The sequence below is a fragment of the Anas platyrhynchos genome, chromosome 2, assembly GCF_047663525.1.
Source record: "Anas platyrhynchos isolate ZD024472 breed Pekin duck chromosome 2, IASCAAS_PekinDuck_T2T, whole genome shotgun sequence".
Taxonomy (NCBI): domain Eukaryota; kingdom Metazoa; phylum Chordata; class Aves; order Anseriformes; family Anatidae; genus Anas; species Anas platyrhynchos.
In genome coordinates, this window is record NC_092588.1 from 122,575,440 (window position 1) to 123,121,423 (window position 545,984).

Sequence of the window (545,984 nt, forward strand, 5' to 3'; positions counted from 1 at the left end):
CATGCACTCAAATAAAATATTAGGGTAGAGTAGGCCTGTAAAAACTCACTCTTGTTTTGTCAAGTGATAGAAACTTTCTGAGTAGCCTGAGCGTTCAGCCCTGGCTACTGATGGAGAAGTTTTAATCACTGTTATGACAACCCACTGATGTGTACCATGAACAATGTGTATTGGTTTTGCCTATAATTCCTCCAGAACAATAAATCTGTGAGTTGTTCCCGTCTTGCAGAGAAAGTTCATTCTAGTTCAAAGTAGAGCAGAGATAAATTAGATTTGTTATGATTATTAGTCTGTTTTGCTGTCAAGATGCCATGTAATTTCTGTTGAACAAGACAGACTAAACAAGTAGATTTATATTATTCTTCTGAAACTGCAGCAAATATATATGTGATTTCTTCAACTACTTCCATAGTAGAGAACAGTACTTCTGAGTATTCAGAGTATTCAGTGGAAATAAAGATGAGAAAAACAAGCAGCCAAGCATCCCATTTTCATGTCCTGATTTGTTTTCTATGTCACATATAAAAGCATAATGTTACTTCGCACGTCTTTGAGTCTTTTCATTGTTAACTGTACAAGAATTGACAAAGGAAAATGATCCTTATGAAGCTGAATTTATGGCCAAAAGACAAAGGTGTCCCTTTTCCTACTACTCCTATGTAAGCCAGTGTTTCTTTTTCAAGCATGGAATACTTTTTCCTCAGCTTTTGCAATTGTTCTTCAAGAGCCCATAATGGTCTTCTCAGGGTTGACTTAATTTATTTGGTAAATGTGGCTACAAGACCCCACCTGAGGTGTTTCTACCTCATTCACTAATAATAAAGTAGCACAACAGTGTAAACTATAGTTTCTCCTAACTATGGCTTTCACCAATTCAGAATGAAAATGTGCAACATTTGTTCAGGACACACTTTAGATTTCATACTTTAAACAATTCTACAGCTGAAACACATTTTGGAATGAGGTTTTTATACTGTAACGTAAGAATTAAGAAAGATTAAAGTACTTGAAATGGTCTTAGTGGTGGGTCAGGCACAATTAGAGCAGCTTATTCTGCACCTGGTTCAGTTCCAATGGAGAGAAAGTATGTTCTGTTTATCCAAAGTGGCATTTGAAAAAAAGTTAAATTTCAGTCCTGCTAAACTGTTGTATTGTACTATGTCCTGTAAATGTTCTTCTCCTTGTTTCATGACTCATCAGCTAACACTGGATTCCAGGCTGCTTACTGAAAACACCAATCATTTGCTCCTTTAAAAGCATTAGATTCAGTTTTAAACATATGGCTTATGTTTTAAACACAAAAACTATCTGATGAGGATCATGTGAGGGCTCTGTTAATTTGCAAAACACAGACTGTAAATTGAGATTTCAAAAAATCTTTGCACCCTGCATACTTGCACTAATTCTGGGTGTAGATGTGGTTGGCTAGCAATCATTGCAGCTTTATTTCTCTTCCCTCGATCTACCCAAAGACAATATTTTCTTTCTTCCTTGTCAAAAATGGTGGAAATGCCCACTCAGGAGATATGATTTATTTGATAGAAACGTTATGAAGCAGATCTTTAAGCTCTGGTGATGCCTCATTTCTGCTGAAATTGACAGCCAGCTCCGATTTTATTGCCTGGTTATCACACTAGGTCAAATTCTAACTCTGAATAAAACGTTTTGCACGGCTATAACTACTCTCTGAACCACCTCGTGTAATTGATCAAACCTGAATCAATGTTGTGGGAGTGTTTTACAATGTGGAAGCATTTCTGCTTGTTCAGTGCAGCCAATACAAATTTACCCACTGTAGGAGTATAAATGTCAGGGAATCCAGCGGTATGTGCCAAAAATCACATTTGCATGCAGGCAACCACTCACAGAGCTTGTTTCCTCAGGTGGTTTATGAGATACAACCTTGACTGAGGAAGTGACAACCTTCTGAAGCATCGATTTAAACAACATGGAAATTTGGGGGCGAGCATCCAGCACTAAATCTATATGCTCGCAGCCACCTTCTGAGTATAACAGAAATATAAACCACAAATCTCGCTCCCAACACACTGTAGATGGGATCTCCATCTACACCAAGGTGATGGTCTGGGGAAGAGCAACTTCACAGGCCTGTGGCCGGCAGGGAGGCCTGAGGGAGGCCCGGGGCAGCCATTTACCGACCTGCCCCAGCAGCCAGTGCCAGGGGGGCCTGCCCGGGCCCCCCACCTCCTTTCAAGGGGGAATATCTTCTTTCTACCTGGGCTTTGCCGACCTCTGGCTGCTCTCCGTGTCCATAGCCGACAGCTTTCCCCTCCTACTCTACGCAGGGCCCCCTCTTCTGTCCTCAGCCCGAATTGCATCGCCCCACTCGTTTTCTTGCTGCTGAAATTAATATTGCATGCTCCTGTTTTGCTTTGAGGTTAACAATGCCGTGATCCATCCCACTCTGAGGTGGATATGTGTTAGTGAAGGCAACGGGTGTAAAAGAAAAATTAAAATATTACATAGAAAAAGCAGGACAATTTATGGTGGGTAAGAGTATGGTAGAAGAGAACATTTTTCCAGTGAAAACACAGGCAGCTGAGTTATTAGGCCTATGATGAGTGTTATTCACTGGGTCAGACTCTGAAGAGCTGTCCTTGCTGAGGAAACGCAAGGGGGTTGCCCTTTTCTCTGGGTGGGCTGTCAGGGCTCTCATTAGAGCAGCCCAGGCCCCCGAACTGCTGCCACCTGTCCCAGGAGGAGGTTGTTTTGCTCGGTTTTGTCAGCCACAGAAAGCTTCAGGTGTCCCAGTTCACATCTATCCCCACCTACATATATATTTATTTAGCTGAAACAAACAAGCAAAAACTTTATTAAGAATTAAACTACTTTATTTTCAGGTGATTTCTAAGCGGATATCCTAAGGGAACGAGGCTTCTGCAGCTACCCTGTGTCTCAGCTGACCCCTTACAATGATAGAAACCCATTTCAGACAAATCTGGCAGATGGACAGAGCTCTCAAACATAGTAAACTAATAGAAATTTTCTAATAACTGGCAGCTGGATATAAGAGCCTAATAGAAGGGGCACCTTAATTAGTGTCCCCATAGTCCATTTTTTGTTTAGGTTGCCACTAGCCACACCACAAACCCCCCCATGTCCTGCAGCGAGGGAATGGAGGGGCAAGGGGGAGCAGAGGAGATATGGAGGAGGAGGAAGCTGAAGGACCACGAGGACGTTCAAATCACCAGGAAAAGAAGTTTCACTGGGACAACTAACAGCTCAACTTATTTCATCCTTCCCTTGTAGCTCCTAGTGCTTTAGAGCCATGTTATTTGGATTGACTTTGGCAGCAGGTAACTAGATCGAAATGCTGTCTACCCATCTGTTGTGTCGATTACTATAATTTCTTTCCCTATGTGTTGTTTATATCATGTTTGGATGTTATTCTGAGATTTATTTTTTTTTTGTCAATAAACATGACAATAACTACCAGAGCATACAGATCTTTCCCCCTGTGAAGAGGGAAAATAAAGCTAAAATGATATGCTTGATAATGTTTATTGAATTAAGAGATGGTTCTTTTAAATTTAGGTATTCTATTGTTTGCTTGAGTGCTGTATAACAGCTGGTTGGAGCATGCATGTCTGGTCAATGGTTTATAACCTTAGCATTTTTCAACTTTTAGAACAGAAATAATTTAGAGAACATTAGTTAAATATTTTTATTTTTCAGGTCATGTCAGGTTCCCGTGATTATTTTTCACTGAAAGCTGGAGTTGACTTTCACCTTCCTGTCACATAAAATGCACCAAAAAGGCCATGCAAAGTCTTTTTACAGGCTTTGTAAATTTATGATTTCATAATGGATCTGTAGGTAATAAAAGATTCTTAAGGGCACTGACATACAAATGGCTAATCCAAATGCTCATGTAATTTCTACCATGCTTCGCATCTATATCCCATGTAGTTTCAGACCAGCGGAGAATTTACTTGGATGAAGTATATAAAACCATGTATATTGCTTTTGATCCTGCAATTTTACTTTCTGTTACAGCCACCTAATTATGCAATTAGAGTCAGATTTCTCAGGAGGATAAAGAAAAGGTCCCAGTGTTTTCCACAGTTATACAAATGAAAAAAAAAAAAATCCATTAAATAAATGCTTAATCCATCTTCAAAGTTAAAAAAATGAATATTTAAAAATGAAACTGGAATTGTAATTCTACCTTTATGCTTATAAAAGAAACTTTTAAGATGTGAAAATGTCAATTTTAAATACCGTAGTTGGGAATTCATAAGAATCGTATACTGTATTTAAAGAACTACCAAAGAAGTGTCCTTGCTGTTAGAGCTTTGGCACCCCAGCCTCCCCTGCTAGCACTGGTAAATAAAATCGAGGAGCCAGAATGAACTCATGATGCTGCATGTGAGTACATGCACGAGTGACATCTGTTGGATGCTGGGGGAGCTGGAGCAGGAGATGGATGTTCCTGCCCTCATGAATTTGCTCCTGCATTCATGGGGGACTGAACGAATATCTATGTGCACAGATCTCAAGTGTACATATACAAAGAGGTAGAGAAACCGCCACACTACTAAAATTAAATAACCCGATGGGACTTCTATGGATCCTCAGGCTGATGGAACTCAGCCTGAAGCCTTCTGCAGAGCATTGCTAGCAGTAGTGGGAGGAGAAAATTCATAGCAATGACCAGCCTTTATCTACACATTTTAATTAGAGCTCATCTTGGATAAACATGGAAAGTAATTTCAGTAAGACCTTCTGAAGGAGTTTTTTGTTCTGCCCTGATTGGAAAAAAAAAAAAAAAAAAAAAAAAAAAAAAAAAAAAAAACAGGTTCAAACCGTTTTTTTGTTTTTTTTTTTTTTTTGGTTGGTTGGTTGGTTGGTTGGTTGGTTCAGATCCATGGTTCTAGTTCTACTTTCTTGCAGTAACAGCATTTTCTGGTCATCAAACCAGAGAATGAGTAGGTTCTAGGAAAATGTGGATGTCCTTAACAAATTGATTAATAACATGGAATTAAATGTGGCAGTGTGAATGCTATGTAATGCTGCTGAAGAGTAACAAGAAGAAGCTTCATGGTAAGCTGAGAGCTGGAAATATCACAAGAAAAGAAGCACTTAAGACAGCCACAGAAAACTGTCAGAAAATTGTCAGCCACTGAAACTACGGCAAAATGTGTGTAGCTGTGGAAAAGGCAAGTATCATGTAAGAATGTAAGGAGAAGGTATTTCCAGCAAAGATACCTGAGTACTGCTGTTTTTAAAAATGCTGAATTTTCATCTCAAATACTGTATGTGCAGTGTGTACTATTCAGGAAAGATTAATTCAAATGGAAACATGGCTACTCGGATGATAAAGAGAGCACACAGCCTGTCTTTGACGTGTGACTGAAAGAGTTCAGTGTATTTAGTCTACGAAAATGAAAGTTGCTAGAGAAAATGACCACACAAAAATCAGGTGGTAAATGATGTTTTGGAGAAAAAGATACAACCTAAAAGACATATTTTTTAGTAAGAATTGCAAAATGATATAAATGGATTGCAAATACATTTAGCTTAAGAACTAGGAAAATATTTTTAACCCTCAGAGTGTTTTGAGGCTGCTGAAGAACTTTTCAATTGAAGTAATGGTAACAAAACAAAACAAACCCCAAACCAAACCAAACAAACCATCTAAATCATTTCAAGATGAAAATTAATAAAATTCTAAATGAAAGGATAGTATGTGTGGCTACCCACATTAGGAAAAGAGTAGCAAAATTATCTCAAGAAGTCCTTGACAAACCTGCATTCATATCAGCAGCCTCAGAAAAACAGCTCTGACTGCTACATTTCTGCTATAAAAAGTTCTGAAACATAACTTTGGAAGCCCAGACACTGTCATTATTAATTACTTTACTGATGCTAATTTTAGGGGAAATCTCTTTGATGTCAGGTTTATGTCACAGTGCTATATTTTCTTCTAAACTGGAAGATTGAGTTGTCTCTGAACCATCAAAATTTCTGTTTTCTTAACATTTCTCTTGCTTTGCATTTTTTATTTTCATTTACTTTTTTCTTTTTTTTTTTTTTCTGGACACGCCACCTTCAGTTGAAAGTTTACCAGTTAATGGGCACAATTCTCTAATGTCTTATTTTCTCTTTGTAATTTTTCTGACTTCAAAAATGTTCAGATAAATTGTTTGTGCCTTTTCAGATTTATCCCTGTCAGTGTGGCTTAGTGGAACCATATATTCTCTTCTACATTAAACTATAGACTGTAACTAGATTCATGAAGAATTTTAAAGCAAAGATTCAAAGCCATTGTCTTTACCAGCACTGCTCTAACTCCTCCAAGAATAACTTTATAATAACTGCAGTCCCTGTAGGCATAAGCAGAGAAAGGAAAGCCACAGCAGCTTTGTTTTTCAAAACCTGTCATGTACTCTAAGCAGTGATGAATCCAGATACAGAATATCAAAAGACACACACAGTGTTCCCCTTCATTAAACAAGCATTTGATTTTAAAACACGTTTACCCTACGTATTGGCTGCCAACTACAAATACACTGTTTTCTAGATCAAAGCATCTCGCTGAGGTACAAAATCACTGGCGCTAGTTGTCATCGCAGCATTGGATGTGCCTGTCTTTCAGGATACTTTGAACAGGTGCAGCCAAGGATATAACCAGGCAGCAGGAGCAGGCCAGCTTGTAAAAGGAGAATTCTTGGCAAGAAAAATTAACCTATCTGAGCTCCTGCTGCTGCCACCAAGATACTTGCAGTACCTGTGCGTACACCCGTAGAAGTAGGTGATTTATGCATACGCTGCACTGCGGTGTGCAGCATAAATCTATCTGCAGATTTGGAAGGAGCAAAGGGAGTAGATGGCGATGCTGAAGATGACTCACTGGATTTCAGACGAGCAGCTGGGATGCTGAGTATGCACAACAGTCGAAGAAGAGAAGAGAAATGCACCCCCTCGCAGGAGCACAGGCAGTGAGGACGGAGGCTGGGGAAGGCAGTTTAAGTCGGAAAATCAGCAGGATTAACTGCTAAGGTCTCACTGTTACTCAGCTGTTATCAATTGTCTTTGAAGCACGGATAGAAATGGCCCATGTAAAGGATGACAACCGCTCTGCTGATATGAGCTGGCTTGTCAGCCCGAGTTGGCAGCAGTTTCTGCAGTTAACATAGCACTTACTGCTTTGCTGATGACCTCTGTCGACATCTGTGATGCCATTTCTTTTTATCCAACATGCACTGATAAAACCACAGCCAATCACACAAAACAAACAAACAAGTAAGATGCTTTTAATACCAAAAAATGAAGCATTTTTTTCAAGTTTTGAAACGCCAGGACAAAGACTGCCTGTGCTGCTTTAAGTTCCACTTGTGCGTATTTATACAGCCGCAGTCTCTAACCAAACGATGATATAGCCCACACAATGCTTAGTGCACAGGATGAGTGTGGCAATTGAGCCTGTTCTCTTCAGAGTCTTTGCTCACTTCCTGCACAGACAGAAAGCTGCGCCGGAGCTGTCTGAAGGTCTACAAGAAGAGAAAGGAGTCTCGTGACTTAAAACTGCATACTGCTGCCCCGATGAGAGCTGCTTCAAAAGCTGTCCCCAGTTGCCTTTTCACTGTTAATCTGTGTCAGTCACCATCGCGCCATCTACCCTGCACGTGGCTGGGAGCCCTGGCTCATTTAGGAATATTGGTTGTTCTCTGACACCTGGCATCTGGAAGGGTTCGAGTTGCAAACATGGGGTAGCAGAGCTTAGGTTTTTGGAAGGTGAGAGATGTACCCATAATTAGGTAATCAACTCAAAAGCAGGCTAACAGGCTGATGTACACTCAGCAATAACCTAGAGGGCCATATCTCAAACCCTTAGGAGGAAATGAAATACCAAACATTTTCTCACAGAAAAGCACCACCCACATTTCTCCTGACAACAGCATGACTCCTGTGAAGAAATGCCATTGCTGTGCAGTTAAAGATTGTATCGTAATGCCCCCACATAGAATGGCTAAAGGAGATTGCTCTCTTATAATGTGAGCAATATGTTGTGTAGTTTTTTATGCTTAACTTTGCAATGTTTGTAATATTCCTCAAACAGCACTGGCAAGTATGCTTAATAAGCATATCAAAAGTACTAAGGAATTACAAAATGATGTTATAATATTACGCTGAAGGATAGATTAACAAAACTGAATTTGTTTAATTCAGGACGTATCTATCCGGATCAGAAACCAATGACAAAGTTTAGGGTTATCTGGTTATACCAAGAATATACAAGTCACATTTCCTTGAACAAAGCAGAGATCAGTCTTTTGACTGCCAGAGCAGAAGACAGCATCAGTTAGTTGGAATGAGGTGAATGGCTGGCTGTTCATGCTATGACTAACCTTAGCCGTCTCCAAGACTTTCTATAGGAGATTAACAAGTATTTACATTTTCAGATGTGCTGTGGTTTGGTTATATTCCCTGGCATTATTGTATACGTTCAGCCAACAGCCTACAGATTTATTCTATTTTACTAGAGGAATGCTTGGATGTCATTCAAACAGACTGTTGACATTTGCCAGGAAGCATCCTACTAAATATAGCTATGCAAAAGGTAGATGTTTTCACCAGAAGTGCTCGTTGACATGGTGGTGATGAAACTGGAGTCATGCTTGTCTTAAGAGGTTATTGAACTTGTATTTTGTGAGGTATTCATCAGTAGTGCAGATGGAACTTCTAATCTGGTATTTTAAAATTTATATACTTTGTCAGCCGTATCTAGAACTAGGAACCGATGCCTACAATTCCATCATTTTTTGGAAAGGACCATACTTCTGCTATGTATTTGTACCATAAAACACTGCTACTTGCCGAATATTCTAAAAATACAAGTAAGCTAACAGATACCACCAGAAATACAGTAAATCACTTTCACACTAAATCACTTCCTAAAGCTTAAAAAACTAATATCAGGGGAATTTTCCAAGGACTGCAGAAGTATTTTTTCAAGGAAATTAAGAGAAATTGACAAATATTGAGACCAATCATTTTCGGTGGAATTATGTTTATATAAATTAGGTTGTAATCAGGCCAATGGATAAAAACTCATCCTTGTTTTACTAACATTAGTTCTTATAGTATTACACATGTAAATGATACCCACATTTTACAAGTGGAGGAAGAAGCAGCAAGCAAATTGCCCTGGCAATTGAACAAATGCTACAATCATGAAGTACAGAAGCTCAGCTGCTGCAAATAATATGCAAAATATAAACATGAATATATATATGAACATTCTGCTGCTCTATTTAGGAGCATATTATCTATATTCACTCAGAACATCATAAGCATTTTGAATCTCGAGTTTTTTAGTAAATCATTACTGTAATAAGAATTAAATTTCCATTTTAATGTATGTCAGCTCAATTGCTCGAGACAGGCTTCATCCCTACGGATTGAATAACATTGCATTAATAATAGTTCAGGTGGTAATTATACATTCATTATGCTTAAACTTTGTTTTGTTAATTCTCTTTTGTTTTGCCTTGGAACCAATTTTTTTAAGCACACCATATGTGAGTTGGTGCCAACAGACAAGGGAAGCAGTTTGTTTTAGAACATGTGAGCCGATGAAGAAATGTGTAGCATTCTTACAAATCAAGTGAGTTGCTAACACCCACAAATTTAGGGGAGGCAAAACACCAGTGTCAATAATAAATAGGCAGAAAAGGCACTGAAAGGCCAACAGAACCAAGGAGCATGAGCAAATTAGCATAGACATCGAAACAGATAAGAGCTGAGTGGATCAAAACTAAAGAAGCAAAACTGGGAATCAAGTGATATTTGATTAAGTCATTTGAGTCATTTGCCATTTAGGGAAATATGGAATCGCAGAGGGAAAGACTCATAGGAGTCTTTTAAATATTCATGAGTGATTAAACCAAAAAAAAACACCACCACTACCACCAACGAACAACAACAACAAAAAGCAAACAAACAAAAATAAGAAAAATTATCGAATTAAAATCTGTGTTTTCTTATCTACTTTCTAGCTGTGCCCAGAAGGCAAAAAATAATCTCATGTTCAGATAAAACATATTTTGAATTTAGCAAATTGTCAACATGATTCATGAGAAGAAACACCAGATACTAAGGGTGAATAAATAGTAAAGCAAGGTCTTACAGCATTGGAGGCAGAAAGGGAAGTGGGGAGTTTCACGAGATAATATCATGGTGATGGATGAATGTAGATACTTACCATTTTATTTAAGTATGCATTCAAATCTGTGATAAATATGAGTTTCAAAATGCAGCAAATTGCATACATAAAGGATAAGCAAAGAAACATTGCGGTAAGAAGGTTTTACACTTATCTGAAGAAGTGAAGTGCAAATTCAACATTAAAATTCTGTTTATTTCACTACTATATCTCCATCAGCTATGGAAAAAGCAACATTTATCATGTTAGATATTAAAACACATACTTTAATGTTCTTCTTACATCACATACAAACCAGCTTCACTCCAGTGCTTTCTCACTTTATGACACCCCAGTTAGCAGACAAATCCTTCAGCTCACGGACCTGCCTCGTTGTAGGTAGTTGCTCCGTAAATGACACACTAACAAATAGATTCATATGTAAAATATTTAAACATTAAAAACCCCTCTTTGTTTCTAGATTGAAAGATTTTATTTATAGTGCAGTTAACTAAATAGGCACAAGAGATAGGTCTGCACAGCAGCCAAGCATTGCCATGCTTACGGGTAATTTAAAGCGTTGAAAACCAAGAGCAGAGAGGTTGCAGCAGCAAAGATCTCACCCTCACAGAGCAGAGCTGAGGACATTTACTCAGGCCACTTGTCACACTGCCCACCTGCATTGCAATGGGTAACTCATCTGAGCTAGGGATGCTGCCATCTGCTGCAATCACATGTTTCTACAGTGTTTGGATGTGTCTAAAAAAACAAAGGTTCTCTGAGGAAGGTATCTGAGTGGACTGAGAAGGACTTTTGAGTGACATTAGCAAGAATGATAAAAGGCTAATTTTAGTTCTTGTTCCGAATTCTCCACTCCTTCCAGCTTCTTAAGGTATTCAGCAGACTGAACAGAATTTTTACATTTAACAGTTTGGTTTTCAGGTGTGTGAAATCCATTTGGAACAAAGTTTATAACATTGAAGCTTTACTAAATATCCTTTAAGGATACCTTTGAATAGAAACATGTGCAAGAAATGCTGAAGAAAGCAGAATTGGAGGCATTTTTGTCTGATCTAAATATATATAATGTGTAGCCTGGTGTACAATGGTAACTTCAGGTGGGGGAAGAGGGGAAATTAAAGCCTCAGTGGCAAATATAGTTATGGATTGGGACTTCTATTCAGAATAAAACATAAGGTAAAACAGTTTTGAACCCTGAAGAATTGTCTGTCTTTGAATTTCTACATAGGAAACCTTAGAAGGGTATAGAAAAGTCTCCTCCGGCCTGCTGGCAATGCTTTGTGTAATGCAGCCCAGGGTATCACTAGTTTTCTTTGTGGCTAGGGCACGCTGCTGGCTCGTGCTCAGTGTGGTGGCCACCAGGACACCCGGGTCCTTTTCTGCCAAGCTGCTCTCCAGCCAGACAGCCCCCTGCACCTCCTGGGGCCTGGGGCTGTTCCTCCCCAGGTGCAGGACTTTGCAGTTCCCCTTGTTAAACTTCAAGAGGCTCCTGTCAGCCCACTCCTGCAGCCATTTAAATCCCCAAAGGATAATTCCTGGAACTGCAATGGTTGTAACCTACCAAGTGCTGCTGAACAGCTGATTGCACACAAGACCTTAATGAGTTTACTTCACCTTCTAATAGGAACAAATGGGTTTGAAAGAATAAAGAAAGGTTATAGAAAAGGTAAAAAATGTAACAAACAAACATACAAAAAGGTAACAAACTGTAGAAAAATGCTTTAACATATTTCTTATTCAAATCCATTCAAACAAAAATTAATCCTCAAAAAATACCCATGAATCATTGTTTCATGGGAGGTGAAACCCAGAGCACAGAGGCTTGGCCAGGGCAAAAAGGCAACCATCCAGAGAGTCAAACATAGAATCTGCTAAATTCCAGCCCTACATCAATTCATCTACCCCCAAATATTCCTTCATGCTGATAAAGTCAATTACTTTTACACACAACTAACATTTAATGTAAACTTCTGTTAAAAAAAAAAAAAAAGTATAAAACAAAACTGAGAAATGAATGTTGCATTTTGATAAATATTTCAAGCCAAATCCACATCTCAGTGAAGTCAGTATTAAAACACAGACTTCAGCTAAATCAGGAGTTCATGTTTCAAATGTTTCAATGGACAAACTGGCTCTGACAATCAAGTAATCTTGGGGAAAACAAGGAAGTTACGGAAACACAATATGCAAAGAACATTTCGCATAGAGCAGATAATGGCTTCAAAGATTATTTCATAGAAATGTAGGGCTACATGAAGCCTTGGGAAATCCTGCAGATTGAACCTCTCATTTCTGTTCATTTCCTCCGTACCATTTCTAGTCTGTCTACATCTTTGTAGAGTGTGGTGCAAAAACCACAAAGAGCAGTGGTGCACAAACCACACACAGTAATACAGCTGGGGACTCGAGTACACCAGAATAATTAGCTTTTCTGTCTCAGTCATGACCTTTCTGCAAATATCTCCCCAAAACACATTATTTCATAGTGTCTTTTGTGACACTATTGTATTATTGGTTTATATTTATCTTGCTATCCAGGAAAACTCTGGATTCCTTCTGCTGTGTAGCTGGCTGATGGTCATTCCTTATTTTGTTTTTGTGTGTCTCATTCCTGCTTCATAAGCGTTGGTTCTCCAGCTCTATTAAACTGAATTTATCTTGCTGATTGTCGACCATGATTCCAATTTGTTCCGATAGTTCTGCCCTTCACAGTACTTGCCCTCTCTTCCAGCGTGTTCTTACTCATAAATTTTGTAAGCACATTCTCCTTTCTGCTATCCAAGTGCTTAATTATAATATTGAATGGAAATGACCTCAGGACAGACTCTGCTGGAACCTAACTTAGAATTCCTCTCAGTTTGAAGCAGAACATTGGTAACTCATCTATGGGAGTCATTTTTCACTTTGCCTCTAGACTCTATTCTATTGTTTGCTTGCAATATGGAACAATGTCAAATCCATTTCTAACAGCAAGATATATCTTATCTCCTACAACCCCTCTGGTCATGAAGCCAATTACTTCCTCAGAGTGTAGCTGTTGATGCCTCTTTTATTCTCATCTCTTAATAAGTGAGCATTCTCTAGGTTCACAGGATAAGAACAGGAAGGCAGTGCTGCCTCTGACTCCTCTTCACCCATCATTAAAGCCCTCAGCACTACTTTTCTCCTGTGGATGGTAATAAAGCATGCCCAGTGAGCAACGATGCGAAACCTGACATATAGCCCATACCAAACCTGATATAGCCTGTACACAACTTCTGCCTCTCCCTCATTCCACCTGGCCCAGACCTGCAGCAGTTGTGTTTAGAAGAGAGAAGGTGTTGCAGATGCAGAAAGTAGAATAGGGTAAGTTGCAAAGACTGCCTATAAAGGTTGGGAACTGTTGGTCTGAGGTAAATCTCATCATACGCTCTCAGTTTGGACATCTCCGCCACTCCAAATATTCTTTAACGTGCTCTGCCTCCATTCAGGCTAACTTTAGAAAAGTATGGGGATAAAAGCAGCTAGATCAGTTTTTAATATTTGTTTGAGAAAATCCTAAAGTTCCTATGAAATTTAATAATTTAGTCCCAACAATGAAATATCAAATATGTTTACAAATAAATAATTCATCTCAGGGAGATGTAAGTAGTTTACTATTAATCTCAATAACAAGAGAAAAATAAAACATCATCTATTTTTCTCCCTTTTGAATAAAAACAAAGAAAAGAACAAGTAGCAGAGACAAGGAAAAGCAATAACATATAGTATCAAGATTTGAATAAATCACTCGTTTTTCAAGATATTAGAAATCCTGTTTTAACTCTCCTTCTTTCCTCTTTGCTGCTAAATTACATGGTTGATTTTGAGCATATACAAAAGTTAGCTATTTAAAAGCATTCCAGAAAAAAAAAAAAAAAAAAAAAAAAAAAAAAAAAAAAAAGCTTTATTTTTCCAAGACTGGAGAAGGTAAGAAGCTGTGGTTTGTGATAAACTGGTGGAGCTGAAAGGTATAGATCTGCATAATAACTGCTCATATCGATGCTGAGATCAGCTAGTGCTCTCAGCTTTCTAAGGGTGAAAAATACTTTGGGCCCATTAATGCGAACAATCCCCTTTAAACAAAGGTTCTGAAGTCTGAATCGCTATGCTGAAGGCGACATGCAAACAACACAATAGTAGAATTTCCAAAAAAAAAAATCAAACCTCACACTGCAGAACCATAAAATACATCTTTTAGGTAAATGGAATGTCTACTTTTAATACCATCTTTACCACATAAAAATAATAATAATAATAATAATTAAAAAAAGAACACAGAGAAGTCTATAGTCTTTTCCTTCAGGAATTTCTTACACATTCTTTTACTCGGGGTCAGAGGAAAAGCATTCTGCATACTGCTACCTCCTACAAAATAAAGTGTTTTGCACAATTTGTAGGGTCCCAAGAATTTCTCAGAGATACAAGACAATGAAGATGAATCTCACCCATATATTCCTTCTGTGCACCTTCAAATGTTCAAATCACTGAAATCCACTAATGCTGTTCTGTGTGTTGTTATGAGCATGTTATATGGGTTAAAATACCTTGCAAATTCAATCAAGTGAATGAGATGAAGTTTACCTTACGTGCATGGACACATACAGTGTGAGCTTATGATAAATTTTCTTTTTTAAAATACACATTTAAACATAACAAATATTCAATTTGTTTGCCTTTACAGTGCTGTCTGGATAAAAGCACTTAAGTTGTTCCAGTATAAGGTCATATTTTCTTTCTTTTTGGCAGCCATCAGATCATTTAACTTTGTTCAAACTCAAATGAGCTGTGCTATAGTAGATGCGAAGGTACAATATTTAGTGCCTAGTTTAAAAAATAGGGTAGGACCTATCTAGCTTTGATAAGCATAGATAAGAGGTCTGCACATATTCATAAACCTCTACAGTTTCAGTCAGATCTGACCACGTAAGTCCAAATTTGATGGACTGGCTACTGACTTTGAAATTTCCATTTCTAGGTGCTTTTTTTTTAGTAAACGAACCTCTTTGAACGATCTTTCAAAACAGACATTCTATCAACTCTTAACAGAGACAAAGAGAAGATCTCTTTCCTGATTGCTCCATTGCTTTACATTACTTTTTGCTTTCTGGTAACATGTCCTTTTTCTGCGGCCTTTTCTGCTGAAGACACTTGGACACATTAACTACTGTAACTCCATTTAAATTCTCTAATTTGAAAGTAGCAGTTCCAGATGTGGCCCGGTGCTTACCTCCTCAGCAGTCTCTTGGTATCCATTACCTTGGTAGGCATCCTGTCATTTTTCACAGCTTGATCTTTTTTATTCTTCACTAACGCATTGCTCTTTTTTCTTCTCTCAGCAGCATGAATATATGATACGTGTGTGGATGTAACATTTATGAAGTTGGCTTGCTGTTAAGACCTACGACTAGAGATATGCAGTCACTTACTGTAAATGCTGTATGATTTTGAAGATATGGTATTTCCAGGGTAGGGCCTTTCTTTAAAACCCATGTATTAATATGTCCTTTATACGTGAAAAGCAAGACAAAACAAAACATAAAAACCACTAGGAATAAATTTAAAGATTCTTCCTCTACATATCATTTTCTGTGTCATGTTGTTTCTCTTTATGCCCTGCTACTAAGATGTGCGTATACCTAGTCTTTAAGCAAACTTGAAAATTTCAAGAATGGTTACAGTTCAAGACACAATTATGAAATAAAAAGATGCCATTTATATCTTTATTACATTTTTGGATACTTCTCTTGTATTCTTGATGGCTGTACAGTTGCATTCACTATCTCATGGACAACCTCTCAGTCCCACAGTAAATCTGAATTATAGAGTAGACTTTGAAATATCTTCTTTACTTATTTTTCATCCCACTATCATAACATAATCAGAAATTATTTGCTACCTCAGGCACAATCATCCAAATAGACTGCCAGTTTTCATTCACGTGACTCCGGATTTGCTAAAGATTGTATTTTTTAGAACATTTGCTGCCAGCAATTAAACCATAGGACTGCTCAGAAACATTCTGTGTCAGTGTAGTTTGAGTGGGTGGACTGCCTTCAAGTACTTTGTTATGGGCAAACAACACTAAATTTTGGCATTAGTTGCTGTGACATCATCGGCACAGTCACAGAGATAAGAAATTAATTGTTCACTTTCTGCAAGATCTTTCAGCAATCGAAACAGATGGATGGCTTCTTATATTGATTTCTGTACCTGTTGCTTGCTCCATTTCTTCAATACTTGTCTAACTCTGGAAGCCCACAAGTAGTTTAGTCATTATGATTTGTAAACTACTGTGCAGCATGGTAAAAAAATGTTTGTCAGAGCTGAAATTACTTCTTCAGAGATAAAAGGGACAACTGTAATTGCATTTTTGCAAGAGGTCTTGCAACAAGATGATTACAGAGCTTTTAAGCCATGAAGTCATTAATTTGGAGGATAGTAGTAGCATTTGCAAATACACGTATACTTTTTTTTACACTGGAAAATGTGATGCTGATCCACGTGAATGAAAATTGAGAAGGTTCTTCTTTTAAGATGACTGAGAGAAGTCCAGGAAAATATGCTTTGATGTTGCCTACTTGATACTCTAAGTGACTGAAAATGTCATAGCTACTTCTACTGAATATAAATTATAAGGCAGCTCTGACTTGGATTATTAAAACAGTCTGAGAGATGCTTTAACGAATTTGTGCACATAATGTTACATTTTAATCTCCTGGAAAGGTGAGGGGAAGTGAAATACAGTAAAATAAAATGAAATCTTAGAATAATTTTTCATTGTGTTTAGGATTACAAATTTATGTCTATCCATTTTCACAGGCCTCACATTTGCAAAGCAGCCACTGCCTTAAATTTTGTAGTATTGAAAACATGGTATTTCAAAGTTGGAAAGTTTCTAAAGGTACTGCATTTGATTCACGTTTTAATATTTTCCGTGATACTACTTTGATATCTACTAAACATACTAGTTAGCCCTTGATTTGCAAGGCATTTTGTAGGTATTATTCTGTGGTGACTTTTTAAAATAAGGTATGCCAAATGTTACACTGAGGAAACAGGAAAAGGAACCAGACTGATTGTTACAAGGGTTGGGTTTAGTCAGGTGAACTATGAAAATTCTTCCTATCGTGAGTTTTCAACTGGGCCCCTAACAGTTCCTATTTTTACCATGCAGGAATCACACTCAGAAAGATTATTGATTCAGATTTACTTAACATAACTGTGTGGAGTTGCACCTCATGAAGGTAACCCACCTATATCCGTAAGCATGGAAAGTGATGAATTGTAATTTAAACAAATGCAATTCAAAAATGAATACTTACCAATTGTGGTATCTTCTGCAAGGTTTATAGGTGGAGCATTTGCAGTACTAGGAAGTCAACAAAAAATAAGATTGTAAGGTTAAGTACTGAAATCCATGATTTAATAATACTTTGGCATTTTAATAGTATTGTGTTTTGTTGCTGCTATTGGTTTGTTTTTCCTAAGAAAAGCTCTACGCTTTTAACAATCTTTCACAATGAAAGCCTTACTGGTTTTCAAGTCATGGGGTAACAGAAGTCATGGCTTATGACAAAGCTGTGGACAGTTCTTCAATAAGCAAAGAATCGTGATTAGATTCTACTTTTTCTTTTCAAAGAATTTCATACACTTTCCTTTGACCTGTCATGAGGTCTTGGCTAAGACCACTGCATATTATTCAGAACTCCCTTGATGATCTCTAGCAAAAACCTGAAAATACTCTCATTGAAATATTTAAACAACTGAACTTTCTGAATCTTTTCATAAATTTTGAGGGAATGAGGTCATTCCAATGTAAAGCCATTTATATCAATATGAATCAAACTTTTCCTGTGTAGGCAGGCTCCCATAAAAAACTATCCAGAGACTTCTAGTCACTTGAATTTTATGAGACAAAACAAGAAAGATAATTTAGCTAAAGCACAACATGGTTCCAAATGAAAACACACTGTATCAGTTGAAAGAAAAATCTAGAAAGTGGTACAACAGATTAAAAGTCTTCATCTCTCCTGCGAGGTATACCTATGAGCTAGGAAACTGCATATCAATGCAAATGCTTCAAAGATTGTACTTCTCTTCCCACTCTTTCATGTTTACATAGTATGTTAAAGAACTGAAGGAACACAAAATTGTGGATTTTTGATTCAATGTTCTATTGTTTTGATTGTTGTAGTACAAATAGAAGAAAGCATGCAGATACCAATGCTTTTCTCAGCTGAATTAGTACTTGGCCAATGTAATACACTTTTTTTTTGAGCAATCTATTCTGTAAATTAATTTATCTGTACAGAGTTGTTCATAATTTCACTTACTCTAATTTGTGTTCTTTGTAGACACTACATAATAAGTGAGGAAGTCCTAAGTCTTCAATATGCAAAATGGAGCTACCTTAAAATTACTTTGACCAACAATTTTCTTCTTCTTGAATGGCTTCAGAAAATATGATTCTTTGCCTCCCAATTTAAGTGACTCATTTGTCACTGATTTGATTTACAGAAGAGTTTATTCCACATAGTTATGAAAGTAGCTTATACACAGAGTTATAGCATTGAAAGGATTAAGTCAGATGGAAATTTGTGGAAAGACAGTTACAATAGTTTTGGAAAAACTAATAAAAATTACTATTGAATAAATAAGCCACATCTGAAAGCATTAAGATAAAACCACTGTCACTTAATATTTTTTTTCCTCCTTAACTATGGATGATAAAAACCAGTCATGATATCTGTACAACTGAGGATTGTCACAGACAGACTCAGATTCTGTATGTGGTGTTCCAGTACCAGAAAACCCACCAGGGAAAATACCTGGCAAAGCTGAATATACAACTGAGGCAAAAATCTATTTTCTGTTATTTGAATCAGGATGTTAGTATTCAATAACCACAACACCAGGACCAGAACTATTAGTATTGTACATAGATTTTTACCATGGCTCAATTCAAAGTAAAAAACATAAATGCTAAAGTCAGAATTAGATTTTGTAATTAGCACATTTTTTCTGTTTTAATAGCTGGTGATTTAGATAAACCATTTTTGTTGCTGATTTGAATTCACAGAATCACAGCATGGCTGAGGTTGGAAGACTCCTCTGGAGGGATGCAGGTAGGAGGTATTCTTGATGTTAAGGACTGAGGTAAAGAAGGCGTTCAGTACCTCAGCTTTTCACTGTGGTGTATAAGCAGGCCTCCAATTTCATTCATCAGTTGCCCTCTGTATTCCTCCCAGGTTACCCTGTATTGCTTCTACCCTCTGCATGCTTCTTTTTTGTGCTTGCATTTGACCAGGAGCACCTTGTTGATCCACACAGGCCCCTGGCATTTTTGCCTTATTTCCTATTCATTATGATGGACTGCTTTTGAGCTTGGAGGAGGTGATCCTTGAATTCTAAAACCAGCCTTCTTGGGCCCTTCTTTCCTCCAGGGCCTTATCTCACAGGACTCTTCCAAGCAGACCGTTGTAGAGGTCAGAGCCTGCTCTCCCAAAGTTCAGTGTTGTGAGCTTGCTTTTTGCCCTCCTCACCCTCAGGATTCTGAATTCCACCACCTCATGGTCACCGCAGCCGAGTCTGCCTTTGACCTTCACATTTTCAACTTGCTGATGAGCATGAGGTCCAGCAGGGCATCTTTGCTCGTCACCTCCTCTGTCACTCAGAGGGGGAAGTTATCATCAGAGCACTCTAGGCACCTCCAGGAGTGCTCACGTGTTGCTGTGTTGTCCCTTCAACAGAAACCAATGTGGCTGAAGTCCCCCAAGTAGTTCAGGGCCTGCAAACGTGAGGCTGCGCTGATCTGTCTGCAGAGGGCCTCATCCCCTTATTCTTCCCGCTCTGATGGCCTATAGCAGACACCCACTATAAAGTCACCTTTACCTGTCCTCCCTTTAATCCTAACTCTCAAACTTTCAGCTGGCTCCTCAGCAATTCCCAGGCATTCTGGCTGCTTTCTCATGTAAAGGGGCAACTCCCTCCTTCATCTTCCCAGCCCATCCTTCCTAAAGAGCCTGCATCCCTTCATGGCAGCACTGCAGTCCTGGGCCCCATCCCACTTTATCTCTGTGGCCCCCATAAAATCACAGCCCTGCAGCTGCACACAGATAACTAAAATGTTTAATGGCCATACTGTTCGTTAGTGTTACTAGTAAAGGCCAGGCATTTAAGGTAGGCACCCCAACATGTTGAGTTCCTACTAAGGATTTGGATGATTTCTCCACCATGGTGCCTTACACTCAAGTGCTGGATCTGGCCCTGTTTTGGGTCCATTTTATTGATTTTGTGATCCCTTCCTGTCACATCACCCTACACCTTTTTTCTCACTGACTCTGCGTATCACTCCCTCACAGGTTTGTCGGTCACTCTCCCTCCCCCATCACTCTTAGATTAAAGCCCTGCTTATAAGGTCAGCCACCCTGCTGGCGAAAATAGCTTTGCCCTGCTTAGTGAGGTGGATCCCATCTCTCCTAAGCAGACAATGATCCGTAAACAGGGTCCCATGATCACAGAACAGAAAACCCAGTTGCCAACACCCAAAACTATTTCATATTGTTTCAATAAACTAGAAAAATGTGGATTTAGCTGCAACTGGAAGGCTCACACAGCATATGTCTTCTCCTCACATTCTTAAATTCATGTAGCTAAGAGCTAGCCTGTGACGAACCTCCACTGCCACACCAAGTTGGTATAGCAGCACTCGTTGTGACAATGCACATCACTTCTTTCTGGACACAGACAGATCACTCCCATATACAACACTGACAAACTAACAGTGCTAGGTTTTTTGTTGGCATAACTGTATAGTGAGGGGTTGCCAAAACATCATGCCAGTAACTCTTAGCACTACAGAGCTCACAATGAAGATGAGTTCAAGTTCTAAGGAAGACACAAAATTCACTTTTCTTGCATGAACCAGTAAAGAAGAGACTGAACTCCCCAAAAGTGTTCAACCTGGTAGCCACATAGACCAGAGTTCTGAAAAATAATTCTTCCTCTAGTCAGATCATGCAGATTAAAAACATGCTTTTAATTTAATGAAGATGAACAAATTTACTCGGTTGTTTAGGGTTTAAATATGAGCTATTCTAGACATAAAACTAATTCAAGGCTGAATAACTAATCTTCCTACAGTCCATCAGTATTAGAGCATCAGTTTGTACCAGTAAAACTACCATTCCTGAAATTAATGTAATAATAAAACCACAACTTTGTCTCAATGAGATGCTATAACACAGAAGTTATAACTGAAACCTAGAGAGTAGATGCCTCTTATAAAAATAAGCTGCTTCATTTTCATTGTTTCAAAGTAAGTTTTAAAACATTAGCAAAATACATCTCATTGTTTAAAGTCAGTTCAATATGTCTACATTATCATAAGTGGGAATAAAAAATCATTCTGTTTCTTAAGTGGCAAATAGTGAGAAGTCCCCGACTACCTTAAGTGAAATTCTGGTAGTTCTGCTTTCACTGAGGCTGAAGAAAACTCAGTATTTCATTGAAATCTTTTCTTGCTTGGCATTTCAAGGTAGGTCTTCTTGTTTTAAGATAATTTTCTAGTACATACTAACATTCCACGACTTTCTTCACACTTAATTTTTCCATGGGCTACTTAATATGGGTTATAAACACACACTCCATAGTGGGTATAAATACTTGTAATTTATGAAACAATGTATTATTAGCATGACAGTCCTGATACTAACACAGATCATTTGCTAATTTCTTACAAGATACAAGTGTTTTTAGAAACCAACTTTAAAAAATAAAAATTTAAAAATTAAGCACCTATTTGAACTACTGAACTCACAGGTCACTTATGGATGAGATATGGATGAAATTAAAATTAAGGAAGACAAACATAGCAGATCTCTAGTTCTCTAAACAGCCAAATTCAGTAACACAGTTAAAATGTTTTCCTGTGTCTTTTGTTCATCTTTTGCAGATATATTCCAGGACTTGTACAGAATATGCACTGCAATATTTATTGTAGAGAGAAATGATTAACTTTGCTTAACTGCTCTGGAGGGATTAAGTCTCATTAACTCAGAATGTTTTTGCTATGTCAGAGTCTCCAATATTATTTTCACTTTATTGTTCAATCCAACAGTGTATGGGTTGCCTTTCAATCAAACATTGGCCTCCATCCAGTTTTGAACTCAAACCCATACCTTTGCCACCCAAATCAAAGTGACTATTGTGCAATATGTCATTAAAAACAGGCAAATCAATGCTCCCTACACACGCTTTCCAATTGCTGCATGCCTTATAGCTACTTTTTAATATGACAGCGATTGAGGCTAAATATGTAAGTTTCAATGCTTTTTTCATGCCTTCAAATAATTTCATAGAATCATAGAGCAGCCCAGAGTGGAAGTAACCTTGAAAGATCATTATGTCAAACCTTTTGTGGGAAAAGGGAGTGTAGATGAGATTGCCTAGCACCCTGTCCAAAAGCATTTTGAAAACCTGCAGTGGCAGGGATTCTGCCACATCCCTGGGAATGTTGTTCCAGTGACTGATTGCTCTCAGTGTAAAAAACTTCTTAGAGCAAAACAAAACCTATCCTGCTGCAACTTGTACCCATAGCCCTCTGTCTTCTGCAAGTGGCTCCTTGGCAGTGATAGACTCTGTGCTCTTTGTAGCCATCCTAGCAACTCAACTAACAGTGTCTAATGTCATGGGAGACAGGATATTTTTTGTGAAGTGGCCCAAGTTATCAGCAGCAACATTTTAAATCAGATATTCATTAAAGCCCAGCCTTCGATTAGGTATGTGATTAAGTCTGGGTTTTCAAGAGGACTGTCATAAAAAATGCCCAGTACAGAACTGTGCCTTTTTCAATAATCTTGTTGTTAATATTACAGAGTTCTAATTCAAGAAAATACTTTTTGTCTTCAGTTGAAAACTGGTCCACAGTTTATAGGGAGTTATGTTTCTAGGTATAGTCTACATAAAGAGAATTTCTAAAAAATAGTCATTGCCAAAAGAAAATAAATAAATAAATTTTACTGTAAATATTGGCACTAAAAGGGCTTTAGCAGCTTCATTATGGGCATGTGAAGAATTTTAAGTAGAACCAGAAAGTCAGAGCAACCAAAATTAAAGTATATAACAGTATCTTATTTACCAATTAAAATACTGATTAGAATACCGATTTGCTATCCAAAAATTGCATCAATTCACTTTGAATTAACAGTTCACTCCAACACTTATTTGCTTTCCTATTTTCTTGCATTTTTTTTCCAGTTTTCCCCTCTTCAAAACTGATGCAGAACATTTTTTCTTATTTACCCTTTGAATGAATTTTTAAACAATCTCCACAGCTGCTGAAGGCAATGTTGTTCAAATCCTTCGTAATATCAGTATAAAAAGATAAAATCATATTGACCACTATCATGATATTTCAGCCTTTTAGTAAGGGCTAGATATAAGGGTCTCTTTCTCTCTCTCATTGCTTCCTCAACAGTGTGATCTTGTCAGGAGTCAGAACACGCTTTGGGAAGATACCATCCTATGATAAAGATCGCTGTGCACTAGCGTTAGAATCCCACCTATCCCTTCCTTGGCACATAAGATCTTTTTCAAAATCACCTCTCCATTTACCTACTTTCCTACTGGGACCACAGTTATCCCAAATTCTTACATCTTACAGAGATGTTCCATCTACTGTACAAAAGGAAAGCCCTATCAGTTGAGAAGAGAGGGATAGTATAGCCTAACGTATGTCTCACTTTGCAGAGCAAAATCTCCAGCAGCTACCTGTCCTCATCTTTAGCAGACAGACTTGTGAGAAAGATAGCAAAACTGAGCCACAACTGGCTAAGCAGGCTGCGCAGATAAGGGCAACCCTTTATTATCAGTGTCATGTCATAAAACTACCACAGTACCAACAGTTTAATCATTGCTGTGTTATCATACAGCTGACCTACACATTACTTCCCATCTATGGCTATATAAATGAAATAAGACTGAGATACTGTCAGAGATTTCCACTTCAAGCTTCTTCAGACAAATGCATATTACTTCCTTTTTTTTTTTTCTTTTTTTTAATTGTTGTAAAGAATACATGAGGTAACACGCTAACTTTATTGCTTGCTTAAGAACTTGCTTAAGGGCTCCCCAGTTCTACAACAACAGGTGCAAATGTCTTCTACAATGTGCAAACAGACCTGTGCTACCTAAGAACTCACAACTTCAGATACCAAGAGCACTGCAAGAGAACATACTTCAAAGTGTGTCATGTAAGGCCACTGGGGACTCTAGTTACAAAACTGGAAGGGCCAAAGCCCAACTTGAGTTCAATCTGGCTATTGCTGTTACAGACAATAAAAACACATAAACAAGAAAAGGAGGGCTAAGGAAAACCCCCATCCTTTATTGGATGTGGGGGGAAACATAGTGAAACACAGAGGTACCTAATGCCTTTGCCTCAGCCTTCACCAGCAAGACTTGCCAGTCCAGCATTTAAAGTTGGACTAGATGATCTTAGAGGTCTTTTCCAACCTGAATGATCCTATGCTTCTGTGATGCTTGAGCCACCATACAATACCTTCAGCAAAATTCATGTTTACTTGAATATCCACTTTGAACTACAGAGATTTGGCAAGAGGCCTGGAAGAGTTCAGACAACTGAGTCTCGAAGTTCAATTTGCCCAACAGCCACACAATTCCATTTGTACTTCCAATCTTACCCCCCCCCCCCAAAAAAAAAAAAAAAAGATTGATGAAAATATTTTCATAAAAACATATTTTGAAGACACATGAAGTTCTGTTTTTGTAGAGGCACCTCAATCTCGTCAATGCTAGGCATGTGGACTGAAGGCCCACTGGGATCCACAGCTAAGCACTCCCATGTAAATTGTGGAATTTTTAAAATTAAGAAAATACATGCTCATAAGAAATGGGAAATGCAGAACAATAGCCATATTAACTGAACCACAAGAGTAATTATTTTTTTAGGCGAAAGTTCATAAGTAATTGGCTGACTAGCATCACTTTCATAAGTGTTATTTCAACATTAAAGTCAAGAAGCTCGGTTCATTTTAATGCTTGGATTGCATGCGTGGCAAGCTATCTAAGGTCACAGTCTAATGAAATTACTATGGAAATGTTAGCTCTCTCAGTGAACAGCTCGTATAAACTTAAGGCTGAAAATACTCAAGACGGGCTGTTTTTGAAATCATGTCCCAAGACTTTTATTATACAATTCTTTAGATATTTTTTGCTTTTCTCTTTCCTTTCTTCAACTAAAAGCACCCTGACCTAGTAAGTCGTTTCTATCTCTGACTTACATAATTAGCTGTTCAGCTGAAAGAGCTACCTTTCCAATGCTTTTCTGGAAACTACACGAGGTCAAAATAAAATGTCACCTAGGTCAAGAACATGTAGTACTGACCATCTACTAACTAACTGTTCGCTTTCTGGACATGAACATTAAATTCAAATGTTATCTGTTTACATCTTTATTTCTGGCACCTCTAGAACATTGATCATCATAGTAAAAATAACTAGATGTAGATCCTACTTTCTGTAACACGAGTTGCATTTTAATTATATATATAGGACAATATTCAGTTTGCAAACTTTACTTTTATTTTCTGAACCTAATTGATTTAACCTCACTTGGGTTTAACATGGGCTTGTTCAGATCCCCTTGTTCTACTGCAAACCATGGATGAGACAGGTATTAAGTAGAGGCATCAAGATAATGCATAAATAAAGTAACAGATGTAATTTTTATCATAACTGGTAACAACCCTATCAGAATCCCTATCAGAAGAATGTGAAAATGAAATTTCTCAAAAAATACAACTTTCCAGCCTGATTATCAGGCATGTAGGCCCCCAGAACATAAAGGACATGCGCAGCAAAAGCTTGAAAGTCACCCAGAAATCCAGAAATCTATGCCAACATATTTTTATAAAATGCCATAGTTCTACAATTATTTTTGGAGGCCTAATATATTATTTTGAACATGTGGTTTTGGCAGAAAACTTTTCCAATTTTTGGTTGTTAAGAAGATGTTTGAAAATACAAAATCCAAAACACTGTAAGACAAGAAAGCAGACAAAAAGAAACAAGGCTTCTTTCTCAAGTTTCTAATTTTTAAGCTCTACAATGTTTACTTTTGACCTAAACTATGATTTCTGATGATTTAGGTGTTGGTATTATAGAAAATGAGACAGGATCACTAGTAAGTTTTCTATGTTTGTTTCCAAGGCCCGGTCACACGCACGGATCAGAGTGACAGAACATGCAGCAAGAAGTCAGTATCCAGCACTTGTTACTCTTGGCAGAACTTGCCTAGGAGTCAGAACAGCTGCAAACCTTGTATGGTCCCCTCTCCACGGACACAATCCATGTCATTCTAAAATGTTTCACACAAGTTATCAAATTAAAGTGCTTGCACAGAACAGTTATTGTTAAAATAGTCTACCCCCTAACAGTGATGAACACTGGTTGCGGTTCTGTAATTAATATAAGCAGCTATGTCCAGAGCTTGTAGGTAATCAGTAAAGAGATTCAAGGGTATCTGGATGAAAATAAACAAGTAAACAAACAAAGCAAACAAGATATTATATCATTTGAACCAATGTTTGTCAGTTTTCTGGGGTAAACTTGACAAAACTGTTGAGTGTTACATCTTGTACTGGTCTTCTCATCCAACTATGCTGTTATCTATCTCAGGTGGTATTACCAATACTGTTCAAGATTTGTCCTTCCATACCTAGATCTATTATAAACAGAAACAAATCTGACAATTCAGAAGAACCCAAAGTGGGTCCTAGCAGTTGGACACCTCCAGGGATGGGGCGTCCACAGCTTCTCTGGGCAACCCGTTCCAGTGCCTCACTACTCTCCTAGTGAAGAATTCCTTCCAAATATCTAGATCTAAATTTCCCCTCTTTATCCCAACTCTGTGTTGGGATCCACATTTAATACCAATGTACTCAGAGCATCATTGCTAAACATGTGTATGACCCAAAATACTATGCCTTAGCTCAAGGACCTTGCATGCTTGTTCTGAAATAAGTATCAACTCTGTATTTCTGACTAGGAAGCACATGAAAAATCTTCTTTTTTATTTTTATATTTATGCATAGATATAATAAATATATATCAGTAGCTTCATTTCAACTCTGTACCTACCTAGTCAGTGAATACATCTGTGAACACACAGCAGACAAGTCCACCTGTATCCAGTTCTTTAGATTCCTTCCACCTTTAAAAAAAGAAAAAAAAGTCATGGCCAAGTTTTAACATATAATATTTTCTTGAAGAAATCATTGCTCATAAAAGTTTCTAAGACATCTCAGGCCTACATGATCTTTCGTAGATAGCTCTGAGTAAAATTCCAGCATTCCTACTTGATATAATGTAAAATCCCTTAAGAGGTGGCTTTCCAACAACTTCTGGGCTGGAATGCAAGTTATTCTCACAGCCCTGGACAGAGTTTCCAATGCTCCATCTTTAGTCTATGTGCAGCTCTGATGCTACAAGAAACTATTTACAAAAAGGTCTCAGTATACAGTAGGTATTGATGCTGAAAGATGCTTAATAATGCTGAATGACTCATGCAAGGCGTAAACATTTGAGTTAGCTTAGCCTGGTACCACCATTACAGTACTCACGACCAGTTTCTAATGCCCTGTTATTTCTGAGCTCAGCCCTTTCTGGCTATTGTCACCTCCAATTATTTTGTTCCTTGTGATTCATTTTCAGTCTGCTGTGGCAACTGTGCAGCTATCTATGTTTTGGAAAACTGCTAGCACAACAGTTATGAACACTCAGATTTTCAGAGAAAGTTTCTCACTTCAAGCAGATACCTCACATAGCTCTGATCAACAAGCCTGTGGAATGAAGGACATGAAAGAGGCTGTGTAAACATTCATCCAGCCAACTGAGTTAACCAAGGATTTTCTGAGCAAGCAAATGACGTTTCCACTAAGTAAACAAAGATGAAGGCCAAATTTTAGAAAGGTTCGATTTATTAAATGATATTACAGCTTTGTTAATCAACATGAATTAGTTAGTGGCTGATCTTTTTGTATTGCTAGATTAAAAGCCGATAAACTAAGCTGAACACGCAAAGTTTAAGATAACAAGACCTTGAAGCCCTCACAGTCTCAAAGACTGTGTGACATCCTTCCTGCCCACCACCCCAGGCACACATCCCATCTTCCTTGGGACTCCAGTATTGGTCATACAGTTGTGCAATGAGTTTGATAAGCCTGCTTGTCCTACTGAAAATTAATCTTTCCCTTACTGACAACAAAGGGTAAGTTTTCAGCAAGCTGGTCCTGCAAGTGTATAATCACAAGTGCAAGAACACATAGTTAAGAGGTGAAAGGGAGATGGGAATTGCCCTTTTTGGCAGCAGCATTGTGCTAGATCAGCTTAAATTGATCATGAAGCAGCACCCAGAGTACTGGAGCAAAACAGCTGCAATCTTTTTTTTTTTTTTTTAGTTTGTTTGCTTATTGTTGTTTTTCTTCTGTTTTTGTTTTCAAACTTAACAAAAGGCATTGCTTAACTTTTCTTAAGTCAACTGCCACACCAACAGGGGACACCACTCACTTGGCTTGACACAAATATCCCTTCTCTTCACTAAAGGAAGTATTTCAGGATCAGAAAATAAAAATGGAGGCTTTTTTTTTTTTTTTTTAAGATATATAACTTGTGAAATTGTGGACACATTTTGTATATGACAGTCAGAAGTGTAAGCAATCTGCTTTAGTCTCCAACACTCCATCCCCTCTTACTTAGTCTTAGACATCCCTCCTTAATCTATAAGTGAAATAATTTCACAGGTTGAAATAATGATCATAGATACAACAGATACAATGTGGTTTACTATACCATTAATTCAAAATGTATGGACCATACTGTATTGCAGACTGAAGAAACTTTAATTACTAGTATAAACCAAACCAAACCAAAAATGTTTGATGACGCTATCTTTTTGTCCTAACTCAAACAGAACAGGAAAGATGCCAGTCTAAAAATTCACCTCAACAAAGAAATTACTGATCATTCTGGCAATGAAAGATGACAGTGTGAAAGTTTCCTCCAGTACATTCAATATTACTTAATTTCCATAATTAAAGCAGATAAATTATGCTATTTATTTTTTGATTAAAATCAAAAAATTAAACTTGAGAAAGTGCCACTAATGTAACACAGAAATAGATGGCACAACATAATGACTAAAAACTGGAAAAGATTCTTGATCTGGTTTTGTTTTCCCACCAATATATAATAAGATTTTTGAAAGGAAAAAAAAAAATCATTGAGTTCTGGCAAAAACTCTAAAACAAAGATTTACTACCCAATTTGCAAGTAGTTTAATATCCTAATTTATATATTTAGATCCAAATATACATTCCAGAAAAGATACTGCAAATGAAACCCATTCAAAAGTTAATTAAGGCTTCTCTACACATGGAACTGTTCCTGATTAATTCCATATGGGGCCATTCTGATTACAGAAGTGCCTCATGCCATTTTAGTTAAAAACGAGCTGGTTTGTTCTGGAATGAGGGTGCCCATACATGGAATTAATCAGAATCATTTGTAGACTATTTAATTACTTGTGACCAAACAAGAATAAAAAAAAAAAACAGAGTGCATTTGTATAATGCAGACTTTAATTCACGTGAAGTTTTGTGCTGGCCTAATGGTTATCTGGAAGGATCAATTTGTAAGAGTGCTATCTTAAATAAAGTACCTGATCAAAAAATATTCATTAGTAGTGAGTGACTGAAATGTCAAATACCTTTTTCAAAAGGTATAGTTCAAAATACACGTATCAAAGGAAATACACCATAGAGAAAAGCCACGTGTTTGTGCAGAGGGCTTCTAAGTGTCAGGGGCTGTGATGTGAGAGCACAGAGACACCTACACACCATCTGGTCTTATTTCAGGGTCAGGACTGCTTCATAGTCCAGGCTAACTGCATGATAAAAACTCCATGGCACGCAGGACTGGAGCCTCTCTGTTTTCCCCTGTCTTGGACAACAGAGGAGCTTGTATACCTGTCAGAGCAGAGCTCCTGCCCCAGCAGTTGTCATCATGCCTATCATCTTGGCTTTGTCCTCGCACAAAGGGTGGAGTGAGACGCCTCAGCATGTTGGTGTTGAAATGGAAGGGAACAACAACAAGGAAAATGCTCATACAGAAGCTTTCCAGGAAGGGTCTCAGAACAATTAGGCCACAAGACCAGCATTGCCAGTAACAGGACAATACCACCACCTAATATTTTTGTCATAACGTACGTCTAGACTGACAATACTTTTCTAAGACTGGTATATAGCCCGTTATCAGTACTTGCCATTTCTGTTCTTTGTTTTCGTTGACTCGAACATTTCTGAATAGTTGAAAAGTAACAATTTTGGCTGTCTGTTCAGATGACTTGTCAGCAATGGTACTGCGATACTGTGGAGGAAAAAAAGGAATTTTAAGTACACTTTGATTCTTATAGCCCTATCCACATCACCTCTGTAAGAGATACACCGCAATGATAATCTCTTTTGTAGTCAATATTTTATATACATGTATTTCTTATTCATGATTTAAATTTATGATGTTCACCTACTAAATATTAAAAAAAAAAAAAAAAAAAAAAAAAAAAAAAAGTGAAGGATTTGAAATATTGTCTCTCTAAAATCAAATTCTGAGTGGGGAAGTACATTTTTCAGGCAGTTAATAACAGACAAAATGTAGAATAACCTTTTTGTATTTATAAAAGTGACCTAACCAGAACAATCTGAACATATTTGCTGGCTTCCTTGGGCACGACTATGTTTAAGAAGCTATTGTCTCTCCAAATTCTAGCTGCTTTAGAAAACAAGCTTAGTTATTAAGTTTGCAAAATATTTTGTAGGCTTTACTTACACAACACACATTTTTGGTACAGATATACTTGCTCTGCAGACTGAATGCAACTCTTTCTGGGCAGCATATGCATTGCAGCTGCAACTTCACGTGCAAATGCAGTTATAAGAAACAAGTTTCTTCGTTAGCACACCTTGTTTCTCCTCCAGTGGAACACTGCTTATTTAGGCAAAGAGCTCTTTCAACCCTTTTGTCATGTAGACAGCAGTTGTGTCTGCAGCACAAGGGTGGCTTTACCAGCAAGCCTTTCAAATTGTAGACACTCATATGCAAATAATCCCCAACTATTCAGCACAGCTCTGTAAAAAGTCTGTAGTTATGGGTTTCAAAGCTGTAAAAGAGCTCTCTGGATGTGCTACTAACTCTGAAATAACCAATGAGACTTCTAATATCCTGCAGTTAACTGTTTGATCCTTTGTGTAAGAAAGGCGAACACAAACCAGAAATGCTGTGTTTACTGTAAATATGTCATTCTGCCACTGAGCTCAGTAGGTGCTAAATATCATTTATTGTCCTCTTCTTTCTCGTTTCAGTCAGGAATAAGTGAACCTAATAGCATCGACAAATGCATTCATGCGGCCCCATACCACACCAAAAGCTGCTCTTTTGTGACAAGGGAAAGGTTTTGGGTGACTCAGAACATGTGTGACATCTTCCTAAGTGCGACAGAAGCTTTCATCCCTGCTCCAGCAGGCAGGAAGAGTCCTGCAGCGAGCTGATGGGGCAGCAGCAAACGTTCAAATTTGTGTTGGGAGCTCTTTTACTCTATGTATGAATACGCTCTTTTGCTTCCAGAAACAGAATGTGGGTTCTTACCTGCTATCTGCAAATAGGGCTGTCAGCACTGATGTAAGGAAATCAGGGCCAAGTATTTATATCAATAAGCAGCTTCCCTTCTAGGAGCAAAAGTGGCAAAGATCCACCCCGGTTCTTCCAATTTCTTCTTCGCAGTGTCTTAAAAACTTTGGGGGAAGGTATACAATTAATCTAAGTTTGCAGGAATATACGAGAATACAAGACCCAGCAGGCAGGGTTCAGTGCAGTCTCATAACCTTCATCTATAAATCAGGATCTGAGAGACCAAATGATATAGAAGCCTGTGGATTTTAAGTCATAGCTGAAAACAGCCTAAAATCAGAAAGATTTCTCCAAGCTTCCAAAGATGAGTGGTCCTGAAGATTGTATGTACAAAGTTATCTTTTTAGGGTTTCCCAACTCTATACCCCAGATATGCATATAAGATTGCAGCCCACTATTTCAGTCATGTCACCTACCTATGTGATTTTTCATTTATGGTAAGAAATAATCTAAGAAGTGCAGAGCATCTACAACACATACTATAAATAACACTTTGAATTAAAATTTCATATGAGAGGTTTAAAAGTACCACTACCTCTCTCTCGGTTCTGTCCTTTTCAGCAGATAATGAATGCTTGTAACAATGAAAAATGATTAACACCATACTGTGAGTTTTATTTCATCAAATATAAATTGCTAAGTCTGAGGAATTCCTTGCTTTGCTGAGGTCTTGGTTGCAATTTAAGCAACAAAGAGTCATAAGCAAAATGGTATCTTTGGACTGAGAGGCATTAAGAGAAGAAATATCCTAGTCCTCAATATTACTGCTCTGTGGGGGTATTTTTAGTGTTTCTCCAAAAAGAACCATCAACAGTATGTAGTGTATGACGTGAGCACCCACTAGGCTTAGAAGCCGACTGAAATCTTTAAGGAGCCAACAGCTGGGCAAAAGATGTGTTAAATCAGGGCCAAGGCAGACGGCTGAGGCAGTCTCTCAGCCCTGGGTGTGTTTCCATCAAGGCTGGCCCCCCACTTCAGAATATTTAGAAAACCACTAAAGGATGCTGCTTTACCTCCCTCTTTCTTCTATAGCAGATGGAAAGGTGACGCTCTGCAAGGAAGTGCCAAGATGACATCAGTAATGCCATCAGACTTGGTGAAACCTTTGTGTGTTGAACATTACTTATTTCCCTGTTTTAGCTTCTACATCCTGCTCTTTTGACACAAGAGGCACCATCTAAGGTGAAAAACCCTGAAGAAAGGGTCACGGTAACCACTTCAGTCACTTCAACAAGCTCAGGGAAGAGAAGTTTTTAGAGTTTGCAGGGTTACACAAGAGGCAGAAGAGCCTGCAGCACACCTAAGAAACTAATGAGAAAATATGACAGAGACTCAGACTCCTCTTGCAAAAAAAAAGAAAAAAAAAAAAAGTCTTCCTAAAAAACAGGGGAAATGCATACAATTTGTTACAATTCAGGGCAGCCCTTGTCTGTCTGTTCAGCTCCACTCTGTTCAGGGGCTTCTCAGGTCTAAAAGCTGATGGAGCAAGGAACCAAGGACTTGGACAGGCGAGATTGCTTAAATATATATATATATATGTATATATATGTATATTCTGTCTTATTTAGTCTTTTTTTTTTTTTTCTTTCATTCTTTAATAAAAATAAAATCCTTTGTCCTGTTTGATTACCACTTCAAATAAAGGCAGTCTTTTGGGCTTCAAGACCTTTTTAACCCTTGGGGAACTCATTTGAAGGAAGAGACCTGCATGTGCCTACTTCTCCGTGGTCTTGCCACACTTAGGCAATTCCCGATTTCTGTTTTGGAGTGCAGCACGAACCCTTGGGCCTGAAATGGCTGTGCAGCTCGGTGCTGCTGGCTGCATGCTGCAGCTGAGGCCTTGCAAAAGCACGTGAGCTGGCACACAGGGAGGCCGAGCAGTTCACACAGAAGTAGGAGCCGCTGCCCTGAGAGAGGCTGGGCAAGCCAAGGGCTGGCTGCTGACGCCTGCCCCGAAATGCTGCTGGCCTGAGGACAGTGAGGACACGACAATCTGGGAGCCAGACAACTGGAGGTAGCTATGACAAAGGTCTATAAGGCCACGAGTGGCAGCAGAAAGGTGAAAAGAAGGCAAACGTAGGCTTTTAAGTCACAAAAGAGATGGAACTAATTAAATTATTGGAAAAAAAAAAGCTTAAACAAACAGTACTTTTCTCCAACCAACGCCTGTTTACCTAGGGGAACTCAGTGCCAAAGTACTGTGCAGGCCTACGCCTAAGCCGGGTTCAAAAAGCAGCCAGAGAAATTTACAGGAAAAATCATCAAGTATTATCAAATACAATAATGAAGGGGCTTCAAGAAATGGTTTTGCGGTGGCCAAACACGAGGAGAAAGCACAAGCAAGAAGAACCACTCTGTGCTGGCCCTGTCTTCACATCCTCCCCCTAAGCACTCCTGTGGGCTCTTAGGCACAGAGACACTTCCTTGCAGGGACATCTGATCCGACCACACGGAGCCATTTTTACATGTTCCCCTGTACTTGTACAGTTCATTCTCAAAAAATGTTTGGATGAAGAACACTACGTGCCTGCACAACACATCAATTTTTGTCACCGTCATGCTACATGCCACAGTACAAACTGAAGCATGTATCAGTGTGCTTTCCTTCAGCAGCAAATTTATTCAGGTTAAAATTTCATTGAATAGTCAGAAGTTCAATGCCTGAAAGCTAACCACAATGAATTGTTAGCCTTAAATATAACCTCAGCTACAGAACAGACTCATACTATGATTTCAGCATTGCCCCAGCTGAGATTATTGGTATCTCAAGTATGCAAGGGTTAGATGCTAGCCCTTTATTGGGTTAGAGGCTAACCCCTGCATTATTGTGTGCCTATTGTATTGAGTTAAATTCATTATCAGGCTAATTAAAGTCTTCTAAAATAATGCAGTTTCAAGGAAAACAACCCCCAAAGGAATTCCCCTACCAAGTCAATGAATTAATGTTCAAAATAATATTGTCATTTTCATCCAAGTCAAGGAGAAAAGGTAATTTTACAGGGATTTTATACATGCAGACATGTACTGCATCTTTTAAAAAATCTGTATTTGTGTTCCATTGCTTCCTGCAGAGTTAGAAAAAAAAAAAAAAAACTCTCAGCCAATGATCCACTACATTTCAAAGGATTTTACTATGCTGGTAAAAACACAGATTCCCACCGAAGTCAGTGGAAATTCTACTAATGATTCCATTGTGAATTAAAACAGCATGCCTTTTTTTTTTTTTTCCACCTAATATTCATGTTCATAAAACAACATTACTGTATATCCCTTTACATAGCTACTGGGATGCAAATGGCAGTGAAGGAACTACATACAGCAGCTCCTTTAAAGCTGACTGTGTAATGCATGGGACATTTTCTCTTTGGTGTAAAATCAGAAACTCAATGAACACACATTCGAAACCTATTTGGTAAAATCAGCACCATTTTCTCAAGCCAGCTTCACTAGCTGTTTAAAAGTCGGAAACCCCCTCTACTGTTCTTATACCAGTAGCTTGCATATCTCTTATGTCCTTGTTTTTATGTTCATGTTTTAATTTCCTAAAGCAGTTGGATATTTTAGGTTTGACCAAATGAAACTGGGAGGAGTGGCAGATAGACCAGAGGGTCATGCTGCCATCCAGAGGGAACATCCAGAGGGAAGATCCAGAGGGAACAGGATGAAGGGCTCTGAAAGGAACCTTAAAAAGTACAAAAAGAAGTGAAAAGGTGTGAAAAACTGCACCTGGGGAGGAACAATGCCAGGCACCAGGACGTGCTGGTGTACACCTGGCTGGAAAGCAGCTTTGTAGGAAAGGTCTCTGGGGTCCTGGTGGACAGCAAATTGAACTTAAGTCAGCAATAAGTCAGCAATATGCCCTTGCCACAAAGACAATTTAACGGCATCCTGGACTGCATTTGGCAAAGCATCACCAGCAGGTCGAGGGAGGTGATCCTTCTCTGCTCACCACTGGCTAAGTCACACCTGGAGAGCTGGCTCCAGTTCTGGGCACACAGAAGAGATGTGGACACGATGGAGAGAGCCTGATGCAGGGCCACCAAGATGATGAAGGGACTGGGGCATCCCTCCTTTGAAGAAAGGCAGACAGACCTGGGACTATTTTAGCTTAAAAAGAAAGCTCAGGGTGATCTTATAAATGGCTGTAAATACAGGGAGGGTACCAAAACAGGCTCTTCCCAGTGGTGCCCAGTAACAGAACAAGGGGCAGTGAGCACAAAGTGGAACATGGGAGGCAGTTATCTGAAAATCAGGGAACACTTTTTCACTGTGCAGGCGACCAAGTGCTGGCACAGGTTGCCCAAAGAGGTTGTGGAGCCTCCCTCCTTGAGATATTCAAAAGCCACCTGGACATGGTCCAGGGCAACCTGCTCTGGGCATCCTGGCGTAAACAGGGGGGGTTGGATCTGAGCACCCCGAGGTCCCTTCCCATCTCAACCATTCTGTGCTTCTGTTTACAAAAACACTCAAGAAAGCTCTCAATTCTCAATAAGAGGTCTTAAAACTATCTTGCTGTCTAAAAGGTAAAGGATTTTTTTTTTTAAATAGTATTTGTAGCACCATTTCCAGAACAGTGATCTTCCACTTAACAGCAAACAGGAGGTAATTGCTCCTTCAGAATGCTTCTAGTTAGGGCCATAAAAGACGTGTAAAGAAGGTAGCTGCTTCCCTCCCCCCCGCTGAAAAAGAAACAAAACCCAAGAAACAACCTGGTTTCTGCTCTATTTTGAAGTATTCAGATTAGTTTTACTTTCAGGAGTTATTAAAAACAGAATTACCCTTTTTGTGCTTAAGAAATTGCGTACTAAACCTGTTGCCCCTCTTGAGATCAGATATGAATCTGTGAGTTATATAATATTTTCCCCTCGCTGTTGTACTTCTTCAAGGCTTTCAGCCACTTCAAGCAAAAATGGAAAAGATCTGATACAGTACTGTAGAGCATACTGTATTGTTGAGCGCCTCTTTTTTTCCACAGTGAGGTTGGTGAGAGACTGGAACACGTTGCCCAGAGAAGCTGTAGGTACCCCATCACTGGAAGTTTGTGATTACTGTCAGGCTGGACAGGGCTTTGAGCTGTAGTGAAATTGTCCCTGCCCAAGGCAGGGTGCTTGGACTAGGTGATGTGTAAGGGTCCCTTCTAACCCAGACTATTCTGAGATTCTACACTTAAGTAAGGGGACATTAGTTGTATGAAAGCTTATGTAATGTGTTTACCTTCAGTAACCCCACTAGCTTTATCAAAATCCCTGATACAATGAACATAAATACTTTTATATATATATATATATATATATATATATATATATATATGGGCTTTATTATTGCTATTACCTAAACCAACTCTGGGTCCAGGCCTATCTAGTGCAGCAGTCTACTTTTGATCATCAGTAGCAGCATCTGAAAAAGGTGCACATTTGGCACATTTTAAAAAATGATATGGGTTATTGGAACAAATAAGGTCATGTGAAAACATGGCCTGCTTGTTACGTGCACTCCAGTTGATCAGTTTAGCTTTGGATTTTTTCCTCCTTATTCATTGAAGCGTCATGTCTTGACACTTGGAAAGAGTTAGTAGGCTAGGATAGTCAAGAGTTTATTTTGTCACGAAATCCTGATTCTGTTGCTGAAACTTCCCAAAATCTAGATCTCAACAGAAGGAAGGAATGGTAGGTATAAACGAACACTTAAAACCGACTTTTGAAGCCAGTTATTGCCACAGAAACAGGCGATCTTCCAGAGGGGTTTCCTTCTAGAGGCCCTAAGCGACTAATGAAAAGAGAACGGGCTGGCTTTCAGTACACGCACTGGGGTGTAATGGCAACACCTTGGAGCATCCAGACAACATCGGCTGGTGAAAACGTGGCTAAAACTCCTCAGCTTTCCCTCACCACCCCCATCCCCACCCGGGCCCGGGCGCTGCCCTCACACCGCCAGCGCGGCGGCCCCACGAACCCCGCGCCGCTGCGGGCTGGGGGCGGCCCCTCCCCGCCCCTTCCCCCCGGGGGTATTTAAGGGGAAGAGCGGGGCGCTGAGGGAGTTGCGCCTTTCTCCCCCCTGTTAAAAAGAAAAAAAGGAAAAAAAAAAAAAAGAAAAAAAAAGGGTTGATCCAATCTTTGCGTTCTCAGGAGTTGGTGTTATTATTTTTGTTCTGTTATAGGCCTCGGCCTCGTTGGTGTTTCTTCTATTCATTTTTTATTTTTTAAGTGTGTGGGCGCTGCCTCGGCTCCGGTGCACGATGGTGAGTGGCGGGGGGCGGCCGGGACGGGACCGCGGCCGGGGAGGAGCGGGGGGCTGCGGTCGTTGTCGGGGTGCGGGAGCCGCGAGTTGCGGGGCATGGCGGCGGCGGTGGAGCGCCCGGTCCTGTCCCTGCTGGGCCGAGCCGCGGGGATGCCCTCAGCCGCGGTAGCGCAGCCCCAGGGGGTGGCTGGCATTTTTCATAGCCTCAAGGTTCTCAAGCCTGAGGAAGCGGGGGGTTAATTCTAGAAGGAAGAAGCGAGATGGGGTTGTGCTGGGGAGCGAGGGCAGCGTCCTCCATCAGGCGAGGGCTCGGCGGGGGGCCACCATTTTGTGGCGGCCGTCGAGCCGGGCAGCCTCGTCCCGTCCCGCCGCTAGGGCTCGGCTTGACGCCCCGGGCTGGGGACCGGCTCCTTTCCTGCCGGGTTACTGCCTGCCCTCGCGTCTTCGAGAAACTTCTGGGCGACCCAGCCCGCGGTGTGGGAGGAGGAGGCGGTGAAGGTGGTGGAGCCACACGGTGAAGGGGGAGCTGCTGACGGGCTGCCCGCAGCGGAGCCCCGGGGTGGCCGAGGGGCAGCGAGTGCTGCGGCTGGGAGCTGAGAACCCTGCCCTGAGTGAATGGTTCTGAGTGGCCTCCATGGGGGTATGTTAATGAAGAATTCAATTAGCACTGCTGGAAGACGCGAGGGGCGGGCGGCTGAAACCCTCAGCTGGTACTTCCCAAGCGATTTTTTTTTGTCCTTTTTTTCGGGCTTTTACCCGAAGAACGGCGCTCGCTCCTGTAACCCAGGCGCTTCGACGACACCCTAAAAGCGCGACTTGGCGCCTCTCGAGGCTCGTTTTTCTTTTTCTTTTTTTTTTTTTTTTTTGTCTCCGCTCGCAGTGCTTGACCGAGGGCTCCCCCTGCTGCCCGCCGGCCCCGCCGCCATGTCGTGCCCGGCGCTGCCATGGCAACTGGCGGCCCCGCTGCGCTCCGATCGGGGTGGCTGAGGGCAGGGAGCTGCGCTGCTGTGCCCGAAAGGGAAAGGTTTTCCCTCCCCTAAACGGGGGAGTGATGCTCGTTGCCCACCTCAGCTGTTACCTGTTAGCACAGGGTGGAGGGTAAATCTGTTAACCTCACCTTGGCGTGAGGGAAAGGGGGAAAAAGTTAATTCCAATAGGCTGAAAACTGCATTAGCTGAGTCTCTCCACATGTAGAAATTAGCTTTCCAAGGTACCTCATGAAAGAGGTAGATCACACCCACTTGAGGTGTTTTTGAGCGGTTGGGTCACTTCAGCTAATGCTGTAACTTCAGGGTGCCTAACTCAATTTCAGCCTTCTTCCAACCTTCTCCCAGTTCTGAGAATTGGAAGTGGGTTCGTCTTTGAACACTGATTCAGCAGCAGCATTCATTGCCTATAGTATGTGTAAAAGTACAATTGTGTACATAAGATAGTAGAACAATGATGTGCTTCCATGTCAGCCCAGGCAGTCTCTTCACTGCCTATCAGTAGTACCTGAATGCTGACCCCATGCTCCTGTGGTGATCCCAGCTCTCCTGGGTGCCTGTGAGCTGTTCCCTGTTTGAGATTGCTAGAGAATTTACACAGTAAAGTGAATACTTCGTTTTGGCCCTGGTCGCTGAAACAGATCCAGGAAGAAAGAACAGTAGAAGCCAACGGTTAGGTCAGCTTAAGGTTGCTGTGGAGTTGTGGTCTCAAGACTTCAGTTCAAATGCTCTATAGCTGCAGGCATAGTCAAGGAAGTGGTCTGCTGCTATCCTCTTGCTTTGTTCTTGTCCATGTGCTGCTTTCATGCCAGAACAAGAGTTTTCATAACTACAGAACTAGCATGGATCAGAAGTGGATGTGTCTGAAAACTGGTTTTTCTCCTGTGAAATGTCAGATCCAGTTCCTTGGGTGATGGTAGAAAGAGCTGTCCTGGTACAGAAGACAGGAAGGGGGAGAGCTGCCCTTTTCCTGTTAACAGTAGAAATAATCTTACACAACCTGTGCTGCTGTGTAACAATGGAAGATGTGGTCTCCAAATTTGCTGGAGGGTAGACAGAGGTCTTGGAAGACAGAACTCTTGAGAATTCAGCAGTATAAAGCATAGTCATGTAGGAGTATAATGAGGACAGTATCTTGGGTGTGATAGAACTCGGTGCTCTCTAAGGTCTAGCTTTGAGATGGTATTGAACTGAATTAATGGCTTTTAGCTTCTCACAAGAGGCTGGGTCTCTTCCATTTCAATTTCTGCGTCCACTGGTTCTGAGGTGGGTTTGGTGCTTGCCTGATAGCACAGGAGGCTGATTTGGTTGTCTAAAATAGCCGAACGCTAATATGGTCAAAAAGTGTTCACTTAATGTTAATCTTCTTGCAAAATTGAGTTATGCCAGCTTAATTTGAACTGGGAACTGTTGAACTCGTGCTATGGAGGAGTGAGAAGGGATAGTTTGATTCACCTCTGTCTTCAGGGATAGCGTGGTGCTAATTTGGTTCAGTCACTGAAATCATACTTCTGAAGGGCCAAATTCTGGTTTTGGCTTTGCTTAATTGCTGGTTGAATCATGTGCAACATGGTTTGGTTCTTGTAGTTTTCTCATTCCCTTACTGGGTGTCCAATTAAAGTGTATACGGATCATTCGCAGCTGCAGTTTAAACAATTCCATTGAACATGTAAATTGTTCCATTGAAAAATCGGGTGCTAGCTATTGCAAGTCATTAGGCTTCAAAGCATCAATAACTATGGCTACATAATCAACAAATCTGAATATCTGTAATGGCAATAATGCCACACCAGTGGAGTTGATAGGAAAGGCTTAAAGTTTTAAAATGGATTAATATACAGGGATGAGTAACACTGAGGTGGTCAGAGTAGTTTGTTCTAGTAGCTAGGGAGAGCATGGCTAGAACCATTCATTCAGGAGAGAAGATGAGGGGCTGAAGTTTCAGGTGCCCATGTTGTATTTCAGTCCTTGTAAATACTTCTGTGAAATGCACTTCAAACCTTAGGCAAACGCTGGAAAACATCTTGGTAGCATCATTACAAGAAAAGGAATTAATTGCTTGTCTGTCTGAACAAACGGTTCCTTCAATAAACAGTAATTCAGTACATTCTTTCCTCTGCAGTGAATGAATCCTTAACTTTAAGGCTGTGACAACCTTTTCAGGCCGAAAGGGTACATGAAAAGTCTGGGTATGCCAAGCACATCATAACTGTAGTTAAACAGTCTTTACATTCTTTGTGGTTCTTTCCTATGTGTAATGCATGCTTAGCATCCTGCTCTTGTGTAGAGTGCTTGGTAACAAGTCTATAGTTGTTCATGTTCCTCTTTAGTCAAATTCACCACATCTTTTTCATGAGATCTGTGAATATTCCATTAGATCTGGTTACATTCCTCATGACAAATTGTGTTAAACCCTGTGTCTGTGCTCCAAGGCTGCTTGTAAGTTCGTAAGCTTGAGCATTTTAAACCTGTGACCAGGAATATAATAGACTTTACTGTGAATTAACTATGCAACAGAACAGATTGTCTTTAAAGAATTTAACATTTTTTCCTTTACTTCTGAAAGTATTTTTATGAGTTCTGGAACAAATGATTTTAGAGTTTTCACTCTATGTATCTGGTAGTGGTAACACTGATCATGAAGCTTCTAGTTGGGCAAGACTAAATGTAGCCTGGTTTGGGTCTACAGTTGAGGTTTAAAACTTTGGAGATGCTTCGAACTTTTGTCAAGATGAATATTCTATTTGCAGTAGATACAACTCTGGTTCATTGAAGTAATTGGAAAGGTGCTATTCATATTTGTGATCTCAAACTGTATCTATAGGAAGTGGCAGCCCTATCTAGAAGTGTACTATAACCTGACTGAAATATTTGTTTAATTTTTTTTTCAGTCTGCAAATGCAGAAGCGCAGTGTGCAAGTGTCTCAGAGGACAATACCAATTTGTCAACAACCTGTCAAGGATATGTTTTACCAGAAGGAAAAATCATGCCAAATACAGTCTTTGTTGGTGGAATCGATATAAGGGTATTTATATACTTTTAATTTTGTAACATGTTTATAATGCACTTTAGTGGGAATGAAATAGGAATTTAACTCTTGGAGTAGAACTAAAGATTTTTTTATGCATGTCTTCTAATAATCTTAAAGAAGTCCAGTATCATAATTTTGAAACAGGCAAATAAGCTTATTTTTTGAGAACAGTTAGAGATGGATTTTAAAAATGGTACTTCCTGTTTTAAACAATTGAATATGTCTGTAGGAGTTCAAGACTTTGTTTCTTTTAGATGAATGAAGCAGAAATTCGGAGTTACTTTGAACGATACGGTACTGTGAAAGAGGTGAAAATAATCACTGACAGGACTGGTGTTTCTAAAGGGTGAGTAGAATGTGGATAGTTGCTGCATATGTGGGTGTAATTCTAACAGATAATGTGAGCAGATACTTAGCAACACACTTGAAATGCTTAAGGCTTTTTAACACTAGCTATAGTTTTCTGTTGCAGTGAATTATAAAGCAGTAAAATGTAAATCTAGATTGACCCTAAATCTGTATCGTCTTATACTTAAGGATAGTCAGATTTGTCTCCAGCTTATCTGTACAGGGAAAATAATCTTACTGTCATTTAACAAATGGAAGGAAATCATGAAGCTCACAGAATGCTTGTGCAGGCTGTTCTTTCACAGGATGAAGTTCTGCCTCGTCTGACTGTAGTAGTTAAACAACAATCTGGAGAGAGTTGGCTGTGGTGATGCTGCACTGACTGAGAGAAGGGGTAGACTTCTGGGCAATCTTGCTGCACTCTTTGGGTGCTCAGGCATAAGTTAGAGAACCAAACTCCTTCAGGTGAAATGAAGATATGGTAGAAGCTTAGAGCAAGGGGAATTCTGACGAGATGTATGGAAAAACTTAGTGGTCTGTCTTAAATAACTTTTAAGTGAGGATGCTTAGGACCCTACCCGGTTGAATTCTTGGGAAGCTCTCACAGCTTTGAAGTTACTCCTGCTTTGAGAGGGAAACTTCTTCTGGAGGGTCCTTACCACTCAATTATCTTCTGATTCTATGAGCAGATTCCAAAAAGTCGCCTGTCTTCCTACTACATATTATATATAGTATATATACTACTACATATATGTAGTAATGAATGAGCTGAAAGTACTGTTGTCAATGACAATTAGCAAGGGACTTCGAGTATTCCAAAGTGTAGTTAGCGCAGTTATGTCCGGATTATTGATAATGAATTGGCATATTCCGTTGACTGACACTACTCTTCCTATAATTCTCTGAAACTGAGTATTTCCATATTACAGGCTTGATATAAACTAGGGAGGAATCATGTCCCCCACTGGTGTCACTGTCCCTGTAGTGCCTCCTTTCATTCAAACCTCTGCACTAAATACAAAATTTGATACATCAATAATTAAAGGAGCTTTTGACTTGCTGGTGTTAGCAGAAAGTTAACAGTTGTTGTTGTCAACAACAGCATTCGAGTAACTAAAATGGGAGAATAACCTTTAAATTGACTTCATAGCGTTACAGAAACTATCACTTAATTCCTTTCACTTGGCCCAATAGTGTATGCTGTTAGTCAGCAGTAAATGCACTTTTCATGTTGAGTTATTGAACATTAATGTCCTACCTGATATTTTGGAAGATACTTAATGCATCTGGCATATAGTTAATGCTTTTAACTGATTTTGTTCAAGTAAGTTAGACTCAGATATGTTTTAGCTGCTGGGTATTGAATTACCTGTTTTTGCTTTCAGGTATGGATTCGTATCATTCCTGGACAATGTGGATGTTCAGAAAATAGTAGAAGTAAGCTCCTTATATCTAAATTCTATGAAGAAGTTCCTGTATGAAGGGGAAATGGTCATCTACCTCATAGAGTAAATTAGGGCAAGGAAAGATTAGAGCTGCCCCAAAACTAAACTTGTTAAAACATCTGTTGCTGATGTGGTATGGTCTTAAACATTTAAGTCAGAAAGAAAATGAATGTAGTTCTAGCCTTGGTGTGATTTGAAGTCTCATATCATTTTCTTCCTAGGCATTCTTACTTCCTTATATGCGTTGAAAGCCTCATGTTTTTCAGCTGCTTGCTTTCTTTATTGGATGATTATCATAAAACTCTACTTATGACAAACACACAGATCTGTGAGCTTCATTGGGAATAACAGTAATACAGGAAACACAGCATTAGTTTCTTATTGCAGTCTCAGCAGTTGAAGTATGAGTTTCTTTTACAGTATTCATGCATTTGGGCTTTACCTGGTGTGCAAATATTTTCTAAGCCTGCTAGGCTACAAGATTCAACTGCTAAAACATCATGGCTTCCCTGTAGTTTGTGCAGGAGATAAAGGGATGGAACTGTTACAGCCCTTCTGTGCTTAGATCTTAGTATTGGAGAAATATTTAAAAGCTTACAATAGTTAAGCTAGTCAGCACTTCTAAGGTAAAACTTTAATGTGGTTCTGGTAGATTTTAGTAGGTCCTAAACAACTGGCAAAGCTTTGTTCCCATCTCCCTTTCCAACCTGAGTGCAATAACTGAAAATAACATTTCAGTGTTTTGTTTCGCTGGGATTTTTACTTCAGAAAATTCCCTTGTCCATGAAGGCTGAGCAACTTCTTGTTTGTTTCTAAAGCATCAGACAGGGAAGTGGATCATCGGGACAACCCCTGATAAGTAATGCCAGGCACAGATGGAGTTTTCAGTGACAAGTTCAGCAGTGTTTGCTGGCTATACAGCTCCTCAGGGTGAAGAGAGAACACCTTTGTCCAAAGGGAAAGTCAGTGAAACTCCAACAGGGCATTCTTAATTCTCACTAACAGACTTCTGAAGCTTACTGTTCTTTAACTTCTGTGGTGTGATGGCAAAAATACTGCTGTATCAAACCACCTGACTTTCTGAGAATACTCTCTAGCTTTTAACATGGGTTACATTTATTTTAGATTGGTGTAGAATGCTTGCTCTTGAGGCAGCAACTTCTGCGGAGGCCTCTTGAATAGTACTATCATCTGAGCCATTTATGTTGCTGACGTTCTGTGTGCACTTCACTAAGTCTCAAAAGCCTTCAGTGCAACTCTATTCACAGTACTCACTGATGAGACTTTATAACCAAGGTCTAAGAAAACCCAGAGGCTGGTGGTTTTATTTGGTGCAAATTCCAGGTGTACAAGCTGTACAAATACCTGTTACTGCCCCGTCACTAGGAAGCATGTACAGATAGCAATTTAGAGATGCTGACTCCTGAAGTGAATGATGAAAGGGGAGGAGTGAACACTTTAGGAGCTTGAAGGCATGTGCAGAGATCACCTTGATAAACCTTTGTGGGCCTTATCTGTACAGACTGCTCTCCTTGCTTTATGTGAATGAACATAGCAGAGCTTCCATGTGATTAGAAATGCTCTGGATACCTGTATTTATGCCCTGCTCACTACTTTTGTGTGACCTGGCAGTATCTGAACTGTTCTGATTCAGAGCCAATTCCATCTATAACTGCTGTGGTCCATGGTGAACCTGTACCCGTGTGCAGTGTGGAATCTCCTGCTTTGAGGGGGAGATCTGTGTTCCAAGAGCTTCCTTAGCTTAGGTTGAAAGGGGTTGCAGGGTTCTAAGCACAACAGGACTAGGACTGCAGGAGTTTAAAAACAAACAAAACAAAAAAAACGGAAACAAGTTTGGTAACACTACTGATTCAGAACATTTCCCCTCTTTTTTCCTACCAATGACTTGTGTTATTCTAGATCTCATTATGAGATGATCAGATAGGCAGAATAAGTGAGATAGAAAGAGTCCTGTTTTGGTTATTCTTACAATCAAAAATGAAATAAAGACAGAAATTGGAAAAAAAAGATCAGTGTGGTGTTAGGTAAATTACAAACTTTTCCTCTGAAGCAGGCAAATCCTTAGTATTGTGTGAGATGGTTTGTCTAAATTCTCTGTATCTGCACCTAATATTGACTTTGGTGTTTGGTAATTAGACTGTTAATTGGAGGCAAACAATTCTTTCATTACTGACAAAGCATTTAATTATACTATGTCAGAGCAGCCTCTGAACTATAACTGAGTTCCTATTTTAAGTAGCGTGTGCTGCTCACACCTTCATAGGTAAATGCTGCTTGTCACTGTTTTGGCAAAGAAGATAAAGGAGAACCACCTGAGGTGGGTTCTCCTTTGAAAGTACTATGTAAAGAAGTTCATGAGTGCTTGAATAAACAATCTTCATAAAGCCATGGACTAAAGCAGCTTTCTGTATGCCAGACTCAAACCATAAACCACAATCTCATGGAGGGGGTGAAATTGTACAGGTCCTCTTCCACAGTCAGTCCAAATAGACTTCAAAGTGTAGGGATGGTGTAAGGCCATTTCAGTCTGCACCCACCATGTTTGGCTTCAAGCCAAGTAGTTTCATTGAAGAATACAGACTTCTGTGGGAAGGGAAGCTGCCTGCAACTGTCATTGTAATCCAAGATGATGTGCTGGCAAAACAGTACTAATCATTGAATGTCTGAAATCCTGCCTTCAGTGTGAACTAGCATTTGGACAGAACCTGCAGAATGAGAAGTTGCATGTCTCCAAGTGTTAGCTGACTATTGAGGAGTGCTTCCAGCTATGTTTTCTAAAAGCCTTTCAAAAGCTGGTATTTCTGGGCTCAGGTACTTGAGGAACATGTAAACCATACTTCATTTCCACTAGTGATTAGTCTGTGTGCTGCATAGACGCTCTTGGCAAAATAGTCTTGAAGCAGTATGTTTGAAGGATGTTCTGCAGGAACATGTGAAAGCTTCCTATGGTCAAGTGCAGGTAAACAGCAGTGCTTAGCCTATTTCCTTTAACATTAGGAGAACAGCTCTTAATGTGGAAGTGAAGCCTTTTAGAAGGTTTGTGGGAAGGAAGGTAAGTGGCCATGTAAATAGGCTTCCAGAGAGCCTAGGCTCTGTTTTATTTTGCCTCAGTGTACTTACTGTGTGTAAAACCAAATGAAGGCTGGAATTTACTAATGCGTATCTTCAAAGTAGTAGGTAGCAGAATAGTGGGCTTGGGAAGTCCGTGAGTAGACATATGGGTGTGGTGAGAGGACTGCAGGGAATTAAAGGTAAAAGGTGTAAGCTGTTGAAGGGGAAGAGGAGAATGGAGGCTTTTTGAGCCTGTGTGTCAATTGCTGATACTGTGGTGTAGAAATAGAGTACAGTCCTTAAAATCCAGCCAACCACCTCACTGATTCCCCAGCTTATGGAATAACTTATTTTTCAGTCACAAATCAACTTCCATGGCAAAAAGCTGAAACTGGGACCAGCAATTAGAAAACAACAAAATTTGTGTAAGTATATATGAAGTTAGATTACAAGTTTAGGTTTTCTTAATTATATAATCAATAAAAAATTAATTCTTGCAAATCCTTTATCTGATGCAATGTATATCTTACAATTAAAATTCAGTTCTGAATTTTATGGCATCACTGTTTATGTACAATTTATATGATAAGAATGAACTCAGGTTGACAGCACAATCTGTAATGTTATCTGAAGTTGCAATACAATTAATAGAGGTGAATCTGAGTCAAAATGGTTAAACTTGAATTCAAATTAAGCAATGAAACACTCAATAAGATGTCTTAATGCTTTGTTTTTCTTTGCCTTAAAACAAGGTTCTTATGTGCAACCGAGACCATTAGTTTTCAATCCTCCTGCACCACAGTTCCATAGTGTATGGGGTAACCAAAGTACAGAGACCTACGTGCAGCCTCCAGCTGTGGTGAGTCCCCTAACTCAGTATGTACAGGTAAGACTCTTTGTGCCACAGATCTGGAATTGTGTTTAAGTGTTTTTGAAAACGTAAACACATTGGCATCTCAATACATACTCCAGAAGTAAATCTTCTCCTACCTGCTCATTTTTGTATTGCCTTTCCTCGTGAAGAAGTTCTATCTTAAGAGAATGCAAACTGCCCTGAAAATAACTTACTCAGTGAAGCAATCTCTTCATGAAACAAAATGTAGGGATATAACACACTTCATTTTGAAAATAACTGTTGAAGGTACAGGAGTGAGTTAAGTTCTTCAGTAGTCTTGTAACTTGTCACGGATCAACTTCACAAACCAAATGCTTCCAGATATTTACTGTATTGCTTCCTTCCTTCAAAATAAACATTTAAAATGCCTTTTTAAAATACATTTTTTTCACTTATGGAACCAGAAAATGGCTGTAGTAATCTTCCTCCTTGACAAATTCTTGTTTTAGAACTGCTGTCTTTGTTAGGGACGCTTGCACTGATCACAGCAGATACCATAACACAATGTCTACAGGACATCACTTCATTGGCCCTTTGGTATAAGGGATTAGCATTCCTACTGAGGTATAGGTGGACTAATGAGTCCTGTACTGAAAATATAAGTAGGAGGCATTCCAGGTTATGGTCTCATCACTTATTAACCCTGTATTGTGTGGCAATGTAATGGGGCAATAGTAATTACAAGCTGATGGATTCTGTTCTGTATATTTTCTGTGAAGCGATTAAGAATGCACAAGCTGTAATGACTTGCAAATACACTTCAAGTCAGAGCTTGATATTAGCACTTCGGCCTATTCTCTAGGCTTGGTGAAGTGAAACAGCGTAGGAGGAATTAATTCTCTTAAGTGCTGGAATGTACCTCTAACTATTCCCTGAAGAAGCTGATAAGGTTCCAGGTTAACATTTTGTCAAAATATTTGCAGCAAAGAAGTGCTGGGAAGTTGTCTAAATTCTAATACTTGCCTTTGGCTCTAAGAAACTGATCTTTAGGATGTAGTTCAACTACCATGAAATAATGGTCTGTTTCAGGTCTGCTTTAGAAAATTTATGGGAATAGTTATATTTCTCAAGTGACTTAAGATCAGATACACACAGATGTAGGAGTTTTAGCTATGTAATACACTTCAGAGTCTGACTCGTATAGGATTCTTTTAATGCATGGAGTGCATTAAAAAAGAACCTAATCTGAAACAGGAATTTAAGTAAGTGAATACACATCTTTTCACCAGTTTCATAAACATGTTTATAAATATCCCACTTTTATCTTGCTTCAAATTTGTTTTTTTGAAAAAAAATCTGTTTGCAGACATATCCATACAATTCCCCAGCTTTATTGATACAGCAGCAAGTTCCTGTAGGATATCAGCCAGCTTACAACTATCAGGTATGTGATTCTTAAAGTTGGAGTAGAAGGATTGTTGGGAGTCTTAAGTGCTATAGATGATTTGAAAAAAAAAAAAACTTTTACAGGAATTAAGCAAATCTTTTTCATGTCATTAAATGAGTGCTGATAGTATTGAACAGTGGCAAGATTCAGTTCTAAAGAATGATTAATTTAGATGGTAAGACTTCAATCTTAATGCCAAATACACTAACAGCAGAGAGCTATTGTCCAGGAATGGGCATTTACCCTGTACTCAATATACAGGTGCCATGTGTATTACCTGATTTTTTTTACTATCCATGATCTGTTGTTGAAGCACATTGTGGTTAGTGGTTCTTTCCATGGTTGTGCCAAAGTCTGCAGTGGCAATAAGTTTATGAAAGAATGTTCATATTCTTGATGCCTTACAGACTGTTAGTTAACATTGGATTAAAAATCAAGATGTGAAATGTGTGTGTATATGCTGTTATTGAGCAGTTACTCTACCTGTGTAGGAAACTAAAAGGTAAAAGTTGACTGTTTCTTAATTCTTGTTTAAGGTTCAACCACAATGGGTTCCTGGGGAGCAAAGAAATTATATTATGCCTCCGGTAAGTCTACAATTAACACAGTATTTTGCCAGCTTCATACTTAAAATGTCATGCTGTTTTCCAGACTTTCGTGGAATCTGATCTCTGCAGATCTGTAGTGGCTGACATTAGATAGTTGTTCAGAACCTTCTGCTGACACAGTATCTGCTTAGGAGATGTATGGCAGAACAGAACTACTGGTTTTATGGTTTACTACATACTTTCTGGTCACAGAAACCTGGAATTTTAGTATGGGATGTAATTTTTCCTTTGTGGAAAAAAAAAAAGAAAAAACAAGAAGAAATAACACTGATATACAATCTGTATTTTTAAGATCTATAAAATATTGCTGCTTATTCTGAATTTTTTGAAAATTTGTAAGACTTAAAAATATTCATGTTCACAATATTGTTTTTTGGCTCAAGAGCTTCCAAACTGTTGGCCAGGATGCTACAGGCTGTAGATTGTGCAGATGGCTTCTAAGGAAATTATTTGTTTTTTGTGACTTCAAGTAAGTAGCATTTAGGAGAGGAAAATTACGCAGTATTTCTTTAACAGGATTGTCATTGGAACTTAAGCCTTTATGTATTATTGTGTTCCTCAGGTATAATACTGTATTTTATTTTTAGTACTGTTTTATTAAGAGCTAGTAACTTTCAAGGTAATTCCCAGTAGATCTGTATAGACTGTGTATACAAGGTAAAGGGGGGGGGTGGGGAGCAATGTAGAAAATGGAACTTTGTACAGATACTGCTGCCTGCGCTTACTAGACAAGTGTCTCTTAGATTTTATTCCTGCCCACTTCAAATCATGCATACTAAGCTTTGTTTTCAGCTTCTCAGCAGCGAAGCAGCCTTTTTTTTTTTGTGGGAAGTCCATATTCCTATTAGTGAGGGTGTATCTTTGCTTTAATGGGGTCAGAAACAGACTAGAAAGAATTTAGAAGTAGATAAAATACTAGTTTTACCCTGTTGGTCTGAAATAATGTTTGTTGAATCTGAGGAATATGAAACATCTGTGCTGCAGAATCACAGAATATCCCAAGTTGGAAGGGGCAAGAGTCTTTGAGTCCAATTCCTGGCTCTACACAGGACTACCCCAAACCCAAGAGTTAACAATTAATATGATAGCAATCCAAAGAGTTTTTATAGCAGGTGTGCATAATCATTTCCTGTGGACTTAACCGCTTATGTGAGTGAACAGCTAGTCTAGAATTTGGTTAAGCACCTGTAAATATTTTTACAGACTCAAAAGAGAACACCCACATGAGATGGTAGGAAACTTCAGCCTTCAGTCCAATGGTTACACCTATCTGTTTGGTGGATAATCACAATTTCCAATCATATGTGGAATGCAGTAGTTGTGGTGAGGTCAGATAGATGCTCATTTTCGTGGTTAGGGATGTTGCTCAGAAGTAGTCTGCTACTGATACAGGCTTCCTTATATCATGGTATCAGCTTGAAATTACAATTAAGTGTTGAATGAATCTGGGGAGTGTCAACTAGTATGCCTTGTGGTGCCTCCTGAGTATAATTACAAATACTATCCTTAAGAATGATGCTGCAAGAAACTGAAAACAATTGCCAAGGCTGGGTAAATCTATCTTCCAGGGAAGGAGTCCCTAAAAAGTAAGAATGGTTAACCCTATTGCTGTTAAGTGCCTGTTAAAAAATAGCTTTAAAAGCTACTTAGTCTTTCTGGAAGGATGATTCCATGAATGGTAACTGCTTCGCCATTCTCTTGGCTCTTGCAGTAAGACTATACTAGGTTGCTGCTCGCAACATCACATTGCAAACAGTGGGAAGAGGGGAGAGTTTTAAAGAAGTTGTGAAAATGCTTGTGGGTTGCTAGACTTCTTTATGTGTTGACAAAAAATTAAGCTTTGTATTAGTAAAAGGAACCTCCGTACAAGCAAGGAGCTGAGTTAAAGTATAAAGAAAAACAGCTTATTGGAAGGGCAATGGGTAGTAGATATTTTCCTTCTCTTTCTTCCCTTTACTTTTCTGTTTGATACTTGATTACTGATGAATCTCTTAAAGTTACCTGCTGGTTTCCTTGAATTTTTAGTAATGCCTTCATTGCTCAATATGTTTGACAACAAAAACCCATACATGGAAGAAGCAGCTTGGGAAGCAACTCTCAAGTGATTACAGTGGGGAGGAAAGACATTTATTAGAATAGACGTTTTTTGGAAAGAGATTAGAAATGTCTTCATAAAACAAGTCATCATATACTACTTCCCCTCACTTATAAAGTATCAAAAGGGTAAAGTTGACATAGCTTGTGGATAGGTGAGGACCAACAACATGGCTATGCAAGTTCTCCCAGTGTTGCTGAAATACTGCCTTACTTTAAAAATATGCAGGTTTATACTTCAGTCAACTATCACTACAGTGAGGATCCAGAATTTGTACAGACAGAATGTGTTGTTCCAGAGCCCACACAGTCGTCTAGTAACAGTCCACAAAAGGTAAGTTCTTTACGTTCTTAGAACTTGTTGACGTAAGTCATGTTCCCAGGTATTTGCAGGTAAGGGGTTACATGGCTTGGTGCAGAGGTCCTCTGGAGCATTTCTTAGAAATGAAGGTTATAGTCACCACTCCAACCTGTTCAATCTACTGATTCCTGCATACAACTTTAGAAGCCTCTCCTGCTTTACTGAAACTATTCATACTAGTCTGTAGAATTAGAGGGATGTATAGAATACATCATTGTGACCAGGTTTGACTTAATCTGCTGGGAATTACGGGAAAATTGCAGGTACCTAAGGAGGAGTGTTGGGTGCAGTTCTTCCTTTCTTATGCAGATTTGAGTCTCAGTATTTGAATAGGTGAAGTCTTTTACTCCCATCTCTGCTTTCTTGTGCAGAAAGCTACCTCTGTTAGGCCAACAGTGGCTCTGAATTCCATTTTCTGAAGGAGACTTCATTTTTCTGGTGTGTCAGCCTCTTCCACAACAACTGGCATGCCACTGTTAAAAACTTCCATTATGAATAACCCAGGGCAATAATACTAGTTAACAGCATTCAAAGGAAGAGCTCAGGAAAAGAGAACTGAGGGGAATCCTGAATGCAGAATAAACCTTGTGAGATCTGCACAAGTGGGCAACTGATAAAATCAGTGTTGTAGATGCATCTATAACTGTATTTCAGAAGTCTGTGGACAGGAGCATACAGACAGTAGTATCCTGTCTGTTTAATCCTGAGAATCGTCTGAGGAACACCTTTGTATCACAAGAAGACTACTTTAAGGTATGTGGTGAAAGCTAACTTACCCCTAAAACCAGCTTAAAATTTTCAACATACAGGGTACAATAAAGGCCAAGGGATATATTTCCGTACTTCCATTTGATTTTTTTGTGCATGCTCAGATGTTTTTGAATAGTTGGCTCTCAATTGGTTAATACTAGAAATAAGTGCTGAGATGGGATTCAGTGGATTTAAGTGAATTGATACAAGACTGCATTAAATCTGCCCAACAGTGAACTCTTACATGTTCAGAGCTTAAGACTGGCAAATAATTCCTCAAAACAAACTGCTGAAAGGAGAGCAAGTTATACTCCCTTGTTTAGAGGATATTGAGTTCAAATGTTGGTTATCTTCCACCAGTTCAATACCCACTGTGGATGGTTTTTTATACTTCATGTGAATTGTCTACATTCTACATTTTAGCCAACAAGTTGTAGTCCAGGACATTACCTGGTCATCATGTATGAGTGAAACTTTGCTACATATATTCAGTCTTGGTAGAATTTCTGATTATATTCAGTGGTCTTCAACTTATGTATTAGGGTTTTAATGTTTCAAGATCTTGCTGCTTCTTTCTTTTAAAAGGACTGACATGTGAACTAGGCACCCGTACTCTGAAGGAGAAATACAGAAGCTGTATTGGACAGTTTCAGAGGGCAGTAAATAGTGTACAGAATGTCTTGAGATACTTGTGAAACTTGAATTGCTTCATTTTAACTGTTATCTAGAAACATGTTTTTTTTCTCACTTCCATTCCAGGAGAGACGGGCACATCACTTCAGAAAAGGAAGAGCAGTACTCAAAAGTGTTTGATCAACAAAGACTTTGAAGAGCTTAAACTTGTTACCTTGATGTTCCTACAGTTCAGTTTAGTAAGATGTTCAGTAAAGTAGTGTAACCTCTTACAGAAAGTTGCTTCAAGTTGATGTTTGTGTTCCTATTTTACCTGTTCCAATAGTTAGTTTTGCTTGAAGTTTGGAGTTCAAAGTTGTAAGAGTTGAAACACTTCCAGGTTTTATTACTAGTTTGCATGCTTCCCCTGCTAACTAACTGGAATGCTAATTTAAAAGAGTTTATATGGCAAAAATACTCCTGATTTGTTTGGTACATGTGGATTTTCTTCTGAGCTTTAAGGTACAGTTTGTTGCATGTTAGACTTAGTTTTTCTTAAACCACAATTTAAGTTACTAACATCGACCAGTTACCTCTTATTTTAAAAGTTGAAGCGGTTCCTTGTCCAAGAGGTAGTATTTTAAAACTGAGCTCTTAATCAATGGAACAGAAGACATCAAGATGTAACTCAAATGAAGCCCTTTAAGTCCTGGTTCTCTTCAGACTACCTAATCAATGTCGTTATGTTCACTAATGACAGTTTATGTACCTTCAGTCTTGAAGCATCACTATTAGTTTTGGGAAAGTAATTAAGAGAATCCTAAAATTCCTGTGTGTAACTTAAGAAGCAAAAATGTAGTTAGCTATATTGGCTGCTCAGAGGAGTATGCTTTTTTTACTGGAAAAATTTTAGCAATGCCTGTATCTTAAAATTGTGAGGAAATACTGCATTTAAAATATGCCTAACTTTGTGATGCAAACTGTTAATCAAAGAATACTTGTAAGCATATTTTAATAATAATTATGTAGATTTTAGTCATGTATTTTGAAACAATTAAATAAATTTTTTATTCTGATTTTGCTTCCCAAAGTAATTTTAAGTTGCTTTGAGAAAGACATACAGCGTAGTATTTATTGAAAGTATTGAAGATTCATTATCCTATATAAGAATACAAGCTACTACAAGTCTGTAGTAGCAAACTTTCATTTTCGGTAATAGTTCCTAACTGTGATTTTGAAAGGGTAGAACTGGGAGCTGTTTTTAGACTGGGAGCTGTATTTAGTCTTGTATGTTGGGTCCCAGTCTGCTTTTCTACTATCCTAACACTTCCATCTCTCAAAACAAAAAGGAAATTATGCCTCTTCAGTGGGCAGTGTGTGTAAGAGCCTGAACAGAATGGCATGTCCTGTTTCACATTTTCGGAAGGTTTAGAAAGACACATGCACATTTCACTCACCTTACTTTTCCTGCAATGATGAGAGGACTGAGTTGCTACAGATCTGGATGCTTAAGGGAATAAGGCTATAAAATGCAGTGTAAAAACGTCCAGAGAACAGCTCTTCAGGAGTGTTCAGGATGGAGTCTTACTAACAAAGAAAATGTGTGGTGGGCTTGGGGAATAGAAGTAATTGCAGGTTTTGGAGCAACTTTATGCAGAATTGTACCAATGTTCTGATAGCATAAATTGACTTAGGAAAAAAAAAATACAAAGCTGTTAACCTTTTTCCCTACTCAGTCTTCTGTCTTACTAAAGATGTTTCCTTAAGTGTTTCCATACCATCCATTCACCATGTTTTTTTCTCAAACTACTGTTTTAATGGCATTGTTAGTTTGATATAATTATCTTCTGTGTAAGTGGTTTTTAATCGTACAGAGTTGAACTCTGTATACAGGAAGCTAGAGTTCTTTCGAAGTATCAGGACCCTCTCCTTTGCAACCTGAAGTACCTAAGCAGCCTACTCAGGCTCTTACAGCTTGTCAGTTTATTGATAAAGGTAATTGTTTCTTTGCAAGTGTAGATTTCATTTTGGCTTAATGTTCTAGTTGGCTTGATTGCCCTGGGATGTATTTGCGGCTTTATGCTGTAGCTATAAGAGAAACTGAAGTGCCTATGTGTAGCTCTCATTGAAGAGTCTCAACACCAATAGAAGAGATAAAAACAGAAGATATCTATGTAGAGTGCATATTTTATGTTTATTTGACCAAGTGTTACCAATAAGACCATCTGGTGAGCGAGCTGATTGTTTGGTACGTTTGAAATGGTGGTGCTAGATATGAATTGTTCTTACCAGCATGCTGAGAAGGCTTATCATAGTGAAATGCATAGCCCAGGCCTTACGAGCACCATTTATTTTCTCTTCCATTAGATCATGTTGAGCTGTTTGTGTTAGCAATTTCTCACCCGTAGGAAACTCTTTAATTTTTTATCCCCATCTGGGAATTGTACATTTTGTGGCATATGCCAGTAAAAGTAACAAGTTATAACTAAGAACATGCATCTTTAATGTTCTTTTGAAGTACCCTATAAGCATAACACAAAAAGGGTAGGTAAATCTCTTGCATTGCATCCAGGAAGTCAAAACATCTGTTTAATATGGCTGTAGCTAAAGGCATTTCTAAAATAGGTGCACAACTTGAGCTTCTTGCAGATTTGTACTGTGTATATTAGTGAATTGAGTGGACTGTGTTAATTGGTAACTAGTAGGTAGTGAGTTCTTACAGATCTGCCTTTTTTCCTTGTGTGGATTTTTTTTTTTTGCTTGCACTAACTTTTTCCTGATTTCTTGTCTTTTAACCTGGCAGACAGCTAAGCATCACACAGCTGTTTAACCCCCCCCCTTAGTGGGATGGGGGTAGGGTGAGGATACTTACAGGTTGAGATGAGGACAGTTGAAAAGGGAAGAAATTGTAAGAAACAAATACACAGAACAAGTGATGTGCAAGGCAGTTGCTCACCACCAGCTGACCACTGTGTCCATCCAGGCTCTGAGCAACAGCAGCTCCCTGCCAAATCTCTCTAGTTCTGCTGTTCAGCAAGCTGTCGCAGGGAATGCAATATCCCTGTGTTTAGCTGGGGTCAGCTCTCCTGGCTGTGTCCCCTCCCTGCTTCCTGTGCACCCCCAGGTGCAGGGCAAGATCAAAAGCTGAAAGGTCTGTAGCTTTTGACATTATTTTCATTTGAAATCCAGAGCATGGCACAATATCAGCTGCAGTTTAGCTTCATAAGATCACTTTTGAAGATAATTTCCAGCTGAAACCAGGTTACTTCCCACAATGAGCTGTGTTCTCAGTATATGTTCTGAGTCTCCAGTAAAATTCTTTAGATGAGATGATAGAACAATGATTACTTTTACTTGGTATTATATAATTAAGATGCATTTATTTTTATGGTTCTACAAGTGAAGCATCCCAGTGAGTTGTTTGGTACTGTAGCCTTCTCATACTTCTTTTCACAAGCATTGCCACCTGACAGAATTATTCTTGGAATGAGCCAGCCAGCCAGATGGCACCCTTGGATCTCCATTAGAATGATAGTCTGTCTGGCACAGACATGAATTTCCTGTCAAAATGGAAATATTATTTTTCCTTCTAGGTATTTGTGAGCTAAACAAAGATGCTAAATTCTGCCTTACATGAGAACGATCTGATACTTGAAAGGTATGAAGAAACAAAGCTTTTCCCTTAATTCTGTTCTATTTTTTTGTGTGTGTGCTGTAATGAAACAGTTTTTTTCCCTGAAGTCCACTCACCAACAGGTATGCAGTCTGTAGTTCTTTGCAGGGAGGTCCTGGTGGACCAGTATTTCAGGATAGGTATAGTATACATGTAATCTAAAGCTTTAATGTCTGCCACTTTAGATCTAGCTGAAAAAGTAACAAATTAAGAGGATCTAGACTAAAAGAAGTAAGTATCAGGGCCTTCATATGAAGCACGCATCACAACCAGAAAAAGTTAAATAGCTGTACAACATAGATAAATTCTTATTTCCTATTTATTTCACATGTTATTTCATTCCTACACTCAAGTTTAGGGTGAACTTTAAAGTTCATAAAAAGGGAGGGTGGGGAGAACATGACTAAATAGTTTCACTGGCAATGTTTTAAGAAGGCACCAGTTGAATTACCGCAGGTGTCTGTATTAACCCTAACGCAGTGACTAGCTTTACTGTGCATAAATTTAGAGGTTTTTCTTGTAGTGTGAATGTTTCTGTACTTGGTACTCAAAACATTGCTTAAGACAAAGCTGATGGGAAAGGATTATTGTTCTAGCTTAGGGTAGGGGGGCTGTGGTAAGTGTAGTAATTAGGAAGACAGATTTTTTTTACACTTTAAAAATACCTTACTGTAAAATGTCAGAGCTAAAAATGAGGAAATATCTATCCATATAGGTAACAGTTCTAGAATTAGCAACATAAAGTGACAAATGTGCTCAGAACCTCCAACTACATGGTACAGTAAGGGTGCATACTGCAGCAGGTTGTGGCTTTTGTCCGCACAGGAGTTGAGCATAGCATCTTGTCCTGCTTCACTTGGGTTATAGTCCATATCAGCACATAGCTGTGGTGTTCCTGAGAGTTACCATCTGTCTCAAACTACCCCACATCAGGTAGTAAGTAGCAATGAAACGTGGATTTCTGATAGATTTCTGATACAGTGAAGTGTTAGCTAGAGATTTAAAAAAAAAAAAAATACAGACCAGACAGTACTTTCCCTATGGGTCTGCAACAGTGCTGTACTCCTCATGCTTTGTAAGCTTTTAGCTTTACCTGTTGGTACTTCTGTAAGTCAGTTGTTCAAATATAAAAATGTTTGATCTATCAAGGAGGTTGCTTTCTTCTCCCTGCTCAAGACACCCAAGTCTAGCTTTCTAACTGATATGCTGTCTGTATTAAATTTAGAGGAATAATACTTAGTGATGCCTGTTTTTGGCTAGGAGCAACTTAAGGATGAACCTAAGCAAATGTTCCTTTTCCCCTTTACTCTGTGTTGGTACCCTTGGCACACTAGGAATGTATTTATGGAACTCTTAAACCTCATGCAAAGCCTTCCTAGAATGACACAAGACTAGAGGTTGACACATTAAGAGGTTGTTCACTTGTTTCCCTAGGAAAAACATTGGAGCTTGGAAATATGAATTGTTTTGGCCTGTAGCAGTTAATAGGACCGTACATAGCTGGGCAGTGCTGCCATCCAGTTCTTGCCTTCAGATACATTTAAATGGAACACACAAAGCAGTTAAAATGGTATTAATGAGTTGTGTGTAGGAACAGGTAAGAAATGATTCTATAATAATGGGATCCTACATGTGCATGCTAGAGCAATCTCTTGGGAACATGTTCCCAGCTGAGTGGGATGGGCACATGCTTCCACCTGTGGCTTTCAGGAGGATATTAAGACAGGTAATAGGATATGCCACAGAGCTTTAGTGTAGGGCCTCTGAGTAATTCATTTGACTATACAAGTATCTTTCTTTCTTTTGCACACATGCTGACCTGGGGATCTCTGCTGTAGTATCTGTGATTACCGGGGGAATGTCCTCTTCAGACCTGTTAGGATTTGTGGATGCACAACACTCCATGAAACTGCAGCTGTACTGTGGCTTAGGTAGGTCTCAAGTCTGCCTCAGGTGATATTTTCAGCATAGCCATTAGAGGGCTCACGTTTTATACTACCAAAAAAAAAGTTTTTTAGGTAAGATGTCAGATGTCAGTTCAGCTGCAAATATTTTTTTTAGATGAGATAGATTTTGTGTAAATGCTGTATATACACACATGACAATAGGATCTTACTCTCCCTGTTGTTGACTTAAGTCTGTTTGTCTTTATGTTAAGCAAACATACAAAATTTGCTTACAACAGCAGAGTAAAAATCTTTTAAAACAAAAGGTCTTTTCCTTGTTGGTAAATATCTGCATGTTAACTTGATGAACAAAATAAATAAATGTACTAATAGAGCAGTAAATCCTACCAATGTTAACAGGGTGCTAGGTTAGTGTTGCTGATTTCTCTTTCACTAGAGTAGAGATCTTTGTGTACAAAGTTAAGCAACTTACTTAATCTTTTCTAAAGAAAAACATTTCAACAATGGATGTCTCTGGAAGACTCTCTCCAGAAGGAAACAGGAGACCTGGTCACCTGGGATATGGAGAACGCTGAGGTACTCAAGGTTTTTTTTTCCTCAGTCTTCACTGAGGTCTAGCCACATAGCCCAGCTCCCAGAAAGCAAAGTCAGGAGCTGGGTGAATAATGAACTGCTCACTGTAGGAGAAGATCAGGTTTGAGATCAGCTAAGGAACCTAAAGGTGCATATGGGACCTGATGAGATGCATCCCTGGGTCCTGAGGGAGTTGGCAGATGTAGTTGCAAAGCCATCATCCAACATATTGGAGAAGCTGTGGCAGCCAGAAGTTTCCACTGATTGTAAGAGGGGAAACATAATCCCCATCTTTACAAGGGAGGAAAAAAGGAACTGGCAAGATTGTGGAGCAGATCCTGCTGGAAGCTATGCTAAGGCACATGGACAACTTCTTACAAGAAGTTTTTAAGATTTCTTTTTTGAAATAAGTTAAAGAGCTTCAATAGTGCTGGAGGTTCAGAAATACTTTATTAGTGTTCCTTGCTAGTAGGTTGTGAATTCTGGGCTGATGAGCTTTGTGTGCATTTGGGGGACTTGGTAAGGTACAGAATGCTCAGGAACTTGAGGCTGCTAGAAGATGGAGATACTGTTCTGCTCAACAGCACATATCCAAGGCATGCCTTCTAATGCTGAGAATAGTACCAGACACTTCTACCATGGTAACAGAAGCCTGAATGTGAATATTTGTATCTTGCTATGCATAACTGGATCGTATTGGTTCAGCTTTTATCTCATGTTAGGCAGTTAGCTCCATTCAGGAACCTCTGCAAGAAGTTCTGGCTTAAGATGGGAAGTCAGTGAATTAATAATCCAAGCTTTAAAACTGTTCTCTTGAACAGCTTTCTCAAAATTAACAGCTTTCTCAAAATTAATAAGGGCTGAAATATTTCTACGTGTCAAAATTTGACTTTTTCTTTTCCTGGAGACTGCTTTTGAGAAACTGTTTATGTGAGTACTGCAGAGCCTGGGATGATTGAGCTGGGTGCAGCTGGAAGTGAACCAATTCCTATAAAGATGCTCAGGGAGTTCACTGCCTCTGAAGTATTTCTTGCTCACATTGTCCTCTGTAATACTTGGAATAGAGACTGAACTTCAGACTGTTGGATAACCATCTAGGTTTTATTGCTGTACGTTTTAATCTTTGTGCTCCTGGAGCCAGCTGTGCAGTCCATCTTCTGCCGAAATGGTGCTCAAGTTGCCATGACAGCAGATGCCTACCTACTGGAGCCAATAATGGGCACATCGCTTGATTAATGTCACCGTGTAATTTAGTCGTCAGCCAGCAGGTGGGGCATTAAGCTAACAAAACCCTACCAAATGCTGTAATTTCGAAAATGTTTCTGGTGGAACACTAAAGCCAGCCCTTTTATTATAAAAGCTGTCCACTTTTATTTTTTTTTTGTCCACAAGAAAGGAGCAGCTCTTGCTGGAGGTGAATTGATTTTTACATTTAAAAATAGAGCTGTGAGAAATGCACTCAGAACACTTGGTCGAATTACAACATGGTACATTTGCTGGCAAGGCTGGATTTAACAGATTTGACGCTGGTTCTGTGAGTGTGTTGTCAGGCCAGGGCTGGCCTTCTGTGGGGAAGCAGGACAGGGAAGCTTAAACCACTGATGTATGCTACAGCTGGAAAATTCCTATCTGTTCACTTGCAACTCTTCTCAATTCTTCTGTAAAATTCACCCAAATCAGTCCTCAATCCTTAAGTGAGTTCACCAGTATTTTAAAGGGTTAGAAGAAAAGATTTCAGTTTTCCCTTCTGTTTTCAGGTACATCTAGCTTTTTTTCTACAGTATACAACATGAGGTGATCCTCCCCCTCTGCTCAGCCCTGGTGAGGCCACACCTGGAGCATTGTGTCCAGTGCTGGGCTCCCCAGTACAAGAGGGACATGGAGCTACTGGAATGAGTCTGGAGGAGGGCGATGAAGATGTCCAGAGGACTTGAGCAGCTGTTGGATGAGGACAGGCTGAGAGAGCTGGGCCTGTTTAGCCTGGACAAGAGAAGACTGAGGGGAGACATTATCAATGTCTGTAGATATCTGAAGGGAGGGTGTCAAAAGGATGGAGCTGGTCTCTTTTCAGTTGTGCCTAGCAACAGGATGAGAGGTAATGGGCACAAACTGAAGTCCAGGAGGTTCCAGCTGAATATGAGAGGGCATTTCTGTACTGTGAGGTGACGGAGCACTGGCACGGGTTGCACAGAGAGGCTGTGGAGTCTCCTTCTCCAGAGATACTCAAAATGTGCCTGGATGCCATCCTGTATAATGTGCTCTAGGTGATCTTGCTCGGCAGGGGGGTTGGACTGGGTGATCTTCCGAGGTCCCTGCCAACCTTGGCCATTCTGTGAAACAAATTGTTTTCAAAGAAAAAAACAAACTGTAGTGAAACTTGACAAATCTTCCTATAATCTGAGCATTCTCATCAGAGTTTGTTCCCTTTTACTTTCAGGCAGGATTGAAATGAATAAGAACATGGCACGCTTCAAACTTGAGGCTTACTTTGGATCTCATTTCATTCATAAATGGAAGCTGGTAATTAGCAGTGGATGAGAATTTGGCTGTGTAGTTCACCTTTGTTACCAGTGCTTGGTGTTCGCTGCTATTTTCAGTGTTTCCTAGGGCCGGATCCCTCTAGGTTGGTAAGAGGGGAAGAGGAGGGAGGGGACACATAGCAGAAATTCTGGATTACTTCACTTTCAGTTGCAGTGTCTGCTTTCCCTAGGGAACTGAGCTCTCATGAAATGTTTGCTTTCTTGGGTGACATTTTCCAATATAAATTCCACATTGACATATTGTGAAGCTAACGGTTTACAGACTCTAAAAGAACTAGGATTCACTTGCATGTTTTCTTACTTTTCTATTATAAAAGCACCACTGAAGAAGCAAAAAATCAAGTATTTTCCTGACTTTCTATGCTGCATAAACACTGCCCAGTCTTCGTTAAGAACCATCAGACTTGGCCCGATCAATGCTCATTTAGTTCAGTTTTGTGGGCCATTAACGCAATCCTATCTGTAAATAGAAAAGTGAAAGAAAAGGCAAGAGAAAGTATTCCCAAAAGCATACTCAGTTTCTAGCAGCTTGTAGCTCGGGATTTCAGAGATAGAGAGGTTGTCCTTTAGCCATCCTTTTGGTATGTACTGAATGAATTGGTAAGGCAGCTATACTAGAGGACTCTACCACAACATCAGAGAGGGCAGGAATAAATAAATAATAAAATTTAAAAAAAAAAAAAAAGGAATTCTATTTGCCATATGAGTTCAGTATGTTTTCATCCTTTCCTCTACAGACACGGTAATGTTTTAACTTAAATGACAATCCATTAACTTGCAACAACGATGTTACAAAACCAAACCATGAAGCAATAGGATTCTTTAACAGATTCCTGCCATACTCAGTATTCTGGAAATAAATTAAAATCTGTATTTTAAAAAACAAGCAAACAAAAATGAAACACCCCTGTGGTAAAAACACCTTAAAGAAGCCAGTAGTAGATGATATGTATTTATGCCTGTAACTTTCCAGAAGTACTCCATATTTGTTGTGTGCATGGTAGGGTAGCTTTCAAGTGTTGTATACATGCTAAGTATCCTAAAATCCCCTGTATACAGAATTGGAAGCTGCTTCTGAGGTCACTAAGTGTCCAGATAAGGAAAATGATGTATGTGATCAAGTATTGTATGAGTAAGATTCATGTAACAAATGTACAGGACACATGCAGCTAAAAGTGACCATCGCTGTGTTTGAGTTCTTGCAGCAGATCTCGTGGCACTAGAGTGGTCTCAACCCAAGTGGCAGGGGTCTGTGTTTTGGCAGCGTATGATGTATTATGTTATCTCAAGCCAGCCTGTTTGGCTTCTAGCATTCAGCTTCAGAAACTATAAAATTCACGTTTGTCTGTTCGTTCACATATGTACGAGCTAAGGATGGAACTGAATTGTGTTATTGTACTGTTAATTGTTTTGGAAAGAATGCCTTCCAACTTGGAAAGCAGAAATCTCAAATCTAATTGAAGACAGGACTCTGTTGGGGCTTTAAGCATTTGAGCTGTTAAGAGGATGTTTGGCTCAGATGTCCCCTTCAGGTGCCCCCTTGTGAGGGTGCAGGGCTGGAGTGGGAAATGAACATGATCGTTGTCCTGCCTTAGTCAGGAGCAAAGCTGCTGCTGCTTTCATCTGAATTAAATCACATGGAGAGTTAAACGTGAGATTCTTGACAGGTCAGGGACTGAAGTTTGCAAGTTTGATTTCTGTGATGCTCAGTTTTACGAATCTTAGGCTCCACTCTTTCATCTGGTGTGCTGCCCTTCCTACCTGGTGATAGAGAAGGTGAAGCTCAGCTGGGAAAATACAGCTGCTGTGACTAGCCACAAATGGCACCACTACTGTTTTCCTACTGCTCTTGTTAACTATGACAACATGGATACACTTCAAATACACTTAGCTGTAAGGTCAAGGATGAAACAATTTTTTCTTCAGAGAGCAAATACAGTTCCCTGGGTGCATCGCATAGCTCAGTAAGATTTCTAGAGATTTGTGGCAGGTTTCATACCTTTTTTTCATCTTAGAAAGCTAAAGTAGGGTGTAGAAAAGAGCAAGTTTTGCCTTTACAATAACAATTAATGAAAGTTTTCATTTACTGATGTAAGATACAGACATAACATCAGACAAGCTCATGTTTTATTGTGCCTATATGGAAATGCTGATGAAGGTAGAGTCCACATGCATCCTGTTCTAATGCTAGTCACTTGCTTTGCTAGTTTGTCCTGTGTTCAGGCAGTTTCTTGTTAATGCTGTTTGCTTTCTGTGTCTAGTGTCACAGATAATAGTTTAAAGCTGTTCAATACAAAATCAAGTTACTTTCATAATAGAACTGCTTGGATCAGTGTAGTTTTAGTTCTCAAAATCTGAAACAGTGAACCCACTTGTGCTTTTCTCCTCGTAGCTAAGCAATCTCTGGAAGGCCAGTCCTGTCCTGAACTCTTGCTTCTAATTAGATCTGGCATAGAAAGTGCTTTTTGATCCTTGTCATTTCACTGCTTCCTAGGAGTCTGGGGCAGGTCCTGTACAGGTATGCTCAGTCATCAGTAGTCCTGTTATCTCTTGCCAACTTTCTATCTATACCCGATACAGTGATGCAACAAAGGTACCTGAAAAGTGTCTTGCATGCTTTACTGTGGTGGGTAAAGCAGTGTTTCCAGACTTCTAGGTCTGGATAGTTAAAAGAAAACTCAAGAGGAAGGTAACTCAGGCCAAGATGATAATTCTGGTGTGTAGAACCTCTTAATGTACTCAGAGTACACACTCCATATGCAGCTTGTGTGAGATCTTAAGTTTTGGGGGGGAAGAGTTAATCCGTAGAACTTGCTCATTCAATAACCATTGTGTCACTCAAACGTTTTTTTTAGCCAGACCAGCTTGGAGATGGACCGACTGTGTATGTATCAGGTTAGCTTACCATACTCAGCAAGTATTTCCTTAGGTGCCATACAGGTAACTTCCTATTCACATGCAAATCAGGGACCTGTACATATTTCTTTCTGCTGAGTATGTGAATTTGTGATGATTGGGGGTTTGGCTGTGCATTTTTAACAGTCTTACAGCACATACAAAATTTTTCCTCATACTTACTGATTAAGGTCTTGACTTTAAAAGAGAATTTTGGTTTCTGGACTTCTCTTTAGACTTCCTCTGCCACTAACGACAAGTAGTTGCTTGAGACTTCTCAGCAGGTATCTCCAAGTGTGCTGAAGTATTAGGATGTATTTACAGGCCACTTAGATCCAAGTTAAGTTGTCTGTACCAGTTACTGTCATTTAGTGCTTTGTTACATACCTTGCACTGAATGTATGGGTGTTTGTGCAACTCTACAGCCTCTTTCCTCTGTTTAAGACTTCATCAAAGCTTGCTCAAGTGTATCAACAATACTGCGTTTGAGATACTAATCCTAGTGTAAAGCAGACTGTTTAGAGTGACATGTTTTGTGGCTTGTTGTTTTTCATTCTCTACTAATACTTTATCCTGTTAACTAAGGTTGGCTCCTGGTCCAGCGCATCCACTGAACTGCTGCAGATCCAATCTGTTTTCAGAAGCCTTAAGTGTCTCTTAAATTCCAGAAAAGTCATATATGCTTTTCACTTTCAAGTTTTTGAAGCACATCATAAATCAGTTTGTCTATCTATTTTTTCCTACTTTTGAGAACAGAAATGCAAGAGAAATGGCTTGCACAATCCTTCTGACAGGGAGAATTTGACCCCTGCTTTGACCACCTAGAGCAAGAGCTTCCTTAGTGCCAACTTGTTGCAGCAATGAGTCTTGGACTCTGTTCCTTAGACAACACTAATTTATATGCAACCACTTCGGGTCATGGCATTTCTTCTGTTTCTGAAGGTTTGGCTTTTCTAATAGTTCTATTAATAGAAACCTCAGTAGATGCTAAATACATTCTTGTGGAGTGGTAGATAAACAACAAAACAGAAAAGTTGTCTGAAGACTTGCTCTCAAGTTCTGATTGACTTAATATAAGTTATGCTGAATCTTGTTCAACATGAAGTTGCAGGTAAGCATTGCTTTTTGACATAGAAATATGTTCTAAATTAGATACAAACATTTCATACTAGGATGTGAAAACTAGGAAAATGGGATGGGATTAACTTGAGTGCTGGAGTTCGAATTGGTACTGAAAATATGGGTAACTGGCATCATATTGAGTTTCATAATAAAAATGAATTTCTTATGTGGCTCTTGCCAAGCAATGGTTTAAGTAAGGCTTGGAATAACCAATCAAGAGGTTATCTGAGGGCACAACTGAAAACATGTTACATGAGAAACTGCATATGATTTCTTGCTACTTTTCACAATGTGTAATCATCTCTGCCAGTGCCAAAATAAGTACAGATATTTGGCAGAGCTTCACTTGCCCTAGCAATAGCAATTTACACCTAATTTGAACTTGCTTTACCCAGCTGCACCCAGCACTACAAAGTGCAAATGGAAAATGTGAACTCTCCTGCTTGATACAAGAGGTTGTAGTGCTCTGCACTTCTAAGTGTGTATTTACAGGAGAGATTACACTGGATAGAAACAGAAATAAGATGCATCAAAGCACTTCTTAACTCACTCTAAGGTAAAACTAATATTTCCTAATAGTAGAGTGTCTAGGAGCAACATCTTAGCGTTGATCAAAGCAATGGGGTCCTTCAGTTGTTTATGGTTAGGTGGCTGTTGGAGCAGTATTTCACTATTTAATTACCAAATCATCTTGTGTCTAGCAGTAGCTTATTGTTCTGAAGTGTGTGTATACATGCATTACAAAAAAACACACACTTTTGAATGTCTGAGATGCTCGGAGTCTTCAAGTTAATCGGATTTCTCTTGGAGAGTGTTGCCTCTTGGACTATAAGAAGTATTACGTGTGGTGCTCTGAATAAATTTTAGATCTTCTCATGTCATATCAAACCTATTCTAAAAGGGCTCTGAAAGAGGCAAGTAATCCCCAAATATGGGAGCAGCGCCATGTATTTAATACATGAACAACAGAATTCTGGAGTTTCTCACAGTGATAGTCTAGAAGCTGTAGCTTAGATGTGTGCCATCAGATCAGATTGGATGCTAAGCTCCCATTTATGTGCCTTGATATCAAGCACTTGGATTATTTTCCTGTCAGTGTAGACACACTTAAGTAGGTGACTAGTTACATACTCTTCTGCTAACTAATCTGCTGGCTTTATGATTTTTGTAGTCACAAAATACGTGTTCACATTAAATTTCCAGTGAAATAATTTTAATTGGAATTGGCCCCATTCAAAAGGTATAGAAGTGTCTTAATGGTTTGTGTGTTTAGCCCCGTGGTGGAGGAATTCCAGTCTGAAAGCTGTCAAAATACCTTGTATCTAGTAGCTCTGCATTTGCAGACACCTTTAATAGTCTGGGAAGTGGGTAGCAGAAAGACAGCCTATAGTGCCTGGGTCTGCACACCGTGACCCACTGCAAACATTAATTTGAAATATTTTTCATCCGTGCAGGGCTGCTACTTCACAGCAGTCTATGGTCATCCAGCGATGTTGTTAGTTCTGATGGCCCTTTCTGTATCTGAAAGACTTTGCACCAGCAGAAGTCTCTAATGTTGTCAGACATCCATTCAATTCAACCCCCGAGGTGTTGATCTGAAAATCCTATGGTGTCGGCAAGGTCTGGTGCTCAGGATGCTCGTTCTGGAGCCATCCGTGACCTGATGTGCTTACAATGCAGGGAAAGCTGCTCTTTCGCTTCTTCCCCACACACTTGGTAATCCTTCCCCCATATGCTTTAACAGTAGTATCAGAAAAACAGCTCAATTACACGGCACCCCGATGTGAATGCATGCTGCTTTCTCACACAGTTGGAAACCCAGAGAAACTAATGAGTGGAGGAAAAATGATGAGGGACAAGGGAAGAGGAAAAACTGTGCAAATAATTAAAAGGAATTGGGGGGTGAGGGAGGAACACACAAAAGGAAATAGAAAAAGGAGGTAGGTGAAGTTAACACACACACAATGCATTATTGGTGTTTGCTTTATAGTTCTGTGCTGGTAAAGAAGTCACTTCAAAACAGCAGAGGTGGGAAAATGATGTTATGCTTTCGGCTGCTGGTTTGTTTAGCCAGCGCTGGTAGTTGTGTGTTAGGAGAACATGAATGTGGACAAAGGCCACGCTGGGCAATTCTCATGTTCCCCCATAGCAGCTGAGGAAAAAATGAAGAGAATACTTTCAAACATACTTCATCCATCACAATAGCAGCCTTAAATACAGAAATAGTCTGCAGTTGAGGTGCTAATGTACTGTTTGTCTATTTATTTTTACATACTGATTGGATTTGTTTTACACACCTACACAGCAGGGAGAGTCATAAGTGGATGAAGTACAGCAGATGCATTTTGTTTTGTCTGCAGGGTAGAAAGGCTTCAAGCAGTATCAGAGTTAATGAAGGGCGTCTCAGGAGTCACTGGACAGGTTTCAGGCCTCATAGGGGGAAGTATGATCAAGGTGGCAAGCAAAGTTCCAGACTTGGCCCACAAGGATGACATTTGGGATGGATACAAGTTTTTCTGGAAGGGCAAGGAAGATGAAGGCAGATATTTTTCCTCTCTGGTACGGCGCTCTTAGATGGATGGCAGGCTGGGTGAGAGTGGGAAGGATCAAAGGACAGGCCACTGGGGGTGACATGTCAGTGGGATTACAACCCAGCCGGTTATGAGGAAGGTCAGTTAAATTATTAGCAAGCATATGGGTCACAGATCCCTTATTTATGCAGAGGATTTAATCTCCTTAATAGCTGGAAGGGTAACACGGTGAGATGCAAACAATCCAGCAAATTTCTAGAAGCTGTCTTGAAAGAGATACTGAATGGGTAATGTACAACTGCATCTCCAGTAACAAGGGAGAAGCGTTTAAGAATGTGGTAATGGCAACTCTGGCTGTAGTCATGGTCATCTAGTGAAGCTCAGGATCCTGAAGGGAGAAGGACAAGCAAGTCCCTGGACTTTGGAGAGCAATCTTTGGGTTATTTGTGGAACTGGTGGAGCTGCCTCACATGGCATCCTGAAAGGTGAAGGAGCATTGGAAAGCTGGCGGATTTTTAAGAGAACCTTTTCCATATGCAAGCATGGCACATCCACGTTGTCAGGAAAACAAGGAGCTGAACTGGAAGACGAGCTTGGCTGAACCAGCTTTATGTGACTGGCCTTCATTACAAAAACTATCACGGTAGAAATAAGAACAGGCTACAAAGAAGGATTATTTGAAATGGTGCCATGGGATATAGGAATAGTGTTGACACACAAGGGCTTATGGCATCTCCTGTTGCTCTCAACAGCTGTTAGCTGTAAAAGGCTGTACATACAGACCTGTTGCAGGATGTGAGCACAAGTAAGGCTGATGAGCTTGAAGCTGCCTTTGCCTCAGCTTTGCTGGCCTGTGTGCTTAGAGGTGAGTTTCAAGGAAGAGAACTACCCTTGCTGGATGGAGGTCAAGCCAGATTTCAGCAGAGCCTTTGACCTATACAGCCTTGAGACCAGCTGGGCAGTGTCTGAGTGTGCTGGGAAGATCAGGCTGATGGCTGAGAGCAGCTGCTCTCTTTTCTTCTGAAGAGGATCTGCAAAACACACATTTCCAACAAAGAGGCAAGAAAGACAATTTGGGGAACCAGGAAGACCTTCAATCCCTGGAAAAATCAAGTCTATTGGAACAACCTTTGCTTCCATGTGTCTGGAAGCATCTTACAGCGTGCCAACTGTGTGCTTTCTGTCATAGAGGGGCTGGATTGCAGACCAGGGCCAGGGTGGTGGGTGCCATGGCAGTTTTGGGAAGGTGACAGTACTGCTTAGGTGGCTGTAGTTTGGGTGGGTGGACACCCAGATGTGTAAAAAGCTGGTGGCAGTTGCCATGTGGCATGAGGACCTGGAGGAGGCGACGAGATGTGCCGCTACTCCCTGAGGAGCGGGCAGCAGCTGGCAAGCCTTAGGGCTGGGCTGCTGCCCTGTGGCGCCTGGCCGGGCTCGGGGACCAGGAACGTGTTGAAACGGGACAGACAGACGGACAGACAGCGCCACAGCGGGGAAGGGAGGGCCTGGGGGGGGTGTGTGAAGGGGGAGCTCTGCCTCAGGCGGGCGCTGCCTCAGGCGGGCGCTGCCTCATGCCCGCAGCCCCGGCCGCACGGCGGAGCCCCGCCACCGCCGGGCCGGGCCGGGAGGCGCCGCTGCCCCTGCCCCGGCCCCGGCGGGGCTCGGAGGAAGAGGAAGTGGCCGCGGCCCCGGGCCGGACCCCGGTTTTGGGAGCGGGACGGAGCGGGACGGAGCCGCGTGCCCGGGCCGGGCAAACTTGGCGGCCGGCAGCGGGGCCGGCGGGCGGAGCGGCGCTGCCCCGGCACCTCCCTGTGGCGGCGCCGAGGGGGGAGCGGCCCCGGAGCAGGGCGGGCGGGCACGGGCAGGAGGAGGAGGAGGAGGAGGAGGAGGAAGCGCTGTCAGCGGGGCCGGCCGTCCCCGCCCGCCGGGCATCCTTCAGCACCGCCGGGCTGCTCCTCGCCCGCCGCCCGTCCCAGGTACCGGGGAGCGCAGGGGAAGGGGAAACTTGGCCGGGGGGGGGGGGGGGGGACGGTCCCTGCCCGCCGCCTCAGCGCCCCGGGGGGGTCGGGCTCGGCCGTGTGCTGCCCCAAAGCAGGGTTAGGGGCGGCTTGTGGGGGCTGTGGGGCTGCCCCGGAGGGGTGTGGGGGCAGGTGGGGGGTGCCTGCTGCCCGCCCGGGGCTGGGCTCACCTGGCCGGGCTGTGAGGGAGCGAGTTGTGCTCCCGGAGTTAGCGGCACAGGGCGCTGCCGGGACGCGACCCGTCCCCAAATCCACGGGAAACCTTTTTGTCCCTGTGCTTTTAGGGTTTATTTTTAAGGAACCCATTCCTTTCAGCTTCTGGTGTGGAAGGGAAAAGTTACTGGCAGCGCTGCTCCTTTTCGCAATAGCAGCGGTCACATTTGTGTGTTTAATTTCTGTGTGTTTTTTTTTTTTTTTTTCCCTAAGGAAAGAAAGATAGTCGCGGGTTGAACGCTTCTTTTAGGAATTTAACTTAACCTCAAGCCAGTTACACGAGGCAAGGGGCTTTCCACCACTCCAGCGCTGGCATTCCCCCAGCCTGCGAGCGGCCGGGGTTAAATCCCCGCGGGCACCGCGTCGCTGCCAGGTCGTGGTGGCCGAGTGACCGCGGGTGGAAAAGCCCCAAAGCAGGAGCCACGGCCTGCTGGAGCGTAAAAACCAAAATTGGTGACGTATGTATTTAAAATATATATATATATGTAAAAAGAAATCATACTTCCCTTATTTCTTCCCCCAGCTTCATCAGGGATCCCACAACTTCCCAGCTGGCTCCACACTCCGCTTTGCCTTTACCCCAAATCAGTTTGCTGGGGTCATACTCTGTGGCAAACTAGCCCGAGGCAGTAAGCGTGGGACTGTCAGGTCTGTGTCTTGCCATGATTTTACTCGCTGTCCTTGAAGCTGCTGTGCAGGACGCATCTGTTTTAACTGCCTGATTTCCATGGGTTCAGGGTGTTGTGGGATTCGCTTCAAAGGAGGGTTGGATTCGTACCTAACATTCCTGTGCGTGCTCCTGTCAGGCCCATTCAGTCTTTAATTTTCTAGGCAATAGATGTTAGCTGCTTCGGTTTCCTCGTAAGTTTTCCAGAGTAGTTTCCTAGTCCTTCTTAGCATCCCAGCAGCCTTCCGTCTTCACCTGAAGGCAGCTCGAAAGTTTGCAGCCGCGGCATTGCAGAAGAAACGTTCCCAGTGCTTCGTCCAGTGATGTTAACGCTTCTTTATCTTTACCAGAAACACCCCACCTACAAGTATTTTGTAGAAGTGAGAGGAACCATCTGAATCTTTTGCTGTACTGAAAGAAAGCATCGCGATATCACTGCGTCGTGATACGACCGAATATTAAATCTTTTGGGTAACGTCATCAGGTGGTGTGGGTAGGGTTAGGAGCAAGGTTCTCCCACGAACCCACCGTTCTCGGATTGCTCTCCGAGGCCAGCACAGCACTTGTCTTACACCTCTGCCAGTTACCTCTTTGCTCTTCTCCCTCCCACGTACAGAGCAGCGTTGATTCTCGAGACAGAGCTGGCGGCAGTGGGCAGGGAGCCTGCGGAGGTGGCCCAGGTACCTGCAGGCCCAGGGGAAGTGAGAAGAAGGAAAGTGGTGGGCGTTCTTCGGGGCAGCAGAGTTGTACCCGCGGTCAGCCTTGTGAACACCATGGAAAAACCAATAGTGCCTCATAATATTTTGTTAAAGTCCCATTACCACTGTGGCATATTATTTGACATGCCACGCACTGGGACTGTGCTTTCTTCCTTACTTGAGAATGACACTTACCAGTTCTAGCTTTGTTGAACCCATATGGTACTTACCCATAGATCATTTTGTTTCCTTCTTAAAGTTTCCCAAAGCATAGCAAGCTCCTGAGGCTAGACTAGCAACGGGCCAAAGTGACCAAATGATGTTTTCCTTCTGCTTTCATGCAGGCACTACATTCTCTCGTCTCTGGGGGAGATGGTACCATAGCTGGTGCAATTGTTTGTTTTTAATTCTAGCAATTGAATCTGCGTTTCATTACGACAGTTCTTTCAGAGCTCTTGGTTTGAGACAAATTACTCCTCCTGATTTGAGTTCTGCTTCTGTTTAGTTGCGGTATCTTTAGCCTGTCTAACTGAGCTTGACTTCTGGCACATTTCACTTTATGCTGGTGTTTCTTGATCTGAGACTGTAGTTTCCTCTGCTGAGCTTTTTTTCCCGTCCCTTGAAAGCCTTTTGCTTATTCTACCTTTCCTTCTTTATTAGGTAATTCATCTCACTAGGTCTGGAAACCTTCTTAGGAATTCTCTTGTCACTTCCTTGGGTTACAAATTCAGCAGATATTCATATTGTAGTTTAAACATGTTCCAGACCTCCCCTGTGTTCAAGTCCTCCAACTTTTCAGTCCTGTTCATCTCACTAATGAGTTCCCTCAGTTTTTGAGATTTGCCTTTTGAAATTGAAAACCTTAATTGCAGCTTTACTTGGGTTGCTCTGCCATTTCATTTAAATGAAATGAATCATAAAGAATAACTCTGGGATTATGCTTTCACCAACCTTTCTATAAGAGGAGATTTACTTATCAACTGCACGTGTAAAATCCTGATATCACCAGTCAAATCGGTAACTATATGGTGAAAAGATCGCTCAGCTCTGACATCCAGAAATAGGTAGGTCTGCTTTATGGTACTGGTTCCTTGTATTTTCAAAATAAGTACAGGTTCTTTTTCAAATTACTTTGTAAATGTTAGCTACTTAAACAGCTTTTCCTGCCCCACAAATAAAAATTATTGTGGTATGTATTGAATATATGCTTGCTACGTTGCCTGAATGATAATACTGTGGAAAAAGGACCAGTGAGGTCCTTGGTAAGGAATTTCCCCCTTGGTGAGGTAACACACAAAGCTAAACCAGAGAGGGGAAAACACAGGAGCGGGGCTTTATCCTGGGAACCTCTCAAGGGCCATCTTAGCGTACCGTGCTCCTTCCTTTGTTTATCTGCACAGCCTGTTTGTCAGGTCTGGTGTTCCCAATCCTCTGCTTCATTTATGCTTCTCTGCCTGATTATTGTTGCCCTCTTATTCATCTTCTGCTTCGTTGCTTTAGCTATGCTAGAAAAGGTACTCAGCCATCATTTGCAAGCTCTCTCAGGGTTTGTTTGGGGCTGTAGGGGGGACGAAACACTCCAGTGTTTTGCAGACTGCGGAGGATGCAAGAATTAAGTGACCACATGCCAGCAAGTGAACTGAGCTGAGCATGAAGTGCTTATTATTTTGAAAATGGAAAGGTCAGGCTTGCAGGAGCGAGGATTTAAGGAAATCAGTGTGTCTCATTACCGCACAACAAATGTGAAGTCCTGTAATTATTTGTAAAAGCCTTCTAGCATCCCTGCGAGGTAGCTAAGTATTACCCATGGAAGGGGGAATCAGGATGAAAGGGCTTGACCAAAATCAGGAGAGAAAGCCTATTAATACATGGCAGTTATCTGTTTTCCCAGCTGCTAAACTCGCCACAAGAACACCGTGTTGCGTAGTTTGTGGAAGGAACTTCAGCAGTGACTTAGGATCTGCATTTAAAAAATCATCATTTATGGTGAAGCTTACAAAATGAGGTCGCTAGCTCTGGACGATAAACATTTAAAATGTGTTAATGCAAGCAAGCCTCTTCTCACTAATTGTGGTTACAAGCAAGCTGTCAGGAACGTCATCTGCCTGCACAGCGTGTCTCCTATGGATGCCATTGGAGTGTAAATATTAAACTCACCTTGTTTAAATTTCAGGTATTTGTGCTTCTCTTTCTGTTGGGCAATATTTGCCTACACACTCATGCAACATGCTAAGCAGCTGAATCCCTTCCTAAATGTCTTTAAAAGAAGAGTTTAGGAAGCCTTTGCAAATCATCCCTGTAAGTAGTCATTCCGTAATGTTGATAGAGCTGGAATAAACTGTTTGGCCAATATATACTTAGCTGATAAGCATCCCTTAAATTGGTCTGGTAATCTAGTCAAGCTTCCATTAGCCATGTGGCTCTGTTACGTTTCAGCGTAATTTTCGTTATTATTCCGTGGAGATAAATTGTTAGGAGTTGCATGGAAGGAGGGGACGATACATCATGCAAGAAAATGAGCTCTGTTCGTGTCACCCCCCCAGATCAGACAGAAGTTAAGGTGTTTTTTTCTTCCCTTCTTTGCCCTTTTTCTCCTGAAGAGGCATCCCGAGCCATTATTAACAAGAAAATAAATGGTTAGCCACATGGTGTTCTCCTGCGCTTGTTGTTGCTCTCTGGTGGTTCTGAACTTGCTGTATTTCATCTATTTTGAACACAAGCTAGGGAAGTGAGAAAGCAAACCCAAGCTGCTGAAAGTATTTTAACAAAGCTTAGGTTCAGAGATGATGAGTTGAAAACTTGGCAGGTCTCTAGAAGAGCTATAAAAATTTCGATGTTTTATTCAAAACACACTCATTTTCATGGATCACGGAGGTGCTTAAAAATGGAAATACTGTTTTTTTTTCTTCTGCTGACTACAAATTGTTGTAATTTTTTTGATGACTGCTTCTCACGGCAGGAGGTGGTGCCGATTTCAGTAAAAAGCTTGGATGGGGAAGCAGCACTCAGGGGTCGGTCATGTGCCATGGGAGTGGGGCTCTTCGCTGCTCAGTGGTGGAGAGGAGGATGTGGCAGCAAGAGGCTTATCCTGTGCCTCCCAAGGTGGGAATTCACTTGGGATGTACAAAACACGGGTAATATTTTGGCCTCAGTTTGCAGGAGCAAGCTGTTCTTTCCCTATCGCCAGTGGGGCCTTTGTTGTCCTCCAGAAGACAAACCTGGGAATTAGTTGACCATAGTCTTTGCTGCTGTTCTGCGACTCATCGCTGCTTCCCTTTTTGATGCTTTGCAAAATGAAAATGAGATACAGATTAAAAAATCTGTTGTTCGATCGGGGTTTCAGTTCTAGTTTTACCATGTGCCTGAACTCAAGAATAGTTTTAGAAATCGTAAAGATAATTGCGTACACGTAAGGTTAATTCGCAATAAAAAGTGAGTCTGCAGATGGGATAAGTTTTTCCAGCACGTGTAGCTGCAAGAGCCTGTACCTAAATCTTCATTTCAGTGGTTAATATTCTTCACTAGGTGCTGCTTTTTCTATCGCTCAAGGTATTTGGTTTAAGTATGGAACTAGTGGATTGATAAATTAATTTTTAAATTGACGAAAATGAGAAAATTTGTCTTAGAACCTAGTGAAGAACCAAAATATTCATCAGCTTTGTGACGGTTTCGAAGATTTTCTAATTATTTTACTGAAAAGTGAATGTTATTCAGTGATCATATTTTGCTTTAATACTGAATAAAAGCTGTAGAACCACAGCAGCTATAGAAAGCCAGGATAAATACAGGTAGTACAGTAGCTTTAAACATCTGTGATAGCAAAACAATGCAGCTGCTGAAAAAGGGGACTAAAGTGGGTGGAGATTTGCTGTGAAAGCATCAATGATGAAACGTTTCTCACAGCACTCTTCAATACCTTGAATGCAGAAAATTAAGGAAGGTGAATTGTGTCCTGTTGACAACCTGATTTCTCTGACTAAAAAGCAAAGAGATGTTTTCAGGCTTGAGGGTGGAAGGACTCTGAACGGGAGTGACTTTGCTGCAAAGGAACGGGAGGAGAATAACTACTGGTTAAAGATTTTGAGAGGTGATAAAACAAAGTGTCCCAGTAGGAAGTTTGTGGGGACAGCACTGAGCAGAATGTGGCGATTCAGTACTTATCTGTCACACATCCTTTAGAAATCCTTTAGAAATCACACGTCTTTTAGAAATCCTGAAGTATTCATATATCCCTGGATTTTTTAATTGACTCCTTTATCAAAGGCTGAACTTTATTTCAAAAGATTTATTTCTTAGTGCTGAAGCACTTGAATCGTAATTACTGTGGAAAAGATAGTGGCGTTGTGAAACTCACTTTTTCTACTGAAATTCTACTTTCCTTCAAGTCTTTTTGACTTGAAAGAAAACGTCCTTTCCCTCACACTGTGTGACTGAGTAACATAAATACGATGGTCTATACGTAAAGAATGATGGCAAGTATTTGTCCTCAAGGATATTATCTGAAGTTTTAGCCAGGCAGTGGGAAGGTGAAAATCATTTCTTGTAGTAAGCATTCTCCCTGTGAATTAGTAGGAAAAAACCGTGCTTTTGGTCCAGTCCCAGGGGAGGAGGCACGGTATCTCCATAGGGGATGGCTTGTGTGTTGGCTTGCAGATCACCACTGGGATGTGCCGGGAGGGCAGGCCACGTTTCTCAGCCAGGTTTGACGGAGGAGCGAGGGAGAGCACCCACAGCTAGCACTGGAAAAGCAGCCTCTGATGTGCCAGCACTCTAACCCCAATTTAGGGAAGGATGCAGAACTCCCTGAGATGCGAAACGCCGAGTCCCCAGGGTCCCCTCCCGCGGCCCCCGCTGCCGTCCGAGGAAACGCCGTCCCAGGCGCTCAGCGTGTGAGTTACAGGGCATCACTGGCACCTGCAGGAGTTCGATGCAGCTGTTAGCACTGCTACCTCAGTCCCCGAGTCTACAACATACTCATTTTTTATTTATTTATACTCATCTCGTGCTTTATCTCTTATAACTTTTATCCTTCCCTCATATTTCCGTGTAAAGTCCTATTTGTGAAGCATTGCATAGACGTGGCCCGTGACAGCCTCTGAAGATCCTCGTAGTATCTCGTTAGGTACGTTAATGTACAGCGTACATCTATCCATGAAAATAATGGCTTAGACTTGTGCTAGTCACATTACACGGGCAAGAGGAAGAAGCTGCTAAATATATGAAAAATAATTATTTTTAACACAGTATAGTAGTTGTTGGTACAAAAAAAGAAATCATAGCATTCAAAAATACTAGCAGAAAGTATGGATGGAGGAACAGAAGCGGATCCTGAGCTTTTTTAGCCTTAAATTTACAGAATCAAAAAACTCCCCAGACCTTGCTTTCCAACAGAGAAGTGTTTAAAACAGCGTAGTTCTTGCTTTCCTGCTTAAACAACCAGGTGAAGCTGTTTGCTGTTGGATGAATCCCCAAACGCTCGAAGTTCAGGCACACAAGCAGCGTGCCTGATTTTCTTGCTGCTGCAGGCTGTTTTAGCAAATGTTCTTCCTGCTTCCACTTTCTACTGGAGGTTTTTTTTGAGGTGTGATGTGTTGGTCAGTCCCATTTCAATATATTTGCTCGTGGCTTTGTATTAAGGGGTGTGTAAGGGCTGGGAATGTAAAGCAATAGAGCAAAGTTAAAGAGATCTCTGCTGCAGATAGGGCACTCTGCAATTAGCCATGCTGGGTACAAATGAGGATAAATGGGCTCTCTGGCTAATAGGAAGATGACAGTAAACGGTGCGTGCGGCTCGGCTGTGAAAAATGCTGCCCCAATTTATTTGCAGGAGGGATGGGGAAGTGTTACCGTGCTTTTGGTAGGCACTGGTAGGGTCTCTCTCTGAGCACACGGTCACCTGGGCGCAAATGGAGAAATGAAAACAGGAGCAGTGCAAACGAGGGCTGGTGGGGGGGTGAAGGGAACAGAGAGCTGCTGTCTCAGGAGTGGCAGAAAAGGCTCGAGCACGTTTCTTCTAGCAAGACGGGAAGCAATATGGTATTTCTTCTTGAAAATGGCTTTACAGGGAAATAATGATGGAGGGACCAAACCCATTAAACTGCAATACGAGCGTAAGTAAGTATGCAGGTAGATTCCGGATATGTTTGTGCTGGAAATTTGCTGACGGTTTCAAAGCTTTGGAGAACAAAGCTGTGGAAGCACACCACAGGAGACACAGGAAACCCGAGTTACTTTTTCATTCTCCACTTCAGGCCCGTGTCTTGTGTGTCAAGGAAAAGGCAGTGGTAGTTCGTGACAGAAGCTGCTGAGGTGATGGCTGTTCCCTTCCCAGAAGTGTTGGTTCTTCTTTGTAGGCAGAGACAGGATGTTCAGTGGGTTGTAATGAAAACCTCAGGTGCCTGGCTGGTACGTCTTCATCTTCTCATCGTGACTGCTGCCTGAAACAATTTGCCTCAGCCACACCAGCAGAGGAATGAGAGGACTTGCCTTCTCCTTGCAGCACGGGTATTTTCACTGAGTTCTGCCATACTCAGATGAGCCACAACGTGCAGGATATCCAGAAACCTTTAACGTGTAGCTGAAATGAGTGTCAGGAGTAATCCTTTAAAATGCTGGGGACGGGCAGCTTATTAAAGCAGCCAGACTGATCTAGTCCAGTTCTGGGGTCGTGCACCTCTTCTGTTTTGACGAAGTCTTCTACAACGTGCCATTATTTCTGGTGGCTAGCCCGAAAAAATAAGGTGGAAGGAAATGAGTTGGTTTCCTAGATGCTGGTAGTTCTCTGCAAACCTGCTTTGTCTATTGAATTATAAATCTTGTTAATTTGAATGTTACCAAGGTCTGTTTAAAAGACAATACTATGTGCTTGCATAGTAACTGCTCATATAAAAATTGTTATTAAGTTGTCAGCCCATATATTAGCAAGTTATTTTGCCTTTTCAGCCACTTTCTATAATGCACTATGTGTCTCCCAGAGTATATTATTGCATACATTTGAAAGATGCAGAATACATGCATTAAACTGTCAGTTTTCCAATAAAATAAAAGCGTGCCCGGGGCTTGATATGAATGGTATATACTTCATTTACTATCTGAGCGTTTATTCAATTACACTATTTCATATAGTTTGTAGGTAGTTTGCATTTTTAAAACTAAAAATCTTCATTATGTTATACTGTGGTGAATGAAACTTGAAGGAAAAAAAAAAACAAAACACGTTTATTCATTTTCCTTTTTTCCTTTCCTTGTCTGTTTGCATCAGGAGCTGCTGAAATGGGTTGTGGGTTGAACAAACTAGAGAAGCATGATGAAAAACGACCTGGTAACATCTATTCAACGTTGAAGAGGCCCCAGGTAGAAACCAAGATAGATGTCAGCTATGAATATCGATTCTTGGACTTCACAACACTAAACGATGGTAAGTACACAGTTTTACTTCAGATTTTCTTCTGCACAAATTGGCAAGTTAATTGCTCTATAATGGTTTTAGAATAGTGTGTGTAATAGTTTTTAAAATGTCTTTTAGTTTAAGTAAATGCTTTCTCTTCATTCATAGTGTTTACATGCAGAGATCTTAGTGAGAATTTTCTGTGAATTTTTAACCATAAGTATTTGTAGATTCTCAGGTTTTCGATTCTGTTTACCCACATTTTTTTTGTCACTCTAAGGCTGTAAGTTCATTTCCTTAATTTGCATTTTGTCCAGGTTTCATATGGTAAAGTGATTCAAGTCTGGCAGGTTATATACTTTACTACTCATTTTTTCTTCCTCCTCCTCTGCGCTCTGTGCTCCCTCAGGAGTAATTTGAGAGGTTAAAGTTGGTGTTCTCAGCTTTGCAATCTTACCTTAAATAACTCTTACATGGTTACAAATACCAATAGGTGTACTCCTGGGTGGAAACAGAGCAATGGGAGACCCTGAAGATCTAAAACATCAAAGAAGTGAGGGTCCAGCCTCATGTGATTTTTACCTTTTTTTGATATCTGAAGTAGTCTGCTTTAATTCTCATGACGATCCGTAGCTATTCCATTTTTTCTCTTGCTGATTGACATTGAGCATCTCTGCCAGTATTGCTCACACCATCGCCTGTGCCCTCATTCACTTCAAAATTAGCCTGTTCTACAAGCAATTACTCCTCACACCATTTGGAAATCCGAAGCTCGAGCAGAAGGCTGGGACCTGCTTCTTGCTATATATAAAACAACACAGCACCAAAATGTGTTACAGCTAGCTGGCTGGGTGCCAGCTAGAGCCTCTCTGCTGTTGCCCTGCAGTGTGCTGCTACTTCGTGTTTTGCAAGTCAGGTCAAAGGAAAAGCCAAAGCGGTAGGTCTCTCTCTGTGCGAGACAAAGAGTTGCTAGCACATTGTTTTACGTGACATCTCTCTCGGTGCAGTTCAGTGTGTTCAACCCCAGGTTAACGTGAATTTGTTGTTTTCTACAACTTGTTGCAAGCGAGCTTGTATTTTGAAAAAAGTGGAGGTTTGGAGTAGGTGGTTGGACAGGAGTGTGATTTTGTAGGCAGTGCAGGAGCTGAGAAATTTGTCTGTGCAGACTTTGTGTCTCTCATACTCTTCCATTTGCTTTTACACTAATTGGGATGCACTGCAGTGACCGAGAGCACCAAACAAATTGGAGAGAAATTGTTTTTCCATGTTTATGTATTATAGCTGCTTCCACGTTTATTTATTTTTATTTCAGAGTGAACAGTCTGAGTCTCTATTGCTTGACAGTTTGACAGCTTTCAGAGAGATGGAATTAGTGGCAATGAATTAGTATTGAGGGCTCACTTGTATGGGCTCCTCTGTGACGCTCGTTGCTGCCCTGGCTGAATGCCTCACAAGGTTTCATGTGTGTGTTCTCCTGATCCCTCATGAAGGATGTATCTCTGTCACCGTGTGGGTGAAACCAGTACACCCGACAGCCATGTGACTTGCCTGAGGCACAGAGGATGTCTGGCACAGAGCAAAAAATTAAACCCAGACTTTGTAAGTCCAGTTAAGTGGGTAGGTTTGCTGTAAAGCATATTTTGTGCGCTTTCCTCACTCGCCCTTGATTGTTTTATTAGGATTTTAGGACACGTGGTTTTAAAGAGACTGGGAATAGAAGTACTTTTATCAAATTCTTTGGTCTTCCAGTGAGTATAAGCTGTTCAGCTCCAACTGAGTTCTGATTTGGCATGTTGTATCCCCATCACTCTGATCTCTGAAGCTACCAGCAGGTGGGCAGGTGAGGAGGGCAGGAAGCTGTGGTTCTTGCTTTTTTTCCTAACTATCACCCATGACTGTGAGCTCCTGGGGTTCTGCAGCTCCCCCCTGTTCATGTCACCAGCTGTATGAAGGCTCCTGGCCTCCTACATAGTGTTAGGATGTTCCAGGTTTTTCTCAATAGCAAGAGAGTCGCTGGTTCCTTTCTATTTTTTGCTCAGAAATAACCTCTGCAGATAATCAGAGTTAATGATGAGTGCTTCACCTATGCCTGCATGGATTCAGATGTTTCTAAAAATGAATTGCTCACAGCTGTGTAAAAAGAACATTTGGAGTGTGAAGTCTGTTTTCTGTGAATCTACTTTAGCCCTTTAAGTGCGTATATATCCTGACATCATCTTTTCCACAGGTTTTCTGCTTCGTATGCTTTTTAGAATAAGCCATGCTAAATTACGAGTGGCTGCTTGGTGTTTTACTGTATCTTTACTTTAGGCCTTATTTAGAACATCAGTGGATCTGGCTCTGAAGATGGTTATTCATTTTTCTCTGAGGCTTCTCTGTAATATTTACTGCTCTGCCACCTGTATCTCTTGCAAGCCTTTAATCTTAATGGTGAGAGGGATATGATTAGCTCCACTTTCAAATGGAAGCTAATACACAGCCAGAAGTTTTCCAAGTCTTCAGTGTTTTTTCATGTGTTCCTAAAGCAGCTTTCATGGACTTATAGTCATCAGTGTGGATGCTGATCACATTTGCAGTTTGGAACCGCATTTATTCTCAAATCTAAAATCCTGAAAACCAGACAGCGCTTTCCAGAACGCCGTCTATGTTTTAGTTGCAGTTTCATAGGCAGCTAAGAGGACCTAAGTTTTCTGTGCCTGTAAGTGGAGAGATAGTGCTCTGTTTCACCTGTGTCATCTCTGTGAACTCATGTAACTTGTCAGCCTGGCAGAAGGCTTTGCAGTGGTCAGTGTCTTGTGGAGGGTCAGAAAATGCTGGTGTAGGTGTAAGTGGTGAGAGCATGCAGCCAGGAAGATACAGGACACTGACATAGTTGGAAGTGGGAATAAAATGCTATCCTGCTGGTCATTTGCTGTATTAGCCACAAACTTAGTTTTTCTTGCTGTCTTTGGTTAGTTTACCTTCTGACATACACAGCTGAAGGAAGGTAAAGCAATATGCTCCTTTATTATATATTTTTATTCACTTCCAAACTCAAGCCATGCTGTACACCAAGACAGATGTCCAATGGCAAATCGTGTTAGACGGCTTATTTAAGTACTGCATAAATAACGTATGCATGCAAAAGACTGAATTAAGGTTGCAAGTGTAACCTTCATTCTGACATTCCCGGTGTTAAGGGATTGACACACTAGAAAGTAAAGTGTCTAGAGAAAGACTGCCACACTTTTAAGAACAGCAGAGTATGAAGAACCCATCAGTTCCCATTATGTGCCACAACACTGACAATCTTCATGGTTCTTCAGAATTAAAACCCTTAGATTTGCCAGACTGAGCAAGTGTGATAACAGATAGCAATGTGGGGTTTTCATCGAAAGCAGGTTAGCACTTGAGGAACAAGGAGCACTTTGCACATTTCAGAACCTTGAGGGAAGCCCCCTCAAGGGGTTTTCTCTTGTTGTTTGCTGGGTTTTTATCTTCTTGGCTGTACAGTGTCTGCTCACGAGCCTTCCCTTTCCATTAAGGTTGCCTCTTGCAAGAAGTCTCAGTCCATCTTCAGCATTGTCCTTTGACAATATCATCCTGTGTGCTACCCTGCAGTTGTCTGTACTGCCCAAAGCTTACATGGGCTGCTGCTCTCCCTCTGGTGAGATCACAGCAGATTTCACCAGAGTTAAATCGGTAAAATCAGCACAGATTTTGTTAAAGAAGCTATTAACAGATTTCTAACTTGGATGGCTCGTTGCTGGGTAGCAACATGCCATAGGAGGTGCAGAGGAAGAGTGGGGCCTTCTCCCTGGTGGCAGTGGTGAGTTGTGAGGCGGTCCCAGCTGCAATGTGGAGCTTCTTCCAGCTCCCGAAATGAACCCACCTCACCATCCTCTTACAAAGTTCATCCCATTACTGAGTCAGTCTTGCTTGTCACTGTGCCCTGTGCCAGGTCTCTCTCCAGCTTTCTTCTGACAGGTTTCACCTGCAGTCATTTTTCTGCCTGCTTTCCTGCCATGCCCCTGGGCCACACCGTGTGGGAGACCTGCCCCTCCTGGTGGGGACATGCCATGGTGGCATGGAGGGCACTCACTTCTTCCAAAACCTGCTCTCAGTAGCATTATCTGCAGGCCCAGTCTTCTTCCAGCTCTCTGCTGGCTTGTCCTTGCTTCAGAATAACGAGGCCTTATTCAGCAAGAAGCCTTGCGGCTCATCTGGACGCCCTGACGTTGAGGGGAGACAAATGCTAAGTGACAATAATTGGATTTCCTAACAAGAAAGAATTTGAGGAAAGTAAAAGGCAGTTGCATCAGATTCGTGTTGCAGTAAATCCTTTTGCTGTAAAGCCAGGAGAGACGAGTTAGTGTCTGTGTGTGTATACTTCACTGGAAAGAAAAAAAAAAAAAGATAAAAAGATTGTATGACCCTCATAAGTTAAAAAAAAAAAAAAAAGTTTATTTTGCATCCATCTCGGTATAATAAAAGGAAGTGAATATTGATCATCTTGTACCTCTTATCTCCAAGGTGCCATGTATTTCTGTTTCACTGGAAATAGGAGGTAAATGTCATGTGTACCTGAGGAGGGCCTACGCTCACAAACGGAAGAGCCTTAATATAAAGCACACACGTTTTCAACAGTGACTCTGTGGGGCAAGCTGGTTTGTTTGGTTTGTTATTTGATTTGAAAGAGAAATATTTAAACAATCTGTGTTCTTGCCCTGTTAGGATCTAGTCTACTTATTTTGGAAAACTTCACTCAGAATGACAGATTGTACAGAAACTGAACTCTGCCTCTTCTTCATCCTTTATTTCCTTTCTTCTGCCTCTTCAATTCTGATGACCCTCTGAGAGAGCAAGGGTTCAGGGCTTCTCCTCAGATTAGGGTAGAGTTTGAGTTTTTTGGTTTGGTTTTACTGACTTGATTGGATCTCTTTTTGCTTTGCTTTAGATTCCTGTAGTAATGCTTTGGCCTGATGAGTTATGACAGGTTTTGGCCTTGAATAAAGTTGGCATGAAACATATGCTAGCCATGTGATGAGAATGAAATGGGGATATAAATTTTTTTAAATGGGGAAAGGCTATAGTCTGAACAAGCCGTTTGTGCTATAAACCCACTAAAATCCAGATGTTTTGACTGATGGAATGAAAAACAACAACATTTCACATGTCCCAGAGAAGTTCTGAAGTCATAATGTGAACACAAGGGCATATGGTTTTTATCCTTATTGTCAATAATTCTTCTCTTTAGTGAAAAAAAAAAAGAAAATTATTTTAAAAGTAAGGTTATTAGTTATATTTCAACAATTCCACCCTACTTTGTTTTGCTGAAGTGTTTTAACTGTTGTTGCCTAAGGACTGTATTACCAGGCCAATACTCATTGAATAACAAACTTACTACACGCTTACTAAGCTTTCTGATTTGAGGCATTTTTATATGTATGCATATATACGTATGTACGTATAAAACAATATAAATTGGTAAGTGGATCCGTCTTTCAAGTTCTGGCAAGCTTCTGGCTACTATACACTGATGCTTTGGGCCAGTTTTGCTGCTCAAAAAAAAAAAAGGTAGTTGCAGCTTTATTACAATTGATATGGCTGGGCTTTTATTGCTTTTTTTCTAATAAAGGCACATATGGGTTAATGAACCTTTATAAAACATATAATTATATTAGAATCAAAATTTAAAAAAGCATTTCAATATGGACATATTCTTAATATAGGATTAAATTTCAGTTGTGTGTAGTCTATGTAGTTAATTTAATTGAAAAAACCTCAGTTATTCCCTCAGAGAGGGGAAAGAATAATCTGATTGGAACTTGGAAGTGTCACACAGTGGGAAGTGTGCAAGCTGGGGATAGAGAAGGTATTTTCTCCACAGAATTTATATGCATTTTTATCAGGAAATTGTTTGCTACAAAATGTAATATGCATTGTCGACTTCAGTGCTTACCATCTCTTCCTATCAGTAATTTTTATATTACGTTAAGTAGTTATTTGTGCCTCGTTTCTGCTTTCTGTTTCTCTTCACCATTCATTTGAGAGAGGGAAAAAAAGCAGAACAACAACAACAAAAACCTCTGAGCAAGTGGCTGTATATCTGAAAAAAGACCCTGCATTTGCAGGTGTTCTTATTTGATTTAAGACTAGTAAAAGCAATTGTTTCTCCATTGGTGAAGTTATTTAATTTCCTGTTTTCATTTTTGTAAGCAAAGGAACATAGATGAAATTAGCATTCCAGTTTTGTATTTCCAGTTGCCTGGGTTAGTTACCATCATTTTGTCCTCAGGAGTGATGAAATAAAATTAGCAAGGCAAAATATTGTTAGGTTATTAATGGGATGTGATAGCTTGAACCAGACTGTATATCGATCATGTACGACAGACTAAAACATTGCTTGAGAGGATATTAATATATAACATATTAAGAGCAGTAAGACGATGAGTGGAAGAGGCCAATGGGTTATTTCTGCGTATCTCAGATTCTGTTAACGATTCCCCTTGATTTCAGCTTTGTCCATATGCAGATCCCATTCAACTTAGATTTTTTACACATGAAAATATGCACATGATAAAAAGAATCAGCATAAGGGCTTTTCTGGGTCTGGGCTTCAGTCCTTTCCATTAATGCAAATGTAAAGAAGTGATTTTTTTTGGCTTCTCTAAAGCATGCAGGTATTTTGTTTCAAGTGAATTGCAGTCTAGTAATGTGTAACCCTTCAGGGCTTGCCACTGTAAGTCACAGCAAAATGAAATGTTTGTGCTGTAGCAGTTTATAAAACTTACTTGCGTGTCTTGGGAAACTTGCAATTTGACATAAAAGGAACATTCCATATGTTAGTAGTTTAATAAATGTAATAAATTACATCATAAATGTATTTGCTTTATGGAATTGTTAGAAATAACTTGAACTTCTTTACTGTTGTTGGCTTTTAACTAAGGATCCATAACTTGAGTACAATCTGTAAGAGATATTCTAGTTTCTAAATACGGGCTTTGCTTTCCATAATTATCTTATATAGGTTTTTGTTATGGGAGACCATACGCACATGTTATTGATGTACAGATCTAGATATGCTTATACATACAGAAGAGAGAATGTGTGTGTAATAGTTGTGCTCATGTATGTATTGTATGACATTTATATTATTGAGATGGGTAATACATAAGGACATGAACATTCAGCCTGTCAGGTTTTGCTTTATGGCTGCACTTAATTGTGCCACAGCAGCAGGGATGAAGAGCTTTATCTAAAGTCAGACGATGGCTGCGACAGAACTGGGAGTAGATCCTGTTCAATTCAGTGCTTTAGCTGGTAAATCGTGGCCTTAAAAACACCCTTCTCACAGAAACTAAAGCAAGAAGTTGGTCAATATTATTAATTAAGTTTCCAAGCTCATATCTTAATAGTTACATAGCCTTTACGTGTACCTTTCAAATTTCAAATAGAAAAAAGTTGCAGGTATTGCCTGTCTCCTGAAGACCCAGCCGAACTGTGGCACTGCTATTTTGTGTTAAAATAGGCTAGATGGAAGCCTAGATACAATATGGTAAGTGTATTAGAAGTATCAAATATGTCAAAGAATGTGCATATGATGTGTTTTGGACTGGTGTTTTCAGCTTGTGATTGGAAAAAAAAAAAAAAAGATTTCTTTTAGATACTGTGGTGGAATCTCACCCCAAATACATCGAGCAGTGTAACAGCCACTTTTTCTACGGGGATTCTGCCTCTGTGGTTCGGCAGCGGGTGCGTGCAAATGCAAAATGGACAAGGGAGGAAAGGAACATCTGCAAGATGTTTTCTATTCACGGATTCCACTCTGGAAAAAATATGGGTGCTGCAATAGTCATGTTTGTGTTAACTTTCCTAGTCTGTATCCATTCTTAGACTGAAGAATGGGTAGCTACAATACTCCATTCTTACCATGTAGTTGTCGATTGTATCTACTCCGTTAGCTGAAGCTTCTTCTTAATGCAATTACTGAATTCTTACAATAGATACATACCATACGTCATACATAAATGAATGCTAATTGTAATTAACTCAAATCGTGGAAAAATACTTACAGATCTGTCTAAAAAGAGCTCTGAACATCCAAGAAACTTTTCCATCCTATCAGTAACTAAGGCATTGCACATGATCTTTCTGAGTGGCCTTGTCTTTTCTTTTGCCTCTGGCTTTGCACATTTTTCCAATCTTCATGTGGTTTTCATCTCCTGATGCTGTTCAAGAGCCAAGGAACCAGATTTGGCAGTCTATGTGGCTGGTAGACAGGCGTTTCTGGTGGAATGATGAGATTCTTCAAGCCAGAGGAGCCTAATCCTGTTTTCTAATAAACAAAACTTCCCTTGTGTTTAACTGGGACACACAGTGGCTTGTAACTTTAAATAATAATTGTCTTAGGGCTTTATTATGGGACAGAAGTGATGAGGCATGATCTCTGCAGTAACTTGTTTAGTCTTTGTATGACTTGTTACTACAAATTTCTTGACACCAGCAAGATAAAAGATGATACACAAAATCTGTGCAATCTTTTAATTTCAATGCAGTTCACAGTCATTGATTTTGGAAATAACCGTTGCTATTTGGCTAAAAGCTCATGCGAATTATAAGTTTGGAATTGGTTTATTGTGAGTGGAGGACACCTTGTTTGAGAGAAAAGAGGAATTGTTGCTGTCAGCTGTTCTTTACTGTGAGAAGTCACTTTTCTTCAGTTGTACTGAAAAGAAAATGCTGAGTAGATACACCTTGATTGTGTGGGATTTTCTTGTTTACTCTCATTTTTGTGATATTCCCATAGGAAGGATGAAGAATCTCTATTGTCATGGGAACTGTGGACCTTCAGCTATTTCATAGAACCTGTAGCAGTTTCTTGGTGGGTCAGACCCCAGGGTCCGTAGCTCAGCACTGGCCAGTGTCAGACTATGCATGTCCCAAGCAAGCAGTGTGGTGCAGGAGGAGGTCACTGTGGCAGGTGCTTCTGAGGAGTTTAGGCCTCATTAGTTGCATTGTGAGGGTTTTACTTTGGACAGGAGGTGGTGTGCTCTCCTGTCAGCGGGACATCCCGCTACATATGCCTCAAAGCCATCTGAAGGAAAGGTATCTTGTTACAAATGTCTGCTTTTTGGCTCTCAAGCCCGTCTTCTGGGGGCCAGTCTAGAAGGTGCCATTTTGTCCCTGTGTCCATTTTGTGTAGTTAGCGGTAGCTTGTCATTGTCTCAGCCAGTGATGCTTGTTCTTTAATTTTTCACGTGCAGAAAGCAGTCTAATTTCTGTTCTTACTTCTGTTCCTGGTTTGTTTCTGTTCCTACTTTTTCACACATGCTATGTGACTTTTTTTTCCCCGCTGGCCAATGATGGAGTTGAGGCCACAAAATGGCTTCCTTCTGCAGCTGTGGCAGCTCCTATGTGAGCACACACCAGACGAGCTGACTTTCTTCAGTCCGAGGAGGAAGACATGGACCGTGTGTTACTTTCTTGAGTTTTCCCTGTTGTCTGTGTGCTTTGCCCATGTTCCACTGAAGGGTGTGGGACACAAGATTGGACTGGTAAGGTTGATGGTTGGTTCTCTGCACTGAGGTTGGTTTGGTGGGTCACAACTTGCAGTTGTTCCAAGCTATGCCATGTGTCCTGGTTTCAGTTAGCACAGAATTAATTTTCTTCCTAGTAGCTGGTGGAATGCTGTGTTTTGGCTTAGGATGAGAAGAGTGCTGATAACACCCCGATGCTTTAATTGTTGCAGAGCAGTGCTTATACTAAGCCAAGGACATCTCAGCCTTTTGCTCTGTCCTGCCAACGGGCAGGCTGGGGGTGCAGTAAGAGCTGGGAGGGGACAGACCCAGGACAGGTGACCCAAACCAGCCAAAGGGGTATTCCATACCATCTGACGTCATGCTAAACAATATATAGGGGTGGCTAGCTGGGGGGAGGTGGCCGGACTGCTCGGGGTTAGGCTGGGCATCGGTCAGCGGGTGGTGAGCAATTGCATTGTGCATCACTTGTTTGTACATACTATTACTTTCGTATTATCACCATTGTATCATTATTATTATTATTGTTATTATTATTTTGTTATTATTATTTTCCTGTCTTATTAAACTGTCTTTATCTCAACTCACGGGCTTCACTCTCCATTTCTCTCCCCCGTCCCAGAGAGGGAGGGGGGAGGGTGAGCGAACGGCTGCGTGGTGTTTAGCTGCCGGCCGGGTTAAACCACGACACCATGACTGGATGAATTTTGAGAGTCTAAACCTGCTCTTGAAGATATTGTTATCGTCCTGTGGAGTCTCATGATCGCAGTACCTATTGGTCTGTGGCTAACCAGTTTGGGGAGGGAGGGTACATCTATAGTGGGTTAAGTCAGGACCAAGGTCTCCAGTGCCATCCTCCAAATCCTTCCTTCTCATAGATGCGCAGTAGAGCTGAGTGTCTAAAAATTAGATTCACTCCTTTCCTACTGCCATTTGACCACTTATTTCTTCTAGATAGGCATAGTCACTGTGTCTCTTTTCTCTCAATGCCCTTTTTGACCTTTTCTTCCTCTTCACAGATGGCTTTGGCAGCTGTCTCAATGACCCTGAGGAAACCTCACGGACTGGGGATTGGGATTGAGTTAGGGAAAAGCGTAGTCAAAAACTACCAGCAGTGCACCACGCAGGATAATGACGGGGAAAGGGTGAATTTGCTCCTACCCTGCTTTTCTGAGAAACGACAAAGGAGGGAGAACTGACAAAGGGAAGAGTGGTAAAGTCAGTCCTGCTTCCATGTCTCGGAGAGGAGACAGTTTTAAGGGTGAGGAAGGCAATACAGGCTGATTTAAGTCCTGCAGTATGGAGAGTAAATCTTCCTTATTCTTAGCAAAGTAGCATTCATCTCTTCCTTGACAAGCATCTGTCCCTTCTCTGCTGTCCTTTGCAGAGGCAGTGGACTGCCACTTCTGTTCCTAGGCTTCTGGCTGTACCTGCCTCAGAGGGTCTTCATGATGAGAATCCCTCAATCCTAAAAAGTGCCTCCAGACTCTTCCACACAGGAATGCAGCAGCCAAGACCTGTGTTGGCCCTATTGTGAGCCATAATATCCCTAGTCCATTCTCTCTGCCATAGCTTTCTTGCTGCTGCACCCTGAAAACAGAGGAGGTTGGGAGGTCTGTGTTCAGAGAGCTGGAACCACCCCGGCCTGGACGCATGCTGTTGTAGGTCATGGGCCAGGAGACCCCAAACACTGCGTGTGGAGCCAGTGGTGTGATGTCGGCCAGTAGTTCCCCTGAGTTTGGGCAGGGAAGGGGCCTTGCAGCTGATGGCCACAAGAAATGTCTTGTAAAATAGTTTTTGTGGTGAGACTGATGGTATGCATTGCTTTTCTGCAAACCTGAGGCCTGTGATCCACCGTGAATGTTATTCTTCCCCTCCATCTTAACACAATATTTAGAGAAGCCGTTCTCCAGGTTGGAGTCATGGGCTGTGGCAAAGCGAGCTGATGCTGGCCATGGCATGGAGCTGGCACAAGATGGTTCCCAATGTGTCCTTGTGGATCTCACCTGCAGGCTCACAGAAGTGGTGCCTGAGGCTTCAGCCTCCCCTGGCTCTCCCAAATGAGGAAGCTGGGTTTCAGAGGATGAAGGTCCAACTAGGCAGCAGATTTGGTGAAGTGCTTTCACCTGAAGATCTGTTCTGTAACAGAAGCTGGGCCACCTGTCCACACGTGGTTGTTGCCTTTTGGTTACAAGGAAACTGCTTTAATCATCTTAAGCTTTACATGACTGCTGGTTCTCTTGCACCCAAAGGCAGTCATCATATTGGCAACTCCAGATAATGTCACTGAGTTATCTTGTGCCTGAGAAAATTTGATTTTTCCCTTGGTAGAGGCTGACAGGCAATGTTGTTTCCTTAAGGCCCTGGGTGGCACCATGCTGGATCTTCAGAGTGGCAGATGTCACCGTGGGGAAAGGACAGCAGGAGGAAAGAAAGTGCCATAAAATAGAAGGGGGTGAAAGAGGAGACAAGGTCTTCAGAAAGGAGGGATCATATAGAGGAAGCAGAGCAGTTAAAATAGGGAAAGAATATAAAGAGACAGGCAAAGCTGAACACACGAACTGCAAACCCTCCAGGGTGATGGGTGACAGTAAACACGGAGGGACAGATATCATTTGACTCGCTAAGTGACAGGAGACGACACGGCATTGCATGGGTTTTCAGTGTTTTGAGACTTTTGTTGCCGGAGGTATGCCTTCATGTTGGGTTAACAAAAGTGACACCCGGCGAGGGGCTGCGGCTGGCATCCCGACAAGGCTTGTTATCAAGCTCTGCCTGAACAAGACCCATAGCATTGTGTGCAGGCAGGCACGTGGTTTTGGACTGAAGAAGACAACCTATATTTCTGGGTTCAGATCCCTTTAGGATCTTTCATGATACCTTGTTGTGTTTTGTTTTGTTTTTAATTCACAAAGTGGCATGAAAAGCAGCCCCTGAGTGTGCTAGACTTGTTTTATTACTGAACAATGAAAGGTTACTTTAAACCTTAAAATGCTATCATTTCTAGCGCAGTTCAGCATTCAATTTCAATTTTGTGTGTAGAATAACGTGAAAACATTCACATAGTTGGAATCTATCGCATCTATTGTGCACGGAAACTGCAGAATTTGCATTTCCATTGCCCGGTTCTGTAAATAGGTAGAACTGTTGCTTTAGCAACAAGCATAATTGTGACTACAATTTAAATTAAGGTTATGAATATTGTACTCAGCAAAATAATGCAGCTTGCAAACTTTAATCATTGTGTTTCAAGTGTTAATTGTATTTGAGGTTAGTCTCGTACGGCATCTGCGTGGGTTTTGTGTGCGAACGCCTGACCTGTGCTTTCTTTACCTTGACTTCTTGTAGAGACAATGTCTGTGGTAGGTATTGTCTACACAATACTATTGTTTCTGGTTTGCTTTTCAAAGCCTGTGTGTGTGCATTAGGAAGTTTAATACGTATTCTGTCTGTAAAATGTATAAGGATGCTGCCAAGTAAACATCTCATATTGGACCTGGTGTGATGTGCCTTTCTCCATTAGGCTTCAGCTTAACGTTGAGGGAGTTCCAGGTACATCTGACACCTGCCTACCAGTCATGGCCAGTCTGCAGCAACTTCAGAAGTCTGCAATGTAATTTCTCGGTGAAATCCTGTTTAAAAAATTACTCTTACACCTGTGACATGTTACAAAGCTGATAAACATTGATGCAGGCCTCCAGATTGCCTCATCACGTAAGGAGAGGAACACAATTTGGAAGAATTGTGTGGAGGACAAGAACTTCCTAGCATTTGCTCAGCACTGTGCTAGTCTTGCTTCCAGTTTCCAACAAGCTTCTTTGCCACTAGTTCAGGTGTCCTGGCAAAACCCTGGAGTGTGTTGCATGTTTATGTTCTGTAGCTTAAACACAAGTCTCAGGGGCTGGGTTTTGTCTTTCTGCAGCCAAACAAATTTGGGATATACTGGACTTGGGAGGAGTCCAGGTGACATACTTACTGATGAAATTGCGGCTTGCTTCCTATGATAAAGCTTGCACACCCAGCAAACTCCTGGTTTGTGTGCAGTCATGCTTTTGCAAGTGACTTTATACTTGTCACACACTGTACTATGTGATAAATTTAAGATTAGCAGCAGTGTGATGGGGTTTCCCAAATGCAAGGTGACACACAAGAGTTCTCATCTGAGTCCAATGCTTACTCAGCCACTGTAGGTAGCTGCTGTGGCTCTTACTGGTAAATATTAACCCTGGCATTGTGGTAAGGTCTTGTACAGGACCTGCAAGTTTAAGGCTTTCCAGCCATTTATTATTATTTTTTTTTCCCCAAAGCCTGCTTATTCATATAAATGGAGCTCTGTTTAGTTAAAATTGTAAGGACCTCTCAGCTTCCTTCCTTTCCTTCTCCCCCCCTCCCCAAATAATCATCCTCTCAACTTGAGACTTGCACTGATTAGCTACTTTTCTGAAAGAAACAGTCCTTTTCAAGGAGAGGAGAATCTCATTAAGCCTTTGGTGTGAGCTGCAGCTCTTGATCAGCGCACTAAAGACAAGCTTGACAGTCGGCAGATGAGTTAAGAACTGCAAAAATATTACCTGTCTCAGTTAAACAGTCATCAGTTGAAAGAGTTCATCTCATTCTGAGAATACAGAGGCTTCCGCATACTACGTGGCACATAAAAAATTCAAGACATCAAGGATGTGAGAAGTCCTAAAGGTGCCGTATGTTTCCGAGTGATTTGATAAAAGGCCTTAAATCTGAAAGAGAATGAGGTATGAGGTTTACGAGTAAATAGATGGGATTTTGAGAAAGTTAGAGATGAGCCAAGATATAGTTACTGGTGAAATGTAAATAAATACCAGTCTACTGCTGTAGTTCCTCAGTTGCTAAGCCCTTTATTGGTGTTCTTTTATTTGAACAATTGTTTCCTGAATTTCTTAATAACAACCGATACAAGAATTGACAAATAGTGCTAAATTGCATGGGTTAATTCACTAGCAATTATTGCACAGATTATTAGTAAGCAAAAAAAATTAGCATCTACTTTTATCTCAAATCACAAAACAAAAGAACAAAAAGAGTGACAGAAAAAATGGTCTTTTGTTAAGTTATTGTCTTGTAAAGTTTGGAACCGTGTCAGAATCGCTTTTTTGTTTTGGTTTGGTTTTGTTGTTTGTTTACTTGGGGATGCTCAGCTCAGATGCAGCATCTGTCTTTCTCTGCAGTCCATCTTCCACCCGATTTTTCCAGCTGGGTTGAATGCCTTGATGAAGCCTTTCAAATGATCAAATAGATAAAATTGTACATATTCTGGGGGATTATTTCCATTGTTCTTCACCACATGCTCACTGAATAAAATACTTTATAATTCTAAGACTTTGTTGTCAAGCTGCATTCTTGCACTACTTGTCCGCTTTGTTGTTTGTTTTTTCAGTTATAGTAAATCTGGGGAAAGATTGGGCTGCTCATCAACAGATACTTCCAGGGAACCCTTCCAGAACTAGTGATGGAAACTCAGTCTGTCTCTTTGCCTTTTTTTAAATCACTCTTAAGTCATTATTTAAAGGTCCTAACCATATAGGAAGACTATTTTATCAGTAACATTTTGTTATTAGAGAGTAACAGGTCTGGCTCTCCTTGACCTAGAAGGTCTTAGAAATGATTCTTTGTTTTGCAGAATACATTTAGGAACGGAGAGAAGCAAAAGCATCCTGAATGTGGGCTGTCACAGGATTAGGAGTTAGAGCCCCTTGAGGCCGCCTGTGACTTCTCCTTGGGTTGCATTGGTAAGGACAGGGGGCAGACAGCGTTGGCCGAGGCACAGAGGCACAGTGCTGTGCTCACTGTCACAGGTTTGGTCCCGAGGCACTGTCCATGCCAGCAGTGGCTGATGAGAACAATAGCAGACTGTGCTGTTGTTGCATGCTGGCTCTGGATGTGCATTTTCATACACTACTGAACCACCTTTGAAGTACATTTTATACACTTTTTAAAGGGAACTGAGGGTTTGACCTGTTTATTTGCTTGTGTATTTATTATTTTATCAGCAGGAATGTGCATTTATGAAACTAGTTATTTTGCTGTGGCTGACCTCCCCGAAGGGATCCTATCCAGGGGGTAAGGAGAGGTTTAGATCTTAAGACTGCCTGCATAATGCTTCATAATTACCACCTTCATACCATCAAAGAATCCTGTCCCTGTTGGACAGGACATCTGTTACAGCCTTATTGCATGCACTTTCTACTATGGGATTAGATTGTAATAACTTGGTTAACTCATTCTTGGGCAGCCGTGAAGGCGAGGTGTCTGTGCCTTGCCTTTTCATTTCTAGTGAATGTGCTTTTCCTGACAATTACACCGACTCTCTGACACAGAAATAAAGTTATAATGATGCCTTCTACCAAGCATTTGGGGGAAATACTCGGCTAGTCTTCCAGAAACTTGCAACAACAACCATTTTATTGCAAAATAAAAAATAATTCTAATTCTGCGTTGGTTGTTCCATCGCAGCGACAGGCGAGTTTGTGGCCTGTTTCCCATGACCCCCATTAGACAATAGATTTGCGTGCTATCAGTATCGCTGTGTGGGAATTCTTCACTTAAAACCAGCAACTGGCCGCATTTTTCTGAAACGAGGGAGTAGGAGTTCAGATTCTGGAGAGTGACAGGAAAATTTGCTCTAAGCAAAAAAAGCAGGGCTTTTTGGCCAAGAAAAACTCTTTTTTTTCTGTAGTAAATCCATCACCCATGCTCTAGCAGACTTGCTTAAAAAAACAAAACAGTACTTTTGGGAAGTGCTTTGTTAACTTTTAACAGCCTTTTCCACTACTCTTTGGCTTTCTCTCAAGCCTTCTTGCCAAGTCGAAGTGATGTGGTGTGTTTGGCAGTGACATACTTCTTCTAGGTGCCAGTGGTGAGCTATTGCTTGCTAGTCGTTTTCAGTGCTCTGTGAAAGCCTTATCACTGCTAAATCCGCCGTGAAAGGAGCTAGAGGAGGCCGTATCCCCTAGTGCTTTTTGCAGAGTTTTGCTTTCAGGTCCTTATTTTTAAAGGTGTGGGTTGTTTTTTTTTTTTTTTTCCAGAGGGTTTGGAGGTGGTAGTGCGATGGGTTTTTCTGCTTTGTTTCACTGGTTTCCTAGGGAAACGAGAGTTTAAAAAAAAGGCTCCCAGTCTCTCTGTCTCATTCCCCCAAATAATTAATACTGGTCAATTTTAAACCAATTTTGCTAGAAATTTTAAATTGCTCCTAACTCTGCGAAAGCTGCCAGCTGGGTCGAGGACAGAGACCTGCGTTAACCAGGGGAAGGTAAGGAGCCACCTACGTTCTCCTCGGTGGCACCTCGCTGGCCGGGGAGCGAGTGCTTCGCTGCAGCATAGCCACCCAATTGCTGTTTCTCATCAGTTTGAAGAATCCATGAGGTGGGAGAGAAGAAAAGAAAGGGAAATTTGAGGCTGTGGCAGTAAGAGGCTGGAGAACAAAAGACTCATCAGCGGGAATCACTCGTCATTAGCTGTGCCGCTCGTGGAAAATAGCTTGAGTAGGAATTCGTATCGTAGCATTGTGTGAGCAGTGATACAGGTAGCAAAACCATATTTCAGCAAAAAGTATTGTTTTTTTTTTTCTAGTAGTGATTTTCATCAGCTCTTTAACCAGCTGTGTGTCCTGGTAGAAATGGTAAATCCCATTATGTATGGACTGTAAAGCAGGCTGCCCTTGGTGTAGATGTAACTCTCCCTTACCTCACTTCTAAAGGGCGTGATTGCCGAATTCATTGCAAAATAAGCCATCCGTTTGTTCCTCCTAGCTTCCCATCTTCTGGAAGTAATTTTAGTTTATGTGGTCATTCGAAGAACCATAAATGGGGTAACACATGCCTCTTCCACATGCCAACTTAACCAGGAGCTGGTGGGGAAATTGCTTCGCAGGGATTGCTGCCATCCCCTGTTGCCGTGCATTCCCACCCAGAGCTTCGCACGTGAGGCACGCCGTAGCAGGGAGCGTTTCCTGTGACATCTGCAAAGAGTGAGCTTTCGGATCATGGGATCTTCCTCTCGAGGCCCGTTTTCCAGCGAGAAGCAGAACAGCTCGGGATCGCTCCCACTGGCACTGCTGGGTGGCCGAGGTCTTGGGACAGTCTTCCAAGATCTACTGCCACAGGAAAATTTAAATCTTGCTCATCTATGGATGCCGACCTAATGTGAAATTTGCATTTTGTCCCTAAGAGAGGTATTAAAACTTGCGGTGATGAGAGTATGTTCCCATAAGCAACACAGCTGAACAAAAGCATAGAAGCGTTGGGACGGAGAGCTGGGGAAATGGTAAATATTTTCTGGAGGATGTTTTGTGTTTGGATTTTCACTGCAGTTCCCAGGCATGCTTAATAATTGGAAAGGAAGACAGACTTAATTTACTTTTTATTCCTTTTTAAAATCAAGGGGGCGTTTCCTGGAGAATTTTGTAGGGTTAGATGGGTCAATTTTATTTCTGAGTATAGACTAACACCTGTTGTGGGTAGAGATGCCCATGGAAGTGTTTGTCTCACCGTCATTACAGGATAATGTGTTTAAAGAAAATCCAAACACATTATACCTCCCTTTTCTCCGAATTTAATTTATCTTCCGCAAATATCTCCAGTTTATATTGGATTTCATCATGTCGTGTTCTTTTACCCAGCTTTCCTTTTGAAACATAACCAGACCCAGGGCCAAAATCAAACAGAGAATATACCTTCAAGTAACATTGCTTTCTTAGTTATACAGCACACATTGCAAGTTTTGGCTGCTCTAACATTTGTTTAGTTTTGCCAGGAAAGCTGAAAACAATTTGACAGACTTCTATGAAAAATCACAGGATTTCCCAAATAAAGGAATGTGATTTAAGGGAGCACCCAAGGAACACTGAAAAGTTGCACTTTATGTTCTCTTCCAAATGAAAAGCATGCATAAATTGGAAATGTCATCTCTTTATCTAAAAAACCAAAATACTTCAAGCCAAGAAAAAGATAAAAAGATGAAAGTCACTTCTAAACTTTATGTATTCCAATTTCAAGTATTAAATGCCTAGTATGTACTGCTGCTTTTGAAGAAAAGGAATGTTATTAGTCAAAGCAGGCAAGAAATGAGAGCATCTGAAATAGGGTAATATATGGACTTTAGTCACAGGATTGGAAAAAATCCATTTCAGGCTTTTAAAAAAATCAAACAAACTTGGCACACGGTATCATCCTAAATAAGATTTTACAGGAAAGACTGAAAACAGCTATTACAACAGAAGGGGAAAATGCGTGTGAAACACTGGAGATTTAATGTGAAAAGAAGCAGAAACCAGCAGGTAACATTTGAATAAAGCCTTCAAGCATTTATAAAGCTATCTGTCCTTTTCCCATATATATACAGCAAAGTGCTGTGTCTAAAATATATACAGGCATGACCTGCCAAGAGGATTTTGGTTTCCCTGGAGACTATCAGCTCTCTGTTGCACAGGTTGGCTTGGTGAGTTAGAGCTATCTTGATGAATCCAAACCATCCTCCCCGGGGTTACTGGATATGTCAGTGAATTTAGATCTTTGTGTTAAAGGTCGAATTTTTAAAATCTAGACTTCTAAATGTCCTCTCTAATGTCCAGTTATTTCACCTGGTGTGTGCTTAGAACATGCAGTAATTATCTTGTGAAGTGGGGAAAGACCTCCTTTATTGTAGTACTTCGATAGCATTTTTATCATCTGTGTTGCGCCAAATCTTTGATTTTCATCACAATTTTCAGTGTGTCACGAAAAACATACGTCAAATGATAGTGCTTGTATTCAATGACAGTTACTGCCCTTGACTTCTTTCTCCCCCCTTTTCCCTAAATGTTTTGAAATCCTCTTGTCATTTTTCAGTTTGGGAACTAGACTTCAATCAGATTTATATTTACTAATTATCTCGTGAATATGGAAAAAATTCCTAATTTAATGCATGCAGCCTACTTTGTTCATCTGTGCTTGATTAAGAAAAACCCCAATAATTTCAAGACTGCTCTCAGTTGGTTTGGATGGAAATATGTAGATTGATGAACTTCTCTGCTTTTTAACTCCTTGAAGAGTCAGCACATACAGGGTATTATCGTCAGCAGGATACAGCAAATTGGAAAGTTTAGAAATGCTACAAACTTCATTCAGAGATTTTTTTCATCTACGAGAATATACCATAAAATGCACAAATTGTGCATAATTTGGAAGTTCCTGAAATGTGCCTTTTTTATACGCCTCTGAGGGTATTACTCGTGCTCTTTTGCTGCAGTCCAGGTTTGCTTACTGTAAAGTTTGTAAGAGTTCAGCGTTGCTTACTTGCTATATTCTGCATGATCGAAAATCCCAAATGAAAATTTGCCAGAAATATGGAAAGAACATCGAAGTGAAGCGTAAAACAGAGGAGAGGAAAAGGAAAAAGAGGGGGTTATGCCAGGAAAAAAGATATATTGAGAAGTATGGGAAGGAGAACACTGGAAGATTCTGGAGGTTAGCTGTAAATCTCCCTGTTGTTAACTGCTGTTGCTGCTGAGGAAAATAGTAAATGTATATAGCTAGAGAGGGACCAAAATAAAAGAAAGAAGATGCATCAGCCCTCAAATCGTATGATGCCACTGGCTGCTAGATGTCAGAAGATCTCTTCAGTAAGTTCTGGCTTCTTCTGTGTTGTTGGGTGGCTGCTCCTTCCCTGCCTTTTGAAGTGTTTGATGCTTGGCTACGTGCTGTGAGAGCATGGAACTTGCTGCACTGCCGTGTGAGTGGTGGGAAGTCCTAGTTCACATCTTCTGAAGCTGTTAAAATGAACGGCATTCAGTGTTTGACTTGGGCATCTAAAGCATTACTATCTGTAGATTAACTTGGTGTCGGAAGGCTTTAGCACAGGGAAGCAGTCCTTTTTGGGGAGTGGAAATAGAGATGTGAATTAATGTTCTAGCGCGTCCCGTCGTTCAGAATTATCCGTCTGTATTTCAGTGTAATATTTGCCTTTGGAAGCTTACACAGATAACAAGTCTGTATGAATAAAATATTACAACTTTGAACGCTTCCTCCATTTGGTAAGACGTAACTGGAGTTTTCTTGGATTTGTGAAATGTAAATTACCTCCCTTTGTTGTCTCTGTGTTTGGTCTGCATCAGTTTAGGAAGCAGAACCAATTCCTCTCCTTTTGCAGAGCAGGAAGGAGGGACAAACAAAATACCATGTCAAAGAGCTGTTCAAATACAGAAGGGATGGGATTTGGTTCTTTTTTTTTTTTTTTCTGTGCACAGTCTAAATGAGAAGTCCTGCCCCTTTTTCATCTTCTTTCATCTGGTATTTTGCACGATTGTTACCCTTGCACCTAGCCAAGTGGTCTTCCTTTTGCTGTTTTGCATAATTCTGCCCACAAGCATGTATGTGAGCGCTGAGTCATTTAAGAAGTGCCTGTTGATTTATTTAGGTAAGTAGAGTCTGTTTCATGGCTGGTTTTTCACTCTGGTGGATGTGATAGCCTGGGTATGCATTTTTTTTTTTCTGAAACACCAAGAGTAAAACTATTCCATGCATAAACCCACCATATAGCAGGGAATGTACCCAGAACTTAAGATACTTACCTTATGCTTGCAAGATACCACATGAAGCCTTGATTGGACAAAGAACGTAACTCAAAGATGCTGTGAGATTAGACAACAGAATTGGTGGGAGGAAGTTGTCTCATCTCATTGCATCTTTGAGCTAGTTTAGTACTTTCTTGATATGACTAGTGCACATACCTTCCATTTCCTAAAGGAAAGAAGAGGATGGCTGTGTGTCTGTGTGTGTACTTACACATGTACTCACATACATATGTATGCACACATATATTTACAGATCTGCGTAGAGATGTCTATATACATGCTTTCAAAGGGCACCTATCCAATTTCAGCCTTTCTGCTCTCACCTCCTTTCTTGAGACACAGTGCTTGTGGTTGTGAATACTTCACAGTTCCATTATTACCCTCACTAAAAGTAAACACCAGGAGCTTACTGAACAGCCACCTTTCATTTCAATTCCCGATTTCTCTCGCGTATTCATTGTTGCTTTCTTTGATGGTGACATTTATTGTATTTGCCTTGAAAATGGAAAGAAAGTCATTTAGCATAACCAAAAAAGCAATGTGAATTATTAACAACCGGTGTCTTGCCTCTGATGACAGCCGGAGCGATAATGCGCTGAGGCTGTCTCCAGCTTCTTCAAAGTTTAGGAACCTCTGTATGCCTCGTGGGAGCTCTATTAGAAAGGAAAAAAGACGATAGTGCCGCTTGTACTGATTTCACTCCAAAAGGTGGAGCTTTTAACTCATTGTATTCTAGCGTTAGTGCGTTTCAGCTAATTAAAACTCTGTGACATTGTCAGAAACATCTTACATTCCCTTCTATATTAGTCATACTGCGTGAGCATTTGAGTCTGCTAAGTGTGAGTTCAGAAATAAAGATTTGGATCTCCTTGGGAAATTCACCAGAAATCTGTTTACCTCTCTGTCTTTTCTAAGTTATATTACAGGTGCTTTTGCCTTTATTTTCACTGGGGGTACTCTGATTCTTCAATACATTTTTGTTGTTGTTGACGACAAGAAACTACTGGTGGATTCCATGGGGAAAGAATGGTTAAACGAGAGCAACATGACTGCATTGCTTTGCCATGCAAACAATTTGTGCAGTGTCAAAACAAGCTCTTTAGTGCTTGTAACAAGGAATGAAAACTTGCAGTTAGATGCCTCTGTAACTTTTTGTTTGAGGTTGACTCTGGATGGAAATAGACGTGTTCTCCCAGAATCAGGCACTAAGTGTTTTGATAATATTCAATTAATGGTTCACTTTCTGCTCTCCAGAGTAATATATTGGCCTTACCAAGACTTAATAGTTGGAAAGGATGATGGTTTGGATTCCTTCAGCTGTTCCAAACCAACTGCTAAATGTCAGTGAAAAGGACCTTGAAATTTTTCTTATTTATAGAACAGAAAGGATCTTTACAAGTCTGTGCTTCGGTGTTAGACAAAAGCCAGCACTCCCCAATGGATTTTACTGTGCACCCTCCTCGAGGTGAATTCGGACATTTGCCCACCTCTCCCTATAGAGCTTGTGCCATTCAGCCCTCAGGGCCTGTACTGATAAATGTGATGAGTTTGGCAAACCAAAGAGACACCTTGTGGGATGGTCCTTCACTTAGCAATCACTGTTCAGCTTGCAAAAATTATTTATGGTCAGAGGGCTATCCAGCAAACTGGAGCTGCCAGGCAGCAGTGTGGGAGCAATGAGCTGGGTTTCCTTTTCTGACAGAGCCAAATGAGCAGCTCTGTGCCCAGCAGCTGCTGTTGCATTTGACATCTTCCTATGAAATGTTTTAAGGTAGGTGAAACCGCATCTTCTAGCAAGTGAACTTGCAAGTTCAATTTCTGACCAGCTCTAATGCAAAGGCGGTGTTTTGTTCCGCTAGACCTTGGTCTGCTGTAGGTTTGATCTCTTTAAATTAAATTAAACTTGTTGGAAAGGAATTAATATTAAATTTTAAAAAGGGAATCCTCATACTGAGTAAAGGAAGTGTGCTTACATTGTTATTCTACGAAATGATCAAGGTTGTTACAAACAACCATAAACGTGCTAGGAATTGCTCTGTGTGAAAATGTAGGAAATGGTGTGGACTTGGGCCAGATTTATGCGTTTGCTCATACACATGGTCAGTGATACGCTCTGTTCCTGTATTATTGTCTCCATTCGTTGTTGCTATTTAGTTTCCTGCCAGCAGACAAGCAATTACAGCCAGCTTGGTGGGATTCATGAGGCACAGCAGAGCAAGCTAATGCCATTTTCTATGCGGCGGTCACTAAAGGCAGAAGGTAAATAGTCAAATCTATTATAAAACCCTGCAGGAAATCCGTGGATGTTGTTGGGTAATGACTGTATTACCATATGAGCGCAATTTCGCTTGTAGCTTCTTTCCATCTTATGTGCTCATTGCTGGATCTGCTCAGGACCAGAGATGCTGGTGCCTGGCCCCTAGCTGGGTTCTTTGTGGTGGTCTCCTGTGTGCTTTGCAGCGTGCAGGAGAGAGGTTTGGGTGCTTTAGAGGGGCAGCAGAAAATAAATCACGCTGGTAGGAGAGCTCCACAAGCCCCAGGGTGTCCTGAAGAGGTGAGCAGACACCGTGTGTCCTGTGAGGCTCCCAGAAGCAGCTGGAGCTCTGCAGGAGGGGCGGCAAGGCTGGAGGGCCTGCAAGGCCGGAGGGGTCGGGGTGCTGGGAGGAGGAGGTGGGAGAAGGAGCCCGAGCACGTAGCTCCAGGAGGAGCTCCTGGTGCTTGGGAGCTGCCTCATCCTACGTTTTGGGAAAGAAAAGTGAGGACAGGATTTCTTGTAGGGGATGAGCCTGCTGAGGTGTTCGAGGCCTGATCAAATAGGGGCGTTGTGCTCATGGCTACTGGGGCTGCATCGCTTCATTACCTGGTCCAGTGTGTTGGTTTGTCTTCCTTTTCTGCTTCGGACCACCGTTCTGGGCATGCTCTGGGGCAAGGTGATGTCTTGTATAACCCACACATGCAGAGTGCCTGCAGCTGATGTTTGGTCGCTTTAATGGCAAGGGAAAAGATTGCTTAATGGTTTCATCTGCAAATGCAAATGAACGGGAAAACTTGAACGAGAAATAGAAACTACATATAAAAGGAGTCCAAAAATGTTTGTGGGACTTTTTCATCTGTAATGTGAACTGTCTTTATGGGCTACATCAGTCTTTAACAGCTGTAGCTGGAATGAGAGCATAAAAGCCTAATTGGGAAAACATGTTAAAAAATGAAGACCAGAAAAGTCTGACATTTGTTTTGTTGGAGTAAACAAGCCAAGTAAGCACCTAACACAGGGTAAGAGAAGTTAGAGTAGAACTGAATGTTTGTCCTTTTAAATAAAGTATTAAGGATAAGTACTGAGAAACTCAGACCGGAATTTGACCTTTTCAGCAAAGCGAAATTAAATAAATGCAGTTTTGGCATTTAACATTTTACTTTTCCTGGATCGTAGCATTGATTCAATTATTTGCTGAGCAAGTATAAAGAAATTAAAACAAACCAAAACAGTAAAGGTTGTCTTAGCTTTGTCATAAAGGTATGTAGCAGGGAGGGAAAATTGCTGATTATCAAGTACAACAGAATTTAAAATACCTGATTCTATAGCTGATGATTGTCTTTATTAAGCATAAGCTAATAGATGAAACCATGCTGTATTTTATCTGTTTATATATATATATATATATACATACATATTTCTTATTTGAAAATGTTGGTTTATAGCATCTCAACTTTCTGTAAAGTGAGACATTACAACCTCCAGAATAGCCTGTGGTAACATCCAGAGATAGCAAACACAAAAGAACACGAGTCTGCCATTATAATACCATAAGATGGGCGTGAGCATATATCAAGACAAGACAGCTGAGGAACTGTGGGGCATCATCTGACTGTGAAGGCCTCTTTGGCTGCAGGGTTCATTGGACATTGGTGTAGGAGGCTGTTTGATCTCTTTGGCAGCAGCCCTTGATGGTTCATGGAGGCTCTTCTTGGAGGTGATGCTGATGCTTCCTGCTGCTCACCCAGTCCTGGGAGAATCTCTCATGACGGCCACAGTAATGCAGCTCAAGAAGACCTGCAGGGAAAGAGGAGCACATTAAAACAAGAAGGAGGAACCAGTTCTCCTACATATGTCTCCCCAACCATATTTCTCAGCCTACTCTCATCCCTTAGTATCCCTGTGGCAGACTGCACCATCTTCCTCTGTTTCCCAGAAATCACGTTCTGGAGCTGCAGAAACAACTGTCTATAAATGTACATGGTTCAATCTGTAGATTTTTATCTTAACTCTGCCTTTTTATTTATTTATTTATTTATTTTCTGTGGGAAGATGGGGTCAGTGGGTGTTTGGGCAGGTTTTCCCTATTAGCAGCAAGGAATGCACAAGTCAATAGACCCAGGAAAGTCATTTGGACCTTCAAAATAGCAGTTGTGTAGCACAAACTTTTTTTTTTTTTTTCTTTTTGGCTTTTCTCTTAGCTGTAGTCTTGTGTATGTGTCCAGGCATTGCTGGAAGTATTTTCAGCTTCAGTTACCAGTCGGGCAACAAATTACTCTGCTTGATAATCAGTTCCAAAAGCAACCAGCACTTCTGTTTCCACTTTTAGCTTTAACAAAATAATAAAAAAAACACACCACAGCATCTGTCATTTACAAGTTTCTTATGCACTCTTTTAGATGCAGACAGAATAAACAAAAGAGACTTTGAGGTCAGGTTGTGAAGTGCAACAATAAATAAGGAAACATGGAGCAGAATGTAAAACTTAGACCTGACTTCATTTCAAGACCTACAGGGATGCTGCTAAAAGAATTGAGCTTTAGCTTTTGGTGAAGCAGAGGCTTATCACAACTATAATAACTACTGGAGTCATTAAAGGTTTTAATTAGTCATTTATTTGCTCTGTTACCTTACTCAATTCCCTGTTCTACATAACGTTGTTTTTCCTTTTTCTTTTGAAAGAAAGACATGATTAGGATTCTCTTTAACAACTGAAACAAAGGTTTGACAGATTTTATTTGAAGTTGTATAAGGCTTTATGAAAATATTAGTATTCTTCGATATTTAAACTAACATAAGGAAAGACTGGATCAATGACTGCTTTCATGAATCAGGTGTTTGCAAGTAGGTTGAACCTACATGTAGACACCTTAGAAGAATTAGCATAAGAAATCAAGGAAATCTTTCCATTCCAGTTTGAAGATGGTTGGAGGATGAATGTGACTCTCCAGGAAGGTCTGAAGTCCTTTTTCAACCAAGTTTGAGATAGAACTTTATGATTCTTAACCTAACTTAATTCCCAGAAAGATACTGGAACACATTTTTATACTCTGGAGGATGATGGGTAGCAAGGATTCTCCAAAGGAATCCACATCACATGGCAGCATAGCAAGAATGCACAGGGCTGTTGGCCCAGGAAACCCATTTTGACCTTGGGTATATCAGTTGTGTAACAGGGACTTTCTTTTTCTTTTTGGAGAATCTCTGGTCAAAGGAGAAAATAGCAGTAGTTCACCATCAAAGCAAAAAGATGTATTGACTGCAAGACTTCAAATATTTCTGTCCATAGTCTATTAATTTTCACTGTTTTCATTAACATTTTTAGCAGTAGGCTACTACTGGGTGTATTTATTGAAGTTTGCTATTCTGAGATGTGCAGTAAGTCCTGTGGAGGTAACAATGGAGAATGGCTGTTGAGAACTGAAAGAAGAAGAATATGAAATTCATTGAGGACATTTGGCCGCTGTTAGTTGAGGAGAAAACTAAAACTGCTCTTGCCTCTAGGTAATAATTACGATGGACTAGGTGGATGATCCGTTCCAGCTCTGTTTTCTATTACCTTTCTTTTTCAATCCTCAGGTGTGTATCCCAAGGCTCCAATTGCATGCATTTTCATCCTTTCCCCTCATGTTTAGCTTTTAGGGGTAAGCAATCACACTCCAATGGTAATGACTGGTCTTTCTATGAGTTTTACGAAGGCATACTCAGGAGAATCCAGAGACAAGGTTCATAATGCAAGACAAGCATGAGTTTTCATAGACAATTGGTAAAAATTGGAGCACCATCACCAGCAGTAACTTTGTTGATTTAGTCATTTAATTGTATCCGAGTAAAACCCACATTTAGAAGACTATACCAGCTTTCATGTTCTTTTAATTAATTAAATTATTTGAAGCATATTTGGAGGTCGTTGGAATCTCTGTGTCACAAGAGGAAAAAGGTGTTTCTAACATCTGGGTTTCTCTCCCTATGTCGATCCCCAGTAGGGTCCAGTAAGTAAGTCAGCTGTGTTACTTATTATACATTATTCATTGGGGTATCCCTTTTTATGACTCTTGTGTGATTTGTAAGCTGTTACAGAAGGTAGAGACCTATTGTCAACATATGCATGGCTTGGATTTCTCATTTTATTTGCAAAAATAACAACACTGCATCCTCCAGTCCTTGGTCAAAAAGTTCCATTACCCTCTTCTGGAGTATGGGCTTATATGAAGAAAAAGCATACCAAGCACAGCTAATCTATTATTATTTAAATTATTCCATGTATTATTAGTTTTGAATATTTATTAGTTTTTGATAACCTCTTTCATTATTCATAAAGGGTAGCCACATAATTTGATGAAAAAAGCAGTACAATGAAACCTTATTTTGCATAGCTGGTGTCTTTCACACAAACTGTTCTCCGGTGCTTTTTTTTTTTAAGGAAGGGCCCATGCTTGCAAGGTGCTGGGAACCTCTGCTGTGTTTCCTGCAACATCCCCTCCCTCCTGGTTTCAGGAGGGGAAGCTATCCAGCACCTCTCCGTACAATGTGCTCTGGCATAGTTGGGGATGAAATAATAAATAGCTCCCAACAGAGAGAGAAACGAGGAGGCAAAGGCAGGGAAAGAAGCTCTCTTTTCAGAGAAGATGTGAAAAACATATGAAGAAATACTGATGTAGAGAGGCAGAGTAGAAGGTTGTGTTAGGGGATTTATGGGATTTTCTTTCGAAGCCCACAAGATGCCAAGAAGATGCAGGGAGTTGCATATACTGGCTGTTTATATGTTGAGGGTCTGACAGTAGTCAGCAGATTCAGATGCTTCATAGGGAGGCCTAACACCCCACAGAAAGCAGATTGGATGTGGATTATTTTCATGGGTTCAGTGTCTGTTCTGAAGAGTTTGTCATCAGTACAGGTATTCATTGCTCTTAGTATTGTTACCACCATACACTTTAGACATATTGGTAGGTATTTGGTCTCAACAGCACGTTGCCAGTGATCTCCAAGTCTAATAGTGCAGATGTCTACTTCTGTTCATTACATTTGAATTTGACATGTTCTCCCTTCACTGACTATCCCCTTTCCCTCCTAGATTAAGTAGGGATTTTTTTTTTTTTAATGTCTGATTTCTTGTTTAATCGCACCAGTCTCTTACATGATAGAAGCCCTTCACCAAGATGACCTGCTTACAATCTGACATTCAAATGGGCCTTAGGAACGGTCAATTTCTGTGTTAATATTGTAGACCAGTGTGAAGCTTGTTTAACACTAAAGAGCCTGGAAATTTTTTTTTAAAAAAACAACTTGATAGTCCAGTGTAAGATTATTGACCAATTACCTTTTGTTTCCAGCTGAGCTACCAGGATCATCTGCAATCAAGCTCTCCTCCTTGTGTGATCTTCCAGCTCAGCTGCAAGAATTGTACCAGCAGGGCTTCGTCTTGGCTGCTGTCCACCCCTTCGTGCAGCCAACTGATGAAAAAGAGAAAACTCCCCAGGAACAAATCTTCAGGGCTGTGCTTATCAAGAAAACAGAAAGGTAAAGCACTTCCAGTGAACTGGGATAAAAATAGACAATGTGATTTCCTGCTGAGTTTTGACCTACATCAGGAAATTATAGCAGAGTTTACTGTGCAAGACTTGATTTTTTTAATTTTTTTTTTTGTGGGCTTGAATAGGCTTAACATGTTCTTCGTGTTTACAATTCATCCGCAGTTTGGCAGACGACTCAGAGAATAACAAGTTGAAATATGCTCTATATTTTGGGATATGTTGTCATGAAAGGCAAACAAACAAACCGTATGCCTGACAGTTTGTGAGGATGGTCTAGGATTGGTACCCTTTAATAATTTATTAGATTTAATTAAGGCAGAAGAACTATTTGCTTAGTAAAGACATATTTTGTGTTTAGCGGGTTACAGTTAATGCAATTAATTTGAGAACCACAGCGTTAATGCATGCTTTTATCTGTAGACTTTAGGTTCCTCTTTCCTCTAAACAATACAAGCTCTCTTAATTTTTGATTCAGCACAAGCTCCTTAAATTAAAAGATGACTTTCTTGCTTTGTTCAGAGTCTTAAAATGTATTAAGAATATTTTACATAATCAAAGTCTGAAGATGAATAAACAAACAGGAATACTGTTCTTTTATGTTTTAATCTGATTTTAATAACATCAATAGAATGCACTGTTAACTAGTTAAAAGCAAATTAAAATGTGAATATTTTAAACATAGATTTAGGATTTTTACTTAACTATTTCAAATACAATTTAATGTTATTTGAATGCTCCCAACTCTGCAGCTCCCCATGTTGTTGCAGCCATGTTGTGCAATTTTCCCACATAAATTGCCTTTCTCACTCTGTCCCTTTTTAGAGTGACCTTTACGGAAAGCTGGGGGATAACTCAGCCTCCTGTTTGCTGATTCCAGTCTTTCTGCTGATGCTTGAACGAAAAGCTGGAATTGTTTTAAACACCTCTTTAAAACTGAAAACCACCATTCAATTTGCTACAGCCTGGTGGTCAACTGGGAGCAAGTATGGACAGAGTCAGACTTCAGTCTGTGACCTAAGGGAGGTTTTCTGTTTTCTTACCAACTGTATGTAGGCATTAGGTATCACAGCCAACACTAGCTTCTAAAATAACTCTCAATTTACCTTGACTTGCTTTTAGTCTTATTAATGAAAAACATCATGCTGGCATCCTGATGTTGTTGGTTAAAGGCTTTCCAGTTTTAAGGTCGAAGTGTTTGGCTGCAGAGTGGACTTGTGGAGTAGTACTGTGATGGGCTTGCCTATTTGTTAGGCCTTGTGTTCCCTGCCTACAGAGTGCTCCGCTGCAGATAATGAAAGCATTTGCATGCCTGAGTTTGCAGTGGGGTCAGAGGGCTCAGTGTCTTTCAGGACCAAGCTGTAAAGACGCGTCAGGGGAAAGCATCCTCCTCCTTGGCAGTAAAAATGTAAGGGACATCATTGTCAAGCCAGAAAGCTCAGTCACTGCTGTCTTGTGCCATATCCAGTAGTTTACATCTGTGCAGAATGAATGTGAAAGAGTACAAAATCCTAATTGCCTACTCACTCGCTTGGGTGCCAGTGTTTCACACGCTTCAGACAGCTGTAAATGACTGTGCAAAATTAAAGACAGGAGAGAGTCTTGAACCAATTAGATCTCCTTTTGCATTCACACTCCATTTCTTTGCCTGCTCTTATCTGTCATTTCTGGTGCTTGGGGAGGTGGAAGAGAGCTGGTGCAGTGGGAAAAAAAAAACAAACAACAAAACAAAACAGAGAAGTATCAGGAGGGGAAATTACATCACTTTGGTGTTTGTTGTAGTGTAGATATTTTTTAGTTTGGCCAAGAGTGTGGAAGAAACTGCTTTCGCAGCGTGTGAATGCAGTGGCTCTCTGAATCATCCAGCACAAGGGGAGAGAGATGGACATTGCATGGATTTCACACGACCATGGCTTGTAGAGAGGCCTGTTGTACTGGAACCATGAGTTTATCCTATTCAAGTCAGAACTATGGGGGAAAAATCTATGATCAGAATTAACCTTTCTCATTATGCTGCTGATACAGGACAAATGACACCTTTGTCACTGAAGACTGTCAGGTCTCAGGCATCGGTAGACTGTGTCTGTATAAAACAGCTAAACTCTTGGGGTCTGCTGAGGATATTTGTTGATGAGATCAATCTTTATTTCTGTTGTAAGATTTTCAAGTGTAAGTAGCCCAGCTACAGTTGTAGGTTCACTGCTAACATTGTTCATACTGCGAAGTAAGACGTGGTCTCCTGCTGTCCGCGCTGATGGTGGTGCCAGGCGTCACGGGGAGCCAAGGAGTCATAAAAAGCTCTCTACTGTGGTGTGGGGCAACCCTCAGGATTCCCCAGCCATCTCTGCAGAACCCTTGGGGCTGTAGCTCCTCTTTTACTGCAGGTGTTTCGCCACAGATGGCTCCAGCACCACATGCGTAACTTGTCAGTTGTCCAGCAGATACCAGGTGCGGTGTGTTCACCGTGCTGGTTTTGTTGCGCGAATGGAACAGAAACTGAGTTGTTGTGTGAGTGCCTTTTGGTGCAGTAATAGCAATTCTGTGTATAAAGCTGCCTCACATTTTGAGTTCTTTGAGGTAGCATTGCCTCTCCAAAGGTAGAAAGAGGCAGTGCTAGCTGCAACAGACGATGTGCATCGGGATCTGCAAGCTGCTGCTACCTGTAAAATTTGTGGTGCCTTTAGTTTGTTCAAGAATAAAATGGAGAGAGGAGTGCTTAGACATGTCAGACATTAAAGCTCTTGGAAAAAGTACCTAATAGTGTTGGTCCTCCTGTTTTGCCAGTGTTCTTGAGTTTTAAAACACTCTGTGTGAATATGCAATGTCATTGTAACTTTGCTTCTTTCTTTGAAAGTCACTAGATAGTTCTGTTTTTAATCTGTGCTGCTTTCTTTGTGACTACGTTGTTCTAGCTGTATGTTCAGTAATGGTAAATCAGGAAGTAAGACTCGTTCCTGCTCTAGGACATTTAAGGAAACACATTCCTAATGTATATGGAAGCCATAAATGTTGAAAAGCAAGGTTTGTTGCTTGGAAATGTTAAGAAAAATTTAAAAGTAAAGGGCACGTATATATATATATATGCATATATATAAATCAACAATAAAATTATCTACGCTGCAAAGTGTCATGTTTAATTAAAGGAAATGCAATAAATGTAGAAGCATTTAATTCTTTAGAGGTACTGGGCATAGTCTACCAAGTAGATGAATGACTCTGCCATAGCTCTTGATAAATCTAATATACTAGATTTGACTGTATTTATTTATGTAGCACCTAATTGCATTATGCGCAGTGACCAATTGATTGGAAGTGGTTTGGAAGTTGAATAGAATAGAATAATGGAATAATAATTCTAATGTTTCTGTGATTACTTTTTCCCTTTCTCCCTCTCTCTCAGTTTCAATGGACTTTTAAAATAAAAAGTAATTGACTTTTACTGACTGTGCTAACGTTTGAGACACTTTTCTCAGAGAAGTTGTTTCATTAAAACGTATGCAAAGAAGAATCTTTGAGCCCAGGTTCTTACAGCTTTTTTTTTTTTTGGGGGGGGGGGGGCAGGGGGGCGAGATTCAGGGAAGGCTCTAGGTGTGAAGAATAGCCCATGGCCTGCTGGTTCACATTGATTCACACTTGAGAAAAGTTGATTCACACTGATTTACACTTGAAGAGAATCATCTCAGGAAAAAGGATGGATGGTAGTATCCTGGAAAGTGAGAATTTGTGGTAGTGTATTGCTCCTGGCAAAGGGAATGGGGAAGGTCAGCTCATTTGTAAGGCCCTGGCTAACAAAAGTAAGGAGAATAGCATGCATGTCATTTATGTTCCCCTGAGGAATGGAAAGGTCATTAGTTCTTCGCGTGTCTCTTTTTTCCATTTTCTTTCCATATGTTCCAATTTTGAATATCGGCATCTGTGTTTAGGTGTCTTGTGCAAAGCACTAGCACTGACAGCCTATGCCTGTTCCCTGCAAAGAAATCCCAAAGTCTGCTTCTGAACAAAATTGTAACAATACCATAAGGCAAAGCTGCTTTAATTTATCCCCAGCTCCCTGTAGTGTGACACCCCTGACTGATGTCTTGAAGTTAAATTCAATGTTAATTAAAATGTTTGCATTTCTCTTTTTAAATACTTCGTGCTACGTTTTTTTCTACTAAGAAATATATATGGTCCAGACTCACCAACTGTCTACTTAGAATAATTCTTACATGTTTGCAGATGGTTTATTTTATAACAGTTGAATGAAACAAGGGAAATAATCTAAAGTCCAGATAGGTTTTTCTCTCTTTGGTTCATGTGTCTCTTAACATATACTCTTCTACAGGTTTTCCCTCCAATCAGTAAAGGAGTCAACAAGGCAATATGGCCATACAGAATTAGACTAAATAATATAATTTAAGAATTTTTTTAGAATAGACTTCTATGTTTACCTCAAGCAACTTTGCAGCTGTTCTTCCTTACTGTAAAATAATGAGGTGTCAGGTGCTCCACTAATACACTTGATGAGATGATTCTGTTTCTATTTTTACAATTTTCCCATTTCCATTAATCCTGATGAAATGCAAACTTTCATCACTTAGCCAAAAATAATTTTATTTATCTGCAAAGAAGTTTGACAGACTTGAGTTCAAAAGTTTAATCGTAAAATGGGATTTTTACATTTTATTTTTAATGTGATTTTAATTCCAAATTATTTCTGTTAGTGACGTCTGAGAAATAGCTAATTTTTTGTCTCCTCTGCATCACTTAAAATCTGGATTCTACAACAGACTAGAAAAATCAAGGTAGTATTATTTAAGTGTAAATGCAAAATACTGAAATGACTTAAACATGCAAATGAATGAAACAGCTTCTCTTTCCATGAAAGGGGGGAAAACTGTTATTCTGAAGAACTGATGAAGTATGAAAAAACAATTACATTAGGAAGGAGTAGCAGCCTCTTGAAGCGTGGTGCTTTATGAAGTCTTGGGTTGGTCCTCTAGCATTTGGGTTTGCACATTTGCCTTCTAGAGAAAATGAAAATGTTTCTGAAGACATCCAGAGACTCAGAGACTCCTCAGAGACTCTTTCTAGCCTCAAAATGCTTTTTTATTCAAGATTTTTTGATAGTTAATTGAAACAGGGAGTTCTTGCTCTGACTTTATATCGAATTTAGTTGATTGAGCCTTGAGCCATGACTAACACCTCTTCTTGGAAAGCCCATGTTTGATTTCCTTGAGTATTTCCTCATTTTCCATGTGGAAAATTTTCATGTCGTGTTTGGTCTTTAGTCTGAGGGTGGTTAGGCACTGGCACAGGTTGCCCAGAGAGGTAGTAGATGCCCCGTCCCTGGAGGTATTCAAGGCCAGGCTGAATGGGGCTTTGGGCAACCTGATCTGGTGGGAGGTGTCCCTGCCCATGGCAAGGGGTTGGAACTGGATGATCTTTAAGGTTCCTTCTAGCTCAAACTATTCCATGAGTGGATGAATATCGTGGGAGCCAGTGTCAAATCTCTTGCTTAAATTGCCATAAATGACCAGTCATTTTATTGTCATAGGCAGTCAGGTTGGTCAAATATGATTTACCCTTGCTAAATCCATGCTGAGTGTTTCCAGCTTCTCCTTCATGGGCCCTGAGATGTTCTACAAAAGGTCTCTGCAGACATACAGAATCTCCAGTCTGTGTTCTGAAATAATACAGTTTGATGAAAAATATCAGTGATCTTCTCCAGGGCCCCGTGCTTGCTGGAGTTGCCAAAAATACATACTTTGCACTGGCACAATATATTCTTAATTTAAATGTAAATGTGTGTGTATGTATGTGTATTTATTTGATTTTCATGTAGGATTTAGGCCTGAAGACAGCAAATTTCTGACCCTGCCTTCATGAGAGTTAGGATCAAACACATTTTGTGTGTAAATGCAGCAAGTGTTGTTGCTCTCAGCAGGCTGATTTCAGCTTGCTGAAAGAATAATATTTATTCCATGCCCAAGAGTCAACAGATATCTTCCTTTAGCTCAAAAGACAATGCCTAGGGTTTTTAAAGCTTTTTTATTTAAGTTCAAAGAAATACATATTTCCTAACAACAACTTCCAACGTTGACCCAAAATAAATGTTCTTTCATCAATGTTCTCAACGTTATAAACACTGCACGTAAAAGAAGCCTATGTGTCCATACGTGCCTGACCTTCTCTCAAGAAACTCTATATGCTGCTATTTAAAAAGTATTTATCTATACGTACTATCAAATGGTACATATTCCAGTGATAAGGTTTGCTATTTAAGAAAATTCCTAGTAAAGAAAATACCTAGATAATAAAGTTAAAACAGTGCATCGCGTGTCAGAGTTGAGCTGGATATGATACAATATACCAGCTTTACCAGCTTTTATTTTATTTTTTTTTTAAATGTATTTTTTTTTTTAGGTGGGCGTCGTAAAACCTGTGAATCTTTAAGTGCTGAGTTCTTGGATTTCAGATAATTGAATTTTGGCAGGTTTTTAACCTGGAACTAATACCGGTATCAACCATGAATGTTAATCCTCTTAATGTGTTTCTAGTTTTTCATAATGAAGATCAATTTGTTACAAATATGCAGATATATTTGGAAACATAAGCTGTTCTGCTATGGAATTATTTCTGTGCAGTGGAAAATCTCAAGACTGCACATACCTTCCTCGCATCATGTTAAATAAACAATAATTTCGGAGTATCTCTGCAGCTTACAAGCGTGCTTTCAAGGTTTCAAATTCATGGGTATGGAGAAATTTAGGACGATTAGGACCAAGTATTGGCTCCCTTATTTTCTTCTTACGTCTGAAAAGGATTGGAAATCCAGTTTGTACCAGACACTGATGTGTCAGCTTTAATAGTTAATGTGTAAGTTACTGGTACTCTGCAGCTGGTAGTGGTTTATCTGCCATGAAATGGTGCCTAACTGCAAACAGCTGTACAGGAAATGACAGCCTACTGAAACAACCATCATAAAATATTTTTGGCCAGTGAGCTTCCAACTGTAAGTGGAAATCTTATTTATTTTATGTATTTTCCTCTTCTTTAGTGGCGCTAGAGGACCAGTTTAGGATTCAAGACCCCACTCTTTCAGATCTGTGGTCCTCAGCCTGCTCCTTATCAGTGACACTTAAGGGTGCCCCTCTACCCCCAGCTCCGATGTGCCTGCAAACTCCGTCCCTCTGAACAGTGCCAGGTAGACTCAGATTCCCTCCAAGCTGTTTGCCACCCTCTGGTTAAGGTTTTTGGTAGTCACTGAGGATGCCCACAGTTGATAGAAAATCGATGAAGACAAACCGTGAGATACATAACAAAGGAAGAAAAACAAGAAAAAGCCTAGAGTGTATAAGGTACAGTCTGACAGGAAAATTCCTGTCAGTCTCTATGATTAACCTGTGCTTGCTTACTCTCTCCTGGTGTCACGGACAGGAGAGTTCCCTTCCCCGCTACGTACAAAGGGACCGCATACTTTGCACTGTCACTTCTCTTCCCTCGCAGGCATCATTACATACGTTTCAACGAGTACGAGCCTTGGTCATGGTGTACCAGCTTCTCCTGTTAGTCATAGCTTCCAGGAAAGGTACAACGTGACTGTATCCCAGTGTACCTCTTTCAGGGCTAAGACACTTTTAATTGGCCCAAGGTATTTTTTTTTTTTTTTTAATTAAAGGAGCACAGGTAATAAAAAAAACAGCCTTGACTGTCCAAAGACAGTGAAGGGAGGAAGATTCAGTTTTTCATCCAACGAGGTGGAAGAAATTGCTAAGTATACATCAAGAAGAAAAAGGAGATCTTTCAAATTGTTGGAGCTTATACATTTTATTTAAAGATGAACTGATCTCAGCATTTCTCGTTAGCTTTCTGTTGAGAAATGTTTTATGATGGGAAGGTGGAAATAAAACTTTACATAAAACCATTGCTTTAATTAAAAAAAAAAAGTTTTATGTTGGCTTTCTAGTAACTTCTTGTGTTGTAAAATTGGCAACAGACTCCAGGGTACGAATTATTGGTTTATTTCTCAAATGACTGACATCAGCCCTCCTTCAGAAGAAAAGGGGATATGAGTTCAGGGATGAGACTGAAGTCAGGAGATTTGGACCTCTGTGGTCTTCATAACATCATAGAATGGCTCGAGTTGGAAGAGACCTTAAAGATCATCCAGTTCCAACCCCCTGCCATAGACATCCACTAGATCATGTTGCCCAGGGCCTCATCTAACCTGGTCTTGAACACCGCCAGGGATGGGGCATCTAAAACCTCTCTGGGCAACCTGTTCCAGTGCCTCACCACCATCTGAGAGAAGAATTTCCTCCTGATCTCTAATCTAGAACTCCCTTCTTTTAGTTTAAAGCCATTCCCCCATGTCCTGTCATTGTCTGATTGAGCAAGGATCTTGATTATGTTCCTATTTTGGGAATTTTTATTTCTATTTTGGGCATCTACTTCATAGTCCCTAATTGAATTGGTCCTAAAAGTAGTCCTCTTAAATTAATAAAATGGAAAATATAATTATTTCTGCTCTGTATAGAATTTACTTATACCTGTATTTAGCTACTTCTGTTTGGCTATACTAATTATATTCAAATAGTGTAATGAGAGACTTTTATGATGTTGATGAATTACTTTGTGATTCATATATGAAATGTGCTGTTTATTGTATAGAGAGGGGAAATAATTTCTTGTCCACCTGGGTTTGCTCAGAAAATTATTTTTGCAGTCTGTGGAATCCAGTGCCATTTATTATCTTTACAGGAAAAGCTATAGCTTTTGTTTTCTTAGTTTGTTTTTGACAGAATAAAAGACTTGAATTTTTCCTAAAAAGGTAAAAGTTACCAGTATAGACAAAGACCTGCCTTTAACATATATGGACATATTTTACTTGAAAGCATGGAAAAATAGTTTTTGGTAATATATGGTGTGTCTATTTGAGGCTAAGTAGAGATTTTACGGCCTTTAACAGGATCTGTTACGTGTATTCTGTAAAATTATGTTCCTAGCAGACTGGTATTTGATGCAATTATTTTTGTGAACTCTAGGGCAGAGGTAGCCCTCAGATTCTTCAGAAGAGGAATTCATTACCTTGTGTTCTCCTAAATATTTACCAGCAGCAAGTGTGTTTCGGAGTAAGTGCTTGTTAAAGGGGGAATAAACAAACAGGTCATTTTAAACAGTTACGGTAAGAATTGCCGTGCTTTTATGGATATCATCTGTATCTCAAGTAACACTTACTCCTTGTAAATGGGTTGCAAGTACGTCCTCCGAAAACTACACAAACTCAGAGGCCAGGAAGCTGCTGAGGTGCAGGAGAGGAATTAGGACAGAGTGGTTCAAGGGCCAACTTCCCCCTCCTTATACGTGTGTACAAACCTCAGCATTATAGGTTGAAAAGGGTTTATTTTTACCAAGAGCCAGTGAGTTTAAACATGAAAGTACAGTGTTTCTGGTACTTTTAGGCTAGTGAGTTGTTGTTTGTCACGAGTATTTGTAGCACCACTGAGAGCTGACGGCCGTGTGAAGAAGACTTTAGCAAAGAGCGGGCACAGGAGGGACTGGGCCTCTGGGTCTGTTCTGTCCCTGGGCCTCACTTTAAATAAGCATGGATAGTGTGGCACATACTTGATTTTCGGGGTTTGCTATGTTAGCTTTGAACTTGAGCTGTATTATTTCAAGGTCTCCGAGGTAGGAGTATCACTTCCTCAGGCAGGCTGGAGCGGGGCTTTGGTGGGTGAGGTGGGCTTCCCCCGCGAGGGAGCCGCCTGACACATTTCATCCTCACGAAGGCAAAGGTCTCATGGTGCCTCAAAACAAAAGGATTGGTGTGTAAAAAAGGCTTGGTGCCTTGCTCCCTGCTCCTAGTAACCGCTTGTGGTTTGGAATAATACGTGACTGAAGCGCTGGAGAATTGTGTTTGCGCCATTTGATGTGGCGTGGACTTTGCATTGCGTTATCAAGTGGCAGTTTTGATGATTTATTGATTGCTAGGGTATTAGAGAGCCTTAGCTCATACATATTTTTATCTGGAAACATGATTTCTATCTGGAAATGATGATTAGATAACATCAGGGCTACATTTCCAGTTAGTCATATAGAGATTTTAGAAAAAAACTCTAAGTGTACCACTATGTACGGTAGCAGGGAGACTTTCTTAAATGTATTTTTATGTTACTGAAAAGCCGTTAATCTGCCATGGAAAATCTGCACAGACTAGATTATTTTATCTAGGACATTATCTAGAAGATTAAACATGGTTGTCTGTAGTTCATGTGTTGTCCCTCAAAAAAATGACTTTTTTTTGTAACAAATTGTTCTTTGCTGCTTAAATGAATTTCTGTATGCCTGTTACAGACGGGTAGTAGTGGGACCCTTTAGTTCCCCAATAATGATTTCTGTAAATCCTATAAAGGTGTTTGGAGAGTTTCCATGGATAGCAATTTTTATCCAGAGTCAAGAAAAGAGCAGGACCACGAGTTATGAGGAGAACCTAGAAAGCAGAAGAAAAACAAGTAGAGAAAGGGCTTCAGTGTTCCCAAATAACTCATGATCTGTGAAACAACACTGTGTGGCTCATGTGTAGGTGAGATAAGAGAAATGAAGCAAGTGTATATGGCCAAAGATGGGAGGAACAAGTACAAAATATAACGTCACGTGATGCTTCAGAAACTTTCTGCAGTATTGCCTAGGAAACACGCACTTCCAGTTTGCAGTCAGCAGCCCACGCATCTCATGGCTCTGAGTAACTGCGAGCATCTCGGGAAAGCCCCTGGGACCATCTGTAGCTGGTGTGTGTGCTTTACGTGTCACATAGCCTCAGTCCTCAGAACAGAGCTCTAACACAGAAATGCTTTCACAAGCACGGCAAGCCTGCAAAGCCCTTCTTTGGGTGTTTTGCTGCTTCCTCAGCAGTCCTGGTTCAAACTTCTTCACCTTTCTTTCTGTCCTGTCTGTACCTGCTCCATCAAGCAGCCGCTGCCCAGAATTACTTCTGTACTTCAAACTGGATCTTTTGATGCTCTGTGTGAGATGTTAAGATAACTGCTTTGTTAGTAATCCCAAGAATTACAGGCTGGCTTTTATTTTTGTACATTCCTCTATGTGTTTTCCTAAAGAGCTGATACAACAACTGATTCTCTACGTTTCCTGTATTGATCAAGCATATCAGTTTCCTTCCACGGCAGTCCAGAGATGAAAACTGCCTTCGGTGGCACTGCTTTGCTGTGCAGGCCTGTGGGCTGTTTCTCAAGGTCATTCAGGCAAACTTCCAAACTTTCCCATTGGGTATTTTGACCAATATCATGTTTCCACATTTTTCAGCAATATATGTGGCAAATGTCACATGGTTTGAATTATTTTAGGAGTTAGTATCTTCTGAAAGAGAAGAAACATAATTGCATTTCTCAGCAACAAAGCGTGAGGTAAGACTTGAAGGGTAGACTACTTTGATTACTTCTAGTTTTTAAATACTGACTTAGCATAATGGTAGGTAAGAGTGGGTATTCCTTTGATTACCAGCTATAAAACATGTTCTACACCTGTTTGATTTCTTTGCCATTTTTCTCACTTAAGGTAGAATAGGAGACTCACTTTCCATACAAGCAACATTGATCTTTTAGGCTGCCCAAATGGGCCCAGTGCCACTGTCAGTCTGTGCTGTTGGAGCTGGCTTTCTGCATGTCCTGAGAGTTGCACTGCCTGTGAATCCCCTTGGTGTTGGCCTTAGATGCCAGACTGATAAAACTGTTTCTTGGACAGATTAAGAAATCTGGAAGTCCCTGAGGCATTCCCCAATCACTGCCGTGATTTTCTTCCCTAGCAAGTAGTGATGTGCTGTAGCTGCAGGCTGTCAAAACTGTGTTGAACTCAGTGGACAAAATGTGTTGGAACTGAAGTTTTGTCTGAATGTTATCTCTCGTTGAGAAATACTTACAGTGGGGATTCCTGGGTTTGCATTGGTAACAACAGAAAATAATTCTGTTTTTCTGCTGTCTCTTCAGGTCTCCAAAAGGTGACATCCACAGTGAAGGATATATCTTGGAAGTAGAGTGCTGCTCCTATTTAAACCAACCTTCAGACAAAAAGGAGATACCTGATTTTGTTAAGAGAGTGAGTAAAAAATCAAATTAAGAAAAAAAAACAACACAGCATGCTCTTATCTGCGCCATTAGTTGCTGCTACTGGTTCTGTCAGTCTGACAATAGGAATATGCATGAATGTTGTGTAGTTGAAGCACTTCACTAGAATTTGGTGGTATTTTGTAATTTTAAATACCTGAAGGGCAATGATACTTAAAAGAGAAACAAATTATTAATCATATTATTATGAGAAAATGACTTGTAGTATCACAGAAGAGTGATCTGTCACAGATGATACCAACTAAGTTACCAAGGTAGAAGACAGTCCTGTAGTGGTGTAAATATTTTAAATTGAAACAATATCGTTTTCATTTTAGTGTGCAAATATACTGTTGTATAGTACAACAGATAAAAGGCCTATTAACTCCTGGAATTCCCCAGATTCCCTAAAGTTTTGTTCTGTATGATGATGTTAGCAGCTAGAGACTGTACTCATAAACTAAAGCGCTTTGCCATCCAGAATAGTGTTGCTTTCAATTAACTTTTCTATATATTGGTGAAATTGAAAATAACCTTGCAATTCCTCATTTGTTGCCTTCTTCTTTAAACTATTTGTGGTGATGTAATATTTTGCTAGACTGAAATTTAGCAGGTTATGTCCATTTTGATGGAGACAGATTTGCTGTGCATGCTTCAGATTTTGCAGCATCTGTTGTGTCCCATCGCATGTTATAAAAACTAGCAATAAATACTATGTTGACATAGCCACCTGGTGTAATAATAGTGTGGGTAGGCGGACTCCCCTAGCTTTAATCCATCTTGCAGTGATGGTCGTGGAGACAATTTTGCAGAATAGACTTCAGCACAGGCTGCATGAGCCTGATAGGGACTCAGCTCGACAGACTACACTCATGTTCAATCTTTGCTTTTTGCTATGAATAGTAAAAACTGGTTTAAAAATAATGCAGATCTGATCATCCTCATACTTAACAGATAAACAGATTTTGATAACAAGCTGAAGTTTTCTGAACAAGTACTACTTTTCAGAAGTTTGAATCCGAGTCTAATTTTTTTCAGGGTTTATTGTGTTATTACACTATTTATTGTGTTATTGCACTATTTGGGATTATTTCAGCATATTCACACTTAGGTAAAAGTGGTGTAATTCTTGTCTATTAGTTTCAATATGTTTGATTTTGCTCTTCAGTTCTTTAAATCAGAGTAGAAATATGTCACAACTGGCAGCAAAATTTTGCATCATTCCAATGGAAAATGTATTTGCAGTTGAATCTTCAGAAAGAGCATGGCTGACATGAAAACAAAATGACAACCCAGGAGTCATCTTATTACCATAAATATTCATTTCTGAGAGTCTTCAAAATGCTTTTCTAGACTTGGAAATGTTTCTGTTGGTAGAAGTCATTTGACTATGGGGTTATGAAGATGCCTTTTTGAAATATAATCATTTAAATTTTAATAGCTGAAATCTATATTTACAGTTTCTCTGTTGGCTGAGTATGTCGCTCATCCTCAGATGTTATTTGATGTGGAGGAATTTGAAGTTCTTTGAAGTTGTTGCTGTCAGGTGTGTGCTGTGTCCCTGTCTGTATCTGATTAAACACATAATGAAAGTCTCAACGCTTTTTTGTAAATATAATTCAGGAAACAGAACTTGTTTGGGACTAGGAATTAATTGTCACATTAACTAATTTGTCTGAGCAACAAAAACGTCCATTGCTTTTAAGGGCAAATAAAACAGATGTTTATAAACAAAATAAATGAAAAATAAAGGAAGTTCTTCAGAGAAATTGGAACAAAAAGCTGTTAGGGAGGGCAATTGCTTGCTTTCAAAAAAGAACAGCCCTGTAATTCTCAAACTGTGGAATCCAATCCAAGTTAATAGTGTGTTGTAATTGAGTAGTCAATCCTTGATCACAGAGCTTTTTGTAAGAAAGCCTTTTAGCACAGGTTTACCATCTTATTGCATTGCAAATTACTATATATTTTTAAAAGATACCAAATAGAATACCCATATTTTCAAAATAAAGTAACAAGTCAATTTTTTCTCCAACTGGGAATTTGCTAGGAAAAATTACCCTGGGAAAACTAATTTTATTGATTTTATTATGCACTGCTGAGCAAGTATTATTTACATGGAGTTTGGACAAGGGTGCGATTTTAATAGCTTCTTTTCTCAGCTGACCTTTTGTTGCACTGAAAATGCTGTATGTCGTATTGACTAGTAACCGCTTGCTCCTGGCAAACACAAAACACATTCTGCAATGGAATACAGCATAGGTAATAACTTTTTTCTTTTTCTGTAATGCCATATAAATGTATAAGAGGAATGAAGTAGAAACAGAGAAGTTCTTTCACCTGGAGAATGCTTCTAGCTCCTTGAAACATAGTGCCTGGGTACTGGGCTGATCCTAAAACATTGCAGAAATGCCAGAGAACTCTCCAGTCAAATCTGTGTGTCAGTATTTTTTTCTATACGTTTTTGCCAGCCCTGTGGTTTCTGACCATGGCAAGAGCCTTGGAAGACAGGAGGCTCTTAGGTAGTGGGGACATAAAGCTGCGTGGGATACACTGTTCCTGTGTCTTAAAAACAGGCTTCCAACACCGTGTTCTGTTTGTTCCTTCCTATCCATGTGGATCTAGTTTAGGAAATGACATGTAGCTTGATATGTCCTGAAGAGCTCAAACAGTCCCATGGTGTATTGGTCATGTAATTCCCGGGCAATGGAAGAAGCACCTGAACTGCTGTATAAGTACATTACTGCTGCACTGCTATCAGCGCTCCTGTCTTTTGCTCTTGGGAAAAAGAGAGATTAAAGATTTGTTCATCTGCTCTTTAATGAGCAGAGCTAAACTTCAGATCTCTGTGGCTCAGATCATTCTGAAGTTGTTACAAGTCAGAAATGCTACTGCTAAGTTCCCCTATTTTGTAATACTTTGGCTTCTGTCTCATGTAAGATAGGGTGGCCTTTAATTACTTCCTTAGTTGCTCTTTAGTTCTGTGTATTCTGTTACCATATTTTTCATCTGAGGATGTTCTCCTGAGTCTGCTGCAGCAAGGAGAGAAGCTGGGCTGACATCCCAAGCAAAGAATTATTTTAGATACACAGTCATATATGAATGCCAAGTATGTTTCTCATGACCTTTGCTTTTCACATCAATCCGAGTTAAATTCTCTAGAAGAACTGTAGCAGACAGAAGGCTTTTACTTCTATGTTCACATCTTTGTGGTGTTGGTGAAAGGTTAGGAAATGGAGAAGTTTCTGTACCACTTCTACCCAGTTCTGACATTTTAAAATTTAGGAAGCACATCTTTATATTTTTGGCTGCCTGGTTAACAGTGTTCCGTCAGAAGGAAATTTTTATTTGTTATTTTTTTTTCCCAATTTGATCTCATTAATCAAATTGATTGTCCCTGTGGACCCATTGCACTTCCCTATGGAAGTACAATAAGCGTGGAGAAGCATCTTTTAAAAATGCTGTATCTCAACTGAAATCCAAATGCAGGCACCTTCCTTTTGTGTTTTTGCCTAGAGAAAGACCTTTTCCTGCTGGCCTGTCCTTACCTGACACAATTCAGAATTGAAGCCAGCTTCTTCCGACAAAGCCAGGGCTGTACAGATGATTAATAGGTTTTATGCTTTTAGAAGTAGACCAATCTAGCATGGGATATGATTGCCATGTTGGAGCATGTAATCTTCTGACTAAATCTGTTGTATGAGACAACGTTTGTCAAATCTGCTCATTGCTGTTCCCTGTGTTCACAGTCTCAGTGAACTTTGGTGACATAGTTCAGAGTACCCTAGAAATATTTGTGAATCCTGCAGGTGTAGTGACTTTGTCTATAAGTTTGTTGACATTTGTTTTCTAGTAATAGGGCTGCTGGGCCAAGGAAGTGATGGTGCCTCTCAGACTTAACTGAGAAGGACTCCAGGAAGGAATATGCCACCAAAACACACTGCAAGGATGCTGTCACCCGTTTACTTCTTTTAGGAGATGGCATCTGATACAGTAATCACCAGTCCTCCTGGTACAAAAGCAAGTTGCCTTTAATTAAGGGGTGAGTAGGAAGTTGGACTACTTTGCAAAGCCAACTTTTAAGGAGTCTCCTGCACTGCTGTGGTAGAGGTTTACCCTGTTTTAGAACTAGATTTACGTGTTTCTAATCATTGGGCTTCTTCCAGACTGCTTAACCAACCTGGAGTGCTGTGCAGAGTGTCTTCAGCATGCTAATGCCGGTAGGAAGAACTCACATCCTACATTGCTGAAGGGATCTCCTGTATGTGAGTCCTGCCGGCAGTTGTATGGAATATAGCATCAATGAGTATTTACTAGAACTTCTATAAATGTCTTAAAAAAAAAAAAAGCTTTGTCAGGAATAGAATTGGCATGAAGAATTGATACATTTCGAGTGTTAGTTCATGCACTGTAAATTAATGTACTTTATTACTAACAAGTTTAAACTGTAGTTGAATTCGGTCAGTGTATTCTTTGAAGGTGAGATGTTTCTCCAGAAAGTTGAACATTTACCAGAGGTCAGTCTCACTGCAGGTCTGATGCTTTTATCAAACTACCAACACACTACTTTTCCTGCTCTCTTTTTTTGTATCTGTTATGGTGTTATCAAGATGACTGCTATCTTAGTTCATGTGCATCATTTTCTGGAGAGTCATCTGTGTTGTGGTTCTGATGGGCGAAGGATTTTTGTGTTGCTGCTCAAAGAGAGGTTAGTTCTCCAGCTTCTTTTAGTTGCTAGGTGGAAGCACGGTTGGGGTATTTAGAAGGACTTCTCCCATAAAATAAAACCCTAATGTCAATATGAATTATCTTTTAAAATCTTTTCCATAGATATTCTCAATCAAGGCAGTGATTCAGCCCGGATACGGCTCTCTGCTTATTTCCTGTGTGTTTACTCACATCAGAATGCGTAATCATCACATATGGATCAAACAGGGCACTTTCACATGTCCATGTAGAGTGTGCGAGGATAGTAAATGATTTTGACCTCTCAACTTCTAAGTTTTAAAACTCTCGTCAGCATCTTAACTAGATGAAGGCATGGAAAATGAGAAGTGTCCCGGAACAAATTTGTCCATAATGGCATATATTTATATTGTATTTATGTATTATTTATATAGAGAAAAGTATTTTTGTGTTTGTAATAACGTGATAAGCAAATGAGAAGACAAAAGTCTGCAATTTCCTATGAAAATTTAATGTAAATATTACTAATCTTTCAATTTTTTGGACTTACAATCACAAAGGAAAAATACTGATTTCAGTATTTCTCACGTTCTTGTCTCTTTCTCATTTCTGATGCTTCTCGTTTTTGCATTGTGATAGGAGCAAAGCTTTTATGTTTGGAAGAGCTCTAGGCTGCTGGTGGATTTCTTGAATGTGTTGCTGCAGTCTTACAAGGATCTCTTCTGTGAAGTCTCCAATTGCTCTGTTAATTCCAGGGCTTGTTACCATGGATATTGTAATCCTGAACATTTTTCTTTACTTTAAATATGTTTTAGCTGACCTGTTCAGAAATTTCTTGCAGGAGACATGGTCAGAGCAGGTGGTAGTAGAAGATAGAGAGGGGGGGTGGAAAAATCTTTAATACTGCTCACAGGATAGTTCTTCAAATGACTGAGCAGTTCCAGTTTACTTCTGTGTCTAGACAATTACCCTTCTGCAGTACTGTTTATTACCTAGGATTAAGTATCTAGATGTGATCTCAACCTCTTCTAAAATCATTTCCATCCTTCAAACAAACAGAAAAAATCCTACTCTGAAACCTTCACTCTCCAGAGTACTTGCAAAAGAACAATTCACCCGTTAATTCTTTAGCACTTTGTAATGAAAACCATCTCCGAGCACTTAGCCGACTGCTTTGTTTTCTGCATTTTTTTCAGAGCAATCAGAGCCCCTATTTTGTTTTTGAGTATTTGGATCTTAGCAATGGATATGGTCATGAAGCAGAAGTTAAAACTCAACATCAGTGGTTCAGCTGTTTGTGATCCGCTGTGATAATATTTATTAAAGTGCATTTTGTTAACATTTTATAAGTGTATATATAACAAGAAATGGTAAAAAATAGCATATACTGTATTTTAAACAGCCTGGTGTGAAGGGAAACATCTGTTCCTGGTTAAGCTTCTTTCAACTTGTGTTCTTTTGACTAAGCCATGTAAGAGTGGTGTTGATATATATCTCCCATGAACATTGCACAACTATTTTCAGGACTCTCCCAGGAGCCTGGTTGTGCTTTTATAATCCCTTGCCCCCAGCAGCTTTTAGAGTCATCCTCTTGACCAAGATAAAAATAGATGTTGTAAAGTATGTAGCTGATGTTTTTAATGATCCCGCTTCTGTCTGGTGGGAAAAAAAAATACTTTTTTTTAAATAATAAACACGATAATATTTTATTCTGTGCTAAAATAAAATATGGTCAAATTGTTGAAACTGTAATTTTGGCTGCAAGTAACAGATGGTTTGATGTAACAATGCGGTTATACAGAAACACTCTTTGGTTTACATAGAGATAAAAGAAAGCATTCCCTGCAAATTAAATGTCAAGTCCATAAGTTTGAGACCGAATTCTTCATATTTAAAGCTATCACGAACCCTTTTTTATTGCTTAGGAAAGGGATGCACTAAACCAGCATATCTGTTTTGAATAGCATGGCTTCAAATTGATTACAATTAAATGAATATGTTTGCTCATGTTCTACAAACACTGAACTGTGTTTGTCCAGCTAAAATGATTGATAGATACAAAGCTCAACCAACCGTCTCTATAAATCTTTATTTTCCCCTTGCTTTGTTCACCCATTAGGTTATGAGTGTCTCTCAAAAGTTTCAGATGTAAGGCATGGCCGGCACTTTGAAACTGCATTTGAAAAATGTTGGTTCTCTGGATCAAGCTTTTGAGACATACTTTGTACAGACTTTTTTTGGTAGTGTTATCAGGTATTTGGGTGGAATAAGCATAGATGGCTGCTCTGTATTAGTTTATCCCAGGCCTAAAGCAGTTTTAAGGGAATATATCTTAAATGCTGTGGATAAATCCATGATTTCTTCTCAGAGCTTAGGGCAAAGCTGGAAGGACTCGGGTATGTTACAACAGCTTTTGGGCAGGTACTCCAGTCTCTGAACCTTTGTAGTCTGTGTCCAATGATGTTCTTCCTTTGCCAGCTTTCTGGAAGGAACAGATTCTGAAATAAGACAACAATTTGAGAAGAATCACTGCACACAACACTACAGAGAATGAGGTAGTGTGGTTTCAGGAGTTGCCATCTACTGAGATGGGATACACACTGAAAGGAACACGTCTGCTTGCACTGCCCTGCACTGTACATAGCCCAGCTGAGTTGTTCTCGAGAAGGAATACATCGCTGACAGAAGCTGAAGGGGAATTTTGACTTGTTACCCTAGACCCTTTCTTGGCTGTGGAAGCATGAGACATAGCTTGCTGTAACTTAATCTGTCTTGGCAGTGCTGTCTAAAGAGCATATCTTCTGTTTTATTCAACAGAACAGTAGGTTGCAGTAAATTCTTGCATAATTATGTTTTTCCCTGTTCTGTTTGTAGCTTTCAGTTCCAATCTGCAGAGTCTACTACCAATGAGCATGTTGCAAAACTGCGAAGCTTGCTTTCTTTTCCCTGTTTGCTGCCTTATTTTGCTCTGCCACAAATGCAGTGAGAGCTCAAAGTGTCCCATCGATGGCTCTGTTGAAGGAGCTGTGTACTGCGAAGATGGTTTTTGTCTTTGCGTTTTGTTTTTGGACTCTGTCTTCTCTTGTATCTATGAACTTACTTGCAACAGTCTTATCTAAAGTTCCTAAGTAGTAAAATTATGGTCAAGGTTTTAATTGCAAGCATCAATATAAACATTGCCAGCAATGCTGTTTGTTGGAAGACCCAGTGGTCTGGGATTACAGGTATTCTTTTAAAGGCATCCCTCCAGTGTTTTATCCACGATGACCAATTATAATGTAATTGGCATTGAAAATGATTGGTAATTGGAAAGTCTGACTACAGACAGGGATTTGACTTTCTGTAAGCTACATTTATATTTACTGCTATTTATGAGAGCACAAACTGTCTATATCAAATTCATAATTGAATAGCTGAACGTGAACTGGAAAAGGATAGAAATGTGTGGGAAAGAGATGTTTCAGTGGCAGTGTATCCCATCAGAAGGGTTGCATGGTTTGGAAGCCTTCAAGTACTGAAACAGAGTTTGAGAGTAAGAGGACAGAGAAATGATTAGCAGTTGCTGCTTTGCTATTTGATTAGTAGAATTATCCCTATTTGTAAGCTTAACGATGCAAAGTGCCAGAGTCATGGAAGTTTTGAGTTGTTTAGAAATAACTAAACCCTCCTTCAGAACATTAGCTAAGCTTAGTTGGTTTTAAAATAAGCAGTAAACTCTTGGTGAGTGTTGCTGCCTTCTCAGGAAGGAGCAAGCAAGATCTATAGTAAATGTCAGAGGCAAACTAAAAGCCTGCCTTAATTTTAAACATCTGCTTCCAGAAATGAACAAGCTAGGAGGGGGACGTTCGGTATTTGTGATGAAGCTTACTGCTAAATGTTAATGAAGGAGGACGCAGTTGGAGAACCGTAGTCTTGAACATCCTTTTCCAATTCCAGCTCCTGGCACGCAGTACGTAGTACCCTCCTCAAACCACAAGATTATGTTCTTTGCCCGAAGATCCCTGGTGCTATCTCTGTTGGCAAAGGAGGTTTGTCTGAATCCTAAAATGAGGTGGAAGAATACAGCGACCTTATTTCTGGTGTGCATTAGGAGATCTGATGCCTCGAACATTATTCTTTTAAAAACAACAAGCAAACAGACAGATGAGCATTTCTTTTATTAGCTAAGACAGCTTATGTTTGGTTTAAAAAAATGTAGATAGCTCTGAGCAAAATTGTTTCAAAGTTACTGTTTCAAAGGCCATATGTTTTCCCATCAGCAGGACTAAGTGGCTGTCTTCCTCTTCGTTCACTGCAGAGCTAACTGCATGCATCTGGCTGTTGGGAAATCAGTCTGTTGCCACTGGAGAATGTTGTCCATTCTCCAAGTGTGCTTTTGCTATGCATGCTCTTTGTAGGTTTTTTCTCTTGTTTGTTTTTGTATTAGCAGCAGTCCCCTTTAACCTGGCATTTTACCTTGTTATATCCTGAAACGTACAGCAAACCTGTTCATGAAATGTTCAGTCCAAGTGAGTCCAAGTTTAGAAGATTGCTTTCATCCAGATCGTCAGGAAGTGTAAGTCTTGAGCCCATTTGGGACTGTTACCAATTGGAGTGTCCTGATGACAGTAATAAAACTACTTTTGCTCTGCATGCATGCTGAGAGCTTCCAGCTTCTGGCATACAAGAGCTAGGAGAAATCCCTAACACTTGTCTTATTAAGTCTACCGTTTGGAAATCCTTATCCAAGAGAGAGATTCTCATTATTAAGTGGCTTGGTGTTACTTCCCGTGCTTATTGATGCAGGTGGGATACTGCCCTGAGCTTGCTGGCAGTGTCTGGTTTGTTGTGTGCCATCCCGTGGGACAGGCATGCAGAATCTCACTGTGAGCAATTACAGAAGCTGACGAATCACGGTTCTCTTCAGCAGGGGAACGGTATCCTTGAGCTCCTGTATTTATACGTAATACCATCTTGCTCTCCATGAACAGGAGATTATTTTGGAGCTGATAATGCAACAAGAAACACAGACACACAGGCAATATGTGAAATGTGCAATGAATTTCAAGGTGTCTATTCTGAACATATGAAAAAGAAAACCTGTACGTAACCGTTCAAAATGGGCTTTCAGCCTGGAGTCTGTGGGTTTCCTTCATGGTCGTGATGCCTATAGTTTAAAAATAAGTAGCTTTCAGAAAAGAGGATTTCATCTTTCATTTATACCATCACAAGGCGTGTTGTTACAGACCTTTACATTTGACCACCAGCAATTTTCTAACTAGGTAGGAAGCCTTTAAGAGGATCAGAAGGTGGGACATAAATTTGTTACATCAACATAACGTTCAGTGCCACTGCTCTGTGCTACTGATGGTGCCTTTTTTCCAAAGGCAGTATTCAAACAGTGGTCAGGCAGTCACAAAATGATCAATAATGCTTTCCAAATGTTAAGCAGTGTTAACACAAGTGCCCCAGCAGAAATTCGGTTAAGGTAGTGACGTTGGGGTTTGACACAGTGCTTGTCCCTGTCCCTGCTGCAGTCAGTGGGAGATTTGATATTTATTTCACAGATAGCAAAGGCTAAATGGTCCTTTGCTCCTTTTTTCCCCTCTAGGGAAAATGCCAGGTTTCTAATCAAGCAAATTATAGGGTTGGCATTAAACTCTTTAATGGCATTAGCCCTCTGTACACATGAAATTTCACCCCTTCTTTAAACAGGTCCTGTTTTTAAACTGGCATGTCTCCAGATTAATACAAACCAGTTATAAACTGATTTAGATGGACCCACTTGTTGTTGTTTTCTTTTACCCAAATTCAAATAAATGAGTTAAGTTCTGCTTCTGTTGTTAAACAGCATCTTTTGTGATGGAGACCTGTGTTTGAATTTGTGGTTAATATCATCCAAGCTGCAATTTGAGGCACTAAAAATGTTTCTGTTCCTATCTGGGGAAAGAACCAAAGAATTGTGGTTTTATATTTATATATATATAAATTTTTTTTTCTTTGTCGGAGTTTCCCTTTCAAAAATTTCCCAATGTGTAAAGAGCAACTATGTGGCATGTTTAAAATATAAAAAAGGTCAGTGAAATCACTGAAATTACTGTGGATCAACTTGTGTAAGCACTTCTATTGTCTTTTTTTTTTTGATGTGGCACACGGTAGAGATGCATTTCCTCTGCTTTTTCCTCTTATTGTAGCATGGCACGGGCTTTTCCCCATTTGTTCTCTAGGCTGGCACATAAAATCAATGAATTGTAGCATTTATCTGATCTGGGCTATGCTGTGGGTGAGCCTGACAAAGCAGCAGCGTGTTCTTTCCATTCAGTTCACCTCTACCCCTGCTTTCTCCTGCACGTTGCCCTGTTACTGATTGTCAGGGTACCGAGGTTTGGTTTCTTGTCTGAGCCCGGGTTTGTGTTTTTTGGAATTTGAGCATTTCAAATACAGGAAACAAGAACTAGAGATGGATACCGGATGGCATAATTCATTCTGGCTGTAAAGGCAACTATAATTCTGCACTACTTAGACTCTAAATAGGGTGCCAAAAAATCAAATTATTTTTGTTTGTTGTTTGAAATCAAATTACTTTCGTTCATAGGTCAAAAATGCTAGGGCTTCATACTTTATTTATGACGTGAGCTAGCTTCCTCGTCGTTTTGTGGGAAGTTGGAAAGAGCCTGTTTGCATCTGCTGATGCATCACTTTGCTTTTCTGCAGCTTCCATTGCCCAGTCAATGTAACGTTTCCTGTTACATTGGCTTTATTGAAAATAACGAGATGCTTGGTTCTCCCTTATGCAAGTGGGAAAATTGGAAATGTAGGTTTAAATAAAATGTTGTATTCTATATACTGCTGATTAGCTTATTTGGAAAGTGCAGACGTGTTCTCTTTTTGTAATATTTGTGCTAAACCATTAGGCTAATAGAGCTTAGAGTATCATCCCATCCTTATTTCCTCCTCTTGCTCTTCTGAGAACAAGAGCCTCAGAAGGAAAACATCAGGTTCAGGTATTCCTTAGAATGAACATATTTTCTTTGAGTGTGCCAAGACTGTAAAACATTGCTACAATAGCTGTGAAAGCTGTTCTCATCCAAATCACAGTGTGGGAGAGCCTGCTATGGGCTGACAAGCAGGCTTCCAGGACCAGTAACAAAACTACATATGTACTATCCTCACACCCTTAGGAGTTGCATACAAGTTAAATTTCTATAATTAGCTGCCCTGCAACCTGCTAAACAAATGTGGTGATGTGTGTATAGATTAGTGATAACAGATGAGCTGAATTTGTAATTCTTTCGATGACTTCTTAAAAATGTATTTGTAAAATTGCAACAGGGATTCAGGAACTTTAAGTGTGTTATGAGTGCAACATCAACCTTTCTGAGCAAACCAGTGGCGTGCTGATGGTCCTTGCAGACACACATCCATTTGATCAAGATACTGCAGGTAGTATTTTTATCTGGAGGTTATCCTCCCCATTTAGCAGTGAGCTTTAGTTAAGTCAGCATCTCACGTTCATCAGGCTAAACCCCTGTAAAAACTGTTGTGTTTGTTTCCTGGAGAGCTCTGTTTAAGTTCCTGCCATCACAGCATTAAGGGTTAATTTAACAGGAAAAATAAAGCGGTGGTTTGAAAGAGGAAGTTCTTGTAGATCAGGTATCATCTGTAGGTTTGTATGTTCAGAACAGGACCACGTTAGCAGGAAGTAGATGATTCATTTAGAAAAAAAATAATTCTGGGTAGGGAAAATGCAGAAACGAGCTTCCTCTTAAAATATGTGGGTATATATTTAAATATACATCTATACAAAATTCTTCCCTATTCTGTTCCATCCCTTGTGGTTTCACAACACAAAGATTCATGTAAAATACTGTATTTCACTTGCTCCTGAAAAGAAGCCTGAACTGTTTCACACAAGTTCATACAAAATTGAACCTCAGAGAATAATTAAGACACTTCAGCTCTCCAGAATTGCATGGTACGCACAGAAAGTGAAACTGTTTCTCCGTTCTTAAGCCATTTCTTTCTGAAATATTTATGCGTGTTTAGACTGTATGTTATACAAAGTGTGTGTGTTACATGGAAAGCTTTCCTTTTCTGTTGGTGATTTTGATAAATGAACTCAGGCCTTTTCACAAGAGTCTGGCTCGCTGGATTTCAGGAGTGTGAGGCTGAGATCTCTCTTGGATGGTGTGTCCGTAGTGCTGAGTCTCTGCAATAGATTTCTCTTTCTGCTACATCTCAAACCTTCCTTGGCTAATTCCTGCTTTATCTGATTGTCACTACTAGCCCAGTGCTCTTTTCTTAGGACCTTTTGATTTTGATTCCTTCATGTTCTTTCTTTACCTAAAATGTAAAGGATTAGTAATACAGCCCCTTAGTTTTCATTCTTCTTCTTCACTCATCTCCCAGCTATTCCGTGGAGTTCTCTGTCTTCCCAAACGTGATGTACTAAAATAACTTTGCTTTTATGTACTCATTATGTGAAAGTTTGCCATTTGTGTCTGAATCCAAAATAGGAAAAACAACAACTGTTGTTCTGCTGGTGCATGTAACAGAGAGAATTAATAACCTTTTTCTTGTGTGAAAGTCACAGTCACGTGCCTAATACAGCAGAAGGTGTAACAGTCAGCCTGTGACTTCATAAGGTTAATGCTGAAACTTCGTGTGAGTAATGCAGCCTCTGGTAATTCAGAGTAAACTTTTCGAAGAATCCTTTATGCTTTGTGAAGAAGTATTTAGGCATTTGCTTCCCTTTGTGTGTGTGCATGCATGTGTGCACTTCTCTATTATTGCAGTTTAGGCAGTGTAGGGAATTTCTCATCCTACTTCTGTGGAATTTAACTTTTTATGGAAATGTAACGACAATTTCCTGTGGTAGTGGACAAATGTAGCAAAATGACACGCTAGCTGCCTTGAAAGGTGTTATTTTCTGTATTTCTATTTAGCTAAGACAGCTTGACAGTTAAAATCTAATCTTCTTTGACTTGTAGATTCAAGATGCAGCAAGTCAAGGCTTGAAATTTGTTGGAATTATACCTCAGTACCGTTCCCAAAAGAACTGTCTTGTCAGCTCCTCTCTGACACCCGCCAGTAACAACTCTGTGCAATCAAGAGATAATAAAAATGTTTCAAATTGCCCTGAGGATCAGGCTTCGCTGGATGGCGAGAAAATAGACGGCATTAATGGATGCAATACTCAAGCGCCAAGTGAGGAGAGTGCTGACCAATGTGCCACATCCAGGGAAGGCTGGAGGGGTGAAGGACAGGCTACTGAGGAGCCCAATTTCAAGTCTGTGAAGGGCAACGAAGAACAACCTGAGAGCCCGAGCATCAGAGAAGCAACAGACACGCAGAATGGAGTTGCAGAGAACGAAGTGCCAGCACGAGGCTCAAAACCACTTACTGGCAGTAAGTATGGCAGTGACCTCTAATACTTAAAAGCCAAGTTTAAAATTGCCTCAATTATGTTCCCAGCTCCTTCGGGGCTGGGAACTGAGTGCTGTAAAAGCCAAGAATGGGTGCACCAACTGAACCACTTAACCCCATTTCAGCATTGTTACGTGGTTCGCAATCACTGAGGGTAAGTCGGATGGCAAATGAAGAGCTGATACAGCCAGGTGCAACTGTGTTATGTCCTGTTCCTGTGCCTCAGTGGAAAGATTTATTTTAGTCCGCTGTTCAGCTGAACTGGTTGATTTCTGGATTTGTTGTGATAATCTGAGAACTCTGGTTATTTGGTATCTGGAAATCAGCAGTTATTTCTGTTAATGGTTCATGTTCGCTAATTCATAATAATGGTCCTTGTGGAAATGGTGTTCCTAATAATTTACCTTATGATTTTCATATTTTTGAAGGTTATTTTTCACAGACCACTTTTCTTTTTTCACTTCTTTTTTCTTTTCTTTTTTATTCTTTCTTTTTCAATTTTTCTTTTCTCTTTTTTCTTTTCTTTATTCTCATCTCGTCCCATCCCTTTCTCTTCTCTCTCTTTCCCCCTTTCTCTCTCCCTTTCTCCTGTTCTTTCTCTGCTCTGCTTTGATTTATATCTCTTCTGATATGCTTTCCAATCTTAGATGTCATTTTATATCATCTAAAAAAAAATAATCTCAGCTGAGGACTCAAAGTTCCCTCCTTAAGGTGTTTGTTTTTCAGAGGTTAATTCAGTAGCAGAAGTTGTAGTTTAAAATAGGATGTAAACCAGAGTAATTTATAAAATCAAAAATCATCAGAAAAAGATTCTTGTCCCCTTTTCACTTTAAATCTCTCTTTCCTATATTTGTCTACATCCTAGAAGAGATTGTGTGCACTTATTTCTATTACTTCTTTACTTACTTTCCTTACGAGTTATAAATCTACATAAGGAAATTCCATCTACATTCCTTTGAGCTGGTACTGTCCTTGACTTCAATTTATCGCTGTTCTTCATGTTTTACATAGATTCAGTCAAACAATCCTGGCCCTTTGGGGATTTTATAATGTAGGACTGAGAATGAATATGCATTCTTGGACTATTAGGACTTGGACTATTGTCTTGGTTTCCGTTGCATTGTCATGTAATTAGGTTTTTGTCACCAGATTTGGATCATTCTTCAGTAACCTCTCGCTATACGATCCTCAAATTTTGGGGGCAAGGCAGCAGCCAGGTTTGGTCAAAGCACTGCTATTATTTGAATAATTTCTGCTGTTTTATGCTAGAAACTTACTCATTATAGAACCCCTTTGAGTTCTGTAGTTCTTCTTTCTCTTTTTATATATCCTGTCCTTGAGAGAGTTAACCTAGCAATTATCTTTTTGATGCTACTCTCTGCACTGAACTGTGGAAATTGTTTGCTGCAAGCAACCATGTTCTTAATATTTCTGCATAGTGGGAAGCTGACCACCTCAAATCTTCCCAACCTTCTGTCTGAGACACCCTAGCTGAGTTTATTACAGCTTCTGATTTGCCAGATAAGAGGTTTTATTTAAAAAGATGTAGTTAGTTTCCTTATTTATCTTTCTTTCTCTGAGTGCTCTTTGGCCTTATTTATTTTTCATGTATTTTTACTGGTGAGTTATGCAAATACTTTCCAAGAGTAAAAGTCTGAGAAGGCACTTTTATATGACAGAAAATGAAATAGCTCCCCTCCAGTAGGATTTTCCCAAATCTATTGCCTATACAACATTGCTGACTTCTTTATTACTCTGGTATGGCTTTTTGTTATTACAGCACTCCCTCTTCCTCCCATGGAAAATGTATTTCAGTCTTTGGCACCAGTTCTTCATCCTTCCTTGGGAACATGAAGGTAGAAAGTACCAGGTGTTTTTTTTCCCGGTTACCCTACTTATTCCATAGGAAGTGATCACTCTTGAACTCCTTCTTCCCTACATTAAACTTTGTGGGGGGGAGTGATATTTACAATTTGTGGGATCTTAATTTTGTCCTTTCATTTAGGTTTTGTACTCTTTAAGAGTTATTTTTATGCTGCTTCATATTTTTTTTCTGAATATTTTGTAATGCTGATTTAATTGCCTTTTGCTTAAAGGGCTCTGAAAACACCACTGATAATTATTTTTGAACAAGGCACAAATATTCCAATGCTGTGTCCCAAAGTGCCGTGTTATTTACAACCAAACTGGAGGTGTATTTGTCCATGCTTGAGCAGTCAGGCTGCCTGGGGGAAACTTTTGTCAGTAGTGACCGGAACAGTGGGAAGGACTGGTGTAGCAATGGTTGCAAAACCAAGTCAACCACTGAAAGACTCCCACACGTTTTAAACGCGTGTTGTCAACAGCCCAGTGTCAAATCCAAATTATCATCTCCCTATGGGTTTCCAGTTCCATGATTTACTGTTGTTAGTAAAGTGTCTTCGTATACACCAAAAGATCTCAATTTCCAACATGAGTTTGTTTTAGGGGTCAGAATCCAACTGATTGCAGAACTTCTATATGTATGCTCTTTTGAGGTAGGATTTCCATCGTTTTGTTCTTTCTAAGCAGTTGGCAAACATCAAGAGGAGCCATGTTAATTATTCCTTTTAATTCTATTTTAATCACGGTTCATGTCTGAGATCTTTAGGTCTCCTTCTCATGTTTGGTTATATAGTGAGCTTCCTGCTTCCAAGTGCTGCCAGCATCTCCTTTCTGATATTATTTTCATTTACACACTTCATGCTCAGAGACGTTTCTGTTAGAGAGCAATCTTAGCATATATCTTGACATTTCTTTCTTTATTTTAATATTTGAGATTAGAATATAATAACTTGGAAAAAAAAGAGGAGCTTGTTGAATGAATGGATTTCACTTGATGTTTTTGCCCTTTTTATTTATTTAGAGGGATTTTTTTGGCTCTTGCAAGTCAATAGTCAATCTGCACTTAAATTTACTTCCAACCTCAGAGCTGTGAAAGCTCAACTTTGCTGTCAACGGTGACTTTTTTTCAGTTGTAAGAGGAGATATGGAACAGAGTCTAGAAAATGTTCTCATTTTTGAGCCCGTTCACAATTCTACTTTCAAGATTCATTTGCTGTTGTGTCAATGTCTCGCCTTGGCTCAGACCCAGAGTAAATCAACTAACCAGCTAGCATTGTCTCTCTATTTATGATTCATTGTGTTTTCTTTAGATGAGCCTACTGCTTGCTGGTTCTGTGCCATAGCATTATCAAAAACAAGTTATTTAATGCTTCATTTTAATGGCCATGATCTGTGTAATGCAGTTGCTCCTAAATCTGCAAGATTTCATGTTTGAACCAACCTCTTTTAAGAGTGCATTCAGTAGGCAAAAAGAAGACAAAAAATGTGCCTTAAGTTTTAGTGATATTGTGACTTGTATGGTACTTAATGCAGTTTGTGGAGCTTCTTAGGGTTTGTATCTTTGTTTATCCTGGTAACCGTAGTGGGGGGACTGTCCATTAGTACACAAGTATGGTTACCTGAAAATGTTTTATTATCAACAGTGAATCCATTGTTAGTAACAAATATTGTAAGAATAATCAAAGTACTGTGTTGGATTTGGGGTTCCTTCTGTGCTGGACACTGCAGAAATGTAATAAGGAGAAAAACATGTCCCAAAGTATTTGCAGTTGCACCTTATAGTCAGACGAGGCCAAACAGTGGGTTCTGCATTGTTTTAGCTGACATACCATAGTGTGGCTGTTGTCTTACTCCCATTTTTACTTTCTGTTAGAGACAGAGATCTTCGCGCTCTTCAACAAGCCTAAAACCCCCCAGAAATGCAGCCAGTATTACACGGTGACCATCCCTATGAGGATCTCCAGGAACGGGCAGACTGTCAACAGCTTAGAAGCAAATTGGCTGGAGCACATGACAGATCACTTCAGGAAAGGAGGCTCCTTGGTAAACGCCATCTTCAGCCTGGGAATGGTAAATGGTATGGAAATTACAGAAAGCATTATGTTGTGATTGTTTTCCTTTCCCCTCTAATAGAGGTCATTATCTTTGAAGAGAAGACATTTGGGAGGTGCTTTTAATATAGGCTTGGGGCATATTTGTTTTAAATCATCCTATTTCAGTGAAGTGGAATGAAAGCACAGGAAATATTTTGGCATCTGAATAAGGAAAGCTGAGATCATGTATTTTATAAACATAATAGAGATTCTGTAACTGCAGAAATACACAGACTTAATCAACAGTACCAAGTAAAATGAATTAAATTACTAAGATTGTAAAGCAGATGACATAAATGGAAGAGTGTCTTTCCTCTTAGCTCTCTGGCCACACGCTGTGCCTGGGTCTGATGCTAGGGCGGTATAAGGACCCTCTAGTCTTATCTGGCCAGTATCTGGCCTTTTACTCCCAGTTCTTGCAGAGGATATTTTCATATTTATGGAACAATATTTTTATAAAAAATGTCTGTGCTTCTTGTTTCATCCTAGTGATACGAGTTTCATGTGTGTGATGAGTCAATGATGGTATTATTAAGATGAAAAGACTAAAAACCGTATTTTTGCATGCTGTGAAAATGTAGCAGTGAATTCAACTTCATACTGTATGCAGCCAATCTGTACTACATTCCTGGCCACCGGGGTATCCCTGCAGACAAGCCTGTTGCACAAAGAAAGGTTTTGGTGCATAATAGGGATCTTGGAGACATGACCATGGGGACAAATCAAGGGAAGTACTTGAACATCGAAATGTTGAACTTGCAGCCAAATTAGTTTTACTGGAAAATTATGTGACTAGTATACTGCCCAGTTAAAATGCTTATGGCTGAATGCTGTGAATGCTATGAACCTTTCACCTAATTTTGGTTTGTTTTGCATTCTTCAAAAGGGATGTGGTAACCCATAGATTGGGCCCTGCTACTAAGTTCCATGGGTTTGTGCCACAAAATTATAGGAGAACTGCTTCGAGAGCATCTTCTTCCCATTTTGCTGCCAGTCAGAATTCCAGGACCTGTGATAAAACACACTGATATTAGTTGGTTCTGGTAAAAGTCAATTGGGAAATTAATAAGCAATCCTATTTTTTTGTTTTGTTTTGTTTTGTGGCAAGTAGCAAAAAAAAAAAAAAAAGAAGGGCTAAAGTTCAGTCGATGGAATGCTTTCGTACAGCTTCCTGGAAAGCCTAATTGTTAGTTAACTTATTTAAAGCCATGGTCATTTATTTTATGTGTATAAATTGCAACTCATCAAGGCAAAACTAATTGGCTGTATCAGGCTCAGTGTTTTCTTTAATAAAATCTGCTTATCAATGTACTCTAAAATGCTTTAAACACAGCATTTTTCTGTTATTTAAACTTCTAAAGTTCATTTATATAACAGCTCTGAGAGAAGTTCATGTACTTGGACACCCCAGTGAGGAGTGCTGGATAACTGCCTACAGACATAGATAAAGTAAGCTTGAAGATGACATGAAAGTTTCTATGCAAACAGGACAATGAATTATATGAAAGTGGACAGATTCATGCTTAATTTAGATTAGAGACTGAAGATGAGCAATTAATAAACATTTTTTCCTTTAGCGTCTTCCAGTTTCAGGAAGAACAGTTTTAGTAGCCAGGAAGCTCAGAGTTAAGGCTTTTAAAAGGGTATCAGTTAAAACTCTTGCATTAACACGCTGTGACTATGCCCGTGCTATTAGAAGGATATTTGCTAGGAACATCTGTAAGTCACTCTCAGTTGCAGTTAAGTGTTTGTGATTTAAATCCTAACATTTTCCTATGCTGCAGAGCAGTGGAACAGATTTTTCAGTCTTACACCAACCAGGGTAGGAAGGCAGAAGAAAGAGGAGGCTGAGGGCTTCTTGTCTTTTTTCTAGTCTTTTAAGGCAGCCTATCCATCTCCTCACAGTTGATCTCTGTATTCACTGATTAATCCCTTTGCAAATCAAGGTAATATTAGCATACTTTATCTAATTGCTTATATACATTTCTTTGTTCTGGGAACTGGTTTTCTCTTTGCCTTAAAGTACGAATTCATTATTTTGCTTATTAGACTTAAAAGCAGAGTTATTATCTTCTTCCCCCTTGTCCCTGGAATGCCCACTGAAGTAAAGATTTGCAGATTATCAGCAGACATAATTTGTTTCTTCCTTCTGCCAACAGTTTAATAATTTGTATTTAAAAGAATTTTAAAGTTCACTGATAGCAACTGTTTATTTTTGCTTATCATGCCATATAATAATAAACAGAGATACAACACACTTGCAAATTACAAAATGTAAACCATGGAGTGTTACACCATACATTCAATGTTTTCAGACTTTGCTAGTAAGTTAGAAACAGCAGCATAAATTATTTAAATTTGGAGTTGTTACTACTTGCTGTTAACTTCATCCAACTCATGTCATTGCTAATGCTGCCTGTAATCCCAGGTGTAACTGATGCTGGCAAATGTGAAGTGATCTGAAGTGATCTGAAGTGATCGTAGGACTTCACCCATTCCCTGTTCTAGTGAGAAGTAAAGACCATAGCAGCCAGGTACAAATGAATACCACTGAAAATGGAAAAGAGGTAACAGGAAGGATCTGTTTCTTTCCTTTAACAGTAAGTTTTCAGTCAGCAGTGTAAGAGTAGGTGAGGATGAGAAGAGAGGAAGAATCAAAGCTATGTTTTCATGCATTAACAGAGTAATTACTAGCTTTATCATTTTTAATTGTTTTGAACTACAGTTCTTTAAATACTGGGCATTCTTGTATTTGTTTTACCGTTGTCTGTAAATTTCCTGGCTTTCAAGCTTAGAAAAAGCCAGCCAACCAGCCATAAAACATTGACAGGGCTTAAACAAAATATGAGTCCGTTGGAGGAGGAAAGTAGTCAGGTTTTTAGGGGAGCAAGTTGATTGTCTCTGTTATATTTGCACTGCTGCTGACAGAGATGAACCAGTGATGCATTTGGCCAATTATTTTCACCTTATCCACTGAAGTGGCTGGAATTTTTATCATCCATATGGAATTATTTTTTCTGCTCATAGTGAAGGTGAAAAGGTTCAAGGGAGGGGAGGAATATAAATTTGAAGCAAAGGCCAACATTCAGATCACATTGCACATAGAAGCATAGAACCAGATAGCTGGTTTTCATCTCTGAGAGCACCAGCAGCCTAAAGGTTAGTTTCCTAGATGAGGGAGATTTGTAGTTCAAAGACAACACAGTGAAAATTGTTGCATGCTAGAAAAGCTGTCATAGCAAAGAAAGATTTTTTTTTACCATATACCTCTTGTAAATCAGAAGCCAGAACATCAAAATAGCTTTTTGTCAACAGAGCTACATCAAATATTTATACAACCAGTGAAAATAGCTTTTTGTGCACAGTGGGATACCTTAATGAAAATGCAGTGGCAATAGAACATTTTCAGAGGAGGGACAATGATTGTAACCTCTGTGTTCTGAGCCTTTTCTTTAAGGAAGTGTGAAGTTATGTCGGTTCAAGAGTAGAGACTGGGAAATAATGGCATAAACAGCAATGTCAGTAGCTTGTTTTATTGGCATTACTTATTGCCCTATTGCAAGTGAATTAATATTTGGTATCATTAAAGACCTTTTTAATGTAGGCTAAGTTCCAGGAAATAATATTGTTAAGCAAGGCTTTACCAAAAGAGTATACAACCACACCAGAATCAATGAATACTTATTTGTGAGAAACAGTGGAAACTGGAAAGACCGACTCACCATCTAAAGCTTCGGATGGCTGATCTTTGTAGGCTGGTTAGGTAAGATTCAGCCAAATAAATGTTGGAATGTGCCATGCAGGTGTCTGCATGAGTTATCACCCAAAATTGTCACTCTAATTGGTGTAAAATAGGCCTAGGCCAAGACAGTCTGTGTTGTGATTCACCTTGTCCCACATCAGACATAGAAGAGATGGGTGGGTACTCTGAGGTGCATGATGTAATGACAGAAGACCTAGGAAAGGCTGAGATACCTAGCGCCTCCTTTGCTAGGTCTCAGAGCTTAGGGGCAGGGTTCAGGGAGGTGCAGGACTAGCAGCAGTGGATGAAGATCGAGACAGGGGTTGCTTGAATTCTGAGACCAGATGGTCTGCATCCAAGGTGCTGGGAGAGCTGATGGTGTTTTGAGGTCACTCTTATTCATCTCTGAAAGGTCCTGCAGATCAGGGTAGGTCCCCAACACCTGGGAAAAGCAGAGGTTGCACCCGTCTTCAAAAAAAGACCAAAAAGACAATCCAGCCTCACTTCTTTTCACTGGAAAAATCGCTGAGTTGCCTTGAAACACATTTCTGGAGACATGAAGGAGAGGAAAGTCATTGTGAATAGTCAGCAGGGATTTAGCAGCAGCCTGTATGGGAAGCCAACTGGACAGTTACAAACAGCAGGTTGCACAGCGGGGCTCTGAGGGTAATGATTACAGGTCGTGCTTTGAGTACCACAGAGATCTGTCCCGGGATCTGCTGTGTCCAACAGCGCTAGCAGAGCTGCAGAGGAGGCGAGGGTGGGTGCTTCTGCCAGGTTTGCAGACGATCCCGTGCTCAGGGTGCGGTTGATGTGCATCAGGGTTGGGCTGCTCTTCAGAGGGACCTGGGCAGGCTGGAAGAACAGCCCAGCAGGAGCTGCTGGAAATTCAATGAGGACAAATCTCCTGCCTCTGGGCAGGGAGAGCTCCTTGCACACACGCAGGCTGGAGACTGCCTGGCGAGGCAGCAGCTCTGGTGCAAGGGCCCTGGGCGGTGTTAGTAGGTGGCAAGCTGAGCATGAGTGGCTGGAGCACGTGTCCTGTGAGGGAAGACTGAAGGAGATGGCTTTGTTCAGTCTGGAAAAGGGTCAAATTTGGGGGTTCTAACAGTGCCTGCTAGTGCATGAGGAGAATATTAAGAAGACAGATATCCCAAATAGATGCACCCTTGGCTGAGGTGCATGGTTGGAGGATGAGAAAGAATGTGTGTAAATTGAAACAAGCCACATCCTAGCTGGATGTAAGGAAAAACTTTTTCATCATAAGAACAGTCAGACTTTGGAAGAGGCTGCCTGGGAAGTTATATGGTCTCCATCCTTGAAGGTTTTCAAGATACAACTGGGTAAAGCCCTGAGCAACTGGGTTTGCTCCTGCTTTGAACAGGAGATTGAACTGGAGACATCCTGAGGTCCCCATCCAGCTCAGTTACTCTGTGAACCTATGAAGCTGGGTACTGAATGAAGTAATGCTTATTTCTCTGCATCAGTTGTAAAAGAGAGACTTGGGTGGCTAATTCAACTGTAGACATCCATGCCATAAATATGTAATGCCAAGTGATGCAAATCTCACCTATAGAACATAGTTTGTAGCCTAAGTTGCTGCAGACTTTGTAGGATCTGTGGGATAAAGGTATTGCAGGGAGACTCAGTGCCTCTCTTTGCAGATCAATGGATTTTAGGATGGACAGGGTGTAGCCTGTGACCATAATCCCTGTACACCCAACAAGGAAGTGCAGTCAACTTTGTCTGCTCCCTGTAGGGTCTCACGAGCTCGGCTGTTAGTTTCTAAAGCGTTGCCTATGTGCCGTAACGCTCACGTGTGTGGGAGCTGCGAGCTGTGCAAGTGGGACGCGCAGCGGAGCGGAGCACGGCGGATGATTTATGAGAGCGTAAACACACGCATGCTGATTGTGTTGTGATCGCTTACTAATTGGCTAAGCAAATGTGTGGGCAGAGCTCAGGCTGCAGTTGTGCCAACAGTGTGACATTGAATTTCATGAACAGGACTCGCTGTGGAGAGGCGAGAGCACTGCTAGCGTACCAAGCTTCCCTTACAAGACTCCGATGTCTGTGTGTAGTGGATTCATGGGATTCTGCTTCTAGCCCTGGGTGCTGTCCTGCGAACCCCATTTTAGCAAAGCAAAGGGTTATTTGTATGCTGTGCATCCTAAAATAGATCTGGGTGTGGGCTGGGGTGTTGGGATGCGATGTATGGCACAGAAGTTGGGTTGGTTCCCACTTTGAAATGTAGGACCTAACAAAATGCCATTTCTGTATAAAATATGGTAATCGAGGCTTGTGCCTGTTTGGATGTGACAAGCTTGTTCTCCCCATGTTTTCCAACCTGTAACCCAGCTATTTTAGAGATCTTACCTGCTATTTCACAGCAAAAATGAATGTTCACCTCACTGAGATGAGAAATCTACCTAATCCACATAGTCCCAAAGAGAGTGGGAATTATTAAATGGTTTACAACTTTCCTCCTCCTCAACAGAAATAAATGATTAATCTGGTTTTGTGTTAGCTATGAGTATTTGCATCTGCTCATTTGTAACTGAATGACTGGATTGAAACTTCAGCAAAAAAAAGAGCAGTGGACCATGCACATCGAAGCAAGGGGCTGTGCAGATGCTTTACACCTGCAACAACAGTCTTGCCACATATATTTCTAGACAGGAGCCTTCAAGCACAGGAGTTTTTCATGGGCTTTGCATTTCTGAATAATAAACTGAGTATAGGTTATATGAAGTGTTGGCTAGGAGTCGTGTTGACAAGGGTAAGAAGCCTTTTAATACTCTTCACTCTTCCTTTGTGAAAACTGATAGTGAGTTTGATACGTGTTGTCTTACCTACAAGTCAGTTTGAGGGTCTATCAGTTTGGCATGTGTGCTGCAAGGAACACTGTTTTCCTAAAAATGCAAAGAAACTATTGTGTAAAATACAACACTCAGGCCGGGGATGAGCAAGGTCTTTATAATCAGTTGTACAGGGTAAATGTGTTATTTAAACCAGGAAGGCAGGCTGAGGAACATGCTTGTGACAATGTGACAGGAGTTCTCTCTGTTGATAAAGAGCACAATACTGTTTATGTACTGTTTGTTAGAAAAGGCTATTATTTCATCATTTATCTTACTTTAGCAAGGAAAGGTAAGCCAGTTTTTCCAATTAGTTGGAGTCTATTGTGTCACGAAGCTGATAAAAAATGAGGGCTTGCCTATGGGAGTGGCTGCTGATAATCAAGTATACAGCTAGGTTCAAGGAGAAAGCAGTGCTGAAGTAACTTGGATAGTATGTGGAGTCTGAAAAAGGGCTGAACATGCTGGGAATACAAATGAGAGTAGAGAGCCACTAAGCCAGATGGTCCAAATGCCTTTACAAATTGATGAAATAGTTATGAATGTATCTTTTCTTTCACAGCATTCAGATATGCCAGATCATCCTTTGTCCGTGTAGATCATGGTAACTGCGGTGCCTGATCCATGGATAGGGTTTGGACTTGGGAGGTTGCATGCATGATGTTAATATTATCAGAGTACCTACAAAAGCCTTTGAGAAGTTGATGCAACATAATGCATGGTCTTCAGCCTGCAGATGTGTGTGTAACTTCATTTAGGTACTGCAGAACTGAGGGCTGAACTCATTGTGCCTGCTCAGAATGCAAGAGCTGTGTCTTTTGATGACAGACTCTGGAGTAACAGAGTGGACGGTGGTGGCTGCTCTTAAAAACTGCTAGAGATCTCCGTTTCATTCATTTAATATAGCTGGGCTTTCAGATGAAGGTCTACGCACTTCTCTTATTAACATGCCTGGAGCAACATGCTGTTAATGAATTCAAATGCCTCATTACACGTGGGTTGTCTTCCGTAGAGCTTACTCGTAACCCTGCGTTTTCACAGATTCCTTTCATGGAACAACGGATGGAGTGTTTCTCTTTGAAGATGTTGCTGTGGAAGACGGTAAAACCATGCAGGGCTATGATGCTATTGTTGTAGAACAGTGGACTGTGCTGAAGGTACGTGTGCAGTTTTTCTTTGATTTTCTTTTTTTTTTTTTTGTAAATCAAATCACTGGGTGGAGGCGGACTTGCATATTTACCTGTCCTTCAGCAGTAGCATACAGGTGACTGAGGTACTGGGATCAGCATTAATAATGTCAGCTAACCACACCCTGGTTTGGAACAGTGCTCTTCTGATTTTCATAGAATCATTACGGTTGGAAAAGCCCTCCAAGATCACCTAATCCAACCATCCCTCTACCACCACTGTCATCCACTGAGCCATGTCCCTACCACCACATCCAGCCTCTCCTTGAACACCCCCAGGGACGGTGACTCCACCACTCCCTGGTCAACCCGTCCCAGTGCCTGACTGCTCTTTCTGAGCAGAAATGTCTCCTCATTTCCAACCTAAACCTCCCCTGGCACAACTTAAGGCCATTCCCTCTTGTCCTAAATTTTTTTGACATTTGATGCTATTTTGATCCTTTCCATACTTTATTGGGTGAGTGGGAAGAGGGGGCAACGTGTGTGGTGGTGTGCAATGAAACTCAGGGCTGTCTGTCCCAAAAATACAGGTGTTTGTTAGATGAATTGTAGAGTATCTCCATTGGTTGCGAGGGCAATATGACCATGAGGGTCAGTGTAGTATTGCAGTTAAAAAGGCTGTGGCCCTTTACATGCAGTAGGAGTGCAGAAATTATCACATTTACTTCTGTCTGACCTCCTTTATATGCTGAAAAAAATGTATGTTCTGGGTAGATCCCTGAAAACAAACTGTGCATATCATAGGTTGACTATTTATTGATCTAAATGCACACTCAGATCAGTAAAACCACCGTTCAGATCAGTCAATACAGATCTTCCACAGCAAGTTTGGTACGCAGGTAGGTATTTAAAAAACTGGGCTTAAAATACTTCACAAAAAGAAGCAAAAAGATCACAGGGGTAAAGAAGAAATTGTTGGCTAGCTTTCAGATTTTTTTTTTGATTTATTGTTAAATTACTCTGGTCTGCCAGAAATATATTTTAGGTATCTATAAAGGCGATGCTTGATCTTCCAGCTTAGAATATATCCTAAATGGTGTGAAATCCTAAGAGAGACTTAAGCAAGGCAAATACATGCCAAAAGTATGGATTACTAAAAGTAACGAAAATTGGGACAGATGCTAGACGAAATGTGTGAAATTCCAAGAGGCTAGGGTTAAGAGTTTGGTTATTAGACGATGACTTTGTAGTGTAGCAAGGAATGGCTGTATAATAATGGCTAGAAACTTTTTGAAGAACAGTGTAATGTGTTAACAGCAGTTTTTCTTGTGCTAATGTGTATCTAAAAAATTGAGAGCCCTCATATGGAACTAGTGAAGGGCCAGGTGAAAACAAGCAAAAATAAACTAATTTAGGTCATTCTTTATGCAGCAGAAGGTAGATCTGTAGATCCCATTTCTGGAGAATGCTGTGCCTTCAAAAATTTAGATGGGTTTGGATAGAGAAAGTCATCTCTTCCACAGTTTCTGTCTTCTCTATCGCTATCTATGCATCTGTACAAGCATTTTAGTTCAGATCAGGTGTGCGTTTTGGAAGGGAACCCCCCCCAGGTCCTCTCCACTTACTGTGCCTCACCTCACCAACTGGTTTCAGTAGAAACTAAACCATGTGCTGTGCTGAGGGAATATGTTAAATATTTGGGGCAGGTATCCTACATGCTTGTCCTGATATTACTCTCCCGTAGGTGTCCTGTAGAGCCACATTGGAGGCAGCTTTCGGAGTTAAATGGGTTCTTGGTCTGAATCAGTTTGGCTTTTCTCAGACAACCACCGAGAGGCTCAGAAGGATATTGCAATGGAGTTGCACATGATGCTCCCTACACACCTCGTAGTTTGCTCTTGGTGAACATAAGAAAGTTTGCCTCATGCTACGTGACAAGGACAGCATCTGATAAAGGGAACCTTGTGATGACAGGGACTGAAACTAGGGTACGGTTGAGGAGTATCTTCTGGCAGGGCCCCTTGAAGTGTTAGAGCCCTGGAAGATAGAGCATCATTTGCCCTAATCGTAGCAGCAGTGTGTTTCTCCTGGTTAGCTGTCCCGGGCTGGAGGCACAGCTGGTCAACAGATTAAGGAACCAGCCAACGAAACCCATCTGGTGTGTCCAGAGATGCTGTAGTGCTGCATACCGTGTCTGTGGGAGGGCTGATGTGGAGGATCTCGTGTTCCAGACGCAACATTTGGGAGGTCTGTGTGCAGTTTCAGAAGCTGGCTGGCAGCATGTGCACAACTTGCTGGTGTGATCAGATCGTTCTCTGCTGTAATTTGAAATCTGGATGCTGGCAGTTTCCTGGCAATTCTGCTCTTCTGAGATACGGTGCCCCTCTTTTGGGGACATCATGGGTGCATTACACGCCGATCTGAAAGTGGAGGGAAAAAAGCCTGCTGAAGGAGGCTGAGGTGTGGAGGAACTCTTGGAAAGGTTCTCCCCAGACAGAGACAGAGCAGAGCTGACCACCTCTGTTTTCTTCCCCTGAGATTTAAGTAATTTCCTGGGTATTTCATGTTACGTGCTTTCTGAGATAGCAGACACAGATAAGTAAAGTTACCAAATGCGTGAAAGAAGTACTGGAAGCCAGAAGAATCTGTAGGCACTTGCCCAGTGTCCTGACCAGAAGACCCAGCTGCCTCTCTGTTAAATCCTGTTGGAATTCACCCTTATTTGCTGTAAGCATGGACTAATGAAGGGGCAGAGGGAGGGACTGTAACATGGGAGGAAGGAGACAGAGTTTGGTAGCCAGTAAATGCTTTATTTCTATTATGGGTGGTTCAAAATATTATCAGAGAGAGTACTGGAGCAGTGGAATGCCTCATTATTGTGGAATTTCTTATTTTTTGATATAAGTTTAGCTGTGATTTAGATTAACCTTTCCGTTTGTTATTTTTGTATATACCAAGGCAGCAGCAGAGGCAGTGATGGACAGCATGACATGAATGTGTGTAATGGATCCTAGTTTTAAATTTGCATCAGATATGATTGTCTGGATGAGCTGTGAACTTGTTCAGATGTGGTCTGAACTGTGCGAATTCATCGTGCTGTAGCCCAATTAAGAAGAAACAAATGAATAGAATCCCAGCCACAACAAAAGAAAGCTGTTTAAGACAGGAAGACATACAGCAAGCACGATGCCCTCAGTAATAATATATATATATATATCTGGAGAGAACCTTTCTCACTGAAAAGGTAAAGTTTTGCTGTTTAATCATAAAGGCAAAAGAGAGGGGCTGGCACACCTCTTAGCAGGGAAAGTGCTGCCTTTTTAATTGCTAAGGCTAATAGAAAAAACAAGCTGAACAGTGTGATGCACTGGGTCTGTGTGTAAAATGTCAGTTTGCAGAGGATGTAAAGCTTGCAGCTGTCACAGTATGTGGTCCCGCCAAGCAGCAGACAGGATGTAATAGCTCTGAGTAATTTAACTCTTTCTTCTCAAGCTAAGTAGAGCTGTGACATCCTCTGTGACTGACCAGAGGACTTCTAATGACAAAATGCTGCTCGCATCCCTGTCATTTTAACTGTAGAAATGTCAGGGCATGTTATTTCCACTGCAGTCTCTGAGATCTAGCCCTAAAACTTGCATGATGGTTTTAATTCTGCTTGTGTGGGCAAATGTGTGGAGACAGCTCTGATTAATCAAAGCCTGCATGATTTCCCTCTCCCCAACTCTAATCTGTCACCTTCTCTCCCCCATTAGCCATGACAAAATAGCTAGTACTGTCTTTAAAGTTGTGCTATAATATTTATTTTTGATTTCTTCGTTGTTCTTCTTCTGAAGGCCTGTTCATTCTGAAAATACTCTCCTTAATTTACAGATATTTTCTCACTGAAAATCTTCAGCTTGCGATTCATCACTTTTTTATTTTCTGCTGTACCATATCTCTGGTACACCAGCATGAATACAATCTCAAATATATCACGGTGTTGCCACTTCCCTTTCAAAACTGATTGGGGTCAGTGCCTTCTGTAGACATGGTAAATCTTTTACTGTGTGACATATCAGAAGATTTAAGACTGATCTCTGCTGAGCCTAGGTTGCAAGTTGCCTTAATGTAAGCCTTTAGAAAAATTCTCTGGAAATGAAGATTTGATTTGACTGCAGATTTGATTTAGGTCATACGTCAATTAAGGCAGTTCTGTTTTAGCCATAGACGAGGGCAGCAAAGGAGCTGATGGCGATGGGCATGAAATGCAGTTTTGTGAGTGACCCTTTTTGCCATCCAAAGGGAGTCTGTGTTGTCTGGGCATAGTATTTCAGAATTTTGTCCCTTGCTGTTGTTTAAGTAAAGCTGAACAAAACCTTCAGGAGCCTGTTATCTTTAACAGGTTTTTATAATGGTTTCTTTCTTTTAGGTAAGATCCAAAAGCAGCATAAATGTCTACATATTTGCTTACTGGACTCAGTAGACATATGCTCTATGTAGGATTAAAATGTACAGGTAAATCTTTCATTGTTTTTTTTTTTGATAAATTTAGCGACATAAATTTGGAACTTTTCAATACTTCCTTGTGGTGCTCGAGGTACTGGAATCTGACAACGCGAACACTTCTTCCACCTGAGTAACAGGGACTTGAGATAAATGGGCAGAAAAGCACAGGATTTAAAACAGTCTGTATATAAAAATCACTTCTATTTGTAACGTTTTGCCTAGGTTTGCGACACGATCGCAGGTAAGCGTTAGTTCCCACTCAGCCATAAATCTTTCAGGAAAAAGCGAGCATACCAGATCTGATCCTTCCACTTAAGAAAGGAGCTGTAAAGAAGCATTTCAGACCTCGAATTTTATTCTTTATAAAGTCTCACAAAAGGCACAAGTCTTTTCCTTTTTCACAGCAGGTCATCTTCACCCAGGCAGTAGGGCATTGGCTCATGCACCTCCTTGACCCCGTGCTGCTGCTGGGCAGGTAGAAGATGGGCCTCGGCATTTTGAGGAGCTCAGGAAGCAGCCGCTGGGATGCACACAACCCTGCAAGTTCGAAAAGGGCATTTTTCAAGGTCTCCTCCCCCGTTGACTGGACCTGGGGCTGTGGAGAGTTTGTTCTTTGGCTGAGTTTCTTGCTTGGAAACAGATTATTAGTTTTATAAGGGTGAAGTGGTGCACGAGGCCTTTTTGCAGAAGCCAAAGTCTGTCTGAGAATAAGGTATAACCGAGGGAAATTACACCGGGGAAGCTGTGTGGAGGAGATTAAGCTCGGTGTGGTAAGGCAAGCTGGGTTACACAGGTTCTCTGATAGTTTTCTTTTTTTTTTTTTTTTTTCTTATTTTTGTTTGTTTTTTAATCCAAAGCCAGTTGAAGGATAAATGGAAAACCTAGCACTCATGTAAAGACATAGCACACAAATGTTGCAGGAATTGGGAAACTAGATAAACCAGAGCTATTTAAGAAAACGTATTAATGGACTGCTAGGTCATGTTTATTTCTTGTGCTCCGTGGCCAATTATGTGGAATTGTCCTGTCATGTGGATGCTCCTGTGCGATATTAAGTTTAACACATTTCATAAGATGTTTCCACACTTCCTTTGAGGAGAGCACACTGTGTTCAGCTCGAGGAGCTTTTGCTACCTGTCCTCTGCTTTGATAAATGCAAAGCAGTGCTGCTACACAGACGTGCTTCTGCGTTACAGGTGCAGGCAACACCAGGAGTACTCAAACATTTATTCTTACTGGTTTATACATGTGCTAGAAAGTAGGGTGTGCCTCCAGAGAAGTCACTGAGAGACATGGACTTTGCTGGCAGAGGAGGTTTTTTATTTTATTTCATTTATTCTTATTTTACTCTAGACATGGAGACAGATGTAAATGCTGCTCAGCAGTGCATGTGTGTGCTCAGATTGGGATTGGGCACATTTGAATCTCAGAAAAGCTGTCTCAACAGGATGCTGCCCAGTGCAGTGTTGAAGCCTCATCATACTCTCAAAAATAATTCACTGTGCATGAATTCACATATAACAAGTAATCATTAGTAAGAAGCCTAAACTACATATACCCAGGATAATGAGCAAAAGGCTGCCCGTAGATTTATTCACTCCTGGTTTTTGTTTTGTTTGGTTTGTTGTTGTGGTTTTTCATTGTGTCTTTGGTTTATTTTGGCTTGGTCTTGGGGTGGGGGCGTTGTTTTCCTACAGCACTGCAGGTCTGCTAACAAGGTTCTGTGATACATTATACGCTGTAATTTAGGAGGAGCACAATATTAGAAGAGCGTAGTCCAACTTTTATTGCTGAAACACTTGTGAAACTTTTCATTTGTTTGCAATAAATGGTTTTAATGGATCAGTAGTGTTGCATTATTAAGAGAAGTTCTTTTATGGAACAAGTTTGAAAGAGGAATGGAGAAATCATTTGCCAATTTGGAGCTTGGACTTGGTCTGCTTGTCCCCTTCCTTACCTTCACCAATTCTTCATCCTTCCTACAGTGAAATAGCAAAAGGCCCAGCTCTGGAGCCTTGCAGCCCAGCGGCCAGGTGCACACACTGCCCCCTCAGCGGGATCTCTGTTGTGTGTTGTAAGGAGCTGGGATGGCACACACTGTGTTTGCCCCCACAAAGAGTGGGTTGTGCTCTCAAAGCAGCCATGTTTCTCACTTCCCATCCTCTTTGCCATCTGTCCATAGACCTTAGCGTGCAGTCTGTCGGGATTTGCTCATAAAGGTTTTTATTAGGATTTACTTAATGGGATTTTCAATCTTCCACTCTTTAATCCACGTTGGCAAAAAATATTAAATAGTGACAATCCATAGCTGCCTGGTAACTAAATCACATTCACTTAGCCCAGAAAAGAATGGTTTCTAATGAACTTTTTTCAGTCTCAGAAGAGCTTAGTAGTTGTTGTGTTTATTATCTTGCTGTGGTTAAAATTGCCGCAGTAGGGGGGAGAAAAGAAAAGAAAAATGGTTAATGCCGTTGTTTGTGTGGCTTGCCCTAGATATTATCTTTATCATTTTTTAATCATATTTTTTATTCTTTTCTAATGAGCAAAAGCTTCTGTGAAAGGAAAAAAAAACAATCCTGCAAACAAACAATACAACTATAAATAAAATGAATTCTTTTCATGTGATGGAAGTCAAGGGAAAAGCCGAGCTCAATATGCTCTGGCTTCTTGACACTCAAGGTGTGATCAGAGATTACTTCTCATCTACAGGAGAGTGGGAAGCAAGTTAATTAAAATTTTCCACCCTCTCACTGAATGAAACGTCTCCCGGTTTGAGGCACATTATTTGAACACTTCTTTTTCAGCAGAGAGAGCTCTGGCACCTACTTTCTGCTCCTGGTGGTTTTCTAACCCGAATCTGTTAGGCAGAAAGAGCACGGAAATTTCCTCTGATGAAACCCGGTGCTTGAAATTAAATTTCCTCCATCTGAAGTAATAGTAGATAAAACAATTTTAATACTGTATTGCTCTGTCTAGCTGTCCGGAGGTGTGTGTAACCGTGACTCCTGCTGGTAGGCGAATTCTGGCTGTGGGATGGGGTCACAGCTGCTGATTCAGGAGGGGGCCGGGGAATTCATTTCTTGTGGCTTTCAGGCTGCAATTACCTGCATTGGCAAGGAAGGAGCTAGGAGCCTGCATGAATTACACCTGTTTATTCAGGAGAGACTCCTCCTCTCGTCTGTCACCTTCAAACGAAGGCAATTATTAGGAGGAGTTCGTTCCCCCGGGGACCTGGGAAGAGCTGCAGGGCCGGAGTCCTCCAAAGCAGAGTGGGTGCGGGCTTGGTAAAGGGCCTGTGGAGCTGGGAGGCGGTGTGTGCCTCTGCATAATGGATACACGTCCTTCCTCCCAACAGTCCATGTGCACATCGTGCTGTCAGCCAGCAGCCCGTGCACAAAGCAATACGCCACCTTCTTGTGCCAGTCGCACGGCACTCTTTCAACAGATTTTTTCCCTTTTCCGTATTTTCTTTGTATTTCCTTTTAGCTCAATCGACTTAATTTCCACTAACTTCGCACTTCGGCATGTGATTTACCTTCTCCTTTCCCTTCTGCAGCACTGGGGCTGTGCAGTGCAACCCCATCAGCTGCTTAATCAGGTGCCTAATCCCGGCAGGTCAGACAGGTCCCCGCACAGACAGGTCCCTGTTTCGGAGCCCGCAGGGGCCGCGGGCTGTGGCAGGAGCGGCAGCACATCCCCGAGACAAGCTGGCTTCTGCAGCAGCCCAACGAGCTCTGCGTGGTGCCCGCGTCCTCCCTCGTTGCCGTAATCCTTGTCTGGTTTTTGACATGTTTGTTGGGCATCCTGATGGAAGGAGAAGGGTCTCCTTGGTAAGCACCAACCTGAGGCAACGAAATCAAAATACGAGTCCTCTTTGCATCACAGGAACTTGCTCGGGGCACAAGCGAGGTCTGCCCTGCCAGTCTTTCCTGACCTGCTGTTCTTGCACACCCTAAATGAGTGAGCTCCTGCTGGTTTTTCATTTACAAACACTGTTTGACAGGACTAGGTCAGATCCTATTACGTGGCCTTCCAGGTGCCTCGTGGGGGGCTGGTGGTGGTGGGTGCTCTGACCTTGTTCTTAATGCTCCCGTTTTCATCTGCGTTTCTGGAAGGCGTTGTTGACCAACCTGATAAATCTCAGAGTGTGATTAATCTGTTTGCGAGTCGTTAGCTAATTAAAGGCATCCAGATATGTCATCATTTTTTGCACTACCCTTGAAATCTCAATATTTAAAACCAGTTGTGAAGAGAGGGAGAGCAAGGAGGAGAATGGAAGTCTGGGCAGGCTCTGGACCCACCACAGTCACAGCTGTGTGATCCGTCCTGATCACTGCAGAGGGAAGGAGCCAGAGGCCACGTGGTATTGCTCCCTTTCTCAGGACATCTCTCTCCTCACCTGGAGTTAGCAGTGCTGGTCTGTACCTGCTGATGTAGTAAAGTACCTGTAAAAGTCCCTGAAAGCCTCTGCACAGAAATCAGAGGTGACGTTAGTTGAGCACGCTCTCCTTTTTAAGCAGGAGTGGTAGAGCTTCTTCAGCTATTTGCAATCAAGATCAGGTTTTGAATAGGCATAGTCAGGCAGTTCCTCGGTTATGAAGACATCAAGTGACCTGTAGGGCATGCATTAGAAAAAAGGAATAGCTGAGGTTGGAAATCACCTGAATATTTTGAAATCCCACAGCAGGATTTGGATTAATTCTGATCAAATGACTGTTTCTGCAGAATAAATGGATTTTTTGGAAGAGCTCTGATTAACACTGAGGACATTGTGCTTTGCCCAGTGTTGAGAATTGGCAATTAAAACTCCTTGCGTGCACATGAAACCAGTGCAAGGGCTTGAGCTTTCTGGCAAATCCAATTGTCATCCTGACGGAATACAGCTGGATTTGCAGAGGCCAGTGGTAGCCACTTCTCTGCTTTGCGTTTATTAAAACCTAGTAAATGTGCTGCAGCATCTATTCGCTGAATTAGTGGACGTCATGGCAATTAGACACCTCGCTGGAGCAATCTTTGTTGAAATCACCAGTGTTCTCCATGTGTGAATTGCAGGCTTTGCCGTTTGTTAGGAGGAGCATTAGCAAGGCTCTGTGGTGTGGCTCTGTGACTAAAGCCAGACTTCCACACAGAAAGGCAGTGTTTTGGGTCTCGCCCACGGATTTCCTGATTGGAAATAACAAGGAGGCAATGCGTGCTCCTGGGTGATAAAAGGAATAGACCTGCACTTAGGTTTTGTTTCTGTTGTTGTTGTTGGCCATTCTGGCCGTGCTCTTGGTGCACCATTACGGCGTCACCTAATAGATCCCAGGACAGATCTGCAGGATTTTCTTTAGCCTAGACAAGCACAGAATCTGGGCAAAGCGGTATTGTCTTTATCTTCTTGAATATCTTTTTGCCTGGGAGGAGATAATTGATAAAATACAACGAGGTTGTCTTGTTCAGATCCGGAAACACAGAAAGCTTTATGGATGATTTAGGCGCTATTAAAAAATAAATAAATTCACAGATGTTTACCGTTTTAAGGAAATCCATTTAACACTTAGGATGACCTGGTGGTTGGTCCCGAGTCTCACGTTTTCCTTCCTGCGTAGCTGAACATACAGAATGATTCACTTCAACACAAAAACCCTCTGCCCCTCCCAGAAAACCTATGTGCATTTTTTAAATTATTATTATTATTGTTTTTGCCACAGTGACTGTCACACTCCTAGCCATGATGTTAACTGTTGATTTTTCTCTCCTAGGGAGCCGAGGTGCAGACAGACTACGTTCCGCTGCTGAATTCCCTTGCCATGTACGGCTGGCAGCTGACGTGTGTGCTTCCTACCCCAATTGTGAAGACAAACAGGTAGGGAGGGGGCGAGCGCTGCTTTCTGGCCGTGAAGGCACTGTCTGTGCACCACAAGCAGTTCTCTCTGCAGAGATTTCCTTGCCTGCACACAATAGCTACCCTCGCAAACCCTCCTGCAGCTGCTGGCTGGGTTTCCTGAGCATCACAAGCCACAGAGGGCAGGAAGCACATGTCTGGTGGGCAAAATAATGCAGCATGGCCCTGTGGTTTCTGCATTTATTTTCTGTTTATTGGTTTTGCTTCTGTGTAAAAAGAAAAAATATCCCTTCACTGGATCTCCTAAAAGCCCCACTTAGAGCAAAACCAAAACCTGGGGTTCGGTTTGTAGTGAGATGTTGCCAATTTGGAGGAAATTTATTTTATTCTTAACCAGTGTCTGTCTAATGCTGCTGGTGTACACAGTCTAGCTGAGCAGAACCATGTGAGATGAGCACATCATTACTCTAGGAGCTTTGTTTGCATATATAATCACTGTGGGGGTCTACTTTGCTGTTACTAATATTTGGAGCTTTCAGACGTAAATGCAAGTCACTTAAGCATACTCTTCATAATGGTGGTGAAAAACAGTCATCCTGCTTGTTAATCACAAAGATGAAACATTCTGGATCTAAACTACTCAGGAATATATTTATATATAAACCAATACGATCGCTCATTATTTTTTATCTTAAAAAATTAAAAATACGCCCTGTTCTTTATGAGATATAGATGAAGACTGCTTCAACACATAAAAGCCTAAAAAGTAGAGGCCATCTGTGCTGGTGGAAAAATAGGATTTAAGTCTTTCATGTGTGTTTAAATATAGGAATGAATGAAAAATCATAATTACGATTTTTAAGCCTTCCTTAAAGGCATATATATATATATATATATGTATATAAAAATATATGTATTTTTTTCTTCTTGCTTTCTGTGTCCCATTTATAACTTGAGTAACACAGGTCAGGTCGACAGCTCAGGAGGCACCAAAATCCAGCTGCAGGTGGCATTTGCTTGTGCTTCCTGCCTTGCTGCACACCTGTAGGGGGTGCAAAGCCCCATCCAGGATGTGTGCCCCACCAGGGAGGGAGCCCTCCCTAGTCACTGAGACTCTGCTAAGCACATGTACCTTGGCACTCAGGTTTCTTGCTTTTTCTTCACAACAATTTATTCTGGTTACACTCTAATGCTAAAACATTCAGCAAAGTTATGTCACAGACTATCTGGCTAACCAGTCGATCTTTTTTCCCCCAAAATACCAGGCTGCTCAAAGACACTGGGGACAGGTGATGTTTAGGTCATCCTTCATTTTGTTCTTCTTTGACCTGCAGAAATAAATGACTGAGATGGATTTTCACTTTGAACGGTGCTGCATGTGGATTTAATTCATTCTCAGGAGTGTGCATTTGTTTCTTTTCAGGGAAGGGAATTTATCTACAAAGCAAATTGTATTTCTTCAGAGACCTTCTTTGCCCCAGAAAGCAAAGAAGAAAGAATCTAAGGTAAATAACCTTATGTTCCTGGTTTCTTTGTGTTTTGTTGGCAGAATTTTAATATTGTAATTGATTTCCCATAGAAGTAAAAATGGCCTATTCAACATTTCTGTGATAAAGAGGCCTGGTAAACAGTAGCAACACACTAGGACTTGAACTGTTCAAATGAAAGAAGATGCTCAGATGATGTGAAAGCTCTTGTATTTCATTCTCTGTTGAACTCACAGCAGCAGAAGAGACGTAGATTTCTCTTTACAGCTCTGTCATAAACCTGCATACGTGACTTAACAATTCTCTGCCCATATTCACTGTCTTGCAAGGTGGAACTGGTACAACTGTCTCTCCCCCATTGCCTGGCTTTTCTATTTAACTTGTTCTCTTTCTTGCTACACCTTTTGATAGAGCCTAGCACAGTGCAGGCCTGATCATGGCTCATGTTTCTACCTCGTGCTAGCAGGTAGAAAAACAAACCAGAAGGTTGACAAATTCTGCTAGAATGTAAGCAAAAAAAGTCCCCCGAATCCACCTACATGATCAGAGAAGGCAGCTGACAGCTAACAATGCACATATGTGGATACACATACGTATTCACGTTTCCCTTTTTGGAAGCTAAGCAGAGCTGAGCACTGAGAGCATTTTACCCAATGGTTTAGGTAACTCCAGATAGTTTTCATCTATAAAGCCATGAATTGGAGCCTGGTTCTGTGAAAGTCACCTTTTAGATACAGTAGAGAATAGGAAACTATTTGAACTGACCGAAGTAGGAGGGAACTGCTGGGAGTGTGGCTGTGATTTAGGATTTACCCTCTCTTGTTAGTGAAGCTGGAGCCAAATAACACTGTGAACTTGCTACGAAGCCCATCTTTCTTGTTTCTTCTCTTCGTTTTCAAGTGATTAAAGGGGTGTTGGGACAAGGGTTGGGGTGCCCATACTCGGTCATACTTTTATTACCACTTTGTGTGGTTTGAATTGAAGGGGCGGGAAGCTGTAATCAATTGTAAGCCTTCAAACAGAGAAAACAGTATGATACGACTTTCTTGTATTGTACTAACAAACGCATACCATCCAGATGACTCAATAATTTGCTTACATTTTTTCATTCGGGGATATAAAAACTTATTGAACAATGTTTGGTTGACAAAACAAAGGATTCGCTTGTTGGCAGTATTAAATATACAGACATACTTGAGGGCAAAAATTGCTAGCATGCGTTTTCAGCCTAAAGGTCAAGGAAAATAGGGCACGTTGGTTATAATTACATAGATATTTCTGAGACTTGGCCAACGTCTGTAAATGGCTGTTATGAGTCACTTCAAAGACACCAAGCTTAGCATTTGATTAAGTTGCTGAATATTCTGCACATGTAACATCACAAGCTCTCAGGGTTTTTTTCAGCTTAGGTAGGGCATGTCTAAAATGTCTGTAGATAACCACTTCGTGGAGGGAAATGCACTGATAAGATTAAAAGGATGTTGCAGTGTTGGAAACAGATCCATCCTATCTGTGCTTACCAACCCGCTGCTGTTCAGTTTAGCCACGTGAACAGAAAAGAAAATGTCCAAGGATTGGTAGAACTTCTTTTTCTCTCTGGTAAGACCCAAGTACTCTTCCTAGTGCAATATTCAACCAATGATGAGGTAATCATGTTCATTTACTTAATTAAAAAGTGGTACTCATTTCAGCAGAAACAAGCTGTACACATTTTTTTTTTTTGGTGAAATACAGTGTATATACCTGAATAACTACACATACATATGCAGAATCTCCTACAGTTTGATCTTTATCATGTTCAGGGCTCTGATCTTGTCTTCTGTCAGAGAAAGCTTTGAGTTACAAAGGAGCTGTGGGTGTCCAGCACTTCTGCAAATCAAAGAGGAAAACACTCAGGTGTCTGTGAATTTTAAACAATTGAGCTCCAGAACTAAGAAGTTATCTTTCACTTAAATACTATTACAATTTATAGAAAAAGGAAAGAAAGCTTCCTCTAAGTTAAACCAAGAATCTTGTGAAAGCCAGTTTCTTTCCTTTTCTTATTATTTTGTTTAATACTACCTTCTGACAAGCAGCAGGAAGGAGCGCTGCTCCATCTTTGCAATCTAATAAACTTAATGGGCTTTGAATTGCTTTGTGCTTAAGGAATAAATAGCTGAATCAAACATTTATGAATGTAAATTGTTCTCTTGACCAACTTTGACACAGCCACGGTCGCAGGGGAAAAATGGCTTTTTTATTTGTGACGGGCGGAAAGTACTGAGCACCTCATCCTAACCCATCCCTGAATCTGCTTCAGCATGGACACCCCTGGTGAAATGGCAGTGTGTGCTCACATGGGCTTGGCGTGCTGTAGGATGGCTCAGCTGTGGCTTGGAACCTGGTCTGCCTTTCCTTGAGAAGTCTTTTTTATTTTTTGATGAATGAAGCATATATATTAATGACATATTTGTCAGACTCTGCGTATGTTAGGCCAGTCGAGTCAGTATTTCGAGGTTTCATGGTACTGCTGTTCTGTTTGCTTTCAACGTTAGTTAAAACAGTTCTGAAATGGCAGCTGTGACAAGTCTTGTGGCAAATGCTGCAAGACCCAGTATTGTATTGTCTCTCCAAAAAGCAGAGTATTTTACTGCTTGGGTATAGTTTTGGGTACAGTACTAGTTCCCCTGTTAGCCTGGTGGAAAAAGATGGAATAACACCACACAATTGCTTCCTCTGTCAGCACTGGTGCAGCTTTCCAGTCCTGCTTTCCACACAGTGCACACTGCCAGGATGCCCTGGGCCCCAGTGATGAAATATCTTTTAGAAAGGAACCTACTGGGTACGTAAAACAGCAGAAGCAGAACGCGGAACAGTCTCTTCTCTGCGCAATAGATGCATACATATAGGCACAAATGATCTTAAGGCCGTCTGGTTTAGTCACACAATTTTTTCATCTTAGGTCTTCTTAGGCAGAGTAACTTCGAATTAAAACTAAATAACAAAAACATTTCTACTCAGGAAAGCAAATGACAGCTTGAGATTGTTTCAAGTGGCCCTTAACATTTGCACCTCTTACTTGTAGTTTCACTGGAGGTTCTCCAAAGAGGACATGCACAACAAACAAACGAAGAAATCCGTGAAGGCCAAGCTGAGCAGCGGGGAGAAGCAGATGTCGGAGAAGCAGGAATTTGAAGTCACGGAGAACACAAGAAACTTGGAAGCACAAATCTCAGCAGCAGCAAGGCCTGACCCAGAGCAGCAGCTGTGTGATGTGATAGACTTGGGGGATGAGGTAGGTGGCAGCAACGACAGAGGTACCCATCACGATGGGGCATCGTCGGAGGAAACGTGTCCTGCCGGCTGCGACACCCATGAAAACAGCGCTGGGGTCTGCGAGGGGCTGGGAGTGTCAGGGCAGGACTGCGCTCCCGGGAGTGAGGGGGCAGGACTGGATGCGGACTGTTGCTGTGAGTAAAAGACTGACTTTTTAGGAACCCTGTGAGTTGCTGATACTTTGCCAAGGCAAAAGAACAGATTTCGCTAATCGCCATCACTAACTCCATTGCTCAATTCAGCATTTCTTTGGCATTGTACTTATTTTTGCTCCTTAGCATACTGCTATCTTAATGTTTTAACTACAGGAGGCTTTTTAACCCACAGAAATTAATGCCAAAATTCCATCCGCATTACGGAGTGGGAAAGGCCCTACTCCATCTTCTGAAGGTACACTTGAAATTGAAAAGTAGGGACAGAAACATACTCGGGTTTTTCTGTGACTGACTGTAGCAAAATAGGTTTGTATCTAGTGCAAAGCGAACGTCCCACTTGCTCAGATTTTACTCTGTAATATTTTCTTGTCCACGTATCTTTGCTGGAGAAGTTACTGTGCCATATGTTATTTTGTCATTAAGCTTGTAGTGTCATGAAAACGGAATTTGGGCTTAAACAGGCTGAAATCAGAAGGCTTAGATACGAAGGCCATATCTGTATTTATCTCAAACAGCATATTTACGATGATACTCTCTTCTGAATTTTATTAACTCTTGCAGATCTTCAAGCAATAAGCAAATCATACACCTATTTTAGGCACACTGGGTAAACAAGCCTCACGATACACTTGTGTGAGGCAGATGACTCCAGTATAAAATGACATTTCGCATTCCTGTTGCTTACGTTCTCTTTGCCAATCAAGTTCAGCAATAGTTGTGGGGGTTTTGGAAGACAGAAAAGCAGATGAAATGGCAAAGCTGGTTAAGAGCACTTGCAGTGGCTCTCCGCTAAAATAGGAATTAGATGTCACCATCTGCCCCTTCCATGTGATTTTCCCCAACTTCCTCATTGCTATGAAATATGTTGTGGGAAAGAACCAAAATGACACACAAATAGCAGGGGTCAGTGGCCTACACGTGCCACCAAATGACCTTTCAGAATACAAAAACCTTAATAGAGCTTTGTTTTGTTTTGTTTTAATACAAGTAACCAAATTTCGGGACCTAACAGAATTCTGTAACATTACCAACATTTTTATGTTTGGAGCTATGTTAAAATATTTGCAAGTGAATGTACATGTGTAACATAATTTCTGTACCAATATTCTCCAAGCACTTCAGCGTTCTTAAAAATGTAGAAAATAGTTGTTTCTCTCTTCTTTACCACCTTGATCCCTATTTAGAAGTGGTCACACGATCTGCTAAAAAAGGTGAGAAATATATTCTGAATTTTCCTGTTCATATTTTTTTTTGAACCAAAAGCTTTGGAAGTGATTTGTTGCTTTTTCCCTTGACTGATTTCTGCCTGATAGTTTTCCTTACTCTTCTAACCAAAATGCTGTACAACAGAAGAACCGTGTTCTGCATCAAATGCACACCTAGCGTGATTCAAAAGCCTCTTCCATGCCTTAAAATTGCAGAGTTGGCAGAACACTGCAGAGAAGGGAAAAATCATGCCATTTGAATATTCATTAAATTTGGAAGGTTGGCACTCAAGTTGAAGCCATTCCATTTCATACCTACAAAGTACTGTAATATTTTTTTTCATCGATTGACTGAAGAGTATTTATTTTGAATTCTGTGGCTGAACCACAGGACCGTAAGTAAATTCAGTTTCTGGCGATATTTTTCAATTATTTCATTCCGTTTCTTGATATTAGGCTGAAGTTCCAGTAACGTCAAAACTTTGTTATTTCAGTTGTTCCCATTAAAGCCAAGGTCTCTGCTCTGGACAGTTTAAAGTAGCTGTCTGCAAATTTTACTATCATAGGATACTTTCCTGACGGTTTCTGTTTTAAGGACTAGCTTTATATTATTAACCTTGTTTAAAAAATCCTGTATTTAATGAATATTTTACTCGTAAAAAGTGTTGCTACAGAATGAACTTTGCAAATACTTCTGAATAGCGAAAGCATTTATTGGATTGCAATTCGAGCCTTTTTGGATCCCAACTGCTTACAAAACTAAAGAGAAATAAAGTTCATGAGGAGGTTTTCTATTTGTGGTAATTGCTCAACTGCCAGTTGTTTGTCCCCAGAAGGAGGAACTCGGGGTCTTGGCGTGGTGGTGAAGTTCCTAACTTCTGGGTTAGCTGTAGTCACCCAGTGTTACGACTTCTTGCTTTCTTGCTTGTCTGCCTCCGGCCTGACAGGGCACGTAGGCGCTGTGGGGAGGTTTCCTTGGCTGACACCAAACCCTGATCCTGTACCTGACATAGTGGGTTAGGGTTGGGCAGGTTTGACAAGAAAATTGCTGGTTTTCAGTTAAAAAAACTTGTGACTCTGAAGGAGTCTGAGGTAGCTTGGCCGTCTGGAGCTGTGTGTGCGCCTTCACCTTGCCCCGTCTCAAGTAGACGTGGGAGCTTGGCTCACCGTGTGGCCACGACACTGACGTGAGGAGAGCTGCAGAGGCGGCCTGGGGTAGAGCAGTGATCTGTTAACCCGTGTTGTGTATCTCGGCGTTCTTTGCCACTTCAGGCTTGAAGAAGCAAGACCACCACAGGGGCCAAGGAAATGAAAGCAAGCAGTCGGCACCTTATTTAAGGCCTGAACAGAGAAGGGAAATGGCCAGGCCAGAGCTTAACTCCCCTACCTGCAAACCTGGCCAGCGGTGGAGGGGCTGACAGGGAAGTTCGGCTGTGGGGCCACCACCTCGATCTCAAGCTGGCAGGGAAGGGGCAGGACTTGTACCAACCTCTCCCAGCGAAGCCCCAGCTCCTCCGAGCTCCCAGCCGTGTGGGCTGGTGAGTGACCGTGAGGCGCTGCAGCACAGGCAGGTGGCCCTCTGATGTTTTAACACGGGTTTTAATGCTTCCTTGAGTCCACAGAACCCACAGGTGCGGAGCAGTCGCAGGAGCTGCCTCTCCAAGGAGGATTACGCTGCCAGGAGGAGCTGTGCGGGCTGGTGGTGCTCAGAGCGAGACAAGTGGCAGAGAGGGTGAGTTCAAAGGGAACAGACAACTAAGGAAATGTAAAAGCTGAATGAAGATAGAACAGGGGATTGGCGAAATTCAACGATGGATGGAAAAGGGATTGCTGAAACTATCCCTTGATTTTGAAATCATGGATATTGAAATTGATACAGTTGGATATTGAAAGCAGCACCAGAGGGGTTGAAGGTGGGCTGAAAGTCCAAAATGTTCAGGCGTCAAAATAGTTTTAGGTGAAGTTTAAGAGAGGCCAACTGCACAGAAGTTGTATCTGGCGCCTCATCTTGAGTAATTGCTTCAATTGGTCTGTGTACGTGCAAACAATTTCATTGAAATAATAGCACACAGTTGCTTTCACATACACATGGAAAATGCTAGAAATGAAGCAGAAAACAATACACAATGTACATTGTTGGTTTTATTTTTTTCTTAATTTGCCTCCTAGATCACCCTCAGTTTCTGAGGTGAGCATTTGGATGCCCTGCTTTTTCACTGTAATTTCTGTGACTCGGTGCGTTTGCCTCAGGGAGCCAATTATAGGGCAGAACTAAAGCCCTTCCCGATTTTCATGCAGGATTTTCATCATCCTGTAACTGAAAAGCGTAAGAAGAGCAGATACTAATTTCTTGCCAATAAACGCTTCTCAAAGGCATGAAGAGTGCTGGCTAACAATGCCAAAGCACCTATGAATTAAGAGTTGTATCCAAGGCTGTCAGTGGAAACGTGCTTCAGGATTTAAAAGGCTATCCTCGCAAAAGCCTTCATCAGCAGAAAGGTGCCTGTGGTGCTCAATGTGGCAGCTGACTCTAATCAGTACCTTACCTATACACTGAAGGGCTGAAAGAAAAGGCTTTCAATGTAAGTGCTTTCTTTTATTCCCTCTAAAAGCACCCTACTAACTAAAATGATGTAATAACTGAATAGTCACTATTTTCCAGTTAATTAATGCAAATCCAATCAGAATGCTTCATATTCGTTGTAGCAGACAAGCACACAGCACACTGCTAAAGTAAATGTCACAGGAGGACGAAAACGATTCAGCCCAATAAAGCTGTAACACCAGGTAACTCACAAACCAGCTCACGAAGTTTAAATCTAAGTGTGGAGATGAACACGTAGCTCATTCTACCACTTTTTCTCAGGAAAGAAGTAATCATTAGTCTACTTTTTCTCCTAAGAAGTCTTTCCTTAGCTGATAGCACAAATACGAGCAGAATAAACATTTTCTCAAATGATATATTGCGATTTGACAGTGTGAAGAGAATGTTTCTCCAACTCAGTAGCTGCGGAACAGCAGGGGTTGCTTTCTGTTTCCTTCAGCCTAGAGTAGCATCACATTTATTTAATTATTTGTACAGCGTACGTTTATATAGGTTAATTAATTTCCCTTTTTTTTTTTCTTCCTGCATCAATTACGATGGAGTAGGATCCAATAAATGGCTATTAAGGTGAAACTGATGTTTCACTACAAGACCATTAAAGAAGAGACTTCCAAAATATTCTTGTGTGTCAACAGGAAAGATGTATGGAGGCAGGGGATGCTGGCGTTTATTAACGATGTATGCATTATGGAGTTAAGATGTTCAGGGCCTTTTGGCAGGATAACTTCAAGGTAAGAAAAGGACTTCTTGTTCACAGTAACGGAGGTGACTGGTACAGTGGGGTGTTTGTGTGTCACCTTTTGCTGTAGAGGGGCGCGTGGGTGAGTTTTTAATACCCCTGCACAAGCGTACAATTAGAGAGCCGTATCTTTGCCCCACAGCTCTCCATCTGAGTGTAACAGGGGATGACAGAAAGAGGTTAGAGGGAATGAGGATGATTACAGCAGCAAAGGGTTTTGAAATGCCTTTTGTAAAGTGGCCATTTTGGTGCGAGTGAGGAGTGGTTTATGAGAGATGTCATTTGGGCTGAAGAAAGCATGTGCATTAAGGGAAATAAGGGGTACAGCAGTTTATAATACACTCAATAACTTCAAAGTCATAAGGAAAATGACATTTAAAGGTTTCTCAGAGTCTCTTTATCATTACACTGGTAAAACACAGAGGAACCTCGTCAGGTTTTTATTTTAGGGCACCGCACTTCCCAAGAGCCCCGTTTATTGCACTTTTCTAGGGAAAAACCCTGCTTCCTTCAAGCATCAAGCTCTGACCTGTCAGTTGTGATCTTCATGAACACAAAACCCCTTGGTTTTATTCTTCGTGACAAGCACACTGTCCTATTTACATTCGGGAGTGACTGAACAGGGAACTGTTCCTTGAAATAGGGCTACTCGGGAAGAATCCTTCCCCTCATTTCAGCAGGAGGGAATCTGGTGAGACATTCCCCCTGGGCTGCAGGGACTGCTGAGGGGAGAAGCAACTGCAGCAAGGGCTAGGAGGTTCCTTGTTCAGCTGTCTATTTGTTGAAGATGAGATGAATGCAGATGAGGCAGGAGGCATCCTACAACCTGTAAAATATGTCTGAGACTGATGGAAGAGGTTAACGGTGCCAAGATTCATCTGAAACAATTTTTTGGGAGGAAAACTACAGCTGGGCTGGTGACAGGCCTTTTTACCAAAGCACTGGGAAGGGATCCTTGAAAAGTTGTTTGACAGCAACAGTGCTGTGACAGGCTGAAAAGCAGGTGATGGGATCAGCATATTTGCAAGCTCCCTTTAAGGCAAAGTACAGGGCTGTTGATGGCAGGAAACTTGCTGCGTTATCTATTGACCACTGCCTGAAACATTCAGCGCAAGGAAAAGAACCACTAACAAAGAGGAGGCCTCATCTGTTTCAGATTTTAAAATAATCCAATATTACTTAGTATTTGTAGTAATTTATATGTTCCATTTTGAGGTCTTCAGGTATAGACTGGGAATCTACCACTTAAGGACCTGAACTGTCTATACAGATAATTAATTCTCTCTCATTATAGCTTTTTAAATGATTATTTTCCACATTTTTATGATAAGATTTTCTACAAGCTGGGGGAGGGGGGAACTTTGTTCAAGAAGGGCATAGCTCTCAGCACACAGGGGCACAGAAGAGCAAGGTTTCTAGAGACTTTTTTTCACCCAACCAAAATGGGAATGTCCTGGAACCTTCTAAAACTCTACACTGAAGCAGGATTAAGGAGATTTCCTGCCTCAGCTGTTGCTGATCTTTGCTGCTTTTGAGGACACGGCGCTTGCAAGCACCAGCTGGGTGGCCTCAGCACCAGCAAAGGGATGCAGGTTCACAGGAAGAGCTCTGTGCAGCTCTGTCGGGGCTCACAGATTTTTCACCCACCAGTATTTTTAATGCAGGTCTGAATACAATTATGAAGAAAATGTCTCCTACTGTCAACACAGTTGACAGTGACCTAAGTAAACCACATGAAAGGGTTTGTTTATTTTTAAACAAGAATGGCCAGGTGTAGGAAGTCACAGTGCAGTACCTCTGCTTCTATAAAGCCATTACTTTAATATCTAGAACTGTGGAAGGGAGTGTGTTCACTGAGCAGCACAACAGTTCAGCAGTGCTTCAGAAGTCATGGCCTAAATTATTATTTATTATAAACTGATTGGGCACTGCTGCACAATCAGTTCTCTACAATTACGGAATTGGACACTGAGAGTCTTTTAAAATGTCACTAGTAAAACAAGTGCATAGAGTCAGAATTTGCTGCTACCATAAGAAATAAACAAATCATCCACAAACCAGAACAGTTAATGTCTTTAATATAAAATCACTTTTTTTTTCTCCCCAAAAGCAGCAGCACTGTATTACAGTGGTATTTTTGTTAAATTAAAAGAACACCATCATGATTGAAGACAGCTTCATTTATGAAGTAAAATCTCCCAAGTAATTCAAAGTCCGTTTTCTGTACATTTTACTACATCAAAAAACACTGAAAACAAATTATTTTCTGTTCACTACCACCATTTCTCAAAGAAAACACAGTTTGTAGGAACACCAATGTTGGACAGTAGTTTGGATATAGATTCTATCATTGGAGGCGGACCACAGATGTACCATAAAGTATCCTTAGATACATGTTTTTCTAGATCCTTTTCAGATATTCTTCCCTCTGATGAAAAAAAAAAAAGTAGGAAATGAGAACAGAGATATTTACTTATGTAGTAATATCAAAAAGAATGATGGTTAGGGGCATTTTAACCGCTCATTTCTTAAAAATGTCAGGCCCAGTTAAGGGTAATAGGTATCAAGTTTTGAGGCCTCCAAACCCATTTGTGCTTCTGGGAATCTAGATCAGTACTTCCAGCTTGGAATGCATGGGATATTAGTCACTGAACAGAAACATGGCTTACATGCAACTAAAAATCCCATATTAAGATGAAAAAAAAAACAGATAAGTATCTCTAAGACAAATACAACAGAAATGGAAACATGATGAAGTACCTCTTGCAAACAGTCATCTTATCCTTCATCAGTCCTGCCTTAAGCAAAGTAAATACTAGTTTCTGGAATAAATTTTCAGTGGGAAATACCAGTATGAAGTTTAGATTCAACAGAGGTGGTTCAGTAGAAAAGCAAACAAATACTGCAAAAGTATAATTTTTCTCCGAAGCATAATATGTACACTGAAATTACTTGGGTTTAACTCGCATCTCATTTTAAATCTTTAACTTTAAAAATACTAAATTATGTATGTAAACATACGCTGCTACTAGTTATGTTAAACTTCATCTCCAAGGAGGCAATCAGACTTGGGCGCGGAGGAAGGGGTGCTGTGCGGTGCCACGGTGCTTACCTGTGACGTGTGGCTGAAGCTCTTCGCAGATCTGTGAGCTCTGCTGGGTAACGTGGAAACGACACATGATCTTTCCAGGAAATGCATTCATCAAACCAAGAATATTTTTCTGTAATGTTAAACACACTTGCTTATACCACAGGCCATTAAATCAAAGCAGATGTATGCATACCGTCCCAGTGATTATTAGCCAGGACCAGGACTCTTGCTTTTCAGCACTGAGGACTCAGTGGGCTCCACTTCAAAGGACTGATCTGCACACGTACACAGAGTTTCTGAACATGGAATCTGGATATACTACCAGCTATGTTATTAGAGCTTTTCTCCTTTTTTACAACAGGTTGTAATTTCTAAGATTTGAATCTAACAACCAGGTATGTGCTTTCCAGGTTTCCTACACTTCCCATGTGGGTTTTCCATTTAAAACAAACAAAAGAAAACCACCATACAGCAAGTGTTTATCATCCCTTAGAATTTTTTTTAAGTCTCAGCTGCTTTATCTGGTAAAATTACTAGGTTCTTTACTATTTCTTCTTCCCCAAGTAAAACCAACTACAGTGTAATGCTAACACTATTTTTACCAGAGTAGAATCTCTGATTTTGAGTTCAGTAATTCACAGCTGTGGTAGTTAGCACCACAAATCTAGTGGCTTTGGTTCAATAACCAAACCAAACCAACAGAAACGTACAAACAAAAAACCCCTGTCAGTCAGATGCTATACTTAGTTCTGAAACTAAGACTAGTTTACTGTCTAGATTCTATACCAACTGGGATTTTCATTGCTGGAATTGACAGTGGAAATAGTTTATTTTCTGTGAATAGGTAAGTTAGCTCATTTTGCTATGTGTTTCCTTACTAAGAACAGACTGCCATGGACTGCTTAGCAAAAAAAAAAAAAAAAAAAAAGGCAGACATTTTTTAATTCCCCAGCAAACCTGTTTCTGATTCCCTATAAAGACATGGAATACAGAGCAGCACGTAAGGCAGTGCTGTACACTGCTGCACAAGTACCTCTAATACTGGCCTGCCTGCACTGTTCTGAGTCCAACTCTAAACTTCTGTCCCCTTCATATGGAACCATGCACAATTTGATAGCACTTCTGGAACAAATCCTGTCCTGGGGAGTCGGAGTCCTGAGACCTAGCCAGACGGCATGCCAAACCCATTTTAAGGCAGGACTTAACCTGCTGAAATAATCCTGCAGTCATTCACAGCACCTACTTGTAAATCTACTACTCCGTAAATTCAGGTAGTGGCAGGTATCACACACGTGTGGCATAAAACACCAAAATACTTTCCTGTGCTATCCTGAGGCAAGGGACAGGCTCGCTTTAACAGAGTGAAGGAGAATTTGAACAGCTCAGCAGGATCTTTGCAGCCTGGTAAGCCAGTGAAGCAGACAGCTGAGCCATACAGACCTAAGGGAAAACACCTATCCCAGCGTCCCAGCCACAATAAAGAAATAAGGATCACATTCAGCCCTAATGAAATGAAGAAACCCCAGCTGAACGGCATCCTGAAGTAGCAAAGTTAATATGCTGTCCTTCGCAGTTCTATTCTAAGATTGACTGCTTCCACCATTTTAAAGAATGAGATTTTCAAAAGCAGCGCATATAGCTGTGAAACCAAAGCACATCCCAAACCAGTACTAACCAGTATAAACCAGTCACACTAGGCTGAAGGACCACACAGAATGTACACTGCTACAGGAAACAGATCCTCCAAAGCACCAGCAAAACCCTAGGAATTCCTTGTGGCAATTTATATAGATGTATCTCACAACAACATAAAGACTCTAGTGATCCTATTCCCTCTGCACAGATATAAAGAATTTTCTTATAAGTGCTCTGGAGGGACATGAAAAATGAAGGGAAAGATCTATTTTAAGCATTGCAACATATCATTGTGTTCTCTTCTGTTCCAGAAGCTCTAATACAGCTCTGCTGTCATAACACTACTGAACCGGAACCCAAGAAATGCTGGCTCCTGCGCTGAAAAATAGCGGGCAGGCTCAGAACAGGATGGGAGATTAGAAGGGCCAGATGGAAGAATAGATAGGTTCCAGTTTGTTATGCTGCTTCTAACAACAAACAAATGCCTCTTCAAGAAAGCAAACATCTTCGGGTCTCAAAATAAGGTAGGAGTACAGAGGAAAAACTCATGATGAATCCTATATACAATTTCAGGAGTCATCATAAATTTTCACCTTGATCTTGCAATCAAAAGCTTTCAATTCTTCAAAGAAACCTAAATCATTAGGGATGCTTCATTACAGAAGCTGTGCTGACATGACCATAAAACATTGTCAGTAACCCTTAATGGCCAAGTGCGTGATAACTGATCTTAAACTGCTAAGGAAATGCTGATGAAGTACTGCTAGAAGCAGTTTTATGAGACCTGCTTATAAAATCCTTCATTCATACACCCAGTAACTACTAATGTCATATCAACAAAGGTTCCCTATGAGTTTGGAAAGTGTTTCCTTTTGATATAATTGCTCTTTCTAGTCTTTACATTCAATACAATCTGTTCTGCAATTACGTGGTTGTGCTATCACGATATATAGCAGTATGCATACTATTAGTGTGTCTATTCACAGATATGTTACCGTACGTGGAATCTCTGGTATGCTGTGATGCTCTTACAAGATTACAGCACACCGTACACATGCAGGGCTAATCGATTGATCAGGGAAGTCGATGAAAGCAGGTATATGTTACAGCATCCAAAATTTGTACACCGGTGTAAGTAATTAAAACGCACATGGGATTTGAGGCAGGAAGTGATTTGGCCTCTGCTTGTATGGTATCCTGCACAGAGGAGTTCTCTGTAATTTGGCAACGGAATGATACACACACTAATAGCTGAATAGCTGAGTTCTATTTTTTTTAGTTGTTATTTACCTTAAATAAGAGTTCCTTTGTATTTTTTGCACTGTAGTACAGCTTCACCGTTCCCATTTTGTATTCGTTTCCTTTACCCTCTTGGTATCCATGAAGATCTGCTACATGCAGCAGTATAGAAAACAATGGGTTAATTCCAACACCCCCTGCTATCAGCACTAGTTTTACAGGGGAGTCACCAGGCTGAGGATCAAAGAAGAAATCACCTCCCACTCGCAGAGCCACTTCTGAGTCAACAGTACACTAGGATGGAAAAGAAGATATTTAATTTCAAAACCAAAAGCAAAAGCTGAAATTATTCTTCTTGTACCTCACCATCACAAGACTTGCTGAACTTCGGCTTTTTATTCTTAATGACCAGTGAGGGAAAACTAACATATTTTAAAATAAATGCAGTTTCCAGTTAGCTGAAGTCATCTGTTACACAGTGTCTCTAGGGATCAAGTTCTACTTTCAGAAGTTTCAGTCTTCTGCTGAGGCAGGATGGTGACTCCCCCTTCCCACCCACGTAAGAGGAATGATTCACCTGACGGTTTTTCAACAGCAGTATTTGGCTGTGAAAACCCAAGGTTAACATGCAAGGATCACAATTATATGCAATCCCAGTCTCATGTCAAAAAAGGCCTTGCTGTGAGGCCGCATAGCAAGTCAGAATGAGCTGCACAGACTCAAGGTTTTTCTATCCCATCCCAAGAAACAACCCAGAAGTGATGTCAGTAGCTACACCATCTCCTGCAGAACCACTTCTGCATTTGCAGCTTCAGTGTTGCAGAAGAAAAGGGGGGAAAATCTCTGTACAGAAAAAAATAATTTCTTACAGAAATTTGCCAAACATAGAAAACTAAAGTACAATAAATAAAACGTGGGTAAGCATCTTCGTGGTAAACTGGTACTGCTTCTCTATATGAAGAGTGAGAATGCAGCACAGAGGAGCCAGGTGAGTTCTCCCACATCTCCCTGTAAGTTAACAGAACCAACAGCAGCAGAAAACAGCACTCGTTTCAGACAATATACAGGGTTTTAAAAATGAAAAGGAGAGGTAAACAGAATGAGGCAGGAAAAAAGAGACAAAGAAATGTTGAAACATTAGAAGTGAATCATTTACAGAAAGAAGCACTTCCTCCCAAGAAATTGGGTATGATATTCTTTGTGGAAACAAGCATTTTTAGAGTGCAACAATCTCATTCCTGTCTGATCTAAACTGCCTTAGAGAAGCAAAGCAATGCATTACACACGCATTGTTCTAAAATAAAAGGCTATATTTTCCAAAAGCTATAAGGTACACTGTACTGAAATTATTGATTTTATATTCAGAAATATTAAAAATTAAATGCCTCTGAACCCGTACTGGTCCCATGACATCTTTTACCCTGAGATATTAACTTCCTTTATAAGTAACTTTTACACAATTAAGTACCAGATTTTTTTCCCCCGATATACAACCTTTTTGAACTCTAGGTTGATTTTTTATTTTTCTTTCTTAAGGAAAAAGCATGCACTTTTGTTTAGGTAGAAGAGTCAATACACACCCTGCAGGTTTTTCTTCAGCATCATGGGTGAACTAGCTTACCTTTTCACTAAAGCTTTTCCTATAAATTCAACCAGAACATTCATCAGCAGCAAACTGAATTACGACATCAAAAATCCTAAAAGACAGTCTTCAGAGACTGGATATTGTGAACTTAGGCTCTCGTGCTCTCTAAAGAGCATTACCAAAACAACAGGCAATTCTCTTTTAAGAACTACGTGGTCTTGCTGGTATGCCCACTACACTTTCGACAGAACACCTCAAAAAGGTTATTTTGGGTAAGATCTGGTGGAGATGAGTTGATACAGCACCAGCTGAAATATTGTGGATGGCCTAGTACTGGATTAAGTACTAGGTGAGCATCACTTTGGATGTTTTCAATTCTAGTGAAGTTGCATTAATCTTTACTGTATCTGTTGTACGAGAAACACTGCTGCGGTATTTGTAAACCTGAAAGAATCTGTCAATTTAAATCCTGCGGCCGCATTTAAGCAATTTAAATACCAGACAGGAAACAGCAAATAGGACAGAGCACTGAAAAGCACAGAAGTTGCTAAGACGGATCATCAATGAAACAAGATCAGCAGCAGCGATAGTACACTTCTTACTCAGCAGGGTAAACAGATGGACAAAACATTGCAGGAGGCCAGTGTCAGACCTCATGTTTAATATAGGAAACAAATCAAGTTTTAGATTATGTCAATACTACAAAAATACTGCATATTTAAAAGAATGCTATAGAAATGCTGGATCTCAGTGCATAAATTACAAAGGAGCAAGAACCCTGAGATGAAGATTGCAGTATCAGTAAGCCCACCAAGCACAAGTTGACTAAAATGATCACAATAACTAAATTACCGTATCAGTATCCTATCTCAGTTTCTCACCGAATAAAGGTTTTAACATTTATATTGTATTAAAAATGCTCAAACAAGTCAACAGGAGTTTTGTAGTAAATACAAAAATTAGTATAACACCCCCACCCTCTCCAACTGAGAAAAAGAAAATGAAAAACTAATGCTAAATGTCACAATCAACAGCTAATCTTGTTTACCTCAGTGTGAATCCAGTGAGCAGGAGGATGAGCAGTGTACTTAACTGCCAGCTCTAATATTCCTTCTCGTTCCAACAGACCAGGGCTTGAACACATTGAGAATCCCCCAACTACAGATACTCCAGGAATAAAGAAATCAACCCTAAAAAGTGATGAGAACCAAAAATTAAAACAAGCAAAGAAACAAACAAAACCAAACATGGAAAACGGTAGGCAAAACAGAATTGCTGGCTTTATTTCTATTACCCAACCTTTACAAAGACATCTTCACTTCCACAACATAACTTTTCCAATAAGTAGACCTAATCTTGAGTAACACCATTTTCTTAGATTTATTGTCATCTGGAAACACGTCATCATCATTATTATACCAGCAGGTCTTTAACTGTTCTGCCTTGAGTGTTAGATGCAATGTCTTACAACAGACTAGAATTATAACTGTTTAAATAAATTAATTGCATATTAAAACAAAGCCAAAACACAATATGGCCTGACAGAGTAGCTTGAATCCCACTCTTTTCAGTGCCTTTGTTGCTCTCTTCGATTTTGAAACAAAGGAAGGGTGGGAAACTCGTTTGGGAGAAATTTGAGGGTTTTGAATAAACACTTTTCTTTTCTTTGGAAGATGAAATATTTGAATTAAAAAAAAAAAAACTAAAAAATCTTTATGTACACAGTCAGTTACTAGAACAAGCAGCTTTGCTTTACCTATTGAGCTGCAGTGCCCTCTGGTGGCAGATAATTTTTCTGGTTGGTAGAAATTAGGACTGAAATAAGTAAGAATTTCTTTCAAGCAAAAGTAAACCATGCATCACTTGTTTCTACACACGAGCAGGTAACATATGGCCAACCGTTTGCAACACCAGCAATTAGAGAATATGGAAGGCAAGTCATTAAGCTGTAATTCATTTTCATAAACGTAAGGCTTCCATGCTCAAATAGCATCTGAAAAAGTTTTACGTCAGTGTGTGAACTAACATTTAAACTCCTCCGGGTTGCCAAATCTTTAAATCCTTCAATTTTCTACAGCACATAACAATATCCTTGTATTTCAAAATAAAACTAATGTTCAAAGCCAATTGTGCTGCTCCGCTTAGGGAACAGCCACAGTGGTAAGCAGTGCCAAGTACTTCATCGTGATTACGCAATTCAAGCCTCAATTGAGCTGGCTCAGTATTAGTGAAGTGGGAATGCAACATGAAATGTAGACCAGTTTCCACTGCATGTTGTCTTTAAACAGAAAGGCTGTATTCATGGAGACTTCAGAATCTTGAGGGGGGAGAGAAGCACTCTGAATGGTTTATTACTGAATAGAAAATCTTGCCTGGTTGCTCCCTACAAAGCTTCAGCCTTCAAAGAAAAATACTCTTTTTCTCCTGCAGTATGCACAAAGTGCACAGTGCACAATAATACAGTGAAACAATTTCCTACTTTATGCTAATAAACTTGTTGACTTACAGAAGTATCTGACTGCACATGAAAGGCAAACAAACAACAAAACTTGAGAACGCTGGCTGATCTGCAAAATCAGTCACTTCACTAATTTCGCTGTCCTCAGCTTCTGCAGGCCCACCGACTGGGGCTCAGCATCCCTGGCAGTAAGGATCTAGAGACAAGGAAGGACTATTCTTGTGTTGCAGCGCGTATCATATCAAAGAACACCTCAATAAGCTACTAAAGCTCTTTACCACCCTCTGGTGGAAAATAATCTCACTATTTAGATTAATGAGATGAATAAGAAATGACATTTATGCTGTAAAGTAACAATTTACATTCAAGTTATAATGTTTTCCTTGACCTACAAAGGGAGAAATTCGTCATGCCTAGTGGAGAAACTTAGATACAAAACCAAACATTGCTGTAAAGCCTAAACTGAAGGTAGTTCTTCCCTTCTATAGTACTAATGCAGGTGTGCTTTTCCTTCTATGTATTTCTTTCCCAATTACATCATGATGAAAGATTTCAGCGCTTAGGATACTATAATTTCTGGACTAGCTTTATTTCTGATGACACATCTCAGCTGTGCGTAGGGAGTGTAAGAGGACAGAAGAAATACTGTCTGTGACAGCTTCGGTGAAAGGAACTGTAGAGAAAAAAACCACAGCATTAGAGCCTCACAAAAAGGAGAGGCTCAAAAAGATGCAACTCAGAGAAGACCTTAGGGCTGTTTTTCATTTCCTTCATTTTACAGGCTACCTAAGCCAAACGTTTAAGAAAAGAACAACCAATAGCAGTCGCTAATGGTTGCTGGAGATTAGAAACAAAACCATAAAGCTACTTCTTGTAGGTTATTTATAACACGCACATACCTCAACGCGTGTTTTAGGAAATCAAAACAGATAACAACAAGTCTTTTCGTTATTACTTGACGTCAGATGGAGACCAACATCTACCAGCATGCTTGAAAACCAAATTAAGCTTTGCTTCTGAAAAACTGGGTGATTAAAACACTTTCAAAAATACCTATATTTTTTAGTGATAATCGTTGTCTGTAACATCTATAGCGAATTCTAACAAGTTAGCCTTTTCTACTCAGGAAATTGTGGTCTGGTATTTTGTATGGCTCATCAAAAAATGTTACCACGGTTTATAGCTACAAGTATAGAAAACTTGTTGTATCCCTTACAATAGCATTAGAACACTTTAAAGGAAGAAGAAAATGAAAAAGAGTAATTATAATTAAAGCTTTCAGTTTTCAGCAGGATAATTGCTACAGCATTTTTGGAGGGTAAATGCACTTTCTGAGTACTGGCAAGCAAGAATTTAATATGAGTCACTGCACATGTGCAAAAACTGCAGCAAATTACTCCACAAATACAAATTATTGCAATCAACATCTTGTGTTCTGGTTCTAAATTTAAAAGCCAGCATATTAACACTACAAGAGTAACATATGCTGTTAATACCCTCACAGCTATACTTTGATTCCAGCAAAACCACTTTCAGATGGCCTAAGCCAATAAAAAGTTTAAGAACCATTTAAATGACCGGTGCCAAAAGCAACTACTCATAGTTTTAAATTAAGAGAGAAAAACATTGATGGAGCGAAAGCATTTTTAATAAGAAAGGAAGACAAACATGAAAATCCAGTGTGTTCTGTGTGTGTGTGTGTGTGTGTGTGTGTGTGTGTGTGGAGAACAACAAAAGCACTGCAAAGTTGCTTAAGCAGGCAGCTAATTTTAAAGACTTAATAATTCCACATTATTTTCAAGTTTGCGGATATGTAGTTCTGTATGAAACTGACTTAACAGGCTCTTCCTTTCAAAGAGGAAGCTTTGGGGGGAGGGAGAATAAAAGATACCAGGCAATTCTGATTTAATTATACAGTTAAAAACAAAAAATAAGTAACTTGCAAAGCAGCAGCAGTCCCTGCTCCACTGTAAGAACGACTAGTAAATAAAAGCTGTAAAGACAACTTGCAGAATAAAGTGCAGGGTACTTCAAAGGCAGTTGGAATCAAAGATCTTTGCAAGTCCATTCCAACTAAACAATTTGATTCTAAAGTTCTCTTGAAGAAATCTTGTAGCACATATAAACCAGAGACAAAAAATGAAACAATCAGAACTAACATTTAAAATTAATATTAACATATTTAATAATGGCTTTTTAAAAAATACCAGCACTTTCTCAGCCCTGAATAATAAAACATCCTCTTATATGAACTACTACATTTTTCCAAGGCACAATTATCAGAGGCCATTTACTGAGGCCATATAACATTTACCATATATCAGAGGCCATATAACATTTACCATGTTATAGTGGGCTTCTGTGAGTAATTTCCCCCTTAAATATTGGAAAATCTTACCACTGTCCTGCTTTGAATGTAAAATCTTTATTTGCAATAGCCAAACGGAGTCTTTTGACTGTCTCCGATTCATTGGTGATTCCACACACTTTGGCTTGTGAAATTACCTACCAAAAGGAAGATAAGTCACTGTAAATAAGTTATGTCAACAGTATCTGCAGGGAAAGTAGTTCAGGATCTGTATAGGAGATATCTATCACTTCCCATTACCTGCAATAGTTAATTACCTAAAGCACCAACATTTTTGCACTGTGATAGAGAAACAAGAAGCCATCGGCCTACAGAGTGAACAGAGAAATGATTTTCTACTTATACACCACCACGTCTGTCAGTTTTGTCAGGGTTCATCTAAGATTGTGTATCAGCTTGTTTTACTTCAGCTACAGAGAAGCAGCTGCCAACTACCACTTTTCAGATTCTCTTGACACCCGCACAAAGCAAACACTCCTGTATCTTCCCAGCAATGAAATAAAAGATCTCTGATGTGAAGACTGACAAAGGAAACTTGCAAAATATCAGCTGCTATTGAAGTCACTGTCAGATTTTGGGAGCTGAATCTAGTTTTACTGAAGTAATTGAATGCCTTGCATTACTGCATTTACACACATACCCATTTGACCATGTGTGTCACCTGCGAACACAGGGAAACTGAGACACATGCGTTCATTACTGGCTAATGTAAGAGTTTTTATTTTGCAACCAGATGGAAGGGGATGCACAAGTCATAGTTGTTTATCTGATACCACTTCTAAAGAGTTAAAAACCAAACAACCAAAAGCAACAACAAAAGACCAAATACAAATAATGAAAAATAGTGCATTTCTGAATGAAAAGCAGATCTAGTGACAGAATCACTTGGGAAGGACTGCACCACATAACTTTAAACTCTTTGATGCCTGTAAGTACAACATAGATTTTCATCCCCTCCCTGCCCTTCTTCTTTGGGTATTTCTGACTTATAATTATCAATTTTTTACCTCTACAACAGAAGTAGTACCCCACATATTGTCCAAACAGGCCAATACCATAACCCTATTAGAAAAAGCTAATGACAAATAAAATAATAAGTAAATACCAGTAATGCCACCACAACTTTATCATTTCTTATTTGTGTAAGACTAAATAGCAGAGGAAAGGGAAAAGGAGGAAAGAGAAAAGGAGGAAAAGAAACTGTGTTAATTTGAAACACACGGCAGGAAATTAATTTCTTCATAAAGCAACATCTGAACACATCCGCTGTCCCACAAAACAGCAGGACATTTGCCAATTTAAAATAAAGTAGCATACGTTTCCTTTCCATGTTAACAGATAGCATTAAATGGGAAAAGTGATCATTCTACATTAACAAGACAAAATGTCAAATACATGACTTAAATGGCTGTTTTAACAGAGAAACTCTAAGTGCAGGAAATGGACTTTAAGTTTGGATCTTCTTTCTTCCCTTTACTCTTCTGTATACTCCCTAATTTGTTCTTTGGTCAATGCATCTGACAGGGCACTGGAAACATAACTCATAATCAGGATAAAGTTATTACAAAGATGAAATTTGCCAGGGTGACCAAGGATGTACAGCCAGTATTTCGGACCATCACAAGTGTATCCGATCAGCCCTGAGCAAGGCAGCAGCAAGAGAGGAAGCCCCTAGACTTTGCCACTGTATTTCAAGAAAGTGTCAGGCACTTTTTCTTGCCCTTGCCCTTCACATTACCACACTTTGGCAGGTGACACAGTGTGCCATGTACGTTAATACAACACAGACCTATAATTCTTTAATCTTTCTAAAGGAAAGCTGGCCAAATAAGGCAATACAGGCTGAGAGCAGCAAACTGCTGATTACACGGAATTTCAAACCAAGTGAAGGATTTAAAATAAACTGATTTTAAAGTGGTCAGAAGAAAAGTAACAAAATATAAATCAAGCATTTTTTAAAAAAGAAACAACATAATCCTCTAACATGCTGAGAATGTGTTAGCAGAACTGAGCTCTGCTCTTCCACCTAAGCCATACAGCTTCCTTCTTGCCCTCAGACCTTACACAGTTCTCTGCACCACCTCAGAGCTCCCAACTCCTAAGTATCCACTTATTCCACTTATTTTCCAGTTACCCAGTTTCTGTTTTCAGCAGAAAAAGCAAGGCAAGCAATCAGAAACATACAAGATGAAAACATGGTTGTAAAACTGCAATCCTTCTTGCCATGTCTGAAGTAAACAAGAACATGCATCCATCTGCACCTGTCTCTATGCAGTCACTCCATCCGTGTGCTGAATTAATTCAGCGTAAATCGGACGCACTTGAGAAGCTGTACGTCCACAAGCGATGCTAACCTGTACCCTAGGAAGTGCTTACATCATGGTGGACATGGGTGTGCTTTCATTACCTATCATAGTCCGTATTTGATTAGAATTAAATTAAATTTCTTGTCTAACATGAAGTGAACAATTATGCATAAATGAGGGGAAAAAAGTGAAATATACTCTAGTAGAAGAGAAAGGGAATCCTAAGAATCAAAACCAATTATCCAATTTATTCACTCGAGACAAAAAAAGTTTCTAACACCCCAAAGAACAGAACACTAACCTCCTGGCGAAAATTGCTTGCTGTTCTCTCTAGATGATCCATTTTTCTTTTTGATTTTAGTGTGCTGCAACACAAAGCAAACAAATTGTCATTTTGACAACTGCTACTGTCCCTCACTGACAGGAATTTCTGTTAACACGATGATTTGCCTGTGTAATCCAGCCTACGTTTCAGAAGACATAAGTCTAAGCAGGAATTAAATAGAAAAATATAATCAGGAGCTAGCTAAGTATTTACAGGTCTGTAACAACTTGTCAGCTTCATTTTGAAGTGTTATTGTGACGTTCTCCTTAAAAAAAAAAAAAAAAAAAGCATTTGTAGATGGATAACCTACCCATTCGCTGTGCAGTAACAGAAAGCAGAGTGCCTCAACACCGTCAGTGTGGAATGCGCAGGACAAATTCTGCTGGCACCTCTCAGGAGCTGAGGAATAGTCACACCCATGTGAATAGTGGCATGAGCCATGATGGCCGAGCTGTCTTCAGAATCTCCAGCTCCTGAAAAATCCATGTAAATATTTGTTAAGTGAAATACCCACTGTTTGACACTGCTTGCCCTCACCCTTTACTTCCAGGAAATCAGGAAGGCCAAAACTCAGCTGGAGCTAAAATTAGCAACAGATGCACAAGGCAGCAAGAAAGAATTTTAGAAATACAAAAGTATAATAAAGAAGTGAAACTGCATCTGTGAATAGAACAGGAAGGCAACCTAGTCACAAATGATGCATAAAACGATGAAGTCCCCCCTGTTTTCACCTCTGTCCTCACAAGCAGAGCCTGCCGCCAGACCTCTGCTTGTACCAGGAGTGTTTGGGACAGAGGGCAGGTAAGAGTGAGGCAGCAACAGTTTTAGGGACTGCTTAGGGGAGCTGGATGTATCCAAATGCACAAAGCCCAGCAGGATATAGTCAAGGGCACCATGAGACACAGAAGACATGCTTGTGAGACCCCGCCTGTCATCTGTGAAAGGCCACAGCTAACAGGGAAAGTCCTCACCTGACTAGGACAGGTGCATGGCCATCTTTAAGAGGCAAGCAGCAGCGTCCGTGTCCAGACAGTACCGCCCGTGTCACCAGAAAACTGCTCAGAGCTCGCCCTTTGGGAACCTGTGTGAAAGCCGGGGAAGCAATCAGGGCAATTGAACAGGGATGTACCAAGGGCAAATCCAGTTTGACAAAGCAGGCCGTCTCCTTGTGATGACGTGTGCTCGGGCAGCCAGGGGATGGCAGTGGACGCAACGTGCTTCAACTTCCCTGGGGTTTCTGACACCACCTCCCACACCACAGCCGTTAGGAACCTGAGGCTCGGTGGCCACTTGATGTTCTTACCTACATCAAGAGCTTGGCTGATGGTGACAGAACGGACCACCAGCAAGCCTGGGGGCGATAACAAGTTACAGGGACACTGAGAAGCTGCAGGACTGGGCGACAGAAACCTCCTGAATTGAAGCGTGAAGGTCTGCACCTGGGGCTGGCCTAATCCCGCGCTGGCACCCGTCCTGCTCCCAGCAGGACTTTGACCAGGTGACACCCAGCAGTCCCCCCGGCCAGCGTGTCTGTCACTCTAAGTGCTCACACAGTATTTGTGTTTGAAAAAAAAAGATTGGACAAACACTGGAAACGTATTACCTTTTCCTAGCCAGAATTTATTTTCTAACAGACATTTATAAACATTAAATAAAACCACTTATGGGTTAAAACCACATACATGCCTGCTATTTCCTGGTTAAGGGGCTGATGTAGAAATACATGTCAATGCAGCAAATCATACACCCTACAAAATACTTACACCTCTAAACAGTTAAGCGGCTCGAGGAGACTTAGCGCGCACTCCTGTGGAGACACAGCGTGCATTTCAGAGCTGCGTACCAAAACGGAGCGTTGACAGAGAAATATGAGCTGACATACAATTTCCAAAACAAGTCGGAAATATCCTTCACTCATCAAGTGTAGGAAAAGGTTCACACCGAGCCCAAAGACATTTCCCATTGCTTGTAAATCTGCCCTCGTTTTTCCTAAAACGGATTAGCATAATTCTCCATCGTGTTACCCTCACCTAGCAAGTTATCATACTGGCTCTATGAAGCTGTCCCTTGTTTCTTTAAAACATTCTTGATCCGTTACTTCCATTTAAATCCCCTTTTCCTGCATTCTTTTAAAGCATGTAATTTATTTTCAAACTGTTTGTTTCTCCTTTTGAATCCCTTTAAATGGCAATGATCCAGCTTGTTTAACTAATCAGGCCTATATGCCAGGCTTTCACAGGCAGCTGCATGGCTGGTCACTGGGCAATTTGTCCTGTTTGTAATCTCGTACAAATGGGAGGCAGAGCTTTGGTAAATGAGGCTGCTCAGAAACGGAATACATTTACTGTAACTGCTTAAAATGCCCACTTCAAGCGTAAGAAATACTTCCTGTCCGTAATTCGTAATAGCTTCTTAGCATTTAATTACACAGCAGCTTGCGACTTTTCAAAGTGGAATTATTAAAAACTCTTCCACCACCAGCAGGCCAAACTGCTGGAAAAAGTTTTTGCCGCAGCACATACTGAGTACTTTGTTGAACAAAGTATTTCCGTAGCATCTTCGTGCAAATGTAGAGAAGGTATTGGTAACGTGTATTACCGTTCTTTAAGTAGTCTATTGGGACAAAGTACACATCCCATGAAGAAATCACATCCCTCATGTTCATGTTCAGCATGTTCAGTTTGTAAACCCTGCTCAGAAAGCACTGAGTTACCCAAATCCATGAGATCAGCTTATGACCTAGAGTTGTTTAGGTACTGCAGCTTGCTTACATTCATCTGTAGCCTTTTTCAGGCTTCCACGTGCTTTCTGATTGCTTTTTTCGAGCTTTTCACTCTATCACACTAATTAAAAGTGAAGTTTGAAAGAGGACATTTTTATGTAAGCAGTTTATTCCAGTAGTTGGGACTTTAAATAAATCATCACAGCAAAAAGTCTAATGTTTTGCTTTGGAGGCCCAGAACCGAGAATGAAGATTAAATCATTTTTTTTTCTTTTGTAACGCATCTCTCACCCTTCAAAACCTCTTCTGGGATTCACTGCTGCCAACCACGGCGACACCTGCTGGTCCAACACGCGGCCTGCCTTTAAAATCCAACAGGAAGATTCTCAGCTGCTTGATTTACACCCTTGGTTTGACTTAATCATTGTGCTGCTAGGGTTGGCAGCCCATTACAGCTAGCCCTGTTTTGACAGCTGTTCATTTAGGATATAAACATGTGTACTTCTACGCGTTAAAAATATATATATTAAGAAATAAGTTAAAAAAACAAGAGTGGGAGTGCCCTAAACCCTTGACTGTTGAGCATCAGCTTTCCCTCAGATCTGGCTGATCCCACCGCCGACCCCTTCCCAGCCCTACAGACCCCACTCAACCCTTTTGCGGCTGTCACCCCGCGGCTGACAAGCCCCGGAACCCCTCACAACGAGCCCGGGCCGTGCCCTCACGGACCGGGTCCCGCGGCTGTGACCCCCGCGGTGCCCGGCGAGCAGCCTGAGGGCGAGCCCGCAGCCCCGCGGAGAGCCTCCCCTCAGCCCCCTTAACGACCGTTACCGGCCCAACGGCCGCCCGCCGCGCGCGCCCCCCCCCCCCAACGGCCGCCCCGCCGTGCCCTACCCGGCGCCGCGTCACGTGACGGGAGGGGCGGGAAGGAGAGGGGCGCAGGCGGGCTCTGCGCATGCGCCGCCTCTCCCTTTCCGCCCCGTCCCGTCCCTGCCCGCCCGTTCCGGCCGGGCGCCGTGATGGCGGTGTTCCACGACGAGGTGGAGATCGAGGACTTCGAGTACGACGCCGAGAGCGGCACCTACAGCTACCCCTGCCCCTGCGGGGACCGCTTCCTCATCACGCGGGTAACGGCCGGGGGGCTGGGGACGGGCACTTGAGGTTGGGGGGGGGCCCCCGTGAGGTGATTGGGGGGGGCGGTGAGGTGAGGTGAGGTGAGGTGAGGTGAGGGGGGGGAGGGAAGGGTCCCTGGGTGAGGGGTGGCCGCTGTCTGAGCGTTTCCTGCCCCTGTTCCAGGAGGACCTGGAGAACGGCGAGGAGGTGGCCACCTGCCCCAGCTGCTCGCTCATCCTGCGCGTCATCTACGACCAGGTGGGTGCGGGAGGGCGGGCTGCGCCTCCTCTCTTCGTGCTGCCTCAGTTAAGGGCGGGTTGGGGTTTGTTGTGGATTTTTTAAAGGCCTTGGGAAGCCTGGGGTGAGGCTGGCAGGGAGCTGGCTGAACGTCCTTCCCATTATGACTCCCTCTCCTGCCTCGTTTTCTTTCCTGGTGCTTGCCTGCTGCTGTGTCTGAGCTTTATGTCATGCCTGTGCTGGGTGAGCATAGGGTGAAATGTGGGCAAAACAGCCTCAGAGATGTTAAGATGTCTGTGACTCCAGCAGCACAGTCATCTAATCTAATTTTCATAAGTAGTAGGCATGCTACAGCTCTCATCTTCTGGGAGACAATTTGATGTCGTTTACATCCAGACCAGAAAGCAAAATGGTGATCTGATGTCTTCTGAGGGAGAGGAGATGCAAAAATAACGAAATCCAACTAAAACTCTGCTTGCTGTCTCTAGGAACAGTTCATGCGTGATGAAGTCATTGCAGAACCTGTGGCAAACAAGGAACTGGTTAAGTGCTGACGAACGCGTCATGAACTGTTGCTGCTTTAGGATGAGAAATTGTGGGAATGCCAACTTCGGGAAGAGACGTGGTGCTCCGCCTGGAAGTTCTTGCTGCTGTGAGAAATGAGTGCAATAAGTGGCTGTCATAATGACATGAATAAGAATTTTCTTGGACATGAACGTGGACGGGTTTTGTTCTAAAATGTTGCACATTTTAAGAAAATAATAGCTGGGTTACATATTCTGGAAGACTTGGAATATGATCCGGATTGACTTCAAATCAGTATTCAGAAGCGTGCAGAGTGACATTACAGTTGGATATGGTAGAGAGCAGTGAGCATATATGAGCGCAAAATGGCACAGAGAGATGAAATTTTGGGAGACGAAACGTAAAGGCCTGTGGGGCGTGATGCCATACAGAATTGCTGTGTTGGTGCAGCTCGGTGTCACCTAGGAAGTGGACTCTCATGCTTCCAGCCTGTGCTGAGTTTAGGAAGAACGGGAGGCCCAGAACCACTGCTGCTGGTAAATTGTTTTCACTACTGCAAGCGCAAAGAAGGCGCAGCACGTGGATTGGAGCAGATGTGTTTGATAAATTGCAGTTGCTTAGAAACAGCTTGGGTAGCTGTATTAAATGGATATCGGAAATAATGATATACTTTCGTTGTGTGAAATGAAACAAAAGGAGTCCAACTCTTCTACCCTTCAAAGCTAGTAATGTGCAAATGGACCTGAACTCAAAAGTGGATTTTAATATGCCCATATTTTCTCAGTGATTTGACTGTTACAGCAAATACAAAGCAGGCTGCAGTTCTCTGTCCCATTTATAGCAGTGCACTTCCTGAATTTTTCGGTCTCGCTTTGTTCTGTCACTTACCAGAGAAGAGATGCCCACAGTTCGCTTGATTTATGAATAAAAAAGAATTTTAAGATAGAGTTGGAAGAATATACTCTGAAAGTACCTTGATTCCAAGACTACTTCATGTATGACAGGCCACTGCATATAAGTATTTATTGAAAAGAATGATCATTCATATGTTTTGTAGGATTTGACATCTGTGAAGGTAAATTTGGGGGGAAATATTTGTGCAGCATTTATATAATTACTTCAATCCAGGCACTAGAGATAAACAAGTCTTACTGATATCCTTCTTTTAATTATTTTTGTTCTTACAACGTTCTGTGAATGTTGGAAAGGAACATTCGAGTTATTTAGAAACAAACAAACCCTACACCCTCTAGCTAGAAGTTTTGAAGGCACCGTGCACAACCCGAAGTGTTTTCATGCCGAAACCAGCAGGTGGCACTCGTGTCACTTAAATACCTGTGCTTCAGAAGATGCTGTGGTAACTGGTTAGCTATTTTCTTAGCAAATATTTATTTCGACTGTTTATTTAAATAAAGATTCTTGAAATTGCACCAGTGGTTATAATGAGCTGTTGCTTATTCTGTTATTCTGTTTGTGCACCGGCCAGAATAGTTTCTGAAGGTGTTGAGTTGCTGCTGCAGTGCTTGTGGTACTGAAATCTCTTCAGGTTAGCTAAAAAAAAGTGGTTAGGTTGTCAGTCCAGCAGTAGGTGCTACAAAGGAAATTTACAGGAACCCCATTTAAGCTCATGTTCAGACTGCATAAATATCAGTTGTTTGTTTTTTTCCCCGCCCAAGTCTTATAAATAAAACCATGTGTTTTATTTCACCCAAAGTGATTCATGTAGGATATCTGAACGTGCATGCATTTTACAGAATTAATTTGGCCAGATTTCAAGGGGAGTTGTTATTTTTTTTAATGAAGGTAAGGCATTGCCATGAAGATACGTTTTTTGAAACTTAAGTAGAGAATTATTTATATTCCCTGTGGTCGAATTCCAACAAGATTGTAAGGAAGTGTTTATCAGCTGCATCTTATGTGGATTGCATTTATTTAATAATGCCACTTATGTATGTGCTATGGTTATGTTAGGTAGTACATATCAATGCTTCAGTCAACTATTTTGTCTCCCTTTTTCCTTTTCCGGAGCTTTTTCGTAGGATAACAACAGCACAATGTCATGTCTGACTTTGTTAGAACAGGATGTGTCCACATTTGCCTGCAGAAATTGCTTTCAACTTGGTTTCATTGCAGTGTCTTAGAGATCTTGAGAGAACGGTTGCTGTCCTAGGTGGAGGAGGGAGGAGACAGACAAAGCAAAGAGGATGGATGATCTCTCTCCCCCTTCTGTTGCCTTTTGGGAGTCTGAGAAAGATATTTAGAAAGTGTTGAGCCGTTTCATTGCTTTCCCTTCTGCTCTGCAGAGGGGGGTGGAGTTCTGTAGCAACGGAGTGGAGCCTTAATAAAAGCTCAGTGATGGTGACATGGTGCCCATTTTTTTTTTTTTTAAATTCTTCTGTGCTGTGTAATTCCAAAACTGCAGGCAGGGCAATCTGAGTAACCCATCAGCAATGTTCCTGTCTTGGAATTCAGTCACAAGATTTCCTCATACCACCGTGGGCTCCTGCCCAGTGTGTAGGCCTCTTATCCATCCCTTGTGTGCTGCGTGCTCTTGGAAACCAATGGCTCACTTGTCTGCTGCAAAGAGCTATGTGGGGCACAAAGAAGGCTTTGGCTGCTTGCTTGTCTCCGACAAGGAGATGGGTTATGTAATTGATTAGGTCCTTGACTGCACAGAGGGGTCTGATGTATTTGATAAAGAACAGCATTGTGCGGACGTTAATGCAGACGCCGCTGGAGTAAGTCATGCTCACTGGGGGTTACAGAGGGTGGAAAAACTTGTGATCAGTTTCAGACAGCCAAGCTCTGAAATTGCTAATGCCATCAGCACTGTTACACACCGCTAGGCTCGCATATCGTATTGAAAACAAGCAATACCCTGTTGCCACAATGTTAAAGGAAGAAATGGGAAATAATTTGCTCTTTGTTAAGCTGAAGAGGCTCTGCTCCTCCAACAGTCAGGTTCTTGTTTGCATTTCAAAGAAACGAGCTGAGAAGGTCATGTACTGCTAACTCATTGTGCCTGTGTACCAGGCAGACGTGATTAGTTCTGAATAGCTGCTCCGGCAGTCTGGGACAAAGACCCTGGACCTCTCAGAGCTGAGGTCTGTGGGTCACCAATTACAGCTCTTGCACTCGCTCCCTGTGCCTGTGTGGCAGGGAAGTCGTGGTGACCTGAAGGGCTGTCAGGCAAATACCTTGTCATTCCTTCCTGCCATCATCATTTTTAATTTCGATTCTCAGCACTGCCAAAAAACCTCATCTCCTTTGCAGAGCATCATGTGAGTGAATAAAGGTGATTGTGTGGACCAGCTGGTCTGTCCACCAAGAAGCAGATTCTGGTTAGTTTCAAATAAACCTTCAAGGTGTAAATTAAAGTGAGCTGACAGCTGTGCGTTGTCACTAGGAAAAGTAGTTTCCCCATATCCCATTTCCATCCCTCCTGCATTTCGGTTTAACATTCAGATCTACGTTGACTGCAGGGACAGGTATTTGTTACGCTGAAAGCTTAGTGGAGTGTTTTTATCAGAATACTTGAAGTAGTAACAAATGTTGGCCATGAGTTTCTCGTGGATTCCTTTCTCTTTACAGTTAGCTAGGATGTAGCTTTGATTCTGCTTCATGGTAATTTAAAACGCTCATTTCTTCATGTCTCTCTGTGGTAGCCATGGCATAGAGGAGATGGAGGATCCAGAGGATCCTCTGTAACCCTGAGGATGCTGGAACTGGTCAAACCTTTTGAGTGACGGTGGCAGCAGCTGAAAGAAGCTGTGCCAAGCTGGGAAGCAGCTTTTGGTGTCACATGCTGTCAGGGAGGAAATGGGGCAAAAGGGACTAGGGAAGAGGGTAAATGCTAACCAGGAGGGTGAATGCTTAAGACCTGTCATCACTCCTTCCTGCCCCTTTACAGCCCCATTTCAATCTGTTTGCATCTCAGGTCAACTCTGCACAAATCCTGGCAGCTCACCCGCCTGGTGCAGGCTTCTCACTGTGTCATGGAAAATCATTGCTCTGCCACGAACCCTGCCACCAATCAGTCACAGAAGAGAGTGAATGGCTCTGGAGGCATGAGGCCAGCTGCCCCATCCACCGGTGCCTTTATGCAGCCGGCAGGCAGTGACCATAGCTCTGGGAAAAACCCTAAATACAAAGAAAAACCCTGAACAGCAAAGTGGTGTCATCTGCTTGAGGTTATGTGCCGTGCCATGCAAATCTAGTTCTTAACAGCAGGTAAAGCAGAAAGTGGAGTTCTTTTGAGCTATACCTGTGGGCTTTTTCCTGAGCTACAAGCTCGATTGTGCTGTCCACCAGCACACCGAGGGAGGCCCAGCCTCCTGAACACTCCTTGTTTCTTGTTTTCCACCCTCATTCTTGGCTTTCTTTTCCTTCCCTTGCTATAGAGAGGGAAGAAGCTCTGCTAGCGTAATGTGATATGAGGGAACGATTCAAAATGTACGTGATAGTGGTGTCGGCAGCTGTGCGATTGAGAAGGAAAATTTTGGGACCCTCAAAGTCTCATAAAGACTTGTCAGGGGTCACTTTTGTGAAACATGTCTGAACGACAGCTAGACTGATTTCTGAGTGTGATAACCTTCTGTCTGCTTTCTTCCTTCTAGTGGAAAAGTAATCTAAGGTGGATTCACAGAGCACTAATTTATTCATGAGTATTTGCCCTATATACGTTGTTAACTAAGCATCATTTCTTTTTGCTCTTCTCTGTGTTTGCAGTTGTGCTTGCAGTTAGGTCATTGACATTGCTGAAACCAAGCTTTTGAAATCTGTGACTTAGGCCCCTGTAAATTCTAAGTTAGGCTTAAAATCATAGTTTTAAAAATGTATTTTAAACTAATTCTCAACTATTGAAACTTTCAGGGGTCGTGTTTTCATTTTGCTACCATGATTTCCTCTTTTTGTTGTTGTTGTGTGGTGATGATTTTTTAATTTGAGGTCAAAGTTCAGGTTCTTGCCCTGCTGTTTGAGTGCAGCAGCTGTTCCTTTGGGGAAGGCTCCAGCTATTTCAAGTCTCAGGGTAAAATCAACGGGAGCTGTCCTCTAAGTCATTCCAGTGGTGCCCTCTTCAGGCTCTTTCTGTTCCTTTGGCAAATGATTTTGCTTTGGCCTCACAAATGCTGGACAGGTTAGTAACCACCTATTGACATGTTCCTTGTTTCAAGTAAAAGTTACTCCAGCCCAGTAGCTGTCTAAATAGCTGCAGCGTTTCGGAGCTTGATGCAGTCCTACGGTGTTTAGTCCTACGTTTGTAGGACTTGTGTGTAGTCTTAACAGTATTTACACACAAGTTTGCTGATATAATCTTAGAAATAACTATTTCATGCTCTCTAGGAAAATAAAATACATTTATCAGGGAGGATTTTTGTTAAGTACATTGACATAGTTACTGCCTAACTGTTCTCATTTCTGCAGATCTCTGACCCATAGCTGGGTCTGTCTGGGGAAATTCTGCACCCGTGCAAAGCCAATGCAATCATCTTATGGCATTTATTGTATCTCTCAGATAGTGCTGTACAGATCTCCGTACGCTGCGGCAAAAAAATTATCATTTTGTGTCACTCCATACAGATTAGAACTGATACTGTGGCTTGTGGCAGATGTTAAGATTAAAGTTTGATTTAATTATATATAGTGGAGAAAAAAAGTAGATAAAATACGAACCCTATGTTATCCTTTTTGTTCCCTCTCATAATGATGGAATACCCCTGGCTTTGCTTTTTTATCATGCAGAGGCTTCTGTAACCCCCAGTGCATTGCACTGGCGTTAACACACTGGTGGATTCTGGTGTACATCCCGGAGCCTGGTAAAGAGGATCAGACTTTGAATTTAAATGCAAAATCAGGCTGGAGGCAGAGATAAACCACCCATCGGAGTGCTGTTTCAGAGCCAGTGATGAAAACTTCTGTTCCAGGGGGTGAGATGACGTGTGGTGCCAGCAGCAGTGGCTGTCCCAGATCAGAGCATGGTGCTGCCTGGCCTGCTGTCCAGCCGCAGCACTGCCCTCAGCTAAGGAGGAGTGTAATAAGGAGCAGGGCCAGCATTTGGGGTGCTTCCCCACAACACTACCACACAGTTGGTAAGTTACAGGCTTCTTGAGCCTGATGCACTAGTGGCACGGTCTCAGAAATAAATACATCTTTCTGTAAGCTTAGCTAATCACTTGTTGAAGTTGTGTGACAAATTATAATCCTCTGCATCCCGTGTAAAGGAGTTACACGGTGTCAGTACGCTCTGTTAGGAGAGCTGTCTCGTTCTGTTTGTGGTGAACCCCACAAATGAACCTTGCTGGTTCCATCAGCTCAGGTGGCCTTCCTACTCCAGCTGGGGTGTCTTTTTCTGCTGCAGTCTCCTCGCAGCAGCTGATGAAGGGGTGGAAGCTCCACGCGTTCTGGTGGGATTGTTTCTGGCTGGTTAATGCTCCTCTCCTCTCAGCATTTAGCTGACTTCGTTTAATTTTGTAATTTGTTTACTTCCTTTCCATGTGCTTTTTAATTAGCCATATTGCCTTTCTTACATGGCTTCTTTCTTTCTTCAAAGCCACATCTGTGTGCCTCTTGCATTTCCCAGTCTTTGCTGCAGTGACTTCCCTGATGGGTATCTGAACTTTCCAGGCAATAAAGCCCTTGACTGGAGTGATGGCGTGTTTTAGGGTGAGATATCTTTTAAAGTTGAATACACTGCATTTACTTTAATCAAAGGAATGTGGATGCTGCCCAAGATGCACATTTAAAGTAGTGTCCTTTTTGAAAGGGTGAATAATTTTTCCATTCAAAGGCACTCTGACCTCATGACTTTATTTTTTAATGCTGGCCTAGAAAAAGAAATATCTTACCATGAATAAATAACAAACGACGGATGCCATGGAGTGAATAATTCTTGCTCTTCCTTTTGAAGAAGGGGTTAATTGTAACTCAGCCTGTCTGCTCTGGCAGAACTACTCAAGATAAAGCTCTTTCTTGGAAGAATACCCTTAGGAAGTTGGTGACCTAGAATGAGCTTGGCACAGGATTGCCTTTTAGCCTGAACTGTGATACTGGCTGCTACAATCTCTGTACACAGATAGTTTTTGACAGGCTGTGCAAACAGCCTGGGGTCAGAGCCTGCAGGCTGTCCTTGGGCGAGCAACAGCTGTGGAAGGGGGAGCTCAGTCCCTGTGCTGTTGAGACAGCCAGCAAAATTCCCAAACCCTGGTATATAGGGCACAGGGGGGCACTTAGAGGCAAACACAGGTCCTCCTTATGGGGCGGTGAAAAGGGCACGGGAAGCAGCGGAGCAACAAACGGGATGGTGTATGGAAGATGTGCAGTGGGAGAATTTTTAATCTAATCCCTATAGAACAGTCTGATCCTTGCAAATTTTTCCCCTCCTTATAGTTTTTTATGAGTCTAGGATTTTCCTAACTGAAGGAGAGTTCAGATAAATCAGCAACCGGAGAGGATGTCAACTTCCACGGTGTTTCAGACTGACAGACCCCTTCTCGAGATACTACACGTCGCAGGATTTGATTGTGCTTTCTCGGCCAGAGAATTTCTGTCAGTACCTCTGCCAAGTGACGGATCTGGGAGGGTTTGCTGGCGTTCCAGGCCCAGCCGGCCTCTCCATTCAGAGGCAGCGGCCGCCGGTCCCACACAGGCTGCAGCGAGGCCACCCAAACGTCGAGTTTCCACTGAGGAAGGCCAAGTTCCCCGTACTCTTCTTATTTTTGCAACTCTAGCAGGGGCCGTGTCCTTGGTTTCTTTCCGTGCCAAATAAAGCGTCTGCACATTTTGTCTAGTTCGCTTTTGTGCAGCTGAGGCGTTTGTCCCAGGAACACCTGCAAAAATAGAGTTCTGAAGGCACGGATCCCTCTCTGACAGGTTAATCAACCCCGAGGAGTAAGAAATTATCCTGCTAGATCTGTGAACGCAGTCACAGGTTGCCTTGCAAGGGCAGCTTGTGGAGATGAAAGCGGCTGGGGAGAGCGTGAACTGTAAGCATGCAGACAGCTCATATAAAATGCTTTCTGAAGGATGCTCTGGGGCAGATCCTGCCCCTCAGCACAGCGGTGTAAAGCTGGAGTAACCCAGGCTGCTTTGGTGAGGTTACCCCAGCTCTGTTCCACTCTACAGCAGAGCAGAATTCGAATGAATTACCCCTGAATGGAGAATAAAGGGCATGTACGGTAAATAATAAATTTCTGGGTTTTCTGCCCTCCACGGCTGCCTTTCATAAATATTTCAGGCTGCAGCTGATTTCTGCTTCGCTGGGTCAGCCAAGAGCTCAGGCTGGGCAAGTGCATTTCAGCGTCACTTGTGTTTGAGGGCTTGGGGGGAGGCAGAAGCACAGCAAACTGATTTCTAAGAGAGGGAGACTCTGTCCTGCCCAGGGCACTGTTTGAAGTACCCCAGGGCACTTTCTGAGGCTGTGCGTGACCAGACGTGGCGTCTGTTTTATTTATCTCTTGCTGAATTGAGAAATAGGGAAGAGAGAGGGGAAGGAGCATTACAGTCATAAAAATTAGGCTGATGCAAAAGCGTCAGCTGAGATATTTCAGCATTTCAGAAGCGAATAATTTGATTCTGAAGAAGTCAATTTAAAATATTCCAGTAGCTCTCACCCCATGCGGTCCCGCCCTGCAGACTGGCACTTGACAGCAATCTGTGAGGAGTTTGGGTTGTTTGGATTCCTCCAAAGCTTCATTTTTTTGGGGAACTTTGGTCAATGAGTGATGAGGCTGACTTTTTTTTTTTTTTTGTACATCACTGCCGAACTCTGCGCTACTCTGTGTCATTCAGCAGCTATTGCAGTCCTGTCAGGACATCAGATACCTGTCTTCACCACGCAGACTCTTTCTGGTGTTTTCCCCCAGGTGCAGCACGTTGTAATTCGCTGCCTGTGACTGCCAAGAGATGACAATGCCAGGAGTGTCCGTAGTTCACAGTTACCTTGCTGGTGGAAATTCCTCCACTTTTTCTTTGTAGAGAGTTCAGCAGAAAGCAACCAGAGAGCTGAGAGGGACGAGCCTCTCCCGTAGGGCCGGGAGGAAACCTCGATTGTGGATTTCTGCATATTTCCGAAACGTCCAGTCAGGCATTTCCTGGGGCACAGACAGCTCGTGGTCTCGGTGGAACAAACGGCCGCCTGCACATTGTCACAGCATCAGCAATAACCTCCTCCCTCCTGCCACTTCTGCTGTAGATTCCTCCCCTGTGCTCTCCATTAGGTTTGTATCTCTGCTGCCAAAAAAAAAAGAAGGATGTGGCTCTCCTGGGTTCCTGCTGGAGGTAGACTTTGTCCTCGTCTAGGGTTTGATTCCTTTCACTGTTTATTTTTCAGGTGTGTTTAAAACATTTTTAATAACATAATTGCACTGATGAGACCTAGTACAGGAGCAGGTGTGAATAGCTCTTTCCCCTTGTGCAGCTTGATATTTTCTTGGGTTCAGAGGGGGAAATCGGTGGCCTGGCAGAAGTGGAGGGATCAGATGAGACACTTTGTGCTGTCACGGGTCAAAATGAGGGTTACCTGGAGGGAAAGGATTTCATTGTCTGCACTATATTTTCAGTGTTAACCATGCCAAGAGTGTTCCTGCTGAGAAACAGAAAATTTAAAGCTGTCATCCACAGACTCACCTTGAAAACCCATATTGAAATATCAATAATTGAGGATAGCTGTTCACTAAAAAGGGTACTGACAGGCAGTACTGATCACTGGTAGCTGTAAGTGCATTTTATGCCTGCAGTATTTTCCTGGCAGACTTTATTCTTTTGCAGCATCCTGTATGAGAAAGGAGAAGATAAAATAACTTTTCCTGGAGAAGACCCAGAGTGTTAATTAAGGAAATGGCATTTGGACATCCATTCCTGACTGGCTGGAGCTCGTAAGTATTTGGTGTCTCGTCCGCTGGTGAAGAGCTTTCCAAGATGATTTTCTCTACAAACACTTTTATATATATATTTTTTTCTGCCACTAGAGGTCCTAAAACCAATAAGGAGTGGAGGCACAACCTGCGTGCAGGTGGCACTGGAGCATTCTCACAAGGTGGACCTGAGAGCTGGGTTTGTGAGACCCCTCGTGGGTCTGTGCCCACGTTGGCTGCTGGCATGGGCGAGTGCTGCAGGCAGGCTGGAAGAGCTGTGGGCATCTGACCGTGGGGTGGAGAAATGAGCTCAGCCTGCAGCCCAGAGCGATTTTGTGGTTCCTGCCACATCCTGGAGGAGCGGGAGGCAGGCTCTTCCTACGCTGCAGCCATGCTCTGCCAATTTGTCACGCCACCCATGTGCGTCCCGTGGCGCCGTGTGCGTGACGGCAGCAGGGAGGGCTGAGCTGCGGAGGCAGGCCCCGAGGCTGCTCAAATTGAGCTGCTAAGGGGAATGGTAGGGAAACGCAGCAGGGAATCCACTGCCAAGGTGTTAAACAGCTGGGCAGCTGCCACCAGCTGAAACAGCTTCGAGGATTTGTTTCTAGGTCCTTAATCCTCAGCCTCCCAGTTTGTCCTCTCCCCTCCAGAGCTTGCTTTTGCAACCAGAGAGACAAAAATCACTCCAGGTGCCAGGGAGAGCAACAGAGAGAGCAAATGGCCCGAACACATGAAAACGTAGAGAAAAGCTTTTCCCTGCCAGGCGTTGCAGTAGGGGCCAGGATTTGCAACATAAACCCTGGGCTGCTGCTGTTGTCGTGGCCGTGCTGGATTGCTCTGCCGCACCGCGGTGCTGTAAAAAGAAATGGATGGAGGTACTTGGAAACTGGAATTGAATGCAGCTTTTCTCATTTTCAACTTCTCTCTCTTCTTTCTCCCTCCTAAGAAATGAATATTGATTTTCCTCATTCTGCTGAGTCTGCAGTCCTTGCTAGCATTTGGTTGCTGTAAACACTCTCAGTAGAGCTGTCTATGAAAGCGCCAGCAAACCAATCTTTATCGGAATTTGCCAGCTTGTTGAAAGCAAGACATCTCGGAGGCTGATGCTCTTTCTTGTGCCGGGACGACAAGGAGGCAGAGCCTGGCCCCTTGCCATGGGCAGCCCAGCCCTGCCACCTCTCTCACCGTGCCTCTGGGGAGAGCCCCAGCTCTCGTTCAGAGTAAAGGGAGCATCGCTTCTTGTTCCACACTGAGACCAAGCTGAACCCAGGAACCTTGGAAGTTCTGCAGAGAGGAATTCCCGTCCTCCGCCAAGCCTCCGCATCATGTTACGACTTCTAATGCTGAATGCAAACGTACAGAACACTGTATTTTTCAGAAAGGGCTGTAATTTTCTAGTAATTGGCAAGTTATGGTCTCCTTGTACTTGTTTTGCTTATCAAGTTATTTTTCAGTGTCGAGGCCTATTTTGTTTCAGCCTCCCCTCTCACCGCCAATTTAAGAGTTGTTCCTGGCACCAGGGCCGCACGCGTGAGGCTGTTCCGACAGTGGGAACTGGAGCCGAAACAGCTCGCTGTTTGCCTGGAACTAAAAGTTATTTCCTTAGCATCAGCACCGCTCTCAGTTCTTGAGGTTGTGTGCGTGCCTGTCTACAGGGACACCACGGGCTGGCCGTGGCTTGCTCCTCTAGGAAAGTAACGTTTCCTTTGTTTCTGCAGGGAAAGGAATCAAGGCACGGGCATCAAGGCATGGCCTGTGGGCTTGCTGTGGCAGTGTGGGATTGACTGACCTGCAGGGGCTCCATCAGTGTCGCTGCCGCAGTCGGATAAGCAGTCAGCAGGATTTGTTGACTTATCTGTAAGTTAAAACATCTCCTGGCACCGCCGATGACAAGTTTTCCATGGGTGTGACGTGTATGCAGATTAGGTAAGGAGACAAAAAGCCCGTGTTTCAGCTAGACAGCTTGGCCAGTGAAAATTTCTATGTGAGGCTTGTTTTTAATTGACTTGATGAGTTTTATGCATCTGCCCACTCGAAATATTCTGGTTATGAAACCGTCTCTTTGTTCGCTGCTTGGCTTTTGGTTTCGAAGCAGGCAAAGCAAGCAGCGTGTGCTAATGAAAAGGACACAGAAAGAGAGATGTTAATGCAACGTACTGCATTAAACATTTCGGTTTGCCTACGGCTTTTTGACCACTTTTGGTTTGTTTAGTAATCCCAAACCATATGTATATAGAGTGATTGACAAGATCCATTGTGTTTGAAGCGGCTTCCCAATGGATTGAACGCAGATATAAATATCTGATGCTCAGAATCTTTAGAGATGAGCTCCTGATACATCAAAATAGCATTTGATTTTCTTTCATATCTGCTCTGAAATTTTTCATGCAAATGTCAAATTAAAATGATGAAAAAGAGACTCTAAAAAAACCCCAATGGTTTTAACTTCATAGGATACTAACTTAAGAAGTTAAGAAAAAATACTACGAAAAACATAAAACCATAGAATCGTAGAAAAACCAAAGGATGTAATCCTTTGAAAATCATTTGTGCATATAACAACATAAAGGACATTATTAGATCAATTCTTATCTGTCTATAAAACTGAGAGAGTATGAATAAATGGCAAAGAATGGAGATTTGTTAGCAATCTTCTGAATAATTATACAAAGTAGGCTACAGTGTTTATATCTAATGCATATTTTAAAAAATGGATGGTTTTCATCATCTTCCGAATTTGTAACGCAAACTACCTTCAATTCAATGTAAATAAACGTGATGGTATTATCAAAGGTCATGGACTTTACTGAAGGTCATAGTGCAGCTGTGTAGAAACCAAATGATGTGTTCAGCCTTTAGGTTGGTCTCTGCATAAATTGGGGTCAAGCTGAAAAAGAGAACCTTGCTAACGATCCGCACGCCTGTATCTGTTCTCTGTCATCAAAATTCTGTTGTGTCTGATGCACAATAACCCCAGCTGGGCAGCTGTTTTACAAAATCCACCATTTGCAGCTAGAAAGACAGCAAAAATGCTGTGCCTGCTATCCAAAGCGGTGGAGCCAGATTGCTTTTGCGGTGCATCCTTCCAAGCCACCTGGTGGAGAAATGGCCATGGGCTGGAGGCATTAGCCAATATCGTAGCATAGTAAAGAATAAAACCACAACATTTCACTGTGCACTGCTATACTTTATTGAGGGCTAAAATGGTGCAGGTTGCATAGCTTAAAAACGTGAGCCAAGAAGTTACCGATATTTGCAAAACGCTCTTTTTTGACTCTCTTGTGTAAGACTCTCCAATATGTTTAGAACCTGAATCAAACTGCTGGAGATAAAATGAGATATGAGGTGCAAAGGCAGAGACTGAAAGCTTTCACTCACGTGTCACCATCCAGATGTCATGAGAAGGAATCTAGGCTGCTGCTGTTGCCTTGGTTGCCTCAGCATAGCCCCATTCCATTTTAGTAAGCAGACAGTGTGACAGCTCAGCCAGGGTCTCTAAGGGAGGACCTGCAGGCACTTGCACATGGACTGGGAGATGCCCTGGACATTTCTGTACTGCAGGATTTAGCTTAAACCTTGCTCTAACCATCCCCGAAGTTCAAACTTTGGGTTAATGCACAGATTAAATGCTTTCATTCTCTTTCTCTGTCTCAGTGATGATGTCCTTACCCAACAGGATGAGCCCCAGACTGTTGCCAATACCGAATACATCATTGGGCCTCGGTTTACAAGTAAGTTGAGTAATACTTGAGGCCTTCATGTTCTTCCATTTCCAGTTAGCTGGAGGAGGAATAGACCAGGCTCTTTAGGAAGCACTGTTAACCGCGAGGTGACCTGGTCTTTACTCTGACCTTTTAACTCATCTTCATGGGTGGGTTTGGCTCCAAGCCTACGTTATGCCTGGGTTGCCAAATTCAAAGAAACAGGTGGAGTTGGAATAGAAGGTGTTTATTCGTGTTATGCTGGAATTCCTTTGCTTTTGCCTGAGGCTCTACTAGAGAGGTCTTCAGAGTTAACAAGGCTATTCCATTCTTGCCTGAAACATTTTGTTCTTACATTTCTCTCCTGTCAATTGGAATTAGAGGAACCAGAAATGTTGTGCCTGTCTAAATACAGAGCTAAAAGTAATTCCATGTTCTGTGATGCTTGAAGCATTTCTTTCTGCTTGTATTGTGTGAAAGATATGCAAGAGTGTAGAAAAAAAGCAAACTAGCACCCTTAGTAGAGACCCTTTATTGAGCTTTCTGTGAAACCTACACGAGAAAAAGGCTCTCGTTCATAGATGTGACAACAAGGGCAAAGTGTGCATCACCTCCGTGGGAAAGCAATCAACCAAATACAGGGCATGCAGGAAGGAAACTAGGAAAAACAGGAGATAGGTGTTTTACTTTAGCATGTGTGCACCACAACAGGTTATGTTTATATCAGAGGGAAGGGCTCTGCACAGTATGGCCCACAGTCCTTGTCCCCTTGCTATCCCCATGTGGAGCCCCCTGGACCATGCTGTAGCTCCTTTCTGTCCTATGCTCTGGAGTTTAGTTCCCTTGGAAACCAAACACACATTTACACAGTTACTAAATGCAACAAGTATAATAACAATTATTCTTTAAATTGTACTGAGCTGTATATTTTCATTTTATTGTTGGAAAAGGTATTGTGTAACATATTATTCTATTGTACATATATCTACAGCAGCCCTTATCTTCTAGGCTTTTATCATTACACTGAAAAGCAGTATAAGATGAGGATGTCCACATCTCTGAAGTTTTATTCCAAACTCTCCCTCTCTAAACAAAAATATTTTCATTCTCGGTGATAAATCCCACTTGTGATCAGTTCTAGTATTTGTATAAACATTTTTAAACATGAAGCTAAATGCTGAAGGAATGATATTCCCAGTGCAGAGTCCAAAATAGAATAAATAATACATAATTTAAAAATCTGGCATACTTATAATTTAAAAAATAAAAAGGAATCACATTTCGTTAAAACATTTCAATCGCAGCTTTTCTGCAATTTTAGAAATTTTCTTTTCTCACCCTAGACTTGGGCAATGATCAGTGATCACTGTTGTTCTGGAAGAAGTTGTTCCCATCCTTGCAGCTGAAAATTGAAGCATTTTCAAGAACGTCACAGGAAAATTTGAATGGCACAGCAGCAAATGGTGTTAAGTTGTGATGCTATCAAAGGAGTGAGTGGTGACTAGGGTGATTGGAGTGATGCCCGAACATGGCATGGAAACTGCAGCACTCAAACCAAACAGGGACCCAACCGAGGAATTTTTTGGACAACATAACACGGAATGCTGTTCATGTCTTCTATGATAACTAATTCTATATGCTTGAAACAAATTTATTATGATTTACTAAGAGCCGGTGACTGGAATACTCCGGGCAGAGTATTCTGATATTCTTTCCGTTGTCTGAAGCACACACGTTATGCTGTACATTGTCCAAAAAAAGCTATTTTCCGTCTTGAAAGAAATATCAATAGCTAATTAGGTTTCATTAATGATACCCTCCCCCTTTAATAAATATTTGTGTTTGTGATTGGTTTATATTATAAATCAGGTGTGGAGCTGACCTGGGAAAACTCCCAGATCTTTGTTCTTCTGTCTTACAAGGCTCTTGTAAAGTGTCCTCATTGTTTAACTCCCAAATTAAAAGTGCCCGAACAAAATACTGATAGAAGTTTGCTCTGCTAGTGCACACTGAGGCCATTCTCATTACCTAACACAAGCTCCTGTTGACTTCTGTGAAAGAGAGGAGGTCAGAGGGGATGCAGGCTCTACAGCAGCTTGTTTAGAAGATTATGAGTGTTCCTGTCTTCTGAGGATGGGCATGGAGACCCATGACAGCAAGAGTCTACAAATCTTGTTGGCTAAAACTGACAGTGTAAAAGACTTACTCAGTGTAGTAGGCAGCAAGCAAGTGGAAGCAGACACCAGTATTTTCTTCCTATGTAGCCGTTGTTGAAACCTGTTGTTTCCCTCCGTTTGCTCTTCCCAGCCACGTTTTTGTCACTGGAATAATGATGAGCTCATCCCATGGCTTTTCAAAAGCAAACGGATGCCACCAATTCTTTCAATTTCCAAATAAGCAGGGGAGCTGTTACTTTTCTCTCACATCTAATTCAGTCTTCTTCCATATTCCATGAAAGGTTCCTGAAGAGTTGTTCTTACTTTGCATGAACACTAAAAAAAAATGTTGTTAATAATTCAGTCTCCTTCTCCCATCCAAATTAGACTCTGGACGAAGGACGTAAGGAAGGGTGTGCCAAATGCTGAAGACTGTTGGTATTCCAAATCAGTGAGAGCGGTTCGTGCCTAATTAAGTGCTAATTTATGCCCTGTGCTATCTCATGGAGGGTAGAAATTTGGCTCAGGATGGAAAATTCGTTTTTTAGCTACTACATATTAAAACATCTACTACTTTTATGCATACAAAACCTACTTTGTTTTATATGGATTGAGTGCACTGTACAATACAGTTAAATTCTCATCCTGATTTGGCTGATTTCCTCTTAGAGTTTGAAAAGTTTCACAAACATTCATTTTCCTGTATCCTCAGAAGTCACAGAGTGTGCTAAAGACAAGTTCTCTGGCAGCCAATATTCCACATTTCCTTCAAAGGGCAAACTCGACTGTCTTCTGCAATAGCAGAGTTGAGAATCCATTGATGCTCACAGTATCTTTATTCCTTGCTTCACAGAATAAATGGAAATTTTAGCTCAAGCTGAATAAACCAGGAGCTGGTGGCAACTAGTTGAGCCAGGCTTTGAAGGAGAGACCTTCCTAACTTCCCTGTATGCTACAGCAAACACAAACATCTTTCTTTTCTGTGTCGGAAATGTATCTTGAATCCCAAAAAGAAGTAATGCTAAATGTTGGTGACTTGATTTCCCCACAGACCTGTCAGTCATCTCTGACGTAGCCCATGGGAATGTTCAAATTGCCACAGCTGGTTTGCATTCTTGTTACATACGCACAAAAACAAGTCCTCTTCGTCTTCACTCTTCACTGCCTCTATGCATTTGCCAGAAAGGACATGGACGATCAATCCATTCTACAAGATGAGAGAAGGGGAAGAAAGAACGAATAAAAAAATAAGGTGAAAACTAGGCCATGTTTCTGAAACTTTTAATGTACAATAGGTCATCAATAATGACTTGTTGTTCAAAAAGGTATTGAACGTGATGACTAAGTTTAGCTCTGAGCCCAGGACATTGCGAGAACACAATTCCTGTGGAAGCTGACAGGCTGCACAAGTGCAGAGCTCACTCTCTCTCTTTTCCAACGCTATTTGTTTCCTGTAGGTAACTGCTGTCATCAGCACCAACTGCAGTATTGGAGGGCACCAAATTTCAAAAGGACCAGTGCTTCCCTTAGGAATCAAAGCGTATTGCAGTAGGCACTGTAGCCGAGGATTGCAGCCTGCCTACGACTACTGTAACTGCTATTTTCCCAGGCTGTCCAAGAGCATGACATTTTTCAGTCTTGCAGAGGAGTTCTGACTCTGTTGGGTGAAATCCACTAAATAATAATGAACTCTTCTAACAAGAGGTTTGTCCTTCAGCAATACAGGAAGAATTTTAAAGATTCCTCTGCTCCCAAAGAGCTCTTATTTGGGAGAATTCAGATTCACAGTGCCTTCCCCTATCCAAAAGATGTGGGCAAGGATTTGTCCTGCTCTTCCTTACACGACCTCTTACAATTCTGATTCTATTCTGATAAGGCCACTAAATTAAACAGATAAAATGAAGGCATGTGAATTTAGGTAGGATTTCAGTACTTTGTATTTTTTAAAAAAATTTGTTTTGCACAGGCAGTGTAAACGTGTAAACAGCATCCTAAATTTCCTGGGTGAAAATGGTCCAGAAATGAAAGTTGCCCTTCAAATATGTCACCCCTTCCCTGCACATGCATGCTGTCAGGCACCCAGTGATGGCAGAGGTGCCCTCAGGAGCCCTCCCCTCACGGCAGTGTCGGTACGGACCTCCTGGACATCCCAGTGCTGCTGGCTGTTGTTTGTCTCCTTCGTACAGTTGTGAGGGACAACCTTGCCGTGGCTGACATCAAAGCAAAGCAGCGGAGCAGACCCAAGCTGGATTTCCTTCATGCTGTTATATTCAAAGTGCTGGAAGAAAGAAGGTTTGTTTGAACAACAACAGAAGGGCATCCCGATGCATTTTTAAACATTCATTCCAAAATTTCCCACTCGTGTTTTCTTAATATGCAACCCAAATATGAGTGAAGGAGAACCAACAGGCCTGATCCTGCAAGGCAATCCCCCCAGCTAGTTTTGGCATAGCTACATACCTGAGACTATTTTTTTGAGGAAGGGCTTTGCGGGCTGTAATTATGCATAAAGTAAACCCATCCTACAAGAAAATGTCCTAGTTTAATAAATATTTGAACAGAAGGGAGTTTCTGAAATTGTCTGTACAGATTGCAGTTAAAAATGTGCCTGCAGCTACCCTGAGCCCAGTGTAAGCAGTGGAACTTGCTTGGGACTTAGAGTAAATATCTGCAGTCAGTCTGTACTGGCTTGACTTCTCTCAGTGCAAGCACTTGCTAGTCTAATGCCAGCTTGGGTACCTACATGAATTTTCTTCCTGTATTTGACTGCAGTTTAGACACTAGAACACAGGAGAAACCACCCCTGTTATTGTAGAATTGATACATATTTTTTACGCCTAGTCTTTCTGTTCTCCAGGCACTACCAAATATACTAACAAATAACCACTTAACGATGTCTGCTGGAGCAAAGTGCGGGGACCAGGCCTCAGTGAAACGTGGAACATTGCCAATTTGCAAATGATAATCATCTATACAAAGACAGGCAATGTTGCCTTAGCACACATACGTTATGTCAATATTTCCCCTAATGCCAACCCACCCATTTACACGTTGGAATCACTATTTTCTTAGTAGTTCCTTAAATCCTGTGCAGTACCCATATACTTGAGGTGTACGGTACCTGGCTGGGGCTGTCACTGCAAGGAGAGAGTTCGATGGAGCCGTCTGCAGTGGCCCTTCCAGGTCTGTAATCTGCACAGAAGCCAACACCAGTATTGTAAAGCTGTAAATAAATGTTTATACTGAAATAAAGCACAGTCAGATACAAAGAAAATATTCAGCTAACTTTTTTTTTTTTGTGTGTGTGTGATTACATCCCCTTACAATAGGAGTTTTTGCTTGCAGTTCAAACAATGGATTTTTTTTCTTTCAGACTAGATCTTGCATTTTGATCTTGCAAAGTGATCTGATAAACAAGGGAGAGTCTCACCAAAGGTCAGTGACACCCAATGAGTTTTGTTTAAGTTAGAGTTACCCACTTCTGGTTTTAACTACTACAATGGTTAAAAGAAATCAGCCAAAGCTACTTTTATGATAATGGCAAGTTGCACTTCATCATGACATTGTACATGTAATGAGAAAAAAATTGAGTTGTTCCAGAGGGAAAAAACATTTCCTTTGATCCATAATCAGTTATTATGCTCTTCTCAAGCAAACTTTGGTAATAGGAACAGACAAAATAGTAAAAGGACACAGTAAAATCTGGCTACAGATACCAGGATGTGACTTAATTGGTAGACCTTGTTTCCTGGTTGGGGGAAATCCCTTCCAGTAAGGCTGCCTGGAATGAATTCATATTTTAATTGATGATAATTATCCGCTTACATGGTTTTAAAAATCGTTGAGAATGTCACCTCCTGTACACAGTCTGCCAAGTAAGTGCTATTTCTACCACCTCTGCCCTTGGGGAAAGTGCAGGACTGGAGAAATGCTGCTTTATCTCCTTGCACATGGATCATCGTAGAGATATCTCACCTGCTGTTGCAGTTGCCATCCGTGTGAGGCAACACAGTTCTTTTTCTTTGCTAATAGCACCTAAAGAATCTAAGGTTAGGATCCTCTGATCAATGACACCAAACTGAGACAGAAAATCTGGGTTCATCTCCTGACTGGAGTTCAAGGCTCATGTGAGAATTTGGACCAGCTGTTTGTCTCCTCAGTCCTTTTGCTTCTTGTTCCATTCTTGTTGTGTAGCCTGTTTGTATAATAAGCTTTTCAAAGTGGTAACAGCCACTTACCGTACACTCATTGAGTACCTAGGACATGGAAGCAATACAGGGATCTTTGATCAATACAAAAATAATAATCCTTTTTTTTTTTAGTGTATTTTCTCTTACTTTTCCAGAGAATCTTGGCGTGTCTTCAGTCTGGGAGAGTTCAGGATACACATTTGACAGAAACCACTGGAAATTTTTACAGCCCAATCTCTTCTGTAGCTGAAGACGCTCACTGCAGTCTGGCTTCTCTGCCTTCGTGGAGAAAGCAAAGGGGAAACAAGGTTAAGAGTGTATTTGTGTTAGAAATGCTAGAAATGAAAATTACTGCACAGGAATTATTTCCACTGCCTCTCCTATCCTGCTTGTTATAGATACTGATACATATCTCTCAAGATCAAGCCCAGGAGGAGGACCAGCTGTACCCTTTCTCCAAATGTGTTAAAACAGCATTTACTCTGGTGTTGTGACAGAAGGTAATGTTTCAGAAATAGCACACACTGTGAAAATTAGTATTTCCTTTAAAATTATTATTATCCTGCAAGATAAGTCAGATCTTTTTAATTAAAAAAAGTCTGGGTCAAGTTTGATACTTGTTGTACTGAAATCAGTGGGACTGTATCAGATTGTCATTAAGTATAGAGCTTACACCCCTCCCCCCCCCCCCCAAAAAAAAAAAAAAAGATTAAAATTTGATTTCCTGAACTTTAAGAGTCCAAATTACCCAGTCATTGTCAGTCTTCCCTGATGAGAAAATGTAAATGAAAGGAGAATTTGGCCTAACATTAAGCCTATCGAATCATTACCTGGCAGTTGCTAAATGTAGTGGGTGAATGTGTTTTGTGGCTATAAAGGCATAGAAAACTTTCCTTTGATTTATGTCTTTTCTTAAGTTATATACACATGATTGTAACTCTTCACCCTCCTTGGTACCAACTCTTGTTCTGAAAAAAGACAGGTACCTTCAAACCTTGTTGCAGCTATGGGCATCATCACTGCAAAGGCCTGAGGGTCTCAGTATGTGAGGTATTTAGCACCTGAAGATGGCCAACAGGATTCTGAAAACCTCCTAAGCAGGTAAGTGCCTAATCCTTTGGTTTCAAAACCATGCAAAGCACTTTTCTAAATCTCTGATTGCTCAAATACTAAAACAATACAAAACAAAACAACAACAAAAAAAACACACCACCTTTAAGAGTCTTCTCTTTCTTGCCAGCAATAGATTTCCCCCTTCACATTTCTACATTTGAAAAAATGCAGTTTTAGATTCCAGGACAGTGGTGTGGATTCCTCTGTCAGAGATTAAAATTGGTAGCATAAGCAAAGAATTGCCTGTAAGTAATTTTGCTCAGCTCAGTCATTTCTCAGCATCCATAAGAAAGAAAAAAAAGCCATTGCCACATGGCTGAAAATCACTGACAAATAAAGAGCCTTGGAGATGAAGGGAGAGGTATTAGTTTCTAAAGATAGGTATCAATCATGCCAGGCCCTGTAAGCTTCACAGGCAAACATCAACAGTTGCAGTATGTTAAAGAGAACCTTATAGTCTAATATCAGTCCTAGATTCAATAAGAGAAACAATGAACTTCGGCAATTCAGCACCACACAAGCCTGGCCCCGAGAGATTTCCTTGGAACAGGAAAACAGAGGAGTAAAATGCTTCCCCTAAAAAGAGGTGTTCCTCGAGAGGCTCTGCTTTGGCTGAAGAAGGCAATGGTGTTAAATCTCATGTTGTCATACTAGTTTCAGCGTGCATTTGATGCTGAATAAACAATGTAAATATTGTAAAGAAAGTCATTATCCCTGTAAACCAAGCTGAAAGGAAACTGTGCTTGTAGGTTAAATAAACAAACCACACACAGACAAAAAAAAAAAAGGAGAAAAAGAGGTGGTGGCTGAAATTGTGGAGACCGGCAAAGAACCTTATTCATCTATATTAATGCTCACGCCACAGGCATCGTGTGCAGGATGTAATTTCGACCGTAAAAGGGGAAGACTTATAAAGCAATCTAAACGGGGGTCATTTTTTATTTTCAGTAGTAGGCTCGCAGAGATTTTTGTAGTGGCCAATAGGTGGCTCCGCTCGCCCTTGCAGTGCAATAAATCCCCGCTGGGCTGATCTGCAGCTGTGGCAGCTGAGCGGCAATAATGTCATTGCTTGCTCGTGTCTTTTGAATAACATCCCACTGCACTGACATACTGAAAATATTGGCTGTGAAAGAAAGGAACGGAGAAAAGGGCCTTTTATGTTATGGTGTGTTGAACAGAGAGATTGTAAAATAGGTCACTTGAAGGAGCATCATACTTAGGAGTACTAAAAGTACCCTGGCTTGAACAAACTCTCAGGCAAAAGGTCATCGTACTTATAGCTGGTAAACTGAATCATTGATGGCTGTAGTTTTTAGTTCAGAAAATTGCTTCTGAGTTGAAAAGAAAGGCCTTCAGGAAATAATTAAATGATTTGAGGAACTAACTGCCCATCTGAAAAGACCTGGCCTAGCATTCATTCTCCTGTTCCATTGCTGTAAGCCTTGTGAGTCAACTGATGAAATCCTGGCCAGTGGAGTTAAAATATACTCCACAGACAAGAACGGAGAAGCTTTTTAAAAAAGAATAATGAAAGAGAATGTGTCTCAGGCTCTAGGATGAGCATAGCAGGCTGACCGGAGAGGCAGATCTGATGGAGCCTAAGGAGGTCAGACTAGGTGACAGGAGAAAAGGCACGCTGACACACAGCCCTTTTTGTCTCCCCACGGTAATGCAGCTCCTGCTGGATCTCCTTTCTTAGATGGTGCCCAGAGCTGCAATGACTGAGGCACGCAGGACTGAAATGCAGGAGCAAAACTGAATGGGAAACTGCACACCCCCTACACATGCCATGCCTAGCTGTTTTCAGGGAATCTTTTCTTCTGAAAAGCATGGAGTTGGTCAATGAATAAGAAGGTGAATGACAATTTTTCATTCAAAACTCCTCACAAGTTTTTTCCATTTCTTCGTAGAAGAGGATATTTTTACAAGGAAAGGTATGGGAGCTGAAGAATTCTGGAGAACTGCAGCAAATTAACAACTTTTCTGCCAAAGCTTTTAATACAGCACCCAGCAGTTTGTAACACATGGGATAGACAGTCCCTTGACTGACCCTGAATTACAGTGGATTACACAGTGGCATAAAAACAGGTATGGCTGTTCTGCAGAAGTTGGGCGGTGTGTAGCCTGCCCAAGTGTGGCTGTATGCCAGGGCTGTGTCACACACCTGGCTGCAAGCCTGTCTCCGTGAGCAGGCTGCTGGCAATCCAGATCTCTGGAGGTTGGATTGCTGTCTTTGTGGCCTTTCTAATGAAAAAGTAACTTGTAAACAGTAGCTACGGTGAGAACCAAATTCCTCAGTTACAGATGGTTACTTCTGTCAATTTAGGAAGAAATTGCCTTTTCTGATGTTCCCGCAGTAGGAGAGACAACACAGCTTGCCACGTGCCAGTGAATGTTATTTGAATCACATGAGGAAGACTGTCAGCCATGAAGAATGAATCCTCTGGAAGGCCCCTTCAAGCACACAGTGCAACTGGGTTCCATTTCAGATGATTCCCCTGTACTATCAGTGGTGGAAAAGCAAACCACTACTTGTTGGGCAATCTAAAGAAGGAGTCATTTGGAGAAGGAGTCATAGTCTATGAGATTTGACAGCTTCAGCAAAAACAGGTTTGTCTCTTTCTTTCCTGATTTAAGAGCTCTTGTACTTGACAGGTTTTACAAAAAGAAAAACTATCCCTGGCACCTTGCCCATTGAATGTTTGACTGCACAGAGACACCCACGCTGCCATCCCACCCCTTTCACCTACCTCAACACACACTCCTACCCCCGTAAACAGACCGCTGCTGATGTCTTTACCTTGCTGATTAGGAAAGCCACTGTGTCGTGCTTGTAGAAGTTCTCTTTGAAAGAGCCCAGCCAGGTCTCTGCTATTCGGATTTTGTTCCTCACAATGGCCTCGTCATAGGAGAAAGCCCGGGGGACGTGATTTCGATAGACATGCCCAACGCGGGAGCATGGAATGATTTCTACAGAGCCACCGCAGAGCCAGGTCTGAAACACCGGTGAAGGAGCAAAAAGAGATCATCTTTTACTATCTTCTACATAGCTGGTAAAGCACAACTAGCAGCATTGAGTAATAGACCAGCAATTTTAAGAATGCAAAGCAAAATGAAAGTCACTCATTGAGTTAAATCCTGCTCTGGGCAGTGGCTGAATGTTAATTATCAGTTCAAAAGCAACTAAAAAGGGGAAGCTCCTTTACTACAGACTCCAGGAAATTCTAATCTGCGCATTGCTGGAAACAGATAGAGCATCATTATGTGCTTCTTCATACACTGTTCCCCACAGACACTGAGACACACAGATACTGGGCAAGATAGACCTTGGAGTAGAACCATTTATATGCTTTTATGTTCTCCTGTGCACAAACAGTGCAGTAAAGTGAAGAGACCTGGGGGCACACCTTCTTTTGCCTTGGACATAAAAGACTCTGTACCCTTTGTGTCTGCAATTTCCATTGCTTGTTTAACATCAGTTACTCTTTGTATTGAGCAAAAACTAATGCACACAAATTAATATAAATGATTTAATATTTAAAGTACATATTGGCAAAGACATGAAAGCTACTCTTCCTTTGGTGCATGTTACATGTCAGAATAGAAGAGGTGGATTTCAGAAGGCGCCCAAACCAGAGACTTTGTCCTCGGGCAGATACTCATCGTAGCATCATAGGATTGTAGTACAGCTTGGGTTGGAAGGGACCTTGGAGTCTAGTAATAGTGAAACTTCTTGTCTTGCCATAATGCTCCTAACCCACAGCAGCTGCATATTCCTGTATGACAGATCATGGAGCATGGGGTAGAACTCTGCAAGTGAATTCTCCATACTTCAAGAAGTTCTGCACTTAATTGCTTTTATAAATCACTTCTTGCCTTTTCATTTAAGTCCCTTTCAAAACCCATTAGCTACCAGTCCTTGGTGTTTCAATTAAGGTTCTTACCCTTATAGATAGTTCTAGATTTTCTGCTCCCCACATGGTCATGTCAGAATCATAAGCTCCAGTGTTTTGGAAGTGATGTCGATCCATGGCAACTACTGCACCAGCTACCACAGGGCTCCTGGATAGAAAATAGTTTGGAAGTGAACAACTGTTTTGGGTAGATAATATGAAGGATGAAAACCCCATCATTTCTGTGATGGAGATAACACTGAAAAATGATTGAATGCCACCCCTTGTAATCTCAAGTTAAGTGTTTAACCAACCAAAATTAAGAACAACTGGAACTGAATTCTAGGATTTGCCTGGGGAAGAGGGCCAAGCACTTAGGTATTGAATAAGGCTCAGACCAGTGAGAAATGTAAACCATCCATGTACACCCAAAACAACAGACAAACATAACGATTAAGACGTCTCTTTTAACTCTGTATGATCCATCTTCTGCTTTCCCTACAAATTTCAATATCTTGTCTGGTCAGGTTGTATACTAGTTGCTTCCAGTTGCATAGAAAACATTTGTCATGTTGGCAGTATGACTGCAGCCTACTTAGAATGAATGCTAAAGGCCAGATAAACTCAATGTAAACCAAAAACCTGTCCCTTCAAAAAACATTAACCAAGCAAATGCAAATAACCGTGTCTCACTTTCATTATCTGGAAGCTTTCCCAAATTGTACAGTTTTGCTGTTGAGCTGAGTGGAGGCATATTGGCTAATGAACTGTTACCTGATAGGGCTGATGGGAGACTGTCGTACCTTCTCTTCATGCTCTGGCACTGGTTCCCAGTGAAAATCTAGTTTCCAATCAAAAACACCTCGATGCAGGCCCACAGAGTGATAGTACTGAAAGGTCTTCCAGTCTATGACATCTATGACAGGGGAGACGACACTGTTTCTGCAAAAGACCATATAATTTCTTTTCAAAGCCAAAGCATAAATTCAGTACTGTGTTAGTGAACAGTGATTCTCCTTTTGATATTGTCAAACACAAACACTCATTTAGATGTTGAGTGCCCTCGTTTTCCCTCCTGACAGAGCTCAGATGCTCAGGGCACGGGAATGCTGAGCCTGCAGTAACGATTCTAAAGATTAATAATTTATTGATAACCTATACATTATATTGCCATTTTAAAGCTATTCAGGATTTTATTCTGAATTTACCATCAAAATTCTTCTGAAGTTCTTTCACACAGAGGCCTCAACCTCTGAGGTTATAGGATCTGTATGGATGTGAAGTTTACACTGAAAGATGATTCTGGGCTCACACACTTTATTGTCCTTTGATTTTCCTCTAGATGTTCCACACTTCATGAGTTTGTCACTTCAGGACAATGAAGCATGCACTTATCCTTCGTTTGTTCTGCTGGTAGCTTTGCAAAAACATTTATCACTGCATTTGGAAAACAGTTTCTGTTTGTATTGCCTTCTACCACACTGTAACGTGTTCTTGCAAGTGCACTGAAGAAAAATAAGAAGCATTCACTAGGAATTAAAGTACACTGAAAAAAATACTTTTATTCTTGAGTATCTATATAGGAAGTTATTCCAGAGTAGCTCTTTCCTTAGAAAATAGCTTCCTGTTGAAACAGAGAGAAATTAAATGGTCAGTTTTGGGGCGAAAAGTAAAAGGTTTTATCTCCCCCGTTTAAAGATATTCATGTTGGTCAGAGATTACTCTTGAGAGAAATATGTTTGAAACATACTCTAGCTGATGGAGGTAGGTCATCTCAGAATGCTGTAATGCAGTGGGCCATAGGTTCTCTTCCATGGCAGAGACCAGAACCAAATGAGGAAGCTGGCAGCCCTCGGTGATGTTCATGTAATCCTGTCATATCTTCTCTGCCTTTACAGTATCCTTAGTCTTTTTTTTTTTTTTTCCAGTAACAGGGTGAGGGGAGCTCAACATTTTGTTTTATCGTAGTTGCTCTTTCCCATAGAGAATTTTCAAACCCCATGGAGAAAAAGAGATTACTGATCTTCAGTGAATTGTATGAAAATGAACTGTGCAGAGGACAGCATTAAAATGATTCAGTTACTCCTTTGTCTCCTAATGTGAGCAGACTGCCCTGTGATGAGTTAAAGGCAGAAAGATTTAAAATAGAGAAGTGATTATATTTCTCCATTCAGGTATAAAACCAGCCCTTGCAATATGTTATTATAAGTGCTCTTAGAAACAAGCATTGAGTTTATAAATAGATAGTACAATTTTATGGTCACCTGCAACATCTGTAGGTTTATACATCAAGGCAGTGATTTGCTGTCATTCTTCTGCAGGACTCAAGCAGAAATGCAAAGAAATGATCTTAAAAATAATAAAGCTGATGTCCTTCCCTGATTCTCTTGATGAAAACCCGGTGATACAGTTTTGTATCTAGGACAGGAACAACCTGAAATCTCAAGCCAACAGGAGTCTTTCTAGTGAAAGCTGTATTTAACCTTTACTCACTAACAGCATGAAAAGGAATCTAACTGCTTCTAAAAGTTACTAAAAGGTAGTGCTCTGTTGGACTCACACAAGCAGGTGGTTTTTTCTTTGTCATGCTGAGAAAAATAGTGCTAACAATTTAAATGGATTTTCTAAGACTAAACTTCAAAAAATGAAAAATCACTATAATTTCTACAGCCTGCTGCATTCTCCAGTGCAGACATCACTGACAACTGTCTGGGTAGGAGTGTACTTGGAGCTGGATATTTCCCACCTCACTTTATTGCTCCTTGCTGAAATGCATATTATTGCTGCTTGTCTGTCCATTCCCGTCCAGACAGGACTGGGGAACTAATGACTCCAGGGTAGTTTATTTTACAGTTTCAGAGTCAAGTGGGAAAGATCAGGAGGGCATGCTTGAGTGGAAGCCAGAGCAGGCAATGTAGACTAAACCATTCAAAACCCTTGGCCATGAAGACTGGGCCACATGTGTGTAGCCACTATAGCTCAGGGAGAGACAATACAGATACTTGGAGTTACACTCAGATATATACTGGATCAGATATTCCAGGCATTTCAGATGATCTCACATTTTCATATCCAGCCATTTCAAACCCATCCTTCTTTTTGTATCCACCTTAAATTAGTTGCCACTTGAAAACTCCAAACCCCAATGATGCTTCTAGCATCCGTGCCATCGCTCACAAGTCAGCACCACAGTAACAGTTCCAGCTGAAAGAACACCTGCTTTTTAATGCATGCTTTTATTTTGGTTGTTTTGGGGCATGGTTATTCAATGTAATTCAAGAAGAATATCTGCATTGATGTCAGGGATTCTGATGGTTAGGAGACCAAGCAATTAGCCAAAATGTCTACAAATTATGGCATGGAAAATACAGTACTGGATAGGTCATATTCTAACCTGGGTGGATAAACTGGGTGGTCTTTAAGGTGCCTTCCAACCCAAGCCATTCTAAGATTTTATAATATCATTTGGTATTAAGGCTTTTTAATAAAAGATCTACTTTCTGCACATTCAGTGATGGTTCCGTGTTTCTGTGGCTCTAAATGCAAATTTGCAGCAGAAGGTAATTGAAATTTGGAAGATGTTCTTAGCTATTCTTTTTTGTTTTTAACTGAGTAACTGGCAGACAGTCAGCAGCTTCTCGGCACTTTGAAATGAAACACACTGGCAAACTACTGCTAATTTCACTCTGTGGAATCCAAGGAAAAGAAAAAAACAGGAAACTCAAATACAACTGGCAGCGAGGCTTTGAACTGTTTGACTGTGGTGATACTAATTTGTGAATATTTCAAATGCTTGGAACACATAGGATCTACAAAAGGTCACAATTCCATGAAAAAGAGCAACCCAAACAAGAACAATTTCCTAGTTTGGGATTTCTCAACCAAATACAACTTAAATGAAATGCCTTCTCATGACCCTTTGCAGTCGCCATGGACATTATGTTCTTTTCTGTTTTTAGAATAAGTAACATGAGAAGAAGAGTTAATTAACACATCTGTTTTGAAGTCTTAGATATGATATTTTGAAAGTGTTTTTTATCGATTTATCTTTTTCTTTTTCTGGGAAGGGAACAGATTTTAATCTGTTTAAATCCTCCTTTAAATAAGGGGGATCAACAAAAGCAAACATGAAAATGCTGTGTTTTCCTCAACCAGTTTCAGAGTGGATCATTCCCTGCAAAAATAAGATAGCTCAGAAATCCAGGCAGCCTGAACTGTCTGGCTCTGCACATAGTCAAAGCTTCAGCAAGTAATTGAGAACACAAGCTTGTTCCACGGCACACTTCATTTTCCCTGAAATCACATTGCTTGCTGAAGTCTTCAGGGAAAAAAAGTAATTCTAAACACTTGAAATTTAGTGGGATTAATAAAAAGAGAAAATGTAGTGATCAGGAATGGTAAAGCTGTGGGATCCAGGATTGCTTACATATTGCCTCGCAGACCAACTACTGGCTGACCGAAAGCATAAGGACAATAATATCCTTGAACTGATGTACTACCTACATGCTAAGCACTAAGCATGTAATTCAAATCTCGTCTAGGCAGAGTCCTAAGAGAATGCTTTATAAAAAATATATATATATATATTTAAACCTGCTTTTTATCTTAAAATATTCAAATCTGTATGTGGGGTTCTGAAATCTGTAGGAGCTGCCAGTACCTTTTTACACCGGGCAGTCTGGGCACCGTGCCGCAAATCACGCCTAAACCTTTAAATCTTCATTGCTCCTACTTTTGCCAATAATGATTGCTTTTGGCTTTAGATTCTCTTCAAGTTTCTTTACCTCATCTTCTTTAAAATAGGTCACCTGCTGATACTGATCAACTGTGAAAGATTGTCAACAGATAACATATCTTCAGATAACATACCATGTAAGTGCAGAACTTTATCTTACTGAATTTGAAATTAGTGTTATCGACAAATGGATCAGGCTATAAAAAGATCAGGCAAAAAGAGAGGTCCCAGGAAGCAGGCTGCTGCATGTGAAGTATATGGAAGGTTTTCAAAACAAGGAAAGTAGCATGGAAATGCATGCTCAGATGCGTGACGGGGTTGCTTGTCCTCTGGATGGAGAACATAATGCTTCCCTAAGCCTGTAAGAAGGCAGAAACCAGATGGTTTATGGATGTGATAGCTTGAAAAGCTGGGGTGTGGGCCACAGAGAAGTGGAGAGTTGGGCAAAAAAAGATGATGGAAGTGTTCAGTGCAAAATATTTCCCTTCTCCCTTGTGCAGTGCCATAAAACCAGCACCACTCAAATGTTTTGAACAGAACTCTGTATCTATTCCTGTATCTGCAGAGGCTCTGCTCGCCTCCTGAGCTGATGAGATAGCTTTACATTGCTGTGCTCATTTCTTATTCTGTTTAACAGCATCTAGTGACCTAAAATCATGGAGCTAAGCAGAGGCACTTTGAATTTTAGAAACCAAAGAGGCTTCTTTTAATAATGTTAAAGGCTCCAGTTTGCTAACGTAATCTTTGAGCTGTGGTATAGGGAGTGCACCAGAGGGAAGTAGCCTTGGTGATGAGGAGCAGGGGGAAGGTCCTGAAGGCAAGCTACCCCTTTGCAAGCCATCTCTCTCGGCACTGTTACGGTGCCCATGCTTCTTTTAGAGCTGGAATTCCTTTCCAAGAATATAATCAAGCCATTGATTCCATGCACTATTCTCAGGAACCACAATTTGAACCTTTTTTATTTATTTAAATCACCCTGCTGCAAGAAAGGAACCATACACTTCAGCATGATGGTCACTATGTTTACGTTAAAGCAACAACCTGTTCAGGGCTTCAGGCAGAGGTCACTGAATGCTCCCCCTGCCTTTCACTGCCCCTGGACTGAATAGCAGTTGTCTCCTGCAGTCTCCTGGAAGAGGCAAAAGCCTCAAAAGACGATTGTAATAATTGCACAGCTGCATTCCTACACACCATGCTGCTCACCTGGAATTAGGCTGGAACATTAACAGTTGTCAAATGAAATGATCTGTGGGGCGTCTCATCTAGTTTTCTAATGTCGCCCAGGTGACTGTGGTATTCATCCTTGGATAATCAAAATGTCAGGGGATGCTTAACAAACCGCTGAACCATTCTCAGGTGATACACTAAGCTGATGCACAGCATCCCAGTCAATTTGTTAGGCTTGGTTCAAAGAACGGGTCCCAGACAACGTGTCCATAAATGCACATGTAATGATTTTAGAAAGACTTAATACTTCTTGGGAAAACAATTTTGATTTGGTTAATGAATAAACCCTTGTGGAGGGAGATGAAATGCAGTCACCCAGAGCAGTCAAATGTCTGACAGATATATCTGTACCTGTAAAATTGGGATAATATTTCTCACGTTTCTCATGTCTGTTACTACTACAGGCTGCTCAAAACTGATGATATCTCCCTTTTGGTGAGTATGTTCAACCCGCAGCGGGGTCTCAGTTTGCCCAAGGATCTCTGTGCATCACTAAGATCATACTAATAGTGGTAGACCTGCTAAGGCATCTCAAAATCGGGCTTGTTCACAGCTTTCAAAGCTAAAATCTCTCTCCCGGCTCCCTTAAACTCTGGCAAAGGACTGAGATTTGGAAAGGCTGCATTTTTCCTTGCCAGCTAACAATTCACTCGCTCTACATGATTAAGTGTTTTCCCATCCTGTCCCTGCAGCACAAGAGCGCAGGTAGCAGCTTGATTGGTACGTTAAGAAGAGGAATGGGGGTATTTCACTTCTCACTATAAGCTTTTTTTCACTGTGCTTTCCTCATTTGGGCAGTCTTAGGGAGTGGACATGATTCAATTTAACAGCTCCTCAACTGCTAAATGAAGCCAAGTTGCCTATGCTAGTGCTTTACATCTCCGTAGTGATCTGATCTCCATGCAAGCATTGCAAGCAGTTTAGGAAAAATAATGAGTTAACTTCCTTATCAAGTCAGTGTTACTATCACCATTTTTCAGTTAGAGAAGCAGGGACAATGAGGGAAACTGACTGCCAGATGCTTTTGAGCATTCCTCTTTGTGCACTGGAGAATGGGACAGGTTCCCCGCACTAGGGTGGCAGAACTTCCAGCAGCAGACACAGTGCCTGGTACAGCAAGCAGGAAGGGATGATTTAGCCCATACTATTATCCAAATGCCCTTCCACCTTTTCTCCATTAGTCCAATTAGCCATTAGCTAATTCAGTGTTAAATTCTATCCTCATAGAAGGATGAATGAACGTATGGGCCTTGCAGGGAAAAAGAATCCTTCTTCCTCATCCCCTGGTGAAGGTGTTACAGAGATCTCAGAGCTCTGGTAGGCTCGGTGGTTTGGCATCCCCTTGGCAGGGAGAATTTTTGACAGTGAATCCCTACACTTGGAGACCTCTGGGTCCCAACTGCTCTCACGCCATTGCAATTCTCCTGAAGTAATAATTTATAGTTCTCCTTTAAGGCTTTTTGCATCTCTTTTTGATTTCAGCAGCAGAACCTAAAGGACTGACTGACTGATACAACAGGAGTTTTGCACAAACATCAACAGTTGGCTAGAGCTCAAGGCAGAAGAATCTGCATATTTTTAATAAGCCATCCGCAGACAAAAAAGAATCTGCTTTTCCAATGAGAATCTTTTAGAAGAGAAGAGTCATGACATCCTAGGGCTGCATTCCACTAGCTTGTAGTATTTTTCATGTTTTCATATGAATGACGTAATCGTTTCTAAAAGCTCAAATTAATTCTCTTATGGGCAAACATAATCAGCCATAAAAGCAGTTTGTTCCAGTGCCTGGGAACAGCCTTTGAAGGTCTTTATTACTACTATTTAGTGGTCTGGTAAGACTTTTAAAGATGTATTTTTCTTTTACCCCCTCAAGCAATTATTCATTTTTTCTCAAGTGGCTTATGGGTAATGATAGACAAGTTAATGTACAAACGTTTCTTTCAGAAAAGTCCCTTTAATAAAGGATTTACTTCCATGTAATTCTAGAACCATTTTCAGTGATTTAATCTCTTTGATGGACTTGGGTACTACACAGATGAGCTCAGCTGTACATTAGAGAGGAGGCCCAAGTACCTACCTAAACCTGAAACACTCAGAAAATACGAATCTGTACCTTTTCCTGTGAGTTTGGTGTCTGAAAATATATGAGATCAGCTAGAGCTGTCTAGGCTGCCCTTAAAGTCCTGTTTTTCTGTGGAACAGAGATGGTGCAGGTGACATTGGTATGTAACCAAGCAGGCTCAGGAGGACAGAGTATTTTAAGGAAACTGTCCCATTTTATCCTTGGCTTCATGACTGAGACAACTGAAAAGCAAAGATAATAATGGAGTGCTGCAGTAGTTTCTCTGGTGGACATTTCTCAATTTGCAAACGTCTTGAGACTGCAGCCCTTTTAATTCAGACCACCAGGAAGCCTTCTCATAGCTCTAACAATGGCTAGATGCAAACTCTGACAGTTTAGTGACTCTGGGTGTAAAATGAGGGTCATAGCTGCGTTGCCTCTCCTGCTTCCCACATATCACGGTGACGTACGTGGTGTGAAAGTAGAAAATAAAAGCAATGTGACCCGCAGGAAGAAGGTAACCAAGCAAGGACGGAAAAAAAATCTAAGTGTTTCCAAGTACATCTCTTTCAGCAGAAATTAGAAAATGCAGAGAGCTGAGAAGTCACGAGGACAATGGTGTTGGACAAGACAATGTGTAAGGGTCCCCTCCAACCCGGACCATTCCGTGCTCCTACGGATCCCGAGGTTCTGTATTTACCGGTTGCTGGACAGCCGGGCCAGTAGGGGCTCCAGCCAGCCCTTCTGACACTCGCAGTGTGAATCCATGAAGACGAGCACGTCCCCAGTTGCCCGGGCAGCTCCCAGCATCCGACCTCGGATGACTCCAAGCCTCTTGTTGCTCCGGATCAGTTTCACACCGTCCAGCTTTGAGATGTATTCACTCAGAGCTGACTTCAGGGGCCCTGTCATAAACAGAAAGGTCATTTTAGCTTTGATTCAAGCTCTTACAGGCAAACAACAGATAGTAGGAGATGTCAAATGTTTGCTGGTAAAATGTTTTGGGGGCATTTTTTTTATATATGGCCAAGCAGGCCGTGTTCCAAATACTCTCACAGCAGCGTAATGTCAAAGAGAAGTAAAGACTAATGGAAATTGAGATTCACTAGGTGTGAAGCTATTCCTCTGGGAAACTTAATATCCTCCTCTCCTGTTTTCACCAAAAGGTGGATACTCTCATCATCTCATAAAAGGCACAGATCAGAGTGAGATACTACAGGTGTTTGGCTTCCCAAAGCACTTGGGATTACTTCAGCAATGTGGAGTTTTCCACTCCATGCTTCAGCCAAAGTCCACGTCTGGAAATTATTACGGCAGATCTGGTCCAGTGGGAAGATTTGCATACTGTGAACTTATTTTAAAGTAAGAAAGCTGAGAGTGATTGGAAGTGATAGGGAAAAAAAAAAAAAAAAAGGAAAAAAAAAAACCAAACTATTTCAAAGTTGAAAGGCTAAGCTGGATTCAGGGCATGGAAGAGCAAAACCTGGCAGTCAGCTCATGGCTACACTTAGCTCTCTTGCGGATCTCATTTGCCTTCTCCTCTCTTCATGCAGTTCTCGGAGGAGGACAGTTTCCTCCCTGCAGCTTTGGAAAGCAGAGCTCTCGTGCAGAGAAGTGTGGGCTACCTTGCTGGCTCAGGTCGTCTACTAGGATGATATCCTTGAGGGAGGCCTTGGGGGCTGTGTCCATAATGCTGTGCACCGTTCTCAGCAAGGTCGACCAGGCTTCGTCATGGAAACAGATGATGACACTAGCAGTAGGCAGGCTGGAGTCATATTCTTGCTGCAGGCACCTGCATGGGATCACATGAGGGAGACACTAGAAACACTGGTACACCTGGCTGCTTCTTCCTCAGACCAGTTACAAGCTATACCTTGGACTTCGGGGATGGAAAGAAATTGAAGGTCTCAGCTCAGGAAGAAAAGGAAATACTAAAGTGTTCCAAGACTGGACCACAAGATAAAAATACGAGAATGACATTATAATAATTGAAATACAAATATAGGAATGTTTTGCTGTATTCTGGGGTTCTTCTGTTCTGGCTGAGGCAAGGAAAGAGAAACTGAAGACAACTAAAGCAAAGCAGAGAGGGGGATAAAGCAGATCAGTCAGCCTCCCCCTACACCCCTTCCATATTTCTCCTATAACAGAGAAAAGAGCAAGTTGAAATTCAGTACCTTGGAGGCTAACAAGTAAAACAGCTCATCTGCACAACGGATAAGTGTCTGTGTGGCCTGCCTGACCAGGAGCATAGCGAATGAAGCCAGCATCTCATCCCGGTACACAAAAGAAGTGTACCCTTACGTAGGTAATGGAAACAAATACAGATACACTTCAGAAAGTAAATCCTATATGCAGACTATAGAGCCTGTGCGCCTTGCTCTTTCTGACCAAAATGGGTCGCTGGTGAAAGAGGCTCCCAGGTGGGTGGATTATCCCTATGCCTTTTTCTGCTCTTTCCTTTACAAGCCAGGTACTGCTACAGTCTACAGCAAGAAACCTGGCCGCAAGGGGCTCTGTGTGGCATTGCTGGAGAGGCTGCAGAGCCCCAGCAGGGGCCCACGGCTCCCCAGCCTCCCCTGCTGCCAGGATTGCACCCATCACATCAAAACAACAAACACCAACGTGACACAGAGTGAACGAGCTGGTGGTATGTGATTTTGGCTGATCCAGTTTTGTCCTGGGTGTCAGTTCATGAAAACCCATCACACGAATCTGGCCCGTTGTTGTTTCAGCGTTCTTGTATCACCAAGCAAATCATCATCTAGATTTACAGTGCTCATTAAACAATTAGCTGCTCAGCTAGCTCAGCTGCAGCGGAAGCTCATGTAAGGGATATCATGTTAATAATCGCTGTGTTTATTGCCATTTTACTTAGTGCTTTAGTTCAGGGACTGAGGCCCTGTCATGGTAGACACCACCCAGGCACAAAGCTGCTTATCATTTAATAGCATCCACGGGCTGAATGATTTAATAACAAATACAAATAAATGAATACTACAGATACACTTCTGGGCATATCAATTTTAAACGGCGACAATACTTTTAATATTTTACACTAATATCCTCTTTATGGAGAGAAACATTTTTCCTGATGATTTTTACATTGTAACTCATATATTTTGTTCTCATTTTACTAATCTTCTGTAATCAACAACGCTGTTGTTTCATTATTACACATGGAAGACTTTGTCTATTTTTCAGCAGGATGGAGAGAAGGATGCTCTCATGACTTGGCAGTATCTGTCTTTTCAGGCAGAATAATCTGGAGATAATTAAGAAAAGCAAAGGTCTGATGCTGTCCTTTCACTAACAGGCAGCTTCCAGACAGGAATACACAACACAGCTATAACCACCTGTGCTTTCCACCATCATGCTGCAACGCTGTGTTGCTAGTATTGTGGCTGTAGCAAGAAAATCAGGCTGTAGTGGAATCTTAATTGGAAAATAATTGAAAATAACTGTACTTGAATATGTAGCCTAGGTGGCGAGTGCCTAGTTGCCATGGAGATTGGCAAAGGCTTGCAATGTGGGTATCTAATCTTCGGAAAAACGAGCAAGGGTACTGGTGCACAGAAATGCCTTCCCTGTAATTTGGAGCAGGTCCACAGGCTGTCTGTCAGAAATTGACATTTCAGAAAGTCAGGGCTGTGACTGGTATAAGATGTAGGGATTGAATCCAATTTGTGAAAAATAAGGAATTGTCACATGCAGCAAGGAACGAGAGAGCGATTCTGACAGAGCACAGGCTCTGCCAGGGAGGACTCCCACTCACCTGCAGGGAAATAGCTCATTGAGATTCAGCTCCCAGCTGCACTCCAGTGGAAGCTGCGCTTTTGTAACAAAACTTAAAATCTTTTCAGATACCTGTGCATTTGCATTTTCCTGCATACATACGGTTTGATGCCCAAGGCCAAGGGAGGAAAATGGACCTTTTTTTTTCTGTTTGTTTTGTGTTTTTTTTTTTTTTTTTTTTTTTTTTTTTTTTTTTTGCAGGCAGAATTCAAAGAAGATACATTGACAGGCTTACTTCAGGTCCACAGTCCCAGGAGGGTATCAGTGGCAGCTGGACAAACTGATAGCACCGTGAGGGATGAAAGTACCTTAGAGGATGAATTTTGGTGTGGGAGAACAACTCTGTAGCACAACAAGACAAGTTCTAAGGCTTTTTCACCTGGAGACCCTGGCTGTGTCAGAATAGTTACTCGAAGGAAACAGGACAAAACCAGGCACCTGGTTTGTCCACCGAGGTATGTTTTACTGCAGGATCAGTAAGACTGCTGGGAGAGATGCAGCTTTATGCATCTACTTTCTGAAAGGTAGCATAAAACATTCACCTGGAGAGGCATGCAAAGAGATGTGGGCTTTGTTAGAAGCTGCGGTCTGGTGAAAGAGGTCTGAGCTATCGCTTTCCAGCTGGGGAGGTTGGATCCAGGGCTGTCAAGGCAAAGCACAGCTAGCAGGCTCTGGTTTACTTCCATCAGAGCTCTGCACTCTTCGTATAAAAAGAAACTGTAGTTGTGCTGCTCAGTGCTCCAATGCAAAGCACAACAGACCTTTTTATGTGAATTTCTGAGGAACAGCAGCTAAGTATATCTTATGGCATTTACGTTACATCTTGCACTCTGGTTTAACAGTAAAAAGGCAGTATGTAAGTGTGAAGCCTGGCCAGCCTTATTTTACAGTATCCAGAAGTGCTTCACAATTGGTAGGCACAGTGTCTGCCCTGAAGGATTTGTCTTTTTAAGTGAAATGAGAGAAACTGAGTCTGTGCAGCTAACTTGCTGAAATTTCTCCAACTGGTTAGTGTCTCTCTGATAACTAATAATAGACATTATTACAAGCAACACGATTCAAGCAGAATAGGCTAAGAGCCATTCTGATTCCTTACTGTTTCACTCTCCTTTTACATCAGTACGAAACAGAACTGGCACAGCTGTGAGCGAGGCCCCCAGAGTAAATTATGTCCAACAAATATCACTGCGGTTTGCGTGCTGTGCCATGAAGGACAGGACTGGCTTAGAGGTAGACCTCTGCTGCAGGTTTATGATCTGGATTTAGATCTGAACAACTGCGAAGCCTCAGATGTTCAGATCTGTGGTTTCAATCTGGGCTTCTATAAGCTGTGGTGTTGATAGGTCCTTAGGCTGTCACTAGTCAGACAGGAAAACTCATCCAAGAGCTCTGAGACCATGGCTTAAACCTGAGTTGAGATTAATATTAGCTAAAACCGCCTCTTGTTGGATGGCCCTTCAGCTGCCAAAGTAAAACTGTTTTTTGGCTTACATCACAGGCAGTAAAACAGGGTCATCATTCCTCCTTTGAACATTACATAGTTCAAAGAGCTGCCAGTGAAGCATGGTGAAAAATTACCGAAATAATATTAGCATATCATTATTCAATGGAATTATCCAAATTAACACTGAATCTAGTCAGTGAATGTAGAAAACAGCCCCTGCCTTTCATTTCTCTTTCCTTAAGATTGTGCTCTTAATTTAGCACCACCATCTGGTTTTAGACATGGGAAAATGACCGCTAGAAAAATGACTATATAAATTCTGTGCCTTAAAATGTTTTCTGGCACATCTTTCCATTGTGTCCTCGGGGAAGGCTGCAATAGCTTTTGTTACAGAAGGCAAGAAAGTAAGATAGCCACCTGCATCTTATTGCTTCTCCCGTGGGCAGGGGAGCACTGATACGCCTCAGCCCCTTTTAAAGTAGGATGAACTGCTCCTCCTGGGCTGCAGGAATAACTGGCTCACAAGTCTCCAGGCTCCAAACACAGTATGTGGGGCTTCAAACACAACACACGGGGCTTCAAACGCAACACGTGGGGCTTCAAATGCAATGCATGAGGCTTCAAATGCAACACACGGAGCTTCAAATGCAGGATGTGGAGCTTCAAACACAACACAGGGCATTCCAAATGCAACACGTAGGACTTCAGACACCAAGCTTCTTTGATGTGGCCTTGCAGCCTGGCTGCTGCTAGTTACGGTGCTGTTTGGCGAGCCCTGTCAGACGCCCTGCTCTGCACCTCCCTGCCCTGCCTCCCTCCCGGGTCTTTCTTCTCACAGAGTGACAAAATGGTTGAGGTTGCAGCTCGGCTGGCCCAGACCCCTGCTCAAGCAGGGTCACCTACAGCAGCTTGCCCAGGCCCGTGCCCAGACGGCTTCCCCAAGCGGAGAGAGGGCTGCGGGGCTGCGGGCCCCCCTCAGGGCGCTGCCCCTGCCCTCTCCTCACGGGGCCGGCCCGAGCCCTGCCCCGCGCCCTCCCCTCGGCACCTGCCGCGGCCGCAGCCCCCGCGGCCACCAGCAGGCGGCGCTGCCGCCCGCCCGCCCCGCCTGAGGGGACGGGGACCGGGCGACGGGACCCGATAACGGGGATCCGATAACGGGAACCCGATAACGAGAACCCGATAACGGGACCCTATAACGGCAAACATCGCCCGGAGCCCGTGCTCCCCTTTCAGAGCTGGCGTCCCCATAAAGCCGCAACCCCCCCCCACACACACCCTGCCCCCGGCGCCCCCATTTCTGCCCCCCGTCAGCCTCTCCCGGCTCCCGCTGCACCCAAAGCGAGGGGGCAGGTTGGTGAGGGAGACACAGGGCGCACAGGAGGAGAGAGGGGTTCACGGGGCTTTGGGGCAGCGCCAGGGGAAGGTGCGGGTGTTGTCCCCGAGATCAAATAGGTTGCTTTACTTACAACGGGTGTCGTACCTCAGGCAGCTCCCTGCGCAGAGACAGCCGCTCGCTGAGCGCTTCGTTGAAGCCGTGGGTCTCCAGGCCGAGTGGCTGCTGCCCCACGGCAGCCCCATGCCCGTCCTCCAAGGGAAGGGGTTCGAGCTGGGACTCCGGGTCCCCCTCCTTTGCCTCCGGCCGCCGGCTCTGCTGCTTCACCACACGATAGCCCTTCCTGGCCTTGCTGTGGTTCCTTCGTCCCGCGGGCGACACGACGGCGGCGATCAGCTCGTCCTCCCGCAGGGAGATGAAAGGCGACAGCCCGTCCAAGGGGTAGTACTGCTGGCTCTCCTCCTGGGTGTCCAGCATCTCCTGGGGCTCCGCAAAGCCCATCTGATAGCCTTCCCGGGGGTTGAACTCCACCGGCTGGAAGGTCCCGTCCTTGCTCTGGTTGCTGGGCGGTGGATTCAGCGTTGTGACCATCAGCAGCAAAAAGCCCAGCATCAGCAGCAACAAGAGAAACTGCAGCTTACGTGATCCATATCTGCATTTCTTCCTCAAGAACATGCTGTTGGTGACAAAATGATACAGATGGTCATGTTAAACACCACTTGGATATCGCTCAGATTCCAGTCCTCGGGTTGCAGCAGAGCACTGGTTTTCACTATCTGCCAAGAGGATTTTCTGTTCCCCTCACATTTCACTGATGCCGTTTCATGCTCTCCTCTCTATTTACAGACAAAACAGAAAAAAATGCCTATTAATATTGCACTTACTGTAGTAAAAGGCAGCATGGATCCAGTGGGATGAAGTAGATCTGTTATTATTCAGTCCCGGCTTAGTTAAGAAAGAGCATGTTTAGCTGATGAAAAAAGTAGCTGAAGTTTTGATTTTTTTTCCCTTCTAAATTCTAAGTAAAAAGAAAATCCATTTCTTATAGCTTCCTTGCAGAGTATTTCCTGCTTCTTCAAAGTTTCCCGTTGCTGCCTGGTCTGATGTGCCTTATCTCTGAAAGCAGATCTGACAGCTTTCCCCCGTTCTGAGGCTTCGAGTTCGCTGTGATCAACAGATGAGAGAACTAGTCAGTCCCTGACTTTGTTTCACACATAACTACAGCACTCAGTCAGGAAGCACTTTGCCAGACATAATACAGAGCAATGTGTGCGTCTTTCTCTTGGTCCTAATGCCCTCACTGTTCTTGTCCTATCAAATCAAAACTTTGCAAAAGCTGTCAGAGGAGAAATATAAGAAGCAAAACGCCGTGTTATAAAACAAGTCAGGGTGTACCACGAATCACCCGACTTCTGAGTAACCTTATTAAGCTAAGAATGCTCAGAGTGAGAAGCAAGAATTTCATAAACTGAATAAAAGATGGAGTGCGCATGATTTATTTAGTGTTAGATTTATTCATATGGTAATGTGCTAGCTGGAGTATATGAGTATATTTCATCTGCAATAAATATTTACAGCTGTAGGGATTTTAACACTGACATAAGGATGCCAAATTATCACCTGGCAGACTGAAGTTGTCTCCTCATCCATAAATTCAGTGTTGCACGGGGAGCAGCACTTCCAGTTTTCAATAGTCCAGGAATAACATGTAGAAAGCCTGGGCTGGAACAACGACTACTGACACTGAGAGAGAACAACTTCTGTGAGTAAAAGGGGAGCTCAGTCTCTGAGGTCTGTTTGCTAATGCTGCTGGCAAGGGTGCTAGCGGGCACTGACTGTGGCATTTTTTTTGCTGCAAGACGGATGATTGTCCAATGGGAAAAGGGTGAGACAGTCCACATGCTTCAGCATCACATGCCTCTTGGTCTGGCAGAGATCAAATAGAGAAGACACTCAGGTGTTACTAACCTTTTTGATGCTGGGGACATGGGATTTGTTTTTCTTTTTTTCTTTCCCCCATATCCTGTAGCATTTGATGATCAAAAAGCTCCAACCTCCAGCTCTAGGAGGCATGTGGCTACTGGAGAACTTCCATATTCACCTTTTGTTAAAAAGTAGATTTCTAGACATTGTAGGTAAAAGAAAAACCTGAATACATGAATGCAGTACACTTTAAAGGAAGCCAGGCATTCATTCTTTCTTTCCTTCTTGCCCATTACCTCCCTATAGCCTCTTTGCTTACTCCTATAAGTTCAGTCTATGGGTCCTGGTAAACAGCTTTCAAACAGCTAAAAAGGACGGGACACCAACTTTTCAACTAAATTGGTTTCAAAAGGAGGGACTGGAGAGAGCACCTTACAGTTGCTGCAGGCACGTAGCATCTGGCACTTGTGTGTACTCCCCTGACTGTCTTATGCAGAATGCCTTGAACAAGTGAGACCAGTCTGCCGTGCCTTGGCACCTTGCCTACCTCAGCTGTTCTTAAAATGATATAACACTGCTATATCCTGGGTAGATGGAAGATTTAGCCAACATTTTGATACTTCACCATTGTGCATACCTTCCCTTTTTAGCTTAAATTCACAGAAAAGTAACATCCCAACCCACCTTCCATCTTGAGAATATTGCTCTTTATCCTTCTTTCCTTAGGAAAAAAAAAAAGTGTTGAAGTTTTCAATTCATTAGGGAAGCAGCACACATTTGCATTAAAAAAATCTGAGTTCAAAAGCATTCATTTAAATAACAATACATGTCAGACATAGAAAGACAAAATGAAATGGAAATGAAGAGACCTGTCCGAGATATTCTGCAAAATCTGGCACCAGTGACTTGCAAAATGTGTGGTTTCACAGAGTACTAATACCAGGCAAATGGAAGAAAGGGAGAAACTGAAGGAAGATTGTGTGTGGAATAAATAGGAGAAAGTAGTATTTTTTTTCTTCTTTTTTTGATCTACCCAAGTATTTTGATTTAATTTAATTATTTTTTTATTTTTTGCCTTGACTAAAATAGTAAAACAGGATTCTTTAACAACGCTGATCAAGGTAATTCTAGCCTGCAGTGGTAACTGCTGTATAAATTCTGTCCTTGCGTGTTCTGTGTTGCTGAACAAATCCACCTGGGTCTCTTGTGCAACTAGATTTCAGCTACAGATGAAACACAATTAACAAATTTACGGAAATATTTGCTCCTTTTGGGACAGAGCTGATCAGCAATGTTATCATTGAAATATATGCATATGGAATCTTACCTTTGAATATATCCTTACAATTTTAATGAAGAAGAAATGAACAACTGCAAACAATTGCAGAAAGATGTTTGGAGATTAGTCCAGTAAATTATATGTATAAAAGTATGAAATATCACATGGCACTGTTCCAGCAGACCTTACTCCCCATCCAGCATGGACTTCTCCATTGAAGCTTTCCCTCAGCCAGCCCTAACGCTGCAAGACGAGCCTTCCTAAACCATCATGTGTCAAGCAGTGTCTTACTCTTAAAAACGAGCCAGAAGAGTCCCGTGGTTTCCCACTGCCAGCATACAGAAGAGAGATTGACTTTCCAATGCGTGAGGTTTTTAGTGTTTGGGAGGTTATGTCTTGTTTCTGAATGGCACTTGAAGAACAACATCACTTGCTTATCAGCTCCCTGCCTAGCAATAATGAAATTCTTCACCTTCACTCTCTAAGTGCTGCTTCATACAGGTAGCCCACAAAATGGACTGCTCACGAAAGATGTTGTTGTCCTCAGACTGCTGTTGGTGCAGCAGACCTAGGGGCAGCCAGAGAGAAATGCATTACAAGCTGTGCCAAATAGATCAGCAGCTGCTCCTGAAAGGGCCAGCCTCCAGCACCAATATTGACCAGTGCCAATATCAACCACTGCCAATATTTACCAGTGCCAATCTCATGTTGTTCGTCCTGCTGGTCAACCCATGCAGATGGTGAAAGGCTTCTAACAAGTTCTGCTCAGGCAGACCCTGTTGCAGAAGGTATAGAAACCTTAAATACTAGGTCAAGTCTTATCAACTCTTCCATTCTCTAGTGCTTGCTTGTGCCTCTGACTGGTAAGGAAGGAAACATTCACCATCCTTCACTGTTGCTCAAATTTTGGTCACTAATTGATGAGAGCTAGGACATGAAATCAAATCTAGGTCTTGGTATTCATTTCAAACATATTAGGAGTATCCAGAGTAAAAAGCCTTTCAGTCACTGTGGTGTAGCTCTTTGTACTTACCCTTTCCTCCCCACATAATTTCTGTCTTGCAATTTTGTCTAAACTGTTCCCCATCACATACTTGTTAAATGTTACAGGACATGTTATGTTATCCGTACGTGAAGAAACAACGCATACCTCCAATGTGCAGAGCCTGTGTTTAACTGCCAGGAAAATAACAAAGGACAAAACCAAGGCTGGATGGAAGAAAGAGCACGTGGACAGGTTGTTATTTACTCTTTAATAAACATCTTGGATTGATTTATGCTCCAATGCCAAAAGCAGATGTGCCACCTTCCATTTAAAGACTCAACAAGTAACAGCACTCGTGGTTTCATGGCTGCGTGTATTATGTGCCACAGCTCGTCATGCATTTTAACAATAGCTTTATTTGTACAGATGTGAAGAAAGTCAGTGTATAAAATGTGACTGATTACTTGGTGCACAGGATTTGTGGGGGTTTTATAATCAAATTACTTTCCCTGTTCTTTCCAGGATACAATAATAAGTACATATTTTTAGATTATCTTAACGTATTCTCAGGTATTGCAGGTACTTTGAGTACTTGGCATTGTAACAAATATTGTTAGTTCAATGACATTTTCCAATAGCAAGTTAATAATGAATTTGAACAGGATATTATGGAACTTGGTTTTAGAGGTTACCAAAGCTTGATAAAATCTCTTTGATCACTGGCAGGGATTTTGGCACTAGTGATGTGATTTATAGGATGTTTGCCAACCTGTCAGTGAAGGAAATGCAGCTGAAATTTCATTTTTACAGGATTTCTGCTCATAAATCATGTGACCAATGCAAAACAGAGCATGGAAGCCATTGACCTCTGCACTGCCTTACAAAAGCAGTTGTGTGGACATGAAGGTCAGCAGCCCTTGATGGAAAGTTAAGGGAACCCATCACCGGAGTGACAGCTTCTGGATTTACTGCACCACAGCCACTGTGAACAGCTTACAGAACTTTATGGATCAATAGCAGGTACTCCCTGAGTGAAAGCTCACCTCTAACACTACCTCAGACAGTTACCAGCTGTATGTGAGGGGTCGTCACTGGAGGGCTGAGACTTCTGATCATCATTAGCCCACCTAGAAATGATACATCCCAAGTACTGCAGGCAATGCCATCACAACCTCCTGCCTGTTGTACTCAACTGCTGTTTATATGTATCTTTAAGCTGGAGAGGGTTCTGTATACCTTCAACCCCCAGTTAACCCAAGATAACCTAAGTCCAGCTCTAAACTGGTTGGGACTGTGTTAATGTCAACATTCCTTCACTTGAAAATCATCCCGTGTTGACCATGAAATCTTACCCAACGTTAGTGGGTATGGGGCAGGTTTTTAGCTGTCTCTAAATTGTTGTATCTCTACAGGTGCATGTATAAATGGAAATAAGGTGGTTTATTCTTTTGGGGTGACTGGCCCAGCATCCTTGGTTTTAAAAGTAAAACAAATGAGGTAAGGGAATTGGATCCCTCACATAACATTAGCAATGTCAGTCAAGTTACATCAGGGATAACTTCAGCCCTAAAGGTGCAGGGTCACAATAAGGCAATCTCCACCACGAGATCCCCCTGAGAAACTCAAGCATCTCATCCGTGGTTAGGAAATGTACTTTATTTCTACAGAACAGGCCATGAAGCCACTCGTGAGCAGAGCAACTCTAGAGATTCGGGAGATATTACAGGAATAGAGAGAAAAGCCTTTTGCCTCACTACATGCTCTTTCCCTGGTGTGCAGCCCTAATTTCAGACCTACTCTATTTTTTTTTCTGTGTATATGGAAAATCATACACAGTGAATGCTTCCCACAAGCTCTAAATGCAGACAGAATTTAAAAGTCACGATATTCATATGGAGAGGCTGTCTCCATAACAGGTATTTTTAGTTAAAATGGTGTTTAGGCTATGTGAAAAAGAAAAAGCTTTAAATAGTCCTTCCACCTCCTTCTGACACACTGAAGTATTGAATAACTTGCAGTTACACAACTGATTGCACCTGTTTTAGTGCAATTGTCATCCACAACACATAAGCTGGAAAATATCTTTTTTTTTTTTTTTAATCATTATTATTTGTGTGTATTGGTAGAGTAAATAGCTGTTTCTCAGCTACCTACTGAATATTAGGAGTTTGATGAGTTAGGGAAATTAGCAGAGAGTATCATAGGTGTGAAAACCCTGAGGAGAAGACAATATTTAATGACAGCATGCAGAGCAAATGCTTTTGTTGATTCTGGGCTGAGTTAAAAGCTGAGCAAAGCCCAAGTTAAGTCACTGCAGGTGTACAGCTTAATGAACTGCACTTGGGCAGCAGGTGAGCATAAATGGAGAGCACAGAGGACAGCTTTTGGAGTGCTGCTGCAAGGGAAGAGCTAGAATAAATGTAGGCTGGATGTATGAGGTAAGGCTACAGTAGAATATGTTTTTCCATAGTTTAATTTTAATAAAAACTAGGAGGAAAACTTAGTGAGGAAAATACAGAGAAAATGGAAGTAAGTTATATTGATATTGGATGTGTGCATGTTGGGCCTGTGACTTCCCTCCATATCTTCTAGCCAGGAATTGTATTATTTAAATATTTAGAAAGCAGAACATGGAGAATATTTTTTTTCTAGCCTGTTGCCTGTATTTGTTTTGTTCTCTTTTTAGAAATGGGGTTTTAAAATACATCATACTTGTAAGAATTAATACAGAAGTTATGAAGCAATTCAGCTGTGTATGTGACAGTGAACTTTCAGTGTTAAAGGCCTGGGTGCTATTTATTTATTTGTTTTTTCTTCTCCATTTAAGTGCAGCTCATGATGGGATAGGTAGTCTACAAGACTCAAAGCATTGTATAGTGGTGTAGACCTTGAAATCTTTGTTTAAGAATCCGAAACAAACCCTGTGCTTTTCTTTACATCAGCATTCCTGTCAAGTGGATAGACTTCAAATGCGATGTATTATTAAAAAGCGAATCTGGGCTGTATGCCTCAGATGTTCTAGATAAACTAGGTTTAGCCCAAAGATATGCACATGCACTGCCACTGATATCTGTGGGAGCTGTGTGTGGCCTGTGTTTAAGAGCAGGATTGAATTTAAAGACAAAGAAGGAAAACATTTCTATGTGTATAGAGCTCCAGTCTGTATATTTAATAATATAAACATAAAATAATTATGTTTGTAGATATAAAGAAGACAACCCTTTTTGCTATAAGGGGACTTCAGGATGGGAAGGGGCTGCCCCGGGGGTTTTGCTGTCTCTGTCCTTGGAGGTCTTTGAGAACCAACTGGATAAAGCCCTGAATCAACCTGCTCTTATTTTACTGCCCTGTTTTATTCAGTTCAACGAGGGAGCTAAAGACAAGGGTAAAGCAACTACTGGAGATGCTTCCTTTCTTTTTGTGCTTGCTTGTCTTGTTTTAACTAGAAGAGGTTAAAGATCTTCTACCTTCATCACTCTACCAGCCTAGAATTGACTTCTGTATAGTTGAATTTACTACATGATTTTAATACTTGTAAAACTCCCCATTTATGTATTTATTTTTGGAAAGAGGTTAATGCTGATGCTTTGGAAAGTTGCTTGATAATGGCTAAAACAATTCAAAGCAAATTCTTTGGCAGAAGCAAATCTACTTCCATGTTGTGTCAGTCACTGAGTCCTGGTTTGTTTTGGATCAGCTATTTTTTCCTATCTTAAAATAAGACCTAACAACTTATTTTTTTTTTTTTAAATCTGCTGAGGGACATCAGATCCCTTTGTTCCTTTGTTTACTGTGTAATGAAAGTATCTTCACATTGGCAAGCCATTAAAAAGTATAACAGGATAGAAGGAAGCAGCATGACAGCTAGGATATGTGTTAAATTAACACATTTCTTATGCAAGTTTGTCTTTCTAAAGGAACCCTTCTGGGTGGAGGGAAAAGAGCATCCTCTTCCAAGTATAGCCTTTGAAGGAAGTGATGCATGGAGTGGCAAGAGACACTTGCTACCAAAAAAAAGCCAGCAACAAAAAACCTCTTTCATGCCTACACTTCAGAGGAGTTTTCTGTGTGGTTTTATGAACTTTTTTCTATCTTTAACAAACTCTTAGGCAGGAGTGGGGGTTTTGGAAATCTTTGTAAGAAATAGAAGTTCTAGAGAGAGAACTTGTGGTGACAATTCTGATTTCTTGGCAGCTTAGGAAAGGGGCAGGTGTAGTGGCATGACCAGGCTGTGGTCATTTGACTGCCAGACAAGAATCAAAAAGAATAGGCCTGAACAGTTTTTATTGCTTTGATCGCAAGCAAGACACTTTGTTAGTGGACATTAAATCTTCTTTTAAGACATGTGCAAATATCACTTAGGTTGACTTATTGACAGTCAAATGCTTGGAGGAGTCATGGTCATCAGATTCTGTGTTGTGCAGCTCAAGGCATGCTCAAAGTGAGATACATGGCTGAATATTAGAGTTCACTTTCAGTGCTTGTGGCTGATGTATAAGCCTTTTCCCCTTATTTAATAGCTGCATGTGGTGCAAGAAAATCCTGATGGTTTTCACCAACTCTTTTCCTCTTCATGTGAAGTCTTGGTGTATTTTCTGTTTAGGAGAAAGGTACTCTAGGTACAAACAGGACACTTTGTGAAGCTGACTAGCAGCTGTAGTCTGAGATGCCAGTTGGCTGGCTCATGCTCACGGAAACTGAAACAAATGATGGAGCTGTTAAATAGGGGGGAGGAAAAATTCAGAAGATAAGTTTGCGGTTAATAATCTGAACAAGGCTTTTTTTGAGGTCCTTAAGTACTGCTCAGAAGCAATGCTATTGGCATTTATACAATGGAGCTTAAAAATGCTAAGCAGGCTATTTTAGAAGAGGAATACCCCTTTTAAAGGTGCTTATCTGGACTGACTGATGTTCTTGAGGAGCCTGGTGATCACAGACTTGTATCGTGGCATGCTTGCAACCAGGTAGTAAAAACCTGGGATGCGCTTTGCAAGCATTTCTGTCCTTTGAAACCTCAAAGGAATAAACTCGTGTGAGTTTTGGTACTTCACCCAGTGACTGAGAGATTCTATACCAAAGGCAGGAGTTTACACTGCAGAAATCTTCCTTTTTTTAAAGACAGTCATCGTGGCAGGGGCAGATATCATAGGTGAAATTATCTTGAGACTTCTGGTGGGGATCAAAGATAGTGAGAATTTGGCATTGCCATATCTGAATCCAAATTCACCAGCCTATGGTCTGGACAGAGTCAAGATCAGCATCTGACTCTGAACCCAGGCTCCTGGATCATCTCCACCTATTAAAATGCTCTTTCACTTCTAAGTTATGGTAAAGATGCAGTTCAGCACAGCTGTCTGGGTTATAGGAAGGCTGATCTATAGCCCTGAAGTATACAAGAAGCTGTACGTCAAGAGCTGGAAAAGTGGCCTACGATTTTAAAGAGGAGTGCTCCAAGCCAGAAAGTAAAGTGTGTTTGTGGGGGGGTGGGGAGAGGGTGCTGTTAGATTTCTGGAAACCATCACTCAGCAGGTATATGAGCAAAAATAACAAGTCTTTATAGCAGCTTTAATAAAGTGCACGTTATAGCACTTTTCATCTTCAAAGAGCGGACCAAATTTATTGTTGGTATAAACCCACTGGGACCCATGAAGTTGAAGAGGGGGGTGCAGCTACCCCATTACTAATCAGGGTCACAGTTTCACAGGACTATTATTTTGTACCTTGTCAGTAACTATTACAAAATCTGTGAGGCTGCGGTACAAATTTAGCAGCAAAAGGCAGACTGAATCTTGTGACTGCAGGCTTAATGGCCATCATTAAGTATAATATATGCATAGCTGCAGTACACTTCTTTTGCCAAGTTTCTGGAAAGATCAGTTAAGCAACTGACTACAGGGGTGTAAAATTTATACTTCATCTCACTAATGACTATTTTTATTCCTACTGCACGCAGCGTGGAAGTCTGTAGATCATGTTAAGTACAAAGCTGCACCTCGCTGTTGTGCAGCATCACTTTCAGTGCATTCCTTGACAATATGGAAGCTGTCAAACCTTCAAGTTATGGAAGGCAAATCACTGGACATCATGCAGGCACCCAAAAAGAAGCATTGTGTTTACTCTGTTCTATTAAAGCAGAGGCCTTGGGACATGAGGATACAAGCAAGCTGGCCTGTACAGTTCAGCACGGTACAGAGAACATTTCTTCCATGCTGCCTTAGTCATTTTACGGTGTGGAAAGGGCACAGGGCCAACAAATGAGTCTAGCTTTCTGTTTGTTTTCCCCTTGGCCATACATAGTGGGAGTGCAAGCTAATGCATTTTGCTTGGCTCCTGCTAAGGAGTTCAAGGATCCCCTCTTTATCTGAACAAGCTTTGGCAAATCTTTGTCCTGCTTTTTTTTTTTTTTTTTAATGGGGCTTTACACAGAACTCAATTCAGATTGCTAACGACTGGCAAACTAACGTGCTGGAGTTTCTCAGATGTGACTAATCTGTGCTACACCTTTGTGTTTTTTAAAGTAACACTAGCAAAGGAAAGGAATAAATTTATATTATGTACTTAAATGCAATATGCAGAACAAGAACCATTCAAGATAGATGTGAGGTTGTCTCATTGCTAGCTATCTTCATAGTATGCAGATGGGATTCTTTAAGAAAAAGTGTTGGTCTCATTTCATGAGTTAAATGAGTTCCTGGTGGAAAAAGTATTACCCATATGAAAGTAGCTGGTCAGTGTGGGACTTCCTGCAAATACTGTGCAGTTCCACCTTAATGACAGAGTTGTGTGGTTAAGAGTGGATTCCAGCCTTATCTTTCAAATTACATTTTAGAGTATAATTTACAAAAATATGGGTGGCCATTGTCCAGCATGGAAAAAAATTATTCCTAGAAATAAATATCAGCTTGCACATATTTCCTAAACACTTAAAATGCTTTGATTTAACCTACTTTGTAAGTATAATGTGCCAAATTTTTGTCTCTATACTGTAATTTGTCTCTGCACTTAGGCTCTTTGGTTTCTATGAAATGATCATCTGTTCTTGGCATATAAACATTGCAAAGAGAAGTAACCAGGAAACCATATGGGTATTATGATAACCACGGAGTAAGTAACCAGGAATTCCTTTGGAAGTTGTACAGACTATGCTGTTACTTCTCGTACTGTAAACAACACCAGAGCGTATGTCTTGTGGTACTGTCTATGCATGGAGGGATGTAAAGGGAGTCAGCAAATGCCTGGAAAGTTGCTTTGGAGAGGTGTAGCTAATGGTGACAATGCCCTGGAAACTGCATGAAGTGGGACAGGAGGAGGTATGGATTCCTCCTGGTTTTGCCATTGCTGGCAGATTGCTTACCTTGGTTCCTATGTGTCTGTCTGTTTAGATTCCCACCTGGAGGAGGTGGAAATCTAAGTGTTACACCAACTGTTCCTACAGCACTTCTGCAATGTCAGCCTAACTTTAATGGTAGCCATGTAAACCCTGGAGTTAGTGCGGACAGCAAATTGAGAAAATGCTTAAGTTCGGGGGAGCTGGTCTCTGCTCAGATCAGAGTTATCATGTCACACAACACACAGTAGTGTAGTATTGGCTATATGAATAGCTGTAATGAGGATATTTCACAAAGCTGGAAGAGTACCCCAATAGCTGCATGTAGCTGGAACTGAGTGGTGTAAGCACCCATAGCTCTGAGAGCTAGTTTTCTCGTAAGTGGAAAACTTACTGGCAAAATGGTGTTATTCCTGCAAACAATCAGAGGACTACACAGTTTGCTCCCCTCTCCTTTTGCAGACAGCAACCACCACCACAGGACTGTCATTTCCACTGTCTCCTAACAGACTTCTGTATCTGTTTGCTAGTCCCACACCACCCTCTGTTTTCACTGAACCCAAAACAAATCTGCATACTTCCAGGCTACCTCAGCTGCTCCATGCTTCTGGCGTGATGCAGAGAGATGAGATCTGAGGTATGTGAGGATCTTGCCTTTGTCTCCAAGTATGAAATGTTTGGCATGGAAAAAGTGTCTGACCTGACGAAGATGCCAGCCTTCAAAGCAGGAGATGAGCTTGAGTGTTGGCAATAAATAATACTGGATATTTTGCAGTTGTTGATTCATGGGCTGCCTGCTAGCCCGAGAGACAGCTATTCATAGACTGAGGGATCGCAGCCCATGCCTGGAGGGGTGTGCACCCATGGCACATCTGCCTCTGTGGTTTGTGCTCTGTGTTGAACCTGTGATAGTGGAAATATGAGATGCATGTACTATTGCTCAATTATTGCTAAGTGCCAAGGGAGGACTGAAGCAGAAAAATGAGTCAGAAACAAAGAAATAAACAGCCGTAAATTTCCTTGGCTGGACCTGGTACCTCAGTTGACAGGAGGGGAGTGTTCAGTGGCGGGATGCCAGGCCCAGCATCTGAGGCCTACAGCTGTGGTGATGTGGCAAATGGGAAACACAGCTTATGTTTGTGGTGACAGCTCTTTAGGCTCATGGACACAGATTCTTGTTTACTTTTGGGTGGGGACAGTGTGAAAAGTGAGGGGCAAATGGCTTGAATCCTGGTAAGTGTTGTCACTACTGATGCCCTATATCGGCTGCACATCTCATTGAAATGCTCTACGCCCATATTGCCTTATGCTCCTTAGATACCCTTATCATCCTCTGCCATCATGGACTTGCTCTGTTTCCTTTATCTCAGGCCAACAACCTGCACATTGGCTGCATGATTTGCCTCTTGTTACCCACAGTTGCTCCATCCATGCAGGTAGCAGTGAGGCGGTGCAAGCAGTAGCTGGAGCGCCTCAGCAACATGTGATGTATTGGCTTATCAGACAGCTGGGGACATGGCTCCTGCCTGGCCTCTCATGGGACATGCCTCAATGCAGCAGAGATCTGAAAGCTGGAGAATCCAGTGCCCCATGGACAGCTGAATATCCCCAGCTGTGTGTACAAGCAGGCTGCTCCTGGTGCATATGGAAAGGAGATGTGGAGCTTTGGGGTAGGCCTTCCCTGGTGGGGTCAGCAGTGTGGCTGGCTGGACTAGGCAGAATTAGTGTGAGCTTTTATTATTTTTTTCCCCCTCTGCCTAAAGGTGGCCTGCTTTCCTGTGTTCAAAGCGTGTGTGTATCAGAGATTGCAGTGGTTGGGAAGGAGGGTGGCCTATAAGGAATGGCTTTTCCAAAACCTGGATGGGGCTTGAGATTTGAGGTGTGCCTTCTGCCTTATGTTATGCACAAAGGTTTCTGTTGTAGCCACAGTGCTGAGATTATGGTCACTTAGCGTGTGTCTCCAGACAGCTGTTCAGTGCATTGGTGTTGGTGGAGAGCCATGGGCTAAGTGTTTCTGTTTAGCATGAGGCCTTTCATGTTTCTCCCCAGACAGACCAAGCTCTTCATGCATAATGATATTTTTATTACCCAGTAGCTACCTGACCATACCTTGTCTGAACAGTACTGACTGCTGATAACCATTCAGCTTCTCTTCAAACTCTTTCTTGTCAATTTATAGCTTACTAATGGGTAAAACTTACTGTTCTTACTTTTCTGGGAGCTGCCACTGTCTCTTTGTAATTTACACCAAAGGCTCAAGCAGATGTGACTAAATTGTATTTAACCCACAAATCTGAAGTCCAGAATCATTGAAGCAAATACTTTCTGAAGTGGTATTTATGACCTCAGAGTTGCACTCTTTGTAATTCTTCTTAAAAAGAGAAAAAGGTGGGGTGGGGGAAGGAACCAGTTCTGAAGCTTTTTCTCTTCTAACAATGTAATGAGCTAGAGGAGCATGTGTTTCATGGTATATGTTCTGTTTGCTCAGGTATATTAAAGTGCTTGTGGAGTTCATCTAGTGGCAAATTAAGTTAACACAAGCCTATAATGGAAATGAAAGATCTCTTACTGTGACAAAAATTCCTCCTTGTAGGGAGGTTTTATCTGGAAATTCTTGTTTCAAACAAACACCAAACTCCCTGAAAGCAATCACCATATTGCTTCATTTGTTTCCCTACTTGTGTTCAGTAAGGGTTCAGTCCAAATCTCACCTAGGTGAATCTCTGGAAGTGTTTCTGTTGATTTCAGTGGATGTGAGAACTGGTTTCTACCTGGGAACTCTAAGGTTCCAGCCAAATCATGTTCTGGGCATCATTACAGGCTCATCTGCCAGGCAAAATATACCTTTGTCTTCTGCTTGTGCCAAGCTCATCTCAGTCTTTTTTTTTTTCCTGCCTTGAATAAATGCTTGAATTCTCATGGTGCTCTTCCTAGAGCAGAAGACTATCACCATCTCTCTGAAATGCTCTTTGACTGCTTGGGTCTTGTCATGGGTACATACAGAATCATTCCCAGACCCTGAGAGGTCTTGTAGGACCTGATTAGACCCAGGGCTTTATTTTGTGTATTTACAGTTCTAATGAAAATGGTTCTTACACTGTACAGTTTTGTAATGTTTTGCACGAAGCTGTAAGAACAGTACTTTTTATCCCCACATCAAAATATAAGCAAGTCTTTGCCCATGTTGTTCGTGAAGTGAAGACGGGCTCGTTTACCTCAGCAGGTCTGTTGTTGCAAGAAATCTTGCCAAGTTTTGAAGACTTCTAAGTCCAAAATAATTAAGATCTGCTTTTTTGATAATTAAGACCAAGACCTAAGTCCAAAATAATTCTGGTTCAGTCCTGGTCTAAGCTTTGACTGATTCTCTCTGACTGTAATGAAAGACTTGATTTAGAGCATCAGCTAGGTCTTAAAGGCACACTCTTCTATACTTGCTAGGGACTTGCCTAAGCTTGGGGACACCCAAACTCTCTAATCTTTTTAGATCAATTAGTATATCTGGTTCCTACCCAAGTCTGAGAGATGTTTGCCTCTTTGGGCATACAGTTCTTAGCCTTGTTTCTTATGCAGGCTTTGAAAGAGTTGAGAATACTCAAGTCTGGCTGCTCTGTGCTCCCATGTGCTGTACCATGGATTTTGTTTGCTTCTTAGGTGAAGTTTCCTGTTTCAGACTGGGGAATCTTCAAGTTTCTCAACCAAGTATGGAGTGGGAGAGGATTAGAAAGAGTGACTATAGTTCAGGTTTAAGAGAAAAATATTCAATATTAAATTGTCACTAGAGCATTCTACACTTCCACAGGGTTTCAGCTCATCCAGAGCACCACACTTGCTGTCCTCTTTCCTCTGTGGAAGAGGACATCCTTGCTGTCCTCTTAGGGATATTCCAGTAGCTGCTCTCAGATAGTTATTCCTCCTGGAAGATGATAGCTTTCTTTAGCAAAAGGTGCTATCCTTTGAATGCAAGAAGCTATCCTTGGCCACTATGTTGTCTACTTCCTAGAGTAGTTAATGAACTTAACAGTGAAAACCTTAAACTTACAAACACTGTCTTGGGATGTAGAGCCCATGCCAGTGTTATTATGCAGGGCAATTACTTAGTCAATTTTGCTTATTGACCTTCAGTCTTGGTGTTCTTCTTGTTTTAAATCCATGGCAAAATTTTCCTTATGTTTTGATGCCTTCAAGAATGTGACAGTTGTTACCTATCTTGTTTTAGATGCTTGATTTTAAATAGATAGGTTTGACCCATGGGAGACAATTTGTTAAAATAACCCTGCAGTAGATCTTTAGACCTTAGTATTTAAAAAATAATAAAGGGAAACCTCCAGACAGGAGAAATGTTTTCCTATTACATCACAGGGGTTACAGATTGTCTGGAAGAGAGAAAGCTGTTGAAATGCAAGGGGATAACCTGCTTGATCCTGTTTATGTCAAACATCATCATTAGCTGCATCTAATCTCTGTTCCTGCTGGTCTAAATGGTTCAGTGCTTCATCCTGCTACGGAAGTCTGCTTTTGCTCAAAGATGTTGTGCCAACTTCTTCATTATTTCAAGGGCAATTCTGCATGAGTTGGGAGTGCTGTACCTCAGCCTGTTTGGATACGTTCCAGTTCTTAAAATCATTCAGAGTTCAGAATGCCGCAGTGATGCTGTGAGGTTGTGGGACCCACGTATGTCCTTCTGTATGCAACTGCTGTAGCTGCAAAGACTTGATTGAGCTTTCTTCTGCAGAACCAACATGACTTTAAATTATGAGTTTTCTCCTTTTTAATGTAGCCACTCTGCCGTTTATCAGTTCTGACTCCTCTGTGCATAGTTGTATCTGCTTCTGATGCTTCATTTTACTAACAATTTCTCTCTATGTGAATTTATGTTACTTGGAGACACTCAACTGGGTATTTATCTTATCAGCTGAGTTGCTTAATTTCCAAGCACTTGTGTAAATTCACTGCAGTTTGCACAGCTATCAGAAGGCACAATATGAAATGACAGTCTATACAACTGCAGTGAGAAGTATGATTTGTGGTGTTTGAGAAGAACTAAAAGCTATGCTAAGTTAGGTTTATTTTCATATTTTGAGTGCTTATAGGAACTGTAATTAAGAAAAAAAATCCCTAAAGAACAATGGTTTGGATAGAAATGGCAAAAGAAATGGAACTTTACTGTGCCACATTAAGAGTTGGCAATCACCCTTTGTATGGGAAGGCATATTTCAGACTTTGATCTACCATGTAAATCAAGAATAGGAAAATAATACTTTGGCTGATGATAGAGGACACTTAGTAGGAGCTCCAGCTGGGCCAGTGCAGTATGGTTTGCCTGCTGCTTCAGCCTTTGTTTAAATTGACTGTCTCTATTTGTTGTAAGCGTTCAGAGTAGCTATTTACTGAACTCATAGAAGATATTTGATATCTCTGTTTGATAACTGAGAGAGATGTAGCATACCTGCTGACACTTTTTTCATCTGTTCTTTCATTAATGTGTATATCTTTTTATTCTATTTAAGATGAGATTATTTTATCTAAATCCATCATAAATAGATGGTGTTGTTATAGTCACAACCATCTAGGATACAAGAGAAGCAAGCCTAATCTCTTCCTATAAACTGGAGTTTCTTGCACAGTTGTTGAATGGCTTGCTTTACTCCCATGAAATTCATATTATTTTGACAGCTGAAATAATTTGAGATTGTAGTTTTTAGAATAATATCTCTGATTATTTTAAGAGGGTGTTTTCTTGCACATAAATAAAATCCTGTCACAGCAGCTGTAGTTCCTCTTAAAATGCCATCTACATAGCAACATGCTCAATGTCTAATTAGCCTTGCCATGTTATTAGCAGCTCTTTAATATTCACTCAGAAATACTTGGCAGTTAAAATGTAGAATAGCTAATGTATACATATAGCTTATTTATATGCATAAAGTAGTGTAAACATGAAAAATGTAGGCTAAATGCCCAGAGAATCATCTTTGACAGCCTGCTTTATGAAATGATGGAATTGAGCCTCCTTGCAGGCAGCCGTGGTCGTGAGGAGGTGCCCTGTGGGGCAGAGGTCTGGATTTGCTGAGCTTTGGGCTGGGTGACCGGGCACTGCTTGCTGCTGTAGTGACCTGATAGCAGTGCTCAGCTGCTTGACTTATGAAAGGGCAAGACTTGCTGCCTCTGGGTAAAAAGTGATTTATGTTTTGTCTGACCATCTGTCTGCTGGGTTGGGAAGAGTATCTGACAAGAGACAACCAGCAGTCCCTGGGGTAGAGAACGTCTATGAAAGCAAGCAAAATTGGGAGTGGTGACTGTAGGAAAGTTTGCTGCTATTGCAGGAAAAATTTCTTCACTGAAAGGGTTGCAAAGCATTGGAACAGGCTGCCCAGGGAAGTGCTTGAGTCACCATCCCTGGGGGTATTCAGAAGACATGCAGATGTGGTGCTTAGGGATGTGGTTTAGTGGTAGACTTGGCAGTGCTACCTAGGGTAACAGTTAGGCTTGATGATCTTAGAGGTCTTTTCCAACCTAAATGGTTCTGTGATTCTCTGCAGGACACACAGCACGCTGCTCAGTGTGGTGGTATCAGGAATCAGGCCCTGTTCTCTGAGAAAAGTTCTCTTGTCGTATGTATTTGGTGGTATTCCTGTCCTGAGCCTGTCTTGGCTTCTTCTGAATGTCCAGAGTCTTCATAAGTTCTTATCCTACCAAACTTGTGCTCAACTTCACTTTGCCAAAGATTTGTTCAATCAGTGAAAAGCTGCTGTTTGTGATGAGCCTGTATCTCATTCACTTTCCTTGGAATAAAAGAAGGGAGAGCGACTAATGCTGATGAAGAATGAATTGCAGGAGTGGTATTGAAGTATTATCACAGGTGGCCAACTCTGGAGAATCAACTGAGAAAAACACTTTGACAAAGCCAAACATAGAGTGGAGTGAGGATAACACTGTAAGCAGCAAAGTGAGAGAAAGAAATGAGCTTTACATCAGATCCTGATATGGAAATCCGGAAGGTTTCCAGAAAGGAAACCTTTCTGACCTCTTGGATACTGCCAGGTCTCTCCTACAGCAGCTGCTCATGTTAAGCCTTTTGCTGCCTCCAGCCAGCTACTGTCTCCTCTCCTGCAGAGTGACTGAGCTTGCAGGAGGGGAATATAACTGGAAATAGTTCCCTTCCTTTCTTGGCTCAGCGAAAAGACATTCAGACTTTCTTCTGCTGTTCTTCCTCTCATATTCTTCCTTCCCTTTCATTCCCTGTAATAGGAGCTCCAGGGGAAGAAGGATGGAAAATCTCATTGGAAATATATCCAAAGCAAAAATCGAAGTTCACAAGAATTGGGGGGGGGGGTGAGAGGGAGGAAGCTGTTACTGCATTAAAAGAAAAAATTATGGCTGGAAGTCAGAAAGGCAGTTAAGGTACAGGTAGGTGGCTGAAGCTATCTGACTTATATGGTAGCTTGACATAAAAAAACTGCACTACTCATATTGAGTGAATTGAATGCATGGTTTGTTTTTTTTTTTTTTAATGCATTCAGAGAAGAAAATTTCTCAAGGGTTAAGGCAAGGTAGTAAGTTCCTTACTGCCTTTAAATCTCACAACTTTTTTTCTTTGTATTTATAACCGTAAGAACAAAATGCCAGGGCTTGGTTTCTACCTTTTACTCAGCTGCTGTGACTCATGAGGTATGTTTGAATACATTGAGCTGTATTACTTCAGTGCAACAAGCACATTCAAAGACCCCATTTTGTGCAGACTGGAAAGGCTTTGTCAGCAAAGTGCAAGGCTAACTGGTGTCCACTTAGAGAAACAAGAACAATTATAAACTCATATCATAATATTTATTAGTGAAGCCTTGGAATGCCTCTGACATAATTATTTGCTGCTTTCACTCTGGAGGCAAAATGCTGCAAATGTTCCCACACTACTGTTTGACAAGGCAAAATTGTGGCACCCACAATGCACAGATAAAAACTGTTATCCTTGCAGGCTCTGGTTGTACTGAATCCCAGGCTTGCTGCCATCTCACTGATATATTAAATGCCAAGCAGTTGAGAAGAAACTGTTACTTCATCCATCTTTGTGACTGAATGCCCTTGCTCCCGTGTATCTTGTTTATTCATGAGTATTTGGAGACATTCCTCAGTGTGGGCTGTGCAACAGCAATTAGGTCTCCTTGGAGTTTGCCTCCTGTCCACTTAGTTCATTAAACGTTGCCTTTGCATTGCCTTAAGGCGATGCTGTTTATTACTGGGTTTATGGCAACCTGTTTTAGAAAAAGTGTAGGAACTATAATGAGAAGAACAAGTACAAAGAGGTGGGTGTGCAAGAGGCAAGGGGAAAAGGATTGCATGAGCATCTGTTGAAATACATTCAAAGAAATGGAAGGGGGGGGGAAGAGGGATACGTGTTGCTGGGAAGGCATGGGGGGAAGCCAAAACCAACCTTCTAAAATAGGAAAGTTGAGATGGTGGAAAAAATGTGGATTCCTTTGTTAGAATGTAACCTATTTGTCGGCAGTTTCATTCTTGGGTGGCGAGACATGGCTGATACTGGCTAGAGGGAACAAGAGGGGGAATGGGCTGTAATGGCTAGGCTTAGAGTGAAGGAGGCTGGTTCCCATTCTGGTTAGCCCCTGTGATAACACCAGGAGCTCTCTGGTGTTCAATCCTTTCCCATCCCTCAATATAACCAGTGGCCCCAGTCAGTCATGCATGGAGAGGACTAATAGGCTTTGCTGCAATGTAAACCGTTGTGACTCCCTCTAGAAGCGTTAGCAGGTTTGTAGTATGCAAGATGAGATATTTATTTATTCTTTCATCTGAGATTCATTTGATTCTTATTTCCAGCTGTTTTGGGAAACCTAAATACCATTAAATAGTTGAGAGTCAAAATACCACCCACAAATTCCAGCATAGTTAGTGGAGGCCTAAGGGCTTACTGCTGGAAAAAATGATAGGAGTGCACCAAGAGCGTCAGGCAGGCGAGGAATTAAAATACCCAGATTGCATGGAATTCCAAGTTATTTGCCTCTGAAGTTTAAAATCAGCTTACAAGTATGCAGAAGTACTTGGTCCCCATTTCTGATAGATACTGAGGTAAGCTGGATGCCTGGTTTATATGAAGGACAGCAATTGTCCTGTTGTTTCTCTGGTGCTCTGTGGGCATTTGGTGTTTAAAGAGTATTAGGATAAAGAATGCAGGATAAAGCGTACCCATTGGAAGGCATCAGGTAGGCTGGGGGGCCTTCATCCCAGCATATATGCTGAGTGCCATCAAAGCATGATGAAGTAGAAAATCTTCACCTACTTACAGATCCTCTACCCCCATATCTAGTATGTCAGTATGTTCCAACAGTGCTGGTTTTGGCACGATGAATACCATCATGGCACACTTGTTCTTTTCTTGAGTTAACCATCTGGGTTGGATTCTGACTTTGGTTACAAGGATTTAGGTGGTGTATATGATCAGTAAAATCCAGCTGAGAGGTAGGATGAATATTACACAACTGAAAAAAAAAATATGCTTAAGTGTAACCATAGAGAAGCCAAAACTTGTTGGCTATGGAATCGTGATAGATGAGGCTGATTAATGCTGTGAAAATGGCGTGAGTTTTTTGTAAACAAAGATGTGAAAACATCTTGCCATAAAAATAGCAACCACTGTTATTCTGGTGCAGACAAAACCAACGCCAAATCAACATCAAGCAGAAAAAGAACAAAATGCATTTTCAGAAAACAGTTGAATAGAAATGAAAGTTTATGCAACCAATAAAAAGTGTGACTCATCTGTTCTTCTTCCACCCCAACTGTGGATTGATGTTCCAAAAACCTTTCCCAGAGTCAGTATGTAGAGGATGTTTATAAGTTGAACTCTGTTTATAAGCTTAAAACTTAAGAGCAGGCGGCTTGCGCCTAGAGGGGTTTGTTCTTTTATCCTGCTGGATGTGTTATCCACAAAGAGGATGACCATCCAGATCAAGTGGTCTGTAATGGGTCTGTGAAGATTTCTGGCGTGAGACCTGGCTGAAGTCTCTCTCTTCTGATGGCATGGGGTTTACTAGTGTGTATAGGAAGCAATGGTGGTGCAGCGCATCTGTGGGCTGACTGCACCATGCAGCCCTGCCTGCCACCAGAATAAACCACGCAGCCTGCCAGGCAGGAGAGGGCTGTGCATTGCTGGGCTACAACTTGCTCATCAGCATTTCGCTCTACTTCCTGCTGCTCTCAGTGGAATTGGTGTGCTTGTGGCCATGTGCAACCATCAGTAGAGAATATATTGATTATTCAAAGCTGTTTTTTCTCTTATCCTTCCATTTCCTAAGACAAAGAACTAGTGTAGTAGCTACTTCCCCAGCTCCTGATAAATTGCAGGTCACTTGCTAAAATGGCTTTCTCTGATTATACTGCAAAAACAGTTTTTTTTACATTTACTTAATATTGAAAATTATGTAATTATTCATCATAGAATGCTTCTTTTGAATCATTAAACCACCAGGTGTTACAGTGCAAAAGAAAATGATCACATCTGATACCTTGCTTCCAGGATACTTGTTTTAATGCAGAGATGCATATAAGATTTTTCTTTGTTGGAAACCAATGTGAAATATTGGAGGGTAAGAGGTTTGTTTCACTGATTGAGATAATAACAAAAGGATATTGAAGTAATTGCTCCTAACAGATTAGATCACCAAGAAGTAGTGATAAGCCCTTGGCTCATGGAGGTTCTTCATTCTGATATAAACTGGAGAAAGAAAATGATCTCTTTTTATTATGAACAAAACTGTTTTCAGTTGGTGAGGCTTCTAGTTCACTGCAGAAGGAGCCAAAGCAGTGCATCAGCTCAATGGAATGATAACCGCACAGTTATTCCCCTTTGGGAACACTGATACGTGGAGATGAAACTTGGGTTTGGCAAAACTCAGTTATTCGTGTCATTGTGTTGTGGTACCCTTATGCATGTACTCTGACATAATTTGTTTATTTAATGATGGCCTTTTTAGAAAGAGAAGACATCAATTTTTCTTGAGTGCGGTTTTGTTTTTTTTTTTTTCAGTGCAAGCAAGAGAAACCTTTCTTCTTTTGCATGCTTTTTACTGTGAGCATAATCCTCTCTAAAACCATTAGCACAATGAATTAGGCATACCTATGACATCTGGCTCTGGCCAGATCAGGAATTCTGATCTACAGGTATCTAGAAAGGTAAAATCAGCAAATACAAAAGCTTTGGGCAGATGTCATTGATGCTAGTTTCTTAAGTTCCTTGGTTAGAAGACTATGTGGCTTGAAAGAGCAGGAAAGTTTGGGGAACTTTACAAAAACAGAGCCAAAATAAAGAAATTCAGTCCAACTGAGGCAAGGCTTTGTAGGTAATCCATTCACACAGCAGGTGTATTTTATCTAAACCACATAAATATTTTATATAATCCTTTGTAGAATTACTGCATACTCATGTGTATAAAAAAACACACCTCATGAATCATTTACACAAAATAGATAATAGAGAATGGGAAAAGAACTGGCTTAACAATTTCATATGCAGAACTCAGCAGGTTAACTGGTGATTTATTGAGAAGTGACTTTTCTTGCTGGTGGAAAATACTTCTCCCATAAGATTCATCCAGTGCTCTGTGCGGAGCAAAAGAAATGGCATTAAGATGGGTTGAAAGGGGAGTCAAAGTGCAGCTGCAGAGGTTATACCAAGTGTTACCTCTACAGATCTGGAAGAGTGTTTTATATTGTTTTTGAACATGTAATAGAACTGATATCTCAGCATCAGGCCTACTGTGTGTAAGAAGAGTAACTTTTGTGAAGAAGTTACCTAGAAGCTACCTTGTGAAGAAGCAGTCTTCTATCCTTTTTTTCTGACTGTATTGACTTGAAAATTCCTGGGAGAAGTGTATTTCGGTAACTAAGCTAAATCAAATTGATCAAATCGTGTGTGTGTGTTCTTCCCAAATATATTGTTTCCTATCTAAGTTACTTGACTTTCTAGTTGAATTCATTCCAGGTGGTGGAATTTTATGAAATGAATGTTGAATTTCTAGGGTTTGTGGGGTTTCTGTACCAAATTCTTATGTAGCTTTTGGCACCAGTTAGTTCTAGTGTGGCTGTGATCCTGAAGTTGTGCCAGATTTGCTGGGTCTTTAAAAATAGCTCTAGCAATTGAGTGGCCGGGCTGTCGTGGAGCACTCTGATAGAAGCTCTCTATGCCACAGAGCTCTTACTCTCCTTCCACCCCACACAAGAAGATGCCAGGTCTGAGCTACTGTTACGTGTTATGGAAAGTAGCATATGTTGAGTCACCACAACAACTGATTATATAAACATTTTGCTACTGAGTTTGTCTTAATTTAGTATTTCCCCTACACCTTGCCCCAAAATGGGCTTTCTGATGCTGCAGCAGAATAAGCTGATCCATTGCAGTTGCAAGTGATGTGAAGAACACTCCTTGAGCCTGCTTTTATTTTGTCCCTGAGGAAAGTCCAGCATATGGAAAGTTCTCAAACTGTGATATAATACTAATGTTGTAAAGGATCACAAGTGTATCTAAGTTAACAAAACAACACGGTTTTCCGTAATGGCTGGAAACTAGATAAACACATCAAAAATGTATTCAGGATCTTTCCTTTTGAATATTGAAGTTACCTGGTGGAGGAAGAGGGCTATAATCCTAGCTTGCTTGCTTGCGACCTTTCAGAAGCCAGGCTACTTGTGCTGAGGGAAAGGCAATAGGGTGTCTGAGGTGTGACTGAGTTAAGGACTACCAATTTTCCCCTTGGCAGATAGATTTCAAAGGTTCACAGGTCTTTTTCTCTGGCTATGCACACCTGTGCCCTTTTTTTTCTTTCATCCTTCCCACAGTAAGAACAGATTAACCTCAGATTTGAGCTCCTTATTCCAGGAGGTGAAATACAATTTTGCCTGTACTGCTGAGAAGTCCTGAGGCAGGTACGTTTATAGTCAGGCCTTGCATGGCTCTACAGATGTAGGGAGCATCTCACAGACCTTGTTCAGTCTCTGTGGGTCTGATACGAATTTTTCAGGAAAAAGCTCAGTGTTTACTCTCATCAGAAATAAAACCTGAAGCTTTTTCCTGAATGTTTTTGCAGACATGGCTAATAATCTCTCAACGCTCTTCCTTGTAGGGGTTCCTTTGGAGGCATTTCTTAGGTATTAATGATGGAGTTTGCAGAAGATGTTGCAATTGGAGAGGAATGGAATCAAGCTCTGTGAAGTCCTGTTCTTTTCTGTTAAGACCTGAAAAAAACAATTCTCAAACTGTAAGTGAGAAGGGTAGTCAATGATTTGAAATATTGCTCCTGGGGAGGAAAAAAGTAAACAGTTTCACAAATGGGCATAGGAATATAAGCAGTGACTGCACTGTTAGAGCCTGAAGTTGTTTTCAACTTGTTGCTTTTTTTATTGAGGAAATGTTGTTCTAACTCTAGTGCTGCCTGTCCAGGGAAGTGTAACCCAATAGCATCTGGTCCTTTGCTGTGTACAGTCAGTGATCACTTTATAGCAATGATTTCCTTGGAAAAAATATGCAGCTGTAAACCGCAGATTATTTAGACCAAAATAATGGAGACCTTTCCACTAATCATGCACACATCACAACTGCCTTTTTTTAGCTTGTCATAACAGAGGATCTGCCACATATGAGTTGGTTTCATTTCATGTTTCTGAAGTTTTGTCTAGATAAGGGGGGAAAAAATCTAACTTTCCTGGGAAAGTAAAATTGATAGACTCTAAAAGGTATTTGCAATAATTCCCATTTTCTATGTTCATTCCCTTTCCTTTAAAACTTCCTCAGTTTCATTTGTGAAGTCTTTGGAGAATTAAAACTAGAAAGGTGAACCAATTCTTTTTTTTTCTTGATGGACTTTGCTCTGGCTGAATTTGTTCTGACTCTGCTGTCATGTAGGCCATTATGTGGGCTGTTGACTCCTTTGGTAATCCTGAACCAATTTAAATGCACTTGAGTAGTAAAACAGACCATCTCTGGATGGACAGCAGCCAGTGATAGTATGCTCTGTGGTAGTTCTTGAAATGAGCAGATGCCTAGAGGGACCCTGAGCAGCACTGAGCACTTCTGTGGGCAATGCAGGGGCTTCATTAAAATATATTAATTTGATGCTTCATACAAAACTGAAGTTTGCTGACCTCTTTAAAAACCTGGAGCCTTTCAGGTTCCCTGTAGGAATCCTTTCTCAGAAAGTAATCCATTGCTGCATTCCCTGTGCTTCAGCCTCAGTGCCAAGGCTCTGGAAGTAGACCACTACTTTTTTATCAATAATTCTTACCCACTCTCATTGTTGTCAGGGCAATGGAAGAAGTAACCTCATTCATTCTCCTCTAGGTTTTACCAGTCATTTCAAGCACTTCAGTCAATAGGGACTGGGACTCTGCAGTCCTAACAGAACTAAACCCAGAGACGATGCCCTTGCTTTTATCCTTAACTTCTAAGAGGTCTGCCTAAAGTAATCTGCAAGCTTCTGGAGTGTTGAATTCAAGTTGTAAGTAACTGACACTATACACACAATTATGGGAACTACAGAAAGCACATGTAATATTCACATATTCCCCATATACCTGTTAAAACACTTCCTCTAGTCAAGATCAGCATGCTCATAAATTTAAGAAAAGGCTTTTTTTTAACCATAGAGGAACTAGTGTGTCCAGTGGTGCTTTTATACTCTACTTCCATGACTTGTCAGCCCTGTCTGGGTTGATTTGCAAAGAGCAGCTCATGAGCTAGGGACCTATTTTCTACTGAATGAGGCATACTAAATAAAATAAATACTGAGCCTCTTTGTTGTGAACTCTGAAAATAGAAGTTTGCTTTTGAACTCCAACTGGAACGCTCAGTGAAGCTCTGTATTAAATTCCCATCCAGAAAAAAATAATTGAAGCTCCAGCAAGCATAAATCTAAGTGTAGGATATAAATCCCTAGTTTTGAGGCAAATTGATGTTGTTCCAGTTCAGACTGAAGGACTTCTGACTTAGACTCCCCTTGAGTGTCACTTTCTGGTGAGATGGAAAGATGAGCAAGCAACAGAGGTTATAGGGTAGACAAAAGTGCTAGGAAATGTCAAATAGGAAAAGGTGGTGCCATTGAACAAGTGGCTGACCTGTTTATTAACATCTGGATGCTGTTTGTGAAGAGTTGGAATGACGGCTGATGGGAGTTGGGAAGGAAAAGCAATGAGAGGCGTTGCTTTTTGCATGTCTTCGTGCAGGCTGAAGCAGCGCTTGACTGAACTGGTGCATTTTACAATACCTGAAGCAGCAACAGAACAGCCATAAAATGCATGCTGTCGGAAAAGGGTGATGGGGCTCTGGACTTTTCTCTTTTTGAAGTGAGATGGAACATTACATAGCACAAGAATATGCTGAACATTATGTAGTCTGTCTTATGGGAGGAAAACACCCATTCCTTCCAAAGGCTTCTCTGGACTTGGGCATCCATTTCAGCATATGAGTCAATATTTTTTTTTTGTTTCCTACTTGATAAAAACAAGCGATTAAAAACGTTGAGAAATGAGGTCACTACAAGCAGAACAATTGCTAATACTCCTAGCCAAAGGTCACAAGCAAGGTGAGGTACTAGCAGATGCACAGACATCAACACTTACTTGAGTGCAAAACACAGACAAGAAGAAAGCTTGGCAAGATGAAATCCCTAAGGAGTATCTCATTCTGTTACTGTTTGTTTCTGTACAAAACAAAGTCAGAAAACCATTGACGTCTCTAGAGTTGGATGTTTTGTTGACCAGGGAGTCGGTCACTTGACAGGAGATCACAAAGGGCTGGCTCTAAGGACATCAAATTCTGTGTAACTCTATAGTAAAAAAAAGTTCATGAAGCCTGACTCTAGATATGCATTTGATATGCATTCACTGCAAGCCTTTCCAAAAGCAAAACTACATGAACATAAAATTCCTGTGTCAAACCACAGTTTGGTGTTAACTGCTCTTATGCTGGTTGCCTTGTCTTATCAGTTAGAAATACCTTTTGCCGATGGGTGCAATCCAGGCCATACTGAAATCAACGAAACTTCTGTGTTTCAGAAGGGCCAGGATTTCACTCTATATACTCTCAATGCAGATTAGACTGTGATGTTGCCTTTTTAATAACTTTTGTTCCTTAAATCAACAGTAGTTTTGCCTATAAATTATTGCTGAGAAGAGAAGGCCCTGGGGGGGACCTTACAGCAGCCTTTCAGTACCTAAAGAAGGACCTACAGGAAAGCTGGGCTCTTTGTCAGGGGGTGTAGTGATAGGACAAGGGGGAATGTCTTTAAACTGAAAGAGGGGAGGTTTAGATTAGCTATAAGGATGAATTTTTTTTTTTTTTTTTTTTTTTTTTTTTTTTTTTTTACTAATGAGGGCAATGAAGCACTGGTACGGGCTGCCAAGAGAAGCTCTGGATGCTCCATCCACAGAAGTGTTCAAAGCCAGGCTGGATGGGGCTTTGAGCAACCTGATCTAGCAGGAGGTGTCCTTGCCCATGGCAGGGCATTGAAACCAGTTGATCTTTAAGGTCCCTTCCAACCCAAACCATTCTATGACTCTATGATCATGAGCTCAAAATAAGACTGCAGTATGCATAAAGAAAATAGGGAAAACCATGAATTCTAAAAGCCAAACGTAAAAGGCTTTTATATGCCTATAACCCGCAAGGTGTGTTTTCTACTTCTATTATTTATGTGACCATAGCTTATACTAATATTTGTTTCCTTTCCCCAACTCCTTCTGCCATCTGCATGATAGACTGGCTTCCTTATAGTACTTCCTTTTAGTAGTTTTAGTAGTTATGCCTGTGAACAGGATATGATAGCAGTCACCTTGACGTCAGTCAAGAATGTCAAGGTTGCAAAGCTCTGTTTTAATAGATAAAACCCAGGAAATGGAAAACATCTTTCCAGATCAGAACGTGGTGTCTCTTCTGTGTAACATGATGCCTTTCTTATCCTTCTCAAAAATGCAGGTTAGTGCCCAAAATGACTATTTAAAGGGCAATGCTAAATCATCACTTTCTAAATATGTATGCACAGCAAGCAACAATGTTGTTTACAAAATATGGCTGCAGGTTTTGATTTCTATTATGAGCAGTTCTAGATCTCACTGTGGCATATTGCTGAGGAAAAAATGTATTTCATACAGTAGGCTTTATTGTGATAAACTGCATGGCATTGTACGGGGGAGGAATGTAAAAGGATGCTCCTTCTGAAAGAGGTGCTTTAATTTTTGAGGATGTTTTAAGTGAAGTGATCTTTTTCTCCTTTTCTCTATTTCTTCTTTCCAGATTTAAGAGAGTTGTATAAATGAGTGATAATATGAATAATCTCTGCAATTGTCTTTTATATCTTTCTCTGTTCCTGGTCAACAATCCTTGCAGGAGCAATAAAATACATAATAGGCAGAGGGAATTACCAGAGTCAAAAATATCGACCTCATTGCCCAAGATGTGATGCACAATCATTTGGCTATTGCTTACCCTCTACCATTTCGCTCTTTTTGGATGTAAGGCATATAGCTGTTATGCAGATAACGTATATTTAACACTTCACTCTACAATGGGTGCAGTTTGCTTGTTTTTATTCAGAGCATGATTCATTTGGTGCTTTATGAGGTTTTGGTGCGTGACTTGTGCATACGGTCTCATGAATTACAACCCTGCAGGAATGTTGTCTATTATTAGCTCTGCATAGTAGACGCTGACTCCCTGGGAGGCTGCTGTGATAAAGAGCCTTATCACAGAAAGGTCATGTGCTATTTCTATTAACTCTGATGTAATTGAAAAAAAGGCGAAAACCTAATAAACTGAGGATGAGACTAGAGCTGGGACTTAATCTTGTCCCTGACAGTAACTCCTCCAATAGTCTTGCAAGGATTCACAGGCCCAGATCCTGTAAAATGTTTTAGTACTTAAAAACCCACCAAAATTGGACTAAATGAAATCAAAAAGCATTTGGTACCTGAATCCTTTTTGAGTATCTCATTTTCTAAGCAGTATCTATGGATTCAATGGCATTTAACAGTCATAGAAACACTGTTAGAATCAACCTATACGTGTAGTGTTTTTAAAATAGTCACTTTCAGTGCCAGATACTGATGTTATTAATTCCCATCTTATATTTACTGGAATTTCCTAAAAATAAAAATTGAAGTTCAATGATTTAATCTGTTTGGAGATGATGAAGTGCAAGCAAGCACAAGTCATCAAGAAATGCACCGGAGAAAAAAAGTGGGCCTGTAGATTCCAGGTTGGTTTCTCTGACTCAGGCCAATGTCTTCCAAGTGTATTTTAGATCTTTTATTTAAACATGTATTTACATCCACATTTGCACTGAGCTCTACTTGTTGGCTTAGAAATTCTGCAATTAAAATGTTACAGAATGTGCATCACTTTCACAGCAGTTTGTGGCAAGAATCCCTTGAGAAATGGTTGAGAGGATAAGCTTATTGCCATATAATAATATTTAAAGACTTAAACTGCCATCCGTTATATAGAAACTTAAATTGGGCTCTGCATATTAAAATAGGTCCTGAAATATCTGTAATATCTGCAGTCTTCCTCTTAATTTTTGAGCTAAAGCATCTGCCTAGCTTGAATCTCTCACCCTGTCCTCAACCCTTCCCCTGGAGGTATTTGCTTGTCATTGCTATTTGTGCATTGTTTTTATCCTACCATTACATCCTGACAACCATACCTGCACTCACACTTAGCTCTGATTCCATGCTCTTAAACTAATGCTTTCTTCCAGCCATGGTAGCCCAATGCTTCTATGGTGTTCCCATGGTGAAGAATTGTAATCTTAGTCTTGAAATCCTGAGTGGGAATTAGAGTTGTGCCACCTGTTTGGAGAATACGTGAAGTACTGTATGCTCCAGGAAGGCTGCTGTGCAGCCTTCTGTGGAGCTGCTGGTTACTGGATGTTGGCTGCCTGCTCAGTGCCTCTCTCAGGATGCCCTTTGGAGGTTTTATGTACCCCTGAAAGCAGACTGTGTGAGCATCTTGTAAATTTTTTTGCCCTCTCACCAGTCTGACTCCAAAGTCTTTCCACTCAATTGTCAATATTAGGTCTGGTCTCTGTTACTCATCACACAAGCCAAGCTGTTTGTTGCTTTGTGCAACATAAAAATAACCTTAATCCCAGAATCAGAGAAAATCTGAAGGAGCAGAGTAAGGCTTTGTGTTAGCCCATGCGGTGTTTGGTAGTGCCATCTTTCTTGCGTTTTGTTGTTCTGGCATGAAGTGTCCAAAACTAGTCCCCAGACTATGGACCTTGCAGGCAGAGGTGGGCCACAGAAGCCTTCCCAATGGTCGGCATGGCTTGGCTTTCAGCTTGGTTTCCTTTTGCAAAGGACAAAGAAGGATGAAAGCTGAAAATATGCTTAGACCTGACACAAGTACAGATGTGAATGGGGGATGTATTGATGCCTGCGTGTCTGTAAATGTTGTGCACACTGTGCTCCTCTCAGGTAGGTAGCCATACAGCTATCGCTTCCTTCAATGTTTGTGTATAGTTTTGATGTTTGGGCTTATTTTCATGAGCTGAAAATACAAAGCTCATGGACTCTAGAGAGAACTCTGAATTGTAGGTCAGCCATGAGGAATGCCTTTCCATTTGTTTATTCTGTAGTTGTTCCAGTCAGTATGAAGACATCATAGTCCAGGAAAATGTCCTAATGCATTTGTGTGATACGATACTGGCTAAGGATGGGAGTAATCTACAGCAACACGTTAGTTTTAGCCAGAAACCAACCTTGTCTAAATATTACCATGTGATTCAAGTATCTTACCAGAAGAGTGGTTATGTATAAATCTCTTCAGAAGAGAGAATAGAGATGTTTTTGTATCTGATGTTACAGAGAAATAAGATCCCTATAAAGGAGTAAATTCCATCTGGATTCCCTTGTGGACAAAACCAATAATTTCTCTGAAACAGTTTTACATGATAGTATACTCAGACACATTTTTAACCTTATTTTTGATTACTTAATGCAGAAGAAGACAATTCATTCAAACAATTCTTTGTTTTGATATCACAGGAAAATTTTGATTTAAATAGATGATGACTCACGGATTAAAACCCCCCTGAGAAACTTCCACCTTTGTATCACCATTGAAAATCCATATCCTACTGTTTTTTGCCTGCTTGCTGGTGGCATGTGTTCAGTGTGTGCAGAGTGGCAGACCAGTTTAAGCTGCTGCGGCAGGTTTGCTTTGAAAGCACAGGTGGAGGGAAAGGTACAATAGAAAGGCTGAAACTGGGCACCCTGCCTCAGAGCTGTGGAGAACTGAGATTTTGCTGTGGCCCTGGGGGCAGCCATGGGAAAGTACTGAAACACAGTCCCAGCCTACGCTTTAAAATTTTTCTGGCATAGAAACATCAGTGAGAGCCTTTTGCTGATGTGGCAATAGTAGTATAGCCCCAGTGCAAATGCTGGCCAAGAAAGCCATTTGCTACTGTAGCATGTTTTGCTTAAGGACTAGATACAAACCACATGGAGAGAGACATTTCTTTGGCCAACTCTTAATTGTGTTTACTGTAGGAGGAGTTGCTCGTATGGCTATAGCTTTTAAACACAGAAAGGCCAGGGACCAAGAATAAGATGTATGTCTTTCACTTATGCTAAGGGCTGATAACGGTGTGTGAATTACAGATTAATTCATGGGCTTATGCTGAGCCAGCCCTTGGGTTACTCTTTGCATCACCACTTAGTGCAGAGAAGTAGGATTGTTCAGTTTATAACTACCTTGGTACTGGACTGATTAAAAAGTAGTAAATGTGGTTTCAGTATATAAAATGGCTTTTCATGAGGCTCTGGGGATTAGTTTTCCCAATACAGGTATTTATTTGGTCACTCTATAAAGTATAGTAAAAAATAGACATAAGGTATGATAGGAAAGAGCAGTCATTGCTTTTATAGAAGGTTATCATCCCTTGCAAACTTATTAGATTTATTTTTCTAGAGTAGTGACTAACATGTTTGAAAAGCTGATACAATCTGTCTGCATTTCCAAAGCAGCTTTTGCTAAACACATAAAGAAACAAAGCCACTGAGCAACAACTAATTGTTCTTACGAGTTTGTAACTTAAGAAAGAGGAAACAAAGGGTTGGATTCACTGGCCTAAAAATAGGCACTTTGTGCCATCTGGGATGCTCAGTGGTGTCCAAGACATCAGTACAAAGCTGACAGACGTGACCTGGGCTTTAAGGGAAGCACGTGCTCATCTGCACATACAGGCTATGCCATGAACAAACTGCATGAGATGCCTTTCTTTATACACTGCCTCTCAATGGAAGTGTAGGAAGATGTAATGAATTTTCATAGGGAAGGAGATCACTGGAGTCTCCTGGAGATCACTGCTAGAGCCAGCACTACTCGAATGGGTGGCCTGGGGAAGGGGGATAGAGAATGATTAAATGAAGCTTCAGAGGAAAAACAGCTTCCAAATGGTGAAGGAAGATCTCAGCTTATAACTAAGTGATAAAATGCCATCTGACAATGTTGACAGACGTAAGTAGTGTGCTTTGGAGAACAGCCTTAAATTCACATATACAATGATAGGCTGTGAAGTAGCTATTAGTAATCACAAAAGATCCTGGGGCCTTTTTGGACAGTTATATGAAAGTATTGGCTAAGTACCCAGGGAGGCTCAAAGTGATGAACAGATGCTGGTTCTTAGAAAAAGAGCAGGAAAATGGTAAAAACACGATGGTGCCACTGTAAGAGTTGATGGTGCATTCACATCATGAGTCCCTCCATACTCAGAAAGGATGCGTAACCAGAAGATACACAAAGAAGGAAGGCAGTGATGATCAAAGGTAGAGAGACTTCTTCTCTGGGCGTGACAAAGTGGATTCAGCTCTTCAGTACAGGAAAGAAATGACCTGGAGGGGGCAATATGCTAGAGATCTATCAAAAAGTAGCGTAAAGGATAGACAGAACATTCACTCTTTTCTTCTCTCTCTACTTCTGTTATGTGATGCCCAGTGAAATAAAAGGCTTAAAAGTTCACAACGGGCAGAGGCGTTTTCTTCTATGATCTGTAGTTTAAGCTCTGGCAGCTTTTGCTGCAGAGCACTGTGGGAACCAAAATGCTGCTGGGGTTCAAAAATTCATAGAAAATATCATTACCAGCTAGGGTACATGAGCATATGCCTCTGGTTTGGGAAGTTCTGAAGCCCCTGATTGCAGGGAGTGCATGCTGGCAGAGCACTGCTGTGTGCTTATGGTCTGACTGCGGCATCTCTTATTCGTCACCGCCCAAGGAAGGGCACTGAGCTGTGCTCTGGCCTACTATAGCTCTTCCTACCTCTCTAATCCATTGATTTTTTTTTTTTTCCCTCTGAGAGAAGTGCCTCTTTGGTTCAATGGCTCCCCTGAGACTCAGGAGATAAAAACAAGAACTTGCTGTGTCTGGATGTGAATTAAGCTGAAATCAGCGGTGTCCCAATTTCCCGTTAAGCAAACCTGGTCATGTTGTGAGGTGCTGTGAGACTGCAAACAAACAATACAAACCAGTACAGGATGTTAACTCTTAGCTACTACTACATTTGTGAATGTATTCTTTTGGAGCTTTGCTAGTCCAGTCGAGAGAGATTCTCCCTTACTAGATGCATTAAAATAAAAAGTGGTTATTTCATTGTTTTTCTATGTGAGCTTTGTAATCCCTGTAGTGTTGACTGTACTATCTGCTATTAACTTCAGACACTGCGGTTCCAAACAAATTTTCTTTGTGTCTCTTTGCCCTCCAACTCTTCAGTTTCTGATGCCCTTGGGGTGTGACACAGTGTTCTCCAACTTCTAACTTGCTGAAAAATAAGCTGGTAATTATTAATCCACTTCAGAATAAAATTCTGGCTTGCATAGGTTTGGATAATTAAAATGTTTTTGATTTTATTTTTTTCCTCAAGCAGAAGATCTGTCATAGAGTCTAAATGATGAAGGAAAACGTAACTACTAAGATACAGATAAGATGTTATTAATAAACTAATGTTGTCTTCATACTGGCATGGCTTGGACTAACTAACATTGCTCTTGGAGAACAACATTAACAAAATTCTCACTGTTATGGTTGGGTTTCTTTTCTTTTGCACATCATCTGCTTATGGCAGAGACTCCGTGGTTGGCCCTACCTACAACATATTTCCACGGGCATAAATAATTTCAACTTGTCCACTCTGAATTTTTGTGTGTTTGTGTGTGTGGGTAATTTCAACAAGTTTAAAAATTCTATTAGAGGAAGTTAAAATCCAGATTAAAGCAGGTGTCTCAAAGACCATAAATCTGTGCAAAGCCAAGCTAAAATACTTTAATCTTTTCACAGTTGTGCAGTATTTTTCTTGATCCTGGACAGTGATGGTGGAAGGCTGACATGAAAGAGACTGAGCTCACTCTATCACTGAGTGATCCTCACTTATCTGAGGTCAGAGCCCTCTAGAAGTAAATATAGATGCATCCTTTCCCTGGGGCCATATGAGGGCCAGAGCCTGTCGTGGTTTTCTATTATCCAAGCATTTTGGGGGAAGCTTCTGCCTTTCTCATACTCCTATCAATATGCTTAAAGTAGAAAGGGAACTCTCACAGGTTTAGCTTCTTCCAACAGTTTTCTTGTCTTACTTGCTACTTAAATATATTGAGTGTTTTGGCAGGGGGAGGAGGGGGTACAGCCTCAAATCTATAAATTGAGCTGGAAGAAAAACCATTGAGCTAAAGTACTTACATCTAAGTCAATCATCTCTACTACAAGTGAGAATATGGGGCCAGCATTGCATTATTGGTATCACAAACTCAGATATTGCAGAAATGATCATTTGATGCTTCCCTGCCACATTCCAGAGGATGTGAAAAAGTTTCTGGAGAATCTAGATTACTGGGCTTTGAAATGAGGTAGACTCAGGAAAGGTATGAGTTAACTGTCCTCTCATGTCTGTCATGGTTGGGAGAGGAGTATTTGGAAAATCTAATGGAAATAAAATATCTGCTCTGCTGAGGGTGGAAAATGTAAGCGATCAAAGTGCTATTTTCTACTTGACTGCTGTGGTCAGATTGGGACTGCTCACTAGGGAAGGTATATATTGAACAGCTTCACAGTGGCAAGAGGACTAATTATGTAGGAAGTGTCTTGGAGCAGAACAAAGTTGCAAACACCCTTGCTGTGCCATCACCCGCACTACAGAGAAGACCAGAAGCCTGACCTGTTTCTCAGCATTGTTTCTCTTTCTTAATTAAAATTTGCTTCCATTCCAAAACATGGGGGGAAAAACAAAAGTAATCATAATGAAGAAATAACACCTGCAGGCACTGCTTGCTGTTGTGGTCTTGTGCAGAAGACAAGGCCTTGGTGGCACTATCAGAGTCCCATTGGCCATGGCCACCTAGCACAGGGTATTTGTCCAGGCCTAGGCCTGACCTTTCCTATGGCTTGGGACTCCCAGCCCTGGGATGCCTTGGCCTGTCCTTGGTGGATCAATGTCCGTGCAGGTGGTCTTATTAAGGCCATGTTCCAGGCTAATCTCTCTGAAGTGCTTTGGAGATATCACACGATGCATTTCCCCTGGGCTTTGCTTTAGTACTGACAAGTTGGAATTCCAGCTCCTGTTGGAACTCCAAGTTCATCCCTGGTATTTCCCTGGCACACCTAGTAAGGTTATGGCATGTTGGGATATAAGGTATTTAGGCCTGAACATGGGTAAAATGTCTTTGGCAGAGGAAGTCCAAGTATTTGTTGTTGAGGGGAGTCAGTAAATTAACAGATCATCCTGTGCAGGCACAGGCCACCACTAAATCTCTACGTTGAGTCTGGATATGGCAGTTTTCCATTAACTTTATTTCCCAGAAAGTTCACACAGGAGGGCTCAAACCTATTTTTCTTCTGTCTCAAAGGCTCCTAACTGCTATGGTTCTAGCTCTCACCTTGTGTTCTCCTGTTTAACCCTTCCCAGTTTGCAGAGTGGCAAGTAAGTGGTTTATGATGCCTTTATGGCCAAATGCTGTTTTTGTGATTCTATAGCAACTAAAATCCTTCTAGAGAATGTGGAAAACTTATGTCCTTTTTTGACAAATATCTGTCACTTGGTTTGCCTACTTATTCCCTTGTTACTGCCTACGTAGCCTTCAGTTCTGCCCTGGAAAGAAATGGAAAATGCACAGAGGCAGAAGAAAGCCCACTCGTTAGTGCTGACATTTAGGAGCTGGGGGTGTACTACACAATTTGTCAGCTTTGGGGGGAGCAGCTTATGACACTTCTGCTTCCCTCAGTCTCTTGTTCCTGTCTCTGCCCTGTGCTGCTTCATCCCTGCTTCTCAGTTTTACCAGTAAGATTTATTTTTATTCTTTAATCCTCATACTTTGCCTGTGAAGGGTTGGCAGATAAAGAGCTTGTATCTATGCTCAGATGCCAAATAAAGAGTGCTGGGCCCAACAAGCCCAAGTGCATGGATTTGGTGGTGCAATGCAAGATAACAAAAGGTTGTTTGCTCAGAGCTGGATTAGCTGCCTTGAGCTAACCGTGCCAAGCTCTGTCCATACACATGTTCCTGGTGATCCTTCACCAAAATGCACAGAAGGACTTCACATAACCGGGGAAAACGTACTATCAAATGGAAAGGTGATGGGTGAAATGCTTGGTTGGAATGGTTAGCAGGTCACCCAGTAGGTAGGTGTCCCCGTGGTGATGTTGTTTGTGTTGTCCAATTGGTAGGCACTACTTGAAGCCAAAAATTATATTAGTGGTATCAGTAGGATGCAGAAAGGGAATGATGTGTGGTGAGGACGATTGTCGCTTTAGGTGCAGGTGTGTGGGTGTTAGCCTGTACCCACGCTCACAGGCTGAGGATATTATTGGTAACTGCATGGAACCAGTCACTGAGCTTTATTTCTGTCTACGTTTGAGTAACTCTTCTTGATTGAGAACTCTCTGTGGTGACATATGGTGTTGTTATCTGGCAGATTGCAGAGCTCACCACTCTGTGGCAGAGAAGCACAAAATCTGCTTATGGCTGAGGGTAGGGCAGGCTGTGTTGGATTGCTTGGCTAGCCTCACATGGAAAAATGTCCTCTCATGTCTGTGAGGCCATTTCATTGCATGCTCACAGGGGAGGCTGGGTGGGTTGCTTTTAGCAGACCTGCTTTACCTTCAGGTGGGTGTCAGGCAACTGTCAGCTGTGACCACTGCATCTTCTGCATCAAAGCAGTCTTCTGCTTTGTTGATGGCTGTGGTTGTGTTCCCTGGCCCCAGTCCAGACGGCTTCTAGGATTTTCTTCTCTGTGAGAGGCTGAGCATCTCTGCGATTTTCCACTTAGGTTAAGTACAAATACAGTTAAGTTATGCTGACTATGATGCAGGGTGAATATAGTCATGGTAGAGCACAGGATAGTTCTAGGACAGCCTTTGGGTTGACTTGAAGGTAGAATTCATGGAGGTGTCTGAGCAGTTATTGCCCCTAGTTCATGCCACAAACCTTTTTTTTACCCAAAGACCTTTATCGCTGCTGGAGGCACAGCCAAGCAGAAATAAACGTGATGATGAGCTGCAGCTTGTAATGAGCGCAGAAATTTGAAGTCAGTCGTTTTAGTTTATGTTGTTGTGTTAGGCCATAAACAGTGGCAAGTAGATACTATACCTGGAAGGCTCTTCTGCACGAGTGGCCACATTTAAAACATGGTAGAAGGAAGTGGATTGTGCTGACCTGCAGCTTTCATGCTATAAACTGAAAGCTTTTGTTCTACAGACAGGCAGATTAAAAGTTCTTGATTGTGGATTGGGGTTTAAGCTCACAAAACTGGGGTTCTCTCTTTCCAGACAAGCTGACATTAAATTCAATATTATTTTTCTGGCAAAATATGGTCTATGGTCTTTGACCTGGCAAGCAACCTGTAGAATATATCCCATTAGAGCCAAAGTTCAAGGAGATAAGGCTTGCAAGATCAGGCAATAGCTGTGAATTTCAGTATGTTTGGTGAGACGAGACTGCCTTTGAGCCACATGCCGTACATAAGTAACTCCAGTCTTGGGGTAAGTTAAGCAGTCTTACGTCCTTGTATCTACTGGCATTAAGAAAGTGCCCTGTACTCTGACAGGTTACATTCCTGGGGTGCTCCCAGATTCTCATCTGGGATGGTGCTGCCTCAAGCTATGAATATCAAAGCAGGATCTCTGTGTACATGCACTTGGCACAACTTGGTTGGCTGTAGGAAGGATACACATTCACATACCAGGCTCTTCCAGGCACTTTTGGAAAAGCCTTCGCAGAATATTTCCAGCCAGGTTTTGCTTTGAAAGCTGCTGCAAAACACTAGCTTTCATGGATTTATACTGCTTTGAGTCATTTGCCTGTCTAAATATCAAATCCAGAGAAATGCTGTAAACAAGTGAGCAAACAGCCACATAACTATGGTTCCCAGGAGACAATGATCTGTTAGAAGGGAAAAGTGCTTGTTTGGTCACAGCTGAATTACTAATATTCCTATAAATTGCTTCTTTAGGGTTGTGTAACATGTTTGGGAATGTGGCAATAAGAGATGTTGAAATGGGGAACAGACTTAGAGGAGTAGAAATGGAAAGAAGCCAAGCCAAAATACACAGTGAGCCTTTTCCAGAGACAGGTCAGCAATGATCCAAGTGTATTCCCACAAAATGGAAGTTCAGAAGGGAACCGTAAGCAGTGGAAAATATTACACGCTCAACTTCTGTTACGAACCTCAGTCACTCCAAGTTCATTGCAGAAAAAAATGTTCCTAGAGTTTAAAGACCCTTTTACAATTTTTTTCTTCTATGTTTAAATATCTTACTGTTAAGTAGGCTAAAACTAGGAAAAAGATTAACTGTTTTTCTAACATAGGAAACTTTAACAATAGAAATACTTCAGCAGTTTTCATTCATAGCATTTTTCAGAATAGGACTTTTGTTTATCCTTAGCAATAAGGCAGCTCCAAGGAGAAAAGGTTTGTGGAGTATGTTTCAGTTGGGCTCTTTTTTTGCCTTAGGCTTAAAAATTACCTAGTACCTTGCATCTTTCTACCATCTTGGCAGTTAATGGACATTATTCTCTATAAACAGCTGCCCAGGCAGGGACAGGTAGCACCTCTGAGTGTGGTGGCAAGGGAACCCCCTGGCCTGAATTCTGTCTGTCCTCAGTTGAACACTTTAACTGGGGAGCATCATGCAAGCAGCAAGACCATGTATGTGTAGCTGTTGCATTCATAACTCAGGCTGCTTCCAAAAGCACTTGGACTGGTGGCTGCTGTTGCTTTTTTAGACATGGAGAAGGGCATGTGCAGCATGAAAAGCCTGATCAGTGCATCAAGCATGTGTCCCATGGTCTAAGAAAGGCTGTTACAGCCTTGCCTCCTCTTATTATATCTTGCCTTTTTTTTTTTTTTGAGATGGGCTACCTCTTGTCATCCAGCCAACCATCTGATGGAGTGTGATAATCTTTTAGCAGAAGGTGGGATGGTTCTTTTTGCTTGAGTGTGTGTATATTGTATGTATACTGGTATCTATATTTTGAGTGTTTTAGTGTCTTGGTGGCTACACATTATCCTAGCTACGGATCAAAGATCACTGTGATCCGCTTTGCTTGCGTAGTCCTATAAGCTGTTTTCTGAAAGCAGGCTCCCATGAAGAAGACTTTGTGATGTTTATTGATATTTAGTTTGTATTTCATTTTAAAACTGTCTTGTGTGTATATCCTGGAGTGTGTCCAGAGCAGGGCTACGAAGCTGGTGAAGGGCCTGGAGCACAAGTCCTGTGAGGAGCGGCTGAGGGAACTGGGATTGTTTCCTCTGGAGAAGAGGAGGCTCAGAGGAGACCTCATTGGTCTCTAGAGCTACCTGAAAGAAAGGTGTGGGGAGCTGGGAGGAGTCTGCCTCTTCTCACAGGTAACCAGTGACACAGGACTAGAGGGAATGGCCTCGAGTTGTGCCAGGGGAGGTTCAGGTTGGAAATGAGGAGACATTTCTGCTCAGAAAGAGCAGTCAGGCACTGGGATGGGTTGCGCAGGGAGGTGGTGGAGTCACCGTCCCTGGGGCTGTTCAAGGAAGGGTTGGACCTGGTCCTTAGGGACATGGTTCAATGGGTGACATTGGTGGTAGGGGGGTGGGTGGACCAGATGATCTTGAAGATCTTTTCCAGCCTTTATGATTCTATATATGGTATTAGCGTATTGTTATCCCATCCCAAACTAGCTGCAAAGTGATTGTTTTGGAAGCAGGCAGGAACCTTTAGAAAAGACTGGAGAACAGTCAGAGCTCTATAGCTATGACGCTACGAAGAGAAAAGACAACCTTATAGTACTAACAGCACCAAACTTCTGGCACTGATTATGCTCCTAGGTCAAGAACTAGACTCTTTAACATCACTAATGGAGAGAGACAGAGATGCTTCCTCTATTCAGAAGGTGATTTATAGCAGGAGTGTAACTTAGATACACTGCCTGACCCTAGGGAAGTGCATACGTCTCTCCCTCTATTACACAGAACTTCAAAGACTTATAGTAAGTATCAACAGTTGGTTCATACGAATATCCACCCCTGTCTCAATTTTTCAGTTGTTAAGAAAATCCTGTATCACGTTTGTGGAGTTCTATTACTGTTCTTCCTCAGAAATCCAGTTGGACACCTTTGTGGGTTGTCCTTGCTCATGATTTCCCAAAAGGAAATAGGTCAGAAAGCCTCCTCCATTTTCTGCTGTTGAAAGAAATGTGCTAAGAAAGATTCATTATTTGTCTGTTTGTTTGAATTACACACACCAGTGTGTCCAGCTGCTCTGGAGAGCAGCCTCCCAGCTGCACGCTGAGTCTGCCATCCAGCCACTGCTGCTGAGCAGGGAGAAAGGAGCTGCTCTTAGCAGATCTCACGGGGCAGTGGACTCTCATCTTATTTCAAAAGCAAAAATGTTCATTTAAGGTGAAAGGCATGAAACTCTACTTCACAGAATGGAAAGAGAAGGAAAGCATTAATTTAGATTTGTATTTATGGTGATGATCAAAATATCTTGGAATAGTAGGTTGTACAGAGTCGAAGTACTTTGTTTCTAGCTGAGATCAAAATGAGCCTATATCCCCTCTGCTGTTGCAATGCCTCATGAAATTGGTAGGCTGGCGGTTCTAGGTGTGGGTTCTAGGTGTGGGTTCTAGGTGTGGGTTCTAGGTGTGGGTTCTAGGTGTGGGTTCTAGGTGTGGGTTCTAGGTGTGGGTTCTAGGTGTGGGTTCTAGGTGTGGGTTCTAGGTGTGGGTTCTAGGTGTGGGTTCTAGGTGTGGGTTCTAGGTGTGGGTTCTAGGTGTGGGTTCTAGGTGTGGGTTCTAGGTGTGGGTTCTAGGTGTGGGTTCTAGGTGTGGGTTCTAGGTGTGGGTTCTAGGTGTGGGTTCTAGGTGTGGGTTCTAGGTGTGGGTTCTAGGTGTGGGTTCTAGGTGTGGGTTCTAGGTGTGGGTTCTAGGTGTGGGTTCTAGGTGTGGGTTCTAGGTGTGGGTTCTAGGTGTGGGTTCTAGGTGTGGGTTCTAGGTGTGGGTTCTAGGTGTGGGTTCTAGGTGTGGGTTCTAGGTGTGGGTTCTAGGTGTGGGTTCTAGGTGTGGGTTCTAGGTGTGGGTTCTAGGTGTGGGTTCTAGGTGTGGGTTCTAGGTGTGGGTTCTAGGTGTGGGTTCTAGGTGTGGGTTCTAGGTGTGGGTTCTAGGTGTGGGTTCTAGGTGTGGGTTCTAGGTGTGGGTTCTAGGTGTGGGTTCTAGGTGTGGGTTCTAGGTGTGGGTTCTAGGTGTGGGTTCTAGGAATAAACGCGTTAAAAGGATCAAAGACTCTATAGAGATTTATAAGCAAATATTCAGATCTCACCCAAAGGCGTCCCAATGGGGGGGGAAGAGAGGCTCAGCCCGTCGACTGATCCCAGGAGTCAGGAGATCCTAAGGATGTTGTATGTCCTTGGGATGGTATCTCCCCTGACGATGGTATCTTCCCTAACATCCCCTCTCTCTTGGGCCAATTTATATTATTTTCTATCTTTTAGGTGGAGCTTGAGAGGCTCTAGTCAAGCATATCTTAGTTATGATTGGTGTAAAGTTTTCCCGTCTCCGTTTAAAGTAATAGGCTCCGAGAAATTCAGAGCGCATGCTCAGTGAGGGGTGGTCGCACCTTGGAGGCGGGTAGCTTTTGGGATGGAGGTGTGTTTTGGTATTATAATGATATTATAATGAGCAAAAAGAACACTAGGGTACAGCATTTGTCAAAACGTGACAGGTCTTTGGCTTAGGGTGGCAAAAAGTGCAGCTTTGTGCACAAGAACAATCGAGGCCCCACCTGATTACAGAGCCTAGCCGTGGTGTCTCCACTCCACTCTACGCTCCGTGGTGTTCCTTAGAGCTAGCACACCAAGTTTCCCCAGCGCGATAGCATCTAAGGTTGGGACCCTAGGGAACGCTCAGATAATGCAGTTATGCCCTACCCTGAAAGCCTCTTCAATGCTGTACCTTTTCCTTAAAAGTGTGAATGTTAGTTTTATTTTCCTAGTTACTTCAGGCATTTACACCACATTGGTCTGACCACAGAAGAAACCCCAGTGTTTCCTGGAAAATATAAACCCAAAATTGTATAAAATATATTGGAGTAAAATGGGAATGGATGTCTTAAAGTACAGCTCCCCAAACCTCAAAATAACAAAGACCAATTTGATTTTAAAAAGAAAAAATCAGATGTATGTGATTTAAGTTAGCCCACCTGTTAACTTTTTTTGTTGTTTTCCCAATGATAAAAGCAAAAACAAAAAAAAACACTTTGTGGTGGTGATGATTTTGGTTGAAAACTAAATTGAAATAATCACTTTCAAGCTATAATACCACTCATCAAGCATACCATGTCTGACAGGATTTCAGTTTGCAATTCAGACCTTCTTCTACTCAGAAGTAATTTTTTTTTTCCAGACAATGCAGAGCCTTTCTAACCTTTTTGTCATTATGGAGGATCTGAAAATGGCGTCTTGTGGCAGAACAGATCTATTTTGTGGCCAAAAGATCATGAGATCAATGCAGATGATTTTTTCTTTTCAATTTTGTGAGCTGGAGAAGAATTTCAAAAAGTAACAGCTTCTTGAAAACTGATAGACCTCAAAACAAAAATAACAAAACAGTTCTTGAGAGTAAAAAGGGGAAAATAGCCAAAACACCACAGGTGTGTGTGTGTGTGTAAGCATAATATGGAGAGAAAAAAGATGCTCTCCAAGGTCATGTTAAAGCAGAGGTGACTAAAAAAAAATAAACAAACAAAAAAAATAGTTAACATATGGGTTCACCTCTGCTTTTTTTTGTTTTGTTACCAGGGTGAGATACACAGACAAGTACAGCTAGAAGAGTACAAATTGTATACACAGGGTGTTCACGTGGAAAACTGTACAGCCAAAGCATCCAGACAAACCGCATATCCTGCTGAGTAAGTTTAGAGTCTGTCTTGAGGGGCAAAAGGGATTAAAAACTCCCCGTGCAGGTGTGTGTAAATCTCTTCCTCTTCTCCTGATGTTAGTGGATGAAACCACTAGCAAAGCTTTCAGCAGGGCTACAGTTCACAACCATTCATTGGAAAGAAAGGACCGTCCCGGGGCACCTCTACGTGCTTCAGGCTTGGTGGCTCGTGGGATCTTTCCCTGATGTGGTTTCACTGAAGGGATTCTGAACCTGCTGCCAGTCTTGCCTGCATCCACAGTACGAAGGGCAGGTACTGGAGTGCACCAGGTGTTAGTTTACATTGGTAGAAAATCTCATGGCTTCTGAGTCATGTTCCAAGGCCCAAAGGGGTGTTTATTGCATTGCTTTACCAAGCCCTTTCCCAAAGCAACAACTCTGGACGTGTTAAACTTGAGATTTTAATTTGCTTTTTAATAATAGTAATGAGTCGAAAGTGTTTCTGCATTATGTAATCATACAATTCTCTGTGCTTTTTCTTTTTTTAAAGAAAACCTAGAAACTAGGACCCTGAGTGCTGTGGTAAATTTATCCCTTGAAAATTAGTACAGCCAAAAGGATGAGATTGGATGATGATTACTTAAAATTAGTCTCCCCCTGAGTCTCTGGCAAAGAACTGCAAAGTGTAATTTATGCAGCAGGCTTTCTAATCCACCAGGTTTCAATGACGTAGTAAAAATATATTACTAATGTAGATACATGTGGCTGAGCTCAACTGTTTCTACTGATTTCTTTCCCAAAAGGAAAAAAAACCTTTTGCTTCAACAAGCTATGGAACTTATTTTAAGGATGGTGGCCAAATTAGCTATTTCGGGCTTGGTCAGCAGATCTCTTGGGGAAAAAGCTTTTGTCTTCAAGAGACATGAGAAAACTGCCACAAACACCTTGAATGTCATCTGAAAACAGATCCTAATTGTGAGCTGGGATCTCAGACTATGGCCTGCAGTCAGTGGGCCTCATGTCCTTGTGGCTGTGGGCCATACAACACAAGTATCTGGCCTGCGCAGGTACACACTGAATGGTGCTGGTGCCAGGCCTGCTCTGTGGGAGTGTGCCTGACCTTGTGAGGAGATCTATTGCCTCACTGTGCTCAGCAGTCAGGACAGGCAAAATTTACAAACTTCCACCCATGCCAGGCTTCTAACAATTCATAAAAGTGGCCTTGTCTCTTGCTCAGTGTTTGAAATTACCTCAGTGCTGGGGCTGCTTCAACTCTTTTGTGCTGCCAGGTCCCATGGCTGGTAGAGGAAGGGACTCCCTCAGCACTTGTCTGGGGTGGAAATGTTGAGTTTGTGGTGGCCAACCCCTTCTTCTCTGAAGTTGTGCAACAGGATCTTGCTCAAGAGCGGTGTTTTGCTGTACCCAGGTGGGATAATCCAGGAACGCATGGAAGACAAAAGGTGGTGGTTGCAGCCAACCTTTTTCTAAGGGAAGAGGCCTTGCTCCTATGTCACCTCTAGAGCTGGTGGGAGAAACAGAGGAGCTGGTCCTGGGGTGATGGAGAGCATCTGCTCTGTCACCTGGGGAGACCAGCCTCCCAGCTCGCTCTTGTAGGGTAGGCTGTATGGATGCTTCTCAATGAGACCTGCTCTCCTGCACAGCAGTAGTCAAATCAGAGAATAGGTCCTTCTGCTTTCTCCTTCAGACTGGAATAAAAGAAAGCATTTTCTTCTCAGTCACAAGTATGGCCTCGCAGGTTGAGCTGCTTTGGTTAGTTTACCTGTGGTAAATCCATGTGCTTGCACAGATAACTGTATGTAAGCCCATCTGGCTGGCAACGTGGCGGCCACAGGAACTGCTGCTTTTCCTGTCTCTGATCCTGTGCTCGTTGGAGGGCTGTTCATGAATCCTGTTTGTAGATGTGACCAGAGAATTGGGCTTCTAGCCAATAAGCCTAATGTTTTATAAAAGGACATATCAGGCAATGTAAACTGCCCTCACAAGGAAAGTTTACATGTCTAAAACGTCTAAACCTTTTTAATCTCCTGCTTCACCATATACTGCCAACTTTCTCTAAGAGAATCAAGCTTCCTAAGCCATTCTTTCCGACAGTAAATTATGCTTGCGTATCTAGCCAACAGACAGACTATGCAGTTGCTGGCGTTTCTCAAACTGATATACCAGGTAATTATTAGTCTCTATAAACAATTCACAATCAGCAAAAGAATTTGTTTTAATTGCATGCATGACAAATGAATACATTAAACTTTAATCTATTTCTAGCTGTTCCATAAGCAGCAGAGGTTACATTAAATGCATTATGAATTATTCTAAATCCTCTAATCCTGCAGTTTGCAAGGAACTCCATTTTCCTCTCTGACCATATCCTATTCTTTCTACACCTGAATGAAACATCACACACCAAGGTGATCTTGATTGTGTCCTACTGGGAAGCAATAGTAAAGCAGCGTGCTAAACTTGCTTAGTTTTACCTTCATTCATTGCCATTCCCAGATCTATTTTCTTTTTCCTTTGGCTCGCGCTACCTCTCAGTTGGGGTTTATGGAGTTGCTTTAGAAATTAGCTCATGCTGATGTTGCTAGTGAAATGCTATTTTTTTTTTTTTAAACATGTAATATATGTATGCTTAGGGACTCAGAAAGCTGAGGCAGTATTATGTTCCTCTGCTCCTGTCACTGATGCAGTGTTTAAATGCTGGCTGTTACCCTCATGAAATGAAGCCTTCGATGCAATGCTGACTTCCACCTCCATCTCATCTGTATTAAGTGTGGTGTTTTTTTCCTGCAACAATTTTCTGGCTCAAGTCCTTGTTTAGTTTGTTCTGGAAAGCTGCTTCAATTTACTCAGTACCTTTGGGAAGCTAAAATCCATTGCTATGCAAGAGTTAAGATACTGAGCTCTGGATTGTATTCAGGACCAGAGCAATCAACTCACATAAGCAGCTTCATTAGAGACAGATGCCTCTGGGACTAGGACTATGTTTTTGATACTATATATGTGCACAAACCTATGCCTGCATGCTTTTCTTTGTCTCACCTTCTTATTGTATTTGTATGAATTTGTAAAACTCTTATTTTAGCATTAGTGACCTGTTTCTAAAAACTTTAATTACACAAGATTTTAACAGATGATAGTATGAGCTTTGTTGCCCTGCAAGTTAGTTCTCCCTACTTACACAAACTTAACAAGTTTCTAAAATGTCACTTTAACCCTTTTCCATACAACAACTTAGTTGTAATTGCCTGGTTATGAAGTAATGTCACTCAAATCACAGCTGTTGCAAAAATAATCAAATTGTGATCCAACTGCTGTCATTACCCTCAGCTAGTTTGCTGCAGGTACCAAATATAGAGGTTATACATGTGATCATGTATTGTATCCTTTAAAGAGATCTGGATAGTGGCAAGAGGAATGCAGAGCTACTTCCCAGAGTTAATATCAACAAGTACATCCAGGCCAGACTTGTACCACAGTTTTAACATTTGCTTGCATGCATTTGTGTGTGCATTCAGACTGTTCTCATTCTGCCTTTTCCTTTGTGTGGCTTTAACAATTCTGGTTTTAAGAAAATTTCTAACATTTAAAAAAGGCAATGGAGTATCCATGTTAATTCTTTATTTGTGGGCTGTTTCTTCTGTTGGCATACTCTTGCTCACACCGAGTTTTACATCATGTTGAACTTGGTCTATCCACAGGCAGTCCTCTCACAGCCCAGGAATGGTAAATAGCTGCTATGTGGCTAGCCAAGGCAGGAACCCAATCAGTGAATGATTCAACACCAAACCCACCCACTACAACAGCAAGCAAAGCTGTGGGAGATGATCAGGCTGGGCAGACAGACCTGCACACCTGAACCAAAGACTGGGAGGATGGCAGCCATCCTAGCGCCAACGGGGACAGGGAAGAAGGTGGCCTTTGCCACCTCTTGGTGGCTCCCCATAATACAGTAAATCAGCTTTCATGCAAATTTGTATGTTCTTCTTTCTCTTTATAGATGCACTTTGCATTTTTAAGGTTTTAATGTGCTTTACACTGTAAAGTCTTTAAAGTTAATAAATGCTCTGAAACTCGGTATTCCATTTCCTCAAGCAATTGCAAACTTTCCTAAGATTTTGCTTTCTCCTTATAGGGAATAATCTGCCCTGTGTACACCTTAAGGTTTACCCATTTGTATTCCCCATGACTCAACTTTCTTTTCAAATTCTTTAGTCAGCTGTCACGTTAATCAGTTGAGATTCAGATGTCACATTAACCAGTGTAGTCATGTCCCATTTGTAGTAATCATCTCATCTGAGTCCAACATAATATTCCAGTCAGTGGATTTATCTAGCTCTTGAACTCAGATAATTTTTCCTTTCCATAGATGAATTCTCTTTTATTCAGAATGTGTGTGCTTTGGGCTGGTCTTGGGTATATTTTCATTTCTGCAAACTAACTTAAAAACACCTGATTTTCCTACAGCCAGAAGGGTGGTGGCTTTTTTTCCCCCCAATAACTGGACATACTGCATGCCTGTGCTTGCTCCCACTTGTGCTCCTGGTTGTCTGGTTCTGTTGGCCGGTCTGTTCACAGGCTCTGTAGAACAGGCTCATTGAGTTGCCTGTGCTACTTGCTGTCTGATGGCCTTCCCAGAAAAACCTGATGTGGTCTGATGGGTATGTTCTGTATATCAGATTAATCTTCATGTTTCTTCTAAGTTTAAATCCAGCAAGTCTTAAAGAAGTTTTGGATCTTTGGTCTCTATTAAAATACTGAGATGACTAAATGGACTAAAAGACTTTGTAAGTGGTTGAGAACAAAGTGTTTGACTGCACAACTGGTATCCTTTGTTTCTCTGTATCATAGTTTGATATAGGTTACTTGTAAAATTACCTCTGAAAAGTCTTGGATGTCTCAGAGACAGAAAAAAAAAAAAAACAGAAATATAGCTATTTTTTTATATGCCTGTATCCTGATAAGAAGAGATTAGAATAGTTCGGTTGGAAGGGACCTTCAAAGATCATCTAGACCAACTACCTGACCTCTTCAGGGCTAACCAAAAGTTAAAGCGTGCTTTAAGGTATTATCCAAATATTTCTTGAATGCTGAGAGGCATGGGGCATGAACCATCTCCCTAGGAACCCTGTCCATGTTTGATCACCCTCATGGTGAAGAAAATTCTTCTGGTATCCTTTCTTGATGCAGTTCTTTGGTGTTCCCTTGATTTTTGATGTCTCTGTGCAAAACTTCTTCCATTACTTGTTGCATTTCTGGAAAGTTCAGGATGTAAAAGATTGTCTTTTAATTTTTTAAAAATTTTTGTCCCCGAATACAGAAACATTAACAGTGAATTAAGCAGTGTGGTTAGGTGCCAGCTCATGAGAACTGAGTACCAGAACTTGTGACTAAGATGGGCTGTTAGTATAACTAAGGAACACAAGAAGGAAGTGATTTAAAAGAGGAAGATAGCAGAGCGTGTCTGCCTTCAGAAGTCTGAAGTCGAAGCTCCACATAGCTAACTGAACTGGTTCTTCTACACTGCTGCACTTCAGCTCGAGAGCTGAAGACTGGGCAGCCTTACAACTTCAACAAAGAATGGGGTAGCTCTGCTATTGATTTGTAAAGGTGAAAAGCCAAAACTTGCTTTTGTTTCATCTAAACTTGCAAGCATCTGATTAGCTCTTGAGAAAAGATGTGACACCCATTCCTAAAGGACAAAATAAGAACTGAGCAATGATTTCAGTATTCAGCTCCCTGTCCTACAGTCTTGTGGCTGGTGCCCCCATCTATTACTTTGCATTATGGCTTTAAAAAGTGACTCAAAACTAATAAAATAGGAGTAGTTTCCATGAAGTGGTGTGCTCTTGCTTTTCCACTGAACAGACCCAGAAATACTTTGGCTCATGTTAGATAACATAGTGAAAGAGAAAATGCTTTTCCTTTGATCCATAGAGTTTGAACTGCAATGTAAACCAGATGGAAAAATCCCATAGGATAATTTTCCCTTCTTTTGACCATTGAGGGCCATCAATCCAATCACATGAGCTCAGAGAGCCCTTGAACAGCTATGGCATATTTACAAAATGAGTTGGACTGAGAATTTTATTGTTTGAACACAGTGGCTGCATGGAAATAATTTAATGATATACCTATCATATAGTCTGAGAAAAGGCTGAATTGTATAAAAGACCTTTCACTCTGACATGAATCTGAGACAGGGTGACTGGGGCCAGGAAATCAGGAAATTTGTGGAATTCATAGCTCAACATGCTTTATTTTTGGTTGCCTAAACACCATAGGCAGCTCGGCACTTCAGCATCGGCTGTACTTCATATTTTTGTCATGCCCTACTGCAAACAATTTTAATAAAATGTGCATTAAATTAATCCCAGTTTTACTGAAACAGTTTCAAAGGAACATAAAACAAATTGTAAACTGAAGTGGAACAATCCTGAAACACAATAAGCTTGTAACAGGCTGTTTATCAGATGCATATGTTCCACCTTTAGGTTTTATGTGCTGAACAGGTTTCCTACAGGTATATCTATGCTGCGGAAAAAGCACTGATAGAGAAGGAAAACAACACTGATAGGTAAACAGCCCATGTAAATGCTTGAACCACCTAATGAGAGTGTCTACAGAAATAAGAATTGTTTGAAATACCTCCATTTACTTTTTTCTTAGCACTTACTGTTGTTGTTTTGGTATACTTTCACTGCACTGATGCTGAAATTCATAGCAGTGTGCTCATCATAAATCTCCAGTCAAAAGTGAAATGCAAAGCCTCAAATAGCTCTGGTCATGTCCATGATCCTTCTCACAGCCCTCCTTCACCTCATCAGACATCATCCTAAAACCAGTTCCTGCTGAGATATTTATACAGATTGGTACATCAGAAGACCTACAATGAAAGTCTATTAAAGTTAGTTTTATGGAAAAAATTTTACATAAAGGGGTGCTTGCTCTGAAGCTGATGCCCAGCCTGTTTCTGCCCTAGCTGTCTAGCCACTTCTGTAACTTTCTGATCATCTGATTGAAGATTCAAAAGTGATGAAGGTGTTGGCTTCGTTTCAGTAGCAGGTACAGCTTTTGTTGGTCTCAATAGCAACTGACAGTGACTTCTCTTTTTTGGAGAGATGGCAGCTTTGTGCTGCTGAAGCTCTGCTCTTTTAAATGGGCTTACTCCAAGGCTGGTGTGAACCGGTGCTGGAGAAGATTCAGAGCCATACACAATCCTGCATAGTGAAAATACTTTGGTTTGATCAAACATGTTCTGTGGTACAGCTGCTTGTTGACAGCATGTAGATTCAGATCTTGGAGGGGTGATCACAGACAGGCAGATGTATTCATTATAGAAACTGCCAGGCTTGACGCTCCTGAATGGTGTCTATTGTCTTTGCCAGGAAGAAAAGCATCTTCGCTTTGATAAAGCTTTCTGATTCAAATTCTGTAGCAGGTTTGTTCACCTGGAGTGCCTGCCTCATGCTCTGGTATTCAGCTCGTCAGTGCAGGGAGAGCTGCATTCCCTCATACCCGCTCATTAGATAACTCATCTACCTCTAAAGTGATCTTGGCACTTGTTCTGGAGGCTCACTGGATTATGTGAACACAATATCTCTTAATGCTGTCGCGCTTAGCTGTTCAAAATTCTTGCTACTGCATTGTGGTGCGGATTGCAAAATTTGACCTTTTGCAATAAAAAATGAGTTTTGTCCTGCCTGGATCATAAGAGACACTTTAAAAAAGCAGCCTGTGTTCCAGCAAACCCTGTTCTGCGTAAGTAGATGTAAATGACTCTCTAGCAGGTGGCTTAGTTATCCAGTACAGCCAGCATTTGCATACCTATTTTGAGCTAGGTTTCTGCTTCGTGACTGCTCTTGTCCTTGCAAGTGGGTTATACTTCTGAGGATGTAAGGCTGCAGGACTTTGGTCTTAAATTGTGCTAGCCAACTGGTTTATTAACTTAAACAAGCTCTTCAACTCCTTCAGCCCTTTGGAGCACAAGAACTAGAGACTGAAATGAGGAAATATTTCATAGAAAAACATGGATAAAGCACAGAGATTAGAAAATAAGTTTTTAGGCACACATTTGTTACTGTATGGGTTAGTGATACCACCAACCCATTGGAAGGGAAGGCAACAGCACTCTTTGTAGTTATACTATGACAGATACAAGCTTGTGTGCATACAGTCTTAAGATATTACCCTCACCTTGTGTACTGTACACCGAAATTAACACACTTTATTTTCTGCTTGACCAGACAAAGTTTGAACAATAAGCAAAGATTCAGAATAATTTTAACTTCAGTTGCTATTTCTGCAATTGTTGTCATAAGATTGAATTATAAATTGGGAATTATAAATAGTTCAGGTGTTCAAATGAAAAAAAAAGTTAACCTTGCTGTCGTTTTTCCATAGTAGGATTACACAGAAAATCTTGGTTTGTTTTTTCTCTTAGAACATCCAGGTAGTTCCCAAGAACGTTGTGAAGAAAATCAAGTAGCAGTTCAACCATGCTTAAAGAACAACTTCAAGCTCTTCAGGTAGCCTGCCAAAGAGAGAAAGCAGGAGACAGACATGCTGTATGAATAAACCAAGTAAGGTTGCTTGTACTTTCACACCCTTCTTCTGGAAAACGTTTCATTCTGCTGATCCTCCATTCTTCTTGTTCTGACCTGCATGATTTGAACACTGCTGCAGATCAGATCTGGTATTCAGCAGGGTTATGAACATCATGATTTGAGATTTGTGAGAAAGCTTTTTGGTGGCTTTTCTCTTCAAGGTAATAAAGCGATGAGTCATTGGAGACAAGTTTTTACTGAAGTCCCTGCTATTTTGCAATTCAGTCTAGGAAGTCTTAGAGATAAGTCACGACATCTTTGCTGTTTTTATTTCCATCAACACCCTAAACTGCACTTGATTTCTTACCCTTCCAATTGCTGCAGCAATTTGGTTGGGTACCAAATTCAATGGACAAATTATAAGGGGACAACTGAATGAGGAATAGTGGTGTCTGCAAGCTCCTCTCCATTGCATTTCAGCTACCTTGCTTGTTTGGGTAGGGACGAAGGAATAAAGCGTGGTGAAAGGATATGGATTCTGCTTCCATCTGTCACCAAATAGTTGCACAGTTTGGAGATAGTAAGTTCACTCTCTGTGCTGCCCTTTATGGCCTACAAATTAGGAAGCTTGGCTTCACTTTCCTTTGGGGGAGTACACTGAAACCCACAGGCCTCAGTTTCTATATGGGAGCCCTGCATGAACAGATTTTCTGCTATGTATTTTGTAATGTGCTGATCTCAATCTTGCTCATTCGGAGAAAAATGAAAAGGAGAAAGGAAGGTAAAGGTAGGTCATGCTTCACAGCAGCCTTCTCCATTAAAGTGTCTGCTCTTCAAGGTCTACCTCCAACGTACTACAACTACCTGTAAAAAAAAAAAAAAAGCATAATTTGAATTTCTCATTATGTATTTCCGTGGTTTAGAAACAAATGATATGTAGGTAGCTATAACTAGCCTTGGAGCATTTATATACTTGTAAAATGGGTGTGCTTTTTACAGGTTATAGGAAGAGGATTTGTCATCTGGGGAGATTTGTTTGTAAAAACAGGCCTTGAAATGAATGTCTTCCAAGTCATGATTCAAATTGTTGTCCTCCTGCAAAGACTGTTGTCCCTCTCCTTTGCCCTCAACCCCCACTGAAACTTTTGATTTTGACCTCTTGAACAGTGAGATGATCTCGAAGACCTTGTAAAGTACAGGATATACCAGTGTGTGGTTAGGTACTTTGTAAGGTAGTTCAATTTAACCAGCAACTTCTGAGTAGTTAAGGCAAAATCAGTATGCGGAATGATTTTAGCAAACACGAAGACAGCAAAGTTAAAGATCAAGCTTCCAAAGGCATCTAGTACTGGGAAAGTGGGGGCCAGGCTGTGGCTCTGTTTAGTAATTCTTCATCTCACTGCACTGAAGTCCTAGAAGAAATGAAAGTGGATTTGGGTAACCTTGTTTTCTCTCTGAAGATCCATTTGTGTTTTGCTGCAGCTTATACAGTGAGAAAATACTTATGCCCCTAATACTTTGAATACTTTTATCATATGCTGAATATTAACTTTTCATATTTAAACCTGCTCTTTTCTGTTGCATAAGTGAAGTTTTTTTTTTATTCTTTAAGCAACCACAAATAGGGAGCTTTTATTTTTTTCCTGTATTCTTTGATTCCTGGATTCTCACATAAGGCTGCCAAGAGTTCAAAAAAACATTTCACTACTTAGACACTCAGTGTATTTTATTTCTGCTTATGTTTCTCTTGGTTTTCACTCCTTTCTCAGGATTGAAGGCAGCGCTCTCTCTTTCTCTCTCCCCCTCCCTCCAGCCCTAATGTGCATTTTATGGGTTTGGCCTTTCTTTTGGCAAGTTAGCAGGAAAGGGATTTTGGAACACTTTTGCTTGAGTGTTAATTGTCCTTCACAAATTAGCCAAGGTCACTGGCTTTTGAATCAGTACAGTCTGCAGGAACAAGTACAGGGCCAGAAGTAAAAATGAAAGCAAAATTCTCTTGGCATGGTAATTGTCTAATATACACATAGTTGTAATATCTGAGTATATGTCAGCGGTGTAACTTACTAACCTTTTTGATACAGGGGAAGGCTTCAAATTATGTAAAGAATTAAGTCTCTTGGGGAAAAATTCCATTTTCTTTGGTATTCAAATACCTGCCTCTCAATTTTCAGGTGTGTCTTTAGTACCTTAGTCTATCTTGTATCTTATTTGTAGTGTAATTGCAAAATAAAGGCTTTAGTTTTTGACCTGAATTGTAGCACCATTCGTGTTAGGCTAACATGGAACAGAAAAACTTTTTGCTTCAAAAATCTTTAAAAGTAGTATTAAGAGTTATTGTTATTTTTTTCCACAAAGGAACAGTGCAAGTGGTGAGGAAACCCCAAAATTACATCTCTAGTAAACGCTGAGAGTTCGGAAAACTGTATTCAACAGGGTGTCCCAGGCACTGTGTGCACAAGCCTACCGCTCCAAGCAGTTCCTTCAAAATCCATGTGGTTACTGAGTGTAGATCCACATATCTGGGTGTGAAAACAGCACAGTTTGCTCAGCAGATCTCTTCCTAGGGGGAAAAAAGGCCCTAATTTTAAAAGGAAATGTTTTAGAAAAAGTTTCAGTGTAATGTTCTAAAAATGCTTGGATAATTCTAGATGATAGCTGAAGGTATGTAATTTTTTCCTATTTATGATAAGTACTATTATAACTTTGAGGTGTGAGGAAACAGTGGAATTTATACTAAGAAAGAAGTTACAAGAAGATGAAAACAAGGAAATTCCAATTCGGTGTCTTAGCTCAGTTCTAGTCACGAATAAAGGAAGGAAATAGTATACAAAATCCACCTTTAAATTAAATACATGTGGATGTGTGTGTGCACTAAGTAGATGTTTATATACATTTAAAATGTTATTTTTGTACGTGCTTTAATGATTCAAGTATGTAATTAAAAGCTGTGCATAAGGCTTTCTAAGATCTAAGCACCTTAGATCTTGTTTTCAAAAATAACATTGGCACTCGTGAGCCTTTATTTCATTCAGAGTTAATGGAGCATACAGTCGTACGTGTTTGGAGCATTCCTATTTGTAAAGGGAATTTATTCACGCTCGTTTAAATGTTGTTTGAAAATGAGTGATGAATCAAAATATACATGCACAAAGAAGCAATACTAAGAACATCTTTTACATGAAGAATTTTTTTTGGCTGTGCCACCACCTCATCTCAGTTGCACAAAGCAACCTGAACACAGCAGAGACTTGGGAGCTTCATCTTTTGGATCCATAGGGACAATGGGACGCCTTTGCTGGTGTACGCTGTCCTTCCTCAGCTCAAAGGGATTCAGGGAATATCATGGGGGCACTAGGATCCTTTCTGTAGGACAGGAGCCAGCCCTGGAAGGCCACGCAGAAGTCCAGTCCACTGAGGAAACTTGTCACAGAAGGCTTCCACTGTGTAAAAGGGCTGTGATCCCACTGTGCAGTGGGGAAAAACAGAGCAGAGTTGGTATCAGTACAAATCAAAATACTGTGCTCACTGCAAAGGTTGCTAAAATTCTCACGACACATCCTCCCCCATCTGTCAATATGGTAAAAATGTGGTTCACACCATTTGGACATATCTGCCTGGTGATTTGGGAATGCAGAGCTGCTCCACCACTGCATGCATCACTGACCACCGCACCAGCTGAAAAGAGTTTTTGGCACAGCGTGTATGATGTTGTCTGTCCCCTGTATGGTGAGAGGACCCCTCTGAGGACCACCAGCCTCACCAGTGCCTGGGCCATGTGGCAGGAGTCTGAGCTTCAACCCATTCTTGCTGCCTTCAGGGCCTCAGTAACTGAGACCTGATCAAACTCAAATGTGCATGCAGGAGGGGCAAGTGTTGGTACCTTGCTCATCAAATACACACTGACTGAATTGAGAAGAACCATTGATGAGGCTTTGTGCTGCACCTTTCTAGCCTCACTGTCATCTTGCTGCCAAATTCCAACCTCCTGCCCTAAACCTTCACAGCAATCACTAGCTGGTGGAGAAAGCTGCCTCTGCTACTTGCTTTTGTTCTGGAAAGCGACCAGCCTCTTAGGGATATTTCCTAATCAACCTCAGGCAGAGGAAGGGGCATGGAAGTTTTCAGCCCTTAAAAGTTAAAGGTCTGACAGAGTTATAAGCAACGGGAAATGGTGTGTATGATGGAAAGTATTAGTCTGCTGTAACAATGGATGGAGCAGTAGCAATACCTATAATTATAGTTGTAAGTGACAAAACAGAAAGGAAAACTACATTCCAAGTGATTTAAAACCAAGTGATTGTTTTAAACCTGGGCCAGATTGTCCCCTCCCACGTTAATACACCCAGGAGGGGATTTCTGCTTGGAAACTGCTATGTGGGGATCCACAGAACTCTCCTGGACTGACTCATCCCAGAAGCACAATCTCTTTTTGCTCCCCAAAAGGAGTAAATTTTCCCTTCCAGGTGGGCATGCAGACATGTGAGCTAAATTGTTCTAGGTTATGCCCCAAGTTCTTTCTGATCTAACCCTTCTCTTTGCTCCTCCTCCCAGTTATCCTCTTTTCCTTAGAGAAACCCTTGTAGCTATGTTGGTTTGTTGGGAACAGTTTCCAGAATAGAAAAGGGAGGGAGATGGAAACTACACAGCCTCCAGCCCTTGGAGCTGATCCCACCTCCCAGCACAGGTTACACAAAGAGAAAGGGGCAGCAGAGATGGGGTAAAAAGCAGCTCTGGCTTTAATGAGGGGAAATGCCTGTATAGTGTGAAAAATACTCATACCTGGCTGCTGGTTTGCTGTCATCTTAAAATATTACAACTGCTGTTCTGAGGTAGCTAGGAAAGTAAATAAAAGCATCCCTATGCTATATCAATATATTATATTATGGTATCATATTTTTAATATAACATTTTGGAATCAGAAAAATTATAACATGTTATATGTAAAATATAACATCAGAAAAAATATAACATTTGAGAATCAGAGATTTTCAGCAAAACAAGGGACCTCAGAAGAAAGTCTGTTTGTCCCAAAGTGGCTTGTTGTTTCATGACCTTTCACAGATGTTTTGTGAATTTGTCATCCTGAGCTACAGAATTGCTTTTGTTAGGATGTAGAAATCGCTCTGTGCTTACACAGTTGTCAGTGACGTGACTCTTAGTCCCACTGCATAGACCTGGATTGGGGCAATAACTGGATAAAGGGGGAGGATATATATTTTTTTGTAGTCTGTTTTGGTAACAAAGCAGAGGAATTGCACTAACCTTTGCTTTCTCTCCCTCCAACTAGTGGTAAAAGTCTGAGATGTATTCATAAGACAAGTGAGTGATGATCTGTAGTAAGGATTTATTACTTTACCAGTTACTTGAATTTCTCCCTCAAGATTACACAAAAGGCAATTAGAGGGCTTTTTTCTCAGTCACAGAGAAGGGTTGAGGCAAAACCAGGTAACAAAGAGTGAAGTACAAAACAAATGATGATACCACAAAAGAATCTGAACCCACAACTGGAAATCCCTTTAGTACTGACCTCTTACCATTGGTCAAGGAAGAGTCCTCACAAAATCATCTAGTTTATCATGAAAACAGAGTCTGGGATTTATTATCTAACAAATGTTTATTATTTTTATATCTAGTGAGTGTTTTTCAGATAGATGTCCTAGAAAATGAGGGAAGCATGCCTTCAAGCACTCACTGAAATTCTGTTTGGACAGTACGGAGCCACCTCTATCATCTCCTCACAGACACCAGATGCTTTTTATTTAAACCAGCCATCTGAGATACTTACAAGTACCTCTCCTCTCTGTCCGCAGTGCAGGACAGAAATAAAGAGAAATAAATTGGGTACAAGGCTCAGGAATGGAGGGAAGTCCTCATATCCCTTAGCCAAACATGAAAATGAACAGTCCCCAGTATCTGAAGGCCCGTGCAGGTGTAGTGACAGGGCAGTGAGGGGAAGGCCAGCTTCCCTCTAGGGAACAAGTTCCTCTGGCATTCCTGTGACAGACACAGCCCTTCGGTCCCATGTGGGGGCAAGGCTGCTGTGCTGCTAACAGGGTCTGGTGTTCCCTGACACCCCCAAGGGTAGCAAACACTTTCTGTATGAGGCCTAGGACCTCTTTCTGTAGCTGTGTTCTGTTTTGGTTGTTTTAAGCTAAGAAGGTGGATTAACTAGATAGATGACGGTCCCTATAAGAAGAAATCCATCCTCTTTTGCCCCTGTGTATTCCTGAGAGAAGGGAATGAGCCACAAACCAACACCAATGCTGTAAATGTTCAGCAGCTCTCAGGAGCCTAAGGACTGAGGGGAGGGTGTTGCTCCACAAGGAGATCAGCAGCAACCACAGCCCAGCCGTGAACATGGAGGGTCTGCCCAGAGCATGTCCTCTTTCTCTTGAGGTTTGTTTGCAAGTACCACAGAGAAAGGCTGGTCTGAAAGTCTGTGTTTTCCTCACTTGCCTTGTTGCTCTGGGCCAGGGCACCCCCCCCGCCCTCCTCACCTCCAAGGGCTGCGTGTCCTGGAGAAGAGGTGGGGGGGGGAAACCCAGCTACACCAGGGTGGCCAGTACACAACCTCACACAGGCATTATGAAGAGAGATCCATTGCTGCTGTTGCTGTTTGCTGCCCCAGGCACTAGCTCAGCTCTGGCTTGCCAAATTCAGGCCGGCCTGTAAAGCCTTCCGCCTCCCTGGCCGCTGGTAGCTGCCCACCTACGTGCAACTGATTCATGCAGCATGGAGGGTGGCTTGTTGGTGCTCTTACAGCGATAGCCAAGCACATCGTGTATTTTACAGCCCATTTACAGTCTCCAAGGTGACTAATGCTGATTTATGTCTTCGCACTGTGAAACCCTCGCCTTGTGTTGTCAAAATGGCAGGCCTGCTCCCAGGATGTTATTAGAGCCCTGTGTAAGCATGGTCAGCTTGCCACAATGCACCTCTCTCAGTTGCCTTTAGGGTACAGCTAGAGGGCAAAGAATAAAGCTTATTCATAGCCTGTCCCCCAAACCTTTTAAATGCTTCCCAACAGAGGCAGCAGAGCGAGGAAAGCCATGGATGTAGGAATCCCATGGCTGGCTGGCTGACCCTCGCTTGCACAGCCCTGCCAGTCAGCAGGAATTAGAGCGCAGTGTCAGGCCTGAAGGGTTTTGGGAGACAGGCCTCTTGATAGCAGGACAAACCCTGTTTATCCTTGCTTCTTGGAGCTGCTTGTGCCATATGATGAGGCTCCTAGGCTGGGGGACATGGGTGGGGACGTCAGGGACTTTCTTAGCTGCTTTGCTGTGCTGCGTTCCCTGTGCAGCACACCACAAGCACTCAGGCAGCGTTGCGCATTAAAGGGTTTTTAATTCAGTCCAATGAAGATAAGTCCCTAGGGCTTTCCCCCTTGGCAGCGAGTACGGCTATGTGACTAGGCGGTTAAGAAAACATAAAAACATAAAACAAGCCCCGGGAACTGCTGCGGTAGGCTGAACAAAAATCTTTCTGTTGTGAGAAAAGCAAAGGTACTGAGAGGTGTATGGCTCTCATATGGCTCCGAGGTGTGTGTGCTTTCAGCTTTCTGGCCATCAGCCGGGTAGGGATGTCCTGTTCCCATCACGCTGCAGCTTGCACCTCCTGGCGTGTCTTTGATTGCACATAACATTGTCATTGCAGCAACCTGTGGGACTGCAAGCATGGCTGAGTGCTGTGTTTATCAGCATAAAGACCATTACAAGTGGTTTTGCCAATGAGCTTGGCGTTCTGTGTCATTCTGTGCAGCAGGGAAAAGATAGGAAAGGTCAGGTTTTAGCAGAAAAAAAGAGAAACTTCACAGGGAAAGGAAGAAAATAAAACCTATCAGATTAATTTTGCATCTGTTCTTACTTAGGGGCTACGCTCTTGTGTTGACTGGTTACCTCAGATTCAACATTTGAATGTAACATGTGAATTATTTTTAACTCCAGCCTGGTAAATATCAGCTATCTGCTGCTCAAACTGCATTAGCAGATAAGTTGCCAGGCTAAAGTGAATTCATTAACTGGCAGCAGAAAAAGCATTTACAGGATGGGAATCATCATAGGAGAAGGGAATTAAGACATCCCAAAGTGCAAGCAAACGCACCCTGGCATTACCCCAGTAGAAAATTACTCAACAAGGCTATGAACTCCTGAACTAATCTGTGTCCCCTCTGCTTGGCCTCCTTGATTGCAAGCTGGAAGAAGCCTCCATGTGAGCAGGCTGAAAACATCTTCTGCACAACAGCAGCTTTTTCTTGCATATGCACCCACCTCCATTTTCCCCATTGCGGGGCTTAAATGAACAAGCTGTCCGTGCAGCCCCCTCATGTTTGTATGTCCTTCACGTCTAGAAATGTTGGAGAATGTCACCAAATGGGGGGGGGGGAGTGATTTTGAGTCACCAAGTCTTTCGTCCATAGTATATCCTTCATGCTCAAGAGCATCCCACAAGTCAAAATCAGCAGTCCCAGAGACACGGCCCTTTCTGTGGTCTGTGTGTTCTGTAACAGGCTTTTTTAATTAGGCTGTAAAGGAAACTAAACAATTCCTTCCTTCCCACTCATATGGTTCTCCTTAGAGCCACCTTCTTCCCGCCATCTCTCCTCCTCCTCCAAAACAAAGAAACATTCCTCCTTTTGCTCGTGACGTTGTTTCCAGCAAGCAGCTCTGCCAAATAGGCTGGCAGGGCGCTGCGTCCCTGTGCCCGTATTTCAGATGCTAGGGCTGGACTACCTGGATGAGACCTTTCAAACAGAGTAATTTGCCAGTGCAGTGAGTGGCATTCGTGTTCCTTGTGCTTGCTGCTGCTGGCAGTGCGATGACAGGCCAGTGCACCTCACAGAGCTGGTGGCTTTGGCTGCATCTTGCCATGAGCGCGATCATACCAACTTCAAGGTGCTTCCTTTACCTACCCTTTTTCTTAGAGCAAGGATACCTCCAACAGTTCTAGCACAGGTATATAAGTTTTTTTAGCTACATTACATGTGCCCGGTGGTTCAGAGTTGGTTCCCCCGTTGACAGTTTCTCTCAATTAGTTCTTTATAAAAGAAAATTAAAAGTTTAAGCTCAGATTCCCAGTAGGGGCATTCATTCTTGTAATCAGAGAGAAAACTGGGCCAGAATAAAAACTGATTTTGACTGTAAATGTAAGAAAAGTGACAGATGGACAAAAAGAAAATGAGCACTTCTTGCTAGGAGGAGAAAAACCTCACCAAATTATGATTTACAGGCCTCTGCTTGGCCAGAGGTGTCACTCCTGACTTGGAGAACTTTTATCTGGAGGTGTATGGTCCAAAAGCAGGCTGAAAGGTGCTGAGATCTGCGAGTAGGGTGGCTCAAGACTTCCTGCCTGCAAAAAATAAGACCTTTAATTTAGTTATACATAGAGGAAATTAGCCTGGTGATGTCTCAGTCCATCTCCAATTCTAAGGACCTGAAATTTCACCTGGTCACTCAGACCAGAAGCAATAACTTGTGTCACAGCCTTCCAGCTGAGGGTCGAGTGATGTGAAGATGAGGGAACAGCATAGGCAGAGCTGCTCTGTACCATGTTTTTTTCTCCCTCTTGAGACATATTATTGGAGACTTAGGTGGTGATGGAGGCTCCATCTACAATCTTCAACTTTAAAAGCTGCTATAACCTGCTATATGCCACTTTAACCTTTTCTCTTCCAAAATCTTGTCAGGCTCTGGCATTCCTCTTTAAACAGAAATGTTCCTCTACTGCAGGATCTTTTTGTATGTTTTTGCAGTTAATAGGTCAGAAGTCAAGGAAACTTTGTTTTATTCTTGTATTTCATGTATAAGGTTTGTTCCTACTAAAAATATATATATATATATATTTGTACATAATAAAATATATGGAAATAAATTGGGATGGTGGTAGTGCAGGAAAATTCTTTGAGTCAGGAAAAGAAATTATCCATTAAATTTTCAGGGGATCTATATGAAGATATGTGTGGGTTTTTTTTCTGGAGACAAAGTGGTAATATAGACAGTTCATTCAAAATGAAAATGGTTAACTTGCCAAAAGATTTTGATTAGCCAGAATTTTATGCTTGGAACTTTACATCATTTCTTAATCCTGTTCCATAAAAATATACGGCCATACGTAAGTGTTTAACATCACATTTGTAGGAATTTGATCCAGTTTAGCACATAGTAAATTAGTTACATGAAGGTTGCTTGCTTTATGCTATGCTGTCTGTTCCTAATACCCTGCCTGCCTGACATTCCACTCTCCCCATATGTTCCATCCCTAAGATATAAAAATATAAATTCAAGATGAGAAGATTAGGACCACCCTCGAATATGTTGCCTTTTCTCTCTCTATATTTTAAAAAGAATCCTATATTTTGGCCTACCAATAAATCAACCAAAAAGGAAAATGAAAAGCATTCATTTGCAGATGATGCAGAATATCTACCTTAATGAATTTACAACATGAGCCTCTTCATTTGTGTGGGGTTATGAGGCTTATATCATGTTTTCAGGGACAGGTCATAAAGAAGAGCAATTAGCTTGTTTTTAAGACAGGAATCCAATCAGTCAGAAGTAAAGACAAGTTTCCCAGGTGATCAAAGTCCATTTTAAACCAGCTCACTTACACAGCTAATATATATATATATTTTTCTTTTTCTTTTTCTTTTTGGATTTGGGTCAGATATGAAAGGATTTAATCCCCACATAACTAATCCTCTCAAGAGCTAATTTAAATGGAGACAGATCTATCAATTACAGCATTGCTTCACTACCCAGCAGAACTTCTGAATTACTGAGGCCTAATTTAGCTTGAAAATTTGTTGAAGTACTCTGTTACTATTTCAGATAAAATGGAAGTAAGTGACTGAGTTGAGAAAGGATAAGCTTAGGGGTTTTCTCTCATCACTGATGAGGGATCCCTTTGACTGAAATTCTATTTTCAGAGCCTGTTCCTGGGTGAATCCTGGCGATGGTTCTGTATTTCTTAGTCAAATATCACCAACAATGCAGATTCAAGGCAAACAAAACTATCTTTGAATTTAGCAATTTATAGAACCAGCTTTCTAAGCTGCTGAAAGAGAAATCTAGATGTTTACTGCTAACATTTTCTCTTAAAATCCGTTTGTTATCTTGAAACAAATTTAGATTTTATACCTGGGGAACATTTTGAAGAGTCTGCCATGTCCTTCACTCCCCAAATGGAAAATTTCGTGTAAGGCTGAACAAAACAGTATGTTTGGCTAAAGACAAAACATTATGGCTACTAATTTCTATGTCAAAAATTAGTATTTTTAAATTTGGGTTATTCTGAAACAATGCCTTTGATTTGAAGGTTCACTAGTCAGCCCAAAGTGCGTGTTATTTGCACTGCTCTTCTCTGGGAGCTTGAGAAGTCAACCAGCAAGAAGAGACCTCATTAGGGGCTGAGCAGTGGAACTGGATCGACAGATTGCAGAAAACACTTGAATTCAATTATGAAAAATGTTCTCCTTACATCCAAATTTGGTTAAAATTCATCATTTTTGGGTCCTGTTCCACACAACAGTTTTTTCAGGCTCCATAGTGACAATGTAGCAGTGTTTTAATAGCATTAGAGAAGACAATGACATAAGCAGCCTTCTTAAATTGCCAGAAGTTTTGCACTCGCTAATAAATACAGCTCAGTCTTGGCTGATTAAATGTGGAAGTAATTTATCCAATTGAAATGCTCATGCTTTTGCCAAGATTTTTTTTTTTTTGTACTGGATTGTTCAAAAGTAAAAGGCATGCTAAGATGGGAATCTCTTTTAAGTTTGGGACAAAGTTTTTTGTGTCTGACCCCTCTTTGTTCCCCCAGTTTGCTGCCACTCAGTGTATGGACATTTTCAGACGAGTAGGGTGTAGGGCTGCCTTCTTGGGTGTGTTCTCAACCTGCTGGTGTGTTCAGCCTTCTGAGTCCTTATTGTCTTCTGCATCACACTTTTTAGCGTTCATTTTCTCTGGCTGCTGCACTTGACTTCTCCTCGATCAGCTCCACGTTGGGCATTTATCAAATTCCCCTTCAAAGAGCTGCCTTACAACCCAGTGCCCCTCACTGGACCACCCCATTCTGACCACGCACTTGCTAGTTGTGTGTCGGAACATAAAATAAGCCGTGTTGGCCCTTTTTTCTCTTTCCCTCCCCCATATTTATTTGTCTTTTCTGAAGTTTAATGCACTCTAGCCAGTGTAATAAAATATGACAGCAAAGATCCAGGCTGGCCTATGCTGTAATTTATTGCTTTCACTTAGCACTAGAAGCTTCCTGTGACTGCTAGACAGATAAAGGATGGAGTGGCTCTGCAGCCAAAGGCATAGCTTTGTATTATCCCATTATTTTTAAAGCTTTTTTTTTTTTTTTTTTTGCTAGAGATAATTGCTGAAAATAGCACTGCTGGTAGAAGCAACCTTAGAGCTGATACCAAAGTGAAACGCCAGTAATAAGCGGCCTCGTTATATAGGAATAAACAAAGCTGTTTTTCTTTATTTTGTTCCATTTCCTCCAAGAACTTTCAAATAATTCAGGGAGAGAGGTAAGAAGAGCTGGGAACATTACTTTTCCTTTAATCCTTAGATCCCTCAGCTGACTCTACACTTTGTTTTCATGCTGAAGGGGAAAAAATATTTTCCTGGCAGGTTTAGAATGATTTTTCCATTAATCTTTTCTCTTGGAGCCAAGATACATTTTTTCACAAAGATCTGATGTGACATAATACTGTACCTGGAATTTCACACTGGAGAGAGTGGAAAAATGCTCTCCCCACAGCAAAAGCACACACAAAGCTCCAGCAGAACTGAGAAGCCAAAAGAGCAATTTGAAAAGGGGACAGGAAGGAATATGGGGCAAAGTCATTTCCCACAAGGGAGGAAAGCTCTGAAACGCTGTGCTGTTTTTTAAGCCTTTCAGAGATAAACTGATAGAATACGGTATGTAGTGGCACAGGCCAACAATTATCTTGCTGGGAAGTTATCTCAGCAGTTTGAAATCCTATTAATTAAAAAAAAATAAAAAAAGAAAGAAAAAAAAAACACATGAGGGTGGAATCTCAAAGTGTAAATGCGAGGAGCAATGGAAGTGTTTCAGATTAATGCAATCCAAAGCAGAACAGAAACTGCTTCTGCAATTAAATACATATGTACATGATCTTGGATTTATGAAAGATTTCATTTGATAGGACCCACCCATCTCCCTATTTTTGGCTTATCAGTGCTTTCTTTCAACATTTAAAGTGTTTTCTTCAAAGCCCGGAGCTGGAGCATCTCCAGGCAGTTTAATTGTCCAGATGTGGATTTCCTACACACTTGCAGCATAGGGAAGACATGATGTTTTTTGCTTGGAAGCCAATGAAAAGAAGTATTTTCAAATTCAGACTTGCTTTTCAAAAGGACTCACTGGAATTTGTCTTGAAAAATTCCCAGGCCTCAGCCGAGCAATGCATCGCTCTTGACATACATCTAACCGTGGCTCTGCCTGCCTCTGGCTGGTTTTGTACCCATGGCAAAGCACCGAACAGTGCTCAGAGGGCTTCAGAGGGCTGCATGGCTGCGTTCCTCCTTAAGCCTGGTGGCGCTCTGCGCCGTGCTTTCTTGGTACTAGAAATCCAAAACCAGTGCTGGAATGAGAGAGAGGCTCAACAAACAAGGTCCTTCTGTCAAACATTGCTGGACCACAAGGAAATTTCTCAGCTGCAGTGGGCCACAGCTGGTGAGTGCCAGAAGTGTGGTTACCCAAACTCGGCTTTGTCCTCCGTGACAGCCACATTCGTTGTTCCCCAAGAGCAAGCTGGATGTAGCATGCCTCGTGCTCTCATGCAGAACTGCTGTTGCAGTATTGCTGCAGTATCACACACCTCAAGGAAGGGACCATCAAAGGCAGGTGTTTCTTATCTTTTTGGCACTGCTCTCCTGGCATCCATCCTACCAGCAAGATTTATTTTGTGGAGGGCAATATTGGCTGGAATGGCTTGTAAATCTTCTGACCACAGGGGCTGATCTTTCAGATTGGTTTGAATTTTCAGTATTACCTTAGCTCAGCTCTCAAAAACAAAAGAGTAGACTGCGTTGGAAGCCAATCCCCCCCATTTATTCCTGGCACATGCATAGTATCTGCTCAAACCTCCATCACAAATTACTTCACGTAATGCTTTCTTCAGTGCATTTTCAGAAGATAGGGCAAAACCAGACTTGGCATAAGGGAATCCCACTGCACTGGGTCACATACTCCTGATCTTGCACCGAAGCCCTACACCCTGCTCCCTGCTCATGCTGATGGCAGGGATCCTGCTGGAAATGGTCCCTCCGCTTCACCCAGAGCAGGGCCCAAGGAAGTAAGCCCCTGTCCACCCCAGCTGAGGGAAGAAGCTGCTTCCTACATACAAGTAATTAAAATGCTTTTATTCCATGAAAAGCTCCAATAAATCTCACCCCCTTTGCTCTGTGCGCTGGGCTGCATGTGGGCTTACTACGCTTTATTTTCATGACTTTCTGCCGAACCGTTTCTGAGAATTGCAAGTGTGAAAACAAATAAAAAAAAGTTATATGTGAGGGAAAACCTGCTGCCTTTGTTTGAAATCCATTCCCAGATCCACAGCTGGCCAAGCCTCGCCCAGATGTTATTGTGTGGTTATGGATTTTGGATGTTCTTTCTTTGCTGGAAGCAGCGCAGCCAACGTACGCTCCTCCTGCAAAAGATCTGCTGAGGGAAAAAACAACTGTGTACCGCAGCCGAATGCAAGAGGCAAAGCAGGGGTGGGAGCCTCTTTTGGCAGCACCCATCGGGCTGTCCTCACAGTTTTATGGCAGGTAGGAAAAGCACAGGGAACTTTCACAATGCCGCAGCCCAAAATAGGGCCATAACGCACAAAAATAGTAGGAAGCGAGACAAATAGTCCTCAGTAGTCATTTTCCTCTTTCCCCTTCTGTCTGTCCTCTCCCCTTCAATCTTTCAATTTTCCTTTCCCTTTTAGCCTTCCGTCTCTTTCAGGGTAATTTTATTTTCCATGGGGGGAGAAAGAAAGCGATTTGGCTTTGTTCGCTGCGAGGGCTGGCGCTGTGCCGGCGGGGGATAGGGGAGCAGCGTGACTGTGCTGGTAGGTGCTGTTATAAAGGTAATTATGGGCCGTTTGGTTTCATAGGGTTCTTTTAGCTAAGCTGTAAAACAGAGGTTGTTTCTGCTTACGATCATTAAAAATCCGTCACCGTGACCCATGATCCTGGTGAAATGTCAATACTGGTTTTCCGGGGTTGCGTCCTACATCACAACGTATGGCTAATATGAGAGCATCACAAGCCACATTTGACTTCAGGAATGCCAGCATCACAGTGGCAAGTGACAAAATACCCAGTACATAAAGTCTTTCTGTTCAAAAAAGGTCCTGGTAAATGTGCTGCAATGCTGGGAAGATGTGGCCAGCAGCAGGCACCCATGAAGCGAAGAGCTTTTGCTTCCTTTCCTGCTTCCCTTCAGCCCAGCTTTACAAAGGGGTTTGGGTGCTCTTCGTTTCTTCCTCTACCCAGCCTCCTTCCAGCATTACGTCTGCTTCCAGATCCTCTTTTCAGTTACCATTTCTGCAACTGAATCCCTTTCTGAAGCCACACCTTCTGCCCAGCATGAGTGCCCACCTTGCTTTGTGCGTGTCCTCCCTTCTTCTCCCCTCTCCCTCCTTCCTGACAGCATCCCTTGGCAGCCCCTACGCATTTGTCTTTCCAAGGTGAATTAATGTAGGTAATTGCTATGGTGAAAATAGTACGGTGAACTATGAATTTAGCAGGTCATTTCGCTGCTCTGTTCAATTGGTCTCATTGATGCAATCTGCTTTGGCACTGCCTCTCCACTACAAAAGCAGCAGCCTTAACACTAAGGCAGGATTTATTTCGTAGCTACTGCTACCAGCAGGTCTGGTGCTTTTCACGTTCCCTGACACCACACTTCGCTGTGGCAAGGAGTGTTTGTTTCTTCCAGAGTTCACGAGTGTATCTTGAAGTCATGTACGCGAGGTTTTAAGGTGATGTTAATGTTATCGTTGTGCAGGAAGCCAGGCCAGCAAGGCTGCAGGGGAAAAGGTGGGAGGTCTGAATGAATGAAACGAGCCTGGGATTTTAGCGTGGAGTCCCCCTCTCTGTTAAATAAATTATCTCGCAGTTTGGTAAGAAAAGATTGCCCACCACAGGAAGACCAGTGCAATTTCTCTCTCTCTCTCTCTCTCTCTCTTTTTTTTTTTTTTAACTGCCTTATTTTTTAATAAAATTTTGTCTCTTTGTTTCCAGAATGGTATGTTTGAAGGAGTTTCCAGTACTAAAGTGTAATTTTGTGTAGGAAAGCCATTCAGGGTTTCTATATTTCTTCTTCTAGAATAACTTTTATATCTTAAACCACAGAATCAGTGCACAGATGAGAACTTCTGCAGCTTCTCACTCCAGAGACTCCTTGTGCTGGCATCCTTAACTTGTAAATTTAACACATGATATTGGATGGAGCCTACAATCTGCCCTGTAATTTTATGTTTATTTTTTTTTCCCAAATATTAATTTCATATTTACTGGAGCTAAAGCCATTTTTCTGTAGTTGCTGTGACTTCTGCTCTTCAAATCTCAGTCCTGATCCCTGGCTGCAGTTTGCAGCAGTTCGGTTGATGGATTGTGCACTGCTGGGAGTCTCAAAAAGCAGTCTTTTCAGCAAGCATCCTACAACAAGTTCCCTAAACAGGACCCCCAAAATTTTGTTATACTTCCAGTAATATGTCTCAACTCCTGAAGGACAGGTCTAAGACTCTGGGTTTCTTTGTTGTTCCTCAGCCCAGGAAATAGCATTCATTGGGGCCCCTTTTCTTTTCCATATTCATCTCCATTTGTTTAAAATGAGGCATTTGGTTGGGGTCTTCTACAAATGCATAGCTGTTCTGCAGAGCTCTTCTATCTGCAGGGGTTTTGCCTGGTATCCCCAACAAACTCAGTGCAGGAGTGGCTTTCTGTAGGGACATGTCACCTGTGCCTGAAGGAGCCCACCCAAAGAAGCAGCAGCAGTGCTGGCACCATGCCTCCAAACTTATGGGCACGGGGAGAGACCCCATGTGCTGTATTGCAGGTACGGATGTACCACAATGCGGGGTGGATGCAGGGGTGGCAAACCCTGCCATGTGACTTCTGGACAGCCTGCGAGGCTGTTCCATGTTTCAGACCTACAAATCATACATTGGGATCACGCCAAGGCTATTCACCAGGCAAACAAGAGACTATGTACTGGTTCATGTGAAGACCAGGTGATCTTCAAGCCAAGCACTCTTCCAGGCTTTGCGTATCTATCACATGGGAAGCAGCTGATGTTTACAGTCTCAAACCTTCTTAGAAGTCCTCCCCATCCTTTGTGCCATCAACTTAAGCCCTTGCCATGAGCTTCCTCAGGGCTGAGTGCTCCCTAACACCTCACACCCATTGCTCACCACCCCAATAAGAGCTCATCCCAATGGCCTCTGGTCTGTTTCAGTGGGTTGGCTCCCACATCTCTCGTGGCTATGTGAAATATACAGATTCCACGGACACAGCAGAGGGTGAGCATCCAAGTGATGATACAGTATGCTTTCACAGTGGGAACTTATTTCCAAAGCCTCTTGTACACTAATTTCAACTAGAATGAATATAACTGGCTTTGTCATGTGCCCATACAGATTTATCACAGGGAAATAGTGGCTGGCACCAGACCAGTGGGAATCAGGCATCTCGACATCTCCGCAGATCTGGACCACTACGGGTGTAACACTGTTAACAGCAGGCAGTCCTTACAGCACCATCTTGAAGACGTGCTGCTAAAGTGGTTCCTCACCCCCCAGCCAGTGACTAACCGTATTTAATGCCAGGTTTTGGTGCAAGAGAAGTCTCAGCATCTTCCCAGCACCAAGGAGCCCGTCTGGGGGCTTCTCCAGCGGCTGGACGGCGCAGCCCTTGTGCAGCCGGACAGACGCCGTTCTGCTGCTCCCCTCTGCTGTTCAGCGCAGAAAACAGCACACTTGCAGCCGGGCATCCTCTCCCAATTTCCAGAATATTTTCTCTTTTGCCCCTTTTCTTTCTTTGACCAGTCCGCGGGACGGGTGCCTTGCTGCAACTGGATGTGTTTGTTGTGCTTGGCAGCTGGCCGCAAATGCAAAGGAAAATAATGCTGGTTTCCTATGCACAGTAATTCTCCTTTCTGACCTTTTTTTTACAGATGGGGAAGAAAAATCAAAGTAATTTACTGGAAAAGCAAAATGAATGTGACACAAAACCAGAATTGTGTCTGGAGAGACACTGCCTAAACTTGCAGTGCACAGAGATGGGCTGAGGTAAAGAAGCTTTAAAGGTTGAGAGTCAAGGTCAAACAAAGGCTGTGGTTCCAGTTCAGATTTAAAAATATGAACACATTAGCATGTCTTGCTCTTGCAAGATGTCAGTTCCTTTTAAATGGGAATCTCAGAATTTTTGCAGGTTTGGTTTGGACCACAAATAAACAATTCAGATGCACCTCTTCTGCCCTCTCCCCCTAGAATGGCTTAGACTTGAATTTTCAGATTGCACTTTAATTCAAATATCAAGTGGAGTAAAGGCAAAGGCATTACAATGTTAGATAATTATAAATGATAAAGGTGCACCCTCGCAATTTTTAAGCCTGCTAGTTTAAGCAGCCATTGCTTGTATAGAATTAATCATCTAGATTGTATTGACTTGTGTTTCTCTCTAAAAACGAAACCCTGCTGCCTAATCATTCTTTACATGTAAAAAGAAGACACAAACAAACAAATATACAAAAAAGTCCCCACTTATTTTGCTCTGTGGTCCTGATACAAGTAGCTGCTCCTGCCAGCAGCTTGGTGAGAGGACAGCCTTTGCTTGCTATCTTCATCTTTTTCCCTCTTTTTGCTGGATCAGCCATAACTTACTGCATTTTTCTGAAGCCTGACTAGCATTTGCAAGTGAAGCACAGTGAGCCAATATTTCTACAAATCCTGGTTTCCTCTACTCCTCCTTTCTCTTTTCCCTGTTTCATCAGGAGTAATGCCAATACACTCAGGAGGTGGATCAAATGAGAAATATTGGCATACCCTTTGGGTTAAAACCTCCATGAGGACTCTAAATGATGTGATGGCATTTGGACTCTGCCCACCAGAAAATGTTCAAGACAGTGAGGTTGAGAAAGGCTTGGGCGCTCTGACCTTCCCCATGACAAGAAACATGGTCCTGTCTTCTGCAAATAAATAGATGAAATTAAAGGTCTCCTTCTCCAGCTGCTGAGTCAGCTGGTGGGATACAGGCAGGTGAAATGTTTATTTTTCTCTGTTCAAGTGCTGTGTGGCTACCTGGTCCATTTACTACTTTTCCCAGAATGGAAAGAAAAACGAGCCCTGAGATTGGAGGAAGAGCTGTGGAAGAGCATGGATTTCCATGTAGATCATCACACTGAGAGACATTCCTCATGGAGAGGGAAAAAAAAAAAAAAAAAAAAAAAAAGCTGATTTAAGTCTGAACTAGTCCCTGTATTACACTTCCATTCTCAACTAAAGTAGCTGAGCCATGACTTTATTTAACTCCTTCAGAAATCAAATGGACTTGGTCAAACTAAACTAGTTTAATTTTGGATGGGAACATCCACACATGAGTATATTACAGTTAAATGAATCCTCTGCAATTCCTAGTGGTAAACTTGGATAGATTTTCCTGTATATCTTGACATAGATAAGCCCCAGCTATAGCATATCTAGGGAACATTTTGCTTCCTGAGGGCCCAGAAGTCCTTTCAAACATATTTAATAGACCAGAAGCTTAATGTGGACCATCAGTAAAACAACTGAAAATAATATGGCCACAAACTGAAAGAAATTAAGTCATGTATTTTATACTCCCAGATTTCAGGTGTTCCATGATTCATTACTCAGAAAACACAGATCACTGGAAGATGTGTGGGTAGAGATTACCAGGCCTCTATTAATTAATGGAGACTGTGTCTCATCTCTGTGACAAGTTGCAGTCAGTGTAATGTCAAAAACGCTGATGGCACATACTGAAAAGCAAGGGGGAGCCTCCCCTTCCCTCTCAAATCATACCACTGTCTTAAATTAAAAGTAGCAGGAGTTGTTTTCATTTGTTTCTGAGCCTCTGACTTTCCTATATTCAAGCTTTTCCATATAACCTTCCAGATAAATAGAGATGTTTCAAGTAAAAACTTTCTAATCCCATGATTCCAAGAGTAGAATCTTTACATAAATCCCCAAATTTTCACAAGAAAATTACAGTTCTGTAGCTGCCTGTATCCCAAAGTATTTCATTTAGATAGGTTATCATTCCTTATTATCTGCGTAGCACTGAAAATGGGTGTGAACCCCCTAGAAATAGTGGCTTTTCCATTTATTTTCATGTACAGCTTGTAGAACATACTCATGACATGAAAATACTGTAGAAATGCAAGTTAATTATTATCATTATGTAACTCCTCAGCAACCAGGAGCGGAATTAACAATTTGAGTGGTGCCTATAAGAAAATCAGAATACATTTCAGTAAGCCTGTCATTTTTGATACCTTAAGTAATCTTAAATAGAATTGCACTGGCTTAGGCAGTGAAAAAAAAAAATAGCAATTTATAATCTTCATTGTGATAATAATACATGTATTCATTTAAATAAGATCTCTGAACAACACCTGGAATTTTACAGGGAAATTCTGCACTGGGGATTTGTATGCAGCATGCTTGCATATGAAATGTCAGAACTGCATGGACAAGGACGGCAGTGAAATTTAAAAGGTGATGGATTAGACAGATGGCTGAGCAGAAGTGGTCGGCATTGCCATGGCGAAAAGCCTGATGCCATCCTCAGCAACCAGTCCTCGAGCTAGCAAGAGTCTGGCTGCTATGGAAGCATCAGAGCCAACCCTGGGTGTTGCAATATGCCGGTTTTCCAAGAAACAGATTGATGTACGGTGTGTACTATTTTTTATTTTCCTCAAGGAGGAGGGGAGAACTATCTATGGATTTGAGGCTGTCATTTGGTGCTGAATTTCGTCTTATCAATGCATTTATTGACACCTAGGAAGATTCTTTGAAATAGAGATTATATTGTGAATATTGGCATATCCTCCATGGAAATTTCTTTATTACTTTTTTTTTTTTTTCTTCCTCTCAGATAGCAGGAAATAACTATTTGTGCAGAATCTAATAATTTATTTTTACTGCTCTGCGCTGTGTTTAATCTGTAAGAAAGGTCCTGCGTTCCTCCCCTGTGACTGGTAACAGTGCTGGTCTCTCTGTTTCTCAGGGAGTTTCACTATATTTTTAGGGCTTTTCTTTGTAAGGGGACTGTGTTCCCAAGCTGACCTTGCAACAACTAGGTAAAGCTTTAGAGGTTCCCCTCATGTCATGCTCAAGGCTGTAACTAACTCTCACTGGGGCTGGGAATGACACAGACCTAGAGCCCCGGCTTCTTGGTTTGGAGTAATTGCTGAGCAATTTGGGATTGAAAGAAAATGATAATACACCGTGTAAGGAAGCACAAAGTCCTTCTGCCTTCCAGGACTGAAATTCTCTGGAAATGATCTACCAGTTCTACCAGAGGGAGTTTACACAGTGATTCAGTCTGTAACTGCAAGTAGTGGGTGCCAAAATGAAGATAATTGAGCCAAGTTCGTTTCATTTGTGATCATTGCTTTTTCTAAAGCAATTGGTGATTGTGAAAGCTTCCAGTTAATTTGCGAAAATGTGGCTAGATGTGAAACTATATTATGGGAATTTGAATAGTACAGGCAGTCCGTGGTATGTGAGCAATGTGATTTTAGGTAGCAAGCCAAAAAGACAGTGAAAACATGGAGAAGGACATGACTGGCCCAGTAAGCCAACGATGCAATTTTGGGGAAATGCTGGACTGGGAGACTAGGCTGGGCCTAGAGTAGAGTAAAACACTCAGTAAAGGCCAAACCCTTGACAGGATAATTAAAATGTAGCTTGATAGGAAAGTCATAGAAGCTCTCGGAGAGGGGGCAGCTCTGAGGCCTTGTGCCTGGTAGCAGAGCAGTGTTCCCTGATGTGGCTTGTGCCTAGGCCTGTACAGCTGCGGTCCCCCAAGCTGCACATTGAGTCCCTCTTAACCTGCAGGAGAGGGGACCCTGGCACAGGGAGCCCCTCGGGGCCCAGATCTGGCCCACGGCTGCCCTGCTCCCATCAGGCCTTCTAGACAACGTGCAACTGCAATGGGGGAAGTAATGCTCCGGATGGGGCTGTGGAAAAGAGAGTGGAGAGAAAGAGTAATTAGGGATGGGATGTTATCATGCAGTACTACAGCTCCAGTGTGTGCCCAATTTCTGTGTAAACAGAGCGTGGTTTTGTGCTCATGGTTAGCAGGGGATGGATCCAGGAAGCTGTGTTAAATTCTTGGCACCGTTTCTGGTTCACTCAGTGGCCTTCGGGAAATGACTTAATTGTGGGATCCTGCGAGGTGCTGAGCAGGCACTGAGGAGCGTTTCATTCCTCGGAAACAAAGGGGGTTTTCTGGAACGGATCAAGAGCTCAGCACCTCGCAGGGTCTGGATGTGGTCCCCTTGTCTTTGTAACTTGCATAAAAATTGAATTCAAGGGTCTGAGGGTGCTGGTATCCTTATCATCTGCAAAGCAGTGGGAAGGGCGTGCTGGGGATCTGCGAGGAAGCCAGCTAAAAAGGGCTGTAATTGAATTAAAGAATGGACTGGCTTTGTTGAAAGAAAGGGGAACAGAACCACTCAGGCATATGGGCTCACATTGTGAAACAAATTACAGGCTGACACATCGACTGATAATTTGTGCTTTGGTGCAATAGACAGGAATAACTCAAAACCTGGCAAAGGGGAACCGAGTGATGGGGGAAACGCGTTTTCACTTAAACCAATCCCACAGCCACTGACCAGGCCACCTGAAAGCCAGCCTGGGTCAGGTGAAGGGGGACCTTATGATGTGCCTTTATTTCCTAGATGTGGGAGTGCAGGGACTAAGGGTTTTCTGGCTGGGGGTGAGGCAGATGCTGCCAACCAGAACTGAATAAAGATATCCACTGGTGGCTGGCAAGCATGTGTGCCTGGCTCCCCTGCTCTTGGCCACCAGATCTCCTGTGCAGGAGTGTGTTCTTCCCGGGAACGAACAGTTTCTCCAGATAGTCTCACCCTAGTAGAAATGGGAAGGCTTGCCGAGCGTGATGGCTCTTTGACCCCACCAGCAGTGCCCTGCCGTGGGCCTGTGGAACTCCAAGCTGGTGCTCCCAGCACAAGGGGCCTTGGCCAGCACGAATATCAGCGGGGGGGAGCGGCCACCCTGCAAGACCAAGGAGCTGGAGCTTTCTGTGGTGTGAGGTTAAAGGCTGCTCACATGGAGATCATGGGACTTTTCCTGTATTTTCACTGCAACTGACTGCCTTTTTTTTTTTTTAATGTTTTTGTTTTGCACCCCTGGGAAGTCAGTGTTTTTTCCAGTCCAGAACAGTAGATATCCTCAATCTACCAGATTTCCCCAGCTTTCCTGTGCCAAACCTCTCAAATTCTTTGTGTCCCTCCAATGACCCTGTGCCTTTTCCTGGGCTATCCTGTCTCTAAACGCAGACAAGCCTGAAACGTAGAAGAGCAAGGCACAGAAAATACCAAGAAAATGCAATTTGTTCAGCTGTGTGCAGGTCATGTGTTCAGATCAGCCACATAAACATTGCTATGTTAAATTGATTTGTTTCATGATATTTAGTTATCAAATAATATTTAGGTTAAAAAATAGTTACATTTTTAAGATAGTGATAATTTCACACATATATATATATATACACATACATAGGCACAGACACATTGGTAGAAATAGAGGCATAAAAAACTGCTTGATATTTAAAATGTGAGTGATAATGTGCTTGATATTTAAAATGAGAGTGCATGATGTGGCTAACAAGAGATCCTCTTTGTCTGAATCATTTTGGTGGGTCTCTGTGGCTTTCTTTGTTCTCGGTGCTTTTCTTTGCACTACTGTTACACTCTGAGTTATTTACTATATTTCCCTGGTTTCTGACATTATCTACCATGTCTTCATACTGTGCTGGTGATAACACATTTTGTAAAAGTGACACTGCCATATGTTCCCTAAATTGTTTGATTTTCCTGTATGTTTAACTGAAGAGGTCTGAAAGAATTCACTTGCCTTTTTCCACTATGGAGCTCCAGAAAGACAGGTATCTTATAACTGTGCTATGAGGTGCCGTCATTGAATTAAACAGAGTGGGGTTGATGCAAATGAGAGCAAAATTTGGCCCCATCTGTTCTACATGAATTTGTTCCCAAATCAGTAAAAAAAAAAAAAAAAATCACAAAGAAAATAGCACCTGGTGCTTTATTTTTGTGGGAATTTGATTTTTCAGCTTCTAAAAAATATTCACGCTAATAATGCAGACCAACATACTAAACATGTTTTTGTCTAGGATGATGTTGGAGACTTTTTTGGTACCTTTTTTTTAGATAAGAATGTATCTGAAGTATTTAAATGACCATTTGCTTTTTTATTGGAAAAAACAGACTGAGGATAATTAGCCACAACACTGATTTTTAGAGAGGCTAATTAAAGGTGAGAAAAAAAGAGACAAAAGATGTAGTGTTTAAGCACTAGATAACATTGTGCAGTCTTAAAGAAAGGAAGAAAGATGTATTATTGCTGAGTAGGTTACCTGAATAACTGCAGATCTGTAGGCCCTGAGGACAACCACTTCTTACCCTCGGGTGTCTGTCCCTCCCTGGTGCATGAATGGGCACCTCATTAGGGTCTGCTCCTTCCTGCTGCGCCAGATCTCTCCTCTTCACAATGAGCAGGCTTCATGGGGCTGTAACATGCAGTTCACATTGCTTTTTAAATTTTGGGGATTATTGCTACAATTGCCTTGCACATTGCCCAAGTTCGCTAGAAGATCATAGGGCAGAAATGTCCATACCTGCGAAATTGCTCGAGGAAACAAGGGACATGTTAGTGCACTGATCAGTAACGTGCTGTATAGCAGTGGACGAGCAAGTGCTGTTACAGGCAGAATTTCAGACACTGTTGCCTGGGAAGAAGGAACTCTGTTAAAAATCACAGTCCATCTGTAGTCTCAAAAAACCCACAGATGGTACTGAAACGGCTCTCTGGGAGTGGTGGTGTCCAGGTGTTTCCTCCTGTGGCTGTACGTGCACGAATGTGCACTGGCTCATGCAATTGCACTGCTCACTGACACACTCTCACTGGTTACATGAGATCAGGTGCAGGTGAATAAAATGTCAAGAACTCTGACCAAAATGTCCAAGCTTATGCATGGATACAAGCAGTCTGAGTTTTCAGAAGAGGCTCAATATTTCCTAATTGCCTTGAAGCAACGGAGGTGCTGCAGTTCCCTGTGGCAGCAGCACATGGAGCTCAGCTCTAGGGCGGACAAGGCTGTTTGGTCAGGCAGCCCATACTGGTTGAGGTGCCTGGGCATAGGAGACTGAGCGCAGACCTCTTTGGTCTTACCATTTACCAAATGCCATGAACACAATGAACACAGCAACAAACATCACATCAAAGTAAGGGATTTTGGGGGGAATGAAGATGTGAAGTAGCTAGTTGGTCACCCATCTCCAAATGTCCTCAGGTAGGGGAAGAGTTCTATTAACTTTAAAAGGGGCTTAGAAATCAGATCTTAATTTATTTGATATGCAAGGAATATATTCCTTATCCATCTGAAGCACAGGGCAAATTTAGAAACACTTAATTCAGATTTCAGATTACTCCAAAAGATATTTATTAATTTTTAAATATCTATTTCTACGTTGCAGAAATCTCTGTACTTGACTGCAAATGCATGGTTCTATTATAATGAAAGACTTTCAGTGTTGTAATGTCAACATACGACTATTTACACTTCTCTTCAAAGAGAAGATCCTCTCAGAATGCTCATCTTACTGGAAATTGTGCTCCATGGAGTGTCAAACCTTTAAGTAGAATTATTTATGAATAATTTATTTCTATAATGCAAGAATGTGTTAAACTTCACCAATTTTAGAGGGTATTTTCATATAAAAAGTACACGGTGTATCATAATAAATTCATCACAACCAAGCACCTCTGCAGTTTTCCTTTGATAATATTATTGGAATACATTTATTTTAGTGCAAAATTTAAATGGAAGTATTGGCTCATTTCCTGATATCCACTGTTGCATTTTAATTATAGCAGTCTGATTCTGGATTTATTAGCCAGATTCCTGTGCACTTGCATTCTCAACTGTTGAAAGTATGAAAAATTTAGCAACAAAACACTAAAAATGTAAAAAGAGTCAGAGTCAGAGAAATTTCCTGAGTTTTGTACTACTGGGGGGAGAAGTGTTTGTATATTTTAAAACAGTCTGTAACAAACAATCGTCATCTGGAGTAAGAAAATCATTTTGCCCTTGATCCTGAAAACCCATCCACATTTATACTTAATATACCAGCACAAACATTTTTAATTAGAGGGTTGATAGGTTGATAGCTGGCATAGGAACTGCTGTTTATAAAAGATTGATGCTCTGCTGGTGTTGAGATGTGAAAAGAGGGAAACTGAGGCTCTGAAAGCAGTCGTACAGAATTCAGGCAGTGCCACAACCAAGGTGCAGTCGCATGTTGACCCTGACTTTGTTGGATCTCCTGTAAGGGTCGAGATATTTCTTAGCAGAGCACCCATGAGGCCCCTCACACAAGGAATATTTATTCACAAGTGATCAGGATATATGTGGAAAATATGCCATATTTTCTTCTTCTGTCTTTGAACAGAAAGTAATCATTAAAAACCTTTCTGCTATAATTAGTATTCTATGAGGAGCTCTCATTGCTTCTAAGCACCCCAAATAATTACTGTGCTGGGGACTTGCCATGCCCATGAGCTCACCTTGAAATCAGATTATTAACAGTGGGACTGATGCTTGTTTGAGACAGTCTTAGGAAAACTGTGACTGATCACTTCAAAAGCTACCGATAAAAGAAAACCCGTGTGCATCTGCCTGCCTTCTTGCTCTAACCAGATTACCACTTCCAAAAAAAGATGTGTTCCTGCTGATCATGTCTGAGGAGGAAGCACATACAGACTAAAGTGACCGTGGAACCCAGGAGAGCCTGCAAGCACAAAGACTACAGAGATAACAGAAAATAATTACGACTGTAGCTGGGTGCCTTCCCCTGACTAAGCCCTCTCAGTTGTGCTGTGTACAAGTGCAATCTTAGTTTGCCAGCATCTCTCATCCTGAACTACCTTAAAGGGCAGCCACAGCTTCTCAGCCAGGCAGCATGGAAATTAGGGAAGATTTCTATAAGATCTCCTGCCAGACATCAGGTCTGGGTCATGCTGGGCAGTGCCACAAGTGGAGCAGAGGGTGGTTGCTAATCCCAGCAGCTCAAGGCCCAAATATGTGGGTAATAAAAGTGAGGAGAAGAATGTTTGGCCAAATGCAATGGGACAAGCCTATCCTGTAGGGTCCTTGGTGAGCCCAGGGGCACCAAGCACTTCGTTCCCTGGGCTGTTTCACAACTGCACGATGTCTACTTTATCAGGCCAAGTGTTAGCCACAGACTAATGGGCCTGATTTAACTTGTCCGGGAATCTGATAGATTTGGAGACACACGATGTGTCATATATATATATATGAATTATATATGCATACCTTAAATCCCATTAAAATCGATTTCCCAGTTTAAGTACCAAACAGATCTGGGCAAATGATCAAGATGATTTCCCACAGAATTAATAAAACAAGGCCTTTGGCAACTGGATCCCTGAGCAAGAAGCATTACTCAGAAGGCTGCCATTTAAACGTGATCGCCAGCACCAGCTGCCAGCAGCAAGGAAGCAAAGGTAGCATCTGGGAAACTTTCGAGGTTCTGGAGGTAAAATGGATATGAAAAGGTCAAAACTGTGGACAAAAGCATAGAAGCCACCCACCCACCAAGTTTGCAGATCACCCAGGGAATCAAAATGGGATCTGTCCTGGTTCTTGGGAAGAAAATGAGCTGATGCCAATTTTCTTCTGAATTTACCAACAGTATTATAACACTGCAAGAAGACAAAATCCGATCAGATGTGTGACAGCTTCTTTTACATCTTTCTTCCCCTGAAATGTATGCCAGGGAGGTGGCAGCTGAGACATCTGGGAACTCCTGAAGGACAAACTGTGCAAGAAGTTTAGCCACAACCCACGAAAGCTAGAGAAATCCTGCTTGAGCTCTGTCAAAACCCCAGCAAATGAAGCTGTGCTTGAAGCAACAGGCTCCAGCTAGCTGGACCTTTTATTTAAGGCTTGAGTGACCAAAAAAAAAAAAAAAAAAAAAAAAAGAGCTGTGGCAGCATCACTTTCTCCTGGGGCTCCAGGGGTGCCAGGGGCCTGGGGTAACACAGGGTGGCAAATTCTGCTCTCGCTGCTTCCCAGGTGTCAGCTCCTATCACCTGAAGATGGAAGGGATGGGATACAGCCTCACACATAACAGGCTTTTGGCATGCTTGGGAAGCTTTTTGCAGCTTCCTCTAATCTTAGTATGAAAACCGCATCACAACATGTTGCAACCCCGAGAGTGCCAAAAACGCATTCACAACAGCCCAGCCCCAGCGCTCCAGCAGCGGATGGGAAACAGCCCGAGTGGTGAGAAGTGAGCAAAACCCCCGCGCTCCTTTTGATTTCGGTAATCCCTTCTCAAGCACTGTTCCAGCCCCAGATTCACGCTGGGTTTCCTAGACAGACGGGGTCAGCTCCTGGGCCAACATCAGCTGGCACGGCCCCACCGACCGCGACCGCGGCGCGGCTGAGGCAGCTGGGCTAATTTGCTCCCGCCGAGGCTCTGACCTGCCTTTTTCTTCCTGACAGCATCCCTTCAGAGAGACACGGTGCTCTGCAGGGTCAGGCTAATCTGCTCGTGGAGGAGCACCCGTTGTCCTGCTCTGGCCAGAAAAGAACCAGGGCTGGATGCCGATGACAGCCCGCTTCGGGCACGGGTCTTGCCGAGCCTGTGGGAAGCCTCGTGCTGCAGAAAGCCCCCGGGAGGACGGGAAGCAGCCGTGGCTGTGAATCACCCAGAAACAAGCGATTTGCCACGGGTAAATGCGTGGAAATGGCTCAGTGCTGCAAAGTGTGACTAAGGCTGTTATCCAGAGCAATGGGAAGGCTCCCAGCCCTCCGTGCTTTCCGAGGGAGTGTTAATTACTGCTAGGGGTGTGAATACGCCACGTCTAGAATAAGTCACTCTGACCACGTAGCTCCATTGCCCTTTCCATGTGAAACAGTGCTGGATTGTCTAGAAAAGACTGATGAGAACAACTGATAAAACATCATTTTAGTGTTAAAACAGCTGTAATTCACTAACACCCAGTGGACCTGAGTGTGGACGATCATTTAATTAAAGGAATTTCCCTGTTCTGTTTGCTGCAGCAGGGATCAACATGGTGAAGAGACACAGCCCTGGAGACCTCTTGCAATGAGCCTGGAGGCTCTCCTTGCCATGAGTTAGGACAGGAGACATGGGAACTCCACTGCTCTAAAAATCTTTGCTCCAGAAACTGAAGAATGATTTCTTGACCATTTAGGACCAGCCACCGGGCAATGTTGCTGATGGAAGTCCTACCTTGTGATCCAGTGATGCTCGGTCACATTCCCAGATCCTTCAGTGTCCCTTCATATTTAAGGAGGAAAAAAAATTCTCTCTGGGAAGTTAGACAGGATTGTTAGGAACATGGTGGGAGTTTCACTCTCCTCTGGACTGCATGTTTCTCGGTGGTGCCATGGGTTTCCTAAACTTTAGCCTATATTGGGTCATATTGCAGATTGGTGTCTAAAGGATGAGAAAGTCTCAAATAAGCAAATGAGCCTAGAACTATAAGGCTTCTGATCATGCTTTTTTTTTTTCTGTTTCCATTTTATGGCCCTGCACTTTCAAGCACACCCCTGAATGTATAATTTCACTTGCTTTAAGTCTTGCATTGCCCTAATGGACTGAAAATTTATATAGGGAAGGCATGATGATAACTTCAGAGGGGAAGGTGATGTGTCATGTTGTGCAGGAGGCACCGAGTCGAGTACAGTTTTTACAGAGACTAGACACCTTTTCAGATAAATAACCTTGAAGTAAGACCATTACCATAGCAAGACGTTCACCAATAACTCTTGAAATGCCTAGCTGCAAAATATATATACAAAATGAACTATGACAACATTACTACAACTCTGCTTTGCTATTCCAAAAGAGAATTCAGGCTGGGACTAACAATTATCCTAATGCATTGTGTTGGTTAATTGAAGGAATTTGTGTCATGAGATAAATGTCAGAGTTCAAAGTCAAGTGTGTGTATGTGAGAGAGAGAGAGAAAATGTATGCAGGTAGGGTTGTTGTCAACCGGAGCACAAAATACAAGGCTCTGTGATTTTACAGCTGGGAAAATATCCAGAAATCCTTTCTAGGCAATAAATTACATGCTTGTGGAACAGTAATGATATACAAACAAAGCAGCACCTGTAATGAGTCTGCAGCCATCACTGAGACCTGGGAACATTAATGCCAATTAATCTGGGAGGGAAGAGTAAGAGTGTGCCAATGATGCTAGAAAGTCTCATAACATATCCAAGCACTTTCTTTTCCACCTGAATAAGAGTGCACACGATGAATGCGAACCCTGTTTTTCCCTACTGGTGTCCTGGAAGGTATTTGCTTGTCAAAAATAGTCCACGGGGTCATGCTACAATAATATTAACTACTCATTACTGCTCCTGTCAGCTCAGTAACAACTATACTGTGAACTTGGAAGTGCATTTAAAAAATGATGAAAGCATGTCTTGATCAATGTTGACTCATCAGTACCTTACTATATGCAAAAAACATTATCATCCTTAATTGCCTCTGTGATGCTGCACTCGGAGAGGCTTATCCCTCAAAGAAAACCCTTGGGAGAAAATGCTACTCTCAGCTTTTATGAGACTAATGTGGCTTGGAGTGAATTGATCAAACTCACATTCCACAGAGTAACTTAAAGTGCCCACTTAGCATTATTCCCAGCTGGCAGTTTGCTCTGTCTAGTTTATAGATTAGTAAAATGTTTTCCTTGTGTTTTTTAGTTTATCCTCCATTTTAGCCCATATTAATATTTAAATTCCCCTGGAACAGCTTTCCTTTGATGACAACAGAAGAAACCAAAGCAAAGCAAAGGTAAACTTTGGGATTTATTTTTCCATCTCCTACCTGATACATATTGGCTTCTCATTCTAGCCCTAAAAGAGAAACAGGCTGTGCAGGTTGGTGTGGAGTGCCACATGAGACCAGCATATCTTACTATTTGATGAAGAAGTCTCTAGTCCAAGGGCTTTGATCCAGGAAAGCACTTTCAGCAACAAGAGTGATCTCCAGGTCCTTCGGTGCTTTATGATTCTGTGATTTGTCTCTGTGCTTCCTTTAGGGCCTGCTGGGTGGCTGGTGGGTGGGAAGAGCACACAGCCTTGCTTGTGGTTAACAAGGCCTGCTTCATGGCACAGGTGGCCTGGCAAACCCCTCTCTTCCAGGGCAGCTGAAGGGGCAGCTGGATGAGTCTCTCTGCCCAGCCCTTCACAAAGAGGGCTCCGCACTCTCAGGGCATGCAGAGCTCGGCTTAGGAGCCTCTGGCACATGAACATCCTGCCTGGGGTGGCATGAGCCCAGTCTTGGCAACAGGTCCTCACCAAAGATCTTCTCCAACAGAGAAAGGCTCGGGCAGGGTCAGCCTAGAGAGTGGCAGGAGCCCCAGTCCTCCACTCCAAAACCAGGAGGTGCTGGCACCCTCCTGGAGCCCGGGGTGCAGGCAGATGGGCGCTGTGCTCCAGAGATTTTATGGGTAAGGCCAGCAGGGACTGAGACCTCAAAACATGGAAAAGAAGCCGTACTGACCTAGGTCTGGGCATAAAGCTTTCCACAGCATGCATGGTTTTCACTTCTGCACTAGAGGAGTCCATTAGACACTGCACCAACTACCAGAGGGTATATGATTTACGGGGCTCCGATGCATAACCTGTACCCAGGATGATCCTTTATAGAGGCCGTAGCCAGGCAAATAGCTTTTAGTATAAAAGGGTTTTGCTGGAACCTGAGGCACACGCAGTTAGCTTTCAGTTCACAAATGTCCTCGTATTGAGGGCAGGAGAGTTTGCTGTAGGGTAATCAGCAACCTAGGCCAGAAGGGACTGGTCTGGTCTCGGAGGGGGCACAGACCAAAGAATGCCCCTCTCTTAATTCCTGCGCACAATTTGTTAGCAGTGTTTGGTGCTGGAAAAGCAGCCGATTACAAGGCTAAGCTTTCCAATTGTGGAAAACCCACTTCAGCTCTCGTTAATGTTTACTTACCTTCACTGATAGGCAAAAATGCCTTACCTAATTTGTAGTCTGAACCTGTCTGGTTTCAGCCTGCATCTACCGAGTCTTATTATACCTTCCTGTGCCCTTTGGTATGAAACTGCAATGTTAGCTAGACAGAAAAAAAGCATACGAGCGATAGTCCATAGGAAATTAAGGTTCAGGCAGATGATGATGATACTTCTTCAGTGAATCCGTGTGGCAAGGCGTGTCACCTTGCAGCACACAGCCACGAGCTGCATTTTTGGGGTAATACATGTCAGTCTGCTGGGATAGGAATTACCTACCCGGAGTCTACCGTCAATTACAGCCGCTGCCTTTTAAGACGCTGAAGCTACAAAAAGGGTCAACATATGAAATATTCATGCTGACATTTCCCTACAGCGAATCCTTTCTGGGCTCAGCCATTTCCTCCGCCACACTCTGCATCGTGCCCTGCTCCCCTGCCGCCTGCCTCCCCCCAAGCCCCATCAATTCACCCGGCCTCGGGGCTCCTTTGGTCTCCTTCCCTGAGACACTCACGAGGTGAGATGCTTCTTATATTCTGCCTGGCTTGCTCCCAACCTGTGCTGTCTGTAACCTGTCTGCGTTTCTAGGGCTATGCGATTCTCTCCTGCCGCCGAGCACCAGCCTGACCCCCACTCCTGATGTGGTTTCATGCTCCACTGTCGCTGTCAGAAAAATTCCAGCACTAAGCAGTTTACAGGATGCGTTGTACAGCAAAGCAGGGGGAGAAACAGAAATCCTTAAAGTTTACAAAGAGAGAAAATTTCAAGACACTCCCTTGCGATTATTCTGCAGCCTGTCATTGGCTTCTGTGCTAAAACTGATGGTGTATTTTTAACGTAAGTTAAAGCTCACACATAAGAGCAAAAGGTTAATTTGACATGCAAATGTTTTCATTTAGAAGACGGCTACAGCGTTTCCTTGTATTGACATTTGCTTTCAACACAGTTGAATGGGAAATTCATGCATGTAAATTTTTCCCTGCAAAATCTTTCCTTTTTAATAAACTGGCATATTATTACAAATGTAACGCGGCACAATGCAACAAAAATAATTGACAAAATATCTTCCGATCTGATTACATCTAATTACGATTAGCAAACTCGTGCTCCGGGGCTTTTATTTTTTCCTTTGTTTGTTAAGCACCATGTGTGGTTCTGGTGATAGATAAATAACAGCATGTTGAATGGGATGTGATTGCCAGTTCGCACGGCGGCTCCTCATTTAAAAGCCACTCATTTCACAGCACAACCTTGGGTATGTTGCAGCGCTGTCCGTCACCATAGTGTCTGAGCACTCCCTTCAAAATCACGATGTGAGGAGTATTTTAGGAGTGTCTGGCACTTCTCACTTTTTGAGGTCAAAACTTTGTGGAAGAAGGTGGCAGAAATGTTGTTAATGAGAGCTGTTGCCTGCGCCACGCATCTCCTCTTCTCCCCCGCCTGGTTTGTTGGGGAAGGAAATTTCCACCGCAGTCATCCCAAATTCTTCTGAAGATTTAGCTGTCATCTTTCTAATGATATTCACTGCCGTTTGGAGGGGTTGTAGATCTGGGCTCGTTTATCTGGAAACCCCGCGTCCAGTCCCCACTTGGATATGAAACTGATGGATGCCTGTGTGCCAACACCTTGTTGCATTGTGCTTTTGCTCCCTTGCAACTTCTCTTAGCCTCTGAGACGTACTGAGATCATCACCTGCTTGGGGAAGGTGCTGTTTTGCATTGCGTATTGCTAGGAAAATGGTGCCCTGTTTGTGGTAGGGTTGTTGAGGTGCTGTTGAAATGAGAATAATTAAAAACTCCACAACAGCCTCAAGCACACAGAAGCAATCAAGGAAGCTTGTTCATAACAAGTGGTCTCTTGCAGGGATATGTGAACTCTTGGTTTTCTTCCCAGGTAAAGTACCAAGCGCATGCATCCTCTGTGCAGAAAAACACGGTAACCCAATAAAATTCTTTTAATTCAGGCAAATAGCTGATAGCAGAGCCATGTGCCAGCACCAGCAGCCCCTTCTCCAGACAGTGGGGCAGCCCCACACCTCCCGCTGTCCCCTCCCAGTGCCATGGGGCTCTCCCCAGGAGAGCTGACAAGCATGGGTGGGACAGAGGGGGCTGGCCAGGCCCTCCTTGGCTCTCCTTGGCTGCTGTGTCCTCTGCGAGGCACCCCCTGAGCTCAAGCACACAGCATGACTCTGCTCCAGACTCTGGGAACCCCGATTTCCAGTTTTCCTCCTTGTCTTGGACAATACCTGAACTTGGGACCTGAACACATGACCTGAACCCATCCTCCTCAAGCTGATTTCTTCTGGTGAGCTCTAGCAACACCTGATGAGCAACATCTGTGCAAGAGCAGAGCCAAACCACCCGTGTATACGGGGTATTTTGTACACAAAAGGTGCACCGTAACACGCTGCCAACTGCTCCACCACCCACATCACAACGGGAAGCCAAACAGCCTGCGTGAGTCACCCTTCGTTAGGAAGCAGATTTGCTTTCCCCACTGAGGCACTCAGTGAGTCAGGAGGGAAAGCTGTAGCTGGGGATGCCAGCTAGCACCCTGGCAAAGCATCCGAGCTGTGGCTCTCCCCATCACCACGGCGGCTCCCTCCTCCCCGTGAGCAGCAGTGTGATAATTAAGCCGGCAAAGCCGTGCGACCCGGGCTGTCAGGCTGTCACAAACTGCCACCTCTCATCCTCTCAACAAAGGGCTCCTCTCGACATCGTTGCCTTTCATTCTGTTCGTGTCGGACAAAGTGCTCGTTTGTGCCCACAACGTGCTCGTCTCTGCGGCGCTGCTTGTCCAGGCCCTTGGTCCTGCTGTCTGAGTTTGTCTCAGGGACGTAACAAGGGAGGGGCAGCTGCAAAGTCTGTAAATTCCCTTGCAATTTCTGTATTAGCTCAACTTTTTAATTAGTAGCAACTCTCAAAATTTTAATATCTCAATATCAGAACCCAGAAATCGAGAAACTACTCCTAGAGATTGGCCCTAAATGATTTCCCAGCTTACAATGACCAAACACGAGGAGGTTCTTCCTTCAAAATCTTCACCTGCCCTTTCTGTTTTGTTTTGGCAGCGTAATCAACAGCTCTGCCATTCACGCTTTTAACTAGGAGACATCTTCAAAACTTCTTTTTTGCTTTCTCGGTACATCCAAGAGCTTCCTGGAAGTTTTTAATGCTTGTAAGTACAGCCTTGTAACATACGGAATGAAAATACTATCTGATGATCAGGCAAGGATCCAGCTGGCTCAGTGTCTCCTTCCTGACTGTCAGCAATAATGCAGTCCTAGGGGTGAATGTAATAGGACCACGATATTGCAACATTTCCCCAAAGTATTCGCATAGGCACCAGTAATGTGCTGTGCAGGGGCTTCCTCACCTGCAGACTGTCTCTGAGAAAACTAGCTCTTTTTGGCTATTTTTCTGCATTCATTCAGTTCTTGTGAAATTAGTGAGTAAATGTTAGTGTTCCATTTTCCTGTGACAGAGAATTCAGTCTTGTTTGTGGTACATACCTGTGACAACACTTTTTAATACAGCTTTATCTTTAAAGAGGACTCTTCCTTTACTGGTTTCTTAATGTTGGTAACAGGGCCAGCAAACTCTCCCCTAGAGATGTGACTCCTTGCAAGGTGACTGCCTGGCTCCAGTGCCACCCCTGGGAAGTGTGTGAGTGGGGGGCAGGTAAGAGGTAGGTGACCATGGGACTTTGGGTTCAGGAAGGCAGTGCTGCACGAACTCCTGACAGCAACCACATGTCAAGAGCTGTAGGGCAACAGTCAGAAGCCAGGTAAGAAGGAGAAATTGGGAGACATTTGGGTGGACTTCTAATGAAGGCTGGGTCCTTCCTTGGCATATTACTCTGGGAAAAGCAGATGGCCAGAAGGCAAAATTTTGGGACCCATGAGCCTGACAGAGCGAGAGATTTGTCAATTTGTAGAAAAAGGATCCTGGAACAAAAGGAACAGGTGATGCTGGAGCTGGCTTTGCTTTACTGAAACTGTTGAATTTTCACCTTACTGAAACATTGAACAAAGGGCACCGTATTTGAATAACACACTACTGCTTGCATGGAGAGCTCCACACAATGGTATTTCAGTTGGTCCTACCCAGAGAAATGTGCCTGGAGATGTAAGTGGCATTGCAGAAAAAATAAGAGGAAATGCAGCAAAGAAGCTGTGGTGGTAAATGTTAGGCCTGCAGACAGAGAAATAGTGACCACAGTAGGGATTTCCAGGGGGAAGAGATACCAAGGAATAAAATGGCAGCAAAGTAAAGTGGCCCAGAAGCATTCACTGATTTGTTTGAAAGGGCTGCCTCGCATCAAGGACAAGAAAGATCCTGGTTAGAGTGGCACAGATGGCACCCAGCATCATAGAGACATAAAATTTCTGAGCTGGAAGAAACCGATAAGGATCATCGAGTCCAACTCCTGGGTATCCTAGATGCTGTATGTGTTTGTACTAGTCTGGTTGGAGATAATCCTGAAGATATCTGGGGAGGCAGGAGGACAGACTGGATGGAAAACCAGCAGGACTGGCTGAAAAGTTGTGAAACTGCAAAATAGTTCAGGTTAGATAAAGCCTTTGGGATAAGAAGGTACTTGAACCCCCCAAATCAGGAAGACTGAGATAAAAAAAAAAAGGGGGGGGGGGGACAGGGCAGCCAAACTAGTCAATAGGAGAAGCTGGGTCAAAAAAACAGACATCAACTTTGGCAAAGAGTTTTGGTCTGAGGGGACAGGGTTCACCAAGATGAGCCTCCTTGGTGACTTTGTAGAAGATCCTCAAAGGAGGATAAAGGCAGAAGAAAGGAGGAGGTGTGAGGTGTCCTCTGGGCAGAGTAAGTGTCTTACTGTGTTTGCTGTTGCCCAGCTCCCGGCACAAGAGGAAGGAATGACAGCCGAAGGACATGCCTCCTCCAAGGAATAACCATTTCCCTGGAAGGACCACAGCCGGGTGTGAGAAGTGTGAGGCTTCCAGTGAAGGCAGAGCTCGAGGAGGAAGCCCCAGCCAGAGATGCACCACCCCAACCCATGCAGGAGGTAAGCTCAAACTTCTGGTAAATGCTACATACAGATGAATCACAGTAAAGCATAGGCTGAGATCAGGGGTTGGCAGGGAAGCACTTCCATATGGCAAACATAGTCATATGGTCAAGCACGTCGGAGTCTAGCAAATTCCTGATGGAAGAATGTGCCATATACCTCACAGAAATCAATTCAGATGGGGGACAGAGAAATCAGACTGAAACTGGCCTGCCTGAGGATACAGGTAAAATCAACATTTCGCGTTTCCTTGAGAAACAGTTTTGCTAGTGGCTCTCCCAAAACTAGTTAATTATCTCACACCTCCATGGCTGTCATTGCAATCGGGTTCTGAAACGGTTTGCTCTACCTCCATTTCAGCTCCTCACAGTTAGCCTCTCAAATGTTCTCTATGCACGCTCAAAGGCTGAACAACATTAGCAGCACACACTTCACATCAAGTGCAGTCTTGCTTTATTGCAACCGATAGCAATCTCATTCCAAAGAGTGGAAGTACTATTTCTGACTAATCAGGTCATGCGAGATAACTTGCATGCTTCGCTCAATATACAATTATTACAGTTAAGCATTACCCCATGCAGAGAATACACTCAGCAAACTCATTCAGTCCTTTTAATTGTGCCTATAAAAGTGTGTAATGTCGTCATATAGTTGATGCATTGTCATGACCGTGGTGCTCTGAAGGAGAGAAACCTTATTCTTACAAACAGCTAATTGCCACAATATACCATCTCTGCTGCTGCCAGTGATAAATTCTTGAAACTACCTCACTGGGATTAGGTCTTCTATATATTGCATTGTAAAAAACAACTGGATGGCACAGTATATATTTGGGGAATGGGACGCACTAAATGAATCATATTTTACTTTTCTCATCCAAAAAGAATTGCAGACAGTGCTACAAAACACTTGAACACTCTGTCAGTACTGTTGCTGCCACTTGAGTAATGCATTTTTGCAGATAAATAGGAGTCTGTTTAGCAGGTTTTCAGTATTTTTGGATATGTACTGCAAGGATGAAAGTGATGAGTCCTTCCAAAGTTCTTAGGTCATTTCCACTGAGCTGTGATTCTGCGATTGCTTTAGCTCTTTGATGCCAAAAATGTCACATTTCTTTTTAAACTTTATGCCAGTCAGGTTGTTTATTCTTGCGGCTCCAAGTTGATATAGTAAGAATTTTTCTTCACTTCTGCATAGGAAGAAAAAAAATTGTTTATAGTCAAGAAGGCAATTAGTTGCACTCTGCCAGGCATGGAAACCAATTGGGTAGAAGGATAAAAGTACAGTCAGAAATAACTGGCGTACAAAGCAACAGCTTTATTTTTGCCAAGGTGTACACAACAACCCCTCACAATTTTAAAACTCATCTTTACATAATTGACTCTTCAAAGCAGCTCACGCTGGTTGTCTTGGTTTTGCTTGTCCACTGGGTAGACTTGTAAAAACCAGCCCTGATTCCAGCATGTTGAAAACTCCTCATTGATCCATTAGGAATGCAATTTATTGCTGGTAAGATAGCATGAAGTTGGATATGAAGAAGAGTTTGCTGTCTGGGATGGCATTGTCATGCTTGGCAGGAATGCCATTTTTTAGCTGGCTGTGGTAGTAATAAGCTGCATATCAACACAATTCTCAATCTCTCTTTCTCTCAAGGGAATTTTTTTTAGAGGGAATATAGTCAGTTTTGATAGATTTTTTTCCTCACTCAATTTTCCCCTTTTGCAGGTAGACGCACACACACACGCACAGGCAAAATGGGACACAGGTATGACAAATGGATTGTAAAATGACAGATTTATCTCTGACTGGTTGCTTGTAATCACATGAAAGTTATCTTGATTAAAAACCACATATATCTAGTTGTGCCTTCCGTTTTGCATAATTGCACTGGGATTTTTGTAAATTCGTGTGCCCATGCTTTGATTCCTTCTTCATATTGCTTGCCTTAGCGTTTGCACCCCGATGAGGACAGACATCACCCTGGGTCCTGGAGGCCCTTTCAGCCAGGGGGTCCAAGCCCAGCTGTAGTAGCCCTGCATGCTGACAAGACAGGCACCCAGCCTACCTTGTAGCTCTGCCCTCCACACCATCTACCAGGTCTGCAGATTTCTTTGTATGTTTGCTGTCAAAAGTCTTCCAAGCACGGATCTCCTCCATTCCTTAACCATGTGTAGTTTTCTGCTTGGGAGTTACCCGTGGACAGTGTGCTGGCCCTGATTACACACCCAGGGGGAAACTCCACTAGGATGCCAAGCAACAAACTGCACCCAAAGAAGGTTATTGAGGATATTGTAAGAGGATTACTGTACTCTGCTTTGTCTCCCAGTCAAAGCCCTCCAGTTCTCTTTCATTGAAGAGGAGAGGCATAAAGTAGAACAGATGGCCTGGGTAAAATTGCTTGGGACGATGCTCAAAAATGCCTGAGATACAGGAGAAAAGGGATGACCGCCTCAGTGCTATGCCTCTAGTTTTCTTCACAACAGATCTGGTGAGGAGAAGGCAGGGATGCCTTTTCCAAGCAGGAATGGTCTGTGAGCCTTTTGTGAATGCTCCTGCACAAGGGGACTGGATCAGTGCAAATTTTGCAGCAAGAAAATACCCAGCCTTGCATCCTGAAGATTTTTCCCCATGCCTGAAACTAAGGAGCTAATAAAGTAAAATTGGGGTTAGAACACAAGTTCTCTTTATAATATCTTGAAACCCTCAGGTGCTGGTCTTGCTTTGTTAGAGTCTACGTGTCAGGGTTAAGCGTGCTCATTCTAATGCTGGCTATGGACCAAGTAAGAGTGAGGCATCCTTGTGTAAATGAAAATTTGTGGGCTTTGTACACTGCTTGAAATGGAGGTAGGTGAGACATAAATGGGGTAAGGAAAGGGGTAGAATGGATAAGCAATGAAGTTCACTGGGATGATGGAAAAAAATAGGATGGTTGCTCCACTGGTGTTCTTCCTCTCTCCTTTGTGAAGGGTTGAATTAGGAGAAAAACGGATAAACAGAAAGAAAGTTGTGAAATGAGGATGCCTGAATGGAAAAGAGGAAATACGGGAAAAGAACAGATACAGAAGTGAAGCAGTCACTAGAGAGGCAGTACCAGAACCTGTCAGCACAGCAGAAAGAGGGATACAGAAGTAAAATGTTCTCTGAGCATCCCAAACACCTTGCTTGAGCTGCTGTAACCAGCTGGCACCTCCTGGGAGCTTTCCTCTAAGACTCTCTGGTGAGGGGAGAAGAGGCACCACGTGGGTGTGTCTGCTCTAGAAGTTGTGTCTGTACCTGATAAGGAAAGGCAGGTGGGAGACTGCGGGGTCCCAGCTTTGGATATAGGCCTACAAAGCAAACAAAACCTTGCATCAGTTTGCTCTGCAAATTTATGCATAGAAGACAGCAAAGCTAAAAAGAAATAAAACCCAACCTCACACTACACAAAGGACAGTGGGAACACTATGAATTTTAAATTAAAAAAAAAAGCATTTCATGTTAATCAGTTCACTAAAATGTGTGTGGTGGAATGTAGATGTAATAGACCTTGGAGGGGTTAAGAGTCTGACACAGGCTGGGGGAACGAGCAGCCTTGGAAGTTTCTGGGTCTATTAGCTCCTGAGCCCCAGGCTACCGATGACTTTGAGCCCAAGGTGTCCATGTAATCCAAAGAAATAACTTGACCGGTGAGCTAGAGAAGGGAACCAACACAACTAGCAAAATCAAGTTTCTGCCTCTTTCTCCATTGTTTATTTTCATTTCCTGCTCCTTTTCTGTTCTCATTTTGTGTGTGCATCTTGCTTAAAGGGTTTAGCCTAGCTGCCTAAGATCTTTTTCCAACAGAGCTGTAAACCCATGAGAAGAAATGATCTAAAATAATAATAACAACAGCAACAACAATAATAATAATTTTAGTTATTATTATTTTTATCTCTGCTTCAGCCAAATTAGTATACATTTGTGGTTATAATACAATGGGTGATCCAACTGTGTTATGTCCTTGTCCTTCTTGTTACGTCCTGGAATTTTGACTAAACTGATTTTTTATTCACCCCCAGCACTGCAGGTAAATGCTAACAGTGTGGGGCTGTTTGGAAATCTCTGATACCTCTGGCACCAGATCAGTAAGGCTGCACAGTCACAGTGGTCTCCAAAGCTACTTGGTCTTCTCGAGAGAGGTTGTGCTGTGTAGTGTCAGTGTGGTTTAAAAATCATCAGCTCAGAGGAAATGTCCTTTTGCTACCTGTGCTTTACATTTCCTTCCTCCTCTTATTGACAAGACTGAACACCAAAATCTGGGCATTAAAACCATTCCCTATCCCCAAAATAAATCTTTTACCATCTCCATTATTACCTAAAAATTATTGCACATCCATTATTAAACACAAAAATTCCCATAAGGTGATGAGAAAGAGAGGCATTAAATGAAAGCTCAGTTCATAGATCCTCCTCCACCTCCTCCAGCTGCTTTTTTTTTCCTCTCTTTTTTTTTTTCTCTCCCTTTTTTTTTTTTTTTTTTTTTTTTTTTTTTTTTTCCCTCTATTTACTAAAAGATCCAAAGGATTTGTACTGGTGACTGTTAAGAATATGACCAAGCAGCTCTCTCCAGCCTAAGTGGAGTGCAAAATGTCCCCTGTCCAAAGCCATGCTGTCAATCTGGATGGCACTACCACCCTGACAACTGAGAAACACCCCAAAATCCAGGCTGCTTGCATCATATCCTGATGTCTGGCAAGTCTGCCCATGAGAGAGGGGAGCCTGCAAGTGTTTCAAGCATTCACAACCATCCTTTTGTTGGACTGGGGCCTGGTGCCAAGATTTGTGCTATCTTCTGCTGGCATGGACCAACATTTGAATCCAGCCCTTGATATTTAATTAAGACCAGTATTTGGAGCATCTGTTTGCAAAAGCAGTCAGAGTGTATTAGGATAGCAAAATAATGAGCACTTTGCAGCATGTCGTGAGGCCATACATTTTATTATTTAGAGCTTTTTTGGAACTAAATTCCTTGTGAATATACACAGGATGAATTAGAAAAGGAGTCTAAATGTTCTTTCTTCTTCTGACCCCCAACACAAGAATGACTGTATGGAAACCACACTGCAGGATCACAGAAAGAAAATGTCTTGTAAGCCATATGATAAATCTAAAATTAGAGCACTACTTTAGCTAAAGACTTGGCTTAGGAAGTCAAGTCACTTAAACTGAAGAGAGTAGAAGGAAGGATGCCAGAGTAGTAAGAAACAAAACATGTAACTTGAATTATCCTTTCTTATTCATTATTTTAGCTTTTTTTTTTATTTAATTTTATTTTATTTTAAGTGGATGATTCTGTGTTAAGCTACAAGAACATAATTACTAAGGTATTCCGTGAATGGATATAATACATTTTGCATTGAGGCAAAGATATTGAAATCCTATAGAAATGAAATGAGAATTATTTCAGAGTACAAACACTACCTTACACCAATATGGAATAATAGAAATGGCCTCACCTAGATTTTGTCTCTAATTATAGCTTCTGGTGAGCGACAGGATCTGATAGTCTTGTCATTAGCTCAAGAATCAGAAAATCCAACTTAATAACAGAATAAATCCTGCTTGCTCCCTAGTAGCTAGAGGTGAATATCCTTTGACATCCAACTTTTATTCTTACACTTATCCTTTGGGAAATCGTGATGAGGACCCTTTCCTTGCACTAAAATAAATACTAGGATTGAATATCTGATAAATATGGTTTAAAAAAAAATAATCGTAGAGATGAGCTGTAAAAACATTAAGTGCTTCCAGACAGGTCTTTCTAGAGTGTGATGATAAACATGAGATGCCATAACAACCTTATTAACGACAGAGAACAAACCATGATGGAAGCTTAATGGACTTAATAGTGCATTTTATCAGATGTTCTTCTGTTCTGAGCTGATGTCTTCCACAAGGCTAGCAGCTCTTTCAATATGCTGAGGAAAAATCAATCTGCAAATACCAACCATTTGCAGGAAAGAGTGTTGGCAGGGCACAGAATCAAAAAATGCGGAAAGATGGGACATAATGACTCCAGCCCCCTCAGAGGGGAGAAGCAGGGAGGGGTAGATGGTATCCAAATAGAGATCAGGCCAAGGGAGGGACAGAACAGAAGTGGTGGGCCAGACCTCCTGCAAAGGACAACCCATGAAGGAAGCCTTGGGCATGGAGGTATGAGTACAGGGCTATGCAGCTTTAGGGAACACAAGTGCTCTTTCTGCATCATCGTTTGCCCACTGTTGGTGTCTGTTCTCTTCCAGGAGGGCATACAGTAACGTGGGAGCACCCAGCTGGCCTTAGTGCATCCTCAGAGAAAGTCTCCCCCAGGAGAAGGGGAGAGGCCCATAAGCTATGTCAGTAGGTTTTGGCTTTATAAATAAACGCTGGGCTGGGACATAGTATTTAAAGTGCTCTGTAGGAAGGAAGATAAGAGATCTTTATTTTTGGTTAGATGGAAATGCACAAAAGTTTTCTTATTTAAACAGGCATATCTTGAGGAAGGTGGAGGCATATGAAACTGAAACCCTGTGAGGGTGGCAGAGGACTTCCCTCAAGGAGAACATACAAAAGTAAGTGGTCCAGTGAAGTAGGTTAGGCTGGGTATCCAGGGGAATATCAGCAACACGTAGAACAGTTATCCCCAGGACTAGATGCGATTTCAAGTTCTTCTCTTCATATAGCTGAACGACCAAAGAAAGCCCCAGATCAGTACATGCACATATACCTCTGCATTCCCTTCCAACTGCTACTGGTTTATATTCATGCTTTGATGCTGGTACAGTATTCCCTTGCGTGCCAGGCACGGGTTCCACTTTACAAAATGACATAGACATCTGGGAATATAACTTCCTGCCCATCTTCTCTAGCTGGCTTGGAAATTTTACTCACTGCTAAGGTTAAACTACTTTTTTTAAGCAAATCTGCATCTGTTTCTAAAAGCTGGCCTCATCACGATGCAATGTCAGTATTAGATCTATTTATTACTATTAAAGTTATTTGCTTACCGCTGACATTAGTTACATGGACTATTAAACTGCATCAATTATTTAACTTGTTTCTAATTGGTTTAATTTTATAATTTGACTAGCATAACGACAAGTTATATAGGGCTACACATTGAGAAATAATGGGGGAGAGTTCATTCAAGGTTTATAAAAACTGTTCTCTTAATATTATATTAAGAAAAAAATAATAAGCTTTTTTTTTTTTTTTTTTTTTTTTTTTTTTTTTTTTTTTTTGGCATAAGCTAACCTCACGCTAACCCTTCAAACCGCAGAAGTGAAGCTACTGTGAATCATCTAGCCTCTAACCTTCAAAACATTAAAATAAAACAGATGCTTTCTACTAACTTGGCTCTTGATAATTAACAAATGTTTTTGAGTCAGACCACTGCACAGTGTTTTTACTCAGAAACATTAAAATGACAGATGCGATTCTCCACTCCTCAGTCCTAGAGAACTTCTATCCATCCATACTCATGTATCCTGTGAATAAAATGACTGATATTGGAACTAATGTTGTTGAAATAATTTCAGAAGGGCTTTCCAGCATCATGAACCACAGAGCCACAGCAAGCAGGACTAGGTGAGAGTCCAGGAGCTCATCTAGTCCATCCTTTTGCTTCATGGCAGAGCCAACCAGACCGATCCCACATCTGGCAGATGTCAAGGCCACTCTGGCAGTAAGTGCACAGCCCCTCCAGGCCACCTAGTCCTGTCCTCAACTAGCCCTTACTGTTAAACCTTTTTCTCCTAATATCTTAGTCTTCCTTTGCTGGAAGTGGTACTTATTGCTTAGTTGGATTGCAGTAATTTTCCAAGTGCTGAGCTGCCTCATTTCATGACAATCGGGAGGCATTTGGTAGCTACATATTTAGGGATTTTGGAAAGACTTCTTTGCACCTGTTGGTAGTCAGGGCTGATGTCCAATGCCACTCTTGGAGAAGTTATGTTGTTTTGGTTCTGCTCAGTGAGATGAAGGGACAAAGAACAGAAAGCCTTTTCTTGCTCTTTTCTTATGCCTTGAAGGAGTATCTGGCCCGTTGTTGCCATTTTTCCTGAACTCAGCAATACGCAGTTCCTTACTCAGCAGATTCCAGAAAAGTGCTAAAAAATTTATAACCCAGAAACACAAAAATATAAACAGTAGTTCTAGATGCTATAGTATGTATGAAAATAATTGATGCCGATTCTAAATGCATAATGCTAATTATCATAACTAGATTTGTAGACGCTAAAATGAAATTTGTGTCTTCCTTTCAACATGGGAAAATGAAACAATGAGAGGCAAAAACATCTCACAGCAGAAAACAAACTCAGTGTTGAAATCGGTCAGTAGTGCTTTCAACAATCGCTTGCTTAATTATTTCTTGCTTTCCTTGTGCTGCTGCCAAGAACAAAGGTCATATTTAATGACTGCCTAAATCATTTGCAATATTTTTTAGACTTGCCCTGGAGGTAGCTGATGTAGATCCTTTTGTACTTGGTAGGAAAATCTCATATGGATTACCCTGTTAAAGAAATGTTTCCTTTATTTATCTTTCTAAACTTATTTGAATCCCTTCACATCTTTCAAAATACTTTTTTCTTTCTCTGTTTGCTGTCAGATGCAATAGTGACAGCTTCAACAAGGCAACACTGGTTGTTTCAAAATTATAGGGCGTTCAGGACACCCACATCAGCTTTGAAGTAAATTAGAGGAGCCACGAGCATTTACCTCTGCCAAACACAGGAGAATATAAGTCACCACAGCATCGTAGTAATGACATACAACCTTAACCAAGACTCAGGGAGAACAGCACAAAACTGAGGACCTAATTCTCCTCCTTCTTATCCTTGTAGTAGAAAAAGTCGTGATTCCATTGTTTGGACTTAGTGCTTTACTGTCACTATTCTTGAGAACTGAAATCAAAGGCGATCTCATTTTTCTAATGACAGGACACTCCTGGTGTGTGCATTCACGTCCCTTCTTGCTTCACTAAAGACAGCAGCTGGGCAGCAAGCAGTAGGAAAGTAAGTTATAAAGAGCCACTTTGTGATGAAGTGGAAATAGAAGAAAGAACAGAAGAAAATGGAATATTAATTACATGTATAGGAGGCAGTCTGGGACAGACTGCTTGCCGTCTGACATCAGGCCCAAAACTGAGGCACGTATGAAAAGTATGTCATCTGGAAGGCTGGCAGTGGAAAGTTTTAGGGCTCCAAATAACCAACTCCATTCCACTGGAGAGACCGATGTCCAGTTGTGGAAATGGCCTTGTTCTTTCCAAATTTTTTGAAACATCTCAGTAGGACACAAAATGATCACACAGGTGATGCCTACACTAGCATTACACAGACACCAAATCAAGCCAGAGCTCCTGTTCTCTCCTCCCGCAAACAGAAGTGTTTCTGCCCCACAGGATAAATTGTGAGTCCTGCATTTTTTAATGCTTCTTGGAAAACTGACTCTGAAAACACAGACCAGCTACTTTTACCCTCCCTGTTGATTAACATATTGGCTTTGACATTGGTATATAATGGTTAATTTTCAACACTACTGAAGTTTTACATAACCACTGGGTTCTGTAACCGCAGTGGATTTAATTACGACAGAAAGCAAGTCTGCTATTGCTGTCATTTTAGTGCACAGCATCACAGCATCATAGGGCAACCTAAGTGGCAAAGGACCTCAGGAGGGCCCCTGCCCAACCTTCTCCCGAAGCGGGGTCAGCTATGGGAGCACACCATAGTGCTTAGGACTTTATCCCGTAAGGTTTTGGAAACCTCCAAGGTACAACCTTTACCTTTTGGGGCAGTGTCTTCACAAGCTTAATTGCCCTCATGTTGTCTCCAGTTACCTAGTCTGGGCATCTTCTCTTTCAAGCCATGTCTGTTCTCTCTTGTTCCCTTGCCTTGCACCACTATGAAGATGCTGTGAAGACGTTGTCTTTGTTTTCTCCAAATCCTCATTATAGGCACTGGAATTAAGAATGTGCAAAAGCACGTGTAATTCCTAAATAGGCTAAATATTATGGAAAGAAAGATCGGGCTCTTATATCTGTGTCTTTCCCATTTTCTCTCCTGTTTGTCAAGGCCCTGACTGGCATTATTTCCCTGTCATTTCCCAGCAAGCTGATTCAGCAGGGTCTATAAGCACAGCTTTGATTGTAAGCATGTGTGTGTAGAGGACCACTCACTTCAGACAAACTTTCAGCAGTGTCAGACGTATAAGCGTCCCCTTAGAGAAAGTGAGTGACTAAAGTGTCCTGTGATTTAATGCGCACCTTCTGCATTATTCTTGGCTTGGAGACGGATTTATCTGCAGAAAATTCTTTGGAATCTCTCTGTTATGAAAGCTGGAAACTAAACTTGTTTTTGTGTCTTAAAAGAAAGCTGATACTCTGAAATCATGCCTTGGCCCAGAAGTACGTGCTGGTAACACATTAAACAAAGTGAGAACTAGTAACACTGCATCTATACCTAGGCGTGTGCTTGCAGACCTTGCAAGACAGAGGGAAAAGACAGCAGCTAAGCCATGCATATGCTCCGTGTTTCCCTGAGCAGAACCATAAGCCAGCAAACTGTTGCATGAACCTTTACTCTCCTATCGAGATAGCCCATTGAAACAACATCCTGTAAGCTTGTGATTAGCTATCAACAGATTGTCCCTTAAATGTCATTCTTGAAGAGTTATTTAAAAGGAAATAAATTTAGCAGAGAATCAAGGAGTGCTTGGGGAAGTTTAGCTTACAACAATTTGCTGTCCTGCTGGGTCCAGAACCTCGATTGTTTTTAATACCGTGTGTAATGACACTGGTGGAAATACCCCCGTTTAATATCATGGAGACACAGCAAATGCTAAAAACCTCTTAATTAGTCATGCATACTGACAATAAAAATATCCACAATCGGTGGGTATAAGCCAAAACTGGAAGACTGGCTTTCGTTCCTTAGGGAACAGGCACGCTACCAGATCACAAGAATAGGAGGAAACTGCTTCCCTAAGTGCAGTCTACATTTGTTCGTTATTATGTTTCTGGCCACTTCAAGGCAGCTACCTCAAGAAGAACTGAAAAGTCCATCTCCACCACTACTTGAGAACTGCCCAATGTATCTGTCATTCCCTAAAAGAATGACAAAAGATCTGAGTGAAAGAGGAAGGCACGGAGAGAGAGAGAATGTTGGTGTGCATACTTGTGGTATTCAAACACTTCCTAATGCACACCCACAACCTCTATTGCGATCAAATAGCATGACTCCTCAAATCCAAATCCAATGCATTTGCTTACAGGGGCCTCTTCTCAAGTTTGCTGTACTGCTTCCAGTAATGCCCAATCTTCTAAGGAATGGCTTTCCCATGTCCCAGCTTTTCTCTTGGGCAGTGTCGTCCCAGTCTTCAGGTCCTTGCCAGCCCCAGCAGCACAAGGGGCACGATTTTGTCGTCAAGAATTTGTAGTAACACGTGGTGGCAGCAGTGAGTAGCAAGGAAGGAATGACGAAGCCGATAACTCAGTCTTCAAATACCATAGTGTATTGGCAAATGACTTAAAATTGTTGAGTTTTCCATACACCTTTGTTCCTTCCTCCCGCATGTGTATTTCTACATTCTTTGCATCTTTGCAACTCCAGGTATGGTGTATGAGTGTTTCCTGAGGGCATTTTATCCAACGTATGTACATGTATCTCATGATTTCCTACCAACAGTTCCGATTGCACATAGAACCTGCATGATCTTCAGAAGCATTTTAATGCTTCTCACCTGCTCCGCTGTTTGGTGGACACCTCAAGCCCACGCATGCTTGTGCAACTTCTCATACTATATCTGGTGCCGGTGTGGGGATGAGGAAGGGAAGCTGAAGCCTACAATGAAATGCAGAGGAAAGGGTCTGCCTTGTTATGATGGGATGTCAGGTCCTTGTTCCTCTTCTCCCAGACGAGGCATTTCCTTCCAAGCACTCCCTCAGGCACTGACAGCTGTTTGCCTCCTTGCTCTGTAGTCAAAGGCAATGCCACCTGGGGTACAGAAGGCAGGTCCTTTTTCTAAGTAAATCCTTTTTGGGATTAGGATAGAGCTGTACATAAGAGAGAAATAATAATATAGAACCGGTTAAGCAATTTTATTTTATTTTTTTTAATTAAGAAAAATAAATGCTAGTTTTTCTGAACCTTGTCAATGCTATGTGGTGATGTCAGTATTTGGAAGCCTTATTTTGGGAAGTATTTTGCGTTTGGAGCATCTGAGCAGCCTAATGACCGTGGCACATCTCTGGGCTCTGACTCAAGAACAGACACAGTAAACCTCAGGACACCTGATAGGATGAATGCCTCCACCTCATTTTGACACTTGTGAGGTATGCAAGGCTGTAAATGGCAAAGGTTTAGGAACTGCTTCGTGAACAGCCCTACAGTGTGCGGAGCGGGGCAGAGCGGGTGACAGTGGGGCTGTCAGCTCAGGGACCACCCCCACTAGAGGCTGCTTCTGCCCTTGAACCAGTGCCCTGTGAAACAAGGGAGGAATATCAGCATGGATTTACAGGCATGATGGAGGATGAGGTCTGCCCACAGGAAGGCTGCCAGCCGTTAAGTACCACATTAATTCCAAGCATCCATCACATACCGCGGAATTAGTGTGGTTTGCAAGACTCCCCGTCAAAAGCAGCTGAGAAGATGGGAAAGCATGACAACACCTTACTGTTTTTAAAACAAAACCAAAGATTAACACCTGTACACTGCTGCTGGATTTACAAAAAGAGTGTTGATTGCGGTTGTCGTGGCCTATAAATTGAAGACAAATCCATTTGCTGCAATGGTGAGTGTGCAAGAGCTGAGGGAAGGCTGCTGAAACCCTGCGACTGTAGTGATGCTGCTAGCATGTAATGTGGAAAAAACTTGTGAAGGAGGACTTTCCACCCCTCCACATGCTGACACAAGAAATAATGATCGAATGATGTGAGGACTGATCAATCTTGCATTGCCATTTTCTCTTTTCCTGACTAAACAAGGGTGAGAACTTTTACTCCTGATGAATCCATATCCCTCTCAGTGTCTCCTCATGGCCTATATTAATCACTCACACTGCACCCTAAAGGTGTCCTTGGCAGGATTTTATAGTAGCCCTACTAGTGTTGTTCACATCAGCTGTTTTGTTATCCTTGGCCCGTGATGTACTGCAGGGATGATTATAACATTTCCTGGCTGTAAAGACATTTCTGAAGGGTTCATGGAGAAACTAAACTCTCAGCAGGCACATGTGTGCATAGCATTTAGGCAAGAATTTACATCGTCCATCTAATATGCAAATCTGAATTGAAATCATGAAATGAGGTGAAGCACTGAGGCCATATGCTACTACTCACTGTTGAATTTTAAGTCTTTAAAGCTACTTGGCCTCCTTATTGAGGCATTTATTTTGGAGCTATGCCTACAGAAAGTATGTGCAGCTTCTAGTCAGAGGGAATTGAAAGGGGGTACTTTGATCTGTAGCCACTGCAATCCTCACCTTTCACCTGGGGTGAGGAGTTATCCTTGCCACAGGAGCCCCTGTGTGAGAGGGCTCGAGAGGAAAAGAGAAGCCTCACCTGGCTGGTCCTGCCTGAGCCTAAAGCAACGCCTAGCCAAGGAAGCAATGCCATATTTCTTAATAAGATCTTCTCGGTCCCAAAGAAGAAGGGAAGACAAGATGTGAAAGATGTGCCTTATTTTTTCACAGGGGCATCCTGAACTTTTGCTAGCATGTTATGGTTTCCCAGTGCCACAGCATGACTAAAACAGCCAAAATCTAAAACACAGTGGTTGCCTTGTGCTCAGGATGGAGCATTGCCCTGGAAGGAAGCAAGGAGCAAGAAACAAGGAAGTCATAGACACTGTCTGCATTAGCCTTGCATCTTTTGGAGATGCCACAAAAACTGGAAAAAGTGAATATAGGGAAAAATTCCCAGATTTGCTTCAGTTACCTGTTGATTCCTTTAGCAGTGGAATGTTCACAAATGTTCATTTTGTGAACATTTGGCCTCACCTCCAGCACACAGTAAGTTTCAGGACAGCCATCTCTGTGGTCGCATGCTACAAAAATTTAGTTGCTGAGTGTGACAATACTTTTAGAGCACTGTTAGGAGATGGCTAGAAATGCAGTCCCACTGCAGTTCCATTAGCATAATTGGCATCCGCACTTATATGGATTCAGCATTACTGACGCTGTTTCAAAGGGACTGATTATGTGCTGTATCCCTCGGAGCAGTATTTCAGGCTGAGATCCCACTGGGATGTGGCAGACATGAAAAGAAGCCCTAAATTTTATAGTGCTGTGTTAGTATTTCTACAAGAAAAGTGTAGTATCTAAAATAAGGTTATCATGTACAGGCAATTACCAGCTTAATGGATTTACACTGTTCTTTGAGATTTTCCCTGATCAGTTCTCTAGTGTAGCTCCCCTTGATCATCTAATAAGTTTGTTCTTTTCCTAGAAACAGATCTTCAGCATCTTCCGTTACGTGCATGCAAAATGTAGTTGCTCACTATGTGATCTTGAAAATCAGGTGTAGTAGCACTTCACTAGCATTGAACTGTCTGGGTCTGTTAGCAGCAGCTTCCTTAGCTTCTTGTGTTACCTTTTGAAGCAAATGCCCAGATGCTGACAAGCAGCCAGGAAGCAAAACCTGAGAGCTGGGTACAAAGTCATATGCTTTAGTGTCCCCAGGCCTCAGATACAGACTAGGTGAGCCAAATAGTTTCTGACAATGGCAGCAGCCTCTGAGAGCCCCATCTTGTACCTGGAGGTCACTGGAGTTTCAAGGATGTCCCAGCAATTCCCTTGTACTCCACCCAGCCTCTGCACTGTAACATAAACCTTGCAGGTCTCAATGCTTTTCTTTTCTTTTTCATTTCTAATTTGTACATTATATGTGTTATGCAGACTTAACATCATACACGTTTCTGTATTATGCTTCAAGAAACAGCGAAGTTATGAAAAAGTGTGTTTTTGCAGGCATTGCAGCATGCGTACATGCTTCTAACCTGAGAGACCTGACAGCCGCCAAGCTCCCACACCCAGCTGGGGACACTGACTCTGTACAGACAATTTACAAAGTCAAAAATTAACCAATTAACCAAGCTTTTACTTCCAGCGGTAGAAACACAGGTGCACATTCTGGAGGGCCACCATGACTTGGGACAGGTCTCCAACACGAGGTCCCTGCCATTCAGGTTGCCCAGAATTGTGGGGATCTATCCCCAGGTGACAGGGTTTAGCAGTTGCAGTATTATGCCTAGATTTGCCACTTGCATATTGCAAATTAAGGGAGACATGATAGCAACGGAGAGCTAATGACCTTTCAGCTACTCCTTTGTCCTTTGCTGTCCCCAAGTTGATTTATCCCTTCCCATACCTTCACCATGCAATTAAATCATTTGAATATATTCGTGTTTTCAAATTAAGTTTTTAAAAATTATTTTTTAAAGCCATACAACTGTAAAAGGGACATTGAGTGTAAATATAATCTAAGACCACAGATCCTCTTAAACTGTCTTTGGGGCACCTAATGGAGGAGAAAATTGGTTTCTCGATTTACTTTATTAGACACCCGTGGGAGACAGCAAAGAAAGTGTCCCATATTTCTTTTCATACTTCACAGAGAGTAAGCTTTGGGGTACTGTAAAACACTGATTAATGTGAATATATATTTTGGGAGGATGATTAGACAAGATAAGAGCATTTAAAAACAGCAGTAGTTACACCAATGTGAATGCACAGAGTCCTTTCACTCTTCCTTAATCAAACTGATAAAAGAGATTTACATTTCTTCTTATTTTTTTTTCTTTTTTTTTTTTAGAAGAAAGGAAAGAAAAAACTAAGCTTACATTACAAAAGGGATAGTGAGGATTTCCTTGTTTGCTCTCCAGAGTTTTCTTAACCCTGATGTTTTGAATCAATGAGTTGAACAGAAGCAGAATAGCTCCAGATCAAAACCAAGGAACCAGATACCTACAGAATTGGTGAGGTAATTAATATCACTTTCCTGTATGTTTCAAAGGAAATGTATTGTGTTCTGCATAACAGTGTTTGTTTTGACATGAACAACCATCAGCTGTCTCTCGACTTTTTCACATGGTTTCAGTAGGAAAATTGCAAAGTTTCTGTCTACCTGATACATAAAAAAAGCACATTTTGCTAGGACTGAGGGGCTCTAGTTCAGGCCTAAGCGCCAGGCAATGCACAGAGCAAGTGAGCACCCAAAGGATACATTAGATACTGAATGCATACAGTGTTAGGCTCATCTCTTCAAACAAGTGAGCAAGGTTCTTTCATTTATATACTCATAAATGGAGATTCTCATGCCATCGTGAAAGGAGCAGGCACTTTTATGTGTGTGAGGTGTGCAGGAGACTGAAATGCTACAGCAATATCTTGTGTTTATCGAGGAGGCTCAAGAGCACTAAACTGGGTAATAGACCCTCGCAGGAGAAGGCAGAGAGTAAAAGAAGTGCTCTCTAACAAGGGCCAAAGCCAGAAGATGGTCTAAATCCACTTACACCCAATTTCACCTGAAGGGCATGTTCTCCTGTATGCAGTCCAGGGTTTTTCCTCCCTGGCAGAAGGTCCTTTTGAATACCAATTGTCTGAACTTCTGTTTAGGGACTTCCCAATTGTCATGCCTCTTATCTTGCAGATTTACATTCCGTCCTCCTCGGCTTGCAAACACTCCTTATGCATGATGCTGACTTCAGCCCACGCACTATTTGTGTGCTCTTTGAAAGACCCAGCCCACAGCAGGAGCGGAGTGCTTGGCTGTGGTCCTTTCTTTGGAGACAGCGCAGAAAAAAATGGGTAAAATTCTGCTCCTTTTTATTCAAAATTCCTTTTGATGGCCATGGGACCGGTCGCTCTTCCCACAACTCACAGAGATACAAATATTGTATAGAAGCATGTGTTTAGAAAACATACCCAGCCTTAGCTTGGTAATTGGCCCATCTACCTAGCACATCAACCTAGTGGGCCTACTCGTGTGTCAGGAACATGACACGGGAAGAAAACTTGGTCAGTGCCATTCAGGCTGTGGTCGTGGGTGCCCACAGCCTAAGGCTGATGGTATGTGCTCCTCACCAGCAGCCCTGCACGGCCACTTGGCCTCCAGGTGACAGGGACCTTGCCACTGAGGCCTACAGCAGCAGCTGGAGGCATCTGGTGGTGGTGCCACATGGAGCATGGGGCAGGCCCTGTGAGACGCATCTGCTCCCCCGCCCTCCAGATCTGATTTCCCCAACCTCCTGAATTTCCAAACTTTCTGTCAACTAGTAAAAGTTTCTCCTGACAGCGTGCGTCTCCTCTGTGCTTCACAGTCGATCAGACTCTGTCCCTATGTATTATTTATTGTGCTGTGGCAGCGCTCTGACGGAGCTGGAAAATTGGCTGGCAGGATTCAGTCCCAGCTCCGCGTGGCTCACGGTCCAAGAGCAATCACAAGGCTGATTGTACAGGGAAAAAGCTGCAGCTCAGCACTCGCAGACCTGCCAATACATACATGCAGACCTATATTCTGGATTTAGATATGCAACTTTTTACAAGAGTAACCGAAGTGCCAACTTTCTTCTTCTTCTCCCTGCTGTATGTCCTCACGTAGCTCAGCCTCATGCTGGCCCGTCAGAAAGCCCCAGGGGAATGAGTACAGCCTTCACAGCCAAAATCACTTTGCCTTGCAAAGTTTTGCCTTTTCCATAATTATACATGTACCTGTTAACAACAGGCTAAGCAGCCGTGGCCCCTTTTGGATAGGAAGTGTCCGAGTCCGTACAGAGCATGCTGCTGTTCCCATGCCGGGAGGGTGGTGGCACGTTGTCCTCGGCTCTGAAGATGTCAATGTTTCCACCAGATGTCAGGTGAAGGGGTTTGGGTTGGGTTTTTCTATGGGGAGGAGCAAAGATATTAGCCAGTAAGATGACTTTTGAGCTTGTTTTTATTTGGATTTGAAGTCTGCCTGTGCTGAGGAGCCTGCTGAAAACTAATCCTCAGACAGCCCCGTCAGTTAGCACACCTCCAAGCAGCACTTGGTACTGACGCAGTCTCTGCAGCCTGTGCTGCTGCCTCCTGACAAACACATGCAACGGTGTGATTGCTGGGTCCAAAACTGCCTCTTTCCTCTGTGCCTGTATGGGGTCTGGTACTGACATGGGTTCCCTACTTCAGGAAGTGTTTCTTTGCTACTTATATAAAGACGCAACAGAAACTCCTGGAAGCAAATCCTAGGTGTAGCAGTGATGTGTATAATAACACTAAAATGAACATTTCCACACAGAGCCACATGCCTGTTCTAAATAACAGCAATGAGGAAATGCATATATTTAGACAGGTACAACACGTACTTACGTGTGGGTGGCTGTGTCTGGGACATATTTCAAATGAGAAGAAGATGCTGCTTAGCACTGTGTCCATGGCATGGCTTATGGCCACTCTCTTCCAGGGTTCCTATTTTGCAGGATGTTCAACATATAACTAGCTGCTATACTACAAAGGGGTTTCAATTCCCCAGTATGATTGCATCACATAATTCTTGAAAATCTATTTAATTCATTTTAGAATATTTTATAGACCTGGAAAACCTGAAGTGTGTATCCAGTGTGCATGCAGCATTTTCAATACAAGCTCATGTTCTGCTTCACTTACTAATGTGCCTGTGTGCATATGCAAAGTTTTTCTCTAAATCAGCAAGGTATCGCACAGACCAGTAGCCTGGATATAACCATTACCAAATATGTTACATGGAACTCTTCCAGTATTTTAATTTAATTATGCTATTTTGGTGTATACACAAATCTAAATTTAGCAAAATCACCTCATGGCAATGTAGAACTCCACAGTCAGTACTTTAGGGAATATCTGGTGTTAATGTCTTCAGTAAAAGAGCTTTAATTACATTCATCTCAGTCCTAGCTGATCTGGAGGTTATTCTCTCCAATTTTCCAAGGGAAGTATGATACCTTGCTATTAAAAAAAATGCTACAAACTAAATAAAACATTGGACCAGAAGCATATCTTGGTCTAAATGCAATCATAAGCAACTGTATAACGTGTTGCACTGCACAGTACAAAACAGATCATGCTTTTATGTTGCAAAAAGTTCTTATATTCTTCACAAAATGTACAATACGAGCTTTTATCTGTAGAGTTGCCCTAGCTTCATTAAAAGTCTTCAGGTTTTCGTTTCTCTTGTTAACAGGCACACAGTTAATACACAACTTGTTTTTATAGTGTAAACTCTCTGAGGTAGCAAACGCCTCTTTGTATGGTATATGGTATGTATATGGTGCTATTCCCAGAAGCAGCGAGTAGAAAATATCATTTTCTGTGCCTGTTTCATAGACAGTCTTCAGCCCAGTCTTTCCTCCCGGTTTGAGCAAATACAGGCCGTGCAGTGTGCTCTATCTATAAGTTAAGAAACTCAGACTCTGGCAGGCAAAGAGGTAGAGAACACGCTCAGCAGTAAGGATCCTCGCTAGAAAGCACGCTGCCTGCAGCCTGCTCTCATTCAGGGCTCAGTCTTTGCTCGTACTAAAAGAAAACAAACACTGGTTCCAGTGCTGTAGTGGCAGGCCGAGCTATCAAAGAGCTGAAACGCCTTTCTGATTTCATTTGTCGAGGCATATGTTCCAGGGAGGGGTGGGGAGAGGCAACTTATCAAATCATAATTAATAATAAAATTCTAGGTGCTTTAATGCATTCTCTCTGTGCATGTCAACTGTCAGGTCCAAAGCAGCACTAGAAGCAGTACAAATGAAACTCTTCAGACTAAAATATCTACATATTAGCCTGGCTCTGCAACTGCTGCGCCTGACAGGAGTACTAAGCGTTACCTGTACGACTCCATTTCTTTTTAATATTTTATACAAATGGAAATCCTTTAGAATGAGAATGAAGACAACATCATGAAAACAGGAATAGGGCTGTCTATTAAGATGCAGAGATAAATGCAAACTGTTTGCTTCATTTTCTCTTCTTTGAGTTACAAATTTTTTGCTGTCATGAAAACCCTTTTCATCTTCCCTGAAATTCATCTCTATGGCACTCAGTTGACAAATATATTCATCACAGTAGTGTATTTCCCAGAGACTCCTGTCTTCTGCCTCAAGCACTTTATTCCTTTAGATGATAAAAGTATTTATCTGAGAAGCGTTTACATACATATCTGCGGGGCTGTAGGCTCGCAGACACCATCAAAGTATTCAAAAAATCATACTTCAAGAAAAAATAAATGTTAAAGACAGGTATTCTCTATGATAGAATCCTTGTTCCACAATGGATGTGTAGTGACTATTCTTCCACTGCATTTGGACAATGAAAAGCTCTCTGCTGTGATAGTTAAGGGGCCTGTGTATGTATTGTATGAACTCAGAAGTTCTACTTAAGGTTCTCAGTATGTGTCAAGGCAGCTGCATTACCACATTCATATGTGTAACAGACATTTACATTAAATGGTAACATACAATAAATAATCAGTAGGTGAGAATCCGTGTGTCTAGCTGTTGCACTTTTGTTCATATTTTGATATTTGCAGCCTTGAGGGCAATGAGAGTTGAGAAAGTTGACTACTGCAGCAACCAAAATATCGGTAAGACAAAATGCTCTTCGTCTTCACCCTCCTTTACCACAGGGGACACTGTCCCCATTTTCATGGCATCCACTACTGCAGTATTGATTGTCAAGGGGGAACATGTGAAAGCAGAACCCAGAACCCTCCTCCTTTCTGACTGCTCACCTTGTATTTTAGGTATACACTAGCTCATTTCAGCTGGGGTTCTGGCTCTTTGAAAAATTGCCTTTTCCTTCACTCTTCGTACTTCCCTCCCACTGGTGACCACTTAAGTGCTTTAGAGCCAAACATATAAACTATACGCTGGAATCATTTTGCCCACAATTGAAACCAAACCACTCTGAAAGCAAAAACACAGGATATAGTCAATAGCGAATCTATAGCTCATCGGGAAATGAAATTTATGTACACAGAAATTCTCTTCTCTAAATTAGCACCTGGCTGGGATATTAGCATTACGTCAGCCATCATCAAAACTGGGGGTTCAGATGTTCAGAAACTTCTTGTTCAGAAGTCAGAACCTCTATTTTGCTTCTTACGTGAAAATCAGTATTTCCAACAGAGTTCCCTTTAATACTTTGCTAGAGCACTGGTAAAATGCATATTTGACTAAATATCCCTGTGCAGCAGGGCACTTGCAGCTTCTCATCGGGACTTCTATGGTGTACAAGCTTTTGGCTAGCCAGGATGACTGTCCAAAACTCTTCTCACTGGGTGCCTCACTTTGGGTGTTACTCTTCAAAGAACTGGCCAAGCCTGAAAAAATAATTTGCAAGATCACAGCCCACTGGAATTTCCAGTTTGCCATTACTGGCCATTCTGAGGTACACTGACATGGCAAAAGGACATTTGGAGTTATTTACTGAAATATTTTAAAAATGTGTTTTGTCTGACTTTAATGTTTTATATCTCTCCTCTCCTCTCCTCTCCTCTCCTCTCCTCTCCTCTCCTCTCCTCTCCTCTCCTCTCCTCTCCTCTCCTCTCCTCTCCTCTCCTCTCCTCTCCTCTCCTCTCCTCTCCTCTCCTCTCCTCTCCTCTCCTCTCCTCTCCTCTCCTCTCCTCTCCTTTCTCATTTTCTCCAAGCACTAATTAAAGGTAACTTGATACAAGAGGGTCTAGAGAGCTGATATTCAGAGTGTTTGAAGGAGTCATCTCAGAACATGACAAGTACTAGGAAATATGTTACTGATTTTTATTTATTTATTTTTTTAATCTCCATGTCTCAATTAAGTTTAAAGATAAAATTTATTTCTTTACTTGTTATTTGATTCATTCCGGCTTCACAACTAATCAGAATTAGTCTTTTGTAATCCCATTCCTAATGGCGTACAAAGTCTTTTGATTAATGTCTGGGCAGTTTTGAGACTTTCTACACAAAGAAATCTTAAGGAGATATGGGATAAAATTCATCTCTGTGTAAAAGTTAGACCCAGGCCTAGGGTCCTTTACACCTTTCTGTTGCCTTTTTAAGTCCCTTTATCCTGCTGAAGAAGATAAACTTAATTTTATGGGGGGGGGGGGGGGGGGGGGGAAGTTGCCTGCTATTTAAACAAGAAATGTAAACAGGATTTGTAGCATGCCAGTTCAAGCCAAATAGCTACCCCTGTAAAAGCCAGATGTATCCCTTTGTTGAGCCTGTTCTTTACTAGTAAGAGTAACTTGGCAGCATATGGGCACATCAGGCCTGGCCGTCAAACAGCCCACGTTTTTCCCATAAAACATGCAGGTGACGATGCAATTTCTTGCCACTGTAGCTTCACCCTCTATATTCTTTATGTTCTGTTTTCTCTCCTTTTTATTTGAATTTTCCTTGGCACAGGTGACTGATAGGAGCTTACAGCTGCTGGGCCCGCCCCGGCTGTATGTTGATCCTGCCAAGGCCACTCGTGTGTGCCCTGCCCTCCTCTGGTTATTAAACACATTCTCCGAGTAAGAGAGGTGCCCCGGTTCCCTCTCCTCCTGTCCCTGCAGCCACCTGAGGTGAAATTGGTCGAGTGAGCATCCATAAGCATAATGGAGCTTCAGCAATGCCAATCAATGCTATTTGATGGATGGTGCCGTTACCATATTCAATATCTTTCCATTACAATCTGTAGCTGTGAACAGCCAGTGCTTCAAAACCTCATCTCTGGGAACGGAATTACAAAACCTTGGCTGGTTTAGATTTGGATGGATAAAACGTGTGAGAGCATGTGTAAAACCCCTCATGATGATGTTCTTCGTATATTGTTACAAAATGAGCTTGGTTTCCATCAGAAGACTAGCGCCCTAGTAATGCTGATTCATAAAGATAATGCAGCCCTGCATAGGAAGTTACGAAACTGTATTGATTTCAGACACATCGTATTATGTGCAAAAAATAAAACCAGCCCTGCTGTGATTTAGGAGCATGGGACAGCAGTTGGAGGAGGGTAGTGACAATCAGGGCTCCTGGCTTCTATTCCTAGCAGTGGCACTGACTCACTCCATGACCTTGTGTAAGTCTTTCGACCTCTGTGCCTGTTTACCCATGCAGCAGAATCAAAAAAAATAATAAACACCAACCTTGCTGGGGCTGAAACCCTTGGTTAAAAAGGGCTCTGTATACAGGCATTGTTGACAAACTAAATAAATCATGAATGAGTTTCGGGTGAGTTACAAAACATCTCCTGTATGAGGTCTCTGCAAGTCGGTCCCATTATGTATTTCAGCACCGCACATATGGTCCTATCTTTAAAACACTGGGTAGTGTTACACACCGTGGGATAAGTTACAGCATGGCGATTTAACATTAACGTTAACGGGAGCCGTGCAGCTGAAGCCTATTGCACCCTGCTGAAAGTGTGCCCTCAGGAGTGCTGCACTGCTAATCATTTACAAACCTTCTAATTTAAAAGGTGGTGTAGGAATTTCCAACTTCTGCGGGTTTGGGTTCTGAACCCTGTCAGAAACGTCGCAGCTTTCAGCATGTCTGTGTGTCAGTACCAACAGACTGCTGTGAAACACTCTGCTCATGTTCCTAGGGGACACCTGTGCAGTTACCGACCCTGTGACAGGTAAAACCAGGGCATTTACACATAATGTAGGTGAAGTTACCCCGAAATAAATGAACAAGAAGCACTCAGTTCCTTACAGCAGTGTTGCATTTAACTTCTGAGCTTTTATTTATATTATTCCTATTGCTCTTAAGTGAAACACTGTGTTTTGTGGCACCCTGGCAGATCAGATAATATTGCTAATGATAGCATCATATTATGCATTTTTGTTCAAGTTGTAACAACACTTTGGACTGTTTTACACAGAATAATAATGGGACAATAATTCATATTGTGACCTGTAAAAAAAAGTGTTCACATGCAACTGACTGATATCAGGAACCCCCCTCCACTTTTGTGTGATTCACCTTTATGTATATAAGCGACCTCAATAGCCACCGTGCTTGCCCTGAACCAGGCAAGTATCTCCGCGATCTGTATTGTAACTTCCATGTTTTAGCACTTAATTTTTTCATACTGTATTATCTTATTACTCACAGAAAGCTGCAATGATCTGGGGTCAGAGTTCAGTTTGCTCCTGACATGGTTAAGTACATACGATAAAACCAGCAGGCCGGCTCCCCAGCTAGGGCCCGGGCAACATAAAGGTGCACCTCCCGCTGCTGAAACAGTGCCTTGGCTCTGAGCTGCAGGAGGGCCTGGCAAGCACAAGCGCCACATTTTTATGTACGATGACTTCCCTACATGTAGAAATTACCAGGTGAACTGAAAGTAATTTTTTTTATATTTTTTTTTTCTCCTGAACAAGTCCGTAAACTGATAAGCTTCACAGGAGGAAGTGGAACTTTATCAGCTCCCAGACGTTCTCTTCTCTTTGAAAAGTAGCGCAGTCAAACATGGGGACAGGCAAAGTTTTCTGATGTCATTTTCTCCTTCACTGACTGTACTGATAAAATTATCTCTAATTTCCACAGCCACCAGTGTCTTTACCACTTTGCCATCCCAACCATTTTACATAGTGTCAAAACCTACGTCTTTCATAGTTGTACACAGTATGCTTTTATTCAAAAACAATCAAAAAATTGCCCAAGTACTAAAATAGAGAGCTATTTAGAATCAACTAAAATATTTACTTATGCTAATCAGTATTTCTAGACATATCTAGATGTCAACAAATTTGATTTAGAAAGTGTGACAATGTTGATTTTTTTTCCTTTGCCTGGTGAAATAGGACTGCAATCTTAACTGGTTAAAATCAAATGACATAAACAAGCACACCCCATCAAGCTACTCATACTCAAAGATAAAGGAAGATCTGTCTTTGCTAGCACCTACAGAAAACCCTTCTGTTCTTCCAATGTTGCCAGTCACCAAGAGAATATGTTCATGTTCCCGACTCCTACTGGAATCAACAGCAAGAGCATGGGTGAGGGCAAAAATACACACACAAGTGTTCCACAGAGTACACGTGGCTGCTTTATTAACCTTTCTTTGTTTCTTCTTAAGGTAATACTGAAGTCTTCAAGTAGATTTCACTACACGTGGAGGGCTCAGAAGTTGTGGTTCTGTAATTCTGAAGCTACAGGAAAGTCAAGAAACCACAAGTATTCCCATCAGTGTTGTCTTTAGCAATGCGCAGTTCCAAAAACCCCCTGTCTCTTCGGTCTGTTTTTCTTTGGGGGCGAGGAAGGAGGGGAAAAATCACATTTCGGGAGAAACCAACCCTTCCAAACCACAAGTTATCAGGCAGGGCTGGCTGGCTGCAGCGTTGTTTTCTGGAGGATCAGCACTTCTCCTCTCAGTGCCCCTTGTGCTGCTTTTCATTCTTTTCGCTGGAGGTTTTATGCAGCCCTGTCTATGGCAATGCTCTTTGTGCTTGATGTGCAGAGGCCTACCTGCAAGCCTGTAAATTACTTCTTGAAATTAAATACAAGAATTAAGCAGGTGACACCCTCACTGGTCCTCTGCAAATATACAGGGTTCAAATATAGTGGAAAAAACCTTCAGAATTGGTTTTCTTTTGTACTTTGTTATTTGTACATGGCCACTGCAGCTCATCATTTTGGTCATTTGGCCGTGCCTCTCTCTGAGCTGCCCTGGAATGGCTTTGAGTTGTGCCAGGGGAGGCTCAGGCTGGCAATGAGGAGACATTTCTCCTCAGAAGGAGCAGCCAGGCGCTGGGACGGGTTGCCTGGGGAGGTGGTGGAGTCCCTGTCCCTGGGGGTGTTTAGGGAAAGGTTGGACGTGGTGCTTGGGGACACGGCTCGGTGGTGACACTGCTGGCAGGGGACGGCTGGACCAGTGCTTGGTGCTGTGGCAGACCCTGTGGCAGCTTCCCTGCTGCTTCCCTCCCTCCCTTCGGGCCTGCCTGACCCCAGCGCACCCCCTGTCCCCGGACCCGCCCCGCCCCACCCTCCCCCCAAAATGGTGGGCGCGGGGCTGCGCCCCTCACGCCCCCAGCCCACCCTCCCCTCACCGCCCTCCCTCCCGCCTCTCCCTCCCCTCCAATCAGCGCCGACTTTACTCCTCCCCGCCTCCTCTTGCCCAATCAGCGCCCCCCTTGGTGGCGCCGGCCGGGCCGGGGCCGGGCTCCTTTGAAGCCGGCGGGCGAGTGCTGCCGCGAGCGGGGGGGGCGGTGCCTCCTTCCCCCCCCCCTCCCTTATCCCTCCCCGCTCCTGGCGGGAGCCCGGCAGTGGCGGGCGGGCGGGCGCGGAGGGGGCGGGGCCGCGCTGGGCGGGGCGCGGCGCTGAGGCGGCTGCGGGCGGGCGGGCAGGCGGCGGTCGGTGCGGCGGGGTCGCCATCGCCATGGTGTTCCTCAAGCTCCGCGAGCAGGTGGGTAGCTCCGCCGCCTCCCCTCCCTCATTCCTGCTGTCCGGCATTCCTTCCTTCTTTCCTTCCCTTTCTCCCTTCCCTCCCGGGCGGGAGGCAGCATGGCTGCTGCCGCCATGTGCCGCCGCTCCCCGGCACACACCCGGCTTTGTTCGCCGCCGGGTCACGGACGGGGCCGGGAGCCCCCTCCCCGTACCCCCCCGGGACCCCCCTGGTCCCCCCGGGGTCGGGCACAGAGCGGGCAGGGGGCGCCCCCCCCCCTCACCCTCCAGCCCCGCTTCCCTGCCGGGCCGTCCCCACACCCCCCAAAAAAAATGGGTTTTGGAGCCTCGTCCCCAAAAGGCACCCACACGGGGCGGCTCTGTGGGGTTTGGTGCTGCCCCTCTGGGGGGGCTGGGTGCGCCCCTCCCGTGTTAGGAGCCCAGCAAAGCCCAGCCAGCAGCGGGCTCACCCCGGTATGGGGCTTGCGGGGGTCTCCGGGGGTGCATCGGTACCGTGGGAGCCGAAATGTTCCCTCCTTGAAGGGCTGAGGGAGATGGGAAGGGGAGGGGGACAGCGCTGGTTTTGGAGAAGCGTTTCTGGGGGGTGATGTTAGCAGCATCTTTGCCTTGTGGGTGGAGGTCTTCAGCTGCAAGTGCTGTCAAATCCTGCTCTCTTCAGGATTCCCCAAAACCATTAGGAACCGAATTAACACGGAGTTTCCCTGCTTTGCTAATCACGGAGAGCTCCTGCAGGTCTTTTTTCCCTTGCGCTGCGCTGCGAGGTGCCTTGGCCTCAGGATCAGGTGCTGCCCTACGATCGCAACGCCCCCGGCTCACTGGGATAAACCCGCCCTGGGTAGGATACAAAAGCAGAGGAGCCCAGTTTGGCGTTTGGTGGAGCACGCTGCGTGTTTACCTGGACCAAATACTCCACGCCAGTGCATTTGTGTGGAGTGCAGGAGGTAATCACGTGCGCTGGGAGCCCGGGCAGCGAGCCTGAGCCTTTGCTTCGGCGCTGGCTGCGTTTCGCGGGGCAGTGCAAAGGTGCCCAGGTGCTGGCGCTTTCCTGCCAGCGGGAAGCACGGGAGTGACTTGCTAAATCCCTGCTGTAGCAGATCGGTATCTGCAACAAAGGGTCTGCTGCGTCAGGCGTTGCTTTTGTGTAATTCTCAAGACTTTTTTTTCCCCTCCCCAAGTCAACATCAAGCTGTTGATGCCCCTTGATCAAGGAGGGCTCCGTATTGCTAATTTAAGCATCGCGATTTTGCTGGGGAGAGGCAGACCTAGGGCATGCAAGCAAGCAGCGTGATATTTCCCTACCCCTCATATTGCAACGTGGTGTAAAAGCGGTGCCTGAGAGCTTATGGTGAGGTCAGAAATTCTGCTTTGAGGCTCCTAGGGTGAAATCCCCGTGCCGCTTGCAGTTGATTTGATTGACGTAGTGCGCTGATAAACAAAACTTTGATCCTACAGGTGCTTCACGTGTCTGTGAAACTCAAATATTTGGTTGTCTCTGGAGGCCAGCTTGATGCATTTCACTTTCAGAATGGAGCTTTACCATGTGCTGAGGAGAGCAGGCCCTTCCTTGGGCTCAGCAAGCAGCCAGCAGGGACGTGCTCAACAGATTTGTGTTACTGCCTGAGCTTTGCTGCTTCGCCATCCTGCAAGGCAGTAATGTTTTGCTGAGTTCTGAAATAATTCAGGGTGTACGCTTTCAGAAGGGACTTGTTTGCTTTGAGATGATATTAGGTATCAAAAAAACTACAAGCTGTAGTTGCAAAAATTGCATGCAAAGCTAAACTGAACCGCACAGAGCAAAGTTTGTGCTTGTAATGCTCGATAGCAAACCGTTTGACTCTGGGATAGAAAGTGCAATCACTACAGAAGTTGGAAGCTCCAGATTGTTCTCATGGTTCTTGGTTTGCTGTGCAACGTCAGGCGTGCTTGGAAACAGATGAAGTAAACCTGCAAATTCTGTTATTTCAGGTTAAGCCATTCAAGGCAGAGATGGAAAATGCAGTAAGCGTGCCTTATGATTAAGGTATTTCCCCTTCAGTTTGTTTGCCTTTGTACTATCTTCATAGCGTGCTGCTTGTGCGCCAGGTTTTTCTAGATGAGGAGCTGCTTCAACTGCTGCAACACCAAAGGAGGGGGAGGCAGGCTGTAAAAGGAAGTTTCAGCTCTGTCCCGAAGATCCGTGGTACTTTCCTGTAGCAAACTGCCTGGAAAGTGGTGTTTGAGGTCAAGGTTCGCTGATGTTTTATCAGACCTTTTGGAGAGGTGGGGAAAAGAAAGAGAAGCAGCTTGCTTTTGGGTGGTTATTAACAGCGTGCCTTGGTCTCCTGGACTTCTCAGCTCTGAAAGGCAAAGTGTCGCATGGCTGGGGTCATTCAGGCACAGTTTGCAGGTATCAAGGTTTCCCCAAACAGGCAAATTTTTGCTTTAAAGAGCCTTAAATTAGTCTCTCAATAAGGAATGACAGTCCATTTTTTCTTGGATAGGTGAAATGTTGGGTTTCTTGGCTTTTCTGTTAAAAATCATACCTGCATAAGCACTTACAAGTTGACTTCTAGGCCAGCATTAGCCTACATGTCTGTGTAGTTCTGCTGAAATACACGAAGCCCTGATCAAAACGGGCTGAATTTGGTCTTTAATTTTGGACCTATATATCTATTTGAGGCAAAGTCCCTTGGGTGCAGTGCGGCCTGTAAAGCTTTATTTATTTATTTCTTTGTGCCTTTCAGTACATTGCAGTTTTGATTCTGCATTTCCTGTTTTCCTGGACTGTAAGTGTGGGATAGGAAGAAATCACAGGGCTTGTGGGAACGGGCTTTTGAAAGGAGCTTCTGTGGGATCCTTCTGTGTGACCACTAGACTGTGCTCGAGGGGATGCATTTATTCCCATCAGCCAGATGCGAGCGGAAGGGACCGGAGTGTGAACAACCACTGTGAGGGGATATTGGAGCGACCACTTATCTTGAAAGTCCTTGAGCAGCGCCAGTGCTGACTTCTTTATTGCCCCTGTATATCTTTCCCTGGGCTCGGATGGACCTCATTCAGCTGGCAGTCAAACAAATGTTTGCGGTGTCATAGTGAGCGCCCTGAGTGCCTCCGTGGTTGCTATTTTCATCGGTGCCAGCGTCAGGCTTGGCTCCCTTGGAGCTGCTGCCAAGGGTAAACGTCCCAGGCAGTTCCTTGTTACGCCGGGAGGAGGGACGGTCTCCTGCAGCGATGAGAAGGGGTCGGGGAGGGATGTGGTGGGTGTGGGGTTGCTCTGTAAGTGCTGTCCACAGGTAGATTAATGAGGGAGCTCTTCGTGTTTTTCCATGCAAGTCTGAGGTGAGAGCGTTCTTTGAATAAATCCTTTTGGGGGTCTTGTTGAAGGTGAGAACCACTCTGTGCTTCTCAACGCTTCCTCGTAAATTCTTCCTAAAACCTGCCTGAAATCTCTGAGCTGTGTGTGAGGTAACCACACCAGGAGGGTGAGGTACAGCTGTGCAGGTAATTCTCTCCTTCCCAGGTTAAGAGAGCACGTGCACCTAAAAGATACGGTTCTTTACTCCAAGTTTTCCACCAGGTAACCCGAACCCGGATTATCTTGCTGTACAAAGCAATTACCAGCCCTCCTGTTAGCTGCGGTCAGAGGGCCTGGATCCCCGGGCTGTTGGCGTGGGGGATCAGATTCCTCGCTGATAGCCGCGGAGCTCCTGACTTGCGAACAAGCAGTTCTTCTAAAGGAGGAAAACAAACTTTTAAAAAAAAAAAAAAAAAGGTTGTGGAGAGACAAAGCAAGCCTTGATTCTGCAGCCCGATCCTTGTGGCAGATCCTGTTTGCTCCGTGGCCTCCTGTGAGGGCATAAAGGGCCCTTCATGAGGGTTTGTGGCCACTTCTTGGAGGCAAGTATCAGGGGAGAAAATGAGGCAAATGCCCACTTGCCTGTGAAGAAGCAACTTCGTTGGCACTGGTGTAAAAGCTGATGCTTCCTCTTGGAAGCCAGCATCTGCTGACACTGGGAGGCAGCAATCTGGTGTCTCACGTGGGTTGCTAGGTTCCCAAATTTCTGTCCTCGCTTCCATTCACTGAGAAGGGTTGTGGATGACCGAAATTAAATATCTTCGGTACTACACTTGATATCCTGCACTTCACCTTGTGGCATCTACTTTGTTTCTCAGCTGCTGTCTTCCTTTTATTTATTTTTCTTCTGGTCAGCTGGGCCTTCCCGGGGTCAAACTAATATTTGATCGCTTGTTTTCTGGCTCCTGCCAACTTTTTATTTTGTTCTTACCTCTCCTCCTATTTCTGGAAATCGAGTGGGAGCCTTGTTGCCGTAGTTACAGTGACTAACCATTTCAAAGTTATTTATAATGTTTGTGTTTAAGTACCGTGGATCAGAATACAAATCACAAAGCGCTTCACATACTTCAATAAAAAAAAATAATAAACAGAGCAGTCCCTCGCTAAGTGCTTACCATGTTGATCTGTGGGGGGTTTGTTTTCCTTCTTTGGGGGTGGAGGATAAATTTCAAGCTGGCATTTGAAGATATATTCGATATGAGGTGCTAGGTGGAAAGAGGAGGGAAGATGCAGTGGCTGTAGGCAGCTGGGCAGGTGCAGAGGGTTATCGAGGAAACCTCAGCAGTGATGGGCAAACCAGTTGGTCTGTGGCATCCCTGTGCATTGAGGAACCACTTGTTAGATGAAGCAGCTAATTACTTGTGCCATAATGAGATGATCTTTACTGTGGATTGGATATAATCTCTAGATTTTTTCATTGATGGTTTCTGCATCAGGTAGGCGCAGCTGCAACCTGCTGGTACGTATGTGGATGGACTGAAGGACGCCCTGCAAAGAGAACGTTGTTTGTGAGCCCATCAATTCAGGGCAGCCTCAACATGTAAATATTCTTTTTTTTTCCCTGAATTACTGAAACTGTATTTGAACTTCAGAGCTGTAAAAGCAAAGGTCTGTGTATTTTTAAAACGGGTTTGGGGTAAAACAAACGGCAGCAACAACACGAAACCTTTGCTTGTGTTGGTAAACTTCAGAACTACGTGGGGGAAACAAGCTTTCCTACCACAGAGTAGGAAGGTGATGCCTCTTACTTGTAACCTGGCTCTTCTTAGGAGAAGGTGGTAGAGATTGAGGTTTTGTACCTCTCTGTGCCTGTTTGCGTCGTGCAGTCCATTTCTGTGCCTCGAACTGTTGTGAAGCCATCCTAAATGTTCAGTGTTTCTTTATTTGAAACACTGAGCCGTCACTTAATGCTCTTCCTAATTCCAGCAGCAGAGAACTTGTAAGGCATTCAGCATCACCCCGCAGTCACGCTGGAGGTTCACTCACTTGCTGGAGGACCCCCAACTTCATTTCCATTTGGTGTGGTGAGGAAAACAAGGGTCTGGCTGGGGTTGCATGGTTGTTTTGGTTGTTTTGACTCTGCTGAAGCAAAGCTAGAAGGGCATTCTGTGGAATGAAGAAAAGGGACCTAAGCAAGGACTCTACTTGGTGCAACAAGATGGGAATTAGATGGCAGTTGTGCGAGCACTGAGGCCAACGCAGAGCTTGGAGAACTTCTAGCAACTGTGAAGAGCTCTGCTTTGTTTCAAGATTTTGTTGTGTGCCCTCTACATAGCAGTACCTCTAACAGGGAGGAAATAGATCCTTCCATTCAGGAGCCTGCAGACTCACTTTTGTGTAATGTTGGGGTAAGTGATACTCTGGTTTATCCTGTCCCATCTCTAGGTCACTGGCTTCTTCCATGCATTGCTGTGGTTAGCAGGAGGGCAGTCCATGCAACTCCGTCTCTCTCCATCCCGAGCACTTGATAATCTCTGTCCTTCCTCACATCTGTGTACGGTGTCTGTTCCTTTTTCTCTACCTCTCTTAACACTGCATTATCTCACCAGTGTCACCACACAAAGTGTTGTTGGTAGGAAGAAAAACAAAATGATGAAATTATTTTTCTGGCTACGTTACTACCTATTGTTTTGAATTAGTGGTGTCCCAAATCATGGTATGAGCACACTTCAGATGTAGCATATTAGTGCAATTTCCTACTCCTTGCCCCCCTCCTGTGCCTTTGTAACAGCAGACATCGTTCAGTTCTTGCTCACTAAAACAGGAGGATCAATAAAAAGAGTTATTAAGCTTAATATTGTGTTGCTGTGCAGTCTGTTTGCCAGATTATAATCTGTATTGGTCCTTTCTGATAGCTTTCATTTCTTTTGATCCTGTCTCAGATGCCGGGGCAGTATTTTATTATACAGCACTGCCGTGTCTCTTGCTTTTTCTGAATAGCATTCCTTCATTTGTGGGGATACTTTTCAGTATTAAGGAGGACTTGTAGGAGAACGGTTTCTCTTCTCACTTCTGTCACCTGCAAGGTTGCAAGTGCTCTAACTGCCCTGCATCATTCCCGATCATGTAGTAACCACCCAGCTCATTTATTTATTATTTCTTGCCTTCCTACCCCCAAGGTGTTATGTTTTCTGTTTCCTTCCACCCACAAGCACGCAGCCTTTTGCAGACTGTTATCTTGTAGGTCACAGACTGAGAGGCCTATTAAAATACATTTTTTCAAGAAAAGATTAAGTAACATTTTGTGACTTGTGCATAGACATGTATGGCTATTCATCTTTTTACAAGGCGTTTAACAAATGGTAGTTGCTACAATCAGGGTTGGCATAATTGTCAAGGTAACCTACTCCAGAGGAAATAGAGTGTAAAAGAGGAGTTCCTTCAATGTCCTCATAATGAAAGTGAAAGAAAGGTGAAGAAGGGATTTGTAAAGCAGCGGAGAGAAAGGTGAGGACCTGGCATTGTCCGTGTTGGTGAACAGCAAAGCTATTCTGCTGATGAACTTCAGGGCTTTATTACAGGTATCTGAAAGCCAACAGCTGTCCAGCTGTGCTGTGGAGCTCCATTTACAGTGACGTTGGTTCCTTTTTCTACTTGTGCCTCTCTACACGACAGAAAGGGGACTCTCCCAGCATCTGATGTTGAGCTAACACTGTGAGTAATATAAGGAAGAAGGCTGCCTGTTGTCTTTCCTACAACAAGAGATGTGAAAAATGGTTTTGAGTCAAGAACATCAAACTTGCACTTTTGGAAGAGTTATTTACCTGCCTGCAGCCCAATCTTTTTTTGAATGGATTTGGACTTTGCATACTCTGAATTGGCTGTTGAAGGAGTCACAACGCTTACCGCTTTTTGGGCAGTTGTGGTTTGTTATTTTTCATAGTTTACTTTTCATAGTTTGAATTTCAGCAAAGCTGTGAGCTCTCCACAGAAGCTCAATAAAATTCATGCAATGTTGCATAGGTGCTAAAAACTGTTTTAATAATCGTTGAAGCATTACACGTGTTGCATACAGAATTGAAGAATAGCTGCTGGCATCAAAGCAGAAGAACCACGGGGCCTGACTCTGCACCCACAAGTGGCTACAAAATTTTGCAGAAGGTCTGATAGTTAAAAAGATGTTTCATGTGTCTTCATATTTCAAGCTAAGCTTTGTTTGTGTGTTGCTCTCTTCCTATTGCAATGACCACAGAAATCCCTGCAAGCACTGAGGGTGCCTCGCTGCTTTCCCGTCTCATCATCCCACCCTCGACGTGGGGGAGCAGGGCGATCGCTTTCCTTCTGTGAAGTTGTCTCCCTGGATGGTTGGAGTGAAGTTTCCCCAAGACTTCATTGCCTGCTGTTGTGTGTGCCTGCTGGCGTGTGTGCCTGCTGGCAATGCCAGCTCCTTGCTCTGGGTGATGGATGCTGTGGGGCAGTTGCCATGCTGTATGTTTGCCCAGGCTTGTTTTTTCTCACCAGGTGAGGAACAATGGGAATGACCAGCAAGGAGCGAGGTTCAGAGGCATTAGGGTGTAGTTTTCTTATAATTCTGTTCTTTTAAGAGGTTAATGAACAGCCAAAATGGGGCTAATTATGCCACTTGGAAATTATCTGTAGTGAAGGCCAGCATTTCTAGCTGACAGCTAGGAGAAGGAGCCACAGATACTTTGTGTGTGTGGGAGGGAGAAGTGGAATGTATTGCCTGAACGGCCCTAATCTTTAAAGGTGGGCAGAAGGGTAAGGATTTCATCAGCCAGGATGGAGTTTTAATGACGTGCTTCTCCTGGATTTCTGTTGTGTTTCTTTTTTCTTCTTTTCTCCCATTTGCAAAGTCTCTGACAATAAGGATTGAGACTCACTGGCTGCTAATCTCTTGCCTGAGGCCATGGTTTGATAGGTGCTTGCATGTGAGCTTAAGCAGTTGCTGCTCACTTTTTTCCTCTGCAAAGCGGTGAAAAGGCAGGGGAGAAGAGGCTGTTTAGGTTAGGGGATGACTGCAAAGTTGTTCCTTGAAAGTTTTCCTAAGTAGGAGCTAGAAAGGACTGTTTTGCCCCAAATAAACTCACTCTAATGTCTTCCTTTGTGCCAGAAATGTAATCAGAGGTGTCCTTTGTGAATGTCCTTTGGCTTTTGGCAGGGGAGGTGAGCAGGAGAGTTTGGGCGTAGCCTGCCTGGGACTCCTCTTTCTGGCAAAGTGACTTGAATGCTGGTCGCCTGAAACTTATTAAACTGTGCTTTGAAACTCGGCAATGTGATTGATTTTCTTGTCTGGTTGGTGATTGTTGTGGGGTCTGAGTGTGGCTGTGAATTCCTCTGTAATGGGGAGAGAAGCTCAGGTCCCAGGAACGCCCGCGGTGCTTTATGGCATGTCATGGGGCCTCTTGCAGTCGCTGTGAAAACCCTGAGACAAGCAGAGTGCTGCTGTACCGTCCTTGTTTACCACATGTGCTGCCTTCTGGGACCCTCTGCTTTTTCCCATGTTGTGTATGACAACTGCGTGCCAGTTCTCTCGCAGCTTTTCCTTGTCTTTGCTTTCTGCCCCCTTGGGCTGATCGTGTCCTCTGCTACTCAGCTTTCACAGCCAGAGCCCTGGAAGCGACACGGAGGAGACTTCCTTTCCTCCCATCTCTCATCAGGAGGTTCCCAGGTTGTGTTCAGGTAATCCAGCTACCTGAAAACTACACCCGCAGCAAGCTCAGCCTGCTTTTGGCTTTTCCTTCAGAGGAGCATGTATGGACAGCAAGCCCTTCAGCTTTTCCTGAACTCCCTGGTGTGCTGCTGTGTGTGCAGCTCCCGTTCTTGGACGCTGTCCAGTGCCAGCTCGGAGTCAAGCCTGTTGTGGCTGGTGCTCCCCGTATCTCCCCGCACAGACACATGTTCGGGGCAGGGAAATATCTGAGAAGAAAATACGCCGGTAGAAAAAGAAGTTGAGATAAGCTGAAATAGTAACCGGTCACTTCTCCGCAAGTAATCAATAAAGCAAAAATAATTGCGTGTCAGGCTAAGAATAAATGGAGGTCTTTTGTAATGGGAGAAAAACTATTTTAATCCGAGCAACGTAGGAAATGGGAGTATAAAATAGTAGTTAAATTTATTGTTCTATATTTCAGTTATCACCTAGTATATGGTTGTGCGAGTGCCGCAACATAAGTGCATTGGTTGCACAAATATTTTTATCAGCAGCTAAGGAAGAGAGCACTTTAAATCACCATTAATGAAAACCTTCCCCGGATGGACTGTTCCACACTTCATTCTGTTTCCCATTTTGATCCTGATACAAAGCTTTAAATTCAGTGGGTTATGGATGGTGCTATTCATGCATTTGACTCTGGTTTAATTTTGTGGAATAAACCATGATACAACTACAAAACTTGGTTAAAAAATGGACGTGTCTTTTGATTGTAATGCACTGGGAATAATTACCTTGGCAAATAAGGGTACAATGGCATTGCACTTAACAGTCTCTGCGAAAATTCATTATCAATATAACACCTGTGTGCTTGTTATCATGTAGCTGTTGTAAATTTTTTGAGGTAAAAACCAAAGAACCTGGAAGATAAATGTCAGTGCCCTTATACCTCCTCGCTATTTTTTTTTAGGAGCCAAGAAGACTTGTTGGATGTCAGGTTACTGCCTCTGCTTCATGCTTGTTCTTGAAACTGCTTGTCATGAGCATTTTTTAAAATTTATTTTTTTATTTGCCTAAAAATGCTAGGCTGTCATTCAGGGGCTGCTTCAGGGGGAGGCTGTCTGTCTGTGCTGGGGGCGTTGGAGCAGATGATGGGGGAGAGCACCAGCACCATCAGTGCTGCCCCTAATGGGTGTCAAAACCCCCATCAGTGCTGTAAAAGGTGTAAAAGATAAGCAAAGGAGCTGCAGTGGAAATGAAGAGGAAAAAAAGAGGTTGGCAGACATTTAATAAAGAAGTATTTTTGTATTTTTGCAAAGCGTTAATAAGAAAAGTAGTTTGGTATATAAGAAAGCTTACCTAAGAATCCAATTCCAAATCCTCCCTTTGATAGAGGGAAATAGGAGAGGATAGCAGAGTCTGAAAAATCATTTGCTATGTTCAAGTAAATGAAAGTTATTTAAAGTAAGCAAAGTTTTGAGAACTCTTGTGTTCTGTGGCTTTTTGTGTTTTAAAACAGATCTGACCAATGTTGCAAATGAAATGTCACTTGTGGTAATTTTTGCTAATCTGTACTAAATGTTCTGTGTCTTATAACAGATACAGAGTACTTTCTGTTGTGCTTTTGTGTTATGTTGTACAAAGGTTCGTGGTGATAAGACTAGACAAAAGGTTAATCTGTTTTCAGTGTGGTTTATTGGCTTGGCTTGTGGGAACTTGAAGGGAAAGCTCTGCTTGAGGATGTAGAAATCAGGAGAGGGAAACTTTTAGTTTAAAAATTAGGGAAATGCAGGAATCTAACTTGCTAAAATTTAAAAATGGTATCTAGTGGTATTTAAACAAATGAAAAATAAGACTGAAGTAGTATTTATTTGTTGCCAAAGGGTTGGGTTCGAAGTGCTTCACCGACAGAAGTCACGGGCTATGCACTTGGAACAAATGTGTAAAATGTCAGACATCGGCAGCCTCTTTTGGGACAAACGGGGCTTTCCTTACAGTTACTGCTCTTACTCAGTTTGTTCAGGGGCGAAAACCAGAAGTTGAGGAAATGAAGAGCTTCCCCTGGGAAGCACAGGCTGACAGAGTTGTGCGAATCCTGAACTGTTGATGGTCTCGGTGACCACCTACAAGTGGTTGATCAAGGTCAGTAGCTGTTTGTAGTATTCCCTTCGTACAATAACTGCTCAGCATTTTGGGAAGCTTTCTGTATTAGTGACACAGGTAACTGAAACAACCTGAACATGTTTTTTGGCTTTTTGTTTTTATTAAATGCCCTGATGAAATCATAAATTAAAAATTACAGTAAAAGTAATAAAAACTCGGTGATGAGCACATCTTAGCCGGTACCCAATGTTATTTAAACACATCTAAAAAGCATAAATACAAAACGAGATGATTTACTTTGGTTTAGTAGGGCTTTTAAACTCATTTCTCCCTGTGTTTAGATGAAGGGCAGACCTGGTGAAATCCGTCAGCTGTCCCGTGCTGATGAAGCCTCAGTACTGGAGGGGTGAGCCTGGCGAGTCAGGGAGGTGGGGTGTGCTTCCCTCCACAAGTCTTTAGTCATAGCTTCTTGTCTCTGCCCCACAGATGGATTTAAGCTCTCTAGGAGCGAGGGCAGAGCAATTTTTTCAGTGTTGCTTAATGCTGCGGTGCATGAGAGGTGTGGTGCATGCGCTGGAATATTCAATTTATAGGACGGCGCTTTTGTATCTGGCGTTGGGTGTTCTGGAGCACGCCCTACCCAGCGCACATCACCTGGTGGCTTTGTGTTTGAAAGGTCTTACTCTACCAGTCCTCCCCCTCCTACCCATATCCTCTTCACCTCCAAAGAAGTGAAAACCTTGAATCTGCATGGGGCACAATTCTCTTAGGGTTCCTGTCCGTCAAGGAAAAATCCAGCTGCTTTTCTTTTAAGCACGTTGTGCCTAGGTTTTGGGGGGTAACAATACTTTGGAAGTGAATTCTGCTTTGTCAGTATAAGGCCACTGCAGCTATAAATGACGTCGTCTTTATGGGTTTAAGTAATCTGATGTAGATTGATGGCATTAGTTAGTTTGGACCAATTATCTTGGGAATGTCGCGCGTCCACCGGGCAGGAGGGCTTTGTAGTAATAATTGGCCTGTCTTCTTCACACCCCTTTCAGTATTCTGTTATCTATGAAATCTAATGATTTTTTTTTCTTTTGTTATATATTATTTCTTGATTTGCCTTGCAAAAATACTTTTTTTTTTCCTGTAACGACCACATCCTGCTATACTTAAAAGCTGTGCTGTCTCCAACCAGCCCAAGAAGATGACCGGCGGCCGGCAGGCCAAGGCACCCAGTTTACCTCCCTCTGCAGGCTGTCCCCGTGTGGTGGAGTCAGCTGTGGCACACGCGTGTGGCAGGTGACAGCTTGTCACCTTGTTTTCCTCTTGTATCCACGTGGAAGTGCCAGTCATGCCTTCAGCTTAAAGCCCTTGGCAGGGTGCAGGTAAGGGAGGCGTTTGGCTGGCGGACTGTGCTTCCTGTCCGAGCAGTTGTGTTCTTCCCCTGAGGAAAAAGGTTGTGAAGTGTATGGAAGTGTCCTCTGCGTTTCCCATTGAATCATGCTGAAATAGATAATGCAAAGCATGCTTTTTGCTCGTGTATCTGACCTGGCATTGACTCATAGGGGCCTCTGGTAAGGCCTCATGCTGCTACATCCATACACTGAAAATGTGCCTCTGAGTCTGCAGGTCTGCTCTCTTTTAGAGCTTGTATTTGGGGGAAATAAAAGCTGTAGATCACTGAGCTCTATCAAAATCCTGTATGGCTACAGTTAATGCAGTAACCATACAGTTAATACTTGGTATTCAGAAGACAACTGCTCCTTGGCTTGCTGGCCCTGGTAGTAGTGAATTGACTCTAATGCACTGTTGTTGTACACTGTATTATAACACTTCCTCATTAAAGACCAAGTGAGGCCATTTGGATGCACTTCTGTTTTGGCTTTAAAATTGACTCTAAAAATACACGTTCGAGGTTTATTACTTTCCTTTGAGGGTGGAGGTGAGGTAATGGACAAGTCCAAGGAAGCTTTTGCTTACGGTGTTTTGTTCCTGTTGGGGAATGAGCTGGATGTTTCCAGTGGGCATCCTTTTTTATGCCTGTCACTTGATTTCATCTCACAAATGTGTGCTTCTTGTTCGAGTAGGGTCTGTGTTTTATCCATCTGTCTGAAGGACCTCTAGGTTCACTGTAGTTTCTAAAATGCTCTTAAATTCTTCTTCCCGTTTTTCCCACCCCCTTACTGGGTTGACTGGAATTACTAAAATTCAAACGTGTGGAAATTAAATTCTGATGATTTAAAACAACGAATTTAAAAGCTGTACCTGTAGATTGAGAGGTAATTTGCTGGTACAAGGTTCCCTCAGCAACTGCCACACTGCTGTCTGATAAATGCTACTGATCAAGTGTAATCTCTGCTCCTTGGCAGGTACCTAAATATGGAATGCTTTTTCCCCTCTAACACCCATTTTTAACAGTTGTTTTCCCTGGGTGTGACAGCTATGTACCAGAAAGTCAGTGCTCAGTGTTAACAGTCTGAGGAGTTTTAACTCTTCCTCAACTTCAGTCCTCTTGCATCTCAAGCACCCAGGTTTCTGTGCAGCTAAATAGTAACCTTTGGGGTTAAGCTACAATGGACAGAAGTGCTCATCAGCTTTAGAATTGTAGTTCAATGTCTTTGAAGCGATTTTCTTCTTTGATTTTAATGTGTGTGGTCACTTCTTGAGTTGTCTCTTCTTCGAATGTGACAAGCATCTGTTCGGATCAGGGCACATTACTCTCTTCTGGTCTTGCTGAAGTATAATGTTTTTGAAAAGTCGCTGTCTTCTAAACAATCCATCCTGGTTAGGAACTTTCTTGGTGGGTTGATTTATGTCTGAATTGCTGTGACTCATAGCACGCTTCCTTATTTTTATCCAGATAATTACCTTGCTAAAAGATGCGCGAAATACTATATAAAGATTTGTTCCCTGAGCTTTAGGAGCCCTGCTATTGTCTGTCTTATTTGTCCTCTAACATTAATGTCAGATCAGAATTCATCTTCTGCTTGCTTTGATTTCTTCCCAGTTTTTTCCATTGAAATTCTCTTGGAAGTGCTGGCCAAGGAATACTTTAAAAGCAATATTGAAGACCATCAAGATGGTATCTGAGCTGCAGTAGGTTTAATTTGCTTGTTTTTTTAAAGCTGTGTCCATCCCAGGTGTATCACAAGAAATGTGAAAGTTGACATGCCTTTTTGTGTATACAACTATTGTTTTAAGAGATTTTGTATGCATACACTGAAATGACATGGTAACATGTAGGTAAGAGTTTCTGCAATCTCTTGAGGACCCTCCTCCTTTTCTGCCCTTATCATTTTTCATTTTTTAATAGTGGTGTGAACGTCAGAGGATCAACATGTGTTTTCACTTACATCTTTTGGGATGCTTCATAGACTTGCAGTCTTTCTCCAGCCTTGCGGATTCGTTATTTCATCTCTTTTTCCTTTTTCCAGGGAGCTGTTCGAGCTCTATGCTTTTTCCTGAATAGCAAATCATTAAGTAGGATTCAATTCAACAGCAGGAGTGCTCTTAAACCTATTTTTGAATCTACTTTTATTTAAAAATTGTATGGTCTTTGCCATGATCTCTGATAGTTCTGCCGATTCATAATGAAACAGTTCAAGCTACTGCTTGAACTTCATTCGTCTGTGTAGCTCTTTGGAGCAGCAGTCCTTGGTAAACAGGTAAAGTCACTGAGGAAATGGCATGACATAGTGTCCATCTGGCTGCTCCCCTCTCCCTCCATCAGCTTGGCTCACAGTATTAATGATTTTAGTTATATCTACCTGCCTGTGAACTGTGATTACTGAGGGCAGACATCCAAGTGAATATCTGCGGCTGCTAAACCTGATGGGAATTGTAAATGCTATTAATATAACCTGCAAAATGATCTGAAATAACATGCCTGATTTTGACCAAGAAAAAATTAGAGAATCAAGGAAATAAACCATAATAAATACATCAGATTTCTTATAAGATTTAAAAACAAACAAACAAAAACATTTTTGTTATATGAAAGCATGAAAACTAGAAGGAGCAAGTGATATGCTTTTAAATTAATTTTACATTTAATGCTTCTCAAAGGTGGGTATAAATATAAACAAATTGTCACAACAATTTAGGAACGTCACAGGGATCTCTTTTTTTCCCCCTCCCAGCCCCTGAGGTATCCAGGAATATCTTTGGGAGAACTTGATGTCCTTCCTGAAAGTACCCTGCTTTCAGTGTAACCATCAGAAATAAGCTCTGTGTTTGTCCTAGGTTGAAATGTTCTTTATTATCGTTTTGTATTACAAACTCTTATCGGATGTGAAAAGGTGGCGTGTTAGGCAGCCAGATCTGTTGACTTGCATCTTCCGAGATCCAAAATAAAGCTTAGTTTTGTGCTTTTATTAGAACAAAAATAATGCTGGTAAGTTCTACCTTCCACGTGTTTTAGGCTTACAGAACTTGTAAAGAGAAAAACAAATATCCAAACTTTGTACGTTATTCTGGTATTAGTATTTCATTTCATTATAAGCCCTTAGACTTTAGTTATCACTTCCATGAGTTCTGTTTCCCACCCACACCTGTGCTTTGGAAATGGCACCCTTGTGTGGCACGGTGCTGCAGTCCTTGGTGATTGCTTCATCATTTTCTTCCCCTCGGATACTGCCGTGAGTCATCTTTTTGGATGAAATTTCCGCCCCCCTCACTGGCGTTGGTCTTGCAATGTGTCTTTGCGAGGTCCTTGCTGGTTCTTCCGACGTGGTTACCGCACTCACTGCTGCTCTGTGCTTGATGTGGAAAGCTACTTGCCCCTGTTTATTCTGTATTTCTTTTGCCAATGCATTTTGTCTTGCCTGTGTAATAAATGATTATCTTCAATAGCTTCTCTGTGAATTATTGATGTTCTGGAATAAATTCTTGCTCACATCTATTTACTTTCTACCTTGATTGTCTTTCACATTATTCTGTATATAGATGCATTTATATGAAGTGCGGCATTAATCAGCCTCTGCAGTGTCTTTATTCCCGACTCTATAGGTACCTTTAGATTACTGGGGTAGAATCCTGCAAACAGAATTTCAGAGAATAAGGCCTTCGGTGTCTGCTGCTGCGGATAGTTTTTATTTTAACTGGTAACTGTGCCTCTGCTCCCTAGCTAACACGCCTCTATAACATGATGAACAGAGCGTCACGTTGCTTTGTGTTCTCCCTGCTATCTTGCCAGACTACCCTCTGCATGCGAGTACAGATGGTATGACTCATTTACACTTGTCCTAAGCAGGCTAGGTACTTAACACCAGGCGTGTGCCTCCAGCTTCGGAGTCCTGTGAAAAATATAACACCTCCCTTCCCCCCCACCTTTGTTAGAATTGTTTTCTTGTAATTCAGTCTGATTTTAGTTGACCTTCTCTTTATATTATGCATGTGTTCCTTTTTTTTTTTTTTCTTCTAAGTTGTAATTGAATTAATTTTTAAAGCTGTCAGACTTGTGGTGATTTTCCCAAGGCCACCTTTAAAGAGGGAAAGTGAAGGTTACCTAAGGAAATTGCTCGGCCTTTTGGATCTAGAAAACACCATGGGTTGCCATAACCCTGCTGCTGCTGCTGTTTCTTCAGTACGTCAGAAGTGCAGGCAGCCCTCTTGTTCCCACTGTATTAGGAAGCCAGCGTGTTTTGCAGCTCAGGACTCGAGTGATTGGGGAAACATTTTGCTTCTCAGATGGGCTGAGCCTGGCAGAGCTTCAGAGGTGGCTGGGCCTTCTGATGCGGTGGGTCCCAGATCCTCCTCTTTCCTGTTTAGCAGCAGGGAGCGAGAAGGAGACTCCAGAACTTGTCCCTTTGGGCTGGGGAGGAGTTTTCTTTGTTTAGTAGGATCATTCTCGCCTGTTTTCCACACACTAGCTGTTGGGAAGCGTTCAGCACATGGAAGGCACAGCACCCTTGGTAATTGGCAGCTGAGGTGAAGCGAGAAGATGGAACAGGGCAGAATGGCTGGCTGGCATGTCCTGAAGTGCTTTCTTCCTTCAGCCTGTCCTGGTTTGCTCCACTTGGAGCCCAAAGCCATGCTCCAACCTGCAGTGTCTGCTTGAGGCCGATGGTGGTGTGGTGGGGCTCGACCTCCCCTTGCCCCAGGGTCGCCATTTTGTCCTTTCCCCTCAGCTCAGGATTAGGCTGAGCCTTTGCGTTTCTGCGTACACATCCCCCCAAAAGTGGTGTTTAAGTGTGGTTTTAATAAAGCCGAAGCACCTTAAGGGCTGTACTGTGCTGTGTGTGTGCTGTATGACAATAAGCTTTGTTTGGGTACGGGGGAAAGGATGGAGTGCTCATCTTCTCTGCCTGATATTTTCTATTTTTCAGTATTGCGATCTCTCTTCTGTAATTCCCGTGGAGTGTTATTTACAAATGTTTGGCCTAAAGTAATTACCCTGTCTCCCTAAAGCATGAATAAAAATAGTTTGCTGTTTAAAGCTGAAATTCTTTGTTCCAGAGGTCGAGTATCTGAATAATACCAGTTTACGTGTGGTACAATAATACAGTAGTATAAAAGCTTAATTAGTTGTTTTGGGCAGGGCCACTGTAAAGAAATGACTTCACTTGTGATTAAAATCTTGAAATTCTTACAAATCAAGAATTAATACACAGCAAATAAATCCTAAAGAACTGTAAATTTTGTATGAATGTGATATAGCGTATCATAATTTCTGTTAGTCATAGGTAAGTTTGGCATGAGTACAAATACTGCAAAATAAAGCTGTTTACAATGTGGTTACAGGTGTAAAACATGCGAGTTTGTACACGTCTCTGTACAAGAGGTGTATGAGAAAAGACAGGTATCCTGGTAGTGTTACCCATGGGGTAATGAGCTTTTTCTAATAAGAGGATGCAGTTCTCATCTCATCTTCCTGCTTCAGTAGTGGTAGTTTCAAACACTTTTTGGTGCTTTTGTTAAATTATTCAATCTGATTTCTAATTTCTTTCCTTAATGTTGTTCTTAAATAGGTAGAGACTGTCAGGTTCAGTGCATTGTCACAAGCTGCAGTAGCACTGGTTGGTAGGTCTTTGCTATGTGTGGTGTTGCCTTTCATGTGTAATAGTTCAAGGGATGGAAGAGATGCTAGTATGGGAAGTTTAAGTTGGTGTAATGAGTTTCTGGTGTGCTGGTAGTAGGCCTTTTCAGACAGCAGTAGTGCTCTCTGGCTTTCCAGCAGTGCTTCTGTGTTGTGGTTGATGGGAATCCAGCTTTGGAATCCTCTTTAGCAAGAATTTGGCAATTCTGGTGAGAATAGGTGAACGTGTAAATAGCAATCAGGAAGACTGAAGCAGAGCTCTTAATTCTGAAACTTTAATGTCTACTCGAGTGTGAAGTCCGTAACTTTAAAAGTTAGGTCCCTGTCCTAACTTTGTGGAGTAACCGGAGCCTTCCAGGAATTCTGGCACTGGTGTGAGCGATGCATTATGTGCTGAGCAGAAATTCTGTGTCGTGGCTCAAGTGGTACAGTTTTCTTTGGTGTGCTGCCACCAAGTGACAAAGCTTGATATTGCTGCTTTTTTAGAGTAATTTCAAATCTTGTTTCTTAAATTGAAAAAGAATATTACTTTATGGAGTCCATTTGCATATAATATTCGAAAACAGTATTTGGAGTAACATAACTACTTGGGTAATCTGATTGAAATTTCTAGGGTGGAGGAATCATCAAAACAAAGCATTTTCTTTGCTATGTGGTTTAGAGATGAAAGGTTATTGTCAGTTATTAGAATTTGCAAAAGTTCTGGGGTGAAGTGGGGATTGTTCTCTTCACTGCATCACATAAGTACAAATCCAACCTAAAGACCAACCACAGAAATGCTCAGATCAGATGACAAAATTTGTCAGATTTGAGAATATGCGTTATATATTAGATACAGAGTTTTGAATCCTGTTTGATATTTCTGTTCAGGATCTCTTTTAATGAAGTCTGACCAAGTTAATGGCTATGTTTAATATTTTGACCAGTACTCAAAGTAACATTATTTGAAGAAGAAACAGTTTTAATTATTCACATCATCAGTAGATGGAAAAACTCTTCTTCATTCTCTTTGCAAACACGTATGTTAAGCTCAAAGACTTTTTTCAGCACCAAAGAAGAAAGGTGTTTAAAGCAAGTGTGAGCAGTGGGGTGCTGCATAGGGATCTGAGCAACTGGAAGTACTGCCTTGTAGCTGCGAGCAGGCCAAGCAATCAGAACACTTTCTGGTTAAAATTTCAAATATCTATCTCCCTTCAAGTCTGCATAGGTGAGTAAAGAGAGAAGTACTATTACTCCCATCTTTTTCAGATGTTGGCATTGTTGAATTTGTCGCAGTGCCTTCTGCATTAAGATCTCTACCTATTTGTGCTAATATAAGCAAAAATTGGCTGGTAAGATGAAAGGTATGGATGTGGGCAAGGGGAGAGTATTGCAGGCAGAGTAAATAGGGTGGGCACAGGGTGCTGAGCGTGACCTCTTGGCTGTGTGGCTCATGTGTCCGGGCTGGGCACTCTGCCTTGCCTTCTGTGTGCAGTGAGCACTGATGGGGGTGCGCAGAAATTATGGAAAAAATGACATGTTGCTCCTAATTGTTACTGATTACATTATGCGATTTATCATCTGGCCCTTGCAGATGTGAGGTCTCTAAAAATAGAAGAGTACTGAAACTATACTTTCTAGAATATAAAGAAAGTAAACCTTTATTTTAGTATTATTTGGGAACACGATTAAATATCTCAACTGTAGATGAGACCAGTAGCCAAGATGCTTCTGCACAGAGCAGCAAACTACCCTAAGTGCTGTTCAAGAAGACGATGAAGCTGATCAAGCTTCAAGCCCTTGCTGTCAAAGCTAGTCAGTTCCCTTCATGTTCCTGCCCCTGGGAGTTTCCCAGCTGTTCTCGTACACCGGTGTCCAGCTAATCTTACAGCAAGCCAGTCTGGAGAGGTGAATTGGAAAAACCTTTTGTGGCCTTCTACTTGTTTGTGTGCCTAGGTCAGTTCGTGGGGCAGTCAGATAACTGCAGTGGTAGCACAGAGAGGCCTGGGGACACATAACTGCAGTGGCAGTCCCTCTTTGTCCTTGCTATACTGGGGCTAAAAACACAGCTTGCTACTCTGCCCAGCTTGGAAGGGTGCCAGAAGATTGTTTTTGTCTTATTTTTTTACTTTTATCGTTAGGGCTTGTCTAAGCAATGCTGTAATGAAGCAGTTAAAGCTGCAGTCTGTCATGCTATTTTGGGAGGTTATGTACCTGTCTGCCACAGCTGTTACCTTGCTCTTGGCTGGGAAATCTGAATCTTCTGAGGTTTGCTTTCGCTTTGTGGTTTGTTTGTTTGTTTTTCTCCTCGTGGGTGGAAATAAGGAGTCCACGGTGGCTAGGCATCCTTCTTTAAACAACACAGACAGGAGGAGGGAAAAATACCGATTCCTGTGTTTTGGCCCGCCAAAATAAATAATAAATAAAATCAATAAAACCCATTAGCAGCGAAGATTACAACAGCATATTTAAAAGCATTGAAACTTCCAGAGATCTTCTTTGGCGCAGAGGATCTCACCGTGTTTCTGACTACACTGCGCTTCTTTCCCATGTGGTGCAGGAATATCACCTCAACCTGCCTCCTGTTTTGCAAGTGAGAGTAGTAATATTAATAATTACTGAAGGCACGGTTATTGTTTGCCACAATAAACAACAACAACAGTTTTAACATACTTAAAGCCTTTACCTCTGAGGTGACACAGTAGTCGTTCCTGTAAAATATATCCAACTCGTTATCTATTGGGTTATATTTTAGCCTAGTGAAAGAGGATTTAACTACTGTTTTTCTTTTTCACGTAAATTAGGAACAAATTTTCTCTTTGTCCATTCCAACTCCATTGTTAATATTTCCCATGCTATGTAAATGCATCTGGTTATGTGACATTTTGCATTGTGTGAAATCTCTGTATAATTTCATTAAATGCTGGGTGTGTTGTCTGTTTTGTATTTCCTTGTTCTCATAATCCCCACATGCTTGTGTTATTTCATTGAAATGACACTATAGGCTATTGAACCCCACAGTCTGTTGGATGACATTGGTTTCACTGTGGCCCACCTCGCAGAACTGATCTGTGAAGGAATCTGGGCAAGCAGCTCTGCGTGTCCCTGCTTGGGGCTTGGACCAGATGGCCTCCAGAGGTCCCTTCCAACCCCAGTTCTCTGAGTCATCCTATTCTTAGAGATCCATGGGAACTGAAATTGCGGATAGACTTCTTAGTTTAAAACTATGTATTTTATATCCCTGTCTCACAGATAACGTGGTCATGTTGTAACTGAGCAGTGCCTTTATTCCACTTTGGATAAATTTGTCAAGGTTGCACGTTACTTCATTCCTGGCTTGATTTAGTAACTTAAGCTAATTTTAATGCAATAAAATCTAGCCAATTGATATATACATATGTAGTTGGTTGAGGTTTGTGAGGTAGCAGTGAGAGCTAGGATCCTGCACCACAGTGACTAAAGCCTCAGCATTTAGAATACACCACTCAGCCACTTGCCCAGGTGACAGGACAGTGAAATTCCAGCTTAATGGAAAATAGCAGTACACCTTCCAGTTCTGACCAGGGTGAAATAGCTGTCTACTTTCTGAGGTTGTCCTGCTTATCTCTGTTATACGATAAGGAGAATAGGAATGCTTAAAGAAGTCAAGGGGAAACATGATTTATAATAAAAAGGAAGTTTCCCCATGTTCCTTCCAGTTTGGATAAACACAAATTCTGCTTGCAAAGGGAGAACATTTAATTTACCTATTGGGTGTTTCTTTGTTTGCTTTTGTTTTTTATTTAAACCTAGATACACCAGAACACCTCTGTTGAAATAATGGTGAAAACCAAAAGACCTGCGTAATGACTGCAACACAGGCTACCTTCATAATGTGTACGCAGTGTTTCCATCTTATGCATGGTTGGAGAAAGGTAATTACAGCAACTAGTTGTTTTGGCACGTAAATAAAATGAATAAACAGAATATAAAACTTGTCAGGAAATGGTGCCCTGTAATTTAAATCTTATGGCATAAAAAGCAAGCTGTATGAGATCATCTGTTTTGCGATGGCCCTTTTTTGTTACCTGTATTTATTTTGATAGTTTCTGGGGCTGTGTAAGGCCATGGGAAAAAACTGTTGTAGTCCTTGAGCTGATAAAACAAATGGTTGTTGGTGGGGATCTTTTTTTTAAAATAAAAGAAAAACTACACAAGTAGGTCTTCATTACTTCAGTGCCTTGAGGGGGCAGAGAAACCTCCCACGGGGGCCAAAATCATCTGGGCCTAGAGAAGATGTGAATGTCATCTTCCCCATATCTGCTGACTGAGGAAGAACAGGTTTTATGTAAGCTGTTCCTGATTCTGGAGAAGTCTTGAAGTTTTTGGTTCTTGACTTCTGGAGTAAATTTACCCGAGATGTTAGTCATTTCAGACTGACGTTTCAGTCATTACAGCTGAAGGAAGACTGAAGCAAACTTTAATCAGCAAGCTGCCTGGTACGCACCTCAACTACAGGGAAGAGTAGAGCAGGTAACGTGAACATTTAATTAACTTAACGTTCACCAGTTCTGATATCTCTCTATATTTTTAATTGGACTCCTATATCAAAGGAAACCTGTACTCGGAATGACCCAACATCTAGAGGGTTGTTTCTGTCTTGCTACCACCAAGTTAGAAAGCTGGAGTCTGTTCTCGCTTGGCACAATCCTGCCCTGCTCCCCATGGCTCCATCCAGCAGGTTGTGGCACTCAGGCCAGCAGCAGCAAAACACATCCCAAGGTGTGTTGCTTGTATTCTTCCCATTTGAAGGCACCCAGCTGTGGGATCTGTACCAGTGCTGTAGGCCAGTTCTGGTAGCACTTTGCCTCTCTGAAGTTCCCTGTGGGTTGGTACATTTCTGAGTAGAGGAGCTGCTGCCAGGTGTAAGAGTTAATAATGTTAGTATCCTCTCCATGGTCCACAGCTTCCTCTTGCTGGGTGAGGGAGGGATTATACTAGTGCTGGAAGTTGTTTCTTTAAAGGTGGCAGATGTAAGCCTTGATTCATTAAGACCTTCCTTGCTTGCTGTCTAATGCAGCTTTCTCTATACGTTTCTACCCCCTCACCGCGTGACTTTCAAGATGAAGAACAAAGCTGTGATACATCTCAGAGCAAGGTACTGGGAGGTACTGGAGTATAGGTGGAGTTCTTACCATGCAGTTGAGACAATTTCAAGCTGAAAGCTGGCTTGAGTGATTTGTATTTTTTTTTAATTTTATCTTGTTCTTGAATATGGATGGTTTTGTTGATATTTAAACACAAACTGATACCCTTCTTTAAAATATTTTTTTAAATAAAAAAGCTTCAGTTTACTGATAGAGAAGTGTAAGTAGGTTACAAAAGGGCATCCCTTACTAGGGCACGTGCTGAGATTTGCGGAGCTCCCTGCTCACATTGGTGTGTGCTGTGAAACCACTTTACGACGTTTTATGCCTCTCTGGGGGGTGTGCTGTAAGTTAATTCTCATGGGGAGAACGGTGGCTGTATTTCACTGTTTTCTGGGAATTAAACTGTCCATAGTATTGTTGCTGTAGTGCCCTAAGGAACTTGACTTTATCTCATTTCCTCAAGGAGTCCATTGGGGGTATTTCCCTGCAGAGTCAAGTGGATTTCCTTAGGTACGTGTAAGAATCACGTGAGTTGTGTTTTGTGCTGCTGGTGCCAGTTGTATTTTTATGGCATTGAAGCAGCTTCCCTTAGTTCCTTAACCTCATGTTGGTATGAATCCAGAGGCAAACCTGCTTTGTGGGGTAGGTATCTCCCATAATCTGGCAGGAGTCAGAGCCTTTATGAAGCTTCAGGTTGCAGACCTGTCCTCTCGTCTGATCGTTTCCGTTTTTATGTGTTTTTTTCTTTTTTTTTTTTTTTCCTATCCTGGATAGGAATCAAACTGGAACAATTTAAGTGCATCAAAAACTAATCGGGGAAAATGTCTTGACTTCCAGGTGGTGGGGAGAACAGCTGATTTCCCCTGTTCTAATTTTGTCTTTGGGGATGGAGCAGCATACAGGTGATGATTAATATAAATTTAGCTAGGAAACTGAAAGTCGTGGTTGCTGATGTGCCTTGTCTTGCTCTTATGCAAATATAAGCGTGATGTGCGACCTTAGTTAAAAATTCAGTGCTAGCTAAAGGACTTCCACAAACTGCAGTTGATGAAGGACAAGTCATTAGTTTTTGGGTGCAGCTTGCTAGTCCATTTACAGGCTATGGGAGGTGTTTGTGACTGGAAGTTGTTCTTTTGGGGTAAATTATTCAGAAAACTAGGTTGCAAGACAGCTACAAGCTAGCTGAAAACACTTGTAGTATACAGATAAGACCTTAACTTGAGGAAATTTATGCAGATTTTGACAGCTGTTTAATAAAACACAAACCACAAATCTATTATGTGTGTGTAATGGGTACCAGAGGGGTGCATCTTTCTTTGATGTTCCTCAAGTTAATGTACCAACTACAAAACAGCGTGCTGCTATAAGCCTGTGTTGAACTGATGAAGATAATTATTTTTTTCTCTTAATCATAGTAATAGCTGTGTGTGTGTTTTGTTGCTGTTGTTGTTTTGTTTGTTTGCTTTTTGGCTAAAAATCTGTCTGTGGTCTTTTACCGAGTCTGGCACCTGATGCAGAAGAGCTCAGTCTGACCAGCGTGGCTGAGTTACAAGGTCGGATGTTTATAGTCTACCCTTTAGTTTAACGTAGTCTACCGTTTCTGCAGATGTTGCTAGCAGCACTGTGATATATATTTATGGAGCAAAATAAGCTTTTGTTTTCATAGGCTGTTGCATCAGATTCTTTCTGAAGTGCATATTTCAAGGTGACCTAATTTTAATCTTTCATAAACCAGGAGAGGTGTAGTATTTCCCTTGGTGACCAGATGGTGATAGTAATGACAGAAAAATATACTCTTTCCACAATGAATGGAATTTACCAGCTGCTGCTTTTTGGCTGGGAATGTGTTGGGAAAATATGCTGACTGGCAGTTTGCTTGTTCCAGCTCTGTAAAAGCCAGGAGTCCTCAGGGATGAGGATTGAGAGGATGCTCCTCTGGGACGGAAAGTGTAAAAAGAGAATCCTTTTGTCCTCCTTGATTTGATTTTAATGCTACAGGAATTCCACTTCAAAAGAAATGTAAAGCAAAGCTTGTATTAAGTAAAAGATTCTCAAGTATTCATTCTTTTTCTCTTCCCTTAGGCATGGGAAAGATATGAGGCAAAGACTTATTTTACATTTGGTTTTAATAGCTTTTTATTAAAAAAAAAAGAAAAAGACAAAGCATCCCAGCTTTTGTCAGAGAGGATTTAAATGTGTGGAGGAGTGCTTGAAGTATTTTAGAAAACAAAATGAAAGTGTTCTTCTTTTTTTTTTTTTTTTTTACAAGATCAAGAATATTTGAAGGAGCAACTTTAAAGAAATAATATAATGGAGTTTCTTTTCATTTTTAAGAACTAATAAAATCCTTTAAGTGGCTTTGTCTTGCATGTTTAGGTAAGGCAAAATATTTCAAAAGAGTTTTGACTTTTTTTCTTCCTCCTGAATATTAGTATTTCCTGGGTATCATTAATTTAATTAGCTCTACAGTAATTTAGAGGAGTCTCATAATGCCCATAGCAAATAAGCATTAAAGGCCTATTATATTTATATTACTCTTTTTAATCTGTTGAAGACATTATCATTTTATTTACCAGTTTACATGTTGTGTATGATTTTTTTTACATAAATTACTACAGACTTTTTCCTTTTTTTTTTTTTTTTTTCCTCTCCTCAATCAAGAAGGAATAAATGGCAGAAGGAATAAATAGCAGGATAATATGCTGTTACTCCAGAATGAGAATCTGGAGGGAACCTTGCCTTTTACTTTTGTTTTCTATGGTACAACAGTGCTAAATAAGGCTTATTGCTACCTTACTATGAACTGAACAAGATTTAATCTACACAAATCTGTTAATGTTTGTAGGTAATCCTGTGTATCTGTGGAGGCTTTCATGGACTTCAAAGGGGTCAAGTGCTTCTGCATAGCCACAGAAAATTATTCAGAGCTAGTTTGGTCTTCAAATCTCATCCTTCATATGACATTCATCCTATTTTTCTTCATCTCAGCTGTTCTGCCGGGAGGTACAGGGGCTGCGGTTGCTTCTCTGCAATATTAATTTGGAGGGGCTGGAGCTGGAGAGAGGAACATTGTCTTCATATCCCATGCTAGTGGGACCCTCACAATGCTCATCCAGTATGAACGCTAAGTATTTATGTTATGAGGAACTTAGCAATAAGTCAATAATGCTGTGTACATTTCTTAAGAAGTCAACATAGTATTAAAAAGTTACTTGGGTTTTAAAAACACTGGAAAAAAAAAAAGAAGAAATAAGAAAGAGTAGTCCCTAAAACATTTTTAAAATGTCCATGAGGTGTCAGTGTGCCTCCAAGAAGAAACATGGGAAATCAACGCTTCATTCCGAAAAAAGTGAGTCAGTGGCCTTTGTTTTTCAGGGCCTGAAATCACACAGAAGAGAAGGTGACAGTGGCTGGTAAAGACTCAAAATATGTTTATCTATGTGACTGAAATGCTGCATATTTCTAGTCACGTGTGTGTTTTTAGCGTAGCTTACAAATGTAGTTTATGAATTCAGTAGTGTTATCTGTTGATTGTTGCACGGTTTGAGGAGGCTGGTTGCAGTAGCAGAGGATTTTGGGGGAAGACTTTGCACAACCTTGCACATATGATGTAAATAATTAGGAATATTCTAAAATACATTCTTAACTTTTTGTTACTAAACAGGTACCTAATGCATTCATAAAACTCTACATTTTATAGAAACCTGTTTTTTCATAGTGATTTTATAAAATGAGAGTTGTCTTGTCAAAAGTAGTAGAAAATGACTGGATACTAGATGTTCTGTAGCCTTAGTTCTGCAAATACTTGAAGAGACACTTTCCATTTTCATGTATGCATGTTTGCTGAATATAATTTGGTTATCTGTAGATTCTGAGATAGCTAAATCTATGGATTTTAGAGGCAAGGTTATAGAAGCTTATTTTCTTCATGGTTTAAATAAATAATACAAAATTCATAAGTATTATGTATCATTGTGTTTTGGCATAATCTTTCTGATTCTGTATTAAAAGTGTTCCCTTACAAAGCATTTTGTTAGCTCTTTGGAACGCCGAGATGTACTTCTCAAGTTCTCCTCTTGGTGTCATCTTAATTGAACAAATGACTGATTGAAGCCAGCATTACCAAGATCTTGGAACAAATTATTCTAATTTTAAAAGATCTCAAGTTTAACTTTTAATTCATGCATGGATGATTGTGTAAAGTTGTAATGTAACTACCTTTTTCTGCATTCCAATGTCTGATATAATAAGTGCATAAACTAATTCTACCAGCTGTGGATTCTGCATGCATAATTGGTGTGTGTGTGTTTTGGAAAAAAAAAAATAAATCTGTAGCCTTCTCTTCTGTATGCTTTATAAATGTTGTTAGCACTATGCAGGCAGTCTGATTAGCATAATTGTGAAATTTCTGCAAACTATCTTCTTCTCAAATGCGAACTATCTTCTTCTCAAAGAAACAAACACATTAGCAGTGGTTTATATACTGATGCATAGGAGTAAAACTCAAGTTCTTCCCCTAGGCTTTCACATAATTGGAAAGAATTTTGAGAGTGATACACATGGTTGTAATAGATGTCTAAATTCGGAAAAGTTCAGGTTTCAGGAAAGCTGCTCTGTGGTATTTGAAGGAAGATATAAGGATTGAAGCGATTCTGATCGGTTGCTGTTGATGAAGGGAGCTCTGCTGATGGGTGAGGTTTTGCAAAGCAATTGAATCACTTTCTATCACAGTGAGCAGTTTGAATGCTCCCACTGCTTCTCTGTGTCAGCTGTCATCCCATGATGAGCTGGCTCAACTAATTTATCACCAAGAAAATAAAAACAGAGGTGCTTAGATCACACGAATGCCTGTGCTGGCACAGGAAGGGGATGTGAATGAGCAAGGATCATGCAGGGAAGAGGGGAGTGAAGAATATCTCTGGTGGCCAGCAGTTAAAATCAGACTCAGCCACTTCCTCAAACCTCACTTTAAAAAATAGAAAAAGAAATACAATTTTCTGGGGTGTTAAAACTTTAATTAGTGTTCTAAATTAGTATTTTTGCTATATTTTATGAAACTTATTCAGTATGGGAATGCTTAGGCTGTTTAAGGAAAGTGCTCTTTTTTTTATCTTCCCTTCCAAGTTATTGAATTAAAAAAAGCCAACAGAAGTAACTTCTAAGAATAAATGTCACTTTGCTGCTGCTATCCTGGGGTGATGTTTAGTAGCCCCCCTGGAAGCGACAACCCCAGTGAGCATTGTGGAGAAGACTTGAGGTTTGAAGCAGCTGAGTAAGAAGTTTTTTGGCTATTGCTGTATAGCCTTGCTGTAAACCCGTGCTGAGTTTTGGGAAAAGCCATCCATTTTGGCAGCTGTCGAAGGTTCAGACAAGCGCTCTCATCCCATAGTAGTGTGTGTGTGAATATGTGGACTTTATCCAGCTGTGTTTTCCAGAATGGTTCCAGTTGCCAGAAAGGAGCTCCTTGGACATGAGGGAAGCGTAAGGGATTCCTGAATATTTCTAGGAAAAATACCACAGACAGCAAACCCTGATATGTGAAGCAGCTGTTGGTCCACACTGTCCTGAAGGGAATCTGAAGAATTCATATACAGTGATGCCCAGTGTTTGCATCCTGAACAGAGAGAAAATAAAAGCCCTGATATCCATAGCAACCAGAATTCATTTTTCTCATTTGTATATAGTATTTAGAGTTCCTGGTATGTATGGAAACGAAAAACAAACATTCCAGATGTGAGCAAGTGAGCTGGACTGTGGTTTCTGTGGTCACAGCCTCTCTATTCATATCTGCTGGAATTTACATATTCAAAGTATTGCACTGGCACGAATGTTACATGCATTGTAGTATTACCCTAGTTAAATATCTATCATTTTGTTTCAACTCTTATAACTCTTCTGCAAGAGAGAATCTGATTTGAAATGAACTGTAGAAAACCTTTTAAAGAAAATTAATCCATGTGTTCAGTATTCTCTCCTCCAAAACCCCGTCTTGAAAAAAAATAAGCAGAAAACCCATCCACTAACAGTATTCTTCCATGGGTGGGGCAGGGAGGGGGAGTCTGGATCTGAGGAAGACTGTATCGTCACATGACTAATGAGTAGGAAAATCTGAACAGAAACTTTTAAAGGCAACAATTCTTTTTTGTTCTTAAATTTACGAATTTTGGAGCCGCATAGTATCTCAGTCTCTTCCTCTCCCCACTATTACTGACTTCAAAACCTTCCTATTAGGGTAGTTTCAGCAATGACCAAAATTGAAAACAGTTGTTTTGAAGGAGTATATTCTGCTGTCCTGTTGTCATTGACAAAGAAAATCAAAGAGCTATGCTTCGAATGTTAGAAACCATACAGTCTTCCAAGAAATGTTTGCTGCCATCACTCTGTCATTCTAAATAAAATGTTGCCTCTTGGTAATCACAGAATCACAGAATCTCTAGGTTGGAAGAGACCTCAAGATCATCGAGTCCAACCTCTGACCTAACAGTAACAGTCCCCACTAAACCATATCCCTAAGCTCTACATCTAAACGTCTTTTAAAGAGTTCCAGGGATGGTGACTCCACCACCTCCCTGGGCAGCCTGTTCCAGTGTCTAACAACCCTTTCACTAAAGAAGTAATGCTTCTTAATTCTTTTATTTACGTCAGGTTTATGCTTCTGAGTGAACAATAGGCAGACCTTGAAGCTAATTTTGACTTTTCTTCCCAAAGATGGCCAGACTTGGGAAATGTTGGGTGGCATTGCTTTCATGCAAAGCATCCTCTTCCTGGTGCCCTTCTTGTGTGGGGAAGAAAGCAGTCTGCATTACATAGTTGCTCCTACCCATTTTTAGTTTCTTTTTTTTTCTTCTCAGTTCAACCCATGCTACTTCCCCTCACGGTCACTGAATCACTGGAGGCCCAATGAGTGCTGTATAGCACTTACTCGGATGTATTTCTATGCTCTTTTCTTAGCTTTTCACAGGCTATTCCTCACTCTTAGCTGGCTATGTCTTCTTGTTCCCGGGACTGGATTAATGTTTTGGCCATACTGGCTGCTGAAACCATGCAACCGTGCAAGTCCAAGCAAAACATAGGCCAAGATAAAACCCTACTAAGACAAGACAAGTAACAGGCTTGCTGTAATAACATTTCCAAGACGATTTTTGGAAATACAGCTAAAATCTAACTTAAAAAGGTTTGGGACCAGACAATACCCAACGAGTTCTGAGGCCTCATGGCTGTTTGGTGTGAAACATGTAAAATTTAAGGCCTATTTCTAGTACAGAAGCACTGTTGTCAATTGTCAGGTGGTGGCCTTTCTAAATTTGGCCTACAGAGGTATTATTGACTGACCAAACTTCATGAGTTTAATGTTGTTTTGTTTGTGGTGTCTTGCGGGGGATGGGGTCACCCTTCCCCCTTTTATTCTCGCTTTGATAGTTGAATAGTTCTGTGGAAAGTGAATCCATCTTGTTTGTTTGCCTGAGTAGTCAACAGCTTATTTTCTCGAGTAGTCAACAGCAATTTGCTACTTGGAAAAGGGAGCTGATTCTGGAAAGGTCCGAAGCTAACATGAGTCATCACTGAGAGTTTTAAATAGTTGAATGTGATGTTTGTTTCCACCCTTCCACAACTCAAAATGGTATGAATCATTTTTTTTAGTGTTTCCCAGATAATAGTCTGGACGGAAGCAGTATGCATTTCTGACTCAACTGCTTAAATGTTAGTGGTGTCCTCCCAACTGCTGCTGGTTTTGGCCTGGTGGGAAATCCATAGGAATTTCGGACAAATGTATGAAAGCAAACATTGTGTCACCATGACAACTTAACCACGGGGATTCATGTGGTTGGTGACATAAAACTGTGAAAGCCCTCTGCTGACTGGCATGATGGATTTGACTTTCTTGCCTGAATTCTGTAAGTGGCGTGAGATAAAAATTCAGGGATGAGAATCACTTTCTCAGACCTCTGGATGTTATCCCAGAACATCAGGATTTGTTACCTGTTATATTTTTGTATAGCTACCTGCTACTATTCTGGCCTGCAGAAATGAAAAAAAATGAACCCAAATCTCTTCCATAATTTCATATGCTCACAGCCAGATTTAGGTCTTCCTGTTCTCTCTGTGTGAATTGGAAGACAGCTCAGAAGCAATAGATACTCTAGGGTATGAACTGAAACGGTGATGAGAAAACTTAGTTGGCCAATTAATTTTACAGGGAGAAGCAAAGGGAAAAGGAAGGGATTAGCAAATCTGCATTAAATTAAAATAAAGTTCAGTATTGAAAAGAAAAAGTTTGATTTGAGTTTATTGTGCCAAGCTCTCACACACGCTGCAGTGAAATTTTTTAGATATCACTTCTTTGATTCCGTCACAGCCTCTGCTTTAACTGGCCACCAGTCACAGGCAGCAGAGGAGCTCATTTCTAGAAATCCACCTGTCTAATATCTGCTTCTTCAGAAACACAGCTGGATTGCTGTGCAGCAGGGGTTTATTTTATTATAAACATTATCATAAAGTTTATTCCAGGTTTCTTGGTTATAGTGTGGGTATTACAGCTTTGGATCTCAACACCAGCACTGTCCAGTGCTGAACTGGGGTGGCTCCCATGCTGCTACCTTTACTTTAAGAGTGCTTCCAGCCTTTGAAAGAAACAAGGTTAAATAAAAAGCAAGGTGAGGATAAAGGTTACTCTTTTCTAGCACATACAGCTAAATGAGACTCAGTAGGAAAGCTGGCTGGCCTTACAGACCAAATCTGTTGTGTTCGTCATCTTATGTGGGAGGGAAATATGCAAGGTAAAAAAAAAAAAAAAAAAGCATGCTGTGCCACACTTCTTAGAGAAAACCCTGTGGACATCTACTGATATTCAAGGATTCAGCCTTGGAGAGGCCTGTGGTGATCTTGTACATTGCACCTGTCCTTGAAGCCCAGGCTGTGTGCCGTGTTTGCAAGCCTCAGGAGAAAGGAAAGCAGACCTATTGTATGGTAAAAATAAGGCAATGTTATGTTGACCTCTTGTGACATCATTTGGGTTTTTGTAATAAATTGAGCTTGATTCTCTCTTTTTTTTTTTTTTTTCTGCTTCAGTAGTATTGCAGGAACAAATTTTCAAAGGGGAAATACATCAAATCAGCTCTTCTTATGCTCCTCTTCAGAGCGTGACTGTAGATGAGGAGAGAAGCAGATCAAAGAGGATGTACTAATTCTTGTGCATGCGCCCAAAGGGAATTCTCTTAGTTGTTTTACCAGCTGCCCTAATATGATTTAGTAGGATCATGTTTTAGTTTATTTATAAGTGCGTGTGCACGTTGACACGAATGCTCTCACGGCAGCCTGGTCGGTGATACAAACCTTAAGCTTCGGGATTCTGCGGTCGTTCATTTGCTCTGGACAAACTCCCTTTATCCATTTCTTCTCCTAGGGAGGATTCAATAGCGTCCCTTCCCGCAGCATCGGGCTGTCGGTGCCAGCTGTGACAGCGGGTTGCTGTGTTGTGAAGCCTCTGGTTGGGGTTTTTGGTTGCGTTCCTGCCCGGGGTCACCTCCCAGCAACCGGCGGGGATCTGCCGGGAGGGAATGGGCGATGTGTGGGAGAGCAAACAGGGGCTGCTGAGGCCCAGCCTTTGATTTCTGTTTTGTTTCCTTGTGCTCTGCTGTTGGAGCTGGTGTGTGCAGCTGAAGTTGCTGCCTTCAGTAATTATTCCTGGCAGTGTACTGTGGTTATTATTGTAAAATATAATTGATGCCGTTTCCAGCGCCAGAACGCAAAACAGGCTGTGGACGTGGTCTGAATTGGAAGGAACTGAAGGGGCCAGAAGTACTCCTACTGTCCAGTGACTTCCCTGCTCTGCTGACAGGTGAAAATACCTGTGACTGGTCTGGGGACCTTGCTTTTCATGCTACGAAAACATTTTAGAAAGGCAGTCATACTTGCCAAAAGAGCTTCCATGTCTAATAATTCTGGTTTTGTGTGGGTTTAACAAACACTGAGGTGTTTGGCCTACTTCTCCCTTTGACTGAGCTGATGTTTTTGAGAGAGCCTTCTCCGCTTTCCGTCAGAAGCCATCTGCTGTCACTTACCTTCTCCCCAAAAGAAAAGGGGCTTTAAAACCACTCTCTCCCCTCCCCAAACCCACAGCAGCACACTGCCTAAAGTACAGCTTTGCCTTTCTTCATGGGTACAGGCCTAACTGTCCGCAGCAACACATACACACCCAGGCGCATCTTTTTGCAGACCACCTTCCCTGAAACAGCAGTTGTTTTGACTCCTAATTAATTTTATATGAAGCCGTTTCCACTGTCAGACTTCTCTGGTGGTTATTTCAGACAGCTGCGGAGTGTTGGAGCTGCCCTCACAGAGCTGCTGCTCTGAAGGCAGATCCAGCCCCTGGGTCAGTAGGAGCCACAGGTTTGTGTGAGGTACCTCGAGAGCCTGAAGTCAGGCTGTGGAGGCCTTTTATTTTGGGAACTGCTGGTTAATGTAGGAACAGTGGGCTGGTTTTGGTTACAGGGTTGTATGCTGTGCTCTAAAGAGCACAGAGAAATAGCCCTGCCAGTGAAGTAAAATCTGGCCTTAATAAAAAGTGAAGTATCTTGGGTGGCATCCTAGCTAGAAATCAGGAGGGAAGATGCTGTTTCTTCAGATGTCTTTAAAGACATACGACTCTTGTATTTGCCTTGCTTCTCTGTTTTCTTTTTTTCCTTTTTTTTTTCCCATCTGTTTTAGGAATGTCTGTGCTCAATTCTCATTGTTTTTCTGATTGAGGCAGCTTGCTAGACTCCATATTTTGGGTATCAGTAATACAAATTTTAATTTTACAATCACTGTAGTGGCTGTAGGGTGCTATAGATCAGCTGAGAGTTTCTCTACGAGCATATTGTTCAGATGTATAAAATAGATAAGACTTCTTAAACAGAAAATCAGTAAATACTTTTTTAACACTTAAGATACTTTATTGCTCTCTGATCAGATATTTAGGAAGTATTTTACAAAGTTTGCATTTCTTAAACATACTACAAACTAAGTTTAAATCTCAAGCACAAACATGCATTTTACATGAGTAGTTTTTCACAAATCCTGTTCCAAAAGAGAGAACTTAGAATGAATGCCAGATTTTTTTTCTTTGTCAGATTTCTTTTTTTTAAATGACTATTCAGTTACTGGATATTATTAACTAGAAACTTTTATGTAGTCATGTATTTTCTCTGAATTAAAGTAGTTCTGTAGATCGATTCAGGCTATGTACTTTCATGAGAGAACGAAGACCTGCCTACAGCATCTGGGAGGTGCAAGCAAAGCTAAATTAGTTGTCTTGGGAAGCAGAAATGTGGTGTCTAGAGGTTAAAACTAGTCTGCTTTTCTGCATCCCAGCTGTGCATATGATCTGGAATAAATGGGACAAGATTGAGAGGAAAGGTGGTAATTTATTGTTGCCTTGGACCATTCTCTTTCCTGACTCCACCTCATTCCCTCAGGAGCAGGGAGGAAACAGCAGAGTTTCAGACGAGTGACTCACAAGGCTGCTTGAAGTATTGCAGCTTTATATTCATGGTGATGCTGAACACTCATCTCTGCTTATACGTGGGGAACACTTTAGTAAATACTGTAGTTAAATTATTCAAAAAACTGCTTATCTTTTGTTTGTGCACCATGCTTGTGCACGGACAGCTGTACAAGTAGTACGAGTGATCTTTGTCTTCTGAGGAGACCCGTAGCTTATGTCTTAGACTTGCAGAGCTGATACAGATTGTTTAAAAATAAAATAAAAGCCTTATTTGGTTTAAAAATTTTCATATTTACTGGAACCAGGCAGAACAATTTCCGTCCTTTCCTAGATCATTAATTATACAAAATACAAAGTGAAACCAGTTGGATTAATCTCACCCCAGAGGGGAAAAAAAAAAACCTCGATAAATGCTGGTAGTCGAGAGAGAAATCTCTGTTTAGGTGGGTTTATTGAGACTGAATGTTCTTCACTGAGGTTTTCAGTGTGATCCACAGCGCTGCTGTACAGTCCTCTGCTCATCAATTCCTAGAGAAAAGGGTAGATCTATAGAAAAGGTTACTATTTTTAGCTGCTTCCAAGTTCATGTTTTGTTTTTGCCTGGTGCAGATGTGGCTGCTGTCATCTATTTTTTAGTCTGCAGGCTGCATTTTTGCGACGTGCTTTCTTTATATCCACCCGTGAAGGCCTCTTGGAACTTGATTTTCTTAAAGACAAATTATTTGACCATGACAACTTTTTCGAATTTGCCAAAAGTTAATATATTTTACTCCTTAAAATTTTAGAGTTGAGTATGCAGATTTTATGTTGTTAACAATTAGATATCACAGACGCTGTCAGATCACCCAAGTCCCAGTATAAATGTGTTTTTTCTTTTAAGATTAGTCTATACTCAACTCTTCTTTCCTTCTGCTCATTTAATAAGCTTTCTTATATGAAATCTAATCTAGAAACTTTCGAGGGCTTTGGAGAAGATGGATGTTGATGACCCACTGAACTTTAGTTATTTCAAGTTTTATTAGGATTATCTGAGAAGTATATTTTAAGAGATGCATTATTCTTTATTCATACCTTTGTGAGGTTCTGTTATGATTCCTAGGTCAGTTTAGGGAGAGGAGTTTTAAATTAATCCTCTTGAATTCACCCTGCCTTCATTCTCTGTTACTATTATCTCTTCTCCATCTCTGAAAATTATTAATTTCTATATAATCCAGTGAAAACCTCAAACTTTGCTTTGGTTTCTTTCAGTAGAATTGTGACCTCAAACTTTTGACTCTTAGAATAGCTGTTCCTAGCTGTTAGGTAACAGTAAAAACCCGTATTTTGCAAACCAGAGGATACCTTGGGTATGTTTTGAACCTGGAGGAAGAGATGGGTAGAGATGGTGTTTCCATTGAGCTGAAGGCATTGCTCCCAATTGCTGGGGGTGGGAGCGGTGAGGATTGGTTTTATTAAGCATCCTCCAAGCCCTAGTTCACTGTAAGCAAACGTTAAATGTTTCTAGAGGTGAATTGTCCTTTGGGTATGAAAGTAATTGCACACACACATTTGTAGTGTTGAGTGGGTTTTTTGTCTGCTTACTTCCACGGTTTATAATGCCATCAGGATCAATATAGTATTGATCCGGTTGTGCTGCTTCTCTTCCTAGTGCCAGCTGTGATGCATTGGCTTTTAGCTCTTTGACCGTCGGAATGTCACCATTCAGAAACGCATTGTGTTGTGCAAGACATAACACATTAACTTGCTTGGGGAAATAGTTGGTTTTATTTCAATTACAGGTAAGATTTCTGGAATAATTACCAGAGTAATCGAAAACGTTCTTGACTCTTCTGAGTTTTTGTAATACAGTAAGCGTGAAGTCCAGTACTTTTTATGTTAACTCTTGAATTTCTAACCAATATTTTTAAAGTCCACTTTGGAGTGTTAATTGCCAAGGTCAAAACCAGACCACTTTCAGATAAATGGAACTGAATTGTGTGTTATCTCCTATCTAGTAACCTGTCTAGTTGTGTAGTGGTAATTCCAAAGGAAAAGCATGGAACTCAGGTTTTGTTTGCTACACAAACCTTTTAGCTCTGGGAAAGGGTTCGTTTTCACTCAACATAGAGGTATAGCAGGAATACCATTACCTAATAAATGCATGCTTGCGTATATAGTATGAAAATCAAGTTTGCATTTCGTAAGTGTACTTTGCTTGTAGACTTAAAGTATGATTTTTATTTTTTTTTCCCAAAGGAATTTTTACTTACGCAAGTAAACTGCAGTGTCTGCTCCCTAGGGCATTTTTCACAAAAGGCAAAATATCCTCTAGGCTATTCTCCTCCGTGTTCCTTAGCAGACGGCGGGGTGTTGCAATAGATGAGCCTTGAGGATATTCTAGTTTTTATTTAAATGATTTTTGCTGTGGCCAAGGAGAACATGAATGTTCATATGTATTCATATGACTCTGTGCTATTTATTCTTAATAATTTTTTTGAAATGCTACAACAAAGCAGTGCAGTGTACCAACCATTGCTTTTTGTGATTAAAACCAGAAGTATGAAATTGCAAAATAACCAGACCCCGTGTAATGAACAGAATACATTTATAAAGTTGAGTGTTATTCATATGCTGTAAATGAGAACATTTGGAAAACTTGAATCTTAGCTGAAATTTCATAGTGAATCAGAAACGTGAGCTATATTCTGCCACGCCAACCGTCCTGAGCTCAAGGAGCCCTAGACCAGGTAACTCCTGTGCACCTATAAAAACCTTCATCTGTGTGAAGCTGTCAGCAGGTGGGTCCTAAGCAATTTATTCTGTTGCAGCGAAGCTGTTGTAGGCATTATTTTAAAGGAGTGGTGACATGAGCTCTTCCTTCCCCAAAGATGGGAATTCACCGTGTCTCTTCATACCCAACCCACTTAATGCACCATTTCAACCTGCCATTCTCTCTGCCTGGATTAATATGGAAGATATGAGAAGGAATGGCTGCTTGAGGAGCTGTGAAGTTCAACTTGTTCTCTCTGCTGACAAATGGAGATTGGAGCAGCCCTGGAAAGATGCTGGCAGTGCCTCCACCTAGCGCGGCACCAACCAAAGCCCTCCTCTGTTCTCCAGCACCGAAGCTTATCCAGCAACTCTGGCAGCAGCCATTTACATAATACACCCACAAACCAGCACTGCTTCAGGAGATTCAAGCTGAAATATTTATTTAGCAACTTGCAGGGCTTCATTATATCCTGATTATACCTGAGCTATATTTTTCAGGGACAGGGCATGTTTGTCTGTGCTCATTGCAGAAAGCCGTGGGTTTGGTCATTAAGGGCTGGCTTTTAGCAGTCACCTGATTGCGTTAAGAGAGGTTTTATTTTCATTTCATCTTCAGAGGGATTTTTGGGGGGAGCTCCTCGTCTTCAAGGAGTTAAGCAAGGGCTGTGGTGCTGCTCTGTCCGGTGCCATATGAAAGCAGTTAAAAGCTGGAATTGTTTACTGCCGAAATCCTTGTTAGTCAGCAGGGCACTAACACCAGATTTCTTTGCGGCTTTTAGTGGAAAACATTAAACAGGCACTCTTGCTTCAGTTACAGAAATTTTACGTTTTCGGCTCAGTTAGTCACAGAGCTGGCACAAGCGTAACTGCAAAGACTGCCCCCAAAAAGGGCGCCTTTTTCCTTTTTTTTTTTTTTTTTTTTTTTTGTGTGCCAGAGGAAGTTGCACTGTGAGCAGCAGCTCGGCTGTGTGAGTGTGACATGTGAGCATTACGAGGCATTTCAGCCTGCGAGCCTGCAGTCGGTGCTCAGTTGGAGCGCCGCCGCCGTGTCTGCGCGTCGTGCTCCGCTCGGACGGGCAGGCTTGTATAAGCTGATCGTATAATTCAGCCTGTCAGGGGAAAATAAAAAAAAAAAAAACAAGCAACTGATAAGCAGAACCTTTAACCGAAGAGGAAAATCAGGTTGGCACAGTGACAGCTGTTTGAATAAAGAAGTTGGCTCGGAGAAGATGCACGGAGCCTGATTTTTTTTTTCCTTTTTTTATTTTTTTCCTCCGTTCAATCTGAATGAAGACTATCACGGGAACTGCGTTCACGTGGTGAGCAAAAGAACCACTCGAGTGATGAGCTGCTTTTTGCAGCAGGAGTCTCGGGCAGCAGTTTGAGCTCCTGCGTGCGGTGGCTGGGTCGTTCTGCTGAAGCCTCCTTCCTCGTCCTGACGCCTGCCCTGATGGAGGAGCCACGGCTGCTGCCTGGCACAGGAAAGACGAACGCTCCTCATCGCTGGTGGCGCTGAGGGAGTAAAAACTGTGTTCGTGTTCCTGTCATCTGGGGAGCCTGGCTTAAACCGGCGACATTATCCGAGGAGTTGCATTGTCCCCGGGCTCTGACTCATCGCATGTAAATGTACCGCAGCCTCGCCGTTCATTGCAGATATTTCCATCGCACGGGGAAGAATTATTCCCCTCTCTCCACCTCCTGAGCAACTGCTGGGAAGCAGATGTCCTTTTGGGACGGGCTCTTTTCACCGCCGAGGGATGGAGCCGTAGAAGCGCAGCAGGGTCAGAGCCCGCGTGTGTTTTGGGGCAGCGGAGAGCCCGCTGCTGCTGGCCTGGCGGTGCAGGACGGGCTGTAGCCGCGGCTGTCTCCTCCGGGGCGATTGTTCCCCGCTGGTGCTCGGCACAGCGGGGTCGTGGCTCCCGTGACAATGCCAGCCCTGTGTGGGTAGAGGCGTGCGGCTACAGCGGGGCTGTCACGGGGGCAGAGCTGTCAGACGCGAGCGGCCTGCACCGAGGGGTATTGGCAGCCGCTGTTCCGCAGCCCCTCCGCTGCAATTTCGATGTTTCGCGGCGTTTTACTGAGGAGGAGAACTTCCCGAACGACTCCGGGGGGGTTCAGCCTGAAAAAATGAAGCGTGGGGGGGGATTGCCATGTCCTTTTTTAATCGGCCGTGCGCCAGCGAGTCGGTGAGTGCGTGTGAGGCAGGTGAGAGCCCCCCCGATGCGCTCCCTGGTGTGACACCTGCAGCCTGCTCCCAGAAACACAGTCGCTGGCGTTTTTTTGTTGGCTTTTGCTTCCCCAAACGGATCGAATGAGTCGGGTCTGTATTGTTGTTTTGGAGGAGGAGGAAGATGATGCTCCCACGTTTATTTCCAAATTGCCTCAGGAAAATATATCTTTGCGTCCATCGCCCTCTGGAAACGTGCTGGTAAGGCGTGTTGTCTCTTGGCATATTTCTCCTTTATAATGCTCTTGCAAACACCAGGGGAAACTTTCATAAGGTTAATGCGAGCTTGCATGATGTTGAAACGAGATGAGGCAGTAACGCTGACTACAGTAAAGAGGGAAAAAGTTGAACCTTCATTGTAGAAAGAATATTTGCAGGGGCTCACTCTTTTGCGTGTAACTTTATTTATGGTGCAGCAATGACAGATCTCGACGCTTGCAGAGCAGCAGAGGATTTTTAGAGGGCTTGGTGAATGTGTTTCCCTCGCTCCACTCCTCATTCCTCAGTGGTACATTTATGCCCTACCACTTTAGAAACTGATGTAAGGATTATATTGCAATTATATGCTGTGTTTATTTTGAGAAGTGATACAGTGTACAATGTACATTGAGCAACAGTGGCTATAAGCTAAAACAGAAAAATAGCATAAGCCTTAATCTAAATGTAATTGTTAGATTCAAGCTATCACTTATGCAAAATGGTCAGTGCTGTGGGGACTGGGCTTTTATTTCTTTAAATTATTTTGTTAAGTGACTGACTAAAATCTTGCTGGCATATCTCAGCAGCTTTCCTTACTTACTAAGAAATCCTGCTATATTTAGTAATAGATGCGTGTGAGTGTGAATTTGTTGCCATACTTATCTGATGCACTTTGCTTTCTCACTCCTTCTAAACAGGTGAAAAATTTCTAGTAAGTTTAGTCACTCGCTATTGCAAAAAGGGGGGTTGTTTACTTATATTGTGTAGAATTCATGGTATGTAATAACAGCCCTAATTTTGAGAGGTTCTATTTTCAACTATTATAAGCTAGTCTTTTTTATTATTATTATTTTATTATATATGTATTATATATATGTATGTTTCATTGGTTATTGCAGTGACTTAGAGTGTGTTTGCGTGTCTGAGCTTTTTAAAGTTTGCAATTCTTTCAATTCTAAATATTGCCTCCTGTTTCTTGATTTCACTGCCTGGAATGTTTGATTTTTGTCCTCATCTTGTGTTTGTGGTCTGTATCAGAACACCATACATGTATTGCTAAAAACTGGAATGGAGTTATATTCTTAAGATATGTTTTTCTTCATTTCAGCCACCATTGGTTCAAGCTATATTTAATGGAGATCCTGATGAAGTTCGAGCACTAATATTTAAGAAAGAAGATGTTAATTTTCAGGTAAAACCAAACTCCATTAGCTTTGAATACAGTCTAATTTTGTTTTTGATACAGCTTTCTGCTCTACTAATCACTTTAAAACTTTGCTAATTCAAGAGCTGTAAATTCTAGAGCTTTTATGTAATAGCCAAAAATAAGGCCTATAGGTACACTTAATGCACTTAATCCTTAAAGAGGAGCGGAGAAATTTGTATTCTTTTAGCTTTCTAGATGTATGTTCTTACTAAAGACTTAATTCTATATTTCTTTCAAATGTTAGTTCTGCAGTTTGTAGTTCTGAAGTTTGTATATACAGTTTAATCAGGGCTTTTTAGAAAGTAAGACTAGTTACGGGTGATGTAGAGTTTGATTCTTTTTACATGAAGTAGAGCCTAGTGTATATTAGACAATTAAATAAAATAGTTTGGAGCTTCCAAAGGTAGGCTTAAGAATGGATTTTAGAGAGGGAAGCCTAGTGATTGTATTGACCTGTAAAATAAGAAATATTGCTTATGTGTCCTGTTTGTGGTGCTGTGAACGCAGGCATTGCAGACTTTTAAAAATTGTACTGAAGATAAATTGAGTTTGTTCCAACTTGGGTGAAATTCAAGGATCTGAACAGCATGCGGTTACTGTATTTACTTTCTATTAAAATCCTCATATGCATCTCTGACATTATGCAAGATAATGTTGCATAAGCTTTTTATATCTATTAGGAATTGTTTTGATTATTAAGGCAGACTGACATTAGCCATTTAAGGTGTAGCACTACAGCAATGTGGGCAGTTGTTTCTCCTCCAACTGCATCAGAACAAGAGGGATACGGAAAAGCTAAGGCTAACATCTAGATGCTACTTAGTGGCCAGTGTGAGACCGCGATCATTGTTTAACTTTTGTCCTTAACATATGTAGAACCAAAAGCAAATATTTAGTTAGGCATGTGTATTTTGACATTTCAAAGCCTTCTGTGGAATTTGTATCTGACCAGTGCCAGCTGCAGCGTTTGGGAGTCCTGCCATTGTCTCGTGGAGCTTGAGTAGGGCCCTGTAAAGAAACTTGCTGTCAAAGTCGAAGTTTTGTTTGATAAGGTTCTGGTTTCCCCCTTCTCCTTTTTCATTAGTTTTGCGTGTTCTTCATCAAAATTCTGTGATGGAGTACATATTATCAAATGCCATCATCTTCTGTTCAGTCATGAGAGCGCTTGTTCTGTATGTATGTCTTCCCTGTCTCTTCATATGGACTCTGGTCATGTCGTTGGCATGTTCATTTTTAAGAACCCGTTAGTCTGTATTATATCATTTATATTTTACTTTGTACAAGTCGGGTTTAGCATTCACAGATGTAGTGCCCGTAAACAAAGCAAGGGCTGTATCTTTCTGCTTTTTTAATTATTTATTACAGAAGCCTTTGCTAGATTTCAGTATACACACACTAGTGGTTTTGTTTAGTTTTTGTTCTGTCTCAACATTTGTCAAACAGGCATTGTCTGTCCATAAATGTGAAATAAGTAGATGTGCTTAAATAGCAAAGCAAGTAATTTGTTCATGCTTCATCATAAGGGTTACTTTAGACTGCCAGGTAGCTATAGTGAGGAAAAATAGTGTAAATAGAATATTCAATAATCTGTTTGTTTGGTTTTTACATGTGTATGCGTGCTAATTCTTGCTAACTCCTTGCTTATAGACCGATATAGACCATGTGTATAGACCCCTTATAGACCAAGTGGATACTTATAGACCCTGTATAGACCATGTACACATCTTAGACTAGTGCCACGCAAGGAACATTTAGAAAGTATCCCCAGAACAAATATGCTATTTTTTTCCACAGCCCCCTTCCTCAACATAGGCAGATGCTTATCACACATGACCACTCCTTTCTAACATGGTAGTAGTCCTTGTTCTACTGCAGTATTTACTGCAAAATTCACATACATCCCTTAAAACACTCTTTGTCAGGACTGACCGAGCATAAAAAGCCTCCCAGTCATTCGGTAGAAATGAAGTAAACTGCCCAGTGAACTTTGTGCATTTGCATGTGTGGTGTTTTTCTTGGGTTTTGCATTTGGTGTACGTACTTGACTGGAGATAATGTATTCCTGCGTGGTCTAGATCCAAACTTTTCCCGAGTTGTGTGTTACGAATTGGTGTGGACAGAAGGAAGGGGAAAAAGTGAAGAAAACCAAGTGGCTATGTATGCTTCCTAATAAAGAGAAGGATCGTGATAGACTGTTGTGGACTCTCTTAGAACCCGGGTATGTGTTGGATTTTTTTCCACTTAGCTATCCAAGTGCTTCGGTACAGTTGTTTGAATTCCAGAGCCGTTCCCTCCAATGCCTCTGCAGTCTTTTCCCCTCCCAATACCAGCTAATTATTTTGCAGTTTGTCTGCTAATAGCTAGGATTCCTTCCTCCCTTCCACGCAGCGGTGGCTTGGGTTATGTAACTGGAGACCGAGTTCAGCAAATAAATTGTGCCCAGAAGCGAGCTGAAGATAGAGCTGCTCGAGGGCTCTGTTGTGGCAGGGACATTCATCTAGGAAAGGTGTTGGTGCCTTGATAAAATATATATTTTTTTCCTTTCTGTTATCATCCAGCTTCATTTACCTTTTTCACTTTTGCCATATATCATCTTTAACATTAATGACAATTGGCTTAATGCTCTGTTAGGTGGGTCTGTGTGTTTGGCTTCCTAAAGCTAGGCTGTGGTTTGCTCCTATGGTGTTGCCTACAGACCAGGTTCAGGTTGGGCTGTATTAGAGCATTATTCCTAACGCAGCTGATGCCTTGTCCCATAGGGTTATATTTAGGAAGAATCTGAGACGGGTGGCCTTTCATAGCACGAGTTCCTGTGTGCCAATGCTAAGATGATGTACTGATAGCAACCTTTTGCAGGAAGAAAAGACAGCTTTTTCAGGAAGAAGGTTGTTCTCTGTTCGTGTCACAGTTACCAGCTCTCTTGAGGCAGTCTGAGTCTAGATTTAGAAAGTATGCATTGTATTCAACCCTGCAGCTGTAATGTTTTGGGAAGAAAGAACAAATTGAGCATGTTCTTTACCTGCTTAAACTGTGGTTCAAAAAGGCTTCCCTTCTTGGTGTGTACAACTTTTTTTAGACAAAACTGATCTGTGGGAAGTTTGATCAATGGTATTTTTGGAAGGTGCAATCTCTGAGGCTCCAATTATGGGAAAAATGGAGGAAAAGGGATTGCTTTTCCCTCCCCTTCCCCAAGAGCACTGGAGAAGCTGTGGCTGCTTGTTTCATGAATCAGGCTTAAGTCACTCACATCACATATGTCGAGCCTGATAGAGTTTCTGTTATCCATATTGTGAGAGAGAGAAAGAGCACACACACACACATATATCTATACTTATTACTGTTTCTCCCTGGTGCCATCCTGAGCTTTTGAGACTTGGCAGGAAGGAGAATGTTGTGTGATAACTGATCCGGTTAGTGTCAGTAAGAACTCTTTATTAGTTCATGGAGAGCATCAACATTTCCTGCTCTTGCTGATTAGAATAGCGTGGATACTTTGAATTTTGTCCACTTTTCAGCAGTTGATTCTAGCTAACTAAATTATTTCAGCATTGCCTTTTATCAGTCAGGACTTGGCTTTTTTTTTTTTTTTTTAAATTTGGAAGTCCATCACTGTCGGTAAACTTGTACCACTTCATTTGTAACCCAAACCTTTTATGATGTATGATGAGGTTCATGGATAATGAAAATGGAATAATTCATCTCAGCTATCGGTTACCAGTATGATTTTGTTAAGGGAATAGCAGCTCACTCTCAAAGGCTGTACATCTTACTATTGAAATGATTGTTCCAAATCAGAACAGTTTTTCCTCCTTCTCCTAGACCTATCAGGATAGGATTTCCCACTATGAAAAGGGATCCTTCAGGTAACCCTATATTCAGGCTTTATAACCCAATTGCACTTGATCTTAGCTGAGGGAATAAACATCTGATCCTCTCTGGAAGCAGTGTCAGTGTGCCCCTTGCTCTTTTCACGCTGAAGCCAAGCAAGTGCTGTATTTGGAGGAATCCCAGAATCACACAGATGTCTCTCGATTTTCAGGAGTGCTCCCTGCTCCTATTTAAAATAGTGATTGACACATGTGATTAGTGACTTAAACGTGAAACACCTGTGTCTTGCTGCTCAATATGTTTTGTGAGATTATAATAGATTTAAACCATGAAGCTGATTTCTGTGTGAGCTGTTGTTTTTTTCCCAACAGAAGATGTAAGACTGGAGAATGAAATCCCATGTGCTGTATTGAGGACTGTAGCAATCAGGGTATCCAGGTGCTTTCTGTTCTACATGGTTGGCCATCTAGCACAGCTCTGAATTTAATGGCACTTTCCTACAGCAAGTAACCAAAAAATTTATAAATTAAAGCTACTATTTTGGAAAATGCCAACAAGAACAATGAAACAAAAAACCAACAACAACAAAGACATACAACTAAGCATTTTTTCCCCCCATGTATTACATAGCAATAAAGCACTGGCCATAAATCCCAAGTTTTGTTCCTGGGGCTGGCAAGGCAATTGATCCAGCAGCACCACCACCGTGCCAGGTAGGAAGAGGAGAGCCAAGTGTTAAGTGAGAGCTAAGTGGATCTGCCTTCGTTATTCTGAGCTGCAGGGCTGCTGCGTGGACAGAGCTGCGGTACAGGTGTGGGCTCCATTCCCAGCCCTGCCAAGTGTGGGTTTGCATAACTTCTCGTTGGTGTTATTTGCATTTCAGGAAAATGTTGCTGAGTTTCCCCCTAGGGTAAGATATGACGGCTTCCTTGATTTCCTCTTTGGTTTTGGTTTTTAATTTATTTTACCCTGCATGTCATTGCATATGCTGACGGAGAAAGAAAATTGTCTCGTTAGTCTGGTTGCAAGGGTAGTACTGCTCACGCAGCATTAGGCACCAGGAGAATTAGAGGTTGCGGAAAATATCAGTTACCTGAGCAGTTTTGGAATAAATAATGAAAATTAAAGCACAATTTAAAAAAAAAAAAAAAAGATACTTTGACATGATGCTGGTGTTGGTCAAAGTCCTAAAGGAAGTTAAATAGAAAAAATAGGTAATGGTTTCCTGGTTTTCATCTTTATACTGATCTCATGGGCTAGATTCTGGAGTAACTATTTCTTCTCTGGGCTTATCGGTGTGGTGTAGAAGAGGGAAGCCTGAATTGGCTAGCTGAAGCATGGAACATACTATGAAATTCAGTGGAATTTGGTGTTCTGATCATGCAGATAAATTATGTACTGATTTTGGATCTAAAAATTTTTTTGTGGGAAACGAAACTACTTTACACTGTAATTCAGCAATTATTTTGAAGTACCTCTGAATGTATAGAACCCTACATAGGCCTTGCTTAAAATCAGATAAACAAAATGTCATAATATGTAACGAGGTAAAAGTAATCTTTAGGAATTTTTAATGTTTTTTATGTTTCTGTTCATTATCTTTCTGTAGCCATTTATTTTACCAAAGTAAATGAATAATAAGCGGATTTTTTCTGGTTTTAAAAAAAAGCATGCATGCAGCTACAGTTGTAAATTTTAATTTGACACCTCTATACCTCTTAATCTCTTTTGGCATTAATTGCTTTGCATAAATTCTTTCAGTTATCCCTTTTGTTCTCAGTACCTTTTGTAACCTAAGTCCCATTAGGGTAAGAATTTGCCATTTAGACATCTGGAAGACATTGCTCAGAGCAGGTTAGCACATGGCACCCTTCAAACAGTGGCAGTTCCTCTGCAATACCGTGTTTCTTGTTTGGGGGTGTCTGGGAAGCCATCGGGAGGCTGTGGAAATGGGTCCGAAAGCAGTGGGGAGCACTGACTGCTTTGCACAGAAATTTGCATGGGTCAGATAAAAGCAGTAGGGAGACAGGTGTGTGCAATCCCTGCTCCTTTCCAGTTCAGGGATCCTCTGGGCATTGATCAGAATAAAGTTTTGTCATATTTGTGATGTTTTGTTGCTTGCATGGTTGCAGTTCAATCATTTTTCAGGCCAATTCATCCTGTAGCTGCTGTTGTTACAAGGTAAAAGCTTCTGGCAGTCAGAATAAAGCCACCATGGGGCCTTCCTATCTAAACTGATGAGAAGAAATAGTAAAACCTAGCATAAATGTAGCAAAGGCTAAGCAGGAATGGTGCACCATTTTTGACTCTTCAGGCAGTGTTTTTGAAGAGATGAGAGAGCATGCCTTTACTAACCAGCCTATTTGTCTCAAGCGTGCATCAGACGCAGTGCTGGAACTGTTTTGTCAAATTCATGCACGCGATGTAGACTGTTTGCATGAAGGGCTTTTTTGCTGGCAGCTGCGGTTGGCAACAAAAACTTGCACTAACGTATTTGGTGCTGTGAGGCAGCATCTCATTGTATTCCCTGGCAGCACAGACTGTGCAGGCAGCTCTCTGACTTCTGGTTTGCTGAATGTCAGGGAAGAATTAACAAAGCATCGAGGAAAAAAAAATAACATGTTTTGAAGAACACTTTTTTTTTTTTTTTTGAGTTCCTATCTTAATAGTTCAGAGTATGAACTTGCTCTTTCGTTATGGAATGGAAAAATCCCAGATATTATGGATATTTGTGAGTTCACATCACTTAACAATATGATGAGAATGTATAATGAGTTATAACTGAGTTTGGCAGTGGTTATTTTAATTAATTTTCATCCTTTGAATTGTTTAGCAGTGACTGGATGCAAGTTTTCATACAAATAAAAGTATATTGAAATGTATATTGAAAAGACAGACGTGTGTTTGTATATGTATACATCCATATAAGTTATACAAGTTATATATAAAATATGTGTGTACAACAACGAGTAGTTTTTCTAGTGGCACTAAACATACAGTGAACTGAGAGTGAGAGCAGGCCTTTGAAATCCCTGTAGAAGGTCAGAGAGGAAATGTTTCTGTGTAAGCAAATACTAATAATGAAAATTGAAACAAAGTAATACTAATGAGGAAAAATCCTCCAATTAAAACATGCTATTTAGAAACATCGAGCTTGATTCAGTGCAGCAATTCTTGCCTCACTGTCTCTATTCAGAGCCCAATATCAGATGCTGTAGCAGAGAATCTGAAAAATCTTGTATTGGGCAAACGTGGGCCACGGAGACCTTGCAGAGAGCAGCAGGTGAAGTCAGGATTGGAATAAATCATAAAACAAATAGAGCATGCCTTGAGACACTTCCATGGCTAACTGTTCATTGAGTGATTTTTGTTACCCGTCTTACCAACAGAAGATACAGCCATCGTCTTCAGAAAAGATTTCTAATGAGAATTGAGAGAGCTTTTCCAATTAGTTGGAGGCATTTTAAGCAGTTGATGGCTGTATTTAATTTGGGATGTTTTTACTTTGCAAGGGGTATATGCAAACATATTTTTCTTATACTACTTTCTACCATATGTATAATCTCAGAGATTCATGGTAGCACTCATCTTCTCAATCTTGTTTTCCCTTGGACTTCCAATAAAATACAGCCATAAAACAAGAGCAAGATGTGTTTCTCCATAAACTTCAGCTTGGACTCCCCTCCAGAGTGCATTTCAATGTACCGTATTGCCTTCTGATGCTAGATAGTCTCTGCAATAAACTTTCTTAATGTTTCCACCACAAACAGGAACCCTCATTTCCTGTGTGACCAGCCTGATGAGTCATGAGACTCCTGCTTTATGAAGCATTCACTTAATTGAAATTTCCTTACATACGAAGAAATGGTAGGAAAATTCTGTGAAGAATCCTCTTTATCGGGAGTGTCTGTGGTCCTTTGCAGACAGGAGCAGGTTCTGCCTGCTCGGAGGTGGCAGGCATGCATCAGTACGTAACGTGGCCCTGAAGTAGTTCCCTTGCAAGAAGATCTCAGGTTTGTCTCTTAGAATGGCATTATGAGCACAGGTAAATGGGAGAGATTTTTTAATTAATACAATACAGAGCTAGTTTATGACATTTCTTGCCACTGAACATGGCAGAGTTCAGTGAGTTTTTTTTTTTAAGGGAGTAGATAGAGTTTAGCACTACCATGTGGGAATATTCGGGGGTTATTTTAGTAAAGAGTTAAGTTCTTCATAACAAGAATATTCATGTGAAGGGTCTGAAGGGGATAAGAAGAAACTTTGCTACAGGGAAGCTTTCCCTATAGGAAAGTTTCTTCTACTTCTTAAAGGAACTGCTAAGAAGCTCTTTGTTTCATGGATTTGAAGCATGCTCTAGAGACCTAATTCTTCTAAGTGTTGTGGAAACTTGTGGCAAGTTGTGTCTGTATCCTGCTAAGAGTATCCACCAGCTGCTCAAAGATTTAACTTTGCAATATAGTAGTTATTTACTGTTACTTAACTTTATTACAGTTGTAGGTTTCCTGTTCGTTAGTGTGGAATGTTTTTCAGGCCTGTCATCTGTAATGAATAATCAGATCGCTTATTTCCTTTCAGTGTGGCTTAGAGAGTGAATCATGTTTTTCAGCCTCAATATAAAGTGCGTCCACATGGTGTTGAGTTCCTCTTCTGCAGAAACGGATTTACAATGTTTATAATAAAAACTTGCCTAATTAGGCATCTTCCTTCAGAATCAGAACCCTTGAGGACAGAACCTCGCAAGTCCAAAGAGAAATAAACCTTTGCTTTATGCCGGCAGCACTGTTTTTAGTCTATGCAAATGAGATTTTCAAAAGAATTGAATTATCACTTTTATTGGAGGAATATAAACAAACCTCCAGCAGAGTTACAGGATGATCTGACTAACGCCAACAGATCGCTGCTTGGCACGGTGTGTTCTGTCGACAGTAGCTCTCAGAAGGTACCGCTGCATAGGTTAGGACTCCTTAAATTAAAAATATGTTTATAAATAAAAATAAATATTCTTTAGAGACTTACTAAGAATTAATAAGAGAATTAATGTTAGTATGGTGTACTAGTCACACTAATATATTCTGCTTCTCATCAGGTCTAGTAAGCTTGCCTAGCAGTATGCTAATGTGGTTGTAATGTTTGCTAAACTGGGCAAACAAGCTTCGATATCTACATGGCACTGCTTCTACCCTATTGGTCGTGCTCTCTATTTGTTTTACAGTAATTGGGGATTTGACAGACAAGTTTTGTTCTGGTCATTGTTATTCTTTTAACACTGAGAAATTGGCATCGATTTAGAGAGCCATGAATAATTAGATCAAATTCAAATGTGTTTCAGGAATTCTGTGTTCGAATCTCTACTGTTATCTCGTTAATGATAATGATTTTATAGATAATGTTTGATTTGTCACAGTACTTTTAGTGATTGTAACCTTACTGAAGTTTGTAGCCTTCAGAGAGTGTTTGAAGTTTTGCATTTCCTGCTGCTTTTACAAAACAAACTTACAGCAAGGTCTTGAATAGTTGCAGCTTACTGGGGTTACTCCTGGAACTCGCTGTGCCTGTCATGCACAGGGCTGGTATGTGAGAACAGAACATCCCCGCTCAAAGAGAAGAAAAAAACTCTGTGGACTTAATGCGTATTAACATCCAACATCGACACAGTCCTTAAAGAATGCACTGCTGGTAGCAGCAAGAGAGGACTTGAATTTACTGATTATTTATAGTAACTTTCCAGGAGAAAACTCTGTATGTGTGTATATATATATATATGCAGAGTACCTTTGAACAAAAACAATTTTCTCTGCCCTGTAAGTGGTTAAAGCTGCCTCACATATTGGTGGAATATCTAATGAACCATCAGTAATTAGTCCCTTACATCTACTCCAGCAAAGGTTGGATGTATGTCAAAAACTTGAAGGAGAAAGCGTCATTTTCTTGCTGCACTTAGTGGGGAGGCCTATCCCAGAAATGCCTGGGGAGAGGAGGGCTCCTGTGGGGCTGTCAGGAGGCAGCCAGGCCTGGGGAGCCTCACACTGGTGTCAAGGTTGGAGGGCAAGTGAACTGGATGTTCCCTTTGCAATGAGGCCCTGAGTTCACATATGGGGCCTGTCTGTTCTTTTTTCAGTGTTTAATAAAGCCCTATCTGATTACAATCCTTCCTGATCATGAATTTCATCCCCTTTGAGGGATGGGCAACCAACAGCTTCTCTGAGCAGCCTCACCGCCCTCAGTGAACAGTTTCTTCCTCATGTCTAATGCAAACCTACCCTCTCTTATCTTAAAGCTGTTACCCCTTGTCCTATCACTACACCCCCTGACAGAGTCCCTCCCCAGCTTTCCTGTAGGCCCCTTCAGGCACTGGAAGGCTGCTGTAAGGTCTCCACAGAGCCTGCTCTTCTCCAGGCTGAGCAACCCCAACTCCCTCAGCCTGTCTTCATAGCAGAGGTGTGCAAGCCCTTCTGGTCACCCTCCTGGCCCTGTCCTGGCCTAACTTACTCTGAGAAGAGGTATTAACGGTGAACATGCAACCTGAAAATCACATTTTATTTTTTTTTTGTCACCGAGACAATGAGGTTAGTGAGGTGAAGACCTGACATGTACCGTCAGAGGTGAAGACCATCAGACACGTACAGGGTTGTCATGCTAATGTTGGCCTTTGCAATGAAAAAGGCAGAAAACCCAGCTTTTCTGAACAAAAGTGTCATTGGCCTGGACATAATGTGGTGGATTTAAACTGGGATGGAGATGTGCATACCTTACCTAGTGTGGTGTGATCTTTCCCTGGAGCATAAACAGAGACTGTATTGTACTGTTTTCTCTCTTGGCATATTTTCTTATTTGTGTCCTCAAATATTACAGATAGATTACAGGGTGAGACGAGGCATTCACTATCCCTTACTCAGCCTGCTGTACGAGCACAGGCTCTGTTACATAATGTGCTTCACAAAGACTGTGTTCTCTCATGAAGGAAATTCCCTCTCTTTCACATACTGCTTTATTTTTCAAAACCAGTTTGAGTTATTTATTGTATTTTTCTTACCAGCAACTACAGTCCAATGCTGGTAGTTTTTTTCCACTACATGTTCCATGTAGATGTTTACAAATAATATATTTGGCATTTAGGAAGGGGAAAACCAAGGAAAAATATTCTGTCATGAGGTTTTCATTTAAAAAAAAAAAATATATATATATATTCATTTTTTTTAAAGGATAGTTTTGAATGCTTTAAAAGTTTGTGTTTTGGGGGGGTGTTTTTTAATTTCAATGTTTTATTTTTACTTTTTTATTTTTTCATGATCTAATATTTTAAGAAATAATTTTAAAATTATTTATTTAATTATTAAATAATTTATTTAAATTATTATTTAAAAATATTTTAAGAAATAGTCTTGGCCCTAAGAGTTGCTCTGTTTTAATTCCTGATTTAATCCCAAATGTCTCAGTTGTACCATAAGATCAAGTTCACCTTAGCAAAGGGGAGAGAATAGCTCTTTATTCATTCCATGTATTGAGCAAGAATTTACTGGCAGTTTTTAGTGTTGAATGGAACCACATTCTTGATGGTATAAACTCAAAGTGAAAGGTTTTGTGAAGGGCTCACAAAACCTGCTCAAAGCTCTTTATTTGATACCCAAATGGATGGTTGACTTCACTTACAACAAATTCTAGCTTTTATAATTTGGGCAAAAGAAGTTATGTGTACAATATTATAGAATAGAGACCTAGGTTTGGCTTTTCCACGAGCTGTGCTCGTGCCACAAGTGAGTTTGAAAACCTAAGTAGCAAGAATTACAAAAGTGATGGGAGCATTACAAAGCCTGCGTGGAACATGCAGGTGAAAGTATATGAGAAGTTGCATATTTCCAAAAAGCACACTGATTTAGTGCTTTCAAAACACAAAAATTATGGAGAAGCATTTTTGTGATGAATTGCTCGTAAGTGGAAAGATACAGAGATGTTTGTTGTTTTCAAAATGTCTCCTGAAATACTTGAATATAAGTCAGTATTTTTGCTTTAATAAGTAAAGATGCCTACCAGAAAACTCCTAAGCCCTTTTGTCCTCATGTGTTGCTATTGATAATTTTTGACCTTTAGGAGTAATAAATTGTAAAAAGAACAAAAAAAAACACCTTTTTGTTGTTGGTAGGCAGGAATAAGACAAGTGAAAAAAAAATGCTGTATTCCACAAATTTTATGCTGTTTTCTTAATAACATTTTTGTGAAGATTAATTAAAAACTTCAAAAAGGCCTTCTTGAAAACAAGGCATGTTCATGAGCTGAGTATCAGTTTTTAAATGTCTTAACCACATTGAACTATTTTTTTTTGGAGTTTATTTAAACAAGAAATTTTTACTCTTGTTTTCTGACTGAGTTTAGCTGGCCATGGTGTCCTGCTATCATAATCATAGATCAGGTTGAATCTTAATAGCTGTTATTTATGCAAGATGTGACTCGCTTTTTTTATGTGTGTTACCTTTGATTTCACTGCTGTACAGTCACATTTGAACCGTTTTGTATCATCAGATCAATTTAATGCTCCTGATGTAAAGCATGTAACATTTGAAGAATAAGTTTTTTGAAAAGATGTCCAAAATACTGTTACTTAACAATATTGTTTTGAACTTAAGAGCTCACTGGATCTGAGCTACCTTACACTTTAAAAAAAATAAAAAAATGATTTTTTAATAAGAGCTGGTTGAATATAAATGAATGTTCCAGTATAACATATATGAGTGCTTGAATGTTTTTTTCTTCACAAACTTAGTTTTAATGATTCCTACCAGATTATTGTTACTGTGCAGATGCTTTGGAAAGGAACCAAACTTTGACTGCACATTTTTGTTTATCAGATTTTGTGAATGAATTGTGTGTAATGGTTTGGTGAGGATAGGGTTTTTTTTTGATTAGATTTGTTATTTGAGTGGAATAAAATAATCCTTAGCTGAATGGGAAGTAAATTATTTTTCATGCATTTTTAGTGCTGCTCTGTCAACTTGTGCTTCAAATTCAGATCCAGAATTTCCATTAAAAAATGCCTGGGGGCATTAGGTTAAATGAGGACTTATCTGGGATTGCAGAGTATGTCCGGACAGCAGAGCCACGCACCATGAATTCTTTTCCCCCATCTCCCATTTGTCTTTGTATCCTTGTGATGTGGAGTGTGGTGCAGAAGGCAGCGTAGTTCTTGTAGATAAAGGTAAAACCCAAATGTCCGACCAACAATTTTTCTTTAAGATTTCAGTTACACTCCAGGTTTTGTGGCAGGGAGGAAACGTGATTGCCTGGTCTGCTCCAGTAGCCAGAAAATAAAGGGGACGGCCGTTCTGATACAAAGTGCGTTGCAGTTGGTTGCTGTTATTAATAGTCCCTAAAAGTAGTGAGTTAAGGGTGCCTTTATACTTTTTTCTGTGAAACTCAACACATCAGGCACTTTAGTGTCTTAGGGAAGGAGGTTTCCTGCCCAATGTCCATCTGTTGTTGTGCTCATCTCTGATCTGAGAGATGAGGCCTAGTGCATGTCCACTGGAGCGCACGTCACGGCAGCCTCCTCATGGCCTGCTGGCACTGGCACACCAGCCTCGTCTCACACCTTTGGGACTCTGGAAATGCCCAACTCTGCCTGTGCTCTACGAGGAGACCTCCCTGAAGATGTCTCCTGGTACCTGCTGCCACCAGCCTCTGCTGCCCAGGCTTGGGTCAGGCCATTTCCAGAGCTACCTACCTAGATGTTGTTTTCCTCGTGGAGAAAGTGTGGTGGATGCAGCTAAAATATTTCTATAGCCAAAATTCTTAGAGTTTATCACTTCCATTAATGACAATCAGAATAGATTAGGTCAATTTCTTCAACTTTTAATGCTGCTCAGTGTGGGTTTGTCCCTTTTTCACCCACTTGGCCAGGCACGAGGTAAGCCTTCATCCTGCTTCTGAAATTTGCCCACATACAGAACCCATTAGCTCTTTAGATTATCCATTTACAGTTGCTGAGTTACTGATTTTGATTAGGAAAACAAATTTTGGAGAGTTAATGCCTCCCTGGCAATTATGAACCTAATAGTTTTTTCTTCAAACAGTCTAAAAGTACGTGCATGCCAGTTACTTTGTGTGTCACTGTAAATCCATTAAAAATTATCTGTTTAGGTGATTTTTTCTTGTTCAGAACATTGTGAGCTTATGCTCTTGAGGAACATGTGTTCATAGGGTGAAACTTGCATGTTTTTATAAACTCCTGATATTTCCTAAAATTCTAGTTTTGTGACCTTTTTCCAGGTTGCTTTGTAGCTCTCTTCTGTCTTAATTTCTTTTTTTCCTACTGTACGACTACCACTGCCATCTAATTTTTTAGGGACTCCCCAAGCAACGGTGGCAGACACAAGATAAATGTTTTAGTGGTTTACTCCACAGTGAGCCAGTTTTTGATTGTTATCTAGAACCAAGTCAAAGAGCATGCATTATTAAATTGGTATTGAAGATCTTAACTAGGAAGAACACCATGTTTTGACAGCTTACAACTGAAGCAATCCTCCTTGCTAGTACTAAAGACATTTATTTTCCCCTACAAGATAAGGTCTCTAGAGCCAACTGATTATTGCTAATGTAATGAACAGAAGGGTAAAGATTCCTCTTCAATTTTTGTGATTGCTTAGAAGTCAGGATTTGCTCTGTTCTAAGAGATGGCATAAAGAGGGTATGTCCTGAAATGTACTGCTTAATGATAAAGCCTGAGGAGAGCAAAATTAGTATTGGGCTTTCAGAAATGTACCTTTTGAATGTAATACAAGTGTTTATGAAAATAGTACCATGAGCTAATTGTTCAAACAATTAATGGAGTTTGAGTGGCAAATCTAGTCTTTTCACACTCTGATGGTATCTATCATCTGGCTTCAAACTATACTTCAAGGTTAGCTACGTAATGCGTATGATTCTTGTGGCTAACAGTATGCTTTCGCCCTGTGTTTAAGCATGCAGAAGGCAGACCTTTATTGTGGCTTGTTAGGTATTCTCACTGTATTGAAGGTACATTTTAAGTTTGAAGTATGAGGAGAAAATACAGTTCTGCTTCTAAAAATGCTGTTGGCCAAAATCAGTCAGAAAGTTATTTTTTATGACAATGTCGACTTTTGTATTCTAACTGCAATATCAATGTCAGAATAATTTAAGGAATGGTATTTTGAAAACAGAGTTAAGAAATACTGAAAAAATCCAAAGAAATAGCAGACAAATTCCTCTCCCTACCCTGAATGTAAATTAAGTTACTCGTTACAGATTTGTAAGTTTCGAAAACCTAATACTTTATCTTTTTCTTCTATTTTCAGTTGACAATATTTGTCAGCTGACTAATTTCGAAGTTCTAGTGAGTTATTTGTTTTTAAGGTAGCACTTTGTTGTCAGACATGCTTCCAAAGACTTAGTGGCCCCAATTACAAATGTATGCACTTAAACTAAAATCTGCGTAGTTGAAAGTTTGAACATAAGAGCCAAATATAGGGTGTTCTTTTTTGGGTGAAGGAAAAAACCAATGATTTAGAATAGACTTATTCTGCCTTATAAAACGATAATCTAAAAGGTGTATTTGCCAAAATTTGCAAATAAAAACTGGTGTCCTAGTGAATCTGGAGTGCAGCACTGGTGACTTGGCACTGGGAGAGACCCCTGTGGTACTTGACACTGTCAAAGAATTGCAGATATTTTGTACCTGTGTTCTTGGGAGTTCCTGTTGCTCATTTGCTGAGATACAACCCACACAGGGATAAATTGTATCTCAAATGATACTTCTTTAAAACAACAACAACAAACAAGTATATTTGAATGCTGCCTATTTAATTTTAGATTTGTCCATTGTTTTGCTCCCTTAAGTACCTATTGAAACAGCCAAAGTCTAACATTTTACATGACACAAAGGAGGCATTATCCTTGTTCCAGGTTTGCTGAAGACGAGGGGAGTTATAAAGAAGTTCTTAACACTGCAGATCTTGTCATTTTATCCCAGATTTGGTTTTAATGAGGTCTTTTTAGGAGTTTCTCATGCTGTAATCCATATAGAAACTCCTGTGTAGATAAAATGTGTGAGAACCTTGGGACATAGAAGGAAGTACTACAAATAGAATGATTATATGCTTTTATGTAATTTAATCCAAAGGTGCATTACAATATGATAATGGGAGAGTCTTGTGACATAGAATGGTCATTCTGAACGTTGATTTCTTAAGGAGATTTTTTACTGCTTTTTAGTTTGACAGTATTGACCAATATCTGGAATTAAAGTTTGGAGGGAAGGAATATAGAACCACAGAACCATTAAGGTTGGAAAAGGCCTCCAAGATCATCCGGTCCAACCAACCCCTGCCACCACTGTCACCCACTAACCCTTGTCCCCAAGCACCACATCCAGCCTCTCCTTGGACACCCCCACGGATGGTGACTCCACCACCTCCCCGGGCAACCCGTCCCAGTGCCTGACTGCTCTCTCTGAGCAGAAATGTCTCCTCATTGCCAGCCTGAACCTCCCCTGGCACAACTTGAGGCCATTCCCTCTAGTCCTAGCACTAGCTATCTGCAAGAAGAAGCCGACCCCCAGCTCCCCACAGCTTCCTTTCAGGCAGTTGTAGAGAGCAATGAGGTCTCCCCTGAGCCTCCTCTTCTGCAGATCAAACACCCCCAGCTCCCTCAGCCGCTCCTCACAGGCCTCGTGCTCCAGGCCCTGCACCAGCTTCGTAGCCCTGCTCTGGGCACACTCCAGGGCCTCGATGTCCTTCTTGTAATGAGGGGCCCTAAACTGAACACAGCACTAGAGGTGAAGCCTCACCAAAGCTGCGTACAGGCAGACAATCACCTCCCTGGTCCTGCTGGATACCCTATTCCTGATACAAGCCAGGATGCTGTTGGCCTTCTTGGCCACCTGGGCATGCTACTTGCTCATGTTCAGGCGAGTGTCAACCAACAACCAATTAAAATATAAATTTATAGTTCCTACTGTAGGACAGGAACTTTTATGTACAAAACTCCTTTCTTGAAATTTTTGTTTTAGTGTCCTTTAGGTTGAAACAGAAGCAACAGTAGGGCAGTTACGGGCTGTTGTTCACATTAGTATGATATGTCAGTGCTGCAAATGCCTGCTCACAAAGTTGCTTCTTAAACCTAAAATCTTAATTAGTTTTATTTACTGTAAAGCTCTCAAAGGTTTTCTTTTTATATTTGCTGAAGAAAGTTGTTCATCAAATGATTCGTTTTTTAAAATAAATAGTAGTTGATCTGTATAGCAGTATTTTAATAGCATACAAAAAAAAACCCACACACTTTTCTTTAATTTTATCCTGAATTCATTTATTAAAATTCACTTCAAGTGGAACAAAACTAGAATTTCCTTTTTAAAGGAAGCTGACTTGTGCATAGTAATGAAAGCTTGCTGAAGGCAGATTTTCTGATTTTGTAAGAGGGTCTAAAAATCAGGTCTTTACTAAAATAAAAACTTTCCCACACAGAAATTAATTGATAAAAAAAAAAAAAAAGAGAGAAAAAGTCACAGCTGTGAAACTGGACGAAAAGTCAGGGCTTCTGCCAAAGCAAGCTCAGCCCGCAGAATACTTGCAGTTGCCCCAGACCCTGCCTGGGTTTGGGGATAGTTGCAATACCAGGCTCTGGAGCTGGTCCAGGAGATAACAAGCTGGGAGCACCCCAGCAGAACTGGGAGTTGGGTTTTGAGTTTTATCTTTTCAAACAGTGCTGCCACAGAGCAGCAAACCCCAAATATTTGCATGACTGGAAACACGTAGCTCAGAAACATGGGAGTGCTGGAGTGAAAACATATCTCAGCTGTTTTCATGTTTGTGCCTTGGCGGCTTCAGAATTTTCAACTCTTCCCATTAGTAGAGGTGGGATTTGGGGGAAAGGTGGCTGGAATTTACCAGAAATTCGGATCATCGGTGTATATTTGGGATTTAATGGTTGGCATTTCTCTAAACAAAACCAGCTCCTTTCTCTCCCATTTTATTCAAATCAGACTGGTTACTTTTATGACTTCTGTCACTAAGATGTTGAAAACAAAAAAAGAGGCAACCTCGCACAAATATGGTGAAAATTTTGATAATAAGTTTTGTCCTTTTAAGTGAGGTGTATGTGGCTTTTCTTGACAGAAAGAATATTTCTCAATGGAATACCTTCTCTACAGAAGGATATATTCATGACCCATCTTATTTTCTCTAATTCTACAATGAAGTTGCAGACAGTAGAATACCGTACCCATTTTTGGGTTGAAAGGTCTGCATTTCTTGAACTGTGGGCCATATTTCTTAAGCTGTGGGTAATTTGATAATTTAGCATTATCAAACTGCTTAAACGAGGTTGCAAATTATTGGATAGCTGTGCTAACTTAACATCTGCAGATGGGAGGAACAAAGACTGCTTTTAATTGCTGGCTACTGTTTTGTTAATTTTTCCCTTGTGCTTCCTATCTTTTTTCTTTTTTTTTAATCTATAGATGAGAGATGTCTTTTTTTTTTTTTTTTTTTTGTCATAAATTTGTAACCTGCTGTTGAGACATCCTGGCATGACGTGGTGTTAATGATAAATAAGTAGTATTGATTCTGTACTCAAGGTCGGGAGTGTACTGCTCTGTTTTCAATTACTTGTGTGTAATTCAGAAATTGTAGTTAGGAAACATTGATAATATGGTGAATTTGTCATCTGGACTTTTTTTGAGCAGGACAAAATGGTGAATAGATAGTTTAGGAGGAATTTTCTTCTTGCATGCTGCTAGTCCTGTTAATCCTCAAGTAGGAATTCAGTGATTAAGGTGGTTTTGGCAAGGGAGAGGAAGTTTCTTCACAAAAATGTCATTTGAAATGTTGTTGACAACATAGTTGTCAACAACAGTTGAATTAATAGCAGTGTCTTGCTGCTTGTCATCTTGATTCCTCCTCCCTTGTCCTCACAGTGTACTTGATGCTCTACTAGAAAGATCTGGAAATCTAGACAGGGCTTTAGCCAAGATGCTTGTGGTGATTGGTTTCTTTTCTAGTTTTTCAGCAGCCTTACCCCAAAGAGTGAATTAGATGATTCTTGTTCATTTCTGTCATTCAGTAAGACCTGAAAGTGATCTTATTTTTCTGTTTTAACTATAAGCTGGTGAAGGGAAATTGACACCAATGCTGAAAGGTTTGAGAAATATTTTGTTCCAGTCTTTCATAAGTGAATGTTATCTCTATCAACAAACATTGTGCATGCCTAAATTCTCTCGCTTACTTGTGCCTTCAGAAGGACATGAGATCAGCCTGAACTAAACAGCAGTGCTGAGTGTTTCCTGCAAAATGATCTGCATCTCTACTCCTCTTTGCTCACCTGCAGTAAACAAAACAGCTGAAATTTCAGTATTTCTGCCTCTGCTCACTCCCGTTTCTTTTCTATTTTGAGAATAACTGCTGAAATTAACCTTAAACTGTCCAAAGAAAGTGTTTCTCGCTAACTGTTACACATGGAGTTGAAGCATCTTTTTTCTAAACTGTGTAGGACAGTCTCAAGTTCATGTTTCTGAAGACAAGTGAATGGTGACTTCTAACTGATGGGTTTATCTTCAGGTGCAATGAGTATCTGTCAGTCTGTCTGTCAGGAGAACATGCTAGCTGACTGTAGGTGTAACAAACAGAGCTCCTTAGGGAGGAGTGTGCTTGTCTCAGCAAATGTGGCTAACATCTTTAGTGTAACAATGTTTTCTAAAATATAGAATGTACAGTATTTGGAAGATGCACTTTTATGCAGTGTTTTTTCATTACTCATGCAGAATGCTAAAACATACTTTTTGTTTTAAATAAAACCTTTTTTCCCCCCTCTTACCACAGGATAATGAGAAAAGGACCCCTTTACATGCTGCTGCCTATCTGGGAGATGCAGAAATTATTGAACTACTTATTTTATCTGGTATGTTCCGTTCCTGTTAATGGAAAAAAAATTACCTCTATGCACATCCAAAGAAATATTTATGTACATCTTAGTTTATGTAGTTTTTATTGAGATATTTAATGTGCTAGAAACTAAAGAAACTTGTATTGAAATTTTGGTTTCCACTCTTATCAGTGTTACAATACCGTGTAGTTGTGCTTTAAAGTATTTTTGGTAGAAAGATATCTCAGTTTTATCTCTTTTTATTTGTAGCTTGATCAGCTTTAGGTAGACCAATGCTAGTTTAAAGAAGTAATAATGTATATGTTATAGGTAGATGTTAGCAGCATTGTTTTGGTCTTAAATTGGCCTTCAGAAAGGCCAAATGCATTAAAGTTGAATGCAAAAGATGGAATCCAAAGTTGGTGACAATGTTATTATTCTTAATGATCTTTTGCTGTTGGCTTAAATGCACAGAATGCAGATAGGATCAGCTGGGATTTTAAAAATTGTCTTATTTTCTATTTATTTGTACTAAGACAAACTGCAAGTTCTCTAAGACAGTTCATTTTAGTCTTTAAAAAAAAAAGGGAGGGTGGGGAGAGAACCAAGAAACCAAACCAAAACCTGAAAGCAGAAATTCATTATTGAGGTACTGAATTGATTATCTTTCATCTTGGACAAACGTACCCATCAGATGACTTGAGGTTAAATTCACAATATGGAACTACTTTAAGGTTAGATAGTGGGATGAAAGTACACAATACAGGTACACAATACCTGTGCAAAGGTGGCTATTTTCCCCCGCTCCCTGCAACCTTTAACAGCAAATTTTCCCTAAAGGAAATGTCAATGTAAAGATAGAGAAGTCACTTCCAGATTTTTAATCGAAATTGCCAGGCATAATTTAATTTGTTTATAATTTACCAAAATATAGTATTTTCAGTTTATATTACATGTAATTATATATATGATTATAATTAATTATAATCATATGTACATTATGTACATCTATGTGTATTTACCATGGAAGTATTCCATAATGAATTTTTTTTTGACCATGTGAGAAAAAAATTGCCCAGAAAATTTCGACTGTGTTGCTGAGAAGGTGGGTCAGAAAAGCATGCTGTTTGTCCCTGTCCAGAGGAGAGGAAAAAAAAAAAGTTCTGGTGACTCTTAAGAATATGGAGTGACCCTTTGCTTCTGAAAAGGGATTGGGGATTTGGCAAAGATTTCTTTTTGTTTGGGTTTTCACAGTAATGGGGAAAAAAAAGCCAAATTACAAACTCTGTGAAGTTGTAGTCAGCTGCTTCTGGGCCTGAAGCTTCCAACTGGCTTGGGTGAACTGAGTCCAGTTCCCAGAACTGTGACTGAAAAGAAAATCTCTCTCTCCTTCTCTCAGGCAAAGGGCTAATGAAAGGAGAGACATCCTTATTCAGATACTAATGCAGCAAGACACCAATTGGTCGTAGAAGAAAGGTTAGTCATGCTATTTGGGCACGTAGCCTGGGAATAAGAAAAATTGGAGAACAAAGGAGGGAAGTGAAGAACTAAGAGTTAGGACTGTGCGCCTAGTCCCAAGCTGAATTGTTGCAGGGGGCTGCTGTGTCTAGAGATTGTTCAGGAAGACTGGGAGACATTAATAATGTCTCAGATGAACTGTAGTTAATAAAAATCACGATTTACTTAAAGCAAAATATTACAAAGCAACATCTTAAATAGCTGTAGAGTCACAAGCTTTGAACGCTGTGGGATGTCTCTGTAACATCAGCCTCACCTGGCTGTGCTTCTGCGTTATGCTGCGGACTTGAATTACGTGTCATCGCAGTCTACAACTTCCTAGTAAGGGGGTGTCGAGAGGAAGGAGACCTTTTCTCCATTAACACCAGCAACAGGACCCGCGGGAACGGGGTTAAGCTGAGGCAGGGGAAGTTTAGGCTTGACATCAGGAGGGGGTTCTTCACAGAGAGGGTGGTTGCACACTGGAACAGGCTCCCCAGGGAAGTGGTCACTGCACCGAGCCTGTCTGAATTTAAGAAGAGATTGGACTGTGCACTTAGTCACATGGGCTGAACTTTTGGGTAGACCTGTGCGGTGTCAAGAGTTGGACTTGATGATCCTTAAGGGTCCCTTCCAACTCAGGATATTCTATGATTCTATGATTCTATGTTTAGGGCTTTCTGTAGAAGCACTGCCTCATGAATTGCACAAGGAGGGGCTGCTCTGGGAATGGGTCAGGGTGGTACAGTGAAGGAGACACATACGACAGTTGTTGCTGCATTTGTAAGTGAATGAAGAGGGGCATTAACTGCAGGATGAGAGAGTGATGTCTGCATGTCAAGGCTGCTCAGTAGGAAAGGCGCTGTGCTTGGGTTTTGATCTATATATTTCCCATTTGCAATCTGGGATCTTAGGCAAGCAGCTTAAACCAGACTCTTTTTAAAAAGTAGTCGCTAATTTAGTCTTCTTCAGTTCTGAATGCGGGATTTGAGATCTTGTAGTTTGTGGAGCGTGAGTGCTTACAGCTGGATCTGAAGAACTGCACCAGCTACTTCTCTGAGAGATTGGGTCTAGGTCCCTCAGTGCACAAGCCAAGATTTTTCTTCTGACTTCCATCTCTTAATTGGAACTTAATTGGAACCACTTAACAGATCTTATTCTCTCCATTTCCTAAAGATACAGAAAATTAATCTGTTGTGATTCAGCTGGAGATCAAATCTGCCCTTGGGGACAGATTTAGGTTACATTTTGTTGTAATACATGAATGTTAAGGAGCAAATAAAGTACATCTGTTACCACAGCAGTTTGAAGAAAGTTTGCCATGTTGCAAGGCCTCTTTTTGAACAAAGAATAGGTAGTTAAATAATACCTCTGAATAGCAATCTCCTTTGTGCAGTAAATTTGGATGTAAACATTGTGTGGCTCATAATTGACCCATTGTAATACATTTGCACAGGGGATTGAATTAATTAAGCATTGTGGGCTGCTTTCATCCTGGCATTTCTCACCATGCAAGAGCTTGGCTTTGCAACTCATAACATCTTCTGAAGTAGTTTTACTGGTATGTTTAGGAACCATTTTGAAGTTATACTGCTAAGCAAGCTATCCTCAGCTTTTTCATTCTTCCTTCCAATTGATCATCAAAATTGCTGAAGTCAATATTAATCTTTCCACTACTCATTGGCTCTTATCTGACTCGTTCTCATCATCCTCTATTCTTAGTTAAAGCACGCATTGTACATTACCTAGACATAGATTTTTTAAATTTGATTGGAGTTTACTTTGTATCTCTCTCAATGGGTCCACATTACTTTCAAGTATGCATTTTGGATCATAAATTGCTGTTACAATATCTTAATAATACTTTACTGTAGACTTAAGAAACCCACGTTGTGTTTATGAAGATAGAACTCATTGAGCCTATTTGCAGGCTTCTAGGAAGTAAGCCCTCAGTCTTACAAGCATATTCATTTTGGTTTTGAATTCTTGAGTGAGTTATTTAACCACCAGCCTTCAGGGTTGCTCGGTGATCTCTCCTCTTGTAGGTTTTAGGCTGGGCAAGGATCATGAAGGTGACAGTTTGTGAACAGCAAAGAAAATTGATTTGGTGGCTCCTGTCTGGGGCTTGACATTTAGATTTTTTTGTTTGTTTGATTTTATTTATTTTTTTAATCTTGAGGCAGCGCTTCAGTGAATTTACTAATAAACTTGTCCCCTAAAGATGTGAATGTTTTACAAGCAAATTCTCCTAACACTATGGTCTCTTGAAGTCTGGATATTGAAATCATCCCTCTTCTTTAGATTGCAGCTAGTTATGTTATTAACATTACCTAAATTTGTTACATAAGGAGATGAACAGTAAATATGAGGCATAAAGATGCTTGTTTATAGAATGATGGAACAGAAGATCATATATTAGTCTCTTAAAATTTTAGAAGCATTTTTTTCATATTATGCTGTAAAGAGCCATAACATCCATCAAAGTTGTATTACTACAGTGTATAATGTCCAACTTCATGTCCTGATACAAAAGTATATCTGTTTACTTTGCTTAATTGCACTGAATTTGTCTAAATACTTTATGACAAACTACTGAGAAGTAGAAAGCAACATAATTTAGTCTTGTGTAACTGAATGTCAAGATCCAAATTTTTTTCTTTCAAAGAAGTCCTGATTAAGACTCAAACTCTTCTTTCAGCTAAGTGCTGCAGGGGACTGTTCTGATGGGGCTTATTCTGTTCTAAACTTTTTTTTTTTTTTTTCATTTGTCCCAAACTCTTTTTTTTAAATGCTATCAGAGTAGTTCCTGCAGGCAGGTGAGATGTGAGGAGCAGGATGGATTAGTATTAGTATGATCCCAGATTGTGTTCCCTTGATTAATAACTTTTTTTCATGTTTTCTTTAACATAACACACAGCCTATTATTGCTTTCACTGAAATTAGCAGGCTTCATGAAAAGAAACATGAGTTGTGTTGTTTACTTTCAAGTAGGATTAGTTACTATGATTGCACTGATACTTAATACTAACATAACACATTTCTGTTTGTTTAACCCTAAATTTTCACTGCATGGAGCTCAGCATACACAAATGTGTGGTCTAAATCTCATTAAGGTTTGGAAGCCTCTGAGTATTTGTTGTGCTTTCTTGTGGGTCAGCTGTACCGTGTAATAATCATCCTGCTGCTGGAAAACTAGCGTTGATGTAACAACATAGACTTTGTAGGATAGCAAAGACATTGCTCCAACATTGCTCCCCTCAAGCTGGGTTTCTTTGAGCTCATTCTCAAGCCACGCAAGTATTAAAAGTGCTACTTGCGTGCAATGGCAATCAAACAGTTGAGCTGTTGAAAGGCTATCGCTGAGAAAATATCAGTGGAATGAAGCTTCCTTTGTTTGGGTTGCAAACATCCCCATGTGCAAAGGCCTGTGGTTTCACAGGCACTCCTTTTACATTGCCTGTATCTTTTGGCCGCTTCCTCTTCCTTCCTTCAACAATGTGAGCAACAATTTTCTCTTTAGAGCCGTCCTCACTGTCCTCTGGCAGCAGTTGCTGTGTAGAAGGTAGCTGAAGGAAGCAGCTCTAACTTTTTATGAGAGAGACCAACTCTCACAGCTTACGAAAAAGTGTAAATGTTCATTAGCTCAGGGAGTCTGAGAAACTTGTGCTGCTCTTTAATGTCTGAGAGGTGGCAAAAACTGTTTAGGCAGGAGAAATTCTGGAGGATAACTTGGACTTGATTGTGCTTATCTTCCAGTATTTCTCCATGTTTTTGTCTGTTTGTTTGTTTTGTAACAATAAAAATAAAAGTAGATGTTGAAGAATAATTGCGGCTGCTCAAAAGACATACCAGTCCTATCTCTCTCAATTTTTATAGATTATACTGTACAATAGATTTATACTATTATAGATCCCCTATTACACATTTAGCTTCTACATAGGTAGAAGCTGTCTCTCAAAGTCTTACTCATGATTTTGCAGCAATAATTTTCCAAGTTTCCAGTTTCTCAATAGGAAGTTAGTTCATATTTCACGAATTGTTCAAATCGTCATCTGAAGTTGTCTTCTATTTTACAAGGTTTTTTCTGCATCTCCCCTTGAATGTTCACATAATTTTCTAGCAGAGGAAAAGGTTTTTTTCATCTGTTCATTCCATTGTGACAATTTCTGCCTGCTGCTTTTAAGTATTTCCATGGTCCTAGATAACAAGTGGATCAGTCTAAAAGGAAAAAACTTGCAAAACTAATACAAGATCTCAGGAAAATAGTTAAATAGAATTTAATCACAGTGTAAACTATTGGTTATTCTTAGTGATTTGTACCTGGGATCTTCCTAATTCTGCAAAGTTTGTTGTTACCTTTTTTAAATGTAGTCTAAGGATCTTATTTACATCTTTTACTCTTAAATAAACACGTTTTCAGAGTGTCAAATACTGAACAGTAGGTGTCTATTTTACATGCAAGTGGAAACAGTTTTGCTTTATTTGCTTATATTATGATATTGTACAATTGCCAGCACATCTTGTACAATAATAAAGGGAAATATTGTCCTTGACAGCCTAAAAATACAGACTACAAACTGGCAGAACGGTGGAAGGCAATTCAATACTTAAAGTTAGTACTGTGGGCAAAGACAGAAATGTTAGTTCCATTGTATTCCTTTTCTGAATCTATTTCCAGCTAGTGATACCTAAATGCTGTAGTACTTCTAAGGAAATCTGCAAATTGGCAGAATTCTGGTGTTGAGTAACAGGCAGGGTTTGTCATGGCAAGCTAGCAATATTTCTTATGGAAGGAGAACAGAGGTGAAGTGGATAAAATATAGCTGCATACAGTTGTATGGGACTTTATGGATGAAGAGAGAGGTGTGTGACTGTTTTGTGCAGCCCAGTCAACTGTCCATTGCCTGTCTCTTCAAGAGAAGGGTTGAGATGATAGCTTCTGTTCAAGCGTAAGGGTATTGAAACCAGGGAAGTAGCAACTGCATCACAGAAACATACGTCTGGGTATTGGGGGACATACGGATGTGGCCTGATATAATTAAAGTTTTCAAAAATCATTTGATAAATTGATGCATGTATTGAGTTCAATACATGTCTCTTGGAAAGTAGATTTGCTAAAGGTAACCACGGGTGGGCTTTAGTAGCTACTGTATGACATAAATAAGGCATCTTTGTCAGTCTTGTAAGTGCAACTTTGCAAAATGAGATTTAATATTCAGGGAGGTTAAGAAGAACTTCCCTCTGCAGTTTGAAGAGCAAAAATATTCCTTTCAAATTTGCCTGGATTTATAAACTTTCTAGGTTGTACTAGTAAAGTTGTTGATGAAGGGAAGTTTTTGCTTAATCTGTCAGTCGAGTCCACCAACATGGAAGAGTATGTTGGGTTGTTTGAACGCTGCAAACTGCTGCACAACGTGCACGAGAAGGTATTGAGAATGTGAGCGGTGCCCTGCTCGGCTCATCAGCAGGTTGAGCTTCCCAGAGATAACACTGCCCAGTAATTTATATGCATGCATGCGTTCAAATCATCTTTAACAAAAGACAATTCAGTAAAGGTGTAATGTATTTTCTAACATTTATTTGCAGTGATCTGCAGTAGAGCTTTACCTCAAATTATAAAGGATGCAAACTTCATCCCTGTGGGTATGGGTACGTTTAGGTTTCAGGGAGCTTTCTGTCTCATCTCTTTCAGATGCTCATCTGAAGGGGGAACTGAAGCATTTTCTCAAAATCATGCTGGAAGAAGTAAAAACAGCCTAGAGAGGGGACTTAGATGCAAGGTTGTTTGGAGAGGCTGTTTTATGAAATGTAAATCGTTCTTGGCAGCATGTCATCTTGGAGAAATTTAAGGGGGAACATCTCTTGATGTTGATTTAAAATACTATTTTACTTAATGTAGGTAGAGCTATGTCTCTCCTGATTCCCATAGTATTCCTACGTTAATAGTGCATACAAACGTGGTTGTTTTTTTTTTGATAGTACACCTGTTTTAATTATTTTAACTTTGCCTTTCAATCCAATGGGTTTGGAGCCCATGGGTTTTTTTGTTGTGAAGAAGCAAACTCGGTTGCTTTTTCTTAGGTGAGTGCATCAAAGAGACATGTCTTTTGTCAGAAGTGAGCTTTGTTCTTCCGTTGTCAGAGAATCTACAATTTTTTATGCATTTGAAAAGATAACTTGTTTTAGTGTTTACTTATTACATTTCTTTGATGAATATAGGATGTCCTAGACTTATGTTTAGGCTTATTTTAGGTGAAAGATCACTTATGGGGCAGGGCTGTTACTGTTTTGTGTTTTGTTCTTCTGAGGGGTCATGTTACTTTTAAACATAGGTTCAGATTTCCTTAGATGCTTCTTTAACTACCTCTGGTTTTCTTTCCTACCAGAAGCAAAACCACCTTTTGGTATTCTCTTCCTTTAGTCCTAGCAAGTCTGGTCAACTTATCACTGATAAAAGCTTTTATATGGCATCTTTTTGTATTTATTCCTGCCCTCTTCTGATGGGCTTTTTAGCCTGTTAACCTACCAAAAATATCAGTGAGCGACTTGGCTGAGCCCATAAACACATCATGGAGCCTCAGCACGTTCTCATGGAAATTAAGTAAGTGCCACTTCCTTGCAGTGGGATTGTGCTGGGTGTGGGGCTCCTCCTAGCTCAGGCTTGATCGCTTGGGTGGATCTGACTTGACCTCAGACCCTGAGAATGCATTTTCCTGAGGAAAATCAGAATGGTGATTAGTAACTCCCTTCATTCTAACTGTGTATCATACTTTACGTTAAAACACTTCAAAGATGTTTGTATCCTAAAGTTAGAAGCAGAAAGCAATTAGAATTTAAAAGTCCTCCTTCCTTGGTTGTTGGCTGTACGTGTGAAGTTAGGTGGAGCTTGGTGCATCATTTGGGCTCGTTGTTTTGTCTGATGTGCTAAAACCAAGAAATGGCTAAAAATAACCTGGAAGACAGTCAGAAGAATTAAAGACTTCTGTCTGATATGTCATCCATTGATTATATTCTCATTTACTGATTATTCAGGTTGTCTTTTGGGAAAGATTACCAAAAATCCTAAAAAAGTCCTTGAAATTGTAACCAATAATTAGAGACCTCAGGCTCTGTCATGTACTTGGAGGAAGACCTAGGGTCAAAGTAGAAGTTTGGTTCCAAAATCAGCTGCTTTGTTGTGTTCTTAAGTCAGAAGGGGAAGGATTGACCACAAAAAACAAACTCAACAGAACTGACTTCACATCTTTGTGTTGCGTAGTACATGCAGTCATTAGTTTGTATGGACAGTTAAGTTCCTTGGTCGGGTTGTTCAGGTAACTGGGAAGGATTTCACTGTTGGTGCAGGTCTGGCAGACTTGGACCAAAATATCCCGTTTCTAAGCCGAGTATCCTTACCAGTATCCTGACCAGTAGCTTGTTTGATGCTTTGTGCCTTACAGATCTTTCATCCTTATTTATTTATTTATTATCTGTATAGAAAAAAATTAAAATTGGTTCTGAAATAGTACTATTATGGTTAGCTTGAGAAATTAATAATATCTGACCAGATAGCATTAGTGTTACTGTAGGGTATCATCCATTAATCTATGAATTATTTTTAAGAGTATTTCCAAATTACATTTGCAAACATTTAGTTTAAATTCTCATGCCTCTGTAAAATCTTCTGTTTCCAAATACAGACGGCTAAATTTCCACACGAGGTATTAAGAAATGTATAAGGCTTTGGGTACGTGTATATACACATAGAAATATAAATGCATATACATACATCATTTAAAAATTAAACGATTAAGCTTCTTGCAGTATGTAGTTAAGCTGCTTCCTTCAGGAAAAGTCCCCCACCCTTCTTTCCTTTTATTATGACAAAAATAAAAAAATCCCAAACCAGATTTGTCTCTTACAGATGTTTGTGCAACCTCTGTTCCTGTGTAGGACAGCTCTTTCTTGGGCATGCTTTTAGGATTAGAGAGGTGTGGTTGTTACAGTCTAGCTCAGGCAGGGAGGTCCTGCAGTGGGCTAGGTGCCCTGGTGGAGTGGAGAAGATGCATTCCCAAACCCCCAGTAGAAGAGGAAGCGTTATTCTACCTACCTACTGTCCTACATCATCCCACACCTGGACAGTAGACTATCCAATGGCAAGGAAACTGGAGGGTGAGGGAATAGTTGTAGCCTCTCTCTTTTTTAAAGGAGAATTTCATCTACATTGGGAAAGTGTGAGATTTTTGTTGCTGAATGAAGGCAAGGAATCTGTCTTTCTATCACAACAGTCTTTTATGTACCTTTAGAAATACAAAAGATTATAGAGGATTACCTGGTGTAAAAAGATGACTACATTTTGATGGAAGGGTATTATAGATGGAGTGTTAAAAAGAATTTTCTCAAAGAGTAGACTTCAGCTGGAGTAAAGACTTATTTTTGGGGTGTTGTGCTGTAGGCCTAGAATAAGTATCTTTCAACAGTTCTCTCCCTGTACATGAGAATATTTAACTCTTTATAATAAACACATTGTTAATTTCTGTTGTTTTCATATTTTTTGTTACAGGAGCTAGAGTTAATGCCAAAGACAGCAAATGGTTGACTCCTTTACACAGAGCTGTGGCATCTTGTAGTGAGGTATGCTTTTTTTTTTGACTGCTTTGTATTAAGATAAGACATCTCAAAGTACCTTCTGTTCTTTGTTCAGCTTTTTACAAAGTAAAACTCCTCCAAACGGTTGGAACTGCAGAACACTTGAAACAATTTGTTGAACATACTGACAGTACATATATATTTATCATATGTCTGTGTAGGAAGAAAGGAGGAAAACAATAAACTTGCAGATTTCAGCTTTGCTTTTTACTTAAATGCCATCTCCCTAGCAGAGAAGATTCTGCATGCGATGTTCTGAACTCCACTTTACCTTTTTTTTTTTTATGGTAACCAGAATGGTTCAGCATAAGGGAACTAGAGATGAAATAGGATTTAATATGGAATCTGCAGCACAATGTGCCTTTTTTTTCATGTCTTAAGAAAGAAACAAACAAAACAAATCCCAACCCTAATGAGTAATGGTAGTATTGAAAACCACTTTAGAACTTATAAATGGAATATTTATAAAGGCTTTGAAGTCTACCAGTAACACAGTTATGAGAATGTAGTGATTTAATAGTGAATTTGTTATTGTTCCTCTGTTGTTGAAGTTCTTATAAAAATTTAAATGTATGTAGAAGATCAAAACAGAGAAATGCTGTGCTTGTTATGTGGAAGAGTTTATGCAAAATTATCTCCTTTGAGATCTTGAGTCAGGCTGATGCTCACTTCAATACATCTCATAAGAAAAGGTGTTTTGGTTTGAGGGGTGTGTGCTCTTTAACATTCTGTGCACATGATTGTTTGAGAAGATGGAATTGAATATTTTGGTTTTGGCAAGCACCGAGCTTCAAGTATTCAATCCACAAACTATCTCAACAGCCCTTGTTTCAGCTTTTGCTTTAGAATTCCCTGGGTAAATTATATTCTTTTGTCACTATCATTAATAGCTAAGTTATATGGAGATGGTGTTATTCAAAACCGTGTTTGAAAATCAAGGGAGCCTTATTCACAAATGCAGTTTGTTCTTTTTGAGTTTTTTTTAGGCTTCAGTCAGCTCCCAAAGGAGCTGAAGTACCAAAACTGCGTCTCCCTCAGAGGGACAACAAAACTCATGAAATCAGTGAAGCTTGTAGAGAGGAGGGCTGCAGTCAAACTGGACCTAAATGATAACTTCAAGAAATGTGACCGTGCTTTTTTTTTTATTTATTTAATGTGGAATATTTTAAACAAAATGCTAACCAAAGGTGCAAACAACGCAAGTAAACCAATCAGACCATTTAGCCTAATAGCAGGGGTAGGCTCTTGTTGGAATTTTCTATTTATAAACATGGCACGTCATTGGAGACCACACAAATGGAGAGGTGGTTGGTACGCGTAGGCACCGGTTTGCAGCTGACAGTTGTACGGGGTTTTAAGGCATTAAATGAAAAAAGCTGTAATGACAAAAACCCTGATAGTGATTTCAGTAAAACATGCGGTCTTATCCTTGAAGTAAGGGCACTTGCAGTCAAATAAAGACACTGAATGATGCAAAATAGCTGCTGTTATGGATTTTGCTGTCAGCTGCATGAGTTCAAGCAACTTCATGTCAAGACTGTCAGGCTCCAGACCTTAATATTTGCATACTCTTGTCTATGTACTACAGTCTGCTTTGCTGGGGGAATCTGAACAGATTCACTAGTTTTTTAAATATGTTAATATGTATCCATAGAGAAGTAGAAGACGGGATATTTTTATATGTTTTAGTACTTATTATTAGTAGTACTTATTATTATTAATAAGTTATTAATAAGTGTATTATTAATATTATTATTATTAATAAGTTAATATTATTATTAGTAGTAGTACTTATTATTATTAATACTTATTAGTATTTATTACTTATATGTTTTAGTATGGTGCTTTCTTCTGCAGCAGAGTTAATAGCTATTCTGAAGTTTCTTTGTTCCAATTATGTTTTTTCTTAAGATTTGGTTCAAAAAAGCCAAAAGTTCAAAATATTGATTAGATTTTCAAGTGTTAAATCTGCTTAAGTTTTTCTTAGACAATAAAAATTGTTGCATTTATCACTTAAATTACAAGTGTGTGATGCAGTATTTTAACTTTCATATTTGTTCCTATTTTCTTTTTTATTAAAATAGAAGAAATTTCAGTTTCTTGACATAATTTATTGCACTTAATAGAATCCAGTGTTATTTAGCATTCTGCTCATGGCTGAGAATAATACCTAGCTGTTGTACCACAGTGTGATTTGAAATTTCCATTAATTACTTTTCATAATATATTTTAAGTTCAAAGTGCCAGCCATTTATTTGTGTGCTCAGTGTTTCAGTTGGAAGTCACTTAAAGCAATTAGTGAATTGTGGGAACGTCATAAAGTTGATGCAAAATGCAGTATTCATTGTCATGTTAATGCCAATAAGTGATTTTTTTTCTATCTTTCAGTTTTGTGCACATATTCTAATTGGACTTGTTTATCTTGCCTTATAAAATTTTCATAGCTTTTGCATTTAACAAAAGGAAATGAATACTGGCTTTGTGAGATGGAATGTAGTGCAATATTTGGAAAAATTTTTTCAGGAGTTTTGCAACAGCATATGCTGAAACTCTTTGTGACATTGCTGTTTTATCAGTGGTTCTCTAAATGTACATGTCATAAGTTCATCTGTCTCTCTGACATTTCTAGATTTTGGCAGTTCAAAAGTTTTGCCTAGCAAATTGATGAAAGTGCATTGTAAGTTTGTAGAAACTTACTAATCCTTAGCAATGGAGGAATTCCTGAGGAGATTTATTGAGCTTTGTAAATTAGTTGTGATGATGAAATAACTTGCCAGCTGGTCCACAGAATTGGAAAAAAGACCTGGAAATGGTTGATGCAGTTGAACCCTGTAAGGGAGTATGTTCCTCATGTCCTTGAGAGGATTCACAAGGGTGGATTTGTGATAAAGTACCAAACCACAAGAATATGCTTACAAAAGAACAAATTGCAGATGGTTTTATTCCATTATACTTTATATATGGTGTATGCATACGCAAATATATATTTAGATTTCAAGTGTAGCATTTAAAATCTTTACTAAGTGGCTTGTTTTTTGTTTCCATGTTTTTAAATGTTTTCAGGATGCTGTTCAGGTGTTGTTAAAGCATTCAGCAGATGTCAATGCTCGTGATAAGAACTGGCAGACACCCCTACATATAGCAGCTGCAAACAAAGCTGTGAAATGTGCTGAGGCTTTGGTGCCTCTTCTAAGTAATGTAAATGTGTCTGATCGAGCAGGCAGAACCGCATTGCATCATGCAGCCTTCAGCGGACACGTTGAGGTATGAGTTATTTTTCTTAGCTTGTTTCCTATGCATTGTTCTGTCCAACACATTCTAATTTTTATCTTCTCAGGTAAAAATTGTGTTTCTCCCTATCCCTTCAAAAAACACAGGCCAAACCCCTGTTTCGTATTTCTGTTTGTCTTTTGCATGATCTGTGTACAGATTGGTTGTATTACACCATTTAGTTGGAATATTATTATACCACACCTCTCCAAAGACATAAGCAAATTTATCCAAGTTAACTGGAGTCTAAATCAGTAATAGATAAATTTAAAATGGAAAAAAAATAATCTGTTCAGTAGATAGTGAATATATAGAATCTTGCCACTGAAATGGGAGAAAGTACATGCAACAAGCTCCAACTTACTAGTTTTCAAACCCTGAAAAGTGATTCTTGAGAAATTATTACAGTAATTGTGGTAGGTAATTAGAGAGAAGTTGGCAGTCGGCTTGCTTTTGGCGATTGCCTTTAGTACATCCTTTGGCCTGTAGATCTCAAAGATTCCACAGGTTTGTCATATTTGATTTATAAATCTTTTTTGTTGGTGTCGAATTTTCTGTTCCTTACAGTCACTTTGTTATTGCTGCCAAGGTGGATGACCAATTTTTTAAGAACGTGGAATATTCAAAACCACGCATATTGAAATTCTTTGAAACACACACATTTTTGTCTTCTCCTCTGATTTTCTTTGCCTAAGTTTTAAGTAGACTTTTCCACTGTGAATAAAGGATTTCTTTTCTTTCTGTTTGTCCCAGATGGTCAGCTTGCTGTTGTCTAGAGGAGCCAATATTAATGCATTTGACAAGAAAGACAGGAGAGCTATACACTGGGCAGCATATATGGGTATGTACATATTTGCAGTTGATTACTATGGTGATAGTTAAAATAAAAATAACCTTATGTTTAGTGGATTTGTATATTTCTGGGAAAAATACTTAGATGATAAGCGTTAAAGTTATCTGTGAATTTGCCAGAAAACCATTAATAGTACACTTCTAATGGCCATGTAAATATGTTTTTGTGGTTGGAAAATGAATTTGTTTGAAAAGGAAAAATCAATTTTTATCTAAAAATAGGAAACTATGTTCCTTACTCAGCAGGAGTCTAATCATAGGTGAAGCTTTGCAGCAGTGCTGAACAAAAAGCAACCAATTACTACAAGAGGCACCTCAAACAGAGGGTGGTTATGCCAGCTTGCTCCTAAGTAATTCACATGCAGCTGCTGATTGTATTTGTCATTGCAGAATGTATTGTGCCTGTTCAGAAGCCAAAAAACACTTCAAAACACATGTTCATTTTATGCCTCTAACTTTCAGAAAGTCTAAAGTTCTTCTTTGATGTGTGCAATGTGCCATATATGAACAGTGAACAACCAAGTTTCAGTACCAGTTTCAAGAAGACAACAGTTGATGATTCCATCGTCTTACTTGTTATTCAGCATTTTAGCTTATTGTTTCATAACCTTATCCAGCCAAGGGAAAAAAGTAATAGCAGTAGCATCAGTCTTGTGTGAGTCTACATGGGAATTTGAAGATGAAATATAGAACTAAAATGTGATCATATGTGATTTGTTGTTTCTTTTATGTTTTGATGATTTGCATTTTTCTTTGTATTTAATATAATTAAATGTTAGATTTCCCTAGAAAATACGTATTTATATGCACGTGTTATCTTATGAAACTTAAAGAGAAGAACATTCAGGAGAACACGGTCCTATTCTTTACAGCATTATTTTTTTTCAGAGGTGATTTAATGTGAACATTGTGGTTTTTTGTGTTTTTGTTTTTTTTCAGTTAGTCTAAGATAAAAATAGCACTTGAAACTAACATCTCAGTGAAAACCTTGAACTGTGGTTTACAAAGGAGCATCTTGTATATAAATTAATGTACAAGGAGATTAATTCCTCTACTACCCCTTCTCTGAGTAAAATGAACAATTTTTATTCTATCTGATATCAAACAAAAAATAAGGCATAAGCTGGGAGATTATGTAGGCATCTGTATGGCTAGGGTAACTCTGCCTTGGCAGTCTGATCTTAGGCAAAATGTCCCTGAATATGCAGTTTGATATTCATGTTCATAATTAGAAATTAGATACTCACCTATAAATACGCATAATGTTTTATAATGTGTACGGGAGAGGAGAGGAGCAGTTGTTAACAATAGATTTGAAGTTGCTAATTAAACACATTTCTCATCTGTTATTCAAAAAGTAGTGACATCGAGTATCTTACACCTGCTTTCCCAGTCTCGCCATGAAAAAGAATCACAGAATCACAGAATTTCTAGGTTGGAAGAGACCTCAAGATCATCGAGTCCAACCTCTGACCTAACGCTAACAGTCCCCACTAAACCATATCCCTAAGCTCTACATCTAAACGTCTTTTAAAGACTTCCAGGGATAGTGACTCCACCACTTCCCTGGGCAGCCTGTTCCAATGTCTAACAACCCTTTCGGTAAAGAAGTTCTTCCTAACATCTAACCTAAAACTCCCCTGGCGCAGCTTTAGCCCATTCCCCCTCGTCCTGTCACCAGGCACGTGGGAGAACAGGCCAACCCCCACCTCTCTACAGCCTCCTTTAAGGTATCTGTAGAGAGCGATAAGGTCGCCCCTGAGCCTCCTCTTCTCCAGGCTGAACAAGCCCAAAAGAGCAGCATGTATGTGTGTGTTAACTTACCCTATTTAAATACCATTTGATGAAAAACCTTACGCTGAGCTTCAGAGGATTGACGATGAATTGTTCATTGTATGAAATATGCTTTGGTCCAAGGACTAAAAATTCCAGTCTTTACAAATGAAAAAAGAAGCATTCACTTACAGATTTAGGCTTCACATAAAAGTGATCATCTCACAAATGCCTGGATTTATTCAAAAGTAGAATTATTAACTATTGTCTTTGCAGATTTCTGTAGTTTAGGCCAATTTCAAATTAGTCCTATGTCCCTGCCAATATAGGTCTGAAATAATCTGATAGGAATGAAAAATAAGGCTGCGAAATGCTGAAAAGAACAATAGGATGGTGCTGAGATGTCTTCAGAAGAAAAGATTTGAAGATGCTAGTAAATTTTGAAGAGACTGTGACAGCATTAATACTCTGAAGTTATTTTTTGAAAGCCTGTAGAATTGTACTTCAAGTACTGATACCAGTTAAACAGAGAAGTTGGAGAACAGCCTTCATTATTGATCCAACATTCTTTGGAATATTTTGCATTAGTATTTCATAATTATTTAGAGAAATTTCATTGACAGGCTGATCAATCACTTTAAGGTGACTGTTTGCAAAATTTTTGTTGAATGCAAGTAAATGCATGAGATGGCAGAGATTTGACAAACATCAGATAGACATTTTCTGGCTTGTGCTCACCAGGATGGAAAAAAAAAAATCCTCTATTTTTCAGATAAGCTACATTTATTCCAATTTTAATGAGTGCTATTTCATAGGCTATTAGCAGGAAATTCACTTAATGATCAGAGTGGGAAAAGTGTCATTTATCTAATGTCTGTCATCCTAGAAATACTTGCACACAATAGAGTAGGAAAAAAGAACTCCTAGAGGAGTTCAAACGAGCAAAAGAAATCCTGATATCTCTCCCTCACAATTTCCAGCCATTTTACATTGCTCCAGTTGTTAGAAGAAAGCCTTAAAGCTTTTCCACTGGATAAAATAGACCGTAGAGTAAAAAAGAAATTAGGCTTTTCGTCATTCTCCTATAAATAACTTTGCAGGGTTACATCCATTGTTTCCCTTCCTTCCTGCTTTTCACACGGCTCCTTTGCTGTCCAGCTGTAAAGCTGCAACCAAAATGGACTTGGGATCATGAGTGTTAGCGCTGCCCTTGTCAGCGTGTGGGAATGGCTCCTGAGCGCTTCCTACTTGAAGTGTCTCGCTCTCCTGTGTGAGTGTCTTCCACTGATTGCTGTTTGCGTTTAAATGCAGGTCAGGGATTTTTGTTTTGTTTTTTTTCCCTTCACTTTAAAGTTCTGTGCCACTGCTCTGTTCAGTATTTCTCTTTCTTTCACCACTTTCAATATCTTGTGTACTTCTGTCTGTCATGCAGGGCTTGTTTCCATTCTTGTCTCCACTATGTTTGGGTAATAAGATGAGTATCATGTTTAACTTTCTCTTTCTCGGTCTTTTCTACGATACTGAAGTAATGCAGAAATCATAGAATGAAATGCTGCAGCCCCTCCCATTGCCCTGCTTAGCTCGGTGTGCTTCTGATCTGTAGAGCTAGGTGAGGGTCTTTGTGTATTTTGGGGCCATGCAGTACTGTGGTGACTGAAAGTTTATTAAAACATCTTGGTATTCCTTTGGGTAGGTATTTCCTTTCCAAACTTCTGCACATTAGTTTAATAGTTGAAAAAGCAGCCCCCCTTTGTTTATGAAGCACTTAAACTGAGGGCTGGATTTAATGCATGGTACTTAAATGTCTGACTGGATAACCATAAGTATTCAGTGTTCCTCTCCTTCCCCTCTCCCCCACATTTTTTTAAAGCTGAGATAAGGGTTTCACTTGAAAGGTAAAACAAAAAATCCTACTTCTTTATGATTCAGGTAAAGCACTAAATCTATCAGCCTATTTGCATTGAGTGTTCTCTTTTATTCTGCAGACTTTGTCATGATTGTCCACATGGCATAAGTTTTTGTGTTTTCAATGATAGATTTGTTTGGCAATTAAATTAACTGAGCCAGAAGGACAGATTTTTGGCTACCTCCTTTTCATAGCTTCTCTCTTGGAGCACAGCGTCACAGTGGCAAGAAAACTGAAACTGGAGCCAGGAGACATGGTCAAGGAAAGAGCTCGACTGTGCCTTGCAAGAGTGTGATTACCGGAGGGGGTTATGTTGAAATACCCTCCTCTGGAGATGAATAATGTATGTGGCTTTTGTAGTTCATGGAAGAATTAGAGAACTCCTTACTTTCCAGATTAGGTCCAAATGAATAATGTTTAGTTCGTATTACAATAATTGTACAATTATTCCATTTGTAAATCTGTTCTGAGGAATATAAAATACAGCTTCTTTTTTTTGTTTTGTCTTTATTCTTTTAGGACATATTGAAGTTGTGAAATTACTTGTGGCCCATGGCGCTGAAGTAACGTGCAAAGACAAGAAATCATATACACCCTTACATGCTGCAGCATCTAGTGGGATGATCAGTGTAGTCAAATACCTTCTCGATCTTGGAGTTGATGTAAGGAAGAATAAAAGTGATACTTTCGTTGTTGTTTGAAATGCTCTTGTTATTATTGTAGTCCACTGTTTGTGTGTGTGTTTATGAGATGGTGAAAATAGTGAAAGTATTTTTGACAATCTTCACGTGCTTTGTGGTTTTTTTTTATAGTTGTGCTTTTTTGTTACAAAATTTCACTTCTCCAGGTAGCTTTAGAGCTTTGCAGTTTTTGCAGAATTGTTTGAAAATAAATTTGTGTTTAATACTATTTTTGTTCACTTGGTATTTCTGACTCTTAGACTGGAACTCAGGAAATAGGAATTCCGTTCCCAGCCTTGCCACACATATCCCTTTTGAACTGCAGGAAATTGAACTCTTTTGCCTCAGTTCTTTGTAAAATATAGATGTTACTGAATTTCTTACACCACATATACTTTGAGAAATGTTATGGATTGTCAGAAACTTTAATACTAGATTAAGGAAGGCCATATTAATGTAGAAATGCAAAATAAATTAAGAGGCAGTACACTACCTGCATATAGAAAGTATGTTAACAGAAAACTGTGAAACCTGTAAGAAAGGTACATTTTGCATCATATTTTACCTTTGCAAGATTGCAGAATGCTGCACAAGTTTTATCTTGAGAAGTAGATCAGAATTCAGTATCCCATCGTGCACAACAAATTTGATTTCTCCCCCTTCCCTGACTCACAAAAAGTACATACTTCAGTCTTGTTTGGTTTAGAGATCAAATCTGATGTTTTCTGTCTTGGATACTTCAACAGTGGCATTTATATTATAGTTCATTAGCGAAGCATGTGTATTTGCATTTTAGAAGTAGTTCATAACCAAAATTCCTGTTATCCTCGGGTCCTGAATATCATTAAGAAGTTAGCCTGCGTGCATGTGTGTGTGTCTGCATCTAGGAGTTCTAGATTTAAATGCCTAAAACTTACTTTGGGGAGATTCTCCGTCCTTTTGACACCTGTTTTTAACAGAAACTTGCACATGCTGTTGAGAAATGATAGAGATCCCTGAGGTGCTTAAGCTGCTAGTCTGTAATGTCTGTACAAATTGTCACTGCTGACATGCTTTGTGTGTATCCAGTTGCATACTGCATACAGGAAACTGGCATAGACACAATTGGAGGAGGTTGGCTCAGTTAAAAAACAGTTATACCCTTCCCCTTCTCAGTCAAAGTAGTACATCCAGACCTTGCTCTTAATTCCTGGCTTTGAAGAATTCAAAAACAGAATGAAGTTGTCTCATGACACCAAATTTTCTTTGTGGTAATTAAACACTGCAGTCATACAGGTTTTCGCTTATTAACTAACTTTTTGTTGTTGTTGTTGACAGATGAATGAACCAAATGCCTATGGAAATACTCCGCTCCATGTGGCTTGCTACAACGGACAAGATGTTGTAGTGAATGAACTCATAGACTGCGGTGCTAATGTGAATCAAATGAATGAGAAAGGTTTTACACCTTTGCACTTTGCTGCTGCGTCGACACATGGAGCATTGTGTCTAGAACTTTTGGTCTGCAACGGAGCAGATGTAAATATGAAGGTAGGTGAATCCAAAGTCATCCATTTGCTCTTATAGATTCAGTATAGCTTTATCAAAGGTGACTTCTCAAAGCTGTTGGGGCAATGTGTAGAAGTTCTTACTAATTGTTGGAGTCCTTCTGTGAAAAGTATTATAGAAAAAATAAGATTGTCTCGAAGAAGTTGGTCTAAATCTTAAATCTATGGGATGTAGTAAGAAGCCCAGAAGGAAAAGATGACAATAGTATCTGGTCAATCTTGACTATGTTTAAATATCAGAAGTCCCTGTAATCTTGTTTTCCCGAGTCTGTCTGTATGAGTAAGAGCAAATCGTAATGCAGAAGAACATAATTTTCTTATAAACAAAAAGCATAAAAGAAATCAAAGATTTTTCAGAGAAACGTGTCTGAACAGGCCGATGGCTGGAGCAGTTGTATGAAGGGTAAAATAGACCCTTGAGAGAGATGAGATCTCCTTTCTTTTGTGTGAAGCTAATTTTGGCTTTAGTAATAAAAGCTTAATTGTGTTCAGAAGTATTCAGTATCAGGTGTCTTGACAGGCTGGGGGAGGTGGGAAATAAGTATGTGGAAGGAAGGGTCCAAAAGTGCAGTGTATCTAATTGCCTGTACCACTGCTCACCTGTGGTAGGAAGAGAAGTATCTATACTCGTTTCTTTTTTTTCTGTGTGTTAATAGTTATATCAATTTCAGTACTATTTGAGTCAGAGGTGAATAGTGGAACAGTTTTAAAATTGTTTAAAATCATTTTTTTGTGTGTGGTTAACTTTCATGTTAGAACGTCACACTAATTTTCAGCTAATTCTAAAATACGATTATGTGTCTATTACTAAAAATACATAGCCCACTGAAAATTTGGGAGTAATTTAAATAGTTTATTTGATTTGTAAAAATCCTAGGTGTACGTTACAGTTCGCTTTTACATACATTTAAATGTGGAGCTCCTTTAATGAAGATGTGCTAAAATTGGTTGTGGAAAAATGCGTTACTAACGTGCCTTTGAGATGTAAAGAGTTACGCTGTAGTGTTTACAGCCAATTAGTCATAAAATCTGCAGGTCACAGTTCATTTATTCTTGTTGCCAGCTTTCTGCTCTACTGATGTCCCAGACTGGATATGACTGAGGGTTTAGCGTTACAGAGCTGTCTTCTGTCCTCCATCCTTGAAACCACATTTCTCAATAATGTATGTTCTGTCATGAAAAGAATCCCAAAATGTTAAATATAATAATGATTATGTACATATGTTGCATGCACAAATAGGAAGAAAACAAAAGAAGGATCAATGTTGCTAAGTAAAGAATTACTGTTTCCCTATACACTGGTTTGCAAGGGCTCATGGCTTTGTACATCTGATGTAGAAGAAAAAAGCAGGGAGGAGTTTGTTTCAGAAAAATGTGCAGTAAGCAAAGTTTTTGTTTTTTTTTTTTGGCTATTCATTTTCAAATACACCTTAATGATAGGTTAGGAATGAAAATGAAAAATCTCCAACATTCTGTTAGGATAATTAAACACTGCTGAAGATTACTATAATCTTTATGCTTGAACTTTAAATACAAATCTTTGTTATGGTATACGCTGTAGGTATTGCCTACATTCAGTCAGTTGTAACACTAAATAACCTCAGGAACTGTGCAAAGAACAGCTAGTTTCTTTGAATTGACTGGCAACGTTTCTAATTCTTTGAAGCTTGCAATGTGGGTGAATTGTTGTTTGGAAGTAACAAAAGATGTATTGGCATCAGAGAGATGTATTGTTGCCTTCCTTCCCACTCAGTTTCAAGTTATTGAATCCAAAGCATAGATTTGATAGTTCCTCTAATTAATAATAAATGGATGATCAGAAGTTTCCACATGGATGAACCCAGGCTTTCTTTTAAAAGCATACTCTGATACAAGAGAATATATGTATTTTTTAAACCTGATGGCTAGAAACTGTGGCCTGGAGCGTATCAGAGAGCTGAGAACTTCAGCTGAAGTCTCCTAAGAGCTTGGTACAGATTTGGCTTCTGAAGTTTTGTGTTTCAGAAGAAAAGGCCTTTATACTGGAAAGGGTTAGGCACTATCACGGAATCATTCAGGTTGGAAAAGACCTCCGAGATCATCTAGTCCAACCTTAAACCTAGTACTGAAGTCTACCACTAACCCACCATTAAGTTCTGAATTTACAGGTTTCTTGAAGACCTCCAGGGATGGTGACTCAACCACTTCCCTGGGCAGCCTATTCCAGTGCTGCACAACTCTTTCTGAGAAGAAATTTCTCCTAACATCCAACCTAAACCTCCACTTGTGCAACTTGAGGCCATTTGCCCTCATTTTAACACTTGGTGCTTGGGAGAAGAGTCCAATCCCCACCTCACCAGCTTTAGATATATGTGGCTGTATTTACAACATGTTGATTTACTAAGTAACAGAACTATGAAGTGCAAAATGAAACAAGTAGGGTTGTGTGGAGGTTTCAAGCGATTATAGCTGGAAAATATAATTCATTCCTTGTTTGTGCACCAACATGTTTCCACTGTAATTCTGTTAATAACATTTCTGTGGATTTCTACCTGTGTGACTGATTTTGGTCTGTGAATCTAGTCCTGAAGGTGGAACAGCCTTGCTTTGTATATGAACACTTATGAATTGCAATGCTGAGAAGTACTGAGGCAAAAGAAAATAATTTCCAAGTCAACATCTGCTTCCCTGGAAAGCCCTGTGAAGATAAATCTTGGAGTTAATATAAAGAATAATCCCTAAAAAAATAGTAGAGGAAAACTAAATCAGAATTCATTCTGTGGCTAATAATCATTTGTACAGTTTTAAAATGGGATGTTCTTAGAGGATCTTACTAAGTATTTATTGAAAGCAAACTTGTTCGGTTTCCAGATACTGTGGATGATGTTCAAAGTATTTCATACAGTAGTTCATATAATTGCTTTTTATCACCTCTGTAGAGGGAGGGCATCATTTCATAATTGTTATTGTGCTTTGTCAGTACCCGTATGCTCCTGTAGAAGAGTGAATCCTGTTAGGGAACGCTCATTGTTGCAGCGCTCTTTCCTCACCATTCGGGATTTCCATGCAAGGACGAACACATTGAAATGGGCTGGTATTCATTATTTTATGGACCCCTGGGTGTTCGAAAATTCAATGTCCTAAATAGAAGTATTTTATTTCCATTTCTGATACTAGAATGTAGGAATTGTTGCTAGAGGGAGATTTCATTTGGAGACCTCAGTAAAGCTCGGTAGCCTAAGTATAGTTAATATCTGAGTACTCACTTCACAGAATACCTTGTGCTGTGTGTTCACTGTTTCAGTCTAATAGAAATTACTGCTCTTAGCATTTTTTTTATGATCTTAAATATTTTGTGCGTATGTTTTCTCTAGTGATAGAGTGACTTCTTTCCTGTTACCCACACATAACTGCGTTTCAGTGAATACAATTAAAAGTAATCATTAGCCCATAGATATTTAGTCATGTGCTATCCAATCTTGTAAGATCGGGCAACTATATTTAACTTAATATTTAGATGTATAACTGTGAGGGCAGGAAAAAAAGGAGATTGAAGCAAAAGTTTTGAAGATAACCTCCTTGCTTATGAAGCCCAACCTCCTGGCATCTAAGGAAATAGTTACAAAGATTTTACCCAATACAATGAGCCTTACTATCTCATTACCTAAGAGACTCGATTCCTTGTTCTGATATATTCTGTATATCCTTCCCCAGTGGCAATGTCCAAGAAGGGAATTCTAAATACCATCTTATACCTAGAACTTCATATTCAACACAGAAATCATCACCTTAATTTAATTTTATACCTTTTCTATGTTTATATGTTGATAGACAATTGCATATTGTACTATTTCCGAGTTGCAAAGAAGTCTGAGACTATTAGACTGGAGAGAGACTGTGAATGAAATCCGTCATCTTACAAATCCGCGTTACAAACTTTTTAAAGTAAATTGGAGCAGAGTGAATCTAAAAATACATTATTGATTCTACGGTGTTTTTTATTTGAACTGGAAAATTACTTTGTTGCTTATTTTGCTGTTCTTATGTTGTCTTTTGACAACTTGCTCGATCACCACACTACTTAGTTTCTGATACTGTCACATTAAATTGTATTTAATGTCCCTGTGAGGTACGTAAGCGAGACTTGGATCTGTTTTTTTTGTTTGTTTGTTTGTTTTTTTTCTGTTCCATCTTCTTATTAGCCTTCCTTTGAGATACAGTTTTAGCACCTTCTGTAAAAACTACAGTTTTAGCACCATCTAAAATTACTCTGTCTCTTGTTGACTTGACTAATTTATTTCCTTACGTTCTCAAAGTTTTCTTCTTTCAGTTTTAGAATGTTAGTTACCAAAGCAGCTTTTGGTCACTCATTCAAACTAAGCTTATTTTATACAGTCATTTTTCTTACATTTACGGTTGGGTAGAGGTAGGTAGACATTAAAAGAAAATTATCTGTGCAAAAAAAATAAATAAATCAGAGGTCAGAGATTGCTTAGGGAAGTTGTTTGTGTTGTGTTTATTTGGCCTTTTTTAAGGCCTTCAATGACAGAAGTTCTTGAAGTAAAAATGATTGTCCAATTCCTCCACTGGATTTGAATTAATTATTCTGTGTTTCTTTGCTGTTACTGTGTATATGTGGATGTGCCTTTTGGGTTATTTGCTGTCAAAGAAATCTGCTAGCTGAGACATCTGGAGACATCTTGGTTGTTGTCATAAGGTTTTGTTTTTTTTTCTTTCAGTCTAGGTCTGAGAATTTGATGTTTCCCGTAATTGAATTGTTCTAGGTGTTGCATGCTGCTTTTTGCAGTGATGTTACTAAAAATTTCATGTCCATCTGAAGGATCCATAGCAGATTTAAGTAACACATCCTTAGAAGCTTTGTCATTTAGTTTCAAAGGAAGAGTAAAGATGGGAAGACACTTTTGCACAGCAGTGATCAATGATATTTCAATACATATGTTCATATCATATGTTGCCCCTCCTCTCTTTCACTTGCAGACAAAAGTAAGAACTCTTTCCTGCAGTAAAGCTTTCCATTATGTATGATAAAGTATAGGAAAAAAAAAGTCATCCTAAAGTAATGATCACAGAAAAGAACTGTTTCTGTAAGTGTGTTTAGATTGTGCTGTTTAAAAATTGCAAGTCTCTTATGCATTTTCGTTGGCCTACTTGAAGGGCATATTTACTGGGTGAATGACTAAGTGCATGCTTGGTATGCATTTCAAATGTATAATGCCTATTATGTTTGAATAGCTCTACCCTAGGATTACTGGTGGTTTATGATAAATTACTTTCAACTATCGCTTTACAGAAATATTAGTGGAACATGCGAGCTTATAGTGTGTTGTCTTCTAATACAATGTGTAAACATCCATTGTAAATGCATGGATAATAATGAAAAACAAAGTTGTTTTCTTTTCAAGAAACAAATTTCATTTAAAGAAGCATTTTGTTATTTTAGACTTGAGTGGGGGGCATAGGCTTGTTGCTGACATTGTGTGCTGTCATCAGCCTCTTGAGAGTGATTATCCTAAAGGCATAATTGTGAGTGAACAGGCTTCCTTGAGTTGTCACCCAGAGCTGGAAGAGTGATTAAGAGCAGCTCTTTTGAAAAGCTTACCAGGAAGAATTTAAAGGAGAGAGTAGAGGGGAGAGAACTATGTCCTTTTCCTTTGTCAGTTCTGATGGATTACTCTGGTTATAAGTAAACACTGTTCCTGTTTTTTTCTTTTTCAGAGTAAAGATGGGAAAACACCTTTGCACATGACAGCAATCCATGGTAGATTTTCAAGATCTCAAACCATCATTCAAAACGGTAAAAAAATAAAATAAAATACAAAAGGGGTAGGAGTAGTTTTGTCGTCAGCTTTCTGATACTACAAGTATTTTCCTCTTTTCTATTGATAGCAGTGTACTGAAAGTTTGTTGGTTTTTGTTTATATCCAGTGTCCAGTAGTAGTTTAGTTAATGGTGGAGTCTGGTATCTCTGCCTATAAAGTTTGAAAGAGTTGTTTATTTTTCAGAATGCGGGGAAAAATATTAATTTGTCTTCCACAGCCAAGTTTCAGAAGGTTTGTCCTGTATTGGTAGATAAGAAAATACGTTTTGCTTATTGTCAATACTAAATAGCACTGAAAGCATTACAAAATTGAAATCCAGAACAGTCGCTCATGGACAATAATTAATGTTGCTTAAATTATCATCAGTACTGTTTTTTTCTAACAGAAGTATCTGTATGCCTATGTGTATTCTTAGGTAATAATTATGTTTTTATTGCAGGAGCTGAAATAGACTGTGAAGACAAGAATGGAAATACTCCTTTGCACATAGCAGCTAGATATGGCCATGAGCTGTTAATCAACACTCTGATTACGAGTGGTGCTGACACTGCAAAGTAGGTAACATTTACTGACATGAATGCAAGCTGAGAGAATGTAGAAATGTATTTATTAGACTAACAAGAGTAGTATGATTTTTTTTATATTGTATTTAACTTGAAATAGGGAATACTTTGTGAACTATCCTGTACTGTGCTTTTAAGTAGCTACACAGTACATCACGATTGATACAAAAAGAAAGAGAATCAATTTTTCTCTGTAAAGCAATGTATATGAAATAAAAACTCTGAAAATTTTAATAAACTATTGCACTGAATTAATGCATCCTGCCTAGATTGTAAGAAATTGTCTAATATGTGAGGTTTTGTGTTGGCTCAGTGTTAAAATTAGATTGTTTGGTGAACAAACCATGCATGATCACTTTGGCACAGTCGTGTTTGTTTTATTTCAATTGTAATGAAACTGTGATACCTGATTATGGTGTATCTTAGGCGGGGTATACATGGGATGTTTCCTCTCCATTTGGCAGCATTAAGTGGATTTTCAGACTGCTGCAGAAAGCTCCTCTCATCAGGTAGGATACTCTTTAAAATCTTATGGCTGCTTTGTACTTCATTTTTTATCCCACAGAATAGCTTTTAATTAAATCTTAACTTAGTAATAGATAGGATTGTTTAGAGTGCTGGGGACAGTGGTTTTGGTTTTTTTTGCTTTTAATGGACAGTATGTAGAAAAAGTGAATGCAAACTTGTACAGAAGTAATTTCTTTACCCCAAAAACATCATCCAAATTGAAAGAATGTCTCTATAACTTCTAAAATGTTTCAAGTTGCCCAAAGAGGTGGAATGCTAGCCCAGGCCATAATAGGCCTTCAAGGACAAAAGCTCTAATGACTTCAGCATCCTTCATTTCCCTTACTGAAGATTCAGTATGGCAAAGAAATCCATGAAGAAGACTTGCAAGTGATTTCTGTGACTTTTACATGAACTGAGCAAACTTAGATGAAAAGCTAGCCTGGAGCAAAGTATCAGTTGCTTGACCATTTATAAAAGTAAAACTGAAAAGACTGGATACTGCTAACATTTTAGTACACGCTCTTGGTGTGAGGATTGGTGTCTGTGGACTGTGTACCCTTTTTGGTTTTGTAAGGAAGGTCTTGTTTATGTGAAGTAAGAACCTCTGACTTCTAAAGTCCTTAATATTCATTTTTGACCTTGGGGGTAAAAAAAAAAGTGCTTTGTTGCAGTACTGAGAAACATTTAAGTAGTTGGTATGAGACAAGCAACCTAGGGATCTTGCAAAGGTATTGAGGCCTACTTTTTGATTCAAGTTGGTAAGCTACATGTATCTTAACTTGCTTGCCATGTACTTGTGTTTACTCAAATGGAAGGCAAAGGTAACAGTACATGTAAAAACGATGTTTTGTGGACATACAGCCTTGAAGAGCAGTACGCCTGAACAACACAACCTATGTGCTGTTCGCTGTTCATGGCTGTTGAACAATTCTTTTTAAAAGAAAAAGGGAGGAAAAAGCTTTCCCATGGAGAAGTACTGACATTGGAGTTCTGGTGAAGAAGTTCTGCTACATAAAAAGATAAAAAGAAGACTCTTAAGAAAATATTGTACTTTTCTCTCAAACAAAAAAAAATACAGCTTTGAAAACTGATTTAAATAGTAATTTTTGTGTCATGATATGTGATTAGGTATAGAATTGCAGTTAGGGTATCTTAGATAATTTTAATTCTACTACTAAGCCTATGTTTCAGCCTGCAGGCTTGTTGCATTTAATTTCAAGAGTTGAAATAAAATCACAAGGAAGCTTTCATACATAAATTTGAGAAGTGGGAAGTGCCATAATGATGATAGTAATAATAATTTGTTTATTCCTGTATTTATTTTAAGAATGATCTTAAGAAATTTAGGGGGAGCACTGCAGGATAAACACAGCATAATCCTCTTTTGAGAAGTTTCTTTTAAACATCCAAAATTTTACTTATGCCTTAAGGCATAACAAGTTTTTTTTAAACTCCTCAAGTAAGCCTTTTGTGCTAGTGGATCTTAGTGCTTTGGTTATTTATATGGTGTCTCACACTTTTGAATTAAAGTTTTAGCTGCTGTGACACCTGTGGATGTTGTCTGTGGTCAGTGAATTAGTTAAATCATAGAATATCCCGAGTTGGAAGGGACCCATAAGGATCATCGAGTACAACTCGAGGCACTGCACAGGCCTACCCAAAAATTCAGACCGTATGACAAAGTACACAGTCCAAACACTTCTTAAACTCCAACAGACTTGGTGCAGTGCCTACTTCCCTGGGGTGCCTGTTCCAGTGTGTGACAACCTGACAGTGTTATGATGTTACCGGTGTTTTCTCTCTCATATTTGGAAACAGTGAAATTGTAAAGCCACATATCTTTGTTATTGCATTGTTAGGTTTCTTATACACCATACCCCTGCTTGCTTACTTACCAAACCTGAAGAATTGGTCAAATGCTTTCTTGCTCCAAAATAAGTTGAAGGTGAGGGCATGGAATTGTGTCAAGGAAGTTTTATTTACTTGAAACAATTCTCAAGGAGCATAAATCCAGTACAAGTTCTCATTAAGATGAAAGAAGTTATAGTTGCTCTAATTTATTATTACTTTTGTCTGCATGGATCTTGTGCCAAGTTTTATGGGGTAAGTTGTAATAGGAGTCAGTTTTGCGTGTTTTCTGTAGCTAAAATTACCCAGAGGAGATGATTTGTGCCCTTGTTTTTAAAAAGCTTATCATGCTACTCTGTGACTTCTAGTTCAGGTACTGCCTTTATAATTTGCCATTTACAGCACAACAGGCTTCAAATCAATTAGGGAGCAAAGAGTTTGTGGGCAGAAGCATGAATGTGTGCTAATTGCTGTCAAATGCTAGAATCCTCCTTTGGAAGAGTGGAGAAGGGATTGTCCTGAACATATTATAATTTAGCTGAGACGCCCAGTTTATTTGAATAGACTTTACCTTTCCTACCACAAATGCAGCTTTTTATTCAGATACCTATCTTACCAACAAAGGGTAAGGTTAACTAATCAGACTATTAATTAGTTTTTAGTTACTTATTTAATAATACAATAGGACATATATAATGCAGAGGACAGTCTTTCTAGCAGGAATGTCAGAGCAAAGTTAAGGCTCGTACTGTAACTTTAACTATGGAGCTGCATACTCTCAAATACTTGGTTTTAAATATTTGTGATCTCAAATTTTCATAGCCCAAATATTTTGGGGAGAAAGCGACAAGGTTCTCTACAGTGCTCCTCTAATTGCTGTTTACAGCCTTCACTTCAACTTAGTGTAGTTCTTCCCCTGGGACTAGAGAGCTAAAATGAAGGATGAAATTGAAGTAACTTCTGGATTTAGTTATGCTGACATCTCCTTATGTAAAAAATAATTTTTAAAGATTCTCTGCAGAACACTTTTAAGTTCTACCTTATTCTTAAATTTTCCTATTATCTTCATGGATTTTATGTCCAGTACTAAATTATACAGAAATATTAGGAGGTAAGTAAGATAAGAAAGAATATAGCTTCTTGCCTCAGCTCTGCTAATTGTGTTTTCCTTTAGTCTTTTCAGTTAAAAATGAACATATTTTTCAAAATACTATAAATAGCAAGGATTTGTTTCAAATTATTTATGTTTATGTGCTTCAGCGCTCTATGCAAATAGCCGTTAAGTTTGCTTTGCAAGCATTTCTCTTAAGGGTAGATGAGAACAGTTTTGTGAAAGCTTCTAGTGCATAATGGGTTTTACAAATATTTGATTGGTAGGTTTTGACATAGACACACCAGATGACTTTGGCAGAACTTGTCTTCACGCAGCTGCAGCTGGAGGGTATGTAAAAAGCATTCATGCTTTTATTTTTGGTGTCTTTTTTTTTTTCAATTGCTGATTGTTCATGTTCTTTTTTTATTATTATTATTTTTTCCTCTCTGTGTTTCTCCTATGCTTTCCCCTTGGAATTATGTATACATGAAAATAATTTCAAGATGGATTCTATCTACAAGCAATAAAAATAAATAAATTAAATATTCGGCTCTATAAGTAATTACTGGAGTACAGTGTCCAGGTATCATCAGCTTTACCTTAGGTTTATGCTTGGGGATGAACTGGATTTTGTTTTAATTTCCCATGGGTGATGATATAGTTTCAAAGATGTCGTGCCCTGCTGTATCACTGAGGTAGAGATCAGCAACTTTGGTAAATAAATGTTTACCATATCCATAAACAAAAGCTCAATCAAGCTAAATTATAAACCATAATTAAATTCCAGAGTTTAGGTGGATGAAGTGGTCAGAACAACTTGTTCATCACTTGAGTTGTGATCTATATTGATTATTGTTATTGTATTGTAGGTTATCTATAGCAGCTACTCAAAATTGCCTGGAAGAATTGGGTAATAAATCTCATGATACACTTTGTGGGACACAAGAACTCCATGATAATGATATTTTCATTTTTCTGTTTCAATGTTGTTTAAGTAATACTGCCAAGTAATCATTCTAAGTCAAGAGATAATTGATAGGTACATTCTTGTTACAAATGATTAAGGTTAAAGTGCTATCTTTTCATATAAAAACACATGATTTGTGACTCATTCCCTCATTCATTTCCAACTTAGAAAAGTTATTAAGATCTTGTTTAAGCAAGCAGCATTGTACATATGTTATGACGATCATATTGTATTCAAAATCAATTGCACTTAAAATATTTGCATTGCAACTTATATTTGGCCTTAAAATATATACATTAAAAATTTGCTTTTGTGCTGCAATCCTGGTAGCAAAAATGATGTGCTGTGCAGGTGTATTTTTTTTTTAAGGAATTGAGACTTCTGTTAATTTAGGTTAACTTTCATGCGCTGTATGCATGCCATTTGATATCAGTACAGTTTCTATATGTGGACTTGAAATAATTAGTGTTCTTTCCTGGTTTGGTTCTGCAGTTGTGAAATGTATATTACGTATAAGAAGTCATATAAAATAAATGTTAATATAGTTCAGTTGTAAGAAAAATACCATATAAGTTGTATTTTTAGCAGTTCTGACATTTGTAAAGGCCGATATTAAGGACCCATAATTTGCAATGACAAGCAATATTGCATTAATTTAACAGGAATTTGGAGTGCCTAAATCTTCTGCTAAATACTGGTGCAGACTTCAACAAAAAGGACAGATTTGGGAGGTAAGATATTCTAGATTTGTATATTCTAAAGAGTTGCTAAAGTATTACAAAAGTAGCATATCATTATATGGGCGAGTCCGTGCATTCCAGTTTCTATGTTTTTAAGAAATGAAGTCTGCTATAAACTATGCTTCAGCATGTCTTACCAAAAGTTATGGTTGTATCCTCTTTATTGTCTTGTGTTTTTTTTTGTTTGTTTGATTGACTTTTTTTGTTTTGGTTTGTTGGTTTTTTTTCAGTATTTGCTTAGCCTGGTTTTTAAAGGCTGTGTTATATACTCAACTGCAATTTTTATGAGCCTTTTCTGCTTACAGCACAGCTCTAATGAGTTTGTTTCTCACATCCAAGGATATTAGTGATGTTTTCCAAATAACAAATTAGTCAAATCTATAAATTTCTTGCTGTTTCTGAGCTGTGTGGGTTTTTGTTTGTTTGGTTGTTTTTTTTTTTAGTGGAAAAAATACATTTTATCGTAACTGCTTCACATTTTCCCTTTCGTTATATCCATCAATTTCTGTTCCTTTCCTTGTTTGTGCTCAGAACTCTTTTGGAATGACATTAATTTCTGTTTTTAGTATCATATTATTTAAGTGCAGATGGCACCATCAGTACTTGTGCAAAATCTCACATCACATCCTGGAAAATATAATTCACTCCTGTGAATGGCAGGAGTAGGGCATGAGGGGAACGTTATGGCTGTAAAGTTGTATTTTGCTTTAAATTCTTCCATCCTTTCCTGAGAAGGGATCAACTGTCTGTTGCAACTTTTCTCATTGAGGATTTTGTTAATAGTTTTAACTTATGTGTTATGCAAAACAATTATTTTGGGAGAGGAAAAAGATTAAAATAGTTAAAAATTGAGAAAAAAAAATAATTTTAAGGAAGAGGTAGAACACTTCAGAGTGTCTGTCTCCTCAGAACTGAGTCATTTATAGTAGCTGTCCATCTTTAAACATAGAAAATTGAATTCTGCACCATTGTGGTGCTTTTGAAATTTTGTGTAAACTTGTTTATTTTGAGATTTGAAGTTTAATTTATAAATTTCCTCTGAGGGTATTGAGCAATATTAATCTTTTGTGGTTTTGTTAACAAGAAAACAATGTATATTTTTTAAAGTTTTCTTTAACAATACCTCTGGGATGTTATTGTAGTTTAAAAAATACTGTATGTCTGTATTAGAGAAAATTCTGGTCTTTTTTGCAGAACACATCTACTCACTGTTGTATTTTGACCTTGTTTAGTTGCTATGCACTTCTTGGATTATTTTTTCATGTTGCTTGAAATTACCGATTTACCTAAAACCAATGTCTAATGTAAACTATTTTCCTCTATATGTTTACACGAGAAAATTCATGTAAAGCTTCTCTTAAGACAGAGTTATGTATATGTATTGGCTGACAGATACATCACCTAGATAGTGTTCTGCATTATTAAATGGCCCTAGAAAATAATTTGTAATATTTGTGTTCTTCACCACAAATACTTGCTAAAAAAGGAAAGGAGTATTTAAGTTTCATTTTATTTTGCATTTTCTGTCTATCTAGTATTATTTTGTTGTTATTTACCATTGTACTTTTTATTTAAATGTGTACTAAAGAACTCCACTCCATTATGCTGCTGCCAATTGTAATTACCAGTGCCTGTTTGCCCTTGTGGGATCTGGAGCTAGTGTGAATGACCTTGATGAGAGGGGTTGTACACCTCTGCACTATGCAGCTGCATCAGACACAGATGGAAAGTAAGTGCAATGCTTTGTACTACAGATGGTATCCTTAGAATGTTTGGGCTGTGAATTTTGTGTACGTTTTGCCTTTGGTTTTGCCGAATGCATGTTTTATATTTTTAAAGATTAAAATTGGCAGTGGCTTCTTCATTGTGTGTAAAATACTTCTGAGGGAAAAATGAAGTACATTGTAAACAGTAAAATGTATTGTGATTTTTTGGTTGTGTCCTGTAATGCAGGTGCCCTACTTGTGAACCGAGTTTTTAATCCCACCTGCTGTGTAGTGGTTGAATAAACATCATCTGCGAGGTTATCATGCAATTATCTGATGGTCATAAGCATTAGGGTAATGATACTTTAAGATCAAATTTTGACAAAGAATGGTGTGTTTTGAGGAGGCTTCTTAATGTTGCCCTAAAATCAGTGTAGTCAGTCAGAAACATGCTGTAAAAGTAGTGTGTGCGTTGCAGTAGGCCTGGATAGAGATGAACTAGACTTATTTAATTAAATCCATCGGGATTTAATTAAACTATTCATTTTTGGCATTACAACTCTCTCCTTAGTGTAAATTTTTGTGATGTAATTATGCTTTTATTTATCAAATGCATCCAGAAGTCTTCAAAAATCCATAAATGCCTTTTGTGTGTGTTACTTTTGTAACTAAAGGTTGTATTTAGCAGATTTTTAATTGTTTCAGTGCATACATTCAAAGCTTATGCAGATAGCACAAAATTGATGAGGTCAGATAAACTGCAGACATGGTATGTGTCAAGCAGGCTTTAGAAAGGTACGTCCTGCATATGAACACACTCACAGGGATCAGAACAGGCTGGTGTGCAGCATCACATTTCAGATGGGTACAGTGACAGCTTCACTGGAGAAGAGTACTTTTTAGTGCCATATCATCGTATTTTAATACAGCACTTTTAAAAAGGTGGGGTAGCCATTGGAATGAGGTGGTATGTATCTTGCACATGGAGTTCTGAAGGATAAATAAAGAATATTTCCATTTAACTAATGTTTAAAATATATGTAGACACAAATTTATAAACAAAATTGATATTTTTTACAAATATGATCAATTGCTACTGGAATTTGTTGAAACAGTACTTTAACTACCCTCTTAAAATTTGAGCTAGGATTAATTTTAGCTTCACAGTTGCTGAGAAAACTTCCAAACTATAATGGTTTTTCAGATGGCATCATTTTGCCATCTGCCTTATAAAAGGGACAAGCATGAATGATGATGGCAATATAGCAGATCTTTAGAAGATAACTCAAAGAATTGTCTCTAGCAGCCTCACAATATTACTGTTCTGATGAACAGCTGGCTCTCTGCAAGACAGGCTGCAAAGCAGAATGGCCCGAGGAGAAGCTTTTTATGTTGATGCAGCAAGATGATTAGAAACAGCTGGAAAACCAGGACTACTCAGCTCATATTCAAAACAGGAAAGAAGCTAAAAATGATTGCTAAGTTGGAGTATAAAGCCTGGGAAAAAATATCAGGAAATGATCTATATAGAAATTCCAAGGATATTTATGTACGTTTTTGTGGTCTTTGTTCAGATATCTTTAAAGGCTGATTTTAGGGACAATGATGTTTTTTGCTGAAAATTATTTTCCTGTTTGTGCCCGTTTGCAAATATTTCTTTGGTATCCTTTAACAAATATTTCAGATCTGGAAAATATGCTAGTACGCCTTATTTTGACAATATTAGAGAGGGAAAGATGATCACAGACTAAAATAAACTAAGCAGTGTGTTAGGGGAGAAGAAATGTCATCTTTCTATATTATAATTATTTAATAGAGAGTACACAGCTAAATAAATGGGAAATAAATTTAACTTATTTGGGCTGTCAGAAATTTTGCCAGATCTCCTTTTTTAGAGGCCTTTTGAGGACAGTAAAGTATTCAAGTAATACAAAATTAATCTCCTTGCTGGATGAGAAGAAAGAGTTTAAAAAAAAAATAATCATCTGTTTTGCATTGTAAAGAATGCTGCTGGAGAAGTTTCAGAAGACTGCTTTCTGCAGAGTATTCAGTGGATTAAGTTTCCTGTGAACGCATTAATGTAGAAATACACAAATATTGAAATCTAGATAGGTAAAGTCAGTGATGTTCTATGTATTTTTGAGCCATGAATGTTAATTTAAAATCACTTATTAAAATGAACAAAGTTAGATTGGCCAAATAAAATGTAGGGACGGTAATTCTGATCTGATAGACCAAATTGACTTGGCCTTTGGATTTTCAGAAAAGTAATCAAGTTTGGATTTAAATTAAAAAACAAAACGCTGTCATCAATTAAATTCAAGCATTTGTCTGCTGGGCAAATAAAAAACAAGCTAGGTGGTTAGGAGCATAGCTTCCTGTAAAGCGTATCTTTGTGTTAAGATCTGTTCAACCTAAAGTTATTTACGTCTTGTGTAACAAGTTATTTTGTAAAACTGGAGAATTTATACCATTTTTTCTACCTGCTTAAGTACTTTTTCCCTGTATGCTGGACACAAAACGAGAAAAGTGAGAGCACACCTTGGCTTTGCTCCTCCTCTTCTCAACTTTGCAGAGGGGCAGAGTACTATGTAATCAGATACTTTTTTTGTTGATAGCTTTTTGTGTTTCAGCTTTTTACCCCTTCCATTTTCACCCACCTGGATTTTTGCTTTCAGCCTTTGACTTGTTCTTCAGCGAAGATTTCAGCTTTCACAAAAGAAGGGTGATTTTCCAGCCACATGCCTTCAGTAAGGACTTTTTAGATTCACAGACAGCATTTCTTTTGGAAGAAATGGTGGTCACTGTCTAGTGTAGAGAGAATACTCACCTTCTTTTCCAAGGTGACAGTAGAAGACTGTTAGCAAATGTCATGTCTCCACTTCAACAAACCTGCTGTTGTTGCATGTGAAGTTATTGGGCTCTGGACCCATTACAGTAATCTTACATTGAAATGAATTTCCATGTCATCACAGCCACTACTGGGTCTCATTCTGATGTTGATCTTGCACTTGGACTGTTTCATCTGTTGACTCCAGGCCCTTCCTTGAAAGCTCCTTTAGAAAGATTTCTGATATTTCAGGGTCATGTTGTCATCCCTCAGGTGATGACTCCTCTGGTAGAATTTCTGCCTGTGTTTCCAAGGTTTGAATGATCAAGTTTCCTCTTTTAAGAATAGATCAGAGGTCATATTAGGATTTCTGCCTATCAAATCAAAAACTGATGTATTCTTCTGCAAGTTTTTCACAACAGCACAGGATAGCCTTATCATACAAATGTTGGGTTGTTTTTTTTGTGTGTGTGTGTGTGTTGTTTTTTGTTTTGTTTTGTTTTTTTGTCTTTCTCTCAATTTCCTCTGAGATAAATGGGAAATAAAAATCTCATAGTGTCGGTCTATCTAACTGACCCTTTTGGAACTACTGGTAATGGTAATCTGTGAAACCTGTAGATAAGATGTGCTAATGAAGAAAGGTTCCAAGCTGGATTTGCCAAGATTTTTTTCAGCTTCACATCTATTTTACTGAACTGATGCAGAAGTATTTCATAACGCCAAAAAAGGAGAAAGGATGGTGACCTATTGTACGCTTCAGAACACCAAATGGTTTCACCAGCATGTTCAGATTCATCACAGTGACTTGCTACAAACATCTCTGCATTCCAAGGGCATGTCTTCATGCTTCTTGACCTACAGAATCCATCTTTCCATCTATCATACAAAGTATGTGTTGTGTACAACGTAGCTTAATTTAAGAATGTTCCTCAACTGTTATCAAGACAAGGTTCTCCTGACCAGATTTCACCATAGCACCAACAGTCCTAACCCAAACTTTTTAACAAACCATTTTAGAAAGACTGGAATGTCACCCTCCCTGTCTGGACATCTGGCTGATGAAGGAACTGTACAGAAGTTGGGTCTCTTCAGACTTTCACTTCAGAGATTTTGTTCAGTTCTCATTCAGTCTCTGGAAGCCATCCTATTGCAAGATGTGTTCCAAGTTCTAAGAGAGATTGTAGCATTTAAATATATGATTGCCACCTCAGTGATGTTTTTCTTCTGTTTTAGTCACGGAGCAGTAAATAGCTTCACGGTAGACTACTTCAAAACACTTAAATCTCACTCCACTCTGGACACATGGTACCTGTGCTGCTTGGTGGTCCTCTTCTGAATGGTTAGGTGGTCCTTTCAGAGGCAAGATGATCTACCCATTTCATTCTTCTTTTTGCTGAATGGTAACAGGTAATCCCTCACAGGCTGAGATCACTCGTGGAAATCATGGATATCTCAGGGCAAAAGGGCCAGACATTTCTTACCAGTATTCTGGAGCTCAGAGCTGTGTAGAATACGTGCAGAGCTTTCTGGTCTTCTCTTCAGAAATACTGTGCCCAGGTCTCAACAGAAACTCTAATCACAGTGTACAATGTTGATAAATGGCACATAATATATTCTCTTTCACTGCTGGAAGCAAATGATCCAATCTTTCAGTATACCAGCAGGTGGCTTTAATCAATTCAGCTTTGCTGGACGCTAAGTGGGAGATCAAGTCCAGTGATCTGAAGTTCAGCTGCTTCTTGTGAAGAACCAGACAGTCTGTTCTCACATTAGGCAGGGTCATGACTTTGGCTCGTTCTTGGTTCTGTTATATAGTTAAGAAGTATGTGCCTCTTCCCAGATCCTGAAGGTCCTGATTAAGGTAGGACATGGGGAGACTTTTACAATCCTAAATGTTTGACAGATTTGTATGAGAATCATCTTCATCTGTCAATAAGAAGTCTGTAATCTGTCTTTCTTTCCTACTTTGTTAATTCTGAATTTCCAGAGGCTTTGTAGAATGATGATCTTGCTTAGCTGCACACCTCACTACATGGATGTTTGGAAGCCCTTATTATCCTCTCATGAGTAAGTTCCCAAATAACCTGATGCTACTCTAGGACTGTTTTTTTTTCTCACTGGTCTCTATCTTATCCTGAAGCTCTTGAAGCTGAGACTGGATGTGTACAGTAGTTTGGTTTAAGCCAACTTCCTTCCTTGTTGCTTCAGAGTTCTCATTCTCATTGTTCTTAAGCTCTGCAAAACGTTGGTTAAAGTGTAGACAACATAAAACTATGAATGAGTAGGGTTGTTGGTTGGAATCATTTAGTGTGCACTTGTGGAGTCTCTCTTAAAAACCAGAAAAATAGTAATCGTTCTTTAAGAGAGGGAGCTGACATTAATACCCTGTTTTTCATCCTTCTGGCTTGAGTGTCTGTAGCTGAAACTGGCGATCATGTTCTGTCTTACAGCATCATGTAACAAGAGTACGAAATGATTAGGATATGAGTATGTCAACAACTAAGTGTGTTTACTATATATAAGTATATATATATAAATCAATAAATTAGTGTCTGGTAGTGGAATAGAGTCTGTGATTCTATTGGACTGTGTATCCTGAAGAACTCATCTGTTTTTCCTCTTACTTCTGTGTTAAGTACAGAAAAGCGTACTGATATATTGTGGAAAATACAGAAATAATAATAATTTATATTAACAAAGGTCTCTACAATCTTATTAGCTAGGAGGAAGATAGCCATGGAATATTAGTTTTAGCCAAGTCAGCGGATTTAGAGGATTCAGCATTCACACAGAGAAGGATTCTTCCAGATTTTGGAAGCGTTGTGACTGACCTTAACACTTGGTGTACTAAGGAGTTCTTTAGTCAATATTGTGTATTAAATCAGTGTTCTTGTTGGCTGTATTCTATTTTCCAATTTAATTGGAATGATGTATCACTTACTGTAAACTTGAAATTCAACATTTAGATATATGGTTGCATATTTCAATTTAAATAGGTGCCTGGAATACTTGCTAAGAAATGATGCCAATCCAGGGATCCGAGACAAACAAGGATACAATGCAGTTCACTATTCTGCTGCTTATGGTCATCGCTTATGTCTTGAATTGGTAAGAAAACATTACAGATGAAAGCTGTAACAGCTGTTCTTACAGAGCGCGATGCAAAGGCCAGGGCATTTCTCCTTCTTCATTCTTCACCTCTTAGCTTAGGTTGATTGTATTTTTTGTCCCCTGTGATAGTAAATATTTAAGCTCTTGTTACTCTTAAAACAGAGACAAGGTGAGGAGCTGAGATGGTAGATACCAATTAAAAAAGATAATAAATTCTGAGATGAAGAGGTAACACTGGTTGAGGATATGGGATATTAGTTTTGCTGTGTTTTTAATTTAGGATACACTGCTAATTGTGTTCTTGATGGCTGAAGTAGAATAACCACAGGAATCCCACTGAGGAATATTAAGAAATTTCACAAATGTCATCTGAAGGAGCAAATTAAAATGTAGGGAAAAGCTGTAAAGTAAGGGTGTCTTATAGTTCACATAATGCTAAGTTCTTACAGTAATTAATGGCCATACAATAGAATTTTAGATGATAATAATTTAAGGCCTCAGGGTAGTTTTTGATGGATCCCTTTGCTTTTGTATGGGATCAAATAACATAACATATATGTTATTTGATATGAAATGATTTTATATTTTCTGTGTTGTACAACTTAATATTTTAATACAAATTGTACTTTCCTATCCAAGTGTATTAAAATATGACTTCTGAATGTTTTTAATTGCAGATTGCGAGTGAAACGCCTCTAGATGTTGTAAGTGTGTATGATTTCTCACTGTTAAAATACAATACAGAAAAAGGGAGCATGTCGTTTTAAAAATACTGGTGCTTATTTTTAGACTTATTCAACCATTTCTTCAATGCCTAGATGTATTACTTAATTTCAATTGCAATTTAGATTTAATTGCAGTAGTTGCAAATCAAACTCTTTAAAAGGTCAAAACTGATATATAGAATTCCTAAAGAAGCTGTAGTCCTATATTTTTCTTTCTAATGGTCTTTTTTATTTTTCAATATGTGTATGCTGGAAATAGTAGCAATTATTGATGAACGTTTTTAAAGGGGGAGGGATTTTTTCACTCACTCAGGCTTTCTCTTTTAAGCTAATGGAAACATCAGGTACTGACATGCTGAATGATTCAGACAACAGAGCACCTATAAGCCCACTGCATTTAGCTGTAAGTATTTCATTCTTCAGTGATGATACCTCATCTAATTGCAGACATGTTAATTTTGATTTGTTCTGGTTTTTGTTTATTTGTTTATTGTTTATTTTGTTCTTAAATAACCCAGTAATAATAAATTAAACCTGAAAAATAAATATGTGATATTCCTAAATGAGCTATACAGGATGATTTTCACATTTTACTTGAAACTTGCTACATGGAACAGCCTTCATCTGGAATCTCATAATTAAGATTTATGTTATAAGTTATATTAAAGAAACTTTTAGAAAACTTCTATAAGTAATGATTTATTATTATTATTATTATTTTTTACCATTGTTTATTGTGAAAGATGTTTGTCTATAGTACTTTAAGAAAACTTGCAAAAATAGTAGAAGAGGCAAACTGGTGAAACTGTCTATAGAAATGTGGATTGAAAAACAGAGTAATCAGCTCAATATGTGGCTTTGATCTTTTCACTGGACTCCCAGCAATGGAAAATATGTCCTTTCTCAGCATACTTTCTGAAAATAGCCCGTCTCATGCAGTACATATATTGCTATATATATGACAAAGGGAAAAGTAATCTAATACTGCTAAATGAACAGAGTTACAGAGTCTATTGCTGGAAATGAGTTTTGTCTGGGGACAGAGGTTACATATCCCTGAGTAGAAACTCAAAGTTTATTATGGAAACTATAAAACCATAGCTGCAGATATTTATTTTCGTTACTAACTTTGATGCTCTGTCTTGACACATACCAGCAGAGTATTGTCTATGTTTTGGTTTGGTTTTGATTCTTATATGTCTATTCTAATCTCTTAATGTTTCATTTGCTCATAGCTGCTTTTACCAGCTATGGTTACTGTAGCTATTTGTATTGCATTTTTTATCTTCAAAATTTTAGACTTTTTCTGTTTTAGTATTTTGTTAAAAGAAATAACAGGAATTAGTTATATTTGCATGTGCTTGTCACATGCAATAATGAAACTAGCATAAACAATGAAACCTGCAATATTCAAAATACTGGTGGCTGTACAAATAGGAGACGGGGACAATTTTCTGAAAGTACTTTGTTGCTGATTGAAAGCATGAAATGAAAGAACACCACCTTCCTGCTGAAATTATTTTTGAAAGTAGTTGTTACTATTTTGTAACTACTTACGTGCTGTATCAGGAGCTCTTCTACATGTTAAAACAAAAATATTGTCTTCACAGTTTCATTTATGTAATCCTGGTAAGAAGCGGGGAAAATGTGAAGGACAGGAAACCTGAAGATTTTTTTTATTCTCTTAGGCCTACCATGGCCACCATCAAGCTTTGGAGGTGCTGGTACAGTCTCTGCTGGACCTTGATGTGAGGAATAACAATGGAAGGACACCATTGGATCTTGCTGCCTTCAAGGGACACGTGGAATGTGTAGATGTGCTCATTAATCAAGGAGCATCAATCTTGGTGAAAGATTATGTTGTAAAGAGAACCCCAATACATGCTGCAGGTATGTGCTAACTGATAAACTCTAAAATTTGGGCTTTTGAAATGGATCATCTTCATATTTAGAAGTCTTTATTTTTAATATTCTAAGAAATAGTGTTTAGGAATGGATGATGACTTTTTTTAAGTTACATTTAAGGTACAGACTCAGACCTATATGGTTAATTTAAGGTATAGATTCACCCCATAAATCATTCCAACTTGAGGAGTGCTGTTCCATTCCACTCTATAAACAGGTACAGACAATGGTTTAGATTGGAAGGGACCTTTAAAAATCTAGTTCCAACCCATGGCATTGTCCTTTTCCATTCAACTAGCAAGGCTAGTTGTACTGACAGGTGTCAGTGATGTGTTCTTGTTTCGCTCCTCATCTTTCACACAGCCCAAATTTAGATACGTGAGCTGTGTTGCCTGTCTTGGCAGTAAAATGCTTCTAAAAATGACTGGAGTCTTGGAAAATTCTATCAGTTTGTGAAGAGACATGAAAACTGTGCTTTGTCTTTTCCATGTTTTTAAATCACACCTTGCTGCGTGTTTTCAAATAACAGCAATCCTTTGCAGTATTTTCTCACTGCCTTTCCTAGAAACCATCTATAAATTTACTTTCTCAAAGTCTGGCATTCATGCCTTATTCTCATTTTTTCCTGTCTTTGAAAATAGGCTTATTTAAATTGACATTATAGTTATAATGTTACAGAAATGTCGCAGTAAAAAGAGCATTATGTGCAAAGCATCATTATTCTAACTGCTTCATTTGTTCAGCTCTGAGCACAAGCTATTTCACTCCTCCTAACTTCTGTTACCATTTCTGTCAACTGGAGAGTCACGAATTGTCACCGTTCTTACGTGGACTGAATAGAGCAGCTGTGTGCCAGAGATACTTTCCTTTCCAACAAGCATTCATTTGTCTTTCATGAGTTGCATTTAAATGTGATTTCTCATTTGTTTTGTTTCTTTTCTTCTTCCTTTCTTTCTTTCTTTTTTTCTTTCTTTCTTTTTTTTTTTTTTAAAACTACTTGGTTAATCCTTCTGCACAGTTTCCTTCCCCTTCTTTCTAAATGTGATTTCAGTTAACATTTCATAACTATGCACATGATATGCGTGCTAACAAAACCCACGTATGATTGGCTAGGTATGTGTTTGCTTGTTTTAAGGCACAGGTAAAAGTTGTGCTAATAGTTATATTTGATTATTCCTTCTTGTGGACATTGCATACATGTAAGCATATACATATGGCTAATACCTGCTAGGAATTTACAGTTGAAATTGATTCTCTGTAATATTGTATAATCTAGAAATAATAAAATGATTTCTAAAATCATTTTTGAGTGTTCATATTTTTGCTTTTGATTTAAGTTAAAACAATGATAACGCTGTACACTGTGTTCTGAAGTTATTGGGCTTTGGTATTTAGAACTTTAGAAGTCACAATTCTATTTGAGCTATGTACTCAAAGGCAATTAATGTTAAACTTATTTTAATGATGTTTTACAGCTACAAATGGTCACTCAGAATGTTTACGACTATTGATAGGAAATGCAGAGCCACAGAATGCAGTGGACATTCAAGACGGAAATGGACAGTAAGTTTAAAAGATACATTCTATTCTTCAGAAGTTACTGCATTTTATAGCATGCAGTAAACTAATATAAATAGTATTATTAAACTAAACTAAATAGTATTTTACATCAGTGATTTTTCACGTGTTACTTTCGAAGGAGATGATATGTGAACTACAACAAATGAGAGTGCGTATTTTGCTATACACAATTTTGGCAGTGAAAAATAGCCTGTTCAGTCTTACCCTAGTAACTTAAGCAGGATTTCTGAATTAGTGGAAATTAATTTATTTTCTTGAATCTAGTGGCATTCTTGGAGTGAAGGTAGTGCTAGAGAAGCTTACTGATGGTCTAAATTTTACAAGTGTTCTTCAGAAGGATAGAAGTTGTTATATTTCAGCCGAGTCCTGTTAAATTTCCATGTAGATTTCACTTCATTTCACTCTCTGTGTAGGACTCCTCTGATGTTGTCAGTTCTCAATGGGCACACCGACTGCGTTTATTCACTCCTTAACAAAGGAGCAAACGTAGATGCCAAAGACAAGTGGGGAAGGACTGCATTGCACAGAGGGGTAAGAGAATATTCCTTTTCTGTCCTTTCTAGTATTATACGTAGTAATTTCAAATACAGATTTAGTCTGTAGCATTAATGAATTTCTCATTGTTTTCATCATGCCAATCTTAGCTTTCAGTTGCTTTTTTAGTTGCTTTCAAGGCTAGCTGTTGCTTTTTGCCACATACCCTAAAATTTCTGTTGGGCTTCCTGAGTCTCTTAATCCTGCTATAAATTGTTGACTGGTATCAAAGTACAGTTTTGTCATGGGGTGTGGGTTGTATTAATGGGAGGAAGAAAATCAGAAAATTATGATGTATGCTGTAGGCTAAACAGATTTGTTTTTTTAAATTTGTGCCATATAAGATAACTGAATGAGCCCTGAAAATTTGTAGTTTAATCAGTATTATTCCAAGAAATCATCCTGTCATGAATATAATAACACATTGCCGTTTTTCCAATAGAATGGCTGTTTCAAGAAATAAAAATAATTGCGCTTATTTTGTTATTACTTGAAAAATCTAAGACGTTACCTGTAGTTGCTTGCTGTAGTTATGCAGCTTAGCTCTCTCTCTATGTGAATATTTGCAAACATGCTATTTCATCTCTCTCTCTCTCTTTCTCTCTCTCTCTCTCAGGCAGTTACTGGGCACGAGGAATGTGTGGAAGCATTGCTTCAACATGGTGCTAAGTCCTTATTACGAGACTGTAGGGGGCGGACCCCTATACACTTGTCAGCTGCATGTGGACATATAGGTGTTCTAGGAGCTCTCTTGCAGTCAGCTACATCTGTGGATGCAGTACCTGCAATAGCAGACAATCACGGCTACACATCGCTGCACTGGGCCTGTTATAATGGTAAACATGAAAGCAATCTTCTTCGCTTTAGAAGCGTCTTGGGGGGAACTGACTTGTCATTTTTATTTTTATATTAGGTCCAGAACAGCATAATTGCCACATAATTATAACTTCCTCTTCAATGAATTAAGTGTTGACAGTGTTTTCACTTCAAATCTTACATGGAATATGAAGTTAAATGTCAGAATTCTCACAAAATTAATAAAAGGAGCCAACAGTTTGAGGGAAAAGTTACGGAACAAAACAATGCTGTTGGGTACAGTGGTATACCTATGACAGGACTGGGAAATCATTTCATTAATAAAGATTTGCAATCTACTAACTTGGCTAACTTATTCATGGAGGCACTGGTCATTTAAGGACAACTTTAATGTTGGTTAATGTTGGCTAATACATTTGTATATATTTTATTGTATTATGCACTTAGCCATGCAGTTAGTCATATTAACTGTAATTAATGAAGACAAGTGACAGAAGGAAGTTTTATATACAAATAGGTCTGAATATAGAAAGCATCTTTTTAACTTAACTAAGCAAAGTTATATTGTAATCAATAACATAATATAATGTAATCAATAATACAATATAATGTAATCAATAATACAATGTAATCAATAATAATATATATATACACACACACAAATATATATATATATATCGCAAAGTAACCTGTTCTGATGTTCATTTATTCTTATCTTCCTGGAAAAGAAAGTTATTTATCAATTATAGAATTATGAAGTGTACGTTTAACTCTTACGGCTTGATCCATTTTCAAGAGTGACCACAGTGTCTGAATAAAACAGAATTGAAATATTTTCGATTTACAGAATGAAAATTTTACAGAACTTGTGAAAATGCGAATCTTCAGATGATGCTGATTGGTGAACTAATCTTCACTGCATATATGCAGCGAAGGTCAAACAAATGTTTATAATTTTTATCTACCTATGTAGAATTTTGAGAATAATACTATGACAGGTTGAACATGTTATTTTTAAGCTGTTGCTGTGACTGTTGACTTAGTTTTTCTTCAGATTTACCAAGACAGTGGAAAAAATGGTAGAGTGCCTCTACCTCATATGGTAGAGACACTTTCATTTACACTTAGTGGTGAATGTACAGAACAGTTTGATAGATGAAGATATAAAGAACTAAATTGAATGTTCTGCATGTTCTTCAGACAGCATGAGATCCCTTTAAATTTCACAGAGTTCATGGTGTTAAGTAATCACTTTGATTTTCTGGATTCTAAAAATGTCCTAGTTTCTAAACGTAGGCCTCTCAAATATATAGCTTATGTGTCTTTAAAGCTTTCAAATTTAACATTGCTTAATCTAATTTAGATAAATAAATAAATATAAACAAATAGATATTTTCCCCTTTTTATAATACCTAACTTTACATTTTCTTTAGGTCATGACAGTTGTGTAGAGCTCCTCCTGGAACAGGAAGTTTTTCAGAAAATGGAGGGAAATTCTTTCAGTCCGTTGCATTGTGCTGTGTAAGGAAGAGCAAAATTATTCTTTATAGATTTCATCACTGTATTTAACAAAAGATTTATCATTCTGTAAATAACAGTCTGTTTAATTCTTTATAGGATAAATGACAATGAAGGTGCTGCAGAAATGTTAATTGATACACTAGGTGCTGGTATTGTAAATTCAACAGATTCAAAAGGAAGGTAAGTATGCATCTGTGTAATGAAAAAATGTACATAATGGTTGCATCGACTGCTAAATTCTATCATTGTTTTTTTTTAATTGCTCTTAGATTAATTATTCCTTTCCCTGTTTTTATTCTTTGAAGATTTTTTTATTCTGTGCTAGAAATTTTAGAATTACTATTTTTTTAAATCCTATTCTGATTCAGTAAACTTAAATTGGCTTTTTGTTGTGTAGACAAGTTCAGGAATGCTTAAAATTGCATTCCTTTGGGGGTAGTATTTAATGTGTATTTCTTTTTCTGAATCAAATAATATCTGTAGTATAAACTTATTATTTTAAACTACGTAGATAATAAAGTGACGTGTGAAACTCGAAGGCCCCATTCACAACTCTAGCAATACTGATACTAAATGATCAACTGCCCCATCTTTTGTACCTGCACAATCACAGTCAGTATGGCTCTTTGTATGAATTAGAAAGCCAAGCTGAACATAACCCAGTTGTCTTTTGATTTATTGCAGGACTCCTCTTCATGCAGCAGCTTTTACAGATCATGTTGAGTGTCTACAGCTTCTGCTCAGTCACAACGCTCAAGTAAATGCTGTAGATGCTTCGGGGAAAACACCTTTAATGATGGCTGCAGAAAATGGGCAGACAAATACAGTTGGTAAAGGGAAATTTGTATGCATTTCTGCTACATTTGTTAGTCTTAACTGCAGATAAAGTTGCCTAGTAGTTATGTTATTGTGGTTATATTTTGTCAAAATAACACTTTCATTTTGCACAAGTTCTTAAAACTTTGCAGAATGTGCTTTTAGTTGATACAAATCTTTATTTCCCCCAGAGGTGCTGGTTAGCAGTGCTAAGGCTGATCTGACTTTGCAAGACAGTTCTAAGAACACAGCACTCCATTTGGCTTGCAGCAAGGTGCGTGCATAGTCTCACTTCATCAATGCTGAGCTTTGTGTTATCAAGTGTTGTTTGCAAATAATAACTTCGAAAAGGCATTCAAAGCTATTTTTGAAGAGTATTTGTTATATGACAAATGTTTGTTCTGTATTAAGGGTCATGAAACTAGTGCCTTGTTAATACTGGAGAAGATTACAGATAGAAACCTCATCAATGCCACCAACGCAGCCTTGCAAACGTATGTATCAGCAGTGAGTGTTTTTTCAGATTACTTTTGGTGTGTTCCTGTTAAAACCAGTAACTTGCTCATAAAGTGGAATTTATTTTTTTTTCCAAATTGGTTTAATTTTGGTTGAATTGCTTAATACAAAGAGTTGAGACAACAAGTAGAATTAAGCCCATTTAGTCCAATTATAGAGAAAGCTTAAAAATGTATATGTAATACTGTGTAATGTATTTCAGGACGGGCTATTAAAATGACTCGTCTGGTTTTTTTTCCTTTTTTAAGACTGGATCTGTATTATAGTTAATATTTGACACCTGATATGTAGCTGAGTTATGCACATGAATTTTTAGACTGCTTTCATAATACAATCACATAGGCCATTTAGGAAAGAAAACTTCTGGAACTTTTTAGTAACTAGAGTATTTTTCTGGCCTTGCATCCCCTCTGCAATCTGTCATGTTCAAACCCCTACAGTTTCACCAACTATTCAGAGATCTGCTTGAACCTAAGGAGTTAAGATAATAAGACTTTCCTTCTTGTGCTCTTGCTGCTCACTGTGGTGCACCTCAGGCAGCGAGAAATATGCAGAAAGCAGGAAGGGGATTGATTGCCCCGTTCCTGGCTTGAACAGGAATATCTAGAGAGAAGGAAAAGCTAAACTGAGATGGGAATAGAAGTGGGAAAGTATACTACCACAGGCTCATCTAATTCCACCCACGTGCCTTGGCTCATAGAGTCCGATCAACAGATGTTGTGGGGAAAAATAGGTACATATTCACACCTCCATATAATGTTTATGTAGATTTCAAGATTTTAATAGTTGTTTAAAATGTTACTGGTTTAGCAAATGTTTTTCAGTACCTAAACTGGCTTTGGTCTAAACAGCTTTCATTATAAACAGTGTCCTTCCTACTTTGTGGCAAGATGAGCATTGCAATTGCTGGCTCTATGTGAAAATGATTTTTTACATTTTTCATTGTATCAGTGGTGTGCAGTAGTTCTTGAATTTTAATACTTTAACATAAGCACCATAGATATAGTTTCTCGTATTTGTGTCTTCTGCATTTCTATTCTCTAAGTGAGGCACTTGTTTTCAAATCAAAATAGATTTCAGTTAATTCAAACAATTTCAAGAACCTCAAAACGAACGAAGAGCAATATAAAGCAGAGTGGAAGTAAGCTGATTATTCTGTTTCCTGCTGAGTGATGGCAGGATCTATTTAAGCCAGGGGGAATCAGTTCTGAAAAACTGTTGCATTTGGGGAAGGTATAATTAGAATAGTTGAGGTAAAGCTATGCTTTCCTCGATAGATCGAGTCACCACAAAACAGATTTATAGTTAATAGTCTGAGGTTTTGAAAAGTAATTTGTTTTTCTTCTTGCTTCGTGCATTATAAATTTTTCATCTCTAGTCACAATGGAATACAGCGGTTTCTAAAAGGCAGATTGATTAAATGCCTCTGCATTCCTTAAAAGAATTTGTATGCAATAAAATGTGACTACCATGCTGCTGTTTGTATTTGAATGATTATTGCCAGTGACATACAGTAACTCTCAGATGAGACACTCACTGTTAAAATAGTGGGGGATTTATTAATAGCAAAGTGTATTTTTTTCTAACTTTTTAATGTGATAAAGTGCATAAATAGGCACGTCAGTTCTAGCAGCTACTTCCCCACAGTGTGTTTCCATAAAAAGAGAAGTGCACAATTATTATTTTATAGTTTATTTGCAGTGAGAAAAGAGATTTGCAGTCTTTTTTCTGGTCCTGATTATTGTATATGCTGTATTTGGACAATGTGTAAATAATGTACAAATACTTCAATAATCATTTAACTAGATGCAACCTACCTTTGTTATTTATTATCTTGTTCTAAGTTTTATATACGAGTTTGCTTCCCTCCTCAGGCCTCTGCATGTTGCTGCTCGAAATGGACTAACGGTTGTAGTTCAAGAACTTTTAGGAAAGGGAGCAAGTGTACTTGCTGTAGATGAAAATGGTAAGAATAAATGTAACTTTGTTTCCCCATAAGGAACTGTGGTTTTAAATTCACCTCACTGAAAAGCAGCAACCACTTGGAAATGTCATATAATACTTGCAGTAGGTTCCCCCATACAAAAAATGTTGTGTTGGTGATGGATCATTTTAGAAAAGCAGCAGAAGTGTAAGGAGAATGAAAGCTTTCAGAACAATACAGGTCATGGTATAGAAAGGTTTGGTTTAAATTTATGGTCAGATAATGTATATGCTATAAATACACTGGCTCTGGTGTACTGGAAACAGAAAAACATAATACTCAAAGTGAAATAAAGCTTTCAGCTGTTAAGATGGATTGAATTGCCATCCATTTTGTCAGGTGTTAGTATTGGTGTTAGTTTTTAAAAGCAAGTATGAATTACAGGTCCCAGTAACTGGGTCTCAAGTTTCTGGCTCATTAAAGGTTTTTGTTACATAGGAGTAAGAAAAAGTAACTGCTTTATCAAAGAGAATAAATTCTGTAGCTTATAAGGACAAAAGAAAAGGGGATCTATTGACTTCTTATTTGCATATTTTCACATATGTGGTCCTCCAAATCTGTGCTATTAAGAGATTACTCTCCTGTTCTTATGCTACGCTCCAATACACCTTTAAAACGAAAGCAGTAGCTGTTGTTTTTTTTGCATGTTTGTTTTCCTTCCAGAAAGGATGTGTCTGATTAACAGTTCTGATTAGATTTCCATTTTGAAAAGATTTTTATTTCTTGAGGTTTACTGTGATTTTCCTTTTACAGTGTTTCTCAAGTTATACTGCTTATAGTGATTTAAAGACCATTCCTCCCCTAAAATAGGGTATACAGGGGTAACTGCTGAATGAAACTCCCTAAAGCGAAGATGGGAAAACACTGTTTTTGTTTTTTTGCTTCTCATCACAAGTGTGCTAATTGGAGACATGATTTTTTTTTTTTGGTGGGCTTTTCTTGTGTAGCCAGTCAGTTCAATGATAGAGCAGACCTTTGACATAACAGAGAAAAAAGTTGCTTGCATAGAAGTCCCATTTCTCCAGCAGCTTGGGGATCCAACTGTAACGTGTTAAACTTCTTTTAATTCTGCTAATATTTTAAATCTTAAAACAACTCTGAGTGCTACCTACCCTAGTTCCCCTCTGTGGTTCCTAGCATTTCTTTCTAGTAGCAATTCCTTTGTTTATAAAATCTTAAGAAGCCTTGAGTATATTGCTAATGAATTCTCCGTCTCTCAGGTGAATGTGCCAGCTTAAAGTTTAGTGTAGACAGTGATGAATACTTTGAGCTGGGAGAGAACAAGCGAAATATTTATGGGATTTATCAGTTTACCTATTTTACCTGTCATTGTACATATTTCTTAATTCTTAGAGGTATTAATGTATCAGCAGTTTGCTAAACCCGTTGCAAAAGTTTTCTTGATTTCCATAGTATACCTTTCATATTAAATGGAAAAGATGGTGGTAGCCAGGCTGTGCGTTAGGTCTGCTTGTCTTGGATTTTCACATCTACTGCTAGAGTGAAAGCGTTTCTAAAGCAAAAAGAAAAAATATGGTTACATTATTTATTTGATACTAATAACGCACAAATAGACAAACTTAGACAAATAAATAGACAAACACAATAGGCAATCTTAGGGTGCTTTATTATTATTATTATTATTTATTATTAATAATATAATAATAATTTATTATTATTATTATTATTATAATATTATAATAATAATAATAATAAGGATGAAAAGAGTGTGATTCCTTCCTTTTTGAGGGCAGGAGGATGAAAGCTATCTGCTTAGCAGAACAGACTGAAAAAGTAGGCTAAGAAATAGGCACTGGGATGTTGTGCATCAGTACTGATGTTCTCTAACATAGGTCAGATAAAAGTAGTGATCTGCCACACAAAGCTTAACGTTTCAGGTAGAACTAGATAAAATTGGAGGTAAAGTTTCAGTTATTTTCCATGGCAGTGTGTCTTGATATATAGAATATGTAGCTAGCAGGATCTTAGCTTGGTATGGAGTGGGCAATCTTTGAGATTGACCCTATCTATAAAGGCTGCACTGAGGTGTGGTGTGGTTTTTGTTATTGCTTGCTTGTTATTGTTGGTTTCTTTTAGTTCTTTTTGGTTTACAAGCAAAATTTATCCATCTTTACAAGCATATTTATCTATTTGTGTGAAACTGCTTAATAGCCCTCTGCTGCTCTATCTGAGCTACAGAAAATTACTTGACTGAAAAAAAAGAGCTTTTAAAAAACAAACTAGCTTTACTCCAATTGTCCGCATTGTAAAAGCTCTGTATTTTAAACCATAGCACTTCTGTTACAGAGCATCTCTTAATGCAGTGAGAACGCTTTTGAGATGTTTAAGAACAAACGTCTTTGGAAAAAATGTCATCTTCCTGGTTCTCAAAGGATTACTTGCAACTGAAACAACAAATTATCTGTGCAGTATGCTTCCCAGACATCATCATGCTGAGGGTTCATTCGTATTTCTGTACCAGTTCTCACTGAAGTATTTCAGTTCTTTTCCCATGGTTCCAAGATTGTCTTGATGAAAGTTTGCCATCAACTGCATCTGAAGAAAGTATATTGAATTTTACATTATTTATGCAAGTTTACCTCTCTTGAAAGAAATTACTACCTTTTTCTTTCATTTGTTACCAGCCAAAGTTTTATTTTTGGTCATTTAGTCAACTTTTCAAGGTTTTGTTTTTCACTATTTAACTTACTAGGCTAGCTAGATTTCCTGGCACTCTTTGTGTCTTATTAGTGTGCACTAGTCTTAGGACTTATAGGAGGTTTATGCCATTTTCTGGATTCTTCATTGCCATGCACATTGGCCTATCAGTGCTTTAAAAGTAAAAAAGTAGAAAAGAGAAGAGAAAAATGTGACTAGTTCTTTTCAAGAAAGAAAAGAACCAGCTCTGGGGAGCCCTTCTACCGGCCTTCCAACACCTAAAGGGGGCCTACAGAAAAGCTGGGGAGGGACTCTTTGTCAGGGAGGGTAGTGACAGGACAAGGGGTAATGGCTTTAAACTAAAAGAGGGGAGGTTTAGGTTAAATATAAGGAGGAAATTCGTATCTGTGAGGGTGATGAGGCACTGGAGCAGGTTGCCCAGAGAAGCCGTGGATGCCCCATCCCTGGAGGTGTCCAAGGTCAGGTTGGATGGGGCTTTGGGCAGCCTGGGCTGGTGGGAGGTGTCCCTGCCATGGCAGGGGGTTGGAACCAGATGATCTTTAAGGGCCCTTCCAACACAAACCATTTTGTGATCCAAGTTTTCCTTTGCTCATATGCCAGTTTGTATTTGAGGTCTTCTCCTGTTTTCTGGAAGAATTTTTTCTTGTAAATGCCTACCAGATGACTCATGTCTCAGATGACTTTCTTCTCTTTCCCAAGTGTAAGACTTCATTCAGTTTATCTCAAGAACTTTCTTTGCGCTGACCACATTAATAAAAATGTGATTTTCCTGTAGGCGCTTTCATGGAAACTTTGAAATCCCAGGGGAAGGAGCAGCTCTGCACTTGGGCAGGGAAAGCACTGGTCTTGAGGCCACGTTCAGCACACAAGCTCCATTTTCTGTTGTGCTAGAACACTGTATGATAGTGATTTCTTTTTCCCTAAAGTTACAAGAGTGTTCAAGATCTTAGCAAGAAGCAATCTTTTAAAAAAAGAAACAGCCCACCAACCTCTGGGATGTTTTTGTAACTAAAATATTTTAAAAAATACAAACTGATAACGCGTTTAATTTTCTTTTTATTTTAAACAGTGCAGAGTTAAGCAATATAAAAATATTTTTGGAGCTGAAAGATGACATGATCTTGGTGAAATTTTCTTTTTGTTTTAACTGATGGTTGTATTTTTCCTTGGCTTCCAGGTTACACACCAGCTTTGGCCTGTGCACCCAATAAGGACGTTGCTGATTGCCTAGCTCTCATCCTGTCCACAATGATGCCTGTTTCATCAAGCAGCACATTGCCTTCCTTTACGTTCAATACCATTAATCATTACACCAACACCTCAAAAACTGTCACCTTCGATTCCTTGCCAGTCATGAGGAGTGACCATAGCTCTTATTGTACTTTCAACAATATTGGCAGGGAGGATGGCTACCCCTATACAGAAGAAGATGAACTCAATGACTCTGATTCTGAGACCTATTGAACGCTTTATTTTGTAGGTCTGAAGAGTGAACCCTAAAGCTGGAAAGTCAGCAGACTTGGGCTTTTGAAAAAAAAAAGAAAAACACTGTCAGAATTTGAATACAAAAAGAAGACAGACCTTTGAGAAGATGTTTTTTATTGTGGTTGCATATAAAAAAAAAAATCTGTGAGACTCTAGGAGGATTTTTAAGAGCATATTTTGCAGAAGAAGCATAAATTCTTGAATAAGTACTTGGAATCCATGGCAAAAAAAAAAATAAAATAAAGAATGTCAAAACTGTTTTATTTAACTATTCTACCATTCAGTTTTTGGTGCCAGGAGTAATTTCTGCAGACTAGGCACCCTACTTGATGTAAATGGTCGACACTATTGTACAACACAAAGGATGCTAGATTTAAATATTGTCAATAAAACTAAAACCATTTTGAAGGCAATAAATGAGTTTGGTACAGTAGGCATTGTTTGTGCTGCAAATTGCCAAAGGACCAAATAACTTAAAGATTTTTTTTAATTAAATACCTTTTTTGTGAAAACTGGAATAGGTTCTTTGAGAAGTTGTTTTAACCTTAATCACTTCTGGGAAAGAAGCTTAGATTTGGTTTTAAGTATTGATTTATTTTTTTTATCATCTAAAAGCCTTCCGACACTATTAAATGTACCATGAAAGAAAGGAGATGTATTTTTAAGTTTTGTTTTCTTTTTCTTTTAGATGAAATGAAAATGAACTTGTCGTACTTTTATAATACTAAAATTAAACCAGCTAACAAGGTGAAGTCAGGGTGAAAAATGTACAGTGTAATAAACAAGGGAAGGGGTGGGAGATGTGGGAGGGAAGCAGTAATTGTTGCACAGTTTTAGATTTTTTAACTTTTGGGTTTTGGATTGAGATTTTTTTAATTTAAAATACGTGAGTAACTTGGAAACTATGAAACTGCATAAAAAATTGAAATGAAATGTCTTGACAACCCTGTTGTGACTGAGAGTTCTTTTCAACAATTTGTCCACTTCCTTATATCATAAAATTGTACGTAAGATTCAAGCTGTATGTCCCTATCACTTTTTTGTTTTTAAAGTCCTGGAGTTACGAGGGAGGGGGAGGGGAAGGTGAATTTAAAAGTATATTTCCCTATTAGCAAAAAGTACAATGTCTGGTCTGTGGGAAGAGCTGTGTATCTTTGTTGTGCTCCATTTAGAAAGTGAACGGCGGAAACAGGTCCCTGTAATGTAGTTCAGACTTGCCCGAAGATTTTTTTCTTTTAATTTATAACAGACTACTGTGTTTTTTTAATTGCCTGAAAAATGAAGAACTGACATAAGTAAGCTAAAGTTTCATCTGTTAAATATGAATATTTACTTTATTGGGCTCTGCTTTAACTATAACTGTTACTTTTCAAGTGAAATTGCTTATGTACATGCAAGAAACACTTGCATGTCCTGGTAAAGTACAAATAAATTACTACAAACTGATTCCAATTTCCTTTTTATCCTTTTTGTATTGTGAAACTGGAAATCTTTATGATATTGTAAATTATCAGCTGGTTTTCTGAACATAGTGTGGAAACATGGGACAATATTTTGATCTATTTGATAATTTTGTGGGTTTTTTTGAAGAATTAATGAGCATGTACATAGAAATAGTGACTGCTTGAATACTGTATTTACCTGCACTCTTTCAGTACTTCAAGATTCCTGTATATTTTGCGGAGTATAATAAAACCCAAATGTGAGTTCTACTAATGAATAATTTATTTGTATCTATTAAGCATTAATGGCAGAGTCTCTTTTGTTAAACTGTTAGAGTTTGTACAATCTACTTTACAAAGGCTTTGTAATTCTGAAGTGAAGGTGAGCCATTTGAATTTAAAGTAATCGTAAATGTTAAATTAATTTTTTCCATTAGGCTTCCTTTTAAGTATTACTTTTCACCGTTTGTGCCTGCGTTCATTGTTTGTCTTTGAACAGAATTAGATGACTTCAGGGAGATCGTGATTTCTCTTTTCTTCCCTCTGAACCTCTCAAAGTGCAGGGCTACGTGGGAGTGATGTACACGCCTCAGCCAAGATACTCAGAAGATGCGTGTTAGCCTGCCTTGAGATTCACTGCATCTATTTAAATACCAAGGTGGAAACAGCATGGATCCATTTCTCCTCATATTCTTGTGGAAAATCAGAATGCCAAGTTGCATCCGTGTTATTTGAAAGGTAACTATTGAATATTTCTGTTAATGAAGCTGTCCAATTTTGGTTGTTCCAAACAAACTGTGTGATGATGTTAATAGGCTTTTATTACCCGGGCTTGACTTTCATTTGACTTCAAGATGACCCATTGTCTCAGCGTGTGGTGTCTGCTGCCATAGGACAGTTTTTAGGAAGGGCGCTCCTACCTTACTTGAAATATTAGCAAGGGAGCAGAAACAGAACTATTCATGCCTGCCATGTGCCTGGATGACTGAGGGGAAAAAACTTGGAAGGTGTTGACTTGAAAGTTAGATTCAAATATGGAATACAGACAAATGGAGAAAATAATGCTGTTAAACACCTGTATGTCAATCAGAAATTGAGCCTCCTGTAATTCATTACTCCTCACATCTTGAGGAAAAAAACTTTTTCTGTCACATTAAATTACCTTATTTTTAAATTAAAAAGAAGTTCTGTGAACTTCATAGGGTTAAAGATGTCTGACTTGTGTTACAAACCACTAACTCCATGTAGGGATTCAGAGCTGCATGTATCTGATTAGAATTCATCCAGTGAACCTGTGGATTTCAGTTTGCCTTTGGTTGTTCCATGCTGCTGGTATAGGTTGGACAGTAACTGAGTGACTGTGCCTTGTAAGTGATAATTGGGACTATTACTAGAGTACGGTCTTATTCCAGAAATGGAACAAAGTTTGTTTAAAGAATGTTTCCCTTGTTTCAGGCTACTTCATTAATGAGAAGTCAACAAACAGAAGGTGCCTTGTTGCTGAAAAACAAATAGTGCTGTCTGTAGTCAGAATGGCTGTTTTTCTGTTTGTGTTCATACCTGAATGGAGGCCTGTTTACTTCCAGAAAATGATGCTGGATCCCGTGTCCTTCAAAATAAGTCCTACTTTTTTTGTTGTTGTTCTTCTACAGATTAATAGGGCATCATTGCTGTTACAACCTTCATCCAAACAACCTCTTGGATTTTCACCAAGAGAGGGCAGGGAGGCTTGGCTGGACCTCTGAAGCAAAGTATTAGAATAAAGGAAACCCTTTTTGTGCTGGGAAAAAAAAAAAAAAAAAAAAAAAAAAAAAAACAATGAATGGACTTAGGAATGACAACAACAAGCTTGGATCAGCTTTTTGTGTTCTCTAACTTCTTTGAAATTTTATAGACTTTTCAGTTCTCAGGATAAATGTTCTGTAGGAGAAAATGCCAAGTTAGCACAAGTCTTGTCTCCTACTTCATGTTTCTTGCTACTACTTATTGCTTCACCAGCACCAAATCTCTCCAAAACAATCATATAAATATATTTGGAAAAATCAGAGCTTAGAAATATGCATGTTTTAAAAGTTGGATCTTCTTCTTTTTTCTGGTCACACAGTTTCTACCTTAAAATTCTGACTTAAATTGCCAACCTACAGAATTAATAATGTTTTTTTTTTTTTTTTAAAGTTATCATTTAAAAGTGAACGACTTCTAAGTTGTTTCAGTCAACATCTGAATAATGGATACTAACGATCCCAAAGCTCTTACCTGTATGTCAGATGTCTAAAACAGAGCAGGAGATAACATTTATAGATTCTTTGACGAAAGAATCTATTTTCATTCTGTTTTCAGAGGAATTGTCCTTCCTGTCTTACCTAGAGATTCTGCCTATTTGAGAGCAACAAATACTGCAATAATCCGAATAACTTACTCTATTTATATTCTAGTTTCAGAGAGCAAGAGCGTTCATTAGAATCAGTTGGTTTGAAATAATACTAGTATTGTTCTGGTAGTTGAGCTTCTTTATTTAAAGAAAAAAAAGTTTGTGGTGAGCTTTCTGTTAATCATGTAATAACTGGGTGAGCGGATAAGCCTGTAAAAAGATTGTAAGTGAATACCGTGCAGTACTGTCCAAAGGATTGTTGTCTTTGTCTTAGTTTTGAGAAGTTCTATCACATGGATAATCACAGAACATTTTTAATAGCACCAGATGTCCGTGCACTTACACTCCCTAATTCCATCTGTGGGTCAGCGAGGTTCACGTCTTAAAAGCAGAAACCTAAATAAAAAGGCTAAGTGTTCAGGGAAGCAGCAGTTCTGCAGAAGAACTGGAGGACATGCTCTTTGCTATGAGCAGCACACAGCAGCAGTGAGGGAGGTCCCTGGGCTTCCCCGGCTGCAGCAGGAGGAGCTGGGGGACAGCTCTCCTCGCTTCCCACCACTGCTCTGTGACTGCTGGTGGTACACAGCCACTTCCCAACAGAAAGGCCACAGTGCTTTTGGTTTAAAAGCATTGATTTGAGATAATAATAATCCCCGATTGATCCTGACTGGATTTGGAATAATAACCTTGGAGAAAAAGGGCCTTTATCGTGTCCTAACAAGGAGTTAAAACTTTTAACACCACCTCCCTAAGTCCAGATTTAAACTCAGCAAAGTACATATTTTAATATCTGGGGAAAAAAGCAAGTATTTAATTTCTTGAAGTTGGTCCAGCAAATTTATATAAATCCTTAAATCAGAGATTGACTGGTAATTATAGCCTCTTGTGGTAATCTCCTAATGGTTTGGGATGAATTTCTCATAATCCTTTAATATGGTGCAAGAGTTGATAGGACTTGGAGAAAATTTCTTTCAGATTAGGGTTAAAACCCTTTATTTATAAATCTGTAGCTGTGACTGTATATAAATAAGACAAGAATTTGTGAAAGACGGGTCTGTCTCCTTTACAGACCAAAACCAGAGATGTCAAATGGAAAGAGATGTAACATAGGTCTCCTGATTTCTATTTGTTCAAGCTCATAGCTGTAGCTTTATTTTTCTGTAGTCCTTTTCTCACTGTAACATCTCAATATTCTGAAGACTCAAATTCAAGGAACCATGCATTTATTTGAAATGGCAAAACTGGTTATTCTTAAAATGTCAGCATGCAATTACACATGTACAATCCTACACCCAGGCCGCTAGTGTGATCCCTGTATCCTTACCTACCTACTGAAAGAAAACTTTGTGAAATTTCAGCCTAGGAAAGAGCATTTCTGTCAGTTGTTCAGTCATCCAAAACCCACTAAAATGCATTGGTTCCCTTTCCCTGGGGAAGACAAGTTTCAGCCATGAGTAAAATTTTCAAGCAGTGGTGTTTTTTTTCCCCGTCTCTCCAACTCATCTCTGACCTAATGCTCCTTACAGGGGAAGAAGATGAATGTTGCTACTTTCAGGACTTGAAGCTTCTTTGCAATTCTTTGCAACCTGGCATCCCAATCTCTTAGCACTGATGTTTGTCTTCCAATGAAGCAGTATCTAAATTGGCTGTGCTTCTGTAACACCTTGTGTCACTGCGCATCATGATATACTGAGCTCCTACATTCCATGCGGCATTTTAAAATTTAGCAATTTTCCAGCTGAGGTAGGGAAAGGAATCTTGCAGTATTTCATCATGTAACTGTAAACATAGTTGAATAATATGGAACCTAAAGAGCCTTTCAAGCTGTCTCACCATTGTTAGTGTCATTAAATATTTAAAACCACCTTACATTCGCTTATGCATTAAAATTGCAATAGAAGCAACCAGAAATTTTGCTATTCAGTTTCACAGCAGAACAAAACAAACCCCCGTTTCCAAGCCTTTTCAATGACAGGTGCTCAGGTTTTCTTCTCATTGTCTCCGGGAGTTGATTTGGTTCAGAAAATTTAAGACACGGCTTTTTGTTTTCAGGAGTGGTGTTTTGTTTTTTTTGTTTTAATATGCATAAATGAAGGAAGAGGGTAGTTCTTTCTAGCCACTGTGTGTGCAGTGTTGATTAACCATTGTTTAGATTCTGTAAGAGTTCTGAAAATGTTCTTCATTGGGTTCTTTTATTCAGTTTAGCTGCTCTCTCTAAAGCAGCCAGAGAAGGTGGTCAATTTCCTGTGGTCCTCCTCCTGGGATTTCCGAGCTGCCAGGCTGTTAATTAAATCCCTGATGCTGCAGGACAGGCCACAGCCGGGACAAGGCTGTGCTGTGCCTCATGAAGGTGGTGGCGTCCTCAGTTCCTTGTTGGCTGCAGGAGGCTCTCGAAGCTCTCACTTCAGTCTGTCCACTTCACCTGTGAAGATCTGCTTGTGCCCCGCGTGTGTTGTAAAGGGGTTTGTTCTCAACAGCTTGTCCCGGTCCCTTACCAGTTTCTGAGCCTGTTCATGTGCCTCTCAATAACTTATCTCTGAAGTCCTGGTTGTCAAATATTCCTTTGGTGTGTCTCCTGGCCATTTCTCTTGCTGTGCTCAGTGTCCCCACAGCTGCCTGTGTAACTCACTGGGGATGTGAATCCCAAAGCAGCAGCTCCCGTATGAAGAAACCCCAGCACCTCTGACCTGAGTGCTGATGCCCCTAGCAGCACGGGGCTTTTCTGGTCGTCTTCCCCTTCCCCATTGGCAGCACCAAGACCATTTAGAGATAGGGTCCCCTGCTGTCCTTCTCAGACAGGGTGTTCCTTTGGTCTCGGTATGGATTTCTTCCAAACCCTGACTGCGTTTACCTCAGCAGTGTGATTTATAGCTGTTGGCAACTCAAGCTGTGCTTCCTGTATGTCGGAAGATCCTTGTTTTCTGGGTGTGTTGCTTGGTTGTGCTCAGAGACGGAAGCTGCTCAAGAAGCTTTAATAAAGCTGTTTTATGCCCATTGAGGAGAGATGATGAAGGTCTGGGTTACGGTGTGTAATGAGTCTGCCTGCGTGAGCTTCAGGCTTGCTAAACGGGGCTGTTGGAGAATGGCACTGCGTTGGGATTGCTGTCCCTGCGCAGACGTTCAGGACGCACTTAGCGCTGTTACGAGCGTAGTGGGTTACTGCTCAGCCACCCGGTTTTAGAGTGGATGCATCTGTTGTTGCTCGAAGGTCAGCAGGTCAAGGTTCCTTGATGGTAATTTCTCTTGTAGTACTGTCTGGTTTGCTTTTTCCACAGTAGTTAAAGGCTGCATTTTGCGGGGTGAAGGGGGCAAGGTATGAAAACACACCCTAGAACTTAAGCTGTCTTCTTCAAGGAAGAGACAGAGCAATGTGCCCCATGCAAACTGTTAGGCCAGAATGTCTGTTTTCTAATAGCTGTGATGTACTCAAAGTTAGAAGAGCTCCGTGGAACATGCTTTGCAAATATCTCTCAGATAATTGCCCTTTTTTTTTTTTTTTTTCCCCTTAAGCATAGCAAATATGTAATGCAGCTTACTTGTTTATTGTAACAACTGCTTTGGTACTTAGCACAAAAGAATGCGTGGTTTTCAACCCACAAAGTGGGGTGGGGAGGCCAGTCCTGGTGGCTGAAGTTCTCCGGTCATTCATCCTTTCTTTCCTTTGGATGTGATCACTGTGGGACTACAACAGATCACTCAGTAAACACCACAAATGCTCTTCTGTGCTGTTCTGCGTGTTCTGACATTTGTGCAGCTTTCAGCAGGAGCACCACTATGGGTTTAAAACAATTAATGATTTGTAACAACCCTGTGGTCTGTGTGTCAGGGAGCTACTTTTACGTGAGCAAATTTATCTCTAATGAGATACAGGAACTCCCCTCCCCATACTTTTGCCAAACAAATGCTGCAGGATAAACAGACTTGTCTTGCTGTATCAAAGCAGTGTGACCAGGTCCTGGCTCACAGTAATGTAGGTTGGAGAAGGGAAGTCCGATAGAACAGAAGATTGTAAATATTTATATAATCATTTTGCATAAATACTTGAGATACTTTGAGGTAGGAAATTAGCAATTTCATGAATATTATGCTTTCTGAAACCACAACATGAATTTGTTCAAAGCAGGAGATTGAGTAACTTTCAGTGTGTGTACTTGTTGCCAAAGTGGTTTGCGTTTGAAGACATCTCAGAGCTGCCTCAGACAACCCCACCTGAGAATTGCAGCTCTCCCCTTCACGCTGTACTCCTCGCAGCAACCAGAACGGCAGATTCAGTGCCTGGAACACGAGGACTCACCAAAGGAATAACTGTGTTTATTGTTGTTTACTTAACAGCTGTTACACAGATTATAACAGACAATGAGACCACGAGAAGTTGGAATTCTTGAGAAGAAATTACTTTCTCTGAATTTAAACCCAAATTAATATCCTTTGAATATTCTCTTCCTAACGTCTTCACTGCGGTAAAAGAGTTTGTCACTGCAGTACAGTATTTATAGCACCTAATCTCGTTATTGCTCTGGAAAGAAGGGTGTGTTTTACTCATCTAGCAGCAGGAACCTGCCATCTGGCACACAATTTATGTAAAAACCTTACTGTCCCACCATTCATTATGTGCTTTTCACAGCTTATTGAATGAGTTTATGAACAATGTGTAAGATGTCTCAAGTCAAAACAGGCTTGAAATGACCTCTCTTTTATACAGGGACAGTTACGGTACTACAGTAGTACATAACCTGAGCAATGAACAGCAACAACTGTTTTCTCTAAACACAATTCTTTGCAGAGGAGGGTGGAAAGTATGTCTTAATGAAGTCTGGTGTTTCACAGTCAGTTGATATACTCTTCCCCAGCCGAGCTGTTCCATAGATGTTTAAAGCAGTACTGTTCAGTTATTCTTTATATAGGAAAAGTTACAGAGGTTGCTGCAGACAACCAAGTGGCCAGTCAATGGTAATCATTTCAGCTGGGGTTGATACTAAGAAAAAAAATCCTTGCGCCGTAACCAGAAATCAGAACTTCACCATATACAAGCTATATTTTCATGCATGTTATGCATGGTATTTGTGTCATCAACTTTATTCCCTATTTTTCTTCCTTTTGTAGTGGTTTTCCATTCCATTTATTTCCATAACCCTAGCCAGGACCCAAGAAAAACAAAAGATTAAATTTAAAGGGGCAAATTCAGTTCAAATGAGAGATTATTTTTCCAGTATAAAACATCTCAACACATTATAACAAGCCGTCATAGTCGCAAGGCAGTTTGTTTACTTCTGGAATGACACGAGCTTCCAAGGTACAGACCGTGGTTTATAGCCTCTTAGATTAATTGCTTTGGTTATCATTTCAAATGGGGAATGTAATTGGCCAGTTGTGTAACAAACATACCTGAAGATCTTGGAAGTACAGATAGTCAACAGTTCATGTTAAGATACACACTGAAAATGTAAGCAGTTTTCTGGTTCAGACAAATATCTATGCTAGTCCTTTTCATACCACCTCCCGTACAGAGCAGCAGTCAGTAAGCCAGATGATGTTCTATTTTTGCTCATGAAATAGTGGTGGTTTTTCCAGCCCATGTGATCCGCAAAGTCCAAGGTAATGCCAGATGTCAGCAGTAAAGGGAAGATATATGGAGTACTCATATTTCCCCATAGCTGGAAATCTATCAAGGCAGAGGCATCCGTAACCTCCTGCCCACAAGTGCTAAAGCTGAGACCACCACACTTTACTAGGGCACAGGCCTGGACATAGTATGTGCCGTGCACTGTATGGAGCCCATCAAAAACTCCCAAAGCATATAATTCATCCGTTAAAACAGCTCTTTTATAATTTAAGTAACAACAGAGGGTGTTGGAACAAACCTGGAGCTCTCCCTTTTCACCCCAGACAGGAACAAAAGTGAAGTTGTCATACATCATTTCTGCATAGAACTGGGGAGGTAACGGTTCCATTCCTTTTTCTAATACTCTAGCAGGGGTCTCCTGCCCCTCCTTAAAGCAAACTTGATCATCCGTTGGGGCACTTGTAAAAGTCTTGCACGATTGATGTAAGTTCTCTCCGAATCTTTCGTTACTCTCTAAACTGGTTTTGTAATCAGTGGTAATCACAGGAATTTCTGCGACTATGAGCTTGCCACCGTAGCTTTCCATGTTGTGGTAGATGAACGATTTGACTGGAGTGTATATGCCGCTCCCTGTCATGCCCAAGGTAGGGTGGTGGATGTTAGCTGCTAAAATGTTGATGTTGAAAGCTGTTGCAAAAGCTTGTTGAAACTCTACAGCAGACAGGAGCGGGAGCTGGTTCATCCAGGCAGTGGGATACACAATTTGTTTTAAGTTGTATTGTCTGATTAGCTTCACTGCAGGCTCAAAGAAGAGTATGTCAAAGCAAGTGAACATACCAAACTTGCCAGCAAAAGGGGTCTCAAAGAGCTTATAGTCAGGCTCTGGAGGGGCATCAAAAGCATATTCAAAATACAGATTGTGCTTGCGGTAGGTGGCTACCAGCATACCAGCATCATCGAATGCCACGTTGGTATTGAACTGGTATCTGCCATCAGATGGGCAGTGAGGATCAGTGTGCGCACAGGGCTGCTTGGTTCCTAGGTTTGCCACGAGGAATATTTTGTTGTTCAATGCCATGCAGCTCAGACGCTGCAGAACCTGGAGAAACAGGATATGGGAGGATAAGTTTTATTTCAGCAACTATAACATTTCATACTGTCCAAATTGTTCAAAATTTACATACAGTGATAATGTTATGATGGAAGCTATCGGAACCTGTTACTTTCTAGACCAAAAACTATTTCAGATACTAATTTCAAAATGGCTTTGAAAAAAAAAAATATCTGGCTTTTGTTTCCTGAGAAGTAAAAAAAATATATATAATAATACTCTACTTCAAGGGCTTGCTGGTACAACAGTGGCCTTAAACCACCATAACAGATCTACAGTTACCTTTAGAAAGACAAACTTCTACTTATGATCATTTGCAGCTGCAATCTTTTGTTACTTCAACTACTTTTAGAGTTTTTGCCCTAAATTAAAAAAAAAAAAAAAGTGATTACTACCTGCAACTTACAGAAGCAGAGAGAGAATCAGATTTTACTTAGTTTTAGAAAAGAAACACTGAAAATGAGACTGCAGTACTACCAGGATGTTTCTTCCAACCCAGAGAAAGCTGCACATTAACTGCTGTTCATTTTCTGTGTGGGTAGGACCGCCCAGTATGATGCAGCACGGTGCAGATATATCTGAAGCTAAATCTGAGCAAGCACAAATAAACCAGTAGAACTTGAATCATGTTCCTAGGGCAGACCCCCAAAGTGAGTAACGCTGCTGAGAAGGCATATGTATTGCTCAGGCAGAACACGGTTTACTGGCTTCTGAGGCACAGGCCTCCTAGGATTTCTCTGCACTGCACCATGCCACCCAGATATATTGGCCACCTTAAATCAGACTATGTAGATATTTTTTGATAGCTTTTTAGGTTATGATGGGGTATCACTGTAATTTAAAGTTATGCATTAATATAAAACATATCTTCAAAACACTTTCTGTAGTCCTGCTGAAATGAGAAGCTGTGCATTAGCGAGAGTGCTGACATGCAAGTAGCAAAATGTGTGGGAATTTAAACATCCTGCTTGTTTTGTCTGTTTGGCATATTTAAAGACAGTAGATAAAGGTATATCATCATAAAACACCATTTAAAATTTATTTTTTAAAAATCTTTTCATTCTGTGTCTTCAAGCTTGCCCTGGCTAAGTGCAGTTCTGGAAGTCTTTGGGTTTTATTGCAAACTCCAAATAGGATCTGAATATCAAACTAAATTTTAGCTTGCTTGCACATGGTTATTGGTAATAAAGACTCATAAGCCAAGGTAGGTCACCATTTATAACTGTGATTCCTGTTTGCACAGGAATTCTGCTGTCTTAGTAGGCACATGAACAATTATAGTATTGACTACTGTAACATTAGAGAAATAAATAGTTTGTATTACTAAGTATAGTATAATTTTTAACATTAGGTCCAGAAGAGTAAATGGAAAGTACTATTTTTTTTAAGTTGCAGATTACCTCCTCTGTAATCACACTCCGTGTTAAGTTGTGACTTCTATTGCATTTTAGCAGGTCCAGCCCTGTTACTTTTGCAATTTTACAGCAAATCAATGAGTCAGAATGTTCTTAAGTCATTACATCCAGGGAAAGCTCAGACTATTAAGACTGAGTAACAAGAATGTATCAGAAGTGATGATTCTGTAATGTTGTTTTATTAAAACAATGTTGTTCAAAATGAAATCCCAAACCACTAGCAATATATCTTACTACCATTCCGTAGGCTGGGAAGCAGGAGCTTAGAAGCCCAGAAGGCTCATAAACAAGCTAATCTTTCTTCTGTGTATCTAAAATCCTCCTCCGCTAAGAATTAAACCAGCATCAACAGAGTCCATGAAAGCAGAATCTGATACTGTGAGTTATTACACTTCTTGCTTACTTCCCTAAGCAAAACTAGAGGTAGTTACGCACTTGGAGAATGAATCTAGCATTTAGTTATTCCACTTCTCTACAGAAGACATTCCTACAATTACCTCCGTGTCATTGAACAAATACATCTCTCTGCATGGATTCCATTTCACAGCACGTGAATGTGGAACAAAATCTAAGTAAGGATAAACGGATCTTCTGGTGAAGTTGAAGCCATGGATTCCATCTTCAGGGAAAACAATGATCTGTGCCCCCTGTATATAAAACAAAGGCATGTTTTGTAGGGATAGAAAAACAAGCCTAAATATGAAATGAAAAAAAGGGAATATATTGGTGAAGGAGAGCTAAAGAAAGTTGAGGATAATCCAAGTTTGGTTTGATTTGAATGTAGTTTGAAGGTATCTTTTCTTTAACAGCATGGTAGGTGTAACTGTGTATATATAAAATATATATATTTAACCTGAGTCATAACTTTAGCTCGAAAAATAACTTGACATTATTTTAAGGGTGTGTTAGTAAGAGCAGACTTCTCTGAATTCTTAACAGAAATATTCTGCCTTCACGTGAGTCACAAGAACAACATCATTCAGGTTAAAGATTAATAATGTTAAAATTTGTCTTAACTTTGTTTTCAGAATGATGTCAGTTGTGGATGAAGTCTATCAAAGGTGCAGTATCTGCATCAAACGTACCACAACTGTGTCAAAGGAGCAGCATCACTTGAGTCCTGTCCTACTGGAATCCTACCTGAAAACAAACAATCCAGGCAGGATTGTTTTCAGAAACAGCATGACAAGACTAGGTTGGCACTACCTAAAATCCCCATGTCTTTTGAGAAGTCACTTCAAATGTGTTATGTGTGCTATGGCTTTGGGATAATTTACGGTAGTTTGGATGCAGTACTGCATAAAAATAGCTATTACGCTTTCAGGACTGTGAGGCCCAGGAACCTGACCTTCTCAAAAACAAACAAACAGAAAAACAAACAAACAAACAAACAAACACCCCACCACTTTCTTAAATTATATAAAAACGTTAATTCTGTTCCAAAACAACAGCTTTGTGTAACCTGCAAATCACTTCTTCTCTGCATAGGAACAATAAGGCCTGCTTCCTTTGACTAGAAGCAGCCTTGAGTTTTCTTGGGGAGGAAGGGAAAGGAGGCTGTGCATAACAAGTGCCAGAAATACAAGCCTTTCTCTTCTGAATATATTTAGAAAGGACTGTTCCATGAACGGTAGGAGAAAGGAATGGAAAACTTTACTTCCACAAAACTGTTAATGGTGGAACATTCATTTCCAAAGTATTAAACTTCTTTGGTGTTTAGAAACATTCAGGAATTTCCATTGAGAGCACTGGAATAAAATCAAAGCCAGAGACGTAAAACAATCTTTCAATAAAAACATTCCATTGAAGAAAACAGAAAGGAGGCAGGTATTCAGACCAAAATAGAAAAATAATTTCCCTACACTAAATAACTATAGGCATGTTTTTCCAAGCTTGGAATACCTCAAGTCAGGCAAGCTGCTAATTGGCCTGACTTTTTCCTGAGCGGCTGGCAGGTCAGAATGTCTGAAAAAAACAGACCATACGTATGTATATAAATATGGCTGCAGTTGCCTGGGAACACAAATGTGCAAGATTATCCTCAAATAGCACTTACTCTATATATACATAGGGCACACGCAACCGCTCCTAAGCCGTGGCATACCTGCCTTGCAGCAGCCATGACTTGCTGCTCGTAGATGTCCAGATTTCTGCCCATGAGCTGCAGCGCTGAGCGGCGATCAACGAGGGCAGTGGGGTCAGGGCTCAGTATGGACTCGTGTTCATACACAGCGGCGATGTAACGCGCCTCCTCAACTCTTCCTGAGACAACTTGAGAGCAGAAAAAGCAGACGGACAGCTTCCAGCACAGATCCACCATGTCGTAGGCCATAAATCTGGAGGGGAGAAAACAGCTGGGTGGGGGGCCTCGAATAACACCTCACGCCAGGAATTTCAGATTAAACATGGCCTGTAACTGAGACTCTGAGCAGTGGTTCAACTGAGTGTGGTCTTTTAAATTCCCAAATGTACATGTGTATATTGTTTCTAAAACTTCAGTCTAAGTACCTTGGTGTTTTGATAGCCTGTTCTGTTTAAAAGCATTTTTGCTAGGTACAGAGTTGCACTGATCTCTTTGCTTGATCTCCCTTTACAGTTAACTTCCTCATCCATTTATAGATTATCATACCACATATCAAAACATCTCTGGGCAACGTTAAAAGCAGATCACAAACATGCGGTTTCTCACCCATTTGGTGATAATGGCGATTTGCAAGCAGCAATTCTTAAAATTATTTGGACACTATATTTAGTAGACAAGTAACAACACAACATTTTATCAGTACTAACAGATAATTGCAAAAAAAAAAATTGAAACTTTTGCATTTATCTGTTTTTCTACCATGGAAATGCCTCTCCTGATGGATTCTGAATTTTCACTTGATTCCAACTCTGCACGTGTAATAAATACTCTAATTTGTTTCATACAATGAGGCTTTTTTCAACTTTTAGAAAAATGTTGAGTGCAATTCAGATCCACATTCCTCCTGTGCAGTGCAGATAGGTAACAAATGCTTTCACAAGAACAACAACAAAGCAAAAATCCCAACAAAATGCAAAAAACCTTGCATTACTGAGCTTTTCTTAGATTTATTTCTTTCCTATCTTGTTCAATCCCCATGACCTCAATAGTAGCATTGAGAGGCAGTGGAACAGAACATGTTCACTGTATTTTCTCAGTGGAGAAATCCCTTTATGCTCCTACTTTTGAGGCTGTGCAGCAGAAATAAATGATTTGGAGTCTGGAAGGCTGGGACACCCTCTCTAATGTGGGCTCCCTACATAGCTTTTTTTGACTTCCCAAGTTGGTAACACCCTATACTTACAGAGAACATGGTCAGTGACTGTGCAATACTTATGAAATATGACAGAAACACCATGTTCTCCAGAATTTGAGCAATAAATATACAATGTGAGATTTCCGTCTGTCACCCCTGTGTTACTAGCATTAAGAAATAAATGCTGAATGTCAGTGAAGATGAAAGAGCGCAAAGGAGAGATGTGCTGATGCCAGGTATTGATGGCCCCCAGTCTTCAAGTTCAGTTACTGACTTTGTAAGCTCCAACTTTGTCCTGTGCAGTGGCCAGCTTTGCAAATGAAATCTGATCAGAATTCAATACCAAGGTGCAAATGAAGATATAAAGCAGTAGCAGAGGGACAGAGAAGGGAGAAGAGGTGGGAAGCCTCGCACTGTTAAGGAAGCCACTGAAAATAAACACACTGGAGCACTTCACTGACAAAACCCTTTTCTATTTCTGTCATCCCTTCAGAGCCAAAACGCCTATTTAGGACAGGAATGGGTTCTCGTCAGCCATTCCTTAACAAAGTTGTCAACAAAGATGTAATTAGAATTCTTTGCTACTAGCAATGGAAAACTTGCAGAGTTTGAGATCACAGGATGAAACTGCTATGCATCAGAAAAACAGCCTTTTTGCCTTAGAAGCCAAACATAGCAACATACAAAATGAACAGGGCATCTAAAAGAGGAAGGGACTCACTATCTCAAATGTTTCAGACCGACAGAAAATAAACCGTGGCTAAAAAGTGAGAATTTTCCAAGCCTATCAGTAAAATACATCATTTTGTCATTGCCCTTCCTCTTTTAGATGCACGAGAGTTTTAGCAGTGAACATCTGACTATACAAGCTCATCCATCTGAACGTGTGACAACTGAAACAATTCAGTAACTAATTCCCCTGAGTCCTTTCCCCTGGCTGAAATTACCTAGTTCCACACACAATGGCTGAGTACTGGTGAGTGCTCCCTAATGCCCTTTTTGACAGCTTCGACAACAGAAATGTGGTAGCTAATGCAGCGCTTCTAACAGGGAGAGCTGTGACGAGCTTCAGGGCTGGGCTTGGGGACCGTAACCTTTTCAGCCAAAAGTAGGACACCGTCAGGGTTTATTCATTCCTTAGGCCGTGAGGCTCCAAATAAGTCTCAGCTACGTTCTCTCTCTCTCTTTTATTTTCCCTACCCCTAATGGTGAGGGCAATCTAATAAATCCTTTCCCTGAAGAGAAGGAAACATGTTTAGGGTCTACAGAGCTGTCAGCTCACCTACATGTAAGCCCCAGCTTTAAAAGAAATTTTCATAAATAGAAATGCTTTTTAAATTAACCTCTTGTCCTGTCCCTTTCCTGTGATTTTTGTGGTCTCTTGCCTGGCACCTATGCTTCAGTGTGACCACCTCACAAAGCCAAAGGTGTCTCCCAGCAGTGAAACGCAGCACACGAAGAAATGCAATGCGAATGCTGCTTCTTAGAACCAGTATACTCAGCAGAACCCAGCTGACTGTACAAAACAGAATCTCCAGGCCCCCTTAGATGGCTGTTAAGCTCCATCAGCAGCACAGCTGCTGGGCAGGAGCGATTCCACCTTCTCCACAGGGCGTTTTACCCACAACTTACGCGGCGCCGCTGCCACTCGCAGGACACGCAACCAGCGCGGACCTGCGAACACAACCAGACCCCAGTTATATTTATTTCTCCTCCGCCCACCCCTCCCTCCCGCCCGCCGTCTCTGCGGGCAGCGCCGCCCCCCACCGTGTCCCCCCGGGACCCCGCCGCCTCCGGCCCGCTCCCGTCAGGGCCCCCTCACGGCCCCCGCCGCCGCCTCACGCACCGCCCCGGCCGTTTAACGGCCGCCCCCTAGCGGCCAACGGCCGCCGCCTCCCGCCCTCCGACCGAGCGCCGGCTCTGACCAATGGGAGCCGCTTCTCGCTGGATAGGCCCGCCCCCTCTGCGCTCTCATTGGCCGGGCGGCCTGTCACTCAGCCGCCTCAGGTGGCTGAGGCGCTGTCATGGCGGCGGGGGAGGCGGTGAGCGGGGCCCAGCTGGTGGCCGAGGCGCTCCGAGCTCAAGTAAGGGCCCGGCCGTGCGGGGCGAGGCGAGGCCGGGGAGGAGCGGCTGTGCGCGGCTCGGCCTCCCCACTTGCTCGGGCGGGGCACGGTTTGCCCTGAGGGGGGCTCTCATGGCGGCCCAGGGGCGTCAGGTAACGGGTGGAGGTGAGGGAGCGGCGGGGCTCAGGTCTGTGGGGCCGCTGCCCAGAACCTTCGCTCGGCTCTTCCCTCTCAGGAGCCTGCTGGGCTCCCGCAAGCTCACCGCAGGCTGCTGTCATGCAATGTCCATCACCCCTTCCATTGGTACACAGCACCTGCAGCACGTTTGCGGTTACCAGTAGCTCCTGTTGTTTATGTAAACTCGAAATGGTGCAGAATTGGCGCTAGTCGTACCAAAAGCCTTTCTGTTTGGAGTACCAGATGCGAAAAGGTAGCTTGGTTGCCGTAAAAATTCACATCATCTTGTCATATGTCAGTTTGCCCTCACAAAGTATAATCCCAGTTGCTTCTCGGGGCTTTTTTTAACGTTAATTCTCACTGAAAGCTTAACAAGAGGAAACCATACTAGGAGTTTTCAGGATCAGTAAAGCTGACATACTGACTAATGGGAAAATGATGGAGGAGAGACACCATAAGAAGTGGTCATCAGAAAGAGCTGAATGTGTTGAGTTCTGAGCTGTGCTGAGCCATTGTGAGAGGAGTGGGTTTTGGAGGTCTGCGAACTGTGGAACAATTACAGAGGGCTGCACTGCAAATGCCAGTATTGTACGCATTCTTACAATAACCCATAAATTTTTAAGTGAATATATGTGGTGGTATGGTGTGTTGTTTTTCTTTTCACTCTTTGGAAACCATTCTGATGGCTTCTAACGTTTTCTTTTTAGAATATTGAATACATGTTTGGCATTGTTGGTATTCCAATCATTGAAATCGCGGTTGCAGCCCAAGCAGTTGGAATCAAATACATAGGAATGAGAAATGAACAAGCTGTAAGTATCTGCCTGGTAGGACCAATCCTTTCTTTAACTGTTTTGCAACAGAATGAAATCCATCATCTCAGTAGAAAGAATGTAGTCTCTGAACATTCTTTTAAGGAGACAGTAGAGAAACAGTTACTGCACTAGTCTACACTTAAGTATTCAGGTTAGTTGCATAGGTACCAGAAATCAGACTTGAGGTCGTTAGCATTTTGACTGTGTTGCCACAGTTGTGATTGCCACTGTTCTGGGTTTGTTTTTTTTTCCCCAGTAGTAACATTTCCAGAATTCAGTGGTCTCCTGGACATCCTGAGGTTGAATATGATAACTTCAAATTCAATAAAGAATGATAAAAACAGCTCTCCTGAATCAGGTGGTCATGAGCTGTGTGGTTTTGCTGTCTGATCCTGACACGCATGTAAGAGTGTGAGAACTCAGAGGAATGCATGTCTCTACATGGAAAGTCTGTATCTACCATGTGAGACAGGCAAACATGCGCTAAAAAAATTTAAAAGGTGTATTTAATACAGGATGTCAACACGGTCTTTATATTCCTGTACATCACTTAGCAAGTATTCTAATTTTAGTTTTAGTTATTAGCATAATTTAAATTAATTTTGTCATGTATCTGTAATTAATAGAGAAGATTGCTTTGCACTGCAAAATGAGATGCTGTCTATCACTCTTTACTAGGCTCTTTTCTGTTAGAGCAAGGAAGACAAGAAACATTTTACCTTGTAAACAGTGAGATGCTTTTACTTAGGGTTATAGAAATAGCTTGAAGACTTGTTTTAGTATTAAAATGGCAGGGTTTCTCTTCTCGGGGAATGGGCAAGGACGAACCAAAGATATCTTGTGGCGGGTTTTGCTTTGTTCTTTGTCCTCAATGAAGACAGAGTAACTGCTTGGCAGAGGAGAGGGTAAAACATTTGTATGTACAGTGTATTCAATCTACGATTAATATTTACATGTCATGGTTCTAATTTTCCAACCTTATTAGTTGGGCAGTGTGGTTGCAGAGGACACGTACGCAGCTGTTCCCTATATTCATATTGATGTATGTGATTGGAGATGTATGGAAGACAAAGTTTTCTCCAGGAGTTGAGTGTATGCCTCATTTCTGAGCCAGATGTAGCAAAAGCACGTTTGTATAAGAACTTGTTAGAGCAGGAAGACCAGATTAAAGCATGAAGTTAAAGGTTTATCCTTCAGCTAATCCCTGTGGCCTGTAACACAGTCCAGATTTGCTGCTAGCAGTTTAACCCCTGACCCACTTGCCACTTGAACACTTGAGTTATGTTGCAACTCAACAGGGGTGTGTCTCTTGTGCGTTTGTCCCTGGGTAGAGATCGCTCTGATAGATTTAGGAGATCGATAGGTTAGTTTTAAACTTCATAAAAAAGCTATTTGATTTTTATTAATTTAACACCGCATATTGCTAATGTTTAGTTCTTAATCTTAAATAGTAATCACTGCTATGTATTCAGAGCAGTCCATTTTTGATAACTGTGTCTTATGTTTGTGATGAACATCCAGTATGCTGGACCTGGTGCAGTAAAGTTGGTGCTGATGCTCGTAGCTGCAAAGGGAATCGGGCTTGAGAGCCCCTCAGTAAGGGCAGCTGGAACCAAAATGGACATCATTTTTCTCCACCCCAGGCTTCAAGATCTCGTTCTGTAAGATGTTGCAGTCTGTGAACAGTTCATAGCCCTTGGCCTCTGTGCCTGGACTGTGGACTGTGCGGTGTTGGATGGATGCTGATGCCCCAGGCCAAGGCAGGTGCCTTGCCCTTTCACACATTTGGGTTGTTCTGTTCCTTTTTTTTTTTTTTTTTTTTGTTATTTTCCTAAAGCAAAAGCAGCATTTTCACAGCTTTCAAAGCTGCATTTTTTCGGTGGCCAGTAATAGTCCATGAGCAAGTTATTTATTATTCTGGGACTGCTGCTTTCTACCTGTGGTCACACCTGCAAGGAAAGGCTTTTCAAGCCTACACTTAAGCTGTACATAACAAAAGACACCATGTAGCAAGCAGCAGCCTCATGTGCCTATAGCAGGTTCTCTAGCAAGTTGGTCACAAGCCCTATTGCCAGTCCCAGAACGTGTAGGGTAAGGTATGGTTAGGCACAAGTAGCATAAGGACGTCAGGCCTGCTCCTTGACATGGTTGTACTGTTTTTACCAAATAACTACATACAAAAAATGTTTAAGTGTTGTTTACTAGTTATATTGTATTAATTTGCTTGTATGTGAGTTGAAAACAGGCTAAGATTTAGTTAAACCCTGCTTAATGTGTCTACTTGTCTGGGAGCAACAGTCCTCTGCTTTAGCTACAGCTCAAAACCCCATGTTCACATGAGTAGTTCTAAATTTTGACTTCAGTGCTAGCATCTGGGCTTACTGTATTTCTTGCTAATGCTGACTGCAGTTTGGGAGGTTAATGACATTTTATATGCCCAGGTCCTTCTGGACTGCGTGAGGAACATAAGGATCTGCTTTCAGCTGAGCCACTGTGTTGTGACCTTGACAGATAATATGCATGCAGGTGCTCATGTGTTAGTGGGACAAGATGTTAGATGTAACAGTAAGAATCAAAAAATCCTTTTACAAAAAATCTTCAAGTATAGCTTCAGAACTATTTACAATCTCCTAATCTCTAAATAGTGATAGTTTTAGTCATGTTGCTTCCTTGCAGAAAGAAACAGTAAAAATCTTAATGGCAGTGACTGTACGTGAACTTAAATTCTGTGTGCTGTTTATTTTGCCACTCAGTTCTCAAACAACATTGCCATGGAAACTCAGCACCATGCTTTGAGCTTCATTAGCAGGATTTTAGTAACACCTACTCCAAATATTATTTCTAAACTTTTGCACACCAGTGTCATCAAATAGTTACCTAATTCTTATATCAGTGATATTTTTCTTCTCTATGTCGAAGATTTATGAAAAGTAGGAAGAGATTTTTCTTGTCAGTGTGCTTTTTTTGTCAACAATTCCCTTATCTACTGCTGCAAAGAAAATAAGGTATGCTTATTATTCTTCTACTAAGCCCCACATTTTTACTGTGACAGTTAGTCTATATCTGTAGGAGCCTGAGGATATTCAAGACAGTTTCTCCTTCCTTGTAACAGCTTATTATAAATCTATGTTTTCACTCATTTAAGCTCAGATTGCTAACATGCTGTGTTACCTAGAATTATTCATAGGTCTGAGGAAAATGTTTAGCAGCTCGCTAAACGTTTAGAAAGATCTTTGGTGTCACTTACTCTTTTAGCCACAATGGTACTTGAAATATAATAATAAATAAAAAACAAAATCCCAGCTCTATTTCAAAATAAGGGAGGTAGGCTAGAAGGCCAGGAGTTTACTTTAAAAATAAAAATAAAAATGAGAAAAATTGCAAAATGACTTTTTTTGCTTTAAGTGTTAGAATTTTCTGATTTCAAGATAAAATTATGATTTCAACCTTTCCCTTAACTTCTGAAATATGAGTCATTCCAGTGATGGCTGCATTTCTGTTCGTCGCCTGTCTACATAAATCCCTCTTCCATGTTATCTGTGAAGTCTTGAGATTTTTCATATAAACCTTCATGAGCATATCTCTAAAATAGAGAGGGTGAAGGGGTGCTTCTATGTAAGCTGTATTTATCAGGGAAAAATCTGTGCTTGCTTAATTTCAGTATTGATATTGAACATTATTTAAATATCATGAAACAAGTTTATAATAATAATTGTATAATTCCACAATCTTTTCAACAGGCCTGTTATGCTGCATCTGCTATTGGATATTTGACTGGCAGGTACATTCCATATTTATCAATATTTACAATATTTATTGTAATATATAGTAACTCAACAGAAGCTAGGAACATTTTCTTGTTTTGGAGCTCTTTTTTAGCATATGCAGATACAGGGCAGTTAAAATGGGACATCAATTTTAAATTAATTGTCAGTCCAGTTGTCAATATTTCTGTTGGTATGTTTCAGGGCAAGAGCTAAAACTCATATAATACTGTCACTCTTATAACTGTCTTTAATTCTTCCCATTGATTTCTGTTTATTTGTTTAACACCATTGGTGTGAGGGGCAGAAATGACACTATTGTGGTTTGCTGCAATGTGGTGGGCCTGCTATAACTTAATCTTGTCATTATTAGCAAGATATTTGTTGAGTAAATACAGAGACTAATCACATGCCTGCCCGTCTCCCCTTCTCCTGAGATGAAATGCTGGCTTTTCCTCATGTACCGCATTTTGGTCTTAGTGCTGGGATTCTGTGGCTTGTGATTTAAAGGGTATCCCAGGGATCCTTTCCTAAAGTACCATCTGCTGTCTGCTTACTCACAAATGCAGACATGATGATGCAGAGGATCAATCCTTATTCTATCTGCAAGTGTTATACCTGTGATACACAGTTATTTGGGTTTTCTTCCTTTCAATAGACCCCTAGAAAGATGATTTTTTTTCTCCTATTTAGAGAGTCTGTAGAGCCACTAAGGAATGCTCAGTAGTTAAAAATGAGGATTTTTATCACTGGAATAAAAAGTGTCTCTGCCTGAATTAGACTATAATAGAGTTATAAATAAAATTGCATTGAGTCAGATGCACTTCTCTCTTTGCGAGCTTTCTTCATTGACACCTAGTGCTAAAGTGGAATTGAGAAAACTGAAAAAAGGGGGGGCGTACCAAATCCACATCAACGCTAAATGGTGGAGCAGATGTGGTAAAAGCAACACAGAGCTGAGAAATCATGAAGTGAAACATGGATGAACCTGTGTGTATAGCAGACACAGACATTGCATGAGCGGGTGGCATGTAACAACAGTTCACATGATTTTTTTAATTGGGTTGATAAATGATTTCTGATTGCAATATCAGTCCTTCATGTAAATCCCATGTTGTCAATGCATTTTGAAAACATACATACGAGTTCAATATCTTGTATTTCAGCATCTTTTCTTTTTTTTTTTTCCTTCCCTCTAGGCCAGGAGTATGTCTTGTAGTGTCTGGTCCAGGTTTTTTACATGCCCTTGGTGGGATGGCAAATGCAACCGTGAACTGCTGGTAATTTAAGTGCATTTTCTCTTTGAAATTCTCATAATTATTTGCTATTATTTGTTGCAGATACTGGGCTTTGCAGTATTTAGTATGGGAACTTTTTTTTCTTTATGCAATCAGAAGTAAATTCTTCATTTGTCTTCCCTAAAAGTAATTTACTTTTTTTTTTTTTGTACTCTCCTGGATAAAATTCTACTTTTTTCTTACCCCAGCATGCATTATTGAAAAATCTGTCAACATACCTGATTGCATGGATACGTTTTCAAATAAAGATGATATTCAGCCTATGATGCTTTACTTTTTTTTTTTTTTTGAAGAGTTTGAGCTTTTTCTAAATTGAAAAGCCATGTTACCTTTGAATTACTGTATTTGCCATATTTCATATATGAACAAATTGACAACTGCATTGTTAAAAGCTGAAGCTGTGTTTGTTCCCCACGCAGACATTTTGAGGGGTAATTAAGAATTGAATTAAATGATGGTACAGCGACAGCATTTACTCCCACAAGACTTCACTGAAACATGGCAACTTTAGCTGGTCTGCCACTAAACGCTGTTCAGAATGCTGTGTGAGGTATTTTGGGGAGAAGCTGTGGTGTTACCAAGCACACGTCACCTGGAGAATTAGATTAGAAATGGCTGATGGACAAGGGAAGCTACATAATGGGAGCTCTAATTAACAAAGTTTTGAACACGTTGAAAAAAGACATAATAGTGTTAAAACTTTTTTTAAAAAATATCGACTGAAGTTTTGCTTGTTGTCCCTGTGTGGTTTTAGATAAAAAATAGATCACATGAAAACTTTGCATTTGAGCAGTCATGAATTTGGCTGTAAGAAAAAAACAAACACATTGTGCTTGCTATTGGGCTTGCAGGAGACGTTTCTCTTTTCTCACAAGTTGTTTATTGCCTGAGATAAGCTCTGTTTACCTGACTTTATCTTGTGTAAACCTGTGCACTTGGCAAAAGGATAAAGAAGCAGTTTATCTAGTTTACCAGAAGATTTGACAACGGAGTATGCAGCTGGGAGCAGAAGTTAGAGAGAGGGCTTCTAGCTTGTGTGGCAACAAGGTGTTACGTCCCCATCCTGGGCAAGGAAGTCACATAAGGAGACCAAATTTGTAAGGCAAGGTTAGCACCCAACATTAAGTCTTGTGGTTCCATGACATGATACCTGGCTTTTAACATGCTGCGGTAGATTGAGCATTGGCTTACTTCTCACAGGAGACAAATAGCTGAGCTGACCCCACTGGTACTGACTTTGAATAATTCTAAGGGATAGTCCTTAGAGCTCAGAGTTATCCTCCTTGAGTCTGGAGACCTGTTCTTCTGATTACTCTGTTTCAGTCCTATCCAGGAGAAAAAACCCTCTACTATATCGACTGTAAGAAAGTCAAGCAGTCTGATAGTACAATTTACTAGTGATTGTGTTTTTCGATTTTATTGCCTGAACACAGATTGCTTGAGTGGAATAGCCTTTAGTTTACCCTGGAAACTTGTCACAGTGAGCTGTTGGACATGTGAATCTAGCCAACTAGGAAGCTAGTGAGGTCTTGATAAACTACATTTCCAAGGGTATAACGTGTTACTTCATGTTAAAAGTTACCTATAACACTGCTGTTTCCTCTCCTACCTCACACTGAGCAAACGATTTTTGTTATTTCAGTTAGGCTTTGAAAATAAACTCCAAAGAAGAGTTTGCATTAAAGATTCCTGTATACGGTAGCATGGTGCAGTACTGTTCTTTACCAGAGATTGCAGTTGGATTTTTTCAGTTTACTAAAGTTCTTCTCTTCCAAGTCCGTAATGCTTGAAACTCTTATTAGTTTCATTGTAGTCAGTGTTCTTCCTGCTTCACTGTTGTTTTGGACTTAATTTAATTTAACTACTTGCAGTAATAAGCACTGCTCTTACAAATGTCTACAGTATAGTGCCAGTAGTACAGTATGATGAGTACACAGGGGGAAAAACTTATTTCTGGTTACAATTACATAAGATTTAAAAGGAAAATCAAATATTTTGAAGGTATAGCTGTTGGGGGTAGCTATATTAAGAGTAGAGTATTCTCCTTACTGTATTTCAAAATATTGGGAAGTAGTTTATTTTTTTATTAAAACTTTTAAATTTAAAAAAAAAAAAAAGAAAAAGAAAAAGGAATATAGGGTTTGTCACTATTAAACAGACTGGTTTAAACTATCATTTAATATGGCCAGAATGTTCTAAAACTAGACACCTAAAGGCTGCTAAGAAGTCAACCACCTGACATTGATATTTAGAGTCCACCCCTGTAACATGCTGGCCACTTTCTATTCACATTGATGTTGCAACAGTAATAGGATTTGTCAGGAAGGTGAGCTCACAGATGTGATTGCAGTTACAAAAACATATGTATGCATATATTTTTTAATCCTTTTCTAGGCCTTTGATTGTTATCGGAGGGTCTTCTGACAGAAATCAGGAAACCATGGGAGCTTTCCAAGAATTTCCACAGGTACACAGACATAACTTTCTACAAAATAGTTTCAGTTAAATAACCAATGGTATTTCTTCCTTAGTATAGGGATAACAATCCCAGTTACTAACATTTCCTAGCAGGTTGTGTAATGCTGTTGATTTGCTCCATCTACTGGTTTAACGTTGACACTGTAATCCACCAGATTACTTGTATTGTTTTTATCCATCATCATGCTGCAATTCATGCTGTTTTAGGTCTCAGCTGGTATTTATTGTCCTTGCCTGTCTGTTCTGAGATTGAAGAGAAAAAAAATAAACTTTACAAGAACAGAAGCAGCACTTTCTGGGAAAAATACATAAGCACTCAGTGAATGAGTGTGGCTTGACAATTTACACCAGCTGAGGAACTTTGATTTTCTGTGTGGGAGTTTTCCCCTTGTTGCTTTCAATCTGTCATTTTCTCATTTCATTCATGTCAAAGGGAGTTGGAAATGACCAAATTGCTTTGATAAATGCATTTAACCATTCTATTGATTTATTTAGGTTGAAGCTGGCAGGCTGTACAACAAACTGTCTGTCCGCCCAAGCAGCCTTGAAGTTATTCCTGCTGTTATTGAAAAGGTATGAAAAATTAGCAACAGAACATCTTGTAAATGTCTCCTACTGCATAAGGTCTGTGGGTTTTTTTTTTCTTTTGTTTTGTTTGTTTGCTTTGTTGATTTTGTTGTTGTTTTGTAAAGTTGTTACTGTAACTACTTTGATCATGCAGATGCTAGCTCATGGTGTTGACTGAGTGAATTAACACCCAGGGCTTTTTTTTTTTTCTATGAACAGTGCTGTGGAAAAGATTAGAAACAAATATTGTTCCAATCTGATGTTTACTGATGCCTGCAGCATTTTTTGTTAGCTTCAGTCAGAGCTGCAAGGATTTTGATGAAAAAATGCTTTTAGGGATATGTGCAAGAACCAGAAATGCAATAATGCAAACTTCAACTCTTTTAGCTCTGAAATTCTGTTACAAAGCGCCTTCATTATGCGAAGATTTGGAGAGGGTAGGTGGAGATGCTTGTATTTAGTTTTGAGGTGTGCAGATTGTTTTTGTTTGTTTGTTTTGCATGTTTGTCTGAGAAAGAACACATCCTTATCTCCATGCTTCAGGAAGGGTTTCAGAAGACTCCTGCTGTAGGAACAATTTAGCCATGTCAGCCTGAATTCTGTATAATTCTGAACAATGCTTTTTTCAGAAGTGCAAATTCTGAAATTCAGAATATCTACCTGTAACAGAAGAACTAAGAGCATAATAGAAGATGGAGGAGTTGGTTGTCTTTTTTTTCTGTTTATGCTACCTTAAATATTTTATTCTAGTATTTCCAAATACAATTGCTTGTAATACAGTTGTCTTATTCTAAATTAAATAAAGAATTTACAGTCTAATACTGTGCGTAGGGAGAAATGTAAATAACTGTTAAACCTTAAATCTATAGGTATAAATCAGTCCTTGGGATTTTTCCCTGTGATGGTTCAGCAATCTGAAACACCTCAGTACATACTGAAGCATGTTCTTTGTTGTTTTGCTTTTTAAATTTAAAGTTATTTAATATCCTTTCAAATGCGTTAAAGCTGATCATCTGTTTTCTAGGCTGTAAGAACCAGCATGTATGGTCGTCCAGGTTCCTGCTATATTGACATACCTGGAGATTTTGTGAATCTTGAGGTGAATAAGAGCTCTGTCAAGTACGTACAGATTACATTCATTATTTTTCAAGGCACTGAATAAATTTTAGTTCTGAGTTTCTTTAGTATTTTCTTAAAACAAGAAAAAGATAAAAAGAACAAGAGATCAAATAATCTGCTATGAGGCTGAAGTAATGATACTAAAAATTGACTCTCTTAATTTAACTTTCCATTATAATGTTATTTGAATTATAGTTTATCATTAAGTGTGCAAAAATGAATGAATTACCGTGATGGTAGAACAGCAATGTTACTTCATCTCTGGAATAATGCTACCTATAGGATTAAAGAAACATGCAAGAAAAATTTTGGAGTCTGTTTTAAAAAATATACTTATCCTGTTCTCATAAATTCTGTGGGTAATGTGGTATGAAACAGCTGTGGTTTTATGCTAAACAATGGATCTTATCTTCTGACATTTCTTCTTTTGTATTTTTTCTATTCTGCATGTTTTCCAGGTACGTAGAATGCTGCCCACCACCTCCCACCAGCATGGCTGAACACTCTGCTATATCCAAGGCGGTATCTATCATCGCTCATGCCAAGCAGCCTCTGTTAATCATTGGCAAAGGTAGCATGCTTTGACTGCACATATGTAGGAAAAGACCAATTTCTTTTCCCCACTAATGTTAGCCATCTATTTTTCACACTATATTAAAAAAAAAACAACTTTGAAATTTGATGTTAAAATCTGTTCTAAAACATTTTAATTTTGTGCAATTTCCCTTTTTCATCTAGGTTAAAAGAAAAGTCAGTTGATGAAATACGAGTTTAAGCAGAAAAAAATCAGCCTTTTTTTTTTTAACTGTAAAGATACCACCAGGAATTCCCAAATTCCCAACAAATTTCTATGCCATAATACAGAACTTCAACCATCCAAAATTAAATTTGAGCCCAAATACCTATTGTTCAGTGAGTTATATTTGAGCTTTCCAGAATGAAAAATAACAGGCAGCTTTCACGATGGGAAATAGTGCTCTTTCTGCCACTAATGTAACCAGGCTAATTGAAACTCAGGTGGATGCAGTAGGTTTCAGTAGTATTAAGCAGTCTCTTTCGTTTCATTCAGGTGCTGCTTATTCACATGCTGAAAACAACATCAGAAAGTTGGTGGACCTTTGTGGACTGCCTTTTTTGCCTACCCCAATGGCAAAAGGAGTAGTTCCTGATAACCATCCAAATTGTGTAGCTGCAGCAAGATCCACGTAAATATAAAGCAAGGCTTCTAACCCTAACATCTGAGAAACAACTGGGAATTGTGGTGTTTTACAAATTCCAGGGAAGACAAAATGTATACATCAGAAAGTGGTTTCAGCTATGTTTCGCAGCTGATTTTAGAGCGCTGAAGATCTTGCTTGGAAAGAAACAACAAATTTAGGTGGATCGCTTCTGACAGCGCTTAGAATGCGGACCAGGAAGATACTTGTCTGAGAGCTAGTATTTTGTAGCTATGAAACCTACGGCAAGTAGATGTATCAATGTTGCTAGTGTGCATTTCATAACAAAGTGAAACTAGTGAACAGTTTATCTTAAGTATTTAATTTAGTGCACTTGAAAAACTATTAGCCTTCTACTTTAACACCAGAGAAGCAAAAGGTGCACACATAACAGACAGCAAAACTTGAACTGCAGTAGTTGTGTGGTGTTTGCCATCACTGTATTGCTCTTTAGTTAGAAAGAAAAGTATTTCCAAATCTATTGAACGAATATATAAAAATTTATTCATAAGAGTTTTTGCAAAACTAATGTGAGTGAACTTTAAGAACCCTGGCAGGTATGAGTATGCACAGTTAGCTTGCAGATGGCACTTTGTTATACTTGAAAACTAAAACATTTGCCCTTTGTCAAGGATCATAGCTTTATCATTGGTAAGCACACTCATAAGAAAAATGGAGAATAAAAGAAAACGCCATGTATTGTGTATGCAGCTGGAAGGTAAATTAACAGGAGCATAAGCTGAGAGGGCCACAACGCTCTTAATTTTGGCAATTAACTGTTGTCAATATCAGAGTAGTGAGTGTTTTTCTTTAACCTCAGTATCATGATAGCATCTTGTTAGTCTCCCAGTGTTACAATTTCTTTCTTAACACAGTGTATTAGGAAAAGAGTATATTTTTTTTTCCTTGAGTTCTTAAACTCAAGAATGGCTTAATGATTGACTATGTAAAAATTCAGGGGTTTATGTAGCTAAACAAGAAGTTTAGAGGAAGAAAGGATTATGCATATATTCTTGTGGTTATACATATATACATAAATACTTTGATGGTTATTATTACTTCTAGTTTCAAAAACACTATTAAATTTAACAGCAATTCCTCCTCATCTAATTCTTCTGTACCTTTATAGGGCATTACAGCATGCTGATGTAGTCATCTTGCTTGGTGCAAGGTTGAACTGGATTTTGCATTTTGGTCTTCCGCCAAGGTTTCGACCAGATGTAAAGGTTATTCAGGTAAGCACAAAATTTACAAGTTGAAGGCAGTCCTCTGTGTTCCAGCATTGTCTAGAGCAGTTTTTGCAAATATTTTGGTAGCATAGTTTGTGGCAAATTCTGCCCTACAGACAGTGCAATAGAGATCACATAGTTACAGTAGTTCTCTAGAAATAGTTGTGATTCCTTTAATTTTAATTTATTCCTTGTATTTTCTAAAAATGGTTAAAAAACTTTTCCAGCTATAAAGGACTTGGTGCTGATGTTGTGAGGAGGGCAGACACTTATGTGTAGTTGTTTAATATAAGATTGGACTTGTGATATGCATGTGATCTTTGGAGCTCTGGAATTTCAGTGGTTGAAAACAAATTGTCCTTAAATTGTGAAACCTTTCATACTGTTCGACTGCTCTCTCAGTTGGATATTTTCAAAAGACAATTACCTTCAGATCCAGAGTCAGTCAGTCATTGTAAGAGCTCAGTCACTCAGAGATGTTCATGGGGGGAAAAAAAAAAAAAAAGAAAGGCTATTTAGCTAATTAGTGTATTTGGTAATATGCCAGCTCCTAGAAAGACAAGTTGTTAAACTGATAATGTCCCAAAGATATTCTTCCTTAGGGCCTGTGATTGAAGAGTAATAGTTGACTTAGTGCGGTGTGGCTGGCCCACTTTCAGTGATCTGGAACATTATCTCAGTTTCCAAGCTTCATCTTTTTCAGAGGAATAACATTTTTTGTTTAACTAGAATTCTTTTTGACTTTTGAAATCAGTATTTCTTCTGTTTCTTTTACCTAAAAAATGCAAAAATACTTTTTAATCTCATTCAGAGTCACTTTTTTTTCCACTGTCAAGGGTTAATATTAAAATTTGACGTCAAATAAAGCATTTCCAGATGTTATTTCAGTAAAAGGCAGAGGAATTTGTTTGTACGGCCAAAACAGTGTATAAAAACAGTCAGATAATGTTCCTCACTTGAACTGGAAAAAAAGTAAATCCCTATAATAACTTTGAGTTAATGGTGGCCTTTCTTTTTGAAATACAGATTGATATTTGTGCAGAAGAGCTGGGGAATAATGTGAGACCAGCTGCAGTTTTACTAGGTGACATAAATGCCGTGACTAAGCAGGTAATGTAATGTCAGGTGTTCTCCTTTTTTGACCTTAATTTCTTCTGATGTATAGTTACTAGCTTAAAACAAAAACAAGGAAAGGCATGTTTCCTGCAACATACCCGTGCTGTGCATCCCAAGTTAAATGTTAAAGATTCTGGTTTGTGTAGGGATCCTTCTTGATAACATTCTTGATGCTTGTTATGTTCCTATATCTATTGAAAGACATCTGCAACATTTCAAATGTCATTGCAGCTTTTAGAAGAATTCAGCAAAAGACTACTGAAATATCCTTCTAATTCAGAGTGGTGGAAGAAACTAAGAGAGAAAATAAAGAACAATGAGGAAAGATCAAAGGTATTATATCAAAGCAATTAGGAGTTTTCTTGCCTTAACAGGTACTGATACATAATTTTATCACTGCTCTATTTTCAAACTTCTTAGTTAGTTCGGATATTTATGTCCAAAGCAAGGCTGGTGGAAACAATTTATATTAACTGTAAGTAGCTCTCAAGCCAAAATACCACAGACAGCGTATGCTTAACTTTATACAACCCATATTCTGCAAGTTCAGATGCTTTTTTCCAAGGTGGGATTAAAATAGATCAATCGTAGCAGTTCGCCCTTTTGAACTTCCTCCTAACATACAGATGGCAACTCGTTTAGAGTTACCAACAGTGAAACCTGTGTGTGTGAAAAAATTAATGTGTCGCTTAGGTTAAACTGGGTTTAGTAGGTTCCTGTTAATGATGGGCCAACCAAGGGAGCAGGTTGCTGACCAGAATGCACCTCTGATAAGTGTTGTGACCAGAATAAACCATACATGACCTTGAAATATAACATGGAAGGCCAAATACTTCATCCCTACCTTGTATAGTACCATAGTATTATTTATGTATCTCAGTTCTGCACCTTACTCTATATTTTGTTATTTTTAAGGAATTAGCATTGCAGAAATCCCTGCCTATGAATTACTACACAGTCTTTCATCACATCAGAGAACTAATACCCAAGGACAGCATTTTAGTAAGTGAGGGAGCAAACACCATGGACATTGGACGAACTATGCTTCCTAATTATTATCCCCGTCAAAGGTGTGGTATTTTCTTTGTTGTGCTGGCTCAACAGACTAGAGTTTTATATAAATGTTTTCATTTATATGAATTTTTATAATTTTTTTATAATTCCCATAATTTTTATAATTCTTTTTAAAGTCTCTAAACAAAATAGATGTATGTTGGCTAAAGGGAAGTTATCCACTTGTGTACTGATGTCCTGTCAGAGATTTTAAGTTCCCTGTGACCTGTGTGCTCTGCAGCAGAGGGATTATAGTTTCTCGCTCTCTTTCTTTTGTGGAAAGTGAGTGAGGAGCATCATAAAAAATTCTCCAATCTAGATGCTTATTTTTGTGCTCAGGGGGTATGGTAAAAACTGATTTAAAATAAGAAGGGTAGTTTGGAATCTCATGTTGAAAAGAATTTCTGCAAAACAAGTTTTTCTTTGAAACACAACACTTAAAGAACAGGGAAAACTTGAGAAGATAAGTTTGTATTGAAAATTGAATTATATATTGAACACACTTTCATGCAAACCTGTATGCCTAAAATGCAGGCACCCAAAATCAGAAATGTGCGGATGTCATCTTATTAAAGCTATACCACACAGAATTATTATAGGTAAGAACTAAGTGCCGTTTCTTGAAGAGTGGGGAAAAAGTTCTCCCTTGGTGAGATGAACTGTCTGATCTGACTGGGAAGCTTAGAGCCTTTTTGTGAAAGTAACACATCCTAGATGAACCTAAATACTTATTTGTAAACAAAACAAAACCTAAAAACTTCCAGTGAAGTTGGAGGAAGAGTTTGCATTTTTCCCTCTTTTTAAAATAAGGGCACAGTAAATTGGCTTCATATTGAATTGCGCATGTCTGAAAGCAAATATGAGAAGTTAACCCTAGAGTAATCTAGTTCTTCATGTACTTTTGTTTCCATTATGTGCTTCTGACTGAAATGATCTAACTTAATTACAGCTTGCAATTTGATTTCAAAAGTTGAACAGAAGACTAAAGTTTGAACAGCATTATTTAACTGATGGCTTTCAGACTTCTAGTTACGTTTCCAAGGAATTAAATACAGAGAGATTTCATGTAGTCTGCCTATCTCTAGAGTAATTACTATGTTACTATGCAAGCTAAAAGCATATAAGAATAGTCTTTCTTTACTGTAATACCACTAGTGTATGAGAGTTCTCAATTTTAATTAGTTTGAGTATGTTTGTCTCAAATTATTTTCAGTCTTATTTGATGTTTAAATGAATATAATAATCCATATATCTGGGATCCAAACAAACAAATTGTTTATGAAACGATATTGGAAAAGTATATGAGTAATTATTAAAATTAAATTGTGGATTAACTGAAAAGTTTGAGTGAATTTAGAGATTCTAGAGAATCTTAGAGATTCTGTGTTCTCACCTTTAGGCTTGATGCAGGTACTTTTGGAACAATGGGAGTTGGACTGGGTTTTGCCATAGCAGCTGCACTGGTAGCTAAAGACCGAACACCTGAAAAGCGAGTCATCTGCATAGAAGGAGATAGTGCTTTTGGATTTTCTGGGATGGAAGTGGAAACAATTTGCAGGTAACTGGTTTTTGCTCAAGAAGACCCTCTTTGTATGTTGCCTGGATAAATTAAACTAGAAGGCCAAGAACACTGCTGTTATAGGGTACTCTTAAATTAAGACACAGGAAAACAAGCCAAACACTATCCATAGTCATTTTTGACTGTGTTGTTACCAGTAACGAGTAGATCATGTTTCAGGTGAAACTGATTTTTTTTAATTTATCATTTTATCTTTAATGAAAAGTAACACTTTCAACACCTTGCAGAAAGATATTTGCAGATATTTCAAAGATCTTCTAAATGTATCTCTGTAGATACAACTTGCCAATCGTGATTATCGTGGTAAACAACAACGGAATTTACACTGGTTTGAATGCGGATAACTGGAAAGAGATGTTACAATATGGAGATCCTGCTACATGGTGAGCATCTTCAGTGTCTTGTTAATTAAGGAAGAAATGACCAAAATAGTCATTCTGTTCACTTTTAATGCTTTATGATTCACAGTGAAATTTTTCATGAAGTGAACCTAAGTCCTAGGGTTAGTTTGAGTAAAGAAGAACCAGTTACCAAAGGTGAAGAATCAACCTAATTACAGACTTTTGTTTACACAATGTCTAGCAGAGATGACTCCGTTAGTCATCTCAGGTTCCAGTAGCAGCTCAGGCCCCACAGGATATAGAGTTCATAGTGGGATAACCTCCAAAATGACAATGGTCTTCCAAACTACCCAAGGGCTGTGTTGTAAGTATATGCTGAGCTTCTGCTTCTGGAGCTGAGATGCCTGTGCCCTTGAACTAGGCTAAAAGCCTACTCAAGAGTGTCTCCAGATGAAAGTGCAACTGTAAGCATAGCTTAAGTGGTATAGGAAACAGTTCCTCCAGCCCAGAAGAATTCATCAGGCCAGAACAATAATCGTCGCATACTTTTAGAATTGGTGCAGTGAAGTAATTAAATTGGTCAATCTGGCAGTTCTTCCCTGCTGTTTCTCAGAGTTTTCTGTTTCACTGCAGTGTACCTCCAGTTTCTCTCCTGCCAAATTCACACTATGAGGAAATTATGTCTGCGTTTGGTGGTAAAGGATATTTTGTTAAAACACCAGAAGAATTGCAGAAAGCTCTGAAAGCAAGCGTGACTGACAAGCAAACACCTTCTCTTATAAATGTAATGATTGATCCACAGTCTGACAGGAAGAAACAGGTATTTATGTTTTCCTTTCTTGAGTAGTTAGGAAGCATCACCAAAACTGCAGAGAATGCAGATGACTGAAAGGCAGATTCTCTTCAGAGTTGGGAGATGGCAAAATCAGTGCCCTTACACTGCTTTGTCTTCTTTCCTTGTTTTTTCATTGGCTCCTACTGATGCCTAGCATCTTTAATGACTCTTCCCAGACATGAGAGTTGTTCCTTCCCATTCCTGACAAAATGAGACAAAACATTTTTCTGAGCAGTCTTTATTTATGTCTTGTGGATTCCGTCTGGTAGTTAGTACATATTTGTATCAGGATTCCCTTACTGTTCGCCCATTCTGATAAGTATTTTATTCTCTTTTTGGCTTCCAGGAATTTCCTTGGCTTACTCGATCTAACCTGTAAAAGAAGATGAAGTTAATGGTGGTGTAAGGCAACGCATTAAGGAAAACTAAATTGGTTTCCAGAAGTGAAACCAGTAAAATTCTTTTACATAAACAGTGGAATGATGGGATTTAAAAAAAAAAAATGATACTAAAGTAATCTTTAAGTGCTGAAATTAGGTAACTGTACAATGAACAAGACACGTTTTAATGCATACTAGGCTTTCTGAGCTGATTGCACAGAGACATTGATGATAAAACTGTGTAATTTTTCTTTTACTCATAGCCATATCCATGAAGATTTGTAAATTGGTATCTACATTATCTTAGCTCTGGAAGAAGGGAGTAAGCTGGTGGTTTTTACTGCTAGAAACACTGAAGTCTGCGATTACAGTAGCTTCACTTTTGTGTGACCATCGTGTTACTTGTTTGAGAACTGATCTTGTAATGAGCAAAATGAAGGATCTTATTATGAAAGTGCTCGTTTGCCTTGTTGTGCACTGAAGCCCACAGGGGAGATAGTTGCCTCATAATTTTACATGATGCTTTTTCAGCTTCTACTCCAGGTAGAAGTAGTGTATCAAAAAACTCAAGGACTGAGTTTGTCTATTGCACTTGGGTTGTGATAGCCTGTTAAATGGGGCTTCTGGGGCTTGCAGGAAAAAACACTAAAAGTTTGTTTGAAGTTTTACTCTTTGCAAATGCTCTGTCATCCCTGTAGGCAGAAAATGGGACTGAACTCATTAATGAGCTTTCCAGGATTCATGGAAAAGAGAGTGTTATCTGGAGCTTAATGTTTAGTTCAGCTGATATCACAAAGCCACTGCCCTATGCCTGGTTAATTGTGCAACAAAAGCTCTTCCATACAGTGTATTTACTGTATAGAAACTTAGTGTCCAGCTCCCATGGACTGTGGTACAGAGCTGAGATTTTAAAGAGAAGAGGCTGGCCTACTTGAGGCTCTATCTACTGTTTTCACCTTGCATCTGACAATCTGACTTAGAGCCCGATTACTGTGAGGTAGAGTATTATCTCTGTGCACTTCTATCTGACGTGAGCGAGTGCTGCAGACTGCTGGAGATAACACTACTTGCTGTGTGTTGGCAATGTGTAGGTGTATGTATATTTGGGGTGTGAAAACTCTAGTGTAGGACTGCTGAGATGGCAGAGTTGCTGTGTTCTGTGGGGTCTTCTGCAGGGAGCATGGAACGACGTTGGGTCTTGGCACAGGTTTTGTTTCATTCTTCCTTATAACTTTCCACAAACTTATTTTAATATGTTAACTGATGTTGATGTGTTTAACTCATTAAACACGCTCTACTATGATGATGTAAAATGTTCATAAGAGATAATGTTGGGGCTGACCAGAGGGGCAATCATTTGTATTTGATAAACAAATGCAGAAATTCTTGTTTGATATTTAAAAATTAATAAAAAATATATATTTTCCTGTTGTTTCTCCTTTAACAAGAGTACTTGAATTATGTTAACATTTTGTGTCAGCTGTAGGAAATCAGTTTAAGTTGGATTTGTAGAAAACTTGTTGATTAACCGCAATAGTATGCATGGTTCATTTTAATAAGGCAGCTGGAAGATGGAAAGTAAAGAATTTGAAACTGTGGAGAGGTGACAACATAATTGATAACATTAGTTTGGATGCCATTGAGCTTTTGAGAAGCTCAGAAAAGAATTAGCACTGCATTTCTGATAGCTTTAAACTAGACTAATGCCATGATACAATAGAAACTCTCAGGTTGTAGTAATTAAGGGGTATTTTTCAGGAGAGCAAACATAGTTTCTATTTATAGAAAGAAAAAGGAAATTTTACTGAGGAAAGTGAAATTCATGCTACTTTGTTTATATAGCTTGCCTTGTCTTACACCATGGAGTTGCATCTAAGGGGGGTGTTAGGCAGCTGAAACTGCATGAAAGACAAACATTTTTTCAGAGTTGAGATGGGAAGAAAATATCTTTGACATGTCCCTGTTTTATTAAAAGGAGCAAGAAACTACAGATCTCATAGGTCTAGGGAGTGCTGGCCCATACGGCTTTAGCCAATGTGAAATCTTTCAAGGCCAGAGCACAGAATTAAAGGTACTGAACAATCACAAGGCACCGAACTCGTGAGGAACAAAAGGCCAGGGCACTGGTTGAGAGAAGATGCTGTGGAAGAGGTACTGACTGTAAGGTACTTTGTTTAAATTATGATTGAATGAGGCACAGCTCTGAGAATTTTTTTAAGGTAAATAAAAAAATATTTGAAGATTTGGTGTACCTATCATGGGTGACCTCTGTCAGTCACTAGTTTAGTTCCCGTGAAAGCTTTTCTTGCAGTGGCCTGCTCAGGTTGGGGAAACTCAGCAGTTCAGGCCAGCAGCGATTGTCCTATACAAAGAGAAGACACAGGCATGCACAAAAGGGGCCTGTCACAAACCCACAACCAACAAGCGGTATAAGAAAAGCATTACAGAGGCTTCTAAAACCTCCCAGCTAACCTAACTGTGCAACCAGGGTCAAAACAATCGGCAGCCAAAACAAAAACAGAATTGCCAGGTAAGCGGAAACGAAGAACAAGAAGTAAAGTTTGTTACTGTCTCAACACCTCACAAGATACTCTGTGTTAAATGTGTTCCTGCAGTCTCATGGTATGCTCATCTTGCCAACAGCTCTAGTTTGCAGATTAACTTTTTAACCGTTTCACTTTTAGTCTGATAGTGAGTTCTGTAGGCTGTCCGCCCCGTTAACATGTTGGCGTGTAATGAATGCTTGCCATCAACTGTTACAGCCTTATGGCATATACCCATCTTGATGAGTAATCAGATGTATGCTTGGTCTGGACAGATTTGTTTTCAAACAGCAGTGAAAAAACCTAAATACACCTGAAAAAAACTGCAGTGAATCTGCAGGCCTGCCACTGCACCCACAAAATGCACACGCTGGCTGTAAGCTGTAGGAAAACTGCTACTAAACGTGACTTATTTCTGGCCTGGCCACATTGTGGCTTTGTAAGTCGGGCTGAAGATGCCAGGTGCAGCTTTTTATGCTATTATAAAGACCTCGGTTGCTGTGCTTAGTGTAGAAAAGCGTGCTTGTCACCCTGGTACTTAGTGATGTTCTGAGATCACAGCAGATATCAGAGCTGATCACTGTAACAACGTAGAGACAATGTAACTTCTGATTTATTTACTTATAACTGGATACCGTAATGAGCAAGAAACAGCTATTCTGAAAGGGACATTTGCTGTTTCTTTTGGTGATTTGATGGAAAACAGATGGACGGGTTTTAAAGAGGCCCGCAGTAAAGCAGACCCTTCGAGCTAATTATGGCACACGCTAATATAAATGAAAATGATTTCAGTGTCTGTTCTTTCCAGGAATCTCTAGGCTGCCTGAAATAGTGCAGAAATAAGTAAGAGAAATTAATAGAATGACAATTTGCTTGCTTCAGTTAATACTCCGTAGAATTTTTGGTTTTTATCAATGTTTTCAAGGTAGAGAGAAAGGAAACACCGCTGAATATGTAACGTAGAATAGTTTACTTCAGACTTTTTTGACTTGTCAGCTCCAGCAGTCTGAGCAATTGTGTAATATCCTGGGGAAAACTCTTAAGTGGGATGCAATGGAGGGATGCTTTTAAGACAGACTTTGTGTTGCTGTGTTTTGGAGTTGACAGAATTGGCTGTCAATCTAGGGTTGTATAAATCACCATGGACATACGAAAGTCAGCAACTTAGAAAAATCTTTGCACAGAGCTAATGGGAGATTTCCCTCTAGTGTTGGTAATGCTACCAAATGAGGAAAAAGTGGAAGACCCACATTAAGCATTTTTGTATCCAAAATGTATGCAGCACCATCAGTCTGTGCACCTCTTGCTTCCAGAAAGCAATCACTGCATTCCTGGGCATGGTTTTGTGCACTGACTAACTGTAGCTGTTGCAGCATGAAAAAGCATAACCTGTACCCTACCTGGGAACCGAAATGTCCGGCACAGAGGCCCTTCTGCTGGCTGTGTGGTGGCTGCAGCAGGTTTGCAGAAGGTGTACTTCCACACCACCTTGCAGCCGCAGTGACAACGTGCCCTCAGGCACGCGTCCAAGCTAGAGCTCCGTGGTGTCTGGATAAAAGTCTCTCTGTAATGAAATCAACACATTAGATGTATGGAAAAAAAAAAAAGAGTTGGCAATCTTAAAGAGCGCTTGAAGAACCTGTCATCTGTATCCTTGATGCTGTCATTAAGATAATGTGCACGTAGGGCATTTTATAGACCATGGCCGTGGAAGGTGCTGATACCAATACCCGGGGACTTGAGTGTCCTTGTCACAGCGAGGAGACGCGGCTGGGGGCTAGGTGTGAGCACCTTGTTAGACAGGCCACAAAGCTGCTCACTGCAAAGACAGGGGTAACATCCAAGGGCTCAGAAAAGCAGCAGAAATTCTGTTGGAAAGAATGAACATTTCAGCCCTACCAGGTATTTTATACCACCAGATAGGTAGCTCACCCACGGCCTCGTTCTAGGTAGCTGAAAGCAGTGAGCCCTTTATTACTGAGCTTGGAGTCAGAGCTGACTTTATTCAAAGTTTTCATCCCTTTGTGCCAAGTTGCCGCTTGGCAAGGATGTCTTTAATACAAATGAGAGAACCTTCAAAAGTAGGACTTTAAAATGGCAATGCTAGCACAGCCTTAATTATAGTTCCCTAATTCTGCAAAGGGAGCTTGGAAAATGCATTTGTCTGGTTTAATTAGGCTCAGCTGCATCCTGTGTTTAGAAGACGACAACTCTGGTGTACCGGGATGACTGGGCAATGTGCAGTGCCCAACTCTGTGCCTTGTGTGCTGCCACAGTAAGAGTACTGCCTGGGGTTTGAAATTTAAAGCCCTGTAAAAAGGCAAAACCTCTCTACCTGACACAGCGGCCTCTGAAATCAGCCATCACCTTACAAGCACAGTAGATTTGAAGTGGGGGCGTGGGCTGCCTGACAAGTGCGGTTCCAGAGAAGTCTTGTTTATTCTGCACAGTTCTGCTTGCCATAGCGTCATGGTCAGCACTTGAGGCCATCCTTTTGCTTTTTATCATTAAAAAAAGAAAAAAAAAGCACATGCTTGATTTCAGGAGCAGCTTCGTTGGCTTCACTTGGATGTCTGAGGTTCCATTCATGATCAAGTCTTTTCCTGAATCAGGGTGCTCTGGGAACTCACCTAGCACGGATGCTCTGCAGAAAGCTTCAGTGCCAACGCTGAGGAGCATTTTCCGAGGTGTATGCCCCGGTGTTCTGCTCTGTTTGCTTACACCTTAATGATGCAATGGTGCAGTACAGACAGCAGGTGCAGGTGCTGCATTGCCAGCACCCACGTAGCACTCTGGGATGGAGAGTCCGGCGACCACAGTGACGGTTAAAGCAAGAATATTCACAGAGGAAAAAAGAAGATTGTGCTTTGTGGTGTTTAATTGATTGGGCTTCTTGGCAGGCTGGATGATAAATCACTCAAGTAGGAGTCATGAGAGCCAATTACTGCCAGATCCTCTCCTGCTCTGTGCCTCCAGCAGCACTGCAGTGATACAAGTACAGGCAGCAACTCCTGCAGACCTTCACTAATAGGAGTAAAAAACAGCAAATAGACAACCCAAATTATTCAAGATGAAAGAATTACCCTGAGAACTATTTCCATTTCCTCTAAGCTGCATGCGCGATGAGTGCATTGCATCTAAGAAGCATCGAGCATTGCATTTGTCCTGCATGGTGGTCTGCTCCTGTGCAGCAGATAAAGCACAAAAAGGACACACTGGACATGCTATATAGGCACTAAATAACCATTCTGCATCTCCATGGGATTCCTGACTGTGTGTTTCTTTACAGCAAACACTTGCATTGTAGATATGCAGAGGCTTTCTGCAGGTATGCACTCAAACAACCCCGCTGTTGTACAGAATTATAAACAATCCCACAGCAAATGATAAATGATTTGCAGTTTGAAAAACAAGGATGAAACAACAGGAAAGGGGAAGAGGAGTAATGTTTAAAAGGTCAGCAGCTGAATTATTGTTTTAAGGTTGTTTTATTTTGTTCTGTCTTCCAGCATTAGAAGGCCACAGTGCAGTTCTTCTGATAGCTTTGATGGAAGTCACTTGGCATTATCCCCTAATGTTTAATCATGTTCATAACTCTTCTATGCTGTAGCTTGTTCCATTATCAATCAATGGGAGGGAAAAAAAAAACAAAAGCATGCATGGGAATTAATCATGGGAAAAAAAAAAGTGAAAGGCTGAGCCTTTGAAACAGGTCTAAAGGTACAAAGTTAGAGTTTGGATCTGAAAACTAAAAACGGGGTGAGATTTGGGCTGCTCTGAAGACAATTTCTGGAAGGGGTAAAGTAAGTGAAATTCTCTAACCGGTTTTGTATCTCTGCAAGTGGAGATACATGGAGAAGTGGGGCACAGAAGGCCACTGCTTGCTGTGCAATGTATCAAACATCTGTTAAGTGACGAAATTTGCCAAAAGAGTTGCTATTGGAAGTTGCTAGGCATCAACGTGCTGCCCTTAGGATGTGCTCATCCATCTGAAGACTTACTAGCACCGGCTGGCATTTAACTGGCCACACACAGTGACCCGCTGCCCTGCTGGGTGAGCAGCACGAGTGGAGCTGTGGAGTCAGAACTCTCCCATGTGGCTGAATTTATTTCATCGCTCAGTCTGTGGGTCTGGTCCTATATGGGCTTCAGAATTAAACAAATCTAAACTCATCAGCAATGAAATGATGAAGCCGTTCTTTGTTTTTCAGCATTTACAATTTTTGTTTTCACTTCAGCAGTTGCCTCTGTTCTTGTAGATAATAATGTCTTCCAAAGCGATGTTAGCCACGTTGTCCAAGTACAAAATCTAAATGTTCGGCATGAATGATGCAAGTGTGTGAACTTGACCAGATATTTTTATTGTGAAAACCAATCACTGTTAAATAACTAACAAGTTTTGCAAGGAAGACATAATTATAAAAAATCTTCTCCATCTCGCACACTAATTGAATGAGCAGAATTCTTCTGTACTACTTTGCAGACAGCGTCTGTTATTGAATTATTGCATTACCACTGGGTTGCTGTTTTACCTTTGGCCCACTCAGCAGAAGAGCATTCAGCCTTTTGAACTAGAAAATCTCAATTATCTTTAGCCTTTTAATTAGAACTGTGTTCATACTGGACCCTGAGATTGATGATATTTTATTTGAACTACACTCATTTTCCTTTGGATTGTTGATGAAGGATCTGCCAACAGAAAATGGATAGGACCGAGAAAAAAAGCATTCTTTTTAACAAGTATTCATTAATTCTTGCATAGGAAAGATAGGTCCATAAATTCTATCTGTATGGTAGGAATGATCAGCAGGTTCTTCCATCCACTTCGAAGAGGTCATCTCTGTGCTGAAAAGATAAAGCAACAGCAGGTAAACTTGTAAACTGTTCAGGCTTTTTTTTTTTTTTTCTCAATGTGTAACTGCTAGTTGGTTTTTGATATTTTATTAGCTGTTACGGTATCTACTCAAACTAGGATTTTTAAAACTGTCATTGATCGCCTGCAATCAAACTGTGGTGTTCTTTTATTTTTGAGTGTTAGATGTCAGATGACATTTTGGTTTCTGGGGTTCCTATTGTAGAAAGATTTTTAAAGTCAAGTCCTTTAGACTTTGTTCTCGCTTTAGGTCATGGTGGTATCTTATGAGACTTGGAAACTGCAGATTGTCAATACTTTGCTGTGTTTCTTTCTTAAGCTATTGGCATCTGAAATAAAAATACCTCTGAAGCCACTGTATTGCCATTCAATAAGTAGCACTGCTGGTATCTGAGTAGCAAATCTAGATGAGACAGGTGAGTAAGAATCATGCAGTATACACTTCCTTTGTTTTTAGCAGCTGCATAATTTCAGAGCAAAATTTAAGAAAAAAAAAAAATCCCAAATTTGTATAAGTTCTTGGTGGTTGCAGAATTAAGTCATTTTAATGTGGAGTTTCACTGCACCACCCATAGCAGCTGCAGTGAATATAGAAGGAAGAAAATAATCCAGGTTTGTTATTAATTACTATTTGCATGATAGAGACAAGGATTCATGTTCTCAGAGCAGTGGCCTTAGCTGTCTGATGCAGCTCTCTCTGAAGGGAGCAGAAGCTTTCCATTGACTTTGTGGGCCCATGGGAATCGCTGGAGAAATGAACCGCTTGGCTGAGCAAGCTCACAGCTGATCGATAGCTCAGGGGACTGGAAAGCACGTCTGTCGAGTTTCTCACACCATGTAAGACTCACTCTGCTACGTGACACTTCCCCTCCTCGGGATCATCTCCATCACGTGAGCCGATGCCACAGAGGTCAGGGACAAGCCCTGCAGCCAGGTGTGCATCCTTGTCATCTGGCACGAAGCGCCACTTAGCACCGAGTGGCAGTCGTGTACTCGGGCGAAAAGCCCACAGCTATTGTCCATTTTTATTGTCCATGTCCAAGGGACTTCACTCCTCTCCCACTGAAACCATCAGCAACCTTGCCAGCACTTTCAGCTAGTAAGGTCAATGCCTTAAAAGTAGAGCAAACAAAAGCCAGTGCCTGCATGGCCTGCCTTGCTGACCTGTAATGAGAGTACTTCTCTCTGCTGTCCTGAATGTGCTTCCACTGAAAACTAACAATGTGATGCACTACAGTTCCGTCACGATGAAGAGGTCTGTTCAAATATAAATCTGAACATCTCCTTTGAAGCTTTGTGTGGAATATGCTGTGTTTTCCTCAGCACAGTGTGTGCCTACAGAGCTTTCCCTTGCATTGGCTGAGCGCCGTTTCAAGTCAAGCAGGCTCAGACTTCGAAGTGGTGGCAATGTTAAGTGAAGAGAGGAGAATGTTGACAAAGCAACCATGTTTAATCTGGGTTTTCCACAGGACCAAAAGTTTCTACTGAAAAATTGACTGCAAAGTGTATCGGGTTTACATGGCAAGGTTTTGGTAGTAGGGAAGCTACAGCAGTGGCTCCTGTGAGCAGAGCCCAGCAGCTGCCCCATGTCAGATCAGAGCCAGCTCCAGCCAGCTCCCAAAGAGACCCACTGCTGGCCAGAGCCCAGCCATGAGCAATGCTGGTTGGGCCTCTGGGAGAGCAGATAATGGAACGGGAAAAACTGCTGCACCACGGCAGCTGGGACAGAGGGGTGAGAAGCAGCCCTGCAGCCCCCAAGGTCAGTGCAGCAGGAGGGCAGGAGGTGCTCCAGGCAGGCAGCAGCAGTTCCCCTATGGCCCATGGAGAGGCCCCTGGTGGAGCAGGCTGTCCCCCTGCAGCCCATGGGTCCCACATGGAGCAGATCTCCACGCTGCAGCCCCCCTGTGGGTAGAGGAGCCCCCGGTGGAGCAGGTGGATGTGGCCTGGAGGAGGCTGCGGCCCATGGAGAGCCTCTTTTGATAAAATCATGACATTTTAACTTCTGAGGATTTTTTTCCAGTGCTCATGCAGCCTTCTAAGGTGGGAATTGTCCACTGCTTATCCTTATAAACAGGCAACTGGATATTTTTCTTATATACTTAGGGCTTGTCATGATAAACTTTGCAGGGACTACTAAAAGCCAAGACAGTTTAGCTAGAATTGTGCAGATGCATCGCTTTGCCCTTTAGTAGTGTGCAGTAGGAGTTATCACCCGAGGGAATACATCACTGTCCCTGTCAGTGAGTAATTTTTCTCAAGTGAAAACAAAAAATCAATTCTGTAATTAATCCAAAAGATTCCCCTGTTTATCTCAGGAGACAAATAAACAGCGGGCAACGAACATCTCCATCTGGGAGGGCAGGAATAATGACGGTTTTCACACCAGTGAGCACCTCTGCTCTTAATGGAAGCAGCTGTCAGATCCCAAGCGGAAAGGGAACGTGTGAAGGACCCGTCTCATGACAGAAACTTATTGCCAGTTGGAACAAAGCACAGAAACGCCAGGCTTTTGTACAGGTAACAAAAGCTCACGCTGCTTTTCAGAAAACGAGAGGTTTGTTTTCCTCCCACGGCGCTGTGCGGTGCGTCGGCTGCCACCACCCCCAGAGCCGATTGCGTTTCAGTCACCTCATAATGGCACACTTATTGTTTCTTCCACCTGTTGCGCCCTGTCACTAAACTCTTTGCAGTCACTCGGTGTCTGATCAACTACTAGTGATGCTTTCGTTTTCTCTTAAATGCTAAATAATGATCTGTGGCTGTGGAGCCTCGGTGGCATCCCTCAGCCGAAGATGTATGGTGTAAGCGAATGCAAAGCACCCCCAGTTATAAACAGATGTTAGGTCACTGCTCAGCTCTCTCATTAAGGCAATTAGTGACCTGTAGAAGATGATCAATCAGGGATTTTATTCATCTCGACATTGTTGTCTGGTTGCCTGCGCTGAGGGATGCTGTTTATAGTCCAGTTTCTAATCTCTCCCTTTCCTGCTCATTATTATTATCAACCCAAAGTGCCTTTTTGCTTCTGTTACCAAAACAGAATCCCCACCGCCACCGTTTTAGCAGCTAACATCCACAATGGGGGCAACTGATCCAGCACAGGAGTTAAATATAACCGTGCCTAGTGTAAGGAGAAGATTTAATGGGAAATGGTTGGCATTCTTGCTTCCTAAAGGCACGGCGAGGGAGCGAGAGCGGTCGGAGCCGTACACACACACGCAGACACACAGACACACACGCATCCCGCAGCCAGCGAGGAAAGAGGAAGCGAGCAGGCAAGACAGACAGAGAGGCAGAGTAGAGAGCGAGCAAGCCCCAAAGCAGAGCTGCGCCTCCAGGCTGCAGTTGCCCAGGGCGCAGGCAGCATGTTTGCCCTCAGCCTTGTTGCCTGGGGATTTTACCTTCAGCTTGTCTCCTGCTTTGCTTTCTCTCAGACTTCGTACGTTGACAATGCCTTCTCAGTTTCCTCAGGTAAATCGCTTTAAGTCTTGTTACTTTGCCTTGTCTGGACCTCTCGGCACGCTGGTTCTTGCACTTTTCCGGTGACTGGGAGCACAGGAGGAAGGAATACTTCGCTTTGCAGATCTGGGTGAAGGAATTTTGCATTGCAGAGCTGCTCTGCCACAGGCTGGGACATTTTCATTGCTTCGTGGCTTTTTCTTTTTGCTTTATTATTTCTCTTTTTTAAACCCCTCCCTTCCCAACCCTGCGAGAAATAATAGACAAGAGCCTCAGCTGTGCTAAAATGCTGTTGTGTTTTTTTTTTTGTTCGTTTGTTTTTGTTTTTTCCATTGGCTTGGTGTTGTGCTAATTCATGCCACTGGAGGATCTGGCCCAATTAGTATATTACTTGCATGTCTGCATGTTTCTTTCTATTTTGGATGAGCTTAGGTAGATTACAGCAAGGGGAAGAAAATGAATCTCAATGTATATCTGCTTCTATAAATAAAGCCCTGACCTCAATGAGTGCTGCTGGAGCCCGACTGGATGTTAGCAGAATAAACATCATCTGGCTCTGGCTATGACACTAACAAATACTCAGATGACTTACATAGCAAACAAGAGTCCACTGCATGGAAAATCCCTGCTAGGCAAAGGCAAAACAAATTAGTTGTCAGCTGAGCCAGGGCACTGGAAATCCCACTTAATAGGTTTTAGTTTGGCCAGCAAGACTCTCCTTTACCCGTGTTCTGTGCAAAGGAAGGGGAAAGTTGACAAGAACTCTGACTCCGTCTCCTCTTGGAGGAACTCTCACCATTTTATGGCAAATTACTTCTAACCAAAAGATGCTTCTAGCTAAAATCCTGGATTCCTTCAGTGTCAAATTTGGGATGGTTCGGGTGAGATTTGCAGGGTGAGGTCAGCTCTGCCTTCAGGTCCTCCCTGTGTTTCTGATATCAAAACATTGTCCCAAAGGGTGCACATTTTAAGACTACATGAGATCAGCCTTAGACATGGAATTAAAGTCTTTTCTCTCCTTCTCATGTCTCTGGTGTGACCACAGAGCCAGATGGTTCACATCTGAGGCACTTAAGAAAGAACAGCAATCAGAAGGGTAGCCTGTGCAAGACAATGGATTCCTGGACTCAATAACAGTCAGTATGAATGATTTCAATTATGGTTTTTGGTTTTGTTTTGTTTTGTTTTGTTTTTTTCATCTTTTGAAATGTGCCGAGCTAACACACTGTATGTCACCTGCGGTGGTTTGAACAGCCCATTAATTTAAGAATAGTCTTATTCAAATAATAAGGTTCTGAGGTCCAAAGAGTAACGCAGATACCCTTTGTGGAAAAACCCTATAACATTTAATAAAGCAGCCATTAGAGTTCTGCAGTCATTTCAGATAGCTTTTAAGATAACATCTAAAGAAGCCTAATGGTTGAAGAAATACATCCTTTGGAAAACAATTTAATCCATTCTTTTGAGCCTCTGGGGACTAATACATGTTTTTCTGCTAAGTTCTTTGGGATGTTAAAAAGCATTTCTATTTGTTATCATTTCTGTTCAGTTGGGTGTCCTTTTTCCATGAGGTTGATATTAGTTATTGCTGAGGTACAGAAACATCAAAACTTATTTTTTTCTATGTTCCTAATTGCCTTGCAATAGTATGTAAGTTATTAGACCTCAAAATTGTTTTGAAGAGGTTTACATTGCCTTGAATCCAGTAGATTCCTGCCAGACCAACCCTAAGTTCACTTTTCCCTTACTTACATGGCCAGACCTAAGCAGTGATTTTCTCCTGTGGAGCACACTTGTGTGTCTAGAGAAGACAAATTGCTATCATCTTTAACAAATAATGGTTCGGGAAATAATCCCTTCTTCCTCCAGGGAAGAATTTTCCACCCAAATGCCGTGTCGTACAACAGCAGTCTATGCCTTCAGCCCCTGATGCTGGCTGTGGCCAGGCTCTGCTCTTTGCAGCAGACCAGCTCCCACGGCACAGCCCCCAGGTCTGCCAGGGGCAGAGGCTGCAGCTGGCCCCAGCCCCGTCCTCCCCTGTCCCCACCAGCTGTTTTGGCTGTGGGTTTAAGGCTCTATCGTGAACGTGTTGCAAATTTCTACTTGCTAATATGTGTCAGAATAACATCTAGTGGATAATTCAATTGTCATTCCACAGCCACAGGGATGGATTATGAGCCGTATTTTGGTGAACTGTTACACACCTGAGTGCCAACTATTGCTTGCTAATTGGGGCAAGGAATTCTCTGTTTGGTATGAGAAATCATGCAATGAAAAAGAAAACTCTTTTAGTGCTTTGATTGCATCAGCAGTTGACACAACACCTCCTAAGGAAAAAGCCAAGCTCTCTGTTTTCCAGTAGAAATCTCACAGTGTGTGCAGGAGGTGAATTAACTCCATTTAAATTCTGTTATTTTAATGGTTTCTCAGATGTTCTGTGACTGTCAGCTGAGTTAATTGTTTGCATCTGGCACCAGGATGTAATTTCACATTTAAAGAATGGATTTCAGCACTGCACTTGCAAACTCTGAAACTAATCACATTTAACAGCAGCTATGTTCTTCAGTGACCACTTGTCTTTCCTGCAATTGGAGGAATACCTATGGCAGTTTTTCAGATTTGCCTGAAAACCTCTGCACTAAAAGTACTTTTATTTCTGTTCTCAGACATCTTTCTATAGCAATAGGTTACAGATAAAAATGTTCACAGGTCATAAGATTGTAACTATAAAGCAGAGGTAAGAAACTAGTGTGGGGGGGGAAGTGTTTGTAGAATAAATGAGGGAAGAATAGTAATCTGGATTATTTTCTGTTTTGCTGCCAACTCCGCATTATAGTCCCATCAGCCTCAAGCAACAGCGCATCACTTTTCCTGGAAGTGTTCTGAATGTCATGTCTGTGTTTCTTCTGGTGCTGAAGCATCATTTCTGGAGGAAATGCTTTGGGATTAGCGTTACAACACACTCAAGCACGTGGCTGCAGCTCCACGTGGCAGCAGAGCCCCCCAGGGGCTCTGGGTAACTCAACTCTCCTTGAGGCAGGGGGGTTCTTTCCAGGGTAACCTGTCGTATCCCTTCCCTAGACCAGGACATCTGGGTGCCTCCACTGTCGCAATCACATAACGAAAGCTAGGTGTGAATTTTATGCTCCCTTTCAGCAGGGCTAAGCGGACCTTGTAAGAACCGGGCTGAAGGAAGCCATCATCCAAATTCAGGTGGCAGAAAGTCTCCCTTTCCCTCTCCTACTCATCCAGGTTGAAGTTTTCTGGGGCTTTACAGGGAGAGGGGAAAGTACTTCAGAAACCACCAGGAGCTGGAGAAGAGCAGGATCTTGATGCTTCTTCTGACCCAAACTTCCTTTTATGCATTGCACAAATGTATCACTTGATCGATTTTTCTCCTGTGATCAATATTCATACACAGCCCTGTGAAATGAGTATGACTGATTAATTTAAAGGACTGAAATGGGGCTGCAACAGCCGAGTTACTGGCAGTAGTCCTCATGCTTTCTCTGCCTTTTGCCTGTTACACTGGCTTTCCCAAAGAAAGGGAGCTCCCCATTTCACTGGGCACAGCGTCTCTGAATCTGCATTACTGAATTAAAAGACATGCAGATTGCCAAAGGAAATTAATTTACTATAATGTAAATGAAAGGAAGGGGTTCAGTTGTATGCTGGTTAGGGTGAATATCATGAACTTTCATTTACTCAAGGAAATGCAGATGACTAGGTCAAAGGACCAGGTGTTTCCCTCTGGAGTCACCATCCCTGGAAGTCTTTAAAAGACGTTTAGATGTAGAGCTTAGGGATATGGTTTAGTGGGGACTGTTAGCGTTAGGTCAGAGGTTGGACTCGATGATCTTGAGGTCTCTTCCAACCTAGAAATTCTGTGATTCTGTGTTCCTCTGCTCTCCCCCAATGTAATATGAAGATCGGTTCCCTTGGGTTCAAGTGGTGAGCTGGTGGGCATCCTGAAATACAGAACCTGGACTGTGAAGTACAGCAGGATGGGACAAGTCAATGGCCAGTTCTGATTTTTTTTTTCTTTCTTTTTTTCCTGGGACAGGGTTTGTGTTATAAGTAAGGCAGGTGTCTAGCTTCAGGCTGTGGAAGCTCCTCTGGAGATGCCACCCAAGCCTTGTTTGTGGTGAACAAGTTCTCCTGCCACCAGGGATGGAGACTGGTGCAGGAGCTGGCACAGCGCTGGACATGCTGCTGATTTCTCCTGTGATCAGACTGGGTGGTGGAGGCTTAAATTTTAGCACAGCCAAGCAAGCTGCTTCAAAATCAGGTGGTTTTAGTGAGAGGAGCTCCACAGACAGGCAACCTGAAGTGCTGCAAAACGAGCTTATTCCCCATGTGCTCAGAGAAAGGTAGTGCTTGCAGGCCTCTGCTCCCACTGCAGGCAGTTTATTTCAATACTAGCAAACCCCTGCAGTGGGAACAGTCTGTGACTTTGCATTTTAGCCTCCCTGTCTTTCAAAGCCCATTTTGTATCAGACACAGAGGCTGCCCGTGGCTGGGCTGTTGTTGGCAGGGCAGCACCAGCAGCGCAATAGCAGCAGCTACAGCTGCTGAAGGGAAACTGTCAGCCCTAGTTACATTTACAGAGAAATACCATCTGTGTCTGTCCAGGAGGAAGTCTGTGGTCAGGATAGGCCGTGCACCCCGTCAGGCTTTAACTCTTGGTGTTAGGATAGCGTGTGGCTGCCAAATGAGACAGCCTGGGAACCTTGGGGGGGGGGGGGGACTTGCACAAAGAAAGGAAATTTATGAGGTAATGGTTAAAATGGGAGGGATGTTGAATGTGTTATGGACTCAGGATTAAATGTAATTTTTAGCATGAGAATCATTACTGACCTATTCCGTGCTGCAGCTTCATAGGGAAAAGGAAAATGGGAAAAGCCCTTTAGTTGCAGGGGGAACTCTTTGGGGACGATCAGAAATAGAAGAGAGAGAAAAACCCACAGTAATTCACAGAAGCCAGCCTCAGTGTTGTGTTTCTTCCCTTCTCATCTCCAAGGAATCATCTCTTTACTGGAAAGGACATCAGGGGAATGCTCTTTGTATGCAGGAAAATGTAATGGTGAAAGGGGATTTGGGATGAGAAGATGGACATAGGAGGAATGCAGAAGAGGACTGATAGATTGGGGGAAAAGAGAAAAGCAGCTGGTAGCCATTTTTGCCAGTGTGTCTGCATAAATGGATGCACCTGGGCAGGCACACAAGTGAAGGGAAATGCTCTGCCTGAAGAAGGCAGGGCTACAGGTTCAGTTTTCTTCTGCCCAGGAAGAAGTGTCAATGGACTAAAAGCTTCTAAAACCTGCAAAGTTATGGCCTTGTACAATGCCAAGTCAATACAGCGCTATTTCTTTGTGAAAGGCCAGAGAGTAAAGTCAGCTGGGCTGTGAGTCTGTTGCCACAAGGGAGTCACACGGAATTAATTTAGTCCCTGGTATCAAAGTCTCTAGCAGGAATTTGAAGGCATTTCTCTGGTGTCTTTCTGAGCACACAGCAACACCCACGTTCTCAGATGGGTTGTCTGGGGCTGACTGAGCACGTGGTGGGCCAACATCAAAGTCAAGTGCACTTCTGAGCCATGCCAGCCCTAACAGATTGCGATCTTGCAGTTGGAGAGGGATGGCTTTGGTGTCTCTGCTCTGGTACTATTCATCTCACAGATAAAGTGGGAGAGGAACGGGCAGCAGTGACCTGCATGCAGGAGTCTGTTGGGGCTGACAGAGTGGCTATCTTGCATTAAGTTTTAGGGTTTTAGGCTCTTTTGAGGGTGGCAGTAAGTTCTTGGGCTCTAATACTCAATGTACTCATAGCATCATTCTGGTGTGACAAGAAAGGGAGTGTTATAATCCAGTTTATAAAATGACTGGGATGAGGTACTGTGATTTACAGGACTGAAACTCTCATTCACATTTTGCAATCAACTCATCCATGGCTTTGGAGCTGATGTTTAACTTCTCTGTGCCTCAGCTCCTCATGGCTGGAAGGGGAGCACACACTGCTGTCAGCATCACTGAGCAGAGTCTTGAGCCCTGGACCTCTGCAAATGGAAGCCAACAGAGGCAAAGCTGCACAGAATAGCCTTGCAGTGGTTACTGGGGTTTATAAACCACAGGTTTGTTTTAGAAACCCATTTTATAACCCCCTGAAGTGTTCCGCAGTGCAGGTTTTATTGGGACTTTTATGTTCTTATGACACTGGAGCACAGAGCCAAACCAAGCAAATATTCCTCTCTCCTTCAGCGCTAATCTCAGAAGTTCCCTTCTGTAATCCTCTGGGAGAGAAGCAAATAACCTTTAGGCACACGCATTGCCCTCACACAAGTGCATATGCACACATGAAATGTCTGAAATATGTGCCTAGGGGGAATAAAATGCCTTTTCAGAGGAAATCTTGCATGCTCTTTTGCCTTCCTGAGCCTTGTATCTCCTGGCACGGGCCTGCTCTAGCAGGGCTGCAAGGGGCTCCACTAGGGCTGACTGCAGGAGGACATGAGCCGAGGGGATGCACTGGGAGATGCTGGGGGCCGTGAGCACAATATCTGTGCTGTTGGCAAGGTTTCTTGAACACCAGCTCATTTGAAACACCTTTATTTATTTACTTACTAGGACAGCTTCTGACTGCGCCAGCTGGTGAAGCGCGCATAACTTCTGCCTCAACCGGTAGCCACTTTGGGGATTAGAAACAAGATTACTGGCACAGAGTATTTTCATATTTCTATCAGCTATTCTTGGCTGGAAATAAGCTTGAAAAGTTTTGGCTGGCGTTTTTCATTTTCCACAAAAAGGATGGGGAAATGTCTTCATGCTGTGGCTCCCACGGGATCTGGCTGGGTCACTGCTTTCCCCAGCATGGGCACTGGTGCATAAGCTGTAGGGGTTGCTGTATTTCCTGACTGTATTTACATCACCAGGTACATAGGAGATGGTATATTCAGGTCATAAGGCCTAAGTTGATGAGGACACAGAGATGCAGCCTGTTCGTGAACCTGACGGTCTGATCCAGCTCCAGGCGTGAGCTGTACCCCAGCTCTACTTGCCCACCCTCACCCATTCCTCCTGGTGCTGCCCCTTCCCCTGGGACTTTGGCACCTTTGACAAGCTCTTAAACTTTCCTAATTTGTAAGGGAAGATGTGCCTTAGCCACCTTGTGATAGACACACAGGATAACACCTGATGGCCGCTGCTCGTGGCGAGCTGCTGTCCTTGCCAGGAGGGCAAGAGGAGCCTGAATGAATGACAACAAAGCAGATGAAAGTCTCAGTTTCAGCCGGACGAGCCCACATTCATTAACTAGCCCATCTGCCCAGCTTGTTTATTATTAATTCTGATGGCCGTCCAAGTGGGAGAAGCACCTGTGATGGGGTGTCAGCGGTCGGAGGTCTCCATCTAGCAGGCCCTGCCAGTCAGAAACTGGGCAGGCCACCAGCACTGCTGTCAGGGAGACACGGCTTTGGAAAGCAGCTCAGCATCCAGTCAGGGCTTGCTGGGTGAGCGTGGTTGCAAATAGGAAGGGAAACACATGTTGAACATCTTTTTCATGTCAGGCCCTTTTTCTCCTGCCAGTGCTGTCAATCCAGCTAGCCTACACCTTTGTGATTTTAGGGCGGAAGTCATTTTCACAGCTTGCATACAGTTTTTGCAGTGAAATCCTGCAAATCTAACCTGGACCCAGGGCAGCACTTCTCTCTGGTACCTCCACTGCAGCCAGGAGGGGTCACAGTACTGAAAGTCAGCCCTAGGATCAGCCCTAGGACGGCTTGGAGACCTCGTCCAAGCTCTGCTCCAGGGCACTCTGCCTGGGTGAAGGCTTCTCTCTGGCTCTGCATTGGACCATCTCAGATCTCAGTTTCTGGCTTCCAGATAACACCAGAAGCAAGCAGTCTGCAAGAACAAGATGAAACAGGGCAAAGCCTATCTAAAATATGTTATGTCTTCATATCTAAAATATGTTATTTCTTCAAGCAACTCTTTTACTCACAGATTGATATAATCACTTTCATGAATATAATCTGGACCATAAAAATAATTTGAGTTTGAAAATAGTAAACATTTACTATTTTAAAGCTGACTATCTTAATTTTTATGCTCTCTGGAAACAACTGCCACTTAGACAAGTCCTGTATGGAGTTTTTCATTTTGCCTTCCTTCTCTTACTGAATACTTTCTTTGATATGGAAGATGTTGAAAGAGCAGTTTCCACACAGAAGTGTAAGTGAGCTTGCTATGTAGGTAGAGTCTTCACATTTCACAGAAAACCATGACAATCCTATTCTTGGGCTGAGACTTTTTCCACTGTTGGGGACTAGAGTATTATGAAGCTGTGTTTAGTAATCAAAGCTAATGTGGAGCGTAATGATATATATTGCATTTGCTGACAGCCTGTAAGCCTACCAAGGTAATATTTTTGTGTTGCAAAACAGGCCAGCATTGAACTGGCTTTGCATCCTGGACCTATCACAGTTACAAAATAGATACCAATGAAATGCGGTGTTAATTGGAAGATATTATAATATTATAATATTCATACCTCTGGTCTGTGACTCTCATTTTGTGCTCCCTCTTCTGTTGTAGCCACCCATCATACTTGAGTGTGGAGGATCCTTGGGTCTGGGATCAGTCATTTCTTAAATATTTGCTTTATGAATAAACCTGCCAGAGCATGGCCATGATTAATGATGGAGCCCCTGAAACACAAACAACCTACATCATATAACTGCTATCTAGTCCATATATTATAATAATAGTAATTGCATGCTTTCTGAATTGTTTTTGCATATCATATCAGTACATGCTACCACTGTTTATACCAGCAAACCTAAACTGATCTTCAACCTAACTTGTGGTATAGTAAAATTAGAATAAGACTATAAAGACTGAAACCAATGGCTATTTTGCTCCCAACTTTGTTGAGTATATTGGTTTTCACAATAGAAACTCTTCCAAAGAATTTCAGACTGTGCTTCCATAAAAGGAAAATGTCAGTACTTTATAACCCAGGACTTCACTTTGCTCATGAGGGCATGATGAGTACACTATGATTTTATGATTCTATGATCTGTATTTAATGTTATTTTTGCCAAATATTTAAATAAAAATCATTTTATTTTATTTTATTTTAATTTAATTTATTTTATTTTATTTAAGTAGCAGAACAACTGCAGTAATGCAAAACTTTTTCTGCAGTGGCTGTTAGTGACTGAATTCAGGGCAAGCCAATACAGAGTTTAACTCTACATGTTTCTGTATGTTATCATGTGTGTGAACTGGAGATAGGAGAACTCAAACCTTTGCTGCTTTTTAATGGGCACTGTCATTGTCAGTATATGTTTCTAGCTTTAAATAATATATATATATACATACAATCTCTATTTTTTTAATTATAAATCTGTTGACTTATTCTAAATTGAAGTTTTCTTTTGAATTCAAACTTAATGGGAAAAGTTCAGATAGAGTCTTTACTATGGAGCCCTTTCAGACTTCAACAGACTTACCTCTCAACTGTATCATCTCAACTAATATTTTGGTAGAGAAAAAAATCTGCATAACATATAAACTGCTTCTGAATTCTACTGCCAGTAGAAATCTTTGGCTTTTTTTGTTTGTTTGTTTGTTTGTTTGTTTGTTTTTGTTTTGGTTGGAGAAAGGAAAGAAATGTCACTTTATTAAAAATATTCAAGCTCAGGAAGGTAACTGAAATGACATCTGTGAAATGCATTTCCCTGAACCCTGTACCTAGATTGTCTTTCCAGACAAGGTGTGATGTAACCTGGCATCCGCGGAAGCGACTGCAGACAGTTTCTATTTTCAGGTAGCTAAACACCAGAAGTGATTCCCTGACTTAGCCAATAAGTCTGATATTGACACAAAACGAGATAGTGAAACACCTGCTGAGTTGTTCCCTTGCCACAAGTTAAAGCCACTTCAGTGCTTTAACAACCACACTCATCTGGTCGGCTATTTTCAGTGCATGAGGACTGGGCAAAATGCTGTTCCCATGAATGTGGGGTGGTCAATGGGATGTAATACAGTTTCTGAGACATTTGAAAAATTAGAAACATCTCTGTCCCTTAGAGAAATGTGTGTTACATTGAGATATGATTAAAAACCAGCCTGCAACTGATTTGCACGCAAATCTAGCAATTTTGCCAGGTTTGTCTTCCTAGAAACTTAATTTGGAGATTTTCTATTAATACCAGATACTTTACCATAGGCTCTTCTTCCTACTGTATCTGGCTCCCTGCCACCCTTCACTTCACAGACACCCATCCCTGGCTGCCAGTAGCCAGAGGAAGAAACCAACAGAGAGAAATAAGTATGTCCTGCACTTGGCAAAACCTTTGCAGAAGGCCCTCATCCTGATTATAGAGAGATTTCCTGGGGGGTAAATAGATTCAGAAAAGATCAGACAGTATAAATGCATCATCTTCACATCATTTCTCGGTGGCTCTTTGGTCACAGCTGCTTATTTTGTCGATGGAAGTTTTCCTCTCAGAAAAGGGTAAATACATTGCTAAAAACAACTGCTTTGCTCAACACTTGGTGGCAAAGCTGTCAGCTACGGTTGGGTTGCAGTCTTGATTCGTAGTGATGATGCACAAGTCAGAAATAAGGCAACGTGATTTCAGGCCCATGGGAAATATCATCAGATGTGCAGTGGAACAACTGCCCGCACTGTTATTAGAAAAGAGCCTGAAGTATTTTGGTCCATGGGAAAGGCTGGTGGGCAGCAGCATGCAGTGCTCCTTGGTCACATGTGGGCTGTGACGGTAACCAGAAGATGTCATTTCTAATACGCTTTTGGAACATGGCAGAAAGAGAGATAAATATATATTTCAATCTATTTCCTGACATTGGGTATCGTATATTTTCCAAAATCAGCCTGTGTCATAGCCATATTTAGACCTTAAAACTCTGTACAGCCTGCAGCACAAGAAGACCTTATAAACTTGAGGGACCATGTGGTTTCTTTAGTTCCTGCTTGGATCCAGTGCTACAATGGACACAGAGTGTACAAAAGTCCTTTGGAATGGAAACTCACCTTATTCTGTAAGATGTATTTGTGGTGTTCAAGACAATGGATGATGTTTGTATTGAACAGATCTCCCTTGTTTGGAACAGAAGAAACAGCTTCACCACAGACCGTGCTGTCTCCTTGGCCCTCCTCCACCACCCCTGTTTCCACCACCGTACTTCAGGCACAGCTGGAGCACTGTAAGTGTAGCCCAGAAGCCTTTCTCTTCTATTTCCTTGACTTTTGATGTGTGACAAAGACTGAATTATCCTCTCTGAGCACTGCTTCATGGTGTCACTCAGCAAACCCATCTGTCTATGTTGGTAGGGCTCTGCTACTTTCCTAGAGCAAGGCAATCCTGAACTAAGGGAAATATAAATGCAATAAACCAAGGAAGGTCAAAATGGTGATTTCTCATCCTACACAACGATTTCAAAGTATACGCTATACGTGTCCTATTTTGTATCATGTTTGCCTTAGTCAGTGACATGAAGGTCCTAAAATACTCCCAAGGAATCTATTCCCACCATTTCATTTAGCGGAGAGATGGGTTTGAGTTGCTGGTAGGGACTTTTCACTCTCAGACCCTTGCACGTACCTGCTCTGGTGATATGTATCCATAAACACATGTTAACATATACAGCATACAGTGGGTATATGACATAGCAGTTTGCCCACTTGCACTTGTTGCCAAGGTCTGTTACCTCCAATACGCTTTCTGTCCCAATATAAAGAATTTTTCCACCTACTTCATAATGCCCATTTCTTAATTCTACTACTCATTTACCATATGCAAATACTGCAATAGTAGAAGCATTATGTAAACAGTGAATAGAAAGATAACTGACAAGAAATAAACCAAGAAAAAATACAGCATAAAATCCCTCACTGTCTTCAGAGAGATCAGATTTGAGTTCAGGGAATTATTCCCCCCAAACCAAAATCTAGTTGCCTCCCTCTTTCCCATCTCCTCCTCCTCTTCCTTTTCACTTGAAAGATGAAGAGCAGCTTTGATAACCCAGTGTTTCTGCTGCACTATTCATATTTCCAGGGGTGATTTCTTTTGTCACAAGACATAGACCAGCCAGTTTACCCATGCAAGCTTAATTATGAAGTCAAAAGATTAGGAAAACTTCAAGGGAATCCGCTCTGATTAGTAGTGAATGAATGCTTCCTGGTTGGTATCTACTGGAGTGAAGTTCACGCTGCCTATACCCATGCAGAGTGCAGTCGGTATTATTAGAGCAAAGATGCTATTTTCGGAGAGGAGCTGCTACTTGTAAAGCGTGATGGGGAGAGCAGGGTCAAGTCTAAGAATAGCCCTGAGTCCCACACTGGCTTGGAGGGGATGAGATAGCCTGACTGCAGCATGCCTGGGAAAGGAGGAGGAAATGTGGGGCAGGACACTATGCCGAAGTGATAATGTTGAAGCATCCATGAAGATAACCTTGTGACAAACCATAGGCTTCTCCCTCAGGCAGTAATTAAGTGCCATTTGGACTGTAGTGGCTGCTTATTTGTGCTTTTCTCCATGTTCTCTATGAGTGTTCATTCATATATTTTACCTTACGTAGAAGCTGCTTACTCTGGACATGAAGGACTTGTGCCAGGAGCTCCAGATAACAATGCCCGACTTGCATTGCCCCACAGGGCCTCCTGGCCCCCAGGTGAGTGATGCATCTGTGACCAAACCACAGCAGTCTTTCGCTTGCTCCAAGGTCCTTACAAAGCTGTTACACATTTTCCGTAAATGCCTTTTATGCCTTAATAAGCATATCAAACTCTGGCTTAATTTCATTTTGGTATGACTGTGCATAAATCATGTAGGCTTCCTACCCTGTGTTCTCATTCCTGCCTTGCAAATTTCACATTCACCCTGCATTGTCATGTAGTTTTACAGTGGGTGGCACCCACGAAAAATCCCAGACTTGCCATCACTTCCTTCAGTTGGTTTATTTCTTTGCTTTATTCTCTTGTTATGTGAGGAGAAAGAGCCCGTGGAGTTGATGCACAAGAGGTGCAATGAATTTGAGTGTTAGTGGAGTACATCCCTGAGAAGGCCCATACCTTCAGTGCAGACCAGAGGCAAGAAGGAGCTTTGGGAAGGGCAATGGGATAAACTTCCAGCTTAATCTGCAAAATCTGTGCTTGCTGGGTAGCCTTGGGACAGCCCCTTTGGGCTCCTATTTCATCTACAATTTGTACATTTGAAGCATAGGGCAGAAGGTCAGAAATCTTCCAAGGAAATGTTCCACTTCTAGGGGAGAAGGTTTTGTGCACGTCTCACTGTTGTGGAGAATATCACCCATCTATCCTTCTGTTCCAGTTTGTTCCCTCCAAAGGAAAATAAAACTGAAGGGAAAGTCTTTTAGCGTGTGAACTAGGAGGCACATGGAGAAGTGATGGTTTATCCTATCCTGTGTTGAGAAAAATCTCTTCATTATGGAGCAGTCCCGTGGTGTGTTGGGCACCATCTAGATCTTCAGTATATGTGGAAGAAGATGTTGTAATTTTAGTCTTTGCCAGACTGTCTTTTTGAAACAATCCTCTTAATGCTACCTCTGACTTAAATTGGAAAAACAATAAGGTCAGTTCTATTGTTCTGCAAGGTTCGCTGCTATAAATAATAATTAACCTTGCAACTGAATGATCTGTGATCCCTCCAAGAACATTTTTAAATAGAGTAGGCTGACAGATTTTATCACAACCACTAACAGTAGGATGGGTATAACATGGCTTTGGAATTTTTAATTATAAATTGTGGGATGGTGTTTTATAGAGGGACAGTATTAGAGCCGGCAATCCTCCAGACAATACCTTTATGAAAATGGTCACGTGAAAAGAAGTGCTACAGTTTCTAAAAAATATCTCAAAAGTATTTCTGAATTGCTTTCTGTTGTAAATGCATGACTTTCATGAGTTGTAAAAGCTCATACTGTTGAGCCAGAGCTGAGTTTTAACACTTTGTCAAAAGGAGAATTAGATTTGTAATGATGTGACTCAGCATATAATTCGTCCCATGTATAAACCAAGGTAAAGGGAAAGAAAGATAAAATTTGTCTCTAATACAGTACATTCTGATTTACACTATTGAAAGTCTAAAATTACTGACTACAATAGTTGCAATAATTTGCATTTGAGGGTGTGGTTTTCTCCTGTTCATGTACAATTTGCATCATGTTTTAGACCATATAAGATAACCAGGATTGTAACCTGGAGTGATTTATATGGTGAGCCTAATGCTCTTTGTATGACATGGGATTTTCCTTAATCATTCAGAAACAAAAGGGTTCTCTGAAGCACTCTAGAAACAACAGCTTTTTTTTTCTGATTTTTACTTTTATTTTTATTTTCTGAGCATGTCCCTCGATTAAAATGTTTCCTGAAAGGGGAATAAGCCTCACATGAAGGAGAGCAATATCTTCATTTCTTGGGGCTTAAACAGATTTGTGAGCCTTGATCAATCTCTACTTCAAATCTGAATCAGTCTTTTCTAACCTTGTCTTTCAGATTATGTCACCCTTGCCTATAATTTATGTCCAGCTTCCCAAAGCCACATTACTTCATTCAGTTGCAATTTTAGGAAAGTAGGAAAAGAATTTTGAAAATTTGCTGTTGGTTATCTTTGAAAGGCAGCTCCACTCTAACTGGGAGATGTATATTCATATATTTTGGGGGTGTTTTCAAACCACAGGAAACAAATATCTCTGCTCAACAGCTTACATCTGGACTGGCCACTAGGCAGCAGGAGGGTAATATTGACTGTAAAGGATGTCAGGCTTAAAGCTACATTTGCAATTTAACTAAAAATTTGAGATTTGTTTAATCATGAGGAGACAAATTTACCACAAGTTACATGAAGTTTATTTGTTTTTAAAGTACTTCAATCACAACAACAGTAATGACAATTGCATTTCAAGGAAGAGCATTTCAGTTTCCTAACTATTACTCTGTAGAAAATGACATTCCATGAACATGGGAAAATACACAAAACAAGAAACATTGGGAACCTCTTGTTATTTTTATGAAAAGATGAACAAAAAGTGTTTCAGAAGAAGAAATTGAATAATTTTTGAAGGTGGATTTTACCATTGCAAGTCTTTTTTTTTTTTTTTTTTTTTTTTTGTTGTTGTTATTAGAATGCCCGTGCTATTAAGGAGTTCTTAAAATGGCTACAAAATATTCAGCAGAGGCATGAACAGCCCCTAAAGTTGACAGCCGCTGTCTCCTTCCCATGAGGTTGCATGGAAGCTGTGTTCCACCTGAGCAGGCAGGCAGGAAACAGGGATGAGGACAGGAAGTCCCATGAGGAGATGGGTTGCAAAGCTGTGCCCAGGATGCTAAAAATTCAAACTGGTGTCTTCAAGCTTCAAGATTCAGAAATGGTGACAATCTTTGATGTCTACAGCACCCTTCAGAGCCCATCCCATGTGGTTTATGCCATTTCCCTTACCTGCTTTGTCTGACCTCCTTTGCCAGCTGATGCAATGTCTCTGTGTCCTTGCAGTCGATCATTCTTCAAGGCTCCAACAACTTCCCTGCTTTCTTGTGTCCCAGGCACTTTTTCTTGCTAGTTTTCTTCACCTAGGAGATGCCCCTGTGCTTCTCATCTCAGTGCAACTCTCCAGCCTGCCTTCAGCAATGACTCAGACCTGGCATTTAGAGGCAACATTCAAACACCACGTCCAACACCATGACCTTGTGGGGTCACATCGCTCTCAGGAGGCACTGGCAGGGCCATGGGCTAGGGGAAGGCCAATACCAGTGCCTTCTTACTAATACTGCTCAATAACAGCACTCATTTTTGTCCCTAGGGTCCACGAGGAATTCCTGGCATAATGGGACCAAAAGGAGAGAAAGTAAGTGCCTGTTGTTATGGTGTTTGGTGTGTTTTTGAGGAGTCAAGGGAAGAGATGGAGGTGCGGGGGGTCATTCACTTTTTTTCTTGTCTGTTTAGTCAATAATGGGCTTTATGGACATGTGGGGATTTGCTTAAATTTGAATGTAGAGCTGTGGGTAAGTTTGAAGCCGTAATTCAAAGCATCATCTTCTAGGGTTCATTTTCAATCCTGAAATATTTTTATGGCTTCTCATGATAGCTGACTCTGTCTACATTATGGATAAGAGAGTATCTTGGGTGCCCCAGTCAGTGCTCTTACTAATCCCATAGTCTTTGAACACCGTTCTCTGGGAGGATGTGGGAAGCAAACGTCTCCTATCCACTGTTAGTTGTATGGGTCAGATCAGATAGTAAAGGTGGTCTATATGTGAGGTTATGGCTTCAGACCTGCAAAGCGTTTGCTCCATGATGATGCTTAAAGAAGCTGGGCATAATTACATGCTTTACATGAGTGTGTCTGTAGATTTAGGGCTGAGAACACAGAAAAGGTCCAGGACCTCTGTTAAAAATTCTTCCCATTTTACCTCTGGAAAAAAAAGTCCAGAAGGTAAAGATATTCCCAATGTTGTTTATAAATGCACTGACTGATGAGCCACTGTGGTCTGTGTGGTATCTCTGAGACTAACATATTCCTTTCTCTGGCAGGGGGAGATCGGCAGGCCAGGAAGAAAGGTATGAACAAAAGGTGCTGCCTCAGACACCAGCCTGATACCTGACACATAGCAGCTGTCAGAGAGGACCACAGGCAATTGATAAATACAAATCAGCTAATGTTGAAGTGTTGAGCCTATTTGTGTTGCTCCCATGCATAGCCAGGAGAGTGGTAGGGGCTCTGGGTACAGGGCTGGGGAGCTGTCACAGCTGGTTTGAATTTGGTAAATTCTCTCAGTAAGAGCATCAATCTCCAGCCAGGCAATTAGGAGTGGGAGATTACCTGAATTACACCTCTGTGGACAGGGGAAGCAAAGTATGGGACCTACCAAGGTCTATTTAAAAACAACAACAAAAAGAAAGCCAAATCAACCTTTTTACTGCCTCAAAGCTGAAGCCAGGCTCAACCAAAGAGCCCAGAAGGAGGAACATCCATTAATGATTACACTTCCAAAGCAATATGCTGACTACAATCTTCTGCTTGGTGACACATGAGCCATGATATATTGTCAAAAATATGTGCCCCTACGTGTGATGAAACAGAATATGTTATCTCAGTCGTTAAGTGCTTCCATTTAATGTAATTAATTTTAAAAGAAGACAGAAATGCAGGATGAAATCAGAGATATGTGGGGGGTAGTCACTAACCAGGAAAAGAAATACCATTCTAATAATAAGCAAAGGATTTTGACACTAGCTACTTATCAGTAATTCAAGTGGATATGAAACATATAAACAAAGAGTTCTTTTTCTTTAATATAGATTTCAAATGCCCTATAGTAAACAAAAATACTACTTAGATATATTTAAGTGTTCAAAACTAATGTATTAGACAGTCACCCATCAACCTACACAAGAGTGCAAACCTTAATTCGTATTTACTTTTCTGACAAGAACTAGTAGGTCCCAGAGGAGAAGTTGCCCATAAAACGGTATAATTCCTGCTAAAAGCTCTCTGGCTCATGGAAGCTCACTGTTAGCTCCAAAGTCATGATCAGATTTCTAGGACCATGTTGTCAAATGGCATAAAGCAGTGGAATAGCACTAATCTGCAGCATTTTAGTAGCTAGTCAGGGAGTGATTTACAGGCAGAAGATAAAATAGATAAGTATGTATGTAGTTAATGCTAGTCACAAGACAGCAGACAAAGAGCAATTACAGCTAGTAATATGAGTGCTCATAATAAAATAAATGGTAAATAAAACCAGGAATATCTTAGTTAAAGGTTTGTTTCTGTTCTTACTGTAAATTGCATTTGTACGGGTAGAATTACATGCAGGTCTTTTTGATTTACGTTGTATTATTAAATGAGAGGAAGAATTAAGTTATTGATCCTGGGTTTTTGGATTATTATTTTGACTACACGTAGATTTCCTCTGTAGCTGATCTACTTATTTGAATCAGTATAACTTGGTATTTCTGTGAGTCCACATTTCCTCCAGTAGCATCAACATACTATTGTGAATACAACATAGTATATATATATATATTTTTTTTGCATTAAAAACAAGGTGGAGAAGAATTTGCAGTTCTTTTCTTGAAAATACTGTGTTTTTCCACATCTCCTGTCTGCAGTGGAGACCTGTGTGTAGGAATGATGTTACAAGAATCATTGTAATCGATGTTTTCCGTTCAAGGGTAGACCAGGTCCCCCGGGTGTCCCTGGGATGCCAGGACCAGTAGGATGGCCTGGACCTGTGGGACCAAAGGTAAGACTAAAATTCACACAGAATGGTTACTAAACATAATGATCTGAACACACGAGTTGCTCAGGAAGTCTCTAAACCACTGTCTGCTGGAGGCTGGGGAGCTGCAGCAGTGCAGGGACACTCGGTGCTTGCCCTGTTTCTTACACTGCTCTGCCAAGACCTGCCCAGTCTAGGGTTAGGACACCTGAATGTGTACTTCTTGACAGCATAAAGGGGAACACCAGGCTGCATTCAGGGGAAAGGGATTACAAACCATGTGGATTGCTGATCTGTTCTATGAAGCTCACTGCCATACAGACACTCATTACTGTGAATTTTCATAGCCAACAGCAGAAGAAATGGCAGGACATGCTTTCCTACTGCAGGGTGGTGGCTTCATCTGCGTTTATTATAAAAAAAAAGCTGCATGACAGTCCTTTTCTGACTATTACCTTACACAAAAGGTACACAGCTTTTCACAGGAGCCATGGAATACAAATTTCCTACTGAGGCATTTGAGATGGAAAGCCTGTTTTTATTCAATCCAGTACGTATCAGACAGAAGGATGACATACTATGTTTCATTTGAAATTGCATTTTCTAGCGAATGTTTGACTCTTTTTTCACTCCATACGGGTTGCTGCCCAATCTCAGAGGACATTATGCCATAGGCTTTGCTACTGCAAGAATAAGAGTAGATTACTTCTGAATTCAAGCCATACATGGGAAGCAAACGCTTAAGCTCTTCACAGACGTGTCAGATGAGGAACATTACATTATGTGATAATGTAGGCAAAGAACTATGTGCTTTTTCGCCTGTGAACTAAAAAGGAGCCCACGTTCACTTTGAACTGGGAGATGGGACATGGTGTCTCCCCAGAAGCACCGTGTGCTGTGATACCGTGCAGCAGGAGCAGTGAGAGCAGAAGGAAGATCAGCAACCTTGTTCCCTCACGTTCTAAGTACTGAGAGCAGAGCAGTCAGAAAACTCGTTCAGTTCACCTTTTCTTTAAGTCCTATCTTTACGTATGAAAACTTTTTAATTTTGATTTTGTCTCCTCCTCATCTATTGTTGTTTTCACTGCACTCCTAGAAGTATACCTCACATTGAGTACTGTATTTTTGCAATATACTTCTACTGCATGTCCTACTTCCTTTTTAATGTCCATTCTCCTGCTTTTATTGTGTCCTCTGATAAATCTCTCCTCTGTTCTTCTGATGTGTTACTACTTACATTCCTTCCAGTCACCACAAATTTCTGTTTCCTGCCTGAAGGCTCCAGCTGAACAGAGGGCAGTAGATGTCTCTGCTCACTTCCATAGGTTGTGTCTCTCTTTCCTTTCTCTTCTGATCTCTGATCTTCCCAGACTCCTGATAGTCATCTTCATTATAGTCATTCATAGCATCTTCTTTTTGCTGTAGGTCTCCAGTAAGCTGTTGTTTGTTTGTTTGTTTTAATTCTCATTCCCTTCTATGTGCCTTCTATTTCTTCAGCTGGGTCTCCTTTCTCATCTTCTCTTTCTCAGACAGTCTTGGTCCAACCCTTATTTCTCCTACTTTGTTTCTTCAAGTCTTTTCTGAACTTCTACTGAGGCAGCAGCCAATGTGAAAATCCTCTCCAATACTTGGACAGTGAAAGCCAAAGGAGAATGAGAGCCAAATGTGTTTTGCTGGTAGGGCTGCTGCATATCTTCAGGGACTACTCTGTATTTCCCCTTAGATATAATTAGCTGACAGTAGACAGAGAGGATGTTGTAAAGTCTTTACATGATTTATTGTCTCCAAACCACTGTAAAGCCCATAATATCTCAGAACAATGATAAAAGTAATCACTATGTCTCTCCAAGCCATAAAGGCTTGCAGCAAAATACCCTGCTTTTCTGCATCTCAGTGGAAGCAATGTTTGGAAGAGACAATGCAACTTCAGGTAGAAAAAGGATGCACAGCTGCTAATTGCTTGCATGTCCTTTAATGACATCTGCCAAAACTGAAGCACAAATTACACACTGAAGGAAATGCAGCTAGAGGAGTAGGATCATATATGACGATTCAGATAGAACACAATTGCAATATAGACCTCTGACTACAATGCTATAGCAAGGCCAGGCTTATCCCGTGTATTTGACACAAAACCCCAAGCACTGAACTATCAGACATTCAGATATGACCTCATCAGAGAGCCACAATCAATAACTCTCTTTATTGACCCCTTTAGGGTGAAAAGGGAGATTTGGGTGTGATGGGATTGCCAGGTACAAGAGGACCAATGGGCTCCAAGGTTTGTTAACCAAACACTGCATTTTTCAGACATTGGTTTCTAATGCTCTGCTGACAGCTGCTTCCCTCATGAGTTTGCCAGAAAGCATTTATCAAGATATATGTTTTCTAATACAACTGAAGAAACATGTTCTCCTTCAGGAAAGGCCATGGCGCTTGGCTGGGCTTGGCTGTGTTTTTGGCTTTTCATAAAATGCTTTGGTGTAAATTACTGTAATGCAAAAAAATATCTTAAGAGCAAAGATCATATCTAATTGTATCCTACTAGAAAACTGGAGTTCTTAAATATAGAATTAACTCACATTTGCAATGTTTTCCACCCACCACATAAGACCGGAGATCATTTATGTCCTCACCTTAAACTATGCATATATATTAATAGTTGGATGGTCAGACCAAGTTGGTCTGGATGGTCTATTATCTGCATATCATTTTTTATAGCACAGCTTCTGCATTTAAAAAAATTATGCCACAACCTTTTAAGGATCTCGATACAAATTAGGTAATTGGGTTACTCAAATAAAGCACTGCAAGGAAGAGCTGGACACAGTTATTTGCTATATTTTTTCTTAAAGAGAAACTCAGCTTTATAGTAATTTTCCCTTAGAAGATGACTTAAATATAATCTAAGGATATTCCACAGGGGGGAAGAAGAGACTGATTATTGCTAAAATTAATTTAGAGTATTAATTGTGGAGTGAAAGACTTTATTCTCTTTCAGTTACATTTAATTTCCCTTGCTTTAATTTTAAAAACAGTATCACACTTGCTGGCTTTACCTGGCTTTTTCACATTGGCTTTTGGGCTGATTTGTTTTGCCTTTAATTCTTATTTCATAATTCTGTTTCAGTGCACTTTTAGAAGCTATAAAATTAATTTGCATTTACAAGTCAATGAAATTAATTACTTGTGCTTCATTCTTTTTCTTTACTTAAAAGTCTGCAAGATATGAACTTGCTTCTTTGGTCATCTTGAAAGTGAGAAGCATTAAAATGTCTGTCATTCCCTTTAGGGTTTTCCAGGAACTAGAGGAGAAAAGGTCAGTGTAACAATAGAATAATATATGATTTAGCAATTGGAAATAGTTATGTAAAAATAGTAACTGTAAAAATGTGGTCAAATTTTGATGGACTGTCTGAAGGTCCCATTGCAAAATTAAAACACACATTGCGAAGGAGTACTATCCTGTGGCTTGGGTTGGGTTGCTAAAGAAGTGAGTTTTATACCTCATTTTCTTGTGAACAAGTTACTACGGTGAACACCACTATGTTTCCCCATCTGTAGCATGGGTATAACAAACCTTAACTGTTGGTTGGTTTATTTAGGCTATATATGCTTTGGCACAGAGACAGTTTTTACAGTAAAAGTGGAGCCTAAATTTGGATGAAGCCAACTGGGGAGAAAGACAAGTCTGGAAGTATACAACCAAGAAAGCCCCTATTTAAAGTAATTATCTGGGAAGAATAAATGCCTTTTTCTACAAGCCTTACTCTCAACTCTATTATAATATTAATGAAAGTACTAAGGGAACATTTTAGGGTATCTACCATATAACTTATTACTTAATATTACTATATTCTGTGCCACTACAAATAATGTCTTGTGTAGGAGAAATATTTTTTGCTTTCTCATGAAATTGTAGTAATTAAGCTTTTGTCTTCCCAGGGATCCAGAGGTGACAGAGGTGACAAGGGAGTTAAAGGAGACCAGGTACTTTTCCAGATGACTGTGAGCTGAATAAACACCTAAAGACTGATTTTTGATAGTTGAAAAAACGAGGGTGGTATGGAGGAAGGGAGCATGGAGGCATGATCCTGGGGGGGGGCAAGGAGGCAGTGGCCCTGTATGATGTGGACCTCTGTGCACATCTGCCCCACCAGCCCTGGGGCATACCCGGGTGATGAGACACTCTTGACTTGTGCAGACCAGAACCATGACAGCTTGCCAAAATGCATTTAGTTGGTGGCATTATATTACTTTAAGAAAAACAAACAAACAAACAAACAAACAAAACAAAACAAAACAAAACAAGTGAGATTTGTGGTTTGGGAGGTCTTTTAACTCAGAAAGGGAAAGTAAATCCTCTTTGAAGTAGATAGAAAAGTGCCATTCACAAAGATAGACTTTAAGTATTGTCCAGGTAGCAGGGTGGCCTGCGGACAGAATCACAACTGGTATGTTTTTGCTTGAGAGGAAGCAGGCTGCAGAGGATCAGACAGAGGAATAGTGCTTCAGTACAAGGGCCTTTACAGAACAGCCTTGCTTATAATTCTCCATTTACTGTGTCACCTGCAGTGCTGAATCACAGTATTTTTTTTCTGGTATCACTACATGTCACTGTTCTTTCTCCCTTAAAGGCTTACATTGGTGCTGCTTTGTCAATGATCACTCCAATTTTTTTTGACGCTTTTTCTCCTTTTACTTTGCAGGGAGAAGTAGGCTCTCCTGGGATGCTGGGACAGAAAGTAAGTGGGCATGAGCTATTGGGGAATTGCAATAAGTGTTGGCATAGGGTCAACAAATCAGGGATGTCCGAGAAAGCATAAGGCATTGAAAGTTATGCTTGATTCAATGACCAACATTTTTGGATGTGATCAAATTCTTTTTTTTCTTTATGTTTTTCTTTTTCTTTTTCTTTATGTTTTTCTTTTTCTTTTTCTTTTTCTTTTTCTTTTTCTTTTTCTTTTTCCTTTCCTTTTCTTTTTCCTGTTATTGTTGTTGTTTTCTTTTACTTTAGGAGAAAACCCTGAAATTTAGCTGCTTTTTTTTTTTTTTTTTTTTCCCCCAGAACATAGGTGTAGTCATAATCTTTTTTCTATTAACATTTTCATACCTCTTGATTATAGATAGATTTGTGGCTGGCCTAATTGTTTGTTTGGGCTTTACTTTTCACTTGGAGCTAATAAACATTTCCTTCCTGACACTCTAAATCAAAATAGCACTGCTACAAATAGCAGTGGAAATCCTGACCCGTGTTGATATCATCATTCTGTACTTGAAAAACATGAACAGTTCAGATGTTAGTTTATCGACAGAAATCCTAAAAGATGAAAATTTATGACATTGTTGCATCTTATCTCTAAACTTAGGACAAATAATGGTTGAATGAATCCACTATTATTTCTCTTGGTGGAGACTTTATTACATGTGCATCTTAACAGCAAAGCACGATGTTGTCAAAATGGTCAGAGAGTTTTGCTAGCCTCTCCATTTGGCTTCCTCTTTAGGGCAGGATTTTTCAGGGAAAAATGGGTAAATTATAAGAGGTGTTTCTGGCTTTACCCTTGTTTTAAAATAATTTTTTGAAATTGTGAATTTTCAAGAAAAATTCAATGCCAGCATTATCTAGAGGAATTGTATCAGACATGTATAACCATTGCTTTGCCTATGTCCTGTTTCTTTCCCTCCACACCCACCAAGGGAGAGATGGGCCCCAAGGGACAATCTGGAGCACCAGGACACCGAGGACCTATAGGAAGACCTGGAAAACGAGGCAAACAAGTAGGACCATGGTGTTACCTCTTCCTGTGATTGCTGGCATCTGTGTGGTCATGGTGTACAGCTGTGGGGTCTGTTCTGTGGTGGTGCCTTGTGCTTGGTCCCAGAAGTGCTGCAGCCCCTCGCGTGCATGCCTGGGACTTATCTGCAGCACTCAAATCCCTTGCTGTGCAGCACGGCTAAAGTAACATTTTCCCTGGATTGATAACTCATTGAGTATAAGCTGAGCAGACCTTGAACCCTGCCTTTGAATCCTAAACAACACAAAGGCCTGTTCCAAATCCCACCTGAGTTGGTGCGAGGCTGGGAGAAACACTGTGTACTGGCAGTAGCCAACACGTGGCTGGTGTGTGGTATGTAACAATGAAAATCACTGGTCTACACATCCACACCTCAGTCCTGCAGTCCACCCCTGGCTTCTAGCACAAGCAGTAGAGTGCACCCAGTGTGTGGCCAGGTCCTGAGCCTGTGGCTGGGGCTGCCTGGAGGATGCTTTCTGTCCATGAGGTCCCACTTAGTTCAGACAGGCTTTGACCAGGCCCAAGCGTGGTGATACAGAATCAGAGTAATAAAACACCCTCTTGGTTTCTCCCTTTCCCTCTGTTAATACTTACACAAGATTGATTTGTTAGACTAAGATATTTATATGACACTTCTCACCACAGTACAGCATGCCAGGGACAGATTCCTCTTCTCTAAGAAAGGTCCGGAAGACACACAGTAACCTCAAGGGTGGTAATCTTCTGGGGAAGCTGCTCAGGAATGGGGTGGTGGCAAATGCTCCTTATTCTGGGCTCAAAATAATTATGTTGACAGAACTGATTTTTTTTTTTCAGACTTTCAGATGAATTGTAAGGGCCGGAAATTTTGTGTAAATGTGATCCTGATTCCTCCAATACAGCATTGTCCAAGGAGGCAGCAGTGTTAATGTAGTTACCTATTCAAGTGACCAAATGAATTTCTTTAATTGCATCTTTCCTTGTGCATTTATTTTAAGCAATGATATTGTGAGGGCAAGGGGACAGTAGACACAAAGTCAGCCCTATAAGAACAGTCCCTTTGGTTTGCTGCCTGCAATGCTTCTTTCTTTCCTCTGACAGGGAAGGGAACAAGCTCTTGCTATACCAGTGTTTTTTTTAACATACATCTGCTTAGATACAGAGGTCTGTAGATACAGAGGTTAATAGGATCAGCTGAAAGCATTTTATTTGCAGCCTGGTTATGCCCAGCATGACAAAAAGAAACACAAGCCTGCTTTGCTGTTGCTCTAATGCTGTCAGCTAATATCTGAATTGAAAGAATACCCAGTGTGAGTAAAAATTCAAAACTGGGTGTTGGGAGGGAATAACAAGCCACCAAATAAGGAAGATGTGTGCAATGTAAGTCTGCTAGATGAGCCACAAGAAATGTCTTTTTTGTCCTTGATTTGATAGGTTTTAATAGCTAATGTGGGCTGTGTTCTCTTGCTATTTTTTTTTTTTTAATGAACTATGCTCATCTGTCCTGGCAAAGGGGATGTGCACAGAATATCTTTCTGTAGTGTAAGGTGAAGAGGAGACACCGTGCCTGCAGATCAACAAGGACACAGTGCAGTGTCCCTTTTTTCCTGAAAGGACTTTATACTTGATCTTAGACATTTTGGTACATTACGCAGTGTCTGAATCAAAAAGTGGTCACATGCAATGTCATAGTTTAGGGCATCAATCAGTGGGACTAAAAGAACTGTAGTCTGACCCTAAATTAGGGCTTCCTGGCCCAAGGCTTGGTACACAAATGCCTTTCTGCTGCCCTGAAAGCAATTTCAGTATTGATCTGCACAAAAAAAAAATGGGTTTCTCTTTCTGTAATTAGTGAACTATCTGTTTATTTTCTCCTTTTTAAATCATTTGAAAATAAAACCTTGCAAGTGTCATTTTAAAGTTGTGTGGGTCTGGCTGCTGCCTTTAAGTGCTGTAATTACCTTGCTGTTTGTTCAGCTGAGAGGGTAGTTTCCATCAGCATGGAGCCATTTCCTGTCTCTTGATCCAGCTGACATCCCCGATGAAAGCAGCTAAATTAGGAAGGTGTCATTTCCACTTCCATTTTGAGATACGTCTTGGTTATCCTCTTGACTTCTTCAACTCTACTTTGCCTCTGGGGCAAGCTTTTCCTAAAAGGTGGCCAAGAGGTGGGAGTCACAAGTCACACCCTCACCAACCCCAAGCCCCGACCCAACTTCCTAAGCTTTGTGACTTGGGAATTGACCCCCAAGGAGCAAGTTTTGGGTTTCAGTCGTGGAGGAGGAATGACTTAAGGGACGTTACTTGGAAAAGAAGGAGAGGACTATAAATATCATCCCTGGGAAAAGCTTTTCTGAATGCCGTAGTCGCACATGAAAGGAAACAAGGCAAAGATATTTAATATCACCTCTGCAATTAATTAATCTACCTGTGCTAAGCAAGAGAGCATTAAGCAAGCGTTCCTCCAAACATAAGACACAAAAGTCAGCTCGTTTTCAGGCAGTACATGTCAGACTGGCACTGGATTTCCTCTGCCAGATCCTTATTGTGTGGGGAAAGAGATTTGCCGCAGACTTCTTCAGGGGCTACAAAATCTTGGTCCGCTGGTTTTGTGCATTCATGTTGTGTAACATAAGAAGTAATTAGCGATCAGCATTGCTGACACTCACATAAATCCTGGAATATTTTGATGGCACAGAGCTTATCTAATAGGATTAAACAAAGTAAATATGCAATTAGTTCTTTATGGGCCATAAAAACAAACAAACAGACAAACAAAAAACTTCATTTGTTGAAATGGTGCAAAGTGACATTCAAACATATTCATGGAGTACGGCAACTATATAGCAACAAATTATTTTATCATCTGTTACTATGTATGCCTCGTTAATCTGAAGTTAGACATGCAATTGCCCATCATCTGCCCATGAATGCACATTAACATGGAATTAAACCATCTTGAAGGAATTCATCTCATTGGCAGTACAAGAATGATAATGTGGAACAAATCATTTTTGTTTTGCTCAACAATGTGTGTTGCTACCTAAAAATCAAATCAGATATTTCAACCTTAAGCTATGCTGTGTGCTTCTGAAATATAAATCTGAGAAATACAAGCCTCAGAGTATATGAGTAGGACGATAAATATAGTTATTTTTAATAAGTGCCACCATATTAAATTCAGGCCCCAAAATAGGAAGGTGCTGAACAGTTCTAGGGTAAAACTTTCAACCCCCTAAAAGTATGGCTACATAAACAAGCTTTCCTGAGGCAAATTAGGGCTAATTTTACAGAAAATTAACTATTGTGTGGTAACTGTATGTAAACTCATCTTCCATAGGTAATTGTACAGCATTTTGACTGCGTGATACGGCACCAGAAGAACATAATTTGTCAGCATACAGCAGGGCAGCTGCTGCACACTAGTTTGCCCTCTGTAAAACCAAGCCCTCGCTTGTCTTGCAATGCTTTGCTAACACAGGTAGATTCATAGTGAAAGTCAATGCAATACAAGAGTTGAGGCTCTAAATTACTTGTAAAAATAGTGAGGGTTTCAAACTAATCAGTATTCTTCCGAAAATCTGCACCTCAGCAGGGAGAAATGTCACTGTGGAAACCCTTGATGACTTCTTATTGAATTTTCTCTTTCTGGAGGCAAAATGTATCAATTTATTTCTGTCAGCCCCACAAACTCAGGCTAAGATCCAGAAGTCAGATCTGCTTTCTAAGGATTTCCAGGATCACTTATTTCAGTGCCGCCAGCCCTTTCTTTCTGAGCTGTACTGACTCCTAGGGAACTACCAAGAATAAAAAGGCATCCTTGAAGGAAAGCCCCTGGATGACTGAAGTCGGAACAGGGTGATTCCCAGCTCCACATAGAGCAATCTGCTGGTTACATTCACTCTCAGAAGCAGAAGTCCTGCCTGGACCCACTTTTTTGTCTGTACCCAGAAAGGGACAGCCCCTCTCTTTCCCGGGAAAGTGACTGTGGAGATCATGCTGCATGCTCCTATTGGCAAATGTCTTGGCTTTCTTGAAAGGCTGGCTGGGAGATCTTGTGTATTATTAACAGCTTAGCAAATAAACGTCTCCTCTTTCCTAGGGACAAAAGGGAGACATCGGACCCGTGGGTATCATGGGCCCACCTGGAAGGCCTGGTCCTTCTGGCCAGCCAGGCCCCCCTGGACCTTCAGGATCAGGTAAGCAGGGATCAGGTCATCTGAAGCAGTGTGCACTCTCCCTAGCCCCTCCTGACTCAGCACATACATCTATACAGCTCCGTTACAATGAATAGTGCAGAGCTTTGTTTGCTTCTCCACTAAGAGCAAGGAGAGGATTTCTCCTGATGTCATGTCAAACCTTCTTTATCCATTATAAGGACCTTATATCTTACTTTAAAGCCTACATAATAACATTTGATGTCTCAAATAAAAGCAAAAACATTGCCCATGTGGTTCCCCTGGGACTTTGGCAGATGGGGATGATGAAAAGCTATCTGGCAGCTTTGGAAGGACTAGTTAATCTCCATCATCAAAGGTCTGCTGCTTCTCCAGATATCCTGGCATACAGTGAAGGATTGTGATTTCTAATCAGCCAGGACATACTTACTCTGTGCAGCTCTGTAAAAGGAAAACAGATGAGACTTAAAAGAAGGATCAAGATAGGAGTTAGAGGGGGAAAAGGGTGATAAAAAATATCTCTTTTTATTAAGTGCTGTAGATCTATGCTGTCTGCATTTGAGTGTGTTGCGGAAATCATGAGAAAAGCTGGTAACTGATAGTTGTTCAGCTTCAAAACGCTGTGTTCACGTGATCTCTGGGCAGCTTGCTTTCTCTTGCGATACCAAGAGAGGTACATTTTTCCCAACCTGGATACATGCTGAAGAGAAAAGCAAACTCAGCTGGAGACTGCTGCTGTCTCAAATGGCCAACAGCTGTTTGTACTGCAGCCCTTCAATGTCCTCTTTCTTTTTCTTTTCCCTTTTTCCTTCCTTGCTCACACCAGTGGGCAGGAAGTCTCTTCTGAGTGGTGGTATGGAAACGGTACATCTGTGAAGCTGGGGGCTGCTTTAAAATCTACCCGTATCTCATGTCTCCTATTATGAAACATCTTTATCCTGAGTAAATTAGCTCGAAGTTTTCAGAGGGCAGAATTTTCACCGTGCCAACAGGAAGGCAGCCAGGATCCTGAGATTACTTTTTAAAGGATTTATTCCATCCACAGAAATTTTATGTATCAGGCTTGCTCATCTTTTTCCTCCAGAATATAAATTCTTATCCTAAATGACCTTCCTGTAATGATGTCACTGTATGAGCATGTTGGCTCAAAGTCTAATTCTGCAGAGTACTGCATCCTTGCCAAAGTTTGAAAGTCAAAAAGCATTAGGTTTTAAGTATTTATTTGTAGGACTCCTGTCTTTATAGTTGGGTTTTCCTGTACAGAAACCTCTGAAGCAGCAGTGCTGAAGTGGTTGTACAAATGCACAATTCCCATGTGTTCTGGATGTCTACAGAGACTGACTCAATATAGGTCTTCCTAAACCCGCTGCATACGTGTTCTGGAGTGATCTCTGTATGTGTCATGACCTGAATTTTTGTAATTTCAACCAGGCTGACTTTTATCTGAAAATCCTAAGAAAATGGCCATCCTAGCCATGGTTAAAAAATACTTTTTAACCATACCTTTTCCACTGAGGCTGTGTTTGTGTTTTGTATGTTAACTTAACAACAGGGCAATCAGGTGTTTTACTTTCTAGGGCAATTTGCAATAGGACCAAAAGGGGAAAGAGGACTTCCAGGACCTCCAGGGAGATGTCTCTGCAGATCCCCACAAAATATGAATAATCCATCATATGAGGAATCTGTGTTTGGACACAGTTATCCAAAAGTCCCGGCGGTAAGCAGATTTTCTGGGAGAGGGTATGAACGATTCTTACGTACTTTTATTACAAGAAGTGCTCTATTCACTAATAATTTGCATTTAACGGAATATGTGGGCAATGTGTTATCTCCAGTATCCAAAACCTCTGAGATCCAGTCTGTGCAAAAGAATTTGGTCTCATAACTGTTCTGAAGGTTGTGTGATTGAGGTGCTGAAATGCATCTGTTACAAACCACCAGTAATGTAGCACATTTTTGGAAACCTTTCTCTGATCCTGAGGAAGCTCTCTTCCACCTTGCTATACACACATAATCTGTTATTTTTATTTCAGTCAGTTGAAATATATTTCATGTTGGTTGGTGAAGGAAGCATCTACTTCTTGTTTATTTTTTATATCTTCTGCAATACAGTGATTTCAGAGTTGAATATTGGAGTCAAACATTTCACACATACAACAGAGTGTTCTCCCAAAACACAAACCCTCTACATTGAGCCAGAAATGGAGTCAGACTTCTGAGCTGCTGGCTGTAGACGCACACTTTTCATAGCTAATTTCAATTGCTAGCCTTCTTGAAAGCATTTTTATGAGCAAATTGGACAAGGTACTTTAAAGAGCAAGACCTAGCAATTTTTCATCTCTGATTCCTAGGTCTTTGTAAATACCATTTCTGTACTTCTCCTTCAGCCGGGCCCTGCCTTGCTGTTCTGTGCATTGTATCACTTAATCAGCAATGAAAAGGCTACCTTTTACTGCCTCTGTGTACTAGCTTAGCCCTGCCACTCAAGGGACTGGGTATTGTCTGGTATCTGGTGGTCTCTGAATGACAACAGGCGGTGATTAGCTTTGTTAACATTCCCATCTGTCACATTTTCAGGAAGCTGTTAATGTGTGAGAAAGGGATGTGCTCACCACACTGCTCATTAAACTGGGTCATTGAGCTCAATCTTCTGCATGAGTGTGCTGCAAGTCTTCTCAGCTGATTGCACATCCCTGGTGCATTACAAAAAAAAGGCCTGTTACTTTTAAAACTCAATGGTGACAGAAGAAAGTGCATGAAATAAAGGTGCATATTGCATCATGCTGTGTGCTATTACCAAAAAATATCATGTATTTCATGGAGAACTTGTAGGATAAATTGTAAGACTCAGAATATTCCGTGTAGGTCTTACCACCCTCCTTCTCCCCCAGGCACTGTTTAATATTAGATCTTAAAAGATGGCAATGAGAGTGTAGTTACATCAGATATGAGTAACCTACAGTATCTATATGAACCGTCATTTGATGATGATCAAGTGCCATTTCTGTTCTCAGAAAGGAGGGATGGCAAAGAGGCAAGCCTCGTCCTGCTGAGGAATGCTCCCCACTTGCCTGCCCCGTTTGTTTTACTCCCTCGAGTGGCAGAGAGCTTCACAGTGCCATTATTTATTTTGTTCCAATCCCCATGGAGCAGTTTAGAAATCTGCCTTGTGCCTCTTGAAGGCTGTTGTCAGGGTTGCTGTAGCTGCACTTGGTTGGGAAAGACCCAGAGAAGGTTCCCCAGGGCTCCAGCCCTGCTCCATCCCCTGCGGCATGTCCCCAGCGCAGCCACCCGCTCGCCCCTCCGCGGGGACCATGCCAATGCTGCCAGAGGAGAGGAGGAAACAAAGTGCTGCTTTTCTGTCCCTGGCTGGGATTCATCCCGGTTTTTAAATCCTTTGCAATTTCAAAGGCCTATATCTGTAAGAGGGATTTTCAGAGGGCACAGATCTGCTATTGATTTCGAGAGAAATTGCAGCTCTGGCGCTGGGACTTCAGCTCCCGAAGAGCCACAGAACCAGCTCTTTGCTGGCTTTCTGTTTCTTTGCTTTCTTTCATTCTGGCTGAAGGCATTTTTATTCAGCACTTCTTTAATGAAATTGGCCTTTGTCAGGGGCTATGGGAATATGCTGCTATGTAAAAATTTCAGGGTAATTTGTTTTAAAAAGAGCCAATTCCGATTATGCTGGTGGGAATCAGGCTCTGACCTAAATCCATTTTGCTCAGAAGCGTTCCATTTGCTTTTTCTTAATTTAAAAATGGTTTGAATTTTACTAAAATTAATTTGATTAAGCTGCCAAAGGAAAAGATTATTTCATAATGCCCCTTACAATTTTGGTGAATGAGACATTAAAAAAAATTGGGAGAAGCTTGTTCTAATTCTCTCCAATTTGTACTGATTTTTTTTCTGTTCAATTGAAGACTTGAATTTAGACTAAAGTAAATGCATGCGAAGAAACATGAATTTAAATGCCGATTAAGTCTAAATGAAGTACAAAGTAGCAAAAGATAAGTGAAGGCTGCATTGAGCAATGAAATATTTATTTGGTAACCAAAAACATGTCTTAAAAATTATAGACAAACCCTCAAAGACCACTTATGCCCATATGGATTTTGCAGTTGTTCCAGCATCTAGCCATTGGGAAATTGTTCTCAGCAGTGATTGTGCACAAGGTTTAGCGTGGTCCTTATCTGTGGGTGTGCATTTTAAAATAGGGGTCACTGGAGCCTTAGCTGGGTGCTCAGGAGAGACCATTAGCTTTTGAAGACTAGAGTTTCTTATCAATTGCAAAGTAATATTTTTATGCATGTAAATTCTCACCCAGGGCTGGCATGCCATTCTGTTTCAGAAAACAAACCAATTTTCTGGCAATTCTTTACATATTTGCAGATACGTAGCTCAGTTTGCAGAACTGGATTCCATGGCAATTCGAAATACTTCTTGAGAGAGTTACCAACCACCTCTTTTTCTGTACCCCAGATTTTTGTGGTGAATAATCAAGAAGAATTGGACCGATTAAACACCGAAAATGCCTTAGCTTTTAGAAGAGATCAGAGATCTTTGTATTTCAAGGATACCTTTGGATGGCTCCCAATCCAGGTGAAAATATGACTGTGGTTTTAGAAAACTTGTGAGTGTACATGACACTTTGAAATACAGCAGATAACTTTGAACTTAAGGTATCATACAGAATCAATTAAGTGAACGAAGAAAAAGTTAATTCTTGAGCACTGTTACAACTGTACCTAATTCTGTGGGATTTGTTCACACGAGTCTTAGTTGCTGAGACATTAACTAATCAGTGGTCCAGGTTTTGCTCTCCTCCCTGTGAATCAACTGGTGAACTGAGTTTGGGGAATTTCATTAGTAAAAACCAGTTTTGATTTAACACAAAATAACACAAAATTCATCAGGGAAGAGAGTTGTGGAAAAATACTACCCCTGCAAATCAAACCATGTATTTCCTTACTGCTTCAGGGAGCTAAACTAAAAGTCCCACCGAAATCAATGGTGGGATCCTTACTTTCTCAACTGGATTTTGAATCAGATTCTGTATAAATTGTGTGACCCATCGAACAGTGGGATATGGAAACCTGTCTGCAGGATCCTCCTCCTATAGCCTGTCACCTCCGTTTGTGAGCCAGGCTGCTGGTAGTCCCGCACAGTAACTGTGGTGTGTTTTTTTGACCAGCTCAGCCCTTTCTACCCCGTGGATTACCGCTTCGGGGACGGCAGTACCTGTGGAGATGGGATCATCCAGGATGGCGAAGAGTGTGATGATGGCAACACAGTTGTGACAGATGACTGCATAAGTAAGTCACAGCACGTCGGGAGCAGCCTCTTTCTACCATGGAAGTTGCAGTAGTGTCATTTTTGCAGGATGACAGGAACAATGGCCATAGCACCAAAATTGTGATCTTTTGTGCATGTAGATGCCATACACAAGCACAAGACAGAAGTAACTCAAAATGTTTCTCATCAAGACCCGGTCTAGTGGGAGGTGTCCCTGCCATGGCAGGGGGTTGGAACTGGGTGATCGTTAAGGGCCCTTCCAGCCCAAGCCAGTGTGATTCTATGATTCTGTGATCCTATGGTCATGTCCCTGTCTGCACAGAGGTATCTGCAGTCAGAGTAAAACCCCTGTGTTCCAGGGACCAGATCCAGACATTGTTTTATTTGTGAACCTTCCAGGGGGAAGCTGGCTTTCTGACTAATATATGTAGCATACCTATTCAGTGAACCTCAAAACCACTTCTGACAGGCACTAGAGCTGTCTCCTTCCATCAGTTTAAAACCCTAACAGATGATTTTTGGTAGTTCAAGTGCTCAGTGTGATATTTGCCTTTCTACATGTTTTTTTTTTTGGACAGCCATTCATTTTTCTACGGATGCTAGATTAATAAAATGTCATATCCTGGTTCCGGTAAAACCATTTTGGGTTTTATTATTCGCCTGCATAGGGAAGGTTACAGCCTTCACTGCCTTCACTGTTAGCTTTACAAAACATTTGATTCCTGTCTACTCCATCTCCCTCTTTCTTTGCTGGTTGTGGACAGCAACAGCAAAGAGCACAGAAGAGCACACAGTATAAGCCTGGCATGCAAGCAGCTATCACAGCCTTCACATGCACCTTTCAGTTACCTTGTTTTCACCACTTAGCTTCTTCCCCACAGCATAGATGTATAAATAAATGTCCCTCTAAGCTTGCCTGACTACAGAGCAATCCAGTGAGAGTGAGCTCTCCAGGCTCCAAGCATGAGAAAATTATCCAATTAGAATTTGCAATCAACCATGGGGAACAAACATGCAGGAAAAATAGTGCTCATTAGTTCTAGTGCCTGTGAGATTGCATGTTGTGCATCTGGAAGCCCATCATAATGCTCTGTGCTGTACACTGGGTAGAGCTCCAGGTCCACAGAGGCCTTGCAGTACATGAATTTCAGACACTGATGTGACCTGAAGAGTTTTAACTGAATTACAGAATGATAGAATCATAAAGGTTGGAAAAGAACTTTAAGATCATCAAACCCAACCATCAATGTGACCCGCTGAGTCCCACCACTAAATCATGTCCCTTAGTGCCACAAATTACTTGAATATGACCATATTGTCATCCTCATGATCTCGTGACTCTATCAAAAGAGGTCAACCAAACGGTAAGTGGATTTAATTATAAATAGGCTTGTTGTTCTAAAAAGCATTAATCTCCAGCAAACAGGTCCTCATTGCAATCAATTAATCATTTCCATTTGTAAATGACCCACTTAAATTGTGTAAACTCCCTGTTTTTGAATGTCCCTTTAATCTATTGCTTAATAGTGTCTCTGAGGAGATATCAAAGGGATTTTAGCTAAATGAATTTGTTCCCAATTTATACTCAGAAAGTTGAAGACATCAAAAGCAAAGTCCAATGGTTAAAATACAGCCCACAGATCACTACATTCCAGTCAAGTGCTCCACAAAATGCCTTGGTTTATGCTTTACCCTTAAAAATGTAGTTCCACTTGCCTCTGTCTCCAAATCCTTTCTACATTAAGTTTTAGGAAGATATTTCTTTCTCTATTTTTCACTAGGATGTCGCCGTGCTTACTGTGGAGATGGCTACAGACATGAGGGGGTTGAAGACTGTGATGGGAAGGATTTTGGATATTTGACATGTAAAACATATCTCCCTGGGTATGTATGAAGGGTCTGCACTTTGGTTTGTTATTTTTACTTCACCTTCAACATTAAAAGAGAAAAGGACTACCCACATAAGCCTTGTTCCACTGGGACAGTGGTGGAGAGAAAGTGGTGGAGAAAGACCTTACCAGATTATTTCTGTACGTTATTGATTTTAAGGGCTGAATCTCATTTCTCAGTCTCACATGCTTTCTATGGTACAAAGTGAAGGATCATGTGGGCATGTTTACCCATTGCTTGCAAAGATTTCCTCACTTGGTGATGTTCTCATTACATTAATTCCCATAACTTACCTAGAGTAGGATAGACCATGATGAAGAGATGATTACACTGAAGGGAAGAAAAAAAGAAAACACAACAAACTACAGCCTCCAAACAAACTCCTGGACTTTTTGTGAGTGAGAGCTCTAGGGATATCTTTGTTTTGGAATCTACCTTTCATTTATCAGCCTTTCCAAAGACCAGAAAATTCATTGACTTTGCAGCAGATGCAAAGACATACATCTGCTTAGCAATGTCCTTCATTTCAAACATCTGCTTATTGTTGACTTGCCTTCTCTGCCTTTGTTTAAACAGCTTCCTCTGGTCAGCATTTCACCTCCTATTTAACTGTCAGGTATTGTTACTGGATAACAGGAAACATTTAATTTGCAAATGAAATTATATGCAGAGCCCTCATCATTCATGGAAGAATAATGTGCTAATTGACAGGAATAAGAACCCACAGGACATCTTTGTAAATCAAGTGCTGTGCTAATCCTTCCACTGCAATTGTTGGAGCACTCCTGGTGTAAGAGATTACTAGAACCGAGACTAGCAAACCTGACAGCCTGAAACATTTTAAAGAGCTCCCATCTGCAGACAGTGTGAAGCTACTCTCCTGTGAAAGCTCTTCCATCTTAAGAGTCTTAAGGTTGCTGCCAAAAATAGAGTCCCGCAGAAGCTTGAGAAATTTTTATAAATTCTATTTTCCATGTATAATCAAGTTGTGAAGAGCAACTGAGATCCTTTATCTTTGTGCGTGCAGCCTGCAGATTATCTGCCAAATCAAAGGAAAAGCCATGACTCATCAGCAAAGTGGGACGAGTGAGCGAGCTCGGCACTGCAGCGGGAGTTTCGCCCCAACATCACCCTCTTCTCCAAGAGCTCTGCTGCAGCTGATTTTCCCATTTTCTACTCTTTCCAGCTCTCCAATTCCTCCTCATATTTCACACACATTCACTTCAGATTTTTTTTTGTTGTTTTTCTGAGAATGTGGGTTATACAAGGATGCATTTTTAAGGACCTGTTCTACAGCTTGTGGATTATCTGATGGGTGGGTTATTCATCTGGACATATGGTAGCAATAAAAAGTCATCAAAATTATTATTTTTATTTATTTATTTTTATCAACACCTCTGGTCAGGTCTTCAGTTAGCACAATCCTTGCAGTTCAGTATAAGTCAGTAGAAAAAAACAAATGTTTTCCCTTATTTTGCAAGGGTCCTTTTTAAAGGCCTCTTTTCAGTTTGAAGGTCGGTGTCTGTCACTATCATTATATCAAGTGCATGAAAAATAAGTTAAAGGAAAGGTAGGCACAGTCGTGCCTGCTGGAACTAGTGTAAGTAACTAGAAAAACACAGATCCTCAGATATTTGGTTACACAGTTCTCATGGGCGAGCGCCAAGGCCTCCTGCACCTACCCCTGTGCAGTGATGTCTTTTGTATTTTTATTTTTAATCGACATTATGGGGAATTAAAACCTCACTCTTCATTTCTCTTGGGCTCTTATTTTGCTGACAAGGGGGAGAACAGCAGAGCACTGCTGGAAATTATCCTCCAATTTTGGTTGCCATATGTCACTTCACTTGGTATTTTCTGATGTTCTTGATTCCTACAGAGAGTTGCATCCAGAAACCATGTAACATGAGCTATGGTGCGTATTGGAACTGAGATGTTCTCTTCTATTTTAGGTCTTACGGAAAACTGCGGTGCACTTCTTACTGCTACATTGACTCTACACAGTGTCGATACTTCACATGAGGGGAGCAGAGGTGGGCAGCATCCTATGTGTCATGGGGTGCTAGGTGCTACGCTATCATCTATCCAGGAAGGACTGGAACAAAGAGAAAAAAAAAAAAAAAAGAAGAAGACAAAAAAAAAAACACTTCTGTGTGAAAAACAAACAAACAGATGTCATGCTGCTGATGGCCATTTTGAGATGTTTGTCTTTTTTTTTTTTTTTTTTTTTTTTTTTAAGTTGGATTGGGAAAAAATAGGACCACTGCATCCTGTCTTAATAGAGAAATGTCAAACAGTGTTTGCCAGTAAGACTTTTGGGTGGCTGTGTGTGGGAACTTGCTCTATCACAAATGCTACTGGAAACTGAATGTCACTAACCAGGAACATCATGACAACATTAAGACAACATCAAGACAACATTACCTCGACTTAGCACTGTTCAGCCTAAATCTAAGTTCTTCAGGGTTTTTGTTTTTCAACCTTCTCAGCATAAACACAAAGTGTATCTTGGACATGGTGTTTATAGAGACTTTCTCTTTTATTACAATGTGAACTTCCTAAGTGTTGTATCGACATGAGTGATGATGACTTCAGCGGCATTAAGGTCAGCTGCACGCCTTTGTGGATTGAACGAGCAGGGGTCTTTCAGTAAGTGCTTTACAGACCAGCAGATGGGGCAAAAAACCTCCAGGCAATGAATTTGGGCTGCATCTATCTGCACCCATCCACAGAAATGTGAGCTGTCTCACCGGGTCTGAACCTGCAGACCACAAAGGCCGGAGTGGCCAAACAAAGGGTGACACAGGATGAGCCTATTTCTTTTTTACACCTTTGCCAAGCTGGTTGCGTTCTGCATGAGCCCAAAGAGACTGGGGCAGTGCTGGTTGCCCTCCTGAAACCTCAACACGGCCATGTACACGTGGCCTTCACTCCGGTTTCTGTACTGGAAGGTCTCGTTGTTCTCCTCCCCTTGTCCAGCCGATCTTCGTCCTTCTGTGCCAGCTGCGCCCTGTCCTCTCTCCCCGTGCACTGACCCCTCTCGACTGCTCTCAGTTCCTGCCATCGTGTCTGGAGTACCCCAGTGTGCCTCCTCACTTTTGTATCTCTGTGAAACAAATCCCGGCCTAGAGTGTTTGTGGGTGCTGATTCATGCTGTATAATGTACATATATATATTTGTTTTTCACAGGTTCGGTCAACTCTGTTAGCTCTGATAGGAGTCAGGGTAATTATATACTTATTTATTAGCAAGCATTAAAGAGTAAATTTTACATATTAAATACGTTATGTGCAAAACAGTTCATAACAGAAGAAAATGGTGCAGAGATGTGCAGAATTCAGGACTAAGAGCCTCAAATCAAGGTGTTATTTTCATACAGGCCACTCTTTTCTGCTTTGCCTTAAATGCTGCACTTGAATGTTTGAAATGCGTGAGTTGTTTGTAACAACGACAGCTGCACTTACACAGTCACTTCTGTAAAGGTTAAATAAAGGTGGGTGTTACTTTGTGATGGTAATGCATTAAAGCAACCGAGAAATACATACAACTTTTACCAGCTGTATAGGAGATTTTAACTCTGCATGTCCAATGTGATACTGGAAATCATCAATTAAATGAAAGACAAACAAAATTAGTGTACTCTGTGGCCATTGCTTACCTGGGCTGTTTGTGCTGCTGCGAAGCTGAGCCACCACCATTTGCAGCCCAGTTCACTAGTTCACAACACTTCTTGTGGCTTTTTAAAATTTAATCAGAGGTCTTAATAAAAGGCCAAGGAACCAATGGGGCAAGGAATATGGCATAAGCTCTGGAAGTCCATGCGCTAGAAGAGCTGCCTTTTAGTCTCCTGCCCTGGTGCAAGCCATGGGTTTCAGCAGCACCACACTATCCCAGTGGGATCTGTTGCCTTCTCCAAGGAGCTCATCTCTACTTGCAGCCCCCAAAAGGCTGGAGTCCTGGAGAAATTTTAAGTCCAGCCTTAAGTCCTGGTGTTTTTTAAAGCTCGTACCTGCAAAAGAGGTTGTAAAGCCGAGCACATCAAGGGCAGGAAACATACAAAGGAGTTGAGATAACTTATGTAGGATTGTCATGTGCTGCATGTGTCCAGGAAGGTGTGCATCAGAAAACATTTATAAAGTGTGGATTTTAAATGGACTTTATGAATACAGCACAAACAATTCAGCATCTTAACAAAAGGAAAGGAACAGAAGATACAAGGAAAAAAAAAGGACTGGAACAATTTTCTTACTACAAATGATTTCTTCTTCCCCTCAGACAATAGAGCATTAAAAAACACATCTGGGAAGGTGTTAAGTATCTGTGACATAAAAGACTGTAAAAAAACCTTCCTCCTTTTTCAGATGTACCTGCTTTATTGTTACCTGGGATTCTTCAGCTGGACGGTGCCTGGGCTGCTCTGAGTTATCTTCCCTCCTTGTCTGAGTTTCTTAATGTGTTAAGCCAAATATAGCTCAAAAGTTAACTGAGGTATTTCAGTTCCTTGGCCTTTTGTAGGAACGAATGCCTGTGGGAAGGTTTTCTAATCATTAGTATGGAGCCGTAGGTGAATACAGAAAGAGTACGAGCTTGCATTGTGCGCTGTATTAAATGTATACTAAAAAGCCAGCTTGCATTTAGTATGTGATTAAATATATGTAGTTACCTACTGCATGTATTAACAGCTCATGTCAATAAATCATGCCACCTTAATTCTGGCATTTCCTTACTTTCACTTATTTCCTCTTGTGTTTTGCAACTATTTTTTTTTTTAATATAATTGCCCAGTTTAAGATGCTGGGAAGGAAAAGCACAGTATAAACTTCCAATTGGGCTTGTGCAGCTTTTGAGAGCTGCCAGACCCCACCTAAACGGGAAAAAGGAACCAAGCCCTTCTTTGGGTGTATGGCGTGGGGCATGGGGACACGTGGTGGGGAGAGACCTGCACCAGCCCAGCAGAGCAAAGGCTCCAGCCGGAAGGGGAGCTGGGCCAAATTGCATTAGAGGAGCATACTCCTGCTGGAAATCACATTAGTGCCTGCTTCCCTCTCTCCTGCAACCCAAATCTTGGAGCTGAAAAAGCCTGGAGTTACAGTCCCATCCTGCCTGTGCCCTTAATTCTCCCTGACAGCTTCCCGTGTGTCTGATGGAGGAGCCTGTTCGGATGTGTGCATGTTGGCCGGTGTGCCGAGGGCAAAAACAACCTTCTTCTTCTGAAGAAGAAAAAGAAAATGGGGTTTAAAGAGATGTCTTTTGCCACAGCCTTCCTACCCAGTACTGAACGAGGAGCCCTCCATGAATCTGTCTTGTTGAAGCAATAGGAATAGAAAGGTGGCAAATGTGTGGTGGAAAAAGGAGGGAACAACCATGTAGGGGAACCTGCCAGCCCTGGCGCTTTATGGCAATAGTATTTCTTTTGTAAACTTCCCTTGGCTTAGCCGGCAGCTCTCACACCTACCTGGTGCTACTGCTCTGAGGGCCACGATGTGCCTGGAAAGCTAACGCTGAGGCCTGCTTGGATTTTGAGCTGCTTCTGAGTTTAAAAGGAAAGGTGACCAATCTGGGGATAAGAAACAGTTCAGGGGATGGGAGCTGCGTATATTATGGGCCAAAAAGCACAGGGAAGTTGACTGTGAAATACAATAAAAAGATTTAAGCTGTGGTGCTCCAGTGTGTTTGGATAAAGGATACAACCCCCTGTGGCCACAGTGGCGAGTTGATATTTCACTGCTGTTTGCTCAGAGAGCAGCTTCAAACCCCAGCAGTAACCACAGAGCAGCAGCCTGGGACCGCTGGGGTGAACCCAAGGTCGGTGCCAGGGCTTTCTGAGCAGACAACATCTGGTGTGAAATGCTGCGGGATTACAGCAGCTAAATAAAGCCACGGAGATCTGTACCTGTTGCTGCCTGGGACAAACAGGCTCTGCTTTAGGCTGCCTGGACGAGCTAAAGGTGTCTGGTTGCCCTGCCGGAGAAACCCAGCACAAGGAGCAGTCAGCAGCGAGCCCAGCAGTGGTGGCTGGCCCTGCCTCATGGCAGGCCGATGGCTTTGCCTAACGCCACGGCCCAGCAGCCTGTTGTGGCCTCATCGGACTCCTGAGGCACTAAAGGAAGAAGGTGCCGTGTGGTGAGTGCCACAGAGAAGAAACTGTGGGTAAATGTTAAAATACCCTGCATTTCGCAGCCGTGCCATGTCGAATCAGAGCCCCAGAGCACCCAGCCCTGGGCACAGAGAAAAGAGGCAAAGCCTCCCTCCCTTCACAAACCCACTCCATTTTACAGCCAGGATGAAGGCTTGGCGGAATAAAGCACAAAGCTCCCCACGGAAAAGGTCAGCCTGTCCCAGGTGTCAAGAGGCTGTCAGTAATTTATCATCAGTGGGGTTTCTGCAGTGCCAGCGTGGGTGACACAAAGTGGCTCAGGTTTTAGTCCTTGTCTGGCACATCCGTGGCCAGGTTTCACTGCGGGGCGGTCTGTTTTGCTTAGCACATCGATACACGAAGGCTGGAGGCTTCATAATTTCTGTCATACAAAGGGGCCGATGCATGGCTTCGGCATTTCGGGGTGGAAGGAATTCCCACTGCCTACGGCTCAACTGGACGTGGGCGCTGAGGCTGAAGGACACGCTCCTGACACCTCTGATTTATGGCAATGATCAACTCTGTATGACATTTATTTAGGGATATAAACTATGGCAGGTCTCCAGATGCTCTTGGTTTCACCAAACTTTGAAGCCCCCAGCAAAAGCCCTTTAACGCAGGCCTGTGCTGGCGTGTGGTGCTGGAAGGACACCGCAGCCACGTTCCCAGCAAACAAATGGTTATTTTTGAAAAGCTGTGCTCATGCAGGAACATCCTGCTTGGGCATGTTTGTTTCTAAGTGTCTGTGTCAGAAAGCTTGACTCTTCTCATAGCTGAAAGCAGCGCTCCCTTTGAGATGCTCTGCATAAAGCAATATGAACGTGGACAGAGGAATGATCCCCATCCTGAGAACAACTCCAAACTCACCAGCTGCTCAGGGCATAAGAAAATGACTTGATTGCCTGATGATAATAAAGGCTGAAGAAATTGTAAATTAATATTTAATTACTTTGGGCAAAACTAGCCCTGACACCATGGCGTAAATTAAAGGTGAGAGAATATGAATCCTTATAACACTGGGCAGGACATTTATTAAATTGGGTTGAAGAAAATCAATAGTGAAACGTCCCTGCAGGAGTCAGTGGGTGACCGGGAGGCTCAGCGTTCCCCTGGGAAGGGGACAACTCCTTAAGGCCAAGTGCGTGCCCCTCGCTGGCACCGTGATGGGCACAGGGCAGGATTTGCAGACAGCCACCACACCCCGTAGTGTACACAAAGCATTTTGTTGTGGCTTTTGGGAAACATGCCTGCCATCCGATGTGCGGGACGTGGTGTGCCAGCCAGCGTTGAACACCTGAGCGCACAGCTCAAGTGTCAGGGCACGGGGACACACACGGTGCTGGGCGGCACGGCACAGGTCTTCCTCGCGCCCGCGGGAAGGAGGCCGGGTACCAGCTGCCAGGCAAGGAAGCGAGTGGAAAACCGTGACCTATAGGAAACTATGCGAGGCACGTCTGGTCTCTGGAGGCTACAGATGAGCTGACAACACCAGCACTGGAAACAGATGCTAAATTAATTGGAGATTATTTTGGAGGAAAGCCCATAGCTGGAGCAGGAGCCTGGTGACTCCTTGCTCTAGCAGCGGATAAGCAGCAAAAAGATCCTGAAGAAAATTTACTGAACCTTGCACCCAGAACAGGAGCAAAGTAATAGAGGCTGGTAGGAGGTGAAGGTTAGTGGACTGGAAGAACGTGACAAAATTTGGAAAAGCCTTTTTCATTAATTTGGAAAGTCAGGAGTTGAGTGTACCCTGCCATCTAAACTCCTTCACCCTCACCACGATGTCAGCTACCCA

The 545,984-nt window shown here is 40.9% G+C and overlaps 9 protein-coding genes and 5 long non-coding RNA genes across 38 annotated transcripts; 10 read left to right on the forward strand and 4 right to left on the reverse strand.

Moving 5' to 3' along the window:
- Window positions 1-8,686: 8,686 nt before the first annotated feature.
- Window positions 8,687-27,447, reverse strand: LOC140001587 (uncharacterized). Its single transcript, XR_011806947.1, has 4 exons — window positions 27,371-27,447; window positions 17,533-17,579; window positions 15,438-15,614; window positions 8,687-13,355 (listed from the first exon to the last, which is right to left on the reverse strand). It is a non-coding gene; the product is annotated as an uncharacterized lncRNA (long non-coding RNA).
- Window positions 27,448-37,972: 10,525 nt separating this feature from the next.
- DAZL (deleted in azoospermia like) lies at window positions 37,973-54,875 on the forward strand. 7 transcript variants are annotated; one of them, XM_027451026.3, is made up of 11 exons: window positions 37,973-38,210; window positions 42,087-42,221; window positions 42,482-42,573; window positions 43,961-44,012; window positions 47,451-47,517; window positions 47,845-47,978; window positions 49,294-49,371; window positions 49,911-49,961; window positions 52,306-52,410; window positions 53,092-53,190; window positions 53,947-54,875. In XM_027451026.3, the coding sequence occupies exons 1-11, from the start codon at window positions 38,208-38,210 to the stop codon at window positions 53,998-54,000; spliced, it is 870 nt and encodes a 289-aa protein (XP_027306827.3). In that variant the 5' UTR covers window positions 37,973-38,207; the 3' UTR covers window positions 54,001-54,875. The 7 variants fall into 7 exon arrangements, with proteins under 7 accessions (XP_027306827.3, XP_071889605.1, XP_071889602.1 ...); XM_072033504.1 differs by lacking the exon at window positions 37,973-38,210 and adding an exon at window positions 38,246-38,374; XM_072033501.1 differs by lacking the exon at window positions 37,973-38,210 and adding an exon at window positions 38,291-38,419.
- A 16,009-nt stretch (window positions 54,876-70,884) lies between these two features.
- Window positions 70,885-164,041, forward strand: RFTN1 (raftlin, lipid raft linker 1). Its single transcript, XM_027451013.3, has 10 exons — window positions 70,885-71,016; window positions 79,898-80,053; window positions 108,710-108,896; window positions 120,889-120,997; window positions 134,658-135,075; window positions 138,830-139,033; window positions 146,688-146,803; window positions 157,003-157,106; window positions 158,509-158,590; window positions 161,637-164,041. Exons 2-10 carry the CDS (start codon window positions 79,909-79,911, stop codon window positions 162,027-162,029), a joined length of 1,758 nt encoding a protein of 585 aa, XP_027306814.2. The 5' UTR covers window positions 70,885-71,016; window positions 79,898-79,908; the 3' UTR covers window positions 162,030-164,041.
- Window positions 164,042-168,652: 4,611 nt separating this feature from the next.
- OXNAD1 (oxidoreductase NAD binding domain containing 1) lies at window positions 168,653-185,341 on the reverse strand. Of its 5 annotated transcripts, XM_027451018.3 has the most exons (10): window positions 185,215-185,341; window positions 182,570-182,679; window positions 181,909-182,071; window positions 181,575-181,638; window positions 178,998-179,104; window positions 175,190-175,331; window positions 172,814-172,850; window positions 172,608-172,708; window positions 169,704-169,812; window positions 168,653-169,019 (listed from the first exon to the last, which is right to left on the reverse strand). In XM_027451018.3, exons 3-10 carry the CDS (start codon window positions 182,037-182,039, stop codon window positions 168,865-168,867), a joined length of 846 nt encoding a protein of 281 aa, XP_027306819.1. In that variant the 5' UTR covers window positions 182,040-182,071; window positions 182,570-182,679; window positions 185,215-185,341; the 3' UTR covers window positions 168,653-168,864. The 5 variants fall into 5 exon arrangements, with proteins under 5 accessions (XP_027306819.1, XP_027306816.1, XP_038031676.1 ...); XM_027451015.3 differs by having other exon boundaries at window positions 172,608-172,850; XM_038175748.2 differs by lacking the exon at window positions 185,215-185,341 and adding an exon at window positions 184,612-184,979 and having other exon boundaries at window positions 172,608-172,850.
- DPH3 (diphthamide biosynthesis 3) lies at window positions 185,313-187,625 on the forward strand. The gene is made up of 3 exons (XM_027451019.3): window positions 185,313-185,447; window positions 185,617-185,691; window positions 186,159-187,625. Exons 1-3 carry the CDS (start codon window positions 185,340-185,342, stop codon window positions 186,222-186,224), a joined length of 249 nt encoding a protein of 82 aa, XP_027306820.1. The 5' UTR covers window positions 185,313-185,339; the 3' UTR covers window positions 186,225-187,625.
- A 12,638-nt stretch (window positions 187,626-200,263) lies between these two features.
- On the reverse strand, window positions 200,264-227,497 carry GALNT15 (polypeptide N-acetylgalactosaminyltransferase 15). Of its 5 annotated transcripts, none has more exons than XR_005264007.2 (11): window positions 227,316-227,496; window positions 225,829-226,371; window positions 220,749-220,915; window positions 219,824-220,028; window positions 211,874-212,041; window positions 211,151-211,268; window positions 210,007-210,201; window positions 206,241-206,372; window positions 205,025-205,095; window positions 204,041-204,181; window positions 200,264-203,110 (listed from the first exon to the last, which is right to left on the reverse strand). XR_005264007.2 is itself a non-coding variant. In XM_027451007.3 (11 exons), exons 1-11 carry the CDS (start codon window positions 227,339-227,341, stop codon window positions 202,964-202,966), a joined length of 1,944 nt encoding a protein of 647 aa, XP_027306808.1. In that variant the 5' UTR covers window positions 227,342-227,495; the 3' UTR covers window positions 200,264-202,963. The 5 variants fall into 5 exon arrangements, 4 of the variants coding, with proteins under 4 accessions (XP_027306808.1, XP_071889609.1, XP_027306811.1 ...); XM_027451007.3 differs by having other exon boundaries at window positions 205,025-205,126; window positions 227,316-227,495; XM_072033508.1 differs by having other exon boundaries at window positions 205,025-205,126; window positions 225,829-226,531; window positions 227,316-227,494.
- LOC113842687 (uncharacterized) lies at window positions 206,253-210,661 on the forward strand. 3 transcript variants are annotated; one of them, XR_011806949.1, is made up of 4 exons: window positions 206,253-206,401; window positions 206,492-207,194; window positions 209,117-209,294; window positions 209,533-210,661. It is a non-coding gene; the product is annotated as an uncharacterized lncRNA (long non-coding RNA). The 3 variants fall into 3 exon arrangements; XR_011806948.1 differs by having other exon boundaries at window positions 206,253-207,194; XR_011806950.1 differs by having other exon boundaries at window positions 206,253-207,194; window positions 209,564-210,661.
- LOC140001589 (uncharacterized) lies at window positions 222,345-231,106 on the forward strand. The gene is made up of 3 exons (XR_011806951.1): window positions 222,345-223,373; window positions 230,008-230,134; window positions 230,693-231,106. It is a non-coding gene; the product is annotated as an uncharacterized lncRNA (long non-coding RNA).
- A 906-nt stretch (window positions 231,107-232,012) lies between these two features.
- Window positions 232,013-278,685, forward strand: LOC140001590 (uncharacterized). 2 transcript variants are annotated; one of them, XR_011806953.1, is made up of 4 exons: window positions 232,013-232,320; window positions 250,340-250,474; window positions 269,516-269,625; window positions 278,053-278,685. It is a non-coding gene; the product is annotated as an uncharacterized lncRNA (long non-coding RNA). The 2 variants fall into 2 exon arrangements; XR_011806952.1 differs by lacking the exon at window positions 269,516-269,625 and having other exon boundaries at window positions 232,035-232,320.
- A 31,134-nt stretch (window positions 278,686-309,819) lies between these two features.
- LOC119716155 (uncharacterized) lies at window positions 309,820-340,748 on the forward strand. Its single transcript, XR_005263920.2, has 6 exons — window positions 309,820-311,026; window positions 323,088-323,233; window positions 331,361-331,528; window positions 332,198-332,355; window positions 340,319-340,513; window positions 340,594-340,748. It is a non-coding gene; the product is annotated as an uncharacterized lncRNA (long non-coding RNA).
- A 1,019-nt stretch (window positions 340,749-341,767) lies between these two features.
- ANKRD28 (ankyrin repeat domain 28) lies at window positions 341,768-458,278 on the forward strand. Of its 3 annotated transcripts, none has more exons than XM_027451002.3 (28): window positions 341,768-341,919; window positions 382,868-382,951; window positions 402,622-402,700; window positions 412,704-412,774; window positions 415,853-416,053; window positions 416,813-416,900; window positions 421,110-421,252; window positions 422,588-422,800; window positions 428,533-428,611; window positions 429,076-429,190; window positions 429,626-429,708; window positions 432,935-432,998; window positions 434,280-434,348; window positions 435,946-436,086; window positions 441,890-442,001; window positions 442,682-442,708; window positions 443,058-443,132; window positions 444,418-444,619; window positions 446,110-446,197; window positions 446,629-446,746; window positions 447,366-447,585; window positions 448,999-449,086; window positions 449,183-449,266; window positions 449,771-449,916; window positions 450,094-450,176; window positions 450,314-450,396; window positions 452,293-452,384; window positions 456,259-458,278. In XM_027451002.3, the coding sequence occupies exons 1-28, from the start codon at window positions 341,893-341,895 to the stop codon at window positions 456,543-456,545; spliced, it is 3,162 nt and encodes a 1,053-aa protein (XP_027306803.1). In that variant the 5' UTR covers window positions 341,768-341,892; the 3' UTR covers window positions 456,546-458,278. The 3 variants fall into 3 exon arrangements, with proteins under 3 accessions (XP_027306803.1, XP_071889612.1, XP_027306802.1); XM_072033511.1 differs by lacking the exon at window positions 341,768-341,919 and adding an exon at window positions 343,918-343,938; XM_027451001.3 differs by lacking the exon at window positions 341,768-341,919 and adding an exon at window positions 380,316-381,762.
- A 6,391-nt stretch (window positions 458,279-464,669) lies between these two features.
- BTD (biotinidase) lies at window positions 464,670-473,658 on the reverse strand. 3 transcript variants are annotated; one of them, XM_038175675.2, is made up of 5 exons: window positions 473,593-473,658; window positions 473,379-473,420; window positions 470,573-470,804; window positions 468,966-469,115; window positions 464,670-467,041 (listed from the first exon to the last, which is right to left on the reverse strand). In XM_038175675.2, the coding sequence occupies exons 3-5, from the start codon at window positions 470,798-470,800 to the stop codon at window positions 465,857-465,859; spliced, it is 1,563 nt and encodes a 520-aa protein (XP_038031603.2). In that variant the 5' UTR covers window positions 470,801-470,804; window positions 473,379-473,420; window positions 473,593-473,658; the 3' UTR covers window positions 464,670-465,856. The 3 variants fall into 3 exon arrangements, with proteins under 3 accessions (XP_038031603.2, XP_027306801.3, XP_012955357.4); XM_027451000.3 differs by having other exon boundaries at window positions 473,514-473,612; XM_013099903.5 differs by lacking the exons at window positions 473,379-473,420; window positions 473,593-473,658 and adding an exon at window positions 473,090-473,348.
- A 23-nt stretch (window positions 473,659-473,681) lies between these two features.
- On the forward strand, window positions 473,682-493,203 carry HACL1 (2-hydroxyacyl-CoA lyase 1). The gene is made up of 17 exons (XM_027450994.3): window positions 473,682-473,830; window positions 474,694-474,798; window positions 478,542-478,582; window positions 479,765-479,845; window positions 482,258-482,330; window positions 482,837-482,914; window positions 483,933-484,027; window positions 484,486-484,598; window positions 485,097-485,232; window positions 486,374-486,479; window positions 487,500-487,583; window positions 487,821-487,922; window positions 488,505-488,659; window positions 490,042-490,200; window positions 490,497-490,604; window positions 491,196-491,382; window positions 491,744-493,203. Exons 1-17 carry the CDS (start codon window positions 473,771-473,773, stop codon window positions 491,774-491,776), a joined length of 1,716 nt encoding a protein of 571 aa, XP_027306795.1. The 5' UTR covers window positions 473,682-473,770; the 3' UTR covers window positions 491,777-493,203.
- A 9,127-nt stretch (window positions 493,204-502,330) lies between these two features.
- COLQ (collagen like tail subunit of asymmetric acetylcholinesterase) lies at window positions 502,331-542,791 on the forward strand. Of its 4 annotated transcripts, XM_072033512.1 has the most exons (18): window positions 502,537-502,664; window positions 503,698-503,788; window positions 513,768-513,880; window positions 515,255-515,347; window positions 518,495-518,539; window positions 519,226-519,252; window positions 520,869-520,940; window positions 523,135-523,197; window positions 524,209-524,235; window positions 524,862-524,906; window positions 525,626-525,661; window positions 526,617-526,697; window positions 530,796-530,892; window positions 532,449-532,588; window positions 535,261-535,470; window positions 536,063-536,183; window positions 537,945-538,047; window positions 540,006-542,791. In XM_072033512.1, exons 4-18 carry the CDS (start codon window positions 515,273-515,275, stop codon window positions 540,073-540,075), a joined length of 1,212 nt encoding a protein of 403 aa, XP_071889613.1. In that variant the 5' UTR covers window positions 502,537-502,664; window positions 503,698-503,788; window positions 513,768-513,880; window positions 515,255-515,272; the 3' UTR covers window positions 540,076-542,791. The 4 variants fall into 4 exon arrangements, with proteins under 4 accessions (XP_027306798.3, XP_027306797.3, XP_027306799.3 ...); XM_027450996.3 differs by lacking the exon at window positions 503,698-503,788 and having other exon boundaries at window positions 502,335-502,664; XM_027450998.3 differs by lacking the exon at window positions 503,698-503,788 and having other exon boundaries at window positions 502,342-502,664; window positions 535,351-535,470.
- Window positions 542,792-545,984: the final 3,193 nt, after the last annotated feature.

What these genes read in the sequence shown, in the direction of transcription:
- GALNT15 (XM_027451007.3), bottom strand. Translation starts at nt 227,341, where the DNA reads ATGAGGAGACAACTTCAGTCTGCCAG. An exon ending in CCTGAGGTACGACACCCGTT is followed by an intron (nt 220,916 to 225,828) that starts GTAAGTAAAGCA and finishes GATCCCATGCAG; the next exon opens with GTGCCTGCAGCAAGAATATG. An exon ending in ATCTAGAACTATCTATAAGG is followed by an intron (nt 210,202 to 211,150) that starts GTAAGAACCTTA and finishes CCGGTGTTTCAG; the next exon opens with ACCTGGCTCTGCGGTGGCTC.
- RFTN1 (XM_027451013.3), top strand. Translation starts at nt 79,909, where the DNA reads ATGGGTTGTGGGTTGAACAAACTAGAGAAGCATGATGAAAAACGACCT. An exon ending in CTTATCAAGAAAACAGAAAG is followed by an intron (nt 108,897 to 120,888) that starts GTAAAGCACTTC and finishes CTGTCTCTTCAG; the next exon opens with GTCTCCAAAAGGTGACATCC. An exon ending in CAGCCTGGGAATGGTAAATG is followed by an intron (nt 139,034 to 146,687) that starts GTATGGAAATTA and finishes GCGTTTTCACAG; the next exon opens with ATTCCTTTCATGGAACAACG.
- OXNAD1 (XM_027451015.3), bottom strand. Translation starts at nt 182,039, where the DNA reads ATGGCTCATGCCACTATTCACATGGGTGTGACTATTCCTCAGCTCCTG. An exon ending in ACATTCAAAGCAGGACAGTG is followed by an intron (nt 175,332 to 178,997) that starts GTAAGATTTTCC and finishes ATCACTTTTTAG; the next exon opens with GGTTGATTTCTTTATTCCTG. An exon ending in GCTTCAGCCACACGTCACAG is followed by an intron (nt 169,020 to 169,703) that starts GTAAGCACCGTG and finishes TTTTTTCATCAG; the next exon opens with AGGGAAGAATATCTGAAAAG.
- HACL1 (XM_027450994.3), top strand. Translation starts at nt 473,771, where the DNA reads ATGGCGGCGGGGGAGGCGGTGAGCGGGGCCCAGCTGGTGGCCGAGGCG. An exon ending in GAATGAGAAATGAACAAGCT is followed by an intron (nt 474,799 to 478,541) that starts GTAAGTATCTGC and finishes TCTTTTCAACAG; the next exon opens with GCCTGTTATGCTGCATCTGC. An exon ending in ATTGGATATTTGACTGGCAG is followed by an intron (nt 478,583 to 479,764) that starts GTACATTCCATA and finishes CCTTCCCTCTAG; the next exon opens with GCCAGGAGTATGTCTTGTAG.
- BTD (XM_038175675.2), bottom strand. Translation starts at nt 470,800, where the DNA reads ATGGCCTACGACATGGTGGATCTGTGCTGGAAGCTGTCCGTCTGCTTT. An exon ending in TCATGGCTGCTGCAAGGCAG is followed by an intron (nt 469,116 to 470,572) that starts GTATGCCACGGC and finishes TTTTATATACAG; the next exon opens with GGGGCACAGATCATTGTTTT. An exon ending in ATTTGTTCAATGACACGGAG is followed by an intron (nt 467,042 to 468,965) that starts GTAATTGTAGGA and finishes CTGTTTCTCCAG; the next exon opens with GTTCTGCAGCGTCTGAGCTG.
- ANKRD28 (XM_027451001.3), top strand. Translation starts at nt 381,646, where the DNA reads ATGAGTCGGGTCTGTATTGTTGTTTTGGAGGAGGAGGAAGATGATGCT. An exon ending in CGCCCTCTGGAAACGTGCTG is followed by an intron (nt 381,763 to 382,867) that starts GTAAGGCGTGTT and finishes TCTTCATTTCAG; the next exon opens with CCACCATTGGTTCAAGCTAT. An exon ending in ACACTGGGCAGCATATATGG is followed by an intron (nt 416,901 to 421,109) that starts GTATGTACATAT and finishes TTATTCTTTTAG; the next exon opens with GACATATTGAAGTTGTGAAA.
- COLQ (XM_027450996.3), top strand. Translation starts at nt 502,559, where the DNA reads ATGTTTGCCCTCAGCCTTGTTGCCTGGGGATTTTACCTTCAGCTTGTC. An exon ending in TCAGGCACAGCTGGAGCACT is followed by an intron (nt 513,881 to 515,254) that starts GTAAGTGTAGCC and finishes TACCTTACGTAG; the next exon opens with AAGCTGCTTACTCTGGACAT. An exon ending in TCGGCAGGCCAGGAAGAAAG is followed by an intron (nt 519,253 to 520,868) that starts GTATGAACAAAA and finishes TTTCCGTTCAAG; the next exon opens with GGTAGACCAGGTCCCCCGGG.
- DPH3 (XM_027451019.3), top strand. Translation starts at nt 185,340, where the DNA reads ATGGCGGTGTTCCACGACGAGGTGGAGATCGAGGACTTCGAGTACGAC. An exon ending in ACCGCTTCCTCATCACGCGG is followed by an intron (nt 185,448 to 185,616) that starts GTAACGGCCGGG and finishes CCCCTGTTCCAG; the next exon opens with GAGGACCTGGAGAACGGCGA. An exon ending in TGCGCGTCATCTACGACCAG is followed by an intron (nt 185,692 to 186,158) that starts GTGGGTGCGGGA and finishes TGCTGTCTCTAG; the next exon opens with GAACAGTTCATGCGTGATGA.
- DAZL (XM_072033501.1), top strand. Translation starts at nt 38,306, where the DNA reads ATGGCGGCGGCGGTGGAGCGCCCGGTCCTGTCCCTGCTGGGCCGAGCC. An exon ending in GCATTTTTCATAGCCTCAAG is followed by an intron (nt 38,420 to 42,086) that starts GTTCTCAAGCCT and finishes TTTTTTTTTCAG; the next exon opens with TCTGCAAATGCAGAAGCGCA. An exon ending in ATGTTCAGAAAATAGTAGAA is followed by an intron (nt 44,013 to 47,450) that starts GTAAGCTCCTTA and finishes CTTATTTTTCAG; the next exon opens with TCACAAATCAACTTCCATGG.